Source organism: Balaenoptera musculus, chromosome 17 (assembly GCF_009873245.2).
Source record: "Balaenoptera musculus isolate JJ_BM4_2016_0621 chromosome 17, mBalMus1.pri.v3, whole genome shotgun sequence".
Lineage (NCBI taxonomy): Eukaryota > Metazoa > Chordata > Mammalia > Artiodactyla > Balaenopteridae > Balaenoptera > Balaenoptera musculus.
Genome location: NC_045801.1, coordinates 20802686 through 21334004, shown reverse-complemented (window position 1 = coordinate 21334004; position 531319 = coordinate 20802686). Strand labels below are relative to the sequence as shown.

At 41.3% G+C, this 531319-nt stretch overlaps 1 protein-coding gene and 1 pseudogene across 1 annotated transcript; one reads left to right on the top strand and one right to left on the bottom strand.

The window, feature by feature from the left end:
* Positions 1-237477: 237477 nt before the first annotated feature.
* On the bottom strand, positions 237478-528746 carry EXT1 (exostosin glycosyltransferase 1). The gene is made up of 11 exons (XM_036829922.1): positions 526996-528746; positions 281140-281233; positions 279514-279621; positions 274048-274167; positions 260261-260393; positions 257945-258063; positions 256572-256667; positions 250396-250485; positions 244795-244955; positions 241879-242050; positions 237478-238033 (listed from the first exon to the last, which is right to left on the bottom strand). Exons 1-11 carry the CDS (start codon positions 527955-527957, stop codon positions 237848-237850), a joined length of 2241 nt encoding a protein of 746 aa, XP_036685817.1. The 5' UTR covers positions 527958-528746; the 3' UTR covers positions 237478-237847.
* On the top strand, positions 304635-305687 carry LOC118883290 (annotated as a pseudogene).
* Positions 528747-531319: the final 2573 nt, after the last annotated feature.

Sequence of the window (531319 nt, the reverse complement as noted above, 5' to 3'; positions counted from 1 at the left end):
GATTGATTTTTCTTTCTTTAACAAATGTTTTCAGTGGTTTGGAAGTTTCTTAATCTCAGCAGTTTCCAAGTCAAGCTGAGAAGAGTTCACATGTTTGGTCACTGCACTCAACGACTGTAAATATGCACCCTGCTTAATAAAGCCGTGGGTCTGCTCCTCACAAGTGGCACAGATGTCAAACTTGGGCGAAGAAAGTCTTTTCCTGCTAACTCACACTGCGGTGCCAGAGCTGCTTTATCTTATCTCCTGAGAAATCAAGGAACAGCAGCAACTCCTAGCTCTTTAGATTTAAGTACCTCTTCTTTTGATCTTCCCTAGATTCTTGCTAGAGGTTGATATCTACTAAAACTTCAGTGTACCAGAGGAGGCTGCTATTTAAAGGAATTCTCACAAACACTTCAAAAAAACAAAGGAATTCTCCCTAATGCCAAAAAATCTCTTCATAATTTATCTGCTTTGTTAGTTTGGATTTAGTTCAATGAATCTTTGACATTCATAGGGATATAATCAGAGATCTTCAAGAATTTCCAAATGCAAAAAGGTCATTATAACATATTCTTTGCTTCCTGCCCCAATAAAATTCAGCAAAGTATGACTGAACAGTTTGACATCTTCAGATGCTTGTTTTTTAAAAATACAGCATATTCCACTTTTTAATTTATCCTGGACTTCTTTGCTGTGGATAAGAACCAGTCATCAGTTGAATAGATCTATTCAATACCTTTTTAAAAACTTTTATCCATGCTCTTTATTTTTAATGAACTTTGATTTTTATCAAAGCAATACATAAACACCGTTAAAAGCCAAATAGTAAAAAAGGGCTTATAAGAGAAAGTATCTATTCTGTTTCCCAAGAGCAACTACTTTTGACTTGATTAGCTGTTTTTTCTAGAATATACCTCCTTAATTTCATAACGCACAGATTTTATTTTTTCATGTTATCAATTTGAGGCACTGACTACTTATATTCCAGCAGATAAAGGTTAGCACCCCTCCTCACAGACACTAACACACAAAGTCTCACTCATACGCCTGTCCTTTAAAAATATTTCTATCCACATATTTTGGTTAAGTCAGACTGTGTGTTTATATTTTATGACTATGTGAATATTGTTCTCTGCTCAGCAAATTTTCCTTTCTTTTTATTTTTCCTGGAGTTTATGTTGTCTTTTTTTTTTTTACTTGATTAATTTTCTTATGTGCCAATCAGTACCTCTTCCCTACAGCTCTGACAGATTACTCTACCACCCCTTCCCCAACACACACACACACACACACACACACACACACACACAATTCTCCACGTTGTCAAATGCATCTGATAATCTATCAGCTCCAACTCTTTCCTGGAGCCCTCATCTTCCTGCCCAAATCTGAGCAGTTGCCTTCTAGGCCAGGTCTCTCACTGTTCTGGGACTTCTCTTCATCTCATTTTATACTCAATGGCCTGTTTCTTGGTTTCATGTCTTGAGCTTTCTTGGTTTACTACCTTGTTTAGCAAGAGCACATCTTCCAGTACTTTTCTAAGTAATAGGGCCTAGGAGGTAAGATTTTTGAGTCCTTGCATATCTGAAAACATTTTTAATGCTACTCTCTCACTTGATCAAGACCTGGGAGGATGGGACTTCCCTGGCGGTCCAGGGGTTAAGACTTCACCTTCCAATGCAGGGGGTGTGGGTTCAATCCCTGGTTGGGGAGCTAAGATCCCACATGCCTCGCGGCCAAAAAACCAAAACATAAAACAGAAGCAATACTGTAACAAATTCAATAGACTTTAAAAATGGTCCACATCAAAAAAAAAAAAAAAAAAATCTTTTAAAAAAAAAGACCTGGGAGGATTTGGAATTTGAAGGTGAAGACAAGCTTCCTTGGAATGTTTGGAATGTCCCTTTGTTGTCTTCTGAGACCACTTCATTCTGATTTTAGGATCTTCTCTGTATATCTGGTATCTGAAATTTTATCATACTGTATTTGGTGTGGGTTTTCTTTTATTCACTGCGTTGGGCATTGCCCATGAGCCATTTCAATCTGGAAATTGATGTTACTCAGTTCTGGGCAATTTTTTTGTATTACTTCTTCATTTACTCGCTTTTCTTCTGGAATTTCTATGTGTTGAATTTTTTAAATGTAATATTGGATTTCTAATTTTCTTATATTTTTTTCTTGAATTTTCTTCTCATTGTCCTTTTATTCTGTCTTCTAGGCTATTTTCTCAACTTTATTTTCAAAACTTTGAATTGAATTTTTAATTTTAGAAATCATTTTTTTTTTTAATTGATTGTTCCTGTTCCCAGGGCAGGGAGGCAATATATCCTTGTATCTCCCTGAGGTAAATGTGTGTGTGTATTTGTGTGTATTTTCTTCAGCATTTCTTTTTCCACTCATGATGTGGCATCACTCTCATCCCAGTTCCTTTCTTCTGTTTGTTATTTTGGCCTCAGTCTTTCATGTTGAAGATTTTCCTCAAATGTTAGGCAATATTTGGAGGAGGCACTAAAATTTCAATTTTGTGTAAGTAGGTGGGGCTTGTTGACTGGCAGTCTTTACCACAGGGTGATTGAGCAGTGAACTGAGTGAAAACATTTCAGGGTCTTTGTGTACCAATATCTGTAAGTCTTTTCTCTGTAGCTGTTCAGTTTCTTTACTGGCAAATCCTTGCATCTCTTACTTGGCTGTATGCTTGTCTGTGGAGATCTAGGACTGGGTCTCTCAGTTCTGCAGGCTTTCACTTAGCTCCCCTGCCCCAATTTCAGCCTCACCTACATTCACTTTTTCTGCTATGCTTGGTTCCACTTTGTGGTTCAGTTCTGTTTTGCTTCGTTCTGTTCCTATGGTTAAGTTTTTCCAAGGAATAAACTTCTGTTTGTGGGTGTGTGTGTGTGTGTGTGTGTGTGTGCATGCGTATGCTGGGGCAGGTGGAGGAGAAAACACCTGGTTTTAAGGACTGGGAAAGAAACCTAGGAATCCAGATGCATAGTAAAACATTTTCTATCAACCCACCTGCTTTCAGTCCTATGCCTCTCTCCTGCTTCCCAGGATACTGGGTGTCTAACTCATGCAGTTAGACATCTGCGGGCGCACACCACATAACTTCCTCTGCTTTGCTCAGTCAGTCACTCCTCCTTAAGCCACTCCCATTTTTCAAAAATCTGTTACCATCTTTTGCCTCCTATTGTCTCTTCTTCTGTTCTCTTGGTTCTTATTAGTTTCCACTTTGTAAATTCCCTTCCTCGGTTTCAGTGACATTTAAAACAGGAAAGAAGATACACACTTATATGTAATCTTCCACATTTAACTTGAAGTCCTCTTGACTTTCCCTACGTTGCCATTTTCAATCCAGCAAATGGATACATTTCAGGACTTCCTGTTTCCAACAAAGAAATCAAGTCATGATTCTAAAGAGCTGCTCTTCTTCTACAACAAAACTCCACCGTGGTGTGCTTGCTGCTCTGGCAGTTACGTTCACTCAGCAGGTAATTCAAACTTTGCAGGAAAACAGTTAAATGTGTGCTTCAGCAAAAGGGCAGATCATCATCTCAGGAATCTTTCGGGGTTTTGTGAGTGGTGAACACCTCCATGGTGAAGCCCCAGATACAAGTCTACAGGCCCAATTCAGATGTGGAGGAGCACAAACACTATAATACTTGTTTTCTCTAACAAGCGAGACAGTATTTGATGACGTGTGTGAAATACACTGAGCCTCTGACACACCAGTGTGTGTGGAGGCGAGGCAACCTTGTTAAGGGCTTATAATACATACACACACACACACACACACACATACACACACAAACACACACATTTGTCCTAGGACCTAATAAGTAAAAGGTACACAGAAATCTGGTTTTGGTTCCCAAAACTTCTGAGAGGGAGGTTCCCTTTAAAAGACAAGGCACTTGGGCTTCCCTGGTGGCGCAGTGCTTGCGAGTCTGCCTGCCAATGCAGGGGACACGGGTTCGAGCCCTGGTCTGAGAAGATCCCACATGCCGCGGAGCAACTAGGCCCGTGCGCCACAATTACTGAGCCTGCGCGTCTGGAGCCTGTGCTCCGCAACAAGAGAGGCCGCGATAGTGAGAGGCCCACGCGCCGCGATGAAGATTGGCCCCCGCTCGCCGCAACTAGAGAAAGCCCTTGCACAAAAACAAAGACCCAACACAGCCATAAATAAACAAATAAATAAATAAAAATTAAATAATGTTTTTAAAAAAAGAAAAAAAAAAGGCAAGGCACTTATTATCTACCCTGGGCCTGTCAGTTCTGTCTCTGTGGCTCATAACCTTGCCTCTAGACATCTTTCCTGATTGTCGTTCACCTGGAAGGTGTCCTTGCCAAATGGGACCACATTTGCTTTCTACACCCTTCTTCCTAGGCCAAATCAGGATGCAGCTGCAATCAATAACAGGCTGCTTCCAACTTCTGATGCGGTGCAGGCTTCCAGACGATGGGGTGCTTCAAAAACCAAGTGCCACGAAGAATATTTAGAGCCCTTAGGGGAGGATAAAGCCCTCACACCGCTCCACCATCAGAGCACTCCCACCCCTTCCAGCTCTTTCTCTGGCTGCATTCCAGGACCATGGATACACCTGGAGCCAAGGGCAGCTGGGGAGCGGTGGCAGAGAACTGCAAACAGGAGCCTATGGCTGTCAGTGGGGTGCTCAGAAAAGTCACCTTGACTGCTGCTTCAGAGGATCATATTCCTCTTGCAATGAATCTTGTCTATTTATTCTAATGCATATTCTTCCGTCTTTCAGAAAGGAATTGGGATCATTCTTTTTATTTGTAGTTATCAAAGTGGGAGACAATGGATGGACATGGTCCAGTGTTGAAATTGAGAAGAACTTTCAACTGGACACCAAGAGTTGAGACAGAATCTCCTGGAAGCCAGGAGCTGGGGAAGAAAGACAGGGAGGGACCTTGTCATCCACTCAAATGGCCAAAATCAGGTGTGTTTTATAGAAAACCATCATAAAATGCTTTACTGATGAGGTGTTTTTCTCTGTCTCCAGTCTTGGTGACAGAGGTCTTTTTTTTTTTTTTTTTTTACAATAGTTTTAGTTGCCAGCCATTTAAATGGGACGATACATTATTTCACCATTGCATTACCAATTCAGACTGGGTCAACAACAGCTTGATGAGGCACCTGAGTTTACATACAGACCACAGCACCCTGAACTCTCTGTGCTTTGAACATGCTGAGGAACCTGCTCCTTTGTTTATCGACATTAGGTGAAGCACCAAGGGCTCCATTTCAAACCATGTTTAGTAGCTCCTGAGACAGACTGGAAATTAACTGGTCAATTAGACATACAGCCTGGATGTACGTCCAATTGACAATGAATACATTTTGATACTATATCTGCTTAGCAGATTATCTACAAATTGCTTTATGCATTGGATGGCTCCAAACTGTTATACGGACATCTGTTTTTCTTGGCCACAAACATGCCATTTACAATGACAATTTTATCATTAACTGAAATCATGGCTTCACCTACCTTATTATTCTGTAAATTTCTAACTTTCTCATAAATAGCTGGCACACAGTGTGTGTATGTGAGTGAGAGAGAGAGACAGAGAGAGAGAGAGAGATTTCTGGGGTGAAGGATTTCTGATGAAATGTGTCCCATTCGTTCACCCAAAAGAATGTAGTTGTCCTTGCTGTACGTATGTATACTTTGCCTAAATTCCTGTCCTCATCTGCGTGCCTAGGCTCTGACAATTTAAAGCTAATTCAAGAAGTTCTCCTGGTGAAGCTATCATGTGTTTGTGTAACAGTCTTGAGATACCAGAGAAGATCATCAGATAAACCCATATTAACAGATAATTCTGGGGCTTCCCTGGTGGCGCAGTGGTTGAGAATCTGCCTGCTAATGCAGGGGACACGGGTTCAAGCCCTGGTCTGGGAAGATCCCACATGCCACAGAGCAGCTAGGCCCGTGAGCCACAACTACTGAGCCTGCGCGTCTAGAGCCTGTGCTCCGCAACAAGAGAGGCCACGATAGTGAGAGGCCCGCGCACCGCGATGGAGAGTGGCCCCCGCTTGCCGCAACTGGAGAAAGCCCTCGCACAGAGACGAAGACCCAACACAGCCATAAATAAATAAATAAATAAATAAAAATTTTTTTAAAAAATAGATAATTCTGCAAAATATCTGCTCACTACTCCTCAAAACTGTCAAGGTCATCAAAAACAAAGTCTGAGAAGCTGTCAAAGTCTGGAAGAGCCTAAGGAGACATGATAACTAAATAAAATGTGTTATTCTGGATGGGATGCTGAGAAAGAAAAAGGGTATCAGGCAAAAACTCAAGAAATACAAATAAATTATGGAGATTTAGTGAATAATAATACGGCCATATTGGTTCATTAGCTATGAAAAGGGTATCATACTATGTAAATGTATCAAACCAATGTAAGATGTTAACAGCAGGGGAAACTGGGGTCAGGGTATAAAGGAACTCTCCGGTCTTATCCTTGCAACTTTTCTTTAAAAGTATTCTAAAATAAACACTTATTTAAAAACAAATTTTTAAAGAGATCTCATAAAGAGGGATTTCCCAGTTCCTTCTGAGAGAGACACTCATCTCTAGGTGGAAACTGTAACTCTCTAATTTAATTTTTGTGCTGTTGTTGAGAGTACACACCTGGCCTTAAATCACTTTGAAGAAGTTAATTGCCCTGAAGCTCTTCCTCCTTATCTGTAGAATGGGAGGAACGATGTCTACCTCACAGACACCTCCAGAGAATCTATGAGACAAGGTTTAAAAATGCTACCACAGGGGGCTTCCCTGGTGGCGCAGTGGTTGAGAATCTGCCTGCTAATGCAGGGGACACGGGTTCGAGCCCTGGTCTGGGAAGATCCCACATGCCACGGAGCAGCTGGGCCCGTGAGCCACAACTACTGAGCCTGCGCGTCTGGAGCCTGTGCCCCGCAACGGGAGCGGCCGCGATAAGTGAAAGGCCCGCGCACCGCGATGAAGAGCGGTCCCCGCACCGCGATGAAGAGTGGCCCCCACTTGCCGCAACTAGAGAAAGCCCTCGCACGAACCGAAGACCCAACACAGCCAAAAATAAATAAATAAATAAATAAAGTAGCTATAAAAAATTAAAAAAAAAAAAAAAAAAAAATGCTACCACAGTGCCTGCAAATAGAAAGTGTTCACAAAAATGTCACAGGACCCTATGGGGCCTTCCCGGGACAGACCCCTCCCCTATATCCTCTGCTGTAGCTCCTGTCTGAAGTACCCAGGTAACAGCATCTGATGCACATAGCCTGGGTTGGTTTACGGATGCTAAAACCACCACCGGTGGAAGAAATTAACTACTTGATGATCATGAGCAATAATAGCCCCCAGACCTACTGGCGCCTAAGGATAGATAATGTTAACCCCATGACACGGCCCTGTTACCTCACCATCAACCAGCCAGAGAATTGCGCACGAGCTGATCACGTACCCTGTGACCCCGCTCCCTCACCTGGCCTTTACAAATGCTTTGCTGAAACCCATCAGAGGTCGGGGGCTGTTTGAGCTCTAGCCATCCTGGACTCCTTGCTTGGCGCCCTGCACTTTCCTTCACCACGTCCCTGTGTCAGGAGATTGGCTGTACTGCATGGGCAAGCGGACCCGAGTTTGGTTCCATAACAGAAACAGTAGCCGTTGTTACAAATAGTAATAAAAGAAGGTTGGATTTTCCTATTGTGCAGCCACAAGCTTCCAGTTGAAGATCTTAAAAAAATAGCACTCAGTTTTCTTGCCAACAGAGCTTCAGGGTTACAAGAAGCTGTTGGAAGGATGAGCCCATATGTAAATGAGGATGGCAGGAGGGATTCTGTGAAGGGAGGGCAGTTGTTGAAGGCAGACGCCTCTGCTAACTGAAATAGAGGAAATGGCTTAGAAGCTGCGTACAGATTAGTCACAGGTTATTACTTGACTTAAATTCACTGACACATTTCAATGGCAGGTCAGGGTGGTAGAAGCAGAAGGCAAAGGTAAGAAGTGGGTAAATAAAACCGCCCTTGTCTGTTCTTCCTCAAGCATGTCCCTCTCTGCAATGGTCTACTCACCATGCCATGGCCATCTACATGCTTGTAACTGTGATGGGTCATTGATTTTCACATTCAGTTTGATGCTTGCCTGATGGTTTGTAATTTGGAAATCTATTCTACTCAGAAGGAAGCTACGAATGACTGTCAAACATAACAAATCTTGAACTCTACCCAGAAAACAACAGCCTCTGAAATGGATGACCTGATGGTCAAAGGCATTTTGTCTTCTGTTTCCAAAGCTCCAAGAAACATCAACTCTTTTAAAGGAAGAGTGGATATATCTTTCATTTTCCTAATCCACTGACAAACATAAGTTCTTCTTGAAAACCTCTGTCTGCCTTTTCTAAAAGTCTTAGGAAGGACAAAATTATTTTAATGTATCTATCACAAAATGATTACTCATCTGGGTTAGTACCTCACATCTGATGGCTGGCTTACTGCACATCCAAATGGTCTGCTGTATCAATAACATACAAAAATAAGTTGTTAGAATCAATATTTCAAAGAGTAAGTCAAAGCCAGTGGGCATCTAACAATCCACTGCCCCCCATTTTTCTATCGTTAACTAGTTGAGAGGCTCAGTAATTGGCCACTTCAAGATGATGCTGTCACCTGGGTTCACAAAACCTAGTCAGGAATAGCATCACATTGATTGATCTTTAGTTCAAGTTCATTCTAGTAAAAGCATCCCAGGAATACAAGTGACCTTTACAGATAGGCTAGGAAGAAACTGGTATGTTTCCTAGCTGAGGAAAAAGATACTAAAAATCCACAAAACTGGTGCAAATCAATACTATCCCTTTTGAGTAAATTAGAGGGTGGCCAATTCTACAAGAACACAAGCACAGTAGTCATAAAAGACAGAGTCAACTTATCAGTTAGGGTGAGCTAGATGGCTTATAGGTGAGAACCCATTTTTAACCAGCACCCATTGTAACAGAAACCACCATCTCATAAAAAGACTCCCAAGCTCCAAACAGCGTCCAATTATTTCAAGTCATCATCCATTCAAGAAAATTCCATTAAAGGGAAAGAGTCTATGATACTCATCGGGTGTTTTATCAAAAACTATAAAGGGAAAAGAGGAATTGATTTGTAGAAGGGAGATTTTCAAAGACATTTTAGAAACATACCCATTACATGAGGTGAAATACACCTCATGCGGTTGCTGCCTAGAAAGGATGACCCTCTTTTTCCCTTGAACTCTCTCTAGGTCACCTTCTCCTCTTGCTATGGGAAAGGAATCAGATGGGAGGAAAGGAGTAATAACTGCCAGGTTATCCTCAGTAAGTACCAGCCTCACAGTTCCCTATAGCCTGGGCACCACAGCTACATTCTCTACCTCTCTGTACCTCCATTTATTCCACCTTAAATGGACATCATAAAGAGTATGTAAATTCTGGTTTGTGGCGAGGATTACCTGTGTTAATGTATGCAAAGCCATTCAGTAAACATTTACTATCATTATCATTACTTCCTAAACTGGAGTAGATAACGAGGTTGCCCCATGCAGTTCTAGCCTTACGATGAAGATAGAAAGTATCATTTAGATAGTGAGACACTGGGGACAAGGGAGAGCTGTCCTCCAAAATATCAGCTTTGCTGGATGGCAGCAGGAGTCATTCAAGATTAACCTGGCTAGATAGCCTATCCCAATGCCCTGAACAAAGCAACGGACTCAGGGATACACACTCCATCTAAGTTCCTCCAGTGAGGTGCCAACCAGCAAGGTCAGAGGCTTCACCTGTCTTGCCCACTGCTGTGTCTCCTACCACTTATTTGAGGAATGTTAAATGAATCTTGGGACTGAGGAAGAAAGAAGCACTCCCCTTCCATTGGGGTTGCTAAACTGGAATATAAGTATTGAGCTACTGGTGGCCATTTTCTTGCCATGAAGGGAGAACCTGCTTGAAAATAAATCCAAACCAGAGGACAAAAGAGCCATATGAAAACGTTGTTGAAGCCATATTAGCACCTGGATACAGCTGTGCCTGAAGGAAACTTACTCTTTGTACTTTTTAGTTACAAGTGACAATAAAATCAATCTCTTTCTCTCTCTATTGCTCTTGTTATGATTGTTCTTTTAAAATCAGTTTGAGTAGAGTTTCTGAACTTGAAACTCAGAGTCCTAACTTTTACTGTCTCTGTGCTTGGGTCCACTCAAACACTGTGGATTAGATTGAACTGAGAAGCTAAGCAGAGTTCATAATCACAGTGGAGATGGGATAGGTGGTAGAAGAGGTGGGTGAGGTCTTTAGAGCCCTGCTTCAGCTAGAGTCACAAATGTCTACTTCCTCTGGTCTCAACAGGAGCCACAAAGAGAGGGAAGCTCACTCCCTACAGCTTCCGTCACAGAGTCCTTGTGGCCAGGATACCTTCTAGACAGTCAAATCCTACTCCCAATTTTTACAGAGAAAGAAGGACCCCAAGTAACCTTGCCCAACTTTACCTGGCCAGACAGTCTTTGCACTGCACAATTTTTATTCTAATCCCTGCAAGGTGGCCATATTTGGAAACACATAGGTCTGTTTCAAAATAACACCTTGTTGAAAACCTTTATTATTTTTTGTTTGTTTCTTAAGCTGAGGTGCTGCTTTAGAACTGGCCTCAGTCCCTTCCACTTTAGTGGGAGGAAAACCTCTCAGTGGAATTGCTAAAGCTAAGGACAACATCTTGCTTGCATTTTAATTCCTGTTTGGCAGAGTACCAGGAAGCAAGCAAGAGCCTCCTTTAATCAATTCCTGCAGTGGCCAAGCCAGACATATTTCATCTTCTGATTGGGCCCTTAGGGCTGAATTTACAAAGAATGCACCCTAAGCCATTAAGCCAATAAATGAACCTATTTTCAAAAGGACCATTTAAGTAGTTAGTTAAGTTACTCATAGGGAATTGAAAGGTGTGAAATCACTAGTTTAGGAATGGAGGAGCTGCAGACCAGAGCTCATCTGGCATTCGTACTGAGCTGTCACAGCTCCAGCAGCCTCTCAGAACAGTCACCCTGAACAGTCGCAACTAGAGACACAAAAAGATGCCCATAAGGCATCTGTCTCAATAGCAATGTATCTAAGTAGACGCTGAAGCTGAAGATCCTAGAGCTGTCATCACATGGAATTTCAATGGAAAGTGAGTGGTAGTTAACTTCTGCAAGAAAGATGAGAATTAAAAGGTTTGGTTCCACCCTGCTAATGTAAAAACAGATTACAGCCTTCTATTCTTCATGAGAAAATCTTTCTGACCTTACGCTTATTATAATTAAATCCATATTAATTATGATTCAATTAATAAACTGAACCCTATGTCCTGTCTCCTCTCTTGCATTGTTAGGCAAGTCAGGATTTCTTCACTTGGCTTTCTCTTGGCTCACATTTCAAATCTGCCTCCTAAGGATCTTGGGTGCCTGGAGTTTTCTTTCATGGATGTCCCCTTCCCCTATACAAGAGTCGTGTTTAATGTTCATATTTCTCATGCAGAAATCATTCACATTAATTTATACTTCTCACCAGTATTCTCCAAAATGTATTCCATAGAAACTAGTCTTACAGATGCCCTGAAAAAAAAGAGTGGGGATTCCATGGTCAAGTAACTTTGAGAAACATTACATGCTACGTTCTCCCCTCCATGCCTGGCATAGCATGGTAATGACTCAGAGAAGTTTAGCAGAAAAAAAAAAAAAAACCCTGTTTAACTGAGTCTCACCCAGTATTTCAAAAATCAACTTTGTCAACAGATACTTTCCTTCATGGACCTTTATTAAGAGTCCACAAAGATCACGGTCTGGAGACCCAGGTTTGGTTGGATCTAGTTTCAGAGACAGATGCTAAAGCTTCCTTTATGCCCAGAGCTGAGGAAAAACAATTTAAAAGTGTATTAATGGTATGTCAGCATTTGTGCTTCAGGCAAGACTACTTTGGTTTCATTAAGACCTTCAACTTGACTCAGAGGTGTGTCAGGATTGAAAATGACTGGCCTTCGTGGTTTCCTGGCCTGAAGTATAAGACCTTGGCCGAGACATTTGTAAATGTGTATTTTGATTTACTAGAAAATACAGTTTTAGAAAATAGTGCTGGCAATACAAATAATAATGCAGTTCATAAAAGTTCTTATCATTGATTTCATAGTTCCTCTAGGCAGGATCTGTGGTGGACTTCTTGGGAAGCCGAAGTCTAACCGTGCTCCCCACCTTCCAGCTCAGCCAGCGTCCCCATCCTTACCCTCTGCAGTCACCAGTCTGTGGTTTGGGTTCTGAGGGAGAAGCAAGGAGGCAACAGGCAAAAGATGGGAGGGCAAGAAAAGGAAGGCACTGAAGGAGAAGTGAGAACAATGCAGGAGTAGGTAGATGGGATTAAGGTGACAGGAAATTAAATTAAACAATTAATCAGTTAATTAATTAATTATGCCAAGTAATACCTCACAGGGGGAAGAACTGCATTTGGCTCCTTACGGTATTTTTGATGCTAAAAACTTAAGGTCTTTTCATAAATGTTATAAACATACATATATATATAATTTATTTTATTTTAAAATATCTTTTATGTCTAAAAGATGCCTGTCCCATTTGGGTGTGAATGTTAGTGTCCTCATCTGGTCACTGAGATCACAAAGCTTACTCAGTGAGTCAACAGTCCAAGGTTACAAAGGGAGCCACCAGAAAGGGTGAGTCTCCCAAGTCCTTCTTCTGACCCAATATGCTAAAATTCTATTGTTACATGCAAAATAAAGTTACACATATGGCTTTAAAGTGCATTCTTATTTATGAGTGTGTGAAATATTTGATGTGTATCTGTTTCCAATACGCCCTCCCTTTCTCCTGCTTCTCATTCTCCACCCCACACTCTTAAGCGATTATGTGTTTCTGAAAGAAATAACAGGTGCGTATCTGTACAATACCTTCAATGTCTGAGGGCATTTTATATAACAGCAAAAACCATCATACAGAGCAGAGGAAATTCAATCTACTACTTGTTGTTCTGTCTACAAATGTCGAACAACCGAACACCTGGCTTGACTGATTTTCTAGACTGTGCTGATTAAGAGGATTGGCGGTTTCTATGCAATCAACGAGCCACCTAGTTCTTCTCTTGCCTAAATGTAGCTTTGTGTTCAGCAACAAACTCTATTTTCATGGATTAGGACGTCCATGTTTGAAAATACTCCCCACTCAGAATATGTTACTCCATTGTGGCAAGAGGCGTCTGTGTGTTTGGTAAACAGATTTTGGGGCTTGAGAGTCTCCGCACAACATCGTGGAAAAGACAAAAGGTCAAACAGATGTGGCCTCTGCCTTAAGAACTGTAGAAAGAAGAAGATCCTGACACGCAACTACCTTGAACAAGCGAACGATCATCAGAGGGCTTCGTGGAGACGTGGCATTTGACTTGAGCCTAGATGTGCGCAAAGGATTTGAATCGGGTGAGAGGAAGGGAGCAGTGTAAGCAAAACCAGAGAAGAGGCAACACCATGGTCTGTTTGGCTGAAACGTGCGGCAGATAAGACACTGTGTTCAGAAAGTTAGGTTGGGGCCGGCTCGAGGAGTCTTGGTTGTTTGGCTCTGGAGGCTGAACCTCATGAGGTGCCCATGGAGGATTTCAATTTCTCACACGTCTCTGAGGGGCATGGAGGAGAGTGGCTAAGAGCGGGGGGCTCAAACCCCAGTGCCACTGCTTGCGGGGATGATTGCTTAACCTCTCAAAGTCTAAGTTGTTTCATCCGAAAAACTAAGGAAAACAATAGTCCCTTGCCCCTAGGGCTGATGTGAGAATTAGGTGAGTTTATTCATTATGCAGAAATACTTATTGAGCACCTATAGTATATGCCAGACACTCTTCCAAGTGCTGGTGATACCACTGTGACAAAGAGAGACAAAGCCCCTCAGGGACTTACATTCTAATGGGGGAAAACAGACAGTACACCAGATAAATTAAGCATGTAAATCATGTTAAGTGCTATGAAAAAAATCAATCAATCAAGAAAGGAAGATTTGAGTAACAGATTGGTAAAATGTCCAGAGAAGACTTCACTGAGAAGACCACTTTTGAGTACAGACCAGAAGGAAGTAGGTCTGTAGCCAGAGATATCTGTTGTCAAAACATTCTAGGTGGAGGGGAGGGAGCACATGCAAAGGTCCTGAGGCAAAAGTGTGCCTGAGATGTCTGAGGAAAGATGAGGGGGTCCAGTATGTCCAGAGCAGAGTGAGGGATGAGTTCATGCAGGTTACAGTAGGGTAGGTAGGAGCCTGGGTGGGAGAACCATGTAGGGCCTTTGAAGTTCATAAGAAGGACTCTGGCTTTTATTCTAAGTGATATGGAAAGCTTTTGAAAAGTTTCATAAGCAGGTGACACAATCTCATGACTTAAAGGATCCTTTGGCTGCTGGATAATGCATATAAAGTGGTTAGACAGGTCTGTGGTTAGACAGGTCTTGGATAGGGGATGGCCTCAATAAATGTTAGCTTTATTCTTATTATTTTTCGTAGTTCTGGTGTTATAGGGTCTAGGGAATACCAGGATCCACAGGACAAATCCTTTTTCTCGGCCCTATTTTATGAGAAGGGCTGGCATGACTGACAAATGGGTTGCCCACATCAATAACAGAATCCGACAGACCTGGCTGCTGGGCACGCCCTCCTTGGTGATGGTAGTCCCTGGATTTGCGGGGCGAGGTGATCATACATGTAAATATCAGGCTATTGTCAAGCTGCCATGTGCAGACCCAGTTAAAGTGTGTAGGTGGGAATTGGCCAGGAAAACACTTTTCTAGAAGTGCCAGAAGCTCTTGGATGCTACACTGGGTTACTCCCAAGCCAGCTGATGGCAGCCTGCCGTCACCAAGTAACCATCACCAAGTAGCCATCAACAGCTGAAAGCCCAAGAGTTACCTAGGGGTTGGGAGGGGGCAGCCTCTAGGATAAGCTGGGAGCCTATTTTTCCTCCCTGTTCTCAGAAACTAATGATCGTATAATGAGTTAATAATAATAACAACTTTAAGGTACGTCCTGTCCACCAAGGCAGTCACTTCCATACACAGCCAAGTGTGTAAACTGGAAGTGAAAACTGGTAAAACATTTCTGAAAGGTAATTTGGGTAATAGGTATCAAAAGTCTTCACAAAATTCATACCCCTTTACCCAGTAATTGCCAAGTATGGACAGAAATGTAGTGAAGTGATCTACGCATGTAAAAAGTTAACCTAAAATATCTACTCTGGTTCTCCATCACTTAAAACAAAAGGGCTAGATTTTGTGTTTTTCAAGACGGTTTCAAATGCTTATTCATCATGAGTATAACATTCAGTGTAGTCAAGTAGCCAATGAGTGGTATAAGCAGGAAAGAGATGTGGCTCTGGGATGGGGTCACCAGAGAAGCCATCATGGGCAGGGAGGATCTGAGCTGGTGCTTGCAGATAAGTGCCCAGCCGCTAAATCACCAGCTGTTCTCTCACTTGCTTGCAAGGCTCCTGGCCTGCCTTTTCCAGGCGAGTCCCACATCTTTCTTTTCCTCTCATTCCATAATTAGAGTTGCTGGGTCATACTTGGGAAACCAGGTTTAGGGAATGAAAGCCTTTTTCCTGTATGAGTACTTTCCAAAATGCATCCTACACAATGTTAACAGATGTTAAAGGATACAATAGATGCTACTGGAAAGAATTCCACAGTCAATTACTTGGGGTCATATGGTTGAAGTTATACAAGCATCCTGGCTGCAGAGCATCTCAGAACTTTTATTATGCACCAAGAAATTCCAGGAATGAGGCATCGTGAGCCTCCCGTGTTCCAGACGTATTTGACTACAGAGTTCTTTCCTGGCACCCATTATCATTCTGCAAACCACGTGTCCTGAGGAATGCAATGTTAGAAACGTCTAGATTAGCCAGAATATTGGACCTTGCCAAAGTAGAAAAAAACCTCTCCAGACCATCCTTTGTTACTATGATTTCAGGAATTGGTGCCCTTTCATCAGCTCTGGTCAGAGAGGATTCATTGGTCAATGAAGAACCCAAACCTACAAAGAACTGTGATGGTACAAGGAACCAACAGCTATGAAGAGCCCTCACACTCGAGATCTTAAACCCTGTCTATAAACAACACATGTGCCAGTTGCCAGAAGACTTACATATTTAGATGACAAGACTTCCATGCTGTCAGTCAAGAGAAGCCTGGAGAATTCTCAAGAGAGTTTTTTAAAAAATACCCAGGCAGATGCGCACCTGGAACAAAATCCCACATTCTATTCTCACCCTGAACGTTGTCTTGAGGCAAAGGGCCACATATCTAAGAGGACTGTAGGGTTCACCTTGTACTGTCAACAGTAAATATGTCAATCACAATGAGAAAGTACCTGACAAACTGTGATTCACATTTGCATCAAATCCAAAATAGCTGCCTACAGCTTGCCTTTGGATTAGTGTCAGTCTCAGGGACCACAAGGAGAAGCATCTGCCAATCACGTAGTCACCTTCCCTTGATTTAACATCTTGGGGATAGTGCATTTGGCAGTCATGACATTGGAAACTTGAGCCTCGGGTTCGGCTTCCCATATCAGGGCAGCACATGGCAGGACACTCCACCCAAGGAAAATGACAAGACAAAATGAGAATAGTGTAAGATAGCCCAGCCAGCCCCTTCCCCAACTGTGAACAAGCAAAGCTGCACAGACAGGCCCTGCCTACTGGCACACTATCAGATTTCTGCAGAGTTAGTACCCATAAGCCTTGCTGACTACCCAAGGCCAACTGAGAGGATCTGAATTTGCAGCTAGAGCGACAGCAGTCTTTCAAGTAAAACTTAAACTTCCATAAGAAGGTAAGCCCAGTCGACACTGTCAGGTACACTATAAGCTCTCAACACGTTGTTAGTCATTATCACAACTCCGTGGAGAATGTATATATTTTTTCCTATTTGGAAGACTGTAAAGTCAGGACACCTGATACTTTCTCCAAAACAGAAATTCTATTTCTGAGCCAAGAGTCAAATGGAGGATTTTTCTTTCCAAATATTTTCTCTGCTTCTCTGCTTCTCCCTCTTCCCTCAAGTACAATCTTCACAAACAGATATGATTCTCATGGATTTATGAATATGGCCAAACTCATCAAAATATACACATTAAAAATGTGAAGTTTTTTGCATATCAATAAAAAATAAAATAAAATTTGACTCATCTCTCATACAAAAATGATTCTCTGTGGACAAAACAACTATGCTGGCATATTCCTTTTTTCTGTCCAAAATGCATTTATAAACCATATGAAGTAGATAAGAAAGGGGTTATACATATGGAAAGTTTCATGCTATTGCTGCATTTGGCCTTCCTGGTCCTTTGATTCCTGTCAACCTTTTACAAAGAGTCATTTCAAGGACTTTCATAAGCATCTCCGATGAAGTATTTGCTTCAGTAGGGTTTTCTTGGGGGTCCTTTTCCAGAAAGCTAGTTCATTCCATCCCAAAGAAAAAGTCCATCCCATTAAGATAAAGGGATACAGTAAACAGAAGTCATCCATGGCCAGAGGGGCTTGGTCATCCAGGGTGGGATCTGGCAGCAAAGCCTTGTCCCTGGGGCAAGTGGAGACTGAAGAGACAGCCTCTGTGCCAAGGAGGACCCCAGAGAAGGCTGGAAAATAAATGCTGTGTCATGGGGATCGAGTCCAGCATCACAAAGAGAACCAGAAGAAAATGAGGAGGCACATGGAATCCAAAACAGGAAGACAAAGCTAAGTCATATAAGGTAATACACGGTGAGTGCAGTGGCTGGAGAGTTGGAAGGCTCTGGGAGGCCAATGCTGAAGAAGAAAGAAACAGCACAGGCAAAAGGAGAGTGCAAATCTGCCTCAGGACAGATTATGAGAGTAAAACCTGTGTACTGGCTAGATCCGGGTGGAAGTGGGAAGTATTCTGTAACACTTCTCCACAATGTGGAGAAAAGAGAAAAGCCACTCAAGATCAAGAGGTCACAGAAACTGGGCTGAGACCCTGACCTAGAAAGGAGAGACTGGCGCCCAAATCAGGATTACACTCAGGTCCTAAGCTTGCAACCAGTCATAATGCTTGACTTAACTATTTAGTAAGACGGGTAATGTTTAATTTATAGCATACAATCCATTATTCACAAAGAAATAACTCTTATTTGAGAGTAGGTTTTCAGTCCCTTTTGGGAATTTCCAGTTCAAGAGACTGAAATAGGGCAAATGAGCTTGGGCTCTGCCCACTTGTGGAGGCTGGAACATGGTCCACAATGAGGCCACCTGAGGCCTCTCTGCACTTCTTAGCCAGATGGCTTCGAAAAGTCACTTTTATCTCTTAGGTCTCTGTGTTTTTAAATCTGAAATGCATAAACAATCATTAATCAAATGAGATAATGTATGTGAGTGCTTTGGAAATATCTAATGAAGTAGAACCACATAAAGAATGTAGTGAGACTTTGCTGGGGAACTTTAAATTCTTATCCATTGTATGGATTAAACTGAATGAGATAATGTATGTGAGTGCTTTGGAAATATCTAATGAAGTAGAACCACATAAAGAATGTAGTGAGACTTTGCTGGGGAACTTTAAATTCTTATCCATTGTATGGATTAAACTGTGTCCCCTGCTCAAATTCATACGTTGAAGGCACAACCCTGAAGATGACTGTGTTTGGAGATGGGGCTGTTAGGAGGTAAATAAAGTTAAATGCTGTCATAAGAGCAGGGTCCTAATCCAAAGGGATTGGTGGCCTTATAAAAAGAGAAAGACAGTAATCTTTTTCTCTCCCTCTTCTTACAAGAAGGAGAACATATACATGCATTGAGGAAAAGCCATGGGAGGGCAGAGCAAGAAGTAACCCAGGAAGAGAGTCCTTATCAGAACCCAGACATGCTGGTACCCTGATCTTGGGCTTTCAGCCTCAGGAACTGTGAGAAAATAAATGTCTGTTGTTTAAGCCCCCCAGTCTATGGTATTTTATGTCAGCCTGAGCTAAGACATCCATGTATGTTAATACCATTATCCATGCTTCTATTTATATTTTTCCAGTTGAGATAGGGCATTCAGAAATGAAAGCTGGCAGAAACATGAGAATGAAACTACCCTTGTCATAAAAATCCTCGGTGGGAACAAAACTGGATTTTTGAGACGTGAGAAAGAAGATGAAATGCATAGAAAAAATTTTTTTTAAAGAAAAGGTCTCCAGTGACACAGTGACCCCTGGATAGAACTCAGTGTAAGACTTCTAAGATGCAAAGTGAGGCTGGAAAGAAGGCAAGTGCCATCAGGAAGAAACTGTGTGTAAAGCTATAGAGTTTAGTGAACAACCTCTTTTATATCAGTGCCAATTCAAGAAAAATTAAAATTGATATGCTTTATATTTTCTCATTCAAAATAAAAATAACTCTTTAGAGACTCATGTTAAAAAACTATATTCCTAAATCTAAGACTATTTTACTGAGTATAAAATTATAAGTGAAAATACTGGTCAGCGTGTTTAACTCATTCTTTGAGAAATAGGCCAAGAGCTCTGAAACTACAGAAAATTTCTTATAATGATAGTCTGCATTTTTCTTTTCTTAATTCTCCCCTAAAATTATAGGTTACCTTCATCTCCACATATACAATAGCATGAGACAACTACTGTTTTCATGGACCATTTTTGCTAGGAAAGATTCTGGGGGGCACTTATTATTATTATTATTATTTACTGAGGTAAAACATATATAACATATAATTAACCATTTTAAAGTGTATGATTTGACAGTAAATACTGGAGAGGGTGTGGAGAAAAGGGAACCCTCCTTCACTGTCGGTGGGAATGTAAATTGATACAGCCACTATGGAGAACACTATGGAGGTTCCTTAAAAAACTAAAAATAGAACTACCATATGACCCAGCAATCCCACTACTGGGCATATATCCTGAGAAAACCATAACTCAAAAAGAGTCATGTACCACAATGTTCATTGCAGCTCTATTTACAATAGCCAGGACATGGAAGCAACCTAAGTGTCCATCAACAGATGAATGGATAAAGAAGATTTATGGCACATATATACAATGGAATATTACTCAGCCATAAAAAGAAACGAAATTGAGTTATTTGTAGTGAGGTGGATGGACCTAGAGTCTGTCATACAGAGTGAAGTAAGTCAGAAAGAGAAAAACAAATATCGTATGCTAACACATACACATGGAATCTAAAAAAAAAAAATGGTTCTGATGAACCTAGGGGCAGGACAGGAATAAAGACACAGATGTAGAGAATGGACTTGAGGACACAGGGAGGGGCAAGGGTAAGCTGGGACAAAGTGAGGAAGTGGCATGGACATATATACACTACCAAATGTAAAATAGATAGCAAGCGGGAAGCAGCCGCATAGCACAGGGAGATCAGCTCGGTGCTTTGTGACCTCCTAGAGGGGTGGGATAGGGAGGGTGGGAGGGAGGGAGACACAAGAGGGAGGGGATATGGGGATATATGTATATGTATAACTGATTCACTTTGTTATACAGCAGCAACTAACACAAAAATGTAAAGCAATTATACTCCAATAAAGATGTTAAAAAAAATAAAGTGTATGATTTGATAAATAAATAAATTTTTTAAAAATTATAAGGGCTTCCCTGGTGGCACAGTGGTTAAGAATCCACCTGCCAATGCAGGGGACACGGGTTTGATCCCTGGTCCAAGAAGATCCCACGTACCACGGAGCAACTAAGCCCGTGCGCCACAACTACTGAGCCTGCGCTCTAGAGCCCACAAGCCACAGCTACTTAGGGCTCAGGGGAATCCTCCTTCCCCCGAGCCTCTGGGGCAAACACCAATCAGCTTTTTTTAATTAAGACAATTTTTTGGAGCAGTTTTAGGCTCACAGCAAAACTGCGGGAAAGGTATAGCAATTTCCCATCTATCCCCTGCTCCCACAGGTGCTTAGCTTCCTCCACTATCAACATCCCCCACCAGAGGGGTACCTTTGTTACAAGGTGAACCTACATGGACACATCATAATCACCCAGAGTCCACAGTTTACAGGTCACTCTTGGTGTCACACATTCTATGGATCTGGACAAACATAATGACATGGATCCGCCACTATGGCATCATACAGAGTATCTGCACTGGCCTAAAAATCCCCTGTGCTCTACCTATTCACCCCTCCCCCTTCTCCACCCCCGGCCACCACTGATCTTTTTACTGTCTCCATAGTTTTGCCTTTTCCAGAATGTCACATAATTGGAATCACAGAGTAAATAGCCTTTTCAGATTGGCTTCTTTCACTTGGTAATACCCATTTCAGTTTCTTCCATCTTTTCAGGGCTTGATAACTCATTTCTTTTTAGTGTTGAGTAATACGTCACTGTCTGGATGTACCATGTTTATTTATGCATTCACTGGGGAAGTATTTTAACTTCTCTATGGGTAGCTGACTCAGTAGCTTAAGAGGATAAGTGAAACATCACTTTGGAGGTCATTACCCACTTCCTCCCACCCTCTTTCTTTTTTTTTTTTTAATTAATTAATTTATTTATTTATTTATTTATTTATTTATTTATTTATTTATTTTTGGCTTGTTGGGTCTTCGTTTCTGTGCGAGGGCTTTCTCTAGTTGCGGCAAGCGGGGGCCACTCTTCATCATGGTGCGCAGGCCTCTCACTATCGCGGCCTCTCTTGTTGCGGAGCACAGGCTCCAAATGCGCAGGCTCAGTAGTTGTGGCTCACGGGCCTAGTTGCTCCGCGGCGTGTGGGATCTTCCCAGACCAGGGCTCGAACCTGTGTCCCCTGCATTAGCAGGCAGATTCTCAACCACTGTGCCACCAGGGAAACCCCCACCCTCTTTCTTAATCCATGATACTAATTCATTGGTTCATTCACTGATCCATTTTTTCAGTAAATACTTACTGTTCACGTTAGTTCCACAGAACTACATGGAACTCATAGTATAAAGGAGAAGGGAGATGACCAGCAGCTAATTATATAATTAATTTTGTTTAAATACTATTATGATAATGGCTACAAAAGAAATATCAATTATTCTGAGAGTGTAAAATAGGATAAGCTCATCTAGCCTAAGATGGCTCAGAAAAGTCTTTCCTGAAAACATACTGTTGTAGCTGGGAATGTGAGGTCTTAGAAGGTGGTAGGAGGAGAAGGAAAAGACAGCAGGGCATCCCAGGGAAAGGGCTCAGATGTGGGAAGGGACAGGGTAATGTGGGAAACCAGGAAAAAACCAATGTGTCCAACATATGGAAAACAACTGGGAGTTTGACACAGGAAAAACCTGGTGCTGGAGGCAAAGACCAGATAACTTACGACCTTGTGAGCTTTGGCAAGAAACTTACACCTTAAGAATAAAGGGAAGCCACTAAGAGTTTTAAGCTGGGAGTAGGATAATCATGGGGTAATCTTCCCCTGCTTCCTATAGCATCTCCTAGGCTATCAAAGCTTTGCTCTTCAAAGCATCATAATCTTTTTTTTTTTTTTTTTTTTTTTTAGTATTAGTTGTTTTGTTTGTTTGTTTTTTTATACTGTAGGTTCTTATTAGGTATCAATTTTATACACATCAGTGTATACATGTCAATCCCAATCGCCCAATTCAGCACACCACCATCCCCACCCCACCGCAGTTTTCCCCCCTTGGTGTCCATATGTCCATTCTCTACATCTGTGTCTCAACTTCTGCCCTGCAAACTGGCTCATCTGTACCATTTTTCTAGGTTCCACATACATGCATTAATATACGATATTTGTTTTTCTCTTTCTGACTTACTTCACTCTGTATGACAGTCTCTAGATCCATCCACTTCTCAACAAATGACTCAATTTCGTTCCTTTTTATGGCTGAGTAATATTCCATTGTATATATGTACCACTTCTTCTTTATCCATTCGTCTGTTGATGGGCATTTAGGTTGCTTCCATGACCTGGCTATTGTAAATAGTGCTGCAATGAACATTCGGGTGCATGTGTCTTTTTGAATTACGGTTTTCTCTGGGTATATGCCCAGTAGTGGGATTGCTGGGTCATATGGTAATTCTATTTTTAGTTTTTTAAGGAACCTCCATATTGTTCTCCATAGTGGCTGTATCAATTTACATTCCCACCAACAGTGCAAGAGGGTTCCCTTTTCTCCACACCCTCTCCAGCATTTGTTGTTTGTACATTTTCTGATGATGCCCATTCTAACTGGTATGAGGTGATACCTCATTGTAGTTTTGACTTGCATTCCTCTAATAATTAGTGATGTTGAGCATCTTTTCATGTGCTTCGTGGCCGTCTGTATGTCTTCTTTGGAGAAATGTCTATTTAGGTCTTCTGCCCATTTTTGGATTGGGGTGTTTGTTTCTTTAATCTTGAGCTGAATGAGCTGTTTATATATTTTGGAGATTAATCCTTTGTCCGTTGATTCGTTTGCAAATATTTTCTCCCATTCTGAGGGTTGTCTTTTCGTCTTGTTTATGGTTTCCTTTGCTGTGCAAAAGCTTTGAAGTTTCATTAGGTCCCATTTGTTTATTTTTGTTTTTATTTCCATTACTCTAGGAGGTGGGTCAAAAAAGATCTTGCTGTGATTTATGTCAAAGAGTGTTCTTCCTATGTTTTCCTCTAAGAGTTTTATAGTGTCCAGTCTTATATTTAGGTCTCTAATCCATTTTGAGTTTATTTTTGTGTATGGTGTTAGGGAGTATTCTAATTTCATTCTTTTACATGTAGCTGTCCAGTTTCCCCAGCACCACTTATTGAAGAGACTGTCTTTTCTCCATTGTATATCTTTGCCTCCTTTGTCATAGATTAGTTGACCATAGGTGCGTGGGTTAATCTCTGGGCTTTCTATCTTGTTCCATTGATCTATGTTTCTGTTTTTGTGCCAGTACCATATTGTCTTGATTACTGTAGCTTTGTAGTATAGTCTGAAGTCAGGGAGTCTGATTCCTCCAGCTCCATTTTTTTGCCTCAAGACTGCTTTGGCTATTCGGGGTCTTTTGTGTCTCCATACAAATTTTAAGATGATTTGTTCTAGCTCCGTAAAAAATGCCATTGGTAATTTGATAGGGATTGCATTGAATCTGTAGATTGCTTTGGGTAGTATACTCATTTTCACAATGTTGATTCTTCCAATCCAAGAACATGGCATATCTCTCCATCTGTTGGTATCATCTTTAATTTCTTTCATCAGTGTCTTATAGCTTTCTGCATACAGGTCTTTTGTCTCCCTAGGTAGGTTTATTCCTAGGTATTTTATTCTTTTTGTTGCGATGGTAAATGGGAGTGTTTCCATAATTTCTCTTTCAGATTTTTCATCATTAGTGTATAGGAATGCAAGAGATTTCTGTGCATTAATTTTGTATCCTGCAACTTTACCATATTCATTAATTAGCTCTAGCAGTTTTCTGGTGGCAGTTTTAGGATTCTCTATGTATAGTATCATGTCATCCGCAAACAGTGACAGTTTTACTTCTTCTTTTCCAATTTGTATTCCTTTTATTTCTTTTTCTTCTCTGATTGCCGTGCCTAGGACTTCCAGAACTATGTTGAATAATAGTGGTGAGAGTGGACATCCTTGTCTCGTTCCTGATCTTAGAGGACATGCTTTCAGTTTTTCACCATTGAGAATGATGTTTGCTGTGGGTTTGTCATATATGGCCTTTATTATGTTGAGGTAGGTTCCCTCTGTGCCCACTTTCTGGAGAGTTTTTATCATAAATGGGTGTTGAATTTTGTCAAAAGCTTTTTCTGCATCTATTGAGATGATCATATGGTTTTTATTCTTCAGTTTGTTAATATGGTGTATCACATTGATTGATTTGCGTATATTGAAGAATCCTTGTATCCCTGGGATAAATCCCACTTGATCGTGGTGTATGATCCTTTTAATGTGTTGCTGGATTCTGTTTGCTAGTATTTTGTTGAGGATTTTTGCATCTCTATTCATCAGTGATATTGGTCTGTAATTTTCTTTTTTTGTAGTGTCTTTGTCTGGTTTTGGTATCAGGGTGATGGTGGCCTCATAGAATGAGTTTGGAAGTGTTCCTTCCTCTGCAATTTTTTGGAAGAGTTTGAGAAGGATAGGTGTTAGCTCTTCTCTAAATGTTTGAAAGAATTCACCTGTGAAGCCATCTGGTCCTGGAGTTTTGTTTGTTGGAAGATTTTTAATCACAGTTTCAATTTCATTACTTGTGATTGGTCTGTTCATATTTTCTGTTTCTTCCTGGTTCAGTCTCGGAAGGTTATACCTTTCTAAAAATTTGTCCATTTCTTCCAGGTTGTCCATTTTATTGGCATAAAGTTGCTTGTAGTAGTCTCTTAGGATGCTTTGTATTTCTGCGGTGTCTGTTGTAACTTCTCCTTTTTCATTTCTGATTTTATTGATTTGAGTCCTCTCCCTCTTTTTCTTGATGAGTCTGGTTAATGGCTTATCAATCTTGTTTATCTTCTCAAAGAACCAACTTTTAGTTTTATTGATCTTTGCTATTGTTTTCTTTGTTTCTGTTTCATTTATTTCTGCTCTGATCTTTATGATTTCTTTCCTTCTGCTAACTTTGGGTTTTGTTTGTTCTTCTTTCTCTAGTTTCTTTAGGTGTAAGGTTAGATTGTTTACTTGAGATTTTTCTTGTTTCTTTAGGTAGGCTTGTATAGCTATAAACTTCCCTCTTAGAACTGCTTTTGCTGCATCCCATAGGTTTTGGGTCGTCGTGTTTTCATTGTCATTTGTCTCTAGGTATTTTTTGATTTCCTCTTTGATTTCTTCAGTGATCTCTTGGTTATTTAGTAACGTATTGTTTAGCCTCCACGTGTTTGTCTTTTTTACGTTTTTTTCCCTGTAATTGATTTCTAATCTCATAGCGTTGTGGTCAGAAAAGATGCTTGATATGATTTCAATTTTCTTAAATTTACTGAGGCTTGATTTGTGACCCAAGATGTGATCTATCCTGGAGAATGTTCCGTGCGCACTTGAGAAGAACGTGTAATCTGCTGTTTTTGGATGGAATGTCCTATATATATCAATTAAATCTATCTGGTCTATTGTGTCATTTAAAGCTTCTGTTTCCTTATTTATTTTCATTTTGGATGATCTGTCCATTGGTGTAAGTGAGGTGTTAAAGTCCCCCACTATGATTGTGTTACTGTCGATTTCCTCTTTTATAGCTGGTAGCAGTTGCCTTATGTATTGAGGTGCTCCTATGTTGGGTGCATATATATTTATAATTGTTATATCTTCTTCTTGGATTGATCCCTTGATCATTATGTAGTGTCCTTCCTTGTCTCTTGTAACATTTTTTATTTTAAAGTCTATTTTATCTGATATGAGTATAGCTACTCCAGCTTTCTTTTGATTTCCATTTGCATGGAATATCTTTTTCCATCCCCTCACTTTCAGTCTGTATGTGTCCCTAGGTCTAAAGTGGGTCTCTTGTAGACAGCATATATATGGGTCTTGTTTTTGTATCCATTCAGCCAGTCTATATCTTTTGGTTGGGGCATTTAATCCATTCACGTTTAAGGTAATTATCGATATGTATGTTCCTATGACCATTTTCTTAATTGATTTGGGTTCGTTTTTGTAGGTCCTTTTCTTCTCTTGTGTTTCCCACTTAGAGAAGTTCCTTTAGCATTTGTTGTAGAGCTGGTTTGGTGGTGCTGAATTCTCGTAGCTTTTGCTTGTCTGTAAAGCTTTTGATTTCTCCATCAAATCTAAATGAGATCCTTGCCGGGTAGAGTAATCTTGGTTGTAGGTTCTTCCCTTTCATCACTTTAAGTATATCATGCCACTCCCTTCTGGCTTGCAGAGTTTCTGCTGAGAAATCAGCTGTTAACCTTATGGGAGTTCCCTTGTATGTTATTTGTCGTTTTTCCCTTGCTGCTTTCAATAATTTTTCTTTGTCTTTAATTTTTGCCACTTTGATTACTATGTGTCTCGGCGTGTTTCTCCTTGGGTTTATCCTGTATGGGACTCTCTGTGCTTCCTGGACTTGGGTGGCTATTTCCTTTCCCATGTTAGGGAAGTTTTCGACTATAATCTCTTCAAATATTTTCTCTGGTCCTTTCTCTCTCTCTTCACCTTCTGGGACCCCTATAATGCGAATGTTGTTGCGTTTAATGTTGTCCCAGAGGTCTCTTAGGCTGTCTTCATTTCTTTTCATTCTTTTTTCTTTAGTCTGTTCCGCAGCAGTGAATTCCACCATTTTATCTTCCAGGTCACTTATCCGTTCTTCTGCCTCAGTTATTCTGCTATTGATTCCTTCTAGTGTAGTTTTCATTTCAGTTATTGTGTTGTTCATCTCTGTTTGTTTGTTCTTTAATTCTTCTAGGTCTTTGTTAATCATTTCTTGCATCTTCTCAATCTTTGCCTCCATTCTTATTCCGAGGTCCTGGATCATCTTCACTATCATTATTCTGAATTCTTTTTCTGGAAGGTTGCCTATCTCCACTTCATTTAGTTGTTTTTCTGGGGTTTTTTCTTGTTCCTTCATCTGGTACATAGCCCTCTGCCTTTTCATCTTGTCTATCTTTCTGTAACTGTGGTTTTTGGTCCACAGGCTGCAGGATTGTAGTTTTTCTTCAAAGCATCATAATCTTGGTTAGAGAAAAATGGAAAGTGTTATCTGGCATTTGATGATGTCATGTGATTGCCAATTTGGGGCTTTTGTTGTTCTTTTCTGAACACAGTTAAATATTTAAAGGCAACGCACTGAACAGCTATCAACTCTGATCAGAGAAGAGTAATTAGTTAATGGCTGCAAAGTGTTTTGCGGATGGAAAGCAAAATGGAAAATATTATTAAAATGACCCTGCATGAGTAGTGGCAGGTGATGGAGCCTCAAGGCAAGCTTTTCTTCTGTGGTGTTTTCCCCATGTCAGGTCATTTAGTCCTGCCTGTTGCTATAGATAAACACAGACCATTCTGGGGGAAGAGAACAACAGCATGAGTAAGGGTTTATTTGCTTCACTTTAATTTCAGATGAATGTTGTCCCATGGAGGAGTCAGCATGGGTACTCATACACAGTCATTAGATACCATGTAACTGACCTGCCTTCCTAATACAGTCATTTCCTGGACAGTATAGAGCAGTAGGGCCAGAAAACCCTCAAACCACCACTAACTATGTGAACTTAGGCAAGTGGCCTTAACATATTTTAGTTAACTGGACTTAATTAATTAAGCCAAGCCCTAGATTCCCCAGAAAGGGAGATTCACTCGCTCATTCATTCATTCATTCATTAAAGTACACATTCAATAATTTGATAGCTATTTGCTGAATGCGAGGTTCTACCTGGAGATACAGCAGTAAGCAAGACAGGGTTGCTCCTCAAGAGGGAAAGATACACAAACAGTAGGTTAAGTCATACTGAAGAAGTAATGTAGTTCCTATAAGAGCACACAGATAATACTAATACATTTTAAAAAATATTTTTCATTTTGAATTAATTATAGTCTCCCAGTAAGTTTCAAAAATAGTACAAGAGAAGTCTGGTGCACCCTTCATCCAGCTCCCACCAATGGTAGCATCCTATATGAATATGGTACAATATCAAAGTGATGACACTGACACTAGTACCATCCATGGAATTTATTCAGATCGCACCAATTTTTGCATGCTTTCATTTGTATATGTGTGTGTATGTATAGTTTTATGCAATTTTATCACATGTACACATTGTGTAACAACCACCACAATCAAGATACAGAATTGTTCTATCACTACAAAAGAACGTTCTCATGCTATCCTTTAGAATAATACAACTTCAAAAAAAAAATTATATGTGAAGCCAACTCCGAAGACACATAGAAGAAAAATAAAAGTCTTTGCCTTCAAAGAACCCACAGCTGAGTTGTCTGAATGACTGGGCATTTTAAAACTTTTAATTAGTTATATTGGGACTAAAGTTGATGTTCCTGAGTCTCAGATGATGCCACTACAAGAAACATTTGCTCATGTTTATCCAGCAAATCTCTTCCATCTCTATGGCCCTGCCCATTACTGAACTCAGGAATGGACTCAGCCAGTTCTCAGTGTGAGGCATTTTGTTCTCTAGACAATCAGATTCTTAGTGAAGGTCATGGAAAAGTCACTGAGGAGAGATGGGACATTGAACTCTTTAGCCAGAGGCTCTAGTTCTCAGTCTCACTCCTAAGCACCACCAAATTATAAATTCTTCTCTGGCAGGGACGGCACCATAGACATATTCATACCCTCAATGACCAATAAACACAGTGTACGCCAACAGGGAGACAGCCCATGTAGCTTTGCTGCTCTCTCTTACCCTGGCAGTGATTCTCAACCAGAACTGTAGAGTCAACCTTTTACATGCAGCCAAAGGGGTCATACGGGATGGGGTGATACAGGAAGGAACTTTGCTATAAATCTACTTTTTGCCAGGAGCAGCAAAGAATCCATTATATTACCTTCTTGGGTTTTACGTTGTCTTAAAGTATATATTATTATTCCTATTTTATAGATGAAGGTATAGGTGGCTCAAAGAGGTCAAGTAAATTCCCAAAGCGTACGCATCTCCTGAGCAGTTCAGTTCCATCAGAACCCATATCTCAGACAGCAGAGCCCTGCTCTTCCACAGGAAGGCAATTCCAGGAGAAGGACACTTCCTGCCCAGCAGCAACTCATTGTCCAGTGCCTGAAATTCTACACCTGGCACTCCATTCCTTTTGGTTCACTCCATGAAAAGGCATAGTGAGACTCAATGCATTTTGCCTTTAGCAGTCATTTTTACCCCCATTTTTACAAGCTTCTTTGCTAAACACTGCTAAAGAGCAGATCTGGAAAGTGAAAAATAACTAACAGATAGATCAAAGACAGATGAGCAGAGTACAGAAACTCTGCCTATGTCCGAGAGTGACCACTCTACAAATTCAGTTCAGGAAGAACTGACACAGAAGTACTGATCCCTCTTACAAAGGTCTACTCTGATTTTGACTGGCTTATCATGGACCACTTAGTAATCAATTATCCTTTCACCTGGAACTTTTATGCACAACTGAGTATGATAAGTTGACTGCAAAAATGGCTCCAATTCTCCATCCCTTTGTGATTCCATGCCCTTTACAGGTGGTCTTGAAGCTCTTCCCATCCCCTTGAATGTGGGTTGCCCTTGTGATACGCTTCAGCCAAGAGAACACACAAAAGATAAACACCTGCCAGTTCCAAGCCTATGCCTCTACAGGCTGTGAGCGCTTCCCTTTGCTCCCTTAGACCTTGCCTCCTCTGGCAAACAATCGTGGATTAGTCTGGGGGAGGATGAGAGGCCACATGGAGCAAAGCCAAGGCTACCTCAGACATCTAGCCCCAGACACCTTGCCAGCTGACCACAAGCACTGAGTGAGCCCAGCTGAGCTCAGCCAAGCTTGACCCGGATTAGCATTGCCACCGCACTAACCCGCAGATGCGTGAGCAAAACGAAATGTTTATTAATACATGCCGCCGAGGTTTGTAGTTGTTTTTAATGCAGCATTACTACGGCAATAGACAACTGATATAGCAAGAACGGTAATCCCTTTCCTATGTTGGGACTCTAATTTTCTCTGCCTAGATACAGAGTCTAGAGCTTTATCTGAGTGATACTAGATTTTCGCCTTGTGAGAGCGAGCAACGCCCCTCTGGTAGAAAGACAGTGATGTGTTTTGCTCCTGTGTACAATACAGCCCACAAATCTCTTGCAGGCTGCTCTTTGGCAGGGCTAGAAGCAGGTTGTTGGCACCATCCATCAACCTGAAAGAAGTTAAATCGAAAACTAGCTCCTGGGCCCGACAACTTCCCAGCCAATTCCCGGCAAGAGTAAGAGCTGACTAGGGAACTTCGGCACTAGGTTTCTAGTTTCATAGGCCAGAGCCACAATATTTCCACATGCAGATATCTGTTACAAATATTTACGGGTGGGGGAGATAATCTCTCAGCACAGACTGAATTGTGATACTCCCCACCGTCAGTAGATGTCATGTAACTCCATAGTTTCTCTGACCCTGATAGATTTTTTTTTTTTTTTGTAAAAACATGCTTCATACAGAATATTGATCTTTCTAAATTCCTTTTCAAGGGCTGAAATTTTCTCCAAGAGACAAGGAAAGAATGCATTAGGATGATCTATTAACAAGCATTTCACCAACTAATTCTCATTCATACTTTATGGCTAAATGTAGCAAATCAACCAGCCCTGTGTACTCTAGTTACTGATTCCAAACACAAAGCCATCAGTAACTTCGATGACTACTTGCTTTCATTACCCATCCTCACAATAATCCAATAAAAAGCTTTCATTTCAAGGCAAGCCACAAATACAACTCAGCAACTCAATACTGCCACTGCTGCACATCAGCTGACTCAAACTCGCCTTTAACCAATCAATATAAAGACTGAGCTCTCTCCCTCCAGTGAAAACAGAGGCCAAGGACTCAGAATCAGCAAATCAGTCCGGGCTTGAACAAAGCTAAGAGGGCTTATTTGTTCGTGGGCTCTTAAAGAAGCTAGCATTCCCGCCACCCAAAGTCTGCCCACTCCAGGGCTCAAATTGCTCCACATAGGCTGCACTTAAAGAAAAATGCAGATCAGTGGGCCTGGCTGGCACCTATGAAAATTTGGTACACTAGATTATAGACACCTAGATCCAGCTTAAATTTTACATCCAGCTACATGCATTAGACCTACTCAGAAGAGTCCAGAAACGGGGACCCCTGCACTCATAATCTGTGTTCTCATTTTTTAGAAACAGTAGTTGTAATGTGCTAATCTTAAAAATTAAACTGAAAAAATTTTTTAATTAATTTCAATAGAATAATATTCAACACAGCAGTTAGGTTCTGTTTAGGCTAAGTTGTGATTGAGAAAACAGCTATGTCACACCTCCCATCTCCTACTAAGCTCAGGGAACGCATTTGCTGAGTTGTTGTTGGGCAAAACAGCCCACCCTATCTAAATTGTGAAATCTTTTTTGTTCCGAGTGCATATAGTTTGACTGGTGTTGCGTAATGCACACACAGTGCAACTCCACTGAGATGGTGGGGCAGTGATTTCCCCTACCAGGCTGTGAGCCCCTTAAGGTCAGGGACCACATCTTCCTATTTCACTGCTGTATATTCAGTGCAGCAAGGGGCAGTGTCTGCCATATAACAGGCATGCAATGTGGACTTGCTGAATAAACGCGTAAGTGAATACGTGAATGAATTAATGCAACACCAGACTAACTAGCCCATCAAGGATCATGGTCATAATACTCACTCTTCTCGGGCACAGAGTTTGAGGCTCTCCATATTTATGGCAGCTTCTTTGACCATTCAGCCTGCAGAGACCTCTCTCACTACAACAGATTCATTGGCACCTTGCCCAGATCTCTTTACAAGGCTGGTGCACCCGTCCTCCAGCTTCTGCAAGTGTCAGTCTCTAAGGGCACATAGCTGCACCATCCTCTAGAAAATTGTCCTTGGCTGACAAGAGCTGCCTCACCTGTAGACGTCTGGGAGGTTACATAACTCCTCCCTGGGAGTGGCAGACAGCCAATGACAGAATGATTCAAGGATACAAAAGTCTGGTCCCCTTGCCTCAAGGTGGAGCAACTTTGTGCTGTCATTCAGTCACCACAGCTCCCTGTGGGAACAGGATTAGACTCAATCTTAGCTGAACCCTCATCTTTGCTTGGCTTCGTCCCTTGTCCTATCCTGCATCCTCACTTCTCTATAGGTTTTTCCTGAGAGCACTTCTTTAATAAATTAATTACACAAGAATCCCATTTTCAGCTCTGGATGGTAATAAAAGCCCCATCCTCAGAGGTAGATAGATTACTGAGAGTCTTGGCATCTGCAGCTGTGTACTATCATTTTTCACCTAGAATGAATTGGGCTGTGATATGGGTAGAAGGGCATGCACAGGTTTCTGGGTAATATCCCTGGCATCTTAGAGGTATTGAGGAAGTAGTAATCATAAGGACTATAGAATTGGGCAGCTGCATTGTAAAGAGAGAAAATGCAGATTTAGGTGGATTAATCATCTGTTTAAAGCAAGGTGTGAATGTCAGAAAGCTTCTTTGGGTGTTTAAAAAGACCCCCATCTCCTGTCTCTGGAGGGCCAATTATGCTGGAAATTGAGCCCAGAACCTAATTGTAAGAGTTGGAAAACTTCAGAGGAGACTGAGTATCAGCCTTGACAAGGTGTCCTAAACCAAAGTCAGGACACTGACAGGGAAAATGTGAGACCTTGATACTGAGAGTAAGCCTGGGAGGTGACATACACAGCTGGATAGGGATAACTTATCAATAGAGGGACACCTCTCATGACACAAGACTTAACATCTTGGTAAGAGCCTGAGCACTGTTTCTGATATAGGGCAGGGATGGCCCTCAGAACCTTGGGAAAAGTAATGTATATATTAAATGCAGAAGAGATGCCAGAATTTCAGTGGCAAAGTATAAAGGAAAGGATCAAAAAGCTCAGAGAAGTGAGCATGCAAGAATGTATCTACTCTATATGACCAGGAATCCATCAGCTGACTATGTTCCTCTGGAGGGCTCAGAGAATAATTCGGTTTTTTTCCAAGGCTCTGATGATGGGGAGAGCAGCATTGTTGAGAAGCTCATTAGTGTCTGTCTTCTGTAGATCAGGACTGACAGCAGGACATGCTGTTAGAGAACTGGGCTCCCTCGAAGCAATGGGGATGATAACGGTACAGAATGACAGAGGCCAGGTGGCAGCACTTAACCATCAGAAGGAAGATGGGCATAACTGCCTTAATTGGTACGCAGGTTGATTCCTGCCAGGAGGTTCACAGGAACGCAGGGATCTAGAGATATGGCTAAAAGAACATGTGTTATTAAGGGCAAAATAGATGGACAACCAGCAAGGATGTTGCTTTATATAGATAATCAAACTAAATCAAGGATGGATAAGCAGAAGGCTGAGGTCGGCTGCCTCAAAGAAAAATCACAATCCTTTGCCCAGTTTCCAGAGCAGAGCCAGTTCTCAAACCTAGACTGCAGCAATTGAAGGAGAAGGACCCTATGACACCACACCAAGAGTATGCAGTCCTTCCCCAATGTGATCTAGAGTTATTTCCTTGAGTAATAATATACTGTGGAAAGGAAAATATCCGTATCTTTTGAGGGTTGTTGGTCTGAGTTCAAGTTGATACTGATACCTGGAGACCCAGAGCACTATCGTGGTCCACATAACAGTGCAGGGTTTCCCAGGGAACCGAGAATAAGTGAACTCTTGGCACAGGGCAGTTTCACAATGTGTCCACTGGAAACCTGGAACCACATAGTGCTATTTACCTGGTTCTCAAATGTATAATCAGAATAGACATAGTGAGCATTTGGCAGAAACCTCTCAGCCAAGATAGCAGTTAAAAAACAATATCAAATCTCAGGGCAAGGGCAGAAAGAGCTACAATGCTTTGTGTCCAACCAGTCGAATATACCTGGGTCCAGGAACCAAGGAATGTAGCATGAATGGTCTTGTCCTCCATCACTCCCAATGACCTAGTTAGGAATTTGTGCTTCTCATCCCTGTAACTTTAGTTTGTGTGGTTATAGAGGTCCCACTTCCCAGAGAGGGGATGTTTTCCATCAGGGAAACATCAAGAATCTCACTAAACTTAAAACTATTGCTCCTGCCCACTTTGGGCTCCTTGTTCCAATAGACCAACAGAAACAGAAAGGATTTGCTATGTGACAGAAAGAGCTGACCCTGATTATCATGAAGAGACAGAGCTGCAGCTACATAATAAGAGCAGGTAAGAATATGTTTATAACTCAGAGGATAAACTGGGCACCTCTTGGTACTACCATGCTCAATTTTAGTTGTAAATAGGCAAGGACAGCAACCATAGCTAGATAAGGGCCTGGGAACCCAAGGCTTAGAACCCCCAAGCACGTATATCTAAGTCACCCTACCAGGCGCCATCTTGACCAGCAGAGATGCTAGGTGAGAGGGAGGGGAATCTAGAAAGGGCAGTGGAGGAGAGATGACGTGTGCCAGTTATGATCTTGGGATATTACCTTCACTAACTCTCAGTCTTATAAGTTTCCCTAGAAACTATGATCAGTCAGAAACCTAGAGGAGCTTTGCATGAGTGGCATAAACATAACGTGAGAATCAAGTGGATCTGAACAATGCAAGCAGGGGACTGGTGAAGACGATGGGGATCCCACTTACATCCCTTTCATAGGGGCAGTGCACTCATCTCCCAGAAACTGTGAATGATGGCTACTGATAAGTCCTAGCTATATCCTTCTCTGGAGAACTGCCATTGGTCAATGGGAGCCACCTTGCACAGGAATGTCTGGAAAGTTATACACCTCACCTTGGGTGATGGTCCACAGTAAATGACTGACTGATGCCTCAAGGTGGAATAATTCTGGGGTACCATTCATGCTTCAGAGCTCTCCATGAGATCAGATGGGGCTAGACTTCCCCTGAAACCATATCTTTCCTTAGCTTCTTCCTCTGCTTTATCTCGCTTCTCCCACTTCCTTACAGGTTTCTTTAAGAGAATAGCCTGAATAACGCACTTACACAAGAATCCCCAGCTCAGACATGGCCTCCAGGGAATTGGACCTAGGATACTCACTTCTCTATTCCTGTAGTTCTTATTACCACTCGTCATGAACATCCATTGCTAAGACTTTTTGTACAGTTGCCCTGCCCTCCTGTACAAAATGAGCTAAGTCTTTGCTCCAGTGCCCTTAGTGTCTGAATTTCCCTCTACCTTAACACTGTTCCTTTTACACTGAAATGAGAGGCTTGTTTATTACCAGTATTCCTACTACACCTGAATTTTAGATTCAAGACAACTTTGTATTTTTCATATAAGCAAGGGTATGAAATGATGAAAGGACATTTTGAGGAGAACAATGTCTCTCACACTAAATATTATGACTGACCCGCCTGTAACCAAATACTGTGAAATGCCTACATTTTAATCAAACCAGTATTTTGGCATCACACGAGTACAGACACACACACACACACAATTGAAACCATGGGTTACTTGATAGTGTTCAAGTATAAACAGACTCATTTCACTCTCTTATGTTAAACTGTCTTCTGTTTGCAAATAGAAGCTGGGGGACATCCTGCAGTGTGTTCTTGTATTCAAGCAATAAAGCACGACCTTGGAACCATCAGATATATTAGAAAAATATTTGATTTTAGACCCTGTCTTGTGGAACAATGGCTGTATTAGTCAGGGAAGGCTAACTGCTGTCACAAATATCCCCAAATCACAATAACTGTTTGTTTCCCATTCACATCACAGGCGGAGGATCGTGTGTGGAAGATTTTTATGGGCCAGTGCAGGAAACGGCATCCCTCCCTTCTGCCCACACTATGGCACGTGGCTCCACCTAAATGAGAAGGGTCTGGGATATGTCATTTAATACTGGGGTCAGAAGGAAAGGGAGACACAAAGATGCTGGTGAGTGCCGCTGCCTCTGCCAGCGTGAGATTTCCACTCAACCATCACGCTCCTTAGTGCCTCCAGGACATTCACATGGGCAGCTGTAGCAAGGAAGCTGATTCTCCTTTCTTCTCCAAAATACACACTGTCTTTACCAGTGGCAGTGCTAAGCAGCGGAGACAAACAGGTCTCAGCAACAGGTGTTTCTAACACTCACCATTCTGGAATCAAAATAGTACCGGTTAACTGTTTAGACTCTCAAACTTTGGCAGTACATTACTTTTTATGGTGCTTTGATCATAATACAGGCATACCTCGCTTTATTGCCCTTTACTTTTTTGCGCTTCACAAATAGAGTTTTTTACAAATTGAAGATGTGAGGCAACCCTGCGCTATCAGATGACGGTTAGCATTTTTTAGTAATAAACCACTTTTTAATTAAGGTATGTATATTGTTTTTAGACATACTGCTATTGCACACTTCATCACAGACTACAGCAGAGTATAAACATAACTTTTATATGTACTGGGAAACCAAAAAAATTCATGTAACTCACTTTATTGTGATGTTCGCTTCATTGCTGGGGTCTGGAACCAGACCCACAATATCTCCAAGGTGTGCCTGTCATTGTTAATAGTGATAAACACAATTCACAACTGTCACACTGAAAATACCTCTGCTATTCTCAACACCTCTGGCTCAACACAGTTTGATACGAAATAAGTTTCTTTTGCTTGAGAACAGTCTGATTTAACTAAATTGTCATTTCTTTTTCTCTGGCCAGGCCTTTACATACACCCATCATAACCATGTCTGCCATCACCAGAAGGTAAGGCTGACACCCTGCATTTAGCTCAGGAAATACCCTGACAATGTATGCCCAGCCTCCTCCTTCACTGGATCCCCTCTGTCTGTCTCTAATTTGGTTTTATACCTTCTACCCATCTCATTGCCTATCCACACTAGGATGGACAGCTCAGTCATCAATTATCTACCTGGCCCGGACCCTTCAGCCTTTGTGTGTTAAAAGAATGGAAACTGTGTGTGAAACTCTCAAGAATATATTCAGCTTATTTACTGAATGTCTAACATATGCCAAAATATAATGATAAACAAAAGGGTCATAGTCCTACCATCACAGAATTCACAGCCTATGAGGGAAGAAACACCGCTGCCTCAAAAATGTAAGCACACAAGTGAAAGCTTTGTAAGTTATGATAAAGACTATAAGAGAAACGCACAATGGAACATCATTTGGAAATGCCCAGAGGCTAGGAAAAGCTTGGCATGTCTGAGGAACCAAACCCAGAGGAGTATGGTTGGAGCATAATGCGCAAGGGTGAGGGGAAAGGGGTATTTCATGTGGGTGGAGGGATAAGCAGGGGCCAGTTCTCACATGGCAATTCCAGGCATAGTTGGGAGCCTATAACCACTAAGTGTCTAGTTATATCCCAACTATTACCACCTGGGAGCATGGACAATGGCTGGCATGGGGCGTGCATGTCACACACACACACACACACACACACTCACACACACACACACACACACACACTCAAACATCCATTTGTCATCATTACCACCATGACTCTGGCTCCCCTGGCCAGCAAGTCCCTTCCACCACTGCATTCAGCACCTACTGACTGAAGACAAGACTCACTCGAGAGCCCCACTGAGATCACTGTAGTATATCCAATACTTCTGGCAACACTAGAGAAAATTCTGGAGAAAATTCACGAGCTGTTCATCAATGCTCAATACTCCAGAGCAGGCTGTTCCGAATTCATTTAGCTAACAGTTAGGTGAGGCTGCCATGCTGTTGATCGAGCATCTTGGGGATAAAGAGTTGGACAAAGCCTTTCCCATGGAGTCGATACAGTGAAAGTCTGGGGACAAGTTTTGGGGACAAGCCCAAATACTCTATCAGCAGCCCATGAGTACAGCACATAACTACCAGGGGCCCACCTAGCCTATCAGTGACAGGACAGCCCTCTGCCAATTCTCAGCCCAAGTTCAATTCTGATCACAGCAAACGGTGGTTTATGTCTCGGTGGGACCTAGAGGGGACAATCTTGCCTGTAAGACTGTAAGGCTTTACAAGTCTCTCATCTGACTGAAGCAGACAACTGGCCTGCCCTCTGCTGCAGAGACCAGTTCCCATGAGAACAACTGCAGCAAGTTAAGCATGGCGATACACTCCTTGTTGGTTATCCTCACCCTTGTTCTGGCCTCCCCAACCTGCAAAGCATATCTTGAAATAAATATCCATAATATTTACTCTTCATATCAGGGCCTTCACTACTATTTGCAAGAAATTTTTGACATTTGCTTATGAATTTGCGTATGTGTTTACTGATGTCCCTCCCAGTAGAGCCTTTGACATTGTTATTGCTGTGGAGGCTTGCTTCTTCAAATAGACTGAAAAATCCCAGTTGACTGCCTCAGTTATTAACCGCAGAATGGCTACTCGGGGCTAGAGCCGTATCATTCTTCCTCTAACACGATCACTGTGTGTATTCTATCATTTCTCCATACTGTGTCAAAAAGAAAGATACTTTAAAATGCCTTTGTGATAGACACCTCTAGAGCGGGTCCCAATGATCCCCACCCCCTGAAGTTCGTGCCCTTGTGTAATGCCCTCCCTTTAAGTGCTGCCTGGGCTTTTTGTCTCACTTCTAATGAAGAGAATATGAGTTTAGATTCTAAAAAGTTTAATTTCTTAAAAGACTGTGGCTACCATCTGGGTGTTCATCTACTCTCTCTCACTTGCTTTAAGAAAAGCTGGCTGCCACGTAGTGAGCGGATTTATGGAGAGGCCCAAGTGGTTAAGGAACAGACGGGGAATTCCAGCCAACAACCAGTGAGAAGCTGAGGTCCTCAGTCCAACAACCCATGAGGCACTGAATCCTGCCAAGAGCCACATGAATGAGCTTAGAAGCAGATTATCCTCCAATCCAGGCTGCGGGTGATTCTTCAGCTCCAGCCCACAGTTTCCCTGAAAACTCACGAGAGACCCTGAGCCAGACATACCCACCATTCTACTTCGGACCAATGGGGACTATGAGATAACAACTGTTTATGGGTTTTTTTTAACTTTTTATTTTGAAATAATTATATATTCATAGGAAATTGCAGGAATAGTACAGAGAGGTCTCCTGTACACTTCACCCAGTTTCCCCCAATGGTTATATCTTACATAACTATAGCACAACATCAAAACCATAAACAAAACCAGGTACCATACTGTGTAGAGTTCTATGCCATCTTACCCACTGTGTATGTGGTATCACCACCACAGCAATCAAGATGCAGAACTGCTCTATCACCACAAAGATATACCTCATGCCACCACTTTACAGTCACATCCAGCTTGCACACCATCCCTAACCCCTGGCAACCACTAATCTGTTCTCCATCTCTATAATTTTGTTATTTCAAAAATGTTGTATGATTCAAATCATATACTATATGATCTTTTCAAGTTGGATTTTTCATTCCTCACAGTGTCCTTCATATCCATATGTTTTCTGTTAAGCCATTAAATTTTGTAATTTGTTACACAGCAATAAGTAACTAATACAATCACTCTTGTGGGAAAAATTAAATCCTGATTAGAGTACGAGCTGAAAACAGATTTCCCATTTGGGTATAGGAACATGAACACTTACTGAATGGCTCTTATAAATGTCCATCATACCTCAGAAAAGAAATTTACAATAACCTCAAACTCCTATTTCTATTCACACAATAGATGAGTCAGAGGAGTTTGTAACTGCATAAGTATAAACCAGCTATTCTCAAAATGTGTTTCACTAAACAACAGTGCCATGAGAGGTATCTCCTCGGAGAACACCCCCATTAAGTTAAGCACAGAGAACAAATTAAGACACATTGGTGGTTATGGTTGGTTCCTAAAAGTGCATAAGAATATCTTTAGGTTCTTGGGGGGAAATGAATACCCTAATATCCTGGAGCCCCACATTTAGAACTTCTATTTCTGTAGTTGAACGTAGTAAGACCTGGGATTTTTCATTTTTAACAAACTTTTGAGGTGATTCTGAGGCAGGTGACCCAGGACCATACTTGGAGAAATAACCACTGTATAGGATTTTTCCTTCCCCTTGTTTTTTTCCAGTCTCAGAACACTTCCCCATTTCATTCCAGCCTTGATAGCTTAACTTGCTCTCTCAGCAGTGTTCACTGATTAATAGAGAACAAATGGGATTAAGAGTCACACAGATATAAGACATACTCTCAGCTCTGCCACTCCTACCTGTGCAACCTGGAGATAGTTACTTAAGCTATCGCAGCCTCAGCTGCACATTCATCTCACGCAGTTGGTGTGAGGCTTTCAAAACACTGTATGAATTATGCTGGTACGTGGTAGGAGCACTATAAATCCTAGTTGTTTTTGGTCCCATTCCCTCTTTCCTCCTGTTTAATTACAGATCTTCCTCAATTTACAATGGGGTCACATCCAGATAAACCCATCGCTAGTTGAAAGTACCGTAAGTCGAAAGCGCAACCAAACGTCATAGCTTCGCCTCACCTACCTTAGACCTGCTCAGAACACTTACATTAGCCTACAGTTGGGCAAAATCATCTAACACAAAGCCCATTTTATGATAAAGTGTTGAATATCTCATGTAATTTATTGAATACTGTACCGAAAGTGAAAAAACAGAATGGTTGTGTGGGTACAGAACGGTTGCCAGTGTACTGGTTGTGATCGTGACGCTGCCCAGCATCACGAGAGGGTATCGTGCTGCATATTGCTAGCCCGGGAAAAGATCAAAATTCAAAACTGGAAGTATGGTTTCTACTGAATGCATATCACTTTCACACCATCATAACATTGAGAAACCATAAGTCGAAACATCGTTAAGTTGGGGACCATCCGTATTTGGAAGCCTAGCTGCTCCATCTTACGGTTCCCCAGCAAACTTGTCTCTTTTTTCAGCTGCCGGCAGCCTCTTGCTCTGCCATTGTGTCTGGGACACTGATAAGCAGAATGCATTTTGTTATTGCTTTTACCAGTGTTCACGTAGTAGCTCCATGGCATGACATTCCTCCATATAAATCATTATTTGTGGGCCAACTGCCAATAAAAATAACCACAAAGTATCTAGAGCCTGATTTTGTTTTCTAATATATTCTTCCCCTTTGTAAAACATTATTAGAACATTTTAACAATTTCGGGGACCAGTTACCTCTTTACAAGAGTCTCTGTTTGGCAATGAAAGAATGAACATTAAATGTTTTTACATAAGTGGCTGGGGGAAAAATAGGAATAGCTATGTTAAGAAAAACAGTTATTTAATTATGAGCATTTTATGGTGTTGTTAAGGTATCAGAACCCCGCAGCTTGCTTCACTAACACTGCTTTTCTAAATGTAGCTTGTGCTGGTTTCCTTCCATTTTCGACATTTCGTTTCCTGGGCAATTTAAAAACAGCAGGCCAGTTTGGGGATAAACATTAAAATACAAATACTTAAGCTCTAGTGATTTTGCAAAGCGGCCACACAAAAGCACTTGCAGTTTTAAGCATATTTTTAAAAACACATATTGTTTGGGGACTGCTGTGCCATAATATCTTACCCTGAATAGGGTGTTGATTCCCGGCAACACATTTAATGTCAATGCCTTTATTACTGTGCATGAAATTCGGGCAACCGACCTGGCCCAGATTCAGAGGAAGGGAAAGCTGACAAGCTCCTGTCTTGCTGATGAGCTGATTCCCTTTAATGGAGAACCTGGGTTTGTAAAACAGAGACTTGCCACTTGCTGGGGCTTCCATGAGACCTCCTCCTCTGATGAAAGGCAGTTGTTAAGAGCTGTGTGTTAAAGCAATTATACTCCAATAAAGATGTTTTTTTAAAAAAAAAAAAGAGCTGCTCGTGTCACTGTGGTTATTCCTTTTGCCAGTACAGTTATGGCCAAGTGTACTAATAAGCAGGTCTCATATATGCTTGCAGTTTACAAAAGGTTTCCCCTTCATGGACCAGCTCAAACCCCACAACAGCTCAGTGGGGATGAATGTTGCTACTTCATGTAGATGTGGAAGCTGAGGCTCAGATGAGTGCAGTTACATGTGCAGAGCTCCTGACTGGCAGAAGTAGAACTTGAACTCAGATGCCTGACCCCGTTGTAGCAGTCTGCTTATTTTGCCTAGTAAATATTTCTCCAAAATGTCAAAATGATTACACAATTCAGGCAAACAAGGGCTCATGTGGTAGCAACAAGTCAGACAGTTTAGTTTTTTGGGAGCATGCAGTTGGTTTTAAAGGTTCATGTACGTGTTTCCTCCACTGAATCTCTCTGTACCTTCAAACCCAGTGCCTCCCCTGTGGACCTTTCCCCAGTACTACTAGGTAGGACCTTCCTCTTTTATGCTATGAACAAATAGTTACAAAGTACTTTGGTGCTTGGCATTGTGCTAAGCATTGAAGACTAAGCAGTAAGAAGGGAAGACATGGTCTTGAGTTTTAGGAGGATACTGTCAAGTGGGATGGGACAGGTATTAAATTGTAAACTGCAAAAATATATTTTTAAATTACAATGATGATAAAGGCTACAAAAGATAAAAACATGGGGTTAGGGGATGTACAATAAAGATTCCTAAACTAGGTGGAGAAAGAGAAGGGAGGAAAAGCACGGGAGTTAAAAAGCCAAAAATGGGTTTCTCTGAGAAAATAATATTGTTCTTATTCTTTGGATTATAGGCAGTGGTTTATGTGTTCTTTCCCTCATTATTTTATATGGGACCTTGATGACAGGAACCATATTTGATCTATATTTCTTCCATCTCTGAGCTTATAGCAGAGGTTCAATGATATCTGTAGCGATACTGTTGTGCCCACTGAACCAGTGAGTCAACTACCTTCTGCCTAAACCTCAAGGTAAAAGCTAGATAATGCCAAGTTTCCAGCTAATTGTTACCTGATGTTCTAAGGAGATTAAATAACCCAAAAGATTTCTTGCAAGTATTTCTTCAATCACTGCCTCTAGTAATATTACTATTACCATTAACAATCTTATGTCATATTTATGTATCATTGAATATGTGTTAAAGCATATAGCATGTTCATCCATCATTTCCTTATGTCAACAGGGTTTTCTACATTTACATAATATTAACTAGTATTAATCATTAGCATTAATTAATAATGTTAATATTTATAGAGCACTTATTTTGTGCTACACCCTCTTTTGAGCCCTTCATAAATATTTCCTAATTTTATCCTTACAGTATTCTGATGAGAGGGGAATTATTATTCCTATATTTTACAGAGAAGGAAACTGGCACAACAAAAGGTTAAATAACTAGTTCAAAGACCCAGTAAAGGATGATGCCACAATTTAAACTAGTCCGTCTATGTGTGAAGCCTGCAACCTTAGGCACTACTCTAAAGCACATTTTCTCATGATTTGTCTAGTCTGGAGCCTACCTAGTTCAGTGGTCTTCCTTATTCAATACTGATTACTGCCAAATTTTACCACTTCATCTAAAAAAGTCACTCTGTAGATGTACCACATGAGTCAGCACATCTCAACATCATAACCTAAGAGGACTAGCAGGGGAAGTTGGCATTGCCCAGAACCTACAAATGAGGAAACACAACGACTATATTCATCATATCCCACCAGTTAACCATTTGGACTGAATTGACCATTAACAGAATGGTTGACTAGTTGGCTGGCTGACTGAATAGGCTTCATGGACAACCAGAGGGCTTGAGATGTTTCCACTGGTCAGCCTATCCCAGGGAATTCAAAGCTATTCTCATATGACTCAAACCTTCAGCAATTATTGATAAGCACAAGGAGAAATTTCCATTATCTTTTCAGTTCCATTGATTTTTTTTTTTTCTTCACATTAGAGAAACCCTATGCAGACAGACTCAAATCTTTGGATCCAGCTCAGCTGCTCCCCATAATGGTACATGTGTCTGATCTCTAATGGATTTAAGCCCATGAGGATCACACAGACGTTCACTACCCTCCCTCTCTTTTATATACCTCACCTAGCTCAGTACCAGATTTTCCAAGACAAGAAATATCAAAACAAAGAAATCTTTGGTCCATTCATTCATCTCCTTTGAGGACCATCAGTGTTCACTCCTTTTAATATCATTTAAACATTAACAGACTCCTTTAATTTTTACTTTATGCACATGCATATCAAATTCTTTTTATTTCTTAAAACTGTACTCAGTCTGCAAAAATATATCTTGCTCAGACTTTAACTTTCTAGGCTTTTCCTAGTTTCCTTCATTCCTGCTGCTCAACTCTACATCTTTGGAGCAGCCTGCTTCTCAAGCTATGAATGCTAGAAAATACTTTGGCCAGGATGTCAAGAGTCTGGGGCTCTAGTTTGGTTCTGATCATAAGCCAGCTACGTGATTACATCCCTCCCAAGTCCTCATCTTTTTCATCTGTAAAATGAGGTATGAGTAGGTAACTAGATCATCATAATGGACCTTGCTAGCTGTAACATTTTTTTTTCTGTTTCTATCTTTCTGATTTTAGTTAAGTGCTGGGGTAACTTAAGGTCAGAGTAGGTGGAGGAAGACCTGGGGACAAGGTGGATGGATATTTCCTTGTGTGACTGGACCAAATTGTATTAAAGGGTCAAGAGAGAGAAACTGTCATCCTAGCTCACAGAGTCTGAGAAAACAGATCTCCCATCCCTCTGGGATCCTTTAAATGACAGAAAACTGGTAGCAAGGATAAACTGGAACTCAACTTTTGCCATGGCCACACTTGACCTGGTTGGCCTATTCTATTCAAGCAGCTGTGTCTTTTTTTTTTTAACATCTTTATTGGAGTATAATTGCTTTACAATGTTGTGTTTCTGCTGTATAACAAAGTGAATCAGCTATACGTATACATATATCCCCATATCCCCTCCCTCTTGCATCTCCCTCCCACCCTCCCTATCCCACCCCTCTAGGTGGTCACTAAGTACTGAGCTGATCTCCCTGTGCTATGCGGCTGCTTCCCACTAGCTATCTATTTTACATTTGGTAGTGTATATATGTCCATGCCACTCTCTCACTTCGTCGCAGCTTACCCTTCCCCCTCCCCGTGTCCTCAGGTCCATACTCTACGTCTGCGTCTTTATTCCTGTCCTGCCCCTAGGTTCATCAGAACCATTTATTTTAAGATTCCATATATATGTGTTAGCATACGGTATTTGTTTTTCTCTCTCTGACTTACTTTACTCTGTATGATGGACTCTAGGTCCATCCACCTCACTACAAATAACTCAATTTTGTTTCTTTTTATGGCTGAGTAATATTCCATTGTATATATGTGCCACACCTTCTTTATCGATTCATCTGCTGATGGACACTTAGGTTGCTTCCATGTCCTGGCTATTGTAAATAGCACTGCAATGAACACTGTGGTACATGTCTCTTTTTGAATTATGGTTTTCTCAGGGTATATGCCCAGTAGTGGGATTGCTGGGTCATACGACAGTTCTATTTTTAGTTTTTTAAGGAACCTCCATAGTGTTCTCCATAGTGCCTGTATCAATTTGCATTCCCACCAACAGTGCAAGAGGGTTCCCTTTTCTCCACACCCTCTCCAGCATTTACTGTTTATAGATTTCTGATGATGGTCATTCTGATTGGTGTGAGGTGATACCTCACTGTGGTTTTCATTTGCATTTCTCTAATGATTAGTGATGTTGAGCATCTTTTCATGTGTCTGTTGGCCATCTGTATATTTTCTTTGCAGAAATGTCTATTTAGGACTTCCACCCATTTTTGGATTGGCTTGTTTCTTTTTTTGATATTGAACTGCATGAGCTACTTGTATATTCTGGAGATTAATCCTCTGTCAGTTGCCTTGTTTGCAAATATTTTCTCCCATTCTGAGGGTTGTCTTTTCGTCTTGTTTATGGTTTCCTTTGCTGTGCAAAAGCTTTTAAGTTTCATTAGGTCCCATTTGTTTATTTTTATTTCCATTTCTCTAGGAGGTGGGTTAAAAAGGATCTTGCTATGATTTATGTCACAGAGTGTTCTACCTATGTTTTCCTCTAAGAGTATTATAGTGTCTTGCCTTACATTTAGGTCTTTAATCCATTTTGAATTTTTGTTTTTTTTAACATTTTATTGGAGTATAATTGCTTTACAATGGTGTGTTAGTTTCTGCTTTATAACAAAGTGAATCAGCTATACATATATATATATCCCCATATCTCCTCCCTCTTGCATCTCCCTCCCACCCTCCCTATCCCACCCCTCTAGGTGGTCACAAAGCACCAAGCTGGTCTCCCAGTGCTATGCAGCTGCTTCCCACTAGCTATTTTACACTTGGTAGTATATATAAGTCCATGCCACCCTCTCACTTCGTCCCAACTTACCCTTCCCCTTGCCCGTGTCCTCAAGTCCATTCTCTACGTCTGCATCTTTATTCCTGTCCAGCCCTAGGTTCTTCATAACCATTTTTGGTTTTTTTTTTAGATTCCATATATATGTGTTAGCATATGGTATCTGTTTTTCTCTTTCTGACTTACTTCACTCTGTATGACAGACTCTAGGTCCATCCACCTCACTACAAATAAATCGATTTCATTTCTTTTTATGGCTGAGTAATATTCCATTGTATATATGTGCCACATCTTCTTTATCCATTCATCTGTTGATGGACACTTCGGTTGCTTCCATGTCCTGGCTATTGTAAATAGAGCTGCAATGAACACTGTGGTACATGACTCTTTCTGAACCATTGTTTTCTCGGGGTATATGCCCAGTAGTGGGATTGCTGGGTCGTATGGTAGTTCTATTTTTAGTTTTTTAAGGACCCTCCATAGTGTTCTCCATAGTGGCTGTTATCAATTTACATTCCCACCAACAGTGCAAGAGAGTTCCCTTTTCTCCACACCCTCTCCAGCAATTATTGCTTGTAGATTTTTTGATGATGGCCATTCTGACTGATGTGATGTGATACCTCATGGTAGTTTTGATTTGCATTTCTCTAATGATTAGTGATGTTGAGCATCCTTTCATGTGTTTGTTGGCAATCTGTATATCTTCTTTGGGGAAATGTCTATTTAGGTCTTCTGCCCATTTTTGGATTGGGTTGTTTGTTTTTTTGATATTGAGCTGCTTGTATATTTTGGAGATTAATCCTTTGTCAGTTGCTTCGTTTGCAAATATTTTCTCCCATACTGAGGGTTGTCTTTTCGTCTTGTTTATGTTTCCTTTGCTGTGCAAAAGCTTTTAAGTTTCATTAGGTCCCATTTGTTTATTTTTGTTTTTATTTCCATTTCTCTAGGAGGTAGGTCAAAAAGGATCTTTCTGTGATTTATGTTATAGAGTGTTCTGCCTATGTTTTCCTCTAAGAGTTTGATAGTGTCTGGCCTTACATTTAGGTCTTTAATCCATTTTGTGTTTATTTTTGTGTATGGTGTTAGGGAGTGTTCTAATTTCATTCTTTTACATGTAGCTGTCCAGTTTTCCCAGCACCACTTATTGAAGAGGCTGTCTTCTCCACTGTATATTCTTGCCTCCTTTATCAAAGATAAGGTGACCATATGTGCGTGGGTTTATCTCTGGGCTTTCTATCCTGTTCCATTGATCTATATTTCTGTTCTTGTGCCAGTACCATATTGTCTTGATTACTGTAGCTTTGTAGCACAGTATAGTGAAGTCAGGGAGCCTGACTCCTCCAGTTCCATTTTTCTTTCTCAAGATTGCTTTGGCTATTCAGGGTCTTTTGTGTGTCCATAAAAATTGTAAAATTTTTTTGTTCTAGTTCTGTGAAAAATGCCATTGGCAGATTGATAGGGATTGCACTGAACCTATAGATTGCTTTGGGTAGTATAGTCATTTTCACAATGTTGATTCTTCCAACCCACGAACATGGTATATCTCTCCATCTCTTTGTATCATCTTTAATTTCTTTCATCAGTGTCTTATAGTTTTCTGCATACAGGTCTTTTGTCTCCTTAGGAAGGTTTATTCCTAGGTATTTTATTCTTTTTGTTGAAATGGTAAATGGGAGTGTTTCCTTAATTTCTCTTTCAGATTTTTCGTCGTTAGTGTATAGGAATGCAAGAGATTTCTGTGCATTAATTTTGTATCCTGCTACTTTACCAAATTCATTGATTAGCTCTAGCACTTTTCTGGTAGCATCTTTAGGATTCTCTATGTGTAGTATCATGTTATCTGCAAACAGTGACAGTTTTACTTCTTCTTTTCCGATTTGGATTCCTTTTATTTCCTTTACTTCTCTGATTGCAGTGGCTAAAACTTCCAAAACTATGTTGAATAACAGTGGTGAGAGTGGGCAACCTTTTCTTGTTTCTGATCTTAGAGGAAATGGTTTCAGTTTTTCACCGTTGAGAACAATGTTGGCTGTGGGTATGTCATACACGGCCTTTATTATCTTGAGGTAGATTCCCTCTCTGCCCACTTTCTGGAGAGTTTTTATCGTAAATGGGTGTTGAATTTTGTTGCAAGCTTTTTCTACATCTAGTGATATGATCATATGGTTTTTATCCTTCAGTTTGTTAATATGGTGTATCACACTGATTGATTTGCATATATTGAAGAATCCTTGCATTCCTGGGATTAATCCCACTTGATCCTGGTGTATGATCCTTTTAATGTGCTGTTGGATTCTGTTTGCTAGTATTTTGTTGAGGATTTTTGCATTTATGGTTATCAGTGATATTGACCTGTAGTTTTCTTTCTTTGTGACATCTTTGGTTTTGGTATCAGGGTGATGGTGGCCTTGTGGAATGAGTTTGGGAGTGTTCCTCCCTCTGCTAAATTTTGGAAGAGTTTGAGAAGGACAGGTGTTAGCTCTTCTCTAAATGTTTGATAGAATTCACCTGTGAGGCCATCTGGTCCTGGACTTTTGTTTGTTGCAAGAGTTTTAATCACAGTTTCAATTTCAGTGCTTGTGATTGGTCTGTTTATATTTTCTATTTCTTTCTGGTTCAGTCTTGGAAGGTTGTACTTCTCTAAGAATGTGTCCATTTCTTACAGGTTGTCCATTTTATTGGCATATAGTTGCTTGTAGTAGTCTCTCATGATCCTTTATATTTCTTCAGTGTCAGTTGTTACTTCTTTTTCATTTCTAATTCTGTTGATTTGAGTCTTCTCCCTTTTTTCTCTTGATGAGTCTAATGGTTTATCAATTTTATCTTCTCAAAGAACCAGCTTTTAGTTTTACTGATCTTTGCTACTGTTTCCTTCATTTCTTTTTCATTTATTTCTGATCTGATCTTTATGATTTCTTTCCTTCTGCTAACTTTGGGGGGTTTTTTTGTTCTTCTTTCTCTAACTGCTTCAGGTGTAAGGTTAGGTTGTTTGAGATTTTTCTTGTTTGTTGAGGTAGGACTGTATTGCTATAAATTTCCCTCTTAGAACTGCTTTTGCTGCATCCCAAAGGTTTTGGGTCGTCGTGTTTCATTGGTGGGTGGGGCTGGATCTTGTCCTTTTGGTGGGCAGGGCTACGTCCAGTGGCGTGTTTTGGAGTGTCTGTGAACTTAGTATGACTCTAGGCAGCCTCTCCGCTAATGGGTGGGGTTGTGTTCCTGTCTTGCTAGTTGTTTGGCATGGGGCATCCAGCACTGGAGCTTGCTGGCTGTTGGGTGGGGCTGGGCCTTAGTGTTGAGAAGAAGATCTCTGGGAGAGGTTTCGCTGATTGATATTACGTGGGGCTGGGAGGTTTCTGGTGGTCCAATGTCCTGGACTGGGCCCTCCCACCTTGGAGGCTCAGGCTCGACACCCGGCCGGAGCACCAAGACCCTGCCAGCCACACAGCTCAGAAGAAAAGGAAGAAAAAAAAAGAAAAAAAAAACAAGACAGAGCCCTAGTACAAATGGTAAAAGCAAACCTAAACAGACCAAATCACATAAAGAAGCATACACATACACACTACGAAAAGAGAAAAAGGAAAAAAAAAATCAAGTGACTGTGTCTTACCCAATTGACTGTCGACTAAGAACAGACGGAGGCAGAATTATGCATGTCTCTGGATTTGGGTGGTTCCCCCTGATATTAATGACTTGTCAGTGGATTTGTCCCTGAGCCCAGAGCTGGCACTGTGTATAGTATAAGAAACTAAAAGGACTGGTTTCATTTATTTAATATTTTTTAAACTTTACATATCTCCTGGCACAGCTGTAACCCTTGCAGGATTGAAGGCAACCCTTGATACGACCCCTAGAGACTCCTTGGCTGTTAGCTGTGACATGCTTCTCACTTCCTTCCATTACTGACTCTCCAAAAAACCCTATCCTGAAACTCAGGGACAGCACATCAAAACAGGCACTAATATTTACACTTCCTGCTGTAACCATAAGCATGTATTATAGCAGCTGGATCCATTCTTTCCAAGTCTTCCCAGTAATCTGAACCAGGGGAGAAAGTATGGCTTTGGAGCTGACAGCCAAAGTCCTCTGACCACTAGTCTATACCCTCAATTAATTTCTTGACACTTCTTGAATTTTAAGTTGTTGGAGTTTTTAATTAAATATTGAAGAATTTTTGTGGCATGACATAATTTACATTATCACGTTACATTATTTTTAAGCACTTTCCCTAGTATGCAAAATCCTCTGAGACATGCCACCAACCAAAAGAACTAGGATTTTCCATACATTAAATTTTAAGAAAAGATACTTGTAATTTTAGTTAGCATTTCTCCTTCTAAAAGATTCCAGAGAAAAATCTTTCCTTAGCATTTTTATTAACATTTAACAGTTCAACATATTTGAGGAATTTCTTTCTTTATATAAACATGCACCAAGCTACTGAACACATTTTAATACACTATCTTATTTAATCTTTATAAAAATTCTGTAGCACAGTAATTCCCCTTGAATAGCTGAGAAAACTGAGACCCAGTTAGTATAACAATTTGTGTAAGGTCACAGACAGAGAAATTGGCAAAGCTAGGAATCAAATTGACTTCAATTCAGAACTCTTTCTCAAACTCTAGCCCTTTGCTTCTTTCTATTAGACTGATTAACACCTTTAAATGTCACTTCTACGAGGCTTTCTCTTTGATTGGTTGGTTAGATTTGCTCTATACTCAGACTTTTTCTTGAGTTTAAGAGAAGGACCAATGACTTCACAAATTTCCTTCCAGTCTTATGATCCTATGCTATTAACTCCCATCCTCCCTCCTTTCCTTCCTTCCTTCCACTACATTTATTGAACACCTATTATGTGCTACATGCCAAGTATAAAAATATGAAAATACACTGCACCCACCTTGGAGTACCTTAAATATACTCTTTCAGTTCTATGATTTTCTCTGGCATTTATCCATGTATCCACTCATTCATTAAATGAGCAAATATTTTTTGAGCATCTATTAATGTATTATTCTAAGCCCTAGAGATTCAGCAAATAATTCAAGCTTTGTCCCTGAACTCATGGAGCTTATGCTCTGGTGTCTCCATCTAGGTCTCTATTTCCTCTTTCCTCTCTACATGCTTATTCTATAAGCGTTTTGTTCAGTCATAAGAGATCTATCTGTAGGCTCATGAGTTTAAGGTGCATATTTTTAAGTGGGAATTGAGTTTATGAGATGTTCTGTCAGCCACTCATTACCACTTATTTGACAGTAGCTATAGAAAACATGTTACCTAAAGATATTTTCACTTGTTTTATTTCTTTTCATCTTCGTTTACTTTTATTTAACCTTTTATATGCGCAGTTCACACCTCCTCAACCTGTCTGTAAGGTCCTTGAGTCACTCCATGGTGACTCTACATACAGTATAGGCTATAAAAATATTCATGGAATAAATTCCCAGTCCATTTCTTTGTTCGTTGTTGTTGCTATGTGTCTATAAACATGAAATGGCAACCTTAAACCCTTGTTATAACAGGTTAGCCATGTTAGTCTAGTAACCATGAATAATACACACATCCCAAGCAAGTTCTCCACCCTAGGCAGCAGACACTACCAGTGACTACAACTTCTTGATAAATACATCAAGTGCGCCACCAGAAATCATACAACTCTCCAAAGTGGATTTTAGACTTTTCTTCCTTCTCAATAAAAACATTGTAGAGCTACATATAGAGAAGGGGCAGTAGAACAAAAGTTGCCACACCTGTATTCACCTTGGTTTCCTTATTTTGGATACATTCTTAATAGTAAAAGATGCTCTACCTGCATCTGTTGGGATAATTTTAACTATCCAATGAGATAACATGTTAAAGTGTTTCATAAACAATAAACAGTATTTATATTGAGAACAAAGTTTAAATCATATATTATGCTACAGACAAAAATTAATTTTTATTCCTTTATTTTTCATTTTGGGCCTTCAGCTTACCAGGTTTGTGATCCATCCTCTCATCTCTGATAACTGTATTACATCCAGATGTTCGTGCTTAATAACAGTTTAATTATCAACTATCTTCAGATACTAGTAATGTTTAATCACTGGGTATCAAGACTTTCCCAAGAAGGGGAAATATGGTAGAACAGAGAATAGGTGACACTATCCTTCTTGCAACATATAGAGAGGTGTCTGATTCATCTACTGACTCCTAAGGCCAACCTTGTTAGAAGATCAAACTTTGGAATGCTGCAGAACATTCATTCAATTTACTGATGTTTGAAAGGGAATACACAAAACAGTTCATGGGTTTTGTTTTGTTTGTTTGTTTGTTTGTTTTTGCACTCTGATACCTATGCTAGATATTGATACAATCTAAACATCTTACGTGGATGAATTAAATCTTCACTACAATCCTGGGAAAGAGACATCCTCATTTTATAGATGAGAAAACTGATGCACAGGGAAGCCAGGTGCACTGTCCAGTGGCACTCTACCAGCAAGAATAGGGAACCTAGGCAGTCTGACCTCTACGCCTACCCAGTTAGCTACCATGCCATACTGAGAACCACTGCCATGGTGGCTATAGAGGTGATTCAAAAGCTCTGAATTCCCCATGAGGAAAACCAAGATCCCTTACTGTGTAGACTAAAGGGAACCTGACCAGTCACATTTGGTTTCAATTTTTTTCTTCCAGCTCCACCTCTTCAAGCCTCTTATGTCCTCTCGTGCCTTCCTTTTGTGTGCACTGTGTACCCTCTGCAATTATACTCTCACCTTCACCTAAAGCTTATTCATTTTTCAGGAGTTAGTTTAAGGCTCACTTCCTATAGACAAATGTAGATGCTTCCCATCACAATCCTACAGGTACATTTATCTTCACATACTGTAATCATCCCTCTTTCTGTCTGTCCATCAGTCCTTAAAGTTGGGATGAGCCTTTTCATCTCCATTTCACCAGCGTCTAGCATGCTGTCTGGCACATGTGGAAAGACTCATATGAGCCCATCTACTCTGAGTGGAGATAGAAGAAACAGATTTTCTATTAATGAAAACTACATCCAGAATCAGATTCACTGACAAATTTATTTCCACAATTTGAAGCAGAATTCTGAAAAAAAAGAATTCTGGAAAGCATTAAACTATTTTTTTTCTTTTGTGGTTTTCCAAATCAGAAAACTATCTGGGAGGCATATTAAATGATTTTAAAGTTAAGAAATGAGAAACATTACTCATTTCTTGTAATCAACACTCTGCCATGTGCAACCACAACAAGCTTTAGGAGTGCGTGTTTCCTGTTTTCCCCCCTATTCCACCTCTCCCACTCACAAAGGGTGTCTTTTTCCAGCCCAGGTACTAGAACATTTGTGATGCAGAATCTGGGCTTTGGCTGAAGAGGGGCAGGCTCAGAAAGAGAAGGCAGGAGGAAGGATTAAGCCAAAGCAACTAAATTGATCCGCACAATAAAGAGCAAGGCTAAAGGGAGAAGGCCACAAAGAGGAAACTACGTAGCCTGGACTGGGATAGAGAATATGGAGAGCTGCCCTGGGAAGGAACAGCTGTGGGATGAAGGAATTGGAAGCTATGAGGAATAAGATATGACATGGATATTCTTTCATTTTTATGAGACATATGAGTAAAAACATTTTTTTTTCTCATTTGTGATTACTCAGCTGGAGTTCTTAACTCTGACTCCTGGAAGAAACAGCCACTTAGGTCTCCAGGATATTTAGCATTCTGAACATCATTTAATTCCAGAATTTTGGCTATGACTGCATGGGTGTTTGCAAAAATGCTCAAAAGACAAATTAAAAAGTTTCCATTTTTAATTTCACTTAAGGTCAATGTCTAGGAGTGAGATAAATTCACATTTTTTCAACTTAATTCAGTAATGTCTTAGTATTCCTTGCAGAGGGCACTCCAGGAAGTTGACTCTGTTCTACCCTTTAACCTAGCTTTGCCTAGGGCTAGAGACATTACAGATTGAGAGAGATTTGTGCCATTCACTATGGGGCAGTATATTCAAAATTTTCCATATCCTGTATCCCTTTGAGAATCCAATAGAAAGTACAGACGTTCCTCAGAAAAAAATAAATGCAATAAGGAAATACAAATAAAATTTTGCTTATACTTGAAGTAGACTCAGGAATATCCTGAAGTCTTTCCATGGACCTTCCAGGTATCTACCCATGGACCCAAGTTACCACGGGTCACTACATGAACCCAAATGGGGACAGTTATAACCTGCTGCCCCAGATGAGTTCATTTGCCCACCAAGTTAACCATGTTAGGACATTTCATCTTACTTCCTGTCTCAAATAAGCAACAACTAGAACCCAATTAACTCTGGGAAAATCTGGACATTTGCTTAACCCTAGTGTGATTCTGCTATCTAGAAATCCTAAATTTGATCCTTTCACTTGTGACTAGAGACCACCAAACCACTCAGTGATTTAACAAAGACTAATGTTGGTCTCGATCATTTCCAAAACTAGTGAAAGTCAGTGTCCTGCACTGGACATTGTTTAATAATTGATATACAGTTTGGAGTTGTAGTTCTGTGAGAAACAGGTGAGGTCTATAGGTAAGAAGGGTCACCCGTGAAAGAAGAGGTGATTTGAGGAGGTCAGAGATAACAGGCTTCTTCAAATTTCCTGGACAAAAGCCCTCAAGGGTATCCATGCTACTATGCCAGGTACCATCTGTAATTGATGAGTGGTTTTCAAAACCATCCCCAGCTGAAGCATTTTGCAGTAATCCACTCTGGCAATACTTGCTTGCTGCCAGTAAGTCCCATAATTCAGACTGTCCACCCAAGTCAGCCCTTAAGGAGAGTAAGTAAAGGCTTCTTCTCCCTCTCCACCCCTCCCTCTCAATCATCTCTCTCTCTCTCAGGAACAGGCCAGCACTACTGAAGGCCAGTTAAATTCATCTCCAGATCTGACTGCCAAATGAAACGTTAAAATTCCCTCGACCCCTCCGAAGAAACTTCGGACAATCAAATAACATAACAATTCCAACCAGATGTCAAATACTTTTAGAGTACAATTTCTCATATTTTTTTACTTTCCTCTAATCATGTTTTTATGGGGAACATTTATAAAAATAAAATATTATGCTCTTAAGAATTATATGACACTGCTGTTTTTTCCTTAAGCGAAGCATATCTTTCTTTTCCAATTAGATATTAGGAGCACAAAAATTATTCAATGCACAAACAGCACTTAACACACTACTAGGCAGAAGTAACACCTCAATATTCTATTATGTTATATAATTACATTTATATCACATACTAAAACAAGGTTTGAGGGAGAAACAAAAGTATGTTGAGTCTCTGCTTTGCACTAGATGCGGGACCAGAGCTGAGGACTGGGTTTTCCTCTCGAGAGACAGGAACTGAATATCTTCTGAAGCAAAAATGGCAACCTTATATCAAATAACCCAATCATTTTTACAAAAAGAAATAGAAGAGGCGAAAATTTTAAAAAGCGTGTGAGAGAGAACAAAAAAAAAAAAAATCAATGTTCAGAATAAAGACTACTGAGAATAAAAGCAATCCAACTGAAAACAAAGGGTCCAACTTTTCCATGTAACATCAGAAGGTGGTTAAATCTCATTGAGGATAATTTTCCATATTAACCCACACTATGAGTGTATGTGTGAGTTAGGACCCAACATCTGTGAGTATTTTACTCCTTCCACGTTGAAAGAAATACATTTTCTTTTGCTCCTACCCTTCAACAGAACAACACCCAGAATGTATTCTGACATCCTAAGGGAGAGAATTGCAAACACCACCTTGCAATGGACATCTGTCATTTTTGTGGGTTGTGTGGTGTCTGAAACCCACTCCTTCTTGAAGAATCCCTCCCTCTGTGGCAAAGCAGGACTTGTGTGTCACTCTAGAGACTGAAAATTCCTGATACTCATTTTTACGAGCCTAACTGGTGCCTACGTAAAAGCCCATGACTTGGGCTCTCTCAGTCTGATTCCTGCAGCCCGGACTTTGAAATTGAAAGTGAAGCTAAAACGCAAAGGTCCTGGAGACAAGTCCCTGGCAGTGGTGGCCGTGGTAAAAAGACCATCTGGGAGCAGCAGCAGCAGCCACTGTGCTGATGGTGGTGAGGGTGTCCAGCACCGGCCACAGCAGCAGAGCAAACTACGACGTCCAACAGCACATCATGGAGGCGGCAGTTCTGTCCACAAGGGCTGAGCTCCATGGAGTGATCTGGAGCACTGTTACTGGCTCTGAAGCCTTCTGGCCCGAATCTCTTGCAATCTAGGCCACTCTCGAGCTATTCACTAAATATCTTCCTCATTGTCTTTGGCGATTTATTAAAACAAGTTGCCGGACTTGATACAGCACTGCAACCTTACCTCATATCTTTTTGCATCATTAAAAGACAATTTTTTAATTGGATATAAAAACCTACACAAAAGTCACAAGAGGAGTTCAAAATATTCCTGAATACCCTTCAGCCAGTTTCCCTACGTTAATATTATTAGACACTGCTTTATCCTTCTGTGTGTGTGTATTTTTCCTAAACTGTTTAATAGTAAATTGTAGACATGATATCTTTTCCGTAAAATGTCATTGTGTATTTAATAAAAAGAAATTCTCTTACATAATCACAGCACAATTTTCAAAATCATCAAATGAATACAAATACAATACTATTATCTAATTTGCAGACTTTATTCAGAATTTGCCAAGTGTCTCCATGATGTCCTTTATAGCAGAAGAAAATTCAGGATCATTCTGGAACTATTTAGTACATTTTAAATAAATTTACCTCCTGCCTAAATCAGCCAGAGTTGTTTTCTGCTGCTTGCGACAGATAACCCAAATTGATAAAAACACTTGGAACCAGGAATGAGGTTCTACAAGTAATAGACTTTAAAATGTGCAATTGCCCGTGTGGGAAAGGGTAGAGGCAGAGGGAAGAGACGACCTGGGATGGTGGGCTGGTAAGCTGTTGAGCTATTTACGCTGAACTCTTGAGACCATCTACATGCCTAAGGAGGCTGTTGTATGAATGGAAAGCACAGGAATCGTTTGGAAGGTTGCAACGTAGTGATTTCTTACAGTTATCAGTAGGATCCTATGAGAAAAAGACACGAGGAAAAATGGCCCTTCTTTCTCTAGACGTGTAATGCCTGGGACTCTACCAGCCCTTTTGTGACCAGAGAGGGACAAGTCTGAAAGGAAGGACAAGCCTCTGAGGATACCATGGCATAGATGCAGAAACAGTGGATCCTTCAGAACATGGCTGAGTTTATCCTACCTCTGGACTTTTAGCTTTGTGAGATACATTTTCTTATTACTTAAGCAAGTTTCTGTCAGTTTTCTATTACATGCAGCTGAAAACACCCTAAAGATAAACATACTCAGTTAAATGACTCCAGCTCCGCGTTGACATTTTGTTTGATGGGTTAGCTGTTCTCATAAATATAAAACTAGAGGAGGTGTCATTATCCTCTACTATATCATAAAGCTAGCTTCCTAGATGCTTCCAACATGGTATCTCTTTCTTCAGAGCATCAGAGAGGGTGGAATAAAAATGTTGAAACCACCAACGATATGCAAAATACCACTGGTGAAAATAACAACATGAAGAAGCCTCTTAAAACGAGCTTCTCAGTGTTCTTACATAACAGAGACAAAATATCCCATCAACGTTTATTAAAGACTTAATAGTACTAAGTTAGCAAATAATGCTAAGTAAGTCCTTTGTATGAATGAATTCATTAATCTACACAATAGGCTACACAACAGTAATCAGTCTCATTTTGTAGATGAGGATCCAGGATTCGAGAGATTAATCAATTTCATCAAGATCACAGAGATCTTAAACAATGGAATCAAGATTCAAACCGAGGTAGTCCAGCTCCACAGCTGGCTTACTATCTTTTTGACAATTAAGCCAAAGTGATGACTCCCCCAAGGGAAAATTAGCTTAACAGGTCAATCTGAACTGAAAAACAGGTGTTTGTGTTGAAGGAGGGGGGTATGGTGAAGGTATTATTTCAAAACTCGAGATGAGATGCCCTCAGAGAGGCGAGGGGGCGCCGGTTTGGAGGAAGGGCGCTGCTCCATCTCCACCAGCGCTGACTGCCTACCCGACTCCAGGGTGGCCACTGCCACCCCACCGCCTCCACAGGTGAAAGTGCCTGGCACACAGGGACCATGAGGGGAGCTGTAACGGTTTCAGAGGAATTGTTATGTTTAACAAAAACCTCTCAGAGAGCAGCTAGGGCTAATGGCCTCATTTTCTGGAAAATGAATCCGAGACACTTGCTCAATGATATCCCTGACCCACTCTCTTGGGCTTCAGAGGATAAGACAGGCTTGTGAGCTGCCCGAAGGTGGGGAAGTGCCTGCTTATTTTAACAAAGTTCATGACCCACTCTCGGCTCTGCACAGGCCCCTATCCCTACTTTATCTGCTCACTGGCAGCTTGATACACCGCCAGGCCTGGATAATTCTTCGCAGAGAAGCACAGAGGTACGTTTCTATCATTCCATCTCTTAAAACATCACTGATCTGAGTTTTACACGTCCTGACTCAAAAGGACGCGTACGTGGTAGTGGGGGCTGGAGCAGCAGGAGGCATTTAATTATATAGTTTGAGTGGCTGGCTTCTATCCTATTGCAACAGTATGTAGACATTACCTCTCCAGCATCATCCTAAAAACAACCACCAGCGCATCTTCGCAGGATTACTCAATAGTGACCCATTTCTGTAATTAGCCAATCAGCATCAGGGGAAAAAAATAATAAAAGCTACCATTTGTGATCTAATTACATTTTGCCTGGCACTGAACTTAGTGCCTTGTATACATTATATTAATTAATTCCCACAACAAGACTCTGATATGAGTAGTCATCCCCAGAAAACAAGTGGAAACCAAGGCTCTGAGAAGTTAAGTAACCTTTCCACAGCAAGTAAGTAGCTATCACCAGTGATGTCAATGTTGGAGAAGAGACCCAAGCTCCTCCTCATTAACCAAGATACCACTTCACCCACTTCTTAATATAATTGACCAAAAGGGAATAATACTACAAACAATTACTATTCCATAATTAGCCTCCTTTCCAGTAGGATCAAGTGCTAGAAAGAGTGGCATGGTATTATAGGTGCTTGGGAGAAATATTAATCAGGAAGCTGGATTAGGGCACTCAATCAACTTGTAGCACTTGACTTTCTTCTCGCAGAAATCTCTCTGCTTGGTTTTCACAACACCACTCACTCCTGATTTTCCTCCAAACTCAACTTTGCTCCTTCTTAATTTCCATTTCTGGTCCCTCCTCCTCTGCTAACCCTTAACTCCGTCGTCCACCCTCTTTTCTGTTCGAATTCCTTTTCTAGGTGATCTCATCCTCTTCTATGGCTTAAAATAACACTTTTGTACTGATGACTCATAAATCTCTATCCCTAGTTCTTAACACCCCCTGGGCTCTAGTTTTATATATCCCACTGCCTACTTGACATCATCTCTTAGCTGTCTAATAGACATCTCAAACTTAGTATGTCCAAAATAAAATTCTTGATTTACCTCTAGCTGTCTTCCTTATCACAGTTAATGATATCACTACCACCAAGTTTCTTGGGCCAAAAAACTTGAAACAACATTCATTTTCCTACTTTTCCTCATGTTTCTCAAACAATCTCTCTGCAAATCTTGCCAACTCTTATCTCCAAAATATTTTCAAGATCCCACCACTTAACACCATCTCCATTGCTACAGCTCTAATCCAAGTGACCAGTGTCTCACACCTTGGCTGCAGTGGGCTGTTTCCACTCGTTTCTTGCCAGAGTTCATTCTCCAAACAGCCAGCCAGGGTGATCTTCTTAAAGCATAAAACAGATCAAATTGATCTATTGCTTAAAAGTCTCCAGTGGTTCCACTGGGCTTAGAGGAAAACACCAACTCCTCAACATGACTAACAAAGCTGTACAAGATACATCCCTGGCCAATCTTTCAGACGTGACCACATACCTCTCTACTCACCATTCTCCTCATTCCCAGGCCTTCTTTCTATTCTTCCAACACACTGAGCCCATTCACACCACTGGCCTTTTGAACATGCTGTTCCTTCTACAGAGAATGTTCTTTCATCAGATCTTCTATGATTACCCCTTTACCCTCATTTGAGTCTTGGCTCTAATGTCACCACCTTAGAATGATTTTCACTGGCCATTTTAGCTAAAATATTGCAATATCTTCCTCCATTCACTCCTCCAAGTTACACTACATCCCATCACCCAGGTTTATTATTTAAAATGCACTTGCATTATGTCATAAGTATTATTTTGTGTTCACCATTTGTTGTTTGTCTCTACCTCCTAGAATATAAGCTACAAGATGAGATCCCTGTCTGAATGTGTCCCTCTCAATGAAGTGCTGAGCTCTCTTGTGATACAAGGGAGGTCAAGCTTCTATAGAGACTGGATGAATTATTCCACAATGATATCCACTCATGATCAAGCACTCCATTAACACTTAGTAACCAAGAAACATTCAGATTAAAGTAATGGTTTCTAGAATTTCTTGACTCAGAATAATATGTTGTGGTTAGAGAACACAGATATTTTAGCTACTTAAATAGACTTTCAATTTTAAATTAACAAATCAACACTTTTACCCATTATCTTTTATCAATTTGAATGTGTTTTCCATTCAAAATGGGACAAAATCATTTGATGACAATAAAATTTCAGGGACCTACAAAACTGAGGACCAGATCTCTCTTATTCTGGTCAATACAAAATAAGTGCCTAGAATTGGAGTAACAGCGTATCAGAAAACTAAGGTACGTGGCATAGGATGAGTGGTCAGGTGACAGGCAGCAAAGAGTCTTTAGTTTGCAGCTAGAAAGATAACAATTTATGCACAGATAATCTATTTTGTGAAAATGTCACCCGTGGTAATTTGAAAGGAAGGTGATAAACTTTGTGAACTTGTAGCTTTACAGGAAGTGATTGGGAAACAGAACTTTTCTAGCAGATGACGACTGTTGTTGGCCTCCTTTGAAAAGGTACTACAATAAAAAGAATGAGCTAAGAACACAATTAACTGATTTGTAAGCAAGTATGGAAGGTAACAGAGATGGTCCAGAGAATTTGGAAAGCAGAAGAGGCAATTGTTTCTTATCAGCAATTGGTGAAAAACTAGAAGATTAAAACACAGCCTTGTGTCAAAGAATAAATCAAGGGTATGGTTTTCACACCCACTGTCAAACTTCTGAATGAGTTAAGATGGCACTTAGCCTTTCATTTGGACAAAATAGCCCAAACAAAAAGAGCCTGAAGTTGTGGTTCTTCCAATGAAGCTTGGTTGGTTTAATATAACTGCAGTAAAGATGAAACAGAGAGAGGGATGTCTCAATAAAGAGCTGTGTATGTGGCTATTAGCAGGAGGAACTAACCAGAATCAACAATAAAAAAAAAAAAAAAGTTGATTAAATTTTTTAGAAAGTTGTACAGCCAAAGAAAACTATGAGCCTTCCAAAAATGTTTGTGACAGTTTTTTGTAGTCTAAAGACAGGAACTTTAACAATAATAGTTGGGCTTGTGAGCTTCTGAGAGCATTTTCAGGCTAAGCTTCTCATCCTTGAAGGGGGGCACATTCTGTAGTGCACTTTTCAGATGGAGCAAAGGCAAATAATAGAAAAAGAAAGACCTCTAAAGGGCAGATCCAAGGGCTACATGGAACAACTGATTAGAAAACCCTTTCCCAGGAGCCCAGTCAGAACCTAGTCATGAAGCATTCCTTATCTCCAGGGGATTAGGACCTGCAGTTAGATTTCAGGATTGATATGGACCAGCGACTTCCCCTTTCCAAATGGGAGTGCTGTAGACAACCTGCCACTATTCTACCATTCTGTACTATGTGTTTCGGGGAAGAGATAATCTATTTTTTCAGTTGGTTTGAAGATCAAAAGGAGCCATATCCAGACCATCAGGCACCACCCAGACATCACAAGCTTGGACTCTGATGCCCTGACTGGATAGGACTTTTGGATTGTCTCCTCAGAGACAGACAAAGTGAGTTGAATACTGATACCGTAAGTGGTATCCTTAGTGCTGCTCACCAAACATTTCTAATTCTCTCACCCCAATTACATGGGAGGATTATAATTCCTTGCTCCCTTTTGGGTGGGTGGGACATGTGACTAGATCTGGCCAATGAGTTGTGAGCAAAACTGTCATCTTTTACTTCCATGTTATAGCATTTATTTCCTAGTGTGAAACCTTCCGGAGGTCTTTTCTATATGGCACAGTGATCAGCACTGATTGTGATGCTTGCTTCATTTTGGGAACCTGAGCAGCTACGATAAGCAGAGCTTCCCTGCTGATTCACAAAAGCCAACTGGCTACATAGTACTGTTTCAAGCCACTAAAATTTTGGAGTTTATAAGGCAATACCTAAGCCTCCGGTAAACTCCTTTCTTTGACATCCTTTTAAAAATTCTTAGTTTATCATCTTATAACAATGGAGTAATACTCTATGCACTGTTTTATGACCTACTTATAAAAGTCTCATGCATTCTTCTGTATCATTTATATACATACTTTGCAACATTATCACTTGTGGATGTGCAATAGTCCACAGTAGGGATGTTATGTAATTTTTACTAAATCCCATAGTGTTAAACTTAACTGAGCTGTTTTGAGTTTTTAGTATGATAAATAACAATATAATGTATATTCTTATAGCTAAATCTTAATAGTAGCTTCATATGATTTTTAATTCTTATAATTAAAATTTGGGCATCAAAGCATATACAAAATTTTAAATATTTTAGGATTTATTAATTTATCCATTTATTCAAGTTGAATTTTAGGCATTACAGATTGAGTAGTAATCAAGATACACAGCACCTTCACGGAGCATATTACCCAACTGCTTCCAGAGGAAGTCAACTGATATCCTCCGATACACCCTACTGCCAACAAAGTATGAGCGCCCACTTTCCCACACCCTTAGCCACATTGAGGATGAGCATAGAAACATCTTACTACCATCCATAATATCTATTCAGAGTGTCCTGCCCCTATTTGAAGATGAGGAGAATGATAGTAACCTCATGTCACGGTCTAAAAATATGCTTATCTTCAGAAGAGTGTGCATCAGAAACTAAAATGAGTAGTCAATCTTCTCTATGAACTTGGAAAAGGGGGCAAATCTCACATGTTCATAGTGCTTTGTTTAATCCACTTTATAGCACTCCTTCCATTGTACAAGTTGTCTACTCATGTCTGTTTCCCTCATTAGATTATCAAGTCCTTGATAAAGAACAAGGAACAATGTTTAAGGAAGTATTAAGGTAGCGAATTACTCAAGCCAAGCCTTCAGGAGATAAAGGGTAAATCACATCCATGCTTATACTCTCCAACTTCACTTTGTCAGTAAAAACAGGCAATGAATGCCCATGTTTTTCCTCTGTTCCTATCATTCCACTTCACTGAAAGGCAAGTTATTTATGCAGATAAAGGCAGCAACTGTTGTGCAGTTGAAAGAGCCTGACCACTGGTCATCTTTTGCAAACTCATAAAAAGAGTTGGATAAATAGCTGAAGGTTGGCATTATTTATGTAGATATAAAATTTCTACTCACATTATAAGAAACAACAAAGAAAAAGAAGTAAAGAGCTACAGGTTGTTTTTCCATACCAATTCCACATGTACATGCAGTGGCAACGCACAGTGATGACACAGAACAGAATCTGGTATGCCGAATCCATGGCAGTTAAAATCCAAACCAAAAACTCCTGCTCTCAAAATTCACCGGCAAATTTGTATGATGAAGATTTAGGCAGGATTATTTTTTAACCTTTTCAAGGGAAACTTTTGGGAAGAGCCTAAAAGGAATATGATTCCAATGCTTTATAAGAAAAAATATTATTTTTCAATAAGATATAAAATATTTACTATCTGCCAGTGATGGTGTTCTGAGTGATATGTAGATATTACTGTGAAAATGTAATGTTTAAGGATGCATTTCATCCTACCTAAACCATAATTTGAGCAGTATATCAAAACCTTAAAAAAATCCAACCCCAGTGGAGTACAAATTGACTATTTCTGAAAATAAATGTGTGCATATCCTTAATGTTATTAGTTTCCTGTGGCTTTTCTCAAATATTCTCTTTTAGATTTTCCCACCAAACTAGTAAATTTTGATCAAACATCAGGAAGTGGTATGCAATATAAAGATATGAAAAAGGAAACATGATACACTTACTGCCATATTTATTTAATTTGCCAGAATGATTTTCTTTCCTTTTGGGTTTCTTGCCGGGCCCTTGAGGAATACTCTGTCTTTCTGTAGAGTGGGAGTGCAGTGTATAAATCTTCCCAAAACCTGGCTTACACTTTAGCCTCTTACTAATAGAAAAAATTTTCTCCAGAAGGCATTCAACCTTCTAACATCGATGCTCTCACCTCACTAACCCAACCTCATCCCACCAGCTTCTCCACAGTGGCCTCTGCTCCACACCAAGCCACCTCCACCACTTTTGTCGACTCTTGTCTAACCTAGTTGTTTCTCTTTCCCTTCTATTCTGCTTAGTTCCTCTCCCCTTGCATTTGTCTCTTTTGTTTGTCTTCTGGAATGTCTTCTCTCTACCGTTTATGATTCCAAGCTCTGTATTTCCTTTAAGTCCAGCTCCACACCCCACTCCACCTTTCAACCTTCCTTTCACCTTGATCAATGTTGGATATTCTCCAAAGCCCCATAGATCAGACTCATCCAGTGATCCCACACTTGCTTACATGATGACCTGGAATTATTTACTCTCTAGCCTTTTAGGTAGATATATATATCTGACTTACCCAACTGCTATCAGTAGAAAAATTATTAGACTAGGAACTAGGGTTCTGTGGCTCACCATACAATTCTTCGAGTATTACATTACACAAATCACCTAACAATTGTTTCTTAATGCGAAAGAGACAGTGTTGAATTACAATAATGTCATCTTCACACCTAGCATTCTATGAATCTCCTTAGATTCACAGAATTGTCTTTTGTTTCCCTTGTATCTCCCATAACACCTACTACAGAGCTGGACAAATTGTACTTTAATAAATGTAATTCAATAAATTCAATAAGCAACTGCTGGTAGATTGATAAATGAGTGGGTGGGTGGGTGGATGGACGGATGGATGGACAGATTCAGCTCTATGATCTTATCAACTTTATAATCCCTCATTTCTCTGAACCAGCTAAAGTAAAAATTATCAAATATTTAATATTCTCTTTCTATACTGATCACATATGCCACTAATGAATATTATTCTCATTCTTCTTTTGTTTGCTTCCCAAATATGCTCTAATAAAAGAAAACTCTCTGCCTCCCTTCAGAAAAGCCCTCTGGAATCTACCTGCTCCAATGAATATATCAAGTTGCTTTTACAACTTTAATTACTCAAAAAGAAAAGATTCAATTCAACACTGAGAAATGTTATGATTTTTAAAAAATGAGTGGTTCTTATGAGATGAGATTATGTTGCATAACCAAGACCTGAAATTTGATTCTCATCTATGGTAACTCTGGATGTTTCAATTTTGCAAAATCATTTTCATCAACAATTTGACAGAGAAAAGCAAAAGAAAATGATTTTGTGCCTTCTAACAGCTGTAGATTTGTGAGCAGAGAGTAAATGACAGGAGTATATTTGGATCAAAGTGTGAAGATGTACTTAACTCTCTTCCAACACTCATTCTCAGCGCCATTTTTAAGACATAAGAATTAATTCCCATGTATGCAAACCAATTCAGATTTCCATGTGATTTACTGCTTTACATTTCCAGGCAAAAACTGCCTGTAGGAAGCCTGTATGGGAGGAACCTACAGGAAAGTTGAATGTAGGAATCCTTTCTGGAAGATCAGGATCTCTTGCAAAAAGACTGAAATATTGCCTTCCCGGGAGTCTCTTCTTTGTTGGTCTTTAGCCTCCATCATCACTCTGCCCTCTAGTTTTCAGATTCCTTTCTACAATATCAATAGAGCACACATGGCACACTAAAGGTAGTTATGACCTAAACCCTTAATCCCAAATATCCAATCTTTGAGACAGTTCTCTTTCTCACTTATACAACACTCCATCCTATTTCAGGCATAATTAAAATATCTCTGTCTACTCCAAAATCAAGGTATTTCATGATGATGGAAGTGCGGACCATGTATTCTGGGCTTTTACAGGGTGTTCCAATTTTAAATACTGTATATGACTTCTGTCCAGTTACATAACTACTTATCAAGTCATATTCAATTTTTAGTTTTAGTCATATGGTCACCACAGCTGTGGGTTATAAAATGATGCTAGTGATGATCCTGCCAATACAATTCTCAAACTTGTATTCATTCCACAAACATCTACTGGTTAGACATTTATTTACTCAGCAGACATTTACTGAGTGCCAGGTATTGTGCAATGATTTGAGATACAATGATGAATAAAATACAATATCAGCCTTCTAGAACAGAGGTCAGCAAACTTTTCCTGAAAAGGGCCAAGAGTAAATATTTTAGGCTTGTGGGCCATATAGTTCCTATCATAAGTGGGAAAGAGCCATTGAAAATATGTAAGTGAATGAATCTGGCTGTGTTCCAATAAAACTTTATTGACTAAAACAGGTGGCAGACCAGATTTGGCCCATGGGCCATAGTTTGCTGACCCCTGCTCTAGTTGTTTATAGCGTCTAGACCAGTACCATCCAATAGGAAAAAGATGCAAGGCACAAATGTGAGTCACATATGTATACTTTTAAATTTTCTACTAGGCACGTTTTAAAAAGTAAAAAGCATCAGGTGAATTTCACTTTACTAATGTATTTATTTGACTTGATATCCAAAATATTATCATTTCAGCATGCAACCAGCGTTAAAAATTAGTAATTAAATATTTCGCATTTTTTGTACTATGTCTTTAAAATATGGTATTTTACACACATGGTGTATCTCAATTCATCCTAGCTACATTTCCAGTGTTTCATACCATGGGTAATTAGCGACCACCATGTTGGATAGCCAGGTCTAGATAGATGAATAAACAGGTAGTTGATAGGGATAAGCACGAGGTACTTAGTACTTGTTATCCCTAACAAGAAGGAGGAAAAGCCAACCTCATCTCCTTAGCGGTTGTGGCTGATGGCCGGGGAGGGTTTGTCAAAGGACAGGCATACCGGAGGAGGGAAGGAGGATTCTGGACAGAGGAAAGATATGCATAAAAACCTGGAGACAGGGAAAGGTGCAGCTTCCTCAAAGAATGTAAAGTAGCTCAGTATGCACAGAGCCCGGCGGGAAGGGTGCTGAACCCCACTAAGGCAGTGGGAGTGGAGTGAGGTGAATTAGCTGTGAGAGAAATTAATGAGACAGAATTGACGGAACCTGGAGATTGATCGGACACAGGGGATGAGGAAGAAGGATGAGGAAAGGATGATGTTGAGGGTTCTGGCTTATACAAAATGCAAAGACAGAGCCATCATTTGTCAAGATGGGACGCTCAGGAGCAGGGGCAGATTTGGGGAAAGATGAAGAGTTTAGCCTTCGACACTCTGAGCTTTGAGGCTTCAGGGAGACATGCACAAAGATAATGGGAGACACACACAAGCAGCCCCCATGCACAGAATATGCCTTCACACTCAGGAAAGCACTTCATGTCAGTAGCTGCCCTCGTTTTGTGATCAACAGTCCCTCTCTCTCTTCCCTCCAATAAAGATTTTTTTCTAGTGGCTCTGCCACCACACGAAGGGGTTGAAATCCTGTCTGCCAGGAACACTGACTCTCTCCTCTCCTCTTTACCTAATTAGCTCCTGTTCATTTCCAGGTCTCAATTAAAATGTCACTTCCCAGAGAGACTTCTCAGATGCCCCCAGAAGAGGTCAAACCCCCTTGTGAATACTCCCTGTATCTTTTTCCTCAGTGGCAATTTCCACACTTGTAATTTTACATCTATTTGTGTAATTAGTTGATTAATGACTTTCTGCCTGAAGGTAATATTCAGCAAGAACTGTGTCTATTCTTACTCCACACTCTAATACTAGCCTCTGACTTCCCTGGCACATGGTAGAGAGATGCTCGGTAAATATTTGTTGAATGAGTGAATATGATATTAAAAGTCCTCACTGAAATCCAAAATTAACTGGAAAGGATTATAAATCTTAGCATGAATCAGTGCAGTGGATTCCAATTATTTTTCTATAATTTAACTGAATTTTTTTTCAATTCCTCATTCACAGCTGAGGTGGCAGAAATTTAATCACAGTCATTTCCCAACATTGCTAAAGGCATTCCCTGCCCAGGAAGCCTTTTCCGACTGAAGTGGGTTATGTCAGGAGTCCTATTCCTTCCTTTCAGGGCACAGGCTTTTAGAAACTAGAGCCAGAAAGACTGACCCTTCCCTCAATTTTCTGCCCTGTAATATCCTTCTCCTTAGGCAATGTGTGAACCAAACTTTAGCTGCATGAATGGAGGTATGTGGCAGAAGAGAGGGATAAAAAATAAAAGCGAGGGAGGGGCAGAAATGGGTCAATAGTTTAAAAATGTTATCCAATCACATTAGTTTATTTAAAAATTAAGAGATCACATAAATTAGGAGTTTGGGATTAACATACACATACTACTATATATAAAATAAAAAACAAGGACCTACTGTATATCACAGGTAACGCTACTCAATAATCTATAATAACCTACATGGGAAAAGAATCTGAAAAAGAAAGGATATATGTATATGTATAACTGAATCCCTTTGCTGTGCACCTGAAACTAACACAACATTGTAAATCCACTAGACTCCACTATAAAATTAAATTAAAATAAAAATTTTTTAAAAATTAAGAGATCGGGCTTCCCTGGTGGCACAGTGGTTAAGAATCCACCTGCCAATGCAGGGGACACGGGTTCAATCCCTGGTCCGGGAAGATCCCACATGCCATGAAGCAACTCAGCCCGTGCGCCACAGCTACTGAGCCTGCGCTCCAGAGCCCGCGAGCCACAACTACTGAGCTCACGTCACAACTACTGAAGCCCACGCGCCTAGGGCCCATGCTCCGCAACGAGAAGCCTCCGCAACAAGAGAAGCCACCGCAATGAGGAGCCCGTGCACCACAACGAAGAGTAGCCCCCGCTCGCCGCAACTAGAGAAAGCCCGTTTGCAGCAACGAACACCCAACACAGCCGAAAATAAATAAATAAATAAATAAATACATAAATGTATTTATTTATGTATTTATTTATTTAAAAAAAAAATTAAGAGATCACAAATAACTATGAATGAATGGATTTCAGATCAGAGATTTCCACTGCAGGACAGAATATATACAGCAGCAAGAAACATGAAGAAGAAAACAAAGCTTTTCCCGGGGAGTCTAACTAGTGAGCAGAACAGAACCACATCTTCACTTTTGTGTCCCCCGTGGCACGCAGCACAGCCCAGGATGGAGTAAGCCCTCAGCTCATAGTTCCTGAATTAAACAGCAGTCTAAACTTCTCCCTCATAATTGCTCATTAAGTGCCTGTTGGGTTGCCACCTCCAGCTCCGGATCACAAGTTGCATGAAGGCATGGATACTGAACCAGTGATGCTGTGCCCTTCTTACTTCCTGCTGCATCTCTAGCACCCACCACAATGCCTGGTGCAAAAGAAGTGTTGGGTAAATATTTATGCAATAAATAAATATGTTGAATAAGAACAGGGCAGGTGAGAATGTGCAAAGCCAAAATCCCCCTTTCAAGCTCTAGCTCAAATTTTAAGCCTTTATCATAGTAGCACTTCCTCCTAGACAGAAGTTTTCGCTCCTACCTCTGACTTCCTCAAGTATCTTGTTTATCCCTCTTGGAGCATTTGTTAAGTAGCAGTACACATAGTGGTTAAGGGTGCAAGCCCTGGAACCAGAATGCTGTTGTTTAAATAGAAGCTCAGGCATTTACAAGCTATATTACTTAGGAAAATGTCTTAAGGTTCCTGAGTTCTGCTTCTCATCTACAAAATGAAGAAAACTACACTATCAGTTTATTAAGGGTTGGTGTAGGACTAATGAAGTAATACATGAAAAACTCTTAGTTCAATATCCAACACATAGTAAGCATTCAAAATTATCTATTATATTTATCACTCTACTTTTATGATGATAGTTTTTAAAACTGCTACGTTTATTGAATACATAATATATTCTGAACATGGTAGAAAGCATTTTATATGGGTTTTTACAATGAGGCCGTAAGTGATCCTATGCAGCATTACTTTACCTACCATTATGAAGCTGAGGCTCAAAGGGTTACACAAACTGTCCAAGGTCACATAACTAGTAATAGATTTGCTGTCATTTGAGCCCAGCCAATAAAGCAGCAGCCCTGCTCACTGTCTTCATGAATGTACACATCTTAAGTCTTACACTAGGTTATAAATTCCATTGCGGGCAAGGATTTGATCTGATTTATTTCTGTATCCCCCAAAGCATCTAGCTTAATGCCTTATATGCCAACGATCGGTAAATATTTATTAAATGACTGAACACAGAGCGAAGGGATCCCAAAGTCAAATTTTATCAATGTCATCATTTTGTCCCAGCACTAGCTCTGCAGAAGTTGCTCCCATGCATTCTGAATAGAGGGAATCCTTTCCATGTTTAAGCAGCACCTACACTAACATACACATTAAACAGAGCAGTGTTCCCCTAAAAGAAATGCCATGTAAATAAGTCCTTTGTACAACCAAGTCTAACTACATGTTGGCTTGATTCATCAAATATGTAGTATCCAAAAAAGGTTGCTTTAAACCATGTCAGCCAACATAGTGACACATTTCATTAGTGCCCTGTATACACATTTGAAATTTTAAAAAGCATTTATATGTTCTGTACGACTTTGTTTGTACTAGACAAGCTGCCTTTGACAAGGGCTGGGGAATGGCAAGAGCAACAGCAATGATGATACAGTCTTGCTCAGAAAACACCAACAGCAACCATCACACAAAATAATGCATGGAGAATTTGTGGCCCTGCAGACCCAAAACAGGAGCAGGTAGGCAGTGAGTCACCAGCTCGGGAGAGGAAATGACCTAAATGGGAAAGAGTCTTAAGTGTTTACAGGATCTTAAAAATGCTACAGCAGCAGTTCTCAAAGTTTGGTCTGTTGACTATCAGCATCGGCATCACCAGGGAACTAACTCCACAGTAATGCAAACTCTCAGGCCCCAGCCCAGCCTTCACACTCAGAAACTCTGGTGTGGGGCTTTAAGAAGGCTTCATGATGATTCTGATGAACGCTAGGGTTTGAGAACCACCAATACAGGGCATAGAGATTCACACCCTTCTTTTCCAGAAATGAATTCTGAGGCCATAATTTTTCCAAGATCACACTACTGGTTAGTAAAGACCAGAACGTCTACCTCCTGGTTCACAGGAAGGAGGGTTGGGAGAGGTGAAGGCAGATGCAAAGGGACTTTATGTCCTTGGAGCCTAAGTTCCATTTATATCTGAAGATTGTGAAACAATTTAGCAGGGGTCTCTGGGTGAAGACTGCAAAGACAGGTTCTGACAACCATTGGATTAATGGCTGGAAGCACTGGAGTAAACAGAGTTAAGCCAGTGTTCTTTACTGTAGAACATTTAACATGACGATATGTAATTTCATCTTCCAGAGGATGATAAGAGTATGTAGTAATTGCCAAAATTGTTTTACCACAACCTCTGTACTAAGTTATAAAAAAAAGTGTGAAATGCCAATCTACATTATGTCAAAATGGTAAACAATATTTGTTATATAACTGATTGGTTCATTTTTTAAATGCAATCAAATCAGTCAGACTCAAAGGTGCTTAACTTGTAGCCCATAGGTTCCTAAATGCTCTCTGGTTCCCAGGAAATTATAAGCAATTCCCTGAAATTATAAGCAACATTTTTATGAGTATGTGGAAATATGATATTTTTCTGGAGAATTTCCAGAGATTTTTATTAAATTTACTAAGGGATCTATGGCTTATTCAATCACTTGATATGTTAGTTTCATGAAGACACAACCAATAAAGTCTGAGTATTTTCTTTAGCTTAGATTCTCAAGATCTCTCACTTTCGCTACTACAAAATTCTCCTGATTGCTAATTCTACTTCCCTTCCAGTCTTTCTGGTCCACAATTTAATTTTCTTAAACTTCAAACCTATTAACATTCATGCCTAAAAACCATTGCCTACCAATTCAAGTATAAACATTTCAGGCATCCACAATAAGGCTCTTTTTTCCTGGCCTCATCTCTCACTCTCTCATGTATCCCACAGTCAGACAACTTGTTTTTCCCAGACACACTCACCTTGACCACCTCTGTATTTGGAACTACCAACCTCTATTTCCTTCTCAGACACTTTTTACACCCTTCTCTAAAGCTGTCTCTTCCATGAAGTCTCCTTGATTCACCAAACATTCAGATTTTCTCCTCCAATCATGTCTCCAAGGCAAATACATGTCAATCTGTTATGATATTAATCATACTTGGAATATAAATAATCACTACCGGTATGTTTACCACCCCTCCTGTGCTTGAGCACGTAACTGTTTTTACTCTTGTCTTTAATTTGTCTCTGGATGTTTTTGCGGGGTCACCCCACTCCGGGCTATCACCAGGAAAGCAATATTGACCTGTCATATGTTTTATCCTGAAATGATCAGATTTTTGTCAGGAAAAAAAAGCTCCTTTCGGGCTTCCCTGGTGGCGCAGTGGTTGAGAGTCTGCCTGCCAATGCGGGAGACACGGGTTCGGGCCCTGGTCTGGGAGGATCCCACGTGCCGCGAAGCGACTGGGCCCGTGAGCCACAACTGCTGAGCCTGTGCGTCTGGAGCCTGTGCTCCGCAACGGGAGGGGCCGCTATAGTGAGAGGCCGGCGCACCGCGATGAAGAGTGGCCCCCACTTGCCGCAACTAGAGAAAGCCCTCGCACAGAAACGAAGACCCAACACAGCCAAAAATAAATGAATAAATAAATAAATAAAAATTTTTAAAAAAAAAAAAAAGCTCCTTTCAGTTCAGAAACAAATTCTTATCCATTGAGAAACCAAGAGAAATTTAGATTTTTTTGTATGATTTTGTTTGTATTAGAAGAGGTTGCCTTTAACAAGGGCTGGGGAATGGCAAAAGCAATGGGAATGATGTAGATTCAGAAGCATCCATCTGTCCAGCAGGTACAAGCAGAAGCTTCTGTGCAAGCTTATTCCTGAGATAAAAGAATATAATTAAGGAAGATCAATAAAACAACAAAGATTTTCTCTTGCTCTTTGTTCATCTTTCTCCTAATGTTGAAGAACTATCACATATATTTTCAGAAGTCATGAATCAAAAATAATCATTTTGGGTTTTAATACATTAATCGACCTTCAGTATTCATCATTCCCTATTCCCACTTTCTTTCTCCTTCAGTAGAAATGCCTTTATTGGAAATAAAAGGATAAAACAAGATGTTGCGGGTAGAGAACAGGAGGCCAAAAAGACTTAATTCCATGGACAGAAAATTCTAAAATCAAAATTCCAGCCAAAGTTGGAATTGCACAGGAAGAAGTGCAGAGGATTAGAATCCTATCTATAGACTTACTGGCAGGGCCAAGTCTGAAGAAAGAAAGTATGCCCCTCCACACACACAAACCTCAACCCAGAACTCTAAGCAGGCTGCTTCAGCCAGAGACATAGGGTTAAAATCACAGCAGAGTTTGGGTTGGAACAGAGCAGTGGGCAGCCATGACCATGGAAACAGCATAGAAAGAGCTCAGAGTCATCTCTGTCTATGTATGTTAGGGGTGTGGAGCATCCCAACTGGGAGACTAAAATCCTCTGTGATCTAGGATTCCCTTTTATTCATTCCAATCAGGAAAGAAGATTGTAAATAAACCTAAACCCATTGGCTCTGGGTTTACTGACACAACCAAAATACAGAACTAGGCACAGAACTTTGAGTTTCCACATTGAAAAAATCTATCATATCCATTAATTTATACACTTATAAAAGATAATCTGGGCTTAATATTTCCCTTTCCTGTCTCTCCCTTCTCTAGTTGGCTAGTGACAGATACCAGTTGGCAGAGACGGATTGAGAAATGCAAACAGCATGATAGCTAAGTAAATACAGGAGTTTAACCACCACCCCTCCAAGTGTTTATGCTTAAGCATCTCAACTACCATTCCAGAGTTTAAAAATTAACTCTTCTTTTTCTCAATACATTTTATTTCTTCCTGATATATATTTCCCCAGCAAATTCAGCTATGTACAAATGAAAATGGCAATCTACCAAGGATTACCTAACTGGGTCCTACCTAATCTCCTTTCAGTATTTTCTGTCTGACTTTGAGCAAGTCTTTCCCCTACCCACCTGTCTTGGTTACTCTCTCTATAAAGTGGGAATGTCTTGCTCTTCTCATTAAGTCTAGTGTCTGCTCTAAGGCATGTGATGCTATAATTCAATAAATATTAAATGATGCTAACAATTTGCATCATATCCTTCAAAAGCACCTTGAGTGCTTAGGATGAATCCAATAAGTAAACTAAAATAAATTTGATTCCCTAGAACTGCTTAATAGAAGAGTAACTGAGATGCTCTCAAGTTAATTACTACCAATCGGTGGGTGCAAGAGATGATTCACTTTTTTCAACTTCAATTTGAGGGACTGATTTTATGGCTCCTCGGGTCTCTTTCACTGTTGAAATCCCACAAAATAAATGAATAATCAAAAAAAGAAAAATCTGCTGTTGCTTAAGCCTGGGTTACTGTTCCTTCCATCTTTTTTTGTTTTTCCAAAATCAGTGTTGCCATCGTGATACACATCCCTCAGATTCTGTTCTGATCACAAATCTAGGTGCACAGTTTTCCTTTTATAATACAAATATGTGTGCGTAGTGATATTCATTACCATTGCCTTTTACTGTGCTGCACACTACCCCAGAACACTGAAAAACTACACATGCAAATATCAAAACAGAAGACCTACTTGAAATATATTCTTATTTTCATTTGAGTTTATCTACTTAATAAGCCATTTGATCCAGAAGATCCTTCCGTTACAGTGTCTGAAATTTGGCTAACTTGCTGCCTTAGGAACCACTATAAAAGTTGTGATACTGCAAAAATAATATTATAATTTTATTTTATAATAATATAGAAAATATGTTCTACACCATACAGTGGCAGACTCAGTAATACAGAGTAATGCCTCATTTATCCAGGATGGTTGGGTAATGAGGTAGTCCACTGTGATTTGTCCTGAGAACTGAGGCTTATTCCCTTTGTACACCAAAAGGTTGTGTTTGAACTACTTTTTGATGGAAAGATTTCCCAAATGTATTACACAATTTCTGGCTTTACTAAATATATACATATTGTTAGTGATGAAGTCAGCACATGGCTATCAACCATCACACTGCGCAACATCACAGTCAGATGGAGGCCTGGGAGGGGAAGGCTTGCTTGCTCCTCTGTTAAATGTTCTCAGCTGGTTCTGCTTTCAAAGTCATGTGTATGAAAGGCTTTATATTTCCTTTCTCACTATTAGTTGCCCTTTTATCATTTTCAATGTTCTTGCTCCAAGCAATTTTCATTCCTTTAAATTCCTGTTTTTAATTTGTAGAAAGCTCCATAACAAAGCCCTGCTAGGAGTCATTGCAATTTCTGCATATAAGCTAAAGGGGGCACAAATAGGAATCAGTAAGAATGAATGAGGATCCCTGGGTGGTCAAGAAGTAGATGCTCCAACTGCCTGCTTCTTTACCAGGACCCAGAGAGTGAGGTTGCTGAGAACTGTCCACAAGGGCAAGTACTCTTCATTCTGCCTCATATTTTTATCTCATTATTTCACCCTGATGGTGTCTCTTTAACTAGATTATATAAAGTCCATAAGGGCAGGAAACATATTGCATCGTTCATCTGGTTTGTCACACTACTTACTATAGTGCTGAGTACATAAAATATTTTCTCGTGATTTGTCTGTGCTTTCCCCCAGAAACCTGGAAAAATCCACATTTAAATGTTACTACAATATAATACTTAAAATTTCTGTCATTTCGCATTAATTTTGCCAAACTTTCCCTCCAATAGAGTTGACTGACTTGCCCTAGACATTGCTGTAAATAAAGATTTCTTGTTTAATTTGTGGCGCCATAATTAGAAACCAACCTCCATATTAGTTACTCTCTTTTCCTGATTCACAATTTTTTCACAGAGAATTTTTTTCTGTCTGTGTAATTTGTAAGCAAAATTTCCAGCTCTGTGCTGACGCCCAATTGTAGCCTTTATTTTCACATCTGCATGTCCAGTAACTCATTAACATTTCTTAAGCTGTGCCTGCACCAAACTTTTCTTGGCTTGTCGAAGGATCTTTCCTTTGATCATGCAGTGAAAAGAACTGTAAGGGCTTCCCTGGTGGCACAGTGGTTGAGAATCTGCCTGCCAATGCAGGGGACACGGGTTCGAGCCCTGGTCTGGGAAGATCCCACATGCCACGGAGCAACTAGGCCCGTGAGCCACAACTACTGAGCCTGCGCGTCTGGAGCCTGTGCTCCGCAACAAGAGAGGCCGCGATAGTGAGAGGCCCGCGCACCGCGATGAAGAGTGGCCCCCGCTTGCCGCAACTAGAGAAAGCCCTCGCACAGAAACGAAGACCCAACACAGCCAAAAAAATAAATAAATTTAAAAAAAACAAAAACAAAACTGTGAGCGGAGACTGCTCCTAGAAACGACATGCAAAGGCATCTCTGGCCCATTTAGATATTTATTCAGAAATTTTCATTTAATGTCCTATGTTATTTCAATTCTTTTCACCCTGCAAAAGTCACTTCAGGAAATCATCTTTCCTTATGATATCAATTTTCTCAGGATCAAGTTCTTGATTGGCCCAGGATGTAAAAGTCCATACTCTCTTGGCCACACTGCAAACATGTCTTGCCTCTGTCTATAATGTTTCGGTTGCTTCTGAAATCATTCTCTAAACCTGTAATGTGTCCATGCCACTTGTGTGTAGACACTTGGAAAGTGGGGTCACTAATCTAAATACAAAATTCTAACACCAAACATTGGTTATCATTCTGCACCTGCAGAGGGACTTGTAGAGTGACACAGCCTTATATATGCTACCTGACACCAAATCCTCCTGGGGACAGTAAGGTCTGCTCAGATTCTAATCCTACTGCAAGAATTCACTGAGTATCTCCTTTAACATGCCCTTCTTTTCTTAAAGCTAACTTTTTAAAACACCATCTCATTTAGCTGTGAGAAAGCAGGTGCAAAAGCCACTTCTGTGCTCATTGCAAACATTTATTTTTCTTCCTGACACCCCTGAAAATCCAGAACGACTGCAGCCTATCCTGATCCTTAAGCCGTACTCTCTGTAAGCAGAACATGGGACTGACACAATATAGTCTCATGGCTAGCTGGATATATTTTACAGTAAAATCTGTGTATTGAAGCATGAATAAAAATATATACATACATCTTACAGAGAAGTAATAAAATGCTCATGTACTCACCAAAGACTTGAGATATCCAGCATTACAACCCCCTTAGTTCCCTGTGAACCCACCCCAATCATATTTTCCTTCCTCCCCTCCAGAGGTGACCACCATTCTGGGTGGTCTTACAGACATCTATAAAACACTTGATGCAACAACAGCAAAATACATTCTTATCAACTGCACATGGAACATTCTCCAGGACAGACCATATGTTAGGCCATAAAACAAGTCTCAGTAAATTTAAAAGTACTAAAATCATAGGATATGTTCTTAGACCACAGTGGAATAAAAGTAAAAATAAATAACAGAAGCAATTTTGGGAAATTCACAATTAAACAGTACAAAACTAAATAACCAACGGATCAAATAAAAACAAATCACAAGGGAAATTAGAAAGAGATTAATAAAAGTGAGAACAAAACATACTAAAATTTATGGGATGCAGATAAAGCAGTGATTAAAGTGAAATTTACAACTATAAATACCTATATTTAAAAAGAAGAAAGACCTCAAATTAATAACCTAAACTTCCACCTTAAAAATATAAAACAATAAAGCCAACTAACCCAAAGTTAGTAAAAGGAAAATAATAATAATAATGATGATGATAATAATAATAATAAAGAATAGAGTGTTAATAAATGAAACCAAAAATTAAAAAGAATAGAGAAAAATCAATAAAACAAAAGTTGGATCTTTGAAAAGATCCACAAAACTAACAAAATTTTAGCTAGACTGACTAAAGAAAAAAGTAACACTAAAACTACTAAAATCAAGAAAGAAAGGACATCACTACCAACCTTACAAAATTAAAAGAATTATAAGGAAATTCTGTGAATAATTGTGTGCCAACAAATTAGATAACCTAGATAAAATAAAGGCCTAGAAAGACACAAACTATCAAAATTGACTCAAAAGAAAAAGTCTAATAGAGCTAAAAGAAGTAAAAGGTTTGAATTAGTAATCAAAAAATTCCCAAAAAGAAAAGCCCAGGGCCAGGATGATTTTGCTGGTGAATACTACCAAATGTTTACAGCAGAATTATTAAGAATCCCTCACAAATTTTTCCCAAAAATAGGAGGAAAGGAACACTTCTCGAGTCATTACCTGAGGCCAGTATTACCCTGATGCCAAAACCAGACAAAGAAATCACTAAAAAAGAAAACTATAAATCAACATACCTTATGAATATAGATTCAAAAAGTATCAACAAAATAGTGGCAAACTGAATCCAGCAACATGAAAAAGGATTTATCCCAGGAATGCATAGTTGGTTCAACACATAAAAATCAATCAAAGGAATACACCAAATTAATAGAATAAAAGACCAAAAAAAAAAAATCATCTCCATACATGTAGAAAAAGCATTTGACAAAATCCAATATTATTATCATCTAGGATAAAGACACCCAACAGTAATAGAAGGCAACTTCCTCAACGTGATAAAGGGCATCTATGAAAAACCCACAGCTAACATTATATTTAACAGTGAAACAGTGATTACTTTCACTCTAAGATCAGGAACAAGATAAAGATGCCTATTCAACATACTAAAGGTTCTAGCCAGGAAAGTTAGGCAAGAAAAGTTTTTAAGGATGGCATCATCTTGCATGCAGAAAATCCTAATTCACTAAAAAAAGCTATTAGAGTTAATGAAACTAGTTCAGCGAGATTGCAGGATACAAGATCAACATACAAAAATCAACTGCATTCTTCACACTAGCAATAAACAAGCCAAAAATGAAATTAAGAATGCAATTTCATTTACAATAGCATGAGAAGAATGACATTCTTAGAAATAAAATTAACAAATAAGTACAAGACTTGTACACTAAAAACTACAAAACTTCATCAAAAGAATTTAAAGAATACCTAAATACAAAGGAAGACATCTGTGTTCATGAAAGACAATATTTTAAGACAGCAATTCTTCCCAAATTATCCACCAGTTCAATGGACTCTCTATCAAAATTTCAGCCACGCTTTTCTACAGAAAGTAACAAACTTGCCCTAATATTCCCATAGAAATGAAAATGACTAAGCAAAGGCAAAATAATCTTGAAAAAGAAGAACAAAGTTAAAGGACTCTCACTTCTCATTCTCAAGACTGGTGCTGGCAAAAGGATAAGACAAACTGAACAATGGAATCGAATTTTGACAAATAGACCCATTTATGGTCAATTTATTTTCAACAAAGGTACCAAGAAAATTCAATGGGGGAAAATAGTCTCTGCAATGAATGGTGCTGAGACAACTGGATGAAAAGAATGAAGTTGGACCACTATGTCATACCATATACAAAAATTAACTTAAAAATTGAAATACCTAAATATAAAGGCTAAAACTCTAAAACTCGTAGGATAAAAACAGGTAAAAATCTTTGAGATTTGGATTAGGCAACGGTTCTTAAATATGACACCAAAAGCACAGGCAACGAAATAAAAATTAAAGAGGTTGGACGGTGGAGAGAGTGAGGGTTGGGTATATCTTCAAACTGAGGAGGTGCCCACCACCCATACTGGTGGCTCCTCGGGAGTCGAAGGGCCCGCCATCCCTCTTGCTCCTGTGGCAGGGCTCCTCCCGGCTTCCCTGAGGTTCCCTGCCCGGGGTGGCGGCGGCCTTGACTGCGAGAGCGCTGGCGCCCACCCACATGGAGCAAGGGACCGCTACCACACGTACACCGAGCTCCCAGCCATCTTGCAGCGCTTCAAGCAGAACCCTAAGGAGCTCAGGATTACCTGGATCCTGCGGGTGTCTGACCGGAGGGGCCCGACCCTGTCCCTGAATTCCGGGGAACCGGAGCCGCTGGGTGAGCTGACCAGCGACGCTCTCTTCAACTCCCGCTGCCAGGCCCTGAGGAGCGGCTGCAGGACGCGGCTTACCTGGCGGCCGCCGGCCTGGCGCCAGGGCTGGGAGTCCTTTCGACTTCGGGGCCACGGAGCCGCCCTTCCGCTCCTGCAGCACGCTGGGGGAGGGCGCCCAGCACGCAGCTAGCGCGCAAGCCGGGCGTGCCCCCCTGTATCTACAGTGAGACGCCCTCGCCCTCCTCGACCTCCTCGCCCTCCTCGCTCCGCGCTCGCTGGAGCACGTGACCTTCACGCGGCACCTGCAGCGGCACCGGCTGGTGGCCACGCCCTCTGGGCTGCCGTTCTCGTGGGTCAGCCTGCTGGTGAAGGGCCTGAGGGCGCAGGAGGCGGTGATGGAGACCCGTGGCGTCGCCGACGTCCGTCTGCTCTGGCTGCTCTGGTGCCAGAGCCAGCACGGCCGCGACAAGTTCTCGCTGAGACCCAGCCCGACGTGAAAGGACCTCATGGGCTGGCTCCCGAGGTGCCCGAGGACAGGATGACCAAGCAGCCCACCAGGGCCCTCCTGGGGCTGAGCATCAGTGAGACTGCGCTGCAGCCGCAGCCGTGCTGCCCACGGGTTCTGGAAGGAACTGCCGCCGTGACCCGCTCCTCCAACGAGGCCTGCGGGGAGGGACAGCCGGGGCACCGTGACTACGCCTCCCCTCACTCCAGCCCCCGCGACTGTCCATTGGCACTGGGTGGAGATGGGGGCTTTAAATTTTAGGGGAGACCACAGGGCAGAGAGCTGGGGACATTGTAGGGGAGATGCAGTGCCTCTGCCAGTGCCCCCCCCTCCCCGAGCACCCCCAGGATGGCCTGAAGGACTGCCCACCCGCTCTCCAGTCTGGAGTAGGCAGGCTGCCTTGGCTGTGTGTTTGAGGAGCGTGGACAGAAGAGGCCCATTGGCACGATGGGTGGGCCCAGCGGTGCACCCACTCTCTGCCACACGGGCCCCAAGGCACTGGAGCCAAGCAGGGAGACCCCATGGCCCACGACGTGGAAGCATCCTGAAATTTGTACCCTTTGGCTTAAGGGATTTTTTGATGTAATATTTTTACTTAATGCTTTATTTTAAGCATATACAACACTTTGGTTTTAGGGGTGCTCATTTCCCCTTTTATAATAGTTTTCCTCTTCAGATTTTTTTTTTTTCAGTGTCTTTACGTTTTAAAGTGTACTTTCCTGGGGAAGGGGCGGGCAGTGTCTTCCGATTTCTCTAGCTGCATAAAGTGGTCTCCAGCCAGTGTCTTTATACCACATCTGGGTTAAGGGTGTTGGGGCCAAGAATCACAGCTTTGTGAGGAGGGACAGAGGCCTAGCAGGCGGTGCTGGATATACCAACTCACATTAAATAGTGTGCACATCCAAAAAAAAAAAAAATGTAAGTTGAACTTGATCAAAATTAAAAACTACTTTTATGTTGCAAATGATACCATCAGTAATGCAAAGGGGAAACCTATAGAATGGTAGATATTACTTTTTAAGTCATATATCTCTTGTAGGTCTGTATCCAGAATATTATAAAGAACTCTTCCAACTTAATAATAAAAAAGACAACCAAATTTAATAATGAGCAAAGGATTTGAATATTTTCATAACAAGGTATACAATAGGCCAATAGGCACATGAAAAGATGTTCAACACAATACTCACTGGAGAAATGCAAAACCACAATGAGATACCACTTCACACTCACTCTGGCAATGATAAAAAAGACAGGAAGTAACAGGTGTTGGTGAGAATATAGAGAAATTGGGACCCTCATGAATTGCTGGTGGGAATGTAAAATGGTAGAGCTGCTTTGAAAAACAGTTTAGCAATTCCTCAAAAAGTTAAACATGGAATTACCATAAGACCCAGCAAGTCTACTCCTAGGTACATACCCAAGATAGTTGGGTATATGTAAGTTTAAACATATACACCCTTATACACCCTTGGATATATACAGATATAAGCATATGTCCGTACAAAAACTTGTTTATGAATGTTCATAAAACCATTATTCACAATAGCCAAAAGGTTGAAATAACCCAAATGTCTATCAACTGATGAATGAAAAACAAAAGGTAGTATAGCCATACATGGAATATTATTTGAACATGAAAAAGATTAAGGACTGATACTTGCTACAGCATAGATGAAGCTTGAAAACATTATGCAAAGCGAAAAAAACCAGTCTCAAAAGGCCACATATTGTATGATTCCATTTATGTGTAACGTCCCGAATAGGCGAACCCTTAGTGAGAGAAAGTAGGTTAGTGGTTGCCAGGGGCTGAGGGGAGGGAAACGTGGGGCATCACTGCCAGTAGCTGCAGGGTTTCTTTCTGGGGTAATGAAAATGTTCTGGAATTAGTGATGATGGTTGCACATATTTGTGACTACACTAAAGAAAACTTTAGTGAATCGTCCACTTTAAAATGGTGGACTTTGTGGTATGTGAATTATATTTCAATTTTAAAAATCAACCTTTGGCTTATTGATCCTATTATGTGTGTGTTTTCTATTTCATTAATTACCACTCCAATCTTCATTCTGCTGTTTTTTTTCTAATTCCTTAAGTTAGAAACCTAGTTCGTTATGTCTGAGCCCTCATTATTATTTTTCCTTCCAGAGCATTTTATTGATTTGATTTACATTTACATTTTCATTGGATTATAGTTGATTTACAATATTGTGTTAGTTTCAGGTGTATAGCAAAGTGATTCAGTTATATATTTTTCAGATTATTTTCCATTATAGGTTATTACAAGATGTCAAATATAGTTCCCTGTGCTACACAGTAAATCCTTGTTGCTTATCTCTTTTATGTATAGTAGTTTGTATCTGTTAATCCCATACTCCAAATTTATCCCCACCCCCTCCCTTTCTCTTTTGGTAACTGTAAGTTTGTTTTCTGTGTCTGTGAGTCTGTTTCTGTTGTGTATATAGATTCATTTGAATTACTTTTTAGATTCCACATATAAGTGATACATAATATTTGTCTTTCTCTATACTTCACTTAGTATAATGTTCTCTAGGTCCATCCATGTTGCTGCAAATGGCAATATTTCATTCTTTTCTTTGGCTGTTCTTAAGCGAATCATCTGTGGATGGGAACTTGGGTTGTTTCCATTTCCAGCTATTATAAATAGTGCTGCTATGAACATTGGGGTGCATGTATCTTTTGAATTAGATTCTGTCTTTTCCAGATATATGCCCAGGAGTGGGATTGCCAGATCATACAGTAGCTCTATTTTTAGTTTTTTAAGTAACCTCTATACTGTTTTCCATAGCGGTTGCACCAATTTACATTTCCACCAACAGTGTAGGAGGGCTCCTTTTTCTCCACACCCTTTCCAGCATGTATTATTTGTAGACTGTTTGATGTTGGCTATTCTGACCAGTGTGAGATAATACCTCACTGTGGTTTTGATTTGCATTTCTCTAATAATTAGTGTTGTTGAGTATCTTTTCATGTGCCTGTTGGCCACATATATGTCTTCTTTGGAGAAATGTCTATTTAGGTCTTCTGCCCATTTTTTGATTGGGTGTTTTTTTTTTTTTTATATTGAGTTGTATGAACTGTTTGTATATTTTGGATATTAATCCCTTGTTGGTCATGTCATTTGCAAATATTTTCTCCAATTCCATAGGTTGTCTTTTATTTTTGTTGATGGTTTCCTTTGCTGTGCAAAAGCTTTTAAGTTTGATTAGGTCCCATTTGTTTATTTTTGCTTTTATTTCTTTTGCCTTGGGAGACTGATCTAAGAAAATATTGATACGATTTATGTCTGAGAATGTCTTGCCTATGTTCGCTTCTAGGAGTTTTATCGTGTCATGTTTTGTATTTAGGTCTTTAAACCATTTTGAGTTTCTGTATATAGTGTGAGGGAATGTTCTAATTTCATTGATTTACATGTAGCTGTCGGCTTTCCCAGCACCACTTGTTGAAGAGACTGCCTTTTCTCCATTGTATATTCTTGCCTCCTTTCTCATAGATTAATTGACAATAGCTGTATGGGTTTATTTCTGGATCCCTCATTGTTTTTAATGTTAATATTTAAGGTGATATTTTTTCCTATAAATACTGTTTTAAGCTGCTAGTACACATCTTGATAATTAGTATTTTAATTATTATGCAGTTTTGAGTACATTCTAATTTTCATCATTATTTATTCTTGTTACCTGTGTTGTTTTAAAAATGTGTTTTTAAACTTCCGAGCTTATAGCTATTTTCTCATTATTACTACTTATGCTAAATTTTTAACCTAATTGCAATTTTGTCAGAGAATGCAGTTTGCACAATACTATTTTAGTCAGCTACTTGATAGGATGAGAAGCTTTAAAATCTCAATGGCTTGACACACAAAAATTTTCTCACATCAAGCTACTGGTCAGTGGACTCTCCTGAGTGGCTCTCCTCCAAGTAACAACTCAGGGATCCAGGCAACATCTAGTAGCTTTGCCACCCAGGACCTCACTGGACACCCTGCTACACTGAGTTGGCTGATGAATAAAGAGAGAGTGGGTAGAGGTCATATAGGATATGTTCAGGGGTCAGGGCTGAAAATAGCATAATCACTTTCACCTACTTTTCTTTGACCAGAGCTAATTCCATATTCCCATCTAGGTACAAGGAGATTGTAAAACATAGTTTAGCTGTGGACCCAGGAAGAGGAAGCATACTTAGCGAACATTTAGCTAATCTTTGCCACAGATGCCCATCCTTGGAAATCTGTTGAAACTAATTTTGTGGCTTAGCCATGGAAAATTTCATCAATCTTTTATGTTTAATTGGAAATAATACATATTCTGCAGTTGTTGGATACAGTGTTCTATACCTGTTCTATCAGGTTTCATTCAATCTTCAACACCCTTACTGATTTTTTTTTTATGTGCTTGTTCTGACAACTGAGAGAAAATATTAAAATTTCAGACTTTGTGAAATTGCCACTTTCTTCTTGTAGTCCTATTGATTTTTTTGCATATATTTGAGGCTGTTGTGTGTGTACAAGTTTAGAATTATTACATCCTGGTAAACTGAATAATTTATCATTGCTTAATGGTCATCTTTATCTCCAGTAATACTTTTTTCTTAAAATGTATTTTGTCAGACATTAATATAATTGTATCAGCTAGGTGAAATCATATATATTTTCAACCAATACTGTAAGTTTATTAAGATTCTTTTACACTTGATGTACCATTGTTATATCAACAATAATAATTGGGGGAATTTTAAATTTTATAAGGTGAAAATTTTTAATTTTCATTAAAATATTTTATTCAAGAGCATCTGATATTGCTATAAGTCTCTAAAACCCTCTAATAATTATGAATTGCTAAGCAACACACAATCATGTTCGTGTCTTGAATGATACCTAAATATGCTGACAATTTTTTTTTTTATTGAAGTACAGTTGATTTACAACATTGTGTTAATTTCAGGTATACAGCAAAGTGATTCATTTATGTATGTACATATATATTCTTTTTCATAGTCTTTTCCATTATAGGTTATTACAAGATATTGAATATAGTTCCCTGTGCTATGCAGTAGGATCTTGTTGTTCATCTATTTCATACATAGGAGTTTGTATCTGCTAATCCCAACCCCTAATTTATCCCTCCCCCACCCCCTTTCCCTTTTGGTAACCATAAGTCTGTTTTCTATTTCTGAGTCTATTTCCGTTTTGTAAATAAATTCAGTTGTATCATATTTTAGATTCCACATATAAGTGATATCATACGATATTTGTCTTTGTCTGACTTACTTCACTTAGTATGATAATCTCTAGGCCCATCCATGTTGCTGCAAATGAATGCTGACTTAATTAACATCACAAAAAGAACCTTCTTAACTAATCAGCTGATGTGATAAAGTATTTTAGAAATTAGAATTACATAGGTATAAAACTAGGTTTAAATGTTTTCTTTGTAATATTTTAAATGTGCTTTGATATAGACATCAAATTAAGCCACTGATTTTTTTTATCTTTTTATTTTATTTATTTTTTTAAAATTTTTTTCATTTTTGACTGTGTTGGGTCTTCGTTGTTGCATGCGGGCTTTCTCTAGTTGCGGCGAGCAGGGGCTACACTTCCTTTTGGTGAGCGGGCTTCTCATTGCGGTGGCTTCTCTTGTTGCGGAGCACAGGCTCTAGGTGCGCGGGCTTCAGTAGTTGTGGCACATGGGCTCAGTAGTTGTGGCTCGCGGGCTCTAGAGCACAGGCTCAGTAGTTGTGGTGCACGGGCTTAGTTGCTCCGCAAGCCACTGATTTTTAACCAATACTTACTTTGGACTTATACTTACTCTGCAAAATATAAACCTTGATCAATACTTCAATCTAACAATTGATTATTTTGTTACTTTTCTCTTCATTGCCTGATCTTGTTGACCTGTGTTGTCTGTGCAATTTCAAGTATGGTGTCATAACAAAAAAAATACTTCTCCTCTCATATGGTTCATTGAAGTATGCAAAGCACTTTTAGGCATATTAGCAGGTGCTCAATAATTATTTTTGGAACTGAATTATCCTACTTCTTCCTGATTGCCAAATAGGAGTTTAATAAAGACACGATGAAGAATTTTCTGTGGGTGGCATTGAACACCCTGAAAGCTGAGTTTGTTCCCAATCTCTACATTGCATGTCTCCAGCCCCATGCACCTGTAATGTCTCCTTCACTCTCAGTCTTTATTATGTGCTAAGAATGCAGCCATGAAAGACTGCTCACTTCTATGAAGTACATCTAAGCCAAGGACACTAAATTCCATCTTTACTTTTGAATACAGATTTCTATGAAAAGACCAATCCATTTTTAAAAGCTGAATGAATAACTTGAAAGTAACTTACAGCTGATTAATATTTAGGGACCAAAAAAAAAAAAAAAACCCAACACAAGAATATTTCCCAGTTTATTGAATGTTAATTTGATTAGAACTTGATTGAATTTTCATTCACTCAGTTCTTACCCTTCTTGGTTCTTAACCAGTCAATGGAATGTCACTGGCCATGTTGAGCTCCGCAATTCTGCCACCCGTATTACAATGATCTATTTCTATGGCAAGACTGCCAGCTTGAGATAGTCTTTTTCCTGCTGAGCCATTTGCAGTGATGGATGATACAAGGAGCAGTAACACTTTCCAATTTGGCGTCTTTTAGGCATTAAATGGGTCTTTTATTCCACATCCTTTCAGCCCTACCTTTATTTTTCTTTGAGCTCATTGACTTCTAGACAAGAAAATGACACATTTCCTTAAGGAATCCCCCTTAGCTAGGAGTTGATGTCATTTTTTTTTTTAAAGAACTTTTTAGAAAAGACAGACTCTTCTTCAATCTGATGTTCTTCCATTGGAAACAAGGTGGAAATTCTGTTAAAATATGTGAACAAGTATTTCTTTACCTAATAATAGAATATATTGAGTAGAGGGAACCACCTGAAACTTGAAATAGGGCAAATAGAGCATTTTATAAAAATTAAAAGTAAAAATTTACAACATTTGTAGTAACTTTGTATCAATGATTGTTGCTGTTTGCCAAATATTTTTATTTTTACTTTCCCATACACATGGCAGAATTGTACTTCTTAGCTCCCTTATACTTGGGTGAGGCCATGCAGCTAGGTCTGCCCAGTGGATTTTCTGGGGATGTGAGTGTATCACTTCTGAGCTAGATCATGCAATGTGAGAGCCTCAAGAGCGCTCGTCCCTCTGGCTGGTGATGGTGACTATCTTTTCAATCTGATTTCCTGAGTTCCTACCTTGAGGATTTGCAATAGACAGGTAACATGACCAGGAAATAATCTTTTGCTACCTTAAACAACTGAGATTTGGGGGTTGTTACTGCAGCATAGGCTAGTTTTATACTTATTGGATAAGACATTATAGAACTTGCTACTGCCAATAGCTAAAAATTACAAATAGGCTCTGAAAACTGTTTAGATAAATTTAGAAATGAACCATCTTTTAAGAACTTCTAATTTTTTGAGGTTCTTAATAAGAAAGGACAACCTCATCTTCTCATAAAATGCTACTTAGTGTTGATGAACAGAACTGTATGTTGGACACTCCAGATGTGGGTCCACTAGGGACACTTGTAACTTCTGAGAAGTAATGTAGATAAGAAGCATGGATTTAGGAGCATGTGTTTTATATCTAACTATTCCGTGTTAGCTCTTGTTCTCTAACCTCTTGAAGCCTCAGTTTCCTCATCTGTAAAATGGAGGTAATAATAATAGTGCCCCATGTGGCAATTATAAGGAAAGCACCAGTGTGAATGATACAGCCCCATTATAAAAAGGAGTAAATATTTGCTCCAGGGCTGGACTTAGAGGAAGGGCTTGATAAATAGTAGTTCTTCTCTTGTTTTGAAGGGATAACAGCACAAATCTAAACCATCTTACCAATACCGCAGGGCTGTTATACCACTTGACCACCTTCCTTGCTTCCCTTTTCTGTTCTCCCTGATTCTTTCTGATCCTGCTTCATTTTTCAAGGGAAAAATCAGCCTGAGTAGCAATCATCCCATGGCCTCTGTGCGCAATAAGTCATTGTTAAGAAGAGCATGGTGATAATAACATCTCTGTCTCATGTAGTGAGCCATTGCTTTGTGTACCTGGTCCTTGCTCTGGACACTTTCCATACATTTTTCTCCTTACAACGACCCAGTGAGGTAGGCATTTTAGCTCTCAGTTTGCAAACAAGAAGGTTGAAGGTAGATATCTGCTTATAGTCATGCAGCTGTTAATTGATACAGCCAGAATTGGGTCCAGAATGATCTGAAGATCGGCCTCTTAAATGCCAAGTAAGGGAAGCATATATCCAGGTTTGCCTTGAACTGTCTCTATTTATGTCTAGTATCCTGGCACTCCATCTGCTTTAGCATGTGCCTCACGTTTTTCATTTTTATAAAAGTATTATTATTAATAATTGTATTAAAACATTCTGAACTTTCTAGGCTTCCACTTTTACTTTTAGCTTCTGCCATGGTTTCAGCTAGTCTGTATGTGAAATGCACATGCCATAAAAAGACTTCTCAATTTAATACTTGCTTGTATTCGAAACCAACCAGAGATGACCCTTCTTTCTTCTCTTGATCCTGTCTAGATGCAGTATAATAATACCTCTCTTGGAAGGAAATAGAATGATCTTGTACACTAGGCTTTGGGAAGCAAACTCCTTCAGTCTTTGGTGGCGTTAGTGACAGAAGTGTTCAATACCACTGCCCCTTCCAAGCTAATGAGCACATGTGCAAATGGTGCCATGGCCAGTGCTACAGGCTGCAAGATGCATGAAGCCACCGGAGTACCAGGGCACAGAGGCAGGGGAAACTTGGAAACTGTAGGTTTGGTGTATGTAAAATGTATGGGAAATAGAGACTGAGAATCCTTCTATGGAGTATGTGGAGAATAATTTATACTACAGCGGTTTTATCATTTATTATATGCTCTAAATCTACAACTTTTTATTTATATTATTTTTTGGTAACTTTTTAAAAATTTTAAGATAACTCTTTAGCAGCAGTGAATTCTAGGGGAAAGAAATCACATGTTTAATAAAAATTTAAGTACTGAATTTCTTAAGAAAGTTGATGAACACATAACTTGCACAAAATGTTTGCCAGCATTTGACATCTAACTTGGGAGCCATAATGATATCTGTGACCATGTGAAACTGTAAAGTGCTAATCTAGTGGAAAAACATCAGTATTGATTTCAAAAGCTAACAGTTACTTTTTGTAGGTTTTGCAGAAAGTAATGATGTAAAGAAACATCACTAAATTTATCTTTAAAATATCAAAGAAAGAAGTGACCAAATAAAAGGATGAATCCTCCTGCTGTGTATAATATTTAAATTTGAAATTCTATAATGTAGCTTGGAATGTTTCAACTTGTGGTGAGACTCTCGATGGAACTCTTACTTTTATTGGATAAATTTATATTCTGAACTGGAATGGAGTGAAAGTAACAATGCCTATGATTTTGCAGCATCTGAGTTTGGAGAAACATTCAAAAGAATCATAGAGACAACTTAATTGAAGAACTTTGATTAAAATATTTTTTCAAAGAAAGATATTCTGAATGGAGGCAAAAAAGAGCATTCACGAAAATATTTGGGCTGACGTATTTACACATTTTGATTTTAAAAACAGAAAGTGTGTGTCCTTTGGTGCTTAACACCTTGTCAGGTAAATAAACAGTAGCTGTTATTATTTACAGCCTACATAGGAAATGTGAACACGTATGAGATCAGATCTTAAATACAAGTTCCACACCTCCCCCCACCCCATCAACATACACACACCTTTATTCCAGGAAGTTCTCTGCAGTATCCAGAATTTAAGTGATTACCTTAGTTTCAGAGTCTCTGTTAGTTCCTGACTCATTCTATTTCAAATGGGTTTAGAATTCTCAGTTTGAGGATCTGAAACTCAGAGTGTGAAAGAGAAAAGGATATAGGTATGTGTGGAATTTGTCTGCCTAGAGGACAGAATACTAGCCCTTTATACAACTAGATAGAGGCTAATCCAAGTCCTAGTGGATTCTTCCAGAACCCAAGGAGCCCCACAGCCATCCTTTTAATTAAAGGAATAAATCCTAACAGCATCCAATGGCCTACTACCACAATTATCACATCTCTTAGATACATCAGATATAGAAACACCCCACTGCTCTATCATTGTTCTATGTCTGGAGATTGCAAATAGGTTTCATTTTAAGTGCCAACTTGGATCAATCAGCAGTGGTTGCCTGGAGTGCTGGGTGCAGAAAAAGTCTCAGGCCAAGTGCAGGCTCAGCAGGAAAATTAAGTGTTGTGAATGATTAACAATGTCTGCTACAGACAAGGGGTGAGGGGAGCACTCCCACACTTGCTACATGTTTGCTGACCCTGCAATAAAGTATTAAGGGATTTTCTGGAAGACAGTAGAATGGGCTGATGGCATCCCAGTGACTTTCACTGCTTCGTACCTAATGATACTCTTCTTTGCACCCTTCTCATGGAGAACTGATTTCAAATAAAAGGTAATGACTGAGATTACAGATAGATTTTCTAATTTGGATATTTCATTTTTATGTGCATTCGCATTCAGCAGTGAAATTATAACATGTATTTGGTATCTGTTGTAAGCATCTGGGGGTGGTTTATATTCAATAAATTCAAGAAATAGAGCTCTCTACTGGACAGTGATTCCGTCAAAGATGTTCAACATAGCTCACTGAACTCATCTCATCAGTGGTATGTTCACGCAGCTAAAGGTAAATGTTTAAACATTTAGTTAATGCACCATATGTCTTAAATGTTTTAGTTCCATCTGACATTTTTTTAAATCCATTTTAGTGGAAACCTGCCAAGTAAATTTACTTCTCTGGAAGATGATTATTCCATTCATCTGAAACTCAATCCTCCTGGACCTCCCAAACACAATGAACTCTTAATTTGTAGGCTTCCAAATCCAAAGGCAGTGCTGTCTTCATGTCCTGCTTCCTGAGGTCTAGGAAGGTGCCAGGCCAGGTGGCCCCATGTGATAGGGTCTGTATCCTGAGGGCCACACAGCTTGGTGTAGGCAAATAAGGCTTTGAGAGGAACTGATCATCAACCATGGGGGCTCATTGGAGTGATAAAAAAAAAGGACAAAATAAAGGACTAATAAGATAAAAGGGACAAAATCAGAGAGATTAAAGAAGTAGAGGGAGGGAAAAATGAGAACAAAGGACAAAGGCAAATAAAGAACATTTACAACAGGATTTATTTTTTAAGGCCACACCCTCCTATGGATGAAAAACAATACAGAGGCTAAAAATAACAGCCATATAACTCTGAGGTTTAGGCACAGGAGTTAGAAACACAGACTTTGATCCAGATAAATTAAAGTCTTGGCTCTGCTAATTGCTAACTATGACCAAATTATTTAATCTCTTGATCAAATAATTTGATCTCTCTGAGCCTAATTTCCTTACAGGATTGATTAAAGTATTAAAGTACAGTGGATGAGTATAAAAACTCAGATTTGAAAAAAAAAAAAAGTACTTTTTTTTGAATCGGCAAATCCAACTTAATGTATAAACTGCCAGTCTGTCCATAGCAAAAGATATATTTTATCACATTCTAGTACACTCCATTCTTATTCAGTGATTTTTATAAATCCAAATTAAAGTATAACTTTCTCAGTCTTTATCCCATTCAAATCTTAGACCCTTTGGGTAAGAATTAATTCTTTCTAAGCTTCCCCTTACCGCACCTCACCTTCTATCTGAGGGTGAATAAGTTTGTGGAGAGGAGTATTATATCATGTCCTAGCTTCTAACCCTTGCTGGTTTGCAGTTGAGGCATCTCATTATGCGTGACCTTTGGCGGCTGGCCTCTTTCCTTGCTCATCTGATCTGGCAAAGTTGGATCCACCAAGCCCTGGGCATCCTGATCCGGCATCCATTCAAATAGAGCTGGTCCTGCCTGATCTTTGTGATGTCTGGCTGGCACTGTCAGCCAATGCCTCTGTCAAAAGATCCGTGCCTTCTTCAGCTTCTTTCTCCTGACTTCAGACATTTTCCTGTCCACCAGTCCTTTCTTCAATTCTGTAGCCCCCTTGAGAGTCTGAAGAACTCTTAGCTACTTCATTCATACCATACTAGAGCACATAAGACCCTGGGAGGCTACCTGCTGCTCCCCACCCATGCCCAGCCCTCGGTCACTGCTACCCACCCTTACTCTCCCATATTGGACACTGGATGTTGCCAATAATGGGATTTCTCTGAGAGAATGTCAATCTCTGCAATCTCTCCCCAGGCAGTGAAGTAGGGACTCTGGACTAATCACAAACCCTACACCACTCTCTTTACCTATTGAGGAACAGTGTACAGAGGTAACCAAGAGAAAGCAGAAAACGATGAGCAGGGGAAGCAACTTTAAAGTTGATTTCTTGAAATCGAAATCTTTGAAAGAACCAAAACCTTTCTTGGAAAGGGAAGGGTCATGCTAGCAGCTGCAAGCCACGTCATTAGTTGAGTGATTTGGACAGGCTGTGTCTTAGGGAAGGAAACTAGATTCCAAAGTCAGGCTGGAAAGACAACCTGTGATTTGGGTTAAGTTTCAGGTTATGGCATGGAGGCTGATCTCTCTCACTCTCTGGTGGCCCCTGTTCAGCCAGTGCTGCCTTTTGACTTCCTGAGACCAGAGACAAAACAGTAACTGAGGCTGGGAGGTGATACAGATTGGGGTCAGAGTGGCACGCTTCACTCTCTCTAGATTTTAACCAAAAAACTTGCTTAACACCCTCTAGTAGTTTAAGGTCATTTCAAGGCTTATCTCTGTTCCCCCCAAAAGTTCTGCCTGCTATTGCTGTTTGAACTCGGTGGAGAAGAGGGGGATCAAAACAGAACCTAGAAAGACCTTAGCTCCCAATTTCTTTGAAGGGAGGGGCAAGATAAAGGCAAAGATACTTTGTGGGGAGGGGTTGAGTGTGGAAAGATTTACTAACAAGAGAGTACAGCAGCGAGAGTATTTTGAAAATATTTAATCAATGTACTGTCTTTTCTTTTAAACCCTTAATTATTGCTCATTTCCCTGTCACCCTTGAGACATTCAATATTTCAGGGGGAAGGTAGACTCTCCTAGATCAAATAAGTCATTACTTGGCTTTGAGCTTTAAAATATAGATTTGTTGTTGTTGTTCATGGCAGGACAATAGGCTAAAGACAAGTGCCTTTACTTTTCAGAATCTAGGGTTTTGATGAGGTGTTTTCTGCGAACTCCAAAAGCTGAGCTTTTATAAATCAAGAGTCAGAGCTAGAAAGACCGGAGCCCAGGGTTTTAGCGTAAGCCTTGAGGTGGGAAAGGGAGAGGACTGGACTGAAGGGCCGTTTCTGTCACTGGAGTTGAAGTGGAAAATGAGCAGATCGAGCCTGAGAATGGGAGAAGAAAAGTTGGAGGACCAATATAAGTGAACTCATTTCCCTGGCTGTCTGAGGTTAATGTTGGGGGGAATATAAAGCCTTTAGTTGGAGTCAAGGGAAGCAAAGTAACATTCTTATTCCCTGCCTCCCCAGAGCTCACGGTTTTACAGATGACCTGAGTTCATAAGGCAGCAAGACCAACATGGCGTCTAGATGTTGGAGGAGAAATGACCTAGGAAAGCACGAGGTGAAAGTGCTTGAGAGACTATTCTCCCAGCCTCTGCCCACAACCCCGCCTCCACCCCATTTCCAAGGTCTGCGGGGGGATCTGACATTCCCAGGAGACCTAGTAATGGGACAGGAGTCTCAGCCAGCCCCTAAAGACCAGCAGCCCCAGGGATAGCTAAGGTGAGACCCAGGTCCACCATGGGGGAAATCACCAGGCCCTAACTGTGACATACAAACAAGTTACTCCACTGCAGACACTTCAGCAGTGCATACAGCACAAACCCCCTCCCAAGAGAAGACCAGAAGGACCTCTTGCCCCCACACCTCAAGAAGTAAGTGTCGTGGTTGGTAGGAATGTAAGTTAGTGCAGCCATGTGGAAAACAGTATGGAGGTTCCTCAGAAAACTAAAAATAGAGTTACTATATGATCCAGCAATCCCACTCCTGGGCATATACCCAGACAAAACTATAATTTAAAAAGATACATGCAGCCCTATGTTAATAGCAGCCACTATTCACAATTAGCAAGACATGGAAACAAGCTAAATGTTCATTTAGAGATGAATGGATAAAGAAGATGTGGTACATATATAAAATGGAATACTACTCAGCCATAAAAAAGAATGAAATAATGCATTTGCAGCAACATGGATGCAACTAGAGATTATCATACTAAGTGAAGTAAGTCAGAAAGAGAAGACAAATACCATATGATATCACTTATATGTGGAATCTAAAATATGACACAAATGAACCTATCTATGAAACAGAAACAGAATCACAAACATAGAGAACAGACTGGTGGTTACCAAGGGGGTGGGAGGGATGGAGTTGGAGGTTGGGGCTAGCAGAAGTAAGTTTTTATATATAGAATGGATAAACAACAAGATCCTATTGTATAGCACAGAGAATTATATTTAGTATCCTATGAGAAACCATAATGGGAAACAATATTAAAAAAAAGAATGTATAGGGACTTCCCTGGTGGTCCAGTGGTAAAGAATCCGCCTTCCAATGCAGGGGACACGGGTTCGATCCCCGGTCAGGGAACTAAGATCCCACATGCCGTGGGGCAACTAAGCCCACATGCCACAACTACTGAGCTCCTGCACCTCAACTAGAGAGCCTGCATGACACAAACTACAGAGCCCAAGCACTCTGGAACCCGCGCGCCGCAACTAGAGAGGAGAAAACCCACCGCCACAACTATAGAGAAGCCCTCGCGTGCCACAACAAAAGATACCACATACCTCAGCAAAAATCCCTCGTGCCACAACAAAGACCCGACGCAGACAAAAATAATAAAATAAATTAAAAATAAATAATAAATCTTAAAAAGATTACAACATATCACATGACTCAGTTTAGAAACTGGATTAAATCAAAATAAACATTTAAAAACAAAGAATGTATATATATGTATAACTGAATCACTTTGCTGAACAGCAGTAATTAACACAACATTGTAAATCAGCTCTACTTCAAAAAAAAAAACCCTCAGGTTTAAAAGAAAAAAGTGTCCGTCTGCTCCCATACGCCATCTTGGGGAAGGAGAATGGAGAGTGTAAGTATCCAAACAGTTTGTTTTAAACCAGAAAGCGGAGAAAGCTTTAATTGGCAAGATCAAGTGTTCTTCCCATCATTACGGTAGGCAAGCAAGTAAAGTCATAGAAAGTAAGCTGAATTATGGAAAATAAAGGATTTGGGGGGAAGGGTTGGTTTTTATGTCTGCTCAGGCTGCCACAACAGAATACCATCGACTAGGTGGCTTAAACAACAGAAGCTGGTTTTCTCACAGTTCTGGAGGCTCGAAGATCAAGGTACCAACAGGGTTGGTTTCTAGTGAGACCTCTCCTTGGCTTGTAGACGGTGCCTTCTCACTGTGTCCGCACATGGGCTTTTCTCTGTGTGAGCAGAGAGAGAACTCTGGTGTCTCTTCTTCTTCTTGTAAGGACACCAGTCCTATCAGATTAAGGCCCCACCCTTATGACCTCATTCAGCCAATTACCTCCTTAAAAGCTCCATCTCCAAATACAGTTCTATTGGAAGTTAGGGCCTCAAGATGTGGATTTGGAGGAAGTGGGGAGGGTACAACTCAGTCTATAACAGCATATAAACTAAAGTTGTGGCATAAAAATGCTGTCTGTATCATACAAATAAAGACCTAAGTTCAGCCCCTAGACTTAATATAAGTGCTTAACAAGAGGGAACTGTAATAATAATATTATTACTGTACTATATTAATAAAATTAGCTAATCTGTAATATGTGCCAGGCATTGTTTTAGCTGCTTTACAGCTTACTATTGCATTTAATACAACAATTCTTACAAGATCTATACTAGTCTTCTCTGACTTTACTCCTATCCACTCTCCTGGAAAAATAGCCTCTTCACCCCATACCTGCTCTCAGCCACTGGTAATCCACAGCAGGTGTCTTCCTTGGAACACTAGTTTAATTGGACACTGCAGTGTTTCAGCTCTCCCCCCACCACCACCCCCGCCCACCGACTTTCTTTAGCTGCTATGGTGACATCTTCAGTCGCTCCTGACACTAAAACTGCCAATCATGTCATTGGTACCCCCTGAAGACATCATGGCAACTGCTTTTGTCTGACAAAGGCTCTGCTGCAGATGCTGCTACCGCTGAATATATATATGGAGCAACAAGGTCACTGAAGCAGCCACCGCTGATGACCACAGCCAGACATGTTCCTGTCGCCACCAATGTTACTGTAGCTACGCTTGTTCAAACAATGCCACTTTGTCATCACCTAAGCCAGTGTCCTTCGGATCAGATCACTGCTGGGGATTTCTTCACTAAGTCCTACTGCGCTATGCCCAGAATCAACCTGTCCCTCCAACCTTCCACATCTTTCCTTCTCTCGACTCTACCCATCTTCAACACTTATGTTGATATTTCTGAATTTTATGATGAATACAGCGTGGTTCAACACACAGTTAAGAAAGCAAATGGAAACACAGAAAATAGGATAAGAAGAACAGTACTCAAATGGATTAGAAATTAGGATTATGGTTGGAGGTACACAAGATAAAATAAAAATAATTTTGGATTAATTGATATGCTGCAGGTGATATCACCTAGCACCATAAATGTTCTTCTGGGAACTTAATCTCAAAGCACCTCACAGTTTTTGTGTCCAGTGGTCAGTTGGTGAGTAGTCAATACCTCTGCAGATTTTCCCTGCCATTCAAGAAAAATACACTTTAAATATTAAGTGATAAAAATTTTATTTGCAGATTTCACTACCTTTCTTTTTTCAGCCTTATTTGATATGAAGCTGCCATTCTTCTCTGAACATACCAAAGCCCTGAACTTAAAGGGAGATATAAATCTGCAGCTCATCTTCCCACAGATATAATTTTGTAGGGACTCCATTTGATGTCTCCTAGATAAAGCAATCAACCTGGAAAGGAAATGAGGAGCCATATACTAAAAGTGACATATCATTATGATCATACCTATTAAACGACTAAACCAGCCAGAGCCCAATTACATCTTTGCAACATACAATGAAATACCTCTTAAACAGTTCTTCAACAAAGAAATAAACCTGTCATACAAGAAAAATTTGCTCTACATCAAGGCTATGTATTGAGGAAGTAATGCTGGTGTCAGGGTCGTGCTGGCTATAATTCAATGTGCAATTAAGGGGAAATTAGAGGCAGTCCTCATTACATATATTTTACACTTTGTTTATTGTCCTACAAATTCTGTAGTGGAACCACTGACTTGTAGCAACAATAGCTCATTTAGTGGAAAATGAGAATGTTAACAAAGGATGTTTGATGGCTGAGGAGCAGAGTACAGCAATTTACATTTCTTGCCATGTGTCCCTTTTCTAAAACCGGATCTTTGGATTGAGTTGAGCACCAAGTAGCCACAGGCAGAGCCAATATGACATATCTGAAATTCTTCTTGAGGTTCAAAAGAATAGCAAAAAAAATTAAGGCAGGAAACAAAAGTACATTGATGATATTTAGACCAAAGAACAAATTTCCAATCAATCAGTCAATTCACAAAGACCCAGAAAGGGAGCATACGAAAATGACTAAGACAGCCATGTTGGACTGAAACTCATCAAGAAGAAAACGCTGGTCTCTATACATCACTGTTGAAGGCTAACAGTTCCCTCAGGGAAGACTTAATGAAAATTCTGTAAATCTTGAAGTCTTACATATTCTGTCTCAAAACCCCACAGTTGGGCTTCCCTGGTGAAGCAGTGGTTGAGAATCTGCCTGCCAATGCAGGGGACACGGGTTCGAGCCCTGGTCTGGGAAGATCCCACATGCCACGGAGCAACTAGGCCTGTGCGCCACAACTACTGAGCCTGCGCGTCTGGAGTCTGTGCTCCGCAACAAGAGAGGCCACGATAGTGAGAGGCCGCGATAGTGAGAGGCCCGCGCACCGCGATGAAGAGTGGCCCCCGCTTGCCGCAGCTAGAGAAAGCCCTCGCACAGAAACGAAGACCCAACACAGCCATAAATAAATAAATAAATAAATTAATTAATTAAAAAAAAAACCCACAGTTGCGTAGAAACCTTATTTCTACAAACTTCCACTGTTCAATCACAGGCAAATAGTAGAAAGTGGGGCCATAAGAAAATGAATTGGAGGGTACTAGTGTGGTATTCAGATGAGCACCGTGCTGGGAACCTTGGGCTTGTGGGGAAGGAGAGTAAATTGGTCACATGGAGTGCAGGTTCATAAACTGGCCCCATACACAGAGGGCAAGGAAAGACTGAAGAAAGAGGCCAGTCCAGATTGGTAGGTGGCAGTCTTAATAAGCAAGGGAACTCACATACAAGGCTTGTCTTGGGCACCATAAGATGAGGAGATGTTTGTGCCTGCGCAGCAGAATCTTAAAAGTTTATATAGAGGCCTTAACTGGGTTCAGTCACATATACAGTCCATATGGTTTCAACAACACCTTACTCTCTCAAGGTTACATCCTCGGAACAGCTCCCACTGTGGGAACTGCTGGCAGAACAGACATTCCAAGAACAGGGGAGTGGGTGAGGAACCTCAGGTTGCTTGCCCAGGTCTAGCTCGGGTGTCAACTGGCTCGCACGTCCTCTTGATGCTCTCCTCCAGCATGGATGCAGGTAATCATTTTACCTGCCTCTTGGGTACTGGACCTCGGACAGAGAGTGAGTGTTGGGTTTCCAAAGTTAGACACAATTCATGGCTTCCCATAGCCTCACTTAGATGTCGGAGCGGGAAGCCAGGACTGTGGCAGTGGTACCAGTAAGGACAGCAGAAAAAATGGGATGAGGCAGGCTTTGGAAAGCCTCTTACAAGAAATAAAAGTCTAGGATTACTTCTGAATGAACTCTCTGCATCTGAGAAGTTTGAATTTTCTCCTCCCTGGAGCTTCTGCAGTCCCTGGCATCTTGAGGACTAACGCTCTCCAAACAAACCAGACGTATGCATATTTGATGCTAGTTAGCACCATGTAATCAGACGATACAGTTAACATTATTTTCTCTCAAGAAAAATTAAGAATGGCCCGATGACACTGGAACACCCCTTGCCCCTTTCACTTAGAGACTCTTCACAAAAAGGTGCCTGGAGTCTGAGGTCAGGCAAACCCACGTTCATGCTTAGTGAACGCACAGATGTGTGTTGGGTGGAAGGATGGTGGGGGGGGGTCAGGAAGGCTGCAAAGAAAAAACAAAGCACCTAAATCATTCCCCAGTTTCTCAAGGAGGGAAGGTTGTGCTTCTGAGCAATTAGAGGCATCCTCTGAAGTCAGAGCCCTGCCAAGCTGGGGAAGAGGAGCTATTTAAAATGCTGCTTCTCTTCCATGAGGAGAAGAGAGACTACCACATCCTTAACCCTTCCCCGACTTCACAGAAACATTTATGAAATAATGATTTTTAAATTGTGTGTTTTCAGACTTCCTATATGCCCCTCTTTTAAAAGTTGGTTTATATTGTTGGAAAATTTTTCCTGTAAGTACTTCAATGTCTGATCTTAATTGGGTTTTTTTTAATTCATTGGAGGGAGTGGGTGTCTAAGGTTACCGGAAAGACTGAGTTGACCGAAGTGTCAGGAATTTTGTTCCACTTCCTACCTACACTCTTTGGGCAAATTACTTAGCAGATATTTTCTATGAACATGATTCTGAAGTCTTTCTCCCAGTAGTCCCTCTAGATGTGGCATACTGTCTGGCTCTGCCTTCAATCTTGGCTCTACCACTTTTAAGCTGTATGCCCTTAAGCCAAGTTATTCAATCCTTTGTGCCTCAGTTTCTTCATCCATAAAGTTAAGATAACAATAATGTTCTTTACCTTACAGGCTTGCTGTGAAGAATAAGTTATTTAAACCATGTTAAGTTACTTGGAACTGTGCCCGGTACATAGAAAAGTGCTCATTACATATTAGTTATTGTTTGGAGCACAGAGAAATGTGTGATTAATTATATCTTGGTTCACCAGAGAAGATTTTACCAATGAGTTACCAATAGAATTGTGTCTGGAACGTTAAATCAAAGAATGTCTGACAAAAAAGATGGGAAATTGCCCTCATGGTGGGGTGATCTTCAAGGGCGAAGATACGGAGGCTTAATCAGCAGAGCATATTCAGAAAGTCAGAAGAATTTTCAAAGAAAAAAATCATGACTTCCAGTCCCCCAAACTTGCCTAACTTCTAACCCCTTTTCTCAAACTTTTAACTTAGGAGGATGTGGCAGATAATATTTTCCAAAGATGACAACAATACCTACCATCTAACATGCTCTTCTTACATGCGATCTTAAAATTTCCCTCATCAAGTATCCTCCACCTTGAGCTTGAAGAGAACTTTGTAATTGCCTCAAGCAATAGGATAGGACAGAAGTGACCTCCAAGGGCAGATCAAAAATGTCATGCACTCCTGCTGTCTTGGAACACTCAGTCTTGGAAACCAGCCACCACGTGGCAAGGAGACACAAACTACTGCATGCCAAGAAGACCACATGGAGAAGTGATCATATGTAAGTGCCCCAGCCAACAGCGCAGCTGAGGTCTTATCGACAGCCAGCGTCAACCTCTAAGGATGTCAGTAAAGATGCTGCCAGGTGACTCCAGCCTCCATCTATCATGTCACTCCCAGTCTTTAGGTCTCCCCAACTGAGGCACCAGACACAATGGAGCAGAAACAAGCCACCCCTGCTTTGACTGCTGCTAATTCCTGACCTACAGAATCTGTGAGCAAAAAGAAAGGTTGTTGCATGTGTATGGCTAAGTCCCTTTGCTGTGCCCCTGAAATTATCACAACGTTGTTAATCGGCTATTCTCCAATATAAAATACAAAGTTTTTTTTAAAAAAAGAAAGTTTTGTCTTATGCCACTAAGTTTTGGGGTGGTTTGTTACTTAGCAATAGTAGCTAGCGCAGGAGATATTCCTTTTTCTCTTACTGTGGGGACAGATGTTGCTTGCCATGACACCATTCGTGGTTAGTTATCACTCCCATTCTAAGGGGTCATCTCTACCCATCTTCTACAGGAGAAGCAAACAAAGGCAGGCATCATAAGCAGCCCTGGAATAAGAGGCTTATCCAGGTTATAAGGTAGGGAAAGGAGGAAGGGATGGGCTATACAGTCAGTCCTTAATGTCCTTCCCTTCGCCTCCTGCTCTCTGTGTTTCACTATCTTCCACTTATACTGCTTCTTCTAACATCTTATTATCACAGTTTTAATAATCATCCTGTCAACATGTTATCTTTAAAACAGTGTTTTGAATGCATCCCTTTTGTAGAATGTACTTCCACCTAGAAACACACCACCTTGGTGTTCTTCCCAAGGATGCTTAAGAGCCTCACTCAGTGGATGGAAGTGAGGAAAGTGATAGATCGAACTGCCTATTATGTGTCCACTGCCACAGAGAACCACAATTAATAGTATGTGCTCACTAATATTTGCTGACTGAGTAGATGGTCAAGACACTGTTCTTTTTGAACTAATGTGCTCTTTCTGTCCCTTTTCACCCAGGTCTCTAACTGGTCCAGAACACAAGTTCCAGAGAAGAGAGAAAGACTGTGGAGAGGTCAAAGGTTGGCCAAGCCACAGCGTTGAGAACATCCCTACTTGGTGTAATCTGATGCTTCTACAGTGTTCTGAAGAAGACTGAGCAGTTGGGAGCAGGGATCTGGTTCGGTCTCAGCTGTCTTCTGGGGGAGCCCTTTGTGTTTCATCACAGCTGGAGCACAGCTGCCAGTAAGAGAGCTGATTTCTTGACAGAGTCTGGATTTGGAAATCCCTGTATTTCACAGCTGTGCCCACCAGCTGCCTTAGCCAACCCTTTACTTTTGGGGCAAAAGCAGTTTGACTTCTGGTAGAAACTTGCAGACTCGACAAAGACAAGAGCTTGTCTGTTTAGCTCCAGCATACAGACATTCCTTGGAGGATTACTTGAGATGTGTTTGCATAAGGGTCCTGACTCTTAGCCAGACTGAATAACTTGTGGTAACTCAGGGTATGCCTAATAATCTTGAGACCCTTTGCTCTCTCATCACCACTACTGGCAAGAAAAGGCTCTGATAAGAAATGAACATTGGTTCAGTACTATTCCTGTCACTATAAAAACAGCCATAGTCCCTGCCCTCTAAGTACTTAATCTCTTAATAAATTCCTCACGCTGACTGACAAGCTTCTGTGGACACAGCAGAAAAGGATGGAAGGTTTTAATCTATATCTTTTATGTGTCCATTGAGAAACCACATGAGTTTTATCAATGAAGATGCAATGATCCCTGCGTGGTAGGAGAAATGGAAATATTGGCAATAACATATTAATGGTGGTATTCTTTCTGAGAGGAGGATGGTACAGTTTGCCTTGATCTGTGTATAAGAAGACCTGGTAATTCTAATGTGATTGATCTAAAAGTGGAGTGATTAGTCATCCCAATTTGCCCGAGACTATCCCCATATTAGCACTGAAAGTCCCACACCCTGAGAAATTCCTCAGTTCCAGCCAAATGCAGACACACTTGGTCACCCTAGGAATCAGAAGACTCCTCGGGAAAAAATAGGTCCTCTACCAGCCTGTTAATAGAAGAATCTAAAATTCCTGCCTGCCCTTTTCTATTAAAAGGCAAACATTCCTAAAGGACAAGACATTAACATCTGGGTACAGATTACTTTATTGAATCAGCACTCTTTTTTTTAATCAAGTCAACAAATATTTATTGAGCACCTATTACACTCCAAGCACAGGATGGGTTACTAGGGATATGATGATAAATAAGCCACAGTGCCTGACCTTAAAGAGCTTAATGGGTGAGAAAGACAAATAAATGGGCACAGACAGCAGAACATGATAGTTCCATACTTCTGTTACAGACACAGTAATACTGGGACACACAGGAGGGCAACTCCTGGCCTTGGGGGACAAAGCAGGTGTCTAAATGAGGTGACATCTGAGCCATGAAGGCCACCAGGAATTAGTGAGGTGAAAGGTAAAGGTGCCGGAGGGATATTCTAAGAGGAAACAGTGGGGCAATGGCCTCAAGGGGAAAGAGATCTTTGTTTTTCCCACAAATGAATCACAAAGGAATAGGACAAAGGAAAGACTGGTTTTCTTGGCCTGGGATAGAACAGGGAAAGGATTACTTCTCAGTTTTATCTGGGATCAGCCTTTTTCATAATTTTTTAAGTTAGAAAAAAATGTTAAACATGCTATGAATATGATTCCTTGCTTTTCACAGGGAAAGTCAATTCTAGCCTTGAGACAGAGAGACAGAGAGAAAGAGAGAAAGCATTTGCCACTCTGCCTTCAGATTTCTCAGTATTTGCCTTTGTCTTGGTCACAAAGGAACACAAACCCATGTAGCAACTTATCACTGCCACCTTTCCCCATGCTTCTCCACTGACCTCCTTAGTTTTGGGGACTATCTCTGAGGTTAGGTCACAAGTTAGTTACGTATTGTTGAATGGATACAGAACACATTTGTGTTTTGTTTATCAGTGCTTGGGCATTTCTTGTGGATTTTCTTTTTCCACCAGAACTCACAGTATTTTAAAGGTATAATGACATAATAAAAGCAATGCTCAAAACTAGAACAAATACCTGAAATAGAAAATACTAAAAATGAAAACTTTGCTTGATATTTTTATTATTAAAGTAACCCATTTTCGTAAAAAATTCAAATAGTAAAATCATGAATTAAATACTAAGTTCCTCTTCTCTTTATTCCTCCTGCCCGCAACCAGAGGTACCTATGGCTAGTAGTTCTCTACATATCTTTTCAGATTTTTAAAATATATATACAAGGAAAGATGAATGGATGAATGGATAGATAGATCGACTGATAGATAATTTCAAATGCCAATCATATTGATTATGTTGTTATGTAATTAGCTCTTTTCATTTTTTCATTTTTTCAAAATGTTAGCATATTCCTGACATTTTTTTCTACATTAGATATATCGGGCAGGTTTTGCTGCAGTAATGCTATATAACAAACAAACAACCTTAAGATCTCAGTGGCTTACAACAAATATTTACTTATTGCTTATGTTACATGAGAGTAGTAGATCGGCTGTGGTTCTTGGGCTTGGCTTGACTTAGTTGGGTTCATCTGGCTCTGCTCCAATAAGTTCTGTTCAACTAATTTTCTCATTTTGGTACCCAAGCTGATAAAATAGCCACTATGTGACATTATGCTCATGTGATAGAGAGTTGGAGCTAAAGAGTTCCAGCCAAGCTAGGCAATCATATTTTAGAATGTGGCAAATATCATGCCCATTCACATCCCATGGGCAAGGTATGTTATCTGACCAAGCATGAAGACAGTGGGGCAAAGAAATATAGCTAGGAAGAGAAGAAACTGAATAATTGTAAAGAAACAATGCCATTTACCACTTTGTGCCTATCCCATTCTTCTGAATGCCTGCATAGTATTCTACTGAGAGATATACAGATTGTAACCTTTATTTTTAATTTTTAAATTATTTTGCAATCAATGTATTACAAAATCATGCATATCCTTTAAATACGTATTCTTAAATACTTGTGGAAACATCTGTAGATGTTGAATTACTGGGACAAATGGTATATGCATTTAATTTGGGGGCGGATACTTCTAAATTGCCCTCCAAATTATGGTATCAATCTATACTTTCCAAGGTGAATGAGGTTACATGTTTCCACAATTCTTCCCCAAACTCTTTGTATTATCAAATTTTAATTCAAAATGTAAAACATTGGTGTTTTAAGTTGTATTTCTTTCATTAGTGATGCAGTATTTTAAGTGTCCTAAATTTGGAGATAATTCGACCACAGCTGCAGACTTCAGATTAGCCCAGCTCTCTTGGAAAATACCTGAATTATATTAATATCAATCCACCCCGCCCACCACACATGCCCAGTTTCTCTGTAACTTTGGTTCTACTCTGGAGGAAAGCAGGGTAAGTCAGCTTGCTCTAAAACAGGGAAGGTAAAAGGTTTTCAGCTGTGGAACCAAGTCCTAAAATTTGATCGTGGCTATGTTCAGTGCCATGATGAGAAAGACCGTTAACTGAGAACAGACTCAACAGGGAAGAGTGATGTGATCCATTGGTGATGTCTGCCATGAACTTGAGAATGGCAGGTGGCAACATGTATAGCATTTATTTCCCTTCCCTGCCTTGAAGCTGCTAGAACTCTGCCAGCATTTTAATGTTCTCCTCTACCATTTCATTTGTCTCCAGTCACAGAAGATAAGTATTGAGCAAATACTTTATAAAAAAGCTTACTTAGGCTCTTTCCCATGCCTGTACTACCTGTCTGGATCTTGTGATGCTTTTAAGAAAACGTCACAGACAATGATTTTGAAAAGACGTACGGCCAATATTTTGGTAATGTTTTGGCGTGGGCTTTGTTTGGCCTTTTTATCTTTGCTGAGCTAAGTGGCTTAGGCTTTTACAGACACTTTTACCATCAGAGTAATATTATTTTGATAACTCACATCCTGATGATGTTTGAAACATGGTTAATTATTGTGGGGAGTATAAATACAGTGTTAAAGTAAATCACAGCAGGATTCTCTGGTTTGGCTCAAGGTTAAAGGCGACCACATTTCCCAACAACAGAGCAACATAATCGTGCCTTTTCCCCCAGATAACTATGGTCTTCCTGTCAGCCTACAGGAATCCCATTCCCTTTCCCCCAGTGTAACCAGACTCCCTGCCACAGAGAAACAATACTCTCCTCCTTAGCTTTGCCACAGGGCAATCAGTCATTGCTCCCCAGCCTGTCCCCAGTGCTTCAGTAACTACAGAAACCACACAGAGCTTGGACGGAGCACGTGGTCACGGACACAATCATCATTTTTAACACAGAGAGATGAAGTCACTCAATCTTCTCTCTGATGAAAATAAAACATTGAAATACAACATCAGAAACAAACACTCTTCCTCCCAATGGAGACGTGGGTGCTGCAAAGACAAGACTCCATCCCAGGTCCCTGAATAGAGGAAAGGGAGACCCGTGGGACAAATTCCCGGGAAACCATTGAAAAGTGGAGTGCTCCGGTCTCAGAGGAGGTAACGGGGAGGTGACACTGCAGGGGTAAAGGAGATTGTCATCTGCAGGACAATTAGGCATGTTCTCCCAGAAGAGAGAAAGATGAAGTCGCCTCAGTTGCAAAAAGGTGGGGACCCCAAAGGAAGAGAACAGTGAATTCAAAAGCACTGAAAAATAACTAAGCAAAGAAAAGCTTGGCTTTAAAATGGCAATTTTTTCTGGTGCCTGAACAGTAATCTTCTAAGGAGAATAAATAGCACAAACCCCTTCCCAATAGACTTTTAAGCTCCAGCTGTAAAAAGGCTATTCTTGGCTCACCAACTCTGCTGATTTATTCTCACCTTGAGGCAACACTCTACCCTTGCTTTCTACCTCAGCTTCCCAGTCAGCCAAGTGGGACATCCTACCTGCAATCTGCTTCATTTGCTAAAATGTCATGAGGATTAATTAACAGCATTAATACACTAAACGTTCTTTGGGATGGTCAGGGAGAAAGTGTGATTATGATCGTTATTGCTATGGATTACTAAATAGAATGTTGTTGGAACTATTCCAAATGAGATGGTTGCAGGGATTATATTTGAAAGTAGAAAAAATAGACCAAATGGTGATCATTGGATGGTTTCAAATGTCCCTGGACCAAAAATACTTCTTTATATTCTTGCCCAGGGACTTAAAATGTCCATGAATATGCTAACGGAACGGAAAGTGCAATGGACTTGGAGTAAGAAAGCCTGCATTTCAGTCTGTCTCTGCCACTTAGTAGCTGGGTAATCTTGTGCAACCTCCTTAATTGCCCCAAATCTCAGTTTCCTCATCTGTAAAACAGACATACTGACACCCCCAACGTCGATGTGCCTCACAGTGTTTCCGAGAAGTCTAAATGGAATGTATTTCTGAAAATTGGGCCAACTATACAAAGATTAAATATTATCATCTCTAACAAAACAAAAAAAATGCTTTAGCCATTATAGGCTATTTATTCCTTACTGCTAAATTAGTTTATGAGATGCCATCCACCAACATGAGTACATCTAAGACAGATGATCTTTGACTCTGGAGAGGGATCAGAAAGTGTGATATGGTTGTAGAACTGAGGGTTTTGCTTAGCCAGGGATCTATTAGGGGTGCAAGTGCCAATGAGAATTCAGAGATACACCAAACAGCAACTGTACCTTTTACTCTTCCTGATGTCAAGCCTCCTGATGGAGATGAGGGGCAAAGTTGTAATGCCTTAAAATCTTCCTATTTTAAAATGTCAGGCCTGGAAAGGAATTGGAGATCACTGTACTTCAATTCCTTTCTTTCATAAAATAGAAAACTAAGCCTTAACCTTGCTCTGAAAACCTCTTTATTCTTCCTGATGCTTAGACCAGGGTTATTGCCATTACACACTATCTCCAATATGCAACTAGTTATTAAGTGCTCTGGGTGCAGTCACATTGAATTATTCCTCATACCCGCATCTTCCATTCCAATCCCACCGCCTCTTCCCAGGTCCAGACCCCCAACATTACAAGTTTGGGATAATACTACAGTCTCATATTCTGCCATGTTCAAATTTCTTTTCTTACCCCCAATTTTCTCTAAACACTGCTCTCAGATTAACCTTCTGAAAATGTCCACTGAATAATTCCTCCTCCGCTCAAAACACATTAATGGCTATTGTGTACAGGAAGAGCGACAGCCAGGTCTGCCTACCCCATCTGAGTTAGAGAATACTCTCTGTTCCTTAGGGGGTGACACTGTGTGCCATCATCCCTAGTGCTCAAGTTCTAGAAAGGGATTGACAAAAATGATAAATGCACCACTTCCCTGGGTTTGCTGTTCATCTTAAAAAAGAAATCCAATTACAATTTGCAATTGCATTTTGGTGAAACATAATGAGCTCTCTTTGGAGTTGTCTTATTCAGATCAAATTACTTCTTGGTAATTTAAAGTACATTACATTTCCCAGATACCTCTCAATACACCCACAGTGTTTGAGGCCCTGTGTATCTATTACACAAACATTGGCCAGTCAACTCTGGATGAGTTCATAACCAAGGGACCATTTCGTGGTTACCCACACTCTATGTTTCCCTCAGGCAGAGAGGTCAAAAGTCATGTAACTCTTAAGGAGCAAGTTAATTCTCAGGGGCTGCAAATAGGAAGTTAGGGAAAGCTTACTTCTAAAAAATATTATGGCAGAGAGGTCTAAACACTCGTGTATGAATGATCCACATTATCAGTCAATGAAATTTCTTGCTCAGTTACTTTCATATATTGACATAAATGACACAGAGCCATCTGATGAGTAACAAAAATGACAAACCCTGAAAACATCAACCAAAACTCTCAAGGATGACATTTTCTAAAGCATTTCATTTCAAAAAAAAAGAAAAAAATAGGTGTGATCAAAAGTTATGACAGTAAGAGAGAAGTAGAACTGAAACTTATAATGGCATGTTGTCCCCTGATTTCTCCAAGAAAGTTCAGCACATAAAACGTCAATAGATCTGAGTATCATTAAAATTTTCTCCACTAATTCTGACAGGCCAGAAAGGTCATCTAAGAGATTTTAAAGTGTAGCATGACCTGATTTTTCTGCAGTATTAGTGAGCCAGGAGTCTCATAAAGATATGTTTTCCCCCTTCCATACAATGAGAGCAATAGCCTTTATAATCTTTTGTTCTTGACATTTTTATCTTCATTTCAGAGACTGCATGCTTTTGAACTATACGAGCTCCTATATTTATCTTCTGATGACTTATCTTCTAGTTTTAAGCAAGAGTCTAAGGTTTAAAGGATCTTAATAAAACAGAAGCAATTTCCTCTCAACTCCTGGAATCACATTTGTACCATTTCTTACAGATAATCACAATATGTGAATATGAATGAATATTTTCAGTGGTGCACAGCATCCATCACTGGACAGTGGTCCTTTGGGTAGAAGATCTCTGTGATTCCAAATTAAATTTGTGCTCTCTTTTGTCTACTGAAAAGACAGTAAACAATAAGTTAGGAGTACAAGAAGATGGAAAGCCACAATAAGGTGAGTCCCAGAAACAGAAAAATAGATCTTCTGAGAGTCAGATTGCAAAATAAGAACTCTTGGTCAGAACACACATATGTAGAGACCCTTGATGGAGGCAGGATAGCTTCTAGAATTTTGAGGTAACCTACCGGAATGTATTATCATAGCTTTGAGAGTATGTCAATCTTGGGATTGGGGATGGAGAAAGGGGGATAGTTGGCCAATTATGAAAACAAACAAAAAAGGAAGTCATCAAGACCAATGTTGGCAGTGCCCAGACAAACACTGTCCGGGGAGAACAGAGTCTTGGCCATTGGACTCAGAGTATTCTAGTCTGTAGGGTAATATAATTCCAATATGGAGCTGGATAGAAACAATAGATTTTAAGTGGATCTCAATTTCAACTTATTTATGATGAAATAGAGGCCCAAATATCATATAGCTGAATGGTATATGATATCTATAGTCCCCTGCTCCCTCAACCAGGACCACCACTCAAATTTATTGCCATCTCACTTGACTAGCTAAGGACTTTTTCACCTTCAGGTTTTAGGTCAGAAGTCATTTCCTCCTAGAGAGCTTTCTCCAACATACCTAATGTAGATTTGATGCCTCCCTTGTAGGTTTGTATAGCAGCCTGCACTTCCTTTATCATTGCCCTTCTTATCCAGTTTATTATCATCTGCTCCTCAGTATTTCGATACCTCCTTAAGGTGTTTCTTTTGTCTCCCCTAGCCTCAGAACCCAGCACAGTGTCTGGCACATTATAGATGCTAAATGAAAAAGGGTTGAATTGATGAACACAGTTTGACTACAGAAAGGAGAAGTGTTGATCAGACCAGTGGTAATTATTCTGGTTGTGGGTCTGCCTCAGATTCTAGAGTGACTTAGTTGGTACAAATAATTTTTAGGCTTAGTCATCCCTGGGGCAATGACCAAAATAAATCTCTCCTTGGCCTTTTAAGCGTATCAGATTCATCTGGCCTCTCCCTTAGATGGTGTCATTTTTATACAGCTTAAACCTCCTTCTAACTTTCTTTATCAACTCCTACATATACCAGAAGCCCAGTCTGTATTTGTCTCTCTCAGCTTTACAACCTCCATGATAAACAACTTGATTTTCCTAAATTCTGTTTGTAGGTTTTACAGAAAGAGCTCCTGGGAACATATGTGTGTGTGTGTGTGTGTGTGTGTGTGTGTGTGTGTGTGTGTGTTGTGGTGGGGATGGGTACAGTGGAGTGGGCAGGGGGAGAATTCACTAATCTGAGCAGCAAAATTATGAATATCAAAGAAACTGTTTTAGGGACCTTCAAAGTTCATGCTGAAGACTTAACTGCATTTGCTTTTCATATAATCTGTTAGAGAAGAAAATGAATGAAAGGGTTGGGGAACGCCCTTCCATACTACCCTTATAGGAGAGGGTGAGAGATTCTTGAAACGGAATGGTAGAAAGAACGCAAACAGAAAGCAATAAAGCAGTCCCCACCAGTAAGGAACAGAGAAATGAATGGTAAGGATTAGGAGAGTAGAAGAATGAGAGACTGAAGGAAAGATAAGTGGAGAAAATACAATAGACTTTCCTCTTGGAGATTAATTTCAAAACTCCTGATGAAGACCATCCTGTACCGACTGCTAAGAAGAATTCAAAGGTTCATCCTTTGGGGGAGAACACAGCTAGTTCCTCAGAAAAGCAAGAGACTAATCAAGGTGGTTGGAAACTCCCTTCCTTCTATGGTGCTCAGACCTGACCAAACAAGTGTAGGTTTGTGGTCTTGGAACATATATCCAAGATGTGGCAGAGGGGCTGACAAGGCTCATCAGGCCCACAAATTGCTACTAACTTGTGATGATTAACTGTGGAATAAATGACAAAATTGGGGGGAAAAAAACAACTGAAATGTGTCTCTAAAAATTCTACTGTCCTGGTTAGAAATCTGAAGATGAGAAAACTCCAGTGGTTTTTCTCTTTTATCCCTTTTTATTCCTTCTTCTAGTTATTTTTGGGACTGAGGAAAGAAAAGTTTCAATGTTTCACATAAGATCAAGGATAATGTCCATTTTGGTCATAACCCCCAGAGCCTAGCATAAAGCCTGGAAAATAAGTACTTTTTTGATTGAGTGAATGGAGAAAGTGAATGGATGGCTACATAGATTATATAAAAGAGGAATGAGTTAGTTTTCTGATTTAACCATGGTTCAAGTTTTTAGAGTACAAGGGTGGAAATGCATATGGGGTGGAAATTACAACTTAGGATATCAATGAAGACAATTTAAAATGCACCTCATTCATTTAATACATTTGAATCAACAATACAAAGAGAACTACATTACAGGATGCTAAAGAATCTCATAGGTACAATCTCAAAGCTACTGTTATTAACATTCAATCAATTGTGAAAAATGGAAGAGGCTTCAAAAGTCAGAGATGGGGAAATATTTAGAGTTTTAGAAGTGGGGAAAGGTGGATACTGGAAATAACATAAGTTTGATGCCAACCCACAACCAAATTAACAAATATCTAGTTTCTCGGCATTTAGAAAAGATGGTAGTAATTATGAGAAGCCATCAGTAATAACCCCCCAAAGATTCTAAAATTAAATAGAAAGAACAAGAGTACTGTCATTAAAGAATATTCTTAAAAGAACGATGACAAAAGATGAAATTTACGAGATTTGTTTTAAAACTTATTTTAAGCAATAATAATGGAACCCATATGGTAATATTTCAAAATTAGAAAAATTAATCCATGGAACACAGTAATTTAATATATGATATTAAAATACTTCCTATAATACTTCTAAAACAAGAAGAAAAAAACATAATATATGGGGTTAAGATAATAGTATGAAGGAAAAAAATAGATACCTTCCAGTAAAACTAAAAAACCTAAATGTTTTCATTTAATCAAATAATCAGGGAAAAAGCAGCTTATAAAGATTTATGCCATTAAGAAGAGATGGTTACTTCAAAAGATTTGAAGCCATCAAATATATTTTTATGTAATAAACATTTACTAATTTAATACTGCCAGGCACTATTCTAGGTACTAGGGAGTCAGTGGTAAGCAGGTCACCCAGGGCCCATGCCTTCAAGGAGCCTGCATTCTAAGGAGAAGAGCCAGGCACTAAACAGGTAAACGGATCAGGAAAGAAAACAATTCTGGTGAGTTTTGATCAAAAGGCCGTTATAAAATGTACATAAAATGAAAAGGAAACATGATTGAAAAGAAAATATTTCCAACAGAAAGGAACGATTCCTTAATGATCTCAGAATGCATACACATATTTTTAGAAACTACCCGTAGGACTCCAATAGCTAAATGATCAAGTCTCAAACAAACAAAATATACACAAGAGAAAATACAAATAGAAAACAAATGTCTGGGAAAATGTTCCAGCTAACTTGTAATCAAGAAATGCAAATTTAAGCAACTTTGTAACATCTGCTAAGTTTAAAAAAAATAGTTTGAAAAAATAGAAAACAGACTTACAGGAAGGATGACAACATAAACACAGTCTCCACTCCTCCCCAAGGAAAATCACTGAAATGACCATGGAGGAGGGAGATGGGGCAGGGGTAGGAACATAGAGTCACCCGCTGTGAACCAGGGAATGGTGCCAACCCCATCTGAACCACAAAGTGAGGAATGCCTGCCAGTTGCAGTACCAACTGTGAAAAGCAATAACTACCTTTCCTCTAAGGCAGTTGCAGGAAGGAAAGGAGGGAAATTATGATAATGCTCATGAGCAGGTCAAGAGCAGATGGAAGATGGCCACACTTGGAGTCAATTTCTCTGTAGCTAGGGCCAGGCCACAGCTCCACTGGCAATTAAGGAAAGAGAAATCATTGTGCCACTCCTAGCCATTTATCTCATATTTGGCAACTTCATAGTGACACTAGTCAGATGACTATAGGCTTGAGGGGGAAAATTCTCCCAATTTGAAGGAGTAAGGTCTAGAAGCAAAGGCACACTGTGAGAGAGATGGGATTAATCAACTATAAATAACAAAGAAAGGCAGCTGTTTGGGAGAATATATTTGTAGTCACATCAAGCAAAAAACCTATAGGCCAAAGATTTTTTTCTCTTAACTGAACTATTTCTAATAGTGTCCCTTTGCCCTAAGCCTGAGCTCAATACATAACTGGAAAAATCCTCCCCAAGGAAACAGGTTCTCTCCCAGCCCTGTGAAGCCACCACTTCTGCAGTAGTTTCAACAGGGAAAAATTATGCAAAGTACCCAGGTTTCCAATGTCCTTGGCTCATGGGGCTTTCTCCCTCTTTAGGTTGATAAAGACTTACCTGTTCGTATGATGTTGTTTCATCCAGGCTTCTGCTTGTTTCTATGGGGAGAAACCAGGTAGCACCGAAATAACCACAAAAGGAAGCTTACCTGTGCATTATTTAGGGACAGCAGGTCTGCATAGAACTTCCCCCATTCAAAGATGAGTAAGGAGAAAACCACCACTATGAATCTAAAAAACAACACAAAGTAGGCAGCATTTAAGCATGCATGTTCTAGAATCAGAATCCTAGCTCAACCATTTTCTAACCATGAAATCTTGGACAAGACACTTGCTTTTTCTATGCCTCATTTATAAAATGAGGGTAATCATCATAAAGAAAATGAAGATTATGATGATTAAGTGAGATAAGTATGCAAAATACTTACCAAAATGTTTGTCACCTGGTAAATGTTAGGTATTATTATGTCATCGCTATTATATTATGCCTTTGCAAACATTTTGTAACTAGTAAAATAGAAATAATACTGGATGCATCATTAATGCTTTTTATTGAGTGTTTCTGGTTGTTCTCCCAGGCACATGTACTTCCCGTCTCCTTTAGCATTAGGCAGGATGCTGTGAGTTGTTCTGATCACTGAAATTGAGTGGAAATCATATGTACCACTTCTGGGAGGCAAATTTAAGAATTAGTGTGTGAATCTGCCAACCTCTTTCTCCCTCTATCAGGAATCTTCCAGATGGTGGCTCCCCCATCACCTTGTATCCTGGTGTAAGAATAACTTGAAGCGGAGCCCCAGCCACCTGCTGTATAGCATGAGTGAAAAATAAAACCTTGTACTAAGCCACTAAGAAGTCGAGATTTTTGTTACTGTAGCACAACTTAGCCTATACTGACTTATACAGAAGTGAAAAGTTAATAAGGGGAATGTTTTTGAAAACTTATCTCCAGAAAAAAGCAGGAAGTAGACAATAGTTGTTTTTTATACCTAGCGACATTAAAGGTCAAATAGGTCTGTGAAACAACATTTAAAAGATGAGATTACAAAGCATCTGCTCTAGACTGAATATTTGTGTTCCCCTCCCCCCCCCAGTTTTGATATGTTAAATCCTAACCTCCAATGTGATGGTATTTGGAAGTGGGGCCTTTGGAAGGTGACTAGGTCATGAGGATGCAACCCTCATGAATGGGATTAGTACTCATAAAAAAGACCACAGAAATGTCTCTTACCCCCATTCGACTATGTGAGGTTACAGCAAGAAGATAGCCATTTATGACCCAGGAAGCTGACTGTCATCAGACGCAGAATCTGCTAGCACCTTGATCTTAGATTTCTCAGTCTTCAAAACTGTGAGAAATAGTTCGTGTTTAAGCCCCCCAGTCTATGGTATTTTGGTATAGCAGTCCAAACGGACGAAGACAGAATCCGGATGTGATTTACAGTGAGGTAGCAAAGTCAAAGAAAGAAAATCAGGAAATAAATGTAGTAAGAGCTGGGTCAGAGATGAAACTGGCATGTGCCTTCATTGTTGGCGTTAGGCGCCATCTCAGAGTTCTGAAAGTAATCGCAGATCTGCCCAAAGATTGCTATAAAAATGTTCCTGGCAATACTGTTTAGAATAGAGAAAAGGATACATTAGGGATAACTTAATATCAAAAACAGAGGATTTGTTCAATAAGCCTATGCAAATAGATATTTTTCCAAAGAAGACATACAGATGGCCAACAGACACCTGAAAAGATGCTCTACATCACTGATCATCAGGGAAATGCAAATCAAAACCACAATGAGATATCACCTCACACCTCTCAGAATGGCTGTTATCCAAAAGACAACAGATAATAAGTGTCGGTAAGGATGTGGGGAAAAGGGAACCCTCGTGCACTGTTGGTGGGAATGTAAATTGGTATAACCACTATGGAAAACAGCACTGAGAGTCCTCAAAGAATTAAAAATAGAACTACCATATGATCCAGCGATTCCACTCTTGGGTATTAATCCAAAGGAAGCAAAAACACTAATTTGAAGATATATGCATCCCTATATTCACTGCAGCATTATTACAATAGCCAAGATATAGAAGCAACTCAAGTGCTCATCAATACTGAATGGATAAAGAAGATGTGGTAGGTTATACAATAGATTATTAGCCATAAAAAAGAATGAAATCTTGCCATTTGCAACAACATGGATGGACCTAGAGGGTATTATGCTAAGTCAGAGAAAAACAAATACTGCATGATTTCACTTATATGTGGAATCTAAAAACCAAAACAAATGAACAAACATAACAGACTCATAGATACAAAGAACTTCCAGCTGCAAAATAGATGAGTCACGAGTATGAAATGTATAGTGTGGTGAATGTAGTCAATAACTATAGTATCTTTGTATGGTGACATAGTGTACCTAGATTTATTGCAGTGTCATTTTGAAATGTATAGAAATACCAAATCACTGTGTTGTGTAACAAGAACTAACATAGTATTGTAGATCAATTATACTTCAAAAATAAACAAATTCATAGAAAAAGAGATCAGATTTGTGGTTACCAGAGACAGGAGGGTTGGGGGGAAAAGAAATTGGATCAAGGTGGTCAAAAGGTACACACTTTCAGTTATAAGAGAAATAAATCCTAGGGATGTCATGTACAACATGATAAAGATAACTAACACTGCCGTGTGTTACATATGAATATTGTTAAGAGGGTAAATCCTAAGAGTTCTCATCACACACGAAAAAATTCTTTTCTATGTCTTTAATTTTGTACCTATATGAGACGGTGGATGTTCACTAAATTTATTGTGACAATCATTTCATGATGCATGTAAGTCAAATAATTACGCTGTCCACCTTAAACTTACACAGTGGTGCAGTCAATTATATCTCAATAAAACTGGAAGAAAAAAATCATAAAAAATAAACATCATCAAATTATAAGAACCAAAAACTGCACTTAAAGTATAAGGTTTGCTGTGAAACATTTACATAAAAAAAGAATACACTAGGGATAAAATATCAAAAATAAAGGATTTGTTCAATAAACCTATGCAAACCTTTATAAATCTATAATTGTGCTGTACAGATTTTTCAGGCTTAACAGAAATGTTCTGCATTTGTATTGTACAATATAGTAGTCACTAGCCACATGTGGTTATTGAGCGTTTGACATGTGGCATTGTGACAGAAAACTGAATATTTCATGTTATTTAATTTGATTCAATTTTAATGAATTTTAATTTAAATAGCCACAATGGCTACTGGCTTCTGAACAGTACAATTCATATTCAAAATGATAATGTAGATCTGTATTTGTTGGCATAAAAAATGTCCATAATATACTGCTAAGGTAGGTTTATAGAGATTTATAACTAACATTCGTGTGTGTGTGTTCACACACATATAACCGGGGATTCTACACCAAAATGTCATCAAAGAGTACTGGATAGTGGCCATACGGATGATTTTTACTTTTTTCTTCAAACTTTTCTGTACAGCCTGAAGTTCCCAAGGGAGATTGTAATATTTTTTTTAATATACAGAAAGGTACAACCATTTTCATTTAAAAAACAAAATTGCTAAAAGCTAATACTTGTAATACTGCAGGAAAACTGCTGATGGTATTGCAAATTGATATAATTATTTTGAAAAACCTAAATATTTCTGTACCTTGAGAATGTATATTAAAATAACTCTCAAAAGAATGAAAAAAGATTTCTTCAAAAATGTTGTCCCTAGGGACAACATTTTGCAAGTTATTTTGCAACAAGTTAATTACAACTCTCTTTAAGTGTGTCTACAGATTATAATGGAAAGTGAAAAGGGAAAAATATTAAAAGCTGATTTAGGATAGTAGAAAGTTATCTGTTTTATTTTCCTTTACCGTTTTTTGTTTTTTTTTAAAGTACTCGAACTGTGATTTTTCTTTTACTTTATTTTTATTTATTTATTTATGGCTGTGTTGGGTCTTCGTTTCTGTGCGAGGGCTTTCTCCAGTTGCGGCAAGCGGGGGCCACTCTTCATCGCGGTGCGCGGGCCTCTCACTATCGCGGCCTCTCCCGTTGCGGAGCACAGGCTCCAGACGCGCAGGCTCCGTAATTGTGGCTCACGGGCCTAGCTGCTCCGTGGCATGTGGGATCTTCCCAGACCCGGGCTCGAACCCGTGTCCCCTGCATTAGCAGGCAGACTCCCAACCACCGCGCCGCCAGGGAAGCCTTCCTTTACCGTTTTAATATTACTCTCTCAATAAATACATCTTTGAAGACTAGCTAGTGCATCTAAAGGATAAGCAGCACTAACCACTGAATTATTACCCCGTTTCTCAGTGACTTAACACAACTAAGGTTTATCAGTCCTTTACATCATAGTCTGATGCAGGAGGGGCAGCCGCCCTGGATGGCTGTCTTCTGATTTGTCATCCCTTTCATCCTTTGGCCTCACTGTCACTATGGAAGGGAGGAGAGAGCATAGAGGATCATGCTGGGAGTTTGATGGCCAGATCTATATCCCATTGACCAGAATACAGTCATGTGGCCCAGACCCAACTGCAAGGGACATTGGTAAATGTAATCTTCCTCTATGCCCAAGAAGAAAACTGGGAATCAGACTAGCCAGTCTCCACTGAACTTGTCATGTCAAACCATGTTCATTTACTTTCTTGGTAAGTTTATTAAGTAGGTCAATCACATTGATGGATGCTGCTATTGGAGTGCCGAAGACTATACTTTAGAAATTTTTAAATACAGAAAATCACAAGTATAATATAAGTATAAATTGTCTTTGTCCATTCGGGCTGCTATAACAAAATACCACAGTCTAGGTGACTTAAACAACAAACATTTATTTTTATAATGCTGGAGACTGGAAATCTGAGATCAAGGTGCTAGCAGATTCTGTGTCTGATGAGAGTCCACTTCCTGATTCATAGAGGGCTGTTTTCTTGCTATAATCTCTCATGGTTGAAAGAGGCAAAGGGAGCACTCTGGGGTCTCTTTTATAAGGGTACCAGTCCCATTCCTGAGGGCTCTGCCCTCATGACCTAACACCTCCCAAAGGCCCCACCTCCAAATACCATCCCATTGGGGGTTAGGATTTAACATACAAACTTTGGGGGGACACAAATATTCAGTCTATAGCAATCATAATTACCCATGTTCCTACTGCCAGAATTCACCATTTTTAACATTTTGTTTTAATATCATATTGCATTGTACATACCACTCTGCACATTGCCTTTGTCATCAACATTTTAAGAACAATCAATGTTTATACTTAGCATTCTACTTCACTTCTTTTAACTTTTTACTTCTTTTGTAGTAATATAGTTCCTTGAATGTACCACATTTATTTATTGATTACTGGATACTGTGGTTATTCCCACTTTTCTCTATAACAATGCTGCATGGGACAGCCTTCAACAAGTCTCCTTATGCATATGTGAGAAGATATATACCTAGAAGGGAAACTGCAAGGTCAAAAACACTCAACTTTTTCAACATTTAAACTTGTATTCCTGATATACATGTTTGAAGATGTAAAACACACATTTATCAAACTTGCAGATGACACAAACTCAGAAGGGAAAGATGATATGATAGTTGACAAAAGTCAGTGTTTGAACTTTACGTAAGTTAGAATACGGGGCTATTAAAATCACCAAGATGGAATTTAAGAAAGATAAAGATAAAATCTTGCATCTAGTCAACTGAATTAAATGCCCTTTACAGAAAGGTAGAGATAGAACTAGAGAGCAGTTTATCCGAAAAATATCTGGGGGTGTTAGTTAAACCCTACTTTGCTGTGAGCCAACAGTGACACTGTTTAGACTCCAGAAACGTATACTAATACAGCTATATTAATAGAAGAATACGTTTTACAGGGTCTCAACTCTAAACTTAATTCCACTCTACCAAGTCAGAATTCCATGACATTCACATGAAACCAACTCATAGTAACATAAGCGAAAAAGAGAGAGCAGTGACTGCACATGCTACACTACAGAGAAGATGGGGTTGGAGTGAGGCTGAAGAACTCACATCAGGGCCTCAAATGCTGTTCTGACTCCATCCCTCTGCTTTACTATGTCTCATCAAGGCATCTCTCTGCCTGCTGGATTTATTCTCTAAGCCACCAGCTGCATGAAGCTAGTCGTGGCTGTAACAGATATGGGTAATCTTCATCTGCAGTTTCAATTCAGAAACTCCCAGGCGAGGTCTTTACTTGACCAATGCAATGGACTGAATGTATATGTCTCCCCCAGATTCATATGCTGAAATTCTAACCCCCAGTGTGATCGTATTAGAAGGTGGGGCCTTTGGGAGGTAATTAGGTCATGGGGGTAGAGCCCTCATAAGTGAGATTAGTGCCCTTATAAGAGTACCCAGAGAGATCTCTCATCCCTTTTTTTTTTTTGCCATGTGAAGATAGGAGAAGTCAGCCATTCTGCAGTCTAGTAGAGGGCTCTAGAACCAGCCACACTGGTACACAGATCTTGGACTTCCACTCCCCAGAACCGTGAGAAGTAAATTTCTGCTGTTTATAAACCAGCCAATCTATGCCACTTTGCTACAGCAGCCCGAACTAAGACACCCAACATGGGTCTCGTGTCCACACCTTGGACAAATTAGAATGGCAGCCCCTTAGAATGGTTGGAGCAAGAGAGGAACAATTTTTCCATAGCCCTAGGGGGATCACTGTTGACCAGGAAGCCAATCTGTATCTTCTAAAGTTATTGTTTTTCACCCTGGAGTCATTGGGCATATAGTCTGCAAGCATGTTTAATCAATTTACTTGCTTTTTATAGAACTTTCCCGATTTTCTTTGTCTTACTTAGGCTGTGTGGTCAACATTACATAGACAATGAGTCCTAGATATACGGGACAGGTAAACTAAACTACGTGATATTTTTATTCACTATGTGATTTTTTTTCACATTGGTTTTATATTTTTAAGATTTATAAAAATAGAATAGTTACTGATTTGTCATGGCTAATATCAAGAAAAGTACTCCTATCAGTTGAAGGGAGCCTTTGTAAATGACTGTGGCATGTATAATGAGAATACCTTCTGGAACTATGTGTCTGGATCATTACTGAACTTGATACTTATTGAGCTCTGTGCATAACTCCATAGGTATGGGTCTATACCAAGGGATTTATAATCTCACAGGGCAACCAAACTGCGCAAATAATAACCAGGGAAGATGAATCATATGTAGGGGAAAGATTTAATCAGCTGCTAGTTTCTGAGTATTAGTCCCTGATCAACTCATATCTTAAGAGGGGGACTCAATAGAATCCAGACAAGAATAAGATGTTTGGAAAAAGTGAGATTCTAACAGGACATAATGGAATAAAAGCATTGATTAAAAAGAGAGATAAAGAGACTTAGGACCCAGACTCACATTTAAGAATACTTCACTCTATGTCAGTGAGTCCAAAACAAGACCCAGAAACAGAATCACCTGGAAAGCAGATCAACAACAACAAAAAAGGATCCTGAGCCCCACCTCCAAAAATTCTCATCCAGTCCATCTGAGCAGTTTCATGATTTATAATTTTAATAATAACAAGGGCTAATAATCTATAACACTTACTATTTGGCAGACACTCCTTCTAAGTGTTTTATGTATAATACTAACTCTCTAAATCCTCATCCTAACTCTATGAATTAGGAACTATTCCCCTTTATGTTGAGGAAACTAAAACCCAGAGAGGCTAAGTAACTTGACTAAGGCCATGTACTGCTGGGATTTGAACGCAGGCAGTCAGCCTTCAGAGTCTGCCTTTAATCACTTTGCTCTATTGATTCTCAAAAACAGAAAATGGTGGCTACAAGGCCCCCTAGGTGATCCTGATGAATCCAGTTGGACCAGCATTTGGAAAGCAAGGCATGGTGAAACATGTAGAAAATGATCATTTACTGAGCTCTACTGAAAAGAAGGGACTCTGTATTATTCTGTACCTGGAACATAGCAGGTACAAAATGTTGTTGAGTATATTCTGGGTTGAAGGATTCCATAGAAGCAAGGGTTTGCAAGGAAAAATCTGTCGAGCCTGCTACAGCAGGAAGAAAGCGGAACAGAGTAAGTCACACAAGTTTTCTTGTCTCCATTAAAGGAAAGTGCCCAGAGAGTAAGAGATGCATCATTCTGACCCCACCTTTAATGTCCTGCCCAGCCCCTTAATCTTGTGCTTATTTAAGTCACATGCTGTCTTAATTATTTGGAGAAACAAGGCTTTTCTCTTCTAGAACATCCTTCCTCTAGTTCTATCTTTTAGAAACATCACAGGATACTAAGGGGATGCAAAACGCCAAGCAGCTAATTTCCCTGCTTGTTTGGAAAGCCAGTACATTGTCTGTACATAATGGATACTTTTTGGATAGATGGATGCATGGATGAAAGAATGGACAAAGCGATGGATAGATGTCTAACCATTATTCACGTCTCCTATGGATTTGGGAGGAATGGCTCTTCCTCTGGTGAGATGCAATGTGATGTTATGATTAAGTGCACAGTCCTTGGAATCAGGCAGCTTACGTTCAATCCTGCTTCCACCATTTACTATCTGTGTGACCTTGAGTAAGTGATTTATCCTCCATCAACCTCAGTTCATTCTTTTTTAGACTGGAAAGAATACTATCACTTAACCTCATGAGAATAATAGTGTTTACTTCCAAAAGATGTTGTGAAACAATGGATGTGCTAAGCACAATGTCTGACACATAAAAAAAAGCTCAATTATTAATAAGGATTTCACAAGGAATGATATCAGATTTGGTTATTTAAAATTGCCCTTCTAATATCATTTCAGGGTAAAAATTTGAATTTGCAGGTGTTATTTCTTTTGCAAGGCAAGACGTATTTTGGGACATAAAAGGCAAATGATAGACTTTATTCAGATTGGCATAGCAGGAAAGAAGGAAGGAAGGAAGGGAGGAAGGGAGGAAGGGAGGAAGGGAGGGAAAAATATTAAAGAAAACCACATCAACATTTCTTTATATGTATGTAATTCAAAGAGTGGCTACCACTGATGAAGTTACCCCAATTATAATTCTCAGCAAGGAAATGAAACAGTCGATTTCTGAGAAAATAGTTTGAATCTCTAGAATGTCCGAGCATTTAAATAGTTCATGTCAGAAGAGGGAAAAATCTCAAGATTATGTAACTGAGGTCACCTCAACCAGAGAACTCAGTTAATATCCTCAGGGTTAAGTTTGTTCTAGATATGCATATATTATTTATCTATTTCAGTATTTATGTTAGTGCATCAGAATCAGTATTTTATTTTATTTTATTTTAGTACTGTATTTTAGAGTTAGACAAACCTTAATTTGAATTCCAGCTCCAACAATGAATAGTTGCATGGCCTTCAGAAAACTGCTAGCAACAATACACTTCAGTCTCTTGGTGGATAAATGGGAAATCATGATATTACCTTTTGCATCTCCACGCTGGGGTGATTAAACAAAGTCATACATGCAAAACACTTGGCCCAAGATCTAGTATATGGTAAGCACTCAGTAAATATTGGCTATACTTATGTTCATTATTACTGTTATCGCCACAATATTTCCCGTTCACTTTCTTTACAAAGCATGTAATAACTCCTGGGCCTCAATATAAATGCAACATGACCTACAGTGGGGGAGCCCCTGGTTTTTGCTTTGCTTAGGTTTGGACACAGAGCCCACCAATTCCCATTTCTTTCTCTCTATACCTTTCTTTTTCCTTTATTTATTTATTTATTTTTATTATTGGAGTAGAGTTGATTACAATGTTGTGTTAGTTCAGGTATACAGCAAAGTGAATCAGTTATACATACATGTATGCCTACTTTTTTTAAGGTTCCTTTCCCATATAGGTCATCACAGAATATTGAGTAGAGTTCCCTGTGCTATACAGTAGGTCCTTATTAGTTATCTATTTTATATATAGTAGAGTGTATATGTCAATCCCAATCTCCCAATTTACCCCTTTCCTCTCTTTCCCCCTGGTAACCATAGGTTGGTTTCCAAAATATACAAACAGCTCATGCAGCTCAATATCAAAAAAACAAACAACCCAATCAAAAAATGTGCGGAAGACCTCAATAGACATTTCTTTCTCTCTCATCTTAATTTTTCTCTCGCTCTACATCCTGTGACTGGAAGATTTTTCTCTTTGCCAAAATGCCTTCAGGCCTTCTCTCTGCCCTGGTACAAAAGTCCTTAAAACGTCGTTTTTCCCAGAAATCTTTTCCTGCAACTAACTGGAAATGAGAAAGATTCACCTCCCTTCATCTAGCACTGATTTTTGACTTGTAATTCCATTTCAACAAAACCACTTGCACTAATGCTTATACACAACGTAAATAATTCATTAGAAATGTATATTTGTTTGATATTTATATACTTGCTGTGTATCTGCAGAGTCTATTATATCTATCAAGGAAATAACAGGACTCTCGGTCACCAAGGGTAAATGGAAAATCCTCCTCTTTAAATAGGTAAAAATGTAAGGGGCATGTAAATCCATCTTGGAAATATAGAATGCTAGCGCGGCAAGGGATTTTGCAATTTATACATTTTACCACTCTCAGTTTATAAATGTGGAAAATAAGTCCCAGAGCATTATAACATGGCTGTAGAAGGCCTTGCAGCATCCTGGAATTCAGAGTCAGGTTGGATGCTGGGAAGGGAGAAAAGATAGGAATGGCAAAGCCAGGAATATAGTGGCTAAAACCAGGTTGTTGTTTAAAAATCATCATCATCATCATCATTATCATCATCATCACCACCACCACAACAACAACAACAACAAAATCAGTAATAATGACTAGAATTTACCATGATGGTCTTAGCTGGCACTGAACTAAGTAGAAACATTTATATGGAAACATAAGACTGAATAATGCAGACTTTGAAAATTGGACCAGGGTTGGACGATTGTATGACATCTTGTCTGACCACAGGCCTCCACCATCCTGCTATGAGAAAAGATGGCATTTCTTCAGAAGGGAATGGATATTGACACTGTAGACCATCCTAGGAGTTGGTTCACCCTGGGCAGGAAATATCAATTTTCCGTTGTAGGTTCTAGACCAAGGTAAGGCAAATCTTCTTGGCACCTGGAGAGGTACTCAGAAGTATCTCACATCTCCTGAAAATCCCGGGTTGTCTTCAAACAGCCAGAGCAGGGTCATCACCACCTCACTGCCTTGTCCACCAAGACCAAGAATGAAACACAAGCCAGAAACTTGATTTTAGTATCTCCTGATACAGAAGAGGGATGGGGTGGTTTGTTCTCTGCTGAGTTTCTCCAGTGAACATGGGTGCTAGTAGCCCTGGGTTTCCTGGGCCCAGGTCTCAAATCCATGTCAGCTGTGGTTGCACATAGAGTGCCCAGGGCTGGCGGACACCGCCCAGGTGTAGGCAATGTTAGTGCACCATTGTCATCTCCACACCTGGCTGTGGAAGCCTCAGGGCAGAAACAGTGAGAGGGACTTGGGAATCCAGAGCAGAAAACTCGACGTGCTTACCATAATTTGCTTTCCACACAGCTGGCAACCACACAGTTGAGTGGAACTTATGTATGGAGCACTGTGGGAGTGGAAAGGGAATGTCCCTGTCCCTCTGGGAGAGGGACAAGTGTTACTCCCTGGAATCCAGAGGCTAAGAAAATCCTATACCCTAAGACCTAAGTTGGAGAGAGCGGAGAGTGGGCAGAACTTGCCCATGGACTATGAGGGAGAAAAAAACTAAGAAGAAAAAAGAAAAGAAAGGAAATTCCAGGCCCAAACGGTTTTACTGGTGAATTCTATCAGATATTTAAGGAAGAATTTAAACTAACGTTACATTGTTTATCAACTCATTCCACGAGGCCAGCATTATTCTGATAACAAAACCAGAAAAGGACATTTCAAGAAAACTATAGACCAATATCAATATTTTGAAAATAGATACAAAAATTCTTAACACAGTTTAGCAACAAAATTTTATGGTTCCACAGAGCTATTGATCCAAAGGGGGTGGAGAGAAGAAGAAAATTCAAGAAAACAGCAGCAAAAAGGAAATGTGAGAAACTCACTCCAAAGAAGGTTTGAAGCAAATAATGAATAATACTGCCTATAAGAATTTCCCAAACATTTGATTGCAGTGGAGAGCGTTTTATAAAGGGTCCTTGTAGCCTAGTTCATGAAGTTTTTTATGCTGGGCTACCTAGAGGCAGAGCCTGAGACAGGTATTCTGGTGCATGTGATTTGCTAAAGGGACTGCTCTCCAGGAAAAAACAGATAAGAGAGCAACGAGAAAAGAAAAAGGAAAGGATAGAAACAAAGCAAAGATAGGGTCCCAGATAGTCTATCCATGACCTGATCCAGAGTGTGCTGGAGTCCAACTTGCATCACATAATTGTCCCACCTCGACATGAGGGGCTGGACATAACTGAACTCCGCATCAGTCATCAGATGCTTCTAGGGATTAAGAGGGTCTAACCTCCCAGCATCCCTGCATTAGCTGGATTGTATGCCGAGGGTAATTCTTTGCAGAAGTCCACAGGTGTAAGCTGTTAGCTGCAGCACTCACTGAACTCACCCAGAGCAGCTGTCAAGGAGCTCTGAACATGGCACCAAAAACATCTACCCCAGAGAACGTCAGACCGTCACCCTACCCAGGACATTTGGGGTCTGAAGGAAGTATGGTAGTGGAGGTGGTTAGGACGGGATGTGTTCAGGAACTATTTAGATGATAGAATTGGGAGGACATACACTAATTGTATACGGGGAGCAAGGGGGGTTTAATTGATGGACCATAAGAAGTATAAGACCAGACTAGGGTTTCTGGCCCTGGTGAACTAAAGGAATGATGGGACCATTTTCAGAGATAAAAAGAGCAAGGAAAAGAGCAGGACTTGGGGGAACATATCAATTCAGCCTTGGGGATTTTCAGAGTGAAAAGGGATAGATAGCCCTTGGGTAGCATGCCTGGAGCTCCATAGGAGTTTCAGGCCCCAGCTGCATGAGGAGGCTGGGGCCAGGGGCAGGAGAAAGGAGAAAGCCAAATGGTCTAGCTCTGGGCCCCTTACCCTGCTGTCTTGATTTGGTGCCCCCCAGACGCAAACTCTGAGGAAAGGATTAAGACACAGGCAGTATATTGAAAGATGATTCCAGGAAGCACAGGTGCGGAAGGAGAAACTGGGAAGGGAGAAAAGCCACGAAGGGCATATGCATAAGTACATTATCTCTGAGGACAGCAGGGAAACAATCTGTTGGAGACCCTCTGAAGATTCGTGTAGAACTCACCGCAAATATTTCCCACTGAGTGATAGAAAACTGGAGTAGTTTTCTTCCATGTCTGGAACCTCATTGGTTGAGGGTGGTCCCCGGGGTATCACAAACCCCTCAATTCCCTATGACCCTGCGGGCCAGCTGAAAGAGCCTCTATAGAGGCTGCAAAAGAACAATCCTGGACAGAGAAGGAGGTACACAAACTGCCCACCCCGGCTGGTGAACTGAAGCTGGGCCAAGGCAACATGGAACAAGGCATCAATGGCTCCTGCTACATTTGCTCGTCTCTGTTTCATAAACTGAATTTTCATGGAGGATTTTTTTAAAGAGAAAATCATCTGTCTAGAAGAACAGACTGGTCACTAGTCCTACAATCAAAAGTCCACAGCAGGGGCTTCCCTGGTGACGCAGTGGTTGAGAGTCTGCCTGCCAATGCAGGGGACACGAGTTCGAGCCCTGGTCTGGGAAGATCCCACATGCCACGGAGCAGCTGGGCCCATGGGCCACAACTACTGAGCCTGCGCGTCTGGAGCTTGTGCTCCGCAACAAGAGAGGCCGCGATAGTGAGAGGCCCACGCACCGCAATGAAGAGTGGTCCCCGCTCGCTGCAACTAGGGAAAGCCCTCGCACAGAGACGAAGACCCAACACAGCTAAAAATAAATAAGTAAATAAATTTATTAAAAAAAGTCCACAGCAGAAGGCACTTTGAAAGGGGGGCTATGGTCTCCTCTGGTCTCACCTCCAATTCTCCATGTAATATTAATAGTGGACTCCGGGGACATCCCTCCCATTATCTAGCCTTGGTGAAAAGGGACAATGGTAGAAGCAGGATAATCTCTGCCATATTGATCTCCTGTGCGAGTGCCTCATGCCTCCAGGGAGACATCGCTGCTTTCAGTGCCTATTAGCAGTTGCGTCTTTTAACCTTCCGGTCAGCCCGGCAGTGGGAGTCCAACAGAGGCTCCAGCTTCAATTACTTCACGGGCACATAGCCAGGCTGAACTGGAGCTCATAGCCCCACATGTTGAAGCTGGAAATTGCACTTTCCACCAGTGAAAGGACAAGCAAAGAATGGCATTCCACAAAGCTAGAGCCCGGTATGACAAGGAGGCAGGAAGGACCACACACCAATTAGCCAGGAAGCTGTGGCCATCAATCAAGTGCAACCCGGGCTCTCAGCTGTAGGTCAAGCCTGGACCCTGCCATGGAAATCACACTGAAACCCTGTCCCCAGAGGAGGATTGGGACAGCTAACCCCACAAGCAGCAAAGGCTACTGTCCAAGCAAAGTAGTTCAATCCCACAACCTGGAAAGGAAAGACCATACAACCAGCATATTATTAAAAATATGTACTAAGTATAGGAAAGAATTCTTTGCTTGCATTCATTTCTAGGAAGTTCTTGGCAAAGACTCTTCTCAGGGAAATTAGACATGGAAATGACAACAAAATGTATTGGATATTTATCACCTTTAGTGATATAGAGCCCCCTTACTGTGGCTGAGACAAAGGGTCCCTGTCAATACTTTAACATTTCCTTTAGGTTGGCCTAAGGCCCAAGGGAAAGCTGTAATAATCTGCCACATGTTTGTGTTTGGTTAAAAAAAAATTCACAATGGAAATTTAGCTCAGTACTTACTGTAGTCCTTATTATGCTCTTTGTATTAACAGGCAACATCCTTGTTAATTTGTGAATTACTATTAACCTGCACCTTCCCCGCTATTTTCAGTGCTTTGGCTTAGACCTCAGAAACACACCCAAAATACATTCTCCTGGGCCTATAATTGAGGCTTTCTACTGTGAATCTCCATTAAGTGTGATGTACATGGTGCTTCAGAGCAGGGCTCTGGAGCCAGACTGCCTTGGCTGGATTCCTGCTCTCTCATTTATGGACCATGTAACATTAGACAACTTACTTAACCTCTCTGAGCCTCAATTTCATCATCAGTTACATGAGGATAGTAGTACCAACCTAATAGAACTGTTGCAAGGACACTCAGAACCATGCATGGCACGGGGCTAAATTTTATCTCATTACTGAGACTGCTCTACTGCTCAGCTTTTTATGGCCTGTGGTTACAGGCATGGTTACCAAAGTACCCTTAGACATGAAGACCTCATCAGCTGTTCCATGAGTGGGTGATGCAGAGTAGTTGGACCACAGTGCAAGGAGAAGAGTGAAGATTTCTGGGAGGCTGGCAGGAAAGGTAGAGTATGCCTCAAAGTTCAAAGCAGCCCACAGCGGAGGTGGCCCAAAGTACCCACCACACAATGGAGCAAATGAGTCCTTGCTTCTGGAGAGAAGAGTGCAGTATCCACAGGTGATAGCAAAGGTGGTAAGCATGACCCTGGACCAGAGGAGCTAGGCAGGAACCCAAGCCAGCTAAGACTGCTTTTTGAAAACCATCGTAGGGTCAGGACAAGTCATGCCATTCTCAGTCTCCTCTTCCAGCCTGGAATCACCCCCACCTCCCTGCCCCAGCCATGCTGCTCGCAGAGCCTGCTCTCTGGGGAGGGCTTGGTGGAAACCTGGCCTCCTGGAGCATGGGAAAACAGCCCTGTTATTTCAGTGCCTGGTGACTTCCTCTTTCCTGACTTCACATTTCCAGAAGCAGGTCCATTGTTTCAGATCATTGGAAACAGTGATCATGAGAGTGAATTTATCTTAGTCCAGCACAGACTAAGAAAACACTTAGCACAAGAACATGTGGAAGGTTCACAAAGTGTTGAAAAAAGGAGTCCCCTCTGCTAGGGTAGCTACAGGGGTTTCTAGCTTTTTTGGCAGATGAACTGTTTTTGCAAGCGAAATTTTACATGGGAGGCCTAAGGTGTAAAAACACAAATTCAGGGCTGTTCTGTTTGAAAAGGGAGGCTGTAGACCCATTGGTTTGGCCTCCTCTGGCCCCTGAGGCAGCTCCAGGGAAGCTCCCATCTCCAGCAACACCTCTGGAGAAAACTGCTCTAGTGCATGAGGGACAAACAGAAGAGGAGCCATGGGCCATTCTCTCAGGTTCCCTGTATTAGTTTCCAGGGCTGCCATGAGAAAGTGCACAAACTGAGGAGCTTAAACAGTAGAAATTTATGGTCTCATGGTTCTGGAGGCTAGAAGTACGAGATCAAGGTGTCAGCAGTGTTGGTTCCTCCTGAGAGTTATGAGGGAGAATCTGTTCTATGCCTCTCTCCAAGTTTCTGGTGGTTTACTGACAGTCTTTGGTGTTCCTTGGCTTGTCGAAGCATCACCCCAATCTCTGCCTTCATCTTCACATGGTGTTCTCTGTATGTGTGTGTGTGTGTGTATGTGTTTGTATGAGAGAGAGAGAGAGAGAGAGACTATCTCTGTGTCTACATTTCCCTTTTTTAATGCAGATTAGGGTCCGCACTAATAACCTCATCTTAACTAATTACATCTACAATGACTCAATTTCCAAATAAGATCAAATTCTGAAGCACTGGGAATTAGGACTTCAGCATATGAATTGAGACACAATTCAACTTATAACAGTCTCCTGCTTCAACTGTACTATCAATGCTTGTGTCTCATTTTCTCCTTTGACATCCTCCTCCCATTCTACGTCCATGGGATGGGTCAAGAGGAAAAGCCACAGGAGTGCTGGAAGCCAGGTCAGAGGATAAAAGACCCTGAAGAAAACTGAGCCAGCCACCTAATATGGGATTGAAGAACAGGATGGAAAGAGGAAAGTGTGGTGCGGAGGTGAAAATAACATCCTTAGCTGAGAAATTACAGGATAAATGGATCAAGGCAGGCTTAAGGCTTTAAAGCTTCTTTCCCAACAAGAAAGCAAGTAGCAACTCTTCATAAAGGACACAAACGGGACCAAAGTGGAGCTATATGTACAAAGAGCATGCCTGGGAAACCTAACGTTCAACAGGCTGCCCTTTCTGTCACCAGCTGCACATGAAGATCTTTCTCCTGGTTAAGGAGGCTTGTACCGCCACATGCCCTTTTCAAACTGGCTAACCATCTTAATAGGCTACCAGATACCTGACAGGAAATACTAATTTTATGCTGGTTTGGAGTTCTGATATTTTAGCCAGCCAGGTAAGGAGCTATTTGGATGTCTTCCCCTTATAATGAAGAATAATGAGACTAAGGAGAATCCAGGTGCATGAAACATGAACTACCCAGACACAGCACAGGATTCCTTTCCCATAAAGTAAAAATACAACCTCTCCACACTTTTACAGAAAGTATCCCCTAGGAGAAGCGATAAAGGTCATTATCCGGGCAGACTTTGGAATTTTGGATGCCCAGGTTACATCCCAAACCATTTAAAGCAGAATCTCTGGGGCCAGTATCCAGGTACCAGTACCAGTGCACTACCAGCACTGATGCTTTAGAAGTTAAGGAGGTAACCAGCTGCCCCACTAGGGCAGCACCAGTGCAGCACATCCTGGGACCCCTGTCCCATGCTTGGTCCAGCTCCAGCCATCCTACCAGAGTGGCACTGGCATGTAGCACCAGAGTACCCCCAGCCTACACCTGCTCCAGGTCCAGCCATCCTGCCAAGGTGGCCCCAACACAACACACCCCAGGGGCCTCCCAGCCTGGGCCTGCTCTAGCTCCAGTTAACATGCCAAAACCACCCAGCACACAGTTACACAGGAGATGATCCTATACAGGGCCATGTCTTCAAGATCAGGAGAGGTAACTGTTTCACCTATTTCATAGAACCAAACACAGAAAGTCAAACAAAATGAGGAGACAGGGGAATATGTCCCAAATGAAAGAAAAAGATAAAACCCCAGGAAAATAAAAACCCTAAAGAAACAGAGAAAAGAAGTAATATGCCTGTTAAAGAGTTAAAATTATGGTTATAAAGATGCTCATTGAATTCAGGAGAAGAATGAAGGAAAACAGTGAGAACTTCAACAACAAAAAAAGATTTATAAAATATAAGACAGAACCAATCAGAGCTGAAGAATATAATAAATGAAAGTAAAAAATAAACTAAAGGAAATTAATAGCAGATTAGATGAACATATCAGCAACCTGGAAGAAAGAATAGAAATCACCCAATCAGAACAGCAAAAAGAAAAAAGAATTTTAAAAAATTCTTTAAAATTCTTTTAAATTTAAAAAAAATTTTTTAAAATAAGGATAGTTTAAGGGGCCTTTGGGACAACATGAAGTATATTAACATTCACATTATAGGGGTCTCAGAAGGAGACAAGTGAAAGAAAGGGGCAGAAAACTTATTTGAATAAATAATGACTGAAAACTTCCCTAACCTAGGAAAAGAAAAAGATATCCAGGTTGAGGAAATACAGAGGGTCCCAAACAAAATGAACCCCAAAAGATCTACACCAAGACATACTGTAATTAAAATGGCAAAAGCTAAAATAGAGAATTTTAAAGGCAGCAAGAGAAAACAACTAGTTACATGGAAGGGAACCCCCATAAGACTATCAGCAGAGTTTTCAGCAGAAACTTTGTAGGTCAGAAGGGAGTGGCACAATATATTTAAGGTGCTGAAAGGAAAAAACTTACAACCAAGAATGTGCTACCTGGCAAGGTTATCATTTAGAAGTAAAGGAGAGACAAAATGTTTCCCAGACAAGCAAAAACCAAAGAAGTTCATCACCACTAAATAGGTCTTACAAAAAATGGTAAGGATCTTCTTTAAGTGGAAAATAAAAGACCACTTTTCCACTATAACATAGGAACAATAAAATAAATAAAAGGGAAAAAATCTCACTGGTAAAGGCGAATATACAGGAAAGGCAGTGGATCAGCCACTAAAAAGCTACTATGAAGGTTAAAAAACAAAAGTAGTAAAATTAACTATAACTATAATAAATAGTTAAGGGATACACAAAATAAAAAGATGTCAATAATGATGTCAAAAACATAAAACATTGGGAGGGTACATATGACATATGTAGTGCTTTTAGAATGCATTCAAACTTAAGTAAATGTCAGCTTAAAATAAACTGCTATATTTATAGGTTGATATCTATGAACCTCATGGTAATCACAAACCAAAACTATACAACAGATACACACATGAAAGAGAAAGAAACACAAACATAATAGTAAAGAATATTATAAAACCACAAGAAGACCAAGAGATGAAAAATAACAGAGAAGATTTACAAAAACACCCAGAAAACAACTAACAAAACAGCAATAAGTATATACCTATCAATAATCACTTTAAATGTAAATGGACTAAATGCTCCAATCAAAGGTCATAGGGTGGCTGAAGGGATAAAAAAGACAGGACCCATATACATGCTGCCTATGAGAAATGTGCTTCAGATCTAAAGGCACACACATTCTGAAAGTCATGGAATAGAAAAAGATATTCCAGGGACTTCCCTGGTGGCACAGTGGTTAAGAATCTGCCTGCCAATGCAGGGGACTCGGGTTCGATCCCTGGTCTGGGAAGAGCCCAAATGCTGCAGAGCAACTAAGCCCGTGCACCACAACTACTCAGCCTGTGCTCTAGAGCCCACGTGCCACAACTACTGAAGCCTGTGCACCTAGAGCCCATGCTCTGCAACAAGAGAAGCCACCGCAATGAGAAGCCTGCACACCGCAATGAAGAGTAGCCCCCACTCGCCACAACTAGAGAAAGCCTGTGTGTAGCAATGAAGACCCAACACAGCCAAAAATAAATTAATTAATTAATTAAAAAAGAAAAGAAAAGGAAAAGATATTCTATGCAAATGGAGACAAAAGAAAGCTGGGGTAGCAATACTAATGTTAGACAAAATATACTTTAAAACAAAGACAGGAACAAACAAAAAGAGGGGTCATTACATAACGATATAAAGGAGTCAATCACAAGAGGATATAACATTTATAAATATTTGTGCCCCTAACATAGGAGCACCTAAATATAAAGAGCAAATACTAAAAGATGTAAGGGAGAAAGTAATACAATAATACTATGGGACTTTAATACCACACTTACATCAGTGATTAGATCATCCAGACAGAAAATCAATAAGGAAACACTGGCCTTAACTACACCTTAATCAAGATGAACTTAATAGATATATATAATACTCTCCATACCAAAAGTACACAATACAGTTCTTTTCAAGTACACATGGAACATTCTCCAGGATAGATCACATGTTGGGCCACAAAACAAGTCTCAACAAATTTAAGAAGATTGAAATCATATCAAGTATCTTTTCTGACCACAATGGTATGAAACTAGAAATCAATTACAATAAGAAAATTGTAAAAAAACAAAAACATGTGGAGACTACACAATATGCTACTAAACAATCAATGGGTCAATGAAGAAATCAGGGAGGAAATCTTTTTAAAAACTTTGAGACAAATGAAGATGGAAACACAGTAATCCAAAATCTATGGAACATAGAAAAAGAGGGAAGTTCATGGTGAAACAGACCTCCCTCAAGAAACAAAAAAGAATTTTACCAAAAGTAACTAGAAAATAATAAACACATGTAAAAGATATTCAACATCACTAATCATCAGAGACATACAAATCAAAACCACAATGAGATATCACCTCACACCTGTCAGAATGGCTATTATTCAAAAGACAACAGATAATAAGTGTTGGTAAGATGTGGAAAAAAAAGGGAACCCTTGGGCACTGTTGGTTGGGAAAGTAAATTGGTACAGTCATTATGGAAAAGAGTACGGAGATTCCTCAAAAAATTAAAAATAGGAACTACCATACTATCCAGCAATTCCACTTCTGGGTATTTATTGGAAGAAACAAAAACACTAATTTGGAAAGATATATGCACTTCAATGTTCATTACAGCTTTATGTAAAATAGCTAAGACTTGGAAGCAACCTAAGTGTCCATCGATAGGTGAATGGATAAAGAAAATGTGATATATGTGTGTGTGTATATACATATTAGCCATAAGAAAGAGTAAAATCTTGCCATTTGCCACAATATGTATGGACCTAGAGGGTATTATACTAGATGAAATAAGACAGAGAAAGACAAATACCATATGATTTCCTTTATATGTGGAATCTGAAAGACAAAACAAATCAACAAACATAGCAAAGCAGAAACAGACTCATAGAGATAGAGATATAGTTAGAGATACAGAGTACAAACTAGTAGTTCCCAGAAGGGAGGAGGGCTGGGGGAGGGGGAGGCAGTAATAGGTGAAGGAGATTAAGAGGTACAAACTTCTAGTTATAAAATAAATAAGTCACAGTGATGTAATGTACAACATAGGGAATATAGTCAATAATACTGTAATAACTGTATGGTGACAGATGGTCACTAGCATTATTATGGTGATTATTTTGTAATGTATTAAAATATCAAATCACTATGTTGTACACCTGAAACAAATATATATTTTATTAGTCAATTATACTTCAATTAAAAAAAGAGGTTAGGTAGGCCATATATATATATAGAGAGAGAGAGAGAGAGAGAGAAAGAGAGAAATATATGCGTGCATTTGTATAAATATATATTTATACTATACATATCATTATATATGTGTATATTACATAGCATATGTAACACTGTACATAATATAGTACATACATATACACATATATACATATGCACAGATACAAAACATCAGTGTGTGTGTATCTTCAACACTTGGAAAAAAGAAAGTATGTCCTCGTCAGTCAACACTGCTTCACAGGCCCTACCAAAGATTTTTTAATTACCTAGAACATACCTCTATTTGACATTGTTCTTGCTATTGATTAGAGCGCATTTTCACAAGTTAACCTGTACATTTTTATAATAATACACATGCAAATGATTCTGTCCAGTAGTATAGATAACCCCTAAGGTTATGGTTATATTGCCCTATAGGATATTATGCAGTTTTGTATTTTATCTAAGAGTCTATTTCTAACCTCAAATCCATAGTATTTTATATGAAAATCTTTTTTAAAACTTCTTAACAATTATGCTTTGAAAGTAGGCAGCCACTTGCACATTCTCCACTGACCCCCTCAATTTGCCTCTAATATGAGCACCCTCTAAACAAACTTCTCCAAACAGCTCCCCTGATGCCAGAAATTCTCGTATTGGTAACTCACTGTTAAGTCTGCAATATTACAGCACCTTAGGTGAATGGTTAACCAGATTGGAAAGCGAGTCACTCATCAGCGTTCTGTGGGAACAGAAACAGGGAGGCGTATGTTTTGGAGAAGTAGCAAGAGTCAAGAGAAGCAATGCAATGTTAGAAGGAAGGAGAGAGCAGATATGATGGCCCTTAGCACCTGAGAATGGAGGGAAGAAGCAGAGCACTTCAACTAAAGAGGAGGTGATAGGCCCAAGAATAATTAACTACCTACTTCACAATTTGGTCCAGGGTTAACCTGGACCTGTTACATAAAGATGGAAAAATGAATGAATGAATGAATGAATGAATGAGTAAAACAGATCTAAGTCATTAGAGACTGGATCAAATAGGTTGTATTGATCTCATCTTCCAAACATTTCTGACCTACTGGAGCTGCACAACAAGCAGCTTCAAGAAGAACGTCTGCCGCCCAGTATATGCTGGCTGGTATTCAGCACCCACGGCTAGACCCAAAGATCATTGACCCTGTCTTGTCCATTGATTATGACCTTGACAAAGCCATTTGTAGGCTGATTCAAAGGAACCAAGCTTCAATTTGGAAATTCACCAACCTCTCTTACCATTTTCCTACTTAATGGTTGCATGGTATAATTTACCATGGAAAGCAACCCTACTTCCTTCTTTACTATAGCTAGGAGACTTCATTCCCTTCTACATTAGCTTCTGACTAAACTGAGCAAGCAAATTACAGGTCTGAAGTCAGGGATATGTCCCACTCCCATCCCAGACAGTTCATACACTAAGCTGAAGTCAGCTTTTTTCAGATAGTTCATCAGCAATACTAGGAGATCTTTGTAGCAAGGTTGCTGTAGCACTAAAGCAATTGTGTGTGTGAGTGTCCCCAGCCAGACTGAGTTAATTTAACATGAAGTAATCAGAGATAAGAAAAAGCCACAGGAATTATAAAAATATACACATCAGGTATCCTTCCCGGGGAGGAAGGGGAAGTTTACTGAAGGTGAAGAGAGTGCATGAAAATGATACAAAACAGTGAAGCAGAGAATAAAATGAAGATTTTATGAGATAAATAATAGAACAACTCTTTTTTTTTTTTTTTTTTTTTTTTTTTACTGTAAAAGGAATAAGAGGTGAACTAAGGCCTCAGCAGGGTTTCGCCAAGATTGGAAGGAAGGTCACTTGCCAGAGGAGTTGGATGTTGCAGGAAAGATGGATGACTGTGTCTTTTCAGCATTCACCAGGGAGCAAAATACACTGTGAGCCAAAGCAGAAGTGCTTTCCTTAAGGAAAAAAATGCTATAGTGACAACCACTGGGGCAAGAACATCTCCAGGAACAAGAGAGTCTGGAAGTCCATGTAGACTGGCTCTCCTGAAGAGGAAGAGAAGAAGTGATGGGCACAAGGGCCATGGAGAGAGACTTAATCTTCCATCTTCTGAGTCTCAGTTCCAGGAGATCAGGGACCAGACAACCCCCTAAGAACAAACCTTCTTAGACATGATGATAGGACCTCACTGCTTGAGCTGAACGTCAAGGTTGGATATAAACCCCCTCCTTACTGCTGGTTTCATCACTTCTGCCTCTATTACCTGCTCATTCTGAGAGCATAGCTGGGATGAATACTTGGTCCTAGACCAAGAATAACTAGTCAGAGCCTCTTAGGCTTAACCTATTGGCCTCAAAAATATTGGGCAGTTGCACTGACTGTCTACCTCCTCATTACTATAGTCATCGGTTATGTTCTCTTACTTGGAATAAACATAGTGAGTGCCTCTCCACTCAACTCATTCATACAATCACAAATAATTATGTTAAAAATCAATAGCAGGGCTTCCCTGGTGGCTCAGTGGTTGAGAGTCTGCCTGCTAATGTGGGGGACGTGGGTTCGAGCCCTGGTCTGGGAGGATCCCACATGCCGCGGAGCGGCTGGGCCCGTGGGCCACAACTACTGAGCCTGTGCGTCTGGAGCCTGTGCTCCGCAACAGGAGAGGCCATGGCCCATGCACCGCGATGAAGAGTGGCCCCCGCTTGCCACAACTGGAGGGGACCCTCGCACAGAAACGAAGACCCAACACAGCCAAAAGTTAAAAATAAATTAATTAATTAATTAAAAAAAAAAATCAATAGCAGAAGAAATATCAAGAGGAGGTCATTCCAACACTGAGATATTCCTATTAATGGAGTAAAGCAAATGTTCTTTCTTGCAGCCAAAGAACTATACACCAAAAATTGAATTGTATGTAGACTAACGTCAAACATTTATTATAAGTTTTTGACCCAATACTTTCGACCGTAATTATTTTGACTCTCTGATTAATACCCAGTATTAAAATATATTTTTTAAAAAATGTAAGTTGAACTTCTCTTAGGTTAATTTCCATTAATATTATAAATATTGTAAGTGTCCTCAAATAGTAGTTATTTGAGACACAACAAATACTGCATTATACTAAAAAAAAATTAAAAAGCCTGTTCTCTCAACTTCTCTACCCAGATTGGCACCAGCCTGTTCTCTCAACTTCTCTACCCAGATTGGCACCAAATAGCAATTTCCCATTTACTCTGGCCTCTGTAAGCCCTGGTGGTCTATTTCAGTGAAGGGTATTGAGAAAACTCATTAGCCATTAGGAAAAGATCATATGATATTTCTACCTTATACCAGACAGGAAAATAAATTCCAAGTAGTTTTTTTAAGCCATAAAAATATTAGAAGTGGGCTTCCATGGTGGCGCAGTGGTTGAGAATCTGCCTGCTAATGCAGGGGACACGGGTTCGAGCCCTGGTCTGGGAAGATCCCACATGCCGCGGAGCAACTAGGCCCGTGAGCCCCAACTACTGAGCCTGCGCGTCTGGAGCCTGTGCTTCGCAACAAGAGAGGCCATGATAGTGAGAGACCCACACATCGCGATGAAGAGTGGCCCCCGCTTGCCGCAACTAGAGAAAGCCCTCGCACAGAAACAAAGACCCAACACAGCCAAAAATAAATAAATTAATAAATTAATTAATTTAAAAAAATATATTAGAAGAAAATAGGAGCAAATGAGGGAGACCATTTTTCTAACTATGGGCCAAGTCTCGGGCAGAATGAAGCAAAAGGTAATGTTGTAGATGCTCTTGGTACTTGGTCCGGGTCCCCGGGATATTTTCTCCCTTTGGAGTGCCATAGCCCAGCTTCTGCAGGTATTGCTACACAAGGTTCTCTGGAGAATCGACCTTTGTCAGTTTAATCCAAAGTTGCTATGAGCTCCTCTTCCCATCCTCTTAAAGTTGAGGCTAGACCTAACCCCAGATCACATCCTTGCTTCCTCCCCTTCCCCATCCTAATTCCCTCACTACACTTACAGTTTTCTCCTGAGAGTATTTCTCTAATAAAGCACATGTATACAAATTGCCATTTCAGCCTCTGTTTCTAGGAAACTCAACTATGATACCTGATTTAACTAAATAAGCATGTAAATAAGTATTATGTAGAAAGATATCATGAATATATTTTTAAATGTTTTCATTTATGTATACATGCATATATGTATGTGTATATTTTATATATATATAGATGTATATATAAAATATATTTATGTATGTTATGGGTGGAATTGTGTCACTCCACCCCAAAATTCATATACTGAAGTACTAACCCCCAGTATCTAAGAATGTGACTATATTTGGAGATAAGGCCTTAAAAGAGACGATTAGGTTAAAATGAGGGTGTTAGCATGGTCCCTAATCCAATCTGACTGGCATCCTTATAAGAGGAAATTGGACACACAGAGAGACATCAGGGGCACATTTGACAGAGGGATGACCATCTGAAAACACAGTGAGCTGTCTAGGGAAAACTCCCTGTGTTTCTCCTTTTTCTCAAACACAATATTTCTGACACCAGATGTGTGGGATTTTTTCCCATACCAACCAATTCTCTGACACTAGCTGTGTGTCCTACAAGTCAATTCAATTCTGACGCTAGATTGAGTTAGATTAGACCCCACAAATTAAGGGCTCAGTCCCACAAGACTTGCCCCGACTTTAGATCCCAAATAGTATGTCTCCAGGTTACCCACAACTTCGGTTTGACTTGGCTACAAACTGGAGGTTATCATGACCCCTCCTTAGATTTGATTATTTGCTAAAAGAGCTCACGGAGCTCTGGGAAACACTTATACTTAATTTATTATATAATAAAAGATATGAAAAGGGTAAAGATGACCAGCCAGATGAAGAGATACATAGGGCAAAGTCTGGAATAGTCCAGAGTACAGGAGCTTCTGTTCCCATGGAGCTAGGGTGTGTCACTCCCTGCACACAGATGTGTTCAACCTGGAAGTTCTCCAAACCCCCTACCTTGGGGATTTTTTGTGGAGACTTCATCACGTAGGCATAATCAATCATTAACTCAGTCTCCAGTCCCTCTCCCCTTTCTGGAGGATGGGGGATGGAGCTGAAATCTCCAAGTTTCTAATCATGGTTTGGTCCATCTTGTGACCAGCCCCCATCCTGAAGCCATCCAGGAGGCCACCAAGAGTTGCTTCTTTAGAACAAAAGACACTCCTATCACCCAGGAAATTCCAAAGGACTTAGGAGCTCTGTGTCAGCAACCAAGGTCGAAGACCAAATATTAGAACAAAAGATGCTTGTAGTACTCTTATCACTTAGGAAATTACAAAGGTTTTAGGAGCTCTGTGCCAGTAACTGGGGACAAAGACCAATAGTATATTTTTTCTATTATTATACAGCAGCCATCTGCAAGCCAAGGAGAGAGGCCTCAAGAGAAACCAAACAAGCAGACACCTTGATCTTGGACTGTGAGCCTCCAGAACTGTAAGAAAATAAATGTCTGTTGTTTAAGCCACTCAATCCGTGATAGTTTGTTATGGCAGCACCATAACAAAATAGTTTAATCCTATCTATATATAGATTTCTTTGTCTCTCTCATACGCATACAACAAAACATTTCAAAACATAATCAAAATATACAAGGAGTATCAATAAGTATTAAAGTAAAAAGTAGAAAAATGGACAAATGACTTAAATGGGCAATTCACAGAAGAATAAATCAAATGCCAATAAATATCCAAAAAGATATTCAGCCTCATTATGTCCTGCTTTTGGGTTGCATCTGCTGTACAGCCCAAGCCTTGTCTCTCCATCACTCCTCTGCACATTACTGTCCAATCCAGCTCTCTCCCATTATTATACCCAGACCAAATGCCCAGACAGTTCTGTGCACAAGGTAGGTACTAAATAACCATTGGTGACAATGTAATAGTGTTCTGAGGTAGAGAGAAAACTAGTTTTAAGATAATTCAAGAAGCTATCATAATGGTTCTAAAACAAAAAATCACAAGAGGAAGAATAACTAGCTCTAGAAAGTAAAAGAGAAAACTATTCATTACAAAACTATTCATTCATGCAAATCAAAAGGTTACATTTTGCAAGTCTGCATGATATTTATAACTGAAAGCTAGAAAGCCTTGCTACCTAGAGTGCAGTAAAATGCATTTTCACCTTGTTGGTGGCATTGTCAGTTGGTAAATGCAATTTGGCAATTAATTTCTGGTCCCAAACCCTAAGGAATAAGTCAAAATATGTAAAACACCATGTGAAAACAATGTTTACAATCATGCTATTTATGATAGCAAAAAATTAGAAACATCCCCAAATGTTCAATATTAAAAGAATCATCACAGAAACTACCAGACATTCACTCAAGGGAATAATATAGAAACACCAGAAAGGCCAAATATAAAGATAAAATGTCGATATAAAATTAACATAATTGCATAAACTAGGGTACAAATTATATACACATGATGATTATAGCTATGTGAACACATGCAAATAAAGAAAGACTAGAAAGAATACAGAAAAGAATCACAGTTTTGGATTTCTTTTTCTCTTCCTTTTTCTCTATTTTAAACTTCTAAATTTTTGTCATGTACATTTCTTGAAAAACTAAAATTTTATTAAGGAAAACAAGTCATCATACGTATACAGTTAAATGAACCACAGATAATGCCTACAATCTTAAAAAAGGTGAAATCCCAACATAGGATCCCCAAATAAAGACTTAGATATTTATAAGAACAGCTGACACTTCCTGAGATCTTGCTATGTGCCACCACTCTGCACAGAGCATTATAAGAACTGTCCCATTTGGTCTTCCAACAAGCCAGTGAGGTAGATATGATTATCTTCTCTAAATGATTATCTTCTCATCTGACAGATGAGAACATGGACCCATAGAGAGGTGAAGTAACCCATCCAGGTGCATACAGTTTGCAAGTAGTTGTTACAAAGATGGCTACCTGCCCCCCAAGACATGTACCTCCTCTTCTATAATGGAGAATCTTGGCTGGGAAGTAGTTGCTAAGCCAGGAACACTTCTATCCTGCCCCCAGCCCCCAACTCCTTCGCATCTAGGTGGAGCCATCTTACTAGAAGGCATACAACACATCCTGTGATTTGTCCTCAGCCGGGCAATCCCTGATCTATTAAGAAAGTTCAGGTCTATAAAGTAGACAAAAGTCTGAAACTAAGGTGAGTGATGAAGAGAAATGATGGCCCTTTTATTTTAAAAAGAGTGCTAAAAGATGGCAATACCATTCTTCAGCAATACAACTTCCAACATTTTAAAAATGTTACTTCCCAGGCTTGAACAGAGTGCCAGGAAATGGGCAATTTCTGGTGGTGAAAAGTAAAGATACTCCCTCTGTGGGAAAAGTAAGATACTACTGGTGAAAAGTAGGATACTCTCCTCTGTGGGAAGATTTATTAACATGTATCAAGAGTTCAAGAACTTTAGAATTCTTTAAAATCTTTGACTCAGGAATTCTTTTGGAAATTATCTTAATGAAATAAGGGATGTGAGTAAAGACATATAGCAGTAGCATTGTTTATCTTAGAAATTTGTATAAGACTAGTAGAAACCACCTGAATATCTAATTATAGGGAAGTAGACGAATTATACTTTGGCTACACAACGAGTTATTATGCAGCTACTTTAAATTATGTTGCAAAAGAATATGTAACAGCATGGAATGATCATGATACATTATACAGTGTGACTCCATTCTTACTGTGTTTGAAAAACACATCTATATCAGGCATGAATTTGCTCCTTCCATACAGATGCAAGAATTACCACTTATCTTTATTTTTCTAAATTGGATGAAATCTGGCTTAGAGTCCCATCCTACCTGGCTGAAAGGAAGAACCATGTCAGGGACTGTTGGTTCATACCCCTTCCCCTGCACACACATACACACTTTCCCTAGGATCTTCCTACTAATCCGGGGCTAATGTGGTACCAAGAAGTGGAAGAGGTGCCTATCTCTAGATCATGGTCAAGTGCCTCTGTTGCCACAGTTCCTCATAGGACATCTTGATATTGACAAGGGCTGCAGTTCTGGAGGTGGAAAGAGGGGTGCCCCTCATAGCCTTGGACTTGTCATAGGCTTGGCTACAGGAAGTTTCTGTCCCTGATCTCAAAGCAGTGATGTTCAGTGTTCTCTCCCCAGGGACACATCACCAGAGGTTTTGCCACTCCAGGGTGCTGGTGGGAGGGGTGCAGATCTCTGACCCTTTCAACCTCCGGTCTCTCCTTTCAACCTCCTTTGGACACATCAGCTCTCTTCTAGGGCTACTCTACCCTTTATACTTAAGCTCCAGTTTCTCTCTCTCCTCCCCATGGAGCACATTTCTGCCTTAATTCCATGACAAGCCTAATCTTCCAAACTAAAGCCTTGGTTGGTTATTTCTTTGAAGACCCCTAAGACCCAAATAAACTCTCAATCTTCATCCCTCCAACCCAATTCACATACACATGCACACTCAAGACATACACAAACCCAAACACAAATGAGCTTAAACCTTGGAAGACAAAGGCAAGAGTGTTTTTTGATTTTTTTTTCCTCAGAAGAAAATGAGCGTTTTGAGAGAAGAGGATAGAAATGGAAGGGGTGGAATGGGAAAGATGGGGAAATTAATTACCTTTTTATTCTCTCCCACCTCAGCTGTGATAATGAGTCATCTAACCTGCCACATATGTAGGTATTAAAAAGCCTGAAACATGTTACAAGTGTTTTTCATTGTGGCTGGGATTACAGGAAAATTCTTTTTTCTTCTTTGTAATTTTCGACATTTCCTACAATAAACATAGGTTGTTTGATCATTTAAAAGAACGCAATTTATTTTTTCATGCTAAGATATCAACTGTATTTCTTTTTTTCTATTTCCTTACCACCCTTCCTAATATGCAAATGTATTTTCAAACAAAGAAGAACTAGAATTACTTTACTGAGGAGCACAAATCATGGCTGTAAAGGCATTTTGAAGAAAATAAGAAAGATTCCAAAAATCCTATTTCAGTGGTAGCTACATAGGAATCGGTGTGTAAATTTCTGAGGTGACTAAGTTACTGGTACCACTGATTTTAGATATAAACATTTGGATTGATTGCTTTGCTTGGTGGATTTTATTTTTCTCCTCTCCTACAGATCTTCCGAACTGGATAGCACTCTGGAGGTGTGCACTTGCAGTGTAACTAAAAGTTTCTATCCCTAAAGAAATCATTTTTAGCTCTTTCCCCAACTCAAAACACAGTCGCATTATGAGATGGGTTAAAAGAAGACCCCAAAGTCCAACAAGAATTACTATTACCCTCCATTTTTCCTCTTTCAGAATCAGAGATTCTCTCGTCAACTGTCAACAGCCCAACCATCAAATAAGAATAGACACAGTGATCATTCCACTAAAAAGCCAGCAGGTCCACAGAGGTGCCTAGAATAATGAGAATTCCTGCACCCTCTCACTTCATTTTCCATTCTAGAAACATTCTATTTCAGGGCTCTCTCTTCCTTTTCATACTTTTTTTTCCATCTGGGCATCCATCCAGACATTAAAATTCATATCTTCTTTCAAGAAATCTCCATCAGGAAGCCATCCTCTCCCTTGGCTCTAGCATAGATAAGTCTTAGATAGGTGGTTCAGAAGTACACCCTGGAGGGAGACAGGTGGAGGGAAGAACTGAAAAGGCAAGAAACAGAATGTATTCAGCAACATTCCCCCCATGTTGGGCCCATCGGATTCAGGAATACCTTGTGTTCATTATCAAATCTATGGATAATTTGATACAGCTGTGTTTAAGGGGTTCTTGTTCGTTTTTTTTTCTTTCTCGAGTTGCCCTTAGTCACCCTGAAATCATGGCCAGATTTTTAGTACAAAAAGGCAACGCCAACAGGCCAAGGAATGAACTCACTTGCTAGTCACTGGCTCTAAGCTCCAGTCCTGTTTCTTGTGTGGCTTCTGCGTGTGCTTGGTTTTTAGAGCAGTTGCTACTCACAGGGAGCTCAGAGAAGCAGAGTGTATATGGGAGACATTGAGAAGATGGTCCTGACTCCGGCAGCTCTTCACACCCAGCACATCTAAAGATAGTCTTTCAGTTCACAGCTGTAGCAAGCAGCATCCCTTCCCAAATTCACATTGTTCTGAATCTGAACTAATAGACCATGAAGTCCCTCCCTGAGGGTTATGTCTTTAATTAATTCAATATTTATTGAGTGCTGCTATATGCCAAGCATTGTACTTGTCTTTATAAAACCAGTCTTAGTCATAATAGGCATACAATAAGGGTTTGTTTCAATGGATTCAATGGGGATTCAATTTCCCCACCTAGAATGTGAGCCATAAGAGGTCAGAGACTTGAGCCTGACACATCCTGGGTGCTTAAAAAACTTTTGTTGAAGTGATGGATTGATTAATTAATTAGTAAGCAAATAAAGGAATCAACTCATACCGAAAAAGTTGTAGCTGACAATGGTGGGATGTAGTGTGTTTGTACCATAGAAATACTTTGGCTTTTGGAGCTAGAAGTAAATTCAAATTCCAGGCTTATCTTCCCAATTTTGGTTTCCCCATATGCAAAAGGAAATAATAATATTTATCTGTCTGAATTGTGAGGATTTAATGAGTTAACAAACATTAAATGTTGGGCATATTTAATGAATATAAAGTGTCTGATTCTTTCTAATGGGTCAATAATGCTAGTTCCCCACCTCTATATCTTGTTTCTGAATCTCAGATTATTGTTTTTAAAGTGGGGATAATCATGCCTATTTCATAATGGTGGTGTGAAGATTAAATTGCTGCAGAAAGTTCCTGGAACAGTGTTCAACAAATATTCTCTCTCTTCTCCTTACATTTTCCCAATTTCATTAGGAGGCTAATGGGTGGGGCTGGAAAAAGGAAGAAAATGGATTAGCCCTTGTTAAGGGTCTCAGTGCATGTGTTTCTTAGTCTTTAACCCCTCAACAGCCTCCTGGAAAAGGAAGTTGTAACAGAGACTGGTTGTGTCCTAATATTTATGCTTCACTTTTCCTCAAATCTAGAATCCCTGGGTTTTAACACACAGATGCTCAGAATAAAACTACATTTTCCAGCCCCTCTTGCAGCTAGCTGTGTCCATGTGACTGAGTTCTAGCCAGTGGGAATATGAGCAGTAATGATGAATGCACTCCTAAGTCCTGCCTTTATAGGAGAGGGATGTGAGTCCCCTCTTTCTTCTTTCTCACTCCCTGTATGAGATTCAAAAATAGTAGTGAGCCATCTTGAACAACGTGCACAAGGGCACTACCCTCTAGAAAGCAGACAACAAAATATTAGAAGCTTAATTTCCTGAACACTGGAGAAACAATGTCAGCCCCCAAAAGCTTATGTGCAGTCATCTGAGTGAGAAATAAACATCTCTCTTGTTTAAACCACTGATATTTTAGGTCTTTGTTTTTTTCATCCTTGCAGATGAAAGTAAACTTGCTCTAATATGGAGGTGTTAGGAGATCTCTGAATATCCAGGCTTTGTTAATGACAAATCCTCACCTTAGTATTTCCAGCCTCCCCCTGAAGGGCTTCCAGCCACCACAAAAGACTGATCTTCTTGGCTGATGCCACCAGTACACCCTCTTACTGACTTGACTATCCAGATTTAAAGTCCCCAGCTGCATCATGTGCAACCAGTAAGAATCCAACCTAGTCCTGAAAGCCCCTTCCAAGGCTAACCTTTTCCACAAAGTCCTCCCGGATGAATGGTAGTTCTCTGGGATCTCTCCCTTGTCTAAGCTCCATAGCCACTGACTATACCACCATCCACTGGGTTCCAATCCCACACTGTTTTCTAGCACATGAGTTTTCACTTTTTGTTGAATGCCTTTCCTCCTTATCTTAACAGCAAACTCAGTAACAGCAAGAGCCACGTTTTAGATTTTTGTATCCCTATCCAATTTTGGAAGTAATCTTTAACCATGAAGCATTATGCTCTGAATTCTCAAAACATTTTCAGACTTTACTTTAGTGATTTGTTTATATGTCTTCCTAAATTGTGATGTCCTCAAGGGTAAAAAAGAATGTGACATAATAACTTCTGCCTCCACAGCATCTGACTGATGCATGTACCCCAGTAATGCTTATTGATGGATAGTTTAATGAATCTTAGTAGCTGCTAACATCTAGAATAATGCCCTGTACTTAATGCCTAGATGGCTCTAGACTAATGAGTTAATGTATGTATTGCCAAATGGGAAGCTTTTTGATCTTTGGGCTTGGTATTTATATGAGTTAAAACACTTTCAGTTGCAAGGAATAGAGGTTTGACAAACTAACTTATGCAAAAACAGAATTTTAGTGTCTATAACAGGGAAGTCAAATGAGTGACTTCAGATGTTACTGGACCCAGAGGATCAAAATAAGGCATCAGGGCTCGGTCTCTCCCTCTCCATGTTTTAGGTATGTCTCCTATGGTGTCTCTTCAATGATGGTTTCCAAGAACCCAGGATCTAGCTTAGCAAGCCCAGCAGCCTAAAAAGACATGTTCCCTGATAAGCAGGTCAAAAGGGGATCAGGGAATGTTTTGATTGATTGGTTCAACTTGGGACATGTATCCATTCTTGAATCACTATGGCCAAAAGGTTTGGATAGTTTACTGGATGTATCTAGGTCACATGCCCACCACTGTGGCTAGAGAAGAGGGTCAGATGGGCTAGCCCTACTCAGGCTCCAGAGAAAAGAAGAGTTATATTACCAGAAGAAGAGGGAAAGGATATAATGCAGACAAACCAACAGATGTCTATCACCATCCGATAGCTGGTACCTCCACCTCAATTCAGCCTGCTCGAGGCTTTTGGCTGAGATTCACACCATTCTGTATGTCTTCTTATCATCTTCTTGTCACTGTTATTATCTTGCAGTGACCTTAAAACATTTCCTCAGCATCTCCCCTTGCCCCAGCCCCACCCTGCACCATCAATGTGTGGTTAGGAGTTTACCAAACAGAAAAGGAGTAGGGATCCTAAGACTCTGGAAGCTGCTTTGCCTCCTGACTATCTCAAACCTAGGGTCTAGACTAATTGGAGCAAGTCCCTGGAAATGCCATACAAGGGGACTCTGCTTCTAGTCATTCCTTTCTGGCAAGAAAGAAATTTACTTTGACCTTACTGACTGACCCCATCAGGCTGTCAAGAAAACATCTGGTAATTACCCTAAGCAAGCAATTTGCATTTTTACTGAGATCAGAGTTATTCTCTAAAATCTTCAGAAGCACTGGATTGCTCCAGCCATGGTGAAAAGATGGAAACCTTGAATAATACAAGAATATTAAGGTCTCTTTGTTCTTAGTTTGCCAAATTTTCCAGCAGTTGTTGAACACAGTTGATTCCCAGGAGGAGAAAAGCCATTTAAGGTTGTGCACTAAATGGTTCAAAAACAATGAATTCTGGATTTAATTCTGCCTCTAAGCCACCCCACCCCTTTCCATGCCCTTGCTGCCTTCTGTCAAATCACACCCATGACTTCTTTGAAATTGCAACCCAAGCCAGACTCTCTAGCAATTTCTAGGGTTATCTTTAACTAACCCTTTTGTTACTAATATGGACTTATAACTTTACAGTTTGCAAATTGCTTTTCTCAAACATTTTGTATGAATGTCACAACAGCAATGAGAGATAAACATTACAATTATGCCCCAAGAGATGAGGAGACTGAGGCTCAGAAAGGATTATCTAATAGCTTAAAGTCACATGGCTAGTAAGGCAGAGCCAGGTCTCAAACCCAGGTCCTTTCATTACAAATCCACTGCTTTAAGAATTCAGAATAATGATAGTGAAGATGATCCAGGACCTCGGAAAAAGAATGGAGGCAAAGATCGAGAAGATGCAAGAAATGTTTAACAAAGACCTAGAAAAATTAAAGAACATACAAACAAACATGAACAATACAATAACTGAAATGAAAACTACACTAGAAGGAATCAATAGGAGAATAACTGAGGCAGAAGAATGGATAAGTGACCTGGAAGACAGAATGGTGGAATTCACTGCTGTGGAACAGAATAAAGAAAAATGAATGAAAAGAAATGAAGACAGCCTAAGAGACCTCTGGGACACCTTAAATGCAACAACATTAGCATTATAGGGGTCCCAGAAGGAGAAGAGAGAGAGAAAGGACCAGAGAAAATATTTGAAGAGATTATAGTTGAAAACATCCCTAACGTGGGAAAGGAAATAGCCACCCAAGTCCAGGAAGTGCAGAGAGTCCCATACAGGATAAACCCAAGGAGAAACACGCCAAGACACATAGTAAGCAAATTGGCAAAAATTAAAGACAAAGAAAAAGTATTGAAAGCAGCAAGGGAAAAATGACAAATAACATACAAGGGAACTCCCATAAGGTTAACAGCTGATTTCTCAGCAGAAACTCTACAAGCCAGAAGACAGTGGCATGATATACTTAAAGTGATGAAAGGGAAGAACCTACAACCAAGATTACTCTACCCGGCAAGGATCTCATTCAGATTCGATGGAGAAATTAAAACCTTTACACACAAGCAAAAGCTAAGAGAATTCAGCACCACCAAACCAGCTTTACAACAAATGCTAAAGGAACTTCTCTAAGGCAGAAACACAAGAGAAGAAAAGGACCTACAAAAACAAACCCAAAACAATTAAGAGAATGGTCACAGGAACATACATATCAATAATTACCTTAAACGTGAATGGATTAAATGCTCCAACCAAAAGACACAGGCTTGCTGAATGGACACAAAAACAAGACCCATATATATGCTGTCCACAAGAGACCCACTTCAGACCTAGGGACACATACAGACTGAAAGTGAGGGGATGGAAAAAGATATTCCATGCAAATGGAAATCACAAGAAAGTTGGAGTGGCAATACTCATATCAGATAAAATAGACTTTAAAATAAAGAATGTTACTAGAGACAAAGAAGGACACTACATAATGATCAAGGGATCAATCCAAGAAGAAGATATAACAATTATAAATATATATGCACCCAACATAGGAGCACCTCAATACATAAGGCAACTGCTAACAGCTCTAAAAGAGGAAATCGACAGTAACACAATAATAGTGGGGGACTTTAACACCTCACTTACACCAATGGACAGATAATCCAAACAGAAAATAAATAAGGAAACAGAAGCTTTAAATGACACAGTAGACCAGATAGATTTAATTGATATTTATAGGACATTCCATCCCAAAACAGCAGATTACACTTTCTTCTCAAGTGTGCATGGAACATTCTCCAGGATAGATCACATCTTGGGTCACAAATCAAGCCTCAGTAAATTTAAGAAAATTGAAATCATATCAAGCATCTTTTCTGACCACAACACTATGAGATTAAAAATGAATTACAGGGAAAAAACCGTAAAAAACACAAACACATGGAGGCTAAACAATACTTTACTAAATAACCAAGAGATCACTGAAGAAATCAAAGAGGAAATCAAAAAATACCTAGAGACAAATGACAATGAAAACACGATGATCCAAAACCTATGAGATGCAGCAAAAGCAGTTCTAAGAGGGAAGTTTGTAGCCATACAAGCCTACCTCAAGAAACAAGAAAAATCTCAAATAAACACTCTAACCTTACACCTAAAGGAACTAGAGAAAGGAGAACAAACAAAACCCAAAGTTAGCAGAAGGAAAGAAATCATAAAGATCACAGCAGAAATAAATGAAATAGAAATAAAGAAAACAATAGCAAAGATCAATAAAACTAAAAGCTGGTTCTTTGAGAAGATAAACAAAATTGATAAACCATTAGCCAGACTCATCAAGAAAAAGAGGGAGAGGACTCAAATCAATCAAATTAGAAATGAAAAAGGAGAAGTTACAAGAGACACCGCAGAAATACAAAGCATCCTAAGAGACTACTACAAGCAACTCTATGCCAATAAAATGGACAACCTGGAAGAAATGGACAAATTATTTGAAAGCTATAACCTTCCAAGACTGAACCAGGAAGAAATAGAAAATATGAACAGATGAATCACAAGTAATGAAATGGAAACTGTGATTAAAAATCTTCCAACAAGGGGCTTCCCTGGTGGCGCAGTGGTTAGGAGTCCACCTGCCAATGCAGGGGACATGGGTTTGAGCCCTGGTCCGGGAGGATCCCACATGCCGCGGAGTGGCTGAGCCCGTGCGCCACAACTACTGAGCCTGAGCTCTAGAGCCCGCGAGCCACAATGACTGAAGCCTGTGTGCCTAGAGCCCGTGCTCCACAACAAGAGAAGCCACCTCAGTGAGAACCCTGCGCACCACAACAACAACAAAAAAACAGTAGCCCCAAGTAGAGGAAGCCCACGCACAGCAACAAAGACCCAACACAGCCAAAAGTAAACAAATAAATTTTAAAAATTAATTTAAAAAAATTAAAAAAAAATCTTCCAACGAACAAAAGTCCAGGACCAGATGGCTTCACAGGTGAATTCTATCAAACATTTAGAGAAGAGCTAACACCCATCCTTCTCAAACTCTTCCAAAAAATTGCAGAGGAAGGAACACTCCCAAACTCATTCTATGAGGCCACCATCATCCTGATACCAAACAAGACAAAGATACTACAAAAAAAGAAAATTACAGACCAATATCACTGATGAATATAGATGCAAAAATCCTCAACAAAATACTAGCAAACAGAACCCAACAACACATTAAAATGATTATACACCATGATCAAGTGGGATTTATCCCAGGGATACAGGGATTCTTCAATATATGCAAATCAATCAATGTAATACACCATATTAACAAATTGAGGAATAAAAACCATATGATCATCTCAATAGATGCAGAAAAAGCTTTTGACAAAATTCAACACCCATTTATGATCAAAACTCTCCAGAAAGTGGGCATAGAGGGAACCTACCTCAACATAATGAAGGCCATATATGACAAACCCACAGCAAACATCATTCTCAATGGTGAAAAACTGAAAGCATTTCCTCTAAGATCAGGAACGAGACAAGGATGTCCACTCTCACCACTATTATTCAACATAGTTTTGGAAGTCCTAGCCACAGCAATCAGAGAAGAAAAAGAAATAAAAGGAATACAAACTGGAAAAGAAGAAGTTAAAACTGTCACTGTTTGAAGATAAACATGACACTATGCATAGAGAATCCTAAAGATGCTACAGAAAACTACTAGAGCTAATCAGTGAATTTGGTAAAGTTGCAGGATACAAAATTAATGAAGGGAAATCTCTTGCATTCCTATACACTAATGATGAAAAATCTGAAAGAGAAATTAAGGAAACACTCCCATTTACCATTGCAACAAAAAGAATAAAATACCTAGGAATAAACCTACCTAAGGAGACAAAAGACCTGTATGCAGAGAACTATAAGACAGTGATGAAAGAAATTTAAGATGATACAAACAGATGGAGAGATATACCATGTTCTTGGATTGGAAGAATCAACATTGTGAAAATGACTCTACTACCCAAAGCAATCTACAGATTCAATGCAATCCCTATCAAACTACCAATGGCATTTTTCACAGAACTAGAACAAAAAATTTCACAATTTGTATGGAAACACAAAAGACCCCGAATAGCAAAAGCAATCTTGAGAAAGAAAAAATGGAGCTGGAGGAATCAGACTCCCTGACTTCAGACTATACTACAAAGCTACAGTAATCAAGACAATATGGTACTGGCAAAAAACAGAAACATAGATCAATGGAACAAGATAGAAAGCCCAGAGATAAACCCACGCACCTATGGTCAACTAATCTATGACAAAGGAGGCAAGGATATACAATGGAGAAAAGACAGCCTCTTCGATAAGTGGTGCTGGGAAAACTGGACAGCTACACGTAAAAGAATGAAATTAGAACACTCCCTAACACCATACACAAAAATAAACTCAAAATGGATTTGAGACCTAAATGTAAGACTGGACACTATAAAACTCTTAGAGGAAAACATAGGAAGAACACTCTTTGACATACATCACAGCAAGATCTTTTTTGATCCACCTCCTAGAGTAATGGAAATAAAAACAAAAATAAACAAATGGGACCTAATGAAACTTGAAAGCTTTTGCACAGCAAAGGAAGCCATAAACAAGACTAAAAGACAACCCTCAGAATGGGAGAAAATATTTGCAAATGAATCAATGGACAAAGGATTAATCTCTAAAATATATAAACAGCTCATGGAGCTCAATATTAAAAAAACAAACAACCCAATCCAAAAATGGGCAGAAGACCTAAATAGACATTTCTCCAAAGAAGACATACAGATGGCCCAGAAGCACAGGAAAACTGCTCAACATCACTAATTATTAGAGAAATGCAAATAAAAACTACAATGAGGTATCACCTCACACCAGTTAGAATGGGCATCATCAGAAAATCTACAAACAACAAATGCTGGAGAGGGTGTGGAGAAAAGGGAACCCTCTTGCACTGTTGGTGGGAATGTAAATTGATCCAGCCACTATGGAGAACAGTATGGAGGTTCCTTAAAAAACTAAAAATAGAATTACCATATGATCCAGCAATCCCATTACTGGACATATACCCAGAGAAAACCATAATCCAAAAAGACACATGCACCCCAATGTGCATTGCAGCACTGTTTACAATAGCTAGGTCATGGAAGCAACCTAAATGCCCATCGACAGACGAATGGATAAAGAAGATGTGGTACATATATACAATGGAATATTACTCAGCCATAAAAAGGAACGAAATTGGGTCATTTGTTGAGACGTGGATGGATCTAGAGACTGTCATACAGAGTGAAGTAAGTCAGAGAGAGAAAAACAAATATCGTATATTAACGCATGTATGTGAAACCTAGAAAAATGGTACAGATGAACCGATTTGCAGGGCAGAAGTTGAGACACAGATGTAGAGAACAAATGTATGGACACCAAGGGGGGAAAACCGCGGTGGGGTGGGGATGGTGGTGTGCTGAATTGGGCGATTGGGATTGACATGTATACACTGATGTTTATAAAATTGAGAAAAAAATATAAAGTAAAATAAGCAAACAAAACAAAATAAATCCATTGCTTTTCTTCCCATAACACACTGCCTCTAATTATATTCCATTTGATGATCTTCACTCCCCAGTAAGTCAGCAATCTTCCTGAAGATAGGAGGCATATCTTTCAGCTTCTGGGTTGCACCTGCAGAAAGGCTAGCACAGCACTGGACTGGTAGTCCAAAATAATTTGTTGGCTTAGGAAATGGGCATTTGCCTGCTGTTGGGTCATCTTGAGAATTTAGGCTAGCAGGCAGGGTGGCACACACACAGATAGGCTATATGCTCACTAGCATCTAGAGGGTGTGAAAAGTGTAGCCTTTGTCTAATAGTGGTTAGAACTGATCGTTCACATATTCATTCATTCAACTGATTCTTGTTTGTTTTCTGTGTACCAGGCAGAGTGATGGGTGCTGGCTATATAGTGGTAAATACAAGACACAATCCCAGCCCCAAGGAGCCTACACTTCTGTGAGAGTCTTAGAATCAATTAGGTACAACCTCATGATGAATTCTTCATTGTTCTCATGTATATTAGTTTTCTATTGATGCAGAACTAATTACCAGAAACATAGTGGCTTAAAGCAACACCCACTGATTAACTCACAGTTCTGGATTTCAGAAAACTGGGCAGACTCAACTGAGCTCTCTGCTGAAGGTCTTGAAAGGCCAAAATCAAAGGGCCAGACAGGCTGAGCTACTATCTGAAGACTTTGGGGAAGAATCCACCTTGGAGCTCTTTTCAGGGTAGGTACACTTGAGTTCCTTGTTGTTATAGGATCAAGGTCCTTGTTTTCTTGCTGGCTGTCAGCTGGGTGGTGCTCTCAGCTGCCAGAGGCCACTCTCAGGACTTTTCCTTGTGACTACAGCCAGCTTCAAATCTCTGACTTCCTCTTTTGCTGCCAGCTGGAGAAAACTTTCTGCATTTAAAGGGTTCAGGTGATTAGGCCTAGCCCAGCAGGTCTCTGTTTCTTATAGTCAACTGTGCCATGTAACATTACCTCATCAGGGAGTAATATGTCCTCATATTCACAGGGTCCACCCACACTCCAAGGGGAGCCTATACAAGGGAAGTGATCACCGTGGCTCATCCTAGAATCTGCCTGCCCCACTCCCCTCCCAAACTTGGGAATTCATAACTTCACTTAAGCTTTTGCCACAACCTAACAAGCCTTCCTTCCCTGTTCTGTCTCATCCATGTTTAACCACACGACACACCTCTATACCTTTGCACATGCCAGTCCCTCTGCTTGGAATGCTTCCCCTGCTTCTAACTCTTCCAACAGAATCCTCCTCACACTTCGAGACTCAGAGTCCTGAAGACCCTCTGAGGGGGGTCTTCTCAGTCCCCAGCCAGCTATCAATCAATGTGTTTGATGTTCGTGTTTTTATGGGATTTTGTCCATCCCACCACTATAGCACCTCATCCATACTATTAGTCTTAGTCATCAAACTGTGAGATCTCTGACAGCAGAGCTTATGTTTCATTCATCTTTGCTTTCCCAGGGCCTCCCATGGATCTTGGCACATAGTAAGTGCCTGGTAAATGTTTGTGGAATTGAATTGAACCAGACTTTCTATCCTCTGTTGTGGGGACTCACGATTGGAAGAGCAGTACAGACTTGAAACCTGATTTAGGCATGGAGTAGAACATCTGGAATTTTTGCCTCCCCAGCAGACATTCATTCAGGTTCTGCTTGCTGCACCCCAATTTGCCATTAGGGAACCAACACAACATTCACTTTCATTCATGTTGTTCATATGGCAAAGACCCTATTATCCCTTTCAAGGACAGACTCATCTGTGACTCAGGCTTTGCTAGTAAGAGGCACCATGATTGGTTCCAAGAGGTACACATGGCAGTCTAACTGATGAGGGTCCTTTACACTGAAACTTTTGAGAAAGGGGTTCCCTCTTTATGTTGGGCTTGTGGAAGCTAGTAGAATAAAGGCTTAGAGCCACTAGTGGCTTTCCCTGCCACCTTCTGGGGGAAACCTCCTGCATAAAGAATAACACAGAAAAATGTAAAACTGAGGGATGACAATAGAGAAATACTGAGTCCTAAAGACATCATGAGCCTCTGGATTGAGCCATGTCCAAAGCTTGTCATCCTCTGAATTTACCAACAAACAAAATCCCTTTTGACTTAAATTTTCACTGACACAAACAGTTTCTCATTTATTCATTTGAGTTGGGTTTTTCTCATTAACCCTATCCAAAGAAAACAAAACAAACAAAAACCAAAAAAGCCTGAAAAACATGAGGTGGTAATCCCTGGTTATGGAAGCAATTTAAAAACAGCAGGGCCTTGGATCTCTTAACTTATTATTAGTCTTCTTGAAAACCAAACAAATGGGGCCATCAGACCATGCATGCCTGCAAGAGGAAGTACCACTCTCCATATTAACCTCTCCATACTAACTTACTCAGCCCTTTGTACCCTGTTTTGGAATCCAGAGACCAAGGGTCTTGGGGCTGATACTGTGACAGGTGATCGGACAGAGAGTAATTATTGTTCACAACCTTCAGAATCAGCAATCTAAGTCTTGTGGCCAAGATTTTCTGAGGGACACCAGGTGGGCAATTTGCAAGCAAATGACAATCGATGTGACTATTGATTGCTCTGACCAGCTAATTATGAGCCTGTAATTTCTTGGCCCCAGGATTTCTCCCCCACCGCCCATATTGGAAGTCTCCCACAGGATCTCATGTGTCTGCCCTCAAGTTATCCATAGAGAAGAATCTCTCTTCTCCTCAGCCAAACCCATGTCCTTCTCCAGCCTGCTAGTCTCTCAATAGCTGTGTCACCAGATTTCAAAGAAGCTTCAGCTTATTGCAGAATCAGCTCCTCCTCTGAGTCTTCCACCACCCTCATCATTACCTCAGGGTGTTGGAACTTTGCTGTGAGCTGCTGACAGATCATTAAAGATCCCAGCTGTTCCAGGTCCGTAACAACCCCTTTCAACTGGGTCTTCCTCCAGGAACAGCTGCAAAAGCTCCAGAAAGGAAGGGAGGAGATGCTTTTAGCATGATAACAAATCAGTAGGGAGTGATCAGTTTACCCAGAAAAGCTGTGGTGCAGATGTATCCCCCCAGCAACTCTCCCTACCCCCCATGAGAGAAGTAAAAGGATGCTTTGCCTCTGTGTGAAAACTCTTCATAACCAATGGAATGAGATCAAGAATCCCTACCCCTGGTCCCAGGAGAGGAGTTTGGAAAAGCTTCTTGTTTTCCCCATAATGATGTACAAAAAAGACCCTGTCAGTGGTTACAAAAAGTTTATTATCTTGTACATCCATGCAAGTATTCTGTACTCATTTCTACCAAATTAACAACATGGAAGAAGTACTAGTGGCTGACATTTGGTCACATATAGGCACTGGGCAAAGTACTCTATATACATTTTCTCCTGTATAATCACAGCAAGTATTGATGGATGAGGAAACCAAGGCACAAAGAGATTAAATAACTTGCCCAAGTTTGCACAACTCAGAAGTAGTAGAGCTGAGATTTGAACTCAAGTTTGTCTCACACCAAAACCTATGCTCTGAACTTCTACCCAGTTCTGCTGCCTGCATGCCAGCCAGTCTAAATCCTTGCAGTTCCATGATTGGTCCAGAGTCTGGCAATTAGTGGGAACTCACTAAAGGTGACTGAATGAATTTTTTTTTAATGAATACTGATTCACACCACTATGCTTTTACACATGTCTCTTTTTGAAACACTCTTCACTCACAACTACTCTGTCTACCTGGAAAATATCGACTGATTCTTCAAGACTTATTTTAGTCATTACGTACGGTATGAAAAGACTTTACAGAACAGTCCCCTTCCCACATCCAGTGGACAGTCTTACTCATTTCTCAGTCATTTGCTCCACATTTTAGAATATCTTTTTATGGCACAATTCCTTTATGTATCACAGATTTTAATTATCATTATCTCCCTACCCCGTGAAAGCTAGGCAAAATTGTCTTGAATCGCCATTTCCATGGCCTCGGGAAATGCCCTCTCAATATTTCTGCTAATTCCCAAGCATATGATCAGGTCACTAAAGATGACTATTCTCTTGCTCTCTGTACATCCCCACTTGACCTGTCCCTGCCTCACCTACACCATACTCACATGACTCACCTTCCCTCTTAATCACAGATCCTAATCAGTAAATGCCTACACACTTGCCCCCAGCCCCAGCCAGTGATTTTTCCAATCTTTAGATCAGAACATCCCTACCAGGATAGCTTATCAAAGGGGCAGTGAGAGGCTTGCTCCTCTGCTGGTTTCCCTGGTAACTGATAAGGCAACCTGACTTCAGTTTCCCCTATAACTGGTAACCTCTCTCTCCAACCCCCAACCCACCCCAGGGAAGACTGTTGCCATATCTTCATGTCCTGCCTGTTATCTGCCGCACACAGCCAGGGTATCACTCCAGGACCTTGCTTCAGACATGTAAGATCCTCCTTATCCCTTAAACCATTGATGTCTCTGTCGCTGACTCTGGGCTCTTCAGTCTTGAGGCTGGGCAAGTACAGGGCTTGCTAGCCTGTGGGGTGCAGCCCAACTCCAAGGGTTTTACATCTCCTTCTCTGCTCTATCTCTCAAGCTTTAGCTTCCTCCATTATTGCTTTTGTCCATCATTAGACCACTTTGGGATGAAATTCAACACTTTGATTTCTATAATCAATACCAGATATTCATGAGTCTCATAATTTGGAGAGAAGGGCATCTAAAGGAGTCAAGTAGTGTAGCACTCTGCCTCTAATATCTTCTTTACTCCAACCCTTACCACTTTCCCCCTCTCTCTTATAAGTAGAATAATGCATCAAATTCTTCACACAGTCTATGGCAAAGCAGTTTCCCCCAGAATCCTGGCACCAACTATTATCAAGGCCTTGGAATGAAAGGACCACAGGAGAATGAGAATAGAGTATGGGAGGGGGGGCGTCCACCGGTCACATCCTAATCTAACCCCTCATGTATTCAACTATATGCAATGAAATTGGAACACAGAAATGAAGAAAAACAGATTTCTACTATTATGAAACTTACATCCTAGTAGAGGGAACACAAAACAAATTAACAAATGAGATGATTTTAGGTTGTGGTAATGTGAAATTTACTTGGTGGGGTGGACAGAATTAAGATAGAGTGGTCAGGTGTGGACTGTCTATGGACATGCAATTACCATAGAGTTGAGGGTTGAAGATATGAAGGAATCAGCCTTGTGGCGAACTTGAGACAAATGTAAACTGAAAGAACTATGAGGGCAGAAACTCTGAGGTAGCAATGAATTTTGTGTGTCCTGGGACAAAGTTACGTGAGAGAGTGGCCATAAAAGATGACGAGAAAAAAAAAAAAAAAAAAAAAAAAGATGACGAGAGAGACAGGTAGTGGCAGATCACGTCAAAGGTTTAGATTTTTTCTAAGTCTAATGGAAATCTATTGGAGATTTTAGAGACATGGGTGACCTAATCAAATTACCAAAACATTTTTCTGAATAAAATGAGAACTTCTTCACATCTGTTTATACAGATGTTTTGCCTACTAGACTATGAGTTCCTTGAAGCCAGGAACTATGTCTATCTTATTTTCATCATTTCATATTAAGCAATTAGCCCAGTACCTAAATACATGCTCAGTTGATGTTTTACAGATGAATGAAAAAATGGTTGAATAAATGAATAAATTATTCTATAAAAATACATACTTAGCAAGCACTTCAATATTTCTGTAGTAGTTACAAAAGATCTGGCAACTAGGAGTTTCAAGGAGAAATCATATCAGAGAGTTCTTGGCCTTCTGCCATCTCACTAACTCCTATTCCACCCCCACTCTCCCTCTCTTTCTTCTTCATGTCCTCCTTCATCAAGCATTAAGCAAAGCCTTTACTTTGCAAGTAACAGAGTAATTCTGCCCCTACTCAGACCTCAAGCTTTTATCAGAAATAATCTGGTAACAACTATTAATATAAACATACATATTAACTATTTAAAGTAACAACAATAGTAATGTCTTGTGGAGTCTATAACATATAATGTATTTACAAAACACATACCTGATTAATCTAAAAGAAGACAAGAAAAAGAAATAAGGAAAAAACAGGTGTAATAAAATATAAGTAAGATGGTAAGCCTAAAATCTATATCAGCAATTACATTAAATGTAAATGGTTTTTAAAAGTCAAATTAAAAGGCATATATTTTCAGCCAATTTAACCAAAATTACATATAAGAGACAGACTTAAATATAAGTCCACAAAAAAACTTGAAAGTAAAAGAATTTTTAAAATATATACTATAAAAACCTAATCAAAAGAAAGCTGAGGTTGCTACGTTAGTATTAGGTAAAGTAGATTTCAAGGCAAGAATTAAAGAAGAGCATTTCATAACAGTAAAAGGGACAACTAAACAGGAAGATACAGCATTCTGAAATTTATATACAATTAACACAGCATCCAAATATATAAAGCAAGGTTGACAGAACTAAAAGGAGAAGTAAGCAAATCTGCAACCATATCCAAGAGTCAAAGAAAAGTCATAAGGAAAATTAATTATTTTGAACCAAATGGCAATGAGACTACCACATGTTAAAATGTGGGGTATAAAGCTAAAATAATGCATGTATTAGAAAAAGATTTAAAACCAATACTTTAAGATTTCATTTTTCAAGAAGTTAAAAAATTAAGAAAAATTAAACCCAAAGTAAGTAGAAACAATTAAGTAATAACAATAAAATTAGATATCAATTAGATAAAAATGGACATCCTTTAAATAGAAAAAAGAAAGGCAATTGATAAAAATCAACAAAAGCAAAAAAATTTTTCTAAAAGATTAACAAAATTGATATACTCCAAACAATGCTGATCAAGAAAAGAAAAAAAAAAGAAAAAAAGAAAGAGAGAGCCATCACTACAGCTCCTACAGAAACTATAAGGACATTAGACATAGATATAGCTAAAGACATAAGTATAGATATCAAATACTATATAAATAAATACTATATACTGTAAAATACTCATAGTCAGAGGGTGTAAAGAATTTCTACAAATAATAAAAGAAACAAATAATAATTCAACTTTTTAAAAGGCAAAATTCTTAAAAAGCAGTTCACATAATATATGAACTGAAAAAGCAGTTCACAGAATATAAAAATGTCAATAAACAAATAAATTTATTAGTCATCAGGGAATGAAAATTAAAACCATGATTAATACCATCACACCTACATGAAAATGACTAAAACTAAAGAACTGACTAACAAAACCAAGTTTTGGTGAGAACGGGAAACTGGAATTCTCAAACATTGCTGGGGGGGATACAAATTGATATACTTTGGATAACTATTTAGCAGTACTTACTAAAGCAAACATATGTGTCCTTATGACCCAGTGATTCCAATTCTGTGTATAAGCCCTCAAAAATGAGTGCTTATAGCCAACAAATGCCTATACAAGAATGTTCACTGTAGCTCTATTATAAAGTCCCCAAACTAGAAATAACCAAAACATTCAAGAGTAAGATGGATGGGGGCTTCCCTGGTGGTGCAGTGGTTGAGAGTCTGCCTGCCAATGCGGGGGACACGGGTTCGAGCCCTGGTCTGGGAGAATCCCACGTGCCGCGGAGCGGCTGGGCCCGTGAGCCACGGCTGCTGAGCCTGTGTGTCTGGAGCCTGTGCTCCGCAACAAGAGAGGCCGCAATAGTGAGAGGCCCGTGCACCGCGATGAGGAGTGGCCCCCACTTGCCGCAGCTGGAGAGAGCCCTCGCGCAGAAACGAGGATCCAGCACAGCCATAAATAAATAAATAAATTAAAACGGAGATTTCTTTAAAAAAAAAAAAAGAGTAAGATGGATGAATCTATGGCCACACTCAATAACATCAATCTTACAGACAATATTAGGCAATAGAAGCCAAACACAAGCAGGTTCATGTAAGTCCATTTCTATGAAATTCAAAACCACAAGACAAATCTATATTGTCAGAGGTATCCTTTATGATGGTGCATATTGACTAATAAGAGGCATGATTAAGCCTTCTGGGGTGCTGGAAATGTTCTATATCTTGAACTGGGTGATAGTTCCATGAGTGTACATGTAAAAATTTATTGAGCATTATACCTAAGATTCGTGTGCTTCACTGTATATGAATCATGTCTCAGTTAAAAGGTGCAAAAGTTGTGCATTACTCAGGCATTCTTTAAGTGAACAAAAACAAGTTACCTGTTAAAAACAATAGTCACATAATAATAAAATGCTTATTTCTCCCCTATAAGCTTATGGGCTCCCCCAGCACAAAACTGCAACTTATTCATAATTATACTCTTACTGCTTGGCACCTAGTATATGTTTAATATGTAATTGTTGAGTGGTACAGAATTACAGTAATGTGAGGGCATAAATTTATCATGTTTTCCTTTTTGGAGTACTCTAGCTCATCTGATGGTGCAGTCCAGATGGTAAATCTCTAGAAATCCATTGTTTCCACTGTGCTGTGCCAATACATCATGCCAGCTATCACATGGAGTTAGTCAAGCTTCTGAAAGCACCAACCCCAAATAAGCCCAGGAGCCGGCAGATAACCTGGGAATGCTAAGATGTAAAAGAATGTCCAATGATGTCAAGTGGGCTCAGTAAAGGTTTGAAGGGCACAAAATATAACTGGAAATCAAAGCAGGGAGACAACAGTATGGGCAAAAGTCAGGTGACTTTAAAAACTTAAAAACAAGGCTATTCTCTGAAAATTAACTGCTAATATCTATCCCTCAAATATGACCCAAGCCATCTGTCAATGTAAACCAATCAGTTCTTAAGGAGTTTGGGGAAATGCTCAAAGTTCCAATCAAGGTGACTAGGGAATAGCCTCAAGGAAGCATAAGTTATACTAATATATCTCCAACTGCATACACATAACATCAATTTGGCACATCAGGGTGAATCAATGTAACAGAGAAAAAATTGATTCTTGGTAACTTGGTCGGAGCTTTTACTGTATCAACTGCTTCGGATCTCATTTGAAGAATGGCTGTGCAAGCACCATGGGGATGATGGGCATGCCACCTCTAAAAGGCTATTCCAAAGGGAACAAATGTATCAGTGTTTATCTAGCCCTGTCTTGACTGGATCAGAAAGTAGAAGCATGATGGTCAATGCAAGTTCACTGTTGAGGAACAAGTGGGGTTTGTATTACTGTTTGTCAGTTGTCAGTATCACTGTTGCCTAGATGAAATTGCTTTTGGGTCTAACAACCACGTCCCTTTGTTCTGATTCCTTTGTTCGTAAGTGTTTTGAGAAATGTACAGAGGCCTTATTTAATTTCTCATGTGGAGCCACAAATGCGGAGAGAATTGTGACCATGAGCATCATGGTCTGATTGCTGATGATGGTTATTAGCTGACATTCGTTGACCATTTTGATCAGCCAGATACTGTGCTACACACACGAGGCTAAAAGTCCTGTTTCAAAAACCCTATATCTCAGCAGCTTAACCTAATAAAAGTTTTAAAATTTCTCCCTCACTTATGCTGAATTGCGGGGTTTGATTGGAAAGAACAAGGAGGCTCCAATCTACACTTTTAATCAGGAAACTTGGCCTCTTCTATCATTGGCAGTCTTGTCCCCTAAGTCTTCAGAGATTATTAAGGCAACTGGTGGATAGAGAAAAACAGCAAAGATTGAACATGGAGGTTTGTTGAGCCAGTCTGGAATTGATGCACGTCACTTGTTTTCACATTCCAATGGCTGGAACTCAGTCACATGATCACATTTAACTGCAAGGAAAGCTGAGAAATGTCTTCCTGAGTACTCAGAAAGGAGAATCTAGGAATTGACATGTCTTCATAGTTTCTGCCCCATGTACTAAGTGCTTTACGTGATTTATAACATGGAATCCTCATCACATTCCTCAGAAGGAATCCTAATCTTACAGGAAAGGAAAATGAAGCTCAGATGGGATAAATAACTTGCCCAAGAACAGGCAGCTATGTCTGAGCCGAAGCTAAGTTAGAACACATCTCTGGAGTTTAGACTCTTAACCACTACAGTACACAGTGGTTATACTTTTTTGTGGCAAATTAATAAATCAGGGCTTCCCTGGTGGCACAGTGGTTGAGAATCTGCCTGCCAATGCAGGGGACACGGGTTCGAGCCCTGGTCTGGGAAGATCCCACATGCCGCGGAGCAACTAGGCCCGTGAGCCAAAATTGCTGAGCCTGCACGTCTGGAGCCTGTGCTCCGCAACAAGAGAGGCCACGATAGTGAGAGGCCCACGCACCGCGATGAAGAGTGGCCCCCACTTGCCGCAACTAGAGAAAGCCCTCGCACAGAAACGAAGACCCAACACAGCCATAAATAAATAAATAAATAAAATTTTAAAAAAAATTAATAAATCAGCCTTCAGATTTTTAAGTTTCAGTGCATTTAGGAAACTGTGAGTCTGAACGTGTAAATGGAGGACTAGACTCTAGAACACTGTGCCCCACCAAGGTGCTTCGTCCTGTGAAGCTGTGATGGATAGCTAGCCAAATCATCCAGATGACAGTGCACCCTGACTGGTCACACCGCGATAAATAAGGATGAGTTAACAGGAAATACGCACTTACCACCAAGCCAGGCATAACTCTTAATGTCTTACATAACTGAACTTTTAAAATCTCCACAACAACTTTATGAAATAAGTACTATTATGAAGAAATTGCAACACAGATCAAGAAACTTGCCAAGGTCACACAGCCAGAAACAGTCAGAGGCAGGATTTGATCTAAGGCAGTTCTAGTTCTAGAACCCATGCTCTGAGCCATTATGTTAAAGAAATGTCTAACAAAGATGGTATCAATACCATTGTTGGTATATTGTTTTCCTCCACAGTGGTGCCCGTAACCACCCACATAGAACTAAAACGTGATGTATTTCAGTTATCACTTCATCTTCTCGGGAATAGAAGGCACTTCTTCACACAAAATAGGTACACAGGAAATATCTGTGAAACTCAAATTATTTGAATGGTGTTAAATTGAAGGTTTCAACATGGTACCTTTTCTCCCTTTCGTCTACAGCCATAAAATAAAAAGTAGCTAAGCATTTAATATAAAGTATTCCACTTAATCCTCAGAAAAATCCTACCAAGGATGTAACTTTACCCTCTTTTTTATGGGTCATAACAACAAATTTTAACATAAGGAAACACAGTCCAATAATATCTGACAGATATGAGTATAAATCTCTTGGTAACACTTTCATAATGAGCTCTGAACAGCTCTCTCAATGATGAGAAATATCCTATCCAGGCATTCCAAGAATATAGGCTGTTGAAAATTCAGAGCTTTGCTTTCACAATTATATCTTTTTGACTTCCAGGGAAGTCATTTCTGTAATGTACTGGTGTGAACAACAGTTACAAGTGGGAGGAGCCATGGGACAAGGAGGAGGAAGAAGGAAACGGTCCTATAATTCTAGAAAGAGTGTGAAAAAGAGAAGTTAGACTTCTAGGTTCTATTTCTGGCTCTGCCTCTGTTTTCTAGCCAGCCAGCCAGCCATCTCTCTACCCTCCTTTAATTGCAAAAGGTGGAGAAAAATATAGACTGGGTATAAAGCACCTTGTCACGCTTGGTTGAAAGATCCTGCTCTACGGCCAGCGCACACCCAGAATTGATCATGTTGGGAAATCCGCATGGTGTTGTTATATATTGGTTTCAAGTTTCACAGGAATCCATTTACTCTGAATACGTAAGGTCAGAGATGGCAAAACTGCATTTTGAGGTGGCGACACCAAAAATGGATGTAGCACACTAAAAACCAAGGATGATTGTGAGCAAAGCTTGCCCCACACCAACTTGTGATGTCAGTGAAATTTGTGATTTGTTCCATCCTTTCTCTTCCTGCATTCTTTCTTCCTCATCAAGTGCCCCATTCCACTAAGTCCCATTTTCCCCCTATCATCCTATGTCCTCAGCATTAATGACTAAATAGTTTACCCATCTCAGGAGTACTGCATGTTAGAGGAGAAGAATCCCAAGGAAGAAAGAGACCATGTGCCCAACACTGCCCACTTACAATCCCTCCAATTTAATATTCACATCAACATCCTCCTGTTTGGAGAGGATGGTGAAGAAGAACAGGGCTGAAGAAGGCTGAGGTCCTTCTCAATATTGTGATGTTCTCAATCTGTATAGAACACTTGTTGAACTTAGATAACTAACGTTTTCCCTCGAGTATCACCAGCAATGGTCATCCTAAATTGTACTGATTGTGGTGATTTTCAACCTGGAGTTTTATGAGACACCCTAAGAGTTTCCATGAAAGAAAGTGTGAGCATGGTGACATGCTGAGTGTGGACCTGGTCCATACAGTCTTGTCCAAGGGACGGAGTTCTGACTACAGAACATTCATTTGTCATAGTGTTCCAAGAATATCTGGTCTCTACTGAGATCCTCCTTTCTCTAACATAAATAAGTGGTCCAGGGGCATGTCAACACTGATATCCACGACAAGCATTAATTCCTTGTGATCCATAAGCAAGTCTTTATAATGTCAAAGCAATGTCTTTCAGAAGTAGGAAGCTATCTCTTTTTCACAGTTTCCATCATATCATTATCTCATATTTCCCCCAAACAGGATTACCTTCTTCTCAAGTCTCACTGGTAGAAACAGGTCCTCTAACTTCTAGCAGAGCAGCCCCTCTCCCCACCTCCACCCCACCCCACCCCAGGGCACCAATATGAATCCATGGGTCTGGGTTCAGACACTCCAATGTTTCCTCATGTCCCCCAATCCTCTTCCTTTCCATGGAGCGAGGCATCTATCTATTTTTAAAAGAAGCTGTCTAGCTTACCCTTCTCCCCACGAAGTCAGAGAGTGGCATAGACATATATACACTACCAAATGTAAAATAGATAGCTAGTGGGAAGCAGCCGCATAGCACAGGGAGATCAGCTCGGTGCTTTGTGACCACCTAGAGGGGTGGGATAGGGAGGAGGAGAGGCAGATGCAAGAGGGAGGAGATATGGGGATATATGTATAGCTGATTCACTTTGTTACACAGCAGAAACTGATACACCATTGTAAAGCAATTATCCTCCAATAAAGATGTTAGAAAAATAAAAAGAAGCTGTCTAAACCTCACATAAATCACCTCCGATAAATAGAGGGCTGAAGGCTACTGCCCCCACCACTTTACAGATATGCCCAGATATCCTGAATTTCTTTTAGGCTTACCTGAGACCTCCATCCCTCAACCTACACACAGAAGTACAGACACCTGGCTCATAGAACTCAGCATCCCAGTGTCTTCCCAATCCTTTCTTATGTTAATTTCTAAAATACCTAAAAATATCTAATATGTAATAAATACAATTTTAATGTATCAATATCTAAAAAAATCTAAAATTAAAACAACAATTTTCAAAAAAATCCCTGAGAACCCCTCTTTGAATACCTTAATATGCTTTTTTTCTCTCTTTGCTCTACATGCAGCAATTTTCTACTCCCCAAACATGTGGATGTGACTCTCTTAACAACTAAGCTTCCCCTCTTAGGACTCTTACTACTGTAGTGTTTTATCTCAAATCTCTTAATAGTCTCCTGGTGGCTTTAAGAAGTGTTATGCAGACAACGTCTGCATTTTCACTCCTGCTTTGATGCTGTTTGGTCATGTCTTGGGGACTGACACATTTCACTGATCATACAGCAAAGAGAAAAACATAGTTTTTAGTTTAAACATGAGCAGTTGTGTCATACATCTATGTGTTTTGGGAAATCCATCATTAGAAAAAGAGAGAGACCTCAGTGGAGTTTAAGCCCTTTACCTTGTTATGTAGCATGGAAATTCTCGGACTAAATTAGCTGTGTAGCATCAAGTTCATGCTGGTTCCATGATCTCATTATTTCTGGGTCCTCATTAAAAGCAGGGTACTAGTTATTTTAATTTCCAAGTGTCTCCCAACACACACACACACACACAAAACCTGGGTTAAAAAATAAAAAGGATAATCTCATTCAAATACACATGAATAGGTTAGTCACTTTGGTTCATTATTTGTAAACAATGCAACAACCCCCAGAGATATTTTTGTAAACTTAGAATGGTTCTGCAAACCTATGTGGACTCTGCTTATCTAGAATCATGACTTCCTATTGTCTCTCCCTGGATTTATTTAGGGAGAAAAAGGTATTAAAATATATACTCATGGATTATTTGGAGAAATACAGAATGGTAATGATCATGGACTAACTTTAGTGATTCAGAACAGTATGGGAGCTACACAAGTACCAGCAAAGACAGAGAGCCTCCTAAAAGCTGGAATATTATGAATAGTATCTCATCATCTTCAGATCCTGACCACTTTTTCTTTTATGTGCATATTCATGTAGCAAATATTATTGAGTATAAAATGTGCCCCCCAAATCTTCATAGACCTAGAAGTTACGACAGTGGAAAAAACGTGATCTTTCCTCCATAAAGCTCAAAGACTACTGGGAGATACTGAGTCATAAAGAGATAATAACTGTCTAATAATATAAGGGATATAAATAATGTAAATACAAGGTACAATGGGAAATCACCATATTAATAGTTCAAAGGAGGAAATTCTTAGGATCCTCTCCACAGGTGGTAATAGGGCATGTGATAACATTCAGCCTCCTGGCCTCAAGGGGAGAAATCTTACTTCTTTTCCTCTAGAAGAGGAGCTTCTGTTTCTTTCCAATAAGGGGGGCATATGAAAATGAGCACTTAGCCCCCTTATTCCACCAACTGCTGCTTTACTCTTTTCCCCAAAAAAGAGGGAGTAGCCAGGGTAATCAGTTGCCATTCATTAAGCTCCCTCAAAGAGGCCTCTTGCTCCCTTGGGCATTTGGGCTCTCAGGCAGAAAGGGTCTTTCTTCTCTGCTTCTTGTCTCAGTGTGGGAAGGGTCTCCCCACCATATAGGATCTCTCTTTCACACTCTCCTTATGGCCTCTCCCTCTCTTCTCTATCTCTATCTCCATTTCCATCTCCATCTCCACCTCCACCTCCATCTCCATCTTCCTCTCCATCTCCACCCAATCTTGTGCCAGTTGCCAGGTGTGTGAATCAGGCCCAAGGTTCTAGGTAGGCAAGCTTCTCTAACAGTGTTAGTAGGAGCTCTGAATCATAGGAGATGACTGACTCTTGCTTAGCTTCATTAAGTAGACACTGTGGTCCTATATGTCTGGTGATCCTTGCATCTCTTCTCTGCAGTTTAGTACACAGAATAGAGGAAGGAAGAGTCTTTCCCTCTCCATCTCTAACCACTCACACTGGCTCACCAGGCCAGTCCTCTTTCCTGAGTCTTTCTGGACACCTTAATTATCCTGTCACCTCTAATCATTCTGGAATTTAACTATTGTCAACATGATTCATCCATTCATTCAACAGATACTTGAGTATTCACTTAGTATCTAGCTCTGTAAAATGTTCTAGCAATTCAGCAGGGAGCAAAACAGATATGGTCTCCGTCCTTGTAAACTCATAGCCTAGTCTGGGCAATTGTTAGTAAATAAATAATCATATGGAAAATGTATCACTTTTGATACATTCTGTGAAAGAAAAGTTGAGTGAGCACGACGTCATAAGCAGGACCATTTTAACCTGTTCAGTGGAATGAGGGAAGGCTTCCTTTGGAAAAATTCCACTTAGAGTGAGATATGACTTATCCAGATTGAGAGTAGGGAAAAAAAAGTCCTTGAGTCAGGACAGAATTTGAGTAAGAGAGAAACAGGAGTTGAGGCTGGAGATTTATATCACAGGGCCTTCTGGATCTTTAGAACTTGATCCTAAAAGCAACAGAAAATCATTGAAGAATTTTAAGCAGGACAGGGATGCAATAAGTTCTACGTTTATAAAATTCACCTTGGCTGCCATGTAATGAGTGGATTGCAGAAAGGCTGCTGAGAGTCTAGTTGAGGGGCCACTGCTTGCCCTATTGTGGGAGCAATGGAGATGGAGAAAAGTAGATGTCTTCAAGATACATTTGTAGGTAGAATCAACAACCCTAAGTAATTGAAGAGATGCAGAGAATGACGAAAAGGAAACTGACAGATGATTCGCAAATTTCTGGCTTGAGCAATTGCGTGGATGGATGTGTGCCTCTTAGAAATGGGAAACTCTGCAGAAGGAGCACATTCAGGACCCTAGAGGAGGACCAGAAGCCTTCTTCTAGACAAGGTGAGTTTTAGGAGCCAGCTACAGGAGCTGGCAGCAGTCAGGTGGACACCTGAGAAAAAGATGACTGAGATGAAGATATAAATTTGGAATTTATCAACGTTTAGGTGGTATTTAAAGACCTGTGAGTGAGGAGATCCCCTAGGGAGAGTGAAAATGGAGAAGAGAAGAGATTGAAGGAGAGAGATCCGGTTACAACCAGAATTAACTACTGTTAACTGTCACTGGGAGAGCTTGGCTTTGAGTCCTCAAAGAATAATGGGCAGATTTTCTTTCAGTTAAAATGATGGGATTAGGATGTGGGGGAAGGGAGGATGCCTAGGACTTTTCCAGGCCACCTCAGCAGCTGCCATCTCGTCTCTCTCCTGAATCCAAAATTCATCCACAAAAGTACAGCACACTGGGACATAAGAAGACTTGCTAAGTGAGAGTAGAGAAATACCCTCTTGGATGTGTGTTATTTCCTTCTGGGTATTAGGTTTTTCTCCCCATGAGTGCCATCTGCAAATCTGTAGTGTTAATGTTCTCACTAGCCCTTTAACCAAGTGAAATCTTCACGTGAGAAGCCAGAGTAGCGATCAAATCCTATCAGTCAGAAGCTTTATGGAAATTCAGTAAGTTCATCACAAAAGGAAGAGCCAAATTCCAAACAGCATACCAGTCCCTAGGTTGGTATTTAGGCAGCAACTGGTGTCTTCATTTCAAAGACCTCTGAGTCTATGACGTTTTCAGAAACTTTTCAGAAATCTAACCAAGGGTTACTTAAAACTTCACATCAAGAGCTAGTGGGTCTTTGTCATTCAGCTTGTTTCAAGTATGCCAACTTTAATATGTACTTATTCCTGTTCTCTTTTTTTTTTCTATGACTATAAATGATGCCCAACTCACCACAGGTCAAGCAGAAGGAAAAGAGGTCTCAGCGTGAGAAGAAATATGTGACAGCTGGTGAAGCAGGGCTCCAGGAAGGGGAAAAAATAGAATAAGACCAATTTCAACTTTTCCCACAGTGCTTTGAAAACATTGCCTCGTACGCCAAATTTGGGTGTAATCCTGGAAAGCACTTCATGGCACAGAATTATTATGTGCCTAAAAATCAATTCACTCAAGGTTATAGTATAACCTCCATTTCCCATTTACTCTTCCCTTTTATTTGTAAAGGCCCAAAGGAACCAGAGTTGGTAGAAAAATACACCCAGCTTTTTGCTGTCCATGGGGACTAATTCTAAGGCATATCCTATACCAGTGGTTCCAAAAATTTAATATATATAAGAATCACCTGGAGCATTTGTTAAAATAGTTTACTGGACTCCATTCCCCAGAGATTCTAATACGGTAGGTCAGAGGGGAGCCTGTGAACTTGCATTTCTAACATGTCCGCAGCTGATGCCAATGTTACTGCTCCTAGGACCATATTTTGAGAACCACCTTCTACCCAGTCTCCCAGAGGTACCCAGTGAATTGAGCCCCAGATGCTCACAATGGTAACCTGCTCAATAGCGCACTGTTTCTTGACTTCTTTCCCTTCCCTGTTAGGTGTTCCCATTCCTCTACCAGTGTTTTCAGGCATTGTCTCCCTAATAAACTACTTGCTCTCAAATCCTAAGCTCAACATCTGCTTCTGGGACTAATCCAAACCAAGACAAAGGCAGAGTCAGAGGGCAAATAAGCAGAAAAAATAATACAGAAACATCTCATCAGGATGGCTACCTCTCTTGCTGACTCAGGGGTCCTGAAACATTGCAGAGGTGCATTGTCTTTGTGCCCCTCACTCCAGATTTAAAGTCTCAGAATAAAGTACCAGATGGATTCAGCACTGGGCACGTGCCTGTTTGGGAAATGCCCAAGTCTAAAATCTTGAAATAATCTTGGGTTCCTCACTCTCCATTTACCTTCCTCATCCAATTCACTGTCACATCTTGCCACACCAACCTCCTCATTTCAAAGATGTCTCCTCATCCGTATTCTCTATGTCCAGGTCAGGCCCTCATCCATTTTCATCTTAACAGGCAAGGGCCAAGTGACTGCTCCTCTATCCTTAGTCGGCTTCCTCTTCTTTGCATTCTTCATATTGGTGCTACAGTGAGCTTTATAGAATGAAAATATGACCATTCCCTTAAAACCTTTGAATGGTTCCTCAGGTTAAAGGCCAATATGAAAGAAGGCTTTCTATGATCAAGTCCCTGGTTACTTCTCCAGCCTAATTTCTTCTTTCTTCAAAGCATATACTCTGTGCTTAAGCCGTATCAATTTACTTTCATTTCCCTAAATAGATGTTCTCTTTCACCCTTATGCTTCTGCCCATGTGCCTGCAATTCATTTATTTTACCAATATTTATTAAACTCCAGCCCTATGCCATGCACTGTTCTAGAACCTAGGTGGTAGTTACAAAGCTGTGAACAGACTTAAGAAAAACTCTGTTCTCCTGGAGCCTACTTTCTAGCAGACAGTAAACATAATCAATAAGCAAAATGTCAGATGGTGCCAAGTGCCAAGGAGAAAAATAAAGGAAGGAGATAGGGTGTGAAAGAACGAGAAGTTCAATTTTACACAGGATATGGGTGGAAGGGCTTAATGAGAAAGAAGCAAAATTTGAGCAAAATCTCACTGGAGGAAGGCAGTGAGTCTTTCGGAGGTTTGGGGATGGTTGTTCCAGCAGAGGGAACAGCAAGGCTGAAAAGCCCTCCTTGTCTTGCTCACTCTGCCCAGCTTCTAAGTTTTCATCCTTCAGGACTCCTATCGGGGTCTCTCCCATTACGGACAGCCTTTGCTGAGTCCAGCTGTCCGTCCTCAATTAAGGATCCCATCTCAATGCTCTCAGAGCTTCCAAGCATATTATGACAGCATTTAAATATTGGTGATAATAAACTGCAGTTAACATGTGTAAAGTACTAACTGTATGCCAGGCACTCTGCTGATATTTTACTTGGATGATTTCCTTTCAATTCTCATCAACCCTGTAAGAAAACATGTATTTATATTACCTCATTTTACAAAAGGAAAAAAAATGACACAGAGAGATTAATTAACTTCTTTCAGATCACCATGAATTCTAATATTTGCTCCCAGAGCCCTTGTATAATGGAGACTATGTGTCCCTCATATTTGCATGCCCCATAATGGGTTGGCTCTAAAAAAAGGGCCTCCATCTCGATGTTTTGAATCGACCTTAACACTTTGTTTAATAAAATGGAACTGCTCTCTGTATCTTACCAAGTCCTGCAGAAATGGCCAGATGAATTTGGGCCTTCTGGTGAGTACGTTTTCTGATAGTCTCACTTAGAAGTGAAATTCATTTGGTGAGACTCTGGGGTCACCTCACAAAGAAAGGCTAGGAGATTTCAGAGAAGTTGATGTGGAATGCGATGCAAAGCTGGGTTTGGCTGCCAACTGGGACAGACCTACTCCATGTATTAAGATTCCACAGATTAAGGAAACCAAAGGTGGTTTCAATTATGAGTTCCAAATGGAAAGTCATTTGGACAGATGTTCTGAATTGCAGGTGTTAATATCTTATCAAGCTGTTTCTCATACTCCACATTGCTCTCCAGGTGATTAGCAGTTCTCCAGGTGAATAGCTCCAAGGAGTTATTTATATAATAATAATCAACAATTCTCCCAAGCAACCCCCTGTAGGCAGCATGTGTCTAGTATTTCTAAAGTTCTGCTAACCACCCTTATCATTCTTCAGCTCCAGAGTTGTTCCAAATGTCTTTCTAGCTCAGCATTTCTCAATTGAGGGTAATTTTGCTCCTTAGGGGACATTCGGCAATGTCAAGAGACATTTTTGAGTTGTCACACCTGGTGGAGGTGGAGAAGCACTGGTATATAGTGGGTAGAGGCCAGGGTTTCTGCTAAACATCCTACAATGCACAGGACAAGCCCCTTCATAACAAAGAAGTTATCCAGCCCAAATGTCAATAGTGCCATGATCCTATCTTGTTGCCATGTACAAACCCTAGTGTTTATCTTTGATTCCCATCTAATATGTCAGGGATCCAATGATACGTCAAGTACTGTCCTTGTGGTTTATTTTGGAGAATCCTTGTTGCATTAAAAAGAAATTCCCTGATATCATACTGGGATGAATCACTGAAGCAAAAATGCCCTCCAAGCCTGTCCATGAGAAGAACACTTAGTCCTCTTTAAAGCTCCAAAGTATCACTTCCAATATGAAGACTTTCCTGACACCCTATAAGAAGAACTGACCACCCTTTCCTTTGCACACCAAATATAACATACATATTAGTCACATGCCTCTGTCCTTTCCAGCCTCCCCATAAGCTCCTCATTGGAGCACAGTGACTCCATCAAATTTTGAATTTCCCAAGTCCCTAGCACAGCACCTGGCCCTTACTAGTTACTCAATACAAGTGCTTGAAATGAATGCAGTTTCAGGGGAAATGGTTCCAGCAATTGTTTAACATTCAGCTACTCTAATTTGCACTGCGAATGTGACTTCTTCTCCAGTTTCCCAACACGACAGAAGCCGAGCAAACCGCATGGTCCAGCCCTCTGCCCTCAGCCTCACAGCCCACCAATATTATTCAAGTTCAGGAGACATTACTCCAATGTCCTCAAAACAACATTATGATGTCCTGGTAATGATGGGAAAGGATGATAAAAATAGGCTGCTTAAAAATCAAGCATTTTGCCCAGAAGAAGGAGATGCAAACAGCCTCTGGCACGTTCCTGTGAGTAACAGAAGTTTCTATTTTGAAAGAAAGGCAGTCAAATAAGAAGCAACTTTATCACAATGCTGCTTCCCCAGATTTCTTGGCCAAGGCACACATCAGACTGTATCAGGCTCCTGGCGTTCCATGACAGATCTGGCTCTAGTGACGATGCATAGCTGCCATGTGCGGAATGAAGGTTTTCACAGGAACTTGCCCCATTTAAAAAAAAAAAAAATGCTGTCCAGTAAAAGGCCCAGCTCTGTCAATCATGTGTGCAGCACTTAACTTCTCACCCTGGCAAATAACAAGGTAAGTGATGAGCCTCGCCAAAGGCATAGCTTTCCAGCGGTTCTCTGTCTTTCTGCTCTCAAGTAGCTAAGGATGTACATTTCCTCTCTTGGCTCGGATGTTCAAGTCTCCCAAAAATTTCATGAACACGGAGGAGGAACTGGGTCCTCATCTTTTTTCCTCCTCCTTAAACTTTCTTTGGCTTTGAGTCATCTCTGTAGGTTCTGAATGAACTTCGTGTTAAGGAATTTAAAGATAACTCTCCTTACATCATTTTGACTTCCACATATTACATAGTTGGGATTTCTTAGTGTTTATGTTTTCATTAAGTTCGGGTTCTTATCACCGTCTGCTCTTGATAGGATCTGAGAAACAATGCTAACGGTTTAAGAATAAAACAGAGGACAGTTCATCTGAAGGAAACAGAAGGGATAAGTGCTATTCGTAGCCTGAATTGAGTTGATTATCATTCTTGGGCAAAATGTTGGCTTCAAGTTTTCCTGAAGCTAAGCCAGAAAAAGGAACAGATTGCAAGTGTGTGCAAGTCAGTGCTGAGGAATTCAAATATTGAGAAGCTGGGAAGCGGCCTTCAGCATCTCTTTCCTGAGAGAGCTTTACGGGCAGTGAGAGGACTCTCCCGTCCAACCTCGGGGTGGGCAGGTCCACCGGCACAAAGCCTTGGCGAGTGACAGGATGAAAGCACCCCTGGGATTTTCCTGATGATGATGGGTGACGCCAAACACCTCCGAATGTCTGTCCAAATCACGTGATTGAGGGCTTGGAGCCAAGAGAGAAGGACTAGAACCCCAAACTCAGGGCTTTGCAGCAGGATGAGCAGTGTATCCTTTAGGTCCATCATGGTTGATTTCCAAAAGCAGTCCCATCACAGAATTTCTAAAATTCAGACAATTCCCTTAAATAGTCCCAGTTGCTACTACCAGTAGCTGTCACTTATGAAGCATGTCTCATAGGTCAGATGCTGTACTCAATTAATGATAATAAGAAGAGTAAGATAATGATCATAGAAATTATGACATTTATTAAGAGTTTACGGGCTCCAGGCACCGTTCCACGCTCTTCGTGTACTTTAATGCATTCAATCCTCTCAACAACCCCATGGAGTAGGTACTTTGATCCCAATCTTACTAGTGAGGATGCTGAGGCATAGAGTTATTTAATGAGGTCACTGTCACCTCACTGACTGGGTATTGACTAGGAGAGGTCTGACAGGAACCAACAAGGCTTCTGTCCCCCTGACCACACTCTGTTATACATAACAGATTTATTGAGATATAATTCATATACCATACAATGCACCATTCAGTGGTCAATAGTATATTCACGGAGTTCTACAACCGTAATCAATTTTAGAACATTTTCACCACGCCAAAAAGAAACCCCATACCCTTTAGCTGTCACCTCCCAATCTTCTCCATTCCCCTCAGCTCTAGGTAACCACTAATCTACTTTCTGTCTCTATAGATTTGCCCCTTCTAGGCATCTGATATAAATGGATCATATAATAGGTGGTCTTTTATGACTGGCTTCTTTCTCTTAGGATCATGTTTTCAAGGTTCACCCATGTAGTAGCATGTATTATTACTTCATTTCATTTTATTTTTCAAATAGGTCACAATCTTAACCATTACACTGTGCTCCTCTCTGAGGCTGGTATTACTATTCTTATTTTGTACACAAGAAAACCAAGGCTTAGAGAAATGAAATAATTTGCCCAAGGTCAGACAGACAACCAAAGACGGATCTGCCATCTGCTGATCCCAAAACCCTGCCCTCAAAACCTTGCTACACTGCCTCCAAAGCATGTCTTTCCCTGGAGACGTTACCTACACAAGGGAAATTAGCCTTATGTGCCCTGGTAACTTTCTCCTTACTTCCATGAAAGGCAAAAAAGTAATGATTGAAAAAAATGGACTTTAGAATTAAGCTCAGAACCAAGCTGTGTGACTTTAGACCAATTAACCTTTCTACATCTTGATTTCCACATTTGTAAAAGAAAAATAATGACAAGTATTTCTTAGAGTTGGGAGATACTGCATGGAAGTAGCATTGCCCAGTCCCAGGCACATCGTAAGTGTTCGGGACCCACTGACTGAAACCGCCCACCCTGGCCAGGCAGGATAATAACCGCTTGCATGAGTTATCTCACAACAGGAGATCCCGATAAGGAACACAGAACTGACAAGCTACCACCAGCCAAAAGAATTCGGGAGGGGCCTAAGGAAGGAGGAGACACCAGCCCATAATACGTCCTACCAACCTCCCAGAAACCCTTGTGCTGGAAATCATCTTGACTGAGAAATGTGTGCACCACCAGGAAGGGCCTTGAATCAGACCAAATATGAGCACAAGCAAGATGATTGGCCAGAGACAACCTGGAAAGCTAACCCCATTACCATAAACCCTGAGACTGCAAGCCATGTGGCAGAGCAGTTCTCCTGGGTTCCCTTATCCCACTGCTCTCCACCAGGGCGCCCCTTCCCAACGAAGTCTTTTGCTTTGTCAGCAAGTGTGTCTCCTCGGACAATTCATTTCTGAGTGTTAGACAAGAGCCCACTCTTGGGTCCTGGGATGGGTCCCCCTCCGGTAACATAAAGGCTTAATCGATAATACCATCCTTTAGAGTAACATGTATTGAGGCAGGTCTAGGACAAAGAAGGAGGTTCAGCTGGAGGAAAAAAGGAGAAAGCAACACAATTTTGATTGTGTGGAAATGTTACAGTTGTTTTCACGCCTCTAGCTCCAGGAGAAATCAGCATGGAACATTTGCAAGCACTCCTTCATCTACACAAAGACATCTGGAGAGGACCCCAAGGGAGAGTTGCTCCATCCTTCTCTTCCTTCAGCCTGCCTGTGAGTGCCCCACTTGCCCTCTGCACGTTTCCACTCCTAAAGCATTTGATGCCAAAAAATTCAAAAGCTTTCGGTGGGAGTAGAGACTTCACTACATTCCCTGGGAAGCATAATAGGCTAAAAGTAACCTTAATACAAGCGTGCCAGTTACACATTCAACCAAATATATTTCTGCATTCCTCTTCATGCAATTAGAGAAGATAAGTATTAGGTTCAGGATTCACAGTAGGTTTCTAAGTTTTGAAATGAAATCATTTATAATTAATTGAAAATTGTCTCTCTCAAAAGTAATGCAAGACTATTTTTAAGATCTTACTAGCAGTCTCTGTATCAATTTGGAAACTGCAGACACAAAACAAGGGATATGGGAAAAGACAATTAAAACACGCTCTTTTTAAAAGGGGAGAGAAAGGGGGAGGCTAATTAATGCTACAAGCTATAAGAGAGCAAGTTGTTTCAATCACTAAATGGATTTTTTTTTCTCTTGCAAATAAAGACTTTTATTTGTTTATTCAGGTAATGAGCACCTATCAGTAAAATACAATGCTGCTGGTTTCAGAGAATTCATTCCTTTTCAATAAAGTTTTTTAAAAAGTTGTTCATGCAGGGTGAACAGGGGGAGGTGAGCGACATTTTTAGATGTTTCAGCTCAGACTCACAAAAACTGCACATATTAGACCTAAATCACTGATTCACCCAGCTCTGGATTCCTTGTACATTAATCTAAAATGTTTATAAATATTTTGGAAAATAAAGGGTGAAGGCAGCAACATATTAGCAAAGGCTGTTGGCACCTTCCAGGGCTATTTGAAGATCATGTGTGCATTGATCCAAAGAATAATTCATAAGAATCTGTTACAATGAAGAATAGAAGCTAGTGGATAGAGAATCTGCTCTGAACTCACAGAATTTTGGTTGTAAATTCTTACATCTCACTTTTTTTTTTTTAAGTGAACCTCACTTTGGTGGCCACTAAGAAACCATGCATGATGGCATCCATGACTTGTGTCATTCCCTACTTCCTCCACCCCTTCACTTTCCTGGCCTTGGTCATGCAACTGGCTTTGGCCAACGGAACATCAGCAAGCTTGGTGTAAAGAGAGGTTTGTCCTCTTGGAATGCATGCTTTGGGGATACACGTTCTCAAAACCCAGCCACCATGCTCTGAGAAGCCCAAATTAACCACACAGAGGAGGATAGAAGTCCTCACTGAGAGTCCCAGCCAAGCTCTCCACCAACAGCCAGCGTCAACTCACTAGACATCTTGGCTGAGTGAACCATCTTGGAAGAAGATCCTCCAGCCCCAGTTGAGCCTCTCTGGATGAGCCATGGTAGCCAATGTGACATGGAGCAGAGACGAGCTGATTCTGCTAAATCCTGTCCAAACTGCAGAATAATGAAAGTCATTAAATGTCATTTTAAGTCACTGTTTTGGGATAGTTTGTTATGTAGCTTTAGAAAACCAAAACAGGAGTTTGAGCATAGTACCCAGCAAAGTGAACTCTGCTTTTCCAGTCCAATATCCACCTTTCTGAGCTATCAAGAGGAAGAGAGCCTGCCTCTTCCTCTACACTGAGAGTTTGAGAAGGCTGGCTCATGCCCTGCTGTTCCCAACAAGGCTGTCTTTTAGTCACAACCACAAAAGCATCAGTTATTCAGCTCTTTCTAAGCCAGAGACTGTACCAGGGGTATATACGCATAGGTATATAGCATATCATTTTGTCCATGCAACAGCTCTTTGAGAAAAGAAATAACTCTGTAGAATAGATGAGGAAACTGAGTCTTGGAGAAGTTAAGTCACTTGTCCAAGATGTTCCAGCCAATAAGTGGTAGAATTAGGCTTCCAACCAGTCCTCTACTACTAAAATCCCTTCTACCCAGGACATGCTGCCTCTACACCAGGAAGGCATTGCTGACCCAACTTCACAGCCTGGGTCTTGCATTTCTTTTTTTCTCCCCTTTGTCTTTAGGCATTTATTTATTTTAAATTTTATTTTATTGTGATAAGAACACTTAACATGAGATCTTCCCTCCTGAATGCTTAAGTGTTCTTATTGTGGTAAGAACACTTAACATGAGATCTTCCCTCCTGAATGCTTAAGTGTACCAACATTATTGTTGACTACATGTACAGTTGTACAGCAGCTCTCTAAAGCTTATTCATCTTGCTTCACTGAAACTTTATGCTGATGGATTGGGCCTTACTTTTTTTTTTTTTTTTTTTTGCCAGCAGGGATAAAGGGATTCTATTAATCTTTCCAGAGTCTTTAGACATTATCTTCCCAACCTCCCAAGCATACCTTTTTTTTTTGAAATATACATGTCAAGTACTAGACAACTTCTCTTTTCTGGGAGGGAAAGAAAACAAAAACGATTCTCCTCAACACATCACATTTCACAGGCATTCTCATCCCTGGTTTATCTCTAGTCACAACCCACCCACTTCTGCTCCATTAGGGAGCTGGTGTCCCCAGGGGAAACACCCACCCCTACCCTGTCACAGCCATACTAATTGACGTTCATAGACGATGGGGCCAGGAAAAGGCAGTGTTATTACTGGTTGAGGCTTGGTCCTCAGATGCCAGTACTCACTCTTGGTGAGCTGGGCTAGATCACATGACATGTCAAGAATGTGCCTGTGCTGGCCTTAAAGTCCCTTAGAGTGTCCTTTCCTCTTTTCCCCTTAGAACCACACCGACCACTGGTTGTGTGTCTTACCAGTGCTTCTGAAGGAAAAAAAAGAAGTCCAAGAAGAAGAGACCAAAGGAAAATGGAGCCCAGGGTGGGACTGGTCTTTATCATCTACTACCCCCACGTTGGCTCTGGGAATGCTTTGAGCAATCGAATTTCTACGTCCACTGAAATGTGTTATATACTTACAAATATTAAAAATTATAACTACAAAGAGACAAAAGAGGGCAAGACAGGAAGGAGTGGAGAATGGGGATGGGGTTTTAGGAGGGAGACTTTGGAGTTCTGCCTAATGGTTGCAACATGTTACAATACTCCTCTTCAATACAGCACTCCTCCCACTGATGATAAATATTCATTTGTAAGTCTACTTGCCCTGCTAAATAGTGAGCTCTTCGACAAAAGGGATCCCATCTTAGGTAAATTTGAAACTCCATTGTATACAGTGCCAACATATATATTTTTTGAATGATTGAGAATGGATGAACAATTTTTCTTAATTTCTATGGTTCTCCTAGTTGCTGGCATCCTTGCCTTGTGTCCAAACTCTTTGTTCTGCCTCTTCAGTTACCATGGGCCATAAATCATGACATGACAGGAAGACATTGAGAAAATTGCATTTGGCCAAGATACAGAATCCCAAATCCTTGAATCCTGCCCACCTACAAACTCCCTCCACAAGGAACCCAAGAAGATATGTACAGAGAAAAAGAGTAAAACACATACATTTTATTACATGAGAATTTAGTTCCAACATCAATCTCCATCTCCAGTTCCCAATGAGCAAAACTGGACAATGTGAAGGCTTGTCTAGGATAAAGGCGATCGTCTCCTCTTCTCCCCCTGGGCCCACAACCATGAAGAGGTAAAGCAAATCCACTGGAGGGTGGATACCAATAAATAAATACACACATATACAAATAATCATCAAAGCTACACATATCCTTTTGCCTTTAGTTGATAGTTATGATTTTTGGACTCAGAGCTCATTATTCTCTTGGGCTCTACCTTTTTGTGATCTTTTTTATATGAATTTAAAGTATCCTTGAAATCACTTGAAAGTTTTGAAACATTTACACCTTCAAGGGAAGAGGCAAAGGTGCCTCTCCTTGCCCCTCACTCCCCTCTCCATTTCAAGCACCTGGGTAAGGCCAGATGTCTAAAACTGATGTTTAAATCGTGGGGAAGTAGTCCTCACTGTGAGACCTTTCTGCAAAACAGCGTCAGCCCTGTCTCCAGAGCATTGACTAACAGCCAACAAGACTGAGCATTGAGTTAACACCCAACGTTAAGCAAAGTCAAAAATCAAATACATCAATTCTTAAAGCACATTTCAAAGGAAGACACAGCCAACTGGATAGCAGTCCTGAGCAAAGCTTGCCCTGTCGGGTGTCTGATGAAGACACTGCTTTGTAACTCTTCCGAAGTCCTTCTAAGCAGGCAGCTTGGCAGTCCACAGTCTTATTGTAGAGAGATGCCTCCGGGTCCAGGAGACAAAGCTGAGAAAGGGGAAGGGAGACCACTCACAAGCAAAAACACTATGTCACACTTCCCTAATGCCACACCCACACTAGCACATTGATCATGCCTGTAGCCTTTACAGAGCTACATCAGGATCCCCCTGCTACGGTTAAAAAAACAGATATGCCTTTTCCTCTCACACTCAGTGGGTCAGCTTTGCCTTTGCATTCTTGAGATCTGGAATTCCCACCCATTGGCCTCTAAGTCACCAGTGTACTCATCTCCTGTAAAGCAGGGCATTGTTGCAACTAAGAAATTAAGAATGAGGATCAGTGGGATAGGAGGGTAATGGTGCCATTGATGCTTCGAGACCTCTTTCATGCAGACATCTTCGGTGTTTTATATGCTGCATCTTTTCCCTCACCACATCTTCCAAGGATGCTCTCATCCTGTATCATCAAGAACCATCTGAAGGGGAGGATAGGGGAATGCTTTTTCTGAAGCCACAGGGTAAGCTGTTGGTGGTCTCGATTTGCTCCACCAGCCCCACTTCCCAGATTTACATTTGAACTGTTTCCTCCCAGTGGTCACACAGAGGAACAGGACACTTGATTGTGAAACAACAAAATACACCTTCTCTTTCATGAAGCAAAGCAATCTACCTCAGCCACAAAGATGGTCATGATGCTAAAACACAGTGCTAGAAACAAGGACAGGGAGAAGAGCCATAAGAAAGAATTTGAGAGATTATAAGGACTCTCAAAAGGAAGTATTATCCCTTGAGATTACTCCTATAAAGAATATATACCTGTCACTAAAGGATGCCCAAGTCACCCACCCTACAACAATTCCCGTGTGTGGGTCTGCTGTAACCAGGGAGGGTCAAGATATTCAATTCTGTAAAAAGCAGCTTTTAAAAATAAAATTCAGTTCTTGGCATGTGTTGCAATACTTCCTCTGTTCCAAACTTAATACTGAAGCCACCCACGGTACTGCTGTCTTAGCCAAATACAGTAAAGGAAATAAGCCTTCTCACAGAAGGCCCACATGAACGGCATTCAACAAGCAGGGTCAGGTAACACTTTAAACAGGCTGAGAAGGCTTCCATGATGCAGCACCATTGGAGACTGCAGGGAGGTAGACCCTGGCACTTGGACCTTCTGACTCCAGGGAAGACAATGCCCAGCTTTTGCCTGTGAATCCAATCCGTAGAAAATACAGAATGATGACAACAGAGGAAAAGACCTCTCATACAATCTCTATATAGTCCACATGCCCATTCCATTGCCCTTGAGTATCTACTTTTTTATATAATTTACTAATATTTTTCAGATATATGTAATCTTTATCTTCTCAGCTAGATCAAAAGTTGTATGAAGGCAAAGACCATCAGCTCTAGATAATAACTTTAAGTCATTAGGACAGCTTCCTCCAATATGCCAGACATTTGGCTTCAAATAAAAGACCACCTTCATTCAATGTTTTGCATTATTCGCTACTGAGTCCTGAACCGTTTGCTCTTACTCATCTCCGACCTTTCTTCCTGAACTATTTCTCCTGGTTTTAACCTTCTAAACCTGGTTTTTGACCTCTCCTTGCTCCTTATATTTAGCCTTGAACTCAGGACCGTCTTCAGCAGTGGGTAAGAGCACAGACTCTGAAGTCAGCCTTCCTGAATTCAAATCCTGACACCATTTACTAACAGTATGACCCTGTGCAAGCCATTCTAATTCTCTAAACCTTAATGTTCTCAACTGCAAAGTGGCGCTCATGATGGCACCTACCTCCTGGAGCTGTTGAGAAGACAAAGTGGTTTCTACGAAAAACAGAACAATGCCTGACACCTTAGAATTGCTCACTAAATGTTAGCAATTTTGAGGCATTTTTCTGTCACTGCTATGGCCATGTGGACACTTTGGTCAAAACGGTGCAGTTCATCCTCTCAGTGCTGTTCCTCTCCCAGGTACTTTACATCTGACGACCCACACTGGGTTCATTCCAGCAGACAGAGAAGAGAGCATGCACTTCCGTTATGCGGACACATTGTGCCCAATGCAGAGCAAGGCATTATGACTGCTAAAATGTTCTTACCCAGTGAGTAAGTTCTTGCTGGCTCCAGCTTATTTAAACTGAGCTCCACTGAGCCTTAGTTAAATTAAACACAAAAGGTATTTTTCTCCTTTTTCACTGGTTTCCTATCAAAGAAACATGTGCCTTGCTCCTCACTACAGAGTTAAACTCACAAATAAACCACTGTATGTCTAACGTGTCCATTCCTGGTCTCCACACTTGAGAGAACACCAAGAAAGCAAGACTCATTCAGTCAACTAACATTTATTTGCCACGGACCCTGCCTTTAGATAGTTAATATCTGATTTTTAAAACAAGACTAACACACATGACATTATCAAAGAACAAGAGAAAGCATATAATTAAGTTCCAAGCCAAGTGAATGGTGCTGATTATAAATACAGAAGTTCTGAAAAGGGCATATCAGGCAGTGGGTCATGTAATTCACTTATTTACTCAAAAAACACTCATTGAGCATTATCTAAGTGCCAAGTTCTGTACTAGGCTTTGGACATGGGTGGAGGACATCATGATCTTTCTTCCCTACAGTCCTCCATAGGATAACAGCCATATGGCTAGGGGAGCTGATTCATCTAAGCCAATCATGGTAAACTCATTCATCTTGATTGATTCCTAAATGGCCATTGAGACTAAGAAGGGCTATCTGGAGGCTTCTTGGAAAGCTCTTCCTTGGTCTGAAGAAATCATCACAGCAAGACACTTCCCTTTTCCTTTGGTTATGGTCATGTATGGATGTGAAGTTCATAACTGCTGCTCACATCTCGCCACCAGATTGAAGATACAAAAGCAAGGGCCACAAGAACTATAGGGAAACAAGGTCAGTACCACCAGATTAACTCAGTTTTCTACTCTATGTCTGGGTTTCCAGTTATGTAATCTAGCACATTTCCTTAAGTTTAAGGTTGAGGTTTTTTATTTTTTCTGTTGCTTGTGTGCTTACACATTCTAACTCATAGAACAGTTGAAGATAAATGAGACATGAACAACCCTCAAAGAGTTCACAGCCTAGCATTGACAAACATGTAATCATATAGCACGGCAATTTATTAGTTGAGTACACCAGAAGAACGTTCCAGAAATAAAGGCAGATCAGAAGGAGAAGGAGTTGGCAAAGACATAAGAGAGGTAGCTTCACCAACTTTAATTAGTCCTTGAAGGGCAGTCAATGAATGATGGTAAGACAGTGAGAAACTGGCAATATACCCAACCTATCACTATGGAAGTTGGCTTAGTTCTCATGTCTTCATCAATTTTTGTCATTATTCCAGACATCTTAAAAAAGGGAAAAGAGTACATCTTTCTAGAATTAAGAGTTAATGTGCTAAACATGTAACTTCACATTGATTCCTGCTCCTGGAATCAGCCTGGAAGTTTCCCCCTTAAAGGCTATTTTTGATCTCTGAAGATGTGACTGGCTACACAATTATTGAAAATCAGAACACATTACCCAGTGTGCATAGATCTTGGTAATTATGTGCACATAAGAAAACAATTCTCCTTCTTTGATATCAGATGGCTGAAACTACGTGTTCAGCCACCTTTCTTTAAAAAAGTGTTTTCTGTCAGTTAAAAAAGCCAGATACCCCTTGACTAGACTTGTCATTATTTATTTTACAGATGGTTTGTGCTTCATTGTGTGCCTGTAACGTTGGTGAATTCCAAACCAGATTTTGGAAACAACGTTAGAGTCTTGCTATTGTTGTGGATAGGAGGATCCATAGTATGGGAGCTTTGTTTGGTTCAGATCCTCAGATTAACTTCCATCTTTCTTCAATTTTTATTGAAGTCATTCCTAGTAGCCACACTTCTGTGCTGGTATTATCTGAGGAGGCTTCTCGGGAGTCCACTCAGTTCCCCAGAACTAGTTAGCAGCTCCCTTTACAGTGTCTGGTATGCTTGGAAATAAATGTAAAGATATAAAAGACACCAGAGTTCAGAACTAGACTGACTTGGGTTTAAATCCTAGTTTTGTAGCTTATTTGCTATGTTACCTTGGAGCAAGTTACTTAATCTTCCTAAATCACTATGTAAACAAATACCGACTAAGAATTAAATAATGTAGGCAAGGTTCTTAAAATTGTGCCTGACATACAATGTCCTTCAACAAATTTATTGAGCTGGAGACATAAAGACGACAAAAGTACCCGCACAGATCTCGTGTAATAAATATCCAGTACATAATAGCCACTGTTATTTTTAATAATACCTGTTCCTCTCCCATGATACATCCATTCTCAAGTACTGAGAGAGAAAAAGCAAAAAGTAATTCTAGATTTCTAGTTTGCCTCATGCCCCTCCCCCCCCATCACCTCATATCTACTCCAACCTAAGTCATACTGGCTCCACTGTGATGTTTGCAGAATGCACCCTCTTCTCTCTACTTCTCCTGCTGCCATCTAGTCCAGTCACTATCACGCCAGTCCTAGCCCTTCATCTGAACTTACGGCCATCTTGGCCAGTTACAAAGTGTCAAGGTGGTTAGTAATGGGATTCTCTGTGATGCTTCCAAGAAATGCACTATCCCAGTCAACATGAAATTAAGTATAAACTCTTCTCATATTTCTGATGATCTGGGTGTTGTCTACTTTTTCTAGAATCTTGGTCCCTCCATACCATCATGCTCTAGACACAGCAGGCTTCCTTCTGCCCCTTAAAGAAACCAAAGCCTTTGTTCTTATTTTTCACTCTCTCCCATGTCTTCATATAGCTGGCCCTTGTCATAATTAGAAAATCAGCTCAAATGGACTTCCTCAGACAGGCTGTTCTTGACTTCCACGGTCGGTCAAACATAACATCCTATTTTATTTTCTTCATAATATGAAATGAGCTGTCTACTTATTTACCTGGCTCTATAGCCCCCCAGAATGTAAACTCTGTGAGGGCAGGAACCTTATCTGCCCTGTCAGCTGCTACATCCTCTATGTCTTATCAGAGCATGCGGCATATAGTAGGTGCATAATGAATATTAGTTGAACAGTACCATACTAAGATTCCAAATGCTGCTTCAGCTTATTCACAATTTTCCCAAGTCATTTCACTTCCTATCAGAGGGGCATTTAGCACCTTAGTGTCATGAGTTGAAAGAACCATGGGAACCTTAGAAAGAAGCTATGTTGTACCTCATTTAAAGATAAGGAAATGGAGACACAGAGATGAGATGAGGCTTACAGAATTAGAGTCAGACCCTGGGCAAGAGCTCAGAGCTCCTAAGGTCTAGACATGTGGACATTATATGACCCTTCTCTGATGTACGCACGCCTCCTCTGACCCTCTAGATTGGCAGGAAGAGACCAGTGATGTTTGAAATCACACCAACCATTTCACAGGAGTTAGACTGGGACTGGAGTGAGAATGAGAACTATGTTACTAAAGCCAAGGAAAGAAGAGGCAGGGCCAGAGAAGGCACTAGAGCACAGAACCCCACCAAAACAATAAATTACTTCTCAGATGCTGTGAGTGAATGAACCTCAGATTAGGAGCTACAAGTTGTCAATATCAGAAGTATGTACTGAACTCTGTTCTGATTAATAGAATTATAGAATCTCAGCATGGAAAGAGACCTCTATGGTTCATCCAACCCCCTTCAGATGCTTTACACCATTTACAATATATCTGCCTAGAAGTCATCAGCCTTATTTTAAATACCTCCAGTGCCGGATAACTCATTGCCTCCTAAGGAAGCTCATTCTGTCTTCCAAAAGCTTTGACTATATGAACATTCTTCATTCAACGGAGCTGCAAGTCCACTCCTCTCAATTCTGTTGATTCTACTTTTGCCATTTTTTTAATATCTAAAGGCATATTAAAAAGGCATATTTTTAATATCTAAAGTCATAGCATCCCTGAGTTTTTCTTTTGCCAGGTCATATGGAATGATCTTTCATTGACACAGAAGATTTTCTTATGGATCTCTCCTTCTCCACATAGTTAAACGTAACAACATTCTTCACAAAGTATGGCTTCAGGTATAGGGTAAACAGCTTAGAAGCCAGAACTTTCCTTGCTCTGGAGATTATATCTGTGTGGTGTAACTAAAGTTTTTGGTCCATGAGTGCTAACAGCCACCCCCAGTCCACCTCCAGCCCCTTAAAAATAATCCTGAATTGCCTGCTCAGTTCCCACTCCTTCCCAATCCTACTAAGAAAGGATTTTTGCTTACTGAGAGAGAAGCTGAGATGACCTACATAATAAAGTGATAGAAAGCGGGGTAAGGAGATGAGAGATTAAAAAACTTTGTAGCCTACTTATCAAGGAAGAGTTCTTTTGCAGTTGTGGTTATAAAGAAAGAGATACTTGGGCAGCTACAGGGTGTAAGCGATTGGGAGAAAAAAAGGAAAAGTGATGTTACAAAATGTCAAGGTGGCTTAGTAACGGGATACTCTTTGATCTTCTCCACTAAATGCAAATAGAAGATTTCTATTGCTTTTAACTGCCTTTAATGTAGGACTGTGTTACCCTGGATATGACACACAACTCTTTGACTAGACCACATGCGTCACTGAATTTATTAGGTTATGTGCATTAAAAGTTAATCCTCTAACAATTATAATGATTTTAACTCAGAGTGATTTACCGTGTACCATGAACTATACTGAGGACTTTATCTTCTTATCTTACTTAATTCTTACAGCACCCCTTTGAGGTATATGCCATTATAATTCTCATTTTTCAGACAAGGCTATAAAACAGAGAGAGGTAAAAGAAATTTTTCACAGATACACAGGTAAGTAATGACATAGTTTTCAGACCCACATTTTTCTAAATCTCTAAATCCCATACATTATCTTTTATGGTAGCTCCTGGCAGAATGGTCTCCATGACTGTCCAGAAAGAAAAAGAAAGAGCCAGAGTGGTGAGTCTGGAATCTAGAAATCTTCTGACGCTCCAAGGAGATTATACTACCTAAAGCTTGACCCACAGATTGACAGTCAAGCACAGATTCAATGCTGAGATCAGAGCCAGATCCAAATGATGGTTGAGATTTCTGGCACATTCCTTAGAAAGAGACCCAAACTTTCAAAAACTTCAATCTCATTTCCCACAATGTTGATTATATAATTTTAGCTCATGGGTATTTTTTTTTCCCTTGAGCACATCAATTAAAAAACCTTAAAAAAAACAAAAACTGGGTTTACAAAAAATGTAATTGATAAAGCTAACTCTTTCGTAGCTGACTTTATGGTTTTAGCTAAAATGCAAGCTAAACTGAATTCTGTAATGGACTATCCTTCATAATAACTGTAGTCTATTTGTATGCAAATAACTGAATGGCATTTCTCAATTTCAGGCTCTGGCTGTAAACTCACATCAGTTTTGGGTAGATTCTAATTATGCATCTGGTATAATAGGTACTGAATCAGTGAGAAATTCTGACACCAGTTTTGAGAGTTTACATTCATTATTCACTATTCGAACCTTGGGTTCAAAAGGTAGGTCTTCATAATAAAATGTGTTGGGTTGTACCACTATTTAGTAACTGTTTAGTCTGTTTAGTAACAGGTTATTTAATTTTCTGGGTCACAGTGTCATAAAAATGGAAATAATAATGACTCCCATCCAGGATTATTGGAAAATTAAATAAGATAATGTATACAAAGTACTTGGAATAATATTTGGATCAATAAATTACAGTTTTTTCTGTTCTCCGCTGCCAGATCACCCTCATGGTCATTTGGTATTTCAGTGGCCAGATCTTAACAACTTTCTCATAATTCATTGGCTTGCTTACAGGCACCCTACAAAAGGAGTTGCCCCCATGACTCCAGCCTAATCTTTAATAAAAAGACAAAGACAACATTCATTAGGAACTGAGGGAGCAGGAAGCACAATCACATGGCAGGGCCAAGTAGACACATACATAAGGTCTGTTCTAGGCCTACAACCCGCTCACCTAGTCTCACATGACATCCTCAGGCATGAATGATGCCCACCCCGCCCTGTATGTCTGAGGACAAGGGCCATGGAAGGAAGAACCCATTTACAGGAGATGTTTATTTTCCCATTAATAAATGGAAATTACTTTGTTGGTTGGGAGCCCAGATTTGAAAATTACTCCCAGGGCTGTATCTAAAACCAGTTCAATATTTTAAAACTCAAATGTGTTTGGCATAATAGACTTGAGGATGTCATATCTTATGACACGGTCAGCCATAAAGTGTTCCATGGGAACAGAAAGAGGCATACTGGGGGGAGTGGGAAGAGGAAAATTGTCATCCTTTATGTCTGGAGGGGCATAGTAAATGCCTGGGACAAACCCAGCTTCAGAGAACAGGAGAACATTCATCCAAATGGGTGCAAGATGCTTACACTATTTGTTGACCATATAGTGTGATTAAAGAAGGTCAGGCTTTAGGTTGGTTAAGCAGACCTTGGCTAAACCCAGGCTCTGCCCTTGATTCTCTGGGTAATGTTGGGTGAGTTACTGACCTTGCTAAACCTCAGATTCTTTGTCTGTGAAATATGAATCAGAGTATTAATTTTATTATGGAGAGTATTCGGCTCAATGCCTCACACATGATGAGTGCTCAATAAATAATAGCTATTGTTAGTGTTATTTTGTTGTTGTTGTTCATGTGTTAGCAACTCCTATGTGCTAGGTCCTCCAACATCTTTGTCTACTTTGACAATATAGGATATAACAGCCTGCTATGCTATTACCATCCCCATTTTATAGATGAGAAAATTGACCCATATGTCTAATGCCACATACTTAAGAAAAAGCTGAGCTGAAATTGGAACCTAGCTCTGGCTAATTTCAAAGCTCACCTTGTTTCCATCACATAACCACCCCTGTGGAAGTGAAAAGCCTCATTAATAATATGCAGGTTGTATAAAAAATAAGCCTTTGACATGTGGAAGGAAGAGGTAAGAGGACATCCTGACAGGTGTTTGTAAAATCCAGTAGAAAAATCATTTCAGAGATCTGGACAAACAGGGTGACGAAAGGGCATTCAAGGACATCAGTAAGGTGGATCCCAGCACTCAAAGGCTCAAGGCAAAAAGACCAGACTTGGACCAGAGCTGGCTTAGATGGTGGGCGGTACTAGGTTACATAGAAGCCCACTAGAGTTCTTAAAATCTCTGTTGACGGCAGGAAGGAATAGGCTCAGGGTATGGGGTGGCACCAGCTGAGCTGCAGGCGGGACTCAAGTAGTTCCAGCTCTGGGGAGGAACAGACATGAAACAGGAAATCAGGCAAGTCCTGACGTCATCAACAAGTTGAGTGATTGGCACTTTTTTCGATTCTCTAGCCTCTTCAAATTAGCAGGTACCTTCTCCATAAGCATTGGCAATTCTGCAAGTTATGTAACATTCCTTGGCCTCTGACTTGCATCTGTGACCCATGACCTCAGGGTCTATACAGAGTCAGCACATAGGGGGAACAGGTTAAGTCACAATCCTAACCGTGTCCTGGGCAGACATCACTAATCAATCACAGCACTCCTTTCAATTTGGCCTAGAAAATCCTCACTACCATGCCCCAGGTGGTCAATACCAGTGGATTAGATTTAGCATATTATAAAACTTACTGACCAGAGAGACCAAGTGGTCTACCTTTCAACAAGTCACTTAATTAAAAATAAAGCTAATAACAGAAGATTTAAATTGACCTCCCTGGTTAATTGTATAAAGAAATGCCCAAAGTACATTGCAGTCTTGTGACAGGTTAAAAAAACAAAAACAAACAAACCAAAAAAATCCAAAAACCTCATGATATAAGAAGGAATAAGGAGCCCTGGATTCTCTCTCTAGCTATCTTTGAATTCAGCTATGGGAGTACCTACTATGTGCTGGCAACAATCTAAGAATTTTACGTATGTTTTTCTATTTAATATTCATAGCAGATTAAGTAGGTACTCTTATTATGCCTTTTTACAGATGAAGAATGGAATATTAAAGAGGTTAAATAACTTTGTAAAGGTTGTGTAAGTTCATGAGAGACAGCAATGAGATTCAAACCCAGGTCCACCTACCTGTATGACCAGAGCCCTTACCCTCTACATTTTATGTTCTCTTATCTAGATATATGAAGCCAAAATAAAAACAGAAAGCTAAGTTGGCAAACAATGAGAATACCCTAGAATATTCTTAAGGCTTCATATGAGTCTGCTCTCTTGGCGACCAGAGAATCATAGTCTTGACAACATAGGACAATCACTCTCCACAACCCCAGTGGGACCAGGACATCAGAAAAATTCCCCTTGGGAAATGTCATTACAGCAGTTGACTAAGAGATGAAAGAAAGATTACATGGGCAAATAGCCCGTTGATTCCCTCTGCTCTGTCAGGTTCACTGATTTATCAGAACCTGTCTTTTCTCCACATCCATGTGCACAGCAAGCTCCCACAGCCTCAAGAGATGCCCTTGCCATGGTGGGGAGGTCGGGTTATGACAGACAATGACAACCCATCAATTATAATGTAGACATCAACCCCAGAGGCCTTGTCCTTCCTGAGATCTGTTTCAGCCACCAACCTCTCCTTTCCTTGGCCCTTGGGTGGTTCCAGAGGGCATGGGAGCATAGCCCCAGCCCCACAGGGACCCATCTCTGTCCAAACAGCAATTTAATCTCCCAAATCTTCTCTTGCAGTGAGAAAATCATGGCCACCCTAGCATAAGCTCCCATGACTTCTCTCCATCTCTCAGATTTTCTCTATTATTACCGTCTCTTCCTCTACTGTGATCTCAAAGGAGAAGTATCTCCCATACTGACCAATGCTACTGCCCCTTCTGGCGCTCTCTTCTGTGTTTCTGCTGAGACCTTGCTCCATTGGTTTTCCTCTCCCCGTCTTAAAGAGAAGAGAGATAATTCAGGCAGGTAAAATTCTCCTTTAGCCTGAAAAACCTACCATCCTTTGAGCCTGCTACCCTACTAATAAGATTTGCTCTTTTTACAACACCAGGACACATCTGACACCAAATGTGTAGGTTTTTTCCATAACAACAACCAATTCTCAGTTCACCAACTGGGTGTCCAATGATTCAATTCAATTCTGACACTACTTGGAATTAGCTAGACCACACAAGTTAAAGGGCCCAGTGCCACAAGACTTCCCACACTTCAGATGCCAATCGCAAGGCCAGGCCTCCTGTACTTCTGACCAACCAGCTATAAATCAGGGGTTCCCATGACACCCTCCTTGGGCTCAGTAATGTGTTAGTACAGCTCACAGATTTCAGGGAAACACTTTACTTACTAGTAGTGGTTTATAATAAAAGATAATAGAAATGATACAAATAAATAGCCAGATGAAGAGGTACAAGGTCCAGAAGGATCTCAAGTGTAGGAGCGTCTGTTTCCATGGAGTTTGGGGTGTGCCACCCTCTTGGCACGGGGATGCGTTTCACCACCCCAGAGGCTCTGAGAGCCCCTTTCTTTAGAGTTTTTATGGAGGTTCCATTTTGTAAATATGGTAGATTAAATCATTGACTATTGGTGATTAACTCAATCTCCAGCCCGCTTTTCTTCTCCAGAGGTCAGAGGATGGGGCTGAAGATGTCTGCCCTTTAATCACATGGCTGGTTCCTCTGCTAACCAGCACCCAACCTGAAGTTACCGAGGAGACCACCAAGAGTGACCTCATTAGTATAAACCCAGGTATATTTTTAAAACCCTATTAAGAATAACAAAAGACACTCTTCTCACTCCTGTCACTCACGAATTCCAAAGGTTTTAGAAGTTCTACGCCAGGAACTGGGGAAAAAGCCCAAATAGGTATTTCCTAGCGTATCACAGCATCACATCTGCTATTGCCTGACCTCTTTCTTTCTTCTCCCCACCAACAATCTAGCAAGAGTAATCTGTACCACCAGCCTCTACTTAATCACACCCTGTGCTCTATTACCCACTGTGGCATCACCTCTGTTACCAGGACTCTGAGACAAATGACGTCTTGTCTCCTTGCAGTGTGGACACTGTTGGCCTCCCTTGAGTCACCTGGCCACCTCTTGAGCCATTTACTATGGTGGGAGAAGCTATGGCAGTTGGGGCAGCCTAGGTCCTGGGTCCACAGGGCTGGCTAGAGTGGGGCAGTGTCTGTGCTAGAGGAAGCTGGGGAAACACATACACAGCTGCTGGGAAAATCATGAACTATGCAGCCACCGTGATTTGTGTCTCCTAAGCAGACTTCTATGTAATGCTGAGAATGGTGCAGAATAAAATAATAGATGGCAAAATTGAGGTCATTATCAAAATCACACAGTCATTAAGGCTGAACAGAAATATTAAGATATTCTTGCCTTTCTAACCAAATATGTAGTTAACACCTTGGATCAAATGGACCTCACAAATGTATGGTGCCTAAGCTGTATGTTTGAAAGGTACACCCAGTAGGGCCAGTGTCTCTGAATATTAACTCCACCCACCTATTGCTCTTTTGCCTCTGGAAAGCATTTTGGTTTCAGAATCTTTCAATTCAAGCACAAGCCCCTAGGAGAGGGCTGCCACCACAGTTACAAGTTAATACCATTGGAAGGTGTAGCTGACAAATAACTCTGAACAAAAAGACCCTGCAGCACCAGAACCAGAAAACTCCTGGGAAATTGGGGCCGGTGGAAGAGAGGATGAGGAGCTGCAGGGGCAATAAAGTGTCTCCAGCTTGAATGTAGCACACAGAGTGTTGTATGGCAGGAAAGTGCTTTGAAGTTTTCTAACATCCCAATCAACAGTGGAGAAAATGGCTCAGAAAGAGTTGTTGAGGTCTTGCCATGTGTCGGGTGTGCTAAATACTCCCTCGAATTTAGTTCAACCCCATTTTACTGATGAGAAAACTGAGGCTCGGAGAGGGTTAAAGTATCCCCCCACCCCACCCTCAAGTTTACACAGCCAGAAAGTAACAGCTTTGGAATTTTCAACCAGGTCTAGCCGCCCGGTTCCAAAGCACTGAAGATGGGTAATTAATAAATGGGCAAATTTGTGTCAGAAACTGGGTTTTTTGATTTCCAGGCTAGTGCTCTTTCTGCAGAGCATACCACCTTGTTTTTGTATCCCATAATGTTGAACAAAGCGTTTTGACAAGAGCAACATTCTTTTTTCTCTGCCTACAACGTTGTAGGCAGGAGGTGGGTGATTCTCCCTGCTTAACAGCTAAAGGCACCCAGGCTCTGAAAGGATAAACTTAGCCCAGTAAGGATGTCATTCTAAACCCAGCAGGGCTGGGACCCCTGGAAACACCTTGCTTTTGCTTTTGCACTCCCACAGTTCAACTGACCCTGGAAGCAGCGCCAAGCTGGTTGTTTTCGAGCAAATTCATCTCTCTCCGTTTTTAGCTTCAATTCCTCATGACTGTTTTATATTCTGAGCCCTGCCTCTATTTTCAGTTTCCCATAAAGGAAAGTTGTTACGTTAGAATTGAGTGACTCTGTCTGCCTCGTTCCTCACCTCGGACTGTATTTTTACATTATCAAGTAAATTAAAAGCCATACATTACGTGTACGTGCATTACGGAAACTCATTTAAAATTCTGTTCGGCGCACATTTGCAGAACTTCTGCTGATTCAATGAATGCCACATTTACTAATCAGGTGTAAATCATCACTTTGCTGTGAGGAATACTTTAGACCTGGTCCACCTGACAGGGTCCATTTTGCACTTTGTCAAGTTTCAGGGTATCTCTTAGTCTCTTCATCAGAGCAGACAGAGGACAGAAAGCTGAGTCTCAGAAAGCAAGGTGGCCTGGGGGGCTCTTGGCCTGATGTCACACTGCAAGGAGAAGGGGGAGACGACCGTCCTTGGGTGGTGAAAACATCTACCACAGAATAACCACAAAAACAGTAATACTATCAATACCCAGGGCCGCCTTCCCGGGCATGCAACCTGTATAATCACAAAGGGTCCAGCTCTGAGAAGGGCCCTTGGTTTAATACTCTTTTGTCACCATCTTGAAATTGTTAGTAATTTTTTTAACAAGGGGCCTTGCATTTGCATTTTACACTGGGTCCCACAATTAGGCACCCGGTTTTATCAATAGCTACCATTTAGTGAACATTTTCTCCAAGTCAGACGTGAGCTAATGTTTCTCTTGTGTTATGTAACTTAACCATAATACTATTCAGTTATTCAACAAATATGGAGCCACCCTTTAGGTGCCAGGTACTGTGCAAAGTCCCAAGAATATCAAATATCAAAGAGAGGGACAGTTCCTGCCTTCATGGAACTTACATTTAAACAGTACAGACACTAGTAATTTCAAGTTGTAATAATTGCTCTCCCAGAGAAACATAATAAACTGAGGTGAATGTAATAGGAAAGATCCAAATGAAGTCAGGTAGCCGGGAAGGGCCTGCCTCAGAGTCTAAGAAGCAAGAACTCTTGTACCCATTTTACAGATATCTCAGGTAGAGCAGGTGACTTAGCCGAGGTCACAGAGTCAGAAGATAGCAGAACGAAACTCTGAAGTCGAGTCTGTCTGACTCAGTGGCCAGTGTTCTAGAACACAGCTTCTCAAACTTTAAGATGCATAGAAATCACTGGGGATTGTATGAAATGGATTCTGAGTCAGTTGATCTGGGGTGGTGCTGATCCTGCTAAGCCCAGAACTGCACTTGGAGAACAAGATCTTAAATGCCTGTGCTAGGGGCACATAGCTGGAGGTGGTCGCCACAGACTCACGGGCACGGTGATCTGGAGGACCAGCTCTCACCACAGGAAGTCTGATGGCACAGGATGCCTAAGGACAGCCCCAGATGGGCAGAGCAGGAACTCAGGGGCTGCAGGACCTCAAGGATTCCACGACCCTGCCTAAACCTTGGGGAAAAGAATGAAAACATCACTGGCACAGTTTCTGACCAAGAACTTAGAAGGAGAGAACTGACCAACAAGAAAAGGAGCTTCCCCCCCCTTTACAGATTCTGCCCTGATCCTCAAGTCTAGGTGTACCGCCTTGAGTGTTATGAAAGGTTTCCTTAAGTCCAACCACAATCTCTTCCACTGTGCCTTAAGCTCATTTTCTTTTGCAAAGTTCTCTGTGAAGATAGAGCATGGCCAGTTAACATTTTCCCATATTCAAGTTAGTTTCAAGTCATCCTTAAGTTTCTAAATTCTAATTTGAGTACCTCACGCCCATTTATTTTTGTCCTTATAGGAATACGAGAGTCATTTTAAAAAATCGCTATAATAATCTTTTTTTCTGATTCGTCAACAGTTTTTATGAGCCAAATATGACATTATAAGATCTGACTAATTCATAGCAAAAATAACCACCTCCCAGCCCTCATAGAACATATTCCTTTTATTTCCCCACAATGTATTAAATGTGTGGTCAACTCTGAATGCCGGATCTTTTTCTACCAGATATGTATGTGTTGAGTCTCTCTCTTCTCTGTAATTGTCTGTTTTGCTCATAACCGTGATCATAAACACATATGTGGCACATAGTAGGTGATTAATAAATGTCTGTGGAATGGATGTATAAGCAATTTTGAACTAGTTTTCACTGAACTATACCCTGTATTTAAAGAGTATTCATCTTTCAGATTATTAGGAATCTCCCTGAAGGGGGAGGTGACTTCACTTAGAGCAAAAATGTGGATGTAGGATTGGCTGGTGGCATCTAATAAATATTTTTCATGAGTAGTGGTTGACCAAAGAAAGTGCAGAACCTGTAATTGTTGAGAAGATATGGAGAAAAGAGAGGCTGGAAAAGAGCTCTGCACTGGGAGCCAGGCAGCCAAGCTTCTGGCCTTGGCCCGACTGCAAACTAGCTGTGTGTTCTTGGGGAATTCATTAGACCTCTCTGGGCTTTAGTAATCTTAGCCAAGAAATGACAGGGTGGAACTAGGTGATCTCTAAGGATTTCTTTATTACTAGCAATCTGTGAGTCCAATCTGTGAACCCTTGGATTGGGTTTTGAAAACAGAAACCAGTGCCAAAAGGAAAAGATTTGTATAAGAATACAAGTTATCTGTCAGAAAGGCTCCTTGGACAAAAACAGCTCTGGCTTTCTACCCTGGAGTCCTATTTCCTACCTGGTGGTTATTGCAATGGTCTTTATAAACACAATTTCCTCTTTTACCATTTTTTTTTCCTTCAGAAATGTCTAGATATACGCAGCTATCACATCATTCGGCTCAGCCTTTGTCCATGTTTGGCTGGAAAGTTCAGTTTTCCTAGTGGTGCATTTGATCTGCCCTCAAAATTCCCATTGACTTTGCGCATTAAAGGCAGGATCAGGCCCATTTAACCCGCACAACCATTTGAAACAAAGATGGGTAATTAAACACCCTGTGGGTACAACTCTATTCTCCAAGATATTCTCTCCCCGAATCCCAGCTCTCCTTCTCATATCCTTCAGACAAACCACCCTTCTTCCCAGGGGGCAACTACTCCACCTGTACCTGGGCTGTGGTTGCACGTTTCAGCTCCAGAAGAGTAACGTGGCGCCATCAGTCAATCTCCATTTGTCTCTGCTCCTTCCTGCCTACCCTCTACCAGGAGCCCATTTTTGCCAAGAGATTTTGTTTTTGCCTGTTTCCGATCCAGCACACAAGCTTCCCACAGGTACCTAATGTGTCATCTGCATTTTAGCGAATATCATCCCTGCATTCAGCCTGAATCAAGGGCTTTTCTCTGAGCATCTAGAATTTGTAGGTCTGCTGGGCGCATTGGCAGAGCAAACCGAGAGCGGAAACAAAACAGCATCTGTGAAATGGGATTATCTAGGGAAAGAGGCCAAGGAGTTTGGAGTAAGCAAAGGAGAAAACTCTGGTTGTGATTAAAGAAAGAGAAGCAAATCAACATGGATTGTGGATTGTGATCGTCTACGTGCCTAGCAATGTGCTGAATGCTTTAATAATGCCACCTAACCATCTCAATGACTCTCTGTAGTATTAATTATAATTTACAGATGGAGGAAGTGAGGCTAGGAGAGAAGAGAGAACTTGCCCAAAGTCAAGTTACTAATAAGTGGGTTTAAACCTAGGCCATCTTACCTTCAAAATTCATGTCCTTTCCTTTTTTCATCAAACTGATTTGGGTGGAGAAGAAAGAAAGAATGTGAGGACAAGTCAGGAGAGGAGAAGACGGTTCAGGAAAGGAGAGGAAAGGAAAAGAAAACAGGAAGGAAGGAAAGAGTGGAAGGACTTCTACAGCTGCCTCAAGTGAACCCAGGGGGTGTCATCAATGCCAGAGACCACCTACTCCACACTTTGCAATTTGGTTCCAGAACAGCAAGAGTTATTACGCATAAGTCTGTTAAGAGTCTTTCTTCATCAGGCCTCTTTTTGGGGCATTCGCCAAGTGTGGACAAGTGTCTACGCATCACCTATGACCTACCTTATAGCTCACGTTTGGGGTAGAGATGACCCGTTGTTAGTTTCTAGTGTGCCCACCTATGTATAGGCACTGTTATCTGTCACTGTGTAAGCAAACACCCCCCAATGTAACAGCTTACAACAACTACATTCTCTTACCATCTCTCACGGTTTTGAGGGCTAACTGGGCTGAGCTGGGCAGTCCTCACCTGAGACTGTCTGCCAGAACATCTGCATATGGCCCCTCCCTGTGACTGTTGCTTCCTCCCAGAATGGGGCTGGTTCCAAGAGTGAGCATTCCAAGAGACCCTAGTGGAAGCTGCATTGATTTTTATGACATAGCGTCAAATGTCTCAGAGCATCAGTTCTGCCATAGCCAAAGGCCTGCCCAGGTTCACGGGGAGGAAATACAGACCTCACTTCTCGATGAAAGGAGTGGCACTTCACATTGTACAAGGGGCATGTGGGATGGGAGATCTTGTTGTGACCATCTTGGAAACTACATATTCCACCAGAATCTGCTCTCTGACCACATTTTGCCTCTCTCTCACATACAAAATATATTTACCCCTTCTCCTAAGACCACCTAATCTCATACCATTATGGCATCTGCTCTAAGTCCAGGAGCTCATCAACTAAAAAAGGTTTAGCTGTGAGTGAAGTTCCTTGCATGCCTCTTTGAGTACCATTCCTCTATCTGATGATGTGTAAACTAAAGAGACAAGTTATCTTCCCCCTAAAGACATCGTTTATTAAACAGTCACTCTATATTAGGCCCTGCATCCAGCACTTAGGTGAGTTATTGCATGTAATCCTCAGCAGGCCTGGGAAGTAATATTATCCCTAATTCCAGATGATGAAAATGAAGCCCAGAGAGGCCAAGTAACTAAGATTTCACAGCTGCTAAGTGGGGATCTTTAGCTCCCCAATTAAGCTAATTTAACAACCATTATATGAGAAATTATGAACACCTGACCATATACTTAAACATAATTTATATTCAGTAACAATTCTCAAAGTGTCCACAGACTTCTGGGTGTCCCCGAGACACTTTCAAGGAGTCCAAGAGGTCAAAACTATTTTCATAATAACGTTAAGACTTTAGTTGCCCCTTTCACTTGACATTGGCACTGATGGTGCAAAAGCAATGGGATCTAAAAGGCATCAGGCTTCCTTGAAGAAATAGCTGAGTCATGGACTGGGGCAAGGTAGGTACAAGATGAGCTGAGAACTTATGCCAGAAAGTAAGAAAGTTTTTGTCTTCCCTGGTGGCGCAGTGGTTAAGAATCCGCCTGCCAATGCAGGGGACACAGGTTTGAGCCCTGCTCCAGGAAGATCCCACATGCCGCAGAACAGCTAAGCCCGTGCACCACAACTACTGAGCCTGCACTTTACAGCCTGCACACCTAGAGCCCATGCTCCGCAACAAGAGAAGCCACCGCAGTGAGAAGCCCGCGCACCGTGACGAAGAGTAGCCCCCGCTCACCGCAACCAGAGAAAGCCCGCGTGCAGCAATGAAGACCCAACACAGCCAAAAATAAATAAATAAAATAAATTTTTTAAAAAATTAAAAAAAAAAGAAAGTAAGGAAGTGCTCAAGAAAAGAGAAAGTGACTGGGACATGTCACAAAGACACAGGAAGGAGCTCAGAGGGCTGCCACTGGCAAGAGCTGGGACAGTTTTAGCACCCAAATAACTAAGTACAGGAATGTATTGTAAACAATTGGAAAAATAAGAAAGCATGAGTTTATATCAATAAAATGTAGATAGATAGAGGAGATACATAGAATAGACATATACATATATATTTTGTAACCACCATAATAAAGGTTAGATCAAGCAAGAATCACCAATAGATGCTAAATCTCATCAATGGATAAGAAATAGGATATTTGCATGGTCTTAAGTTGTCTCCCCACAGATTACTAATTGAGGTAAAGGAGAAAAATAAAGCACAGTAATTATACAGTGGAGACCACACCCTAACTGGTGATCACAGTTAACATTATCAGCGAAAGACATATGGCTATGGTGGGCCCCAAGACATGGCTCCTGAGGACACCTACGCAGGATTCAGGCCTAGAATGCATAATCAGACTCTAATCACAATGAAACATTAGACAAACACAAAATAAAGATCTTTTTTTTTTTTTTTTTTTTTTTAAAGGAGGCATAGAGGAGTGTGGCCTTTACTCAAAAAATGTCAGTGTCTTCAGATGTAGAAAACAAACTTATGGTTACCAGTGGGGGGAGGGGCGGGAAAGGGGGAAGAGGGATAAATTGGGAGATTGGAATTGACATATACACACTACTATATATAAAATAGGTAACTAATAAGAACCTGCTGTATAGCACAGGGAACTCTACTCAATACTCCGTAATGACCTATATGGGAAAAGAATCTAAAACACCATAGTATATGTATATATATAACTGATTCACTTTGCTGTACAGAAGAAACACAACATTGTAAATCAACTATACTTCCAATAAAATTTTTTTTTAAATGTCAGTGTCTTAAAAGAAAAAAAAAGTTTGTGGAAGTATATTCCAAATTAAATGAGGCTGAAGAGATAAGAGAATTAAATGCAATACCTGACTCTACACTGGATCTTGTGGAGTCAGGTATTGCATTTAATATCTGACTCCTCATTTAATAAACGACCTCATTAGGTCAACTGACAAAACCAGAATATGGGCAATAAAAATACTGTATCAATGTAACTTTATAAAGTTGATAAAAGTTCTGTGGTTATTTAAGAGAATATCCTTCTTCTTAAGAAATGTAGACTGAAATATTAGGGATAAATGACAATTATATATGTAACTTACCCCCAAATGATTCAGGGAAAAAACAAAAAGGAGTGGGGGAGAGGGCAAATGATAAGGCAAAAGGAGCAAAATACAAAAAATGGTGAATCAAAATAAAAAGTATATGTGTTCTTAATGATTATCATTTTTGAAATTTTTTGAATTTTAAAATTACTTCCAGGTAAAAAGTGACCCTCCCAAAAAGCAATAATAAGTCAAATCTCTGGTACTTTTATATAAATTCAGGCAGTGCCACCAAATGATACTAGTAGCCATTGTATTACTTTCTTCACCACCACATACTCACAATTCTTTTAAAAGCCAGTTTCATCTTTAAATGTCATTGATGAAGCAATACAAATTATTAATTTATTAAGCCTTGGCCCCTGGGTACATGTCATTTTAATATTTTTTGTGATGAAATGGGAAGTCCGCATAAAGCACTTCTGCTGCATGCAGAAGCATGATAGCTGTCTTGAGTGGAAGCACTTGTGCAATGGCTTGTGTGTGAGTGAGCTGGATTAACTGGTTTTTTTCCCCACAAAATTCCCTTTTGGCTGAAAGAATGACAGACAAACTGTGGTTATTCAGACCTGAATATTGGGCACTCTCTCAAAAATGAATGAAATGAGAATGTCATTCCAGAGACAATAACTGACAGTATTTTTGCTACTAATAAAATTTAAGTTTTCATGTGAAAATTAAGATAGAAAACCTAGTGTGTGCCACCATGAGCTGGACAGTGTCCCAGTGCTTAACTATTTTTCTGAAGAGATGGGTGGTGATATTGATCACTATGATTTTGTATACTGTCAGTGAAGTGTGGGAACATTTGGAAGATCTGCGTAACTCAGTAAATCAATATTTCCCAAATGACCAATGCACGACGATATAAAAATCATGCATGGGTAAGAGACAAAGTGCAAGAGATACTAATAGATCTTAAAGTATCTGAGCATGAAAATTTATTATCAAGTTTTCAGATTTCAAAAAACTACTACTTGTTGAGTTTGGGCATAATATCAAAGAAGAATTTCCACAATTATCTGAAAGACTTTTAAATACTCCCCCCTTTTCCTACTTCACATCTTTTCTTCATTTACTTTAACCAAAATAAAATATTACAACAAAGTGAATGCAAAAGCAGATATGAGAATCTAGCTGTCTCCTATTAAGCCACATAAAGAGAAATTTGCAAAAATATAAAACAACACCGGTCTTTTTCACTAAGGTTTCTGGTTTCAGAGAATACAATCATTTTCATTTTTAAAACATACCATTTATGTTCATATGAAATAGGTTTCTTGTTGAGATATTTAAATAAATTTATAAATAAATTTTTAAAAATTTATCAGTTGTAATTTCTAATAAGATATCTACATAAACCAAAGCTCTTTGAGGTCCTCAATAATTTGAAAGAGTAAAAAGAGGGTCCTGAGATCATTTTGCGTTCTTGGTGGGAAGGGTGGAAAACCCAGGTGCCTGCCCTTTCACTTTGGCAGCCAAAGCTGCCCTTGGAGGCTACCTCTACAGATGCTTTCATTAACCACTCCAGACCGTCTAGGGCAGGCACATGCCCTAAGCTGGGCCAAATGGACTTTCTCTTCTGGAGTTTTAATTCTCAAATGAAATGAAACCATGACAGAAGATATTCATTCTAGTTTTTGAGACTATCTGGAGTTTCCTGGTTTCTCTCTAAGTCTGATTTCTCCAGCCCTCTTCTCCATCCTATGAAGTACCTTATAGCAGGACAAAGCATTTCTTTTTCCCCCTCCCGATTTTAGCCAGCATAGGATTCTGTTGCTTGCTACCCAGAATACTCAGTGATACATTAATCTCTCGCTTTACCTTGGAAATGGCTTCCTTTGTGTTTTCTCCGTGCAGAAGTCCTGCTTTTTACATCGAATCCTTTGTGTCCTGATTCTGAGAGCTGGGTTCTTTGCCTCAGGGCGATGACCAAGAGAGTTGCATCCTGCCCCTTCTAGTCAATCTTAACAAGTGGGATCCAGGCTAAAAAACAACCAGTGCTGGTGAGAAACATGGCTGCTAAGGCATTTCCTGTTCATCACGGTTAAATTCTTCTCTCACCTGGAGAGCCCAGGCCATTTCCTGTTTTAGCCAATTAAGCCCGGTGTTTCTGTTTTTAATTTGAAGTATGTGGAAACATTCTGAAAACTAAAAGAGGCTCTAAAAACAACATGATGGTTTTGTTGTTATAATTATTATTATTATACAGTAAATGGAGAATCAACGGGACCTCCTGGAATCAGAAAACCAGAATTATTGTTCTAACTTTTCAACTCACTCAAGATATGTCATTGAACAAGGACTAGATGATCTCAGGAGCCCTTCCAGCTCTAAAGTTATATAATTTAAAGTTTAGCAGAGCATCACTAGCTATCACTTCCCTCTCCACACCTCCCTAAACAAAAAATCAATGCCACCTTTTCCTAGCGGTACTGCTTGGTAGTTCATAGGTCCACGCAGAGTCCCAAACCTAAGCGAAGTGCCCTCACTTCTCTGAGTGTCAATTTTCTCATCTGAAAAATGGGAATGATGATATCAAGGCGTTGTTTTGTGGATAATGAGGTAGCGTGCATAACCCATTTAACACAGAGCCTGTAATAGAACGAATGCTTAATGAAGGCTATCCACAATTGTACTATAGCTACAGCAGAACGTAATCTCCACGGATTAGTCATCCTGTCACTGAATACATTTTTGCAGACAGCTTGCTATTTCTTCTTCTGTAATTCTAAATGCAAGTTACCTACAACTCGGAAAGAGTTAGGCTAAATTTATCACTTTGCATAGAATCAGCAAAAACAGTAATAGGATGTACTGTCAGTGAGTAATGGCATATATTTGTAAAGGATCAGAGTTTCTTGCAAAGAAATGGAAGGATTCAGAACCCCATCTAGAAAAACGCCTTTGCTGCTGAAAATTGATCTGTTTGCAAACCTTCAGTCCATCACTTCACTGAGAGGTGGCTCAGGAAACAAACCAAGAGAGCATCATGGGCAAACAGCTCACATTCAAAAGGAGCTGCCTCTTTGTCTTTCTTGTTCCCTGTTATGGACTCAATTGAGTAGCCCTGCCCTCCCCCCCAGATTCATACGTTGAATCCCTAAGCCCCAGTATTTCAGAATGTAAACATATTTGGAGATAAGGTCTTTAAAGAGGTAATTAAATTAAAGTGAGGTCTTTAGGGGGAGCCTAGTCCAATATAACTGGTGTCCTTACAAGAAGAGGAAATCTGGACACAGACATGTACACAGAGGAAAGACCACATAAAGACAGAAGAAGATCGCCATCAAGGAGTGAGGCCTCAGAAGAAATCAACTCTGCCAACCAGCCCCTGATCTTGAACTTCCAGCCTCCACAACTGTGTGAAAATAAATCTGTTGTCTAAGCTAGCCAGTCTGTGGTTTTTGTTATGGCAGCACTAACAAACTAATACAATCCCTAAGGCCTAGAAAAGTGTCTGGCACACAGTAGGTGTTTAATAATTATTTGTTAAATGAATACAAGAATAAATGGAACAGTTGGCAGCCAACATCCAGGTTTTAAAGAAAGCTAATCCCAGACCACATCCAGCTACACTAGATAGTTATTTACAGCCAGCAGAAAACAGCCACACAGGCAGGTCTGGAAGTTCAGCCGACTTCCAGCTCTATCCTTCCTGAGACTCAGAAGATACTTTGCACAAAAAGTCTCCGGGGCAAAGGCAACATTATTCCAGCAGAAGAATTTTCTAGCATCCACTGGAGTCAGGACCAGGGCAATTAGGGAATCAGGAACATAAAAAGAAGCAGCTGCTTCTCATCTCTGAAGCGAAAGATGCCAATTTTATTGTCACGTCACTGAGTCTCGTCCAACTAGAAACCTCTCAAACTATTTGGAAGCACCCATGGGCATCAGTGGAAATGCAACATGAGAGCAGTCAACTTTGATGACTCCCAAAAGCACCACAGCTCAACTGGTAGATGGCCATCTTTTCTAAAAGTCTCCATTCCTTTTCTTTTTCCCTTTCATGGATGTGCATCCTGAGGCTAGTATGGTGAAGCAATCTGCCTAGGTCCTAAATTAGTTAGCGGTGGTATCAATTAAGCTGCTTTCACAGGCAAATAAAAGCAGCAATGATTCAAGCAGCTGTAAACAATTAGGAAACTTACTGGTTCACAGAACTGCAAGTCCAGAAGTGATATATAATTTAGGGTTACTCTATCTAGAAGTCCCAAAGTATGCTCCAGGATTCAGATTCCCTCTGTCAGCCATTTATGGTTTCAGTGTTACCCTAAAGATTGTTCCTTTCATGGTCATGAGATGGTGGCTCCTTTTTCACATTTAGTGGTCAAAAAGAATCACTTTAAGAAAGTGTCCCTAAAGGGTGAAGCAAGAACTTTTTTAGAATTCCCAGCAGACTTCACCTCATTTCTCAGTAGCCCAGTTTGCATTCACATGATCAACCTGTTCTTGGCAAAGGAGGTTAGGATTGTCTTAAGCCAACCAGGCATATTCCTAAACCAGAAAAATGCTGCTCTCTTAAGGAAGAAGGCAGAAAGTATGCGAGATAGGCAATCAACAATGTCCTCGAGGGTGACCCAACTGGAGTTTAAACAAGGTCTATCTCCTACCAATGGCCATGCTCTTTCCTGTCTACCATGTTATTTCTTATCTGAAAAAACTTTAAAACTTACTAGCCAAGTAAATGAAAAAATGGTTAGTCCCACTGTTAAACAACTTTTTTCTTACACAAGAATGGCAGCATGGGTTCTTTAGTGAATTTCTCACTATTAAAAGAGGCTACAATATAGAAAGTTCTGATTTTCCTAGAACTTTCAAGAATAACTCAAGATCCTTCTGTATAAAAACCCTCTCCTCCTTTGCCCTAACCTTTTGTACATTAAATGTAATTGGGGCTACTCTAGAACACTAGAAGCCACTATTTTATTACAAAGAGTATTTTGCTGCTCATTAGATACAGTACACTTAAGGAAAGCGCAGTCAATTATCGGCCAGGGTTCTCAGGAGGAGACCATCATGATTGCCAACCTTGTGCTTTGAGCTGAGGAGTATCCCTGGGGGGTGTGGTGGGGGCATGCTGGGGAAGCTCTAGCTCCTTCCTCCAGAAGTCTTGGCACAGGAGGCTGCTTTCTTTGAGCCCAGCACTCCAGGAAACAGATCCTGATTGTTTGGCTCAGACAAACATGATCCTCTTTAGAGTTTGCAGCAGCTGAGAGCAAGTGAGACAAATGAAGAAATCAGAACCATTCTCAGGCTTCACCAAACCTTGAGCCCCAGCCCAGAAGGGCCCACTGAGAGAATCCCACATACAACCCACAGCACTTGAGCACCTATCATATCAGGTTAGACTCAAAAGTGTGGCCTTCCATAGAGCAGGCTTCTCCTTCAGGAAGGAGAAGGGGCAAAGTCCCCCAAAAGACAAAGTTGCCACAAGCAACCCCAAATCCAGACAAGAACCTAAATCCCAATTCCACCCTCAAAGCAGTTTCTTCCCCTCAGTTCTTTTATTCTATTAATGGCTTCACCATCTGCCCATCACTCAAGCTTGAAGCCTCACAGTCAGGATGAGGGAGTCCTGTCTCTCGTCCTCCATTCCTAATCAGCTGTCAAGACCTGTCAGTTCTATCTCCTTGACACCTCTTCTTCCTGCCTCTTCCTCTTCATTCTATTTGCTGTCACCCTAATTCAGACCCTCATTAACTCTTGCTTGGATTATTGAAATGGCCTCATAACTGGTCTATCCACCTCCCATCTCTCTGCTGTCCGAACCACTCTCCTGATTGCTGAATTGATATTCAGACAGCACAGCTCCAATTCTGTCATATCCCTGCTTGAAAGACTTCAGTGAGTCTCCTTTTCCTACAAAAATAAACCCCAACCCCTGTCCTAGCATTTGAGGTCCTCGGTGTTCTGACATCCCCAACTTCATCTTCTAACCCTCCTCTGTTTATAATCATTCATGCAGGGCTTCTCAGGATTGCTCAAGCATGCTTCCCATTTCCCTCTCCAGCCGCTACCCAGGAATCAGCCTGTACCTGGAACCCTGCAAATTCCCATTTCCAGCTGCCATCCACCCTCTAAGATCCAGCTCCAATGCCATGGCCTTGGAGGTCACACTTACCAGTTGTGACCTTGCCATCCTCTGAAAATCCAGAAGGCGTTACCTTTCTCTTATTGCATTCACACTTCTATTTTTCAAATATAAGCCATAGTTTTCCCACTGTATTCAACTCGTTTATTCATTAATTCAACAAATATTTATTGAGTAGACTATTATTGTTGCTATAGACACTAGGGATACAATAATGAATGCACAGAATAGGCAAAAACCCTGCTTAGAGGTTACATTTTATTAGAGGGGAAAATAAAAATATTAAAAAGAAAAATCTGTAATATATTGAATAGTGGTGAGTGGTAAAGAGGAATGATAAAGCAGGGAACCCTTCACAGGAAGGGCTTGACATTTTAGATATAGTTGTCAGGAAAGCACCAACTATGATGGTGACTTGAGTGAAATTCTGAAAGAAGTGAGGGAACCAACCATGCAGATATCTTGGGAGAAGAGCACTCAAGGCAGAAGGAAAAGAAAATGCAAAGCCCTTGAAGCAGAAATTTGCCTGGTATGCTCAAAGAAAAGAGATGAGACATGAATGGAATGAATCAAGGCTGAGTAACAGAGTGTCCCTGAATACAGAGACTGTGTTTGAAGGAAAAGATGGACATACAGTAGAATCTTCCTCCAAAGTAGACATGAAATGATATTGACTGAATTAATGAATATCTTCATTCATTTTTTCATTTTTACACTTATACATGGACTCTTTTTTTTTTCCTTAAGAATTCTCATTACTTCTTTTCATGCAGGCCTACAGGAAATCAGCTTCCTCAGTTTTCTATTGGTGTTGAAATGTCTATTTCATTTTCACTTATAAAGGATATTTTTTTCAGGGTTAAGTATTCTATGTTGCCATCATTTTCTTTCAGAGACTTAAAGATTCTTTCCATTGCATTCTGGCTTCTGTGCTTTCTGTTAAAAAGTCAGCTGATTACCTAATTGAAGTGATAAGTGAAGTTTGATCCTTTCGACTCTGGATGCTTTTCAGATTTTCTCTTTTTCTTGTTTTTTCAGAAGCTTATCCTGAAGTGTCTAGATGTGCTTTTCTTTATATTTGTTCTGCTTGGGATTCACATACATTCTTGCATCTTTGGGTTGATATCAATTATCCATTTTGGGAAATCCTTAACCATTTTCTCTTCAGATATTGTGATGGTCATTTTTTACCTCTCCTTTTCTTGTAAGATGGCAGTTATACATATATTTGCTGTTTTTATTGTCTCTCATGTCTTTTAGGCTCTTTCCCATACTTTACATTTTTGTTTCTCTCCACTCTCAATCTGAGGTTTTCTATTTACTTATATTTTCCTGTTTACTAATCTCTTCACCTATGCTCAATCAGCTGCTAAATTAATCTTTTAAATTCTTAAATTCAGTTATTGTGTTTTTTGGTTTTATAGTTTCCATTTGATCCTTTTTTTAAAATAGATTTCAGGATTTTGGTGAAAGTTTCCATATTGTCATTTATTTTCTTGAACACATTAATGACAGTTATTTTAAAGTCTATATCTGACTAGTTCCAATTTTGGATCACCTGTATTTCTGTCCTATTATTCATTTTTCTCTGTGTCCTATTTTGGATAGGACTTACAATTTTTGATTGAATGCCAGATATTGCATATGAATAACTGTAAACACTTTGGATGATGTTATTTCCCTGCAGAGATGATGTTACTCACCCAGTCATATGGCAGGTAGCCAAATAGGACATGTTTCCATTAATTATTGCTGCTAAACAAAACCACTTCAAAAGTAAGTTGCGTAAGAAAACAAGAATTTATCATGTTCATGATTCTTAGGGCCAGGAATTCAGGCAGAATCCAGCAGGGATGCCTCACCTCTGTTCCATGCTGTCTAGGGTCATAGCTGTGGTGGTTCAGATAGCTGGAGTTGATTGAGATAATCAAATAGAACCATATGTCTGGGGCCTCTGTTCTTCTCCATGTGGTATCTGCTAGGGAGCTGGCTCCTTTACTCATGTTTGTTCCCTGGGCTGGGATAGCTGGTACAGATGAGAGTAGCTGGAATCACTTTCCACACATTGTGGTATCAAGGTAGTGGGACGTCTTGAGAAGCAACTGGCTTCCCAAAGAGTGGGCATGCCAGTAGAGAACATTCCAAAAGGCCCAGGTGGAAGGTACAATACTATTTTGCCTTAGCCTCAGAAGTCCCAGAGAGGGACTTCCCTGGTGGTCCAGTGGGTAAGACTCTGCACTCCCAATGCAGAGGGCCTGGGTTCGATCCCTGGTCGGGGAACTAGATCCCGCATGCATGCCGCAACTAAAAAAAAAAAAAAGATCCCACACGGCCCAAAGAAGATCCCACATGCTAAAACAAAGACCTGGCGTGGCCAAAATAAATAGGTAAATGAAAATAAATCTTAAAAAAAAAAAAAGTCCCAGAGAGTCACTTGTATCTTTGCATTAATTGATGGAGCAGTTTCAAGGAGAGAAGAGTGGTGAAATTGGTGAAGTAGATTGTCTCAGTCCCATTAGCAGTCTCAAATCTAGATTTCAGACTTTGATAGTCTTCTCGATTTCTGTTTGCCTTTAGTCCTAGAGTCTAGCACTTCAGGGGTCCCAACTAAGAATGTGGGATATTTAAGAGGCCCCTCTTCCTTCATTGTGCCTGGATTATAATCTGTGTCCCCTCAGTACTGGGAGGCTACCAAAACTTGGTTTTCATCCTGTGAATTTCACTCAGTTTATTACCTACTGTCTCCTCCCTTCAGCATCTTATCTTCAGATTCCTGTTGTCTCAAGTCATGACTGCCTTCATGGTCCAAACCTGATTTTTTTCTCTTTAACACCATGAGATTTCCAAGAGCTCTGCCAGATCTCTGCTTCTTTTGGCATTTCTCTACTCAGCTTCTCAGCCCCTTACCCTGCAAAGTTTAATGAATAGGCAAATGCTCCCCAGGGAAAAGTGGGGCACAGAATTAGTGTGCTTACCTCATTAAGTTCCCCTTTCCTCTCAATCTAGGCCCCTCACCCATTTTTTTGAAACAGATTTTTTGTGCTTTTCTAGTTGTCTTGATGGTAGGTTTGGGCCACTACCAGCTACATCACCATAGACAGAAGGGAAGTCCATAGACTTTTATTTGAATGAAGTGTCCTGGTTCACCACTCATACCACTGTATGTTACATTCCTGATTATCCTATTCTCCTACCTTCTGACATATTTTCATAACATGGAATCTTCTTGTGCTTTTACCCACTCTCCAGTTTTGACACTGATCACAATATGCGTGGTCCACCAAGATCATGATGTCCCTTGTGCATGATATGGACACTGTCTATGCTTCTTCTGACCTCCCCAAACAAATACCTTGCTAGGAGACATCTAGTCCCCAGCCTTAAGTTAAGATAGAGATTCCTTCATAGCTCACCATGGTAGTGGAGCAGGATGAGGGTATAAGCCACCATCAGTGTCCTTCACATCCCTCCCATGGAGGTAGAAAACAATGAAACATATCCCAGACTTATCTAGAAGACTGCTTTGTGCTCTTATACTCTGATTCATAATTCACTGCATGGTTTTAAGGTTGCTGCTTTGCATAACTACCAAAATAGAAAAAAAAAATCTAACCTCTCTAATAATAATGAATTGAGTTAAAAAAATACCATCCATACTCACCCATTCCTCTCTCCAGAGTAATTTTTGTTCTAGGTTGCTAAATATATCAACTGATGAACCACTACCCATCTGGTGGTATGAAGAGGAAAGTAAATGTAAAAAACAGAAGAGGTAAAAGAGCCTCGGCTTCCTGCTTCACCTGTTAGCATTCTTCCCTGAGTGCTAGGCTTGCCAAGATTGATGTCAGATGCAGCCTCAGAACTCTTCTACATTAACAGAAAAGCATTAGGGCCTCAGAGAAGAAAGTCTTTCCTTAGTGACACCTCCTGCAGCCAGATCCAGTTAATGTGTGTGTGTATGTGTGTGTACTAGTGGTTTGGCAGATGAGAAAGAAGCTTCTGATGATTTTTAAATTAATTTTTGTAGCTTAAGGGCTTTTTCTAGAAGAGGGTAAGACTTAAGTTAGTCAAGGGTTAGTGCTAATGGACACTTCACAAATAATTTTTGAATGAATGAGTGTGAATAAATGAATGACTAGTAGAGCTATGCATGCCCCCTTTAATGGAAATCAAAACACAAAACAAAACATCAGTTCTCCCAAGACTAGCACAGAAAGGAGACCGTCCAGTTGGGGAGTGTGGAAGGGTGGAGAATATCCATTTTAACCTTTTGCCCTAGTTGTAGATTCTGCCTTTGATTTCTCACAGCACAGTAGAAACAAGGGCCAGTATGATTAGAAATGATTTTACTGAAGTTGGGGGACAACAGAAGAAAAGTGAAAGAAGCATGAGATTAGGTATTCTGATTGGCAAGACACAGTGTTCCCTCTGCTTTCAAAAGTTCAGTTACATTAACACATGATCCTCACCAAAAAAGTGCTTCCAACTACCTACTCTGCTTCCATGTTATAAAGGGCATTTTTAACCACTCCTACCTGAATTTATCTTCCCAAGTCTTCCAAATTCTTCCCAGATATTCAGTCAACAAACATTCATTGAATGCTAACTCTGGGTCGGCACTATCTAATGACTAGTTGACAAAATGACAAAGACACCCTCCCTGCTCTCACTTATCTCCCCATCTTGTGCCAGACAGGCACCTAAACAGAAAAGTCCAGCCTAGCATGCTATGTGCTAAGAAAGAAATATGCACAGGATGCTATGATAGAACAGGTGAAGAGGACCCAATACACTTTGGGAATGGGACTAGGGAGAATAGATCAGAAATTCTGGAGGAAGGACTGGCTGAGCTCCATCTTAAAACATCAATGAATAATCACCTGACATAGGTTGGAGAATGAAAGAGAATAGGATCCCAGGCAACAGGCACAGCATGAGCGAAGGCAAAGAGGTTAAATACAGCAAAACATGTGAATGTAGCAATAAACAGTTCACTTTGCTTTAAACAAAAAAAAAAAAAGGAAACTTGAAAGGACAACAGGCTTCAGGGGTAAGGAGGTCTTGGGAGACCTAGAAAGCCACGTAAAGGAGTCTCACCTCAATCAGGTATTCGAGAAACATTGAGTGCTTGCAGACAGCAGAGAGGTGTTATCAGACATATTATTTAGATGATCCACTCCACATATCAATACATTTTTGGGGGGTATATATGCATTTCTCTAAGAAATTGGCCCATAGCTTTCATCAGATTCTGAAAGGCATCAATGATGCAAAAGGATTATGGACACTGGTATAAGAAGTAATACTAAATATGAACATGCATCAGAAATGTCTGATCATATTTTAAAATATTCAGATGATAGAACTCACCCCATGCTTACTGAATCAGACTCTGGACATGGGCTTAGAAATCCATGTATATTCTTAAATCTCCTTTATTAGTGCTGATAGGCAGATAAGTTCAAGAGCCTCCGGTCAGGTCTACGAGGGCTAGACCTTCACTTTTGCCGACCTAGGACTCATCCACATGCTTCCATTTTCTGTTTCCTTTCACTTAATCACATCATAAGTGACCTCACCCCTCAAGTGAGGTCCTAACTCCACATAAGAATGTGGCCTTACTCTTGAAGATTACAATATAGTAAACATAACTGAATAATTTTCATGCAAGAGCCATGACCCACCTTGAGTAATGCAATGGAGTTATCTTCCTGAGTGACCTGTGACCCATGCTAATTAGCAAAGGGTACTCGGCTTTTCAGTGACCAACTTGGGAGTAGTTTTAAGCATCCATTTCTAAGGTGTTCACCTAAATAACACGAGGACAGTTGTTATTGTAATTAAAGATTCAGGCATATAGTGCAGAGTCATTGAGTTTAAGCAGCTTGAGGCTGTATTTTTATAGACACTATAAGTAGATGGGTGAGGAAAAAAAGGGGCCTCAAAATAAAGTATTTAGACAATGTTATGCAAAAAATAGCTGAAGGAATTTGTTTCTGCCAGTATCTTGAAGCTATAAATAAGGAGTTAGGAAGCAAAAAGAAGAAACTAGGGTGTAATGCTTCTGAAATGTGCTTAGCTAAAAGAGATTTTTTTCTTCAAAAAAAATATCTACATAGGTCGTAGATATAATATTCAGTGAAAAATCAGAATGTTCTCTTACTTACCTAAGGCAGGGGGTGGAATACGTACTCATTTATTGGAAAAACTAGGTCAGATTACATCCATTCATAGATAGTCTAAGATAGAGCTAGGCCAATGGTTTGGGATCATGAAGAAAAACACATTTTTTTCCACATCTACCAAAAATACAAATGTCTACTATCCTGTAGCCCTGATCTCTCTTCCCATCTTCAGGAGCAGTTTTACACACCATGACCATGCAGGCAATTATTTCTACCAAGTGGTTCATGGCATGAATCATATTCTTGGTAATGTCTACACACTGATTGATCCCTTGACACAGAGTGGCTTGGATTTAGAGGTGGGTTCATTTTCCCACTAAATTCTCCAGGCCAATGAATTCAACCCCGTTTTAGGACCACAGGTAATTGATAATTTTCATCAGCCATTGGCACTCCCACCAGTTTGGATAGCAAACAGTGGCAGGTTTGGTGGGATTTGACATACTATAGTTAGTGGAAATGTTGTATAAACTGGAAGATGAAATGTTCTTACAAATCTGTAATCCAATATTGGATAAGACACTTAAGAAACATGACCATCTTAATTAAATTTTTTAAAATTAAAATAATAAACGTGACCATCTTCATATCGAAAACAGAAAAATCTCAGAAACAGTCACAGCCAAGAGGAGGCCTCAGGAAAACATGACAACTAAATGTAATGTGGTGTCCTGGATGTAATCCTAGGGTAAAAAAGGGACACTAGGTAAAAAATAAAGAAATCTGCAATGTATGGGTTTTTGTTAATGGTAATGTGGTAATGTATCAATGCTGGTTTCATACTAATGGAAGGTGTTAACTGGATTTGGGATGTATGGGAACTCTCCTTACTAACCTTCTCCCTTTTTTCTTTCATAAATCTAAAGCTGTTATAGAAAAATACTATTAAGAAACATGACCATCTTATTTAGTAGTAAAAGGTATGTTCTTGGTGCTGTAAATTTCTATGGCTTTGAGGATTTAGGAAAACATTTCTCATCCTGGTATCAGTGGAGTCCCAGGAGTCCAGGGATAGCCTCCAGGGAATCCATGAAACTCCCACCTCCATGAAACACTTTTACAGTACATCAAATATTGTGTGCATATAGCATATATATATATATATATATATATATATATAGGCCAGAGATCATAACTTTGATGGAATCTCAAAGGCATCTGAGACCCAAAATAGTTGAAAATAATTGCCTTCTCATCCCATAGTAGCATAAAACCTACATTTCTAAGTCCCAAAGTCTTACTATGGTGCACTCACTCTACTTTTAGTAAAGGTGCTGCTTTGTCTTCTTATTGGCTAATATTTGAGGTCCCCATTAGCCAGGGTTGGAATCTTTGCATGTTATTTTAATCATTTTCAAAACTGTGTTTCTCTTATTGTTAGTGAATTTGCATATTCTTAACATTTTTTAAAAACTGAGGTATAAATAACATACAATAAAATTCACAAATATTAGGTGTACAGTTCCTTGGCTTTTAAAAAGTATACACACTGATATACCCACTTACCAAATCAAGGTATAGAAAGATTTCCATTACCCCAGGGAGTTTTCTCATACTGCTTCTAGATATTTCTCACCTGTTCCCCAACCCAGAGGCAACCACTATTCTTATCACCATATATTAGTTTTACTTATTTCAAACTTGACAGAAATATTTTCCTAATGGCGTCTTTTCATGAACAGAAACTTCCAATTTTGATGAAGACCAACTTTTTTTTTTATAATTAGTAATTTTTTTAATCCCCAGAAATTTTTGCTTATTCTAAGGCCAAGGTCAAAAGACAGTCTCCAGTCTTTTCTTTTTTTTTTTTTTAGCATCTTTATTGGAGTATAATTGCTTTACAATGGTGTGTTAATTTCTGTTTTATAACACAGTGAATCAGCTATACATATACATATATCCCCATATCTCCTCCCTCTTGCGTCTCTCTCCCATGCTCTCTATCCCACCCCTCTAGGTTGCCACAAAGCACCGAGCTGATCTCACTGTGCTATGCGGCTTCTTCCCACTAGCTATCTATTTTACATTTGGTAGTGTATATATGTCCATGACACTCTCTCACTTCTCTCACTTCGTCCCAGCTTACCCTTCCCACTCCCCATGTCCTCAAGTCCATTCTCTCCGTCTGAATCTTTATTCCTGTCCTGCCCCTAGGTTCTTCAGAACCTTTTTTTTTTTTATTCCATATATATGTGTTAGCATACGGTATTTGTTTTTCTCTTTCTGACTTACTTCACTCTGTATGACAGACTCTAAGTCCATCCACCTCACTAAAAATAACTCAATTTCTTTTCTTTCTATGGTTGAGTAATATTCCAGTGTATATATCTGCCACATCTTCTTTATCCATTCATCTGTCGATGGACACTTTGGTTGCTTCCATGTCCTGGCTATTGTACATAGAGCTGCAATGAACATTTTGGTACATGACTCTTTTTGAATTATGGTTTTCTCAGGGTATATGCCCAGTAGTGAGATTGCTGGGTCGTATGGTAGTTCTATTTTTAGTTTTTTAAGGAACCTCCATACTGTTCTCCATAGTGGCTGTATCAATTTACATTCCCACCAACAGTGCAAGAGGGTTCCCTTTTCTCCACACCCTCTCCAGCATTATTGTTTGTAGATTTTTGATGATGGCCATTCTGACTGTGTGAGGTGATACCTCATTGTAGTTTTGATTTGCATTTCTCTAATGATTAGTGATGCTGAGCATCTTTTCATGTGTTTATTGGCAATCTGTATATATTCTTTGGAGAAATGTCTATTTAGGTCTTCTGTCCATTTTTGGATTGGGTTGTTTGTTTTTTTGATATTGAGCTGCACGAGCTGCTGTAAATTGTGGAGATTAATCCTTTGTCAGTTGCTTCATTTGCAAATATTTTCTCCCATTCTGAGGGTTGTCTTTTCATCTTGTTTATGTTTTCCTTTGCTGTGCAAAAGCTTTAAGTTTCTTTAGGTCCCATTTGATTATTTTTGTTTTTATTTTCATTTCTCTAGGAGGTGGGTCAAAAAGGATCTTGCTGTGATTTATGTCATAGAGTGTTCTGCCTATGTTTTCCTCTAAGAGTTTTATAGTATCTGGCCTTACATTTAGGTCTTTAATCCATTCTGAGTTTATTTTTGTGTATGGTGTTAGGGAGTGTTCTAATTTCATTCTTTTACATGTAGCTGTCCAGTTTTCCCAGCACCACTTATTGAACAGGCTGTTTTTTCTCCATTGTATATTCTTGCCTCATTTATCAAAAATAAGGTGACCATATGTGCGTGGGTTTATCTCTGGGCTTTCTATCTTGTTCCATTGATCTATATTTCTGTTTTTTTTTTTTTCACACACACACACACTGTATTTTATTTTTACAAGAGATAAATAGACTGACACCAAGCATTGTACACATTTCAAAACCACAACAAAAGCAACAATGATTGCAATTACCAAACATGAAACACACTCATACTATGTCATAATATTGACATTCAGTCCAGTAATCCTCCACTGTAACAGCTCCTTTACTTTGCAGTGAAAATTGATTTGTATATTCTTTGCCTCTGAGTCCTTGTGGGATTTTTTTTTTTTAAATTCAGACAGAAAGTCACAAAAATTATACTCATCCTCATCAGTTCACTCAGTCCCATGTAATTCATTTTTTTTTTCATCTTGATATTTTGTTAGCACTTTTATGAGTTCATCAGTTTTTCATTAGAGTTCTGAAAATGCTTATTCATTCAGTTCAGCAGTACAGTCAGTTACCAGAAACCTGTACTTGTCAGAGTCTTTTCCATGAATTTCTTGAAGATGAAACCCTTTTATAGGAACATATTTGCAAAATCATCAGAGTACAACCCAGAACTGTCTGTAAATGACAAAAGACTTAAAAATGACCACGGTTAAAGATTTGATGAAAGTTCATAATAATGCAGTTGACAAGAAAATTAGTTATTTCTGAGATATACATTTTAAAGTAATAACTAGGATTATTACTTATAACATTATACCAGAACATATAAGATTTTTAGAAATTTCATGTAATGTCTGAAACATTTATATTAACATATTTCCATACAAATACAAATATAAGATTTTTAGAAATTTCATGTAATGTCTGAAACATTTATATTAACATATTTCCATACAAATGGAAATGTTTCTTGTTTCTTGAGGTAGGATTGTATTGCTATAAACTTCCCTCTTTGAACTGCTTTTGCTGCATCCCATAGGTTTTGGGTCGTCGTGTTTTCATTGTCATTTGTTTCTAGGTATTTCTTGATTTCCTCTTTGATTTCTTCAGTGATCTCTTGGTTATTTAGTACTGTATTGTTTAGCCTCCATGTGTTTATATTTTTTACAGATTTTTCCCTGTAATTGATATCTAGTCTCATAGCATTGTGTTCGGAAAAGATACTTGATATGATTTCAATTTTCTCAAATTTACCGAGACTTGACTTGTGACCCAATATATGATCTATCCTGAAGAATGTTCCATGAGCACTTGAGAAGAAAGTGTATTCTGCTGTTTTTGGATGGAATGTCCTATAAATATCAATTAAGTCCATCTTGTTTAATGTATCATTTAAAGCTTGTGTTTCCTTATTTATTTTCATTTTGGATGATCCGTCCACTGGTGAAAGTGGGGTGTTAAATCCCCTACTATGATTGTGTTACCATCGATTTCCACTTTTATGGCTGTTAGCATTTCCCTTATGTATTGAGGTTCTCCTATGTTGGGTGCATAAATGTTTACAATTGTTATATCTTTTTCTTGGATTGATCCCTTGATCATTATGTACTGTCCTTCTTTATCTCTTGTAGTAGTCTTTATTTTAAAGCCTATTTTGTCTTATATGAGAATTGCTACTCCAGCTTTCTTTTGATTTCCATTTGCATGGAATATCTTTTTCCATCCCCTCACTTTCAGTCTGTATGTGTCCCTAGGTCTGAAGTGGGTCTCTTGTAGACAGCATATATACGGATCTTGATTTTGTATACATTCAGCCAGTCTATGTCTTTTGCTTGGAGCATTTAATCCATTTACATTTAAGGTAGTTATAGATATGTGTGTTCCCATTACCATTTTCTTAATTGTTTTGGGTTTGTTTTTGTAGGTCTTTTCCTTCTCTTGTGTTTCCTGCCTAGAGAAGTTCCTTTAGCATTTGTTATAAGCTGGTTTGGTGGTGCTGAATTCTTAGCTTTTGCTTGTCTGTAAAGGTTTTAATTTCTCTGTCAAATCTGAATGAGATCCTTGCTGGGTAGAGTCATCTTGGTTGTAGGTTTTTCCCTTTCATCACTTTAAATATGTCCAGCCACTCCCTTCTGGCTTGCAGAGTTTTCTTTTTTTCTTTTTCTTTTTCTTTTCTGATTTTCTGCTGAAAAATCAGCTGTTAACCTTATGGGGATTCCCTTGTATGTTATTTGTTGTTTTTCCCTTGTTGCTTTTAATATTTTTTCTTTGTAATTAATTTTTTATGGTTTGATTAATATGTGTCTTGGCATGTTTCTCCTTGGATTTATCCTGTATGGGACTCTGTGCTTTCTGGACTTGATTGACTATTTCCTTTCCCATATTAGGGAAGTTTTCAACTATGATCTCTTCAAATATTTTTTCAGTCCCTTTCTTTTTCTCTTCTTCTTCTGGGACCCCTATAATTTGAATGTTGGTGCATTTAATGTTGTCCCAGAGGTCTCTGAGACTGTCCTCAATTCATTTTTTTTCTTTATTCTGCTCTGCGGTAGTTATTTCCACCATGTTATCCTCCAGGTCTTTTATCCGTTTTTCTGCTTCAGTTATTCTGCTATTTATTCCTTCTAGAGAATTTTAAATTTCATTTATTGTGCTGTTAATCATTGTTTGTTTGCTCTTTAGTTCTTCTAGGTCCTTGTTAAACGTTTTTTGTATTTTCTCCATTCTATTTCCAAGATTTTGGATCATCTTTACTATCATTACTCTGAATTCTTTTTTAGGTAGACTGCCTATTTCCTCTTCATTTGTTTGGTCTGATGGGTTTTTGCCTTACTCCTTCATCTGCTGAGTGTTTCTCTGTCTTCTCATTTTGCTTAACTTACTGTGTTTGGGGTCTCCTTTTCGCAGGCTGCAGGTTTGTAGTTCCCATTGTTTTTGGTGTCTGTCCCCAGTGGCTAAGGTTGGTTCAGTGGGTTGTGTAGGCTTACTGGTGGAGGGGACCAGTGCCTGTGTTCTGGTGGATGAGGCTGGATCTTGTCTTTCTGGTGGGCAGGTCCACGTCTGGTGGTGTGTTTTGGGGGGTCTGTGACCTTATTATGATTTTAGGCAGCCTCTCTGCTAATGGTTGGGTTTGTGTTCCTGTCTTGCTAGTTGTTTGGCATAGGGTGTCCTGCACTGCAGCTTGCTGGTCGTTGAGTTGAGCTGGGTCTTAGCGTTGAGATGGAGATACCTGGGAGAGCTTTCACCATTTGATATTCTGTGGAGCTGGGAGGTCTCTGGTGGACCAATGTCCTGAACTCGGCTCTCCCACCTCAGAGGCACAGGCCTGACAACTGGCCAGAGCACTAAGACCCTGTCAGCCACATGGAAGAAAGAAAGAAAGAACGAAAGAAAGAAAGAAAGAAAAGAAAGAAAGAAAGAAGGAAGGAAAGAAAGAAAGGAAAGAGAGAGAGAGAGGGAGGGAGGGAGGGAGGGAGGAAGGAAGGAAGGAAGAAAGAAAGAAAGAAAGAGAGAAAGAGAGAAAGAGAGAAAGAAAGAAAGAAAGAGAGAGAGAAAGAGAGAAAGAAAGAGAGAAAGAGAAAGAGAGAGAGAAAGAGAGAAAGAAAGAAAGAAAGAAAGAAAGGAAGGAAGGAAGGAAGGAAGGAAGGAAGGAAGGAAGGAAAGAAAATAAAGTTATTAAAATTAAAAATAAAAAAATTATTAAAACTAAAAAAATTAAAAAGTAATAAAAAGAAAGAAAGAAAGAAAAAAGAAAGAACGAAAAAGAAGAGAGCAACCGAACCAAAAAACAAATCCACCAATGATAACAAGCGCTAAAAACTATACTAAAAAAACGGACAGACAGAACCCTAGGACAAATGGTAAAAGCAAAGCTATACAGACAAAATCACACAGAGGGGCATACACATACACACTCACAAAAACAGAAAAAGTACTATATATATATATATATATATATATATATATATATATATATATATATATATATATATATATATAAAATAAAAAAGGAAGAGAGCAACCAAATCAATAAACAAATCTACCAGTGATAATAAACTCTAAATACTAAACTAAGATAAACATAAAACCAGAAACAAATTACATGCAGAAAGCAAACCCCAAGTCTACAGTTGCTCCCAAAGTCCACCACCTGAATTTTGGGATGATTCGTTGTGTATTCAGGTATTCCACAGGTGCAGGGTACATCAAGTTGATTGTGGAGATTTAATCCCCTGCTCCTGAGGCTGCTGGGAGAGATTTCCCTTTCTCCTCTTTGTTCGCACAGCTCCTGGGGTTCAGCTTCGGATTTGGACCCGCCTCTGCGTGTAGGTCGCCTGAGGGCGTCTGTTCCCCACCCAGACAGGACGGGGTTAAAGGAGCGGCTGATTAGGGGGCTCTGGCTCACTCAGGCTAGGGGGAGGGAGGGGTATGGATGCGGGGCGAGCCTGCACTGGCAGAGGCCGGCGTGACGTTGCAACAGCCTGAGGTGTGCCGAGTGTTATCCCAGGGCACTTGTCCCTGGATCACGGGACCCTGGCAGTGGCGGGCTGCACAGGCTCCCGGGAGAGGTGGTGTGGATAGTGACCTGTGGTTGCACACAGGTTTCTTGGTGGCGGCAGCAGCAGCCTTAGCGTCTCATGCCCGTCTCTGGGGTCCGCGCTGATAGCCGCGGCTCGCGGCCGTCTCTGGAGCTCCTTTAGGCAGTGCTCTGAATCCCCTTTCCTTGCGCACCCGGAAACAACGGTCTCTTGCCTCTTAGGCAGTTTTAGACTTTTCCCCAAACACACTCCTGGCTGGCTGTGGCGCACTAGCCCCCTTCAGGCTGTGTTCACGCAGCCAACACCCACCCTCCCCAGTGGGTGAGCAGAGAAGCCTCTTGGACTGGTGAGTGCTGGTTGGCACTGATCCTCTGTGTGGGAATCTCTCCACTTTGCCCTCTGCACCCCTGTGGCTGCACTCTCCTCCATGGCTCTGAAGCTCCCCCACTTCGCCACCTGCAGTCTCCACCAGTGAAGGGGCTTCCTAGTGTGTGGAAACTTTTCCTCCTTCACAGCTCCCTCCCAGACGTGCAGGTCCCATCCCTATTCTTTTGTCTCTGTTTTTTCTTTTTTCTTTTGTCCTACCCAGGTATATGGGGAGTTTCTTGCCTTTTGGGAAGTCTGAGGTCTTCTGCCAGCATTCAGTAGGTGTTCTGTAGGAGTTGTTCCACATGTAGATGTATTTCTGATGTATTTGTGGGGAGGAAGGTTATCTCCATATCTTACTCCTCCGCCATCTTGAAGGTCTCTCTCTCCAGTCTTTTCTTAAATGCTGTTGATTTTGATATGTTGACCTTCCCCCCGGCCAGGTTTATTGAGATATAAGTGACATACAACACTGTGTAAGTTTAAGGTATAAAATATAATGATTTGATATATGTAATATATTGCAAAATGATTACCATAATAAGGTTAGTTAACACATCCATCACCTCACATAGTTACAATTTGTGTGTGTGTGTGTGTGTGTGTGTGTGTGTGATGGGAACTTTTAAGATCTACTTTCTTAGTAACCTTCAAATATAAAATACAGTATTATTAGCTATAGTCCCCATGCTGTACATTACATCCCCAGAACTTATTTGTCTTATAACTGGAAGTTTTTACCTTTGACTACTTTTCCCCATTTCCCTACCTTGCAGCCACCTCTCTATTGTCTATTTCTATGAGTTTTTTTCTTTAGATTCAACACGTAAGTGAGATCATACAGTATGTGTCTTACTCTGACTTATTTCAGTGAACATAATGCCCTCAAAGTTCATCTATATTGTTGCAAATGACAGGATTTCCTTATTTTTTAAGGCTGAATAATATTCCATTATATATAATATCTATATAGATAGATAATAGATACAGATATATAGATATATATTTCATTTTCTTTATCCATTCATCCATTATTAGACACAGTTGTTTCCATATCTTGGCTAATGTAACTAATGCTACAGTGAACATGGGGGTGCAGATATTTCTTTATGATAGTTGATTTCATTTCCTTTAGAAATAGACTCAAAAGTGAGATTGCTGGATAATACGGTAGTTCTATTTTTAATGTTTTGAGGACCTATACTGTAGATTGAGGTCTGCAGCTGCGGTTGCCCACCATTTCAAGATAAAAGAATTGAGTGTAAGGACCACTGTAAAAAAAGAAAAGAAAATTCGTAAAGCTATCACTGCAGCTATGCCAGCAGGTGTGAAAACCTTGCACTTTTATGAAGTATCTTTTTATCTCATATTGAAAATGCAGCTTTTCTGTAGGTGCAGGATTGCTATAAGAAAGGCATACCTACAGACTCAACACAATCTGAGAAAAAACAAAGTCATTACATGGTAACTTAAAGCAAAATGGAAGGCGAAGGATCTAAAGCTGGAGAATTTAACGCCAGCAAAGGATGGTTTTAGAAAGAGGTTTGGCTTCAAAAAAACCCATCAAGACAGGAGAAGCAGCTTCTGCCAACAGAGAGGTAGCAGACCAGTTCCCTGACGCCATGAAGAAAATCAGTGAGGAGAAAGGATATCTGCCTGAACAGGTTTTTAATGCAGACGAAAGTGCCCTGTTCTGGAAAAAATGCCACAAAGGACATTTATTAGTGAGGAAGAAAGTGAGCACCAAGATTTAAGACAGGAAGGAATAAGAGAAGTCTACTGTTTTGTGCAAATGCAGTTGTGTTTATAATCAGGACTGCCCTTACTTATAAAGCTGCTAAACCCCAAGCCTTGAAGGGAAAAGGTAAACACCAGCTGTCACTCTTTTGGTTGTACAAGAAGGCCTGGACGAGAAAACTTTTTCTGGGTTGGTTTCATCGATGTTTGTCCCTGAAGTCAGGAAGTACCTTGCCAGTAACAGATTGACTTTTAAAGTTCTTTTAATACTGGACAATGCAACTGGTCACCCAGAACCCCATGAGTTCAACACTGAAGGTGTCGAAGTGGCCTACTTTACCCCCAAACACAAGGTCTCTAATTCAGCCTCTAGATTGGGGGTCATAAGGAGCTTTGAGGTTCATTTCACACAGTACTCTATGGAAAGGATGGTCAACATTATGAAAGAGAACCATGATAGAGAGAACATCATGCAGGTCTGGAAGGTTTACACCCTTGAAGATGCCATAGTTACTATAGAAAAAGCTGTGAAAGCCACCAAACCTGAAATAATAAATTCCTGCCGGAGAAAACTGTGTCCAGATGTTGTGCATGACTTCACAGAATTTACAACAGAGCCAGCCAAGGAAATCAGGTAAGAGATTGTAGATGTGGCAAAAGGGGGTCGGGGGTGTGTAAAGGGTTTCAAGATATGGATCTTGGAGAAATTCAAGAGCTAATAGACACCACACCAGAGCAATGAACAGAAGGCAACTTGGTGGAGATGGGCACTTCTGAACTAGTGCCAGATGATGAGGAAGAAGATGTAGAAGAAGCAGAGCAAGGAGACAAATGGACATTTAGACAATCTGGCAGAAGGGTTCTGGTGATTCAAGACTGCTTTTGACTTCTTTTATGACATGGACCCTCCCATGATACGGCACTGAAATGAAATCAGATGGTGGAAGAAGGACTGGTACCATATAGAAACATTTTTAGTCAAATGAAAACGTAAGAAAGTTGGACAGAAATTAGGACGTATTTCCATAGAGTTACACTGAGTGTGTCTGCCTCTCCTTTCCCCCCTTCTGCTCCTGAATCTCCTCCACCTCTGCCACCACTGAGACAGCAAGACCAACCCCTTCTCTTCCTCCTTCTCCTCAGCCCACCCAGGATGAAGAGACAAGGATGAAGACCTTTATCATGATCCACTTCTACTTCATGGAGGTAAATAATTATCATACCATACAGTTAATAAACGTATTTGTTTGTGTGTGTGTGGATGTCTTCATGTGAAAATCTAACAACTGTTCGGCAAGAACTGTATGAGGTGTTTCTGCATTATCACCATCATCACTGCCTAAGTATCCATGTAGAACATATGTGCAACACTTGTATTGAAGTGTGTGTGCATATATATATATATATTTTAAAAAAAAAGAAAAACACTTACCTGTGATGATAGGCTGATATGTAGTTTCTCCAATTTTGAGAGAGAAGCATACTGTACAGTAAGGTGATTCTCTGAAAGCCAAGTTATAAGGCAGTAAGAAAACTAACATATTAATTTTATATTAAATATCACTTACCTTATGTCTATGCAAGGATCTGGGGAGTTGCCTTGTGCTTGGTGGGGGTCCCATGAACCTGAGGGAGATTTTTCTTAACTTTCTTGTCTCGCCTCTAGCCTTTGGTTGGCCACTGCCATGCACTCAGTGGAGGTTCAGTGGATCTTGAAGGGGGCTCTCTGTGTACTTCAGGAGGGATCTCTCTCAGCTTTCCTGCTTTTCCCTCCTACCTTCAGTGGGTCACTGCCTTGCACTGTTATGGTTCTCTACATCTCAGGATGATGGAAGGGATTCTCTCAGTGTTCCTGCCCTTCCCTTAGATATTGGTGGGCCACTACCTTCTACCCAGTGAAGACCCAGTGTGCCTTAAGGGGATTTCTCTCAATCTTTCTGTTCTGTATTCAGCATTCAGTTTCCTGCTACATACAATTGGTGAGGATCTCACGGTAAAGAATTGGTAGATGGGCACAAATCAACATGTGACTGGGTCACCTAGGAATTTGAACCCCTCATACTAGCCCACACATGGCCACTAAAAGTTTATGAGCAGCACATCTGGTTTCTCCTTACCCCACTCTCTGATGGAGTAACATTCTGGTGTTGCTAGAATGAAAGCAGCCATGGGATACTCTTCTTCTAGGAACACATTATCTCTTCCTAAGATTTAGTTCATTTAACTTTCTTTGCATCTTCATCTCTCTGTCAGGCTTTAAATTACCATGATATTGTAGCTTATTGGACTTGTACTCATTGCAAAGATGAGTGTGACAATCTTTTGCAACTTTCTACATCCTAACCAGAAATGGAAGTTAATTTTTCCATTTTAAAAGTCTTTAGAGCCAGATCTTTCCTACAGATTTTGAAGAGCACGTGCTTTCCGTTACCCTCTGCATACTTTCTCTGGTAAGTGCAGTAGAATCAGATATGACCCTCAATTCCAGTGTTTTGCACTGAAACTTTTGCATTAGGAGCAAAGAAAATGCGACTCAAGGGAACTATTATTATTATTATTACTTACTCACTTACGTACTTTACTTTTTGCTGGGAATACATGCTGTTAGCCAAGCAGTCATCCTGAGCTGAACCAACCAAATCTTTGCGTTATGATGATGTCTTTCATACAGATCTAGGCTCTCGCTTTTCCCTCTGTACATACTTCGGATGGAAGGTGTTTAGGTCCATGTCCCTTTGTAAGTAGTGCCCTTTCTACTCTCTTCTGTTAAATTGCTACTTATTTCTTAAGATCTCACTTAAATGCACATCTTCAATGAAGTCTCCCTTGAGATATGCTAAACGACTCCTCTCCAACACATCTATCCTTGCTAGATTGTTAGTGTGATCCTTACTGCAGTATATTATGCACATAATGCTAAAGGCAAGATGGTACCTCCTTCTTTTTTTTTTTTTTAAGATTTTTTGATGCGGACCATTTTAAACTTTTGTTTAAATTTGAATTTGTTACAATATTGCTTCTGTTTTATATTTTGGCTTTTTGGCCATGAGGCATGTGGGATCTTAGCTCCCAGACCAGGGATTGAACCCACACCCCCTGCATTGGGAGGCGAGGTCTTAACCACTGGACTGTCAGGGAAGTCCTGGTACCTCCTTCTTAAAAGTGCCCATACATGATCTGGAACTGGGTCTCAATGACCTGACAGGTACATAACTCCCCTGGAGTCAGGATAAAGGGTGGGATCAGCGTCATACAAATCATAGAACCTAGGAGGGAAAGAGGGCTGCGCTCCCCTAAAGAAAAACAAGCTGATACTGGAAGAGAAGACTCACCAGCTGCCAGGGAGAATGATATTTAAAATGCTTTTTATTAAAACTTAATTGATGTGGATATTGCCAGAAGGAAGAAGACACTATTTGAGAAGGAAGCTTTATTTTAACTCCCTCTTTCAACCTAAAGACAAGATATAAGGCACATGTCATCTACAAAAAATTTTTCCAACATCCAACAAGAGGGCTAGTACCAATAAATTTGTCCCTCCAGAAGAATACTATTCAACTTTTTTTTTAACCACTGAAGATTACCCTTTGTTATTTTGCCTCCATGGACCCCATTTTTAAAAACTTTTTAGCCGCCAAATTGCAATTATTATGATTTTTTTCTAGATAGCTTTTTATTGGGTTAATTGAAATTTTCTTTCAGTAGCTATTATCATATATTGAAATATCTTGTGAATATGCAGCAAACATCTCTTAAATGTTTACAACATTTGACTTGCCAATTTTATGTCTATGATTTATCCTAAAATAATGGTCATGGGTGTGAACAAAGATTTATCTTTAAGAATATATACCACAGCATGGATCACATTGATCAAATGATGATTACAATATTTACCACATAATTGTAAGAAACTTAATACCTAAATATCCAACAGTTAGGAATTAGGTAAAAAAAAAATATGGAATAGTCATACAATGGAGTTCTATGCATCCATTACAATTTGATTGTTCGAGATGATTTAATGCATGGAAATATGTTCACTATATATTAAATTTTTTAAAGCATGTTATGAAACAATATGTATATACGGATCTTTGCGGAGCAGTTAAAATAGCCTCCAAGTTCCCTCTTCATAGTTTAACTTTTTTCATCTACTCTAAGATGGAATGATCTGGTCCTATCTGATTAAATATACATTTTAAGTTTGTTTCACAAGTAGATTTAGCCAAGGAAACCAGGTTATTTGCAGTTCAGTTTGGAACAGAAATCCAAACTTGGCAAATAATTTACATATTGGCAAGAGCATGTTTTCTTTCTTAATATAATTGAAGCCACCAGGAAAAAAACGATAATAATTGGCACCCAAACTTCATTTTTGTCCTGAGCTACCTCAACTATATTCCATTAAATGAGAATAAAAAAGATCCCTCAAAGTTCAGCCAGAAAATAAAAACTCAACTTTGCATAATTTCCGCTGATGGACTGCCCATTCCTGGATGCTAGGATGATTTCATGATGATAGACATTAAAACATGATTGCAATTGAAAACAAGGGGTGCCTGTGACACTAGAAAAACAAGTTTGTTAGTATTAACATCCTAAACATTAAACTAAGAATGTTTCCTCTTTAACAGGCTAAGGAAAAGATTCCTAAAATAAACCATTTTGGAAAAATATTGACTAATAATAATAGCTAAGAGTTATATACTTCTTGGGCTTCCCTGGTGGCGCAGTTGTTGAGAATCTGCCTGCCAATGCAGGGGACACGGGTTCGAGCCCTGGTCTGGGAAGATCCCACATGCCACGGAGCAACTAGGCCCGTGAGCCACAACTATTGAGCCTGCGCGTCTGGAGCCTGTGCTCCGCAACAAGAGAGGCCGCGATAGTGAGAGGCCCGCGCACCGCAATGAAGAGTGGCCCCCGCTCGCCACAACTAGAGAAAGCCCTCACACAGAAACGAAGACCCAACACAGCCAAAAATAAATAAATAAAATAAATTTATTTAAAAAAAAAAGAGTTATATACTTCTTATTATATACCGTGTGCTATTTTAAGAACGTCTTATTGATTAACTCATTTACTCCTCATGAGACCCCTATAAGGTATAGACCAGTACTATTCTGAGGAAATCAAGGCAGAGAGAAAAGGTAATTTCTGTAGGATCACAGAACTACCAAGAGGCAGAATCAGGATTCAAACCCAGGTAGTTAGCTGTGTTCCAAAACTGTGACCTTACATAGCACACTTGGGCAGTTCATCTAAGTGAGATCAAAAGGAAATAAAAACCTTGAATCCACTGCAGTAGGGACGTGTCTTCACTGTGTCCTCCAAAGCATAGTTGAGCCTCAAACAGTAGGCAACGTAGCCTAATTTGTTCCCCCTATGTTCTGAGTTCCTGCAAATCAGAGAGTCAGTACAATGTTAGGGGAGACCAATGCAGAATGACTCAGGTGTCCACAAATAACTTCTGGTTTTCTCTTGTCATGAGTAGACTTGGTGGAAATGCTCAGATGATAAAGCAACACCATCTTTGATTTATCAAGTAGGTTTGCTCAAGGTATTTTCGCACCCTATGGCATTTGTTGAAACATCTGTGAGGCTGGGTTGGACTGAATTTAAAAGCTGCTTCTACAACAAGCCTTCTCATTTGTCATCACACTTGGGAATGATTTTACAACATCATCCATCACATTGTGAGGCCAGATTGTACAAAGTAGCACTGTCACAACCAAGTTCCAGTTTGGAACCTGGGACTTGGCAAACCTCTTTCTGAGCCTCCTCTGATGACTGGCCTTAGACACGCCTTGTCTGACCTCACCCTGACTTCTTTCTCTCTTGCTTGGGAACAAGAAGTAGGATTTTTTCATCTTCATTCCTTCGGATGCACATAGAACAGTGCTCTATATACAGCAGTTGTTCAGAAAATATTTGTCAATTAATATTCTGAAGTCACCATTTTAGCCACCATTCAAAGGGACAAACTAAAATATTGAACATATAACCTGATTGATGTCTTAAAACAAATCAACAGCCCCAAGCGCAATTTGGCATTTGCTTCTCTGCAAATACGTGAAGCTGGTGACTGATATCCTTTCTCTAAAAATGTCCAAAGAAAGAGGGCTGAAGGAAGGGGAGGAGAGCCCCCAAAGGGATGGAGGATAGAGTAGAATGAGGAGGTTTATTACTGTCATAAAATCTTACTACAGCAGTCCTGAATCAGGGAGCTGCATTCACACCTGGAACCATTTGTAAACCCTTTTGAGAAATGCCAGTCTAATAAATGCTTTGCCAGCCAGTAATTCATGAGCCCTATGCAGCAGTTGAAACCAAAGGGGGTAATGGCCACAGCTGTCAGGCTCCAGATGCTCTGGGGCCTGGCCCTGCCACGTGGTCCCAGCGTCCATGTGGAGGAACGCTGAGAACTGGGCATAGCACCACTTTTCACCCTGGCCTGCCTGCAACAGTACCAGCTGCATCTGGCCTGGGAGGTGGCTGCTGCTGGTGGCATCATGTTCCCCAGGAGGCTGAGTGCTGGGCTGCAGCCAGGTTGCAAGAGTTGGACCTCCACCCAGCACACGTGGTCCAACCTCATCTTCCAAACTCCCCCAGAATCTCCACACGAGCTTTGTGTTCCCCAGCACATCGAATCCTCCTTAGAACTGACATCTTTCTGTAGTCAACAGAAAAGATGAAATGAAAACCACGCAGATGAAAAGTCATGTCATTTATTAATAATGTCTCTCTTTTTTTTTTTCTTCTATAAATTGGAAGGAAATATTCTTTGGTGACACTCTCTATAAAACAATCTATCTCGGATGGTAAAACCCAGACATAAAGTTACACAGGTCAGTGAAGTAAATCAAGATCTATGGCTTTGTATTTTCTCACAGGCTCTCTCACACACACACACTTCAGGGCTTAATTGCACTAACTCATTAATTGTCTGTAACAAGTGGGGAAAACACTTCAGAAAAGACCTGTGGTGATACTACAAAAACATTGGCAACATATTAGAAAACTGTCCCAAATGTACATCGTATACAAAATAAGGTATACTTTTTTTTTCTTTACAACTTGCCACCTAAAATAGTTCCAGTTTTCCACATCTTTCTTTCACCCCTCAACATATCCTATACATATTTTTCTCTCAAAATAAATATACAAGGTTCATTACATGGTAACCAGGTCATCTGCATGGCCCTAATTTTAGTAATAATTACAACCAAAAGGAAAGGGATGTATTCCTATAAGAGGAGAACAGAGAACTACTGCAGAAATCAAATGGCCTTTGAGGCCTAAAAGGCAAATCATTACAAAAATAGAGTGACTGAAAGGCTAGCTTGACTTGATTTTAAACAAGGGTGAGACCCTGCTAATCTGCCGGCTTTCTTGATGGTTCCCACTCGTCTCTTTCCCAGAGGATATTACAGCCTCCCTCACCTATTTAATTGGGCAAAATCTGGGTAGCTCATCTAGGCTCCTGATATGGAACATCCTGGAACTTTATATTAGTGACAACTACAGTCAATCCCTGCTAAGTAAAAATATGGAAATAAAATCCTTTGATTTTTGGAAAGGGGGAAAAGGGGAGATGGTTTCCAGGGGTCACCTTATCAAGAATATATTGTAGGCACTTCCCTTGGGGTCCAGTGGCTAAGACTCTGCACTCCCAATGTAGGGGGCCTGGGTTAGAGCCCTGGTCAGGCAACTGGATCCCACATGCTGCAACTAAGGTTCGCATGCCACAACTAAAGACCCCGCATGCTGCAACTACAGATCCCACAGGCCGCAACTAAGACCCAGCATAGCCAAAAAAAAAAAAAAAAGATGATACTGTAAATAGCAGCTTTTCTAGCCACAGCTTCTGGACAGCGTTACTGAACTGACAGGTGAGATGGTGTTCTTAGGATGCTCGATCCCATTCTTTTAAAGTAGGATTGGAGTCAAGGAGTAATTGACTGTGTACTTGCTGAAGTTCTAAGACAGAAGGAGGCAAGTTCGGCACAGTCTGGTATTAATACTTATTCACTGAGAACTCAAGTCAGAACAACTATGTCCCCCTCAATCATGCCTGAGAGAATGAGGCCAGCAGTGAAAGCTTTCCTGGTTAAATCTGGCCAAGAATGACAAAGCCACCCGAAAGGTTCTCGTCCATCATCACTGCCAATGGAAACAAGGTAAAGGAACTCAGCAACTGAAGCCCTGAGGTACTGGCTGTGCATCGATGATCTTAACTATTAGAAGACAGGACATTTTAATTTGAGAGTTCATGGTAATAACTGGTCCTTTTTAAAACTGGAGCTCTCAGAGACCTAAGGGAACATAAGACACTTTCAGGTCTGGGAAGTTTGCCTCGGCTTTTGCATCCATAATTCAGCTGGTCCAGCAAGTCTTATTCAGATTCTAAGCTGGTGGGCTGCCTTCTCCTTACTCCCGCCCTTTAAACAGGTTTGATTAATATTTCTTTACTTCTTAAATCAAGAGCTCTCTTTCTCCCCCCAATAGTATCTAGATCTATTCACATTCATTCAGCTCACCCCTGATAATTAAAGTTCAGTAACCTTTATGAAAGGCTACCAGCATAATATCCCTTCAAGTACCCAGGTTTCCAGAATCGTTAAAATAAAGGCTAACATAGCCTACTATAAATGAAAAATAAAAATCACTCCAAAAGAAAAATTGAAGGAAGCAATTGAGATTGATCCTTCTTTGAGCACCATTTGGAACAAGAAAAAATTAATGTGTAATGCACATAAAATTCCACCTAGCAGATATTCCACTTCTTCTGAAGCATCCTATTGCAAAGTGTGCCAATATGATATGTCCAGGTAGGCCTACCTAGCTAGGTTATCTTTTGTGACATGACTACAATGATTATTTCATGGATTTTTCTCTACAGCCTCAATTTTGGGTCATTTTGTTGTTTTCAATAAAGGTGATATGGTTCATGTATATGTAAACTTGATTTGTATAAGCTGTTTTGCATGAACACCTAAGTCAGCTTTAAAAAAATTATTTTTAAGATCATACGTCCTAATGTGGAGCTGGAAAAAGATATTGCGTGGAAATCATAAGTGGCCGAGTCCTCTACAGAGTTTCTGCATGAAATTCATTACGTGGTTGGCAGGCACTGTACTCTCTGGTCTTGGCTTCTTTCCAGTTCATGTTGGCTGACTTCGGGACCCCTGATTATCACTGAAGTTGACTGAGAGATAAATCCTGACATCCTACAGAGATGGTTATGATTTGTCAACTTGCTGCAGTGAAATACAACTCCTGCCTAAGTGAATTAAAATTACATCTTACTGTTGGGCCTTGCTGATTTGCTAAGCATTGTTCTATTCCCAGATGTAGGTTCAAAATGGGAAAAGAACATACTGGCCAGCATTCCAAAGAGATGTGCTCTGAGAATGACATAAAATAAAACCATGGAGATTTCAAGTGGCTGAAAAGTATGTCAGACCCTGTTCTCATTTATAATTACCATCCTTTTTTTTTTTTTTCTACATAACATACATTGTTTGTGGAGAATATGCCCTGTGAGTTTTGTGACAGTAAATCGGGCAAAACAGTTCCCTGAATCCATTCATGCGACTAACTGGTACAATGAAGGACACAGATCTGCAAGCCAAGACGACAACATGAGTTGCAAGTCGGCTTGGGGGTCGTTTAACAAAAACATCACATTCATTTTTGCAAAGGAGAAAGATACAAGAATAATTCGGCAAACCTAAAGAATTAAATACAAATTTGCAAAGGCCAGATGAATAAGGATTAACTGCTAACCCTTTAAGTTGCTGAGTGTTGCAACTTAAATGGCATGAAACCTATTTGGGCATTTTATAGAAGGAAACGAGTGCAAGCACCACGGACCTAAGAATTATTTTTCAACAAATACTTAAGAGATAGTCATATCCACTTAGCAGAAAATGTCACATGTATGAGAGTGGGCTAAGGCTGGGTCAAATTGGATAAGAGAGAGATTTAAGGAGCTCTTCTGAGTCACCAGGCTGCAGAGAAAAGCCCGTCTTTCATTGAAGTTCATTGCCTGTGCACCACTCACAACACAGAATCAGGACACGTGGGCTCTGGTCCTTGCTGTCACTAGGTAGCATATTGAGTCACTTCTCCAGTGCTCAAAGCTCTCTCCCTCCTTGCATTCTCTTTGAAAGTTCCTTTCTCTCTTCCAGATGTCTACAGAACAAGGATGAGTTAAAGTCTCCTGGATTTACAGTTTCCACTGACCTAAGCCAGGCACTTGAACATAATTCTGCGATGAGACTTTCTTCTAACCCAATGCTGGAAACACATTTATGAGATGTATGAGAGTTTAGGGGCAAAAAAAAAAAAAATTCAAGTGCTTCTTGTTTATTCAGCATAAGAGGACCCAATAATGTCTTTCTCTTCTTTATTCTCTCTTGCCTCTTCCGAGTAGAAGCAAGCATTTAATCTCAGAAGTCTCCATCTTTTACAATGGAGTTAAGGGATATATATATTTTTTTCAGTTTGTAATTGCAATTTTATAATAATCAGAAGCTCAAAGCAGCATTTCCAGGGATAGAAATGTTCTTTTTAACAAGAAGCACAACTAAACTACAGATTCTACGATTTAAAAATTAAAATGAAATAAAACAGTATTCACATTTGTTTCTGATTATTTTGTTTGCCAGATTCTTGCTCAAAACACTGTTTGGCTAAAAGTGGTATCAGGGTCCCAATGGTGAGATACACACTCCTTTTACTTCTCAGCAATCCTCAAGTTCAATGGTGGGAATTTCAACATTATTACTTCTTCTTCAATAGAGAAGCTTCTGAAACGAGGTTTTCACAACCATGAAAAGAGCTTGTCTTGTGACTCCTGCTGAGCCAACGATATACTCATTCTTCCTTTGCCTTGAAACCAAAGCCTTTCCCCAGCCCTACCTAAGCAGACGTGTGTCAGTGGTTGAATGCGTAATCTAACCCACCCCCGTGAAAAGCACTAGGTTACTATTGTGGGTCGATACTTCCATCTCACTAATGTGCTGGTGCATTGTTTGCATGGTTCCTTGCATAAACTGAACACTTCTTAATTACACTAGCGTTTTCTTGGTACTAACTTCCCACACCCCCCCCCCAATGAAAAAGATGATCATACTTCTTTATCCCAAACATAAAGTTTTCAGTTAGAACTGTCTACCTGGAGGTCATTATACTTTTTCTCATGCAGCAACATTTTAGAGATAAAAAGTTCAAGTGGATCTGCAAATTCAAAATGGAAAACAATTTGCTCTGGCAAAGCTGAGTCATGAACTTGTCTTATTTATGCTTGGTTATTTCTTGACACGGGGCAGAGTGACTTATGGTTTTTTCCACGAAGTCCGAGCTTTTCGAAGCTGCAGGGCACCCCGCGCGACCGACGGCAATGCTGTCTGCGGGAAGAGGAACAGCAGCTTTGAAATATTCACAACCAACACAATTCTGATTAAAGAAAGAACTCTGGTTTTTAATAGTTTTGATCATTAAAAAAGTTTAAACCTGCATAGCAATCATTTCAAAAATAATTATTTAATGTTCCATAATTAAACTGTACACAACCTAGTCTTGGGACATAGAAGTCCGTGAGGTGAGTCTGGAACAGTCCTGTGCAGTCCCACGAGTCAGGCGTAGAGTTTCCATTGGCCTTTTTATTTTCCTTTATTTCCTTTTTTTGTCACTTTGATCATCTTAGTTTATTTGGATACTTGGCACAATCTGGCTCCGCCGCTGAGCGGATCTGCACGGGGAAGAGAGAGCCACTGACCCCATCCCCTGGCCCTTCTTGCTCCCCTCCCCCGACTCGGCCAGGCTCCTCAAAGTCGCTCGATGTCTCGGTATTTCTTCCGCAGAATAGAGACCTGGTCTTTAAAGAGGACGGGGTCGAGCCTCATCTGAGAGTGGATCAGCGGCATGTAGCCAAACCAGCTGGCAAACGTATTCATGCAGCTCTGTCGCTGGGCAAAGTGGTCAGGGTCAGCCCAGCGGGAAGCCCGAGAGGTCTGGGGAGAGGGAGAGAAAGAGGGAAGACGATGAGACAGGTGCCAGGTGAGATGGACACACGGCCGTAAACGAAGTCGGGCTTATGGGCACGCAGTAGGCCTCAGGGTCTGGCCTGGCCACCACGCCGGCCCCATCCACGTGCCTGGTGAAGATGCAAGCATGGATCCGGATTTTCAGCCTCGCCAGAAGATTTGCCCGAGACCTGCCACGTTTCCCAAAGCCCCAAACATACAAAGATCCATAGGGACTGACACATTCTCTGGTCCGTGAAGGACCCACCAACTGAATCGCAACTGCTGTGGTCACTAAACATAAAACTTTTCTTTGCACTTGGGAGCAAATGCGATGACTGATAATGTGTTTATGGTTTCACAGATAATTTTCTGAAACCCCTCTGTTAATTTGGTTGATTCTGGGTAAGAAGAAAGATGGCTGCCATCTCTTCAGCTCTCCATGTTGACCCTAAGGTTGGTTAAATATTTTTAGACCATCTAAATGACTAACACTGATTTAAAAGAATGCCTTAAGTGACTTGAGTGCTGAAATTTAAATAGATCAACTAAGCATAATGTCTTTAAAATCGTGTTTTTATGAAACAAGGAAAAGGTGGGCTGCCCAATTATGTCGAAAAAAACCCACAAACTCATTTATGTCAATAGGCCACTGTTGAGTGGTGTATATATATGTATGTGTATATATGTGTGTGTGTGTGTGTGTAATGTGTTTGCATCCTCATGCATTGTTAGAAAATATTTTCATAGGAAGGTACATTTTGCTGTGAGAATCACTCAGAGTCACTTTAAAACCACAAGTGTCAATATGCTTGAAAGAAAGCATCGAAGGTAAATACAAATGTCAAGTTATCTTGGAGCAGCAGAACAACAAACAAAACACTATTTGTAAAGTGTTTTCATGAGCTCATTTGAGCCTCGCAGCAACCTGGTCGAGTTATCTACCCAGGTAATAGCATCTCCACTTTACAGATGAGGAAGCAGGTTCAAGGAAGTTAAAATTGTTTGTTCAGGGCTAGAAAGGGGCAGAACTCAGGTTTCATTCTTTACCTTTTGTACTAGAGGAACTCTGCTTGGTAAATCAGAGAGAGTATCAAATTAAGCTGACCAGTTGAGTCCATATCAGAGCCGAAAGTCCCAAAGGTACCTCCATTTTTCTCCTAATTTGGGATGAGCTTGCAGGCCATTTCTGATTGGCCCACTTATTCCCAAAGGGCTAGACCCACTACATCCCGGTGAGTGCTCACATCCGCAAAGGGAAACACTGTCAAGAGCCTAAGCTCATTCTTATTCTCTTACAAATGAAAAAAAAAGAGTCCAAGTGAATCATTCAAGTCTCTTTTTTGCCTCTTGATTTTAACATTTATTTTGGGTCAACCAACATATTACAGAAGATATCTTTCCTGTGTTACAAAGGCACAATTTTAGAGCACGATATCCATTTACTTCACCAGTCACACAAACATTCAATAAACTAGTGTATATGATGGGAAGAAGGGGGCAAATATAGCACATATCTAGCGAGATACGTCTAGTTAGACCTAAGCCTAAATTTAGATTTGTTCCAAAACATGTGTAAAGTCACTAGAAATATTGGTTTGGTAGAATTGGGCAAATCTATGAAAAGAGTGAAAAACCAACCCCTAAGAAACCATACGTTATGAGTTCCACCCCTAATTTGTGTATAACCTCAGGGGAGTCCAGAGGACTCTGAGTTAACAATATTAAAGGAATGGTGTATCTTTTTTTTTTTTTTTTTTTTGGAATGGTGTATCTTTAAATGAGATAATAAATATGAATATGCATGGGTACTCAATACATTTTGCTTGAATTTGAAAAGTCTTTCAGTCTTAAAAATGACAAATTCTTGTAAATCCTCTCGCCCATCCTTTTAGTAATTAGAGGGAAATAGAATTTTCCACTAGATTCTTTACTTTGTCCAGTACCTAGTACCTAGAACAATGCCTGATAACCTGTACATATTTGGTAAATATTAAATTATTAAATTTTATAAACTTAAAATCCTGTAAATTTTTTGCTTTTACTAAATTCAGAGAATGAAAAACCATCAATTGTGTTAACATGAGGCCTGGTTACATTTTCCTCTGCAAAAGCTAGATTTATATGTCATTTTCAATAACTGTTAGAACACGGTACATGGAAAACCCCCCAAATTGAACTGATATAACTACATAAGTATGTCCTTTTAGGCTGACTCAAATCCTGCTGGATTCTCCATGATTTAACTTGGGTAGATCTAAATGGTCTTACGGTTTTTGATTTCGTACATAGAGTACTGGGCTCTGTCCAAGATGAATAAAAGGACCCTGGGGTGTAGAAGAATAAATAGTGGAAGAAACAGAGGCCGGGATTCAACCCCAAGTTGTCTCTAATCCTGGGTGACTTCTGGCAATATGCTTAAATTCTTTGGGTCCTAGTTTTCTTACTTGTAAAAAGAGAAAGTTAGATTATATTTCACTGAAAGTATCTTTAGTAGTAATCATTTGTGACTCAACACTGTATTTTACTTTGGCAAAAGCTTTCATACATCTGACCTCAATGCTGTGAGGTAGATTTCACCATTTCCATTTTAAAGATGGGACAATTGAGTTTCGGAAGGTAACTGACTTGCCTACAGCAACTAAGTGCTTGCTCTAGAACTGAAAATCAAGTACTATGACTCCTCATCTGCCTCCACAATGCGCATCCAACTCAAGAGCAACCACTAGAAGGCTGTGTTGAGAGCATTATTAGCTATTGATTCAATAAAACACCTAAAATAAACTTGCATAAATTCTCTTTAGGTCTTTAACTCTGGAGAAGAGAGGTCTTTCTTATGCCACCTGGTAGGTCACATGAGCGCTTTTATTTTTTTATTCAACTTTTATTGAAGTATAAATGTTGTGTTAGTTTCAGGTGTACAGCAAAGTGATTCAGTTATACAGATATATATTCCTTTTTAGGTTCTTTTCCATTATAGGTTATTACAAGATATTGAGTATTGTTCCCTGTGCTAGACAGTAGGTCCTTGTTGTTTACCTATTTTATACATAGTAGTGTGTATCTGTTAATCCTAAACTCCTAATTTATCTCTCCCCACACCCACTATCCCCTTTGGTAACCATAGTTTGTTTTCTATGTCTGTGAGTCTACTTCTGTTTTGTAAATAAGTTCATTTGTATCATTTTTTAAGATTCCACATATAAGCAATATTATATGATATTTGTCTTTCTCTGTCTGACTTACTTCACTTAGTATGATAATCCCTAGGTCCATCCATATTACTGCAAATGGCATTATTTCATTCATTTTCATGGCTAATATTCCATTGCATATATATATATATATATATATATATATATATATATATATATATATATATATATATATAAAATGTCACATCTTCTTTATCCATTCATCTGTTGATGGACACTTAGGTTGCTGGCATGTCTTGGCTTTTGTAAACAGTGCTGCTATGAACACTGGGGTACATGGGTATTTTCGATTTAGAGTTTTCTCTGGATGTATGCCCAGGAATGAGATTGCTGGATCATATGGTAACTCTATTTTTAGTTTTTTTAAGGAACCTCCATACTTTTCTCCATAGTGGCTGCACCAATTTAGACAGCTTTTATACTCCTGACATAAAGATACTCTTGACTTACATCTTCCCAATTACCCATGTCCAAACATACACTCCCTCAGAGCTTTTGGATGTGGTTTGTTTCCTGATATCTTCTCATTATGCTTCCTAGAGGAACAGTGAGTCCTCATTACCTCAGACTGAGTCACCAGTGAGCAAAGCAAGGGGGGGAGAGTTCTCCTTCTCTTACCTGTCCCATCATTGTCTCCTTATACTGTTTCTTCTGGGTCACTTTGATTGGAGGCAATTTTGTCACAGCAGACACCAGGAAATTCATGAGTATGTCCTCACAGTTGGCCAATTGGTCCACCATGTTCTTCAGGCTGGCTGGCAGGTAATGGGTGTAAAGGTAGTGATAATATCTGTACAAACCAAAGACAGGTTTCAGCAGGGGTCATCATTATAAAATAACAGGTGGTCTTCTTTGACAGAAACCACATACTCATTCTTTGAATCCCTAAACATATCATGGTTGATGATGACGATGACAATTGTCATTTATATGGTACATACTATATACCAGGTAATGTTCTAAAGTACTTTACAAGAAATGCCTCATCTAATCCTTATAAGAAACCTATGATGTAGGTACTCGTGTTATCCCTGTTTTACAGATAAGGAAACAAAGTACAGAGAAGCACACAGATGCAGCTATTGCTTGCCCAGACTAACTTTTTTTTTTTTTTTAAACTTCTTTTTTTTAAAAATTATTATTTATTTATTTATTTATTTTTGGCTGTGTTGGGTCTTCGTTTCTGTGCATGGGCTTTCTCAAGTTGTGGCAAGTGGGGGCCACTCTTCATCGCGGTGCGCGGGCCTCTCACTGTCGCGGCCTCTCTTGTTGCGGAGCACAGGCTCCAGACGCGCAGGCTCAGCAGTTGTGGCTCACGGGCCTAGTTGCTCCGCGGCATGTGGGATCCTCCCAGACCAGGGCTCGAACCCGTGTCCCCTGCATTGGCAGGCAGACTCTCAACCACTGCGCCACCAGGGAAGCCCCAGGCTAACTTTAATATCAGGCTGGTTGGTTAGAAACCGAATACTTAGATGGCAAGAGAAGTTACTTATATGTGATCCACATATCATTACAAGTTGCTTTACACTTTTAATTATTGGTTTAATCAGAACTGTATTCAATACTATTCCATAACTCTGAGTTCAACAGTATAACCATTCCATTTTTTCTGGCCTGTAAGGCATGTGTTTCAACACTTCTACAAAGTGTTTTCAACACAAAACACTTCTTTTGTGTTTCAAAACCCCAATCAATCTGGTGGTCAATCATTATGGAGAACCCACAATTTATTTGAATTATTTCTCACCCTAGTATTTTTTTTGGAGGAATATATAGCATATATTTATTGGAAAAATCATTTGAATGAATTTGGTTCACTGAATGGTGGTGGCAGGAAGAAAGAGGTGGAGTCTTGAGATCAAGATTCAGTCACCCTAAATGCTTATACCTTGTGCATTTCCAACGCCATCCTTGAGACGACAGGATTCTCTATATTTTACTAAAAAAGACCAGGTTAAGATTGGTGTGTTCACCTTACTAAGGAGGGGATTTCAATAATGATTGAGTCAGGAACATTAGCCTTCTACACTCATGAATTTGGCCATCTTACCTGAGTCTCCTAGCTTTAAAGATCAAATCTATGCAAACAGCTCCCAAATTTATATCTCCATCCCTGACTTTTTCAACACACTCTGTTAAATGTCCCTGCATGCTCAAGACTGAACTCCTGTATTTTCCCTAATACCTATTCCATCTACGCCTTTCCCCAACTCTGCTGATGGCTTACTACTCTATACTTCTAGTTCTTCAAGTCAAAAACCCTAAGAGTCATCAAACTCTGTACCCAATCTGTCAGGACATCATGCTGGAGCATCTTCAAAATATGTCCACAATCTGATCACTACCTTCCCACCTCTGTTGCTCACTTCCTGACCCAGGTTCCATCATCTCTTGCCTAGATAATGTCAGTCACCTCCTAATAAGTCTCCCTGCTTCTCCCCTGGCCCCCTTAGAGTCTATCCTCACCACAGCCTTCACAGTAGATGCCTAAAACATAAGAAGGATTGCTCTGCTCACATCCCTGCACCGGCTCCCCACATAATTTAGAAGACGGTCAAGTCCTCATGATGGAAAGCAGGGTCCTGCATCCGGGATCCCATGACCTCTCTCACCTGCTTGCCCCTCACTCCACTCTGGTCACATCGGTCTTCTGGATATTCCTCCAGCATCTTGTCTCAGGGCATCCTTTCACACTGCTCCCCACGCCAGAGCACTCCTCCTACAGGTATTCTCCTGGCTGACTTCTTTTCTCCTTTCAAGTCTCCACTCAAATCTCATCCGTTCAATGAGGATCACCCCCAACCTGCCCCTTCTCCACCTTTGCCCGGCTCTGCTTTGTCTTATCTCCTAATAGATATATTTTTAAATTTATTTGTTTTTATTTTTGGCTGCGTTGGGGTCTTCGTTGCTGCACGCGGGCTTTCTCTAGTTGCAGCGAGCGGGGGCTACTCTTTGTTGCGGAGCATGGGCTCTAGAGCACAGGCTCAGTAGTTGTGGTGCACGGGCTTAGTTGCTCCACTCCATGTGGGATCTTCCCGGACCAGGGCTCGAACCTGTCCCCTGCACTGGCAGGCAGATTCTTAACCACTGTGCCACCAGGGAAGCCCCTCTCTTAACATATTATAGAAGTATTATGTATATTGTTAGAATACAAAACCTGTATGGGCAGATAGTTTTTTTCCTATTTTACTCAGTGGTAAATCCTAAGCACCTAGAACAGTGCTGGGAGGTGCTCAATTAAGCGTTTACTTTGTTGTTCTTCTACACATTCAGTTACTCAATACACTCTGAGTACGTCTCCACACCTCAGAGTCACTGAAGATGCTGCTCTACCATAGTTTCTAAAGATGCCATAAGCCAAGAGGTTTTACTGATTTCAAACATACACGTTGGCCACATCAACAGAATTGAAATGGGGATTTTTCAAACTAATTTCCATTAAGGTTGTTAACAAGATTTGGCCCAAGTTCCCATCTCTGCAGCAGCCAGAAACTAATATAAAAAACAATATAAGATGGTGTCCAAACTCCTCACTTGTGGTAAAGAGCAGCTCCCGTCAACACCATGGAGTAGTCGTTCGTCCACTTGGACGTGTAGCCCCACCGCTCCTTCGAGTTATCCCAGAAATGGCTGCGTGCAGGGTACCCTACAATCCTCTCGGGGAAGCTCTGCCACACGGTGAACGCAAAATCCACCTGCAGGCAGAACACAAGCCAAACAAGCAATCAACGGTGTTAACAAATGTCAACAAAACATCACCTTCCCCCTGCTAATTCGTAATGTGAAATCCCAGGACTGTTGCGTAACATTAATTCCATGTATTCATCAGCAAATTAAACTGACTGCTTGACATTTGGCCCCATAATTATGCACATTTTAATGTTTTCTGTTAAAGAAACTTCAGATTAGTGTGGAAATGAAAGAAGGAAAAAAAATACATTGGTGGATATGTCCTTTAGAAATCCAGTCTATTCAAGCTAAAAAGTCAAAAAATCAGTTGCTTCCCCCCCAACCTCCAAAAGATATGTGACCACTGATTGATGGGAGGCATAAATGCATCTGTTTTATAAACAGGAGCAGATTTTTCTGTATACATCTACCATATGAATATATAGCATACATCATCACCAGCACACAGCAAAGCCACAGTGACTAAAATCAAAGCATCCACTTAAGAGCCAGAGAAAAGATGTTTTAAAAGCACACAAGTTCTAACGGGAATACAAAGCAGGTATCATCAAGAACAGTAATTCAGGCCTCTCAGGTGTGAAGATACTCAGTGCAAGGGAATTTAGAAAACACATCCACAGTGAAAAATCACTAGGACTAAGTGGGGACAGACCAAGATTATTTTTAAAGGAAATGCAGTGAAATGACTTCCTAGTGCTCAAAATAACCCAAAGCAGGTGCTTCTGAACCTGCTGCAAACTAACATGTGTAATTAGCAAATAGTCTGTTTTCAAATGTGTAAACTCACTTTTGACTTTCTATGATTCTTTGATGAATGACACATAAAATAACATAAAGTAAAAACAAAACAAAACAAAACAACCCCCCCCCCCAAAAAACCCAGTAACAGCAAACCATCATATAATGGTCATAATTGTGTAATGCTTATAATACAACAGGCATGGTTATAAGAACTTACATATTTTATTATAGCCATGTGAGGTGAATGACAGTAACTAAAATTGTTGTGGTAATCCTTTTGCAATATATACATATATCAAATCATGTTGTACACCTTGGACTAATACAATATTATACATCATTATATTTCAATAAACCTGGAGAAAAACAAAAGAAATGATGCAAGCAAGAATTCTGTAGATCAAATGATTTAAAATACTGAAAGAAAAAATTGTAACTCTCTTTCAGTTCTATTTTCTTTCAAAAATGAAATCAAAATAAAGACATTTCAGATACAAAAAAAAAAAAACTTACATATTTTAACTCATTTCATCCTCACAGTAACCCTGTGAAGTAGGTAATTTTAAGAGTCTCCAGTTTACAGGGAGGGAAGCTAAGGATATGGAGGTTCAAATAATTTTTCTGAGTTAGTAAGTGGCAGAGCCAAGATCTGAACCCAAGCCATCTGGTTTCAGATTTGGTGTGTGATTTTTTTGGTGTGATTTTTGTTTTTACTGTTAGCATAGCTTCCCCTTCTAGCTCTGTTGCTACAGTGTTGAAAACAATTTATCTTATACAGGTGACACATGCACCCAACAACCTTTGCCCTATCTCTTCTTGATAAGCAATGCAAACGGAATTTTCATTTATTCCACAGATATTTCAAGTCTTGGCACTGTGATGGTGGCTGAGTGATGTTGGCAAGTCCAGTTCCTGACCTCCCAGGGGTTCAAAAGCAGAGCAAATAACCGTGCACAATAGCCCAAAGGTGGAAACAACCCAAATGCCCTCAACTCATCAATAAATAAACCAAACATGGTATATCCATTCAATGGAATATTATTCAGCTATAAAAAGGAATGAAACACTGATGCGTATGCGTGCCACGACGTGGACAGACCTTGAAAACATTATGCTGAGTGAAAGAAGCCACACACAAAAGGCCCCGTATTTGTGTGATTCCACTTACATGAAGTGTCCAGAATACACAAATCCATAGACACAGAAAACAGATTAGTGGTTCCAAAGGATAGGGAGTGACTGATTAATGGGTTTCCTTTCTGGGTAATGAAAATGTTTCAGAATGAAGTAGAGGTAATAAGCATACAACACGGTGAAGGTATTAAATGCCACTGAATCATACACTTGAAGATGGTTAATTTTATGCTATGTGAATTTTACCTCAATTACAAGACAAAGCAAATAAGCCTAGATCAGTATTTCCCAAGTTCTCACCATATGCATAACCATCATCGCTCCTTTTCCCACATTCCCACCACATATTCGATAACTTAGTTAATATTTTCCTTTAAACAGCATACTCTTTCTTTTTTTAAGCCTCATCCTAGGTAAACATATCAGTGAAATCCTAGGTTTGGGAAACACTGGCCTGGGTGATCTGTAAGGGTCCTTTTATCTCTGAATTCTTGGGGCTTAGTTAGAAGACATGATTTTTGTAAACAGCCATGAATTTAAATTTTTATGGAGATTTAGTTTGGTGCCCTGACTCAAGATAAGAAAGCCTTAACAATATAGCATTTTCCCCCAAACTATAATACCTGGGGGGAAAAAAGTAGGTTGTTGGGATACACATTAAGGAAGCGTGGTGGGGTAAGGGGCGTCTCAAAGTTAAAAGATAGCAGGGGAGTGGACAGTATTTGCCAAAAAACTGAAAGCAGGTCGTGATAACCTGCACATCATCACTGGCGTTCAATACTAATGGTGCCAACTCATGGGATAGTACATTATGCAGCCCGTCATCAAAGAATCAGCCTGGCTGTCAGCACTCTTCGGAGTTTTCCATTATCCTTTGAAAAGGAGACGCATACACCGATGGGGTGTTTTCATCACATGAATTCCTTACTATCTCAAAGCCGTTTCAAGTCATTTCAAAGCAGCTCAAAAGTAAATTCCAATAAAACTATGATTCTTGTGATAGTTCTGCTTTCACGCAGCTCATTAACACATCAAAGGAGGCAAAGGTCAGCTTATGGCCTCTTCTCTTAAAAACTAACATCGGTTTTCTTTCGAGAATTTGAAGCAACCCAGATAAATGTAAATAACTATAAACCAACTCTATCTAATACCCTTTATAGGACACTGTTTAAAAATTTATACTTAATACTACAGAGAGGCATTTAAACAAGCTAAGAATCCTTAGAGAGGAAATAAAATGAACCAACATCTATTCACCTAAAAAAAAGAGAAAAGAGAAACCCTTGTCCTCCACCGTGTCAGGCAACACGACTGCTCCACTGATCCGCCAGAAAAGTAAACAAACCAGACGGCCAGCCTCTTAAACTTCCATCTCATGCTCAACCCACGCTGACTTCTAATTGCTCCACATACAGCACAAGTTCTTCCCAGCATGCATTGAGAGGCTGGAATTGCTATTCTTTGAAAAGAAATTCACCAGCACGTGAATTTACATCACAGCAGCTGAAAGTTATTTCACCGTGGGACAGAGAGAAACAAACCCGAGTGTGAGATCAACTGCTCTGTGCCCAGCGGAAGATGAGACATCAATCAATACTTCAGGTCATAGGGTAACGATTCAGGTATATGCTGTAGTCTTGACTATACGTTTCACATGGCAACGTGCTGCCTTTCCTGTTTGCTCTCCGAGATCCACTCTCCGCTCTTCTTGCCGTGCCCTACGCCTGAGACAATGGAACTCTATGGACTGCATAACCTGGTCTTCCTTGCCAGCTGGTGGCTGATTGGGTTAGGTCAATGGGAGTTGCTGGCAAGAAAATGGAGGTGGGACAGAGAGAGGACAGTATTTCTCCCCTGCTCCCCACCCCAGCTCTGGCCCCAGAGTTCTGGTAGGTGCCACACCCCTCCATGGTCATAGCTCTCGTAGGGCAGCCTCTTCTTCCTAGTTCCCCCTCTCAGGGACACCGGAAACACTGTTTCCTTCCTTCACTTCTTCAGGCCTAGAAGTAGGAGCTGCTTCAAGCTCGTGCCACTCCCCAGGTGCCTCTCCCTCTCCTGTGGCGTCCTTTAACCCCACTCACCTCCCTAAGTCATCCTAAATCCCTTCATCTGAGTCACCTGACTTGAATTGTTTGCTGCCAGGACTCTGGCGGCTACAGGCAGGAACTGTGTAATCAAAGTACCTGGCAGAGACCAGAACAAAGACATCCCTCAATAAATACTTGTTGAATGAATTTGCTCCGGGGATGCCAGCCTCCCTTGCAGGAAGCAGGAGAAAAATGCAAGCTGGAGCGTCCCGTTCCTTGTATTCCATTGCAGTCATTCTCTTTGAACATTAAGCATCTCTCCCCTTCCCCCCACCTCTTTCTCCTGCCGACTCACACATGACACAACTGGCCGTGTGCTCACACTTTAATCCACGCGGCACGCATGCCTCCAACATCACTCATTCACCAAGTACTTATAGAGCTTTGGCTGCATAGAAAGCCTTTAACCAAGGTGAGGCCCAGGACATTTTGTCCTGGGGTGATTTTGGTTGCCCTTACACAGAACGTCTGCGCAACTCCATTTGATGGAAACTGGAAGCATCCATGGAATTTGAGGAGACACAGAGACTGCTAGCCCAAGTTACCATGAGTCTTGGCTATGTGGGCAGCAGGCCGTTAGAATCAGACTGGCATCCAGGAAAACGTCTGCTGGTAAGTGTCGACATTTAAATTGAAAAGAAAATGATTATGAATAAAAAGGAATAAAAGAAGGGGAACAGGATAAGTAGCTAAGTCTCCAAGCTTTTTAGCAGCTACCACGAATAATGTATTTGTGATCTACTACATTTTTGTGTAACTGTCTTTGCTCCCCTCTACGGTTTTAAGTGCGGTTTCACAGATCAATACTCATTCGAGTTGTAAAAATTGGTTTTCTAGCATAGCTATCTTTCCTCTTCTCTCCCTCCCCCTCACACATTGCTCTGTGCAATCTTATTTTTGGCACAAATACCTGAACATCTGAAATAGCAGGGATCTCCATCTCAGCCTTCAAGTGAAACCGTTTGCTCTCGTGTGGGTTAAAGAAAATGCACACTTCCAACCAAGATGGAAAAGCTGCCTTTAGAACCCAGAATAGTGTTCCCCAACAAAGTCAACACACGCCCACACAGGCGTTAGCAGAATCAGGAAAGATGGGCTCCCAGAGCGTGGTTTCGAGAAAATGCTAAACAGGTGCCCCTGCCCGCCTCCCCTGGGTCCCTCTGCACACCTGCCTGCACCTGCACTGTTAAAAAACAAACAAACAAACAAACAAAAGGAGGGCAGGAGGGAGGGGTGAGGTGAGGCACAGCCTTGCAAATGAGGAACCGATTAGCAGAGGAAACAAAGGGGAAAATGCCCTCATCAGGGTGCCAGGTGGCGGCAAGGTGCTCACAGGAACCAGGCTGATTCAGACCGACTCTGCAGGAAGTTTTGAAAAACGTTTTGGGCTTGGCCAACGCAAGGGCAAAAGGGGCGCCGGCACCTTGGGGTTTGAGGCGACTGCCCGCAGGGCCCTCCGCCCCTCCTTGGTGAGGCTGCTTACCTCCGTGGTTGAAAGCACAGTGTCCTCGTCAAGGCTGAGCACGGCGTCTGTGACGATGTTGTCATAGGGCAGAAAACGGCTGCTCATAACCTGGGAGGCGGGGGAAAGCAGGCAGGAGGGAAGGAATCGGGGAGAAGAGAGGTAAATGGACAGTCTTGTTTTCAGGAAAATTTCCCCCATTGTCATCTTCACAAAGGATGCTCCACCACCATGTCACCTCTCAAAACAGAAGGCTTCCGTTTCCCATCTGTGCAGATCCATTTGGTCCCACCATTACTGGGCACCTACTGTGTACAGACACCTTGCTAGTCGAAGGCAGTACAGAGGCGAGTAAGATTGGAGGAGTTCATAGTCTGCAGGGAGACCAAGATGACCAAGAGAACAAGATGAGGGTGATCGGTCCTCGCCTGATACGAGAAATGCCGGGAGACCAGAGGATGCAGCAACCAGCTGCTTGGAAGAGCAACGAAAGCCTCAGAGTCACACTGAATCAGGACCTTGATGGCCAGGAATCCACTGGGGATAAATAGAAATGAGGCCTAACAGACAGAGGGCTCAGTAGATGCAAAGGCACAGAGGGGAGAGCCAGCACTCTGAGGCCAGGGAAGAGTGGATGGAAGGAGCAGTGATTCCAAGTGTGGGACACACACCACTGGAAGGCCAGGTCATTTTAGGATGTGCAGAGACAAACATTTAAAAATTCTACTCTTTATTTATTTTAGCTCAGAGAAGCAAAAATATATACACATATATATTAGTAGCTATAGCAATAAAAGGTACTAGTATTCAAAAATAGTTTCATTAAAGTGAAAAGTAAGCTGATTTAAAGAAAAATACTAAACAATAGAACACGTGGTCCATGGATTTAGGAAAACTGTGAAGGTAGTATAAAGTTTGGGCAGCACCAGGATAAGGCATGGTGAGGTGAGTTGTACGTGTGTGTGTGTGTGGGTGTGCGTGTGAGTGTGCGTGTGAGTGTGTGTGTGTGTATGTGTGTGTGGTGAGGGTTTGGGGGATGAGGGGATCAGTTGAAAAACTGAGACTGAAGAGACTACCCTATGACAGTCCCAGCATGAACTTCTGTGTTGAAGTTTCTGTAGAATACCTAATAAGAATGATGATATAAGAATAACTAACATTTTTAAAAACATTTACTCTGTGTCAGGGAATGTTCCAAGTTCTTATTTATTTATTTGTTTATTTAGTTGCAGCACGCAGGATCTTCGTTTTGCGACATGAGGGATCTAGTTCCCCGACCAGGGATCGCACCTGGGTCCCCTGTATTGGGAGTGCGGAGTCCTTCCCACTGGACCACCAGGGAAGTCCCGGAAATGTTCCAAGTTCTTTATGTACATCATCTCATTTCATCTGTATAACAACCCCGTTTTATAGGTGAGAAAACTAAGGTACAGAAAGGTTGTGTCTTGCTTAGGATGGACCCACCAGCACACCATCCCAGATGGTGTGACTCTACAGAGCACCTCAGCCCTATGCTATACCTGTCTCGGGGTGGAAAGGACCTCAAAAGTGAATGTGGGCACACATGGCAATCTCACATTCACCACTTCCTCTGGAAGGTATAGTAACTGTTGTGCCATCCTCTCTCGATTCCTACGCGGAGACTGAGAGAGAAGACACTTGCCATCAACTTTCAAGGCACAAAGGCCAGGGAATGAATGCGAGAGATAAAGGGAAAAGGGAGGCACTTAGCCCGGCTGCCAAGGCTCAAAATCTAAGGACCCCTCCCCACACCCCCCCAAAGAAGCCCAGGCTATATTTACATCAGGGAGCCATCTCATCCGCAAGCCTCATCTCAGATTTGGTTTACGTGCCGGAGAAGCTACTGGAGGGCTCACATCATTTAAGGATGGAAAATGCCCACTAGAACCCATCTGTGGGGGCTCAAGGGATATACCTATACTCCAGGCTCTGCTCCTACACATCTGACAACTGGGTCAAGTGTTTTTTTCTCTTTCTCTTTTTTCTCTTTCTCAAAATAAAATACAAAAGCGGTCAGCAACCCCGTATACACAGGGCTCAGAAATCTCAGCCTGAAGCAATTCTCCTGACACTGTTTACATGCCCACTAACTAATGCAGAAGTTATTAGTTGCCAGCTTAGTGATGCCCTGACCTTTCCCTTGTTAAGCCTACAGGGGAGAGCTGCAGAGACAAGGCCTATAAATTCAAAACAGAATTTTCCAGCCAAAGCAGCAAACACATCAATTTTAAACTCAAGGCTAGACATGGAAATTTAAAATGGGGAAGGAGTAGGACATATGACTTCTTTCCCCGTTATGGGCCCAACCACTGGGTTTAGAAGGATCCATTCCCTTTTTCTGAACTTGCTTCATCAATAAGAGTTAAGAGCCCATAAGTCAGCCACTTCTAAATCTAGTGTAGAAACTAGAGGCTCTCTTTCAAATACCCTGCCTCAGCTACGTTCCAAAAGTTCAGTGGATTAGCATGAAAGGAGCCAATGTACTTACAAAGTCAATCCTGAGGGAGCTGGGTTTTCCTTGTTAGCTCATTTAAGAAATACTTAGTTACCATGTAACAGCCCAAACCCTTCTAGAATGAACAAACACAACTGGGAAATGACCTAGGCTCAAGAAGTTCCCTGTCTAGTAGGGAAGATAAGAAATGTTCATAAGTAATAATACAAAGCACAATAAGAGTTGGCATTTTTCAAGCACCTACCATGTGCATCCACACTCCTAAGCAGCAATACATTTACATGTACAGTATCAAACCATTTGATCCTTTTAGCTAACCTGTTAGGTGTTATGATTTCTTCCATTTACTGAAGGAGGGATTGAGGCACACAGAATGAAATAACTTGCCTTAGGTCACATAGAGGAAGTCTGACCCCAAAGCCCATAATACAAACCATCACTTTACAATGCCCCCCGCCCAGAAGAGGAGGTGACATTTACTGAATCCTGAGTGTATAACGGGTACAGGGCTGAGCACCTGTAATGCAGTATCTCATCTCATCATCAAAATGGGCCCAAGTCTTAGCGTCCAGGTGCCCTAGAATGCAGAGTCTAAAGCAAGACTTAAGTGCAAATGCTTTACCAGGTGGTGCGGTCCCAACGAGGGAAAAGGAACCACGTGACCTACTGGATTCAGTGGCCAAGGTGAAGTCTAGGACTCAACAAATGGCCAGAAGCCCAGACATAAATACGGCTGGGAGAATGGGAGGTAGGTATCTTATAAGACACGTCTGATAAAGCCTACAAGAAAGGTACTATTATCATCATCATCATCTTAGAAATAAAGAAACTGGGACTACTAGCTGGGAGTGAGAGTATAAAATCAGTCAATGAGTCTGGGCATAAAAATGCAATACTAACCATAGGAGTCAGAATGGCTCCCAGTCGGTCAGTCAGAATGGATCCTATTTGAATATCCTGACATATTCAAAGAGAGACGTATCTACCAGAAGGAGATCTAGTCACCCATGGAAGCATAAAAAAACAAAGAATTTCCAAGTTCAAAGTGAAGAGAACCCATCTGAGCACTGTTCAGGGCCTCAGGCATTGGAACTGGGGAGACAGATATATGGGGTTGTAAGCAGGAGATTTTTCTGTGCCAGTCCCTTTTGTGAAACCATACCTATTGGTGAGATGAATTCATAAGGGTAAGTAAGACCGATGCCAACAGGCATGTGATTATTCTCATCCCTCCCTTTCCTCATTAAGTGCTTACCAATCAGCTCTCTGATAACCACATTGCTTGACTCCAGTCCTATGAAGGCTGTGACTGTATCTGTCACATTCACCACTGTGTTTCCTCATGTTGCCCAGCACACAGTAGGCAGCCTACACTGGAACTCAATAGATAATGCACGGATCACCTTGTCCACGCACGTGACAGTTATAATTCTCAGTGCATCCTGTTGAACTATATGAAATGCCCACTTGCAGCCACCCAAATGATGATTTCAAATGGTGCAACCTAATACCTTGGTCGTTCTTATTCTGGCTCAAAGAGGGTTTACTTAGTGTGAGACAATATCTCATGACCTAACTCTTTGGGGACTGACGGAGGAAGTCTCTTAGATGACAATCTCAGTGTCATTTAATAAGAGACTAATTTCCTCACAATGTATAAGATCTACAAGAAAGCCACCAGCAGAAGCTTGAGAAAAAAGAATTCACCTCTGGCAGCAAAGAGTGGAAGATATTTCCAAGAGGAGGGAGCATGTGAACCAGGGCTTAAAGAATATATGGGAATTTCAATAACAGAAATGAACAGCTGAGGAAGGATGGTCAAGACTTACAGCAAATGGGAAAGACAACACTTAGGGGTAGGAAGGGACACAGTGCTGTTAACTGTGACTGATGAAATCTACAGAGGAAAAGCAATGAGAGAGAAGATTGGGAAGGCCGGCTAAGGCCAGATTATACACGGCCTCTGATGTTAATTGAAAGCATTGGCAAAAAGACTCCCTTAAGGGCCATGAGATGATTAAGAGGACCATTCCGTTCTAGGCAAAATGAACTGCAGAAGGGAAGGAGGGGCCAGCTAGGCAGCCAGCACCCCTGAGGGTCTCTGATGGGCACCTCAAAACAAAAGTAAGGTGGAAATGTCCCTTTAAAGATAAATGTTAGGAAGAACCACTATTCTCAAAGACACAACTAACTCAGATTAATCAGCTAAGCAAACCTCATGCATCACCACCACCATCAGCAGCCTCATCTTCATCCTCATCATTTCCAGAAAGATTACCATTGCCAGGCCCTGAATTTATTTACTCCTCATAGTACCCCATGTGTTATGTGTTATTATTTCCATTTTGTAGATGAGGAAACTGAGGCTCAGAGAAGGAAGGTATAGTCAGGGTCACACATCTCCTGAAGAGTTAGTATTAGGACCCAATTCCAAAGCCTACGGCTGTCACTATGGAAAACAGTATTGAGGTTCCTTAAAAAACTAAAAATATAGCTGCCATATGATCCAGCAATCCCACTCCTGGGCATATATCCAGCTAAAACTATAATTCAAAAAGATACACGCATCTCTACGTTCATAGCAGCACTTGGCTTCACAACAGCCAAGACATGGAAAAAACCTAAATGTCCATCAACAGATGAATGGATAAAGATGTGATACATGTGTGTGCGTGCACACACGCACACACACACACACACACACACACAGAATGGAATACTACTCAGCCATTAAAAAGAATGAAATAATGCCATTTGCAGCAATATGGATGGACCTAGAGATTATCATACTAAGTGAAGTCAGTCAGAAAGAGGAAAAAAAATAGCATATGATAACACTTATAAGCGGGATCTAAAATATGACACAGGGACTTCCTTGGTGGCGCAGTGGTTAAGAATCCGCCTGCCAATGCAGGGGATATGGGTTCCATCCCTGGTCCCAGAAGATCCCACATGCCACGGAGCAACTAAGCCTGTGCGCCACAACTACTGAGCCTGAGCTCTAGAGCCCACGAGCCACAACTACTGAGCCCGTGTGCCACAACTACTGAAGCCTGCGCTCTAGAGCTTGTGCTCCACAACAAGAGAAGCCACCGCAGTGAGAAGCCCGCGCACCTCAACGAAGAGTAGCCCCCGCTCGCCGCAACTAGAGAAAGCCCGTGCGTAGCAATGAAGACCCAACACAACCAAAAATAAATAAATATTTTTTAAAAGTTAAAAAAAAATGACACAAATCAACTTATCTACAAAACAGAAATAGACTCACAGACATAGAGAACAGACTTGTAGTTGCCAAGAGGGAGGGGGATAGAGGAGGGAAGGAATGGGAGTTTGGGATTAGCAGATGCAAACTACTATTTATAGGATGGATAAATAACAAGGTCCTACTGTATAGCACAGGGAACTATATTCAATATCCTGTGATGAACCATAATGGAAAAGAATATGAAAAAGAATATATTTATGTATAGTTGAGTCATGTTGCTGTACAGTAGTAATTAAAACAACATTGTAAATCAACTATACTTCAAAAAAATTTTTTAAAAAAGCCTATGGCTGTCAAAGCAGAGGACATTCAGAGACAGGTATGGTTTTGGAAAAACAGTCCAGGCCAGCACCCCCAGAAGCAGGAGGAAGACGGCTAAGACCAACACGCATGGTGCCCCACCGAAGACACGAAGATTCCACACTGATTCCACAGTGAGGTCCCCTCTGGTCCTACCTTGCTTTCTCCTTCAATCACGATGACAGGCACGGCAGTGGCAGGCCAGCGGTGTTTGGCTGGGAGAGGCTTGTCACAATTCCATAGAACTATGATCTGAAAGGGACAGGGGGTCATGAGATGGCTTGGTAAGGCTAGATTTACATAGGCCTCCAACCCAAAGTTTCTTCTTACAGACAGAGAGAGAGGAGATGGGGATATAAGCAAGGCAGGATGGCAGACCTCAAAACTGAATTTAAAGTGAGTCCACTCCACTCTGTACACCTGAAACTAACACAACATTGTAAATCAACTATCCTCCAACAAAAATTAAAAAAATAAAAGTGAGTGCACTCCTACACAACCCTCAAAACCCGATCACTCTAACAACCAAAGAGAGGGGACAAAAAGAGTAACCTAAGAAAAACTGTGTCAAGGGGGTAGGAGAAAGCTGGGGAGGAAAGAAGTCATTTCAGGGTTGCTGGTTTTTAACAAAGTGTTTTCCTAAATTCTGATGTCTTATGATGACGAGTAAGATAACAACCTGGATCAAATTGAATAAAAATGCACACTGAACGTCTGCTATGCATTCGCGCTACACCAGGCAACATGGGAGAAAGAAGAGAATTCAAGACAGGACTGGCATGAGCTCGTGTTTTGGATTCTCCAGGATGGTTGCTGATTTCCTGTGATCCTGTTATTTCCAATAAAAACGACGTTTAGCTCCAAAATGCATACTTCCACGTGATTCCATTCTTTTGTCGTGTGTAAACCTTCTTGTGTAATTTACAATTCAGAAAAACCACCGTTAAGAGTACGACAGCGATACCAATTTGGAAAACATTATTACCATAGGTATCATCTTCCTTTCCCAATTTTATAATTAGTCACGGTGGCCGTGAAAGAAAAGTTGACGCCTCCTGACACCAACGAATTGGTTTCTGCTGTGGAAACCTAGTTTTCTGGGTCCTCTCCGTGGCCTTTCTGATGTTCCTTTATCACTCTGACACGTAAAAATGAAATAATGTGCCTATGTATTCTTTAAAGAGTGTATTGGTGTATATCGGGCTGGCCAAAAAGTTCGCTCAGGTTTTTCCAAAAGATGTTAGAAGAACCCGAATGACCTTTTGGGCCAACCCAATATTTAACTTTATCCCAGGGCAAAGATCTCTTTGTAACCCACCCCTTACCTGTACCAGATTTCACTTTCAAGAACCTCTAAGCTGACGAAAAGGGCGTAACGAGGTGTGACAAAGGAAAGGGGAGTAACGGGGCACGACGCGAGAGGAGTCCCTGGGAGCACAGCGCGTAGCCGGGAAGGAACAGGGAGGGCTGGGGGTCTCTGGTCCACTGAGCAGGAGGGGGCAGGCACCGTGGCCAACACCTCCACTCACCTGAGCACAGTATTGGGATCTGGCTGCAGCCACGAGGAGTTTCAACACTGGCTGGGACTGAGAGACCAGGGGGGTCACCGCGTGGATGACTGCAGTGAATTTGGAGGGGGGCTTTAAACCTGAAACAGAAAGGGCAGAGAGGCCTAATGAAGCACTGAAAAACAAGACTTAGAAAATTAGTCCTCTCCACTCCACTGCCTCACCCTGGAGCTGATGATGTTCCCTTCTAGTGTATTTTTCCTCTGCCTCTTGTGTCCTGACGGAACAAAAACAAGGTGAAAAGCTGCTAGTTAACTGCTGCCTGAGTCTAGGGACCTGGATAATTTACAGTTCAATGCCCATTTCCAGATTCTTCCTTTGACAGTCGTTTCCTTCCTCCCTTAGGGATGCATCTTTGATCTCCCTTCCGCTTTTTAGGCACCCAAAGTCTAATTACGCACACACACCACTACTCACCACTCTCTATCCAAGAAACGGTGTAACTCTAGTCACTTACGTCTTAGGATGGATTTTTGTAAATGTGCTCTCTCTTCCAGGATATTTGCATCTGTCTTACTCTGAATTATGTAGTTAAGGGGTTTTTGCCTGATTGATACTATTTCAGATAATAACTAGCAAGTGGTAAAGGTTAAAAGAACAATATCCAGAGCATGAGTGTCTATGTCTGAAGCTCCGTTCCACCACTGAGTGGTGGTGGGATCTTGGAAAAATTACTTAACCCTCTGTGTTTCCACAGCTGTGAAATGGGGCTGATAGCAACAGGATCAAAGTTATGGAGTTGTTATGAGAATTAAATTAAATGAGTTAATGCATACAGAGTACTTAGAACAGGACCTGCAAACAGTAAGTACTCAGCGTGAGCTTACCGCTATCATAATCACCATCATCACTATTTTAGAGTAGAAGCTGCTCTACTCCCAAGAATCTCTTCTTTGTGTATCAGTGACACAGCTGAGAGGAAAAGTATGTGGTCCAGACCTCTGCCAACTGTGCGCTCTGAGGCCCGAGGTGGAAAGGTACTATAAATGTACAAAATAACAACTGCCACCAAAGAGAGAGCAGTGAGATGGCTTCTCCCCCGCCAAATGAGTTTTTTCCATGAAAACCCACGAAGAAATTGGAGACAGGTTAAAAAGCCTCCCAAAACTTCATTAGTTTAGAGCCACTAATTTCACATTTTAGTAGTTTAAATATGAACAAGACAGTGGAGGGACATTCAAGTTAAGCTTTGGTAGTGACTGGATAAAGGTAAGAATCAGACTATATATATCTCAAAGGATTATACGAACGTTTTGCAGGGCAAATTATACCATCCGACTAGTACTTTAATTGCATGTTAGAAAGAAGCTAGCTTTCCCACTATCTAGATACACATTCAAGGCTTTGCCAAGTAAGAAGAATAAATATGATGGAGGGGGTTCCCTTTTTTAGCAGTGAGGACAAGTCAGTGCTTTAAGATTTTCCTCTAACAGTTTAAGAAGCATCAATTACACACTTCTAATGTGCTAGCTCTGCTAACTCCACACAAAAATCTGGAGTCTTTTTGCCATATCGACTTGAAAGATGCTTTATTATCCCAGGGTTTCTCAAATTTGGAACTATGAATGAGGAGACGTGTCCAAGATGTTACTAACCCTAGAGCGAATGGGGCTCCAAATACGTATACATCTATGGCGGTAACAGCCTTTTGCAAAGCTTCGTCCCTCTGCCGGTTCCCTTTTCCCCATTATGACTAGATTAAAAGCTGCTTGAGACCAGAGCTTGTATCTCCTTTGACTTTTTATTTCTACCACCTAGCATTGCATTAACATGGCACAGAAGAGGGGCATAATAAATATTGAATGAAGTGAATAAGTTTCTCCCCTATCATATATTCTTAAATCTTTTTCCTTTCCCTTTATTAGTTCGGTTTTTCTTTGGTCTGAGACAGAGAAGTTGGGATTGTGGAGGAAAAAAAAAAGTAGGGAGAGCTCTCCTAGCTCCATTTTATATAAGATGAGACTTAAAATTATAGTGAACCCATTGTCATGTTCAAAATGATCTGTAATTTGGGAAGCCTATTTCTCAAAAAGAAATGACTCTGCTAAATGTAAAGTACAACGGCTCAGGTAAGAAAGGAATTTTTCACTTTGCAATGCTCTGCTGGATTTATAATTCTTGACCTTGATACACCGTTCAGGACAGGGCTCTAGAAAGCAGTCTCCAACATAGGATGATACAAAGACACCGCGGTGGAATCGAAAAATCAAGGGACTTTAGTTCTGGATGACACCTGGCGGGTAAACCAGAATAGCTCCCTGGAAGGCACTCACTTACCTAAATTAGCATAGTAGTAAGGGAAATCTCCCAGATAAGATGAATACTGTGGTAGGACGAACAATCCTCCAGGATGTTTGTTCCATATTAAACTGTTACGGGATATGTGCTTGAATATTCTGTCCTGAATAATCTAGAAAATGAAAACATGGCACATGGTGAGAGGAGACGGACGGTATCAGATGAGGAACACAGTCAATCCAAATTTGAGGGTTGATGGCACTCAAAGTGGTGAGTCTCCTACCCCACCCCCAACTTGATTCTTCACTGAAACAACCCGATTCTTCACTGATTCTCTGACACAGAGTGACAGAGCAATGGAAAAGAGTGAGAGAGAGAGAGATAGAGAGAGAGAAAGAGATGAATAATGGCTAATCCAATTTCCTAATTAAACTGCAGTTTACCATAAATTCTATCTTGTCTTTCTATAATAATAAGTCCACGCTCATGTCAAAGCAGAGTGTGTAGAAGAGTTTCCCTGATGGCTGAGATCTAGCAGTGCTTCCAGATCCACATCAGGAAGATCTGTTCTCAGGGCACATAGATGTCCATATGGAGACTGAGCTGGGAGCATATGGAAGGCACGGCACATTCCCGAAGCAGCTGAGGTTTTGATCTGTTCCTTTAATTCAGGAGGCAGATTTATTTGCTTGACGTATCTCATTGTCCTTTCAAATTCAAGTGTAGGACTTTGGGGTACTAGTTAGCTGAAGTTTTTTCTACCTTTCATCTCAAAAAGTAGTGACTTAACAATTGCTCAAAACATCCTACATAACAGGACAAGAACCACGGCATATGGAGAGTAATGATAGCCAAGCTAGTTCATTAGTTTCTTTGGACTTGAAGACCTCGCAGATCATTAAATTCTACATTTCGAGTCAAACATTCTCCCATCCCGAATCATTTGTCAGATGAATGTGATTAGTCCACTTTACAGTGGACTTTCAAACTCTTGTAATTATACCATCCACTCATTAAGATATGATTTGGCAAATAATTAACTTGATACAGAATTTCATGTTTTCAGCAATTTTTTTGTACTTAAAAAACAAAAGCCTGGCATATATCTTTAGAGATTTAAGACCTAAATCATCATTTTCCAGGTCCCCATTTAATGCAATGTGATTTTAAGTACAGACCATTTTAAATGGAGTTGTATTATTTGCTAAGGCTATTACCACCCTCATCTCATCCCACACGGTGACTAGACAAGTAATAAAGTCAGCTGCATTTATCTTTGCAAACCTTATTGTGTTTATATTTCTTAATGAGAGAGAAGGAAGCAAGGAGGAAATTTAGAAGAACTCAAAGATCTTAGTTCAATGATTTCTGCATTTTCTCTTTTCCCCAGATCAAAACTGCTCATTTTATATGGATTGGCAGAGGTTTCCAATTTGGGGAAGATTTTAGGAACCTTGCTCAAGTGTTAATGTTTGCTCTTCGTGGTTTAACAGAGATGTGTTAAAACGCTATTGTCTAGGCATTAATTGTAAGAAAATTGTCATGGTTGTGAAGGGTTTTTACATGGCTAGCAATTTCACTTTGTACACCAATTATTCCAGTTTTTAATTATTTGTACCTTCCAATTCTACTTATTTTCCTTTATAGGTTTTCATTTAGATCCTCCCTTTTTTTGCTTTCCAAATTTATGTCCCTTCTAGCATGTGGTTGCTTAAATAAGTTTGGATATCAAGACACAGAAAACATTGACAATGGACGGTGTCATAAATCCGATCTACACACAAGTGACATGGAACTCACAGATGTCACAAATTGGGTCCCTATTCACTTTGGGTCTCTGGGTGGTGTGATTCTCAATGTCATTGACTCTTTTTGATTCAGTATCACAACACTGTCATCTTTTTGAAGTCAAGGATATGATAAGTTATAGTATTCCTCTGAAGTATCAAAAAGCATTTTATATTCTCTTCAAACAGGGCGATATCAGCAAAGGTATAAGAGCAATAGCAAATGTTGAATTTAACCCGGGTCAAGCAATTTGCCACCTTTATGACTTACTATCCTCATACGTAATAAGCAGTAAAATATCACATTAATTATAACAACGTTTCAGAATCTGTTAGGAAAGGTTGCCTAAATCTTCATACTTAAGACTTGATTTTTTAAAAAAATTCATTCCTGTGTTCATTCTCTGGGCATGGATTTTTCCATTTCTATTTTTACACAGCTATACTATCACAGATATTATATATTATAGATCTTTCCATATTATTAATAGCATTAATGGTTTACTTATCCTAAATGTCCAACAATAGTGCAATTATTTCCATGCAAAGCAATGAACATATTTTTGAGTTAAAACTTTCCACATTTAGGACCGATGCTTTAGGATTTTGTCAAAGGGTATGAACACTTTAAAGGCTGTTCATATGTATTACCAAATGTCTTTCTGAAAGGTTGATATCAACTTGCCTTCCAAAAGTTTGACAGAGTATGATCTCATTTCACCAAATAGAAAGGTCATTTTGTCCCTCTCCTAATGTCCAATTCTCCCTATTGCTACACTGGACAGCTCCCAGGAGCCTTTCAGGGCCCTTAGTACTCACTCTCGAATGCTGTGAACGAAGACATCATATTGAAAGGTTGGACACTATAAAGAAAATCAACACATACATACGTGCAAACACAGGCACACAAAATTTACACGAAATTTTTTTCCTTACAGCCCCAAATGGCACCCTCAATAAGGATGATATTTCTTATTAACATGAATTCAAAGGGAATAATGACAGGCTCCTTATTTTTCATTTTTATGTGCCATCTATTTTTAAAATAATGGACAATTGATTATAGGTTCCAGTCATTCTAGGCGGCCTTGACTCTGTCTTTTGACCAATACTATGTTGCCTAATACACGCAGCGCCACCATATGCTACCTCATTCCAAACCAAAGCAAAATCTCCTATTTCTATTCTCTCACTGATTTCAAACTTTCATTATACAACGGCATCAATAATACTATGGTCTGAATGTGCATATGGTTAGATACGTGAAGAGAGAAGCAGAGAACCCTTCGTAAAACGTCACTTAAAATTGTGTTTCCAAGCTACTGTGAGCTGTTTTCATATGTCATTACCATTGGATGCCATTTTCTTTTGCTCAGCCTGATTCTGACTGAGCTCCTCAGGTTCAATCCTTAGTGCCAGGTTACGGTTGTGCAGTATTCTGACAAATAATGGAATCCAAGAACACTGTCTTTGCAGTATTTGATCATTATCCCTATCATTACTTCTCAATTTGCACCAAAAAATGAGCTCCAAAGAGCCTAGTTCTTATTAAAGAGCTCCTTAATTCCAACATGCAGAATTAGGAAGTTTCAAGCAGACTAGAAATACTAGGCAAATCCCAAGTAGGAGAGAGTGCAGCACAGTTGAATGTACTAACAACCTGACCCTGGTGTTGGAAAGAAAGATGAGGTGTCTTGTTTCCAACCGTATCTAAGCACTACCTACAACTCTAAGGCTCATAATCACCAAAGAGCAAGTAATTCCCTTCCCGTGACTCAGAATACAGCACGTAAGGAAGAAAGAGTCTCCAGGTAGATCATCCCCAAAGCAAGGGATCTTCAAATGTATGTTGTCCAAGGGTAATGCTGCATTACCCTGACCACAGGCACTCCAGCAGGAATTGAAGGACATATTATCTCAAGTAGGAATTTTTGATTTGTGACAGTTAAATCGTTCTCATGAACATATTGGCTGTTTATCTGGGTATGTGGATGGCATTTTCTGCTATTTTTCTCTGCTTTTCTGTTTACATTGGATCCTGGGGTAATCTAAGCTCTGAATTAAAAAGGGAAACTGGATGGTATCTCTCATGCAATTCAGTTGAGAGGTCAAATTGTTAAAATCCAATTTTGGAACTATATGAGGAGATTTTGTCAGTTGCAATAAATTTGAATGAAGTATATGGTTATAGTGTTCTAAAAACAACTGTGCTCCAGGCCGCATGGGCCCTTGGGGGAATAGGAGGGCGTTTGCCCCGCCCACTCGGGCCTGGGGAACCTGCTGAGCTCCCAGGCCGGTCCCCTGCCCTCCAAGGTCCCCCCTCCCCCCAGCCACATTGGTCCTGGGGGCATAGGAGGGATGCCAGGGGAGATCAGGAGAGGCAGGCGGGAGGGGCCCTCTGGGACCTAAGGAGCAGGAGAGGAGAGGAGGGAGTTTGCCCCACCCACTCAAGCCCAGGAAGCCTGCTGGGCTCCCAGGTGAGGTCCTCTGTCCTCTGAGACCAGGGTGGGGGGCACAGCTGGGCCCCTTCTGTTCCTTCAGCCTAAGCCCAACTCCCCACAGGCCCCAGGGCCTTTTCCAGCCCTGTGGGTCCTGAGCATTGGCCCTGCCCACCGCCCAAACCTCACCCTTGCTTAGGCCCCACACTCCACAGCCAAGGCCTCCCCTGATTTTTTTTTCCCCTCCTCCTCTTTTTCACTATTGTGGTACTGCTGTACCTTCCAGTTGTTGATTCACCTATATTTTTATTTTCATATTCTTTCTAACATATCTGTTAGTTTCCTAGTCTAATTTTATTTTTTACTTTGTTATGTTCTCTCTTTTTTTTTTGCCACCCCACATGGCTTGTGGGATCTTGGTTCACAAGCAGGGGATTGGGCCGAAGCTCCTGCGGTGGGAGCTCTGAGTCTGAACCACTGGACTAACAGAGAACCTCAGACCCCAGGGAATATTCATCAGACTGAGGTCTCACAGAGGTCCTCATCTCAGCACCAAGACCCAGCTCTACCCAATAGCCTACAAACTCCAGTGTTGGAATCCACAGGCCAAACAACCAATAAGACAGGAACACAATCCCACTCAAAAAAAAAAAAAAAAAAAAAGAGTGAGAGAGAGAGGGCAAAAAAATATGTCACAGATGAAGGAGCAAGGTAAAAACCTACAAGACCAAATAAATGAAGAGGAAATAGGCAATCTACCTGAAAAAGACTCCAAAGTAATGATAGTAAAGATGATAAGGATCTCGGAAATAGAATGGAGGCATGGATTGAGAAAATACAAGAAATGTTTAACAAAGATATAGAAGAACTAAAGAACAAACAAACAGAGATGAACAACACCATAACTGAAATGAAAAATACACTAGAAGGAATCAATAACAGAATAACTGAGGCAGAACAAATAAGTGAGCTGGAAGGTAAAATGGTGGAAATAACTGCCAAGGAGCAGAATAAAGAAAAAAGAATGAAAAGAATTGAAGACAATCTCAGAGACATCTGGGACAATGCTAAAAGCACCAACATTCAAATTATAGGGGCCCCAGAAGAAGAAGAGAAAAAGAAAGGGTCTGAGAAAATATTTGAAGAGATTATAGTTGAAAACTTCCCTAACATGGGAAAGGAAATAGTCACCCAAGTCCAGGAAGCACAGAGAGTCCCATACAGGATAACCCTAGGAAAAACACACCAAGGCACATATTAATCAAACTAACAAAAATTAAATTTAAAGAAAAAATATTAAAAGCAGCAAGGGAAAAACAAAAAATAACATACAAAGGAATCCCCATAAGGTTATCAGCTGATTTTTCAGCAGAAACTCGGCAGGCCAGAAGGGAGTGGCAGGATACACTTAAAGTGATGAAAGAGAAAAAACTACAACCAAGATTACTCTACCCAGCAAGGATCTCATTCAGATTCGACAGAGAACTCAACAGCTTTTCAGACAAGCAAAAGCTAAGAGAATTCAGCACCACTAAACCAGCTTTGCAACAAATGCTAAAGACACTTCTCTAGGTGGGAAACACAAGAGAAGAAGAAGACCCACAAAAACAAACCCAAAACAATTAAGAAAATGGTAATAGGAACATACATATCAATAATAACCTTGAATGTAAATAGATTAAATGCCCTAACCAAAAGACAAAGACTGACTGAATGGATACAAAAACAAGACCCATATATATGCTGTCTACAAGAGACCCACTTCAGACCTAGGGACACATACAGACTGAAAGTGAGGGGATGGAAAAAGATATTCCATGCAAATGGAAATCAAAAGAAAGTTGGAGTAGCAATTCTCATATCAGATAAAAGAGACTTTAAAATAAAGACTGTTACAAGAGATAAGGAGGGACACTACACAGTGATCAAGGGATCAATCCAAGAGAAGATATAACAATTATAAATGTTTATGCACCCAGCATAGGAGCACCTCAATACATAAGGCAAATGCTAACAACCATGAAAGGAGAAATCAACAGTAACACAATAATAGTAGGGGACTTTAACACCCCACTTACACCAATGGACAGATCATCCAAACAGAAAATAAATACGGAAACACATACTTTAAATGACACAATAGAACAGATAGATTTAACTGATATTTACAGAATTTCCACCCAAAAGTGGCAGAATACACTTTCTTCTCAAATGCACACGGAAAATTCTCCAGGATACATCACATCTTGCGTCACACATCAAGCCTCGGAAAATTTAAGAAAATTGAAATCATATCAAGCATCTTCTCTGACCACAACACTATGAGACTGGAAATCAATTACAGGAAAAAAACTGTAAAAAACACAAATACATGGAGGCTAAACAGTGCACTACTAAATAATCAAGAGATCACTGAAGAAATCAAAGAAGAAATTAAAAAATACCTAGAAACAAATGAAAATGAAAACACGACGACCCAAACCTATGGGATGCAGTAAAAGCAGTTCTAAGAGGGAAGTTTATAGCAATTCAATCTCACCTCAAGAAACAAGAAAAATCTCAAATAAACAATCTAATCCAACACTTAAAACAACTAGAGAAAGAACAAAGAAAACCCAAAGTAAGTAGAAAGAAAGAAATCATAAAGATCAGAGCAGAAATAAATGAAATAGAAATGAAGAAAACAACAGCAAAGAGCAATAAAACTAAAAGCTGGTTCTTTGAGAAGATAAACAAAATTGATAAACCCTTAGCCAGACTCATCAAGAAAAAAAGAGAGAGGATGCAAATCAATAAAGTTAAAAATGAAAAAGGAGAAATCACAACTGACACCAAAGAAATACAAAGGATTATAAGAGACTACAAACAACTATATGCCAATAAAATGGACAACCATGAAGAAATGGGCAAATTCTTGGAAACGTACAAATTTCCAAGACTGAACCAGGAAGAATCAGAAAATATAAACAGAACTATCACAAGTAATGAAATTGAAACTGTAATTTAAAATCTTCCAACAAACAGAAGTCCAGGACCAGATGGCTTCACAGGCAAATTCTATCAAACATTTAGAGAAGAGTTAACACCGATCCTTCTCAAACTCTTCCAAAAAATTGCGGAGGGAGAAACACTCCCAAATTCATTCTACGAAGCCACCATCACCCTGATACCAAAACCAGAAAAAGATATCACAAAAAAAGAAAATTACAGACCAATATCACTGATTAACATAGATGCAAAAATCCTGAACAAAATACCAGCAAACAGAATCCAACAACACATTAAAAGGATCATACACTATGATCAAGTGGGATTTATCCCAAGGATTCTTCAATATATGCAAATCAATCAATGTGATACACCACATTAACAAATTAAGGTATAAAAACCATATGATCATCTCAATAGATGCAGAGAAAGCTTCTGACAAAATTCACCACCCATTTATGATAAAAACTCTCCAGAAAACGGGCATATAGGGAACCTACCTCAACATAATAAAGGTCATATATGACAAACCCACAGCAAGCATCACACCCAATGGTGAAAAACTGAAAACATTTCCGCTAAGATCAGGAACAAGACAAGGATATCCACTCTCACCACTATTATTCAACATAGTTTTGGAAGTCCTAGCCATGGAAATTAGAGAAGAAAAAGAAATAAAAGGAATACAAATTAGAAAAGTAAAACTGTCACTGTTTGCAGATGACATGACACTATACATAGAGAATCCTAAAGATGCCACCAGAAAAATACTAGAGCTAATCAATGAATTTGGTAAAGTTGCAGGATACAAAATTAATACATAGAAATCTCTTGCATTCCTATACACTAATGATGAAAAATCTGAAAGAGAAATTAAGGACACAGTCCCATTTACCATTGCAACAAAAAGAATAAAATACCTAGGAATAAACCTACCTAGGGAGACAAAAGACCTGTAAGCAGAAAACTATAAGACACTGATGAAAGAAATTAAAGATGATACAAACAGATGGAGAGATATACCATGTTCTTGGATTGGAAGAATCAATACTGTGAAAATGATGATACTACCCAAAGCAATCTACAGATTCAATGCAATCTCTATCAAACTACCAATGGCATTTTTTACAGAACTAGAACAAAAAATCTTAAAATTTGTATGAAGACACAAAAGACCCCATATAGCCAAAGCAGTGTTGAGGGAAAAAAACGGAGCTGGAGGAATCAGACTCCCTGAGTTCAGACTATAATACAAAGCTACAGTAATCAAGACAATATGGTACTGGAACAAAAACAGAAATACAGATCAATGGAACAGGATAGAAAGCCCAGAGATAAACCCACACACCTATGGTCAACTAATCTATGACAAAGGAGGCAAAGACATACAATGGAAAAAAGACAGCCTCTTCAATAAGTGCTGCTGGGAAAACTGGACAGCTACATGTAAAAGAAAGAAATTAGAACACTCCCTAACACCATACACAAAAATAAACTCCAAATGGATTAGAGACCTAATGTAAGACTGGACACTATAAAACTCTTAGAGGAAAATATAGGAAGAACACTCTTTGACATAAATCACAGCAAGATCTTTTCTGATCCACCTCCTAGAGTAATGGAAATAAAAACAAAAATAAACAAATGGGACCTAATGAAACTTAAAAGCTTTTGCAAAGCAAAGGAAACTACAAAGAAGACAAAAAGACAACCCTCAGAATGGGAGAAAATATTTGCAAACGAATCAACAGACAAAGGATTAATCTCTAAAATATATAAGCAGCTCATGCAGCTCAATATTAAAAAAACAAACAACCCAATCATAAATGGGCAGAAGACCTAAATAGACATTTCTCCAAAGAAGACATGCAGATGGCTAAGAAGCACATGAAAAGCTGCTCAACATCACTAATAATTAGAGAAATGCAAATCAAAACTACAGTGAGGTACCACCTCACATCAGTTAGAATGGGCATCATCAGAAAATCTACAAACAACAAATGCTGGAGAGGGTGTGGAGAAAAGGGAACCCTCCTGCAGTGTTGGTGGGAATGTAAATTGATACAGCCACTATGGAGAACAGTATGGAGGTTCCTCAAAAAACTAAAAATAGAATTACCATATGACCCAGTAATCTGACTACTGGGCATATACCCTGAGAAAACCATAATTCAAAAAGACACATGCACCCAAAAGTTCATTGCAGCCCTATTCACAATAGCCAGGTCATGGAAGCAACTTAAATGTCCATTGACAGACGAATGGATAAAGAAGATGTGGTACATACATACAATGGAATATTACTCAGCCATAAAAAGGAACGAAATTGGGTCATTTGTTGAGACGTGGATGGATCTAGAGACTGTCATACAGAGTGAAGTAAGTCAGAAAGAGAAAAACAAATATCGTATATTAACGCATATATGTGGAACCTAGGAAAGTGGTACAGATGAACCGGTTTGCAGGGCAGAAATAGAGACACAGATGTAGAGAACAAACGTATGGACACCAAGGGGGGAAAGCGGCGGAGGGGGGTGGTGGGATGAATTGGGAGAGTGGGATTGACATATATACACTAATATGTATACAGTGGTTAACTAATAAGAACCTGCTGTATAAAAAAAAAATTAAATTAAATTAAAAAATTAAAAAAAAAAAAGAGAGAGACGTACCACAATGTTCACTGCAGCACTATTTACAATAGCCAGGACATGGACGCAACCTAAGTGTCCATCGACTGATGAATGGCTAAAGAAGATGTGGCACATGTATACAATGGAATATTACTCAGCCATAAAAAGAAACGAAATTGAGTTATTTGTGGTGAGGTGGATGGACCTAGAGTCTGTCATACAGAGTAAAGTAAGTGAGAAAGAGAAAAACAAATACCATATGCTAACACATATATATGGAATCTAAAAAAAAAAAAAAAGGTTATGAAGAACCTAGGGGCAGGACAGGAATAAAGACACAGATGTAGAGAATGGACTTGAGGACACAGGGAGGGGGAAGGGTAAGCTGGGACGAAGTGAGAGAGTGGCATGGACATATATACACTACCAAATGTAAAATAGATAGCTAGTGGGAAGCAGCCAAATAGCACAGGGAGATCAGCTTGGTGCTTTGCGATGACCTAGAGGGGTGGGATAGGGAGGGTGGGAGGGAGGCTCAAGAGGGAGGAGATATGGGGACATACGTATGCATATGGCTGATTCACTTTGTTGTACAACAGAAACTAACTAACACAGTATTGTGAAGCAATTATACTCCAATAAAGATCTATTAAGAAAAAAAAAAACCCAAAACAACTGTGTCCCTAAAGAACTGCATGGCTCAAATCGAAGGGGAAGACAGCTTTCCAGGCACAGAGATGAAAACAGCTTGACTTACGATCCTATGCTGATGAATATAACACATCCAACTGTTATTATAAGATAATTGAGTACTGCTAACTTAATAGGCAAGAGACCAGAGCTATGCAATAAACCATACTCAAAAGAAATATAATTAATGAGATACCATCTTTCATCTGGCAAGTTAACAAAGCTGTGTATGTGTGTGTTTTAATTATGATTCTGAAGGCTGACAAGGATACAGTAAGAGAGGGTGTCCCCCAGATGGCCTGTGAGAATCGAGATTGATTCAACCTCTTTGAAGAGTAATTTGGCAATACCTATCATGAGTCTTAGTCATGCCTGGACTCTTGGGTTGAGAAATCTCATTTCAAGGACTCCATCTAAAGAAATAAAGACATAGTCTAAGATACATGTAGAAGGGCATTGCTTGGATAAAGATATCCCTATCTCTAAAAAAGAAATAATTAGAAACAACATTAATAGTCAACAATAGCAGATGGGTTAAATAAATAGAGGTTCACTAAGGGATGGAATATAGGGTGAAAAAATGAAAACACGTGGTCTGGGTGTATAGCCAAAGATGCGTAAATGTGGCATGTGAAAACACTGAGGAAAGAATAACTTAAGAAATATATCAGGGGAATTCCCTGGCAGTCCAGTGGTTACGACTCTGCACTCTCACTGCCGAGGGCCTGGATTCAATCTCTGGTCTGGAAACTAAGATCCCATAAGCTGTGTGGCATGGCAAAAAAAAAAAGGAAATGTATTGGAGCAACTACAGAAAAATTTGTCCAAAAAAAAAAAAAAGTTTAGCTTTTTCAACACAGATCATATATAAAAGTAAATTGGATTAAATAGTTAAATGTAAAAAATTAACCATGAAAGTACTAGAAAATACTAATGTGTATGTGTGTTGTACATAAATAAAATTATGGGTCAAAAAGCCCTTTCTAAACAGTAGCAAATGGAAAAGCTGCAGATGAAAAGATTGCCCCATGCTAAACAAAACAGAAAGCATACACAAATTGGGGGGAAATATTTGCTACAAAAGAATCAAAGGTTAATCTTTTTTAATCTAATAAGCTCTTAAAAATTAATGAGAAAAGTGGGACAACATTGTGGCCATTTCTATTTCTTTGTGAGCTGCCTGAGCAAGAAACATACAAAAAATATGCATTCTTACTAAGATCTTAAGAAAATAATGATTTATCATTTTTAAGGATATAATGTCCAATACGGTGAAAGTGAAAAAAAAAAAATTAAAATAGGTTCTCTCATATAAGCTGGAGGGAATATAAATTAGTTGAATTCTATTGCAGGAAAATTGACAGTTCATATTCTAAATCTTAGCATTTGGCATATTGTTTGAACCAGGACTTTGAATTCAAGGAATTTATCCTAAGGAAGTAATCTTGAATCTGCACAACAACTTGGCCCTGAGGCTATTAGCTTCGAGGATGTATATAATAATGAAAAACCAGAAACAATTTTAATAGCCTCAAACTGGGGATTAATTAACGGAATTAAGTGACATCATGAATGGAATATTATATAGCCATTAAAATAATTGTAGAAAAATCTAATGAGATACTAGGAATAATTGTTAAGCAGAAAAAACAGGTTATAAACTAAGTATAGAAAGACTCCTCTTTAAATTAAAAATGACAACATATTTATGCATTTGCATAGAAAAAAATGAATATGTATGTGTTTATGTGTGTGTATATATGTCAATAGTGATTTGTATGGGTAGATGATTTTATTTTTGTGCCATAAGTATTTTCTATTATTTTCTAAAAGGAATATACACTTCTTTGATAAAAAGCACTCATTCCAAAAAGCAAACAAACAAACAAACAAAAAACCCCAAAACAAGTGACATTCAACTTTCCTTAAGAAGGGCCTAGGAAGGGTCTTAGACGGAAGACAGGATCAAAGAAAAGGTTCGAATTTATTACATATTCAAATCTGCTGCTATGTACAGAAGTAAAAACCCAATCAGTTTTCACTGAGGAGAGTGCTTTTGGAGGAATAAGAGAAATTTGCTTGTAATAAAGAAGCCCTTGGAAGGCATTCTACCCTGTCCCCTTTCATGGGGCGACCTGGGTCCTAAATAGCCCTTTTCACTTAGTTCCAGGATGAAAACGACACACCCCATTTACAAGGGGACACTGTGATAGAGCCTGGCCCCGCAAAAGCAGAAGGCCCAGGCTAGGCTCAGGGTAGGTAAGCCCCACAGGGTGCCTGGGATAGGACCAGCATTGGCTCTGGTACCCAGGATAGCAAGACAACAGCAACGGCACAAAACAGGATGACTTCAGTTTTCTTGGTATTTTTCAGACTTAGCATAGTGAATACTCCCAATTACATTAGCTTTTGGAGCAGTAATAACTTCTCCAAAGAAAATATTTCAAAAGTGAGGCCGCAAATGCCCCTACTTCATGTGGTGGACACCTCAGAATCACCTTGATGCTGTGCTTCACCTGAGGACCTCTGCTCTCCTTCCTGTAATTCATGAGTGTGCAGATCCAGAAATCTTTTCTCAGCTCTTTGTGCTACTTTGGAGTAGCCTCAGGCCATCGCTCTCTGCTCTACTTCCAAAGGTTTTAATCATCTCCATGCTTCCCTTTCCTTTTTTCCTCCTGCCTTAAAAAAGGCAACTTGAAGATAGGCACCCATCTGTCTAGAATAGTTTCTGATCTCATAAAGTTTAACACTTTCTGTACCAGATGGGTGCCATCCTGATCTTCTTCTTAACACATCCTTGCAGCAATGACGCTAGTTGGGCTGCATATGTCTTGAGAATAAATGTGGCTGTATCCTAATGCCATTGGACTATAGTACCCAGTAAACTATTCATATTTTTAGAATGGGAGAAGATTTTCCCCTACTTGGTCACTAACTGTTTCCTAAGTGGGCTCCAGAAATATGCCTTCAAAGGATGCCACTGAGTGTGAATGACAGGAGGACAGTCATTAGCTACCTGTCTCTGAAATGATGTAAGACAGAGCCGATCTCTGTGTCAAGGAGTGTAATTTCTCTTATGTCAGCTTTCCTCAGTGGAGTTTGTCAAGAATGGAGGTCTTTGCTTGGGCACGGCAGAGCAGGTAAAAAGGGGTTAACTGACACATTCAAGTACAGAAAGTTCGGTTTTGCCTCATTTGACCAATTACACATCACTACTAGCAAAAGAGAAGGCTGAGAGAAACATATGAAGGACCATTATTCAAGACCGAGAGCCAAGTGGCCTCACTTACCTCTAGTGTAGTTAATACAATCTTCTCAACTGAAGAAAAATAAGCCTCCCACAAGAATTGTGTCTGCTGTCTAAGTGCTAGGATTTTATCCTGATGAATAGACCTGATTGTAGAAGGAATCTGTAACACAAGGTGAACACATAATAACTATAACGGGAAAACAATAAGATGCCATTTGATCAAAATAACCCACTTGGGTTAGGCTTTTATTCTTCACAGCATTCAGCTTCTAGCATACAGATCTACTAAAAACCACCAACCCCTAAATTGAAAGGCCCTTCAGAAGTGTCAGCTACAAACAGCACTTACTGGGAATCAGCTTTAAGGACCTTAAATGCACGAGAGTTAGAGCTCACTTCTAATATTTGGTAGCAGCTTATCAGTTGCTTAGGGTGTTCCTATAGTAGTCTTTGCTGTTTTCCCTTCTCAGATTCCCACACATCCGTGATCCTGCCCATGGACAACCAAATTCTACAGAGAAGGAGCTACATACAGCCTTGGAGCAAGGCTGAGAGACGTCATCCCCCAAGCACTTCTAAGACACACCACGCCAGGGACTACAAATGATCTACAAAAGGCTTTTTAGGGAATGTCTCTGAGTCTTTCCATTTAATATGCAGCTGGGGTAGTCACTTCTATGTGCATGTATCTCCTACCTCTCCCTAAGAGCTTTCTGCTCCCCAGACTTCTCTTTTTGGCTCCAGCACTTACCCCAAACTAACACAATCTGTCATGCATGTTTAACCATCACTGCCCTCTCCCAGGCTGCACAATTTTAAAGGGGGGATCTATGCCCTGTCCATCCTGCTACACATTTTATAGCTAGGAGGGTGGCTTTTATGTATAGGTACACCTCACAGATACTGTGTGTTCAGTTCCAGACCACCACAATAAACCAAATATCGCAATAAAGCGAGTCACACAAAATTTGTTTGGTTTCCCAGTGCATATAAAAGTTATGTTTACACTATAGTCTATTAAGTGTGCAATAGCATAATGTCTAAAAACACAATGTAAATACCTTAATTAAAAATACTTATTACTGGGCTTCCCTGGTGGCGCAGTGGTTGAGAATCTGCCTGCTAATGCAGGGGACACGGGTTCGAGCCCTGGTCTGGGAAGATCCCACATGCCACGGAGCAGCTGGGCCCGTGAGCCACAACTACTGAGCCTGCGCGTCTGGAGCCTGTGCCCCGCAACGGGAGGGGCCGCGATAGTGAAAGGCCCGCGCACCGCGATGAAGAGTGGTCCCCGCACCGCGATGAAGAGTGGCCCCCACTTGCCTCAACTAGAGAAAGCCCTCGCATGAACCGAAGACCCAACACAGCCAAAAATAAAATAAAAATACTTATTACTAAAAAAAAAAAACACTAACCATCATCTGACAGCACAGGGTTGACACAAACCTTCAATTTGTTAAAAAAAAAAAAAAAAGCATCTACAAAGCATAAAATAAGCGAGGTATGCCTGTAGTAGTTATTCAATAAATAGAAGTGGAATTGAACATGGCCATCTGAAGCCACCAAAGGGATATCATTATTTTCACTAGCAGTATAACTCAATGGTTAAGCACAGGAACATGGGCGTTAGACCACAGTGGGAGTCTTGGCTCTGCCATTTACTAGCCCTGCTTCCTTGGACAAGTTACATGATCTCTCAAAGATTTCACTTCCTCACTTATAAAAGGGGGATACAGTACTAACATCATAAGGTTGTTACGAAGATCACATAAGTGCTTCGCACAATGCCTAGCACGTGGGAAGCTTTATTAACAAAGCAATTATTACCGCTACCATTATTATTGACTTAAGGGTGATGATATTCAAAGACAGACCAATTGCTTAATGTCTGCATGTGAACTTGCTTGGGTCTGGAGCTCTGAAATGTACTTCCTGGGTGTCTGGTGAGTCTCCTTGGTTTGCTCCCTACCTTCACCTATAGCCCAAAGGCTATTTCATTTATGGAGTCTATACTTAGGGGAGATTCCTTGTGATTAGCAACTGTCCTTTTGTGCTCACCTCTTTCTGCATGCTTGCCTCCCTAATATGTAACTAATCAGTCAGGCGTGGGAGCCTGGACTGAAGCAGGAATGCTCCGCTAGCTGCTTTAGTAAGAAAGTTACCCATGGCATTGTGACTAAGACTACGTCTGAATTTCCAGTGGTGGCGAAGGAAGTAGGAGCATATTTTTTGATTCAAGACCACTCTTACGGGAAGCCATAGAACTGCTTCACAGTATCTACATAAGGACAAGTTCACTTGCTTTGGCAACGTCCAGAAGCAGATACTAAATCTGCAGCCCCAAAGTGTGTATCTGGATTCCCAACACTGAAGCAGCATGGAGGCAACAGGTAAAGGAGAAACATTAGCCTGAAACCAGAGCTCAAGGTCAAGTGGAAATAAAATATCCTTGAAGAAGGCAGAGAAACCATTCAGATCATGGATCCTTCATAAGCCAAAGAACATTTATTTTTATTTACTGAGAAAATTACTCAGATTGCCAAAGAAAGACTAGAAAAAAATTACCCTCCTCAATTTTCATAATCATACCCTCTTCTGAACGTCAGTGGTACTTTCTAAGAGTCATACAGGTAGACAGTTTCATCATGATCATGAGGAACCAGTCCATTAGAAAAATGTCAAAATCTATCATCACTATGTGCTCTCCGGAAAACTGAGTAGGCTGTGGTTATGAAGGCAGAAAGGGATAGCACAGATGAGCTTACCAATACAACCCTTCTCTTCTATTAGCCACATCTTGATGTTACTACATCAAGTGAAATATATCCTACCCATTTGTGCATATGATACAAGTGTCTGACAGCACTCTTCAAAGTGCTCTGGAAGATAATTCCAATTGATTGAAAAGACAGAGTTCCAAATTTTAATGGCATTTGGCTACTGGTTATTAATCTGCTTGTCCCGAGAGACAGGTATGAGAAAGTGATAAATTAATTCCAATTTGGCCGGATTGTTCAAAGTTGCAGAACTCAGTGAAGTCTTAATAAAAGGTCATGCATGGTAACGGAACTAATGGAATCTACCAAGATAGATATAGGAAAGCAACAGTAAGCTCTCTTGGTGACATGACAACAAGAATATATGCAAATAAAAACACCTGAGCTGTTCTAAAACAGGAAATGAAAAATGGTAACATAACAAAAACACTTCCCAGAGCAGACATTTGGGCTGGGTGCCAGTTCTTTAAAACCACTGTCAATGACAGTGCAGTCATCATTCAATATGGAGGCAGCTGTGCAAAGACAGACTGCATATGAGAGAGGAAAATGCCAGCAAGTTTGAGTAGGTGCAGAATGAAAACATCTCCAGCGTCAAGTCAAAATGTTGCCTCAGAAGGTGAAATGCTTCTGGGGAATCAACTCTGCTGAAATGGTAGAGACCAGACAACCACAATTCAGTATCCTGGAATACGCTCCGTTCTCAAAGACAAACTCCCAACTTAGTCACCTCAAATTCACGGGAGCACTGGTACATAAATGGAGAAATTATGGCTGGTATTTTTTATTCCCTCTCTTTCCTAAATTTCCTTTAATGAGCATGCATTATTTTTTAAAAATCATAAGAGGAAGGAAAAAGGCAACATGGAAAAGAACCACATCTATCACTTTTGTTTGGCCTGTCATGAGTGAATGTTTTAGGCACACACCATCTCTGTGTGGGGAGAACTCTACTAGATCACGTGTCCTCCTTTTGCTTCTGAGGTCCCAGGGGCCTTGGAAATCACAGATCTGAGTACTAGACACAAGGCATGTTTTAGGAGCTGCGTTCAGCTTGGCTTGCCTAATTCATGGCCCTCTTGGTTACAGATATTCCACTGTTACTTTAGGGAGAGTACTGAGTTATTTCACCAGCCAGTTAGCAGACTGGCCAGCAGCACAGAAGTAGAATCAATGATAGAGTTAGAAAGTGAATTTCCTGAATATCGAAAAAAGGACATTAAAAAATATCATTTTACAAATATTTGTGGTAGTTCAAGATAAAGTACAATGCCATGAAATAAAAGCATTAAAATATTCCATCATTTTAGAGAAAAGAATATGGCAATTTATGTTGAAGCTAAAACATTATTGCACAAAGGGTCTTTAGAAATCCTCAGTGACTGACTATTCCTGCCCCAGGATTTTTCTGTGAGTATCATATCCCCCTTCCCAGGCAGCTCTTGAGAAGTTCAAACTTTTATTAGGCATATACATATACATCAACCAATCTTGCGGAAGATTGGTTGATGTATATGTGTGGATTTATTTCTTAGCTCTGTATTCTGGTCCATTAGTCTATATATCTGTCTTTATGCCAGTACCATACTGTTTTGATGACTGGAGCTTTATAACATATTTTGAAATTAGGGACTATAATGCCTTGGCTTTGTTCTTTTTCCTCAAGATTGATTTGGCTATTTGGGGTCTTTTCTGGCTCCATATGGATTTTAGAGCTGTTTTTCTATTTCTGTAAAAAACAAATGCCATTAGGATTTTGGCAGAAATTGCCTTGAGTCTGTGGATCACTTTGGGTAATACGGACATTTCAATAATTAGTAAGTCTTAATTCTGCAACAGAAGACAACATGGATGAACCTTGAGGACATTATACTAAGTGAAATAAACCAGTCACAGAAAGACAAATAATTCATGAGTCCACTTATAAGAGATATCTAAAATAATCAAATTCATAGAATTAAAGAGTAGAATGGTGGTGACCAGGGGTTCGGGGATGGGAAGTGAAGAATTACTAATAAGTGGGCATAAAGCTTCAGTTAAGCAAGCTGAATAAGCTTTAGAGACCTGCTGTAGCACATTGTACCTACACTCAACCATAATGAGTACACGTCAAAATTTGTTAAAAGAGTAGATTTCATATTACATGTTCTTACAACAACAAAATTAAATGGAAAAAATCTAAATGGCCAAAAATACATTTTTAAAAAACATACATTTTCATTTGAGGCTGCTCTTTTAAATATACATCTTAAAGATAACACTCACTCACGTACCCAGACTAGATCATTTGAGCAATGGTAACACTAATTATAAGAATCAGCCCTAGAGACCTCTCTCTTTCTGAAAATTAATCTGAAGGCAGATACGGAATTGGGAAAGGAGTACAAAGTGGCAGCAGGATGGTACAAAAACTCTCTGCTCTCATTTCTAAACATTTTGAATATTGAGGGGGGTAGATACACACCTCTTCTCAGTATCAAAGTTCAGTGTGGTCTACCTGCAACTTCTCCTTCTCTGAATATATTCCCTGGACCTGAGCAGATTGTGTGTTGGGAAGTGAACGATGTCATGTTAAATGACTTCATATTCACCATGACCCAGGCAATTTTCTTCTCCTGATAAAATTTCTTTTACAGAGCTGACCTTTTGGATTCATCTTCTCTGGAAGGTTGGACGGGGGCAACAGTAATCCACTGATCTGTTGAAGACCACCACCACCCCTTCCTTACCTGTAATAACAATCTCTCATCACCTATGACGGCAGCTTGGTTCCAATTAATCACTTCAGAGAATGGCAACTCCCATCCATTGCTGAGCATCACAGGGACACAGGCGGCCTGTGCAAAGAAGGGGACTTCGTGAGTGTGAGGAATACGGCAGCAGGAACCCTTCCAAATCAGAGGTGAAATTGGTACAAATTCAATTACTGGCATGAATCCTGGACTGCGGAGGTCAGAAGAAAAGTGGGCTTTTATGAATTATCAAGTCACATGAAGGTTGTCTGTATCCAGCTGAGATTTTGCTATTTGCAAGTCTTGCCCTAGAATGCGAAAACCCCATTTCTATTCTTGTACATGGTTTGGCTGACCTTACCCCTATGGAGGCAACTGGCCTCCGCTGAAGAAGTTTTACTGATGTAACAAAATCGCTCACCAACAAAATCCTAGTGTAAAACCCACCTTGAACATGAACAGCCTTGTCAGTGTAACTGCCACAGTCCACTTGCAAAGTGGTTCACCCCAATGTCCTGAGCAACAAAGAACAGTTCGGCATTCCTGATAAAGCGTTTTGTGGACTAAACTGTTACCGGGTGCCCACCTTTCCCTAGCCATGTAAACATCTGAACTTTGTTCCCTTCAGTGTGGAGGGATCCCAACCACTGTCGTACCAATTTACTACCTGCACAGGGACCTAAGAGACAAGAAACACCAGGCTGATGACAAAATTCTGGTTGCAAATAACTCAGAATCCAAAGCAGAGAACAATTTGCTCCATGCAACATCCCAAGAGGCTAGGGGAATGTCAGGAATGGTATGCTTTGTAGAACGTGCCACAAAAGACTTTCAAGGGAAGGAAGCTCTCCTGTCAGAGGACAGGACAGAATGATGGCAGTTAAGAAGCACTGCGACAAAAGCACAGATTCAGCCAGGGGCAGAGCACAGAGGAAGAAAGGACACAGTAGCAAGGGGTCCGGGAGCTGAGGAGGAGAGAGGTGGAAGGCGTGCTTTCTCGCCAACAAGGAAGGCTGGTTGCAACTTCCAGGTGGGAAGTGTGGAGAACTGTCTCAGCAGGTGAAGGCATTTCTGCAAAGTGAAGGTTAATAGCAGAGACCCAGCAGCTCCAGGAGCTCTGAACTTCAGAGCCTGGGAGGAGGTGGGCTGAGTGAGTGCCTCCACCTTGCTGGGTATCGTGCTCAGCATTTAGAGGAACTGAGTAACGACGGAGACGGGGACAGAACCAACGATTTTGCTTTTGGGAAATACCACCCATCAGCCATTTTCATTGCTCTTGAGACTGGCTTCCAGGAGGAGGTCTGAGTCTCCGTGGAGCCCAGGTCGGCTGCCTGGTGGGCAAGCAGATGTGCCCTCTGTTTGTAAACACATCTCTGAAGAACTCACCCTCCCTTGAGATTCCCATCGAATCTCCTCATGTCCAAAGGCAGGGAGTAAATCCTCCCTCCGCCCCCGCCCCCCACTCATAAACATGTTGCAGATTTTCTTGGGAAAACTGATTTCACGTGTTCAAGGCAAACCACGCGTTCGGCTTAGACCCCAGGAGAAGTGCTACGGTTAAACTTCCCCCCAGTCTGACGTTGAGTCCTCAGCCCTATTCTGGGGAGGATCAGGGTCTCTTACCTGCAGAGCCTCCAGGAACCTGAAAGACCCAAGCCTGCGACCACGAGGAACCAGACAGAAAGTGGCATTGTGCAGCATTTCCCGATAATCATACCTAGAAAAAGAGGAGGAGCCATCAGCAAACAAAGATGCCTTAGGAATGGGGCAGCGGAGAGGGTCGGGGAGGGTGAATGAACACACCTGGGGTAGGTGCACACCTACCAGAAATTACCCAGAGCAACTCGGGTGATACACAGGCAAGCCTCACTTTTCCAGGGCGGGAGGTGGGCAGGGTTGTTGCATGAAGGAGAAGAAATGTGAACCATCACATTGGACAAAGCAATTAGGGCCTTTTGCAAACAGTACATAAAAGACAAGTCTGATGGTCCCAGCAAAATTTTGGCTTGCCCAGCCTTTGCTTCCCAAGTCAGATTTTTGTGTCGGATGAAAATAGGTTGCCCCCATAAGCTTAAAAAGTACTCACCACTAGTTGTTCTTTTTTAATGCCATGTCATTCAGTAAAATGAAGGCTGTTCTTGTTTCCTACCCCACGAACCCATGCTACTAAAACCTACTCAGGAAACCTCCATTCCAAGCACAAAACATTTAGTTTCTCCTTCAAGCTGCAGTTTCTACTTTTAACCAAGAACATTTGGTTACCCCAGACAAACAGTCCTGTATAAGAATGGTTGGCATGGAGGTGAGAGAGAAGGAGCCAGACCAAGAAATGGGGAAAGAGGAATAACAGGAGAAAAAAACAGTGGGGTCTGTGGGAACCTGAGCAGCAGAAGAGATGATTGTTTCTTTTCCTCGAACACCATTTAGTTGTATCACACTGTTTCTACGCTTGAAAAAATACAAAATGTAATATGAACGTCACCTGTCTCTTTATACCGGTGAAGTGCAGGAAGGGTAACAAGCATCTCATTTTATTCAGGGCTAGCACTATAAAAATGATTTCCAGTGACTTCCCTGGCAGTCCAGTGCTTAAGACTCTGCAATCCCAATGTAGGGTACATGAGTTCAATCCCTGGTCAGGGAACTAAGATCCCGCAGACCGCACAGCATGGCCAAATTAATTAATTAATTAAACTAGAAATCTTTTAAAAATAAATAAATAAATATAAATATAAATGATTTCCACAAATACATTCCTAAACACACAGTTGAAAGTTCATTTGGAGCTTCAGAAAACTTGGGAAACTGGAGATGGCCCAGGTCCTGTGAAGGCCCAGTTTCTCAGAGCCAGGAAGAAATCACTCTCCTTTTTCAAGAGCCTCCCAGGCTCGGCAGACAGGTGACTTTGACAGTAGCATATGTCACCAGCATTTTCTGACTCTAATAGTCTAATTTAATCATAGCCTGAAGGCATTGGATTCTTCCCTCCTCTTTTGGGTATACTGATATATACGTTTATATTTTTCAAGTCCACATCTATTTTTATATTCTCACACAAACTAGGCATATGGGAATAAGTCAATTTTTGATTATAAACCCATCATTAAGAAGAGACATCATGCAAAGGACCATTTACTTAAACAAGCATGTACAACTAATTTGCACAAGGAAAGGTCACCGTGAATGGATTAAGATTATCTCCACTGAGAGTAAAATTTAAAAAAAAAAAGAAAAAGAAAAAGAAAAAAGAAAACCCTTGCTGCATTAACTAAACTGCAAAATAGACCTCAAAGCAGAAAAGATTTTTAAGAGGGCTCAAATCTAGCTAAATGAAAATAATAATAAATTATGATAGTAATGGCTTCTCTTCCTTACCAAACATAGGGAAATAATTGACAAGTATCTTCAAGTTCAACTGTTGATAATGTCTGAATATCTACCTAATCAGTGGAGAAGAGTGAAATATGTACATACACATAATATATACGTATAAAGTTTAAACTGAAACTTTTTTTTAATATAAAAAGGTCAAATATACTTGAGGCTACAGCAAAGTTTTATAAATGCCCAGAATAGAAACCCCTGAGGGGCTAGAACAGAAGGCCCTACCTCCTTATCATTAGGCTGCTAAAATGTAAAACCCTATTAACGTGCTGGATTGTAACAAGTTTCAAAGTTGCCAGTTGCAAAATTTACTGTAGGGAAGGAGTGGAGCGAGACGAAAGGCAGAAAACTTGTAGGAAAAATTCAAATGACAGTTATTCAAGCTGTTGATTTTTAAGTGGTTGTATAGGAAGATTTGCTGATGCAGTGAATAAAGCTTCATGATTGAAACTTGTGTTCATTCACATAATAGGTAACAGGAGATGGGGGACAATCATTCTTGCTGGAATCAGGAACCCACTAGGTAAGCTGTGAGATTAAGAACAAAACGATGGGCTCTCTGGGCCTCAGTTTCCTCATCTGCAAAATGAGTCAGTTGGGCAAGATGACTAAAGATTGTTTTGAACATTCCATTATTCTTTATGTTATCATTTTTAGGTAAGAAAGAAGAATGTCCCTTTGAGAGTATCCCATTGCTCCAAAAGTCTCCATAACCATTGTATGTATGTATGTATGTGTGTATATGTGTCTACAGAAATCTGCTTGTGTACACAATGTGTAATGTGTGTATTTATATTGACACACAAAGACATACAGAAACATAATCACTCATAACCTGAAACAATGATTTTTGGATTTCTAATCATGCTTAACCCATGAACCAGCCTCATTCTTGGGCTCTAGTGACAGTGAGCCTATGAATTACTGTGTATTACAATTGAAGAAGTAATGATGCCTGCAAAGGGGACAATCTTTCTAATTGAGCCACGTATGTATTTGGTACCCTCTCACTCAGCTCTCTGACGTTCTCCCATGCCCCATGTCTACCTCCTTCTAGGTGCTTAAACTTGTTCATTTATTCAATCATTCCTTTAAGAAATACTATGTTCCAGGCACTGTTCTAGTCTTGCAGATGTTGTGTAGAGAAGATGCTTCTTCAGCTGCTAGATCTACCAAAGACTCATCGGATAACTAGAAAGACTGATGAGGACTTCAGGTGTAACATCTCCTGAGGGCATTTGTATTAAGTACACTGTGGAAGCCTTGCCTTCCAAAATGACACACTAAGGAATTCTGTGGACACTCTTCCCAGCAAAACAATAATTTAACTGGTACAAATTATAAGAGCATTCATTGAAAGTTTCTGGAAATTGTCCTAAGGTCATGATGACAAATGGAAAAACATTTGTTCAAGAAAATCTACCAAATCTCGGCAAGAACTGAGAGCGTCTGGAGCATCTGAGCCAAGATCTGCTCCATCAACAACCCCCATCAGCTCTGCCTAATAGAAGTTCTAACATAGGTGAGTACAGCTGAGAAGACTGGTCTCCCTCTATCCCCAGCTCCCATCGAGAAAGTGAAAAGACAACCTATAGAAGAGAGAAAATATTTGCAAATCATAAATCTGACAAGGGACTTTTATCCAGAAAAGGTAAAGAACTCTTACAACCCAACAATCAAAAGACAAATAATCCAATTTAAAAACAGGCAAACGGGGGCTTCCCTGGTGGCACAGTGGTTAAGAATCCGCCTGCCAATGCAGGGAACACGGGTTCGAGCCCTGGTCCAGGAAGAGCCCACATGCCGCGGAACAACTAAGCCCGTGCACCACAACTAATGAACCTGCTCTCTAGAGCCCGCGAACCACAACTACTGAGCCCACGTGCCTAGAGCCCATGCTCCGCAACAAGAGAAGCCACCACAATGAGAAGCCCACGCACCACAACAAAGAGTAGCCCTCACTCACCACAACTAGAGAAAAGCCCGCACACAGCAACAAAGACCCAACACAGTCAAAATAAATAAATAATAAATAAATTTATAAAAACAGGCAAAGGATGTGAATAGACATTGTTCCAAAGAAAATATACAAAGTGCCAATAAGCACATGAAAATATACTTAACCATTAGTCTTTAGGGAAATGCAAATCAAAACAACGAAATATCACTTTACAGCAAGTAGGATGGCTATAATCAAAAGGACACATGACAACAGGTGCTGACGTGGCTGCAGAGACATTGGAACACTCGTATATTCCTGGTGGGATGGTAAAATGGGGCGGCCACGTTGGAAAATGGTTTGGCAGTTTCTTTTAGAACTAAAGATGGGCTTAGCACCCAGCAATTGCACTCTTGGGCATTTATCCCAGAGAAATGAAAACTTATTTTCACGCAGAAACTTGTCCACGAATGTTCACAGCAGCTTTATCCTTAATAGCCCCAAACTGGAAACTATCCAAATATCCTTCAATGGGTGAATCATTCAACCAACTGTGGTACATGTATAGCTTAGAATACTTCTTAGCAATAAAAGGAAATGAACTATTGATACACACAACAACCTCAAGAAAATTATCCTAAGTGAAAAAGCCAATCCCAAAAGGACATATTCTGAATTAGTCCATTTATATAGTGTTCATGAAATAACATAATTACAGAGATGGAGAACAGATTGGTGGTAACCAGTGGATAGGGACTGGGGAAAAAGATGGGGAGACGACAAGTCAAGGGAGGGGGACAGTCTTTTTAGAGACTAATTCTTCCCTATGACTTAAGCTTAGAAATATAAATCACATCAAAATCATAAACTTCTTAAAAACAAGAAATAACGAACATATGAGATCCTAAGCAAGAAGGTAAGTAGATGAGGGAGGCAACTAATCTCAGAGAACTTTCAGCTTTAATTAATAATGGTTTTGTTACCCTTTTCAGATGGCCATTAAGTCCCCCGTTGTATAAGTGATGACGCAGAAGACAGAACAGTTTCCATAAACTATTTCAATGAAAAACACAATAAAAATAACATGACCCTGTATTTAACCTAGACACCAAACCCGTTCTACGGCCGAAATAATTCACTACAACAACCTTAAAGTTGTAGTGAATAATGTATGGGATACACCCCATTTAAAATGGGCCATACAATAATGCATAATTGAAGCCCTTCCCCTCCATATGAAACACATTTTTTTTTTTTTTGGCTGGCAGCAATTCAGTGCAACCAGCATATGGGCGGAGGGCGATGTGGCATTAGCGCTGGGGTCCTCAAAGTACACTCTTCCAACTAGTGGCATCGTCTGGGAAATTGGTAGAAATGTACATTCTCAGCCTCACCCAGGCCTGCTGAATCAGAAACTCTGGGGGAAGGGCCCAGAATTCTGTGTTTTAACAAGCCCTCCAGATAATTAAGATGCACCCTAAATTTTGAGAACCACTGGCACGGTGGTTAAGAGCTTAGTGATTAAAAGCTTAGTGGTTAAGCAGCTTTAGACCCAGCCAAACCTGGGTTCCAATTTCATCTTGGCTATTCATAAGCTGAATGATCTTGGGAAAGTTTTTAATTTGTCTAGATCTTAGTTTCCTGGTTTGCAAAATGGGGATAATACTTCTACTGTGAGGATTAAATGGTACATTTTAACTAAAGCCTGGGCACATTGTAAGCAATCCATAAATGATAGCTATGATTGGAAGGGAGGCGACCGAATATAACGGAAAATACAGCCGGTTTAAGTAGGAAAACCTGGGATGAAGAACTTGGCTTCTGGATCTACCACTCTCTGTGCGTCCCTGTGCAGATTGTTTACCTTCTCTGGGCCTCAAAGATGTGAAGATTAAATGAGATCGCGTGCATACAGTAGAAGCTGCAAGGCACTGCGTGATCGTAAATTTTTGTATAAACTACAGCAGTTCAAGAGGAATACAAACATTTCTAAAACGTAACAAACAAACGGAAGAGGAACGGATGCCCCAAGACAGAGCCAGGGAGATGTGTACAGCAGACCCTTGAAAATAAAATGAAAACAGAAGCTGTGAATCACAACAGCAGCTTCTAATTGAAAGGATTTTGCCTTATTATCAAACGCTCCGTAGCCACGGATGATGCTGGTGCAGTGTGCCCACGGGTCCACCTGTGCTTCCCACAGTTCCTTGGTAGGCTCAGTTCCATGCGAGCCTGCTTTCTGCTAATCAAAGAGGATAGGGAAGACGTGAGCCAGGCCGTCCTCCCTGTAGTCACGCAATTCTAGTCGCCCCCTGATGCTGCTACAGTGTGTCTCACGTATTGATTTAGAAAGTAAGTGAACATCTACAGCTGATATGCTTCCTCTCAAATCCCATCCTCATAAGTACTTAATAGTCTTTGCTTACCCCCAGGTTAGAATCACATCCCTGAAGAAAAAAACAAAGAACGCAAAAACAACTTATGACTGTTGTAGCTGCACAAAGTGCTCTGGGATAAGGGAAATAAAATAGCTTCCTTGGCACCTCCTCTGTGCTTTCTTTCATTCATTCAACAAACATTTGTTGAATGCCTAATGCCTAGTAATGCCTAGTACCATGTGTCAAAATACTGTTCAAGGAACTGATGGTCCAGGGAGAAGGCAGATGTGTTATCAAACGATTGTCATTCGGTGAGGGAAATGGGAGGGTGGAGGCAAGGGCTGGGAGTTATGTAGAGAAGAGAAACAACAGGCACAGCTTGGCTTCGGTGGGGAAAGTGAGAAGAAGGGATGCCTCTGGGAGGACGGAGATTCTGAGCTAATATTAAAGGAAGAGCAAGAATCAGTCCGGCAAAGAGCTGAGAGGAGGCGACAGGCATCTCTGGGGGTAGAGGTAGCAGAGCAGGAACAGAGACACCAAGGTGAGACACACTGCCCAGAGTCTGGGGTGCGCCAGACGGGGAGGAGCGATGAGGCTGCTGGTACAGGCAGGGTCCCCCTGGGAGGATCTCCTGGACCTCAGACATGACCCTGTGCAGGCGGTCGTGACTCCCTGAAGGGCTCAAGCAGAAGAGTGACATGTCACCAAAGGAACGCTTAGGACTTGATATAAGCCAACTTCACAGGCAGACATTACGTTCGCACAGCCCGATAACCTTGCCAACGTAGGTCACAGCTGCGGAGCCACCGGGGCTCCAGCTCTAGGCTTTCTGATTCTAAAGGGCCTTTGCTCTCTACTACATGATACTGTCTCCTTGGCAGCTCACACAAATGGAGTGTCTGAAAGTTATGTTTCTTACACAGTGAAGTCCTAAACCTTCCACCTAGTTTCAAGCATTGGCAACAAAAGGCTACCATTTAAAAGGACTCTTTCTCCTCTACTCAAAACTCCACCCCATGTCACACCAGGAGTTCAGTCCAAGATGGTGCTCTGTTATTTAATATCTATGTTGCCTTAGGCCCTTTCTTGGACTATCCCAGATGTGACACTTAAAAGTTCAATTATTTTTGAGAAAACCCCAAAATCCATAGCATGTAATCAAATGAAATTGGCCCAAGGCACAGATTTGAACTGAGAAACCCATGAGTGGGAGCCAATCTTTTAGCTGGAAAATGGGTCCATTGGCCACCATTCTATCTCTATTTGTTGTCTTGTAAGTTACACACAGAAAAGTATAGGCCCCAGTGGTCTTTGTGAATTCACGGGATTCACTGAGCCTCAGTTTCTTCACGCCACCTGCTCATACAGTGTCTGTGCCCACGAATGAGCTACTCTATGTTCCGGAGTCAGGGAAATGCAGATGGATTATCCTAGTGTGTGGTGCTGGTGACCAGAGTGACTGCAGCCTCAGGGACTCAGTAGCTCCCAGCGGGAAGGCCCTCGCTATTCGGAGATGGTGAGATTCCTAACACAGGCCACTGTGCCCTGAGCACTGCCGGCTGCTCGAACCTCTGGGGCAACCGGTCAGGCCAAGGATTAGGAAATGATTTCTTTGTGGTGCTCCTCTGAATGACCCTGCCGGTCCCAAGCTGTCCACCCTTTCACACTTCCTGGCTTTCCATGGAAGACCATCTTCTTTTTAATGCCCATTTAAAATCCATTTCAATATCGGGAAGGGAGGGAGGAACAGTGTGTGGGCTCTGGCTGGGGCGGGAGGCCCCAGGGGAGGTACTGACTCTTTCACACACATTATCTCATTTAAGCCTCACAGCCACCCCAGGAGGTGGATATGGTTATACCTGCTTTTCATAGGGAAGAAGAAAGAGTTGGCTGGATCCTTGGAATCAAACACTGCGTCTGAACACACTGGATCATAATCCCATATCAAGTCTAAACTCCCCCACCCCATCTCTACCCTAAACATCCACTGACAGCTAAGAACTGTAAACCTGGACCAGGTGGTAACCCTCACCTGCACATATTAATGAATTTAACAGGTACCAGGTACACCATGCAGAAGACCACCTTGGTTCCCGCCCATTTCATAGCAGCTCAATGGCTAATATGTAAAAGCAAGTGACAAAAATAGGACAGCCATTAATGATAACAATTATAATAATCATCCCCCCACTGATTACATGTTTCCCATGGGTGGGGCAACAATCCGTGTTCATTCCTGCCCTTTCTCTCTACAACCACCCATGAAGTGGCCCCATTTTACAGATGATGAAGTCGAGTAGCAGAGTTGTACTTTGTGGGGCTTGTACAAGAAGGGCTCTGTTGTCTCCCAGAGCTGCCTCGAAGGAAGGAGTAACTTCCCCAGAAAAGGGGGAAATGAAAGATTTTGAATATATTGTGCCAGGGGACATGAACCTCAGGAAGCTGTCGGAAGGAGGCGAGATTTTGGAGCACCGGCTTTTCTGTTCAGCAATACCAAATTTCAAAGTGCTCTGAGATAAATGCAATTCCAGGACGTGTGGGTCTAAATTCTCTGGTTGGAAATAGAGCATTTCTGAAAGTGCTAAATAAGGGGCTCTCTGGGTACAGGGGGGAAAGGGAAGGGAGCGACAATTAAGGAGCCAACAGCAGCCGTGACCTCAGATGGATAAATGGGTCCACCAAAGGCACACCAAGGTCCTGACTGCGGGAGCTATATGTCTGGGACAGACCCGAGGGCAACTGGGAAGCCCAAGGTCATTATCTCACCATTAACCTTTCACCAGGCTCTGCGCCACGAAGACAAGCCAAGTGCGGCAGGGCCAGGAAGTGTGGACTGAAGCTGAGGAGCCCAGCACCGGGGCCAGCAGCGTGGGGTGTCGAGCCTCGATGGTGACTCCCCAGGGACAGGCCGAGTCCCAGGAAGCAGCCTGTGGACAGGGTACTTCCCCACACACCCTTCTTCCCTTCCACCCCGGAGGAAACCTTCCCCGATCCCTAAGTCTTACCCAGAGACCCTCTTGCTGCTCCCATGGCACCCAGGATTCCCTGTCTACTACTCCCTCTGGATCAAGTTGCCCATTTTCTTGTTTTCCTTCCACTGGGGGGAGGGAGGACCATGGTCCTACTTTCTGTTGAACCAACACCTACCCCCAGGGCCTGGCCTGCAGGAGCCACTCAAAACATAGGTATGAAATAGATGAAAAGTGCTCAGTGTGAACTGGTTTGGAGGGGGGCGGGAGGGGCTGTAGAAACAATAGAGACACAAAGAAGAGACATGAGACCTTCGTTACAACCATCTCTGCTTAGCTAATAACAATATGTCTGGCTCTTGATTATGCCAATCCTTCCTAGGATGATCTTCACTCCTGTGTTTAGGCTGAGCCCAACTGACTTGGAGAATGGAAAAGAGTGTCTTTTATATATAGTGTCTTCCTTTTGTACATTTTGTATCCCTTTTCTGTCTTTATTTTCAAAGGCCTGGCATCTTGTTAAAAATTCTGTCCTCTCTGCACACTGATGAAGTGGGGGGGGGGAGGGAAATGTGTGTTTCACCAGCCCTGCTAAACAGCATTATTTGCAAATCAAGTTAAATGTATGCACAGCACTATTCAAACTGAACTGTCTCCTGGCTTTCCTCCACGTCTGACTAAAGAAAATAAAACTGGGGAACCTCTTCCCGGCTTCTGCCATGATAAACATTGCATCGGTGCAAAGGCGAAGACTCCTCATCCCCCAAAGAAAACTGGGCTCACCCCAATGTTCTGACCCCTTTCCTTCTTGAGCCAAGACATTCTTCCCTGCACAGCCAGCCGGTCGGCACTGGGATTAGGAGGATGTTTGGAATTCCTGGTGGGCTGTTCTCGTCACCAGAGTAGACACTACGTAGGGGCCGTCCAGTGGCGAATCTCACATACCCTGCATTCTTGGTCAGTGCTGAAGCCTTTCATCTGCTCCTTGCACTTAAGTGATTATAAAATACCTTGAGAATCCAATTACACACAGCTAATGAAATGATGCTGGTTTCAGCTACCCTCACTTCCCGTCTCCTTTCCTACCTTTGCCATTCCTGGGCGCCACCTTCTGACTTTGACAGTCAGGGCCAGCTCACCTCTGGGCCTTTTGCACTGAACAAGCAAATGAGACCCCAGAAATTTGCATAGGCAGCGATGGCCCATTCTCAAAATTTACAGGACGCCAACATAATATGAAAGCTGCATGAAGCTAGTTGTCTATGGAAAGTTTAATCTCTCTCACCTGGGTATGAGTATATAATTGTAACAGGTGCATACGTGCCTCCATGAGACATAAAAATCTGTTATGATGAACAATCTGATGCCACATATGGCTTACTGACGAGATCAGCCTCCATGAGGGGTTTGGTCACTGGAGATTGGGAAAGCCCGTAAGTCTAGATTCTGCCATTTCCTTTGGCAGAACCACAACAGTGCCCTGGGAGAAAGAGTCTGTGACACTGAGTCACCTCTGCCTCTCCTCCAGCCAGCTCTGCTCAGCACTGTTCCCCTTGAGAAGCAGCTAAACAGCTACCAACTCCTAGGTGGCCTCATTTTGGGAAGAGGTTGTGGGACAGAGGGATAATTTAAGCATCTGATGGGAGAGAGGTAGACCAGATGGCTCTTAAGATGCCTTCCTGCTCTGATATTTATTTGCTGGACAAATGAAAGTTGAGCAGCTCCTATGTGCCAAGTGACACACTGAGCACTGGGGAAACAAAGATGCAGAAGCCCTCCAGGAGCTGCCCCCTACTGGGTTTTGTAATTCCATGGGAACCAGAGTCTCCTTATGCCCCTCTTTCCTATATCTCTTTAATTCTACTCCTCCTTTGGGTTTCCACGTGAGCAGAGCAACAGGAAGCATACTCTTGTTCTTAATAGTTTCAGGTCAGAATAGGTTCAATCTTATCCCCCTAAAATCCATTTGCCATAAAGCAACCAAAGATACCGTTAAGACGTCACTCCCAGGCTGAAAACCCTCCACCGACTCCTCATGGCACTTAGGATAATAGTCACGTCCCTTGCCCTGGCCGACAGGGCTCCCTGAGAACTGGCTTCTGCTGACAGCTCTGACTGCTCCTCTCCTCACTCACCATCTACAGCTACACTGTCCTTCTCTCAGTTTCTAGAAACATCACACACATTACCATCTCATGGACTTGTACTTGCCATGTCCTCTCCCTGGAATTTTTCTTCTCCCAGATCTACCTCAAGATGCACATCAGCCTTCAGACAAACAGTCCCTCCTCAGAGAGGCCCTCGCAGACCAGCCTGTGTTCCCAGCACTCACTGTCCCAATTCCCCATTTCGTCTCTGTCCTAGGATTTACCACTGTCTGAATTCACACACATATTTGTCTTTCTGGCCAACTGTTCCTATTCACTGCTGTGACCCCAGCCGCTAGACTTGTGCTTGGACCATAGTCATTTTTTAAGAAATAGTTGTTGAATGAATGCCAGATCTCCTTATTCCTCAGCGAATAATGCCTGTGAGGTCATAAAGTGTCCAAAAACGCTGGCCACATTCACAAGGGTAATTCTGTAGGACAAGTTTCTAAAAGGATATAAGACAAGTTCTCTCTCGTCTTTGCTTTATGCAATATCTGCCTGATGTCTCTGGTTAACATTAAGATTCATCAACTTCTCCAAATGCCATCTGCTATGAAAGCAAGATCCCATTAAAAATGTCTTCAGAAATTTTTTTTTTTTAAAAGGAATGTCTTTAAGAGATGTTTATGTAGAGTGATAGGATGAAGCCTACAAAAAGTAACACCTAGAAAATATAGGTTCTGGTCTCGACTTTGTCACTTTGATTTTAAGCAAGTTATACTCTGGTTCTGAATCCATGCTTATTTATAAAATGGGACAAACATACTAGTCTTGCCTACCTAATAATGAAGTCTACTGAGGATGTAATGAAACAGTATAGATGACAGTATTATGCAAATTAAAGCACATATGAGTATCAATAAGGATGAAGCAAGCATATTTCTGGAATGGCCTTTGTACATATGAGGCATAATGTAGAGGATGTCAAAGGCCTGTTTCTTTTTCTTCTTTTTGAGTCTCAAATTGTTATGTCCTCTCTCCTAAATCCATTCAATTCTTCAGAAGTGCAGATCATTTTCCAAAAGAAGCATCTGGAATAGCTAATTTGTTACCAAAGCCAGTGATGAAACACACATGATCCTGTGGGGCTGAAAGGCCCGCCATGATTCCCAGTTTTCCACTGTGTTAGTTTTCAGCTATTAACCACTCTGTTTTCAGGTTATGAATTTGGAATGAAGATGGCTCAGAACTCTTGGCTACAGGGCCCTTAAAGAGAGAGTAATTCTGTCACATGGAACGTCTTGTTGCTTGGTTTCCATTAAGGAATCTTGGCTTTTAAATAAACTGTCAAGTAAAACTTGGCATCAAAACACAAAGTGAGTAACCTCCTTTGCAGAGGAGCTGACAGCTCAGCTGTGTGTCAGATAGATAGCTGCTAAGAGTCAGCTCCAAAGGCGACTGCATCCTCTCTGGAAGGGAAAGGGTACCACAAACTGCCTTCCTCAGGATTAAGTCAAAGCAAAATTTAGGGATGATCTTAATGGAAAGTGGACTCAGTAATGCCGACGACCATATCCCTCTCCACGAGCGCCGGTTTTGGAATTATAAAAGTTTTTGAGGTGCGAAAACATAATTGGAAAACTTTTTTTCCCTGCTTAAAGGGCTAATTGATTTCACAGGTGTTTAATTATCATTTGCTGTGAGATAATACCTTGTAGTGCCATAAAAAATGGATTTAATTTTCGAGTGCTTGCAAAACCATTGCCAAAGCCAAGTTAGAGCTAAAGCTAGATAATTATTCTATAAATCAAACACAGTGCCTCCTTTCTTTGAAATTTTTAATACTTGGGGATAATGATGTCTGACAACCTTGAAACTAACATGAAAAGGATTTTCCTGCCAAGTGCCAAAAGGCAGCCATTGGAGCATTGCAGGCAGTTTGGTTCATTAATGGTGACTCAGGCAACCTCAGGACCCTGCCTGTGGGCTTCCGAAACATGCCAAGGGTTAAGGCATTGGTGTGTGTCAAGACACAGTATTCTCTACCAAGATCAAAAGGCCAGACGTCCAAATAAGGTCTACAGAAAAACAGAAAAGAAATCCAAAACCACCCTTCGCACAAAAACTGCCTAAAAGCCACTGTAACTCTCTGAGCCCAAACTCAGAGCCCTGGAATGTGGAAAGTAGAGGTTTTTCAACTTGATCAATAAATACTTTCCTATCTTAGGCTTAAGGCACAACACTTGTGCTTTCTGTAATAATAAGGGAGAGAAATCATGAAATCAAAAGAATGTTAACAGCGGGAAGGTACCACAAAGATCGCCCAGCACAAACACCCAAATGAAGAAAGCAAAGCCAGGAGAGGTCAAGTAACTCGCCCAAGATGACACCACCAGGGGCAGAAGCAAGATAAAAAGGACCGTTCTGAGCAAGCAGAACAAGGAAGAAATAGCCTAAAAATTGATTTGGAGTCCCATTCTCATCCAAAATCTAAAAATAAAAGAAGGAAATTTTTTAAAAGGCAAAAAGAAAAAAAAAAACAATGAGGTTTCATTCTGTAAGAGGAGTGGCTATTTCTCCAACAGAGCCCAGTTTCCGTGGAAGTGCTTCAGCTGCCTTAAATAACTGTTATGCGGATTTTAGTTGGTGCCACGTTTCAGATTTTTCTTTCCTCCAACTTTTATTCAGAAGCTGTTGAAGTCATAACATGTTCCATTAGATTAAGTGTGCCTAAATGATTTAAGAAAACTGGGCAATCTGGCTGGGTGTACACACACAGTCAGCATTATTCACTTTATTTAATGCCGGTGTATAGAGTGTGTGCACCGCCCAAATCACTCACGGTACAGCATGGATTTTCAGGCAATTCGAGTTGGCCTTTACAGTACAGGTTAAGGTAATATAAGGCAAGATGCAGTATAACTGGTGCCATTCCTGGACACTGTACTTCGGTCCTCCTAGTAAAAACCCAAGCCAAAGGCGTGCTGGCAGAAAAGGCAGGGGAAAATGTGGGTCCCAGAATAGTCTGAAAGGCATAGGATGGAAAAGCATTCATAGGGACTGGCTTGGGATCGCAATGGAAACTCCTGCAATCAAGAAAAATGGTGATAATAATTATAGCTAACATTTATTGGGCCTATTGCACGCCCAACATTCTGCAAAGCACTTTATGTCTGTTTGGCCATTTGTTCTTCCAACAACCCTGTGAAGTAGGTAACATTATGTCTCCTACTTTATAGAAGAGGAAATTGAAGATTATACCTAATTTATCTAAACTCACTTAATTAGTAGGCAGGTGCGATTTGAACTCAGGCATTCTGACTGCAGGGCCCAAGTTATTATATATTATAGTATGCACACTGCCTCCTTTCTATAATGCTTCATGGAGATATCCCAGGGACTAGCCAATGAGCTCCGTCTTGAGGGACACCATGAGAACCACTATGGAATCTACTGGACTGATTTATGATCTTCTAGCCAGAGATATGCCTGGTATATCTCTGAGCCGGATCTTTTATCCGGCTCAGAATCAGAAAGGATAACCTTCCCGAGGTCAGCCCACATTTAAAGTACTACTCCCAGGTCCTGGGGAGTAGGTAGAACAGGTGAGAAATAAACTGCTGTTCATAAAATATTTGCAAATACCCTGAAAAATGCAAGAACATATAATGCTACAAATATCTGGTCTGCAAGAAGGTACTTACTTATTTACTTACTTAGGGAACTAGATTGAAAGATGAAATTAGTAGCCTTCCATGCCGTTCAAAAAACAAAAAATTGCTGTTCATTTGCTATATTTTATCCCAGACAAGACCACTTTTGAACACAGAAACCTTAAGCCCTCTTTCTAAGAATTTATATAATTTTTACTTTCCCAGTCCATTGTGGGGCTTTGGCACCAAGAACTATATCATGCCCTTTAGTTGTCTTAGAAGCTTGAGTGGAGCCTGTACTACATGTGTGGGTCCCTGAGGCCACATGAATAGGACAGGGAAGAGAGAAATCCTGTCGGGGACACTGGCATTTCAATCATTCACTTGTGTACTCATCCAGCCAGCCATCTACCCATCTAACAATAATACTTATTGTGAACCTATAAGTACCAGGCATGCTACTGTCAGGAGTGGGGAATTCAATGGTGAGCAAAAATAAGAATAATAACTTTAATAATGATGATGATGATGTTTCTTTACCTTATGGAATTGACAGTCTTTTTTGGGAGACTGATATTAAATAATTAACCATAATAAAATCAACAGCTGTGGTGAATGTTCCAAGGAGAGACTAATCGTCCTATGGGGGCACATGAAAGAGGAACTTGACCTAGTCAGGAGAAGGGGACTAAGCTGAGGCCTAAAGGATAAGTATCGGTCAAGCAGGACCGGGGTGAAGACGAATTACTGCGAGCGGTGTTGACGACAAACTGTCAAAGACCATCAAGAAATGGAAAATACCTTTGAGCCAGCAAAGTACACACACCACAACTAATTGTTCCAACAAGTGCGACACAGACGAAATCCATTGGATGGTACGTAAAACACAGGTTGGGGCTGCTTGCTGCCTGGAAAAATGAGTATTCACGCCTGGATGTCTGGACAGATACTCACTTTCTGTTGAGCACGTTGATCATATTATTAGCATCCCAGATTCCACATGCCTGCCGAGCAGTAGCTGACGGCAGCAGACCTTAACCCACGTTACAGGTAGGAAAGCTGCGGCAGAAAAGACGCTTGACATCTTGATTAGAGCTAAGCAAAGATACTCAGGATCATGCCAGTTCATTTCACCTGCTCTGCCCTCCACCCCCAGGACCTGCCAACTCACCTGTTTTAAACTTATTTATGAGCCCTTTTTCCTGTTGTCTCAGCATCCTACAGGCTCAGTAGAGATGGTGCTGAATCCCTAAATAATCATATTTTCACAGTAATTAAAAGCCAAATTCCCCAACTCCCTAAAAGCAATGAGCAGCTTGAATGCCTGTGTTTTGCCCTAACACTGAACGTCTCTAAGGTGAAGGAAAAGCCTGAGAGAAAGGAATGAAATGACTTAATTGCAGAAAGAGGCAGCCTTAGGATGCGGTAGAAGTGGCCCAAGAGGAAAGGAAGCTGGAGCTTCTGTCGGGACGACCTGCTCAGGAGGATTACCCAGGAGCTCTGGCTCCCGCTTGTCCTCAAGTACTGACCACTGTGCTGGCCCGGGACCCACTGGCCCGGAGAGACCCTGAGAGGGCATCTCTCTGCCACAATGATGAGTCCTTCCTGCTGAATTTAATAGTTTTTAAGGTGAGAGGGGTGAAAGAGGCAATTTCAGTTATTAAGGCATTAGTTTGGATTGGAGCCCGGAACAAAAGAAAAGCCACAACTGGGTTCACCCAACGAAGACACTGTTTCCATCCATCTGCCTCTTAGACTAATTTAGGGATTACAGCACTTGCCCACAACCTCCGACAAAGCAAACTGAAGATCGTATATTGAGGCCAGACCAGGGCAAACCACTGCCACCTGTATCTTGAAGGCTGCTAATTCCTCAGAAAATAAATTAGAAGAAAAAGTTCGGGGAAAAATATATATGTATATATATTTAAATATCACAAAACACATTTCCATTCTTTAAATCATAGTCTCTCCTAGAATAAGAAAGCTGACGTGAGAGTCCAAGGAAAGGCTCTTGGTAAAAAACATAAAATATATTTATAAAATAGTACCTTCACATGTAGAAATAACAACAATGATAACGCTATAACAACTGCCACAATTTTTAGCACACTCATATGCTAAGCCCTGTGCTAAGTACTTTACATACAGTATCACCATCTCAGGGTCACAATCTGAGGTTAATACTATTATCCCCATTTCACAACTGAGCACAGAAGCTGAAAGAGTTCCAATAATTTGCCCAGAGTCACACAGCCAGCAGAGAAGGACAATTAAAATCCAAACAGGGTCTGTCTGCACCTGAGGTATAAGAAGCTGCTGGGTTTCACTGGCATTTTGTACTGGCAGTTCTTGATGTCTTAAGAAGAGGCATAGATGAGATCTTTCAAAGTATTGAGCACTGAAGATATTTCGGTGCTCATTCCAATGGGTAATTCAAATAAAGTACCACTAGACCTTAACATACAGAACTGACATGTATGCAGACATTTAAATGGCTGACTTCTAGGCTTTTCGGATTGTTATATTCCAGATAAGTTAATGTATTCGTAGTCTGCCTCTCACGTCTGTTCTGATAGGGTGCTAGGTACATGTGCTCAGCTGTCTGAAATCATCCTGAATGGAGAAAAACCAAATTAAGCTACAGGTCCATCCAGTTTACTTGTCACTGGGAAATCCTCTAGTTGTAAATAACTCAGTGATCAAACATACAGGCACAAAACCCAGCTACTTGTTCAAGGCCTTCCCCTTGGGAGGCTGAGTGGAAACTCTGTGGAATAATAGCGAGGAAGAATAAATTAGCAGCTACTTAATTTTTTTTAAAGAAAAAAATCCCTGTAATTGAGAGTGATTGACCTTAAAATTTAAACCAAATTAAGATGGTTTCATCTTCTTCTCGCTACTTCTGATGTTGAAATTTAGAGGGGGTGGTGAGGGGAGATTCTTTTGGATGGAGATGCTAGATGAATCCTTGTAAAGCAGCACATTACAGCTATACCCACCTGAATTCATGTTCAGACATCTGCATCCCCAGCACAATGGCAGCGGAAAAGCAGCAGAATGAAAGAAGTGCTACCCACTTAGTGCTCAGCCCAGGGACCTGCTGGGCACCCTTTGCTAAATCTACTTACAAGCGAATTCATAATTCACACAAGGTATCCAGGCATGGAAGCTAAGACATAAATCATTTATTGACAAAGGGACCATTTGTCATTTTAAAATAATTATGTTTCTTTAAGCAGAGTGACAAATTCCATCTTCCCCAATTTACTTACTGAGCCTTACAGGCAATGTAAGTCCCGAGTTGTGTGTGTGTGTGTGTGTGTGTGAGAGAGAGAGAGAGAGAGAGAGAGAAAGGACCACAAGGAGATTCTATTTTCTCCCTGAAACTTTTATCTTAAGAACCCACGATCCCTAAGGGCAGACTGAAAAATGGGTGTGGTGCCCACATCTCCTTCAGTTGTCTTGCAGAGAAGGTATTCTCTACATGCTGCAAATTTGGTCAATATAATATTCACAAGGAACAACTAAACAGTGAACACTGATGTTAAACTACAGATTTTAACCTTTGGACACAAGTGTGAAACCCTTCACTTCAAACTTGCAAAACCCACACAACAGAATGTGTGTGATCCTGATGCAAATTTAGACACTAGAGATGCCAAATGTGTGCTCCACAAGCAAACCATGCTTTGCCGTTAATTCTCTTGCCAGCAGGATAACAACGTGTGGTAGAAACCCCAGTCTCAGCTGCTTTGAAAGAGGCTGGAGGCAAGAATTCACTGCACAGGGCATCACCACCCATTAAGGATGCAGCCACCGATTCAACCAGTAGGTGGGGCACGTCCACGTGCCAAGTGTCCCCACTCAACTCGCCTGGTCAGGAAGATCAGGTCCTGCTTCCTCCTCCTTAGCTCCCAACCAGATGGTCAAAACGATACCAAAGAGGGAAAAGGAGGCCCTATCTCATCTCTAAAAGAGCCCTTTGATGATTTCCCTGACTTCTCTTTCACTTTTATTACAATATAAACAAAAGGGGTAGTAACTAGTGAGACGAGGGGGGGGGGGGCGGGGGGAAGGGAGTTGGAGTTGGCCAGCTCAGAAGAAATGCACTGCCCACAGCACCTTGGATATAATCTAAAAAAGCTCATCAGTCGGCCAGTCACTTACTTTGGAGCAATATTTACTGAGTGCCTACCATGTGCTGGCCCTGCGCTGGGCTGGCTGCTGGATCTACAATGGTGACTCACTCAGAAATGAGATGTGCTTTGTGGAGTTCATCATCTACCGTGGGATACAGACCCTGAAGAAATGCAAATGGTCATGTGTAGCTATCAACCCTGACGGGGGCTAAAGAACAGGAGCATTAGAGTGACTATGGGTAGGAGGTCAAAACTGAGTCAAGGTTGGGTGGTCAGGGAAGCCCTCTCTGAAGAAGCAACATTGACATGGCCTGAGAGCTGAAGAGAAGGCAGCTTCCTAAAGGGGGTGTGGGAAGAACAGTTCTGGAAGGGGGATGCATTTGTGCAGAGCTCCAACGTGGAACATTCCTGACACACTCAAGGAACAAGGGAAACCAAGCCAGTCTGGGTGGGGTGGAGTGGGGTGGAGGGGCAAGTGGTGGTAGAGGAAGGAAGGTAAATGACACAACCAAAGGCATTTTTCTGACAGGGCAGTGGGTGGTCGCGGTTGTGATCATACTCATATACTACACACACACACACACACACACACCCCATTATATAGTGCTTCATTTTCCAGGTGCTATTTTAAATCCCTTACATATATAAACTCCATCTACTTCTCAAAATAACCCTAAAAAGTAAGCACTATTACTAACATCCCCTCTTTAGAGATGAGGAAACAAAAGCACAGAGAGGTTAAGTGACTTGCCCACAGTCACACAGCTACTTCTGTGCCAGAGCCTAGATTGGAACCCAAGTCATCTGACTCCAATGCACTCCAAAGTGCATACTCTTAGCTTCTATACTCTAATGATTCTCAGAAGCATCATTTTATTGTGATATTTCTGTATGACTACATATATTTTGCTATGAGTATGATAAGACTGGGCTTTTTTTTTTCTTTTGTATTTTTGTTTTTTTTTTTTTGGTTTTGGTGGCAGGGAGGACTGATGTGGCCCCAATAAGAAATCTACAATTTGGCAATGAATATAAGGCCAGACAGACTTATCATATCCTGATAATCAAGCACAATTGTGTACCCCGACTCCTGCCAGATGCCAGCTTCCTCTGGAGTCTGGGTTCTGTACACAGGCTCCCCGAAGGACTGTAAATCAGTGGCGCTAGATATCTCCACAAAGTTTCAAACAGATGTTCACCCAGTGCTTACTCGCCCAGGCTCCAGATGGCTCCAAATCCTGGCTTCTTCCTCCCGCAGACCCTCAAATCACACTTCAGACATGTCAGTAAGGCAGGCTGAAGAAGAAGAATGAAAGAAGTGGATCTAGTGGAGTTCTTTAAGAAGCCCCGTAGAACCCGGCGGTATTTCACGCATGCATAGAAGGAGTCGTAACCTGAGGCAGCATAAATCACCGCCAGCCTTTACTACCTGGATACAGTTTTCCGAATGATGAAGTTGTCATAGGTGTTGCGGAAAAAGTTTCTGCTGCCAGTCAACCTGGGTCTGCAACAATTTATTCCAACCTCTTCCACAGGCAACCAGTTGCAGAGAATTTTACTACACTGGCATAACAGCAAGATGATTCCATACCTACCCATCCTCGCAAAAGGGAGAGGAGTAATGCTGAAAAATGTGTTCCACCAAAATGTTTAAAAAAAACAAAAAATCCTTAAGAACATGTTTCAACCCTACCGCAAAAACACAAAAATCAGGAAAAATTTTTTTAAATTCCATTCTTTCTCAGTCCAAGGAACAGGTTTACATGCTTTGCTTTCTCCCCAAATCAAAAGTATCCCTGACATTATCTAGTAATTGATGCACATGGATGATAAGAAAGCCCAGAGGACAGCGCTGGGTTGCCAAGCCTTCTTGCAGGTTTTCTGTAGGGCAGTCTGTAGAGATTCCCTACTTTCCTCTCACTTCTCCAGAGACAAGGACTTTTCAGAAGACTAAAAGCTGGGGCTTCTTTTACAGATTTCATGCCTCTAGCATTAATTATTCATCTGCATAGAAGCTGAATTACCATGATGGAAGCCCAAACGAACATCTGAGAGCCAGCATGAGTGCCTGAGATGTGCTGGTCCACCCCATGCAAACCTCTGTGGAGTCGGTTGGAATCCCTTGTAAATTTCACTTCCTATTTATATGACTTTCCATGGAGGCCAGGAGGCTCAAATCAAATCTCCCTCTATCCTCAAGCAGTGGTAAACAGGAGCCTATCAGATCATTTTCCTTTCAGTGGTGTCTAGGCTTTGTGGTGACGGAGCAAGAAAAATATCTAATGGGCTTACTCAGAAATGACTTCCTTCTGTCTTATACTTTACGAAAACTTTCTTTCATCCCTCTTGGACCCTAGGAGGATGAGCATTTCATACCCATTGTTCCCTATCTACCACATTCTACAGACAGAGATAATTAAAGGTAAGATTATTTATTTCTGACTGTCAAAACTCACAGCAAGGCTTACGAGGAACAGGTATTCGAAATTCATCCTATCTAGAAATGACGGCACTAATGGTATAAATCGTGTAAATAACCAGGTGTCTGCACACACTGAATGTCTATAAATGCATTTGGGCTGACAAATGTTTACACTGGGTTATACTGCTTTAATTTACCCTCGGTTGTGGGGGATGAGGGGGTGGGCAATGTCACATTAATAAAGGAAGGGGGTATTACAGGATTTCATTACATGGAAGTTTCCCTTCCTTAGGTAAAACCCAAATGCACCAAAAGTTAAGTAATTTAAAACTGAAAACTAAAAACATGTTATTTAAATATAAAATATGCTTTTCATTTAAGCAGAGAGCCTACGGTAAGGATGGTTGATTAAAAAACTGAGGCCCAGGGACGTTAAGTGATTGCTCAAGGTCACACAGCTGTGAGGAACACAGCCAGGATTCAGTCCAGCTCCAGAACTCGAAATTAACCGCTACCAAGTGCCCCTGCTTGCCCAGCCAGCCGACGGAACAGAACACTGACCAAATGGAGGGACTGCTGTCCATCTTACTGCCCCTTAGAAATGCCCAGAAAATCAACTTAGCCCAGAGGTGGTCAGTGCTTGCTTGGTGAAGCCAACTTTCAGGTGTAAAGGGTAATTATTTATTCAAAACCCAGCTATCAATCAAAGTTACATACACCCGTATTTTTATCCTTTTTTGGGGGGGTATTTCTCAATAGTACATGATTAGCCATTCTTGGAAATGATTCTGTGGGCTGGTAGAAGTTTTTGTGGGTCGGTAGATCTTTCTGAAACTATTTCTAGGCTGTATGAATCTTTGTCTGGGAATTTGTTTCCCTGGCTTTCCAAAACATGAATTGCATTTTTGTTTTGTTCACAGATAACATTTTTTTTCTTACTACCCTTGGCAATGAAACCAACTCTGAAAATAACAAATGACCCTGAAAATGTCCCAAGGGCATTCAGTTTACTTTCCTTACCTTGAATCCACTCCTTCTTTTAAAAAGAAAGCTTGGGGAAATTTAGAGCCCAGAAAAATGGGTGGATAAAATGATGTTATTTAAAAGCAAAATCATTCCAGTGCCGTGTGTGTGTGTGTGTGTGTGTGTGTGTGTGTGTGTGTGTGTGTTTGTGTGTGTGTGTGGTGGTGGTGGTAGGAGAGAGGAGGGAGAGTTGAAATGGGGGGGGCTGGGTTGAGGGAAATGTCCATCTCCATGGGCAATTCAATTTGGCGGCTCCATGGAGACAAACCAATTAGTATGGATTGTCAAGGTGTTTTGTATGAATTGGCTACCTGCCCATTATGAATTGGAATGGGATTAACTAGCTCATTCCAAACACTCCACCAAACAGCAAATGGTCATATGATAATGATTGCCAGTCACTAACACCCTGGCTGGATCGGAGACTTGGAGTTTTACCTGTAACAATCTTCAGAGAGACTCATTCCTTCAAACCTACCCACTTTCCCTAAACACATCGTTTTCTTTTTTTTTTCCCTCTCCTAGCTTTTATTTTTTAAAAAGCCCTCTTGCTAATTGGGAGGCTGTATGTTCTTCTGCACGTAAACATACCTATTAACCAACCAACCCAGTAATAAGCAATTTGTATGCTCTACTATATAAATTTGTTGGTCCCCTCTACTCATAGGCTTCAAAGCCCCGTGGTGAAACACATGACCACCCACTTTGCAAGTTTAATTCCACCCGAGGTTCTAGAACCAGTCTACCTCGGAGAGAGAAGGCCTGAGAAGCTTGGATTCAAGATTCAGGGATTCAGCACATGACCGACGCCGTTCGCCCTTTTAATTATTTGTCTGAACTTCTTATAACTGGACTTTTCCCTTGTTCCAGACACCAAGTCCATACTTTATCTTCCCGCCAGAGGTACTTGGCTCCAAGGACTATCACTGGCCAATAGCATCTCTGCCCACACTCTTCTCCAGGCAAACGGGGCCCTAGAGTACAGTGAACAGCTTCATGGAAAAGAGCCCAAGGCGGATTTCAGCCCAAACATACGTGGCATCTGTGGGTTCCAACACTGGGTAATTGTTGCACCCTTCCCTGCATCCATTTCCCCTCTGGGGAGCTACCCACTCCCTTTGGCGTGGATGGGACTGATCCCCACTCCCAGCCTTAAGGCAGCATGTGATGTAAGTGTAAGCCATCAGTGGAAGCAGAGGAGCCGAGCGGGAACCATGGCCAGTACAGTGGTAGCAGTTGGACTGAACATCGCTGCTACCGGATTTGCACGCCGTTACGCTTTGCAAGCCATGAGGCATTATGGAGCCTCGAGTAAAACAAGTTTTTCAAAGTCTACCAAAATCTGCCCTCAGTGGTGGCTATTACAGCAGTGGGTTTGAACCCAAAATGACAAAACAGGAAGCAGCATTAATACTAGGTGTAAGCCCTACTGCCAATAAGGGAAAAATAAGAGATGCTTGGGCTTCCCTGGTGGCGCAGTGGTTGAGAATCTGCCTGCTAGTGCAGGGGACACGGGTTCGAGCCCTGGTCTGGGAAGATCCCACATGCTGCGGAGCAACTGGGCCCGTGAGCCACAACTACTGAGCCTGCGCTCCGCAACAAGAGAGGCCGCGATAGTGAGAGGCCCGCGCACCGCGATGAAGAGTGGCCCCCGCTTGCCACAACTAGAGAAAGCCCTCGCACAGAAACGAAGACCCAACACAGCCAAAAATAAAAACAAAATAAATAAATTTAAAAAAAAAAAGCATCAACCTCAAATCCAACCCATTCCTTTCAAAAAAAAAAAAAAAACAGAGATGCTCATCGATGAATTATGCTTTTAAATCACCCAGACAAGGGAGGATCTCCTTATATAGCAGCCAAAATTAATGAAGATAAAGATTTACTAGAAGGTCAAGCTAAAAAAATGAAGTAAATATATGGTGAATTTTAAGTTCTTACTCATTTATGTATATGAGTACCAGCTTTTTATAATAGAATGTCTCAAAGCTACACATTTTAAAAATTAGCATAAGCTAAATCAAAGCCTAGGTATAAACTTGAGGATTTAAAATCGGATTATAGAATATTTGTAGATTAATACTCAATAATTATGGATAAATGCATGCCATTTGAAGTGTTGTTTATTACTCATTTGTCAAATAATTTGGTACCTATTTCAAGACAAAGTGAACAAGATAGTCTCTCCCTGAAGGAATCCCCAATCTGATGGGAGACTGATTAACTGATAATTAAAATACAATGTGATAAATTTGATGGAATTAGCACAGGCTGTTATAGTAAGGGCTCATCTCATTAGGACAGAAGGCTGTTCAAGGTACAGAGGACTCCCCCAGCCACTTAGAACCTTGAACTTAAGTGAATTTAGCCACAACTTAACCTAAGAAATTGATCTAGGTATGTATTTATCACTTTGTCAGTGATAAATCTGAATTGTTTCAGATTTCATACATTAAAAACTGTAACAGTATGATAAAAAAAAAAAAAGTGTAAGACATCAGCACATTCCCCAGGCCACAGTTTTTTTACACAAGGCCTGGGAGCCACTTAAGCCAATATGGCTGCTTCCTCTGGCTAGGTTCTTTTAATCAATGTTGATAGTCTACGCGAGGTAGGCAGTTAAAAACTATCTATCCCCTTCCACACATCCTCACTACCAAGTGGTACGTTACAATAAAAACATGTTTCAGGGCAAATTCTAGAATCCTGCCAAAATCCTAGCCCAAGAAGCAGGGCCTGATACAGGGGTCAGACGGCATTAAAGCTCTGCCAACAGGTGTGCTCCTAGCCTTCCTCCACTCACCTGCACCTGCCCTGGGGCCCTCAAGACCTCCCCAGTGCCAAGTACCTGCCAAAAAAGCTCACTTTTTGCACAACTCTGTGTTCCTTGCTGTGTGAGTTCTGCCTGGCGGGCTGGACTTCCTGCCAGCGCTCGCAGACTCCTGCCCAGCGTCGACCCCACTCCAGTGGGTAAGGCTTCCCTCCAGGCCCAGATCCTCCCGTCTGCCCTGCGAACCCTGGTGAACCCGTGTGTGCCTGCTTCCACACCCAGAATGGGGAAGAAATTGAGGAAAGGAACGCGGTCTGCCAATCCACAGTATTTGCATAGAAATGCCAATAGGTGAAGAAGCTGGGTCTTGCCCATAAACAGCAGTTCGTCTCTTCAACTCAGAGGATTGCAAGGATGAGCTATAAGCTCACCTCCAAGTCAGGGTTGGCTAAAGGGCAGTTCAGGTCCTGGAGGAGAGGATGTATGGGGATATTCTGGTCTCAAGTGTTTGATGGAGTCAATTACCAGAAACTTTTGAAATCCTTCAAAACATACACCTCCCACTCGTAAACCATGCCTGGAAATTAAAATAAAACAAACTTAGTAAATTTCTCATTTTTTTTTTTTACGGAAATATTGGCTCTTACTGAAAGACAGCATAGCAAGAACAAAGTCCATTTTCAAAATAACATTTCATTTTATGGTATCTCTATCTCAGTGTTGAACATTAATACCAGTATATAGGTTTCTGATTTAAAAATAATCCTATTTGATTAAACTACATTTTAATGGATTCTGTTTGGAAAAGGAAGGTAGAGTTTAAATTATTTTGCCATAAAGATTCATTTTCCCTCACACTAAAAATACGTGTGTATATATATATATATATATATATATATATATATATATATATATATATATATAAAATTTTTTTTTCTCCTTGAAATAAGGTTATGGTAGGTGAATAGTGCTTTTAATAATGTTGTTCTGAGAAAATCAAATCAAATATAATAATCCTTTAGACTATGAACTAATTTTTTAAGATTTAGGAAAAAACCCATTTACCATGGGATATAAAGCAAGGAAATACTATAAAGTGACACTGCCCCTATTACAAGAAGCAATGGACCCCAAGCTTGAAACAATACTAATTTCGAATGAGAATATCATTTCTTATCATTTCTGTACTTTTAAGACTTTGTCTCTTATTTAAAAAAAAACAATAACAGGTTTAGGACATGAAAAAACTTTGTTTAAAGATGACCCAACTATTCATAAGTTATTTCTGTGATGGTTCACTTTTCTTAACATGTAAGCAAAACTAAAAGTGAAGCAATTTGTTATGATAATACAACATATCTCTCAAATCTCAGGGTAAAATGGGATGCACAGTCTTATTAAAAACCCATCTTGGGGAATTCCCTGGCGGTCCAGTGGTTAAGACTCAGTGCTTTCACTGCCGTGGGTCTGGGTTCGATCCCTGGTTGGGGAACTAAGATCCCACAAGCTGCTCGGCATGGCCAAAAAAAAAAAAAAAAAAAAATCCATCTTGGACCCCTAATCTTCCCCTCTGATTTTCCAGGTGTGGCTCTTTTATTTGAACATCTGAGAACCGCTCCATCGGCACATCTGCTCACATTCAACATTTGCTGTCAGTCTGTTCTTTGCAAGGGACTCTTCTAGGTATAGGTGACACAAAGGTGTCCTCTGGGAGCTGACAATCGATGTAACAAGCGGGCATCAAAGGGAAAGAGGGAGGAGAGGCCTAATACTGATATTTCCATCTTCAATACACCATTTGTTTCCAAATTCTAGCACCTTGCCCAATGGTCTACACCGGCTCCCAGAGAGTGGCTCCTGGCAACACTGAGTTCATGTAACTATGAACACATGGCTCACCCATAACCAATCTAAGTCGACACTTATTCTCCTGTCCTGCAAGCTGCTCCACTGGGCTGCCTCTTCCCACTGCAAGTGCTAGGAAATACACAAACCAAATTCACTGTTCCACAAAGCAGCAAGAGATCACTGAAAGCAGGGACAGTGGCATTCTCTTTTGGGTCCAGCATCCATCTCAGGACCCCGTGGGCCCACCATAAAAGCTTCATTAAAAAAATGAACAGAGGGACAAAATGGAATCTACTCCAACGATCCAATTAGAAACATCACATTAGTATTACGTACAGTATTAACGGGAATGCCAACTGAGTTTCCATTCTACAAAAGGCTAAAGCAACAGAGGGAGAAAAAGGGAAAAGGACAAATACCGGCTGCTTTTGAACTCCAAGGCTTGAGCTCAAGCTCTGGCTTTTTTATGGTATTTTCATAGGCACTGCCCGTGTCTTACAGAAGTATTTAAAAGTATTCCCTAATTTGTCCTCCTTTAGCTGTAACTGGATTCCCATATGGTTTCCTGACATAATCAAGAAAGCATCAATTCCAATAGTGCTTTATTTTATGGTACAGTTATTTGAACAGAGGACCACTGCTGAGTATGCCCCTATCACAGTTAACTCCAAGGCAGGAATGTAGTACTACTGCTTTCTGTGTAAACGCATATATTGGAATCCTCTGGATAGGATAGGATCAAGTGACAGGGCAGCTCTTCCTTCAGAAAACCCAGTAAGAAGCCCTCATCCTCAGGTCTGTGAGGGGCTTTTGCACACATCTGTTTTGGATCAGTCCCTCAGAGATGTCTAAAATCTAATAACCAATTAATTTGCAAATACATTCTAATTTATTCAAGGGAGATTTTCTTGGGTGTTAAGTTATCTGACAGTGAACCATATGCAGTACGCAAGAGCAGGACCTCCCTGAAATACCACAGGTTACCCCAATGCAAGAATGACGATGCACACTCTGTCTGGTCCACACAAATTTCTGTCCCCTAATGAGAAAATGAGTGGGCATTTCCTCCATCCTGATTAGTCTGTGTACACTTCGGTGAAGCATTGCTAAATGCAATTGTGAGGCCAGAGGGGTGTCCTTCCACAGTCTCCACTGGGGTAGGGCTAGGGTGGGCACGGTTGCCTGGGGCTGAGAAATTGGAGAAAGAGGATAATATGGATAATGTGTTTATCTTAATCTGTTTTCCTGGGGTGGGTGAAGGGAGGTTTAAGTTATAGGAAAAATACCCTCTGTCATACTGGGAATTACTAACTGTTGGTAATTTGCATGCAGAACTCTATTCTCTTAACAAAGCAGCCACAGCAGGTAACATGGTTTACTCAGACAATCAACTTGTAATTTACTGAACTTGTGGATTAAAAAAAAAAAAAAAAAAAGATGTTCCTAATTGCTACCTTGTGACATTTTATTCAGCTCAATGACTGTATAGCTACAGATAAGAATTGAGAATAACACTATCAAATGTTACCAGGATTACCTAATTTACAAAATGAAGAGTATCTCGATGCACATTTTGTTACCTAAAAATATGGAGTGTGGATTTTAATATGTTTACCATGAGATGTTTGGATAGCTGCTAATTGCGCAGCATTACAAGAAAAGCTGGGTGGGTTTGTTGTTGTTGTTGTTATTGGTATTTTATTCAAAAGATAATTATTTTTAATACTAGCAGTAAGGAGATGAAAGAAATGGCAATATCATGCGACACAGTTTGGTATCTAATTTATATACTAGAAATTCTTCTATTCACTCAGTTTCTAAGATCTCTAAAAACCTGCAAATCAAATAATGGGCAAAGAGAGAAAAACTAAAAGGAAATGTATGTCCAGTTTAGGGATGAGGAAGCCAAGATGGAATTTTATATAATAGACTCTGAATTTTCTACAACAAGAATTAGGGAGAAGTTAGAGGGAGGGCTTCAGAGTTCTTAGAAGAGACACTTCAGTTGGTGAGTTCAAAACAGTTCCTTAAAAGAGTGATCTGTGAACGCAAAACTCTTTTTGAAGGGAAAACTATAATTCCCACTAAAATTGGGAGTTAAGGAACTGGAAAAAATAGTAAGCACAGTTAGGACCAATACTGATCTCTCTCTCTCTCTCACTTGTAAGGAGAAAACTAACGGGATATTTACAGACGTGCCAATAGAATCAGAGTGATTCTTGACACTCATACAGAGTATAGCGCATCAATATTCAAAAGAGATTCATTTGGTATTTTCTGGTTTGCATATCTGGTTTGTTTCTTTGTTTAGCATGCCACCAAAACTTAACACTCCTAGACTATCTTCCTTCATCCTGAAAGACAGGTAGCATGGCACACAAAAGGTTACAAGTGGCCTGGGAGAATTTCTCAGGTATCTCCTTTGCTTGAGACACCTTAATCCTCTTCACCCTTGTCAACCTCAACCTAAGCATTAATTTAAGTGTAAGTCAGTAGGTGAATACATTTGGATAGAATGAGTCAGTCCAGCCTGTGAGAAATTCCTAAATTTTAAATCATCACTTCTTTTAAATAAGAAATGAGCAGAGAGGTACAAAATGGTTTTGATAGATTATTGAATAATGCATGATATGAAATGGATATATACTGTCGAGTTTGTTTGACAATTTCATTTTTCAATGCTGTTCCCACTACAGCCTTAAAAGAAGAACCCCATCCCTTATTCCCCAATTATCCTGGGCAGTTAGCTAAATGAGCTCTCATATAGTCCCACCAACTGATCTGCTAACTCTCTTACTCACGTGTCCATAAAAATGTAAGCAGTCCTTCACTGACAACATGAACTTCAAAAAGTCTCTCATCCCAAAAAGGGGACCCTCCTACACTGTTGGTGGAAATGTAAATTGGTGGAGCCACTATGGAAAACAGTATGAAGGTTCCTCAAAAAACTAAAAATAGAGCTACCATATGATCCAGCAATCCCACTCCTGGGCATACATCCGGAGAAAACTACAATTTGAAAAGATACATGCACCTCAATGTTCACGGCAGCACTATTTACAATAGCCAGGACATGAAAACAACCTAAACGTCCATTGACAGAAGAATGGATAAAGAAGATCTGGTACACATATACAATGGAATATTACTCAGCCATAAAAAAGAATGAAATAATGCCATTTGCAGCAACATGGATGGACCTAGAGATTGTCATACTGAGTGAAGTAAGTCAGACAGACTTACTAATAATACAAATACAAATATCATATGATACCGCTTTTACGTGGAATCTGAAATATGACTTAAAGAACTTATCTAAAAAGAACTTACCTATGAAACAGAAACAGACTCACAGACATAGAAAACAGGCTTGTGGTTGCCAAGGGGGAGGTCTGGACTGGGAGTTTGGGATTAGTAGATGCAAACTACTATACATAGAATGGATAAACAACAAGGTCCTATTGTATAGCCAGGGAACTATATGCAATATCCTGAAATAAACAATAATGGAAAAGAAAAAAAAAGGTCTCTCATCCAAATGGGTTCCAATACTGACGATCTAATAAGTCGTCACAGAAACTAATAAATCGTCACAGAAACTAATAAATATCAATACATTAATAATAATAATAATTAATAATCAATACATTAATAAATATCAATACATTCCTTCTCCATCGGTCCTGAGTGTCACATCACAGATTCAGGTGACTGCATTTTAAAATTTACTTTACCCAGTTCTTAACATTGCTTTATTTCCTGAATTCCTTCTTTCCAATGGTCCAGTAGGAGATCTGACAGCAGGGTCAGACAGCTGTTCTCTTTCCTACATATGGAAGCTACTAGAGGGGAAGATTTTTAAGCTGCAGCTTTGTGGAAAGAAGACTTAAGATGTTGGTCAGGTTTCTTATGCATGAGACATCTAAAGACACTGTCAATAGGAATAGCTGTACTCTTCCCTATGCTTTGCTATTAAGGCTGGGAATCAGCTGCCTCGGATGTTTAGCTAGGGTTAGGGAACAGAGGAGGAAGAAGCCTCAGTATCTGGTCCCTCCAGCCTCTTGCTTCTCAAGCAACAGCTGTGATTTCAGAGCCCTGATGGCTAATTCCACATGCATAACTCTTTTAGGCAACGTTCCAACTGTGTTCTAGTAACTTGCCAGGGTCATCCTTTTATTTGCTATATTTCCACGATGCTTAAGTGAGCAAAACAATCAGTTGCCAAGTCCTGCCTTTAGGGAAGAGGAGTTGAAGGGAGCAGAAAAAAGGACAGGGAAGAATATAATAGGACACTGAGAAAACATGGGATTCCAGAACCCGGGATTCCAGGATTCCTGCTCAACAAATGCCCTCTGGCCCTTCTTCCCACACAGAAGTGGGCAGTGGCCATGGGCTCTGCTACAGCAGGTTGAATCCGGCCTTAAAGTCAAACTGCCCAGGCAGTGAGAAGGGCAACTGGCTTGTGTAAAGAGAGATGCCAAAGACTGTAAGCACCTACCTGAAGCTTTCTTTAGAACATAAACAATTAAATTCATGCAATGAATATTCTGAGCACCTACTGGTGCCAGGCACTATGCCATCTCGGCCCACCAACAGAGATGAATGATATTCCTGCCTTGTCCTAGAAGAGTTAAGAGTCCAACCATCTATCTATCTGTTAATCAGACAGTAACAATAAAGGGTGATTAAGCACTATATGCTGGAAATGTACTCAGGGCCCGTCAGGTGCTTTGAGAAGGAGAAGCATCTAATTCATGGCAATGGCGGGGGGGTCGGGGGGGAATGTCCGTATCCAGCGGAAGTGACACTTGAACTTTAAAAAATGATAGGATTATTGGGACAGAGGCAGGAAGAATATGCATGTGCAGGGAGACATGTGGAAGGAGAGTGCAAAAAGAGCACAAGAAAAGTGAGAACTTTGCAGCAGAAACAGGTAAAAGCAATGAGCAGTTTATCTCAGAAACATTCAAGTTCATTTTAAGAGATTCTAGACCCTAGACCCATAGGCTAGGGATGGATTCTTTAAAAATGCCCTACACAGATGGCCCAATGGGAATTTTGAGAAATGCATTCCATTCCTTGTCTTGTTGCTAGAGTTTAGATGGTTTGTCATTTTGTAACTGAGCAGGACCCTATGGGGCCTTCCCAGGACAGACCCTTCCCCCATATCCTCTGCTTTAGCTCCTCTCTGAAGGACCTAGATAATAGTATCTGATGCACATTTCCTGAGTTGTTTTACAGATGCTAAACTCACCACCAAATGGAAGAAGTTAACTACTTGATGACCACGAGCACGTAGCCCCCAGACCTACTGGAGCCTAAGGATTGATCATGTTAACCCCTGTGACACCTCCCTGTTACCTCACCATCAACCAATCAGAGAATTGTGCACGAGTTGATCACACACCCTACGACCCCCACCCCCCCTCACCTGGCCTTTAAAAATGCCTCCCTGAAACCCATCGAGGAGTTCAGGTGTTTTGAGCACTAGCTGCCCTGGACTCCTCGCTTGGTGCCCTGGAATGAGGCTGCATTTTCCTTCACCACAACCCGGTGTCAGTAGATTGGCTGTACTGTGCACAGGCAAGCAGACTCAAGTTTGGTCCGGTAACAATTTCTTAAAGAGAATTTTCTATCTGCTAGTAGAAGTAAGGGCATGGGTTAAATAATAATAATGAAAATAATAATGATGAATGTAGGTCATGTTAAAGGCAGTAAAATACTAAACTCTGCCACAAAATTAAACAATTACTGGTCACCAGTAATACTGGAGATGCTTTTATCAGTTTGTCATTCATTCTTCATTCAACAACTATTTATTGAGCATGTATTAAGTCCCAGGCACTGTTCTAAGGTATCAGATCTACAGCAGTAAAGAACAGAAACAAAAACTGTAAAGGAATGTCACAAGCAAACACTCACAGAGAAGGGAGCTCCCAGGCTGTGGGAAAGAGGATAACACTGAAATAAGAAAACTACACGGCCAGTCAGTCAGTAGTCTACTTTGTTATATATAGACACTCCGCGTGTGCCACAAACTAACCAAGGCCCTGGGCACGTCACAGAGGCTGGGTTTAACCAGCCCTAATGACCCAGTGAATAGAAGACCCTGGATCTTAATTACAGAGCCTCTTTCATGGCTAGTTCTCCTTTTAGTCACTTCCCCTTTGCTCAGAGCAGACTTCACTGTTTGCAATCACCAGGGGCCAGTGTAGCTAAACTGGCTAGGCCTTCCTGGCCTCCTAGGGGAAGGTCAGTGAATTAATGAGGAACTAGACGTAGGGGGGGCAAAGTTGGACCCACTGTCCCAAACAAAGCCCCACGGAGGGGACGGGAGGGGAGGGGAGGGGAGGAGAAGCAGGCCGTGGCCAAGTCGACACAGAACCTCTGCAGGATGTGGAGGGCTCACTGGCCACATTCTATAAAACCAAGACTTGTTGTTCTCACTATAGCGCAACTACGGCTAAGCTGAGGTGAGAAAAAGTAATGAGGTCCCCAATCTGCATTAAAACATTTTTGCAGGATTCTGTTCTTGAAGTGGAAAACTGTTCCCACAAGGTCTATTTTTAACCGTTTTATTTTAAAGAGATCAGAAAACCTTTTCGTGCTGAAATTTCTCAGTGGGCAATTTTACAGTAATGCTACCTAAATCCAGCCTGCCAATGACAAAGCAGAGGAGATGAGTAAATGCGCTAAGTCTGCGGGAATACCCTCACCCTGAAATTGGGACAGGGCTCAGAGAGGCCATGAATACAATATGGTGATGTGTTTCATTTCTGGTCCAGTTCAGTTGTCGGAATACTGAAGTCAAGCAGAATCTCCTATTTTGGGAAGCTACTATTTCATAATCAACTTTTTCATTTAAACTACAAGTTAACTTTTCCCCCCAAAGGAGGCAAAGGTAGTGTTTCAAGTAATTGATGACACCTTGGTTATAATAAACTGGGGTCATGACCCCTGGTGATTTAATCTTGTGTGGTATCAGTTAATTTACTAAGAGAAATATTCAACCTATTAACCAGAATCTGATTTTCTATTAGAGGCACAGAAACATAGTTCAGGAATGTGATTATCCTGACTATACGCTTCACTAAAAAAAATCAAAAGAGAAACCCACTGGAAATAAATCATATTGTTCATTCATTCACCAAATATTCGGTAAGCATCTACTGTGTGCCAGGCACTTGAGATACACCATTGAAAACAAACTCTGGCCCGCAAGGAGGCTTTATTCTAATTAATGAGGGACAAGCTGCTTGTGATTCAGTTTAAAGTCTCTCAAAGGGCAAATTTGCGGAGAATCAGGGAAGGGGAAAGAGGATTTTGAAAACAATGATAACTGTAGACAGAAAAATCCATTGTTCTGAAGGTAATTGGTCCAGAGCCCTCTCTTCCTCTCATAGTCACACAAGTAAAGGTTTACAATCTTTCAATGAATCCATTTTAGAACCAGAGAAGTATGAACAGGCACTAGAGTATGGTAAGTGTGGGATGCCAGTCAGCTTGGCTAAGCTATGCTGCAGTAACAAACGACCCCAGCACCGAGATCAATGGCTTTCAACAACATGGCCATGGGCTGTCAGCTGAGGGTTGTGTTCCAGACCTTCACTAGGTGACGCAGGCAGCTTGCCTCTAGGATGCTGTTACTGCCTTCAGGTCAGAAGGAACAATGACAATGGTGGAATCATTCAATGGCTCTTAAAGCTTTTCCTCATAAGTGGCACAGGTGACTTGAGCTCACATTTCATTGGCCAAAACAGGTAACACAGCCAGAGGTCAACAGGGCAAGAATATATTATTATCGCACAGGCAGGAGTGGCTAACAAAACAATCAGTGATGGGTTGGTTGTAGCATTCATTAGTGTAGCCGACACTCAGAAAGACGTAGAAAATATTTGCAGCCCTTCAGTTTTCCCAAACTTGTGATTACTATTAAATGGAGACCAAATCTTCTAAAAGGAAATAACTCCCTTTCACATCATAATTCCTCACCGGACCAGAGGCACACAGATTGTAGAATGAAACAAAAACAGACCCTGGAGAAGTTGGAGGAGACTAATTTTTCCTTCTGTGGTTAGATGTCAAACAATTTCTTTTCCCCCTCAATCATTCCTTTCCACATGAAGGAAAAGGAACTCAAGAAATTACAGTGTGGAAGACGGCATTTTACTTTGCAGCTAGTAAATTCTTCCTGAGATCCACGTGATACTTTACACTGACATGTGGAAGGAGACAGGGCTGGGGTAACACAGACCTCTTGAATTTTCATTCTGCAGCAATTAAATGGAATTATAACACTGGAAAGACATACCTTAGCAATTCAAAAGGGCATCCCAGGCCTTCCAGTTTCTTAGCAACACAAGAAATAAATTTCAGTATTCGGTATTCAGCCACACTGGTCCATACTCAGCATTAAAATTTTTGATGCTGATTTCAGTTCCTGTAAGGCTTGGCAATGGTGATTCTATGACACTAAAGAAATCTAAGGTTGTCTTTTTAAAAAAAAAAAAAAGACTCATTGAAAGTGAGAATGAGCAAGTTCAAGAGCAGGTACAACCTAGAGCTAAGGGACATTTCATGGTTTTTCCTAAGAAACACAAAACAGAACTAGAAATGGTTCAGTTCAGTCTCTGGTCACTCCTGAAAAGAAGTGGTCCTAAATAAGATTTGAGTTGATATCCTTTTACCTACTTTGGAAACAGAGAGCCTATCACTTATTAAAATTTCATAAGCCATATAGGTGTTCATTGGACAATTCTTCCAACTTTTCTATGTGTTTGAAACTTTATAAATGTTAATTTATAAATAAAATGTTAGGGGGAAAATTGTAAGTAGGCCTAGAACTGAATCAGCTTTTGAACTCCAAAAGCAACATTCTCTATCTAGAATCATGAATGAAATCCCCTTGCTATGTAGGAATCTGATAAGTTCTCTAACTTAAACAATTAATACTATTCTATGAGCAAGTCTGACCATGCATGTATTCATAATGTATGCAGCCATCCATCCAAAGAGCATTTTGAGTCACAGCATGTACCTAGAACCATGCTCACCTGTTCTAGGTTCCTTTGCCAAAAGTCAACATGCCTAGCTACCAAGTCAGTGAATGGCCAATTCACGAAAGATAGCATACTAAGTGAACAATTTTCTGCATTCACCAAATTTCTAAACAACTTGTTTCTTTAAGCTATTTATGGAGCCTGCAGTAGGTTTGACATGATGGGATGGGGTGATCTCCAAAACTTTAGATTTCTGAAGTTGGTGACAAATTTCCATCTTGTCTTCATAGCATTAAAGGAATGGTCAATTCATCAAAAGCTACAGATGATTTAGTTTTCTTGTGGATGTTTAATATCTAGGAATTATATTCCATAGTTACTAACCATTATTAATCATGAACTAGTAAAAAAGTGTGTTTTTTAAAATATTGCTTTGTTTTGACTCTTACATGATGAGTCTTTTTGTTTGCTGGTTATATTGACATCTTAACCTCTTTAGGAGTCTTTTACCTAATGAACCTAAGCTTTCAAGTTTTGAATTTTTTGTTTTGAATTAGGTGAGGCCTTTAGGAACATATCTTCCGCATAAAATATAACTACCTAGTAGAAATTAAATGCAGATTACTAGAATGTACACCCAACAAGGGCAAGAATATTAATGGTCTAGTTTAGGGGTGGTGAACTATGGGTCACATGTTACCTGTTTTTATAAATCAAGTTTCATTAGAACGCAGCTGATAGTCATTTATATGCTGCTATGGCTACTACTGTGCAAAAATAAATAAATTTTTTAAAAAAGGCAGAGTTGAAGAGCTGTAATAGGAATAGTAAGGCCTGCAAAGCCTAAAATATTTGCTATCTGCACTTCAAAGAAAAAGTTTGCAACTGCGGGTCTAGTTCATTACTGTATCCATAGCTTCTGGAGCAATGCCTGGCTAATTTGTGGAATTCCATAAATATTAGTTGAATGAATGAATGAATGACTTGGGTTTTAATGCAGGCTGGCCAGTCTTTACCACTCATTTCAACGTTCACCGTCTCATAGCCTCATGGGCTGGTAAGAGATGCTGGATCTTCATGGTGATACGGAAGTTAAGCAGGATGAGTCAACTGGTAGAGCAAACCACTTCTGTGGTTCCAGGACAGAGGCCAACCCTAATGCAGAGGATTGGTTTGTAGCAACGTAGAAACCAACCCACATTTCTGCAAAGACTATATTGGGGAACTCCAAACACAACTCAGCTGTCTGGTCTCTAAGAACCCAAGTCACTGCTTGTCATTAAAAAACGAAAAGAAAACGTAGGTTGGCCAATATTTCTTTCCCCTTCTGAAGGTTAGCAGTGATTTTGTGGTTGAAGTGATGAGCAGCCCTAAAAAGAGGGAAACCACAAAACCAGCCCAGTGCTTCTCCCAAACTGTAGTTGCTGCTGCAGACAAAAAATACAGGTCTTCTTCCAGAGATCCCCTGGTATTGTCCTGGCATAAAGTAGCCTCCCCAAACATTATTCCGATGAGATATACTATTAAGAAATCAAGCAGTGATAAATCTAATGGGAATTTTTTGCCAGGTAACACTTACCTCAAGACCTAAGCCTATGAAGGAAACTGTAACGAGACAAAACCAAGTGAGTTGGATTTGTATTGGAGTTATTTAGTTTATTTTAAATGGCTAGTGGCACGTTTGTTTGTTTGTGGGGGCAGGGGGGAAGGCAATATCTAGCAGGCTGCTTTAATTTCCTATTGTCTTAATGTCACTGCTATTAAGACCTTCCACCCTAATCAATACCCAGTTCCACCAACTCCCAATTAGCCTCAGTAAAATCTCCAGAGGAGGAAAAGGACATGGATCATTACTTTGCAGCTTTAGAGGTTCTGTAAGTCAACTCATTTCCTCTAAAGCAGGGTTACTCAATCAGTCGTTTGTGCCTATCAGTGTGCTAGGTGCTCTGGGTATAAAAATATGATATGGCATTACACATTATAATTTTTAAAGAGGTTTTGCCATCTGGGAAATATCAAGAAATAAAGCAATAAAGATAAAAACACTCAATATTCAGTGAAGGGTTCTAACCCAGTTAACCCACTCCAAAGGCATGCATGTTGTTTACAATCACAATATATATATATATATATATATATATATATATATATATATTTTTTTTTTTTTTTAAGGGGTATTTACTGATGTGATTTTGAATTTTCCTTTTAAGTACTAGAAACATTTAAAAGTGGTCCTGGGTACCCAGCATTTGGAAAAAAAAATCAACTCAAGGTTTCATTTGTTTGGCATCAGCTCGTAGTCAACTTCTACTTCCTTTATAAACTTCTATGTGGCCTCTGTGCCATAACTCCTGAGATTACAACTCACTTACAGATAATCACAGGAATTGCTCTTCACCAGACAGTGCTTATCCTCATTGCCCCTGGATGGTGCTGCCAGTGAAAGCAACAATAAAAGCTCATCAAAATCATCACAGCCGTGAAACAACCATTGGCAATTCTGAATGGCTGGAGCTGATGCTTGAGTCAATTCAGTCCCTCTTCTTGTGACAACCTAAAGGGGTAGGATAGGGAGGGTGGGAGGGAGGCTCAAGAGGGAGGGGATATGGGGACATGTATGCATATGGCTGATTCACTTTGTTGTACAGCAGAAACTAACACAGTATTGTGAAGCAATTATACTCCAATAAAGATCTATTAAAAAAATAATAGGGCTTCCCTGGTGGCGCGGTGGTTGAGAATCTGCCTGCTAATGCAGGGGACATGGGTTCGAGTCCTGGTCTGGGAAGATCCCACATGCCGCGGAGCAGCTGGGCCCGTGAGCCACAACTACTGAGCCTGCGCGTCTGGAGCCTGTGCCCCGCGACGGGAGGGGCCGCGATAGTGAAAGGCCCGCGCACCGCGATGAAGAGCGGTCCCCGCACCGCGATGAAGAGTGGCCCCCACTTGCCTCAACTAGAGAAAGCCCTCGCATGAACCGAAGACCCAACACAGCCAAAAATAAAAAATAAAATAAATAAATAAAGTAGCTATAAAAAAGAAAAGTGCTTTTAAAAAAAAAAATGCTTAAAAAAATAATAAAGGCATTTCTATTGATACCACTTCTCTTTCTAGCTTTCTGAGATCCCTTGTTACCTTGACAGTACACAACTAGACAAACCCAAACTAGAGCTATCCTCAGGAAAGTCCCCTAGCTAAGCAATGGTTTCAATGGAGTACACCCTGGAGAGGCCTTTTGAAGGGCAGGGAGTTAAGTGAACGGCTTTATGTGGTTGTCTTTTCAGAGACCACAGACCAGCTGGAGTCTAGGCCAGATGCTACTTTCACAGCATTAGCAGGTAAACTGCAGTCAGACTAGAATGTTAAAATTTTGAATTACACAGGGTAGTTTCTCTGCAAGATGACATCAAAGTTTTCATGCCGTAAAGGTGCAAATCTGTTTCTGTCTTCACAACTGTGAGCTTTACAGCCTCTCAGCCAGCTTAGGAGTAAGTAGCATTGGGGATTTTGAGAGGGCTGGAGGGAGGAAGGAAATCTTTGCTCTGTGTCTTCAGAGAGACTCAGGAGCTTCTGCTCATGGAAGTAGAGGTGAATAAGTGACTCTCATTGAAAAATGGCCATATACTTGAAACAAGATTCTGCTCTGAAAATTCCTTAAATCTGTTTAAGCATGAAACGAACAAAACTAAATATTATCATACCTCCCTCCCTCTTCTCCACCCCATTCCTTGGCATCACTCCTTGTTCCACAGCAGGTAACAGGAAGACAAAGAGGAGTCTCATATCCCCAAGAGCCCCCAAAGAAAAATGATGGGGGGGAAGGGACCAGCAAGTGCCAATTTGGTGTCGTTGCTTGGTAAAGAATGAAATCAGCTGCAAGTCAAGTCTACCCCCAGCCTGCACAGCTGTTGGCATTTGTACCTACTTGCAGGCGGCAGAGGTAGATGAGTGTTTTTCTTAGATGCACTCATCAACGCCAGATGTACTGATACAAGGGGCAGTCAGCTTCATACCACCTGTATTAAGCACATCTTAATGCTAGTACTTTTGGCATCTGGGACCTGGCGGACACTGGAGGGATTGCCCCTCCCAGAGCTAGCTAACTCCTAGAGACAGTAAAACAATCAGCCCAGAACCCACACCTCCAACCCCCTCCTCTATTAGGCTCTTATACCCCATGCCACTATTCCCGGGCCCGGTACCAGACAACTAGAGATAGCCCGTATGCTCTGGAGTCGGCTGAAATTATTCAAACTAGCCAATCCTAAGCCTGTTTACTCTGACTCACCCTTTCCTTCCCACCAAAACCACAGCAAAAAAACTCTTGTCCGGGTTTCCCCCTTGTTCCCTCTGCCTCCTAACCAACCCGGGTGCTTCCCCACGTGGCCCTGAGCGGCAAGGCATGTCCCCACCCCTTGGGAATTGTCAATAACAAATTATCTTTTCAACAGCAATCATCGCCTGATGTGTGGGCCTCACCGTACCTGCATAATAATAAAACCTACATCTGAAAACACCACCCAAAGATGAACAGCCACTAATTACAGTAAACACACACAGCCAGTTCACATCATGCTTCAAAATTACGATTGTGTCATTAATGTATACCAGCCTGCACACTTTCCTTTAATAGCATGCTGGACATGGCCCCGCCCCCAAATTCTCCTCTGTTCTCTCTACTGCACTGAACTGAAACTGCCTGAATTCCACTAACACTTAAATATTCACCTGCTGGGTTGCTTTATTAAATAAGCACTCAGGAGCGGTGTTTGTTGGGGAAGGGGGTAGGTGTGGCACCAAGCTATATGCTGTATGATTAATAAAAAAGAAACTTGCCCGTACATCCATTCTTCTCTCCGGCTTTCCACAGTAACAACACGGCTCGATTTCCCTTGATTAGCACAAGCATTTAGATGCACTTTTCAAAAAGTGCTAATCAGCTTCAGCATAAACAGATCGAAATGCAACACAGAAGGGGCTTCCCAGTTAATATGGGGTCTGCTGAGGTTTTTTTTCCCCTTGAGTGCTACATTAAGAGATGAATCTAAAAACACAGCTACAAATAGGGGATTTTGAAAGCTACCCGAAGTTCAGAAAATGGTGTCAAGGAATAGACTACGCATCAACATACACTTCAGACTGAAGAGTTAGCTGATGTGATGACCCCCTCGGTCCTTAATCCAGTGCTGGGAATGGTAGAATGAACTTAAAATTTTGAGTCCATTGGACCTGGTTTCAAATGCCAGTTGAAAGTTGTGTGACTGTGTACACATTCAACTGTGTGACCTCTCTGAGTCTCAGTTTTTATGTTACATGATGGATCTAATATACACCTCATGAGGTTGTTATGAGAGGATTATATCTGTTAAATACTAGGCATTTAATATAGAGATTTTTTTCTAAATGGCAACATTATACGTAAAATTCTAACTTTCAAGTGAGCTGGCTTCAGAATAAACTTCCTTTGATGTGTCAGCAATTAAACCCTTTTGGGTATAGTACCAAATGGACCACCTTATACTGCACTGAATTCAGTTTGCTGGTGAATGGCAGTCACTAGAGTTTCAGTGTTAGTTTCTTTCCATCTCAGTGTGAGCTCTAGTAGAAATACCACCCAAGTGACTTGTCAGTCAATTTGATTCCACAAATATTTGGTGGCTACCAATTGTGTCCTCCATATAAGAATGAGTGGAAGCATTCCTACCCTCAAAGACAAAGCAGCTAGGCTGTTGACTTAGTACACATTTACTAAGCCAGCGCCAAGCCAACGATGTGACGGATTCACCTGCAAATTGGCCGAGCACAAAAAAAAAGTCAAATTCCGAAGGAAAGTTATCCCTTAGAGACAGAAACTATATATTTATCCAGTCACTGGGCAAGACCCTGTAGATACACCTAGATCACTGCCTTTTGCTGTGTCTTCTCATTCTGTGTTCAAGCTGACCAAGCCAATTATGTTCATCTCACTTCCCAGTTTCAGAAGGTGGGCTTCTTACACACTCACCTGGATTAAATGGGCAAAATTAACTCAAGGGCTTCAATATTTCTAGTTAGAAACACCATGTGATATAGGATAGAGGTTAAAACTCCGACGGTTAAAAAAAAAAAAAAAAAAAAAAGCTTAGGATCTGAAGTTGCTTCACCAGAGTTTGAATCCCAGTTTTGTAACTTACTAGTTTGTGACTTTGAGTATGTTAATTAATCTCTGTGCCTCCACTACACACTTACAAAATAGGAATGAAATAAATCACTGGAAGCATGCTACCGATAACACAAAAAATATAATCTTTGCTTAACTGTTCAACCAAGAAAGCTTCCTTGTCATGAAAAGTGATCAGCTTTGTCTTACCTTTGTAATGTATAAGAAATACTGTTATGTTTATTTTCCAGGGCATACCTTAATTTTCTAAGATACCTATTGGCTAATAATTCTTTAGATAGAGCTATAGGCTCATTCAGAATGATATTTATACGACTCAGAGATGTTTCTTTATCTTGCCTCTACTAAGAAAGGCCATGTTACATTCAATCTTCCAGAAATATTGTAAGGACCTACCACCAAGCAAAACATGTTTTCAGGGACATCTCCAATCCCTTTCTTATTCATTTCATTCAATAATTTCTTTCTCATTGCTCAACTGACTTCTCTTTTTGATTAAATATCCACAATTTGAAGGATACTGTCAAAAAATTGATAACAATAAGACTATTCTACACAAGTATAATGCCACTTCTCAGAATACTTACTTTTAAGAGTACTAAAAGCAAAAATTCTGCACACTTGTGATACCTAGCTAAACATATTAAGTTAGTAGAAATACATGTCAAGTCATTTTCATGGAGGTTATCATTTTATGCTGTAATGAACTATCTCAAGATTACGGTGATAATAAAAATAGATGATATAATGATAGATTGAATAATACAATTACATTCATATAGATTCATGATCCTTGTAGATGGAGAGAGCATCAGTCTCAGAGTTTTTAGTTGCTTAACAGCTTGGGAAATAGGCTGAATAAGGTTATACTGGGTTGGCCAAAAAATTCATTTGGACTTTTCTGTAACATCTTCCGGAAAAACCCGAACGAACTTTTTGGCCAGCCCAATATAATATTTCTCATTCTGCAAAATCCTAAAGGCCATCACCACATATAGTCACACCACCATATTTATATATTCTAAAGGGCAATATGGGTTAGTTAAGGGTGCTGTAAATGGTCTAGAGAAAACTGAATGCTTGCTGGAACCCAAGGTACCTAGCCCTTCTTTGTTCTCAGGTCTTAGCTAAATGCCCTTGAACTATGGCTTCTAAGGAAGACAGAAGCTGATGTCTCTCTTTACAGTGGACTCTGTTTGGTTTCCCTATTTCTCTGCTTATCCAAGCTCTGTCTTTCTATCAGGGCCTGCTCAAGTCCCAACTCTTCCTCTTTGCCTTCCTTGACTGCCTTGGACCCTGATATCATGCTTTGCTTAAATTCTGGTACCATCTGTTGTCACGTAGCACTTTCTTACCTTCTGTTCCCTAAACTACTAAGTAATGCAGGCTGCCTAAGCCCATTCTCTTTCCACTATTAATGACCCAATCCATCTCCAGAATAATGTATGCAAAGAATACTTTGCATTCAATGGTCCTATATTATAGAAGGAATGCAATGTGCCAAAAATATGAAATCATCTTTAGGTCTAACTGCCTAAGAAAGGTCAAGCGATGTCACCATGCTGCTTGAGAACATACAATGCCCAGACTATTCAATTACTCTGCCAACTTGGAAAAAACCTACAGCTAGACCCTGTCACATAATGTACAATTTTTATATAACAAAATAGTGATTTCTCTTAGAAGACTGTTTGAAATAACTTTCAAAGAATATATGATTTAAAATATGAATGAAAAACACTGCCTCACCAAATTTACTATGAAATTTGGGATGCATCTTTTACACTAACAGGTACTATATGCTGTCACAAAAAGTATCTTATTTCAGTCTCTTCTGTGCTGACTTACACAGAGTAGAGATTCATTACATAGTTGTTAAGTATACACCAAAAGCCTGAGTTATTTGCCAGTGATAACGTAAAGTGTGAATCATCAAGAGTAGTTGATTTTGCCTTCCACAGGACCTTTGGTACTATCTAAAAACATTTTTGGTTGTCACAGCTGGGTGATGGGAGGGTGCTATTGGCATCCATGGGATAGAGGCCAGGGATGCTGCCACACATCCTACAATGCACAGGGCAGCCCCCATAACAACAAATTATCCAACCCAATATGTCAATAGTGTCAAGGTTGAGAAACCCTGTTCTTACCTTTGCCTGAGGTTATGGATATTAAACTCTTGAGCTTAAACTCATAGGAGGCCAGGTATTGTTGACTTTACAATTGACAGGGTATCCTGAGAGCTCCATAATAATGAAGCGAGTGTGTAACCATCAGTGAGGACCAGAGAGTATAGTGAAGTTTAGAATAATCTGGGTATACCCAAGGTTTAGGTCTTTCCATTATTCAGTTAATTACAACAGCCCCTCACGTCCACCAATGAAGCTAAAGGTGTGAACAAGTTCAAGGTAACAGGTCCTCCACTGTCTCATCCTGTCCCATAAGATCCAAAGATTCTATCTAAGCATTAAACTTCTTTTTCTTTTTATACAGATTTTCTTTTTGTTTCACTGCAGGCACTACTACAGGAAACCGATAGCCCTTAGCTTGAAAGAGAATCAGACATCACAGAGGGCAGTTATTTTTTCCTCCTTACCCACAGCTCTCCTTCCTCCAAGCTCCTCCCAGCGCCATGCTGTACACACATCCTGACCTCACGCCCACAACCTCTTCTATTCCCAGACTCCATCAAGTTTCTCAGGAAGATTTAGCTACTTGGTGCTTATTTGCACACCAACCGAAGTAAGAAATTTCCATCCTCACCATCTTTCTTGAGCTCTGTACACACCAAAAAGCTGTACTTTCTTTTGAAAAGAGGTTGCTTCTCCTAATTAGAGTCACCTTTGCTAATAAAAATGACAATAAGGCATTACCAGCAATGTTGAAAGAGGCGGCACTTAAGCAGGTCAGTAGAGGTTTTCCTAAACATTTTGATTACAACTTTAACTGCTCTAAGACACATGTAAAAGTCTTATCATTAAATTTAAATAGCCTGATGATATGCTGAACAAGATGATGAGAATGGCAAATAAATTGCTGTAATCTGCCATACTGTCACTTACCCTGCTCTTCAGCAGCTGTAATTGACTAATAGGATAATAAGGTGGCAGTTTACAAATCTGAAAGCCATACTCCTTTGTTGGAAATGCCCTTGAGGGAAAAAAAAAGGCTCCAAGTCAGGAAGACAGAGTGGGTGTGATCAACATCATGGCCCTGGATTCAATATATTTAAAGATGCTTCTCATATGAAGTCAAAAGAAGTCGCTGAGCACTCTTGTATGTAGCAGAAGCACCAAATGCCACAGTGTCTATTTTGCTTTTCACTAATCCAGAGACAGAAAAATATTCAGAAGGGCTTTCCCCCATCCTAGGGACCCTGGCTGAAGGCACTGTCCTGAGCAGGAGTGAGGGGCAGGGGAGGCCTTCCTGGCACGAGTTCACTGATGGCAGAGGCTGACCCCTGACAGTGCCTTCTGTTTCCAGTTTAATCATCTCCTGAGCTTTGGACACTCAGTGGAAGATCCCAGTAACCTCAAAACTGCACAGCCCACTACTAAGTGAGGCCCCAGGACTTGTCAACAAGGTCTCAAATGCACCCACCTAGGAAAATGCCCAAAGTAAGTGATTTTTTTTTTTTTTTTTTGGAGCAGAGAAAGTTTTATTGCAGTGCCAAGCAAGGAGTATGGGTAGCTCGTGCTCAAAAAAACATGAACCCAAAGTAAGTGATCTTATAAGGATACTTTTGATGGGAGGATTCTGGCCAGCAAAAGCCAGCTTAAGTCTGGTAAGAAAATTACTTCTACTACTACTCCCACTTCTACTACTGCTACTGCTGTTCGGAGAATATGTGTCAACTGGGAGACAAGTGAGGTAAAGAAGTGTTAGGAGATGACATCAGACATCATCTTGTAGGCCAGGGAGAGGATGTGGACACTTCTGTGAGTGAGATGGGAAGCCATTAAGGATTGTGAGCAAAGGATGGGAAAGAGCTAACTTATCTTTTACAAGGTTTCCTCTGGTGGCTGCTGGGTGGAGAAGAATTGGTAGTGGGCCAAAGGTGGTGGGAGAAGCAGGGAGGATAATTAGGCAGCTGCTGTGGTCTGAATGTCTGTGTCCCCCCAGAATTTTTGTTGAAATCCTAATGCTCAATGTGATGGTATTTGGAGGTGGGGTTTTTGAAAGTTGAATAAGGTCAAGAGGGCAGAGCCCTCATGAATGAGATGAATGCCTTTGTAAAGAGGCCCAAGGGCTCCCTTGCCCCTTCTGCCACGTGAGGACAGAGCAAGGAGCCTGTGAGTCAGAAGAGTGCCCTCACCCAACCATGCCGGCACCCTGACCTCCGACTTTCAGCCCCTGGAACTGTGAGAAATACATGTTTGTCGTTACGAAGCTGCCCAGTATGTGGTATTTTGCTCTGGCAGCCCAAACGCACTAAGAGGCCACTGCAAGGGTCATGTGAGAGGTGACCATAGCTGAGACGCGGAAGGAAGCCGTGGAGATAAGAAGTGGATGGATTCTGGATGTCTCCCAAAGCTACAACAAACAGGATGTTCTGGTGAGTTGGATGTGGTTTATGAGAGAAAGAAAGGAGTCAAGAACAAGATCAAGGTTTTTGGCCTGAGCAAATTAAGAGAGAGTTGACTTGCTTTTTTACTGAGATGGGAAGACAGCAGAAGTAGCACATTTGGGAAGGTGAACAGGGGCTTGGCTGGAGCCGTGTTATTCCAAAATATAATCTTCTATGTTTATTATTTATTTATTTATTTGGCTACTATTCTTTTTCAAACTCTTTTCCCATTTAGGTTATTGCAGAGTATTGAGCAGAGTTCCCTGTGCTATACAGCAGGTCCTTGTTGGTTACCTATTTTAAATATAGCAGTACATGTACATGTCAATCCCAATCTATCCCTACCTCCGACCCTTCCCTACTGGTAAGCATAAGTTCGTTCTCTAAGTCTGTGAGTCTGTTTCTGTTGTTGTTGTTGTTTTTATTTGCTGTGCCACACAGCTTGTGGGATCTTAGTTCCCCGACTAGGGATCAAACCTGGGCCCACGGCAGTGAAAGCGCTGAGTCTTAACCACTGGACTGCCAGGGAAGTCTCATAATCTTCTATGTTTGAAACTGTGTTCCCTGTTTCATTTCTGGACATTCCTGGAATAGCATCTGACACATTATTGCCACATTTCTACACACACACATGTGCATATATACATATGGGCAGATATTTATATGTATGTATATGTATTTGTCTGTCTATACCAAAAATGAGCATGGATTGACAGATGGTTCACATACTCTTCTTTCCTTTTTCGTTGAGGGGGTCATTTCTTTCAGAACAAAAATGTCTATGATATACCATCTTTCTTATCTATGTGAACTTTCTGCTAAATAAGTAAGAGCAGAAGTATGATGAAGGAAAAGGAAAAACATGAGCATTTTCTAATCTTTCGAGAGAGGCAGCACAGAAAAGCCATTTGGACAGAAGCAAAGGTCTCTGAGAACAACCAAAGCCATGTTGTTAATACCACGGGGTTAGATCCACCTGTTCCATGCCAAGGCCATATGGGACGCTTACAGGGAGAACGGCACGAAGAAACAAAAAGGTCTCTGGAATCCTCTGAGGGTTGCTGGGTGCAAATGGAATTTGGGCAGCGAGGCAAGAAGCTTCCAGGCTGACCTCCCTGGGGTACAGCAACATCAATTCCAGAGACTGGCACTCACGCGGGCCGATCAATCCCCACGGTGCTGCCTAACATCTGCGCCTGTCCCTAATCCCTGGTGCCTTCTGCTCTCACCTCAGCATGGAACTAACCACACTTCGAAGCCGTAAAACTCTTGCCACGTTGCTGTGCTTCTGGTTCACGTTTGCTGAGAGCAGACAGTGAGCAGTAAAAGCCTCTTGGACTCCCTCCCTCCATGGCGGGCGGGAAGAAAGGCAAAGCAATCGATTGCAGCACAAGGTGACCAATTCTATCTCTTTTTCACCATGCTGTTAAAATTAACAGCATCCATCCAGAGGAACAACCACAAAGACGACAGCCCTATCTGTACTTACATTCCTAATGCTGCCTGCTGCCTTCATTCCCGCCTCCAAGTCCTTTGTAAGTAATACAGGAGAAATATGTTCCTGTCTGGAATGAATGTAAAGTGACTCTGAATTAGTTATCCTTCCCACCATGACCAGGGCCCTGTTTCAAAACACAGACCGGACAATGTATGTGTCTCCTCCCCAAGGCTGCCACTTCTGTCCCTTGTCGTTAAAGAGGCCTCGGCTGATCCTGACTGGGGCAAATTAAATGCATTATAAGAAAAACGCTCCAAATGATGCTGCCTCTTTTATCATGGCGTCCAGTTTAATCCCCTCATTACATCTGGGGAGGGGAGAGGACCGCCAAGGGAAACGACTGGAAGCGATGGAGAAGGGAGCTAAAAATAAACATGGAAATGTGTAAATATGAGCGTTTAACTGAACCTAAACAGGAAGACTGGATCAACCATCAACCAGTGAATGCAATGTCTAGAAGCTTCGTGGGCTTGCTGTATCAAATTGGCAAAACCTCTGGGTGGGTGAACTAATCCTCTGTTGACGGGAAATCTGAGATGACATGATCAAAATGGTTGTAAACCAAGGAAGGCTGTGAAGTTACAGGGAGCGATTTGTTGTTGTTGTTGTTTTGGCCATGCAACATGGCATGTGGGATCTTAGTTCCCCGACCAGGGATGGAACCCGTGCCCCATGCAGTGGAAGCGTGGAGTCTTAACCACTGGACCACCAGGGAAGTCCCACAGGGAGCGATTTGATAACATCCTGGCTGGCTTGGCTCGGCTCTCATAGAGACCTGTGTGGAGGTTTATCTGTGATTTGGGAAAAGCACCCCACAATCTCCCTAAATATCAGATGTTGTCTATGGACATAAACCAGTCATGATGACAAAAGTTATACAAAGGCTCCCATGTTTTGGTTAACGCATATTGTAATCACCGCTATCGTTACGGGGTGCCTGCCCCCGGCCAGGCATTAGTCTAGGGCGGAAAGAATCAAGCCAATCTGACTGGCATGGCCAATGCAATCAGATTACAAAATGTAGTGGGCCCAGCAGAGTCCACTCACAGCCAGAGCGAACCAGAAGTGGTTTCCAGCGCTCAACAATCAACCAGTAAACAACTTCACGCCAAGACTGGAGGGAGGTCCTTAAGACCCATTCAGGTCTGAGTGTTATATGAAAATGTTAGTGTCGTTAACTACCTTCCAATAATAATGCAAATTACAGCAAATAATGAGAATGTTTACCCACCACACTAATAGGGACTGGTATTTCAGAGTCCCCCGGAATAACCGAGGCAACAAGAAATCTCCCGTGTCTGGCTGCTTTGCCTTTTCTTCTTTTCCTGCTGACCCACTTCAAAGGTTTCATGCTGGAAACACTAATCAAGTTCTTGTTTGCTCGAGTCAGTCACACTCTTTTTGCTTCCTGTCTGGCGCCTCCACTCGCACCCGAAGTAATGCTCCTTGCCTGTACACTTACACCTGTAGGGGTTCACAGGGACATGCCGAGACACAGCTGTTTACGCTACCCTGGGCTGCCTGTCTTACAGATCCCATGGGTTTCAGCCAGACATTAGATGGGCACTTGGGTAAAGCAGTAAGATTTTAAAGTATGAGGAGGGCCCTGCATTTATATTGTATCTGGAACATCCACAAGGACTGGTAACATTTGTTGGGCTTTATTCTTACTTCCATAAGAAAGTGCATATTCCAAGGGTTTAAATGGAAAGTCACATTCACGCACACATATGCAGGAAGGTACGTGCATGTGAGCGCACACAGAGAGCCACGCCAGTAAGAGTTCACATTTTTAAAAATTTGCACCCCCCAAAAAAATCCCAGATCACTTTGTAATGCAAATAACCATCTCATATTTTATGACAAAGTCTTCTCGTTAGGATATTAACATCTAAGCATCTTTGATGCGTATGATCACATATCTACAACTCTCTCTTTGACACATATTTGATGCTAAAATTCAGATTCAGAGAAGGGGTTAAAAAATGGCTGAAGCGAAAAGAAAAAACAAACAAACAAACAAAAACACCTCGGGATATGGGAGAGAGTGTATGTGGAGCAAAAGGAGAAAGCCAGCTGGTTAGCTGGCCTTTTAAAAGGTATCAGGGAATTAGGCTCAAGGCCATTAATCCTACAGTTTTCACTCCTATGCCAGCTCTCACCGCTTACATTACCAAGCCATCATCCAGATTAAAAAAGGTTTTCCACAAGGATTTCTGCTGCCCCAGGAACCCTCCTCTCTACCCTCCCCACCTGCTGCTCCTCACACAGCAGCAGAGTGGAATCCAAAAGAAAAATATTAAAATCAAACGAGGCTTTAGGGATTTGGCGGGGTGGATGGACAGCAGGTTCTTACCTAGGCTTTAGCACAATATTCCTTCTTCAAAGTCTCCTTAATTACATTTAGAGAAAGAACAGGGGACAAACAGATTAGCTGCCTTCTAAGTGCACTGCCCTTAAATGAAGGGTTCACTTTTACAGGTTTTTATCCCCAGGGAGAAGGATGAACTCTGTGCACTACTTCTTCCCTCCTCTGGTCTCAGCCCACTAGCTCCTGCCCCCGTCACCTTCGAGGACGATGTTCGGTCTCCTCCCCGCTCCAAGAGTGCCCTCACTTGCCAGCTCTTCCAGCCCTGCTGGGCTACCACTTTATAATTTTTCGACAGGGAAGAGACTAAGGCTGTGTTTCTACGACACCAAAGCAGCAGCCAGTTAAAAAAAGTTCAGCCGGGACTAGTTGTTCTCTCCATAGTAGACAAAACTAGCTGCATGTGGCTTTTTCGCCTGTCACCTACAGCCTGTCAAAAGCCCCCAGTAGAGAAACGAGAAGATTAAACCGTATCCAGCAGGGCACAGAGCACACGTATCACCCACCTGAGTGGAGCTGATTTCAAAAGTAGCTGGTCACCAGGTAACGGGGTGTGGTGATCTTACGTGCTACATCCATCACATTCCAAGAGTGTCATCTTGGCCAGTCGCCTGGTATTTTTAAGCCTCAAGTTCGCTACTCTTTGAATGTAAGAAGCTACCTCCTAGGGTGGTTGTAAGAATAATATTGAGCGTGGGGCTTGGCGCAAAGGAAGTGGTCTCTGAGTGGCTATTGCTGTTGATATACCCATTTTATAGGTGAAAAGTAAAGTCACTTACCCAGGAAGCAAAGCCACGAATGGGCTCCCGAATTTGTCTCGACTCCAAAGCACAACACCCTACTGTCTCCCCATGAAGCCATATCGTGAGGACAAAGACCAAGAGTGGAGGTATCTAGGTTTTACAACCAAAGTTTCAAATGAGCCAAGTACACGCAAGCGGCTTCCATGATTCCATTCTGGAGTCTCTCCTCTTATTTCCTTCTCAGAAGCAATGTGTGGGGAGCCAGTTCTTTGGAGGAAGTGCCTCCCTAGGGGATGCCAGGCACACTGTCCCAGACAAAGCCATCTTGAGGATGTTCTCAACATTCGCTCTATGTTCTAGTTGCAGTCTTGCAAATTTGTTGGACAGAAGGGGTTAGGGACTTTAAAGCCACGGAAATGCTGAATTCAATAGAGGTGGCTCGGAAATGCAGTCTGTTTAACAGAATCTTCGTGTCCTCACATTCGGAGGTGTGATTTTAATCACATCTTTTTTGATTCTGCTATTGTTAAATTATGCCTCTATGTCAAGTTGAATTTGAATTCCCTCCCTCTCTGCCACCTCTGTGGGTTTCATAAAACGTGTGAACGGTTGAAGGCCGCATGAAGCTTTGTAAGTTAGAACATTCAACATCCTGAAAAGCATGTTATAGGCCTTTCCAGGCAGAGCTGGATTTAAGGGAGGAAAAAGAAAAAAAAACAAAAAACAGGCAAATGTAAGCATGAATTCCAATTCTGTTTGTTATCTTGCAGCAATTTATTTATGGTAGATGGTTTCCACATTACCTACTAAACTCAGTAGAAACTCTGTAGAAGTAAAATAAAAATGAATGAATACTGCTCTCCCAAGCTCAGAAAATGATACCAATCAGGTCGGTAAATAGTCAGGAAACTACAGTGTTGCCAATTCCTGATTTGTTTTGATTCAAGAAACTGGCCCCCAAATGCTTTCTTTTCCTACCCTCCAAATCTGTAGGTGGAGAAAAATGAAGTGATTGATAATAAAGCTTTTACTATTATTAAAAAAAAACCCACACAATTTGAATAAAAGGCCATTTACTCTCCTATTTTTTTGGACTACATTTATTCCATACTGATAAGCACACGTTTACACTGGAGAGAAGATGGTCTTCAGAATAAGCACTTACTGGGATGAAATTTACATTCTCTGTCTAAACACACAACACCCCCCCCATACACACACTTACTTTAAACTGACAGTGAGATATGTTGTGCTCACATTTGCAAACACTAAAAAGCAAGTTTTTGAAAGAACAGTTTTGCATCTGTAGAAGCTGGCAGAAATAGAATTTTCTAATGCTAGCTTTAAGATTTTGGGAAACATAATAGAAAACTGACCTATTTTAATAATAAAGCATTCATAGCATATCTTCCTGTATTTAAGAGTCAGCTCAGTCTCAGCCTATCACTGGAAAGGAGTGCAATCTGGGTGCATAAATAATTAGGCAATCTCAAAATGAGTCTGCAGCTGCTCTAAGACGAGCTTGCTGACGTGTTCACAGGGCATCAGTTTCTCTTAAAAGTTGCTTTCGAAAGGATCAGCTGGGGTTCCTACTGGGTTAAAACACAAGTGTTCTGAGGCAGCGTGTGTTCAATAGCTACATAAATCAATTAATCCAATCTAGAGGGATGGGGGAGACCAAAGATGATGTCTCAGAGGTAACACAGGCCCGTGTTTTGAAGAAGCAGCGAGATAAATGCAACCAACATAAAATCAAAGCTTATCAGCTGTCGGGGTTTTGTAGTTGATGCCTCCTTTTGGGGTTAGAGAATCAGAAAAGCATATGTCTGAGGAAAGTGGTCCTCGCTACGTGGCAATTTGAGCACAGAACACTCTATGTCAAAATATCTTACCTTGTACTCTGGGTGCGCTCCCTAAGACACAGTCTAAATTCAAACTGGAGTTACAAGAAGAAGAAAGCCCTTAAATGCACTGGTGAAGTTCAGGTCAATCACAGCAAAATGGACCAAGCTTCCCGCTCCATGATAGGTGTTGGCGTAGGAGACGGATGCACCATGATGACTCCAGGAAGGTCCTCGCCTTCATGGGGCTCAAGTCTTATCAGGATAAGCCAACACATAACCCATTCATTTCTACACAATGTGGCGGGCGCTTTGACAGACGTGTTCTATAGGAGCATGAGGAGGAGGAAGTCCCACCTGGAGATGAAGAAAGATGGCCAGAGATGACACCTGAGTTAGGCGCTGGTTTTGAAGCACCCAGCTAGGCAGAACAACGTTCGCTAAGGCAACATCAGCACTGTCATTCTGCAAAGGCACAGGATTCGATAAATCTTGTATACTTTTCACACAGAAAAAGCATATGAGGAAGCTCTTTGTTTTTAAAAGCAAGTTCAAAACGATTGCATTGTATTGTTATTGTCTGGCAGAGAATACCTGGGCATGGTTGTTTACTGAGTTCATTCCAATTCAAGACATAGAACGGCTGGGATGCAGGGCTGAGCGTTATGGCTGATGCCATGAAATTCATTGTTGTAGGCTGGTCTTCCCCGCAAGTCTAATTCTGGGGTAGGAATCCATTCTACCCTGCAATCACTCCCATTACTGACAAACAGGGAAAACCACCATATATTGCTGACTTGCAGCGGCCAAGGTGAATGACCTCAATAGCAGACGCCTAGGTTAGCTGGAGAGCCAACCTCCATGACACGGTCTGCTGTTTGCAAGCCCCCTGCTCTCACAATCCCTGTGTGATTCCTTTCCGCAACAGATTTGTGGCTCCTACAGCGAGGGGTTAGGAAAAGCAGAAGAAAAGTAAACGTTTATATTCGTATGAACTAGTAGCTACCATTTATTGGTAGTTACTTTCCTCAAGTCATTGTTGCTTTAGGAAGTAGGTAATACCTTCCCCAGATTTACTGATGAGGTCCAGAGGTTAAGTAACACATTCAGGACATATAGCCAATGAGCAGAATATCCATGGTTCCAGTACAAGTCTGTCTGACCCCAAAGCCTCCTATGCCATTGGCGGCATCCTCTGATTCCTACCGAGGCAGACGCTGTGTAAACTCTGCAACGACTCAGTCCTGTGTGGAAAGCCCAGAGGACCCAGTAAGAAGTCTCAGTGAAGCCAGAATTCTGATCTGCAATAAATAAGATCTAGCAGGGTTGGGTCCAGCATTCTCCAGGGCACTGCTTAGCAAGACCAGAGCGTTGATTTTTAGAGTACCCGGCCACGCACTGTTATGATAATTTAGCTCCCCAGCAAAGGAGATGGCAAAACATATCGAGAAAACACTACAATAGCCTGCTACAGCCTCCAGTAACCCTACGCAAAGAGGAGGAGGGAGACCCCATAGGTGAAACAATGCATTTTGCATCTTCTCCCACTCATGTTTTCCTTTCTCCTCTTTTACGGTCAAGGAGCCTCTCAGCTTCTTGATTTAGCACACAAATCTTTAAATAGAATCCTTGTTATTGTCAGACAGGGAGAGGGACCTTACAGATACACTCCACAATCTGGGTGCAAGGGATTTCTTTCTTTAACCCCTTATGCGTTCCTTGATTTTTCCATCAAATCTCTAAACATATAAAGGAAAGTCCATTTTTTAACTCTACAAACAAGAGAGATGGATCCAGGATCTGTGTACATCACTACTGAGATACACAATTTTCACTGTCACAAATCATCCATTCATTCCATCCATATTTATTAAGCTCTTAATATGAACATGACACTGTGTTTGTCTAGAAACCATGCCCCGCACAAAGAAAGCATCAAACCATGTATCTTTCCTTCCGATATTCACCTATTTGGGGAGTGTTTTATTATGTTCTGGTATATTTGAAGGCTCAAACTAAAGAGAAGAAGCAGTAGGAAGTTCTCAAGGCAAAAACTCCAGTACTCCTGAAGAGATTAAGGAACGGGCCAGGGGAAGAGACAGGGTGTTAATTTAGCTCCAAGGATTCCCCAGATACCAACAGAACACTCCCTTGATGAGCCCAAACTCCACGATGAGTGATGGGACGAAAGCAAATACTCTCATTTTTCACTTTAAAAACTATGTTTATTATGAATATATTAGAGCATTTTAGAAATTTCCCAGATCACCCCCGAGTTAGAATTGACTCTCAAAAAACATGGAAACAAAGATTTATCACAGATTCAACTAAACATGAATCAAAATGGCATTCTTGAAAGGAGTCATACAGTGTAAAAAATTATTTTCAATCTCCAACGACCTGTACTGAAACTCTCTTCTCCTCCTCCTTGTTGGACACTTGCTTGCACAAAGAAGTCAGTCTTACAAACTTGACATAAGACACTCTTTGTCAAAATACCAAATTAAATGGTGCCTCTAATCAATAATCTAAAGACAGGCTCAATCCCAACATGTAAGTATTCCTGGTTTGGAAAGGCATGAGAAGGAACTAAAAATAATAAAGGAGACTCACCTCAAAAAAAGTCAAACTGTAAGAGTTGTTCTAATCACAGAAGTTGTAAACAAATTCTTAAACAATGCCCTTCTCTTGAACTGCATTTGTATCATTCAAAGGGCATTTAAAATACTTCCTAGGAACATGGGTTACTCGAGGGACAGTAATTGACCTGAGGTTCTTAGAATTTGTTTTTTTTAACTAACTATGACACAAAGAAAGCTGATTTATCTTGTTAGTATCTCTTCAGGAACTTCTGGTCCTAAGAAAACCAGTTGCATCAGCTTTAAGCCAACAGTGTAACTAAACAAGCCTGCAAAGACAGGCTCTTACAGAGATCTGGAAACGTGAGAACAGCTTCTCAAAATATGAGACTGTGTCCTATTTCCAGGACTGCAATTATCTGGAATCAGAGTTCTTATTCTAAAAAAGAAAGGGAGGCAAAAAAGCAGTTCCTGTAACAAACCTGGTGTGTCTAGGCCCTTTTTCGCTAATTTAGTTTTATTTTTAGTCATGCAAACTTAGTTCAGCAAAGAGTGAAGGTAAAAGCAGGCAGCTATGATGCATTTTAAAGGAAAATGGATGAGTGTAAAGAAATCTACCATTTACTAGGTTGTATATAACTTTGCAGAAGTCACCTAACCTCTTTGAATTTTAGTGTCTTTGTATGCAAAATGGGTATATCTGTGAAGACTGGCATGGATATATTCTTTAAAATATCACAATGCCTGGTACATTCTAGGTGTATGAGAAAGTGGCTTGAATAGAATTAAATCAGCACTCAACACTGCTGGCACTTCTGTTCCTTCTCTATAGCTGATGTGATTCCCAAAAGACAGGCATCATCCCCTCCAACACACCAGGTGGTTTCAAGGATGTCCTTTGGGAAAAAGTTCTGTGATCAAGAAGTTCAAGGGAACACTTCAGCCTGGAGGAAATGGGGGGGGGGGGAAGAGGCAGAGGAGAGGGGAATAGGAAAAATGGGGAATAGGAGAAGAGGAAGAAGGAGGGAGGGAGGGAGAAAGAGGAAATGTGCAAAAATGCATTACCTTATGGTCAATTTCCACTCACTTTAAATAAGTGAGATGCATTCAGTTCCTCTAGGTAGTGGTTATAAGGGGTTCACTTTGTGAAAACTGGTCAGGTTGAATATTTATGATTTGTGGACTTTTTTGGTATGCATATTACGCTTCATTAAAAATGCTTACTTTAAATGTCTTTCAAAAAGAACTATAAGAACATGGTATCTCCCAGCTCTGGGCAAAAGAGAAATTAAATAAAAAGGCCCATAAATATAACACTTGATCAAAGAGCACTTGTAAGAACTCTGGGGAACAGAAGCCAGAATTAAAGTGCAAAAAAGACCTAAATGCTAATCCAGCTCTGCTGGGTGACCTTAGGCAAATTAGCATTTCTGAGCCTCTGTCTTCTCTTCTGTACAATGGAGCTAACAATGAGTTCCTTAAAAAGGCCTGCAGGTATGAATTGGTAGACATTTCCTTCCCTATTCCTACTCCACTCTGAAAAATCCTCCAGGCCAGAGTCCAAACCAAGTCTTGTCATCTTAAGATGGTGCCTGACATATGGTGGACCGCTTAATAAATCACTGATGAAGGCAGGTGACTGATAACCAGTTTCTTACCTTCTATGGACCTACAGTCTAGAACAAAGTAGCAAGAAGAAGAAAACAATCCATTTCTAAGGCCCTCTACCAGCTGGTGGCTCCCACTTTCTCCAAAACACAATCTTTCCAAATAGGCTGGAGTCCTCCCATTGCTCTGAAAAGGCTACACTTTGTACTCGCTACCTTTGCTTTTATAAAACCATCTCTCCCTGAAGGAATGGCTTCTCCTTTGCCATTCTTTATTACCTCTGATTCTCCTGACTCTCAGCCTGGTGTTCTCTTCCTAATTCTTTCAGCAGTTATTATTATCTGACCATTCCCCACCATTCAGTGTCTTACCTTCCAATTTAACTTTGCATATTTGTTTTCTTCACAGCATGTAGCACGTGGTAAGAGCTCAACAAAGATTAAATTCTGATCGACTTAATTCTTGGACTTGATTTAATTTTGAAACACTGGTTCAGAACCCATCTAAATAGTGGTTTATACTAAATCCCTGCTCAGTCTCATGTCAGAGGAGTATATAAACCAGGAATGGCAAAACAAATGACAAGATTGATGCCTGGGACGGACATAAGAAACAGACTTCTTTCCCATTGAATTCAAAAGTCCTCAGAATCCTTCTCAACACAGCGTTCAGTAAGCCACTACCAATTAACATGAGTTGCCATCCGTTGAAATCCATTAGTCATCCCCAGGGATAAATATCCTCCCAAATGACAGCTCTCCAAGATCTTATAACCTCAAAGCACATTTCCAAAATCTGTTCTATCACACGCACTATTTCCTATGTAATTCTTTAGAGCCCAGAACATTCATATTTTGTGTGTTAAGCTTTATACATTTTATACATACAACTGGTATACCTCAAAACCAAAAAAAAAAAAAAAAAAGGCAAAAAAACACACCATTTTTCAGATGGGCATCTGAAAAATTAATGAATGGTAAATATTTTACTGGGAAAACACTTGTCTCCTTGGGAAAGAACAGTGTACATATGTTTTATATCTATTTTAAGGAGAATGATGGTGATGTTAGGTGTCAGATCTATTAGATCAGAAGGCAAAGGTCATGTCACACAGGTCTTAGCCCAACCCACAAACCCATCCTATATTATCTGGCTAATACAGAATTATTAGTATCCAAAATTTGGAGAGTTCCAAGTGCAGGAAACAAAGAAAGAAAGAGAGACTGCTTGTTTTAGCACATCTGCTTCATACCTCAGTATGATGACAACCCAGGCGACCATGCCTGACTCTGCACATTCCCCCGTAACAGCCCTGAATTCTCTGTTAAAGGACATAGCATTCCTCATGGAATTCTTTCTTGACATCCTCCAGCCTGCACACTCACTCTCAAACAATTCTCAGATCAAACAAGGCGGCCTTAGTGGAGCAAATGCTTTCACATAGGCAAGTCTACCAATATCCGGATTCTTGTCCAAACACAAGCAGGTTAACAGTGAATTGTTGGCATTTTAATAGCTAAAACAATCAGTCCATGTAAGGGTTTAGCAATTTTCACCACCAACAAATTTTTCAAGCTTTTGAACACCATAAAATGCTTGCTCTAGGTACCTGCATTAGAGGCGTGTGCAAATAGTTGGGGAACAATCCACAAAGCCTCTGTCTGTTTCAGGATGGTGCCCATATCTGATAATAAGAGTGTTTCCTGCCCATCCTCTGACTTTTGTTGTTACTGGGAACACCATTACCTTAAAATAACATTCTGTAATCGCTTACTGCAGAGCACACTGGCACTTTCAGTAGTGACACTTAAAAATGAAAAGCTCTATTAATTATTAATAATGGAAAATGAGATACTCTGAATGAGAAATATTCTCTCGCTTTGCTGTTTTCAGTAGCCACTCATTCTGCCATATTACATATGAATTAATAAAATGTGCTGTGAAGTTTACTGTCATACCACACTTCATTTGGTAAAAATCCATCCTAGGTCTTCTTGATGAAATTCACATTTTAAAAACAAATGAACTGTGAAGTATTTCTACACTATTAGGAAGCTCTCACTTTTTAAAGCAAACTGTAAAGCTTGCTGATCAACCTGTTAGTAAGTTCTGGTATTTATAAGCCTATAAAGTACACCAGCTGCCTATGGGTTTTTTACATTTGAACAGTAAGATAGCATTAGCTAGAAAACATTTTGGAAGACGGTATATACCTACTTCCTCATCATCTGTAACATCAAGGGACAATCTTACCAACATGGATTACATTTCTTTTTCTGAAATATGGTCTAAACTTTCAAGAAATTACTTTTTGGTTAATATTAGCCAAACAATGTTTCCACTGATTTAGGCAACATTTATATGGTATCCACTAAATACTGTGCACCGAAAAGTCTCTTTAAGCAAATAAATGTTATCGATAATATGGAATTAAGGGGAATGATATTTGTTCTTTTAAGAGAACTACTTTCCAAAACTGAAAAAAAAAAAAAAATGAAATTTAAAGCCACTGTACATCTCTTACAAATCAGTTTCTTAAAAAATTCATTATATAATAGGGTCAGACAAGAATAAGAACTTAGAATTAGTTAGGTAAAGGAAACTGTGGCCTAAAGAGCTATTTACTGCCCAAATTCACAAATAGTTTAGTTGGTGACAGAAAGAGGAGCAGGCAATACCCAGGCTTCCTGGGTCCATATCTGGCCCTCCTTTTCAAGGAACTCTTGCTCAGCCTAAATTTGGTTGTTTGGTGAACTTGAAATAAATATAAAACCAAGTGGGAACAAAAGCCAAAAAGCCTTTTTAGAACCTATTCATCACTCATCCAATTCACTAAATGAAACTAGTACAATGCCTGCTGTTCCACAAGCAGGATCAAATACATTTATGATTATAATTTCTTAAAGACGTCGGTTCACCTTTTATTGCCTACTACGTGATCTCCTTAAATTCCAGCGTTCTCATCAGTAAATGGATTGATACCATTATAAGGAAACTCTGCTAGAAGCCATTGTTGCTGTTGTTTTTTGTAAATGAAAAGGATAGTTTTATATTTCTAATGGCATCTGAATGGCCTGATTTGGCATTTCTTAATGTCCTACTCGGTGTAGAATAAGTCACGCTAACACGTTTTGTTCATTCCTAGTCACGACAGCAGGCTTATCTACAGCAGCCTCTGTAATTCGTACCAAATGAGTTGGCTAAGGAAACTTCATAAAAGCAAAAACACATTTTTAATGAAAGCCTGCCCAGCTCTCAAATCAAACAGGTCTCCATCTAGATCTAACAACATAAAGCGTAGCCAGGGGTGTGGCACAGGTCTTAGAAAGGAAGCCGCTGTCCTTTTGTTTCAGGCTGGTGAACCCAGAGGTGCCGTCAGCACTTCCGTTCTTTTGATCTGCTGGTAAAGGCCCTTTCACAGCCCCTCAGGGGCCCCTCCAAAGACAATAGAGTAATAATGGAGTTGTGAAAAGTAACAGAAATGTATTTAAACCTTGGTATTTTATTATCCTTTAAAGACTCTATAGTTCTACTCCAAATGTTTGGGAAAGAGGTCTCTTATAACACCTTTATGGCAAGGGGTGGATTTCTCATTGAACTGACCCACCAAAGGCCAAGTGGCAGAGCTGACTTTGATTTAAAGGCCTTTGAAATGCTCATCTTTTTTTCTCTGTCCCTTACACTATTCAAGTTAAACAGGGAAAAAAAAAAAAAAAAAAAAGGAGGGGCAGATTTAACAAAGCCCTATTGTGGTGCTGGCCAGGGAGATCTCCAATAAATTCCTGTTGACCAGGTGACCCAGGAAAGATGCTTCTCACAGGTTCCAGAAGAAAGGGAAGGACAGGTTTCTTCTTCCTGTAACCATAGCTCTCAGAAAATGTACTCACTCGGTCCACAGATACTTACTGAGCTATTTCTCAGATGCCAGGCACAGTTCTGGACCTAAGGGATACAGTTGTATCCTTACAGGATGAGGTCCTTACTCTCAAGAAGCTCACATTCTACTGGGGACAGCAATTCAGGGAAGACCTACTGAAGCAAACTGAACATATCAAGGTCAGTTTATGATTAGGAGAGACAGCAATGCTTATTGTCTAGCTAATAGTTTATCATTAAAATCACAGATTATCATGAGAAGCTTTTAGGAAAAATCAAAATGGAATCAATAATTTTCAAGAGCGGGCCCCTGATGTGGGAGGGAAGAATGAGCTTGGAGTGTTTCAGGAAGAGGGACCAGTGTGGCTAGAAAATCATGAAGGAGGTGCGGGAAGAGTGGAGATGAGGTGGGGAAGGCAGGCTGAGGTCAGGTCTCTGAGGGCCTTGTCAACACAGTAACGTGACTAGATTTAATTCCAACTGTGAAGGGAAAACTTTGGAGATTTTAAGCAAGGTAACCACATGACAACAAGGTAAGACTGGGGTTCTCCCCTAACCATCTGTGTGTCCCTAGCACATCCCCTTACTCCTCTGCCCTCCGTTTCTTTATGGTCAAGACAAGAGTAGTTGGAGAAAACTATCAGAAGTCCCTTTGCTTGTTCATTCTGTGACCATTAAGCTTTTAAGAACTGAATCACTAGCCAAATCCTGAAATTTACTGCAGAGAGAAATTCCAACCACTTAATATGCCATACATTGAAAATGTCTCATATTGGGATGCTAAATGAAAAAATTTAACTACAGTTGGATAATGTTGACTATAAAACAAGTTAGTGATAAGGACTGAAAAGGAGCATTAAAATGAATAATCACTGTCAATGTCATGAGCGATAAGGAAAGACTGAGGACAGTCACTGATTGGCGGAGACTAAAAATACACTAAGACTAAAGACAGTGTGGGATCCGGGATTGGATCCAGGAACAAAGAGAGAAGGCGAGGGGGCTGGAGCTGATGAAAGGACTTCCCTGGTGGTCCAGTGGTAAAGAATCCACCTTCTAATGCAGGGGATGCATGTTCGACCCCTGGTCGGGGAACTAAGATCCCACATGCCCCAGGGCAGCTAAGCCTGCATGGTCACAACTACTGAGCTCACATGCCTCAACGACAGAGCCTGCGTGACGCAAACTACAGAGCCCACACGCTGTGGAGCCCGGGCGCCACAACTAGAGAGAAGCCCAAGTGCTGCAAGGAGGAGCCCGCATGCCTCAACGAAGATCCCGCATGCCGCAGCTAAGACCCGATGCAGCCAAAAAAAGCAAAACAAAACAAAACAACAACAACAAAAAAAACTGATGGAATCCAAATAGTCTGTAGCTTAATTAATAGTATTGTACCAATGTTAATTTCTTTGAATAATTACACTACGGTTATATAATATGTTAACTTTAGGGAACGCTGGGTGAAGGATACACTATTTTTGGAACTTTTCTCTAAGTATAAAATTATTTCAAAATAAAAAGTTAAAAAAGGAAAGGCTGATTTGCAGTCCTATACTTGATGGTGACTTATGTCTCAAAAACTTATTTTTATTTCTTATGTTTATAACTTGAGTCTGTTAATCATTTAGAAAGAAAAAAAAATCACAGTTGGATGCTCCATTCATTTGCCATCATTCGTACATTGTCACCATTTCTGAGATCATTTCCCTTTCCTGGAAAGTCCTCCTAGAGAAAGTTTTAAAATGGATTTATTTACGAGATGTCCAGGATGGGGCTAAATACGTGTTTCCCATGATAAGCATAATCTGCATGCCATTTCCTCTAAGCAGGGTGTCTCCACAGTGGATTAAATGCCTTGCCAGACTCATATCATTTTCACAAGCCCCAGAAAGACTGCACAAGTCAAGTCTTGGGAGGTCAAGATGAACTGCTGATGAAGATAAAATCACTCCCAGGAGAAAGAAATATCAGAACGAGAGTGTATTCCACTAGTTGGCCACCTCCTCCTGTGACCCATTTGTCTACTAACAGGCTCTCTTTCCTCTCCAGAACTCCAGGGAAGATGGTCCACCTGGTGTGGGATCTGACCACAGCTTCCAAAGACAACACACTCACTCTGAGAGCCTGAGATGGCGATAAACACATCCACTTCTGCTTTCTTGCTACTTGGAACTACAGCCCGGCGATAGATACGTTGAATGATTGTGCCAGCAAGGGAGAAAAATCAGGAAATACAGAGAGGGAAGAAGAGGAATTGGTGGAGGTAAAAAAAAGGAAATAAAATGAACTGAGAACCAACTATGTGAGAGCCCAGCCAGTCTCTGCTTCATGTATGTTACACAGTTCGACTACCACTACAACCTTGTCAAGTATCATTGTCCTCATTTTATTGATGAGATGTCCGGGGCTTAGAAAAGTCTAGCTACATGACCAAGTGTTTTGACTTTCCGTTGAGAACTCTTTCTGCAAGATCATGGCAAGATTCACAAGACCCTGGACTAGTGAAACAATATAGTCCATGAGTGCTCTGGTGTGTGTTTGAGAAATAGCTTTGCTGTTAGGTGTCACTAGTGCACGCAATGCAACCACAAACAGCCTCGTGAGGCCTACCTAAATCTGTGACAAGTCAGGCTACAGGGATGGAAGGTACTGGAAGGGACAGGGGAAGAGCTTGGACTCTGGAGTCATAACTGCCCGAGGCTGATTTCTGACTCCAAGACTCACTGGCTGAGTGATTCCGGCAAAGTCACTTGTCCTCTCTAAACTTCACCTTCCTTGTCTCTACAATGGGCGTCATAGTAGTGCTTGTCTCTGGTTGCAAGAGGGTGCTCAGGCCACCGCCTAGCACACGGTAAGTTCCTTATAATTATTAAGTTCTTTCACGATTAAATTTCCCCCATTGTGTAATCAAACCAACAGCAGGAAAAGATCACAGAATAGATAAGCCTTAAATAAGCCTTAGACACGGGCCAAGCCTTCGTATTCCCTGGTATATGGTGGGGCAGTCAGGAAGCATGTTCCACTGACCATCAAAGAAAGCAGAGACTCTGACCCATGATCATCCAGCCACAATAACATGAGAGGTGAAACTTACTCAGTCTGGGTGGCCTGTTCAGACTCCCATCCAAGGAGTAATTGAGTCTAAAGACCACAAATGAAGCACTTATGAGGACAAAAGTCTACAACTCTAAGAGGGAAGAGCTAAATCAGACTCCATGTTCGATCTGTTTCTTTGATTTTAACCTTTACTTTTCGTTGCTTCTGTTATTATAATCATTCATAATGGCCTGCCTCAGGGTACCCTGCCCTTCGGCCTGAATGTTAAACTAAATGTCTCTGTTCAGCTCACAGGGACACAATCTGACCCCACCCACCTGTGGAAGGCCGCAAGAAAGAAGAAATGAACACATCCCCTCCCCGAAGCTGGCCATTCCAGGGGATATTTGCAAAACTTACAGCCTTTTTACTTTACTTCCTCATCTCCTCCCCCCTCTGTGCTGTAAAAGAAACTGGCATCCAAACGCTGATAAGATGGTTTATCGGAGACACTAGTCTGCCATCTTTTCTGTCTGCTGGCTTTCCGAATAAAGTCGTATTCCTTGCCTCAAAACCTCGTCTCCAATTCATTGGCCTGTCCTGCCGCGAGCAGAGTGAGCCTGGACTTGGTAACACAACTACCATCAACAGAAAGCAGTAAACACTCAACAGCCCTAAGCCAATCAAGAGCCAAGAGCAAATAAAGAAACTTCTTAGAAAACTGGCCTTGGGGAGAAGGCAAATGGTGGGACCAAATTTTACATTTCTCATATACTTTTGGGGGGAGCTTGTACACAGCACTCTCTTTAACATCTCTTTCTTCTTCAGAACTCAGTAAAGAGTACCAGGATCTAGTCAGGTTCCAGGATACCCAGCGTCCCTCAGATTGAATCCAAGTAGGACCCTGCAGAGCCTTCCTGGGTACAAGCCCCACTGTGTCCCCTGCTTCTAGTTTGGTCTTCCCTGGAGTTCCAAAGAACAGACTAAAGCAGGTATTGATTAGAACAACGGAGTCACAGGCCTCCTGGTTCTTCCTGAGGGATATAGATAACAATCTGACGCATATCTTTGAGTTGTTCTATAGAAACTAAGACCCCCAGCCGGTGGAGGATAGTGACCACACACTGACCACAAGCAGGTAGACCCCAGAGCAGCTGGAATCAGAAGGTTGATGACTGAAATTCCAGAAACATCCCCCTGTTACCTCACTACCAACCAATCAGAAAAATCCAGGGGCTGATCGTGCACCCTGTGACCCTCACCCCTAATGTTGCCTTTAAAAACGCTTGCCGGAAAGCCATCAGAGATTTCAGGTCTATTGAGCATTAGCTGCTCTTTCTCCTTGCTTGGTGCCCTGCAAATAAATGCTGTACTTTCCTTCATCACAACCCAGTGTCAGTAGATTGGCTTTGCTGTGTGGAAGATGAATGGACACAACTCTGGTTGGTAACAAGATTTCCATCTGTGCTGGTTGGCACAAATATGGTTTTAATACCACATTATTACACCCTGTTTTAGTACTCAGTTTGATGTCTTATACAGAGCAAGCACTCAGTAAATCTTGTGGATCTGATAAATAGTATCATTTTATTTTTTAAAGACAATGACAATCTGCAATACCAACATAACTTTCTCACTGGGAACTACGACTAAGTGTTTAAAAATAACTAAAACTAATAAGTGTTTAGTTATTTTTAGGATACCTCTATAGAAATGCAGAAAAGAAGAGAAAAGGAGAAGGGGGAGAAGGGTAGGAGGAGGAAGAGGAGAAGGAGGAAGAAGAGAAGATGAGAGAGGAAGAAGAGAAGATGAGAGAGGAAGAAGAGGGGTTGATTTTTGTTTGTTTGGTTGTTTTTTTTTTGGCTGCATGGGTCTTTGTTGCTGCGTGCAGGCTTTCTCTAGTTGCGGCGAGCGGGGGCTACTCTTTGTTGCAGTGCATGGGCTTCTCCTTGCGGTAGCTTCTCTTGTTGCGGAGCACGGGCTCAAGGCATGCTGGCTTCAGTAGTTGCAGCACGCAGGCTCAGTAGTTGTGGCTCGCGGGCTCTAGTTGCTCCATGGCACGTGGGTTCTTCCCAGACCAGGGATCGAACCTGTGTTCCCTGCATTGGCAGGTGGATTCTTTTTTTCTTTCTTTTTTTTTTTTTAAACAATGGATAAGGGTTCCAATTTCTCCATATCCTCACAAAAACTTGTTATTTTCCAATTTTTATTTTTTACTTTATTTATTTATTTATTTATTATTTTTGGCTGCATTGGGTCTTCATTGCTGTGCATGGGCTTTCTCTAGTTGCGGCGAGCAGGGGCCACTCTTCGTTGCAGTGCGCGGGCTTCTCATTGCGGTGGCTTCTTGTTGCGGAGCACTGGCTCTAGGCCCGCAGGCTTCAGTAGCTGTGGCGCACGGGCTTAGTTGCTCCATGGCATATGGGATCTTCCTGGACCAGGGCTCGAACCCGTGTCTCCTGCATTGGCAGGTGGATTCTTAACCACTGCGCCAACAGGGAAGTCCCAAGAAGGTTGTTTTTTAAATACATGAAGAAGAAACAAAGACTAATGAGGATAAAATGGTATAATAGAAATAGAGACAGATCAGGCTCCTTGATCAACAGTGGCACCATGTTGCAAGGGACAGACAAAGACCGAAACTAAGAATCATTCCCTAGGAATGGTTCAGCCCTACACAATGCAGAATACTGCACAGAAAACCTTACAGGACTGTACGTCGTTACCATTAGAGATTACCTCTAAGAGTAATCTAAAGAGATCATCTCTTCCAGATCCAGAGATTTCCCCTTTAAAATTGTATATTTTGGGACCAAAAGAGGGGGCAGGAAAACTTTTGCTTTTTACTTTATTCCTTTCTTTACTCTTTCATTTGTTTATTTTAATGATCAAGTAGTACTTTTGTGTTTAAAACTTAACTAAAATTTTATATTTAAAAAATAATTAAAAAGAAAAAATGATCTTCCTTCAAGGCTAGATGAGCTCTTGAAAGTGATTAATTTCAGTGGCTTCATTTACTGAGGAGAAAACTGGGGGCTTAAGAGAGAACAAGCTGGGGCTAGGATGCAGGCCTCCTAATCTTGGGCTCCGTATTCTCTCAGCCTCCTGTCCCCATGGACACCCTCGCGGTGCTGGGTCGCAGAGGCCAAGGTGGAATAGCAAAGTGTAATGAGTTTATTCTGACTAGACTGGATCCTGACCCCAACTAGTGAATCACTTGTCACTGTACAACATGGCCACCAGAAAGCATATAAATATAGTGTCCCAAGTCAAGTCCGATCTTAAGAAAAATTCCTTCCCAGAATTTATATAAAGATCAAAACTGGTATTTCTATTGCTAATAACATAGTGACAACTATGAGATAAGTTCCAGATAATTACAGCCACAGCAAAAGAACTAAGAGAGATAAGAATAAGTGTGGGTGGTAGAGTTCAAGCTGGTAAACTCAGCATTTGTTAGAAGACGTCAGGTCATCCAAGGGAACCCCTGCCCACATAAGGGTCCTGGCCTCCCTTGCTAGCTTGTCCCCTCACCAGGAGTTAACACCAAACCAGAGGGAATACCTCGGTAACTACAGCTGGGGCTCACTTCCAGTCCCAGGGGCCTCATCACATGATGGACATTCAGGATCTCTCTCTCAGATGTTTCCACCATGCAGGGACTCTGGGCAAAATCTCCGCTTCTTAAACCACATGGAGGATCCCTTTGGCTGTTGCCATGAGTTGAGTATAAAATCCATAGTGGAGACCCTTCACCCAACACAGCCCCTTTTCCTAAGGACACCAAAGAGATCCCTACATAATCTGGCCCTAAACTGGTTCCCAGCCAATTGATATATCACAGCCAACAGTATAGTAAATCACTGTTTGAGATAAGGCCTGAAATATTCCGTTTTGGCTGAATGGAAAACCTAAAATTATAAAGCAGAGATGCTGTGGGCTGTGTCAAAGCCAGGTTTATAGCCAGAAACCACTGTCTTCTGTGGATTTCTTTGATAGAAACGGCTTTTTTTGGCATTTTACTTTTTTCATGGAAAAGATGTTATTCTGGAGGGACTGAATGATACTACGTCTTGACACAGAGAAGTTATTTATACATAAATTACAGTAACTTTACCCATGTTAACGAGGCTGTCATCCTCTTGTGTGATTTACGGCAATCTTGTAATAGAAAAGCTTCATTTCCTTGACACCTGGGTGGTAATGGGACCGATAATTCCATGCTGCAAATGTTTTCTCCTCTCTTCAACTGGAGGTGTGTTAAAATCTAGAGTGCAGTTTTAGGTCAGAGTAATTCTGATACCAGTCTCCAGGGCTTGAAGCGTCAGCACATGTGCGCGCGCGTGCGCGCGCACACACACACACACACACACACACACACACACACACACACACACAGAGTTACATCCATTACCCAGGAAACCCAGCTAGGCCTCTTCTTTCTTTTTCTTTAAGAGATTTATAATTCTCAGGATAGAGGCCTGCAACTTAGCTTTTGGAATGACAATATACACATAGTTAAAATGGCATGACAAGGTAGAGAGAAGTCTAAAATGACAGAACTAAAGCTCGAAACGGCACTTTTAACAAAAATTCAGATTTCTGTCTAACTCTTATTAACAATATTGTTTAAGAGAAAACTATTTCAGAGCATAATGGCTAAGAGGGAATACAAATAATTCAAGAACATCTAACAAAATCAAATCCTTTCTCTCTGGACATCACCAAAATAGTAATATTAGTAATTGTACTGATGGCAAGGAACTAAAAGGAGAAGAAAAGGATTTTCATAAGCTACCACGCTGTAAAGACATCTTTTCATAAGTAGCTTCCTACTGCTACCATCATTTTTTATCTTTATCCTAATACTCCTAGGAAAATCTAAAAGCCTACCTATGCTTCTTTAATATTTTCATTGTTAAGATGCTTTCATAAAATTCTCACCCCAAATTTTGGAGGTGGATGGTCTAATAGTCATTTAACAGAGCTAACGGGATAGCCTCAGAGACTCAAAGCTCTCCTTGGACCTGGCGTGATTAACATATTTGCACATTCTCATGAGCATATAATACCAATGTCGCTTCTGTCTGCCCAGCAGAATGGGCTCTAGTAGGTAGAAAAGAGAGAACAGGCGATGAGGGTATGCCTGGATAAGCAATCATACATTCCATCCCAGAGGTATTCTCCTGGGGGCACTGTAGGTGTACAGCACCGAAATTCCCTCATTTCTTTTCCCTCACTCACTGTCACTCGCTAACTTGGCAGGCAATGAGTGCCTAACGTGCTCTGAGCCCTTGCAGACATGCACAGACGACCACAGCTTGGTCAGCACAGTGTGAGAATCTGGCAGCAAGGATTCTGCCCTAGTGAACGTTAGTGTGGGAGCCCTGAGCCCTTTCCAGGATGCTCCTTAAGCCACCAGTGAACACTGCTATCTGCCAAATGACTTCCTTTCTGAGCACCAGAACCTCCTGTAACACAGCTTTTAAACAGCCCGAGATGGTGGAACACAAGAGACTTCCCTATGCTAAATGTGAAGTTGGTATTTCCTATTTGCCAGCAAGGTCACTTCTTAGGATGTATATTATACTCAACTTTCTAAAATTTCACAGCGTGTTCTTTCATTCAACGATAGTGAGCATCTGCCCTGCATCACACACAGCTCCAGGTCCTACAAGTAACATTAGGAATACTATGGGTTTCTGCCCCAAAAGAGCTCCATCTATCTTCACCTAGAAATATGGTCCAATGTATACAGTAACAACCACACTGCACGGGTATAAGGAATGTGCTAGTCTCCAGTGATGGCCTCCATCAGTTCCTCCCTTCCCTGAATGCATATGCTGACTTTCCCTTCTGAAATAAAGTCTATTTCCCCTCCTATTGAATCTGGGTGGCCTTGTGACTTGCTCTAACCAGCAGAACTGCTGCAAATATGACACCGTCTGTTTTGAGTGTAGCCCGTAGGTGGCCTGGCACTTCTGCTTTTGCTCTCTGGGAATCTGCCTCAGGGGATTCAGCTGCCATGTTGTAAGGAAGTCCAAGTTCTCCTGCTGGAGAGAAAGGCTGCGTGGAGGTGAACCAAGGTCCCCCAGCTGAGGTACCAGTTAAACACAGATGAGTGGCCCCAGCTGACACCCCTTGAAGTAGATGAACAATCCCGTCAATGCAGAGGATTCTGAGAAGTTATCAATTGTTGTTTCAAGCTACTGGGTTTAGGAGCATCTTATTACTCATGTGAATAATCACTGACATAATACATTAGGTACACTGTGAAGTAGAATATGAGAATAATATCCATCCTTAAGTGAACCATCTAAAAATCCTGAGGGGAAAAAAAATCTGCAGGTTTGCTAAATTCAGTGCAGCTACTTCTATTGTGGAGAAGACCCTTGTTTTTGCCCTGCATATGTTTGGAGAACCAAGAATTCAACTTCATAGAAAAATAATAAAATACAAGAACTTCTCTTGACTTTCATGCTCATTAAAGTGAAAATTAAGATGACACCTGACCTTTAAAGAAATAAGCACTTGGGCTTCCCTGGTGGCGCAGTGGTTGAGAATCTGCCTGCCAATGCAGGGGACACGGGTTCGAGCCCTGGTCCGGGAAGATCCCACATGCCGTGGAGCAACTAGGCCCGTGAGCCACAACTACTGAGCCTGCGCGACTGGAGCCTGTGCTCCCCAACAAGAGAGGCCGCGATAGTGAGAGGCCCGCACACTGTGATGAAGAGTGGCCCCGCTTGCCGCAACTGGAGAAAGCCCTCGCACAGAAACGAAGACCCAACACAGTCAAAAATAAATAAATAAATAAAATTTAAAAAAAAAGAAAGAATAACCACTTAATATATATTTCAAATCCAAATTCCGAATCATGTTAAAATGACTCGCTCTATGTTATTTAGAAGGTCAGCTAATATGATCGTTTATAAACAATGAATGTAGGTTTTGCATATTTACTACGTGTCAAGAAGTGTTTTTAAATTCTGGTTTATTTTTCTCAGGTTAATATGAGGCAAGATCACTCCACCTGATGCTGACAGTTAACATGGTGGGGGTGACGAGAGGGAGAAGACACTGGGGCACTGAGGTGAATGGGGTGAACGGGAGAGGGAGCAAAAACAGAAGAGGGAAAAATCTAATTTCTATTTTTTAACAGCATCAGTGAGATTTTAACAGCAAAATTAATCACCGATTACTAACACATTCCTAAATCCTAGTCTAGAGTGTTCTTTCCCTGCGTCATCTCCCAAGCATGGGCCAGCTTTTCACTTAACAAAGAAAACACTATGGAAAATAATCATCATACAAAATCTCCTGGGAAGTAAGAGGGACTGCTGCTTTCTTGTTCCTTACTGCAGTTCGTGTTTCCAGCATGATTGTATATACTCCAAATGCCTTTACTTTACATTAGTCACTCTTTCCAAATGCCTGAGGAAGTAGGGTCAGCATTATTATCTTAGGGATTACTTGCAGGAGGAGGAAACAGACCTATGGCTATTAAGACGACTTGTCCACGGCGTCCTGGGGTACCAGAAGTGGCTGGTTCAGAATAGAGCCCACTTTGCCCCTCCACAAGATTAAGCAACACCCCACCTCAAGCACGGCTCTATAGGGCCCCCCCTCCCACCATCCCTAAATCATATAAGATGTAACATTTGGAACAAACATGTATCTTCTAATTTGTGGAACTCAGGATCACAATAACAGTAAAGGTCATCCTTTAAAGTGTTACATCACAAAGGTGATTTCTATTCTCCTTTCTCTGTTCAAAAAATGCACTTACACCTTATGAAGTAACATCCTGGTACATTTCCTGATGGTAATGACCACTAAAGACAAAGCCCAGGAAGCAGCAACCCGTCTGGCCAGTGTCATTAACTACACAGGAGCAGCTACTCAAAAAGCCTTGCTCTTTCATAGTAAATACTAAGAGGCGTTCCTCTTATCTGAGGATTCTGGTGCACCTAACAGACCCTACTCATTAAGTCTCATGAGGCTGCTCTATGAGACGCACAAAGGAGCATCCCATTCACAAAGGGAGAGAACAGCTACTCGTTGTTATATACTTGACAGGGTAACAACAATTTCACTGGAGGATGTCATTATGAACATTACCTAGAAATCTCTCATCTGGATGCCTTTGTCCGAGCATCCCTCCCTCATTGGTAAAATGAGAATAATAACGCCCATTTGGCCAACTTCATGGGGTTAGAGGGAAGATCAAATGAAAGAACAGATGTAAAGGTGCCGAGTGAACTCTGATGTTTGGACAAATCAAAGCATTATTTCTATCATCTAAACCAAACCTAGATTTCAGGCAGAAAATGCCATCTCCAAACACTGTGCCCTAGACAGGAAGCCTGTCCTCCAAACAGCTTGGGCATTATTTATACCAATGCAAATCCTATTTCTAAGCCTGTGAGCACATTCCTATAGGGTACAGCAGAAGATGAAGAAGAGAAAGCAAAATGAGAGTCAGAGCACACAGACACAACAATTAGCCTTGATTGGAATGTTTGCATATACTCAACATTCCAAAAAGTTTGTTCATCTGCCTGGAAAACATTCACTTTCAAAGAAACCGAACTATATGCTCAAACTCCGTATAGGATTATCTCCCTTTATTCAGATCTGTTTTCTTTTTTTTTTTTTTTTAACCCCAGTTACAAAAATTGCAGCTTCAAGAGTTTCACTTAAATCCCTGTAAGAACTGCAAATGTTCAACTGACAATTGGATTTGCTGCTGGAGGAGGTAATCCATTTGGTTCAAAGGCAACAACTCCTGGAAAGGAGATGTGCCTTCCGGAAACTCACAGGTGACCTGAACCAGACAGCCCTTAGCACTTCCACGCCCAGCACTCCTACCTGCAATTCCCAAGGTCTCCCTTCCTAAAGAAAGGAGATGCCTCCATCCATTTGAAGAGGTCAACTGATTTCTAACATCAATTAATAGCAATTAAAAGACCAGAGGGGCATGATGCTGTTACTAGAGTTGGTAGGTCGCCAAGTTTCAGTTTCATTTAGAAACTTTTGCTAAGTAACTTTCCATGAGCATGAAAGTTATGGCGGACAGCTACCTCTTTGGCTGCTCCAATAACTGATCCCCTTGTCTATGATCGAGGAATTCTCCACTGTGAGAATCTTTGGGATGGGGGCAAGGTTTGCTTTTCATTATGGAAGCAGGAGAAGGCCAGCTTCTCTCTCCCCTTGCCTTCCTTAGCCAGGTAGGGTTAGAAACAGAACCTAAGGTGGCCAATCAGATGGAGCTTTCAGGATCCAGTGGTGGCACTGCCTAGCACCCAGTGTGTCTCGGCTGTCTCTGAGAAGTTCACAGTCAAGGTTCCAACCAGTATTCCCAGCCGAGTCCTCACCACCCTGTCAATGTTGTGGATAGTCCAGTATTCCTCAATAATTTCTTTTTCTGGTGAATTCAGCCACAGTCAGTTTCTATGGTTTGCTGCAAAGAATCTTCACTGGACTTATCAGAGGATAAAGAGGCAACATTTGCTAAGGCTAATGCTAGATGGGACTTTGGATTATCGATATGTTTAGTTGACTTAGAGAAGCAACAGGGAGTGTCAGGATGACCCCTTCTCTGCTCCCTCCCCCAAGTATGATCTGAAATAAAATTTGACTCAATGGGTAGTTCGGGCATGAAGCACCCCATTAGAAAGATTCTGATGTTGCATCTTGGGGGCTCAGAGGGAATGAGTTCGACAGTCAATCAGTGGTAGGGGCCATGTAAGAGGAAGAAGGAAAATGTAGGGAGTTGCATTCGCCATCACTGATGTCCTGGAAAGTACTCCCAGAGTGGAAGTTAAAACAGCTAGATTCTGGTCCCAGCACTGCCTAACTTGTACTCAAAGGAGGCTCTGGGATCAGAGGAACTGACATCCCATGGGAGCATGTCAGAAATGCAGAATTTTAGACTCTACCTTAAATCTACTGAACCACAACGTACATTTTAAGAAAATAACGAGGCAATTCATATATAGACTGCTTTGGCCACAATTCTTTTCTCTATTTCTACTGTATTAGTGACATACTTATTGAATGCCCCCTCTGTGCATGGCACTGGGCTACAGCTACTTCAAGAAACTGACCGATCCGATCTATAGCTCACAGATAATTAAGAGATTTACTTTATATGTCATCAGCTACCCTCCAGAGTAGTGTCCTGGGGTGGAGGGGTGGGAGGTATTTTTGGCTGCTATAAAAACCAACGGGAGCAATGCTAAATGAGTGGAATCCCTTTAGGTTGTATTATTAACAGAAGCTAAAAGGAAATTATCTGCTTACACCTTTATGCAACATCTTTCCAAATCTTCTGAGCACAAAGACAATCAGCAGCTGTCTGTAATTATGGTGCCATGTGGGTACTACTGACCTCACATTGGCCTCCATGGTTACATCATGTGCTTCAGAGAAAAATAATTATCACTACAGGCCAAAACAGGTAGAGTAAGCAGGAAATCCAGAGAAATACACTGTCTTCTACACAACAGACTTAGAGGGAAGAGAAGCAGGAGGAGAAGGAAAAATCAGGTCCCGTATGGTTCAGAAGGACACGAAACCTAACCCAAGTTTGATAAAGATTAGGCAAAAGTAACATCCCTTTATTCTGCATATTGGAGTCTGCCAGTTCCAAGGGGATTTTAATATCAGAGATTGGAATTATTAATAAAGCATATAAGTAAATGGCTCTTGAAATGTATCCAATTTTTGATATGTAATGGGCTCGTTAAAGGATGCCTAAATCTCAGCAACCTATTTCCTTAATAAACTCACAAGCAGGTGTTCTGTTAGTTTTTGACTCTTAAATGATTTTCATTATAAATATAGAGACATGTTCCCATGGAGGAAAATATCCCAGAAGATAGATTTGAAATCTTTTAGGTAAGAAGGGACTATGTTAATGCCACCCCAATGCCACAGTGGATAGCTTTAGACTAGAAATGAGAATGCTTTTGAAATGTTTTACGATGTCACCCCCCTCCCCCCAAGCTATATTCTACAGATTTCCCCACATGACAGGAGAAGGCTCTAAGAGCTATGAGGACAGGAGCTATATCTGTCTTATTCATCACTCTTTCCACAGCATTTAATATAATGCTTGGCACATAAGTGTTGAAAGAATGAATGGATCAATGAACAAAACAAAACATAACAAACCCACAACTTATTATCGCAAGGGGAGACTTGATGGCGTATTTCAAAGCTGGAGCAGAAGTTTGCAGAGAAGAGTATCGTTTCTCCAAAAGACAAATGGTACCATAACCTTGCAGCCTTTTCCAGTTACAGAAGGCACATGACTCCAGGTCTATGAGAATACATCTGAGGTAGTTTGGTAGCTTAAAAACAAGACACTGCTTTCAGCCCTAGTATCCTGCAATAGCCACGTCTCACGTTGCTTCTTTGAGCTTCTTCATTTCAAAGTTAAGGAACCTGAGACCCAGAAGGTTAAGTGATCTGCCTCAGGTCTTGATCAAGTTCACAGAGAAGCCTGAACTAGACCCCATCCTGGCTGCTCCTGGTTCCGTCTTCTTTTCACTCCAGCATGTTGATGCCCTCACTCTAAGAGGCAACTGTGAGCCTCTTCATAGGAACAGAGTTTATAACCTCGGTACAATCCCAATGCAACTGTCAGGGCAAACTTCGATCTCTTTCTTTAGATCACTTGGGTGGTAGAACTTCTCCTTCTCTATTTAAAGTATTTTAGAGACATTTTTTGGTCCCAAAATGGATCTAAACTGACCATTGCTTTATGGTTTGTGATCCTAGGGGTTAGAACTCAGGTGAGTTCTTTTGAAGATGGACCAGGTAAAACCCCAGACGGGGCCTCCACTTCAATGCCCACCTAACTGACTGCTCTTCAGACAAGTTTCCCCTACTTTTTTGTAGACGTCATTTCATCATTCAAGCTTCATCACTAATGCAGAGAATCATGGCTAGGTGCAGGGATGGGGTGGTGGTGCCTGAGAATGGAATCCATAGAAAGTCATTAATTGCCAAAATTACCGAGTAAATTCAAACACCTAAATACATCAGCTCATAAATACAGCTGACCTCTAAAAAAATTGGGGTGGGAGCAGGGGAGAGAATGGGGGGGGGGGTCACTGAAGCCAAGGGGACAATATAGAAGGTCAAACAGAATGAGGAGAAGCAAGGGGGTGGATAGTTCAACTCCACAGATTTAGAAGATCCACACCCAACAAAAATACTTACAGACTAGGCTTTGCCAATAAACATCTTTATTTACCTTCTATTTGGATGGATTTCTAACTTTTCCTAGAGTCCAGGTTATTGAAAATAACTGCACTGCTGATGTCTCTTGGTTAAAGACCTGCCAAAAATTCTAGAAGAACACAAGCAACTAAAGCCCTGAATGTCATAACGTATTTCATCAATCTCACCTCAGAGGCTTTACCAACACGCAAAATTCCAGCTGTTTACATGTGCAATTTATAACTCCTTCAATGAGCCCTCTTTTGGATTCTCTGCCATGTGGGAGATGTAATAACGATATGATAACAACCATCCCCTTCATAAGAACACATTTATAAAATCACACAGAAGAAATGCAGAGTTACAAACACTGCAGGCCTGTAAATTTCACTCCCAGATTTTCTTAGCTCTACCTCATCTGGCTATTACCTTCCATGAAGTCCCAACTAGCAACAAAAACACTGATTTGTGTTGCATCCAAAAGGTTTCAAACAAAACCAAACCAAATCCATCTCATTGTTTCAGGGGTCTTCTCTCTTGTACTGCTCGGTTTTCCTTCTGAGCAGTTCAGGGAATGGCTCATCTTAATTCCCACATTCACCATATTAAACGTGACTCTGAATTCTTTAAGCTGGATTTTTAAAACCCATTTCTCTGGAAAAAGTGCTCTCTGAAAAAACAAATCACAATTTCTTCTTACAAGTAAACATGGCATTCACTGCATTCAACAAACATATCCTGCCAGGTATCCACCTGGGAGAAATCATAAATTAAGTAAACTGTAATCCCTGTCTCAGGGAGTTTATACTCTCACAAGGGAAGATGGGCAGAGAGAGCAGTGTCATTTAAAATAATGATTATAGTCATAATAACAAAAAGAATTTATACACTGTGAAACAGTGGAGTATCCTCTTAATCTGCTTACGAAAGGGGAAGATCCTTCTGTCTGTCATCGGATTCATCTGCAGGGAGAGCTGGCTTCATGAGCGTGTGGTCCGGGCAGTGACAAAGAAAACCCTGTGTTCTCAGAAGGGTCCCGGGCTTGGTTTAAATGCTCTGCTGTGCCTTAAAACTCGTAAGGATTTTTGAACAAGGAGCCTGCATTTTCATTTTGTGCTAGACCCTGTAAGTTATGTAGTTGGTCCTGTTTGCAGGCTAAGACCTGCAAACATTTGTCTCTCTCTCTTACGAACAGCTCCCTTTCATACGAGCCGCCACGGTCAAATGACAGAAGGCGTGTCTGGGGCAGAAGAGGGCATGTTATTTGTTCCGTGGAGCCTCCAGTGGAGAAGGCAGCTTCCTCCTTATGGAACAGGCTTGATATGAACGATGCTGCTGATCTGAACTGAGTGGGCCTAGCCCTTACCGTAAATATTGTAGACCTCTGGAGTTGATAGAGAACCTCTAGGACAGCGGCCTCATTTTGGAGGTGAAGAGCCAGACGTTGGGGTGACTCACCAAAGAATGAACAGTTAGTTCCAGGAAGACAGGATAAAACCAAGGCCGCTGGATGAGAACTGTTGAACTGCCTGGCACACTGCTGGCAAGTAGTAAATATCTGGTTGAACACATGTGTGTATGTATGCATGAATGAATGAAGGAGCAAACAAAAAAGGCAAGAAAATAAATTATTTCTCAGGAGGCAAAGAATCTAAAAATTCTGATGTTTCCTTTATTCAAACTTTCTTGAAAATCTTGTTGTCTTTTTTTTTTTTTTTTTTTAATCTTTCAAGGAAGGAATGCCTCTCTGGAAAAACACCAAACAGGGACCGTAAAATAATAATGATGATAATAAGAGTAATAACATTTATTTAGAACACGACAATTGAGGGAGGCAGAGAGATCTCGCTGACAACCGGCTCAGATCTCACATCCAACAGAATTTAGTAGTAAGTCTCCTCGCCTGGTAACCCTCAAATACGTGAAACCTCAGGCCAGGGCCTGAGTGTCTGCCAGACGTGACAAGAGAAGCGTGTGTTCTTGACACATTGGTCGATATTTCAAAAATAAAAAGATTAAACCAATGCATTACAGAGGAGGAATTTTTTTTTTTAAGAGAAAAGTACAAGTGATACCATTTCTTTACGGAGCAAGTGCTTGTGACGTTGACAAAAATGAGCGTGAAAAGGCCAAGGACTTTGAGTTATGCTCCCATTAAAACAACCCAAAAAGCCCAAGGCCAATTCAAAAACTGAAATAGCTGAGCCCCAGGTCGATTAAAGAAGCTTCCTTCGTGGTGGGTCACTTGAGCAAAGTCTGAATCCTTCCTGTTCCTTGGCTTCATCAGTTGGGGTCCTCGTGGACGCCTATACCTTGTACATCACCGGGAGGAGGAAATGAGCTCATACATATGCAGTGCATGGAAGAGCGCCGGGTATACAGTAAGTGCTCAATACATGTTGTTTGTTTATGGGGTAAGCCCGGCCATGTAGTGTTCTGTATTGTAGTGCCTCTGATGCTGAGCTCAAGAGAGAGTTCCTTCAGAGAAGGTGGAGAAACACACACGTAGTGGAGACACCAGACACAAGCTCAAAAAAGATGATCTACAGGCAGGTGACCTAAACCTAAGAAGCGTCCCTGTCTCTGAGCACCTCCCCCGATCACTCCATGCACAAAATAGGAATATGAGCACCTACTCCATGCTATGCAATGTGGAAGATGCCAGGGGGCACAGCAATAAAGCATACGCATTGTCCTCCCACTGTCATGCTCACAGACTAGCCAATAAAGCAGTTAGTAGACATGGAGTGGGAGTATTTTGCTTAGTATTTGCTGAATGAATGAACTGATGGAAAATAATGACCAAAACTAAAAGAAAAGACCAGTCAAAGAATTATAAGTAGGCTTAATGGATTTTTCTGGTAAGATTCATGCCAGATTCCTCAGAACTGCTCCTATCAGGGTCAGAGGGGGCGAGGTTGAAGCAAGTGCACCAAAGATGAAGGTCTGCCCACCAATTCCTAACTGCAAAGCTTGGACAGCCGTACGCTTCTTTTAAGATGGGTCTCTATCTGTAGCTACGTGTTTGATAGGAGTGTGGAAAGCTGGCCAAATGGGGGATCTTATCCTTAATCCAGAAGTGCAAGACTGCCTGTCACTCACTGTCACCCCCACCAGTGGGCCAGTCAACATTTTTCTTGAGATGCTCACACGCCCAGAGGAAGAGACGAAGCACCAAATGAAAGGTGGGGGGTAGCAGGGAACCATGAGTGACAACCCTCATTTCTCCCCAGGCTATGAAGACAGATTTGGGCAACTGGATGCAAATTAATTCTTTTACCCATACGTTCAAAGGAGTAGAACATTTATCCACACAGTCAAGGTGTCAAAGACCACACAGACATCTTCATTTGGAAAATGGGTAGACTTATCTCTGAAGAACCACATCTGGTCCACCCCTCCAACCAAAAATCACTTCCAAAAATGGATTAGGGCTAGAAGATATGGGAGAAGAGAAGAGAATATGATGGCAAAATGTCTCTCAGGTTTTAAAGATATATTTCTATATTTATAGAAGCAAATGACAAGTTGACAAAGTGTTCTCCAACAATCAAGCAGACTGATATATGGGTGCATTCCCTGGACACACAGCAGAGGAGACATGATTAGGAACTGGGTAGACTGAGATATTAGGAACTGATAAATCTTTAAAGCTACACTGAAATATATGGGGGGTGGGTGGCTGTGGTGTGCGTTGTGTAAGGGAGGGAAGGAGCTGAGGAGAGAGGAGGAGGGTGGGAAGGAGAGAGAGAAAAACCAAACGCCCAGGAGTGGTTATTAGCTAGATATTAAGATGACTTTTACCAAGTTTACTGGTCTTTCAGAAACAAACAAACAAACAAAGGTATGGAGAGGCTGAAGGCATCTATTTTCAAAAATATGCTTCTAAAGGGGCCTGACCCCGGATATACCCGTGAAGAACAGCTACATGCTGCAAAATCCCATCCCTTTGTCATACCTCTTCCTTTATTGGGACATCATAGCAATAATGAATAATAGTATTCATCCCTCAAGGTTTCCTTGGGGGATGCAGTCAGAATCCCAAAGCTCTACATCACCCCATCTGGGTCCTAGATTTTTGACCACTTGAAATGCTCTGTAGCTAGTTTGTAAACTGGAGCATTGAATCTCAAACTTAAGTAATATGGACCACATTTGAAGAAGGAAATGCCCATGTGGAAAGTGTATTAAGTAAATGCATTCCCTTAAATCATTTTTATTGAAATGTTACTCCTTATGCACAAATACAAGACATTAAAAACCAAAGAAATTTTAATCATTTTCATCTGAAATCATGTTTTGCTAAAACGTGATTGGTCTATGGTGAGTTTTACAGTAGAAAAACAGAGCTCTGGTTGGGTTCTGTATTTAAGGTTTTTGGGGTGCTTTAACTTCCTTTTGCATAAGCAGGTTGAACAAAAAGTTTTTGTTGAAGACAAAACTTCAAAAGAACAAAAGGAACTTCAAAGTTTTGTTGGCAGGCTCAAGATAATCAGACTTCAACTTCCTCAAATGTAGACCAGAAATCATGCTGATTTTTCTGAGCAGTCACTTGGGTAAATCTGAAGAGGTGTTTTGTTCAGATGAAGATAAGGCTAGTTTTGAGGCATTGAAAGATGCATTAAATGGTAGCTAATCCAATTACTGAGTCTGGGAGCAGAGGGAAAAAAGCTACAGCAGACACCAGCTAAGACTGCTTCTAAGAAAGGAGGCAAGCTGCTACGTAAAAATGGGAATCCCACTCGTTAACACATACATGGTACTGACTGCCTGGATTCAATTGTACAAAACAAACGTAAATAGTTATGAAATCCACAGCTTTGTTCAGTCCTAGGAGCGTCATGATGACCCAGAAAATGCTTTTATGACTGTTCTCAGATTATGATCAAAATGAAAAAATGAAATAAAGGAACTTGGGATCACATACGTGGACACCCAAAATCCAGTATGTGAGACCGAGAGCTGGGGCAACCGCACAGAGAGGCTGAGGAATTTGTTCAAGGACACTCAGCACGGATACAAAACTAATACTCCTAACACTCTTCCCCTCCCCTCGCTCACTCAACCCCAACCACACTGGCCTTCCCACTGTTCCCTGACTATACTACTCTCTTGTCTGCCTCAGGGCCTTTGCACTGGCTGTCCTCCCTCAGTTGGTACGTTCTTCTTCAAACTTCACAAGAGTGGCACCATTCTACACTCATGTTCCACCTCAAAAGCCCGGCTCAGAGAGGCCTCCTGGCCTTAGTAGATCTAATCACTTTCTAGCACATCATAAACCTATTTTAGTTTTCTGTATAGCCTTCATTACTCAGGTATTTTTTTGAATTTTTGAATTTTATTTTATTTATTTATTTTTATACAGCAGGTCATTACTCAGGTATATTTTAATCTAAGCATTGGCTAGTTTATTTATTCTCTGTCTACAGAATATAAGCCCCATGAGAGCTGGGCCCTTCTTGGTCTTATTTACAGCTGTGCCCCATGTGCCTAGACCAGGTGTGACCCATTGTAAGTAATCAATTAACACCTGTTAAATGAACAAATGAAGGAAGGACTGCATGGCACAGGGCATAGACAGATGATACAACCACCCCTTCTATTCAACTCTGCCCACATCCCCATCCTAAACGTGTCACATCACACTTCTCATTTTGTTTTCAAATGACCAAGTCCAGACTCCCGCTCAGAGGCTCGGTGGGGAGGGGGGTCCCCACCACCTGGCCTTGGCTCCTCCTGGAGCTGCCCTCTTCCCAGGGCCATGGACCCTCCCTTCCTGGCTCCAGCTCTGAGAACCTCTGCCACAATCCTGCCAGCAAAACTGCCTCTCCCGACTGGGATTCTGGACAAAGGTTATCTTTTCCATCCAGAACAGTCTGTGCTTTCTCCAACACGCATTGTTTCAGCACAGCATTTTGCAACTCCTTCAGTCTGGGACACACCTGTGCCCTTTCAGAGCCCTCTCCCCGCCCCCCCGACATAGGAAAAGCAGGATCGTGGGGAGCTTGTTTTGTTTTCCTCCACCTGTTTGCCCAAAGCGCATAACATCTTTAAAAAAAAAAAAAAAGCTCTTCTATTTGCCTTCAGGAAGAGCAAGGAAGAAGGGGTCCAGAGAAGCAGAGGGATAGGGCGGAACAAAGCTGGCTTTCTAAGAGAAGAAGGAGGCAGGCAAGCCCCAGCCTCTAATAAGGAGAGATGGAAGAGTCTGGGGGGCTGCTCAGGTGCAGGAAGAGGTCCCCAGGGCTTCCGTGGAGACCAGGAAGCGACTGCGCAACACGCTTCAGCGGGGCAGCTCTGGAGGCAGTGCTCACTGGGGAAATTCCCTCCAAGGAATGTCACACTCCACTTCCCTTCCGTCTCATCTTGATGACCCTCTTTGCTTTCGTCTATCTCTTCAAAGGGCTCATGCCTTTCAGCTTCTGGCTACAGAGTGAAAGCTGGTAGGCAGTCAATTCCCAGCGAGTAAGCCAGCTGGGCGCTTAGAAAACCCAGAGCTCCAAAGGGGAAAGGCAGGTGTGGGGGGAGATAAACTAGGAATTTGGGATTAACGTATACACACTATTACATATTAAATAGATAAACAACAAGGACCTACTGTATAGCACAGGGAACTATATTCAATATCTTGTAATAACCTATAATGGAAAAGAATCTGAAAGAATATATATATATATATATATATATATATATATATATCTGTATAACTGAATCACTTTGCTGTACACCTGAAACTAGCACAACATTGTAAATCAACTATACTTGAAAGAAAGAAAAAGAAAGAAAAAAAAGAAAGAAAGAAAGAAAGAAAGAAAGAAAGAAAGGAAAGAAAGAAAGAAGGGAAGGAAAGGAAAGGAGGAAGGAAGAAAACCCAGAACTCTTCCCCACTACGGCTCCCTCTGCAAGTAAAAGGGTACTCGAATCAAGCACTGAGGGACGAGACAGCGGTCTGCATGCTTTTACTTATTTTGTTATTAATTTTTAAAACACAGAACCTTTTCCTCCACAAAAATGTTAAAACTCAAGATATAAAACCGACTAAGAGCAGAGGTTGGGAGCTGCAAAGCCACTCCAGTCCTTTCCTCCTGACTTGATCCTACACATGCATCTAACCTAGAGATTCCTGAGGATTCAGCAGAACACAGCTTGCAGAGCATCGTTAGGGAGAAAGCCTAGGAGCTCTGTTATCAAAACAGATCTGGGCTTGAAAATCCACTTTGTTGCTTACTAAACTCTGGTTGCCTCAGTTTCTTCATCCCTAAAATGAAGACCTGCGAACCTCCTAGGATTGTGGTGAGAATTAGATGGTCCCGGGCGTTAGGGAGACCCACCCCCGGGGCAGCTCTCAGGACACAACGCAGCAGTTGTAAGGGCAGGGGGCCAACACGTCACCGCCACCGTTAGGCCCCCCGTTTCTACTCACTTGCTCTTCCATTCCCCAAACCCAAGTGTTTTTTCTGCACAAAATCCTGTTTAGTCACCTATCACTCCTACAACCCCGGGGCACTCAAACTCTGTTTTCTTGAATATCTCAATGCAAATATGTATTTTGGTAACTCATAGCTTTCTATTTTTTAATGTTTAGACCTCTGCAACAGTCTCTTAACACAGGAAATCACAGGTACAGAGAGAACCTGGGTTGTCAAAATACTAGGTTGTAAACTTTTAGGGCAGGTATTTAATATTTAATGAAAACCAACCTCTACGGTTCAATGCTATGTTCAAAGCCCCCTGTTTCTGGTTTACAGAACACCAGGCGGAGGGGAATGAATGAACCGCTTTTATCAACTCTTGCCTCAGACGACAGAAGGGCTAAGGAAAGAGACGGCTTGTTCCTTCTTCAGTTCAGCCCATCACCCCACAAAAACTGTGTGTTTGGAAAACTGTGCACCCACATATTTGTTCAGGTAGAATGGTAGTCTGACTCGGCAACGTAATTCCACTGAGACTTGTGCAAAGGAAACAAAATGGATGGTTGGTTGATGCGGGGAGGGGATAACCTCCAGGACTGAATTTCCCTGCTTGCCTTCTGTGTGGAGTATCCTCTCAACTAATGCCTCCAATGGACAGTGGATCCAGAATCTCCAAATCCCACTGCCATAGATGCCACACGGATTTACTTGGGATTCCTCACATCCCAGCCACCTCGTTAGCCTAATAAACATCCACTGATGAAGAAGAAACTCCAATGGAGAAATAAACCTCCATTTGGTCCACAATGACCAAATCTAGAGAAAACCAAGCTCATCCCCAAAAAGGCAACCCAGAGCCCTGACATCATGGTGATTTACAAACAAGACACAACAACAAGAAACGCCACTTTAGAACTGTCTACCTCCTCAATTCTTTTTCTGTGAGACAGTCAATTTTCTTGATTGTTTAAACTGCTTGGAGTTGGACAGTCTCTTGTGTGTGGCCCAAAATGTTCCAATACACTCACTTGAACCAGCGCCTGCCACATAGATCAATAAACAGCACCTTGACTGTAGTTATGACTACTATCTTCCTCCATCTCTTTCTCTGCTTCCTTCCCCCACTGCAACTCCCTCACCCGACATCCCACCAGAAACACCCCGTTTAGCTAATTCAAAACGCTTTTTTAAAAATTTATGCTTGTTTGGCGGTTTTGTTTTCCTAGAGCGGCTGCGTGTATTTAATATGATTAACAGCTTTAGTCATTAAACAACACTCTCTTTAAGAGGATTGCACGAGATTACCCTTAGGGTCTTGGGCTGCAATCACTGCACAGACTCGTACACAGCCAAGGTAATGGAAGTTCATCATAAGGTAACAACTCCACTTAGTACTTAATATAGTCGACGACACAATCCATAAAAATATTCTTCCTAAACTAATCAAATCATTAAAATGTCAACTTCCACGGCAGACACTCCGTGGCGTGCAGGCCCCTGGCCCAGAGTCAATGCAAATGCAATCTTGCTGAATCGTCCTGATTTATGAAGCCTGTGTTTCTTCACGCTGCCCCCTCCCCGTGGCTCAACTCTGCTTGCCTGAGTGTAGCCGTCCCAGCAAGCAAATCAACGGGCTGGAGGCCAGAAGCCACCACACTAAGCCAGCTCTTGTCAAGCGGCTCCCTCATTAGCTGTTCCCGCACAAGAAAGGCTATAAGGTTTCCCCCCATGCTCAACGGGCTTCAGAGCATTCTGCCATTTGTTTAAAATCTGAGGCTGCGACGAAAAATAACTCTTACGCACTCTGTGCCAGACTGAGCACAGCAGAGACAGAGAGAGAGAGAGACAGAGACAGAGAGAGAAACACACATGGCTTGTGGTCTATAGTTTATTAACAGAGCCTGATTAGGACAATTGCTTCCTAGGGGCTCAGTAATCAGCCTTGTATTTTCAAGGCTCTCTATTGCAGCACTGCTTACTCTAGTCAGAGACTGCTTATTTCAGAGACTGACTCTCTGAAACAATACTGATCAACATTAACAGCTGGTTTAGTGGTCCTTCTCTTCTGGAATGACAGTACCAGAAACCTCCATAGGAAACATCTCCCTTGCTCCATGCCAATCCAAACCCAATGCTTAACATCTGCACGCTGCCTCTATGGGTATCCAAAATAATTTCTGGACTGCGGTGCCCTGCAGTCTGGTTGCCCTTGGCCACCTGGGGCTCCTTAAATTAAATTAATTAAAATTAAAGAAAATTAAAAACTCAGTTTCTTCATCAAACCAGCCATATATCAAGTGCTGGGTAGCCCCGTGTGACTTACAGCTGGTGCGCTGGACAGTGCAGATTTTGGGAGGAGGCCAATCTCTGGAAATCCTCTATCTGTTCAAGGAGGTACACTCAGAATTATTTTTATTTCACAATAAAATAAATTTGGACCCATTGTCCACTGGCATCCTTTAACCTAAATGAATGTTAACGCATGAGTACAAAAAAGTAATTCAAGATCTATAGATCAAAGAAATTTGGGAAATATTTATTGAGGACTCATTATCTGCAAGGTCCTGGACTCTGCCTATTTTACAGCTTCAGCTCCCAGAGAAACCCATCAAGTATTCATCAGTACTACCCAAGTCCAAACTACTTGCTAATTCCCAAAAAAACTATTCCCTCATTTTTTCTTTCAGGCTGTTTCTTCCCATTGGAAGCCTCTCTTGCCTGTGAAAACTCAAGGCCTCACTAAAACAAAACCTATTCTATGGACCGCTCCATAGGAATTAGCCCATCAGTAATAATAGCCATAATAATATTGATAATATTTATCAATTCTGCCAGGCTATATACTTTACACGGATAATCTTATTAAATCCATACAAACTACCCTGTGAGGCGGGTACTACTGTTATTTCCATTTGACAGATGGAAAAAAGTGAAGCCAAGAAAATTAAACTACTTGCCCAAAGTCCCAACGCTAATAATAACGGAGCTGGGATATGACCTCCGGGCACTTGAACTTCAGAGACTAAATTCTTCACCAATACCCTAAACGCTTCCTTCCTTGTGGTACTATCTCAAAATTCCTCTTATTATTGCAAGCTGTGTACATACCCGTCTCAGTCCCATCTCCTTCCCTGAATTATAAATTCCTCAAATGCAAAAACCACATTTTACTCATTGTTCCCCTACCCAGCACACAAGAAATAGAACACAAGGAAGAAAAGATTGTGGAGTAAGTGAATGAAGGGAGGAATGTTTCCATTTGACTACTGGATTGTGAATGCAACTTTCAGAATCTAGTTCTAAACTACGAAGTGGTATCCCTTTTTGATCGCCAGAAATGATCTTGGGTCGGCCAAAGATGTCTCAGCTGCCCTCTGAACAATTTTCACGGTTGCACCAATAAGCCATGACATTCAATGAATGACACGAGCCAGGATTTACCAACTGCCAGATTCTGGGTGCCAGCCCGAGTGGCATCCAAGACATGACGCTTATTTCAACTTCATCTCCCTGGGGGCCCAGCCCAGGCAGGGAGCAGATGACAGCGGGCTACCTGCCTGGGTTGACTAGGGAGATGAAGTCGGGTGACATTCAGGGGGGCAGGAGGAAGAAAACACGAGCCCAGAAAGAAAACTTAGATCGGGTTGTAAAACCTCAATGGCTATGGAATTTTGGGGAGAAAAGAACAGCAAGCCGAGCTAGCATTCCTGGAATGGAGAATTGGAGAAATAGTCCCTTGGGGTCAAAGCACGAGGCAGCCTGGAAGAATGTTCCAGGTCATTTCAATTCAGATGACCTTTACTAAACAGCTACAGAGGGACAGTACTGGGGTCTGGGGAGCAGCCCTTTAAAGGTGAATTAAAACATACTGTGTCTTCAAGAAGAAACCCATTAGTCTAGCAGGGAACCCCACATTAAGCCAACCCACAGTGATAGAAGGTGGATCTTGATAAGGCTTCTAATGAGGCATAAAGAAAAAGAAGAGATGGTAGATACCATCATTAGCTCAGAATGAGAACTTCTGGGCTGGGGAACACTTCACACAGGTAGAATCTGTCTGGGTTTTGAAGGATCAATAGGAGTCTGATTGGCAGGTACAGTTGAAGCTTCTGGTGGTCTGATCAGATCCCCTTTATGTTGGGCCGGTATAGTCATCCCTGTGCTGTGAGTATAGGCTGCTAACGAATGCCCACATCCCTGCCTGCACCCCTGGACAGTCTCTCTCCCTTGTCTGCTGTACAGGTGGTGTACAGGTGAATATCAAATGCCCTGGTAGGAAGTCTGGATTTTTATTATGTGGAATGCAAAGCCACTGGCAAGTTTTAGAGAAGGAGAGGGAAATTGGTGTCTAACTTGCCAAGTTTGAATGCTGAGATTTGGCCACTATTACCTAAGGAAGGGAGAAAAGACCTTGGGCTGGGCTCATCATTTAAAAAAACTAGTGGTCTGGGCAAACTCAAGGAAGGCTGGATCTAGGGTAGCGGCAATGGGACCAGGAAACAGGTTGGATTCTTAAGGGTCAGCTGCGGAAACAGCAACATGCCTTGCAAACGAGTCACTACGGTGGCAGTAAGCTAAGGCCTTCACCACACACAGTGCAGAGAGGGCTGATCGTAAATGACCCTTTTTCAGCCCAAACCCATACAGCCCTCCTAAGAGGGCTGGCACAGAAGGGCTCTGTTTGTCTCCATTTCACACCCTCGTACCAAATCCTCCCTTATTGCAGAATGGGTCATTCAGAAAGCTTCACACACAAAACTCACTGCCCCCTTTCTTCAAGGGACCCCTCATTTTATAATGAAAACACAGGGTAGAAATCACAATGTCGAGTCTCATGCCATCTGACGTATGACACAGGTAAGAAAGGTCACAGCGGCTGAAGAGTCTCAGTCCTCCCCTGCCCTGTCACTCACACTGCTAACGCCACCCCTGTCACACCCACTAGCTCTGCCTGCCATGTACTCTGCCAGGCAGTGTGCTGAGCCTACAACCCCAATCCCACACATTCAATACATAGTATCATCCTAGTTCCAGATGGGACAACTGAGGCTCACAGAAAGTAAATCGACTGTTCAGCGGGTCAGGACACAAACACAGGGCAAACTGTTCCACAGCCCACCATCTTTCCACCTCCTCATTGCTATCCAAACTTACTAATTTTAACATGGAGGACACATTGATCCCTTAAACCCCAAGGGCTCACCTCTTAAAAACTCAGCTCAAGGTTCACTCCTTCTATTAAGTCTTTAGCCCAAGTGAATCACACTTTTCTCTTCATCCTCCCTATGCACTTGTGTCCAGACCATAATCGTACTACCTGTACACCTGAGGCATTTATTCATTTACTATAACTCTCCTGAGTCTCTTCCCTATGAGACTGTAATGGCACGGGTCAGACCCAGCCCACGTCTTTTATATCCCCAGAGCCTAGCACGGTGGCTGATATGAGTAAATGATAAGAAGACTTCTACACTTAAAAATCCACCAAGTTCTGCTGATGTAACAAAACTTACATTTGCTAAAATGTCAGATGGCTTGGGGTCTACTCCTAGCCCTGGGCATGTAGCAGTCAAGTGATCCTGGGAAAATATGGAGCACCCCCGGATCCGCGGATCATTAGAAAATGAGTTTACTGGGTTAGAAACTCTCTGGTAGTTACAAAGATCCTTTCCAATCTATAGTCGATATACACATTTATGTTAAAACAAAACAGTCCATATGTAATTCTCTAGCATCTCTCTTAAATGTGTGAAATATTCATGGAGTAAGGAAGCATTTATCCAGGCAATTTTAAAAAATGGTCTTGCTTAAATCTTTAATGCAAACATGATATTCTGCCCTGAACCATCCAGATATAAACTATGAATACCCCAACATGCCACTGTAACTGCTTTGCAGATATAGCTCTCTTACTCCATCTTTATTTAAAGGTAGAGGTAGAAAATTCTCCATTGCTCTTAATGTCCTAATACTAAAGTAGAAACTGTCTTCTCTCAAGTTACATTGGTTGAATACATGTAACTACAACATTGAAATATTCACTAGAAACGTACCTTCTTTATGGCAACCAATCCCTAAACAGCCCCCAAAGTAAGGCTTCTTATTTCTGAAGAACCAAGGGATCTGCTGTACTTGGGTTTTCTTTTTCTCCTGCTTCCAGAGTATCATACTATGCCCAGAATATTCTCTTTCCTGGAAGATGACCTCCTTGTCATCAGAAAATTCTGCCAAGATTTATGACCAACAGGGAAAATAGATTGAATATGTAAAAGAGTTCTTATAAAATAAGAAAGATAGAGCCACAGTAATAGAAAATTAGGCAAAGGACATCAGGAGGCCCTTCGCAAAAGAAAAAAAATGCATATGGTCAATAAATATAGGAAAAGATTTGCAATCTCACTAGTAATCACAGACATACAAATTAAAGCAAGGGAGCTTTTTCAGTCTAACAAATAGGCAAGAATTTTTTTTTCTTAAGCTAACTACCTGATAACAGCAAGGGTCGGGGTAAACAGAAATTTATAAACTGCTGGAAAGAAAGTGAATTGGGAGGTCATTTGTGGAGAAATAGCCAAGGAGGTGCATAAAGAAATGTCTATGTTTATTATAATCCCAGCATCCATTATAGCAATGCATACCGCAAATAACCAAATGACCAACAAGAAGTACTTTGATAAATTCTAGTTCATCTATGCCAAGGAATACTATATAGCCACATACCAAAAAAAATTTATAGACGTATATTTAATAGAATGGAAAACTATCTATGGTAGACTGTTGGGTCAAAGAAGCTAGGAAGCAGTGACGATATTCTTGCAAAAGAAAGTACTCGCGTGCACGAGCCCACGTACAGTGTTATGTATCCGCATATGGGCACACAGATCACAATCAACAGGAATAGCTGAGCGATAAAATGATAAGTGATTTTTATTTTTACTGTTGATATTTACTACATGTGTAATAGCATATTTGGTTTCTAATTTGCCTTGTGAAATAACCTCTCATGGGCCAGTAACTGGATAGCTAGGGTGTGATATCCCCATCTCCTTGGACAGTCAGCTGGTTCTTTAGGCCTCATTTTCCCAGTGTCATTCCTGCTGTGGTTGCAGAGAAACCTATGCTGAAGCTTCAGCGGCTCCAGCCAGCAAACCTCACCAAGCTACATGGCCTCACCTCCACTGTCTCTGTTCCCTAGCTGATTGTCTCATTAAACTGGCTTTTTAGTTCCAATTGCATTTCTCAGAAACTGTCTTCATTTTTGTATAAGGGAGATGTAATAGATATAAGAGAGATGGGGAGGGGGGTTGTTTTTATTAGTTGATCTTCCCCCAATTCTACCTTTAACTACAGGAAATGAAATGGGTACAGGGAATAGAACGCCCCCAAGGCCGTATGTGGTCCTGGCACTGAGTTACTTTTAACTGTTCTCTTTCTACTCTTCAGAGCTATTGATTTGGTATTTCTTCCCCACCTGATAAAGGTGAAGAAGTGAAGACTCAATAGATGACAGCTTTGCCTTGCTGCATAGCTACTGTGCACCTAAGACTCTACTTAGAAACGACACACAGGATAGGTTTTAAGACAGAACTGCTCCACGACTTTTCAGTTGGAAAAATTCAGATCATGGTTGGAATGCCTCCCAAGGAAGAACGCACATATTAAAAGAACCGGCAATTTTTATTACTGATACTGTTTTTGTTTTTAAACCTGTTCCCCCAAATTCAAAGTACAACAATTATTATTGATTTTTTTAGTGACGACGATAATAAAACTAGCAATGATATCACCATTCTCTGGGCCAGGCCTACGGGCAGAGGCCTCTAAAACAGATTATCTCGTTTATTGTCCCCACTTGATTGATAAGGAAACCGAGGCGTGGAGAGGTCAAGGCACTAAGATCACGCAGGTTGGCAAAGTGAGACGTGGATGCCAGCGGTCCCAATCCCTGTATTTCACCTTTCCTCAATCAAATCATCGCCCTCCCTCTGGGAGCTCCGATAGCCCTTAGAGACCCTGGCGATTTTCCCAAGCTGGACTCCACGGCCTCCCCTCAGAGGCCATTTGGACAGAGGGGGCCACGGTTAATGGATCTGGGGGACCCCCATCCTCCTCTTTTAGATGTTGGACTTTCCCAGAAGATTCCAGCATCACAGAATATTTGGCAAGCGTCAGTCGATGTATAAGATTCCCATGTCATGCCTGAAGAAACTGTAATCGAATATTAAAAAGTGTGACTGGGGTTTAGAGGGAGCCCAGTTTAATCTCTACCTGTTTGCTAGGCACATTTGATTCGCCTCTCTCTGTTTCCCCTTTGGAATTAAAGTGCAAGTAATGATTTTTTTACTTGACATCAGTGCTCTGAGCAAGAACCAGTAAAAGGGAACGCAAAACACCAGAACACAGGAATGCCATACAGAAGTGCTGTGCGGCACTCAATGCCAGCACCCTCCGTGCCCCCTGGGGCCTGTGCCTGAAGCCGGTCACACAGGAGGTTGGTACAGACAGGCCAGGGCCTGCAGAGACACAACCAGGAACCCGAAGAACCCACAGGAGCCGGCACGTAACTTGGGATCACAAGGGAAGCAGACAAAAAGCTTCGTCAACAAAAACAGCCGAGCCCTGGCATGAGGACCAGGAGCAGGCCTGCAGCTTGTCTCAGCAGACAGGCATCGATCCAGGGGAGGGTGGGAGGCCTAGGGCTTTTTAATTATTAACGTCTTGTGCTCCCATGTGGACTCCGCCATTGGCCCTTAGGCCACCTGGCACAGACCTGAGGGAGTTTCCCTCCTCTTTGGGGAAAGTGAAACTTATATTGGGGAATAAAAAAGAATTGACTTCTGGTCCCTCCTTGAGAATGCTTCCTTCTTCCACATTGCTTTTCACAGAGGACACAGTGGATGCCTTTGAAGCCAATTTCAGGACGTTTATGGGACGTATTTTTCAGAAGTACACACAAGGCTACCTGAGCCAAGCACTGTTATAAAGGAACCTCCTAAGCTTTAAGCAGAGATCTGTTCTGTCTTGTTTAAAAGGACCATAATAAGTGATTAATTCCCCTTAGGATGTGCAGGAGAGGAAAAGGCAGACATGATTATACACACAATGCACATAAACTAGGAAATAAGCCACTCATAATGGGTAAATACACTTGCATGCCAGTGATAGAGGGGTAAAATGTTCTGTATTCAGGGGCCTAAAGATCTCGCAGTTTGTTCAGGGTTTAAACAGATAAATTATACTTGACATTTTTCCAGAGTCACCCTTTTCTTTCATTCGATTTCTTGTGAGATAATGTTTATAGGAAAAATACACAACTGCACCTTATAATTTTCAACAATCAGCTACTATGAGTTTAACTCCATCACCTCTATTTAGAAGGGAACGTTTCTCTCTTGAGTGCTGGCACAGTCAATTGTCTCAGGAAAGCACAAATCATCACTAAGTTCTGAAACCTTCTGGAAGGTGATGACATGCTTACCACAAATCTCCACATGATGTTTTCAAGATCGTCCACGAAGCAGTGTTAGGTTCCCAGGTCGTCGTGTCTTAATCATTAACTTCAATTGCATTTTGCCTGCTATGCGAGAAGCACTGCCCAAAGAACAATCATAATAAATAGAAAAGGAGTGAGCGTCCCCATTCTTAAGGAGCACAATGTCCACTGGGGGAGACAAGATGAACCAGCAAGAACACAATCCCTACTGGAACCATAAAAGCAAGTGATTACATCTGAGTAATTAGCCTAAGTTGTGCTAGGAAGGCAGAAATTATCTTAGTTTCACTTCGGAGGGTAACCAGAAGTTCTCATTCCTCCCTTCCTGGACCTCTCATTTGAAGAGGACTTTTCCCAGCCGCCCTCAGTAGAACAAACAATTGGAGGCTGTTTTTCTGTCCCCCGTGATGTTTGAGGGAATACCTACACCCTCTGCTTCCCTTGCCCTGTAATCAATCAGCCAGCACTCTGAGATCCTGGGGAGCCATGTGTTTTAGCAGATCCGACCTGCTTCCAAAAAGGATTTAAGGTAGCTTACGACAAAAACTCAGATGCCCAGGGCATTTTTTAAAAAAGAAAAGAATAAAAAGAGATATCTAAGTATGTATATGGTAAGAGGAGAAAGAAGAGAAAGATGCTCTGAACTAGTGACAAACGGGTTGGTCTTTCTGGGAAGCACCAAATTTGGTTGAAAGCATTCTGGCGGCCATAGTGGGGTGGGGAAAAAAAATCATTCCACTTTTCCTTGCCTAAAAAACAGAAGCCATAACAGTTTATGAGAGGCAACTTTGGTTAACCTTAAATGACAGAGAACAAAGTCAACAAATGTCCGTGTTGCTCAAGCAGCAGCTTTGAATTCCTACCTTTTCGGATCGTGGACCCCAGTGAGAATCTAAGGAAAGTTCTAGACTCTTTCCCCACAGAAGCTCATAATCATATGATTTTTTCATATACTCTCAGGGTTCCAAGGACATAGACTGAATACTTGCTATGGGAGTTCTCTAACACTTAAATTCACGTAAGAAATGCTCAATATTTATTCTTCACTGAATGCATAAAAGGGCCCTTGAAGCCAGACATGTTGAAGTAACCCTGTGATAAATGTTTTCTTCCACCTGCCATGTCTAGCCAACAATAGTTTATAACCATAAATCAGAATCGTTCTGCTTGAAAGGAGCCTTAGTAAAACCTGAATAATTGGTCTTGATCTTGTTTTTCCCCCTTCTTTATCTTGGGACCTGCTTGCACTCGTATGCCGAGATGTTTTTCCTGTTTAATCTACTTATGTTTTTGAGTTGCTGGTTTTGAATTCTTGGCTCCCACATATTCTGCATCTTAAATTCTCCTAATTTACTGTGTAATTAAAACACGCATGCGCATTTGTCCTCAATTAATAGAGACAAATTATTCCCCAATGGAAGACAACTCCACTACAACTTGGAACTGGAAGAGCAGATACGCCTGAATTTTAAACACTGTCTAACGATGCTAATATACTTTGTTGAGTGTTTAAGAGATAGGTTAATGTATCCTTGGGAGATAAAGATCCCAAACTCTCATTCTCACCCAGAACGAGATGATTCTGCAAATTCCCAATCAATTTCCCAATTCATATTATCTTAAATATCAGCAATTTATATATAACACCATCCTCAGAAGAAAGAGAAAATTAATCTGGATAAAAGAGAAGTTAGTCGGGCCTGGTTGAACAATATTTAGGTTGAATAACAAATATCCATTTGAAGTCAGCAGATCCATCATAAGTCTACACACTTATAGCTTTAGAAATATTTGAGGGCACCTGAAAAATCACAGCGACCCAAAGAGACAGCTGACATATTTATAACTTGAGGGTAAATCTAATGTCAGTACCTGTTTTTTTTAAATTGCATATGTATTTTATACATATATATATATACACACATATATATAATTGGTATATGTGCACTATATATATATATATATATATATATATATGAATGACAGAATTATCAAGGTAGAAAAACCTGAATATTTGGAAATTATTCTCTTCGGCTTGCTTATGAGTCATTTGTGAAAAAAATTACAAAATAAATGGATTGAGATTAAACTATTTTATACATAAGTAATAACACCATAGAAAGTGCCCAATAGTATAAAATTCATACTACGTTATATGGTAAAGATTTCAACCTGGTAAGAAAGAATTCTTTACTAATTAAGACTTTGGGGGGATGTTTAGAAAAGAGAAGAAGTAATAGTAACAGTCACTTATTCTTGAGGATCTGCTGATCTGAGAAACTGTGTTATGTACTGTACTTAAAATACTTCTTTAAGTCCAACCAACATCACAATCCCAATGGGAAATAAAATTATTCCCATTTTGTAGACAAGGTAACTGGGGTTTTGGGAGGGGAGACCAGATGGCACCTAAGTATCTTTCTAAAATTACTAGCAAGGAAATCTCTAATAGGCTCGCCATACACTCTACATGTCCTTGGAGAGGCCACAGACCTTCCAACCAGCAGGTCATTCACATCCCTGGTTCTAAGCTCACTGGTTGTAAAGGCCAAATGAGGATTTACACCAAGGACTTTGTTCAGGGTTCAATACACTTTAATTACATCAGATAATGCCTGCTGTTCCCATTTTTCCTGGAAATAGGGGTATGAGTCCAATTCCTGTTTATTTAAGCTCCTGTCTCATCGAGCCTTCACTTTGTCAAAACTTCACAACACAACAGCTAAACGGAAGTGGCCACAATAGGAACAAAACTGGCTGGTGCCAGCAGCACGTCTCAAGTCTGAACTGTCCCTTTGAAGCTTACATCAGCTTAACCTGATAGAACCAGGAATGAGCACACTGGAGTAAGAAATGGTTTGAAAATACAGACACAGAAAAATGCAAAAAAACCCACATCAGTATATTGGAACATTAAATGGATGGCCTATGAATTGTGCTCAAAGATAATATACAAATTCACCCTGACTGTTTTAGTAGAAACTACCCCACAGCTTTTAACCAGACAGGAGCATAGCCTTTCTCATATGTTTAATAGGAGAGTTTTACTGGCTCTTTCCACTGTATCCATGGAGAAACAAAAATGGAAGATGAAAAAAATGTGGGTTTTTTTTTAACTTTTAAACAAAGGGGGCAATTGTGTTTTGGGGGAGAAATCGAATTTTAGACCTTAATTAAGGGTCAATTAAATCAACATCAGAAATAATAGTATCAGTACACATAGAAAGATGACTCCTAGTTTAAAAAATCTAATCTTATTTGAGATTATTTCCCTATGGAAACCTTTCCTGAGGGTTAAGCAGTCCCTCTACAAAGGCAAAAAGGAGAAGATGTAACATTTTAGAGTATCATTAATGACCCATCATTTTAAGGGAAGAACCGCAATGCCTTGGCAACCCCCCCCCCAAGTCCATAGGAATGGAAATCGTTCTAAAATGATTTGCATGTTTCCCTCCTTACACAGTACTCCTTCACAGTCACTCTTCCATATGTTACACAAAGCCGATTTATAGTGTTTAGTGTCTGTAGGCAAACTGATAACAGTGCCGTGGGCCTCTGGTTTTTGTGTTTTTCTCAAAAGAAATTTCATCCTTTGTGATTCAGTAACCTAGCACCTACTGTGACATGTACGTTGGATTGATTCTTTTATTCTTTTGTTCATTCATTCATAGGCACTAGACCCTTAGAATATAGAGAAGAATGGGCCAGGGCTCTGCCCTCACAGGGGATACCTACTGCCTATGGAAAAAAGACATGCAGCAAAAACCCGTGGAATGATGACTGTAAGAGCCATGTGCAAATGGCAACCTGCAAGCCATTCTTCTGCCTACTCCTGATTTCTTTCAGTTATGCTCTTTATGTAGACCACCTCCTCTGCTGACGGTGCACTTAGTAGATGACTAGGGTCTACATCAGAGATCTCCCAATTACAGCCCAGGGACTGTTTTGGGACGGTCTGCAAGCTAGAATGATTTTCACGTTTTTTAAATGGTTGCGGGAAACAAAAATCAAAAGAAGAAGAATATACGAAATTCAAATTTCAGTGTTCAGAAATAGTTTTTTTGGAACATAGCCACGCTTCTTCGTTTAAGTATTATCTGTGGCTATTTTCATGCAGCAAGGGCAGAATTGAAATAGTTATGACAGAGAACATATGGTCCACAAGACCAAACCTATTTACTACGTGGCTTATTAAAGAAAAAAGTTTGCTGACCCCTGATCTAGATGGTTTGGAACTTATCTAAGATAAGAGTAAATTAAATCAATATCATAAATTATTAGAACTCATAAAAGAGGGACTCGTAGTGGCTTCCGATGGAGCGTATTTGGTAATCATCCTAGAAATATCCCCCATAAGTCAATCTAAAAAAACCCTTTTAAAAAAAAAATACCCATCACCACATTTTGTCTTGGAGAAGTAGCACACGCATTAGTTGTATAGATTATAAAATATGAGATACTAAAATGTTATTTAAATACAAAATTAGTGTCATATTACCTTTACAATATAGTTGGTTCACACCTGCAGCACCTAATCAGCAAACATTTACAGAATAAGTACTTCATTCCAGATACTCCGCTAACGAGTAAGGATAGAAGATGAGGTTGACACAGTTCCTTAAAGGAATTTATAATTTATCAGGAAAACAAAGCCAACTCAAAAAAAATGTGGGTGAGAAGATGCTGTACAATAAAGCCTCAGGATCCTTTTCCCTCATTTCAATTCTGCATTGGCTGAGATCTTCCTTGGTGGTCCAGTGGTAAAGAATCCGCCTTACAATGCAGGGGACGTGGGTTCGATCCCTGATCAGGGAACTAAGGTCCCACATGCCGCGGGGCAACTAAGCCCGCGTGCCACAACTACTAAGCTCGTGCGCCTAAACTAGAGCCCACGTGCCGCAAACGATGGAGCCCACGTGCTCTAGAGCCCACGTGCTCTAGGAACCCGCGGGCCACAACTACAGAGCCCACGTGCCCTGGAGCCTGCACGCCACAACTAGAGAGAGAAAACCCGAAAGCCACAACTAGAGAGGAGTCCGCACGCCACAACGAAAGATCCTACGTGCCGCAACTAAGACCCAACGCAGCCAAAAAGAAAGAAAATAAATCAATCTTTAAAAAAAATTCTGCATTGGCTGAAATGAGGTAAGCCACCGAAGACAGATCTGTCTGCACCAAAGATGTTCATCAATTTTACTGTAATATAAAGGTTATCCCTCAGCTGACGTATCACAAGCCACATTTAGTAAATGACTGAATAGCACAGTTAGAAAACCAAGGATGTAATCGCTTTCAATTCTGGCAAGGATGTGTGTATTTTAATTAATTTGCCTTTCTTCTTGTCACTCACTTTTCCCACTGTGTCCCAAATAACAATTCCCTCTTGTTTCCCAGGACATCCAAGGATTTGTAGACTATGATCTTATATTGAGTTCTAACCCAGCTGGCCCTACAGCTGTCACTTAGCCCAGCTATACAAATATATGTACTGCTGCTTTACTCCACCCTCATAAAACCATCCAGCTAGCAAAACTGGGCCTGGGTCCCCAGATTATGGGGAGAAATGGTCATTCTGCTCCCATGATTCTGTGAAAGGTGTCTTCCAGTGCTGTGAACCCCCAAAAAACTTACAACCTAATCAACGCCCTGGGTTCCCAGCTGCCTGCTCTCTCTAGCTCCTCCTGGCTGAAATCCATCCGGTGGCCCATACCTCTGGTGACAATGGATCCTGAAAGCCCCAAATGCTCACGGCTCAATGTGACAAACGACCAGCCCCAAATGACGCAGAGGAAGGATGTCTTTGCTTCCAGTTCAGACTGTAGTTCGTCATGCAGCCACGTAGTGGGTCATTCCCCGCACTGGTTTATCACCATTTTTTAATTCAACATGTATTATAACACTGCTGGACTGTAATGCTTTCATTACTGTAATAATGACAGCTACCCCTCATTGAATGTTTATTATGTGACTGGACCTCTCTTAGGTGCTTTGTAGTATTAACTCATTTGAGTCTCACAATCATCCCATTAAGAATCATTGTTGGGCTTCCCTGGTGGCGCAGTGGTTGGGAGTCTGCCTGCCAATGCAGGGGACACGGGTTCGAGCCCTGGTCTGGGAAGATCCCACATGCCGCGGAGCAACTGGGCCCGTGAGCCACAACTACTGAGCCTGCGCTCTAGAGCCTGTGGTCCGCAACAAGAGAGGCCGCGATAGTGAGAGGCCCGCGCACCGCGATGAAGAGTGGCCCCCGCTTGCCGCAACTGGAGAAGGCCCTTGCACAGAAACGAAGACCCAACACAGCCAAAAATAAATAAATAAAATAAAGAATTATTTAAAAAAAAAAAGAATCACTGTTGTCCTCATTTTACAACTGAGGAAACTTGAGGCTGAAGTTGGCATCTTCATTATCACCCCAACATCCACTTCTGGCCTCCATCCTCCTTTCTAGAAGAATTCCCACTGTGTGTCTACTCTTATCCCCAGGCCATTTGCTTTGGCAGAGACTAACTCAGCTCTAGCTCTGATTCCCCTCAGAGTGTGGCTCGCGGCTGGGTTAGCCTGTCACGGGGCTGCTCTTCTGCTCTCCAGTGAGGGAAGTCTGTCAAGGGGCTCCAGGAATGGTCTCCTTTGCTCCTAAGAGGAGAACCAAGGAGGAAACTTCCAGAAGTTGCCAGGTCCTGATGAGAATCAGCTTGTGACCAAAACAGGTGTGCTGAGATGGCAATGTGGAAAAATGTAAAGTACCTAGAATCCTAGGATATGCCTGAGCCACAGAATTATCTGTACTTCCTGTTAGGGAGATTAATATCCATCCTCGCCAAATGATACAGACAATGAATAGACCAGAGGGTCAAATGCAGGCCTGAATCTGAAGCCTTACTTTAAACCCCACCACAGGGCTCATCGGGGTTATAATTCAAAGCTCCATCACCATTCTGCACACTCCCTGCATCTGGGAACTACTGAAAACAACTGTGCTACCAATAGCATACCACTGCCCAACCCAGCCTCCCCTGGAAGCACAATCCATCCCGAGGGTATCCTGGGCGTGGCCAGTTCTCTCGTTATATATAATCAACAATACTCGAAGAAGATGGAATCCTAAAATAACAAACACAAAAGTGGCGAATTCAGAAGCACATCATAATCATGTTAGAATATCTGCTGTTTACAGATAATCTGAACCCCCCTGCATCTCTTTTAAGTGTGGTTATTAATAGATAATGATGCTACAGAAAAAGGTCCCAAAATGACAAGTATGGATTTTTTTAAATAGCAAAACAGAGAGCAAAAATAGTATTTCCTTACTACTGCTGAAAGACCCCGACTACCATCCCGTGAGCAGGCACAAAGGATTGCAAGGAAGTATTTCAAAACAGAGAAAAGGGTTACCTTTGCTCTCTCACCTTCAGATTCTAAAGTGGGAGGCAACTGCATTCCAAGCTAGAGTTCCTTACCAATGGGCATCAACATACACGTATGCGGAGAAAGAGAAGAGAGAAAGAAGAGGGTCTGGGGGCAGAAATACACTGAAGAGCGGGCTCACAATACCTGCCTCCCTGGGGTGGGCACCACTGGCTGAGAATTTGAAACTGCTGGCCAAATTCAACCCTACAACCAACGCAATTTCCACCCTGGCAAATGAAGTGGCAAGTTTGAAACACGCTGTTTCCCTTTTCCCAGGCTGTAACAACACAGTCATAATTTGCTTTTTAACTTGAACCACCTGACAGTTCTGGAAAAGCGGTTCTCCCTGCTTTGTGTCTCAGCGACAACACTGTGTTAACAGTCACAAAGACTTATACCCAGAGTGCAGAGTACGAAAATCAGAAGATCCCAGGCACGCATGTCTTAATAAGAGTATTCTGCGTCACCTCATTACTGCTAATGTTTTCCGAAGACTGCTAAGATGCCAGGATGAAAGCGGAGGAACTGGTTAAATCCATTACTTCTGAAAAAATTGCAAACTCTTCAACCAACAACATACTGCCACTAAATTAAATCGACGCCAGGGCCTCTTGATAAAAAGCCAGTAACTCCTTCAATGCCAATGAGTTCGTGCTGCCCCCTGCCCAGAAGAGAAAGGCTGCTCTTCCTCAGCTGCAGGTCTTTCCCTGCAGGGGCCTTACACGGTAGACAGACCTTGAACCTTGAAATGGGAAACGAGGTACCCTTGGCACAAGCTTGGCCCTGCCCTGCGGAAGTCACTTCCACTCACTTGGCTTTAGTTTCCTCCCCCAGAAGATCAAGGATCCAGTTCACTCCTACCAATCCGTGACTCTGGTATGGACCATTACCAAAGTTGTGGAATGAAAAATCCAGACTTTTATTGAAAGGGTAAAGGGGACAAGTTCTTAATAGCCGCCACGCAGTGTCTTAAACAGGACTGTGTGTTACTGTAAAATTGTGCCTGCAGGGTCCTACTCTTATCGGAAAAGGATGGGGGACTTGACCTAGACAGGTATGTGCATGTGTGTTTAGGAATGAGGGGTGAGGGTGTCACAGAGATGCAGATTCCTCAAGGTCCCCCCAGGTAAGTCTCTAAGACAGCAAAGCCCTGTTTTGCTTATATACTCACAGACATTTTAATGGCGCACTACAGAATTTCAGGAAATGTGAGAATATCTGTACTTCTTTTGAAAATTTTTAATGGAGGTTATGGGGTGGAGGGAGTGGAAAAAGTTCATTCTTTTCCTTCTCCTTTGCCCAGTCTTTAAAGAAGATAAAAATACTCATTTCCAGCTCAACATCAAAAGCATATCTGTGCAGTTCAAGATACTTAACTGTGTTTCTGTTGAAACGGGCTTCCTTAGAATAACACCTTTAGATATTGAAATGATCTTATCTTAACTATTACAGTCAGCTCATTCTAAAAATAAGAACTAGTAAATGTGGAGCTCAGTGGTGATTTTGGAGAGCAGAGGAAGGGAACAGCTTCTAATTACTTTAACAAAACCGACCACTACCTCAAGAGTTCCTGGTAACAAATTTCTTTATAGATGTACTTTATTTTCAAAAGTTTAGAGACATTAAAATGGGGACTAAGTTAAAGCAGAGGGGAGGCACCCCTCAAGCCTTTTCTCAAGTGAAAAGTTCTTTGTGAGCAATATCCCAGGCTCATAGGAAAACATCCAGATTTTCAAGTACCCGGGAGAAGGAGTGGAGTAAAGTGAGAAGCAGTACTGAGGTGTGTGGATAGGGCTCAGGAAATGAAATACAGAGAGATGTCTTCACAGTTCTCTACACGACCCTAAACCTCCTACAAAGAACCTGACTTCCAAAAAGAACCAAACCTGTGTCAAGTGTGTGTCTCACACTTGAATTAAACACAGATCACTGCCCATCATTCCCAAGAGTTAGACAGTGGAGAAACATCGATACCGAATCCACATAAGCCAAAACAAAACTCGGTCATCAAAATAGTTTCTGAATCAAATCTGGACTAAACACTCATATTTCCTTGTATTTAAATCAGTGATTCTAATATAATTATCAGACTGCTTACCTGCTTTCCAAATTAAAACAACAATAAAAATAAACTAAACTCTAAAAATATTATATCAGAGCAACACAATAATCTTCGAGCTCACTGGTTAGCAAAGATTCACTGAGCATTTAACTATGTACCTACAGGCTCCAGCTTTAGTCCCTACAAGTAGAACTGAACCCCTTTTTTTAATTTGCCCAGTCAAAAATAGTAATTTACTGGAGTTTAAATTATTCAGTTAAAAATAGATCCAAAGATCCACTTCTTTTCCTAAATACACCATTCGTTTCCCTCCACAAGTCCTGCACTTACTGTCTCTGGCTTCTCTATTAAACATCCTCATTTTAGTCCACGTGGAAGTCTCTTCTCTGAAGCCACCAAGAACCAGAAACAGGATGAGTTCATCTGGACTCTTTTGTTCCCCCCATTACTGCCTTCTATCCAAGGGTCTAGTTCTAACTATACTATCAGCTGGGGCCTATCAGCCACAAGGCCCCAGATGAATGCTGAGGACGTCTAATGTTCGACACCTCCTCCAATTAGCACCTCTTTGCACCTGGGAAACAGATTGCGCCTGGAGTGAGGGCACGATGGCTGAAGACGATGGGCTCGTGCCTGGGAAAGTTGCTCTCACTGGGGAAAGCCATCAGGGGGCAGGCCATTTTCCTGGAGGAGACACAGAACTCTCGTGCCTGTACACAAGCCTGCCCGGGCTCCTGCCTCCTGCCCTGGCCTCGCCTCTACCCATCACGGCCTTGGGCACGGAGCATGCATCACTCGGCTCTGCTTTAGGCTCCCACCAGTAAAGATGTTGCATCCTCTGTGCTTTTGCTAGCTAGCGTTCCATACCAGATGTGGCCTCAAGCTATAGCCATGGGGCGGGGCCCTACCTAGGGAGGGGCGAATGGAACGGAGGCAGTCACCTACACTGTCCTCACATCTTCACGGCTGTCATCACCATCACCTGTGGATGCGATGCTGGTTAAACACCTTCCATTATCTTCCTTAAACTCCCAACCTCCCTCGTGGCAAAGATTCTTTATCTCCATTTCACAGGTGAGACGCTAGAGGTCATAGAGAGCAAGGGGAAGAACGAGGTTGAACTCTGTATGTGTCTGATTCCAGAGCCCAAGCTCATAATGGATGAATCACAATGTTTCTTCATAATACAGTTGTCCAGACCACCCTGAATCAGGCTCCGGAGGCTGGTGTTAGAGGCTAGGAACCACACTGAAGAAGGCTGAATGTCTAAGTTCCTCTCCCACCTCTGCCCCAGAAGCCCAGTTTCACTACTTCCTTTCTCTATAACCACGGTTAGGTTACTTAACCTCTCAAAGCTTCCACCTGACCTCACAGGGTTGTTAGGACCAGTCCGTTCGATAGAAGACTACATTTAGCACAATGAGTACACATAATAAATACCTGATAAAATACAAAACGTAACTTATGGATTAGTTTGCAAATTGAATAAAACTGGCATTTTTCATGGTAAAAGTTAAAGCTATTTTGTACAAGTAATCTAAACGCACCCACAAACATTTTACCCTCACTACGCCTTTACTTTCTTCAAAAACTTACAAAAAGCTCCAAACCAAATGGACTCTTCCGGCTTATACTCACCTAGACCCAACACAAATTACTGACCACCATCACCATCTCATCTTAGAGGTACTCAAGTGACGTGAGATAGAAAAGGAAACGAGAGAAAAGAGTGAACCTTAGGAAACAGTTCTGTGTCTTTCGTACATCATCCATGAGTATGTGGATCTGGGCAGTGAGGAACTTTCACCATGCATAATAAGTGGAGAAAAATGCGAAGGCGGGTGTGCAAAACTAAAATCGTTTAATTACAATTTGGTTTCGACTGAATCGGCTGCCCGAGGCGGCCGTCTTGGAGAAGTGATAATGAGCATCCCAGATGCCGTGCCAACAAAGGATGTCGAAGCAGTGAAATTAGACATTTAATTTTGGATACTGCTGCTTATGAGAGGCCTGGGGCAAACTATGCAAGTGTTAGTGCACCAAAGGGCTACAACGAATTCTTTGCTTTTTCAAATAATAATGAAGAAGAATTCCACAGTGGTGAAATCTGCCTGGGATGTTCTAGGCTCCGCCCTGGCCCTGGTGATTCTAGCGGTGAGAAAAACCAAAAAAGGTGCAAGACTCTGCCTGACACTCACAAACTTTTTTTTTTTTTTTTTTTAATGGGGAAATAGTCTTTTCTGTGGTACTCAAGACACTCTAACTTGGACCAAATTTCAGGGCATTTACTTGTCCAAAGCATTTCTTGATTTTGAAGCAGATGTCAAGGAAGGAGCATATGGAGTTGAGGGAAAAAAAAATCCTAGCATACAGGCCTGAGGATAAATAGTTATCTTTGACATTAATCACTGACTTGAATATGCTTCGCAATTAAGATTTATAGTGAATTTAAGCAAACCCAGCATAGAGAAATCTGGATGTACCAAAAGAATCCTCATGAGATGAGTTGACATGTTATGAGTCTATACCTGTGAATTCCTAAAAGCTTTTAAAATGAGTTTTTCAAATTGGATGCTACTTGCAAACATGCAACCTACGTGCACTTATTGCAAAATACCACATATAAAGAGATTCTTCAGCAATCTTCTGTTGGGAACAAATATTGTTGCAGAAAATAAGTGTCAGTCTTGCACCCGAAGGATGGCTAGAACTTTCTCAGGAGTGTATCCAAGAGAAACTGCAGGTTCCCTACAGCAAGATGTACCTGGACCCGTACCTTTACGTGGTAGGCTGAGCTGCTACCTCAGCCTTAAAGGGGTCTTAGCGATCAATCTCCTAACTCTTTGTGTGAACTATGAATTTCCCACTAAGTATCATACAGAAGTTAGGGATGCAAAATCTGTCTTGGTGAGATCTCAGATATCATTAGGAATGATCCGCGCAGAGGGGAAAAAAGCTAGCAAGGTAATTATTTCCTTCCTTCCGTTGCCTCGAAGTTTGTCCATTTATATAGTGTCACATCAAAGTCCTTATTTGTCAGTTTGGGTCACTTCTTTCTCCCTCAATCAATTACCAGGTAATCTTGGTCAGAGGATCAGCTTCCTGAATTGAAATAACTACCACCTCCTGGTAGAAGAAGGTACTGCAGGCCACACAGTGGCTATACTAAGCCATTATCCATTTGGAATACTCTTCTTTCTAGGAATCTATGCTATGAAAAGCAGAAACTGCTTGTGTTGCTTCTGTGAATGTGGCGAATCAAATTTAGCCACTGCTAACTACTTTATTCCCAAGAGTATGAGGTGTGTGGCTGTTTATCCCCAAATATAAATTCATTTTATTATATGCAACCCATCTCCCCTCCCCACCCCTGGGGAGTCAGGTTCATTCGATGAAAGTCTCAATAATTTTTACGAAATGGTTATGCTGATTAAAGCTGGTGAAAGCTATTAAACAAGGAATATTAATTTTAAGTACAAACCATTGTGCATGCTCAAAGAACCTGCTTTGGGGAATTAGAGTGCTTTTTATCATTTGTTTACTTATATACTTTAAATATTTCCCCTCTATCCTTTTAATTTACATTATCTTTGAAGATAGCAATGTAAAGCAAAGATAAGCTTCCATCTAGACAACCCTCCCAGTTGATTTGAAATCCAGAATTAGTAGAATTCCAATGAAGTGCTTATAATTCTTGTCTGCTAAGTTTTTATAAGGATCCCCTGAGGACAGCTATCACACTGGCTTCTAAAGTACTGCACGTGAAAAAGAAAGAAAAAAATAAGTACCATAATCATAAATTCTTGGAGAAGGTAGAACATTTGGCACCAAGAAAGTGAAGAACTGTCCAGTGGGGCAACATGGAGATAGTCAAAGCTGATTCTATAAAATGCCAATTATTAAGACTGGGAGACTGAGTTATACAGACCTTTGGTATGATCATAACAAACACTGCCCTGTACAACAAATTTTATCTTGCTTTCCTTTCCTCCTCCCAGAAAGGTGTGTACGTGTGGTAGTTTTGGGGGCAGGGGGTAGAGGGTGAGGGAATAGACGTTAGTTCACCAAACAGGATTTGTACTTTGCCTTCTGATTTAATTCTTCTTTCCAAATGTAATGAAAGGAGGCAAAGGGCCCCTTAAAGAATCCCAAACCCCTCCATTCAGGCAGGGTGTGAATTTCACACAAATAGAAATCTTGGTTTTACTCACTGGTACATTCCAGGTGCCTAGGAGAATGTCTCCTGGTACATAGTGGACATTTAATAAGTATTTGTTGGATAAACAAATGAAGCAAAAGGAAGAGTCAAAAATAAGTGATTTCACGCTAACTAACTCTCAGTACCCTTCATGTCGGGCTTGAGATATGGGGTGTTTGATAGTTAACTAGACCATGGAAAGATCAACAGGCACATCCTCTGGACCTTGAGGATAAAGATAAAACATGGTCCAAATGATGTGTTGCTTTCTTCGGTCTTGTGTACAGAATGATTTCGTAGTGCATTTCAAAATGTCTGATGTTCTAGGCATCAGTCAGCAGCGTCAGAACATTAAAGATCACGCAGGCTGACTGCTACTGTTCAATTAACAACCTGGAACCAAATGGTGAGGCCAATTTGAGGACTTCCTCGGCAGAAGAGCACTAAATATCTCCATTCAGTTCTTTAATGGATACATGAAAACCAAGGGGACATTCGCTCCAAAGGCCACCAAAAATGATGCTGGCATTTTGGGGTCAGAAGCCTCTGGTTAAATAAATAGTCTCAAGGTCTTGCAGATTGATAATCATGCAATTCAGAAGCCCACATACAACCTTTGGAACTTAATGGATAGTTTTCTAATACATATGGAGCAAGAATCTTTCTCTTCCTCTTCCCCTCCAGTTATTCTTAAGTTAGATAGAAACTGTGAAAGCGCTACCACATTGCCAGCTATGTAACTGGATCAATAAATATTAATCAGTGAATCTCTTGAACTTTTTCTCTAATACCCCAAAAGAAGTTACTTTTTTAGAATTAAAAAAAAAAGGACTTTCTGTAACTAGTTAATTTTTAACCCTCGGTATGTGTTAACTATTCACACAGATAGTTCAGATATACGGAGTAACTAGAAACTTCTCCAACCATGAACAAAAAGGGCAATGTCCGAATTTTCTACTGGAGGAATAACCAAGAAAATTATTTCTTCTTCACCAAGGACAGGTCTGTGGCAGGAAAATCTTCGCAGAAATCACCTATTTTGCTAGCCAAATCATCATGAACAGGTCTATTTCATATTAATTCTCTCCAAAAGGTAAAAAGTAATGATCCAGTGGGTGACGCTGAGAATTCTCCGTATCAGCACATTTGTCAACCTCATATCATCCTCACCATCGCAGTTCCACAAAGCAGCATCCAATTCCAACACGGAATGAGATTTCTACCTTATATATATGCTACATGTGTTCAGAATTCCAAAGTTTAAAAATTTTCCCCTTGCTATTCAGACTATTTTCAATCAGTCAGAGCCCCAACTGACAATGATAATGACATCTAATATTAATTTATCACTACTATACAATAAACATGTCTCGCTAAGTGCTTTACTTACATTATCTCATTTAATCTTTACCACAAGGTGTATTATTATATTAACAGCCTCATTTTGCTGATAAAGAAACTGAGGGTCAGAGAAGTTAAATAACATGGCGGAAGCCATGCAGCTAGTGAGTATGTGGACTGGATTTCAACTTTGGCATCTGTCTGATTTCTGAAGTCAGGCTTTTGACTACTCTCATATACTAAGGCTAACATATGCCTTTCCCTTCTTACATAAGACATTTATTCTTTCCTGTATTTAATCAAATCTGAAATATACCAACTCCATTGCTATTTAAACGCCAACAAATCATTCTCTATTTGGATCAAGGGAAAGACTAAAACAGTAACTTTTCTTTAAGACTGAGGATAATATCCACTGATAATTTTAATGGTAAAATCTGTTTTTCTTTTCCTTATCTCTTTTTCATTTTTTCAACCTAATACAGTTCACTTTGTCCCCTTAAATAAGGTGTTCTACTGCTATTGGGAAACCAATTTTCTCTCAAGACTTTATTGCAATATTATCAGGAAACTGGCTACTTAAACAGCAGGTAATCTTTTATTTCATGCATAATTACCGTGCACTACATTTTGATTTGATCCTAATGGCCCTAAGTACATTTTAAACAAACCCTCAACCTGACCAGATGAAAAACATTTTGCTTCCTCTGTTGCACTTGTGTGGCGATGATAATTAACACATCTCGGGAAATTCGAGCTACATCTGATTAAATCATAACACACCATAAAGGTCTTTACAAATAATCCTTTGAAGAAACCAGCTGAGAAAATCATGAAAAGAAGAATTATGAGAAAGGAAGCTCATTACAGTTTTGTGCCTGGCACTTAAAGGTGACCCTGGCAAGGTGAGTGTTTTGAATTCAGTTAACTTTCCCAGAATGCACCTGAATGTCGGAGGGAGGAGGGCTGTCTGGGTGACCAACTCTTCACTCACAAACTCCACATTTCTGTTCAGGGACCAGCTCCTATTGCTACGTCTTTGGGCCAACAGCCAAGGAAATGCTGCCCTTTCCTCAGACCAAAAACTTAGGAAACATCAGTTATTAAATTAAAAAAAAACAAAACAAAAACGACCCTTTCAGAAAAGGAGACCTCTTCAGGCTTCCATGCTTAAAATTTCAACGTGGTTAACTTGGGGTAATATGATCAAAATGGAAACATCATAAAATAGAGATAGGAACTGAACAAACCAAATTTGGGGGGGGAAAAGCCTAACCCAGAAATTAAGCCTAGATGTTCCTGCCAAAGTTCAAAAGTCAAGTAGGATGAACACTTAGATAATTCAATAACGGACTGACTATTGTTATGGTTCTTGCTAATTATAATAACAACAACAACAGCCATTGCACTTGTCAGTTACTGAGCGCCTACTCATGCAGTCTGCTACTTAATCTTCAAAACATCACTGAGAGTTACTATTAACTCATAGAAGAGTGAACTAAGGCAGAGTGGTGGTAAGCAACCTCCCCAAGATGATACAAGGAGCAACAAGCATCACTGCTGGGGTTCAAAAGCACCCTGCCTCATCCCAAAGCACGTGCTCTTAATTAAACACTACCCGTTCTGCCTTCTGTAAAGCAATAAATATTTGACTATACACTACCTACCGTATACAGCTGTGTTCAGTAATCTGGATGGAGTATCGCTATAATATTGAGCACAGAAGGCGCTCAGTAATATTATGTGGAAAGGATAAATATGTACTCCTTCTCGTGCCCAAAACTATTAAGCAAAAATAGGTTCTATACCATGATGATGTATAAAGAAAGAAGGAAAATGCAAAAAGCAGACCTGGTGCAAAAGTGTTTACCATCTTTCTCCAGCAGATACGACTCTTACAAATGAAACAATTAGGGAACAAAACAAAGCAGCCACATTTACTACGGAAGGCCTTGGGACAGGGTCCAAGCCTTCTAGGAGAAGCCCCATGATTTGGGATCCAAAGTAAAATGCAAACAAGCAGGATTTTGTCTCCTCCCGACGGACCCCCACCCAAGAAGTATCTTTCGCACTATTCTATGAGAACTCATAAATAATAAACAAGTAAATTTTACTCAGGGATGTTTCTTAACTGAACTGAACAGTTTTCCAAAGCAATCTCTTCCACCTTCTGTTCGTCCAGAATTGTCTGGCAATCGGTGTGTTCAGTCCTACAAACTCAAAATGTCAGCCATCGTGTGAGACCTTCCTCATGACATAAAGTGAAATGCCTCACGTTAAAATACGCACATGAATCCCAGAAACACCAATTCTCTTCCTTTTGAGCCCACGGTGAAATTCCAGCTTCATCTTTATGGAAGTGTTTTAATATATAGTTTAAGAAATCACCTGCAAATACTGAAAAATCCATGAAAATCTTGCCTAAATTATGCATGCTTGCCAGGCCCCACCCTTCATATGTTGTGACAGACCCAGGCTGTATGGGGCTCTGTATATGTGTGTGTGTGTGTGTGTGTGTGTGTGTGTGTGTGTGTGTGTGTGTGTGTGTGTGTGTGTGTGTGTGTGTGTGTGTGTGTGTGTGTGTGTGTGTGTGTGTGTGTGTGTGTGTGTGTGTGTGTGTGTGTGTGTGTGTGTGTGTGTGTGTGTGTGTGTGTGTGTGTGTGTGTGTGTGATAGAAACCTTTTTAGCTAGCTTATTGAATCTTTCCACCTCCTACAGAGAACTCTGAAGAAATGCACAGTTTTTTTCAACATTCAAATGAGTGTGAATCAGAACGGTTGTTCTCCCAGGACTCATCTTTTATGTGGAGTGTAGGGTCACTGACAGGATTGAAATGGATCCAAGTTTCCTTGATTAGCTGATTTTTAAAAGGCTGGAAGCAGCGAGCTACAGTGTGGAGAAAGAAGAACTAACTGGTCCTAGTTTCTGCTTTACTGCAAACAAGCCAGGAGAATTTTAACCATTACTTAAACCCCCCAAACCACAATTTCCTTTTGTGTCAAATGAGGAGGTAGAGCCAGACGTTCTTCAGGCAGAATTCACATACTAGCTGCCTGCAGACATACTGGCTTAGCCATCCCTATCCCTAAGGCCTTTTTATACTGCAGCGCTATAAAGAGGTTGTATCGCAGAGCTCTCAAATTTTGGGCACAGAAGTGCTTATACCTGGGCTCCACCCTCAGAACTTGGGATCCACTTGGTTGGAGGCAGGGCCCAGGAATCAGCATTTCAGCAAAGGCCTCACATGATTTCAAGGTGTGTGGTCCATGGACCACACTTTGGGAAAGAATGGTTTAAAAGAAACGAAACTGAGTTATTTGTAGTAAGGTGGATGGACCTAGAGACTGTCATACAGAGTGAAGTAAGTCAGAAAGAGAAAAACAAATACCATATGCTAACACATATATATGGAATCTAAAAACAAACTAAAAAGAATAGTTCTGAAGAACCTAGGGACAGGACAGGAATAAAGACGCAGACGTAGAGAATGGACTTGAGGACACGGGAGGGGTAAGGGTAAACTGGGACGAAGTGAGAGAGTGGCATGGACATATATACACTACCAAATGTAAAATAGATAGCTAGTGGGAAGCAGCCGCATAGCACAGGGAGATCAGCTCGGTGCTTTGTGACCACCTAGAGGAGTGAGATAGGGAGGGTGGGAGGGAGACTCAAGAGGGAGGCGATATGGGGATATATGTATATGAATAGCTGATTCACTTTGTTATAAAGCAGAAACTAACACACCATTGTAAAGCAATTATACTCCAATAAAGATGTTAAAAAGAAAAAAAGGGTGGTTTAGTTGAAATTCTTCATGATCTGGGTGCATACATCATGATTTAGCAATTACACACCTGGCTGAGATTGATCAAAAATTCCTAGCAAGTCAGATTTAAATGAAGTGAGAACACATATGAGAGAGGGCACACGCAGAGGATTATATTTGGAGAACAAGGGCTCCAATTCTGCCACTTTCTGTAACTTATAGGCAGTGTAATCCTGGGTTATCTCAGTTTTTCCAACTAAAAAAAATAAAGGTGGTAAGGCTTCTCTCATAGGATTCTAGGAAGGAAGGATGAGGAAACTTGAGGGATTACCTAGTGTGGTTCTGGGTTCAGAGAAGGTCCTCAAACCCTGTTACGTCCTCTCCTGCCCCAACTCCCTCCAGAGGCACTGCGCTGCAGGGACCTGGCCTGTCCCAGCCCCCCAAGTGTCTGCCCAGCTTGCCCTCAGCTCCCAGAAACAGCAGAAGGATCTTAATTCACCTTGTTTCCAAAGTGAGTAGCCTGCAACCCACCTGCGCTTATTTCAAACCAGACCACTTCACTCACTATAGAAATTCAAAGGAAAATGCATCTCTTCCACCCCTCCCACAAACACTACTCCATCTCCTCCGCCCCCAGAGCCTGAGTAACTGGGGCACATTCCTGGAGTGGAAATTACGTGATAAATTTTGGCCAACCCGTAAAACATAGCAGGGGTCCAAAGTCACAAAATAGTTCCTGAGGCATGTTTCCTGATCCAAGTCATACCAGGGCACACCCTTCTCGGAGTTAAGGGGACCACAGAAACCTAAAGGGAGAAAGGCAGTTCTGAGGATACATTAGAGAAAAGGTCTATTTATATTCAAAGGATATCACTCTTTGAGTTTTAGGTAACAATGAAGATTAAATCCAGAGTTTATAAGCTTTTCATGATTATTAATGGTTTAACTGCAAGGAAGTAAAGAAGCCATTCGATTAATATCAGTGATGAAGCGCTAAAGAAGGTGCAGCGTCCTTCCTCCCCCTGCCCGCCACTCCAGAAAAACCCACTGAATGCATGGCGGTCCTGTAGATTATAGATGCCTAATAATCACCTGGGTTTGACTGTTTTTGCAAATGCTACCCCCTTTCTCGATTTTTTTTTTTCCCAATAAGACATTCTTGAGGTCTGTGCCAATGTGTTCAGAATCACCAAGGGGACCGTTCATAACATATGACAACTTGAACAACAGAAAAATGAAATCGAGTTTGGCACTGGTACAGGCTCCTGGATTTCCAGAGAGCAGCTGAAGAATCCACTGTGCCGGATGCACAATATTTTATAACCTCTGCCCATTTATTTTGCAGAGCAATAAACATTTTAGAGGAATATTTACTGTTTTTTTTTTACACTTGAAAGGCAAATTTGTGGCAAGGGTGCTGGACACAAATAAAATTAGTAAGTAATAGGTAGACACAGGAAAGGTCAATTGCTGGAAGAGAATATATGAAACCGCTCTCGCTCAGATGGTAGGAGGAGGTGAAGGCATGCCAGGAGAGCAAGTTCATTACAGTCTAAGTGTCTTTTTTCCATTCTGGGGTGGGAAGCACACTCTCACACAACACACACGTGTACACATATTATAGTGGCAAATGCACAATCAAATGCCGATAACTTTTCTTCAATAGTTTTCATATGTTTCACTGGAAGCCAAAGAAAGATTCTGAAAACCAAGAACAGACCTGTTCCGATGTTGCCTTAAGGCTGAACAGTATTTTCAGACGCAAACTATGTGGCAGTGTTTGGGGAACTTGTAGGGACACCGTAAAGTATTTTCTTTCCATGAGAAATTAAGTGCTGGTGCTTCTGCACTTAAGTGTGAAATCTCTCTGGACACTCCTCCTTGAGTCAGTGTGGACATCCTCAGGAAACCGATGCCCACACAGGATACAAGATAAAACGACAGGGGAGTGAAAATCGCCAGTAAGCCCCTCCCTTTCCCCTGCAACTGCCATATTGGAAACCCTCTTGGCTCGGAGGGCACTGGTTGATCCTAAGGTGGTTCTAAGCCAAACTGTATGAGAATATGTAATGTGTGTGGATAAATAGGTGAAAACTATGGCATCTTTCAGGATTTCCATCCCCAAATGTGTTTATGGCTATCTGCAGATCAATGGTTGTTATGCTAGTTTAATATGGGGCCTTTACACCCTGTCTACAAATACATCTGAAAAAAAAGATACAAGCAAAAACTGATTTTGGAACCTAATTACCCGTAGGCACGTGGTATATGTGGTTTTATTTAAGCCACATTAAAGATAACAACTCACATGAACTGTTGGAACAGTGGAAACAAATAAGTCACCCGACAGGACCCTAAGTAAGCTTTTAGATCGGTGTAGACCAGCTCCAGTTGTTTAGTCCCTCATTAAATAAAGTCCTTACCTAAAGATAAAAAGTTGATCATTCTTCCTTTCCCCTCCCAACTCACTGGGCCACAAAACTATTCCCATCTTCAAAAACAACTGGCATTGATTAACTAAATACATGAGAGATAACAGATCAGATCTACATTGACACTAGGAAGGCTTTCGGTTTATTTTTGCTCATATGTCATAGGAGTCAATGAACTCAAAATATACAGCTGGAGGCAAGGCATTTAACTGATGGTTGCCTGAGCTGGGCCAGCTTCTTTGACTCTCCGATGCCACCTCCTGCCTTCCCGAACCCTCTTCTCTGTCCTGCTATCCTCCCCCACCTTTCCCCATCTGCTCCGTGGCTTCATGGATCTGCCTTTCTGTTACTCCAATTTGGCTGACATCACAGACAATCATCACCACGATGTGGCTTTCACTTCTTGAGGCTATCTCCCAGATGACCCTTGATTCCATGGTCTACCAGCCAGTTTCACCAAATCCAGGGTTAGTTATAATGTTACGAGAATAGATTTCTTCTTCCAAAAGCACTTGGGCTTGTTATAAGGCACATCCACTAACTCTCATCATACAAAATGATCCAATTTTGACATAAAATCTCTAAAATAGAAACTTGGTTAAAAGCTGAAAGTGAACCTCAACCTTAGGAGGTTATAGATGTATCCCAATGATAAGTGCTTTTTACACACAACTGGCCTTTTGGTATTGATTTCTGAGTTCTGAGGCACACACAGTGTTTGAATGTTCTCAATAGTGGTAAGTCTTAAACCTTCTGAAGACAGACTGTTTTGCTTTGGAATGAGCCAAAAGCATTCAGGAGACAAATCCTGATGAGTATCCAGCTGGGGAATACCATTTGGGTTAAAGCTATAAAGTATCAAGAGTGATTTTCTGGTATGGTTTGAAAATTAGCTCTGAAAGTCATTCCAAAAGAGGCATTCCAGAAATGTATATTGCAATAGCATCATCAATGGAATAGAACGTGTTTTATCCCCTAAATTGGCTACTACATGGATAATACTATTTCATGCCTCCATTCCTTTAAATATGCTATTTGGTCCCTTTGCCCAAGCCCTTGACTCCACCCCATTTCCCCAAAATATCTAAATTTTTCTCTTCCTTCAAAGTCTACTCTAGGAAGCCCTCTCCGAGTCTCAGTCTGACTCAGACGCCCTACACCCATGCTCCCACGTTGCCACCCTCTCCGCCTCCATCCCCTCCCACCCTCCCATCCTCCCATGTAACATGCAAAGCAATATTTAAAGGACATTAAAAGCACTGGTTTCCTTTTCTGCCCCCCACTACCAGACTGTCAGCTCCTTGCAAATAATGGCTATATTTTCGGGTACCTGACAGCGTGATGGCGTCACACAGCACTCCATAAATGCCCGCTGCCCAAATACATCCATTTGAAAAATTAACCTCCTCACTTTCGATTTAGTTTCACCTCATATAATTTGGCAAACTTGTCATCTGTAGTTCAATGTCAAGCCAGGAGTAATTTTACAAGAAAGACTCTGACAGTGTTGCCCCTGAACCCATATGTTACTATTTTTTCAAAAATAATCTGAATGCTAGAAAAGACAAAAAGGCTAATAAAGAAAATAATAACATGAACTTAAAGCAGTGGGCTCGGGGTTAAAACACACACACACACACACACACACACACACACACACACACACACATAAACCCGAATTCATGTTCAAAATGGCACTGGTAACTTGGAGAAATAGTTTCTGTAAGAGTATCGAGCAAAAAAATATTCAGACCTCTATTAGAGCTATTTTTCAACTCATGGAAAAAGATACCCCATAAGGCTTACTATGAAGCATAATTCTCAGTATCAAATTCAATCTCTCCCATTAAGAATCTCATGTGAATCACCTACCACTATTCCTCTTGTGGCTATATAGCCAACAGAAATAAGTGTTCGCATCAAAAGATATGTGTAAGAATGCTTATACAAACTTTATTCATAAATAGCCTCAAACTGGAAACAGCCAGAATGTTCATCCATAGTAGTAGTGGGCAAACACACTGTGGGATATTCATACAATGGAATACCGCTCAACAAGTACGAAGAATGAACCACAGATAAACACAACTTCATGGATGAATCCCCACAGACACAATGCTGAGTTACCGAAGTCAGACCGAAAAGGTACGAAGATACATACAGTAAGATTCCATTTGTGTGAAATCTAAAACTTAGGATTTGGCACTTTATGTAAGTTTATACTTCAATGAAGGTTTAGATAAGTATAAGTTTGTTTAACAAACTCAAATGGGAGACTTTACCCTAAAATAACGCAGTAGGAGAAGGGCTGGCAGGAAGAGGGAGTTGATAAGAGCTCCTGGTGGAGGTAAGGAGAGAAGGATAGGGAGCCTCTTGGATGAGCTGAGTAGTGCCATCAGAAAAGGCGATGTCAGGGCATTGGTATCTCAGGCCTGATCTCTGAAGGAAGAGTGGCCCCAGATATCGAGGTTCTAGTGTTTGCATCCCTCGGCAGAATCTTTTGGAACTGGTCACTCATGGAACTCACCGTTACATAGTACATTAAGGTTTCAGAGGACGCTTTATCCTGAGATTTTTCATATAGATGATCATATATCCAAGTTCCCCTTCAGTATGGCATATATCCAAGTGCCCCTTCAGTATGACAAAGTAGTAAAAGAAAGTGCTAGTGGGAAAAGAAATTACTTGACGCTGAGATGAAGTTCGAATGAGTTAGTTAATTTGAGAGGTAAAGATGATGTGGGGCTCACAATAGACCACAAGCCATTTTAAGTGTGTAAACCTGATACAAAGAACACATTAAAAAGGGGCAAGGAATTGATGGTAGAAGGGGTAGAATAGTCCTTGCCTGAAATGAAACACTCAGTTGGGTTTTGGGTCCTTTCAATCATTGACTGGCCTTGGTCATATGGAGGATCAAGTGAGAGGTCTGAGATCCACGTAAAACATCTCTGTACTCAACATTCAAGACCAATGGCCTGGTAGGTACATAACAAAGAAGACAAATTTAAGGACCCAAACAGTGAAGCTAGTCCCTAGGTTTTCTTTCTTCAGCAAACTTAGCTCCCCTTAAGCTATATATAACCCAGGCATTTAACTAAAGAGGTAATGAGGACATAGGCAGAGCTGATAGGGTTTCATTTCAAGGAAAAGAATCCCTGACACAATAATTAGTAATTAATAGTGAAGTTGCCTAAACTCAGTATCTAGGATCTTTAAAGGAGTATCTGTTTGGATGAAGGGGGCAGAACACATACCCAATATCCACTCTGTCCCATGACGTAAGGAGCCTCTCTGCTGATGAAGGGTGTAGGTACATTGTACCTTACTTCCTGGGGAATGTTGCCAGATTTGGTAATGATACAGGACGCCCAGTGAAGTGTGAATCTCTGGCAACCCCTTGCTTACCTATTTCTGAACGACCACATCTGGCTCCAACTAATACCACGTCATTATGCTCACATTTTACACGTATACTTATTCTAAGTGGTTACAAAATAAAAACTGAGTAATGAGTTAATGACTTGTTCCCATCCCCTATCTATCAGCTTCCTTCAGCCAGTACATCACCCCTTTGGAATTTTAATGCAAATGCTAGGACACAAGAAAGAATCTAGAGGTCACATTCCACTATGTAAAAGTACTTCTTATCTGGAAGTTTCTTCCTTAAAAAAAAGAGTCACAATTTATCTAAACGAATGAGGGGAAAAAAACCAGACTGGGTTTCTGTATGAGGACGTGGTAGGCAGAGTGGGGAGAGATTTCCTCCTCTGGATGACATATACGGGAAGGATCAACTAAACATTCCCAGGACATCCCAGAAAGGTTTACCTGTCTTCAAATGTGTTGTAGCTGCATGATTCACACTTTTAGTTTTGACCCACTGGTACTTGTTTGAAAGCAGTGATTACCCCCTAGAAAAGAGAGATTCTGGAAAGGCTCAGTTTCGTTTGGGGTCTACCTAACACTACCACGACTGGTCTAAAACTAACACTAACATCCACAGATGGTGACACAGTGCTGTGCAATCGACCAAGCCACTTCGGGTCTGATTATCCCTCTCCTTTGATTTTCACACCAATCTGTGATGGAGGCAGGATCAGTGCTGTTATTACCATTTTCCACACAAAGAAACAGAAGACCAGAGCTGACAGTTCTGCTGCGGGTAACCAGCAGAGCTCGGCATGAACCCTGTGGAAATTACTCCAAGAGACATGACTTTTCCCCCGTCTCATGCAACCGTCCCCCAGGCCCTTAGCCCCAAGAGGAAGACATTACTATGTTGGGTTAAAAACCAAATGGGATCATTTAGTCTCCAAGAGTCGCATCCACCATTTATTTGTCTTCATTATTGATAACAATGGCATATTTTTATGATAACTGGGGGCGGGGGGGTGGGGAACAGTCATGGTAAGGCAGGTAGCAAAAGTTCTAGAACTGAGTTTGCTTCTTGAAGAATATTTAAAAAAGATCAGGGACTTCCCTGGTGGCGCAGTGGTTAAGAATCTGCCTGCCAATGCAAGGGACCCGGGTTCGAGCCCTGGTCCAGGAAGATTCCACATGCCGCGGAACAACTAAGCCCGTGCACCACAACTACTGAGCCTGCGCTCTAGAGCCACAACTACTGAGCCCACGCACCGCAACTACTGAAGCCCGTGCACCTACAGCCCGTGCTCCGCAACAAGAGAAGCCACCACAATGAGAAGCCCACGCACTGCAACGAAGAGTAGCCTCCCGCTCGCCGCAACTAGAGAAAGCCCGTGCGCAGCAACAAAGACCCAACGCGGCCAAAAAAAAAAGAAAAACATACTCCAGCCAGTGGAAGCCCCCAGAGTATCCTGGTAGAGAGATACTGAAGAAAGGAATAACAAAAACATGACAAAGAAACAAAGACAGCTCCCCTCCACGGTTTACTAACTAGACCAGGCAACACACAGTTAACACTAAATGCCTAATCTCCACCACAAAATGTTCCAGATTTTGATCCTAATCTCTACCTTTGAATGGATAAAGGAACTCTTTTCACCTTTCCAAAGCTCTGTAATAGAACAGTGCCATGGGGAAACATACATACAAAACAACATTTATTTGGACCATTGTACCTTTAGTGAGTGACACACAAAAGCTAGAAAATAAATTCCCATTTAACTAAATTGTTTCATTCTATATATGTCTATGTCCCAATATTCCCCCCACCCCTCCCCCAAGCCCCATGGGTTAATGCAGGTGTTTTCAGTGATGCATTGGGACAAAAGTCTTTACTATGAAGCTTGTAGATATCAGGGACAAGGTAGCAAAGCTGTAATGAAGAGACCCCCATGGTATAAATGACTAGTTTCCCATCTAAGATAGCTTGGGTATGTTATTAATTCATGGTGAGCCAACACTCCGTACCAAGGTCCAGAGGGTTCAAGATACTCCTCACAGAATTCTAGATTGCTAGATTCTGCCTTGACTGATCAAAGCAACTGTCTCACAAGCCTACTCTCATTTTTCCCGCGATGGTAACAGAGGAAAAGGGCAGGGCAAAGGAGAAAAGGTGGAGGAGGGAAATGACCTGGGGTTCGTCCTGGTCCTTCCCCCTTACCTCTCCCCATTCCCCACTCTCAGGATGTAATCCACTTCCAACTCCTGCTGAGTCTTCCTCCAAAGTACTACTCCAATCCATCCCCATCTGCCACCACTGCTGTCACTTCCCACTTCGTGTCACCATCATTGCTCTCCTGGACTGCAGAAAGAGCCGTCAAACCGGCCTTCCTGCCTGCTCCTTCCCTTCTACCGACCACTCTCCAAAAAAGCAAGCAGAGAGATTTTTTTTTTGATTGAATTAAATATTGAGGTTGTTTTGAATGTTTTTATTTTATTTATTTTTTATACAGCAGGTTCTTCTTAGTTATCTATTTTATACGTATTAGTGTATACGTGCCAATCCCCATCTCCCAGTTCATCCCACCACCACCACTCCTGCCACCTTCCCCCCTTGGCGTCCATACGTTTGTTCGCAGAGAGATTTTTTTAATGCACAACAGAGCATGGATACATCCCCTGCTGTGTAACCTTCAATGGCTCCCATGCACCCTGACGCTAAAGTAAAACCCCCTTGAAGATCCTGTGCAAGGAAGCCCAGCTTACCTCCCCATCCCAATCTGGTGACACCCTCCTAGTGTTCACCGTCCCAGCCACTCCACTGGAGGTCTCTGACTACCCCAAGCTCCTTCCTAACTCAGGCTTTGCACATGTTTTCCCCGACTGGGAATATTCTTCCCTTAACTCTTCATAGGCTGACTCATCCTGAACTCCCAACTCTGCTTAAATGCCACTCCTCTAAGAGGCACATTTTAGTGTCACTGTTCTTCCCCCAGTGTCCGTTGCTAGCACTTTTCGTATCACTACACTGGTGAGTTTCTTGGGTATCACAGCAGAATTTCTAATGAGAAGGTTACAGTGTCCGATTACTATGTTTAAATTCCAATTTTAAATGATTGGTATTTTCTAGCTCCCCCAGGAGAGCACGAGCTCCATGAAAGCTGAGATAGTGGTATTTTTCACCAGTGTTTCACTGCGAACCTAGCCCGGTTCCTGGAACATGGTGAAGCCCTCCCCAAATTTTAGGCCATACAAAGCCAGATGCGGAGCACCTATTTCACTTTGGGGAAGACCTTCAGACATGGCGGTTCTTTAACCAACGTGCACATTGATCCCACCGCTAAAATCTTCACTACAAACTGTACACACTGCTTTCCTGTTTCCTCTGTTTTCCACCGTTGGGCCCTCTACCAACTTAATACATGGAAATCCCACTCGGAAACTTTGCTAAACAACAACTCTTCTCATTATGTTTTTCCTGTCATCTGGGTTCTGGCCCACTGGTCTGTGTTTTAACCCAGATGGTCTTTCATTAAGGAAGGTTGGTTTATTCGGTGGGTTTTTTCCAGGGCGAGTTCTTGAGTGGAAACTTCGCTCTGGTTTTCCAACACTGTTTTCACAGCAGTTGGAGGACAGAGGCTGCTCTCCTCTCTCTTGTAAACAAAAAGGCCAAACCGCAGTCCCCAGCCAGCAGGACAAACACACACTCCTGCCGGGAGGGCAGCCCCATGCGGCGTGTGCACCAGTGGCGGTAGTGGCCGAGGGAGCAGGTGTCTGCTTTCCTGTGACTGCGCTGTCATTCATGCAAAAGCCAGCCAGCCCGCGAATGCCTTCAGGGCTTCCTTTCAAAAGGGTCACTTGCGTGAGTGTATTGATTGCACTAATACAGCTTCTCGCGGAAAGATGCTTCACTCACGTCTCAGGAAAGAGACCTCATTTATGCAAACCCACTTTAAAATCTGCTTTTATAGAAAAACATCTGTGGACATCACAATCTTCAACCAAGGCTCTCTCTTTATACGAAACCAGCAGCACTGGGAATTTTAAGCACTTTATTTATTTTTTTAAGACTATGAATTCCAACTCTACTAATTCAGAAACTACAGTCTTCAGACAGGAGGAGGGCTGGAACTAATCTCTGTACTGTCTATGAAGAAAGGATGATGCATGAATAAGGTTGTTCCAAGAATAAATAAAACACTTGGCAGAAACTATTTTAGGGCTCCTCTTATACTCTGGAGCTACCCATTAATTTATAAACACTTGATTACTAATTACCAAAACTTTCAATCTATTCATTTAGCCGGGACCCAACGGAGCAAGGCAATCAACTCTGAGCTTGATCCCATCAGCTGTGACTTGGTGACTTGGACCTAAAAGAAGTACTTTCCTTCAGAAGGCAAACTGCATTTCATTTTTAAAAGTTTAGTTTAGTTTTTTTTTTTTCAGATTGAATCTGAATGAGATTTCCCTCTGCATTAGTTTTCTATTGTCACTGTAATAAATTACCATAAATGTGGCAGCTTAAAAGAACCAATTTATCAGCATGTAGTTCTGTAGGTCAGCAGTTTGGCCCTGGCCCGTGTTTTCTCTGCTGAGGGTCTCACCATATGTCAGTTGGGCTACATTCTCATCTGGAGCCTGGGGTCTGCTTCCAAGCACAAATTGCTGTGGCAGAATTCACTTCCTTGTGGTTATAGGACTGAGGTCCCCCTTTCCTTGCTGGCCATAAGTCAGGGGCCATTTTCGGCCACTAGCAGCCAGGCCATCTGCATTTCTTGCCACACCGAGAGGGACATTTCCTGTCCCCTACACCGCCTACCCCCTATCTTCAAAGCCAGCAAAGAAGAAGCTCCCTCAGGTCGAATCCCTGTCATGGCATGAATCCTATCTTGAAGAAATGTCCAGTCCTTTTTAAGGGCTCATCTGATTAGGTCAGATTCACTCCCGATAATTTCCCTGTCTTAAGGTCAACTTTTTAGGACCTTAATTACGTCTGCACGTATCTTTTCAGAGCAGCACCTCCATTAATGTTTGATTAGATAACTAGGATGAGATATGTGTATACCAGGGTGTGGAAATCTTGGGGGCCATTTTAGAGTTCTGCCTAACCCCACTTATTCAAAAGTAATGATGCTTTTCCCAAGATGAAAAACAAACTTAAATTTGCTCCCCAGTCAGCACCATCCTCCTGCTCTTGACTTAAATGTTCCTGACACTTCAACAAGGCCAATAAAATAGTTTTAAGACACCACTCCCCCCATCAACCCACCGCAAACAAGATTTGTAGTCTCTTTGAAGGCAGCTGACAAAGCCTGTCTTTCTTTTCTATTCTCCACATAAGTAACACCAGTCAGGACGGGGAAGAAGGAGTAATGACTATCAGCCTTAACTATCACAATAAAAAATACCAGAAAACTCCAAATGTCAACATGCAAACTCAGTAATAGTAGACCCCATGGCACATGCATGTTCTAAACATCTCCCAGCAGTTATAACACCCTCCCTTCCCCTCAAAAAAACCAGAGACAGTCTTACTACAAAACAAGCTCAACATTATAGCCGTTAAAAAAACACCATTTTAATAAGACCTTTTAGGGGAATCTAATGATTTAATGTATGTGTTTACTGCAAAAGGCTACACAAATGGATATGTTATTTTTTTCAGAGCTAATAATATTTAAGCAGAGGTAGTCTGAGTCATGATGATACATCCTGCCTCGTTCTCCATACTCTGAATTTATCTATCTTTATTCCATATATGGTGTCTGTCTGTCTTCTCTGGCTCCCCTCCTACTGTTATTTTCAGAGAGTATGTAATTGAGAAATGGAAAACTCAAAAACCCACTAGTCACCATGCAATGACTGAGCCCCTATTATGTGCCAGGCCCTGGTCTCGGTGGTAGGGATAGATTAATTCACATAATAGAGAACTACCCTACTTTTATGGAGCCCATGTTCTAATGGGAAAGACAAACAATAAGCAAGTGGTAATTAGGAAAAAGGCAGGGGTGGTGGCAGCAGGGGCTGGAGATGTTGTTTTAGATATGCTCTCCCCACGCTTCCCTTTTCCTGTGCATACAGATGCCCTTTCAGTCTCCCTGACCCATGGTACCAGGGGGAAGGCCTCTAGCAGGCACTGATCTTGCCTGTGAATGCCCTGTAATTCAGTCCCTAAATTAGGGAGACTTCCGCACATAGAGCACAGGCACAGTACAATATTCACAGATTTCTCTATTGGTGGAGATCTCTAGAAATAAGACCCCAGGAATAGAAAGTGTTTCTGGTGTGGCAAAATCGTCCAAAGAGAAAACACATTACAAGTGCATCTACACAATCAGAATGCTCTAAGGATACAGGGATCCTAGACCTTCAGGGAAATGGGCGAATGGGAAAAAAACTGAGATCGTTTGAAGGAAAATATTAGAAAAACTTTAGCTGAAAAAATAAACAAACTCTGTTCATGAGCTACTTTTCCTAACTTTATGAACTATGTAAAGATGAAGTGATGGGGTTGTAGCCACATTGATTACATTTGTTTTATGTAAGTCAAAATTTATGTCACATGAGATGACATCAATTGTTGGTGCCTTGGCTAATTTGTCATTTTTATGATTGAAACAAATCCCAAATGTTAGAGTCGACTCACAAATCACTTTTCTATGATATTGGAATAAGTTCTATTGGAATCAGCCTACTCTTCCTCAGCTTGAGCAATAGAATTTGATGCCATGTCCTAATTTCAGTGATTCTGGACTGGGGATTTCTTCTTTTCCAGAAACTACTGTAGGCTTGTCTTGTTGAAAAAGGATAGTGCTGGCTCCTGAGTGTTAGGCTACTCTTTTCATAGTGGCACTAACCCTTTATGACTCTTCGTAACCCTAAGTGTCCTAAGTGAAAATAAAAAAGGAACCAATCAATAGTCGAGTCAATATCCCACACCAGCTGCAGGAATAACAGGGTAGCAAGGACTTTCTGTGATGTGTAAAACGAACCTTACAATTAGGTACGTACATGAGTACACATACACACACACGCTTTTCTCAAAGCCTCTTCTTTCTGCCCTCGATACAAGGCCTAGAAATGGGTCTTTCTCTGTGCCCTGCGTGCCTCTTTTCTACAAAGTGCAAACTTCCTGGTGTCCCTGGCTCACCTCAAAAATGCCTGTCTTTACCTCTCCTTTTATGGAGAATAACTTTAGGACTACAAACCGAAGTCCATGAATCCAGAACACACTGGAAGTATAGTCTCTACGTGGCCATGTCTCTCCAGGATTGTGCAATCGATACCCAATACTTCAGCGGAGAGGAAACTCTAATGAAAGACGAGATACTAGTTTCAAAGAAAGTTGTACATTGATCATAGGCTCGTCTTCTGAAAACTGGCCACAAATTTTTATTATCAACAGCTGATAAAATGCATCCCAACGACATGGAAACATTTGGCAAACGGTTAATGGGACAATTAGTCGTAAATCTTGAAGTTGCCACAAACAAACCAAACTTGCAAATGCTTAGGATGCAAGACCACTATATTTTTAAAGTACCTTTTCATAAAGATTAGGCTTTGGATTTTCAATGTGATCACAACTCAAGTAAAGCTAAAACCAACAAAACTGCTTTCAGAAATGCAATTTTGAGGGGGTTTGGGGCACAAAGAACACTTTCTTTTTTTAAGGTTTCAGAACCTGAGATGCAAGGATAAAACGTTAGTCACAACCTCTCCCCACCTATCCTATTCTAAATAACAGTCTCTAATAAACTTAAAGTCTATACATATTGAAAATCTCTTTCCACCTTAAGTGATGTATGAGGTTGTTTTTTTAGCAAATTCCTCCCTGGAGTTGGAAGCAATAGGAATCTGAAGTAAGAAAGAACTATGAAAGGAATGATTGATTTTTATCTTCAAGTCTCCTTGGGCTGGTCCTATTTTGATGGCCAACTTTTCTCAGACACTAACCTGAAACCACTAAGAGTTAAAAAGAAAAAAATACCTTCAGTGACCTCCAGACAGGGGGGAAAACCCCAGCTTCTCCATCTCTTTACACAGCCTCCCAAGAAGCAGATCGGTGGTCGGGGGGGTGAGGGAGAACAGTGGTGTCAATCTGCACAGGTGCTAGCCCTTTAGCAGAAACTGTTCCAGGTGCTGGCCCAGGACAGCACATGCATCTCGTGCGCACGAAGAAGCACAGCAGGTAAAGGTTTACAAGGCAAGCAGGGCCACACCACAGGGTCTGATTTACCAACGTGAACAAAAGGGAATCTTCCTTAAAATAACTTCCTCAGGGGACTTCCTGGGCAGTCCAGTGGTTAAGACTTTGCCTTCCAATGCAGGGGGTGCAGGTTCGATCCCTGGTCGGGGAGCTAAGATCCCATATGCCTCGCGGCCAAAAAACCAAAAACATAAAACAGAAGCAATATTGTAACAAACTCAATAAAGACTTTAAAAATGGTCCATATCAAAAAAAAAAATGCCATTGAGGCATATTTAAAAATAATAACTTCCTCAGGGCGGACACTTACGTCAAAATCTGAGCCAAATTCCAGGCTTTAATGTAAGTTAAAGCTCAATTTTAAAATATTTCATGTTTAACTTGTTACTTTTTATATAACAGGAGGTCACCCAGGACTCATTTTAAACTAAGAAGTTTCATTCACGGAATAGCACTACATAAGGGAGACTGAAAAGAGTGGAAGACAAGAGCTGGGGATCTGGGTTCAGATACTGGCTCTTTCTTCAGTATTTGAGCAAACTGCTTAAATCCTCTATGCCTCAGTTTATTCACCAATAAGACAAGTATATAATTAGGATCCATCCGACACGGTTATTGCATGTAAAACACTCAGCAGCATCACATAATAAACCTACAACAAACATTAGCTCCTATGATGACTCCAAAAACAAAATCAAACTTTCTGAATGAGAGATTCTCAAAGTTCGGAGTATACAAGGCAGGCACGGAGAGCCCATCAGTAAGCGTGGATTCCTGGGCCCAGCCCCGGTGATGCTGACTCAGGAGATCGGGGCGGGGAGCAGGAATCCGCAGGTCTAACAAGGATCCCAGGTGGTTCTGTCGCCAAAGATACTCAGACCACACAGAGACCCGCTGCTCTCCGGGGAGATGGTGGCAGCTGCCAGGAACTGGGAAAAGGCAGGACGACCAGACACAGGGACACCAGTGCAGGCCTGAGGCTGCCCTCCTCCCCATCCCCAGCCGCTCACTTCCAGCCCCACCACAGAGTCAGGAGCAGTCCCTCCAGAGGTGGCAGCAGGGACAAGAGGCCATCCAGAGACAGCAGAGGGGCTCCCCCCTGAAAACCAATGAGAGGTGCTTGCTCGCATATAACTCCCTCAATAACAACGAAAAAAAGACATGCATTTTTTTTAACATCCTTATTGAAGTATAATTGCTTTACAATGGTGTGTTAGTTTCTGCTGTCTAACAAAGTGAATCAGCTATACATATACATATATCCCCGTATCTCCTCCCTCTTGCGACTCTCTCCCACCCTCCCCATCCCACCCCTCTAGGTGGTCACAAAGCACCGAGCTGATCTCCCTGTGCTCTGCGGCTGCTTCCCAATAGCTATCTATTTTACATTTGATAGTGTATATAAGACATGCATTTTTAACCACTACAACTCTGTGAAGTAAGTTTACCGTGATCTCCCTTTTACAGAGGAGAAAAAATGAAGGTTTTGAAGAGAAGTTAAATAACAAACCACAGCAGAGGCAAGACCTGGCAGGTTCCATTGGATCTACCGCCAAACTATAGACAAAGAGCCCATCTCCCCTGCTCCCACCTAGCTCCAAGCAGCATTACTATGGTCCGGAGAACATCAAAAGCCTCCTAAGGGGTCTCCCCGCTTCCGCTCCCCTCTCCCGGTCTTATTTATTTATGTTTGTTCATTTTGGCTTCCATGTTTGTTGTCCATCTGCCCCCACTAGACCACACAATCCCAGAGAACAAAGAGCCGGCTCTATCCAGTTCATCCCTGTGGCCCCAGACCTCAGAACAGAGCCTGACACACTCACTCAATAGTGCTTTTGAACTGGCCAACTCCAAAGCCCATTCTGTTTGGTGACCATTCCTCTTGTATGGAAGAACCACTTAAAGAAGCCCTGTTGAGCATTACTTACAAACCGCCAAGTCACCCACTCAACCACTCGAAACAGAAAAGTCCAAACAGGAAGTCAGCTACCAGCATCAAGAGTCATCAATCTGGGTGAGAGTTGCCTACTCACATTTGCAGTGCCCAAAAACAAGAGACGTCAGGCCCTGCCAGAAGACGCACGATGTTTTCCCACCTCCACAGCTCACGTGACACCAATGATGTTACAGATCAAACACATATGCGCAAGGGAAAAATGGGGAAAAAAATCAAAGGGCCCCTTGGAAACCAGGTGGGGTCTCCCTCTCTTTCTGTAGAGGAAGTAATATTTTCCTGCCCTTGAAGATGGTAACAATTAAGAAGAGGAGAGCGCTTCTGTTTCAAGACAACAGATAAGAAACAACTGGCTTTATTTTAAACAAATTCCAGAGAACTGAGACCACCTGACAGCTGGACACAGCATCCATCGAACCGGATTTAACCATAAAGGCTGGAGAAGGAAAAGTAGACTCCTCAGCAGAGGAGACATCTTGACACATTCCAGCCTCCTAGAAAGTGAGTGTTTATACATCGTCACCTAAATATATGCTTCCCCTGACAGCAAAATGCTCAGTAGCTGTTGTACCAATTCCAGCAGCTAGTTCTGCAATACTGAGATGGGGGAACTTGAGTTAGATCTACAGATCCAGCCCTGGAGGATGGAGGCTCCATTTGTGTCTTTGCTGCCCACAGCCTGATTGCCTAGAGGTCTGGGGCACATTCACATGCTTTATCACCTCCCCTGCACCAGGCAGAACCTCCCCTTTTCTCATCTCTCATTTTGTGGGATGACGTGACTCCTGAGTGACTACCCAATTTGACTTGTTCTGGACGCAATGAACTGCATGGAGAAAAAATTCTGGAAATCGCTTCAGAGGCCATTTTTATCCAACCTGCAACGTGAAGGTGGCCCTCGGGTGTTGAAAGGCTCTAGAGGTGATGTCAGATTAATAACCACCACTCCGACACAAGGGTCCATCCTGGTCAGGAGCTAGACTCACTCGTACTTTCTCTAAATGTCACTCCAAATATGTGTGAATGATGTTTATTATGCCTATTTTACAGATGGGAAAACCGAGGCACCAAGAAGTTAAATGATCGTCCCAAGGTCCAAACACAGGATGGAGGAAGGTTTCAAATTCAGTTCTTCCAGACCTCAGTGTCTTCAACGTACAGACAAGTTCTTCAAGCCTTCTCTTAGTAAGACTCACTAGATCTTGAGTCTAATAAAGAGATGGTTTGGCCCGTCACAGAGGGACTGAGCCAGAAGACCATTATCAGGGTCAACAGCCCAGTCTGCCCCCCACCCACCCGACATGACACTTAAGTCCCACTACGAGGAAGCAGTTGTAAGCTCTGACTTGCCTGTTATTCCTACTCAGAAAGAAAGGATGGTGGCTGGCACAAAACTTTTGGCAAAGACAAGTGTCTTACCTATAATACACGTTGGCAGCTGCCCACAGCAACTCCTCCCTTCTCTAGAATTTCATCTCCTCACTTCGCTCCAACAACAGCGGCTAAGGTAAACCTGGCTGAGGTCTCTCAGGAAGGAAAGTCTTACAGAAGTGCAAAGAATTATTGCCCCAGCTTCAGAAGCCTCCCAAACACATTATAAACTTTTCCTTATACTATTGTGGATATGAAGGTGTGCATTAAACAGTCAGGAGAGCCGCTCTGGGTACATGATTAGGGAGAGCAAATATTTGTTCAAGTCAGTCTCAATGGGACCTCCTCTTTTTGAATAACTACAAAAAAAATGTTTTAAGTACATAGATCTAGGATACAAAGGCTTGGCCCCAAATCTTCCCCTAGCCCTGATGACTCCACTCCTCAGAGACCCAGGAATCTTTTTAACAAAGAGGAGAATTCCAGGACTCGTGCACTAGCCCCGTATTTTTTCCCCAGGCCTTTGGATCATCCCCCTTCCTGCAGAGCCACTGTTGACACTCTTCACCGTCACCTATGCTGCAGACCCTTTGTCTCCTGACAAGATAATCAGTACTAACCAGATAACCACTAATGCAGAGGAATTGGAGATGGCGCGCATTCCAAGGTAGCGGGGCTGCCGTGACAATGAGCCTGGAAGGACGTGGGGACAGACAGCTGTAGACCCGGTGTCTGCAAGTCTCTTCTTCCCGGAATTCTTTCTTATCGCACAATGGTGACATTGTCAAGCAGAAAAACACTTTTTGCTACTTGACTGTCATATCATAAAGCTCAATATTTCAACTTCACAACAGACAGCACCTTGCTGATTTCACTTCAGACGAGTGGCGAAAATTCTTCCCTCCAACCAGACGGGGGACATGCCAAGATCAGAAACCAAATTACTTTTATTCTTGGGGAGACAGATGTTTTCTACAGATAACTCGTTGGACAATTTTTAAAGAGAGAGGGAGGAAAAAGAGGAAGAGGAGGAAATATTTCTCTTTCACTTTCATATTTCTTGCTTTTCCCTTCCTTTAGTAACTCACTTGATTAAATGAACAGGGTGCTGTGATCTGCTCGATTTGTCTCCTGCTGGCTGATTATTTAAAAACAAACAAACAAACAAACAAACAAAACTTGGAGAAAGAAGTATGCATGCACTCGCATGCAAGTCTATACAAGGAGAGAGAAAAGAGAGAATAATCACTGATACAGGAAACACCAGCATTTCTCCAACTACAAGAACTAATCCTGACCACTCAGAAAGTCAGTAGCAAAGGCACGGTAGTGCGGAGGTATAAAGTCTCACCCTTTCCTAGGAGAGGAAAGAAAAAGCTACATTGAGGCCTTTGGCGCAGGTGCCTGCTACCTGTTACAGCCCTGGGCTCAAGCAGCTAAAACTGTCCAAAGCAGACACCTGTGCCTCTGGCCTGTAGGGCATACAATCTAGCCAGGCCAGCCCAGATATTTCTGGACTTGAAGAGTTAACGAACAATGCACACACAGAGAAGGAAAGACTGGACGATCAGACTCACATCACAAAAGCAGATTTTCAACTCTGCAGAACTCCAGAAGATGGACAGATTCACTGCCTATAATAGACCTTAAATTTATCAGCTATTGTGGCAGAAAGTGTCATGGCTTAAAGCGGTATTTCCCAAAGCATTTCATAGAATACATTAGAAAGAGAAACAGGGATCAAATATATTTGGCCCTGAAGCCTTATCTGGAGACTCACAATCCGTAATAGCATATTTAAGGCTGAGAAAACTTCAGAAAGAACCTGCGTAATTGCAATTAACCTGGCTTTCCCCAAACTTCTTTGGCTACTGAATCTACTACCAATACCCTGGTTATCTTGCAGGGAAGCTATAGGGAAAATGAGTGTCATGACTGGCCTGGTGGCCCTATCCCTCCATTCCCATCCCAAGCCTTCAGGCTGCTAATGGCACCCCATTAGCGTTGCTTCTTTCCATGGATTGCTGCTAGAGGAAAGACTTGACTCCTAAGTTAAGATACTGTTCAAAAACTAGAAAGTTAGCAAAGCTTTCATGCTCACCTCATCAAATACCATTTTTAAAACAGACCCTATGACTGTGTTGCCCGTTGGGGTAGCCACTAGTCCTATGTGGCTATTTACATTAAATTAAATGAAAGTTAAAAATTGAGCTCCTCGGTTGCCCTAGCCACATTTCAAGCATTCCGTATCCACATGTGGCTAATGGTTACCATGCACATTTAGAACATTTTCATTGCAGAAAGTTCTATCAGAGAATGCTACTCTAGAAGGACAAACAAATCACAGGTTTCAAAGTAAAAGAGCAGGTTTTGAAAATCTTCAATTAAAAGACTCTAGATCAGACTTTATTTAAAAGAAATGATTGAACACAACCCAGCCTTATCCCTGGAGCAATAAGCTATTTTAGTCAATCTAGATCCACAGAGCTAGCTAGTCTAACTTGCTAAAGATAAACACTCTCTTTCCAGTATTTCATACATCTGGTAGTGATGGAGATATTTCTAACCCAGTCGACAGTCAGATGCAATCAGTTACATCCAGAGCATTTTTCTACCAGTTTAAAAAGAACACCCAGCAAATGGTCTGAATCCTAAATCTGAACACCACTGAACATCAGCTGTTTGGACATTCATATTCAATTAAGTGAATTTTGCACAGCATTAAGAAATCGTCACAGGCCCAGAAAAGCGTTATGCAGAACAGGAGATAGAGAAGGATAGTCCAAGACCTGTGGCCAAAGTAACAGAGGCCAACTCAGAGAAAGTGCCTTAGCCCAGGCTTGGGTTCTAACCAGCCCTTTTGCCCTTCCACCCACTTAAATATTTCACCCTCATTTTTGAGATCTTAAAAATAGATGGAGCTTTTATTCTGGTCAATCAGCACAGTTAATGGTTTTCCACACCCCAGCACTTTTTGACATCAGACTCTAACTCACTCTAGCTCGGCTCCCCAGCAGGGGCCAATCAATATTTGCTTTCAATGCTGACCATGTGTTCAGGCATCTTTGTTCCTCTCTCAGAGCCGGACCTTCTTTAGAAAAGCCGGCATGGTATGAGGATTCTCTAATCCAATCCATGTTTCCTGCTGACAGGCAACTTGTTGGTAATTCATCAGCGATATCCCCTTGGGTTTATGGATTTTTCTGGATTGGTGACCTGCTAGGTGTGTGGCTGGTTCTCAATATGCATGGTGTGGGTGGAGACACACACAAGGGAAATGAAGGACGTGGTTGGCAGGGCAACTGGACAGTCTTCTTTCTTGCTCAAGCACTGCAGAGTTGAGGCATCCCCAGGAAAAGCTTAGCTTTTCGCCTTTCAGATTTTCAATATGCTTGTCCTTTTGCCTAAATTACTGGTCTCTCTCTGGCAAACTCCTTAGTCAGTCTAGCGTGACTTTAAGATCCAGTTTCCATGTTGCTTCTTCAAAGAGACTCCTAGGTGTCTCAGCGAATCTTCTCTACTTCCTACATGTTATCATGGCACATTTCACACTGCCTTGGAAACACCTACGAGTGCCTTCCCCACTCACCCCTTCCACTGTGTTCTAAGCTTCATTACTTTCAACTGCCATCTCCCCTAAGAAACATAATGCAGGTACAGAGTAGGTACTCAATGTCTGCTGTATGAATAAATGAGTGAATGTACTGGGTACCTGGAACACCAGTGGCAGATTACATTTAGGAGAAATAACTATAGCAATAGTTCCAGTCCTAATGCTCTTCCAGAACCTTGCCACTTGTCATCAAAAAATGGAGTCTATTGCCCCTCCTCTTGAACCTGGATGGGACTTTGTAAGTACCTTGATGACTAGAACATGGCGGAAGCAACACCGTCTACTCCACTGGTAGGTTCCTTGGCTCCTTCTCTTAAGAAGCTCACCCTTGGAACCCAGCCACCGTGTGATGAGGAAGAGGAGACTACATGGAGAAATCGCACAGAGGTATTCCAATGGCGACAACCCCAACTAAATTCTCAACTGCTGGCTAGTGGCTACCATATTGGATAGTACATAGCGATACCTAGCTACGTAAACAAGCCTTCAGATTTGTACTGTCCAATATGGGAGCCACGAGCCACCAGTGGCTATTTACATCTAAATTAACTAAATTAAAATTTTAATTCCATAGTGCACTAGCCATATTTCAAGTGCTCAATAGTCATGTGTGGCTAGTGGCTGCCATATTGGACAGTGTAGATACAGAATCTTTCTATCACTGCGGAAAGTTCTACGAGACAGCACTGTTTGAGATGATTCCAGCCCCAGCATTTGAGCTCTTCAGCTGAGGCCCCATATATCAAGGAACAAAGACAAGTCATCTCTGCTCTGCCTCGTCTTAATGTTTGACCCACACAATCCGTCAACATAATAAACGGCTGTTTATGCCAGTACATTTTGGAGTAATTTGTGTTGCAGTCATAGTTACTGGAAAAGCAGTCTTTCTTATTAGAACTTCTGAAACCCTTGGCAAAACTCCATTACTCCTGCATTTCTTAATGCAGGACTGAAAAGGGGAAAGAGAAAAGCAACAGGTAAGGAGCCAACAGTCATTGTTGAAATGACTTATTGTAACATAACTGAACACTCAGTCTCTGTCACTGACCCTCAACCTGTCCTGACCAGAGCAGTTAACATTTTATACGAGAAGCCGCTAAAATTTCCAGCAGAACCTCTTCTGGCTGCAGACCTGCAGAAAACCACTCGCACTCTGGCACACTTCTCTGTGGTCATATCCTGCTCTTGCACACACCCAGAGATAGGATGCTGAAATGCCTTCACTTGGCTCTCCACAGCCTGGATTTAGGCACTGGTCCTTCCCGGTGTGTATGGTGGTCATTTGTGGTTTTTTGTTGTTTTTGTTTTTGTTTTCAAATCAGCATAGCCCCATAGGATGGGATAATCCCCTTCCCAATATGACCAACTAAGATACATCGATAGATTATATGTAGATATCTACGCCCACCTTTGTTCAAGAAGGATTTGAAGTTTACCATAAATGCACAGATACAATAAAGCCATATTCATTAATATAGATCAAGGTCGATAAACTTTTCCTGTTAAGGGCCTAAGCCATAGTCTGCCAACCCCTTATACGGACGAAAAGACAAAGGGTTAATGCCATTACCTCAAACAGAAATTGCTTTGGGAAAGCGATCAAGAAAAATTAAAACAAACAAACTGGCTGAACTGACATACATGTTTTCCATCATTCAGTAGAGGCAGAGAATAGTACACAGCCTATTCTGGCCTTTGTCTGAAAGCATTAGCTCAGATTAGATTGTTCTGATTATCATTTATAAGTTAATAAGCACAATTCCCGTTCCATTAATATCCCAATGCAGAGGAAGCCACAAAATTACAAAGCCCTTTCCCCTCAGGTGTCAAGTCTATAAAAAAGAAAAACTGTTTGGATGGTTACTGGGTTAATCAACTGCCCAGATTGTGTTTACCAGAGACAAGGGAAACCTTAGGGTTAGGTGAGAACTTTGACAGGTGATCTGGGGCCAACCCAGTGGCCTCGCTTTGTCCTCACTTTGAGCTCGTGGTCTTCACCCAAAGGTACACACTGGCCAATCTGTGAATACAGCCACCCCAGCCTGATGCTGTTTCCGGGACATCCTAGCGGCCTGTGTGATCACACAGGATCCAAAGTCACAAAACAAAATGCGCAGGAAGCACTGTTTAGCTCATAGTTCTGTACTCGTCCAGCTCTTTCCCACGGTAAAGCTTATGCCCTCCACAGACGGCTGTTCTCAAGACCCAAACTTAATATTTTAAAAATTCAGTTACAGTGGTTCTCCTCTTTCCATGCAAGGAACTCCCCAGAATGTAGACTTGCATCAGGGAGTCTTCCCAAGTTGCACAGAATCTCACCTCCCACCTCGGTCTCCCTCACCAAGCCTTTCCAGGGCCATTTTGCACACTGTCAAGGTGGAATTATTCCAGAAGGCTGTTCAAATGACACACACACACTGCCATCCTGAAATGCCCTGCTTGGTAAAGCCCACTCTTTATTACTGCTGAGTTTGGATTCCACAAATAGCTCAAAAATCTTTTTTTCTTCCCTTTCTCCCCAATGTGGAAAGTACAAATCAAAGGCCTTTTTCTTTCATGTAAAGTGTATTTATTTAAAAAAAACACAAAATAAACTACAAGTCTGTCTTTCTTTGGAAAAAAAAAAGAGATAATAAGCTATTCTCTTACTAAGCTAATAAGCAACTGTCGGCCAGGATGGGTGTTTGTCACTCCCCATCACCCACCCCCTTGCCCTGAACCCCTGTGGTTTAATGCAAAGCTCTGTTTCCCCAGGGCTCACCTCTACTCCCCAAGGAGCTCCCAGGACCCCTCCATCCCCACTGACGTCATCCTGCCGGTGCAGCACTTCCCTGTAACATCCTCTGTGACTGGCAGTCTTGTGCTTCTGCAAAGCATCTTCTTTGAGAGCGGAAACCCACTGCCATTCACGCATACGGTAAATTCTGCATTTTTAGGGAGGGAGTTTGTTCCCGTTGGTAGAATCATGCCGATCTTGCAAATAAGAACCATAAACACGAAAGCTGTGCCCTCACACAGATACAAGACAGCTGAACATGGGTGAAGGCTCCTAGGCCTTTGTTACCAAAGGCTAACTGGTGAAACCCCAAATCAGTCCGAATGAGCCCATTTTCATGAAACCGAAGCAGAAAGATTATAGGCACAGAAGTCAGCACTGCATTCCAATCCCAGCTCCACTACTCACTAACAGGGTGGCCTTGCCCACATCAGCTAAACCTCTCTCTTCACTGGTTAAAAGGAAGGTAATATGACTAACACCCCAAGGGTTCCGAGAAAGCAGGGTACATCTGTCTTGCACAAAACAATGCCCGAGACATAGCACGGCCTAGGGAAATATTCATTCACTTCCTCCTCATCGTTTCAGAAATTCCGGAATGAAAGGCTGCCACACAGATTTTGAAGGCGAATGTGAAAAACCGACAGTAACCGAGCAGTAAAGTTTTATAAAGTTGCTTGCTCTACTTCAGCGTTTCACAGAATTATTAATAAATAATAGAGCACCTAACTCTAGCGCTGAAAATAACCAGATTCTGCACAAAACGGTCCCCACGACCTGAAACGATGAAAACGTAATCAAATTAGGCCCAACCAACAAACAAGTCAATATTTGATTCCCACTGTAAAGAGGGATCATGCTGGGTAAACTGATACGAGATGCCCCACAATTTAACCCCTACACGTGGACCGTGTAGGGACAGGAGCTGCAGACGGTACAGGCGGTCACAGAGCTGGGCAACCCCGCCCTGGCGCGCCTTCTTAACCCAGACTCACACTATGCATCGTTCTTGTACATTCATTAAATGTGATTAAACAGTACAATCCAAAATATACCTGTGCTTTAGTTTTAGATCCTCTTTTGAACTCCTAACTCCATTCGGATCAACCCTCCCACACACAAAACAGATCCTTCACTTGCTAAAAATTTCCACTCTAAGGCAAGTGGTTAGAAAAACACATGCATCTCAAATGTTGTGAGGCTCACACCAGCCTAATCCTCAACGCTATTTCAATTCAAAGAACCAAAGTGAAAGGATTATTTCATGGGGCGGTAGGCGAGGGGGGGGGGGGGCGCCACTAGGTTTTACGCTTTCGGGCCTTTTCATCTGGATTCCTATTGTTTTCCTTGCTCCAGCCTTCCTGCCTCAGTCAATAGTTCACCCAAATAGTACTTTTGACATCTAGGAAGAAAAAGGAAAAGAAATGTTCTTTAAGAACTTCATAAAATTTTTTTATTTTTCACAGCCAGAACATAAACCTCAGAGCTGAGCTTCAGAACACAACGTAAAGCTAAAAGGAGATTTTCACTACCTATTTCTTTTATATATATATGTGTGTGTATATATATATATATATATATATATGTATATGTATATATATATATATATATTAACAGAGTTTTATTTTTTTCCTGAATAATGCACCTCTGGGGTTCCATACTCATCCAAGCACATGCAAACTGTGTTTGTATCTCATCAAATGTTATCTGAATCTCTCCTGTCCTTCCCTCATTCAATGCCAAATGATACTTTCAAAAGAGAGAAAATTATAAATAGGTTTGTGTGTGTAAAGATAGATGATAGAGAGATAGAGATATTATAGAAGTGACAGAGAGAGATGTGGATAGATAGTTGACATATAGATGACTGATAGATAGGTGATAGATGGATAGATAGATAGATAGATAGACAGACAGAAAGAATAGGTAGATCAGCTTCGGAAACGTGAACCGTTACACCCCAAGCAGCAAAACCTTGCAGTGAACTTGGATGTACCAACAGAGGTTTCAAAGTGAACAATTCATGCCCGCCTTGAGACGGCTGAGTCAAAAAATGCTCATCATCATGGACGTGTCCTTTCTCCCAGGACCAAACAAGCCGAAATTCTGGCAGACACACGGATGCCCAGAGCTGCTAGCAGCGAGTCCGTTTGCACATCTGTCTGTGTAAACAGAAGTGGCCCGAGGTGATCTCTTGTCTTCCTGGCTCAGAGGTGATGTCTTAGCTGGTGTAGCCAGGCGCTGTTTAACTTCTGATTGGTCAATAACATGCCCCAGCAAGCAATAAATACGCCCTGACCCTGCAGCTGCCTTTCGCACGACATGCATCATTGATCTTCCGGGGCCTTGGAAAACAGCCAATCTGAATAAAAGCTAAGCAGAGGCCAAGTGCCATTTTCCAACGCCTCCTTACAATTCCTTAGTAACTGTAACTAGAAATAGAGCACTTGGCAAGTCATCGTATCATGGATGTTGGAGTTAGATTATTATCTTCAAGGAGGGGAAGGTCGGGGAGAGGAGAGAAGGAGAGACTGACTGAGATTCTATACAAACAAAGAAGGCGATCTGACCCACACACAGCAAAATCCCCCAGTCTACGGACTAAAAACTGGGAGCTCAGCATATCCTAGAGAAGGGGATCAGAAAGGACGGGTTAAGGAAGAAGAAACAGAACACACAACCCCCCAGGTAGCAGAGGCAAAAACAACACAAAAAGTAGAGAAACACACAACAGGCCCAAAAAGGACAAACTATATCTTTTACTAAACACCTTTTTAAAAAATTTTCTGTCTTCCTCAACTAGAATGTAAACCCCACAAAGGGAGGGATTCGCGAGCACGTGTGTACATATGTGTGCGTATGTGTACGCACACGCATGTATGTGTGCACATGTGTGTTTTACTGTTGCATCTCCAGGACCTGGTGCATAGTAGAAGTGAAATAAGTATTTATTGAATGAATTGGCATATACAGGCAAGAAAAGACAGGGTGGGCAGAATTAAAGCAAAAAATGAAACTGTTTTTGGCTGGGGGGGAAGAAGGAGCGCTGACCTCCAAATTTTTCAGCCATTAAAGGAAGGAAACTGAATGGGAAGCACAGTGTAGACAGCCAGCTAAACTCGGCCCATTGCTCAATCCCTCCACCACTTTTGCAATCACTTGCAATCACCATTCTTGGTCCTTGCATCTGGGGTTCCTTGTTCCTGGCTATTCTAACCACCACCATGGCTGTGAACTTCCCTTACATCACAAACCCAGGAAATTCCTTTTGATTTAATCTCAAGCAAGTCACCCCCTTGCCTGGATGCAATTAGTTCACCCACATTCTCCAAGTAATATGCAATCTACAGTATTCATTGCTCCAGAGACGCTGATGATTGTAGGCAACAATCTCGCCTAAGGAGTTAGGGTATTTTGATTTATGGGATCTGAGATCAGAATTTTTCATTCATCACAATACTGAGTGCTGCTGCCACTTCCTGAGCACCTCCTAGGCCACCACACTCTGCAGGACCTTTACCAAACACTGTCTATTCACTCCCCACACAGACCCTGAAAAACGATATCATTATCCCACTTTCATACGGAGTGGAGGAGACAAAGCCCTGAAACAAATGTGATTTGCATAAGATCCTAGAGTTGGAGTGGTGGAGTCAAAGCTTAAGGTCAAAGCCTACGGTCCCCCCCAAGGTCGGCTGTCTTTTGAAAGCCAGGGGTTTGTGTACAAGTGGCTGTCCCAGCCTCACAGACCATCAAGCACTGAATGATACTTCTCGTGATGGAAGGGTATCCCAGACTTGTTTGTAGCTGGGAAGACTTTTGGAGATTAGTCTAATGCCCTCACATGAAGGCTCAGGAAAGGGAGCCCCAGAGGATGCTCATTCCCAGCATCTGTGCCCACCAGTTTCTTGGCTCTAGATCCCAAGCTCTTCCTGCTACAACAGAGCAATGCAGGAAAAAGCATCTCAACAATGATAAAAGCAGCAGCCGCCAACACCTATGCTCTACTAAGCATGGGCCAGACTCGGTCCTAAGTATTTTTCACACATAAGCCTGACTTCACAGTAATTCCATGGCATATGAATTTTTTATTCCCTAGGTTTTACAGAGGAGAAAACCGAAGCAATAAATGGCCAAATAAATGAATGATCTAGGGTCACACAAACTGGTAAATGATAGAACCAGGATTTTTTTTTGAGTGAAATTTTCTTGATTTTAACACATTTTATTTTTGTTTTTTACAAACTCAGTCATTCTAAACAAAGCAAATAAGATTCACTGTCCAAGTTTTATCCTTTATTATTTCATGTTCTGAGACAAACTAATACTTGAGGTCAGCCGTTCTCCCTCAGGGGATTTGTGAAGTCAAAGCTATTTTCACAATATACCAGACCTTATTTTTGTTAAAATGTACTGTGTTCATCGTTGCTATCTAGATGAATTGACAAATATGTAATTAATGATTTTTTTAAAAAATTTATTTATTTATGGCCGTGTTGGGTCTTCGTTTCTGTACGAGGGCTTTCTCTAGTTGCGGCAAGTGGGCGCCACTCTTCATCGCGGTGCGCAGGCCTCTCACTATCAGGGCCTCTCTTGTTGCGGAGCACAGGCTCCAAACGCATAGGCTCAGTAATTGTGGCTCACAGGCCCAGCTGCTCTGCGGCATGTGGGATCTTCCCAGACCAGGTCTCGAACCCGTGTCCCCTGCATTGGCAGGCAGATTCTTAACCACTGCGCCATCAGGGAAGCCCACACTTAATGATTTTGAAGGTTCACATTTTCAACATGGTAAACACTGATGGTTATTACCCACATAAACAAAAGCTCTGCAGAGACTCCAGTAAGCCCAAAAGTATAAAGAAGGCTGGAGACCAAAGAGGTCTGAGATTCAATGGTGTAAAACGAACTGCTCTTATTTCCTTGTAAAAGAAAAGCATCTGCATAATTGTGTTCCTCTGTCCCTACTGCTCCTAGTATAGATTCAACTACTCATATCAATTAACTTTAGCCAGGTTAACTAACTTCTATTTCACAGAGAAAACTGAGGAGTAGGGATGACAAATTGAGAACTGTCTGGTATACTCAAGCATTTGGCAGAGATTAAAGCTGTGAGCAAACATAACAATCTCTACAGCTACACATCCCTTTTTCATCTTCTTAAAGTGATAGAGCCAGGATTTAAATCCAGAAGGCTGGTCCTGAGCCCAGGGTCTTCACCACTAGACCTATTGTCTTTGGAGATATTGGTCCTCTCTGCACCTTTTCTTCTATATTACTTGTAAGTGAAGATTGTAGGCTGAGTGCAAACTCATCAACGGGTAAAGAAGCATCCAGAAAAACAGCACACCCTACGTTTCTTCGTTCGTGGCAGAGAACCTCCACCTTACAGATTTAGTGGCTAATACACAGTACAAATGAATATGCTCCAAATGATATCACCATACAATGGCCTACGACAGATCTCCCTCAAGCAGCCATCTCTAACTGACAGCATACAACATCACATCCCTTTTACGTTGTAGGTAAGAACACAGTTAAAATAATGTTAACAGGTACTTATTGAGGTGTAGCCTTTGTACAGGTGCTTAAATCCTTTCAGGTGTGTACAGCGAGGTTCCCCACTAAAGATTATAGGACTCTGGAAAGCAATTTGTTATCCCTCTTAACATCTCTCCTACTTTTTTTTTTTTTTTTTAATTTATTTATCAGTAATAGTGGCTCACGGGCTTAGTTGCTCCGTGGCATGTGGGATCTTCCCAGACCAGGGCCCGAACCCGTGTCTCCTGCATTGGCAGGCAGACTCTCAACCACTGCGCCACCAGGGAAGCCCTCTCCTACTTTTTAGCCACGTGCTACAACTCCCAGACCAGTTTGTGCCTTGCAAGGAATGAGCCTTTTACAAGTTGTGGTCTGATTAACCCCAGGAACTTTCCACCAGTTCTGAAACAATGTCAACAATGGGAGGGGGGGGTCCCTCCACCTTTCCTGCTTCTGTTTGGAATCAAATATGTTCGAATCATTAACATCTCGGCTGCAGAGAACCTCAGAATTCATATAGATCTCTGTAGTCTGCAAGTACCTACAACTAAAACAACTAAAAGTATGTAGTGTCTGGATTCAGAAAACCTGGGACCAGTTGCCAGCTCTGCCCTTGTGGGATGTCACCTTCCTTTGTCAGAGCTGTGCCAAGTTTTGGTGAAACGGATACGATACCTATTGCCAGAAGTGCTAGGGGTCTCAAAAAAAAAAAAATAATGGGAGACAATCGCGGCTCAATGGAAGAAAATATTAGAAAAGAGTCAGATGATCTGAGTTCAAATTTCATGTTCTCCTAACCCACATCAATGTGCAACATGGGGTGATGCCATTTAACCCGTCTCAGTTTCATCCTCTGCAAAAAATGATGCACATTGTTTTAAGAGTTGCTTTGGGAAGAAAGAGACTAAAACCCACTTCTCCTCAGGTCAAGTCAATGCCATTTAGACTACAGCTGGCCTTGAAGTTTGTGGTCTGAGGCAAACTAGAGAGCACACGCCCCATTAAAGGGGCCCCAAACAAACGAACTTATCTACGAAACAGAAACAGACTTACAGATGTAGAGAACAGACTTGTGGTTACCAAGGGCGGGCTGGGGAGGGGAGGGATGGATTGGGAGTTTGGGGGTTAGTAGATGCAAACTATTACATAGAGAATGGATAAAAACAAGGTCCTATTGTATAGCACAGGGAACTATATCCAATATCCTGGGATAAACCATATGGAAAAGAATATGAAAAAGAATGTATATATGTGTATAACTGAGTCACTTTGCTAGACAGCAGAAATTGACAGAGCACTGTAAATCAACTATACTTCAATAAAAAAATAAATTAAAAAAAAATAGTAAAGGTGCCCCGGAAGACTACTGCCACAGCGAACTGCAAGCCCAGTGCTGTAAGCCTTCCAATTTCTCTACCTAAGCACTGAATCCAGATTTTTATGTGAAATCTCCCAATTATTAGAGTTTGCAATTAATTCAATTTTTTAAAGTATTGAACAGACGTAGAAAACTTGTCTGCAGGGTGCAGAAGAATCGCAGCGCCCTCTGAGGATAACAGCCCCAACCTCAGGAGACCCTGAGCATCTTCGATAACTTAGGTTAAAACTGCCCCCCCCGACTCAAGGAAAACACCCCCATGCAAATCAATACTCAGAAAAGTTTGCTCCCAGTTCCCTAGAGCTGCGTAAAGCCCCCAAAGCCCACCCACGTCCCCCCAGGTTAGGACAGCATTCTTCCAGTGTTCTGACTCTTGCCCAAACAATCTAGAGCAGAAAAGCCAGACTAAAGGACTCCCTAGTCTTACTCTTAAAAATAAAGCTTCAAAGGACTAAAGAATAATTCCAGAGAAGCGTTCATTTTAGAAAACACTAGCAAGAGAATCTCATAATTTAAGACTAAACATTTTTTTTTAATTTTATGTATTTATTTATTTTTTATTTATTTATTTTATTTTTGGCTGTGTTGGGTCTTCGTTTCTGTGCGAGGGCTTTCTCTAGTTGCGGCGAGCGGGGGCCACTCTTCATCGCGGTGCGCGGGCCTCTCACTATCGCGGCCTCTCTTGTTGCGGAGCACAGGCTCCAGACGCGCAGGCTCAGTAGTTGTGGCTCACGGGCCCAGTTGCTCCGCGGCACGTGGGATCCTCCCAGACCAGGGCTCGAACCCGTGTCCCCTGCATTGGCAGGCAGACTCTCAACCACTGCGCCACGAGGGAAGCCCCAAGATTAAACATTTTAAAGCAACACTAACTCATCACTGAGCCCTCAAATTAACCTGGTAAAGTGTATTTTTGTAATTTGCTCCAATGAATTGAACTTCATTTGCCCAGGTTCCTTTTCTTTTTTTTTTTTTTTTTTTTTAATTTTTAATTTATTATTTATTTATTTATTTATTTTATTTTTAGCTGTGTTGGGTCTTCGTTTCTGTGCGAGGGCTTTCTCCAGTTGTGGCGAGTGGGGGCCACTCTTCACCGCGGTGCGCGGGCCTTTCACTATCGCGGCCTCTCTTGCTGCGGAGCACAGGCTCCAGACGCGCAGGCTCAGCAACTGTGGCTCACGGGCCCAGTTGCTCCGCGGCATGTGGGATCCTCCCAGACCAGGGCTCGAACCCGTGTCCCCTGCATTGGCAGGCAGACTCTCAACCACTGCGCCACCAGGGAAGCCCTCCTTTTCTAATAATAGATGCAAAGGGTCCACAGAGACAGAACGAAAAAACCTGCGGTGGGCTTTAGAATCGACCAATCCGCGTGTCAGAGCTGGGCCTTCAGGCATCAGCTGTTTCTCATGAGCCTCAGTTTCTCACCCGTGAACGGTGCTAATAACTTCCATGCAAGAGTTGGTGGAATTAAATCATGTATGGCAAGTGCTTGGGTCAAAAAACATTTGTGATGGTTGTCACTTTGCTGTTGTTTTAACTACAGACTGAGCTGGTTCATTTATGTTTTGCCCATAATAGTGCTGTTGAAATTTTTATTATTATTTTTACATTTATTTAGGTAATCATGAATAGAAAATGTATTCACATGGTTCAAAAATATCCAAGTATAGTGGGAAAAAAATTCCTTTCCAATCGTGTCTCTCATCTGCCAGTCTGGCCCCTTCCCACCATGGAGAATCACTACCATTCGTCTCTTGGATATTAGAAAAAACATGTCATCTTCCCTCCAACCAACCCCATGACAATTATAGCATATTACACTCTAGATACGACTTACTTGTTTTCACTTACTGTATCATGGAGATTTCTACAAATGAATACACGATGATATTCAATACCATTTTTCTATGACTACACAGTATTCCACGGTATAAATGAAGCACTTATATACTTACTGAGACACACATTGAATAGGTTGTTTCCAATCTTCTGTTGTTAAAAACAAAAGTATAGTAAAAAAAAGTTGTTTCAGTCAAGTTACTTAATTTCTTCCTGCCTCCACTGTCTTGTTTAGAAACGGAGACACTATTAGTCCCACCTCACAGAGTTGTTTTAAGAATGAAATGAGTTTAAAATATACAAAGTCCTTCGTTCCTGAAATCAGGTAAGGGCTCAGCAAGTGTGGCTTTTCTTAATTACACAGGTCATCTCATACCCATGTAAGTATATCTGTAGGATAAGTTCCAGTAGTGGAGCTACCAGGACATTTAAAAGGAAATGGGGAAGGGATGTTAATGGTGAAAATCCCAGAAGATTGGGGAAATCAATATGAGAAATGAGGTGTCCACTGACTTCGCTGGGGGAGAAAAAGGCCAAAGGTTACAACAGGGACTTCAGAAGTCTACAAGTCCTTTCTGGGGAAAGTGGCTCTTGAACTGCTTTGGGAAAATAACCTCACCTCCCAGATTCTAAACTCTTCTCCGTTCTTCTCATAAACCACCAAAGTGTCCTGGAAAGGCCCGATTCTTGGCAGCCGAGCTACATTTCCCAGATTACCTCTCAATCCTAGAGGAAACATCAAAAACTTGGCCAAGATCACATGTCCCTATTTCCAGTACTAGAAAATGAGGCTGTAGGAGTTTGGTGGCTCTGGGCCACAGAGTTCGAGAAAAGGACATGGAGAAAGAGTGAGTCAAAGCAAGTAATGGCCAGACACCAGCCAACATTTGCAGGCTCAGCAAATGCAAGGCATACTGTCTACACCAACACTGAGTCCACAGCTGCCTGCACCAAAAGCACATTTAGTCCAAAACAAAGGGAGGGACAGGCTGATGAGAATATCAAGTTCTACAAGTTACAAACAGGCTTCAGAGCTACTGAAGACAAACCCCTGAGCAGGAGAAGCTATACGAGAGATAAGTCAGAACAATCTTTGCTCCATTGTGTTTTCATCTGCCTATCACAAAAGATGGATGTCAGGGCTTCCAGTGGGCAGGATCCGTGTATATTTGCAGACTTGGCTTCCTTTACTCCACCTCCTGCCCGCCCTGCCCCCAACCTCTACTTCACCTCCCCCCCAGATCTCAGCAAAATAACAAGGGAAAAACAGCACTTGGACCACCAGCTGGGAAGAATTCCAACTTCAGCTGTTGACAAAGAAAACCAACATAAATTCTGTTTGAATGTGTTACACAGACATCCCGAAATCCATCTCACCTAGTTAAAAGGAGAAGCTTTAGAGCAGTTACTCCTGACATTAGCACTGAGGACCATCAGGAGTGTATTTACAGAGCCCATCAGCTTGCAAGGAGCCTTCCATTACCTTGGGCTGAAGGCATCAATTCTCACGAACAACGGAGGGGCCCCCAAGTGTTCTCGCAGGCTCTATGGAACCTCATGAAAGTTTTAAGAACTCTCTCAGCTCACATCTCACTTTTTCTCACCCTGTCGCATCTCAGGCTTCAGTTCCTCTTGTTGCCAGAGGCTACTTCCACAGCCAACTCTCACGGTGCCAAGGCTTACAGTGACACCCGGATGGAAGAGCCACGTTGATGAAAGCTTTCTGTGGGGTAATTCAATTCTGCCCAGTAATATGATGCTGGGAGGACAAGGGAGAGGAAGGGAGAGAGGAGGGGTAAGGAAAAGTGAGAGCCATAAAGATGCACGAAAGAAAATGTACGCACCACGGGGGAGAGACTTACCCGTCCAGTGACGGCTGTTTGTCATTTCAGCAAGGCAGCCACTCACCACAAGAAAATGTTACGATGCTCAAGCATCACCTCCTCAGGGAGGCCCTCGCTAGCCACCATAGCCGAATACCCTCGGATTCCTTCTCCCCACCTGCTTGGTGTTCAACATGCTACCTGACATTGAAAGTACACTCCACCTGATTTGCCTATTCACCGTGCCCCTGCCTAGTATGGAAGCTGCAGAGAGGGGGGGGAATCGTGCCTGTCCCATTCATACTCTATCCCCAGCGGCTTGAAGAGTGCCAGGAACAGAGGAGGCGCCCAGAAACATTCATGAATGCACAGCTGAAATTAGACGACAGCTACTTTATTCATTTAAAAAACTGCCTATACAAGGAAACAGATTCTCCCCCTGAAGCCTCCAGAAGGAAACAGCCTTGCTGACACTTTGCATTTAGGTTTCTGACCCCCAGAACTGTAAGAGAATATATTTGTATTGTTTTTTTAAAAAATTAAAAATTAAAATTAAAAAACTGCCTATAAAGTGAAATTTCTATAAATCAAAACCCATTTTCCCGCTGCCATATTATGATGTGGAGAGGGGGGAAAAAAAGCACTGAGCCAATACTGGGCCCAAGTCAGCCTGGCCTTTCATGTGAAATATTTCACTTAATTCCCAGGACTCTCTGAGATAAGCATTATTAACGCTGTTTCAGATCAGGAAAACTGAGGTTCTGAGAAGCTAAGACAACTTACCCCAAATTACAAATGTGGAAGGTGACATTTCTTGTCTGATTCCAAAATTCCCTGTACCTCTTACCTCCCACTTTCCCCCTTTTCTGGCTCAGAAGGCTTTCGTTTGCGTTTCAAAGGATCCGGTTTCCCTCTGCCATGCTTCCGAGACACACAGTTAATATTCACTTAAGGATAAATTCCGAACTGCATCTATGATCTCACTATTTCAAGGAACCCTTTTAATCACTTCAGAAAATGGGAAGTCTGTTTTTATAAATGATTCTGGAAGGGAGGACATGTGTCGTCTTCAGAGTACCAGACAGGACAAGAGAACATCAGCCGCTGGTAGCCCTGGTGCAAAGGGAGATGTTCACGGACGCAGGAGCACAGGGGACCGGGCTTCAAAGACCCGCTCTCCGTCTCCACATTTCTCCTTCACACAACTACCACCACAAACGTTATTTCTTGTCTTTAAAGCACTTCGTTATCATTTACCAATAAAGGAAAACTCATAGATGTAAGTTTTCAGAAACTCTGGCCAAAAGCAGGGAACCATTATTGAAGTGCATGCCAGATGCTGGTTTTAATTCCAAAGCAACCCTGCAATCATCAAGCGTTATTAAGAAGGCTTGCTGGAAGCTTCTGCTGCACACAGAAGACATATGACAGGGTTTCTCCTGGGCTAAGGTCTAATTCCTGAAGAAGTCGTTGTGACCTCCCGGTGTGCCACAGGTATCAAAAGGCACTTCGGGAGTGACCCTGCTCCTGGGGAGCTACTATGTCTAAAGCTAGAGGCAGTAAGCTGCTGGTGCCTGCATGTTCAGTCCTGAGTCCTCTGCTAGCACATCGGGCGGGGCCCACAGCATCCTTCAGGGCTGTGGGCTTCCCGAGCCCAGAGAACAGATTCCTACAAGACCACTTGACAAGGCAGTCTGCAGTGGAAGAACTGTGCCCAGCTGGAAACTCTAGCATTGGTGGCAGCACAGGGCAATTAAGAACAGGGCTTGTAGGGTAGAGACAGCTGGCTGAAATCCCAGCTCTGTATGTCACCACTGTTATACCTGGGGCTTCATACATCACTTCTCTATCAGCCTCATCTCTAAAATGGGAAGATAATAATTACTACCTCACAGGGGCAGCCTGTAAGAATGATGTATATAAACTGCCTGCCAAATAACAAGCACTCAATCTAACATTAACCAAAAAAATAATAATTATTTTTCTCACAAAAATTCTATCCCAGGAGCTATTTTTTTTAAACTTACCCTTATTGTTCTGACTTCAATTATACCCCAAATAAAAGGCTTTTCCTAAATTTGATGTAGCAGACTGGTGGCCTCATTCTTTGTATCATCGCTAAGAAGGTACCTGACCCTGGTTCTTACTCTTGTCTCTAAAATTACCCTGGTTCTTACTCTCATCTCTAAAATTAAGCAAATGAAGCTATGCATGCTGTGGGTGAAGAAAGTGTACGCCATCTCTTGTGCTCACTGGTTTGAGACAGACCCTATTCTCACCTGAGCTAGGCCTTACTGACCTCGGAAGAGAGAACTAGGGTAGATAAGCCATTCGCTAGGCCCAAAGAGAAAAGCAGAGAACATTTGATAGTAGGATTGGATACGGCACTTAGAACGGAGGGAATGGACTTGGAGTCAGAAGTCAGGAGAGTGTGATCCTACAACCTAAAACCCACGAGCCGCATACAGGGTTGCCAGTTTAGCAAATAAAAATACCGATGGGGCTTCCCTGGTGGCGCAGTGGTTGAGAATCTGCCTGCCAATGCAGGGGACACGGGTTTGAGCCCTGGTCTGGGAAGATCCCACATGCCACGGAGCAATTAGGCCCGTGAGCCACAACTACTGAGCCTGCGTGTCTGGAGCCTGTGCTCTGCAACGAGAGAGGCCGCGATAGTGAGAGGCCCGCACATGGCGATGAAGAGTGGCCCTGCTTGCTGCAACTAGAGAAAGCCCTCGCACGGAAACGAAGACCCAACACAGCCATAAATAAATAAATAAATAAAATAAAATCCAAAAGTTTAAAAAAAAAAAAAAAAAGAGGATACTGTTAAAAAAAAAAAAAATACCGGATGCCTAGTTAAATGTGAATCTCAGATGAACAATCTGTTTTTTAGTATAACAATACCCACTGATTTTTAAAGTATAAGTATATCCCATTAAATTTTTAGTATATCTCAAGGACTTTATGGGCCATACTAAAAATATTCATTGTTTATCTGAAATTCAGATTTAACTGGCCATCCTGTATTTTATCTAGCAATTCTAGCCACACAAAGATCTTGAATCTACCTGATGTAGTAAAAAGGCCATGGATTTTGGAGTTAAACAGAGCTGTGTGTGAATCCCAGCTCGACCACAAACTAAATGCGTAATCCCGGCAAGTTATTTGAACTACCCTACTCTCACATTCCATATCTGTAAATGGCAATGCTAACACGTCACAGGGCTGTTCTATAATGTGCATGAAATAAAGATAATGATAAACTACTAACATGGCTCCTGCTTCACTGATTAAGTGCTCAACCAATGTCAGTTTTCTTTGCTCTTTGAGCCTCAAGTCTTTCCCTCCATAAAATGGGCTTAAGGGTATTGGTAATAGAATTCATATATATTTTCTGGTAAGAATGATACTTCAGCCTTCCTCCCACAGATCTCCAGAAATCTTAATAACTAATTTTGGGGCGCTTGACAAAATATCCCCTTTCCCACGCAAAAAAAAGTAACTTTTGGTCTGCCTTGTTGTGATAAATGTATTTGATGGGAAATTGTCTTGAGTTTCTTCTCAGAAGTTCCCATATTCTCCCCCTCACATCCCCTAAACCAGTATTTCTTTAAAATGTGGTGTGAGAACGTCAGTAGAAGAACCACCAGTGGTTACGAAGGATTTTCCTGGGTCCCAACCACAGTCCTACCAAATCAGAGTTTCTGGGGTGGACCCAAAAAGCATCCTTCCTAACAGCCCTCTTGGGTGATTCTTAAACACACTGAAGTTTGGGCACCATCACCCCAAAACCTCAACCCTGAGCCTAGGAGCTCTACCAGCAGATTCACCTTTCCCAAAGTTTACATGCTCAAGGAAAATTAACGGGCCCTGAATATTCCATGAAGGAGGGCGATGGAACATTCTAGAATGATACAGGAATGGACGTTTCAAAGCTTTTATATGAGGAGCAGATCAGCTCATCTAACACTCTGTTTTGGAGTATTTATGTCAAATTGACATTCCAATTTCAAACCCATATATAAAACTCTATTCAATTATTTAGCACTGTACAGAGTTTACATAACACTTGAAGTTACTGACTCAATTCATTTTCCTTCGGTCTACGAGACAGATTAATCTAAAATGAATTAAGACAGGCAACCAGAAGTAATGTTACCGTGGCCAGTAAAGAGTCTTTAAACTGTTGGATCAGTAAGCTGCTTAGGGTCCTGGAGAGAACCAGATGCCACAGCTGCTCAGTAGTCGTGTGCTTTCAAGAAAAGGATTTAGAAACCGTGTTCATCCACAATGACAAAAACTGAAGAGAAGGGGTGATGCTTAACCCAAGCTTTTGCTTTTAGTGCTTCCTCCTCCCAAAAGAGAGACGATGAAGATGACTAAGGTACCAATATTTCAAGTTATCTCAAAATGAATAAATGCTTCCACATTACTGTAATGTAACTTCCAATAATTCAAAAACAAATATTTCTAAAATACCCTAAATTATCCCTGACATCAGGTTGCTTAGGGTGGAGCAGAGAATGAAAATAAAGAAACAATTATAAAATATGCTAAGAAGTATTAAAACGAGGGAGTTGCGGTATCAAAAGGGACACCAAAGCCGGACGCGGGGGAAAAGGAACATCACAGAAGATTTCCCGGAGAAGGTGACGACTAAACCAAGAGGGAGGGAAAAGTAGGTGTTATGGGTTGAAATGAGTCCCCCAGAAAGATGCTGAAGTCCTAACTCCAATACTTCAGAACGCTATCTGTTCAGAAACAAGGCTGTTAGAGATACAATTTGTTAAAATGAGATCATACTAGGGTAGGTTGGGCCCTTAATCCAATATGACTGGAGTCCTTACAAGAAGAGCAAAAAGACATAGAGAGGAGAATGCCATGTGAAGGCAAAGAAACACAAGACACAGTGGGAAGATATCCATGTGAAAATCATACAAACCAAGGACACTTGGAGATACTAGAAAGACACGAGAAAAGAAGCCTAGAGGCTTCAGAAGGAACATGGCCCTGCCAACACCTTAACTCTGGACTTCTAGCCTCCAGACCTATAGGAGAACAAATGTCTGTTGCTTAAAGTTCTGCTCTGTGTCACACCAATCAGAAGGCTCCACTCTAAGGATTAAACCCAACCTCCAGGAGGGTGTACAAGAAGCATGAAAATGCTGCCAGTAGAAATTAACCAACAACTATAAAACAGCACCAAGATGGAAGTGCGCTCTCAAAAATCATCAGTCCTGGGGCTTCCCTGGTGGTGCAGGGGTAAAGAATCCACCTGCCAGTGCAGGGGACACGGGTTCGAGCCCTGGTCCGGGAAGATCCCACATGCCGCGGAGCAACTCAGCCCGTGCGCCACAGCTACTGAGCCTGCGCTCTAAAGCCCGTGAGCCACAACTACTGAACCCACGTGCCACAACTACTGAAGCCCGCACGCCTAGAGCCCATGCTCCACAACAAGAGAAGCCACCACAATGAGAAGCCTGTGCACCTCAACAAAGAGTAGCCCCCGCTCGCCTCAACTAGAGAAAAGCCCGCACGCAGCAATGAAGACCCAACGCAGCCAAAAATAAATAAATAAAATAAATAATTTTTTTTTAATTAAAAAAAATCATCAGTATTTACTGCTGGTAAAAACAAGTTTTCAACACAATCACAAAACCTGGAGTGAGTGACTGGAAGAGACACAGCAGCCTTTCAGGGTTCTGTCTCTTTATCTGAGTGCTGGTTCCACAGATGAGTTCACTTCGTGAAAAATCATCAAGCTGAGTCCCTGTGACTTGTGAAGTTCTCTGTATGCATGGTATGTTTATAAAATTTCTAATGAAAGAGGGAAAATGCAATACATAGCATCCTGTTCCCCCAGATGGATTGGTATGATCCTATTTATAAGGACAAGATGTCCACCATCTTGAACTTAAGTTACTTCTATCCGTTTGTCTCCTTGAATCCAAATCTCATCACCTTAGGATAAATTTTAAACCTCCAAGACATTACTAAGTAAAATAGCCTCCACTCTCCTTACACATTATCCTCTCTTTTGTAGGCTAATCAAAGAGCATGTCTTGGCTGGCCTGGGTTAATAACAGAATATTACTTCATATTTAAACAACAGATCTCACTTTTGAAAGGTTTTGTCTCTTGCAAAACCTCAGGTTTTAGATGCAATGGAAGAGTTATTTGATACTTGTTTTTACCTGGGTTGCTAAAGTAAACAGTAATAAAGCCAAAATTGGGTCCTCAAGAAAGCTGAGGTCAGGGCCAAAGATTCAGGATTCTGCCTCTATCCCCGCTCACCTGGGTGGCAAGCACTCTTACCATTGCTTGAGAAAGTAGATGAAAAATACTTGAACTGAGCCTGCAGTTTAATGAACAAAACAGGTATCAGCTAGAAAACCTCCTAATTGGAAGATTACATTTCTAGTTATAACCCCAAAACGCCTTTTGCAAATTACCAAAGCAACTCAAATCTGCACAATCTTAATTTAAAGCAACATAATTTGAGACCGCGAGGAACCTAATTGCCAGCTAAGCGACTGTTTCCAACCATAATTGGCTTCACACAACCCTGCACACAATAGTGTACACACATGCCTAAACCACCGGAGGTGGAGGCCTCTGGACTAAGCACAGGACTGCCAAAAGGATCTTTGGAAGAATGCAACAAAAGGAATGATCACTCGCACATGATTTCCCATGCATTGGCTTAGAGCAATTTCACCTTCCAGAACGCTTCCCTGAAATGTTAAGAAGGAAATTAGTGCAGTTCATTGCGCAAGGAATTTTTTTCTTCTTGCAACTCATGTCCACGCTTCTTGGAAATTCTCAACAACTTATAGCAGAACATTATGATATACACATATACCAATAAAGACAAATCAGTTGAATAATGTCCCCCTAAATGCATACGCTTCAACCCCAGTACCTTAGAATGTGATCTTATTTGGAAATAGGGTCGTTGTAGATGTAATTAGTTAGGTTGGGATGAGGTCATACTGGAGCAGGGTGAGCCCTTAATCCAATCTGACTAGTGTCCTTATAAAGAAGAGGAAATTTGGACACGGACACACACACACACACACACACAGAGAACACCATGTTAAGATTAAGGCAAAGATTGGGGCAATGCTTCTATAAGCCAAGAAACACCAAAGATTGCCTGCAAGCCACCAGAAGCTAAGTGAGACACGTGAAACTGATCCTCTCTAACAGCCCGCAGACTTCAGCTCTGGGAAACTTCAAAGCCCAAAGAGAAACATGATCTGGTATTCTCTCGCTTCTTTCCAATACAGATGCAGGTATAATTTAATAATAGTGCCCTGCTTCCCAAGTGCAATTAAAAATGGTCTTCATTACTCCTCTGAATGTGTTTTATAATACTGCAATCCATGGTTCAATAAAAAAGCAACTACTGCACCTATCATGGCAAAGCTGTAAAAAGTGATCAATGTGCTTTTGGTAGCTCCAGGGGCAGAGAGAAAAAAAAAAAAAAAGACTTAAAGAAATATACACAAAATAATCTAGTCCAATGTGAGTGGCTTTAGAAATCCATGTTTCTTCATTTCTGAAACCTATGATTTCCCTAACTTTAATTAATTCCTTTCTCTTTCACTTAGGAAGGAGTAAGGTCAGGCAGTAACAAAAAAAGGGAGATGGAAATGGGAGAAATAGATTCAAAAGTGTATATAGAGAGGGCCCCAAGTCTTGAGTACATGTAACTCCAAGGAGTTCTCTGAACTGCTATGCTCAAAAAAAAAAAGCGTGTGTGCATGTGTCTGTGTGTGTGTGTGTGTGTGTGTGTGTGTGTGGAGAAAGAGAGAGAGAGAGAGGAAGAAAAAGAATGTGAATCAGAGACATGCTGGTCAGAAGAGGAATAATGATTAATACGAGTAACCCAGCATTAAATTGTTAGCAGAACCGCAAGTAAATGGTGGGTTCTACTGCAGGAAAGATTCATTTCCATAATTATTCACCCCGCGTCCCCTGAACCCAGAAAAGGACTCCTTACATCTTCGTAGGGATGGAATGGTCATCTCCCAGGCCTTAAGGTCCCCAGAGTCTTTATCTTTCTTTCCCCCATCCCCAACCATTCTTAACAAGGTGATCTGAACAGGCTGAAGGTTTCTGTGTGCCAGGCACTATTTTAACTACTGGATATGTATGAAATATTGTTAACATCCCCTTTTTAGATTTGCAAAGGTTAAACAACTGCCCCAAATTACTTACCCTGGTTCGTAAGCGGCACAGCCAGAACTGGAACCCAGGCATCCAGGTTCCAGGTTCTGCTCTCTTCACCACCACCAACACTGCTTTCTAGTAAACAGTGGTTAAATAACCAAAAGCCATACATCCACTGCTTGAGGAATGCTTTTTATAGTCTCGTGTTTCAGACCTCTAACTAGTCCAACATGGAAAAGGTACTGCAGCAACGCCAGCTAGTCAGCCCAGTTCATCAATTTGGGGGGTTATTCACAGTCTCTGCTTCTCTTCCACCTTTACTGGCACTTATTATTTTAGTGTTCTCCCAACGGCTTCAGAAAAAAAAAAAAAACTTATTTTGTTTTTATAAAGGAAGAAAACCTAAAATCTCTATTTGGGGCTTTATTTGTAATTCTTATAAAACTGCTTGTCTGGAGAGAATCTTAATAAAATTTTATTTGGAGATATTCAACGGATGCAATCATCTGGTCTCAGTTCCTACAGCCACAGAAAATGGAAACATTTCGCTCTAACTATTGAGTTTACTCTGACACTATTAGAGATTCTATTTACAAATCTCCCCCCCCCCCTTGCTAGAATTAGAAAGAGACAGCTCGAGGTCTTTTCTCTATACACCTCTGCTTTTAACTTTTGTGCTACATTTTGATCCAGACCTAGTTATTGATGGAGGTGTCCAAGGTAGAGGTGGTTTTAAAAGCATCGAGTGAAATCAGAGCTGTTCTAATTGTGTTAACTAAAACACACTGCAGATGCTATGATAATCCTCTATAAAACAATGCTTGGCGTATTATCTGATCAAAGATACAAATATAGAGCATCTTCAAATTTTCAGCCACCCGGCATCATACAAAGGAACGAGGGCAAGCTAATCGTTGATGTCACAGTCTTCTTTGATTAAAACACAGCATATGTCCTTCAGCATTGAGCGCTGTCTGAAGTTATTTCAGGAGCGCGCCTGATCGAATAGTATTATATTACGGGTTAGCATGGCTGAGGGGAAAGAGACCTGGATTCGTGAGTCATAGAATCTGTGTGTTCTTAGGTCCTCACTTTGCTGTCTCGGTGACCTTCCAAGCCACTTAGCCTCTCTGCACCATAGCTCCCTTGCCTATAAAACAGGGATGGTAATACCTAGCCTCCTTCTGACTTGAGGGGGTAGTTCCACAGATCAAATAAGGCGATATATGTAAAAAGTACTTTGCAAAACGTTCAGCATCAAAGTTATTACTGAGCCATGTGGGGAAGACAGAGTTAAACCAAATCTACACCCTTTAATGTAGCCTAACTTTTCAGTGATAAACTGCTGTACATTTTACAGCTTCCAGTATATTTCTGTATGTTAGAACACTATTTATGAGTTCATTTCAAAGCTTTCTAATTTCAGTTAGACTCGGTGGAAAGCTTACACATTAAAATTTCTCTATAAATCATTTATTGTGAAAATATGAACTTTTATTAAAAATTTTTTTAAAAGAGGGAGGCTTTAATTGGTAAGGACTGCCTAACTATACACTTTGGGTTGCTTCTAGGAACATATTTTTCATATGGCGGGCAGTTAATAATGTATCACAAAGGTTTCGCTATGACCACTAAAATATGAGATCTTTAGGTGTCTCTCCCCGAAGTCTTATGAAACTACTTCCAACCAGAAAATCCTCATTGGGTTAAAGTCATTTGGTATCTGTGAAGCTGATATATATGAATATATTGATATAATGGGGGAAACAGAAAGAAAGAAGAATGGGGGAGGAATATAGAAAAAAGGATGCATGCTTAATTTCCCTTAAGATTAGCTCCCAAGGTTAACCCAATAGTGTCTGTAATTGTTGCTCATTATTTCAATAATTTCAGAGATTTATTACTTTCTGGAATGCAGCTGGGTAGATTAAAAGAAACAACTAATTACTTTTCATGGTTGAAAGAGTGTCCTATCATTTATGGAGGTAAACGCCTGGGGGAAACAGTGAGGGTCAAATACTTTGAACCCTGGATCATTCATAGCATGAGGCTTGGCACCCAGGCATATTTTGACATGTGAGAACTGTATCAAAAGTCAAATGAATGAAGGGAAGGAAAAGAGGAACAGGTGGGTAGGGGATTCAAGTCTGTCGCTTCCATCTGGTGTCATAAACCAAGTCATAAGCCGCACGAAATTTCAGGGTAAGGTCCCATTATTTCCTGGAAAGTAACTGAATGTGACATAAGTGTTCGACATGTTTCATAAAAGAGCAAAATAGTTTCGCTACTTAGGATGAGTTAAGGTTAGGTTGGCATTTGTGATTAGCTAAGGAAAAAGGAAGTTTGTGGGGAATAAGGTAAATAAGGAGAAATTTACTTAAGAGAGATTTTTCAAGCACTTCAAATACAATAACAAACAAGCAATGGGCTAATTATAAATAACTCAAGCACTCTTATTAAGAAGGAATGTTCCTGACCATTGGCAATTAAGTATGGTGCGCTGCCACAATCCACACAATGGGAGATAGCAACAAATAAGCCTTCCCTGGCTCTGGCTTAGAAGAAAGCTCAGTCAGCAGAAGGGGAGCTTCAGATAGGAATACCTTGACTCCCTTGACCATTTGGGATGCAAGAAGTGGACTGATGTAAATGTAAACTGAATCCCCGCCTACGAGGAAAATAGGATGGTCAACCTTCAAAAATGAATGAGCACCAAATCCAGATGCAGAGCTGTACCTAAAAATTCATCACTCCATCTCTGCCCCAAATGCTCCCTATATTTTCTGCCTTTTTTCAAGACAAAAGATTAAAACTCAAGAGTTAGAGGAAAAAACTAAAAAGGAAAAAAGTGATGGTAAATTTGAAAGAAAAAGTGGCTGTAGCGTAAGTAATATAGATCTCCAGGAGCTTATTAGACTCAAGACTTTAGCAAAGAAACAGAGCGGCTCATTCATGATAATGTCAGCTCCGGAATTCGCAGTGCCGTTTCTTCCTTTCTGCCTGAATGTTTGTTCGTCGTCCCATTGCGGCTCCATACCAGGTACTAAGCACTTAACTTGTGCCAGATGTTAGGAACACAGGTATCTGACATGAGTCTCATCTTCAGTGGACCATCAATCCAGTATGGAAGTCACTCCTTTCCCTCCTCGTCTCTCTCATCTACCCTGTCTTATTTTCTGGATGCCTCATTAAGAAATGACAACGTGGAAGAATTTTCCAAATAAAAACAGGGGTGTAAATACCGTATTTAACCACCCTGGTTTTTCTTGACTGCTTTATGATCAACCTTTCTAGGATGGCTGACTTCTTAGGAATTGGTTAGAAGCAAAAAAAAAAAAAAAAGAAAGTGCCTAGCGTCTACAGATAAAAAATGTGTTTGATAGTAAAGTGCAACTGTTTTCCAGAAGGCAGCATTTCCTCCCTACCCAAAGGAAGCTTCCACCTCATACATTCATCCATCCAGTCAGCCATTTGTTTGTCATTCATTATCCATTCATGCAACCGTGATCTATAGTGATTCTACTACATATGTTTCAGGCAAAGCACAGGCTCTAGGGATAAAAGGACTTGAAAAAAAGGAAGGGAGGGAGGGAGGGAGGAAGGAAAGCAAAGTAAAGCTTCCCGTCTTCATGGAACCTGGAGTTTAGCAGAAGAGGAAAGATGTTATTCAAACAGTCATACAAATATAGAATTTTAAAATTATGATGCATGCTATAAATGGACAGTCCAGGAAACTATGCAGCACAGAGCAGGGTAACTAGGCTAATGTGAGGGAGCAGGGAAGGCTTCTGTTTGAGGGACTAACAGGAGAACAGGGGGTGTGTCTGGAGAACTGAGAAAGAGGAAGACTGGTGATAATGAGCTGGAGAGGCAGGGGGGAACCAGGTCACACGGGGCATGTCCTTGCAGGACATAAGGAGGCTGTCTTTCATCTAAATAGCAGGAGAGAGATGACAGATATTAATATGTTTTAAACACTACCATGAGAAGTCCAGATTTATGAGCTCAAACTTTATCTTGATGTTTGTATATGTATGTGTATTTCTACGTATGTGTATTAATGAATCCTTGTATGTGCATGCAATATCTCTAAAAGGATACAAAAGAAACTGATATTAGTGATTGCTGCTGGGGAAGGAAACTGAGAAACTATAAGCTAGGGTAAAAGAAAGGCTTCTTTGTCATTGTACCCTGGGGACAGAGTGGGAAGGAAAAGAAGTCAGTTGCTATAAATATTTTTTGCTGAATTAGAAAGATGCACAGGACTGAGGTGGGCAAAAATAAAACAAAATAAAATGAAATAAAATAGAAAATAAAATAAAAAATAACCAACAACAACAAAATCAACTCTACATACAAAGGGACCAGATCCATCACTGACTGATGTTTGCTGCCTTAACTATGAAAAGAACGGCAAAGTGCAGAAGCAGATTTCTAGGTTGTGAAAGCAGCCAAGGACCTGAAGAGCTGACATTCCAGCCAAAGAATGTTGTGGAATAAAAACAAAAACAAAATAAGCCAACACCAGGTTTAAGATAACGGAAAGAGCTTGATACTATCTATGCAAGCCCCACTCAGATGTGCCTTGAAAGACGTCTGAAGGAAAAGCTTAGAAACTTTCTCTGAAGCGCTACTTTCAACAGCTTTTACCCTCTGGACCAGAAAAGGCCCAAACAAGCAAAATACAAGGCACGGTAAATGCAGGCAGAAGACTGTAAAAGGAGAGCGAGGAGATGGGTTTGCAAGGTCAGTAAGTCACTGAGTGGCTAAATGATGGGGCGGTGAACCTCCAGCAGAGCAGTTTGGGGCACAGAGAAAAAAAATGTAGTAAAGGAGCCTTGTTTTCTTCTTTCTCCCATTGTTGTTGTTGTTTTCCCAGAAATACGACTTCAATCAAAGTTTTGACAATTATGAAACATGTCAGCTGATAGTGAGAATTCATCAAATGTGTCATAAATGACAAGAAATGAGAAGCCGAATCCTGAAATTGGACGGGCTTCAAAAGTCCCTGACAATCACTGCCATAAATCATCCAGGCACATCAATATTTGGCTGGAAGAAGTTTTTCAGAGAACAAAAAATGCAAGACAAAAGCACATGCCAAAAAGAGGTGCCGCACTCTGGACGGGAAAGGATGACACGTTATGGTCAGGATCATCTCGTGAATTCCAGAGGTTACAGTTATGCAGAGGCTAAGAGCTACCGCTCGTCCCCATCACCGTAGTGAAAATACATGCAGGTCTCTACCTGAGCGCAATAGGCACAGGGACCCCTTGTAGCCAAGCCCTACAATCTTCTTGGGATCCATGCCGGCTCTGCTAAGAGAATTCAGCCTCCAGCTCAGAGAGGACGCCCACTCCCCGGTCCAGGGCACCCTCAGTGCTCAGCTGAAGTGAGGACTGGAGGAAAAAACAGTACAGCCACAGTATTTATTTCATTAGCACCCCAAGGTGAAAAGCTTGGGCTATTACTTTTTATTTACTCAGTCTATAGTATAATCTTGATAAAGACTTTAAAAGGGAACAATCTCTTCTAGACTCTTCTCTTTCAACTCCGCTACTTTTATTTCTTTGAATGCAATTAAACATAACAAACCTGTCTCCTACTTACAGGTTTTTAAAGTATGTATTTAAACTGTCAAATTTGCAAAAGGGTAAAATAAACTTCTGAGATCTCTCCTTGAAGGACACAATACATTCATCCTCCTCCTCATCTTGAGGAGTCTGACCCGTGTTAAGCCACTAGGGAAGAATGCCTCGAAGAGTAGCGGCATCTTGACTTTCATTTGATTTCCAGCTCTGCCGTAAATGCTGTTACAGTCAACTTAATTGTTGGCAGTGGTGGGGGGGGGGGGTCCTTTATCTTTGGGGGGAAAATGGTGAGAGCTACTAAAGACAACAGTCAGCCTCTGATTCATCGGATTCTTGGGCTACGTCTAACACCTTCAACAGCCCATTAGTCACACATTGTAGACAGTGCCTTTTCCAAGCCCAAGAGGGTTTATTTGGAACACAGAGAACAAGATCTTCTCAGGCATCAGATTGCCCAAAGTAATGACCCAATGCAAGCCACAGGAATCTGGGTTACCAAAAAAAGGCACTTCCAGCCCCAGAGAGTAGGTCATAAACTGACTTTTTAATAATTTTTTTTAAAGAGAGAAACTACAAGCACTACTCAGGGGTGGTATTTTGAAAGAACCTCGAGTATAAAGAATAGATTTATAGTGATGCATCCTCTGGGTCCATCTGTCTCATCAGAAAATTAAGGAAGGGCAGGTATCTAGTTTCCTCACACTTAAAGAGTTTACAAAGTGGTTTTTCACATCCTACATTATCTCATGGAATGCTCACAACAGCCCTAACAAAGTAGCTACATTCTACAAATGTCGAAGAGCGGAAGTTCAGTGAATTGAATGGCTCTGGTTCAGGGCATTCAGCTAAGGGACAGAGCCAGCCTCAAGTCCAAGTCTTCTGATTTATCCACATCCTCTTCTCCTTCTACAAGTGCTCGCTTTGAGTATCGGCTGACATGAAATGTGGATCCAAAAGGCAAGCATACAAGGTTTGACCATACAAGGTTTCCGCTGAGCTGCAACCTTCTGAGAAGCACTTGCCACGGCATTCTGAGCCCTTAGCAATTATCTGAAAAAACCATCTGCCCCATCAGCAGTCACCATGTCCCCACACTGACACAGTCTTCAATCTCCAATCACCCCTACTTAGTCCAAAAAAATTTCCCAATGCATTATCAGCACTCAGATCAGTTCTCACTCACTTAAACGTAGCCAAACATGGCAAAACTGCAAGAGCTGAATTTGCAGTCATCCTCAGCTCCCTTCCTGGCTGTCTTGGGAATTAGTACCTTTTATTAGTGCAATCTCAGAGCTTACAGTTACCAACAATATGCAATTAACAACACGTATTAGCCAGGCTGTTTGATGCTTGAGCTTACTTTTCCATTAATAGAAACACGGCAGTTTCTAAATGAATTATAGTGGGAATTCGTGGTTGCCAAAATGAGTTTTCACCTACAAGTGAAAGTTTTACAACCAGTTATACAGCTGTAGCGGGAGAATAAGAGGGAGAGTTGTGGCCCCAACCCTCAAAGGCCCTTGTGGTGAGGACAACATCTAAAGCACGAAAAGTCTACAAAGATGGACAGATGGTGGTTGCCCCAGTGCTCAGGCCCTGAAGCAGCCGCTCTCTTCCCAGAGGTACCAACACTCCACTCACGGCCCAGAGCCGCTCAGACAAAGGGCAAGGTCGCATCTGGCCTCGAGGAAAAAGAAATCCTTAATAAAAGCACACTTCCAGGTTAACTGCGAGAGTACCAGGAATCACCAGAAAACTGATGCACGAGAGAATTCTCAGTGGAAAATCTAACATGCTCCATTCACCAGATGCTGTGCTTTTTTCTGCCTACTTTATTTAGGTGGGAGTCTGAAAACCTAGGGTCTTCCAATTTTCCTAAATGAGAGAAGAGTTTAAAATATTTATTTCCCTATATATATGGCTGGTTGGTGGATAAATCGACTACAAGAAGGAAGAAAGAAAAAGAAAGCTAAGGCATAAAGCTATGTGTTACAAAGTAAGATGAACTCACCATAATATATACATCAATATTCATTAAAAATCAAAATACCGTTCAGGCCATGTCAGATAGACTGTGTGTGCTAAGCAATATCCAAAAAGCTTTATGAAGCCAGTTTAGGAGTTTAAAATAATAAACTTTTATAGAGATGCATTTGTAGATTCAATACTCATGAGTATAAAAAATACAACTTACAAGGAATCCTCTTCCAAGGGCAATGACGTATACAGATAATTTGTGATGGCAAAGGTGGACTCAGGTAAAGCTGCACCCAAGGCCTGGCACTCCTTCACACATGAGTTGCGAGACCACCACATAGTTACTGATTCCTCTAAGGGTCAGTTTTTCCATCTCACAAGGGAGACTCTTGACAGTGCTAAATTCCTATATTATACCATGTGGCACAAAGTAAATGCTGAATAAATCCCACTGATTATTCATCTGTGGATAAACCTGACTTGAACATCCTAAGACAAGGAGCCAGTAGCAGTGATCCTTAGCAAGTCAACATGCCCAGCATCTCTCCCTGCTCTTGACAAATGCCACCCGGTACTACCTTCAGCTGAAAAGTAGAGCTCTCAGAGTGCAGGGCAACATACTGCCTGTTCCTTATTGATTTTGAGCACAAATATTTTCCCACAAGTATTTGTTTACTCCCCCCTCCCAGGTTAAATTACAAGTTCAACCAAACTCTTGAAACATATCATTTAAATTTCACTGAACAATTTTGGACTCCACACAATGTGGGTGGCCTAAATTCTGCACACTGTCAAAACTTAAGAATGATGTTTATCCAGAAAATTCCCAAGGATAGTTCCTCATGAAAGTTGCCAAAGTATTTAGCTCTCAATCTGATAATGATCAGATTTAAATCCGGGCTTTTCTCTCTGAGACACTTAGAACATCTTCCTCATGCTATTACCCTCAAATAAAATAACTACAGTGTGGTTCAGGCAAGTCAAAGATTTTGTGAGAAGGATTTTCTTCTGCTCTGTGTGTTCCCATACTCACAGAAGCTAAGGATGTAAAAACCAACCTGGGCAGGGCAGATTCAAGATGCTGAGAGAAAATGGGAAAAGAAACACTGAAGTGACAAATGAATAGCAGGATTCAGAAAAGTGTTTACACCATATAAACAATAATTAAACCACCGAGGAGCAAGTATTCTCTTATCAGGAATATCCTCATCTAGATCCCAGGTCTATAGTTTAGAAAGAGAGATTAGAGGGTTCTCTGGGTCTTGGATTCTGTTTCTAGAAAGTATAACTCCTCTTTCCTCCTCTCCCTCTCCCCAACTAAAGGGAGAGCAGGGGGATGAAAACACAGAAGAAGGAGCAAAAAAGAGAGGGCTTCCCTGGTGGCACAGTGGTTGAGAATCCGCCTGCCAATGCAGGGGACACGGGTTCGCATCCTGGTCTGGGAAGATCCCACATGCCGCGGAGCAGCTGGGCCCGTGAGCCACAACTACTGAGCCTGCGCGTCTGGAGCCTGTGCTCCGCAACGGGAGAGGCCGCTACAGTGAGAGGCTCACGCACCGCGATGAAGAGTGGCCCCCGCTCGCCGCAACTGGAGAAAGCCCTTGCACAGAAACGAAGACCCAACACAGCCCAAAATAAATAAATAAATAAATAAATTTATTAAAGAAAAAAAAAAGAGAGAGATACCTGACCACTTTCACTTTTCAATTTGTAAAGGTCCTTCAAGGTGACCAAACGCTTCCCTTCTCCCCACTGGCATTTGTACCCATGAAGGAGGATGTATATTCTCCTGGGTTTGCATCTTCAAGTGGTGCAGAGGGCATAACTAGCCAGCACTAGTCAGTATGAATGTCGATGGATGAGGAAGGCCCAAGGGTAGCATAGCTGAGAGCCTCGGGACAAGGATGGACTGGAAAGGTCCTGCCCAGTCTAAATGGGGAACAGGCAGAGGAGGAAACAGCAGCTAAGCAGCTCCAGCTAATGGCTGATGAGTAAGAATCTGGGCCTGGAGTTGCCACAATTGCTAACTTTTCGTCCAAAAAAAGATAGAAATTTAGATTTTTTTATATGCAAAATCTCAGTTAAGTCAGCAAATAATTCAAAATTAAAAGGCTTTAGAGCCAATAAAACTCCTCTGTGGACAGCCCGTCTATGACTTTTGAACTATAGTGCCTACTCCCCCCTGACTAGAATCATCTTCATCGGACCACCCAGGTATAAACAAGAATTTATTTTTTATACCTCTCCATACCTGACCCTCAAAGAGATGTGAAAAGTCTGTCTCACATAAGGTTAAATTAATTTTCTTCCTCCCCTCCTTCCTTTCCCTTTTTTCATGTATGAACCCTTTTTTGCTGGGGGTGGTAAGAAGAATTGGGATCTACTGTCTTTGCAGCTCTCAAGTATACACTATGCTACTATTAACTATGGTCACCACGCTGCACATGAGATCCCCAGAACTTATTCATCTTATAACTGAAAGCTTCTACCTGTTCACCTGTATCTCTTCATTTCCCCCACAGCCAGCCCCTGATAACCACAATTCTATGTACTGCTTCTATGACTATGACTTATTTAGAGTCTGTGTATAATGATACCATAAAGTATTTGTCTTTCTCCATCTAGATTATTTCACTTACCATAATACCCTCAAGGTTTATCTATGTTGTTGCAAATTACAGGATTTCTTTCTTTTTCATGGCTGAATGAGATTCCATTGTATATACATACCACCTTTTAACCATTCATCCACTAATGGACACTAAGGTTGTTTCCGTATCTTGGCTATTGTGAAAAATGCTGCCACGGACATAGGAGTGTAGACATTTCTTTCAGAAACTGATTTCATTTCCTTTGGGTATATACCCAGAAGTGGGATTGCTGAGTCCTATGATAGTTCTATTTTTCATTTTTGAGAAACCTCCATACTGGCTGTTTTCCATAATGGCAGTACGAACTTATATTCCCACCAATAGCGCACAAGGGTTCCCTTTCCTTGAGGTTAAATTTCAACGTGACCTTTGACACTTCCTTATGATTCAGGGCTGTGCCGAAGATGATTGTTAAATTTTCAGAAATTTTACACAAGGTGATTGTTGTGATATTGGTAGCTTTAAACTGACCAAGATGGGAGTATTTGCACCACTCAAACTGGCAACAGTACAAACTAGGGCTCCTCCTCAACCTTTAAGCCAATTTTTGAACAAAGACCAGCCACCACTGCTTATGATGTTCTACCTAAGGGGCCACAGTCTTCAAGTGACTGGCTGAGCAAGTAGGTTGAGGATAAAATAAAAGTACCAAGTTAAATGGAATACTGATACGAAATAAAAGTAAACCGTTGGGTTTCCTTTCATTCAGTGGTCCTCAAAGCACAGTTTCTGAAGCAGCGGCAGCAACATCTCCTGGGAACTTGTTAGAAATGCAAAATCTCAGGCTCCACCCGAGACCTAGTGAATCAGAAATTTCAGAAATTTCAGGGCGAGGCCCAGCAGCCTGTTGTAAGAAGCCCTCCAGGTGATACTGGCGCCCGATGCAGTTTGAGAACCACTGCTTTCGGACAATACAGATTTGTGTCAGGGTCTGTGCTCACTTTCATGACTCTAAGAATATAAGTATCTTTAAAATCCCATCAAAGTTTCATAGTGTCTTTCATAGACAATGAGAATTTAACTTTTAAGCTAAGATGAAATTGTATTCCCAGGTATATAATTTAATTAATAACGAGGCATCAGGTGTAAAATTTGCTCTCAAGTGAAAATTCTATGTACACTTCTTTCCACTTCAATGTCTTTAATTACGAAACATATCACTTTAGAAAAATACAGCACAAATTCAGTTTTCAGCTCATTACAAGAAGGTTTAAGGCAGGGGTTGCTACCCATCTGGCTGTCAAGAGTCCTTCCAGAGGCTAAGTAACTTTAGGTGTTTGTACCCACTGCAATTTACCAAATACCTGCCCACTTCCTGTTCTTTTATAACAGACCAGTCTACATATTTGTAAAGCCTGCCTGATTGCTTTAACATATGAGGTTGAGACTTTAGCATTCAGGACTATCCCAATCCTTCTGCTGTTTGTAAATTCAGTTTTTTTTTCCTGTTGTCCAGTACTCAGAAATCTTTTGTAACAAAAAGAAATGTTAAAATGGTATTAGTGATCATACTACATGATCTGTACCAATAATGCTCAGGTCTTTGTGTCAAGAACATTACCAAAATGTGTATATTCAGATTCAGGGCGAAGCTTCTGCCTCTAAGTAACTCTTCCTCGATTCGGTTTCTCATTTGTTGAAAGAAAAGTTTGTATCTGATTATCTTCTAAATCAACTCCAGTTTCTACGATTCTACACAAGATGCATGTATTAGCAAATTCCATATGCAAGCTGGGTAGGTGTTGAGTTGAACCAACACTCTATAATTTTAATCACTGACTGTTACAAAAGAGGTGGAGAGAATCTAAAGATTAATTGGGAATAAGAGGTAAACTAAGAATAATAATAATAATACAAATAATAAGGCATGAGCAGAGGAAAGTTTACTCCAGTAAGATTTATCCAATATCCATTATAATGGATGTAAGACTCAGATTATTCCGATGCTAGAATATTATACCCACAATGTATTGGGTTGTTCTTCTAAACAGTGCATTTTTAAAGCAGCTCTTCATGTACTTTGTTAATTCTTGATACAGTTTCTGAAAGTGACCTAGTTTAATTTCAAATCCCTTTGGAATCTTGCTGTGGGTGATTCTGAGACAATCCTCCAAAGGTACTATCGTTTTTTTAAAGGAAGCTTTGCATCAGGGACATGTTTCCTTGGTTACCAGCATCACAAGCATATGTGCCATTTCAAACACTTCCTTCCAGCTATCTTAAGACAACATTTCTGGAACCTGAGCAGAGTCTATCTTCTCCTCAAAGAGAAGAGTTATAAAGGTCGACAGCATCTCTCAGAGTTCTAGATGGTGGGCTGTTTGAGGCTACGTTTTTAGGCACAGAAACAACAGCAGCCCTGACAATGATGGAAAAGCAAAAGGGCATTTAGATCACACAGATATGAATGTGACAGTGCCTCGGCTTCACATACACTCCCAAAGTCACTGCGGTCCTGATGACATGCAGATTCACGGAACAGAGTGGCACTGGATAGAATTATCGCTGGGTTCCTGATGGGGTCTACGTTTCCAGGCTGCTGTGACATTCAGGATAACTACCAATTCGCATAGCGGACTGCGCCAGGGACCCCTCTGATTCTATCCTTGCCACGGGCTCCAGAGGCGGGAGAAATAATTCCACCAACTGCCAAAGCATGACACTCATCATGCTCTGTTTGGACACAGGGAACTCACTGGTGAGACAGCAGAGATCCAACTGCCACCAGAAATGTAGAGATAGAAACCAGCCCCCGCCCCCCCACCATAATCCTTAGCAGCAAAAAGTGAGTTTATAAAGCTAAAAAGCTTTCAAGTTTTAATGAAAAAGCTAAGTTAGAAATTATAAACTACACCATACGCTTTGGGAAACATGGTTTCTGGCAATATATTTAGTATCATGTTAAAATAGTGTTACAAAAGGGACTTAACAGAAACAGAGCATGAATTTTGTTGGGGGGAAGGAAAGAATAGAAAGGGAAGGGACATTTTTTGAATACCAACCCTGGGCAGGTTAGAACTGGGCTTGGGTTTTCATCTAGAGTGTAACTTAATCCTCAAACCCTTCCGTGCAATGTGTGTTGCTATCCTCACTTGCAAACAGGAGGCTAAAGCCCAGAGGCCCTGGGAAGCAAACCGTGTCTGAAGCCATGAAAAGTCAGTGTATTTTCCAAAACCACACTATGTAGACTCTGCCACAAATCCACTGACAATACAGCTATTGTAAATTTTAAAAATAAATTTGCCTTTTTTTAAGCTCAAACTTTGTAAACGAGGATAGAGGGCTTGTCATTTCTTCCTACTCTAGAATATTTAGAGGAATAAATAGAAAAAAAATTTACTTCCAAATGGAAATGCCCTCCAGAAGACAAATGAATGATTGCGGATATAACTTCTATGAACTCAATTCAAACACACACACACACACACACACACACACACACACACACACACACACACACACACACACACACACACACACACACACACACACACCCAATAGCAAATCCAAAACTCATATTAGTCACAGTTTTTCAGTGCAACATTTAAAAATGTATCCTCATCAGAAACATGATTTCTTTCACCACATAGCTATGGGAATGACCATAGTTGGAATCTAAACTGAACATTTCTCTAAATTCGTGAATATTCTGTATTTGGATTTTTTTCAAGTTTAAAAACAAAAACAAAAAAGTTGACACGATAGCTCCTTTAGGAATTTTCTACTTTTTCAGCATGAGAAGTTAAATTTGATGAATTCATGAGAACAGATCCTATAACCTCTTTGTGACCTAAGGAGGTAACTTACCCATCCCTCTCCACTACCGCAATCTGAGTGTAGGCCCTTATTTCATTAAGCCTTACAAACAAAAGCACTTAAGCAGTTATGACCCATTTTACTATTGTTTCTCTTGCCTCCCTGACTCTGTATCTCTTTTTTTTTTTTTTTTTTTTTTTTCTGTGGCTTCCAAATCCATATTCTTAAATCCCAACTCACTCCTAAATTCCACTTTCACAATTCCAGAAGGCTAATAGACATTTTCATCCCCACATCCCCCCGGGCACTTTAAAGTTGACATGTCTCCAACCATGTGATCTGCCACCAAATTCCTAAGTGTCCTTAATGACACCACGGCCCAGCCAGTTAACCCAGCCAGAAACCGCAGAGGTCCCTCTGATTCCCTCCACCTTTTTCACTCCTCCACGGCCTTTCCATTCCACTGTCTACATATCACTCGGTGGCCTGCCCTTTTCTGCATCCTCCCATGCCTTAGTTTAGAGCCTCATTCATCTCCTGCCTGGGATACTGAAATGGCATCACATCTTATCTCTAAGTTGGAGGCTTTCCCCACTGCATTCCATCCTATCTACCACCAGAGCTATAACTCTAAATCACTCATCTGATTCACCAGACACTTTACAACAGTAATTTCATTGGAGCTGGACAGGGTAGAATTATGGGAACATTTCCTTTTGGGATCAATTTATTATATAATGTTTCTATTTTTAATGGACAAATATTACTTTTGTGATCATAAATAAGGACAAAAAAACGTACACATCGAGTAAGGGACTGGGTCCACAATGAAGTTAAAACTCTTGAGCCTTATCACCTCACACCAGTCAGAATGGCCAGCATCAAAAAATCTACAAACAATAAATGCTGGAGAGGGTGTGGAGAAAAGGGAACCCTCTTGCACTGTAGGTGGGAATGTACATTGATAGAGCCACTGTGGAGAACAGTATGGAGGTTCCTCAAAAAACTAAAAATAGAACTACCATACGACCCAGCAATCCCATTACTGGGCATATACCCTGAGAAAACCATAATTCAGAAAGAGTCATGTACCACAATGTTCATTGCAGCTCTATTTACAATAGCCAGGACATGGAAGCAACCTAAGTGCCCATCAACAGATGAAAGGATAAAGAAGATGTAGCACATATATACAATGGAATATTACTCAGCCATAAAAAGAAACAAAATTGAGTTATTTGTAGTGAGGTGGATGGACCTAGAGACTGTCATACACAGTGAAGTAAGTCAGAAAGAGAAAAGCAAATAACATAAGCTAACACATATACATGGGGTCTAAAATAAATAAATAAATAAAAAATGGTCATGAAGAACCTAGGGGCAGGACAGGAATAAAGCCACAGACATTAGAGAATGGACTTGAGGACACGGGGAAGGGGAAGGGTAAGCTGGGACAAAGTGAGAGAGTGGCATGGACATATATACACTACCAAATGTAAAATAGATAGCTAGTGGGAAGCAGCCGCATAGCACAGGGAGGTCAGCTCGGTGCTCTGTGACCACCTAGAGGGGTGGGAGGGAGACGCAAGAGGGAGGAGATATGGGGATGTATGTATATGTATAGCTGATTCACTTTGTTATACAGCAGAAACTAACACACCATTGTAAAGCAATTATACTCCAATAAAGATGTTTAAAAAAAACCCAACTCTTGAGCCTTGAACACAAGGTCCTTCACGATGTGTCTGTCAATTACCTCCCGGGGTTCGTCTTCCCCACCCCACCACCCACACCCCTGAGGCACACGCCCGCTTCTCCAGTGCTCTTTTGAACCTGCAATACTTTACCAACTCTGCTCCCTATTCCTGCAATACCTTTCAAGTGAACTTTTATCTTATTTCCCTCTTCTTAACTTCCTGTGTGTCCCAAATCTGCTTTATCATAGCCAGACCAAGTCAATCAGAATCTCTGGGGAAAAACCTCACAATCCAAATTTTGCTCCCCACGTGATGCTTATATTCAAGCAAGAATAGGAAAAAATGGCCTCAAAAAATGCTCACGAGAAATTGGGAAAGGGAATTTAAATTCCTATCTCAGCAACACTTTACAGGTCAAATTTCCTAACTTTATGATCAATGCATATGGCTCTCTTCAGAATTTTCTCCAGAACAACCTGAGTAAAATGCCTGTGTGGAACAACCCCCGCTGACCTCAGGATGCACAAGTGTGTGTTAGGTAAAGGCATGAGAGGTGGCCATGAACTTGCACAGGCACACACATGAACACACACGTGCACACACATCTCAAGACCCAAAGGTCTGCCCTCAAGCACCTTACGATTTTCAGATGAAAAGATGCTTAAAAGCGTCCCCTCTTACAACAAATCAGAAAAAGGAAATTTGTGTTTATTTTTTCCTGCACACGCATACTTTAATGATTTGACTGCTCCTAGGCAGCCTGCACACATGTTACTGAGTGTGCTCTACCCAATTTTACACATTGGTTAAAATCAAATATGAGTTCCCCGCTGAAAACTGAAAGGTCCCAAATCTGTTCTCTTCTCTGTAACCAACTGGCTAAATATCCTTGGATGAGTTAGTTTTTATTTAGTCTTTCAATTTTACTCCTTTGAAAGGATTCCAGATCTCTCATTATATGGAGAAGAGATTTTAAAGGAAGTAAAAAAAAAAATAAGCTGGAAAAGCAGAATTTGAGTTCTGGGTCCCAAAATCATTTTTTTTTTTTTTTAATGTAAGGGCTTGGGTGCTCTTATAGCTACTTTATTTATTTATTTATTATTTATTTTATTTATTTTTGACTGTGTTGGGTCTTCGGTTCGTGCGAGGGCTTTCTCTAGTTGCGGCAAGCGAGGGCCACTCCTCATCGCGGTGCGGGGACCGCTCTTCATCGCGGTGTGCGGGCCTTTCACTATCGCGGCCCCTCCCATTGCGGGGCACAGGCTCCAGACACGCAGGCTCAGTAGTTGTGGCTCACGGGCCTAGCTGCTCCGCGGCATGTGGGATCCTCCCAGACCAGGGCTCGAACCCGTGTCCCCTGCATTGGCAGGCAGATTCTCAACCACTGCGCCACCAGGGAAGCCCATCATTTTGTTTTAATGAAGAAGAAGGATAGATAAATCCCAACAGTATTTAAAACATATAATATGTTAAAAAACAAAACAAAAAAACTTGCTGAATAACGACAAATTACAAAAAGAACGACTTACATTGGAGGCTTACTTGTTCCCTTAATGGATTAAATATGAATTCAGTTTAAACATATAAATAAATTCAGTTTAAAATAACAGATGTGGAAAACAAACTTATGGCTACCAAGGGCGGGGGTATAAATTGGGAGATTGAGACTGACATATATACACTACTATATATAAAATAGATAACTAAAAAGAACCTACTGGGAACTCTACTCAATACTCAATACTCTGTAATGACCTATATGGGAAAAGAATCTAAAAAAGAGTGGATATATGTATATGTATAACTGATTCACTTTGCTGTACAGCAGAAACTAACACAACATTGCAAATCAACTATAGTCCAACAAAAATTAATTTTAAAAATTCAGTTTAATAAAAAGTCAACAGCTATCTGCATATTTGTGGAGTGCTTCGTCTGTGCCAGGGCCTGTGCATGATGCCCTAGAAGGGGCTGAAGCAGCACGGCAGGCCGGGGGAGGGGTGGAAGTCAGAAGTCACCACGTCCAGCTGCCATCTCTGTGTTTGACACTCTTATTTCAACACAGCCTCCAGGACTTCCCCCTGCTAGCAGCTGAATTAAACCCGGCAGTTTGAGTTTTCATTTATGATCAGCCACATCCCCTTCTTCCAAAGTTGTATTCATCGAGGACTTACCTGTACATAGGACACCTAACACTCATAAGAGCACTGACCTTTTACTGAGCATTGGCTGTGCCCAGGACCCTGTGCTTGTCTTTACTCCTTTTAACAACTCTGCAGGGCAGAGATTACTTCTCCTTCTTGCTGAGAGGACATCTAAGAAGTAAAGCTGAGATTTGAAGTTAGCATTGTCTCATTTTAAGCCATTACACTTTGTTTTGTCCACTCGGGCTGCTATATCAGAATGCCATAGATTGGGTGGCTTATAACAGTGGACATTTACCTCTCACAGTTCTGGAGAACTGGAAGTCCAAAATCAAAGTTCTAGCAGGGTTCAGTGTCTGGTGAGAACCCACTTTATGGTTCATATACAGCTGTGTTCTTGCTGGGTCCTCACATGAGCAAAGAGGCAAGGGATCTCTCTGGGGTCTCTTTTATAAGGGCACTAATCCCATTAACAAGTGATCCACCCTTGTGACCTAATCACCTTGCAAAGCCACACCTCCAAGTACTATCCCACTGGGAATTAGGTTTCAACATGAAATTTGGGGGGGGGGGCACACGTTTATAGTACTCTTCTTTGAACTATACCAAAAAGATCCTAGCACATCTGCCCACTCACTGCCCCCATCCATTTCAGAAAAGGACCCTTTGAACACTGACCATGACCTGAACATGCAGTTCCCCCATCTTAGCCTCCTTCCTTTGAAAGGGACCATTTGTTCCTTGCATAGAACTTGCTATAGTCTGAAATGATCTTGCTAATTTATTAAATTATCTATCTTCTCTACACACACACACACACACACACACACACACACAGCAAGAAGAAGAATGCAGGCCCCTTTAGGGCAGTGATTTTGCATGCCTAGTTCACTCTCCTATATCTCACTATCTGGAATGCTGGGCTCAATAAATATTTGTAGAGATGAATAAATAACTCATCAGGCTTTGTGGCATTATCTCATTCCGAACAGTGGAAGTGTGTTTATATATATATTTTGTTTTTTAATGTACGTTGGGCTAGATATGCTCAGATAGTTTATGTGCTAATTCTTTCTTTCACTCTAAGGTTAAGCCTATATTCTGTTTCAACATTAAGAACCAGGAAGTACAAAGAAAAGGCCACCAACAGGTAATATCAAGTCAAAATGCCAGAAAAAATGAGAATTTTTAAAGAAAATGATGATGAACTGTTTTCACTGAACACCCAAGCAGGCACCAGTAATTCACATGAATTCTGAGTGAAGGTGAAAGAGTTTGAAACTTCCTTCAGTTGGGCTGGTGAGATGGGACACTGACTAAGCAGGCTTGACGGTCTTTTTCCAAAAATAAATGAACACACCAAAACCACAAAACCCCTCAAGTAGAAAGGCAGATAATAGCACTTCTGCTATTGGTGTTTACTATGTTAGCATTTTCATTTTGCATTTTCATCCTGAAGTGTGGTTACATTTCAAAAATCCTGCGAAAGCACAACAGCCCCCAAAACGCATAGTCTACTAATACTGAAACTGCTATTTGATGAAGAAGCTTTCTGGCTCATGAAAATCTCAAATGAGAAGTAGAAGGAGCCGATGTTTGACCTCGGAAACCTTCCTTCTCGTTATGGTGAGAAACCAGATTTTGGTGTGTGTGTGTGTGTGTTTGTTTTTATCATTATTTTTAACAAACTGCTCTATAGTCAAAAAAAACCTGCTGGCCTAATCACCAGTCCTCAAACCACAGATTCACACAAACCCCTATAGCAACTGTCTCTTCCTACAAATGTCTCCGTTGCCCAGAGATGGGAACCCCAAGTGTTATTAAAGTGATGGAGGGTCGTAGCAAACTATCTTTATGTATCTTTATGAAACTACCTGTTGGTTACCTTGGGAGATGGGGGTAGGAGGAGATGGTGGGCACATTTGTTGGAGTTACTGATTATTTCAAACATCTTCCCTTCATCACCTCCTTCCCTTTGTCTATGTTTTGCTTTGTTTCCATAAATTGGATCACAAGCCTACTGGACCAGGGCCACATTCAACTCTTAACAATGGACGCTTCCTTTTGGGTCTCCTTCGAGATCACCCACGTTATGGTGTTCTTTCAGATCCAGGACCACAGAAGAGCCTGTGAGGCAGCTATCCAGAGTCCATCCCTTCTCTCCTCCAAGCTCTTGTAGCTTCAGTTAAAGTTCTTCCCACATTCTGCCCCATTTCCATAAGTTTTACCTCCTCCAGCAGACAAGAAGCTCCCTGGGGCAAAGAACTTTCTCATTTCTCACAGTACACAGGACGAGGCCTGAGAAAACATCTGTGGATGGAATGGCCTGTCCTTGTTCAATAAGGAGCAACAGCCATTGTTGACATGAGTTCTGGCGGCTGAGCTCCTAAATTTCCAACTCTAGGGCCTGTCCAGACTCAGGCCTGACCCAGACTCTAGGAGAGGGCTCAGGCTCCAAGCCACAAGTTTCCCAATCTGTCAGCTTTGGAGTCAGGTTATTGCAGGGAACCCCGTTCTTGTGCAAAACCAAGCATTGTCAGTAGATGGAAATTAGGAAAAGTGCACACACACATTGCTGCAAATGTAAAAACAAAGCCATTTCTAAACAGTACCTGATTTATTCTAACTTCTTTATCCACATCAAATTAAAGAATGACCAAAAGTATCTGTGCGAAGCATTCCTCAGCTAGAACATTAAAAAGGAGACCTCAAGTCTGAAAAACATTGCAATTTCCTCCTTTAGGCAGAAGGGAGGTGGTATTGCACAGCGTGAAGAATCCAGACTTTGAAATAATTCAGTAACGGTCTTCAATTCCTACACAGAACCAGTATGACTTGGTCAAATTATGTCTGCCCTCAATTAATCTTTTCAAAATCCAGCATCTACTGTGTGCCAGGAACCTTTCTAGGCATGGGAGATACAGCAAGGAACAAAACAGATAAAGTCCCTGCCTCAAAACAATAGGGTAGGGATTAAAATAGCACTTATCTCATTGGACTATTATAAGAATTCCATACCAAGTACTAGAGGTGAAGCCCTTACAACAGGGTCTGGCACATGAATCACGCTCCCTCAGTGAATAGTAGCTGTTATTTAAAGCGGGAAATGTCAATTTCTACAAGCTGTAGGAAGTATGCTGGATGTATTAAAAAAAAAAAAAAAAAGGATACATTGGCCAAATGTCACATCTGGCACCACATCTGGCACCTCTGAACCCAGGGTTGGGTGAGGAGATCATGGCTGAGGCCTGTCCTCTCTCTTTCCCCACTGCTGGCCCTGTTAAAAAACTTACTTTCCCCATTAAGGGTGGGGACACCCCTACGGTCTTTGATACTTAGGGCACAAGAAGGGATTCTGAGAAATTGTGGTCCCTGCATCAACGAACGTCCAAAAGTCATCTGCAAAGGTGCTCCGGGTATGTGTATCAATGACCCTTCTCTTGAGTCTTTCACTCCAATCCCAAAGGGCTTGTAAGTGTCCTCCAAATCTGCCGTGTTCTTTAAATCCACCATGCCTTTGCCCAGTTTTTCCTGTTACGAGGTATGCACTTCCCTGTTCTCCATGCCTTGATATACCTGGTTTAATTCCACCCATCCTTGAAGACCAAGTTCATACAAGCACATCTGAAGACTTCCTGAACCACAAGATGGACAGTTGGTTCTCTCACCTCTTCCCATCTGATAACTTATCACAGCCCCACCTACTGCATTATTCTCACTTGGTTCATGTCCATTCTGTCATTAGACTACCCTGCTCAAGTGCCCAATATCAAATTTAGGGCAACGGGACCACCTCAAATATTTCTTTTGCTCACTTATTCAGAAAATATTTATTGAGCTCCGACTCTATGGCACACTCGGTTCCAGTATGCCGGGTATATGGTAATATACCCAAATGCTTGCCTGGCCTATGGAACTGCCATCCTAGTGGAGAAGCTGCTCCTCACCCCTCTTTGCCCATCACCCTTCTCACCAGATCACCCTGACCACCCACAACAAGAATTCCAGGCATGAGTACCAGTTGTGTGTGGCATGTTTTCATGAATAAATAAATCACCCTCACTTTTAGGTTCTTTGAAGTGTGAGGCAAACCCAATGCCTAGAGCCATGACTGTTCCCCTGGGCTGTCACCACAAAGTCCTACCCTCTACATCACTGCCTTGGTGATTTGGTACCATTTTTAAAACAAGGGGACACTATCCATCCAAAATCAAACTCAATGCCTGTAGGGAACAGGGCAGAATTATTTCCTAGCAAAGAGATCTTCCCAGACAAGATGAACTACACTCACAAGGGCCCCATCCAGATTTTTCTTCTCGAAGCTTCCACTGGTTAACACCATTGGATAGGACTTTTTTTTCTCACACTGAATTCCCTTGGTACCTTTACACGGCCCCCCTGCACCACACAAGCCTTCACTTATTTATTTACTTATTTCACTTATTTACATACTGCCTCAGCATTGTGCCCAGCTCTTTCACACATGTGTGTATGTCTCTTGCAACTCCACCGGGAGCTCCACGATTACAGAAACACCCTCTGCAGTCACAACACCTCCCACAATGTGAACATACAGCAGGTGCTCAATAAGTGCTTGTCACATTTCATATCGAGAAATTATTCCTTACACCTCAGCTATCATGGAGGAGGGGAAGCCCAACTCTACACCCCAAAGAATAGGGAAAAGTCTAACTCACTTCCAGAAAGGGAATGACACAAAATTTCCAAGAAGAAAAACCATCCAAAGAATAAACAACATTGGCCATGTGGAGCTTTCCACGATCTCATCAACTTTTTCTAGTCTGTTAAAAGCCAACGTATCACTAGTTTACATCTGTTCCTTGTGGAGTTGTTGTGATCTTACATGGCCCTTCAAAAATTGTGCTTCGCTGGTCTCTCCTTCTTACCTTAAAATAATTGCAATCAAACGTCAGGATTACTGTATAATGTGGACTGAAATGGACCGTTTTTATTTTTCCCCCCACCTTTAACTAACATTTTCTATGTCCTTACTATTTTTGGCAACTCTGCAAAACCACTTGTGTGATCTCATTTAACATCAAAATAAGCCCCATGGAGTGGTTTCTTCTACTGATTCCATTTTACAGCTGATAATACGGAGACTCAGAGAGGTTAAGTCACACAGCTGAGAACTAGCCAATCAAGCCAAGAACTGCTGGCCCTACAGCTCACATACTATGCCAGGCATCAGAAAACTCTGACCTGAGGACCAAATCCAGCCTACCACATGTATCTGTAAACAAAGTTTTACTGGAACATGGCAAAGCTCATTTGTTTACATACTGTCTATGGCTGCTTTCATATACCAACAGCAGAGCTGAGCAGTTACGACAGAGGCTCGATGGCCCACAAAGCCTAAAATATTTACTATCTGGCACTCAGCAGAACAAGTTTGCCAACCCCTGGTCCAGGCTACATTGGCAAAGATAAAATGTTTAAGTCATAGCAATCTCCTAAAAGTCTCAACACGTAGTTCACAAAGTACAGAGCTTGCAATAAAAACGGAAGCTTTCCAATGACCTTAAAAATCTCAAGTGGGAACAGTCTTTGCGAGTCATCTGCCTTCTGTTTCTGAATGATAAGTTGAGCCTGGCATTAGTAAATGCCTTACGACTCCAACTCCCATTTAGAAATAAATATACTCGGAATATCAGAAGTATTTATTGCTTGCAGAACTGTCTGGTAACAAGGAAACTGCCCCATTGGTCAAATAGCAACAGAAGATTTATCCATTCCCTATGCAAAGTAGTATACTTAGACCTACACAAACTACGATAAGAAAGCACAAGTTCAACATAAAGGACAGATGGGACGCTAGGAGTGGGATGAACCTTTCTTCATGCAAGCTCTTAAACCAGCAGAAGTTAGAGAGAGAGTCTACATTATCCCCAAACATGCAATCACAGCACGAACAAAATAACGTGGAATGTGGCACTGCTTTGCTTGTGATGAAGGCTGTAATGTAACTTTGCCAGGAACCTCATTCACCATCCTCTTCCCCTTAACAATCAGCCTCTCATCCTGTGCTGTCCGTCTGTGAATGTCACCGTTGGGAATGGAAGCTCAGTCCCTCTCTCCCCATCCACCACATGTAATGCGTATCTGAGTCCTTGTACCAAAAGCCATCCCTTCTTTCTATTTCTGCTGCCTTCTGGCTTAGATATCCTTTTATTTTTTTTTTTTTAGCCAAGCCAGGGTCCTGGGGTCCTATTGCATCCTACTCTGGTTCCTACTGGGTCGCAAGTTATCTTCTAGAACTGTGTCCAGTTTCCCATTCACACATCTTCCTGACTCCTCATGGGCTACCAAATGAAGGCAAATTCTTGACCCTGTGAATTCAAGGACTAATAGATAAAGTTTAGTGACCTAGTATGCATGCTTTAGGCCCATCAGTATAAAGCTAAGGCCAGCTGGAAAGCTTAAACTGATGCACAGGAAAAAAAAAATTAAAAATTAAAAACTAAAATAAAGCAATGCAGAGAGCTGGTAGCTCACACTGACTGAGCTTTCACCCTGGGCCGGTCAGCTATATGCACGCCACAGGCAGAAACTGACTCTTGCCTCCCATCAAAGGACTGGAATATCTACTGTGTCAACGAGGACAGGGGGACTGAGGGGGCAGCAGGTAAGTGATGGGGCAGGAATTCAAACCGAGGTGACAGAGCGACTTCCCTGGCAGTCCAGTGGTTAGGACTCCGCACTTCCAATGCAGGGGAGCCAGTTCGAGCCCTGGTCAAGGAACTAAGATCACATGCCGCATGGCACGGCCAAAAAAAAAAAAAAAAACCCAAGGCAGCAGACTACAGAGGTCACCCCTCACTCCACTGCCCCCTGCCTCTGCCACCGCTAAATTCCTTAATACTTTGTACTCCTCCTAAGTGACTTTTAGAAAAATTAAACCTAGAATTACATTTATATACTTCCCTTCCAAAATTGAAAACTCCTGGAGGGTAGTGGTCTAGTTTTATTAATCTGTGGACCTCCTCACATACCCAGCCTGGTACCCAGCTGGAGCTAAATGCGGAGCAAAGGGATATTCCCTCCTCCAGGAAGTCTAATGGGTGAATGAAAAAGAAAAGATCGCTTAGAAAATCCATCAACAGAATACCCTCAAGAGGTCTTTCTTTGTGGTTTGTTTATACCCCAACATATATTCACCAGGACTTCCTGAAAATAATTTTGAGGAAACAAAAACCATGAAAAATTAGCTGCCAGATTTGGAATGGTGAGTTTCTGTGGAGGAGGGAAAACTAAAGGAACAGGCAAATAGAGCGACTGATGTCCTAAGGAGAGTAATTCATTTCACTCCAAAATGGGCTAAAGCCACTGCTCTCAACCCTGGTTGCAAACTAGAATTGCCTGGGGAAGTTTTGAAAGTTCTGAGAGCTGGGCCAGTCTCAGACCAAGCAAATCCAACTCTCTGGGGGTGGGCCCCGGTTATCTGTGGTTTTTAAAGCTCTCCAGGGAGGTCCAATGTGCAGCTGAGGTAAAAACTGCTGGAGTGAAGGGAGTTTCACGGGAATCCTAGCTCCATAATTACAAATTATGTGACCTGGAACAAGACATTCCACACCCATCCTTTTTCTTCAACCCCAAACAATCCCTTACTAGGTACAGGACCTCAGCTCAGATTCCCCCCTTGTAAAATGAGGGTTAGTACTTAACCCTCGTACGGTTATTGTCGGCACTGAACGAGGATACATCAAACTTCTCAGAACAGTGCCCAGAACATGGAAGGCACTTAGTAAGTGTTAGCTATTTTAATCAGGAAAGGTATAAAGGGTTTACAATACAGTCGGCCCTCCTTATCCTCGGGTTCTGCATCCGTGGATTCAACCAAGTGAGGATCGAAAATATTTGAAAATTTAAAAATTCCAGAAAGTTCCAAAAAGCAAAACTTGAATTTGCCATGCACCGGGCAACTATTTTCACAGCATTTACATTGTATTTATAACTACTTACATAGCATTTATATTGTGTTCAGTATTTTAAGTAATCTAGAGATGATTTAAAGTATACAGGAGGAAGTGCATAGGTTATATGCAAACACGACACCACTTTATATAAGGGACTCAAGCATCCGCAGATTTTGGTATGCAAAGGAGTCCCACAGATACTGAGGGATGACTGTACCTATCTCACAAGCTGAGGACTAACTACAAAGGATTTGATATTTAAAAAATGCTTAATAAATGGCATTCTCTTTTCCCATTCTTAATTCCACTCACAATTATCTCTGAATACCTGATCTAACTTGGGGGCCCTCAGTGCAGAGAAACCTAGCTCCCCAGCACTCACCTAGGGTTGCCAGATAAAAGACAGGGGCCTATTCAATATGATCAAATATAATAAATACAATATAATTAAAAAATCATTCGCTGTTTATCTGAAATTCAAATTTACCTAGCTACGCTCTGTTTTTATTCGTTAAATACTACGTTCACCTGTTATTGAAATTTAGGCTAAAATTGAGGTGGGGAAGCAGAGTCTAGTCCATGGAGACACACATACACATGCAAAAAAAATCAGTACCTTGAACCTTTACTGCTTCACTCCCTAGCAGCCAAAAGACACGTTACTACAATTTATGAGCAACAAGCCAGCTCCCCTACATCGGGCAAGTTAATGCATTGTTCAGATGAACAAAATGCAGGAGGAAACTATTCAAAGGCAAAGGACAGCCACAAGGGAGAAAACTTTCCCAAACTGACCCCTCTGTTGTTTTTTTTTAATAATTTTTTTATTTTTATTTATTTTTGGTTGCATTGGGTCTTTGTTGCTGCACGCAGGCTTTCTCTAGCTGCGGCGAGCGGGGGCCACTCTTCATCGTGGTGCGCAGGCCTCTCACTGTCGCAGCCTCTCTTGCTGCGGAGCACAGGCTCCAGCCGCGCAGGCTCAGTAATTGTGGCTCACGGGCCTCGTTGCTCCGCGGCATGTGGGATCTTCCCAGACCAGGGCTCAAACCTGTGTCCCCTGCATTGGCAGGCGGATTCTCAACCACTGCGCCACCAGGGAAGCCTTGATCCCCTCTATTTTGCAGTCACTTATCTTATCCATCAATCAAGTGAACTGTAGATTTGAAGAGAAACTCTAGCCTCCTGGTGGAACACGCTGCAACCATCCCACAGGGCAAAAGCTTAATTACAAATTATTTAGCCTATAAATGATGCAATATCAAAACCCAAAGCCTTGTTATGGACTTTGAGAGTTCTGTGGAATACAGACCTCTAATGTGTCACATGTTTTGTTTCATGTTTTATTTGTTTTAACCCTCCCTTTTAAAAAAAGGTAAGTTTATTTTACTTTTTCAAAGCATGTTTCTTCTATGAGAAAAAAAACAGAAAAAACAGACCCATCAGAAAACAACGTTCTTGAAACCCATTTCACACAGTATTTATTTTGAATTCCCAGAGCAAAGTCTCTGGGGAAATGTTAAGTTCTGAACTATGTCCACTATAATATTGGTGGATGTGGAAGAAACTAAAGATTAAAATACAACAGAATAAGTTAAGAAGCGTTAAGCGCCAATCAGTCAGCTAGTTCTGTAAGAAATGAATTAAATCAGCCACTAGATTGCTCATTGATGGTCACAAACAGCGAAAGCTCTTCTGCAAAGGCATGGTTTCCAGTTCACTTGGCTAATCCCTTCTGAACAAGGATTCAAGGAATGAATATTATTTATCCAATGGCAAGCTGCACAAATTAATCACACCCAAGCACCATGCTGGCAGCCAAACACAATAATTCCAGACCATCATCATAAGCCAATAACAAGAACAAAAGCTCTATTATCCATCCCCCCCCCAAAAATGGCAAGTATCAAAAGGTTTGAAATTACACCCCCTTAACCTCTTTACAGCCAACTAATTAGGACGGTAGGTCACATGAAAATAACTTTCAAAGAAGAGAAAGATAGAAAGGTAGAAGTTAATTTTTTTTAACAGTAAGAAAAGTAAAAGGTCAAATGGGCACATCATTCACCAGTCCGGACAAAATTCACATTAAAAGCCAAACTGTAATGAGCACATAGCATCAGCTTTACCCCCAGTTTACTTAGGTGAGTTACCACATATCCTAATAACCTAAATGAGTTTGATACAATCTGATTCAATTTTTTTTTCTACAAACAGTAGTAAAACTAACTTTTTCCCGGACAAGCAGCAAGATTCAGACAGCGACCCAGGGGATCCAGAAGCCAGTGGTTGGCAAAGTTCTGACTTCGCAAGGTGGCTAATAATACATGGTACAGAGACAGCACAGAGGGAAAGAAGGCCAGGAGGACAAGAAATGCCCCATTAGTGATGCCCCACATCCCTGGCGCAGCTGACTTGAATGCGGCTCTTATGAGGCTGCCAGCTTTGAAAGTAAAAAAAAAAAAGGGGGGGGGGGAACATGTGTAACTTAAGTCAGAAAGAAGGGGGTTCTCTGTTTGCTGTGCTCGCTAAGAGACGGAGGAAGACACTGCCAAAGAACCTTCATCTTCACGTGGGGCAGCTTTGTATTTCCTTTCGGCCCACGGAGATACAGTTTATATAAGGCAACCACGTCGGCTTAACAAGAAGTGTGTTAACTGGAAAAAAACACAGCTGGTAGGTGGAGGAGGCCACGTGAGCGCAAAGGGGGCTCCCTGGCGTCCATAGGGGAGACACTGGGCTCCGGGCTCAGAATGTCACTGTCACGTGCAAAACTCCCCTCTGGAAATCAATGCTCTAAGTTCCCCTATACCAGTGCTTTCCCTCAAGTTCCACCGACTGGAGGATGCTTGGCGCGCTTTCCTTTCATTCAAGGTCAAGACCAATTCTGTATACCTATTCACTTCAAGGTAAAATGCATTTCGCTGCCCTCATGGGCTGAACGCCACCAGTTCTGTGGAGGAAAGAAAGACGCGGCTGAATAAAAGAAGGAGGAGGGTGGGAGTGAGAAATGCTGTTTCTAACTCTCCAGCTACTGTCAGCCTTGGAAAAGGGTATTTTCGGCTACAGTTCTGTTAACAGGTGACCTGGGGTAAGAAAATGAGCTTGAAAAACTGGTAACACTGAAAGGGAAAAAGGCACAAGTACCAGACTGAGTGTCTGTGAGGCATACACATATACACACAAAAATATTATATATATTATTATATATAATATAGCTATATGTAGTTTATATTATACATATTATATCTATTATACTAATAGATGTAGAGATATAATATTACAGATTATTCCACTTCACCTATACATACATAGTATATTTACATAAAGTATTATATATGATATAGTTATATATATCACGTATTATTTTATATATAAGTAATATATATCATATATAATATATATTATTTTATATATACACACACGCACACACTTTACACTCCTTATCTCATTTCATCTTCACCAATACCCTCTGAAGTAGAACAATCTGTAGTTTTATTGGGTTGGCCAAAAAGTTGGTTTGGGTTTTTCATAAGCTGTTACAGAAAACCCGAACCAACTTTTTGGCCAACCCAATACCTTTGAGGAAAGCAAGGCATGGACTCCATCCTGCCGGCCTCTAAAGCTTGTGCTCTTTCTCTTACTGACGGTTCTCAATTTTCAATCTGCCTCCACACCAGGGGCAGGCACTCTTCCATGAAGAGACAGAGAGTAGACATTCTAGGCTGTGCTGGCCGTGAAGTCTCTGTCGCAAGGACTCCTCTCTACCACCGTCAGGGGAGATCGGCCAGAGAGAACAAGTAAAGGAACGCGCATGCCTGGGTTCCAGTAAACCTTTCTGTATGGACACTGCCATGGGAATTGCAGGTAACTTTCACGTGTCACAAAACGTTTTTCTTCTCTTGATTAGTTTAAACATTTAATAATGTGAGGACTTCCCTGGTGGCACAGTGGTTGAGAATCCGCCTGCCAATGCAGGGGACATGGGTTCGAGCCCTGGTCCGGGAAGATCCCACATGCCGTGGAGCAACTAAGCCCGCGTGCCACAACTACGGAGCCTGCGCTCTAGAGCCCATGAGACACAACTACTGAGCCTGCGTGCTGCAACTACTGAAGTCCGGTGTGCCTAGAGCCTGTGCTCTGCAACAAGAGAAGCCACCTCAATGAGAAGCCCGTGCACAGCAACGAAGACCCAACACAGCCAAAAATAAATAAATAAATAAATATATTTTTTAAAAAAATAATAATACTAATGTGAAAGTCATTCTCAGGCCACAGGCCATAGTTTGCCAGCTGTGCTCTACAGCATTCATAGATAACATCTGGATTCATTTCGGAGAAGGTAAAAAGAAAGTGAGATTACACTGCCCTAAGAATTAGATGAGAGAATCGGGGGAAGATGTCTTATGTTGTTTAATGTTGTTGAAAACCTCATTCCTACTTCAAGACATGTCAAGTGTCTTCTCCACCACACCACACAAGAGAGGATGTAAAAAACCCCCAGCCGTTGACACTGGCAGAGAAAGGATAATCCATACATGCAGATATAGTGATGTTTAATTAAAATGAACTCAGTTCATATACTAGCGTACAATTTTGAAATTCATTCTTTTTTTTTTTTTAATCTCTGAAGCATCCTATAAATTCAGTTTGCTTCCTGGGCACAATTGCCTCTCCATCGTTATTCTGATGGGAAAAGAAGACTGAATAAAGCCAGCTGAAAATCACAAAAGTAAGAGATGATTTGGTTGAGCAGGGAAAACAAAGTAGAGAGAAGATCATGTGATTGGGCAGGAAACCAAAGGCGACCCTGGCCAGAGATTAGCAAACTTTATTACACTATGTCTAACAACTTTCCAAGTTAGCAAGGACAGGCCGATTTCCTAATTTTAGAGTGTGGAGTTAACTTACCAGCTAATCAATGTATTTTCTCCCATGATTTTTCTCAAAAACAGAGTTCTGCTGGCTAGTTGCTGCAGATAAACCTAGTCAGCTATAAACACTACACTAGCAGTATCAGTAAGATCAATCATGCACTAAATTGCTCCTGAAAATATACTGTCTCTTCCGGCTTTATTTCTCCACATGGCTGGCCTGCTGTTTTCTGCTATGCATTCCCAACATAACGTGTAACCACGTTTTGAAGTCAGACATGGCCTTGCCATTGGCCTTTGGAAAGGCGGTTACCGTACCGCATGCTTCCTGAAAAGTAAATGTATGCTAGGGGCTGGGAGCATTTCTAAGTGTCAGAAACAACTGTGAGGGGAATAGAGGAAATGAGACTTTGAAGCGAGGAGTCTTTGCCCTCTCAGTGTCTTTCTAGAACAAGGTCGTATGTGAATCATGTCAACTAACCCTTAGCATTGTCCAACCTTTAACAATGGGAAAAGAGGTAAAAGAATCTAAAAAAGAGTGTATATATGTATATGTATAACTGATTCACTTTGCTGTACAGCAGAACCTAACACAACATTGTAAATCAACTATACTCCAATAAAAAAATTTTTTTAATAAAAAATAAAGAAACAATGAGAAAAGGATTTGCAAGTGAACATGATTAAGGCTACTCCCCAGAACCCAGAGACTAAGGTACCACAAAATGTTAGCCAGTAGGGAATATGGTCAATTTTTATTCTTCGTCAATCAGATTGAAATGATTGGGAAAGACTGTCCAAAAAAAAAAAAAAATCCTCAGTACATTCCCTCCTGATACTCGGATTCTGATTTTTTTAATTTTTGCACTTTTTACTTTCAATCAATAGGTCTGAACCTATTATCTCAGTATCTGCTGAAATAAATAAATAAATAACCTATTACTTCAGTATCTGCTATTCAAATTTTTTCTTTTGGGGTTGCTTGTACTTCTATAGCTTTTCTCCTTCGATTCAGCCCTAACCCCGATAAACTCAACAAGCACGTCAAATGAACCTGAATTACTGGGAGGATTTTGCATACTTTTAAGACAACTGGGCTCATGTAAGCATTGTACTCACAGAATGCTGTGTGTTAGGCCCCAGAACAAGCTTCAACTCTTTGAGGTTAAAAGAAAAAAATCTTTAAACCCCGTTTAACATTCACCTCTCCAAAGGAAGTACTGAGCCAAAAGATTCTCACTTTGTTTTGGAACATTTTAAATGATGTCCCAAAGCAGTTTAGATTCATGAGATTAGGTGAGTAAAGAAAGTTAATAAGAAGAAGCAAATGTTATTAAATAGTCTCTATTTAGGACAGAGGAGGCCCATCTGTCTGTAGTGAAGGCTACACAAGAGCTTAAAAATAATCTGCCTTCCCCCGGGGGACATTAGTCCAGGGCTGGGGTACCTCCTTTGTGTTTGGAATCTGAGGAATTTGGGAGAGAACCCTGGACTGTCGCAGTAGTGGGGGAGCCTTCTTTGAATGTGGGCTACAATGGGGCCAGCTGCCACTCATGACCTTGATAAGCCACTGCATCTGTCATTCTGCCAGGCTCTACGCTTCTCTCGCGTCGCTGGGATGGCGGGAAGGAAGTTCTCATTTGTTGAAGCCTGACACATCCCTAATAGCATTTCCTAAGCAGCCTCTAACACAAGAGTTATAAAAGCAGCAGAAAGCTCTGGCTGGGAAATGGTCCCAGAAGGCAATCTGGCCATCACACAGGGTCTCCAGTGTCACTGAAAAGTTGGAATGGAGGCCCTTTCCGAGCCCTTTCATGATCTGCCTTTGTATCTGCAAAGGTCTTCCTTCAGTACCGAGAAGAAGATTTCCCTGAGGCCAAGGCCACGCCCAGAAGTGCCTTTCCAGAGCACAGCCACTCACCTCAACAACAGCCATCATGCCCTAGACATCATTTTCTGCTCTGCTGAAGAACACCTGGCTCTTACAAAATAACACAAGGATCTCTCCACGGGTTCAGGGAGGAAGAATCAGCGTGGAGACAAGGTACCATTTTCCACATTTATCTTGCAATGCCTTCTTTTCAGACTAATTTCTTAACTGGTCTTTTCAAGAGATGGCCACTTTAAAAATCAGCTCAAGATGGCTAGAGACAGGAAGACATCGTTGTCTTCCCATAGGCGGCTTTCACAGTCTTTTGAATAACGGAAGAAGTGCTAAGCTGTTTTCTTCAACCAAATAATTCATGGTTTCAGTTACAATTTATTTATTCTCACAACCACCCGATTGGAAGGTACTATAATTGCCCCCATTTTACAGATAAGGGAACTGAGGCACAAATAGGTTATTTGTGAAAGGCCGTGCAGCTTGTAAGTGATGGAGCCAGGATCTGACTCCGTTCTGACTCCTGATCAATACTCTGAACCACTCTACTTCTGCTAAACCAGCTACAACGGTTTATTCTATTATTGCACAAGTTCCAATCCTTCCTCCCTTCCAACGTGAAAAAGAAAATATCATCTTCAATGAAGCCTGGTCTAACCACCAGCACAGTGGTCCTCAGTGGCCCCCGGGGATACTTGACAGCCTGGAGATATTTGTGATTGTCATGACTGGGTAGGGGCCGGAGTGCTACTGGCAGCTTGTGGGTAGAGACGGGGGGGTGGGGGTGGGGGTACAGGATGGTGCTGCTAAACAGCCTACAGTGTATAAGGCAGCTCCTACAACAAAGAACTGCCCAGACCAAAATGCCAATAATTGCAACAGTCAGATAAGAACCCTCGTGACACACATCTTTTCTTCCCCCTATTCCTTTTCTTCACCATAGCCTTTAAGTCTGTATGCTATTTGCGCCCAAAACTACCTAGGAAAACATCTCTCTTAGCAAGCAGGCTTTCGTGCTCTTCCCACCCCAGCCCCCCAAAACTGATTCATCTAGGGCCATCTCTGCATTTTTACTCCGCTCATTCCACTTGTCTAACTCCTGTACAGGCTTCAAAAGCTATTTCTTTTCCATCCAGCTTGTGGGATCTTAGTTCCCTGACCAGGGATCCAACTCAGGGCCCCCTGCAGTGTAAGCACGGAGTCCTAACCACTGGACCACCAGGGAATTTCCATCAAAAGCTATTTCAAGTGAAGTTTTGCCTGAGAAGACAAGCCCACAGCAACTCTTTCCTTCCCCTAGATTTTGCACCTCCGGTTTCCAAGTTACAATGCACCACCAGCTCATAGGGTTGATAATAATGATCGTTGCCATTGCACTCCTACCATGTGCCCCAGACTTTGAACAAACATTTGATATATATTTAGATACATATAAGATAACCCTGAAATAAAGATACTGTTATCTCCATTTTCTCCACAACTAAAACTGAAGCTAAGAGAAGTTAAGGGAGTTCAAAGGCTTCATCCTAAAGAAGTAGAATGGGCTCTTCTACTGGAAGTGCAAGCAGGCTTTCGTGCTCTTTCGTGCTCTTTCGAGCTCCTTCGGGCTCCTTCGGGCTCTTCTTTCTTCTACTTCGCCGTTCTCTTTACTTTCCCCTATTGCATGTATTTTTAACAGCTTTATGGAGGTGTAATTGACATACCATAAACTGCACATATTTAAATTGTACACTTTGGAAAGTTTGACATATATACCTGCTCATGAAATCAACTCCAAAATCAAGTTAATGATCTATCCATCACCCTCGAAAGTTTCTTCCCAATCCTCTCTTTACCATCATCCCCAGCCACTCCCAGGCAACCACTGATCTACTTTTTGTCATTGTAACTTAATTTGCATTTCCTGGCATTTTATATAAATGGCATCATATGGCACATACACTCTTTTCTTCCTCTGGCTTCTTTTATTCAGCATAATATTTTGAGACGCAGCCATGTTAGTGTGTATCAATAGTTCACTCCCTCCTATTGCTCGATATTATTCCCTTGTATGGATATGCCACAGTCTCCCCATCCAAATGTTGAGGGGCATTGTGTTGTGACTAGTTTAGGGCTACTACAAATAAAGTTGCCACGAACATCTGTGTACAAGCTGCCATTCTCTTTTAAATTCATCTGCATCCAGAGAAAAACTCTGCCAGATCATAAAATCGTATTAAATTTTGAACCCTTTTTCTAGCAAAAAGAAATGGAGATGAGAAACAAAACTGTCCTCTCTTACTGAGGACATGTTGCAGAAATAGCTAGAAACTTGTTCTTACAGGTAGATGGCCTCTCTTGTCATTTGGACCCATCCCTTAGTAATAATTTAACCTTATTTCTCTTTCCTGATGTATAAAATCAAGATAAAAGGATCTCCTTCATAGGGCTGTTGTAAAGATTAAATGATGATGATAATTACATATAATCGTAACCCTGCACCCAATGTATGGTAAGTATTCAATAAACATGGGATGAGATTACTGTTAATATGAGTATCTATCGCAAAAAATGACTAAGCCTCATCACACCTTCAAACAGGAATTCCTATTATTTCTGCCAGATTTCTCTAGACTGATTTTACCTTAAGCAATCACTCTACCACTTCCAAGGCAGACAGCAAACAAAAGACGATCTAACACAGTGCTTCTCAAACCTTTTATAAACCACGTCTCCTTTGGGGGAAAAATACATATTTAATAAAAATCTCAGAAGAATTGACACTTTGTGCCTAAAAACACATCCAACGGAAGCCTTTTTCCCAGGTCTAGTAGGACAGAACGAGTGAGAACATGTTGCAACCTTCAAACTAGTAGCTCTCTGTGAGTCACCTGATTATTCACTCATCAGCGAGAAGGAAATGAATGGATTTAGCGAAACCCACCTAGCCCCTAGGAAGACTGTGATAAATGCTCCTTGCTACTTATTTACTTAGCCCGCCCCCCCCCTCCCCGGATCTAGCCAGCCCCTACCATCCGCCCCTTCTACCTGTACGTGTGCAGGCAAGTCCAAAAAAAGGAGTGTTCGGAAGAGACGCAGTTGGCCCCAGGTGAAGAAGAAACACGTTCTGTGATTTGAGCCTGGGTGTGCATCTGCCAGGAAGCCAGGAAGAGATCCTGCTCTGGGTGGTCTGGCCCAGGCAGACAGTAAGCTTCCCACAAAGAGAGGACAGGCACCTAAGTCAACATCGATGTAATCTGAAAAAATATGGTTGGATAGGGCAGATTGTCAAGGAGTTCTACTAGAGAAGAGGGCCTGGAGGGGAACGTTGTGTGAGTTTCCAACCTCAGCTGGGAACGTAGAGCCTGGTGGGCTTGGCAGGTGTAGCTGGAGAGCTCAGGAGGCCAACTCGGTCAGCCCGGAGGAGAAAAGCTCCTTAGACGAAAAGTCAATTATGCCCTGTTACCAAACAGCCCTGGAGGTGCGACTTAGTTTCCCCCAAACCGGCCCTGGGATTTGGAGTAAGAACACCCTCAAGGACACTCTTCTTTCTTTTTTTTTGTCTTTTTTTTTCTTTAATTTTTATTGGAGTATAGATGATATACAATGTTGTGTTAGTTTCAGGTGTACAGCAAAGTGAATTAGTTATACATATACATATATCCACTCTTTTTTAGATTCTTTTCCCATATAGGCCATTACAGAGTATTGAGTAGAGTTCCCTGTGCTCTACATTAGGTCCTTATTAGTTATCTATTTTATACACAGTAGTGTGTATCTGTCAATCCTAAGCTTCCAATTTATCCCTTCCCCCACCTTACCCCCTGGTAACCATAAGTTTGTTTTCTACATCTGTAACTCTATTTCTGTTTTGTAGGATGCTCTTCTTTCTGATTACAGCGTGTAGAGGGCTACAGGAACCTCTTAATGCATCCGCGGCAGACAGACTAGTCTCTTCTCCCAGTATATCTCCACCCCAAAGCCCTGCCTTCTCTAAACAACCTCTCCCGACACCATGCCTACGTTCCCAGTTCATGCTCCCATCACAACATCTAAGGCCCCTCAGAGCATTTACCATAGTAATAAGTGTATATATTTATTTGTATAATATTTATTTGTATAATCATGTGATTACTGTCTGTTCCCCAGCTGCACTGTAAGCTTTGCTCACCACTAAACCTTTAGCACTCAGCTCAGTTCCGAAGGCATATAATAGATGCTCAATAACAATGTGGTAAATTAATGAACGTAATGGGTTGAATTCACAACTTCCATTCTTTTGTTCTGCACCTGAGCCATGACAATTAGGCACTCTTCCCACTGACTACCTAGGATGGCCAAGGACCCAGGTCAGTGCCCAGAACACGGAGGAGTTCACTACATATCTGCTCTCTTGAAATAATCTAAAATGATCTGCACCTGAGCAAACCATCTCTACCCAGAATGTTCAGTGGCTTTGGGAGAATATTCCTTTTAGATAATATCTCTCTCTACACTTCTACATCACATAACCCCACATACACACACACACACACATACAGACATCAACACACTCCAGAAACATCAAACAACAGGAGGAAAGATGGAATTTGGCCATTTTTGTGGCAAGCAAAACTGACAAAAAAGCATCTACCAAATTGGAAGTAGGTGATAAGGGAAGAGTCTAGCTGCAGTTATAGGAAATAAGGAGGGAAAACTTGCTGCTGTGCACTAGGTAACTTCCAGATTAATGTTCTAAGGTTTGAAAGCAATTTATCTCATCTTGTTCAGCAGTCATCCTAACTACCAGTCGAGAAGTAGAAGTAGCCAACTTTTCAATAAGAAGCTGAAGTATCACCTGACAGCAGCCCACGGGGCTTCCCTGGTGGCGCAGTGGTTGAGAATCTGCCTGCTAATGCAGGGGACACGGGTTCGAGCCCTGCTCTGGGAAGATCCCACATGCCGCGGAGCAACTAAGCCCGTGAGCCACAACTACTGAGCCTGCGCGTCTGGAGCCTGTGCTCCGCAACAAGAGAGGCCGCGACAGTGAGAGGCCCGCGCACCGCGATGAAGAGTGGCCCCCACTCGCCGAAACTGGAGAAAGCCCTCACACAGAAACAAAGACCCAACACAGCCAAAAATAAATTAATTAATTAATTTAAAAAAAAAAAAAAAAGCATCCCACACTGTGGCAAAAATTGCCAGCCAGCTTCAGCCATAAACTTAACAAACATGCTTCCCTTGACTGCAAAGATGTAATTCTCTAACAACAACTCTGTAGTCAGACAAAGCGTGGACAAATTAGGTAGCAGGAGTTCTCATTTATCCTCGCATCTCCTCATATGGAGAGAAACCAATTATCTCACTGAATGGTTGAAAAGAGGCTGACATCTAAGACTGTTTTGAGTTTATTTTGTGTGAGAATTTCTAGAACTAAAATTTCTCTCTAGGGCTTCCCTGGTGGCGCAGTGGTTAAGAATCTGCCTGCCAATGCAGGGGACACGGGTTCGAGCCCTGGTCTGGGAAGATCCCACATGCCGCGGAGCAACCAAGCCCGTGAGCCACAACTACTGAGCTTGCGCGTCTGGAGCTTGTGCTCCGCAACGGGAGAGGCCGCGACAGTGAGAGGCCCGCGCACCGCGATGAAGAGAGGCCCCCGCTCTCCGCAACTGGAGAAAGCCCTCGCACAGAAACGAAGACCCAACACAGCCAAATATAAATAAATAAATAAATAAATAAATAAATAAATTTAAAAAAAAAAAAAAAAAAAAAAAAAAAAAAAAAAAAAAAAAAAAAAAAAAAAATTTCTCTCTAAAGAGGATTATTATATCTACCTGATACAGAATACTTTTAACAGAAGATGGTCAAAGACCCATAAAAGTTTCCATTGAAAAGCTTTTGATATTATGTGTTTATAGCAAGATATAGATTAGATAAATATACTGCATATGTATTCAGATAGATAAATATATAGATAAGTATATGGATAGGGACCAATATGAATAGAAATAGATATTGATGGATGGATGAATGGATTGACTAACTGATTGACAGGCAGGCAGACAAAACTAAGAGGTAGGAAATTTATGTGTATTGGCCCAAGGCAAAAGTGAATTCGGCTTGCCTCAACCTAACCTCCAAAGTTTCTGTCTTTCTCCCCTCTGCTTCTCTGCATCATGGCCCCAAATACCCCTCTTTCCTCCAACCCACCAGACTAAAATTTTCCAGGAAGAAAGATCAGATGAAACAACCTTCATGTACACATAAGTGGCTCATAAAATGCTGGAAGGATCCTAAACAGAAACATACCTACTTTGGCCTGGCCAAAGCGGGAATCCCTAAACCTGGTATTTCTGTCCCATGTTTCAGAGCCACAAGTCTTTTAAGGGCAGAGGAGAGAATTCAGCAGTTCTCAATAGCACAGTTCTAAGGACGTAGTCATTTAGTCATAGAGGATGCTGATAGTACTGCGGTCAACTTGGTTAACTGGGAGCTCCAATTTGATAGAATACCCTTCCCCCTATGGTCCAGTTTACAGCTGGCCGTATGAGGAGCTTGTGTGAGATTTGAAAAGTAGGAATGAAGTCCGGTCCATGACTCTCAGCAAGTCGATGGACAGATGGAAGGTGCCTGGTGGGGCCCGGCTTGTCCTTGCTTCTGCTCTCACACCCTTGTCTTCCCAGTTAATGGCCCTGCTGAGCAACAGTGGCCCCGGCCCACCACCAGGCACCTGACTGCAGACCACTGAGATGGCAACTACACGGACACAGAGGCAATGGCTCTTAGAGGACCCTCTTGGGCTGCCCTCTTACGATCCCTTTTTGAGACCAGGTAGAACTTTCTCTAAACCCTCTGACTACCCACCACAAGGCCTTCACTGCCCCCCAGTTCCTCTCGTATTTGAGAAAGGGCCAATTTCTATTAAGAAATTCCCCTTAATTGTTAATCCCCTAACACTCACCATGGTCCTGCTCCTTTGTCTGAAACTTGTTTGATAAATAGGATAATACAAAGAAGGGACCTCAGCCCACAGCCCCTGTGCCAACTACTGATCCACTGAGGAAATCACATGCAGTCGCATGCACCTGGGACACAGGGACCAAAAAACTATTCATTAAAAAACATGTTTCTACAGCCCCACACATATGACCCATCCAAACACTAGAACCACACTGAACCCCTGCAGATCTTCACAAAATAACATCAACATCCCCGATGGCTCTCTACCAGGCACCAAGTGCCCCGAGACCGCTAAGTTTCTAATATTTTGCACCTCAACAACTCTTGAGTAATAATGTATAAGTGACTTTCTTCTTAAGAGTTATGTTCCTACCCAAAAGATAAATCTTTCTCACATTCCATTTAGTCAAGTACCAATAAGTCCATTTATCAACACGCCTTAAACCAGTGGTCACAAAGTGGGTTCCTGCAAGCTGATTCGGGCCCACAGGCGCGTTTGGTTGGGCCCTCCGACTTTTTCAAGTGGTTGAATTGGTTCCAATTTTTGAAAATTGGGAGATTTCCCCTAAAATTCCACATTTCCAGCCTCTCCTTGAAAGACCCGATGACCCTGTCCCCCTCCTGCCCCAGCCCCACTTTCCTGCAGGGCAGCCGTCTCACTTCCCACCCTGCACTCCACTCACAGCACCTGCTAGGGCCTTGAGAACATTCGAGATTGCAGCCACCGACCTGTATTCTTAAGAAGCCAGTACTCACGGGCCTCGGAGCTCAAAGAGGTAACCTTTATACGATGTTTGAGTTTTCTCGGTTGTTTCACCCTAGGATGTCTCTCAGTTGGTGACTTATGGTTTTGAGTAGTCTCTGCAGAAAGGGCCATGTACCTTTTGGGTTGCTGGAAAGGCCTACAGTTTCCAGGTCCTAGTATAGCATAGCCCTCATGTCAAAGGAGAGGTGATTAAGAGGTACATACCTTGAGCAATTAAGGGGCTATATCAACACATCCAAGAACAAGATGTACCACCCCAGCTCAGCTGCTCCAGGTGAAAATCACACCATCAGAGACTGTGAAGCACATCTTCTGTTCTTCACGGAGAGCCATTTGATGAAGATATATGTATATCTGCTTGTTATTATTAAAAATACTGCCTAGTATCATTTTCTCTTTCTTTACGTCATGAGAGGGAGAAAGGAAAAGCAGAAATGGCTACACAACAGATGTCCTCAAGTGAAAGTGATTTGCAGGCAAGATGCCTGAACCTGAAAGGAGAAAGCAGCAGCACTGCAGACACACACAGAAACTCCACAAAAAGTCCGTTTCTGCAAACTGTGGCCGGCGAACTGGGGGTAATCTACCTCCCTCCTCGCTGCCCTGGCTGCCTCATCTAAAATCAGTCATTATAAGAGCACTGTAGTGAGAATGAATTAAACCCTGCCTGCAAAGCACCTGGCAGAGGGGCTGGCACACACATTCAATAGAGGCTCAGATTACTGTTATTGTTTTATTATTATCAACAAAGACAATTCATGCCAAAATCAAAAGCACATTCAACCAAAGCAGGGGATTCCTTGGCAGCCGCTCCGGTGAAACAGAGACATTTATAAATCAAGAATCTTTAAGCTGGGGGTTGTATGCGATGCAATTTGGAAATTGTTTGTGTTTGGTTTGGTTCATGAGTAACCAGCAGATACATCTCCTAGAAAATGTGCTAATAAAACTATCCATCTGTGTAGAATCATGGTGTGGCTCATTACACACCTAAACCCATTTCATAACCCATAAGGTTCAATACCCCAAGCTTTCTACCCAAATGTTCAAACATAAAATAAGGTAAATTCGCCATGACCGCCTCAACTCATTGTGGGGTGAGGGGCAGGATTGGCTAGGTCTCTGGGGTAGTTTGAAAAGCTAAGAGGGAGCAAGCTAAGTAAAATACTGATACGTTTAGTTGATCAGCCGAATAACATTCCAAGATTTTAAAAGCACTTGCTGGTTTCTAGCAAAAAAGTCCAATAAACTGAGTTGTTCATCTACATAGACGATTTGGAGATCAAATAATATTTCCATTCTGTCTCCCTCAAGATAAATTAGTAATAGCAAGGACATTATCCCCATTTTACAGGACAAAAATCTGATAAAATGCTTTGATTGGATTTTAAGATTTCAAAACTCCCAAGTGTTATTACCTTGATAATGAAAGAAAAAAAATTCCACAGGAAACATGGAGAAGAAAAAATAACTTGTAATGGTAGCGCTTTATTAAAAAAAAAAAAACACCAATTTTCATTTAAAAAACAACAACGACAACAAAAAACAATTCTCAGGTAGCATTCATTCATTCTTAGAGGTTAACTGAAGAGACGTCTACACACATTCACTGAATTTTTTCTAGCTTCCTGGTCATAATGGTCTCTACATCTCCACAATCCTTCCGTGGTTGACACAGAGTAAACTTGGAGTTGCTAAACTACTCCACTGAAGGTCATTCACTGACTTGCTCAATATTTAGGCAGAGGTCTAATATGGGTCAAGCCCTGGCGGGCCTACAGTTCCAACATTAGCTGTATTTGCAGGAGGGAGGCCGACTTGTAGACACAAACTTCCAACACAGAGTGAGTCAACGCTTTACAAAACGCTCCCTCAAGGGCTCAGGAAGCAGAGGAGGAACTGACCAGGTCAGCCTTACCTGGGGCATGATCTCAGCACTCAACAAAGTGAGGGCATTTGACCTAAGTCTACACGAATCATCAGAATGTTACCAGCTGGTAGAAGGAGGGGATTTTTCAGGGCATTCAAAGCAGAAAGAATAGCATGTTACCAGCCCAGGGATGTGAGACATTCATGAGTAATAGAAGTAAAGGTGACCTGGGAAGAATGGGGCCAATTTAGAAAGAACCATTCCTCAAAGTTTGATTTTTTTTTCCTACAGGAAAGGGCCAGGCACAGAAAGCTTTTAAACAAGAAGCTGGCCTAACTGGACCAATGTTTTCAGGAAGGAAGTTACTATATGTGGATTGAAGAAAGCAGGGAAACTGTATGCTAGACTGTTAAAAATAAGAATGTACGATTTATGCTGCTTACCATTTTTCTGTTACTTACCCATCCCCTCCAGGCCTAACCACCCCATAGCTATTACTAGGTTATTATAAACTCATAAACTCAAAATAATATGGATGCCTAGCTTTCTGGAACATCAAGGGTGCATGCAAATCTAGAAAACAGAAGCAGAAAATGTCTCATCTCTATCTTAAAGGAAAAATTCAATGCTAACATTTGACCAATGATGGTTTCTATAGAGTTTTGGGGTTTTTTGGTTTTTTTGTTTTTTTTAATTTGAGTTACTTTTAAAACTTGCCATCACTGACAAGCACAGATTAGGTAGGATTTTTTTTTTTTCTCTGAAACAGACTAAAGATGGTAGAGATTAAGCAACTGGCAGCTATAGAAAAAAAAAAAATTCAAGTTCCCTTTTAAAACAAAGAAGTGCTTATCTGCTTAGTAACTATAGTGCTAATCAAGGCAATCACACATCATTCAAAATGATCACAAACCGGTATTTTCCACTGCAGTTCATGGAGGGGTTTTGTATGAAAGGTACACACCTCAACAAGGCTTGCAATGTTCAATGAAAGCAGCTACTTAGTTATTTTTCTACCTCTCACAAAAGTGGATGAGGCATTTTCCTAAGCTGAAGTGCTAATCACACCATCACAGTTTGGACAGATTTGAAACGTGGCCAACTGCTATGACCACCAAGTTCACTACATTTGCTGATGTTCCCACCACAGGCAGATGTTTTGCTCTTCTGGGTCTTGAAAACAAATTGCTTGACTTCTCTGTGGGAATATGGAGGAGGCTGCTTGACCAAGACAGACTAAAAGCCCTCTTACAGATAACCCTGCAGCATTCGCTACAAATTCTGGCCTTCAGTTTCCAACTGGCCTCCCCCGTGAGACCACAAGCCCAATTCAGGAGATGGTTTTGCTGCAGGTTTTACTTGAAGGATTTACTTCTCAGTTCTTACATTACTATTGTTCTATGGAGACAAACAGCATACACTTAAAAAGACCGAGCTACACGCTTTTAAATATGATTTAAAATATGCCTGCAGACGGAGTCTTTGAAAAGACTCTCAATTCCCCAGGATTCAAAGAATAACATTCCAGAGACTCTGTGAAGTGGACACAAGGAGCTAAATGGTAGCAACAAACAGACCAGAAAGACCAGGACCACCATGATTTCACAAAGTTGTATCCATTCTCTATTTCTTCTCCAGCTTCAAGTCAGAATATTTTTAAGAGTTTGAATTGACAGTCTTCACCAAATCAATCTGAGAATCTGGTACGTGTTATAAAACTGCATACTGTGTTAAGGCATTCAGCACGGGGGTCGGGGGGGGGGGGAAGAACCTTGACATTTGAACTTACTCCTTGGGGATCTGCTAAAAAAAAAAAAAAAGGGTGGTTTTAAACACACATTTTGCAAACCAAGCAGAGCCGAAGATAAGTTTTTAAGAATTCGAGCATATTGGTGTATAGAGAAAATTAGGAAGATAAAATTTGGTGGGTGGGCCTTTTTTAATACTCCTCTTGTCCCAATTCTTCCAACTGGACGGTGGAGCTGCAGAAAGGGGCTGAAGCCCTTGCTCTGTCACTAAACATCCACCTGACCTTGGACATGGGACTGAAATCTCTCTAGGTCTCACCTGTCACATTGGGAGAGAAGGAAAGCTCATGAGAAGCAGGTGAGAAGAAACTTGACTGAAAGATTCTAAAGACCACACTAGGTCTACATCTAGTTCTAATAAGGTTAGTGTCCTGAACTGTCTTAAAAGTTTTTCTCCATCACACCCATTTGAAAATTAGATAATTTTATGGATGTGCTAATCACCTACTTGCAGATGGAGCTGAACTTTCTGAAAAAGTTTTAAAACTAAAACCTAATACCGTAGATGCTCTGCCATCTAATACTTGTTGGACAATTGTCTGCTCATAAATGATGAAGCCACGTGGGGAAATAGTAACTGCCACCTCTAAGTCTCTGGTAGTTTGTTTTGCGACACAGTCATGAGAATTCTCTCCCTCCGCGCATGACCTTGAGAAATCTCCTCCTTTACTGACTCTGGGTTTAGCCAGGTGACTTGCTTGGACCCAAAGAATGTAGTGGAAATGACATCGTAAGACTTTCAAGCCTAAGCTGTGAGAAGCTTGCAGCTTCCACTCGTTGCCTTCTTGGGACATTGCTGCCACGCGGACCAGTCTGAGGCTTTCCTCCTGGAGTCTGTATGCTCCTACCAGCACAATGTCTGGCTCACAGCAAGTGTTCATGAAATGGCAGTTCTGACTTAAGATGTAGCTTAGACTAGATGGAAGAAGCAAGGAACAAAAAGAGAATGAAACAGGCCACGCTAGCAGGATGGAAGGAGGCTCTGTGGTGCCCACGGGCTGTTCCCTGCCCAGTGAACTGGCCAGCGTGGACCCAGCACATCACTGAGCCTAGTTTTAAACTAAACTACGCCCATCACAACTAAGGAAATCGGACCGAGACAAAGGGGTTTCATCTCAGACTGAAGCAGCGATCCGATCAATACTAATTGGAAATTATGGCCATTATCCTCCCCCAATTACTAAAATTGCAAAGCAACTATCCGGAGATCTTATCTCAGCAGGGATAAGGCCAGTTACATGCAGGCTGGTTTTCAGAAATTGCACGTTAAATCAGAGACCTTATCCTGACATGGGCTACTTCTGCTAAACTCTCTTTAGCTTGCTAACATTTGTGTTGATCACAGTGTTATCATGAGCCCCATGCTGTAAGCATTGCATCAACCGAGTGACAGCTATGAAAGGGAAGTAAATCATTTCTTTCCTCAGTGTGGAAGGTGAGCGTCAATCACCAGCTACAAGAAGTAGCCACTGAGACTTGTTTGCAGAGCATTTTCTGTAACCATAACAATGGCGACTACAACTTTCTGACTACCTGAGATGCCCCCCCCATGTATTCCCATCTGTAGAAACACACTCTCATTTCATCTTTATAGAGACTTTCATGGAGCTATCCATTTCATTTTGTAGCTAAGCAAATAGGTTCAGCCAAGTTGCATGGGGCTGGACCCCAGGTCTGGCTGACTCCAAAGTCGGGTTCTTAAACAACGTGGTCAGCCTCTTCTTGGCATCTTGAAAGAAAGCTCAAAAAGGTAGATGCACTTCTGAAATCGTACCTTAGAGAAAGATCATACTGGTTTTTATCCACATGTTACATAGTTTGGATAATGCTATAACATTAAAGATAAACAGAAAATAGAAGTGATAAACTTGCATAACACCTGTATCTGAAAAAAAATATTGCCTCTTTTATAGGTGGCAGAATGTGTTCCAAAAACATGTTATTCCTAGTGCATTTGCCTGAAAACCAACAGACACTGCTTATAAAACAATTTTTAAAATAATCTTGAATGGTAAATATTTTTGATATTCCATGGACAAGAAAGAGATTTGTCTCAAATTTCCTAGAAGAGTTGTTTGCATTATTACTATTACTATTATTGTTTTGCTGTTGTTACTTGTTCAGTCCAAGCCAAAACTGCAAGAAGCCTTGCAGCTTCCACTCCTGCCCTCTTGGGACACTGCCACCATGTAAACAAGGCCAAGATAGCCTGCTGGGAAGGACTGCCCCACGGATGCCCCCCGCCAGCACTGTATTTGGCTCCTAGCAAGTATCCACTAAATGGCAGTTCTTACTCAGAGAAACATAGCTTGGAGTAGCTGGAAGAAGCAAACAGTGTGATGAAACAAGAGAGAATGAGAAAGGACACACGATTGGGATGGAAGTAAGCCACGGAGATCTCCCCATGGAAGATCTTGCCCATGACTTGCCTTGGTCAGGATTTTGTAGCTGAGGGGAACTTCCCACGGGTAACACTTTACACAAAGTGAGGCAGCAACCCATCATCACTTTCAGCTTAAGGTTTCTTCAAACAGAACCAAAGGGCAGTCTCACACCTGTGACCGCAGCATCAGTCCCTAACAGCTGCCTGCCAAAGCGATTTTCAGCCCAGTTCCTGTCTGTTCCTGTTTTGTTATTCTGATTCCATTTCCTCCTCTCTGGACTGGCTATCTCAGAACTCCTGCTGGAGGCCAATCTCACAAACCTAGCACCCTTTCCCACTTGCAAATCATAAAATTTTCCTGTGTAGCTGAAAAGGGAGTGAAAATTACACTTTGGCAAAGTCCAGGTGGTAGAGTGAGAATTTGGAAGGACTACAGATTGGGAGTTAGTGGAGACAGACAGGAAAAGAGGTATGGCAGAAATCAAATGGACACCAAGAAAGGACAACCTATGGCCAAGTTCACTGTCAGGGAAAAACTTCACAGAAGGGTTGAAAGATTCTTTGAAGCGATGTCACAGGCATTTGAAAGGGTTATTTTAATCTACCACTCTGTACCATGCACAGGACTTGGAAATGATTCATGATAAGACCCAGGATGAAAGCCTACCTCTGGTGATAATGTAATAATTCAATGATCTTTCCCTACAGGTTAGCAATGAAGAGTGGCCCCCGCTCGCCACAACTAGAGAAAGCCCTCGCACAGAAACGAAGACCCAACACAGCCAAAAATAAATAACTAAATAAATAAATTTAAAAAAAATAACTAACTGTGCCAAGCTAACTGTGCCAGCGCTTGGTCTCAGGGGCCATGTTTATAGATTGCCATCTGATGATAGTACCTTCCTTGAGACAATGTATTAATATGGGGTAAAATTATATAGTTCTCTGTGTGCATTGACACACTGTGATGGTACAACGTCCTTTACTATCGTCTGGATGGATTACAAGGCAGGAATTAATGATAAGGTGACTTTATACTGTTAAAATCTCCAAGACAGAGAGAGACAGCTTTGTTTGCTTGTGTTTTCCCAAGAAAAATAAGTCAGGTGGTGACGATTACCATCACAAATGGTGGAAGGTAAGGCTAAGAAAAGGACTGTTTTGATGAACAAATGATGAGAAAGGCTAAGAATAACTCCATTGGAAAATGACACGGCTTCTCCCTGCTACAGGAACGCTTCTGATCCCTGGCCTATTCTGTCCTTCCATCCATCCATTGCACAAATATTCCACAAAGGACTAATATTGTACTTGGTACTGGGGTTTAAAAACTTATCAAGACAGACATGTTCCTTTTCTCTACAATTCTAACAGGTCTCTTTGGGTGGAGCGTGTGATAATGATATTTTTATCATTGCTTTTAATAAACAACAGTTCCCATTCCTTGAGCATCTATTGAATAGGAGGTATTTAAATCCGGAAAACAATCCTGCCCCATTTTACAACTAAGAAGCTCTGACAGGTGAAGCAACTTGCCCAAGGTCCTACCTACACAGGTAAGTAGGTAGAAAGAAGCCAGGAATAAAAATTCAGGGTCTCGGGCTTCCCTGGTGGCACAGTGGTTAAGAATCCGCCTGCCAATGCAGGGGACAAGGGTTCGAGCCCTGGTCCAGGAAGATCCCACATGCCGCGGAGCAACTAAGCCCATGCACCACAACTACTGAGCCTGCGCTCTACAGTCCATGAGCCACAACTACTGAGCCCAAGTGCTGCAACTACTGAAGCCTGCACGTGTAGAGCCCGTGCTCCGCAACGAGAAGCCACCGCAATGAGAAGCCCGCGCACCACAACGAAGAGTAGACCCCACTCGCCGCCACTAGAGAAAGCCCGCACAGCAACGAAGACTCAACGCAGCCAAAAATAAATAAATAAATTTTATATATATATATATATATATATATATATATATATATATATATATATATATAAAAATTCAGGCTCTCGCCCAGAATGCAACCCCCAGTGCCGCCACCTACCCCCCTAGCAAAAAGGAGAAAGGAATTAATCAGAGCTCACTTTGGGCAGGTATGAGTCTCCCCACCTTGGTTTCCTCAGCCATAAAATGAAGTCAAGAAGCATATCCACCTCAAAGGTGTGTGGAGAGGATCAAATTAGTTGAGACCCATTAAGTTCTTAGACCAATCTCCTGACATACAGTAAGTACTCAGAACACGTTAACCATTATCATTGCTTCGAGAAAGCAGAAAAGTTTCAATGGCAGTGAACAGCCTCAGAATAGAGAAGAGACACTTGCACGAAACAGTTCTAAAATTCGTTCAAGACATCAGAAATTACATCCTATAATTTTTTTCCCATTCCATAACGCCTATAATCTGCTCTTCATAATTTAGCATTTATTCTATATTGCCTTACATTGTTACCTAATTGTCTGACCCAGCAAGACTCTCACTTACACCAAGGACAAGACCCCTTTTGTTTCTCTCCCTCCTCCCTGGTCCCCGGTGACCAGACCCTCAGCACTTCTTGACATCACATTAATTATTATTTGCAGTGAAGAGTCTTAATTACGGAAAACAGAACGGGAAGAGATCAAAAGCAATGTGGAAATTGGTTTATTCTAGAGATGGATCTGGCTATACATGTTTTCTGTTCATCCAGCCTAATCATACCAACATCTGTTCACAAGCGTGTCAAGATTTTAGCAAGGCATTTGAAAAGATCTTTCCAGTCAGCCTGATAGCATGATAAAGAAATGGAGAGGAAAACACTTAATGGAACACTAACCCAAAGGGACCTACTAATGGGCCTATGTCAACTCAAGGCAAGAAGGGCTACAGAGATGAACTGAAGGGCTCTTATCTGCCATTGCTCTGTCAACATTGCCATCAAAGACCTGAGTGGTATGCTGACTAAATTGGAGGGAAGCCTGAAGCTGAGAAAGAGGAAACTGATAGATTTCAGGGGCAGAATCCAAAATTATCTCATCAGATGGAATTTGGGGGCTTATCTATTTAGAAGAAATTTAATCTAGAAATGTATGTAGTTAAGTCCACCAAACAGGAAAGAAGTGGATATGTTTAATTAGTAGTCCTTGTAGAAATCTTTCAGAGATTTTAGTTGATTACAACTACACTATTGAACTAGTGAGCTAAGGTTACCTGCAAGCTAACTGATTCAAATTTTAGGTTACCCGAAGAGAAAAGAAGCAATAATCCCATCAATTAAGCACAAGGTGGTAGGCGTTCATCAGAGATAGATAAGCACTTAAGATCCAAGATCTAGTAAAAATAATTCATTCAAGAGAGAGGGAACTACTCATATCCAAGGCCTGTGATATGTTTTTCTAGCTTTTGCAGATGAATAAGCTCCCAGAAGATAAATCTTACTAGAGTTCCCATTCAGTTCCTCCATGTGCATTCGTATGGTTGATGCACTGAGCTCATCAGGTAACAACTACCAGGAGTCTCCTCCTTGGAAGGCAAACAGAATGATTCCATAGGAGCCTAAGGGCAGACTAACACAGACGCCTAAAGCATTTGCTTGGTAACCTTCTCTAAACTGCAGCAAATTTTTCTCACTCTGTAAGAAATAACCCCTGGATATCCTAAAATAAAGTTGACTTACACACAGGCCTTGTTCCACTATGAGATTTACAAAAAGTTTCACTGGGAAAACTAAAAGGTAAATTAGCTATCACTCGGAACACTGTGTTTGCTGTGATGTCACATCTTTTAATAGTGTCTGCAATTAAAAGTACGAGGAGGCACAGTGACTTTTTACTGTTAGAGACAGAGGAAGTGGGAGAGGTATGATGACCAGCGAAATACTCTGCCTTCTGGACCAGGAAGAAAGATTACTTTTGTGGTTTTATAAAATGTGCTTAGTGGGCAAAATCACATCAAAAAGAACCAAGATTAAAGTCTGATCCAACAGGCAGAAGGAAGGAGAGGAGAGGCCCAGGATACATGGAAAAAGTGAAAAACCAAAAAGTGAAAGTCTGAAGCCAATAAAGAAAAATCTACGTTCATATTCCTTAGCTTTTTAACCAATACAAAAAAAAAAAAAGCTATATTTGTACATGTAAAGGATAAATAGAATCTAGCTCAGTCCCTCTAACATTATTCCATTCTACTAAAATTAATTAAATGGGAAAGATTTAGAACCCATATGAATTTTTGAGACAAGGAGGAATTTCAGAAAAATGAGTAAATGTGTATAATGACATTAATTATAACATATAGCTGATATTTATTGAGCAACTACTATAGTCAAATACTACGTTAAACATTTTGTATGGATTTCCTGGTCCAATCTTTCAAGCAACCCTTTAGGGCAGGTACCTGGAGATGGGGCATTCAGACAGGCCTGACTTCACTGGGAGGGAGAAGGGGCTCCAGTGCCCTTAACCTTCCCCTACAGAGAAGGATTTAATTCTTCAGTTCCCTCCGACAGATCCTCGCCTTTAGGAGCCTCTCATTCCCCGGGCCCAGGAGGAGACAAAGCATAAAGGAAAAAGGGGAAGGGAAGGAGGGTGGGATGGGGTGAGAACCAAATGGGGAAATTCCCTAAGTAAACGCTGGGATCAGGGGAGGAAGGGAAGGAGGGTAGAAGGATGAGAAATGATCTAAGCCACCAGTAGGAAAAGTGCATTTTTCTGAGATAACAACCACAAAGTTCAGAGGTTGCTCTAGACACGGTAAATCTTTTAGCGTCTTCAAAAGTCATTTTCTGTCCCAGACATTCATCCTTTTTGCTGTTGCAAAGAGAAAAAGACCAGCGACCCGTGCAAGTGTCAGGAATGCATCCAAGGGAGCCCCAGCGAAGTTGCAGGGCAGCTATTGTGCTTCGGTGAAGTTCAAAGGAAAAGACCGGCCGGGGGTACTAGGGGGCGGCTGGTCTGCAGCGGGAGAGGAGGACGCGGGAGACCTGGCGGAAGCAGAGCCCCACGCACGCCGGTCCCCGCGCCACCCAAGCCACCGAGAAACGGACAGCAATGCCAGCGGGGAGAGGGGAGAGGAGACCGAAAGACAACAAGGAGGGAGAACCGGTGCAGAAAAGAAAACAAAGAAAAGCCAGTCCTTGCCTTACGGAGTCAAGGCTTTGAATTGAGAGAGCCCAGTGCCACTTTGGGATCGGGCCAGGGGTGCGAGGAGATATTTACATTGCTCCTGGCTGGCGAAAGAGACGGGCAAGTCGGGGCGGGGGGCTGGGAAAGAAAGAAAAAAAAAAAAAACAACTGTGCTCTCTATTAAATATTCATGACAGCAGCTTTGCTAAGACTAATGGAAAGCATATAAATCCCTTTACAACTTTGTTAAATGCAAAAAAGATGGATGAGGGTCACAGCATGCTCTGGGGCAAATTGGGAGGAATATGAAAATCTGGACCGCAGGAGGTTGGGCTTCTCGGGGAGAGGAGAGCTGGCTAGGCGTTTTATTTCGATCCATTCCAGTAGGTGTGTATACCAGTCCCATTCATTTCCAATGACTACAATAAAACACGACTGGGATAGTGCGGTTTCAATTTCCCCACACTCTTCAAGGGCATTTTTTTTTTTCTCCTAAAAGTTCTTTTTTTTTTTTCCTCTCAAATATAATGGCATGGTTAACATTTGACAGATGTTACTATTTTCAGTCATGCTTAAACTCAGGTCCCAATTCTTGTAACAGATCATCTATCTTGACCAAGAAAATGGAGCTCCAATCATCTTTTATCTGCAGCATCTTTCCAGGGGCATCTGCAAAAGAATCGTTCACAAAGCACCCAAAGTCTTGGGCTCTGAGACACCAGGCTGTGCAGTGTTTGCATCTGACAAAGGAAAGAGCCAGGGAATTCTAACTTGAATCAAGACTTGGCTGGACCCAAGCGTCTGTACTTTTAGGAACCTCAGTTGTGTTGTGTCTCTACTCTCAGGTTTCGACCATACGAAAGGAAAAGAAGCCAATCCATACATCTTAAGGAAGCCTCAGGAGCACACTGGGAGGCACGGAAATGTTTATAATGAGGGGATGCTGTATACTAAGTAACGGTACTAAGGACCCAAGTTTCTCATTATTTAAACAAAGTTCCTTTGAAGAAGGAGTTGGCATTTGTACTGTAGGCGGCAATTATTCTGTATTCTTTTACATTTTATATTCTGAAAAGAGAAAATAAATACAACCAGCATTATGCTTTAGGTTGGAGGTAGATTTATATATCCCCACTATCATAATTCAGGGTCAAGGGAAGCATATTTCTGAAACAAAACATAAAATCATTCCAAAAGATTCTCGTAGAAAAGTCACCAGTTGATAATACAAGAATTGTAAGATCCCTAAGTCCACAAAACACAAACTTGGCTGCTTTTAAATGTAAATGTTAGGTATCCTGCTTTCAAGAACAAATTTCACTTTCTCCTTTATATTCCCCTTCTAGAAGGGAAAGGAAATGGTGTCAATGGTGGAGTTTTGAACACCATCCACTGTAATCACTTTGGACTTTCATGCCAGAGAAGGTAGATATGATTGGCTGCTTTGGATGAATTTTAACAACAAATGCAAACATTAAAGAGTTTTCAGCCTGTCCCTCTCTTTCTCTGTTACTTTCAAAGGCTTTGTATGCACTTCCATTATCACTCAGTAATTATTCCTCCTGTGAATGTGTCTGTCTCGACCCCTCTCCCCACAGCATACTCTCCATCTTTGAGCATTTGGAAGCCAAAAGCTGTGTTATTCACCCTCATGCCCAAGAGTAGTTTGAATGCCTTGTAGATCCTGCAGGAGGCCCGATCCCTGGCACGGAGTAAGTGCTCAAAAAACATGAGCTACTATAATTATAAAGAAGTGTCTGATGAATGAATGTCCGATGGAATTTTTAGGAGCTAGAGACACCTCTCTTTTAGAAAAATTAATTATTTCCTGAAATTATTTTTATCTTGCATTTAGATTACAAAAGTGACTGTGCAACCAAATGGAAATTATACTGTAGTTTCTGACTTCCTATAGGCAGGAAGTCAACAATTATTAATAGGAAAATAAAAATAGAATAATAATAATAAAAATAATTAAAGACTTCATATAGATTTCACTCTGGGGGTTGTTTCTATTAAAATGTTTGGAAAGCAATGTTCCAATTTTCCCCCTTTTAAAACTAGAGAGAAGGAAAGGGAGACAAAAAAATCCGTTTCCAGACAGAATTTTCAATTAAAGAAACAACACCTAGAAAAGTCCAAGCCATCGCAGTTAAATAAACAGGTCATTTTTCTTCCAAAAAGCGCATTTTCGATTTTATTTTGAAAAATAATATAAACAAGTGATTCCGATGATGTCTGGAATTCCTAAGAGGCAATAAACTGTCTTTCAAGGTAGCATGTTAGGAATGCCAAGGGTTGTGCCATACAAGAAAAAGGTCACCCATGAGCAGTGAGCTTCCGGCATCAGGCTTTCACAAGTTGTCCACAACTGCCACCAGGCTCTGCACAATCCCCTAGGGCCCAGCTCAGAGGTTTCCCTATTGAAGATTCAGCTGAGACCACACTGGGCAAAATCCCACCAAACGGGGACGAAATGCATAAAGCCATAGACCCCAGTAATGCCGTTGTAGATGGAGCTCTATAAACTTTTAGAGCAAAAATAATGAATCCTTACTCATTATTTTTACTTACTATTCAAGACTCTGTCCTGGGAGATCCTTAGAAGCAGGGTCACCTTGTTGTATTTAACAACTGTAGCCCTAGTGCAAGGCATGGCATTGTGAAGCTGCTCAATAACACAGAACTAATGACCAAAGCAAAAGAATTCACAAAATCAAGCAAAATTCAGCAGAAGACTTAGGTCTTAGTTATGCTGAAAAGCAATAAAACCAGAATTAACATAGAGACTCTAGTAATAAATAGCAAACAAAGCGATAATAAATTTACTTCACAATTTAAAAAAAAAAACAGTCACTTTTCTAGCTAGTATCTCTGTTAGGTCCACACCTCAGAAAATATTCCATATATTTTTGTTAAGAACTCAGCACTGTCATATTAGCAACAATTAAAATCTGTACCTATAGCCTATAATCTGATTTCACTTGTGTTTTCTTTAAAAATTAGAACACGGACAAATACCAAAATGTTTCTGTCATAAACTGAGTGTTCATTGTATGCACTACTGGTAACATATTTATAGATTACTCTTAAGTCATCATATTTTGCATTTCTTTATAGTTTTATCACCCAAGGATGCTTCCCAAATCACCCAAGACATGATGATTTTGTCTTGCCCATTTTTAAAAACAAAATTTGTCATATCCTTTAAGTCCTTTTGACTCTACAAGTTTCCCTTCAAACCCTTTCTGATCTTATTATTTATCTGTTGAAGGATGAGGGGCATTTGATTCAATTGTTAAATTTTAAATTTTCATAATAAGCCTTCCTAGGTCAAGACCATTTTAGAAGAAAAAAAAATCTCAGTCCCAAAGGTCATTATGGAAGGCATTTTACATAATAAATAAGTCATTTTTCTAAAAATGGAGGGTGAAGAAGAACATAAAGTGAACAAATAATGACCTCTGGTTACAATACACATCACATCAAACCATGTTGGAAAAATTTAAATCACTCTTTCTCATAAATAGGAAATGCTGAGTGATGGATGTGTTTAGCTTTTTTAAAAATTAAGAATAGGAAAACCAAGCATGATACATCTCCCAATGCATAGAAAACAACAACTCAGGAGTGAAGTGAAGGACACACTGAAACATGGATTAGACGCTGAGAACATAAAGAATAGTCCAAATGGATTCAATTCAATGTTAAGAACCTACTATGTGCAAAAATCTGCTGCCAAAATGAGAGTTAAGATCTTAAACTCCATGAAGAAAATTTTTAGTTATGCTAAAAGCACACACACTTACTGATTCATATTTTTGCTATAAAAGGTGTCATATGCTATAAAAATGCTACTAAAAACTTTTCCCTCAGAGTCAAGATTTTTTGTGAGTAGAATGAACACCATTAGATGTACTGAAGAATCGGGGGAATATTCAAGTCATTCAAAAAACAACCACTTTCATCAAATCCAATTTTGCACAGGAAAAATAATTTTATGGGTATTAAAAGCAACATACTGAAAACCTAGGGAAATCTGACCTCCCCATCTTCAAAAACAAAAAACTATAATCCAAAGAAATTGAGCAAATGAAAGATACTAATTTTTCCATCATGTCCACAAGTCTGATGCTAATTTCCCTCTGTGCCTTAAGAGTATTAATTCCTTGAATAAAACTTTTTTTGGTAAAGCGCAGAATTCCTTTTGATGTCAAAAAAGCAGAAAGTTCAAAGGTTACCCTGCCACTCAACATTATGACTCATCAAAAATCTGAACAGGAAACCCATTTCTGAACTTAGCCATACAAGGGATTGCAATCCCAAAGGGAGAGCCGCTGGTCATTGTTTGGCCCGCTGGTGTTTTTGTACTTTACTTAAGGATTTATTCAGAAGGGTGACAATCACCAAGGAGAAACATTCTTTCGGATACAAAGAACCGTGGCCATTTCTTCTAACACTTCCCCCCCCCCCCCACTCACTAATTACTTTCTCAACATTCTGGAAGGCTAAAAGGGTCTAGTCGAGTTGAATAGCCCTGGGATTTAGCCCACATTATATTCTCTCTTGTACTTTACACCCTTCCAAAAATTAAAAAAGCAAAATAAAGCATGAGCCACATTGGGTATGGGGTTGGGGGGCAGTCAGAGGGGAGTGGGCACAACAAGATTTACGTGGAAATAAAAAATTACTTCAGCAGACAGGAAGAAGAGAAATGGCTAATTATATAAAAATAGTTCCATTTACAAAAGGTTACCAGGGCCCATAAACTCAGCGAAGGCAGGCTTTGGCAGAAAGTGATTCATTCGTTTATTCAATGAACATTCACTACTGCCTTCAGGCACCCTGCAAGGCACTAGGTAAAAAGATAAAAGTGGTCTCTGTCCCCAAAGAGCTGGAAGATTAATAGGAAAAAGAGACCACTAAACAGATTATTTTAACGTAATTATAATACTGCACCCTAAGGGCTAGGAGAAGCAGCAAAAGTAGGGTGCTATGGAACCCCAAAGAGAGGGGTCTCGAACCCAGTATGAATGAACAGAGGAAGGCAAGAAACACTTCCTCAGGGGTGCTGCTATAGCTGAGTCTTGAAAGAGATAAAGGTGAGAAAAAACTAGGTTGGGGTGAGGCCAGTGGCAGATGCTACAGCAGGCCGTGGAAACAGCAAATGCTATGATCTGAATTGGAAACATGAATATCAGTGTCTGTTCGGCAGAGACCTCAGATAGTCACCAAAGCAATGCAGAAAACTGTATGGAGGATGTCACCACTGGTTCAAATCATCTGTGCTTCCTCAGTTATTCAGCTGATAAATGTCACTCACTTGTCAATGCCATTTATCAATGAGAACTTCACGCCATCCTGAAATCTGATCAAATAGCTGTTTCCCTGAAGTACTGGGTTGGCCAAAAAGTTCGTTCACGTTTTCCCGTAAGATGTTATGGCAAAACCCGAACGAACTTTTTCGCCAACCCAATACATGTCATACATTTTTTTAAGCACTGGGACATCTATTATCTAACATCACTTTTTAGATACAATACATCAAGTCTATAAGTTAACAGATGAATTTTTTAAATAATTGCCTTTTCTTTTACCTCCCCATAACCTGGATCTGGCCATCAGCAAAACACACTGAAGTTCCCTTGAGGAAGGCCTGATGGAGACTGAAACATTAGTCTTTAAGGGGAGATTGGTTTTAATCAAACACTTGCACTTTTTTTTTTTTATCACTTGTTGTTTAAATGGTGTTCTGCAGGCCTAGGGCATAATCAAAAAGGATGAATTTTTCTCTGAAGGTACTTCCTTTAAAACTCAATGATAATACCTTCAAAAGCGTGGGGATTTCTGCCCCCAAAACAACCTGAGCAATGGAAAACTTAAAACTATATTCTTAAATATATAAAAATCATACGTCATATGTAATAATAGGGGCTGGAAAAGGGGTTGAGGCCAAATGGAGAAGTTCATGCAATCCCTATGAGCTGTGTAATACCCAGGAAAATGAGGCAAAATTCATTAGGGCACATCCTCCTTCACAAAATACGGAACAGCCTCATACTATGGGAAACACTATAGTCCGATGGGAAGCCATAGATTTGGATTCTTTTTTTTTTTAATTTATTTTATTTTATTTATTTTTGGCTACATTGGGTCTTCGTTGCTGCACACGGGCTTTCTCCAGTTGCCGTGAGCAGAGGCAACTCTTTTTTGCGGTGCACGGGCTTCCCATTGTGGTGGCTTTTCTTACTGAGGAGCCTGGGCTCTAGGCACGCAGACTTCAGTAGTTGTGGCACATGGGGTCAGTAGTTGTGGCACATGGGCTTAGTTGCTCCACAGCATGTGGGATCTTTCCGGACCAGGGATCGAACCCATGTCCCCTGCATTGGCAGATGGATTCTTAACCACTGCGCCGCCATGGAAGTCCATAGATTTGAATTCTAATTCTGGCTCTTCCACTAATTAATACATAATCTCTAGGTCTCAGCTTCCTCACAGACTTACCCTTCAATAGGTAGATGAGACCAATTGTCTTTTGTTGGGGGGTGTGGGGTCCTAAAATTAAATTGATAATAAAAGTAGTTGAGTTGGAGCAAGATCCCTCGACAGTGAGTGCATGGGAGGAGTTTCAAATGGCGGAAGAGTAAGACATGGAGATCACCTTCCTCCCCACAAATACGTCAGAAATACATCTATATGTGGAACAACTCCTACAGAACACCTACTGAATGCTGGCAGAAGACCTCAGACTTCCCAAAAGGCAAGAAACTCCCCACGTACCTGGGTAGGGCAAAAGAAAAAAGAAACAACAGAGACAAGAGAATAGGGATGGGACCTGCACCTCTGGGAGGGAGCTGTGAAGGAGGAAAGGTTTCCACACACTAGGAAGCCCCTTCGTGGGCAGAGACTGCGGGTGGCAGAGGGGGGAAGCTTCGGAGCCACGGAGGAGAGCGCAGCCACAGGGGTGCGGAGGGCAAAGTGCAGAGATTCCTGCAAAGAGGAGCGGTGCCAACCAGCACTCACCAGCCGGAGAGGCTTGTCTGCTCACCCGCCGGGGCGGGCGGGGCCTGGGAGCTGAGGCTCGGGCTTCGGAGGTTAGGATCTCAGGGAGAGGACTGGGGTTGGCGGAGCGAACACAGCCTGAAGGGGTTAGTGCACCACGGCTAGCCGGGAGGGAGTCCGGGAAAAAGCCTGGACCTGCCTAAGAGGCAAGAAACCACTGTTTCAGGGTGCGCCAGGAGAGGGGATTCAGAGAGCCGCCTAAACGAGCTCCAGAGACGGGCGCGAGCCGCGGCGATCATCGCGGACCCCAGAGGCGGGCATGAGACGCTAAGGCTGCTGCTGCCGCCACCAAGAAGCCTGTGTGCGAGCACAGGTCACTATCCACACCTCCCCTCCTGGGAGCCTGTGCAGCCCGCCACGGCCAGGGTCCCGTGATCCAGGGACAACTTCTCCAGGAGAATGCACGGTGGCCTCGGGCTGGTGCAACGTCCTGCCAGCCTCTGCCACCGCAGGCTCGCCCCGCCTCCGTACCCCTCCCTCCCCCTGGCCTGAGTGAGCCAGAGCCCCCGAAGCAGCTGCTGCATTAACCCCGTCCTGTCTGGGTGAGGAACAGACGCCCTCAGGCGACCTGCACGCAGAGGCGGGTCCAAATCCAAAGCTGAACCCCAGGAGCTGTGCGAACAAAGAAGAGAAAGGGAAATTTCTCCCAGCAGCCTCAGGAGCAGCGGATTGAATCTCCACAATCAACTTGATGTACCTGCATCTGTGGAATACCTGAATAGATGAATCATCCCAAATTGAGGAGGTGGACTTTGGAAGCAACGATATATATTTTCTTTTCCCTTTTTCTATTTTGTGAGTGTATATGTGTATGCTTCTGTGTGTGATTTTTGTCTGTATAGCTTTGCTTTTACCATTTGTCCTAGGGTTCTGTATGTCCGGTTTTTTGTTTGTTTGTTTGTTTTAGTATAATTTTTAGCGCATGTTATCATTGGTGGCTTTGTTTCTTGGTTTGGTTGCTCTCTTCTTTCTTTCTTTTTTTTTTATTACTTTAAAAATAATTTTTTAATAAGTATTTTTTATTTTAATAACTTTATTATATTTTATTTTATTTTATCTTCTTCTTTCTTTCTTTCTTTTTTTTCACCTTTTTATTCTGAGCCATGTGGATGACAGGCTCTTGGTACTCCAGCCAGCTGTCAGGGCTGTGCCTCTGAGGTGGCAGAGCCAAGTTCAGGGCATTGGTCCACAAGAGACCGCCCAGCTCCATATAACAGCAAACAGCAACAATCTCCTGGAAATCTCCATCTCAACGCCAAGACCCAGCTCCATTCAATGACCAGCAAGCTCCAGTGCTGGACACCCTATGACAAACAACGAGCAAGACAGGAATACAACACCACACATTAGCAGAGAGGCTACCTAAAATCATAATAAGGCCACAGACAGCCCACAAACACACCACCAGATGTGGACGTGCCCACCAGAAAGACAGGATCCAGCCTCATCCACCAGAACACAGGCACTAGTCCCCTCCACCAGGAAGCCTACACAACTCACTGAACCAACCTTAGCCACTGGGGACAGACACCAAAAACAACTGGAACTACGAACCTGCAGCCTGCGAAAAGGAGACCCCAAACACAGTAAGTTAAGCAAAATGAGAAGACAGAGAAACACACAGCAGATGAAGGAGCAACGTAAAAACCGACCAGATCTAATAAATGAAGAGGAAACAGGCAGTCTACCTGAAAAAGAATTCAGAATGATAGTAAAGATGATACAAAATCTTGGAAATAGAACGGAGAAAATACAAGAAACGTTTAACAAGGACCTAGAAGAACTAAAGAGCAAACAAACAGTGATGAACAACACGATAAATGAAATTAAAAATTCTCTAGAAGTGATCAACAGCAGAATAACTGAGGCAGAAGAATGGTAAGTGACCGGGAAGATAAAATAGTGGAAATAACTACCACAGAGCAGAATAAAGAAAAAAAAAAGAAAAGAATTGAGGACAATCTCAGCGACATCTGGGACAACATTAAATGCACCAACATTTGAATTATAGGGATCCCAGAAAAAGAAGAGAAAAAGAAAGGGACTGAGAAAATATTTGAAGAGCTTATAGTTGAAAACTTCCCTAATATGGGAAAGGAAATAGTTAATCAAATCCAGGAAGCACAGAGAGTCCCATACAGGATAAATCCAAGAAGAAGCATGCCAAGACACATATTAATCAAACTATCAAAAATTAAATACAAAGAAAAAATATTAAAAGCAGCAAGGGAAAAGTAACATACAAGGGAAGCCCCATAAGGTTAACAGCTGATCTTTCAGCAGAAACTCTGCAAGCCAGAAGGGAGTGGCAGGACATACTTAAAGTGATGAAAGGGAAAAAACCTACAACCAAGATTACCCTACCCAGCAAGGATCTCATTCAGATTTGACAGAGAAACTAAAACCTTTACAGACAAACAAAAGCTAAGAGAATTCAGCACCACCAACCCAGGTTTACAACAAATGCTAAAGGAACTTCTCTAGGCAGGAAACACAAGAGAAGGAAAAGACCTACAAAAACAAACCCAAAACAATTAAGAAAATGGTAATAGGAACATACATATCGATAACTACCTTAAATGTGAATGCATTAAATGCTCCAACCAAAAGCCATAGACTAGCTGAATGGATACAAAAACAAGACCCGTATATATGCAGTCTACAAGACACCCACTTCAGACCTAGGGACACATACAGACTGAAAGTGAGGGGATGAAAAAGATATTCCATGCCAATGGAAATCAAAAGAAAGCTGGAGTAGCAATTGTCATACCAGACAAAATAGACTTTAAAATAAAGACTATTCCTAGAGACAAAGAAGGACACTACATAATGATCAAGGGATCAATCCAAGAAGAAGATATAACAGTAGTAAATATTTATGCACCCAACGTAGGAGCACCTCAATACATAAGGCAAATACTAACAGCCATAAAAGGGGAAATCAACAGTAACACAATCATAGTAGGGGACTTTAACACCCCATTTTCACCGATGGACAGATCATCTAAAATGAAAATAAATAAGGATACACAAGCTTTAAATGATACATGAAACAAGATGGACTTAATTGATATTTATAGGACATTCCATCCAAAAACAACAGAATACACTTTCTTCTCAAGAGCTCACGGAACATTCTCCAGGATAGATCATATCTTGGGTCATAAATCAAGCCTTGGTAAATTTAAGAAAATTGAAATCGTATCAAGTATCTTTTCTGACCACAATGCTATGAGACTAGATATCAATTACAGGAAAAAATCTGTAAAAAATACAAACACATGGAGGCTAAACAATACACTACTTAATAACCAAGAGATCAGTGAAGAAATCAAAGAGGAAATCAAAAAATACCTAGAAACAAATGACAATGAAAACATGACGACCCAAAACCTATGGGATGCAGCAAAAGCAGTTCAAAGAGGGAAGTTTATAGCAATACAATCCTACCCTGAGAAACAAGAAACATCTCAAATAAACAGCCTAACCTTCACCTAAAGCAATTAGAGAAAGAAAAACAAAAAAACCCCAAAGTTAGCAGAAGGAAAGAAATCATAAAGATCAGATCAGAAATAAATGAAAAAGAAATGAAGGAAACTACAGCAAAGATCAGTAAAACTAAAAGCTGGTTCTTTGAGAAGATAAACAAAATTGATAAACCATTAGCCAGACTCTTCAACAAAAAAAGGGAGAAGACTCAAATCAATAGAATTAGAAATGAAAAAGGAAAAGTAACAACTGACACTGCAGAAATACAAAGGATCATGAGAGATTACTACAAGCAACTATAGGCCAATAAAATGGACAAACTGGAAGAAATGGACAAATTCTTAGAAATGCAGAACCTTCCAAGACTGAACCAGGAAGAAATAGAAAATATGAACAGACTAATCACAAGCACTGACATTGAAACTGTGATTAAAAATCTTCCAACAAACAAAAGCCCAGGACCAGATGGCTTCACAGGCGAATTCTATGTAACATTTAGAGAAGAGCTAACACCTACCCTTCTCAAACTCTTCCAAAAGATAACAGAGGGAGGAACACTCCCAAACTCATTCTACGAGGCCACCATCACCCTGATACCAAAACCAGACAAAGATGTCACAAAGAAAGAAAACTACAGACCAATATCACTGATTAACACAGATGCAAAAATCCTCAACAAAATACTAGCAAACAGAATCCAACAGCACATTATAAGGATCATACACCATGATCAACTGGGGTTTAGCCCAGGAATGCAAGGATTCTTCAATATACGCAAATCAATCAATGTGATAACAATATTAACAAATGGAAGGAGAAAAACCATATGATCATCTCAATAGATGCAGAAATAGCTTTTGAAAAAATTCAGCACCCATTTATGATAAACACCCTCCAGAATGTAGGCATAGAGGGAACTTACCTCAACATAATAAAGGCCATATATGACAAACCCACAGCCAACATCATTCTCAATGGTGAAAAACTGAAACTATTTCCTCTAAGATCAGGAACAAGACAAGGTTGTCCACTCTCACCACTATTATTCAACATAGTTTTGGAAGTTTTAACCACAGCAATCAGAGAAGAAAAGGTAATAAAAGGAATCCAAATCAGAAAAGAAGAAGTAAAGCTGTCACTGTTTGCAGATGACATGAGACTATACGTAGGGAATCCTAAAGATGCTACCAGAAAACTGCTAGAGCTAATCAATGAATTTGGTAAAGTAGCAGGATACAAAATTAATGCACAGAAACCCCTTGCATTCCTATACACTAATGATGAGAAATCTGAAAGTGAAATTAAGAAAACACTCCCATTTACCACTGCAACAAAAAGAATAAAATATCTAGGAATAAACGTACCCAAGGAGATAAAAGACCTGTATGCAGAAAATTATAAGACACTGATGAAAGAAATTAAAGATGATACAAATAGATGGAGAGATATACCATGTTCTTGGATTGGAAGAATCAACATTGTGAAAATGACTCTACTACCCAAAGCAATCTACAGATTCAATTCAATCCCTATCAAACTACCACTGGCATTTTTCACAGAACTAAAACAAAAAATTTCACAATTTGTATGGAAACACAAAAGACCCCGAATAGCCAAAGCAATCTTGAGAAAGTAAAACAGAGCTGGAGGAATCAGGCTCCCTGACTTCAGACTCTACTACAAAGCTACAGTAATCAAGACAGTATGGTACTGGCACAAAAACAGAAATATAGATCAATGGAACAGGATAGAAAACCCAGAGATAAATATGGTCACCTTATCTTTGATAAAGGAGGCAAGCATATACAATGGAGAAAAGACAGCCTCCTCAATAAGTGGTGCTGGGAAAACTGGACAGCTACATGTAAAAGAATGAAATTAGAACACTTCCTAACACCATACACAAAATTAAACTCAAAATGGATTAAAGACCTAAATGTAAGGCCAGACACTATCAAACTCTTAGAGGAAAACATAGGCAGAACACTCTATGACATAAATCACAGCAAGATCCTTTTTGACCCAACTCCTAGAGAAATGGAAATAAAAACACAAATAAACAAATGGGACCTAATGAAACTTCAAAGCTTTTGCACAGCAAAGGAAACCATAAACAAGACCAAAAGACAACCCTCAGAATGGGAGAAAATATTTGCAAATGAAGCAACTGACAAAGGATTAATCTCCAAGATTTACAAGCAGCTCATGCAGCTCAATAACAAAAAAACAAACAACCCAATCCAAAAATGGGCAGAAGACCTAAATAGACATTTCTCCAAAGAAGATATACAGATGGCCAACAGACACATGAAAGAATGCTCAACATCATTAATCATTAGAGAAATGCAAATCAAAACTACAATGAGATATCATCTCACACTGGTCAGAATGGCCATCATCAAAAAATCTAGAAATAATAAATGCTGGAGAGGGTGTGGAGAAAAGGGAACACTCTTGCACTGTTGGTAGGAATGTAAATTGATACAGCCACTATGGAGAACAGTATGGAGGTTCCTTAAAACACTAAAATAGAACCACCATACGACCCAGCAATCCCACTACTGGGCATATACCCTGAGAAAACCATAATTCAAAAAGAGTCATGTACCAAAATATTCATTGCAGCTCTATTTACAATAGCCAGGACATGGAAGCAACCTAAGTGTCCATCATCGGATGAATGGATAAAGAAGATGTGGCACATATATACAATGAATATTACTCAGCCATAAAAAGAAACGAAATGGAGGTATTTGTAGTGAGGTGGATGGAGTTAGAGTCTGTCATACAGGGTGAAGTAAGTCAGAAAGAGAAAAGCAAATACAGTATGCTAACACATATATATCGAATCTAAGTGGGAAAAAAAGGTCATGAAGAACCTAGTGGCAAGACGGGAATAAAGACACAGACCTACTAGAGAATGGACTTGAGGATATGGGGAGGGGGAGGGGTAAGATGTGACAGGGTGAGAGAGTGGCATGGACATATATACACTACCAAATGTAAAATAGATAGCTAGTGGGAAGCAGCCGCATAGCACAGGGAGATCAGCTCGGTGCTTTGTGACCACCTAGAGGGGTGGGATAGGGAGGGTGGGAGGGAGACGCAAGGGGGAGGGGATATGGGAAAATATGTATATGTATAACTGATTCACTTTGTTATAAAGCAGAAACTAACACACCATTGTAAAGCAATTATACTCCAATAAAGATGTTAAAAAAAAAAAAGTAGTTAATATTTAGGGGGCACTTATCCTGTGCCAGGCACTGTGCTAAATGCTTTCCATTCTGTATCTCATTTAATCTCACAAAGCAACGATAATAAGACATATACTATTATAGAATCCCATTTTACCAATAAGGAAACGGGGCGGGGGGTGGCGGTCGGAGGTGGGATATTCTTAGATAGTTAAGTGACATGAAAAAAAAGATGCCAGGTCAGAATCTTTACTACGCCATTTGATATCCAACACGCTTAACCACTAAACTCAAGCCTTAAAGTTCTAAGTGACACAGGTAATCAGATTCCAACTGATTTTTAAAACACATCATTTTCCTAAAAAAGAAACATTTTTTGCAGTTTTTTACATAAGATTGACAAATACAAAATTCAGTGTTCTTTTGCAGTATAAAGGTTCTAACCCAAAATTTCCCACAAAACTCACTTGGTTTTATCGCCAAGCAGATTTCTTCTACACAGGTATCTGCTTATAAAGCCTGGTGTGCTTTGGAGCACACCACCGGATGGTCCCCTAGGATGCCCTGCCTTCATCCCCATTGTCTACAGATGAAAATAGGTATTTGGGGGGGCTTTCCCCTAATGAAGTGTTTTCATCAATCAGCCAATGCAGGGAGTGAGGGAGCGAGCATCTAAGTGACTGTGGCTCTTCCCTGACAGTCTTTGCACTCCTGAGTCCCAGGAGGAGAAAAACGGAAAGGAGCTTACAAAGAAATCACAACTGTCATGTAATGAATTGGCAGGCGTGCTTTTAATAGCCCCCATTTAATTGTACAGTGGTATCTCCTGCACAAGCCCTCCCACCACTAATGTATTAACAATCTCTTACTCTGTCCCTGGGGGATTCCAACTGCTCCATTTTCTCCTCTTTCAGCCCAACCTCTACACTACTTGCCTTCCTCTTAACACTGTCACAAAAGCTGAGAACAAAACAAAACATTACGGGATTCCAGCCAGGTATTACTTAGGTGTATTAAATGACGGCACTAACTTCCAGGGGAGGGGGGTAATTCTTGAAAAGAGGAGTGTGATTAATAGCATAAAAATGATAGAGGGCTGCCATTTATAATCCTGGGGACAAGAAATGTTAATTTTCAGTTATTTTAAAACCATAACATCATCAAGTCCATTATAGAGAAATGAGGGCTATATCTGACCTCAGACTAAGGCAAGTGGATGGCTTTTCTCACGCGAAAAGAACATGACAGGCCCAAAATAGCAAAATGCATTAAAAATAGTGAATGTCTTAACGGAATCTTGTTGTGTCCAGGGGTATGTTTATTTCTAAACCTTCACATCATACACCATAATACAATGCAAAAAAGGACAATCTCATGTGGTAAGTCTCACCATTGTCCTAGGAAGCATTGTTCTTCACACCTGGCAGAAAAATATCTGTTTCTAAAACTAGACGCCATGAGAAGACGTCTTAAGATTACAACTAGAAATCTTCTGACTTTATTATTTGAAACAGTCTACATTTTTTTCCCCAATAAGACCTATCTGCTCTTTCTCAATCATACCAATGTGAATAAAACTCTCCAGAAAGAAAACCATTATAAAGTCATAGTAAGACTGAGTATGCTAAAACAGGGATCTTCTGTCAGATGCCTATGGCTTCTTTTAGCAAGAAAGAGATGGGCTAATTTTTTTAAATGTGGGTGTCAATATTCTCTTCAACCAAAAAGTTCCAAACTTACAGATAATGCAGTGCAAGACACCATTTGCAGCTAAATGTAATTACAATACTGCATAATAAGCTGACCACATTTTTAAAAATCCAGCTTCAAATAACTTTCTCACAAGTTGTCCCTATCCACATCACCAGTGACATGTTTGCTGGTTCTCCCAACTTCATTTTAATTTCTCTCACACATTCCAAAGTTCTTCTGAAATTGAAAGCAGAGAACAAAGAATTAAGTTGGTGGTGAGGGAAGGAAACCTGAAATCTCAGAAGAGTGAGGCTAGCACTAATGATTAAACTTCTCTTCCAATCAGTGTTTTAATCTGTGTTACCAGGATATGCAATGGAGTACAGTACTTATGGCTCAAGAAATTTTTGTACCTCCTAGAGCTGATTGGCAAGACCAATCAGTAGTAGAACTGGTGGAGTTTGGCAGATGGAGAGAGAGACTTTCCCCCTTATAGTAAGTATATAATTTGATAAAATTCCTTGTGGTATAAAACAGTGCCTTTAGCTAAACTCTGAACTTGAGTCATCTAAGAACCAAGTTTGAAATTTAAAGACTTCTGAATGAGCCTGGCACACAAAAAGCACCTTGCATCCGTCTCCCTGACCCGACTATAGGCTCAAAGTCTGTGGGGATCAGATCTTTGTTCAGCAGTTCAACAACCAAGCAAGAAACTAAACTGGGCATGTTAAACAGAATTCAGCCGTTGTCAAGGCTGCCTGACAGAGCATCAGGGTCACTGGTGAAACCTTCAAGACACAGACGCCCAGAGTCCAGCTCCTTGAGAGGCTGAATCCCTGCACATCAGTATTTTGCAAAGTCCCTGGATGACTCTGAAAGCACAGCCCAGGCTGAGACCCGGGGTGTGGTGTTAGTTACGCGTCCAGGTTCCAGAGCCCAATCTGAGCTGGGGTCAAATCTGAGCTGGGGTCAAATGCTAACCCTGCCTTATTCTTTAAGTGACTCTGGGCAAATCATTTAACAAGTCTAAGCCTCACTATCCTGTAAAATAGAGACTGGCCTGATATATACCATGCGGAGCCTTTGCAAGGATTAGATGAGACAGTGTGTGTTAAGCATAGTTCCCTCCCGATGATACACACTTAGTGTTTAATCCATGTCAGGTATTTGGGCTGGGGGCCCAAAGGACAGGGCCTTCTACAATCCACATTGCACCACAACAGATGTTAATTGAAAAGAACTGAGATGAGACTCTTTTGCTAACGAAGTGTGGGTGTTTCAACCACTAGGCATTATGCATCACCCACTAGCACTCCTCATGCAAAGATCTTGGAACAAATTGGTGAAGGGTTAGGAGAAAATGTTTTTTGAAAGAGGTGAGTATATCCAACTTATATCTTCAAGTTAACAAAACAACACTTGGAGGTCAAGTTTATACAGTATGGAGACAAGGATGCTGAGGTTATTAAAATAACCTATTAGCTTAAATCCCTGGTGACAGTTCTCTCTCCCAAGGGAACAATGGGAGGAAGGGTGAAGAAAAAGGGCAACACCTTCAGAATTGGGGTACTACTGTGTATCACCATTTTATTATTAAAGTCATATGCCATAGCTTAACTATGACACTATGACAGTCTATACTTTGAGCATCAGTCAGAAGCTTCATCAGAAAGTTCATGTTTCCTTTATATTTATGGTATTGAAAGGGTTTTTCTCTCTTCTCCCCCGCCCCCCCGCCTTTCTTTCCTTCTTCTTGGTATTCTTACCTGAGAACATACTACATTCACAGCCGAGTGGAAGACAACACCATTTCTACAATAGAAGTCACAGGGAAAAATAATTTGCTTAATAGACATTCACTTTCCTGCAAACTTTAATGAAAGGCATCTATTATATAATTGGGAAATAAAAGACACATGCTCACACACACTTATCTATACTATGTTACTCAGGTGTGTATGCGACTTCACTAAGGCAAAAAGCAGTGTTTTTACTTAAATAAAGTGAATCTTTTCTGTTGCAAAGCATTTAAAACGAAAAGGCTTATCTGTCCTGCATTTTCACCGCCAACAAATTTTGTGTCACTCTGCATCTTCCCTGATAATCTATTTTAAAGGAACAGTTCAATCACCAGAAAAATAAAAGAATAATATCCCTTAGATGAATTTGACTTGTAAATAAGGAAAGCTATTAAATGCTTAGTGTGCGTTTGGAGTCTATCATAAACACTATAAATAATCTCAGAATATACAGCTCATCTGGCTCTACCCAGTGAGACTTCATTACTTTGTAAGGAACAATACCATATCTGGCAAATTCTCTGGCACCTAACCCTTATCTCTTTAAAAATAAAATAAAAGGTGGGAGGAGTGAGGTTGTCAATCAGATAAAATAAAGAGTCTAGGAACTTAAGCAATTCTTGTATAATGGTTACATATTGTTCATTACATGGCTAGTTATGGTTAACAATTACCTAAAATTTTGTGAAAGCACAGAACCAAATTTTTTTCACACCATCAGTATTTTTACGGAGTTGGAAGTCTCTTTAGGTAAACCATTTTAAGAGCCAGAGTTCAGAAATAATCCATCTTGAAAGTGCCTTCTATTCTAAGCTCCTGGCATAAAGCTACTGTGTCCAGTGATTTCATATTATGGCCTTCCACACATAAAGGAAATGCTCTGAATCCTAAGAACTAATTGCACATCCGCAGACTTCCTCTTTCCACAGAGCTTTTTAATTGGGTACTTTAAGTTGCCAAGTATGTTCAAAAATGGTATTTCAAATAAGCACACAAAGTAACTGCCGATCTAGAATTGGAATATTCAGCCTCCCTTTGGATGAGGAACTGACGCTCTTATTTTAAGCTATTCATTCTCCAGTAGATGACAACAGAGAAACCAGGTATTAAGTCTATTTAATTCACCCGCACTCACAATAATATGAATGTTTCAGTATAATTTCAGTGCCAAAAGGTAAAGTAAAAAAGGGTTAGAAGTCTAGAATTAGAAATCATTACTCAAGCCGGATATAAGTATATGTACTATACAATAGATATATGTACTTTATTACTTCCTGTAAGCAATTAGTTTAATAATAGACAGAATGGGATAACTATTTAGGTGCTTAATTTTGTGGTAGACTCAGTTATTTCTGAAGCCTCCCTTCTCCAATAAAACCCTGGGCTTTGACTCAAAAGAAAAGGGTCGATATCACATACAAGACTCTGCAGCATCACACAACCACATAAAACTGTCACTGTGAAATACTGCGCTGCATGATTTTGTTACTGCTGCTTTTATTCTTGCAGCAATGGACACACAACCTCAGAGGCTGAATTCACCACTTCAAGGCTCGCACCCAGCAGTGGATAGGAACAATAAAAACAGTCTTGGGAACAGGAGCCCCCAGGGATACAGGCACTACCATCCAATCTGACAGCAAGTCCACCTCTGAACTAATAATTTCTATACTTCCCAAAATCTGAGGGTTTTTTTCTCAGACAGGAGTACTCCTCCACTCCTAGAAAGAAATTAAATCCAATGCTGCAAAACCATTGAGCAAATTCCTTTCATCAGCTATTCATATACTGAAGCTAACACTTTAGCTTCAGGTATTTTTTTTCTTGATGTGGACCATTTTTAAAGCCTTTATTTAATTTGTTACAATATTGCTTCTGTTTTATGTTTGGGTTTGTTTTTTTTTTGGCCACGAGGTAAGTGGGATCTTAACTCCCGACCAGGGACCGAACCTGCACCCCCTGCATTGGAAGGCAAAGTCTTAACCACTGGACCACCAGGGAAGTCCCTTAGCTTCAGATTATAACTACAGTTTTCAAAATAATTATCAGGCATTGGCAGGGGTCTTTACCCAAAGATCAGAAAATCTGCAAACCCTATCAAAATGTATGCAAAAGTTTGACGTGCACTTTTTTGAAAGGAAGGTTTTAGAATCTACAGAGTGGTCTGTGACCTAAAAAAAAAATTCAGCACCTGATATAACATTGTTTCTTTAATGATGGGGAAAAAGTAATAAATATAGCTATGCCAATTGAACAGACTGTCAAACAGGAAGTGAATATTTCCTAATATTCAGACTAATGTGTTTACCTAGAGAGAAAACTAGGTAAACTAGGTAAACACATGACAAACTTTTGTCATCCACACTATAACAGAAAAAAAAAATGTGTTTAATAAAAATAAGTTGGGTTCATGCGTTTAATTGGGAAGCTTTTGTTGTTATTGTTGTTATGTATTAATGTACAAAGGGATTCTTTCCTGTATGAGTAGAATTTAAAAGGCTGGTAGAAACAAGCCCATTCTCAGGCTTATAAAACAAGCCTTTACAGATAATTATGTTTTATTTCTCTTCATTTTATGGGGATTGTATTATACAAAACAAATACCAGATGCCTATTTGTTTTATTCATTTCAGGGAAAAAAAAATCATACAAGTACCTCTGCGAATAGAACTGCTTTTAATTAAACACAATGCACAAGGAGCACATAAAAATTATTACTGTTTGAAGCCAGCAGGTAGAAAGTAAATGCATGGAAAAGCAACTGCAGAAGAGCCCCCTTCCCCTCTTTGCTGAGCTGAGAAAGAAAACATTCCCCGGCTTATTACTTGGGAGTTGAAATCAGCAAGAGATACTAGAGCAAGGTCATTCATAGGCTTGTTTGGGGTAAATTAAAGCCAATGTTCACGGAAACATAAAACCTGGAGGTGAAGGGGGAAAAATGGCACCTCTATTAAACCAGACCCCACATTAGCCCTCCTTTTTGAAATCAGGCAGGTCTACTCTAAACCATTTGGGTAAAGCTGTTGAGATGGAATGAACCAGGTTCATTTCTCCTCCATCAGAAAAATGCAAAGTGATTTTTGGCATGGTTCTGACTTAATCTACAAACACCACAGAAGGACATGTCAAACAGTGGCTGCTATCTGATTAATACAGCCATGCTTAAGAAAAAAAAAAAAAAAGTGGGGGAAGACAGAGAAAAGGACAGTCAAACTAAAATTTGACAGTTTCTTCCTGACCCCTAAGACATAAATCATATCTGTTTAACTGTCAGTTCTAATCAGAAAGTGAAAATTCAGCATGAAGCATTTTAGTCCCACAATGAGAAAATTTTAACTTTTTTTTTCCACTTGCTTTTGCTTTGTTTGCTTTTGATCAAATCAGAGTAAGACCCACTCTCTACCCTGGTCCCAGACTTTGATATCATCTAACCAGTTATGATTTGTACTCACTTGTGCCAAGAGAGAAAATAAACAGACATTTTGAAAGCACTATGTGAAGTAGTGCTAGAAACCTTTTCCAAATCACACTTATTTAAGGGGTCACACCCCAAATTTCACTGTCTGCAATTCTGAATCTCAGAGCAGTCCTCATTCTGGGAAAGGTTTCCTTTATTCCTCTACATGAGACTTATGTCTTTTCGGTTCATGGACTTTGGTCCTTTAGTTAAACTGACAAACTAAACTGTATATTATTTTTATATTTAAGAAAGCAATTAAAATCCTAAGGCTTTTTAGCCTTTAAAATAGGTTTTTAAACAGGTATGGACAACTGAGAAAACAAAACATTTCAACTAGTTATCCCCCCAAAAAAAACTCATTATGCTAAACGTACACTTAGTATACTCCTTTTTCTCAGACCAAGAATGGAGGGTGAATATACAGAAAGACAGACTGTGATGAAGAGTCAAATGCCACAGTTTATACTCTACTGTAACCTAATCAAAGAATTATTTTCACAACGGAATACCTTATAGCTATTAAAATGAGGGAGAGATTTATAGGTACTGACATGGCACAATGCTTGATATATAATTCAGTGATTAAAAAAAGAAATTAGAAAGGAGGAGATATGTGTGTGTGTATAAAATAATCCTATTTTCAAGAAAATAAATAATATGTTACCTGCCTAGAAAAAAAAGAAATATACACTCAACCGTTCAAGATGATATATGAGCGTGTTACAGGTAAGTTTCACTTTCTATAACGTTTGAACTTTGAACAACGCTCAAATATTACTTCTGCAATCACACAAAAAAAATTTCCCAAACATTCACTGGATTATGGTTTAAGCTGTACCCTTGGGTGGCTCTATCTTAAAAGTTAAATGTAAACTCGAGCTTCTGAGATAAGAACCCTTAAGAGCTAGAACAGCTTGATTTGAATGGCAGTAGGAGGGGTGACGTAGGGTTAGGGAATCAGGGAACAGGAAGAGATAGTGTGTGTGCGTGTGTGTGTGTGTGTGTGTGCACGTGCATGCGTGTGCACACATGTGAACACAGCCTTCACGGGAGGGAGGGCTACTGAAAAAAGACTGACTAAAAGGAAGCAGCAGAGAGCAGGGTGGGGTGGCTCAGACTGCAGGGAGGGCTTTTCTAGACAGCCACAAAGAAATGCCTCTGATGGTCCCTTGTTAACAGCTAGAGAGTACCCAGGAAAAAGAGGTATGTAAAATCCATCCTTGTCAAGTGGGAGTGGGAGGTGCCAGGAGCTGCTCTGCAGAGACGGAAGTGGCAACAGAAGGCCTGTAAAAAAGAACGAAGTAGCCTAGGGATGAACCCTGGAAGCTGCAGCCCACCTGTGGGAAGCTGCAGCCCACCTGTGGGAAACTGCCCCTGGGGGACGAGGCCACAGAACTGTATCCCTGGGCCTCCTCTGTACGGTCTCTGCTATGGGATTAGATTCCAGGAAAGCTGATGGCACCACGAGCAGCTGTCTGAGCATAGCATGCAGTGCCCCGTTCACCAAGAGACAGTGGGGACTGAGGTTCTGGTCCTGGGGCCAGGGACCAGGACAGTTGGTCCCTTTCTTGGAGGGGGCAGTCGAAACACCAAAGGAGTGATCAGAGGGTTCTTTCTTGTGGAGTTGCCTGGAGAGTCCACCACAAGTCTCTACAAGGACTTCACTCTCTTGGCCTGCCCTCCAGGAGGAAGTGAGCTTTGAAGCAATAGAAACTACACCTGGCCAAGAACTGAGGCCTTACACAATAGAGTGCAGTTCAAGGTCCATAAAGCAGGCTTTTCGGGATATTACAGAATTATGACCGGGAACCTACTCATAGCTAAAATGACAGTCAAAGGCACAAGTTATTTCAAAGCTGCAAATCATCACCTGATTTTGGTGAATCTCTAACTTCATTCCTATTATATTGAACCTCAAGTGGCTGGCGGGGGGAGGAAATTCTTGTAAACTTATTTTTTCTATTCAACATCCCCTGTGGGTTGCTTATTCCAAACAAAATGAAAGAAGTCTATTAAGTTCCAAAAGTCTTCCTCTCTGCACTTACAGGCCACCGTGACCAAAAGACACTCATTAGACAAATATTTCTAGAGGGGCTACTATATGCTCAGTGTTGTGCTAATACCAGGGAAACAGATAAAAAACAAATACACACGTCTTGAGATAAGACTTATGGATTTAAGTCCAAGTAGAACATAAAGTATGAAACATCCAAATAACTTTGTGATCAAAAGATGTTTGGAGTCAAATGGCAGAGAAAGAGCCTATCAGGTATTTTTCCACCATGAAACGAGGTGTTATGTACTTTGATCCCAGTAAATTTTTTGGTCTGGCCTCTTGATCTATATTTGAAAAAGACAGATACTAAAGAAAACTAAAACACTAAAAACTAAAAAATGTTTTAAAAGATGAAAAATTCCAGAATATGCCATAGTCTTACCTCCATCTGTTTGGGTTCTGGAATTTCTAAGCCAAAGAAAGGACTACAATGGGCTAACCAAGTGTAGTAAGATTTAACTAAACACCTATCAATCCAACTACTGCAGTGGGGGGTGAGCTCTGGGGTACAGAGGGGAATGAACCAGCTATACCCAGGAATACACCCAGAGAGACAAAAACTAAGTAATTATAATGCAAGGTAGAATGATCTAAGGTTTAAAACTGCCCCAATCTAAATTCCAGAATTTCCCCAGGCCCTGAATGATAGGACATAAGGAGGCCCCTCAAAGCTTGCAGACACCTAAAATTATACAGGGTGAGAGAATAGTGAGGGGAAAGAAACTTCAGAGTCCGTCCACACGTGATGGAAACAAGCCCTTAGATTACCATCTCATCTGCTGTGTGTGGACAGAGCAATGCTTATCCAGGTTTCTGCTGATGAGCCTGGTGATAACCAGGGAATGCCCTGGGCCTGCTGATTTATGCTCCACTATCTGAAAAATCACTAGGCCACTTTTACACCCCCAAGGGGAATTCAAATGACAGGCTTCAAATGACAGGTCTTATTACACCAGTCCTGAATCAAGGAGCAAACTGAGAAAGCTCCCAAGTCGTGGTACCTGGGAATTCCAAAAGCAAATATTTTAGACTTTAAGAGACATGTCAAAAAATCCAATTAATTCACCTCATCTAATTAAATGAGTTAATTGGAAATACGATACGGTACTTTTATCTCAACTGCTACCTGAATCTGCAAGTCAGCTTACGGGGAGAAAGAAGGGCAATTTTTATTTTGTGAGGAAGAAATGAGACGACAAGGAGAGGGAGACCAAAAAAAAAAAAAAAAAAAAAAAAAAAAAAAAAAATCATCTGATTCTTGGTAGAAAACAATATCCAACACTGACACAGTAATGTTCCCAGAAAAAGAAAATGGATTTTGAATATTTCCTCCACCTACAAATAAATACAGCCCTAGTGTCGCTATTGTACGTAAAATACACAACTGCTTGCTGTCTGCAGTCAAGCAATATCATGTTCGAGATTATGGTAGAAGGTCTCACTTGACTTATACTTAATGAACTGTTCCCTAGAGTCTCTTTTGCAAAAGCTGTTAGGGAACACTCTATATGATTCTGTGATTTACAACAAGGATATAATCCTGTTCTAACATGCTTTTGGGTCGGGGGAATGTGGTAAAGTGCCAAGGGACAGGATGCGACCCGCAGTGTATCTCCATCACAGCAAGGCTTGCTCCAGTGTGGAATCCAGTAGGAATCAGATCACATCTGGATTTGGTGGCAGAAACGGTTATTACAGAACAGCTCTTACTACGTGTTTGTTCCTAAGTGCAGCTGTGTCTCCCGAGAGCAAGAATGAAAATATAAATTACAATGTGTCTGAAACCTCCCAGATCTTCAGAACACAGTCTTAAGTCTCCTCCCTAACGTTAACCCAGATTGCTGTTAGAAGTTTATCATCAAGGGTAGGTGACACACTGCTTCAACTTAGCATGCAGAAAGGGTCCAGAGGTCTGGGTCCTGCTGCAGCTGATAACACCCGTCCTAAGAAAAGCCATCAATTGTTAACAGCCATGCAAATTGCGGAAAGTAGAAAGTTATCCACTGTTATCACTTCCCGATTTGCTAAGTACCCCATCGTGATGGGATCGCTCCTTCGCCTCCTTGCATTGCGAGAGAACAAAAAAATCGTATTATCTTCTCTGTCTCATGCAGGTTTAGCTCAGAAAGTCATTTCAGGCGATGCCACTGGCACATCTGCCAGTGTTTTAATGTTTTTTCAAGAGGCAGGAACAAGAAGACCCACGTGAATGCTCAGCTTCTCGGAACAGGTGGGAAACATGATACGTACTTTGGTAAATGAAAAAAAAAATGTTTTAAAGACATAAAGTCATATTAATAATTTGCACCCTCGGTGGAACAACTTCTGGGAAATGAAAATCTATCGTATTTTGGCAACAGTTACAACAGGTGGTTGGAATTCTGGGCACTTGCCAAACCACCTTGAACTTTTATATGACTAGCAAGCTAATGTATCACATTGCACACTATAGTTATAATGAGCTGTAAACAGATAGGTCCAATGGAAGAAATGAAATGAAAACAATGATAAACAGACACAAATGGTAAATCTGAAATTGGACAAGACTAACGTGGTTTAATGGAACAGGAAGATGAATGACAGTAACAATGGTTATTGACTGAGTACTTACTATGTACCAAGCACCGTTCTAAGCATCTTACACGTAATATCATTCACTTAATCTTCACAAAAACAACCCTATGAAATAGGAGTTATTATTATCCCCATTTTATAAGTGAAGAAATGGAAGCAAAGAAGTAAGGTGCCCAGCTAGTGGCAGAGCCACCATTCACGTTCAAGCCCCTAGTTTCCAGAGCCCAGGTGCATGACCTCCGTGCCATACTTGGCTGGAAGTCAAGAGATATGTGCTCCATTCCCTGTTCTGTCGCAACCAGCTACATGACCTTGGGCAAACTGCCCAGCTTCCCTGGATCTCTACTTCCTTATCTATATAATACAAGAGTTACACTAGACCTTTAAGGTCACTTCCATGATCTTATTTCTCCTCCCTCCAGATAAAACTGACACCATGATAGCATGATTGAACACCAGGCTCCTTCTCAGACAAAGGACAGATGCATAGACATACACATGTGTGCACAGGCCTGATAGCCCCAATTGGTGATGAGCTCACAGGACTCTGTGCAGGAAAACCAGTTAAGGGAAACTGAGGCCCAGGGAGGCTCAAAGAGTCACCAACACCCCCTAGAATAGCTACTTCATACTTGGAATTTAAGGGTGCTCAATCTCTGAGCTTACGTTTATAGAAACTCAAAATTTATTCTGACAGCATTATTTACAGTAGCCAAGACATGGCAACAACCTAAATATCCATCAATGGATGAACAGATAAAGGAAATATGGTATATATACACAGTGGAATATTATTCAGCCTTAAGAAAGAAGGAAATCTTGCCATTTGGGACAACACAGATCTTGAGGGTATTATGCTAAGTGAAGTAAGTCAGACAGAGAAAGACAAACACCATCTGAACACCACTTACGAATCCAAAAAAGAACCCCCAAACTCACAGACACAGAGAAGAGATTGGTGGTTGCCAGAAGCGGGCTGGGGGTGTGTGTGTCGGGGGAGTAAACAGGTGAAGGCGGTCAAAAGGTACAAACTTCCAGTTATGAGATTAATAGTCCTAGAGATGTAGTGGTGTCTATAATTAACAAGAGAGTAAGTCTTCAAAATTCTCATCACAAGAAAAAAAATTTGTAAAAATGTGTGGACATTAACTAAACTTATTGTGGTAATCATTTCACAACATATACATATTACTAATATATATTTACATATCACTTGCAATATGTATATATAAAATATTTTACAATATATCTATAAATAACATATCATCATCTGGCAATATATATGATATATATATATGTATATATAAAATCATTATGATGTACACCTAAAACTAATACAATGTTATATGTCAATTATATCTCAATTTAAAAAAAAATTTATTTTGATACTGAATCCTTTTTGCCCTCATTTATCCTACTTGGGTTACTCCTTAGACATAGTTAAGTCTAAAATAAGTGCAGGGGCTTCCCTGGTGGCACAGTGGTTAAGAATCCGCCTGCCAGTGCAGGGGACACAGGTTCGAGCCCTGGTCCGGGAAGATCCCACATGCCGCGTAACAACTAAGCCCGGGCACCACAACTACTGAGCCTGCGCTCCAGAGCCTGCGAGCCACAACTACTTTAGCCTGCAGGCCTAGAGCCCGTGCTCTGCAACAAGAGAAGCCACCGCAATGAGAAGCCTGCGCACCACAACGAAGAGTAGCCTGGCTCGCCGCAACTAGAGAAAGCCTGTGCACAGCAACAAAGACCCAATGCAGCCAAAAATAAATAAATAAATAAATTTATAAAAAAATAAAATAAGTGCAGGAAAATACTACTCTTTCTTTGAACTGTAGTAAACATTGAGGTACTTAAATTTTATCTTCATATAAAATACTGTTCAATTTTTTAAAAACATGTAATGTAACTCTACAATCTAAATACAGAAAATATCATACATTTCCAGTCTTTGAATCAGTAAAAGACTGACTGCCCTACATTTACAGGTTTGCAACATTACACTTGCATACTTAAAAATGCAGTTATCATAAAAGGTGTTGCTTAAAGGCAGCTTTTTTAATGCAGTGTGAATTTTAAAGGAGCACATAGCATATAAGAAATGGTGTTTTCAAGAAAAATTTATTCTCTGCTTCTCAGTAAAGCTAAAGTATTTCGGTATTAGATCCCCTCTGATTAGATTTTCAGATTGGTTCAGACATACAGACCTAGAAATCATTTTGGAAAATGACCTTACCAAGCTTTGTAAAAACATAAAACATAATTCATACTTAATCAAGTGTCATACGATTGCCACCAAATCTGAATCCATTTTTAAGACCTATTAAGAAGTCAAGTAATTGGGATCCAGTGCATTCTCCTTTTTAATCTATACACCTTGAATACATTTATGTAATATCCATACAATTCCACAAGCTAACTAACACAAACAAGCCAGGAGATTTTAAGTGCAGGAAATGGAGGCCAATGGGAGAAACAACTGAACACCTTCCCTTTGCTTTTTTTTCCCCTTTGCTTTTTAATTAAATGATAAATCTCAATATGAATTCATTAGAAGCCTGATAGCTCAATTAAGCTATGTTACTATATACTCTGGGGCAATGCTTCAATATCAGTTAACAGAGTTGGGATGTAACCTGAGCAGGAAATGTAAGCCAAAAGTTATATTCGACCTACCATTTGGGAGAAAAATTGCAATTAAGGGGGCACAAAAAGTCCCAATATCTACAGACTGTTAAAATTAAATGACAAAAAGACCATAATGGTTTCTCCTGTAGCAATAAATTCTTTAGATTCACACTATGCAGTAAAGCCTGTCAGTTCATTTTAATTTGGTTTTACCAATATCATATCCAACAGAACAGGAAAAAAAGAAAAGGAAAGAAAAGAAACTACCTTGGAAGAAAAGAAAAAAAAAAGGTTATTGGAAGAAACATCCCCTTTGAAAATGAAAAGAAACTCTGGGTAAATCAGCAAAAGATGAACTTGGAGGAAACACGGGAAGGCCTGGGCTGTAAACCAAAGACAGGGACATCTACAGAACCCATACTTTGTACGGTCAACAGCATTTCGATTGGTTAAATAAATGTAATTTTTTTTTCATTTATCCAACAAAAACTGAGCGCCCAGTATGGGTGGGTCAGGCATGGTGCTAGGCTGTGAAGACACAGCAGTGAGTGAGTTCAATGTCACTTTCGCCACAGAGCCCTCCTTCCCCCCGTATTTAAACTGTAAACCCCCCCTTTCCCATTCTCACTCTGCATCCACATCACCTGGTGAGCTTTTTAAAAACCTGAACTCCATCCCCATAGGGTCTGATTGGCCAGGAGTAGGGCCCATGCCCCATTTCCAGAAGCTCCCCAGGTTGAGACCCACTGCCTTCACCCCTTTCCATACACTGCTTTTCTTCCCAGCATCAAGCACCTTCTAACACAGGCCATAACTGACATGGTAAAAGCCTGCAGTCATTAGACTGGGACCATCTTGGGGCAGGGATGTGTGTCTGTTTGGTTCACTGTTGAATCCCCAGTGCCTGGAAAGAGTAGGTGCTTAATAAGTATCTGTTGAGTAAATTTAATGAAAAACAACATGAATTCTCCCCTCAGGGCCCGTACAATTACTGGGGAGAGAGAAAAACAGATAGTTAAATAAATGGAAAAAACCACAGCCGTGGCAAGTATTAACTGTTCTATAAGAGCCCATTAACAGGGGAATGTGACCAAGTCTGGGGCATCAAGGAAGTGACACTGGAAGAAATGAAATGAAGCTGGGGGACAGTTTTCTGAGAGAGAGAAGAGGGCATGTGGGGAAAGGGAGGAGGAGGAGGAATGAGGCTCTGCCAAAGGTCTGGGGATGGAAAGGCAGGTAGAGCTGGACCAACCCCACCTTCATATCGTATGAATGAATTATGAGAAGCCTCCAGGGTGAGTTCAACTAGGATGGTGGCATGGTCCTATTTTTATCAGTGGTGCTGTGGATGACTTCCACCAATCTGTCAGGGTGCTGGAATATATATAGGACATGTGAAATCCATTCCAGATCTCCACCCATCAGTTCCCATCCTGGGCATCCCCAGAAATGCAGAAAAAGCAGGACATGTGCCCCAACATACCTACCAGGGCAGCCTCTAAGCAACAGACTAGATGCCCCTCCTCCCCTTATGGACACCTCCCCCTTCTCTAATTCCCAGCCTCCATATTCCACACCCAGGGCCACTCTTTCCCTGAGCCCAGGGCCCAAGGCATTTGGAGCACTAGTCAGTCAAGAATAACTAGCATCGGGCTTCCCTGGTGGCACAGTGGTTGAGAATCTGCCTACCAATGCAGGGGACACGGGTTCGAGCCCTGGTCTGGGAAGATCCCACATGCCGCGGAGCGACTAGGCCCATGAGCCACAATTGCTGAGCCTGCGCGTCTGGAGCCTGTGCTCCGCAACAAGAGAGGCCGCGACAGTGAGAGGCCCGCGCATCGCGATGAAGAGTGGCCCCCACTTGCCGCAACTAGAGAAAGCCCTTGCATAGAAACGAAGACCCAACACAGCCATAAATGAATGAATAAATAAATAAATGAATAAATAAAAATTAAAAAAAAAAGAATAACTAGCATCACAGGCCCACATGACAATACCAGAAAACTTTATATTTCTCATTAAAGTATTGATATGTATTATAAAACCCCAGAAATCTGAGTTAGCAACAAATACCAGAACTCTGATGCAAACTCCAAGGATGCAACTACCCCTTGTATCCGGAGCCCTTGGGGAACTTGCTAAGCTTGGTACATAAGCTTTCAAATGGAGGGCTTATCTTAGGGCCACCAAAATATTTTTATTTTAACCATAGGGTTCAAAAAAGTTATAAAGTTCATTATTTGTTCCTCTACTTTCTGAAACAAAGGCCAGCGTACATAAGAGGTGGCTCACGGTCAGCGCTGTACCATGGTATAGTTTATCAAATATTTACAGAAGCTCTGCTTGGTGACAGGCACGGTGTTAGGTGGCGGGACTCAAAGGCACGCTTCTGGGGAGTCCGTAGGACACACTCGGGCTCTGGGCCAGCTGCTCTTAAGTTGCAGTGCTTCTTTACTTCTTCTGGGTGTTACATTTTATCACTTCCTGGCCTGCTTCCTTCCATTTGGGTTGCCAACTGTCCCTTCTTCCCAGCTCTGCCTGCAAGAATCCCTCCCTCTTTAAATTGACTGCTTTGAATCTGCTGTGGGCTGAGAAACCAGATTACCACGCTGGTTAGAACTGTCTCTTCTCCAGCAAGATTAAATCAATTCTAGGTGAGAAACACAAGTGATACCCTATAAATCAATCACACTATTGTGTACGTGTGTGTGGTCTTCATGACATCAGTTCCAGCTGTGCAGAAGCAGTACGATGCCGTGGTGAAGAACACAGGTTCAGAAGCCAGACGGCCCTCGGTTTGTGTCCCAGCTGTGTGCTCTTAGGCAAGTCACTTTTAAAGATTCTCTGAACTTTGTTCTGCATCTCAAATGAGTATCTTCCTGCTAGGGTGGACGTAAAGATTAAAGAAGATACTGCCCGTTACCCAGCACACAGTACACGCTCAAGAAATATTAGCAGCTATCATCATCATCAACCGGGCTCAAATATGTCAGTGCCAACAGGATATGGCTTCAACAGTGCCTGCCACAGGCAACTTCCCCTAACCACAGTCCCGTTTCAGGAAGCAACTTTAGGCTGTTCTTTGCAAGAGGATGGCCACCAATTCAATCAAGAATGACAATGTGACAGGGCAGTCTTTCAACTGATGAGGTCACCACCAGACCCAGAGACATGGCCTGACAGGAATGGCTCTCCCCGAAAGGAGTAAGGATCCCCAGTAAAGCCAATCAGGCTGGTTTCCTCCAGGGCCTGCAGGAGAGAATTCAGGAAAGACTGGCCAGTGGTTGGCAGACACACCCCGCGACAGAGGTGCCAGTCTGGGGAGAGACGAAGGTCCAGAGCGGGAAGAAAGGAGCAGACCCAAGTTATTGTGCTGGGTCCTGAGAACTTGCTGGAAACACTTCCAGTCCAGTTTTTGTTCCATGTCCCTTCACAATAAATCCTGTGACTTAAGGTGGCCTGAGTGATATCCTGCTCTTTGCAACCTAAGGGCCTGTCGAACCGGCCCATTCATACGAGGTAGCCTTCCAAAGATCACCCTCAACCGACGAGGCACAGAAGTCACTTGCAAAAGCAGTAACGTGCATTCCTAGAGCAGTCATCCAGGGAACTTGGGGGATGCAGAGTCAAGGCAGTGCCTGACTGCCCCAGAGACCACCCTCCACCTGCTCCCACCTCTGCCCCAGGCCACCTGCAAGCTCCAAGGCCCCATCTAGGTCTTCCCACAGCCCACAGAAATAATGGCTAGCCTTCCAGGGCATCTACCACAATTTTCTGGGGATTAAGTATCAAGAAAGAGGTGAGCAGTTATTTCTGTGGCTTAGTAAAGAGCCAAGTTATGAAACTAAGCAAACCTCTGTGGTTGATTAGAAAATGGCAGCAAGATGGTTTTTAATAAACACCAGCACCTTGTAGAGCACATCAGTGTTTAAGAGGTTTCGCATTACAAGCAGTTACGCACTCCACCTCCTTTCAATCTTTCAGCGACCCTGTGAGGTGTTATGATCCCCACTTACAGATGTGGAAAATGAGGCTGAGAGGTTCAGCACCTAGTCCAGGAATGTGTGTGGGTGAGTGACTTCCCTGGTCCAGGGTTATCGCCCTCTCCTAAAGGGCTTCACAGAAGACAAAGGGTACACAAAACGAGGAAGTGTTTCTCCACAAATCTTATCGCTGCTCAAAGCAATTACAATGGGAAGAAAGTCTAACTAGGCGTAAACGGTTTGGTTCACCTTGTTTTCTGTCTTGGTTTTTTGTTTATTTGTTTTTCTTTTTCTTTTTTTTTTTTTTTGGCCACTCAGCGAGGCTTGGGGGACTTTAGTTCCCAGACCAGGGATTGAACCCGGGCCCTCGGCAGTGAAAGCGCCAGGGAATTCCCTCTGTCTTGGTTTTTAAATCACTTAGAATAGTGCCTCGTTTGCACTTAGAATCCCAGACCTGACCTGGATGCCCCAGAGGTAAAGCCACTTGTCTCAATTCACCTCCAAAGGACCAAAGACTCAACAGCCAAAGAGAAAAGAGAGGAGGGCTTTGAGCAGCTGACACAATTAACTTAAAAAACTGACACCTACCCAGGTTAGGCCCACAGATTCTGAGACCCCAGGAGAGGCTGTAGAACGCACAGAGGAAGCAGTCTTCTCAGTAAAGAGACACACGGAGGTTTCTGGCTCCAGCAAAAATGAAACTTCAAAGGGAACAGAGCTGTGGGAGCGTCAAAGACCCCCTCCCCCGCCCACCCCCGCCGCAGGACCAATTAACACCTACAGAAGTTTATCTAAGCAGTCATTTCATGCCGGCTACTTCGCTAAATGGGTGCTCAAACTCACCTCAAAAATTGCTATTCCTCCAAAAGGGATTGGGGGGGCGGGGGGGTCAGGAGAGAGGAAGTGCTGTGTTTTCTGAGAGAGAGACCTTAGTCCAGAAGAAAACAAATCCTCAGTACAGTGAAATTCATCACAGACTTATGTATAATAAAAGAAAAGATGGGAAACAAATCTCTTACTAAGAAAATGCAAATCAACTACGGTACAGCCGTAAGTTACTAAAAAGAACCGTGCAGCCATTAAAAATCCTACTTTAGTATTTTAATAGGATTTTCCTCTTTAGTAGGAGAGGAAGAGGCTCTGAGATAATGTTAAGAAAAAAGCAACATGCAAAAATACATTTAAAGTCGGACTTGAACTTTATAAAACCAACAGACTAGAACGGCCAGGAGTTTGTTTTGTTCACTCCCAGCTCCAACACCTATGTGTCTGGCACAAACAAGACACGTAAGGAAAATGTGTCGAATTCATTATTTACTATTAATTAAATAATAATTAACATATCTATACAAGGTACTTGGATATGCAGACGTGGAATGACATAATCACTCGCAGAGGTGTATATGTGGGTTATAACAGGTCAACTACTGAAGTTTAATAATAGTGGTTAGCTCTCATTGTCGGGACTAGAGAAGACATTTATTTTCATATTCATCTCTTTTGCATTTTCCTAACTTTCTGCAGAGGCTCTGTACAATTTTTATAATATTTTAACCACTGTTTTTCTACAGGGAGCCTCAGGGCCTAGCAGCAGTGGTGTGCTACACTCCAGAAACCTGGCCCGTTGTGTCAGAAATGGAATCTTCCAGTGGGTCTCCCATTTCTACAGGGTCACACCTTATACCTGGGGCAACGGTCACTCCTGCACCACCTCATGGGTTCACTGACACCTAGTACAGGGCAAACCCTGCAAGGTGCTAGCAGGAGGGCAAAGGTCACACATGATTCACTTCCTCACTTTTCTGAGAAGAGCTCTAGGGGAAAATGAAAGGCAGAATCTACATAGTCAAAGCTATAAGCTGAAGGAGTTCGATGCTTAAGTGTCAACTCAGGGCCGTCTTAATCACATCTCTTAGCCAGATTTTTTCCTTGGGAAGCATGTTTATAAAGGAAAGCAGTAGGGGAAAAAAAAAAGATACGACATACAAACACCCAAATCACACTAAACTCACTGATACAAAACTGTGAACGGGTAGAAATTTTGCTTGATCCTTAAAGGTGGTAACATTTTTTTAGAGGAAAGAGCGCTGTCTTCGACATCCAAGATGCCTGGTTTGAACACCACCATTTCCTCACCAGATGTGACCATGGCTCCTAACTTTACCCTCTCGCGGCCTGCACTCCTATCTGTAAAGTGGGGATTTTACACACTGTTGTCAAAAGGCTTAAATGAGCTCATAAAGGCGACTTCAGATAAGACACTGGACAAATATCTTGCAGTTTTGAGGGAGCCCCTGTGCATTAAAGGAACTTGGGCACAGACGGAAGAGCTTTGAAGGAAAACCAATCAGTCATTAAGCTCATGGTGTTCACGTCCCAACACGAACACTCTCAGGAGACTGCAGTATCTAGTGACTGCTGAGCCTGACGGGTTCCCTCCGAAGAGGCTGTGTGGAAAAGTGACGGTCATGAGGGAGCAGCGGGCCTCAGAGAAATGAGAGGAATGGGAACCAGAAAACCTGGACTGTAGCCTCCGTTCAGCTACTTACAAGCTGTGCAGACTTGACAATCCACCTCTCCAGAGCTGGCCTCAGCTTACAAACCTGTAAAATGGCCTGACGAGACACCTGGCAAGGTGGCTGTGAGCAGAGCAGCCGGGCCCTATCAAGCACAACCTTTGGTGTGACCTTAGTGTACTCAAGGTCATTGTCAGCAGGTGTTTCTAACAGCGGGTTCTGGGGAGGAACATCCACAGGCCTTTGGACAAAGAGAACAAGCACCACCTGAGGGCATGACAGCTCCCCTTTTGGCCAAGTCGGTGCCACCCAAAGCTGCTGTCACAGTCAGGGGGGCCAATGGTGGCCTCCCACTGGTGGGGCCCACCCAAGCCTTCGTAGCAAGCCATCCTCTGAAGGACAAAATCCCACAGGCTCCCAGCGCAGGTCACAGATTCCACTTTCAACCGTCATTTTTTGAACTAGACTCAATCAACTTGCCAATGTCCCTAGAAGTAGCCCACAAAACCTCAACCTTTAGGGATTCCTTGTAAATGAGGCTCTCAGGAGCCCTCCAGAAAGCAAGTTCAGAGAAGGTGAGAAACTTGGGGACGGGAGGGGCACAGAAAGAATTAGAACCTCGGGGCAAGAAGACGCAATTGCTAACTTCAAAATTCATCTAGGGCTGGCCCTAGCTTTATTTTAAAACTGTGCTTGGGTTTCCCTGGTGGTGCAGTGATTAAGAATCCGCCTGCCAGTGCAGGGGACACGGGTTCAAGCCCTGGTCCGGGAAGATCCCACATGCCGCGGAGCAACTAAGCCAGTGCACCACAACTACTGAGCCTGCGCTCTAGAGCCCGCGAGCCACAACTACTGAAGCCTGCATGCCACAACTACTGAAGCCCGTGCGCCTAGAGTCTGTGCTCCTCAACAAAAGAAGCCACCACAATGAGAAGCCCGCGCACCGCAACGAAGAGTAGCCCCCACTCGCTGCAACTAGAGAAAGCCCACGCACAGCCACGAAGACCCAACGCAGCCAAAAATAAATAAATGAAAAAAAAGAGCACACATGTGTGTTAAAAAAAACAAAAAAACAAAACTGTGCTTATGTGGTTTATTCTAGAAATGCTTTTGTGCTATCATACACCTGTAGGGAAAAAGGTGCTAATATTTTACATTTAAAACCTGAGAAGCACAATTTCCAACTTTCATTCCTCCAAGGTTCCCTGTTGGATCACGAACTCACCCAAGGTGTCTGGGAATATAGTCCGGGAAAATGGGGAATCAATATATCATCATTTACTTGTGCACATTTTCTTTTTGCTATAAATGCATTTGAATTCAGCTTAGCATTCAGTGAATTCACAGCCTATTCCCAAAATTCACTGGAGCCAAACTGAAAAGTCCCCAAAACTCCTACGTAGACTAAAACAGCACCGGGGACCTCCACCTTAGTTGGCAATGAAAAGAAATATGTAAGCCCTAGAGCAAAAGTTCTCAAGTCTGACGATGCCCTTAGTAGCGGCTGTGTGTCAACCCCTAAAACTAGATGACAAATTATGCATGTATGTGCTTTCTTTTTTCACAAAGTTGGTCCAAAGCCTTTATCAGCTTCCCCAATGATTCCAAGAGAAATCCCGTAAGAAACACCATCAATAAGGACCTTCCAGTGGCTGGAGAGCTTTCAGGTGTGTCTGTAATTAATGATGGAATACTGTAGGTCAAGGAGAAAAAGTCAGAAGGCCTGCTTTCTAGGGCTACCCCTGCTACTAAACAGTTTTCTGACCTTAAGCAAATCCCTTTAACAGTCTATCCCTCAGTTTCCATGTCTGTAAAATTAGGATGTTTGGAAGTTGTATGATCACTTACCTTCAAGACCCTTAAGAACAGCAGGATTGTGAGGTACAGCTTCAACAAACACAGGAGAAGGTGTCCAAAAGGCCTGCACAGAATCCTGCCTGTTCCCAGAAGAGCTGCTTAAAATATTCTCCACCGCTTTCCTCAAAGGGGTCAAAGATAGAAGCCACCTCTCATTTCCTTCTTTTTCTTCTATTTCAGAAAGCCAAATTTGAAGTTTCACAATAATGCCCTTTGAAGGGATCTGCACTATTAGGTTCATGCAAAAATACAGTAATTCTGTAAGGGTGCATAAGAAGCTCAAAAGATGTAAAATAGAATTTCTCTGAAGCCTCATTACAAATCATGTAATCACTGCAGCAACTTATTTTAGCCAGTGTCATCTACATCTGTTAATATATGTAACTGATGAAAATTAATTACGGGTGTCATAAAAATGGATGTTTTAATACAATCCTGGAAGTCTGGGTCAAAAATATTGCTCTATTACAAGAGAAAAGTCTTTTCCTTCATTCCATGCAGTTCTCCTATACCTTTAGTAGTAACTGTCTGTTTTTCACAAAAGTGAAGTTGAAACATAAGTCCTCAACTAAACATTTATTGTCACATAAGGCTAAATTTCGCTAAAAGCAACTTTTTTTTTAGTTGATACACTTGTACATATTCTATAGTATCCTAACTTGACCATGATACCATAAATTTGCAATCTAATTATCAGACCCCCTAAGTCCAAAGCAAGGTTATATGTGGTTGTTTGTGGCAGCAAATTAAACTGAAGGCTTTTCATAGGCACTTGCTAATAAAGAAAAGTAGATGAAAACTGATCCTGTTTTTATAAGCCATTATCAAATGAACGCTTAGAGAACCCTAAAGCAGTCAAAAACCCATTCCACCAAAGGATAAACTAAGGTTCAAGGTGATGAATCAAAAGTCACACCATGAGACAGTATAAGAAGTCAAACTTAGATGACTTATATAGACCTAACTGCAATATCCTCCTCTAAAACCCTGGGAAGAGATTAGCATTTGATTGAAGGAGTTCTGCGTCTGACACACGCACAGCTGACTTACAGAAAACATCAGTATAAATAGCAAAGTACAACAGTTGTGCTTACTTCAGAGCACAAGACAGGTTGCCTGCTATGTGAGCATTCTCACCACATTTCAGAGCTCATTCATTCTTCATATCTTCCAAAGTCAACCGCAGAGGCAAACATGTTTGCAAGCACCATTTCTCAGAGATAAAGCGTTCAGATAACCCAGTGAGAGGAAGGAGTTAAAACTCCAGGTGAAGCAGGCCGATGAATGTAAACGTTCTGCAACACCGTCCCGTCCTATGAAACAAGGTTAGAGCTGGAAAGTATGCAAAAAAGGAATGAAGAAAATCCAGAAGTGACTCTGAAAGAAATCCCTGCTCAGGAGAAAGAGGCAACTTGCTTTCCTCACTAAATGCCACTCTTCAGATGAGACTCAGTCCTGAGGGCCTGACCCCTTGTGGTCTTTAAACATAAACCAAAACAAGGGCGTGGGTGTCTGATTTCTTGATGCAACGACAAAAGGTCAAAAATTAGTGGAATTTAATTAGCAAAAATTAAAGTTTCTTGGAAACCAACCCCTCCTTCCCTTATTGCCAAAAATCTCTAGAAAAACCTTCTGCAGAGAATGTAGACGATTTATTTTGGGACTAGGAGAGTAAAGCAGATGTGACTGTTGTATCGGATTGAGGGTGTTTCCCAAATAAACGTATAATTCAAATTTCTTAAGATCTCCCCTCCAGCTCCTTTAGAGGAATGAAGACCATCATGATCCTTCTACAAAATTCGGTGAAACTGCTTGAGAAGACACTGAAAGGTCAGACTTCATCTCGAGTTACTCCACCATAAACCAGACAAAGAAATTCCTCAAAGGCTATGAGCATTTTTTTCTTACAAGCACCCACAGGAATAGGTCAATGTAAATGTCGTGTAAACAAAGCGTTCATTACTAACCACAGTTTGTTTCTTTTGTGAGAAAATTTTAATCCATGGCAACTGCACCCAACATTCACACATAACTGCCCCCGAAGCAGAGGAAAATTTAGATTCATAATTGACCCTACAGCCTCGGGCTTTGCTTATGCTCGAAAAGCAAGAGGCGTTGGGGTTTGGGGAATCCCAGTGTTTGATACTTTCTCCTTCACTGTCTACGATCAAGTACAGGAGGACTTGAATTTCCCTTCCAATCACTCCTACAGAGGCCCGAGTGTCTGAGGAAATCCACAGACAACAATCAAACCTTTCATTTCAGGGTCCTTTCCCCACCATGCCCCTTCCTGTTCCAATCAGGTCTGCAAAGCGTTTCCCCTATTCTGCATTTCATGAATCAATTGCAAAACCCGCCAACCTCTGCCAGTTCCTCTTGTACTCAGCTGAGAGGTTCCCCTTCCTCCCTGGGTAGCACAAGGCTGCTCTGGTTTTTAACTGGCGTAACGTGGAAAGGCACTGTAGGAGCTCACTAACTCTTTCACAGCCAGACAGAAGTGAGAGAGTCTGGGGCTCCCACCCCATCGATGAGGAAACGGACCCTCCAAGCTCAGGTTAAAGCCGATTCGCAGAAACTAGCTTTGACCCCAAGCCCAGTGTGTCAGTTACTGTCACTGGGAAGGAAAAGGAAGAGTGAGAAGGTCTACAAAGTCCCCAACTCAAGTTACTTAGCAACTGGACAAAACTTGCTTCACTCCAGAGGGTAAAGAGGCATCTCACAGCCCATTCAGAGAGTAACAGTCTCCGATTTACATGCAAATTGATAAAGACAAAAGGGAATGGGAAATCTAAATTAGCAACTGGAGTTTACAGCAGAGGGGCTGAGGCCCAGATTTTTTAAAAACAGCTTCTCCTAGGGAGGCAGGATATATACATGCCAACAAACACACATGAATGAATGCATGCATGCATGCAAGATCACAGGCCCTAACCAGTTTACAGTCTCCCTTCATAGAAGTCAATGCCATCTGGGAGTAGGGAAGAGGCAGGCACAGAAAGTTTAGTAGCTGAAATTAAAGGACTTCCACTGCTAACACAAATTTAAGGTTTGCGGAAAGATGACAATTGAGGGGTGGGAAAATTCCGCGGAAAGCTGCTCCCCCTGCTCGTGAGAAAAGCAAATAAAGCATCAATCTTGGGGTAAGGTCCCCAGACTGTGAGTGGATTCAGAGCCTCTCGGGTCCCTAGACCCTCTCACAAACACCCTCCTGGATCCACTGGTGAAGTGCAGTTTCCAAACTTGGATCAAACCCACACCCTTCATAGAACACACATCACCCTGAAGGCTTTCCAACCAAGAGGGAAACATGGTCACCTACTTGGCCCAGGAAAGTGCTCCAGGATTTTCCCTTAGCCCAAGGAGCTCAAACTCTGGGTCCTCAGCTCCAAGCTACACACCAGAAGCAGGCTGCTCAGTCCCAGGCTGAGAGCAAAAGGAAAAGGACCCGAGGGGGGGGTCCCCTGCCCCACCCCCATCTCCCAACTTCACACCTGGACCAGGTGGGCAGGGCCCAGGGCTGAGCCGCTGAGGCCCATCAGCTAAGCCACTTACTTCTCATACTCAGTGTTGTCTCTGTCACAGCGAGAATCCTTGTGCTTTTGCCAGTCTTTGCCATGCTTGCAGGTGGTGAGAAGCAAGACGTCTTCCCCGTTATGGACGTGATATAAGGCATTCCTGGTGTCTGACCCTATCCCTGTCAGGTACCTCTTCCCCTTGAAGACTAGCATGTACTTCCTGAGAGGAGGGATAGTGTTAAACTTCAAAAACCCCCTCTCCCCTCCTGTCCTGGGATGATCCTTAGAAAAGAGGGGAATAGAAACATCAAAGTTGGGTCGGAAGTTTTCAGTACTGATGCTGGCTTTGGCCAGCATCGCCTGGCCGATGTCAAACCCCACATCCTCGGTGTAGTCAGGCCAAGTGCCAGAATATAAATTAAAAATTAAATGATTCCTACCACTGTTCCACAAGTGGAGACTCTGCACTTTGGATCTCAAATTGTGCACATACTGAGGTGACAACTGGTCTCTGTCTAAAGTATCCAGACTCAGGACAAAGAGGCACGCCTGGCTGGGGTCCGAGGTGTAGAACCTGGAGCCCTCGATGGCCGCTAGAATGTTTTGGTAACTTTCGGCGATTTTCTCCCCTTTTTGCTGCGGGTATACGTAGACTTTGAAGCCGTTTTTCTTGCAAAGGGTGAAATCGAAGCAGGACTCCATGCGGCACTTCTTGCCTTTGTAGATGCTCGAGTTGGCGTCTCGCTTCTGCCGTGGGGAAATGTGCACGCTGGAATCCTCGTTTTCCAATTGATCCCAAGGAACGAAGGGGCGCAGAGCGTCCGGGAAGCGGGGCCAGAAATGATCCGGACTCGGGTGGTGCAAGCCATTCCGACGGCTGTGCTCTTCTCTCCGGCTGTGGCTTCTCGATGCCCTAAACTGCAAGCCTCCGAAATAAAACAAAAGGGCGAGACAAGAGCCAGCTGAGAGCAGGATGAAATAGCGTTTTTTGGCCTGCATGTGTCCTGCCTGGGTCAAGAGGATTGTAAATAAACACAAGAATCACCCAAGTTTCCCAATCAACACTTTCAGCTCCAGTCCGCCATCTTCCCGCCTGTAAAGACTTCAAACTCTCCGCTCCCACCTTCTCTGGATGCCTTTCCCCAAGCCGTGGACTGATCCAGCGCATGTGGGCGATTTCTTTAACTTTCTCCCCTTCGGTCTTTCATCTTTGGGTTGCACAATAGACGGGAGAGAGCGGGGCTGAATATTTCGCACCCAGGGCGGGCGAGCAGCGGACTGTAATTCTCTTGCATGCAACAAGACGGAGGAAAAGAAAGAGAGGGGGGAAAAAAAGCTCCCGATGCCCAATCAATGACAAGACGAAGTGATTTCCTTGCCTCTCGGATTCCTCTCTGCGCCGTGGAAAACGAGCCCCGGGAAAGCAACTTCAACTCATCCACACTCCGGGGCAGAGCACTCCGGTTCCAACAAGTCAGCCGAGCTCCGGGTTCAGCCGGCTAGTGCATCTTGCAGCTGGGGCGCCGTAACCTCACAAATCCCTGCATCTCTCTTTATTCCCTTCTGCAGCGGCTCCGAGACTCCAGCGGTGTTTACTCCTGCGCTCGCGGGGCCGGCCCCCGGGACGCGCGGCGGCCCGGCAGAAGGCGGCGGCGCTGGGTGACGGCGGCGGCGCGTCCTCCCCGCGGGCAGTGCCGGCCCCGAGCGGCGCTTCCCAGGCCCCCGCGCGGTTGCTGCCGACCGCCGCGTTCGGTCGCCGAATGTTACCCGGTTCTGAATGTTACACTTACACATTCCATTCCCGACACGACAGCGCTGACCTCATCCATCCACGCAGCCCGCGCTGCCATTGGCCGAGCGTCACGTCCGGGGGGGGCGGTGCTTCCGCTGCGCCCATTCATAACCCCCGGCCACCGGCAGAGGCGCCGGCGCGGCGCGGGGGGTGCGGGCGGCGCGCGGACCCCGGGGCGCTTCTGCCGGGGCCCGGCGGGCGGAGCGGGGGGGCGGCCCAGTGCGAGCCCCGTGGCCCCTCGGCTCGTCCCGGCCGGGACCCCGGCCTGGGCCGCACCGCCTTTTGCTGCTGCGCCGGGAACCAGCGCCTCCCAGAGACGCCCGCTGGCGCGCGGCGGCTGGGGAACCGGGGAACCGGGGAACCGGGGACTGGCCGGCGCTTCCCGGGCCCCGCTGCTCCTGCTGCCTCGGGCGCCCTCGAGAATCCCGTCTCCTCGGCTGCCTGTCGGCAACGCCTCCCCGAGCGGGCGGCTGGGAGTGTTCGGGTTCCTGGAGAAGGATGCTCGAAAATTGGAGCAGTGGGGCGAGCCCAAGGGATGCGGGAGGAAAGAAAGACTTCATAGAAAGCGACCGCGGACCTTACGGATGCCTCTCCCCGCCCATCTTCGACTCTCTGAGGCCCCAAATGTTTCCTTTTTACAAAGCATTAAAACAGGTCCCTTATTCCCTACATAGCCCATCCTTTTTTTTTTTTCTCTTTCCCCAAGGAGACACCCCAAGCCCCAAGAATAAAGAGGAAATATTACAATCAAGAGGAATCATTACAATCCTTCATGTCTGTCGGTGCCCTAAGAGAAGACACCTATCCCAAATCCTCAATAACTTTCCGCGCATCCCGAAGCCCCTTGTCTGTTCTGTAGAAAGCTTCCAAGAGATCAAATACAGCGGAAGAAAAGAGATTTTCTAATAGCTGAGGAGAACCCTGTTAATTTAAGCTTTTCCCAGCACATAGTGATGCTATTCTCTTTTGCGCGTGGTGGGGTGGCGGTTTTTAAGGAGCTGTCTCTGAGGGATGGATGACTAGTAGAACTGCCAGCTGTCCCAGCTGTAGATGAGAAACTTGAGGCAGGAAATGACCTTCTTTACCATTAGTACAAGATGGTTGGTCCACCCTTCAACTGCCCTACCACACCCCAGCCCCAAGCTCCCCCCAGGGAGCCTCACTGGACAAATCAGATAAAGAGCTGGAGTCCCTCTAAAGGTCTTCCAGGACCACAAAGATGTGCTCACTCCCAAACAGTATTTCTGGTCCAAACCAAGCTCTCTGGCCTCAGAGCCTGAATTCTGCTCTACAGAGAACACCACCCACCCTCTTCCCCAGCCTAAGTCACAGGGGCCTGGCCAAGCTGGACAAACAGTTGCCTAGGGCAGCAAGCTGTTTAGTGATTGTTTATTATGGGAGTGACTGAGAGCGAGGGACAGACACTTCCCAGCTCTCCCCAGGCTGCAAAAACCTCCAGTGGGTGTGGACAAAGGGCATGGTTATAACAAGGCAGGGTGAAATTATCAAGCGGAAAATTTTAGACATTTGTTGTTTCAGATTTGTTTTTAATAAAGGGGAGAAGGGGCCTGGGTGGGACATCACTGTACATTCCTGAAGTCTCTCCCTATCTCTGGCCTGCCAAAGATGAGGTAGCTTTTCCAGATTTGATTTGTACCCCCTGCACAATTTGGACAGGCCTGGGACAGAGATGAGATTGCAGTCATCTTCCACATGCAATGACAATGATACAGATAAATGCAGTGATTGAAACCACATGTGACCCAGGGCTCCCCCGCAGCCTGGGGTGCTGAGAGCAGCCATGCAAGGCAGGGATCCTTCTGTTGAGATCAGGGTGCAGATTTTCTCAGCCCTATGGAATGGGGCTGTAGGGATTGCAGCCCCTCTATATCCTGACAGTTGTCCTGTGTGATCTTAGTAGGAGCCAGCTACTGCCCTTGCTCTTTTGCATCTCTTTCTGCTTTGACACATTTTTTCTTGTCTTGCCTAACCATTACTGATTCCCTCATCCCACGCTCCAGGGATACCCAGCCCTACTGTCACATTCCATAGTGGTATATACTGTGAGAAAAACTTTGGTACTGAAAATGAGAGAAAATTTGAATTCAGACCCCAGATCTGTCATTTACTAGTGCCTTGGGCATGTGGTTTAATCTCACTGAATTTCAGTTTCTCGTTTAAAAAGTCATAATAATAATATTTTTCTGAATCTGGAAACTGTAAATTGCTCTACATGTGTAACATTTTTTGCCTAAGTTCCACATTTCAAAAACCAACTGGAATCTTAAGTAGCCCCTTATGGAAAAGAATCTTAAAAAAAAAAAAAAAAAGTGGGTATACGTATATGTATAACTAATTCACTTTGCTGTACACCTGAAACTAACACAACATTGTAAATCAACTATACTCCAATAAAAATTTTTTTTAAAAATCATCCACAAATCCCCAACATGCCTCAACAAAATGAATGCCCCTTTTCTCTATTACCCTGCCCATTTATTCATTCTTCTATTACTGCCTTTATTGCATTAGAATTATTATTTATATGTCTATCCCTCATCTAGACTAT

Excerpts from the sequence above, each read along its gene's own strand:
- EXT1 (XM_036829922.1), bottom strand. The coding sequence starts at position 527,957 with ATGCAGGCCAAAAAACGCTATTTCATCCTGCTCTCAGCTGGCTCTTGT. Across the intron at positions 244,956-250,395 it reads CTGTGCTTTCAACCACGGAG|GTGGATTTTGCGTTCACCGT; the intron begins GTAAGCAGCCTC and ends TTCTGCCTGCAG. Across the intron at positions 242,051-244,794 it reads GGAGCTGCTCTTTACCACAA|ATATTATCACTACCTTTACA; the intron begins GTGAGGAGTTTG and ends TGGTTTGTACAG.